This window comes from Boleophthalmus pectinirostris, unplaced genomic scaffold, assembly GCF_026225935.1.
Source record: "Boleophthalmus pectinirostris isolate CB_2022bp ecotype Guang Dong unplaced genomic scaffold, ASM2622593v1 HiC_scaffold_8, whole genome shotgun sequence".
NCBI classification, from domain to species: domain Eukaryota; kingdom Metazoa; phylum Chordata; class Actinopteri; order Gobiiformes; family Gobiidae; genus Boleophthalmus; species Boleophthalmus pectinirostris.
The window spans coordinates 14,087,346-14,530,332 of NW_026571515.1; the positions used below are offsets into that span (position 1 = coordinate 14,087,346).

General features: G+C 40.1%; 12 protein-coding genes and 1 pseudogene across 15 annotated transcripts; 2 read left to right on the plus strand and 11 right to left on the minus strand.

Moving 5' to 3' along the window:
• Window positions 1-9,651: 9,651 nt before the first annotated feature.
• cacna1db (calcium channel, voltage-dependent, L type, alpha 1D subunit, b) lies at window positions 9,652-140,651 on the minus strand. Its single transcript, XM_055165889.1, is given in 54 exon segments — window positions 9,652-9,957; window positions 12,445-12,660; window positions 12,836-12,970; window positions 13,714-13,826; window positions 14,138-14,307; window positions 15,527-15,661; window positions 16,218-16,244; window positions 17,837-18,179; window positions 18,182-18,191; window positions 21,879-21,986; window positions 25,220-25,356; window positions 28,938-29,039; window positions 31,259-31,361; window positions 31,554-31,650; window positions 32,259-32,386; window positions 34,604-34,763; window positions 36,131-36,222; window positions 37,873-37,938; window positions 38,886-39,014; window positions 46,992-47,033; window positions 50,675-50,758; window positions 53,714-53,791; window positions 56,523-56,633; window positions 57,601-57,759; window positions 57,866-58,067; window positions 59,486-59,632; window positions 60,159-60,211; window positions 60,450-60,557; window positions 60,656-60,743; window positions 60,856-60,962; window positions 63,874-63,933; window positions 63,978-64,037; window positions 65,098-65,227; window positions 66,387-66,513; window positions 66,634-66,636; window positions 67,477-67,537; window positions 69,424-69,481; window positions 69,562-69,676; window positions 70,247-70,367; window positions 71,045-71,252; window positions 73,888-74,113; window positions 74,732-74,892; window positions 78,744-78,770; window positions 79,273-79,357; window positions 81,668-81,742; window positions 86,038-86,207; window positions 89,146-89,249; window positions 92,617-92,813; window positions 94,917-95,069; window positions 98,989-99,131; window positions 100,887-101,026; window positions 130,580-130,685; window positions 133,977-134,430; window positions 140,618-140,651. Coding segments are annotated over 54 exon segments (6,774 nt in total).
• Window positions 140,652-141,502: 851 nt separating this feature from the next.
• dcp1a (decapping mRNA 1A) lies at window positions 141,503-164,907 on the plus strand. Its single transcript, XM_020940839.2, has 9 exons — window positions 141,503-141,693; window positions 141,987-142,027; window positions 144,316-144,443; window positions 149,360-149,426; window positions 150,979-151,117; window positions 152,447-152,548; window positions 153,996-154,529; window positions 156,308-156,559; window positions 158,394-164,907. Exons 1-9 carry the CDS (start codon window positions 141,562-141,564, stop codon window positions 158,472-158,474), a joined length of 1,476 nt encoding a protein of 491 aa, XP_020796498.1. The 5' UTR covers window positions 141,503-141,561; the 3' UTR covers window positions 158,475-164,907.
• A 1,694-nt stretch (window positions 164,908-166,601) lies between these two features.
• On the plus strand, window positions 166,602-203,422 carry LOC110174733 (transketolase). Its single transcript, XM_020940835.2, has 15 exons — window positions 166,602-166,719; window positions 169,566-169,702; window positions 175,107-175,224; window positions 176,988-177,101; window positions 177,596-177,693; window positions 184,061-184,252; window positions 184,963-185,081; window positions 188,661-188,857; window positions 190,766-190,930; window positions 192,544-192,700; window positions 195,984-196,114; window positions 196,952-197,035; window positions 197,311-197,404; window positions 199,368-199,490; window positions 202,360-203,422. Exons 2-15 carry the CDS (start codon window positions 169,587-169,589, stop codon window positions 202,545-202,547), a joined length of 1,896 nt encoding a protein of 631 aa, XP_020796494.2. The 5' UTR covers window positions 166,602-166,719; window positions 169,566-169,586; the 3' UTR covers window positions 202,548-203,422.
• A 4,678-nt stretch (window positions 203,423-208,100) lies between these two features.
• Window positions 208,101-215,136, minus strand: nsun5 (NOP2/Sun RNA methyltransferase 5). 2 transcript variants are annotated; one of them, XM_020940816.2, is made up of 5 exons: window positions 214,551-215,136; window positions 212,315-212,838; window positions 210,612-210,807; window positions 209,200-209,361; window positions 208,101-208,435 (listed from the first exon to the last, which is right to left on the minus strand). In XM_020940816.2, exons 1-5 carry the CDS (start codon window positions 214,946-214,948, stop codon window positions 208,189-208,191), a joined length of 1,527 nt encoding a protein of 508 aa, XP_020796475.2. In that variant the 5' UTR covers window positions 214,949-215,136; the 3' UTR covers window positions 208,101-208,188. The 2 variants fall into 2 exon arrangements, with proteins under 2 accessions (XP_020796475.2, XP_020796474.2); XM_020940815.2 differs by having other exon boundaries at window positions 208,101-208,438.
• Window positions 215,137-219,304: 4,168 nt separating this feature from the next.
• Window positions 219,305-245,842, minus strand: mybl2a (v-myb avian myeloblastosis viral oncogene homolog-like 2a). Of its 3 annotated transcripts, none has more exons than XM_055166427.1 (17): window positions 245,748-245,842; window positions 243,082-243,192; window positions 240,955-241,014; window positions 230,652-230,733; window positions 229,561-229,629; window positions 229,368-229,460; window positions 228,723-228,943; window positions 228,210-228,330; window positions 227,451-227,501; window positions 227,209-227,353; window positions 226,855-227,173; window positions 226,072-226,528; window positions 225,752-225,991; window positions 225,022-225,264; window positions 223,885-224,085; window positions 222,355-222,510; window positions 219,305-219,944 (listed from the first exon to the last, which is right to left on the minus strand). In XM_055166427.1, exons 2-17 carry the CDS (start codon window positions 243,132-243,134, stop codon window positions 219,477-219,479), a joined length of 2,979 nt encoding a protein of 992 aa, XP_055022402.1. In that variant the 5' UTR covers window positions 243,135-243,192; window positions 245,748-245,842; the 3' UTR covers window positions 219,305-219,476. The 3 variants fall into 3 exon arrangements, with proteins under 3 accessions (XP_055022402.1, XP_055022401.1, XP_055022403.1); XM_055166426.1 differs by lacking the exon at window positions 245,748-245,842 and adding an exon at window positions 244,952-245,101; XM_055166428.1 differs by lacking the exons at window positions 240,955-241,014; window positions 243,082-243,192; window positions 245,748-245,842 and adding an exon at window positions 234,445-234,591.
• Window positions 245,843-248,764: 2,922 nt separating this feature from the next.
• sgk2a (serum/glucocorticoid regulated kinase 2a) lies at window positions 248,765-299,540 on the minus strand. Its single transcript, XM_020940812.2, has 13 exons — window positions 299,412-299,540; window positions 276,804-276,859; window positions 276,648-276,709; window positions 274,785-274,842; window positions 269,778-269,861; window positions 259,635-259,766; window positions 258,464-258,576; window positions 257,721-257,757; window positions 256,261-256,347; window positions 256,039-256,134; window positions 254,902-255,057; window positions 252,364-252,453; window positions 248,765-250,914 (listed from the first exon to the last, which is right to left on the minus strand). Exons 2-13 carry the CDS (start codon window positions 276,816-276,818, stop codon window positions 250,759-250,761), a joined length of 1,086 nt encoding a protein of 361 aa, XP_020796471.2. The 5' UTR covers window positions 276,819-276,859; window positions 299,412-299,540; the 3' UTR covers window positions 248,765-250,758.
• LOC129412458 (5S ribosomal RNA) lies at window positions 254,445-254,561 on the minus strand (annotated as a pseudogene).
• Window positions 299,541-311,256: 11,716 nt separating the features above from the next.
• l3mbtl1 (L3MBTL histone methyl-lysine binding protein 1) lies at window positions 311,257-341,301 on the minus strand. The gene is made up of 22 exons (XM_055165819.1): window positions 341,281-341,301; window positions 336,281-336,509; window positions 334,486-334,649; window positions 333,963-334,107; window positions 332,466-332,997; window positions 331,633-331,768; window positions 329,863-329,911; window positions 329,692-329,780; window positions 326,005-326,109; window positions 324,671-324,806; window positions 323,362-323,453; window positions 323,123-323,274; window positions 320,244-320,320; window positions 319,078-319,163; window positions 317,670-317,780; window positions 313,809-313,950; window positions 313,629-313,731; window positions 313,358-313,546; window positions 313,237-313,286; window positions 312,952-313,109; window positions 312,725-312,787; window positions 311,257-312,250 (listed from the first exon to the last, which is right to left on the minus strand). The coding sequence occupies exons 1-22, from the start codon at window positions 341,281-341,283 to the stop codon at window positions 312,116-312,118; spliced, it is 2,946 nt and encodes a 981-aa protein (XP_055021794.1). The 5' UTR covers window positions 341,284-341,301; the 3' UTR covers window positions 311,257-312,115.
• A 277-nt stretch (window positions 341,302-341,578) lies between these two features.
• On the minus strand, window positions 341,579-346,185 carry srsf6a (serine and arginine rich splicing factor 6a). Its single transcript, XM_020940818.2, has 6 exons — window positions 345,976-346,185; window positions 344,653-344,813; window positions 343,288-343,454; window positions 343,000-343,202; window positions 342,857-342,928; window positions 341,579-342,681 (listed from the first exon to the last, which is right to left on the minus strand). Exons 1-6 carry the CDS (start codon window positions 346,080-346,082, stop codon window positions 342,225-342,227), a joined length of 1,167 nt encoding a protein of 388 aa, XP_020796477.2. The 5' UTR covers window positions 346,083-346,185; the 3' UTR covers window positions 341,579-342,224.
• Window positions 346,186-349,245: 3,060 nt separating this feature from the next.
• Window positions 349,246-360,279, minus strand: eif2s2 (eukaryotic translation initiation factor 2, subunit 2 beta). Its single transcript, XM_055165797.1, has 8 exons — window positions 360,123-360,279; window positions 358,206-358,392; window positions 355,840-355,940; window positions 355,631-355,757; window positions 355,452-355,552; window positions 353,290-353,438; window positions 351,780-351,836; window positions 349,246-351,698 (listed from the first exon to the last, which is right to left on the minus strand). Exons 1-8 carry the CDS (start codon window positions 360,135-360,137, stop codon window positions 351,614-351,616), a joined length of 822 nt encoding a protein of 273 aa, XP_055021772.1. The 5' UTR covers window positions 360,138-360,279; the 3' UTR covers window positions 349,246-351,613.
• A 1,837-nt stretch (window positions 360,280-362,116) lies between these two features.
• On the minus strand, window positions 362,117-371,837 carry chmp4ba (charged multivesicular body protein 4Ba). Its single transcript, XM_020940810.2, has 5 exons — window positions 371,526-371,837; window positions 368,918-369,092; window positions 368,461-368,575; window positions 367,279-367,405; window positions 362,117-366,205 (listed from the first exon to the last, which is right to left on the minus strand). The coding sequence occupies exons 1-5, from the start codon at window positions 371,704-371,706 to the stop codon at window positions 366,141-366,143; spliced, it is 663 nt and encodes a 220-aa protein (XP_020796469.1). The 5' UTR covers window positions 371,707-371,837; the 3' UTR covers window positions 362,117-366,140.
• A 1,183-nt stretch (window positions 371,838-373,020) lies between these two features.
• On the minus strand, window positions 373,021-385,656 carry LOC110174719 (vesicle-associated membrane protein-associated protein B-like). Its single transcript, XM_020940821.2, has 6 exons — window positions 385,390-385,656; window positions 382,701-382,853; window positions 382,117-382,220; window positions 381,305-381,379; window positions 378,599-378,781; window positions 373,021-375,417 (listed from the first exon to the last, which is right to left on the minus strand). The coding sequence occupies exons 1-6, from the start codon at window positions 385,445-385,447 to the stop codon at window positions 375,262-375,264; spliced, it is 729 nt and encodes a 242-aa protein (XP_020796480.1). The 5' UTR covers window positions 385,448-385,656; the 3' UTR covers window positions 373,021-375,261.
• A 5,629-nt stretch (window positions 385,657-391,285) lies between these two features.
• On the minus strand, window positions 391,286-436,145 carry gnas (GNAS complex locus). The gene is made up of 12 exons (XM_020940805.2): window positions 434,531-436,145; window positions 426,945-427,017; window positions 412,985-413,039; window positions 412,748-412,867; window positions 407,715-407,812; window positions 402,427-402,481; window positions 402,202-402,275; window positions 400,838-400,896; window positions 396,833-396,953; window positions 394,891-395,021; window positions 394,712-394,779; window positions 391,286-392,306 (listed from the first exon to the last, which is right to left on the minus strand). Exons 1-12 carry the CDS (start codon window positions 434,667-434,669, stop codon window positions 392,160-392,162), a joined length of 1,140 nt encoding a protein of 379 aa, XP_020796464.1. The 5' UTR covers window positions 434,670-436,145; the 3' UTR covers window positions 391,286-392,159.
• Between the last annotated feature and the right edge of the window lie 6,842 nt (window positions 436,146-442,987).

The window sequence follows — 442,987 nt, forward strand, 5'->3', positions numbered from 1 at the left end:
TTTTAAGCTCAAAAATCATCTTAAAAAGTTCTTAAAAAGTCATGGTAAATCATATTTATATAAGAATTTTTTTCCTTTTTAAATATTTTGATCTTAGTGTGATTCATTACGGTCAGAACAGAAAGAATTAAGATTTAAAAGAGCTAAATAACAGTTATTTTGTCATGAAGGATCATGTTCTACGTAGTTCCCTCTGTTTTACTCTATTGTACTGTATTGTACTGTACTGTACTGTACTGAGTATTACTGTACTGTATTCTATTGTACTGTATTGTACTGTAGTACATATGAGGATACATCACAGTACTTCAGTTACATCCAAAGTAACAGAGAAGTGTGACATGTTAGTTTGTTCCTAAAATTAAACGCCGCATTTATCAACTGAAAAGAGAAAAGTATTTTCAAAAAACATATTTTTTAGGAAAAGCGTCAAGTCTTCTCAAGTCACAGGCCTCAAGTCCGAGTCAAGTAACACATCACTGACCTTCAAGTCCAAGTCGAGTCCCAAGTCTTAGTACATTTTATCAAGTCACGTCTCAAGTCCTAAAAATAGTGACTCAAGTCCAAATCACAACAATTTACACGTAAATTCTGTGATCGTTGACACACATTGACTCACGTTGACACACGTTAATCCTAAATTACTCATAAGTCCAGATAGGTTGAGATCATGTCTGGTGTACCCATAATTTATGAGTAACGAGCTTTGAACCTATGTGTAACTTATATGGAACGAACCTCCAACGCAGATTGACACATTTGACATGTTTCGACAACCACAGAACTTACTGAACATGCTTCTAACTTATAGCTCCTGTATAATGGCGTTTTGACAGCGTGTAGGGAAACTGGTTTATAAAAATGGGGAAACCGTCAGTACTCCTCCAGACTTCATGGTGAGCGGATGTCCATATCAGTCGAGAGATGGAGGATCCAGAAAGGCTGAACGATTTAAACTCACAAAGACAACATACACAGCTGCAAATATCACAGGACTCCCTACACACGACTTCACAGATCTTAATGACAGGGCCATTGGACATGAACTTCTTGGGTTCTTTTTAAAGACAATACAGTCAAGTGTGTTTACCTTGTTAACGTTTTTTGGCTGCTCGCTGCAAGTCATCTTCAGAACTGTCACCGGTGTTGGTGGTGACGTGTTGTGCATCAGCTGTTGTTAGTGCCTGATGGACCTGCAGGTTGCTCAGACTGACCACGCCTCCCGTCGCTCGGTGTTCTCTGGAGGAGGGTGTCCCAGGTGTGTGAAAGGAGGAATGCTCCTGATTTCAATGGCCTCACTGATCCAGCGTTTGAACTTGTTGCTTCGGGTCATTGGATCAGAAAACAACAAGTTCAAACACTGGATTAACGGAGATGATGGAGCGTTCCTCCTTTCACACACCTGGGAAACCCTCCTCCAGAGAACACCGGGCGACAGGAGGCGTGGTCAGTCTGAGCGACCTGCAGGTCCAAGAGGCTGACCCCACTTACAGGAAGCAACAACAGCTGATATACGACACGTCACCACCAACATCGGTGACAGTTCTGAAGATGCAGCAGCAGCCGAAACATGTCAACAAGGTAAACACACTTTACTGTATTATCTTTAAAAAGAACCCAAGAAGTTAAAGTATATAAGAAGACAAAATTAACATCTTTGGCCATTGGATATGTTGCTCTCTCCATAGAACAAGACCCCACTCCCCACCTCACCCTCACCCCTCTGCCCCCAGGATGGAGGTACAGGGCGCTCAGGTGCAGGGGGGCCCACTTTGACAGAAGCCTGATCCCCTCGGCCACATAATGTTTTTTGGTGGAAGTTTCTATTCGTTTTGGTCTTTCGTCCACACAGAGCCGGTGTTTTGGGGGGTAGTGAAAACAGTGTTTTTTGAGAACAGGTTTCAGAGTGGAGAAATCTGAGAATGCTGGCATTGTATTGTCATGTGGACAAACAAACTGCAGCTTTTGGAAAACGATGATGGACCGCAAGAGCGTTGCTGAAATGTGACAGGTGTGGCCTACGGAGCCGCTCCTGTCGCCCAGCAACCGAGATACGCTGCTAACGCTAATACTAACAACTTGCACCGCAGATTACACACACGGATCAATAACAAAGATTACGCACAAGTAATTAAACTGTTGGAGTTTGAGACCAAGTCATTCTAATAATTCTCATCCAAATCTCATGGCTAAAAACGAAAACTTATATTTAACTTTTGCAAAACAAAACGTCCATATTTGTGGGATAAATCTAAAATAGACAAAATTACCTTAAAGAAAAAACAGTGATGACATATACATTATTAAATATTATTATCATTGTTAACAGCGCCACATACAGGTGTGGCAGATGTATTACAGCGTTTTCACTCAGTGCTCTGTTATTGTCTGGACATGAATATTAATACCAACCCAAACCGTGTCCCAGTTTTTTATTTTGAAAATCTGGTCACCCTTTACTCCTTATTTATGAAAAGTTTGATAGAAATATAGTGTTTATTCAAGTTAATAGGGATGTAACGATATCCAAATTTCACGATACGATATCATCACGATATGCATGTCACGATACGATATTTTGAAGAAGTTGATATAATTTTAGACGAGACACTTTTTTACTTTTAAATTATCTTGAGGAGATTTTGGTGTGAATTATTTTCATCATAATCCCAAGAATTCAAATAAAAAACATATTTCTTCATCATGTCTGTGCTGAAAGGAATCATGGGATATAGTTTCTGATGTTTATAAGCCATTTCTACGGAAGCCGAGAGGGGTCACAACAAATGCAAACGCCGCAACAAATACAAATGCGACAACACAACAAAAAGCCACAACACACCAAAAAAAGCCACAACGGAAATGACCGCGGGACTCTATTTTAATGCAAATGCCGCAACAAATACAAACTCCACAACACAAACGTAAATGCCGCAACACATTAAAAAGCCACAACACATCAAAAAGCCACAACAGAAGTGACCGCGGGACTCTATTTACCGACGGACCGATCAAGCGGTAAGTGAAGAAGAAGAACTACAACGTGAAAAGAATAATAAAACAATAAATTACTTTTACTTATGTTTCCAACTTCTCTGTTCCTTTACTATTCACGTTGTAGTTCTTCTTCTTCACTTGCCGCTTAATCGGTCTGTCGTAAAATAGAGTCCCGAGGCCACTTCTGTTGTGGCTTTTTTTTGGTGTGTTGTGGCTGTTTGTTGGGTTGTCGCATTTGTATTTGTTGCGGTGTTTGTGTTTGTTGTGACACCTCTCGGCTTCCATACATTTCTACTATAAAACCCTGCATTTAAGCAAAGGATTTTGTAATTCGATATATTGTGACAGCCCGCGATATTATTGTGAGACTTTTGATGATACAATATCACGATATTTCGGTTATTGTGACATCCCTACAATTTAATAATCTTTATATTATGAAATGTAATATGTAAGTGCAGAAATGTTTAGGCCTTCTGTGACGAGGAACCAGGACTAAACCAGCAGTAAAATCAGACAAAGTGCAAATATTGAGCGTTTATTGTGGAAAGGCAGCCAGTCTCACTGGGTCCCTGACACTTTGGACAAAGGTTTCACAAAGTAACAAAACAAACATTATTGAACATCAGAATCAGAATTCCTTAGAGAGTAAAAACACAGTGCATTCATTTCTACGGGTTTAAAATAGATCGTAAAGTCTTCAGTATAATCATGACTCCTACAAGTACAGCGGAGTGGGTTCAACGTCGACAAAGCCCTTTCAGTTCAAGTCGCCCTGATTTAGATTTCAAGATCAACAAATGAAATGAAATCAAATATTGGAAAATGTGGATTCGTGTGCGCTTTTCAAACACAATCTGAGAACGTTTACTGGTGGTCAGAATGAAAAGCTCTTTATAGATTTTCTTTTGGAGTTCAATTTGCTTTTTTTTTTTGAGTCATGAGGTACTAATAAAGGCTAGAGTGAGCAACGCAACCAACATCTGTTTAATTTCTATGATCCACTTTCAGCAGTCATGTTGTGATTGTCAAAATCTACTCAAGAAGTTACGCATAAATTCTTATAATTGGGCTTTTTCATGTGTATTTTATCTGCTGTCCATGTTCTACCATAATAATCTGAACAAATAGTGGAAAAGAATTAGCTAAAAAATGTAAAAGATAACCCTATGTCCCTGTCTTTTCACTGTTTTTTCCTTACAAGCTCTTGTTTATAACTTATATACTGTATTTACATTACTAATTTTCTATTTTTTACTTTACTTATACTTACAAATTTATATAATTATGGCTTTTTTGACACCTGTGTCTTTCTATTTCTGATTCTTATTTAGAATTTATTATTACCATTTATATTTTTGTTTTGATTATGAGCTACTGAGTCCAAATAATTTACCTAGTGGATCGATAAAGTTTGTCTAAGTCTAATTAGGTGAAACAGATCACTAGCAGCAGGTGACTAGGTTCCAGGTTCTGTGCAGAGTTTGCATGTTCTCCTTTTGTCTGGGTGAGTTCCTCTGGTTTCTTCCATCGACCCAAAACATACACAATTGGTCAAATCCTCCAGCTAAGATTGTCCTGACCTAACCTGATTCATCAGAGGATTTCACTTCCTGGAAACCGTCTGACCTCACAGCATTAAGATTCGTTCACTCGATGGTAGGTAGGTACGTTTTTATTTAACCAATCGCTGACGTATGTAATGCCCCAAATCCTGTAGGAAGAAGGGCAATAACGTCTTTCCCCTTGATAAAATTCACCAAACATTCTCTTTTTTCCGGCTTTAAATCCTCGGTCTCGGGAACTGTTGCCAAGACAGAATGTCTGTCGTCATCTACATCCATCTCGACGTTTTGTTTACTGTTGTGCTGTTCCACAAAAGGGACCCAGACAGGCGCGACGAGTTTGACGTCATGGCTTCACAGCTCTTCTTTGATTGGCCGGTGCACGGTCTACAACTTACGGGTTCTTGCAAACCGTCTAGTGTATTCCGATTCCTGACCTTGTCGCTGGAGAGAAATTAAACTGAGAGGAGGCACTAGGTAGCGCCAGCCTGGCTAGTCCTGACCAAGACTAGCTCAACATCTGATCTAGAGATGGGTTCCCTCCTCTGGGTTGCTGTTGTGTCATTGAAGGATGGTCAAATGCAGAGAACAAATGTTTAAAGTATAAAGTGTACCTTAGCTTGCCTTACACTCGCAAGATGGCCGCCACAATCACCACAGCGACATTATCCATGACCTCTCTAGACTTTATGAACACCTCATTGTTTTGGACCTCATAAAATCAGCTCCAAATGTGATTTAGTTTAGATATTGACCCTGGTTGCATAAGAAGTGGTTGTTGGTTTTGGAGCAGGACTCAGGGGGAGTGTGGTCAGACCCTGGATCAATAGTAAAATCTGCAGGTGAACCCAAGATGGCGTTGTGTTGTTTTCAGTGGCTCATTGGCGCGTGGACCCAAAAATCATTTTCTCTGCCGCATTTACTTCAATACCGGCGAGCACCTGCCACCCGTGTGTTTGGACCAATCAGAACGAGACCCATCAAGCCCAATTTATGGTCGTGCGTCAAATCGTCTGCTTCACGATGCAGAAAGTTTGTGTTGCCATAAACCCCCTCCGCAGAGTGACTGTGTCGACCAACATGCACCTCAGAAATTTTGTAACTACGCGCTGACGTAGACAGCAGGGGAAGCGACGCAGACAATACGGGCTGTGATTGGTCCTCTCTACGTTTGCAATACAGTTCCAGTACTCTGCTGTCCTGCTTCATTTTATAAACACGAATGCCATTTTTAAATCCTAGCCTCCTAACGCTGTGGAGATGAATTACTTTGTGGCGCAAAGACCTTGACGCATAAACCAAAAACGACGGCAACAAGGCGACGGCGGCAGTGTGTGTTAAGTTGAGGCAGAACTATAATTCGGCCTTAAGTCTTACAAAACTAACTTGCTAGCATTTAAAAATTTGAAAAAGTGAATGTTGTGAAAATAGAAAAGAATCCTACAAAATTCAATATTTGTGAAAGCTGCGGATGCCCTGTGAGCCGAGCACGGGCAGTTTAAATTCCCAAAAAATGCATTGCGCTTCTACAGGGGAAACCGGGCCACAAACTCCCGGGAGCTGCAGTACCTGAAGCCACCACTAGTCGGTCTCAAGCCGGGACAAAGAAGGAGGGGTTTATCCAGTTTTTATTATAGATCCATCGGTCAGAGTCAAGGGGTGTGCTTATGATGCGTTTGATTATCCATCCGACTCAGGGGTCCAAGGACATTACCTAGCGACATGCACTGACACGCCCCTTTTCCTCGGACAGCGGAACTCGGAAGAGCCCGGAGTAGACTGAGCAAGGATTCTGAGATTTAGGTATGAAGTGTTTTCATTGTGTTTGGACGCTTTGGTGGTTTAAATGTTTCAGTCACTCGTGTTACCACAATACCTTAAACGTCGTAGTGAGGTCAATGTTGAACATAGACTTAAACGGGTGTTGTCAAATGTTCCTAGAGTCGCTAACAGAAGATAAATAGCAACAATAACATCTTTCTGGTTGGCGTCCATGTTTTTGTCAGTCAGACACGCAAAACATAATAAAACGCTTGAAGTGCGGGAGATGGGTGGATAATTGAACGCACCATCAGACTCAGAGGGGGTGTGGTCAGACTCAGAGGGGGTGTGGTCAGACTCAGAGGGGGTGTGGTCAGACTCAGAGGGGTGTGGTCAGACTCAGAGAGGGTGTGGTCACACTCAGAGGGGGTGTGGTCAGACTCAGAGGGGGTGTGGTTAGACTCAGAGGGGGTGTGGTCAGGCTCAAAGGGGGTGTGGTCAGACTCAGAGGGGGTGTGGTCAGACTGAGGAGGGATATGCCTGAGGACAGAGATATGTTGAGGCCACGCCCACATTTACTATAAAAACATGAACAAAATAACTTTATTTACAAAAACAGAGGCACGAGCAGCTTCACAACACCAGAGGAGGGCCAACACTATCAACACAATGTGAGCTAGTACTAATAATATGGCATTAACATTTGCCACTTTAGCAATTTAAACCGTCAAAACATGCTTTAATTTCAGAAATAAGTACATATAAAAAGTATGTATTTTAATATATACTATGATTTATTGGACAAAATTAAGACAGTGTTTCAGAAATATCCTAAAACTTGCTTGTAAGTGTCTTGGTTTATCTTTAACGTATTAAGAATAAGAATAGTTCACAGTCATATAATATTTTTTAATTATTGCATGTCTCTAAACCAATAACACTGTGTCATGTTTTTCAGGAGGAGTTTTTGAACTTCTTATTTGATAATTCTGAGCATGTTTGGGTCATGTTCATAATGACTTTTTTTTTTTTAGTAATTAGAATATCAGACACTCAAAGCCAAATTGGAAGTCAGTGTTAGAACTGAAAAACTGCATTGGTCCATCTCTGCTGCAATGGGCATTTAACCTAGAGTGACCAGATTTAAAATTCTAAGCATCCGGGTTGGGATGGTTCGTATAAATAAAATTGTGAAAAGAGTGTGTAAGATTGTGCATTCTCATGTTGCTTAATCTTAATCTGAGGGACTTCCATCACTGCATTTTTTTGCTTTATGGTAGTTGGGTTTTTTCTGTATTTTGACTAATCAAATGACATTTTATGCTCCTGTTTACTGTTGGTGGGGATCAGATTAGTCAAAAATTGTGATAGTCCTGTTTTAGTCTTAATTTAGTCAATTTAGACCAGGACTAAATTAATTTGGTCAAAAATAGGGACAACTATTTTTAGATCAAATTGGTTAAAAATCTTAACCTGATTCATCAGTCGGTTTCACTTCATACAAACCATCTGACCTTGCAGCATTAGGATTTGTTCGCTCGACAATAGGTGGGTACTTTTTTTATTTAACAAATCGCTGCTGTTTGGTCGTGATGTATGTAATGCGCTGCTAACAGGACTAACTGGTATATTAAGCTTTTCCCAAATCCCGTAGGAAGAAGGGCAATAACGTCTTTCCCCTTGCTAAAATTCACCAAACTTTCTCTTTATTCCGGCTTTAAATCCTCGATCTTGGGAATCGTTGCCAACACAGAATGTCTGTCTCATCCCTGATTGGCTAATGCATGAACTCGCACTTCCCGGGTTTTTTTCGAACTGTCTAGTGTATTCTAATTTCTGACCTAGTCCCTGCAGAGAAATGTAATTGAGCAGAAGCACTAGGTCAGGGGTGGGCAAACTTTCTGACTTGAGGGCCACAAATGGTTCTAAAATTTGACGGAAGGGCCGGACCAGGAGCAGATGGATGGAGTGTTTTGGTAATCCATCTCATGAGAGAAAAAAATATCCCATGTTATTGAAATATCCCATAACTGAAAATCATTACAAAGCATTACAACAAAATATCTGTCTTTCAAGTCCCACAGTATTTACAATTTTTTATTAATGACTTTTAAAACACTGAAAATGATTATTATTATTATTCAAGTTCAGCAGGCCAGATTAAAAAGATTAAAGGGCTGCATATGGCCCCTGGGCCTTAGTTTGCCAACCCCTGCATTAGGTGGCGCCAGCCTGGCTTCAAAAATAGGGACACCAGGGACATTTCTTGTATAAAACAGGGACAAATCACTGGTTTTGGATAAATCTGCTGGGACAGGGGACACAAAACTCCAAAAAACTTAAAACTGGGACTGTCCCGAGTAAATAGGAACATCTGGTCACCCTAATATAACTAGTTATAGGACGGGCATTCGGTTTAAATTTGAATGGACTGGCCCCACAGTACGTATTGGACCTCCTCCAAATTTACACCCCCTCACGCTCTGAGGTCCGAGGATCAGCGCTAGCTCGTGGTGCCTAAGACGAGACTTAAAACCAGGAGGGACAGGACCTTCTCTGTGTCCGGCCCCAAACTCTGGAACACCCACGTCCCAACAGCCATCACAGTGGAGTGTTTTCGTCTCGTCTCGTCTTAAGACCCACTTTTGTTCTCTGGCTTTTAACATCGCATGAGTTGTGTGCTCCTCTGTGTCTTTTATTTATGCATTTTATTTATTGGTTTTATTTATTTATTGCTATCTTATGGTTTTGCTTTTATTTTATTTGACTGGTTTTATTGTTTTAAGATTAGTATGATTCAGTCTGAGCATTTATTTTATCATTTTATTATTATTATTATTGTTATTATTACATATTTGTGCAGCACTTTGGAAACTGTTTTTGGGGAAATGTGCTATATAAATAAAGCGGATTGGCTTGGATTAAAAACAAAACAACAAGCATTTCGCTTGCTAGAGGAAGCGCATGATGTTTAGAAACAAAACAGCGGGTATTTCACTTGTTATAGGAAGGGCATCTGGTTTAAAAACAAAACATATCACCCATGTCAGACGCTGTACAGTTGTGGCTCTGGTGTTGTGAAGCTGCAAGCTGCTCTGCGCACTATTACTGTAACTTTAAAGGGAAACAGACTGCGTTTTACCCTACGACCACACGGGGGCAGTGTTGTGGCTGGTTCTCTCCGATTTCACAAGGCACTTTGCTTTGTTAAATGTCCGAAAGTCTTTAGCGGGAAGCGGTGACGTCCTCCCGCTCATTTAAATAAATAAATAAATAAATCCAAATTGAAAAAACCTAAAAAAAAAAAAGTCAAGTTTGGGAACCGTTGCTATAGTGACGTGATACAGATCATCTCGTCCCTCAGATCCTCCTCCGCGCGCGCCGTCACATAGGGCTCTTCGTCGCTGTAGTCACGTATGCTGCGGTCCCGGGCCCCTCCTCCTCCTCCGCCAGGGCCCCCTGAGCTCCCGGAGGCCCCCGTGCTCCCGTTCGCCATGGTGCCGTTGAGCAGGGCACTGGCGGCGCTCTCCATCTCATCTATGGTGAGCTCGCACACGTCGGCGATCTCCTGCTGGGCGGCGGACACGAAGTTGGGGTCCCGAGCGTATTTCCCCAAACCCTCCGAGATCAGCACCTGCACAGAAGAACACATAGAACCAGAGATTTAAAAAAACAACGCTCGAATATAACATAATTATCATATTTTTCGGACTGTAAGTCACACCTTTTTTCTTTTTTCAAATTTACTTTTTATTGAAAAAGCAGATTACACCTTGTAATGTGTAAAATGAAATCACACATTCCTGCTTTTACATTTTTAAAACATATATAAACTCGGAACAGGTTGTGGAGTCAGGGAACCTCTTTCACAATATAACGGAACATTGCAAATATGAAGTAGTTTTATATGAAGTCTGATCTCACCGGCTTTACATACTCTGTCCATTGAGACCACATCATGTAGTGGTTTTTAGTGGCACCAGCGACCTCTGCAAATACAAGGACTGGATGGATTATTTCAAAAAGTGTCTTCACACATCTACTCACTCACTAGGAAATGACGGCCTATGTCCAAAATTCCAAACTGTCCCTTTAAGCCACTTTCTTGTTATTACCTTTTTACTTGCTGCCAATAGAATATAGTCTTAATCTTGTGTTTGTGTTGTTAAGACAGTCTAATATTAAGTTACCAAGATACAAGGCTTCAAATGATAGGGGAAAAAACATTTTGCAGATGTTGATGAATCAATGACCAGTATTCTTGGATGACCCCACATTCCCAAAAAATATGGAAATGATTAGCCCCATCATTAACACATCTGCAACAGGCATCACCTATTCCTTGGTATCTCTTTTGTACTGGTGTAATGAAAAATCTCATTAGGTTTTTCCAACAAAATTCATGCCGTATATTTAACCCTGTTGAGATCCACTATCTTTGACCTATGAGCTTCCAATCATCTTCCATCATTGTAAACTTTCTCTCTCTTTCCCACTTTTCTTTCACATAATTTGCACTCTCCCCCTTACCCAACAGGACGCCATTATACAATTTTGAAACAATTTTTGTGGAAGATGATGATTTTATTAGTGACATAAATATTTGTAAGAAACCCTGGTCAGCTGAGGGAATTATAATTTTCTGAGTGAAATAGTGCCTTCTTTGCAGATACCTGAAGAAATCTCCAGAACCCAACCCATGCTTTTGTTTTAAAGTGTGAAAAGTTTGGAATGCCCCCTTGTGGACAAACGATTTATAATAAGTCACATCTTTTTCATGGTTTGGGTGGTCCTGTGACTTTATACTAAGGTCCAGCTCATATATATTAAAATATATAATGTCACATGTTCGTTATTTTCACAGAGACAGCCTTGAGAGGCTCTAGGCTTGTGTGTCAGTATCTGCTGCTCGTATTACTCCTGTACCATTGTCACTTCATGTTCTACTGAGCATGTCTCCTGCAGAAAAAGCCTCTGTCCTGTCTGTATCATGTCAGTGTCTTGGAGGATTTCAGCAGATTTCAGGTTTTCCCGGGGGCAGGGATAGGTGTATCGATCAGTTATGAGTGGAAATCCAATTACTGAAGTTTGAGACGTTTCATTTACACACTCACCTGCATTTAAAGCATACGGGTCATTAAGATGTATCCCACTCACTAATGTTCATTTAGCATCATAACTAATTTTATCACATGGCACATAAACTGTCATATCATATCATATTCTGCAGATTACAAGCTGCAAGTAGAGAAATCTGCAGCCGAATATGGTAATCGAGCAGCCAAAAGAAAATTTGGAGTGAGCTAGAAACTTGTGAGGGACTGGTGAAAAGCAGAGGATTCCAAAGAAGAAAACAACAAAGGGCTAAAAGATAGACTGAACAAGAGTTGGAGGAGTTACTCAGAAGTGACACCGAGGATGAAGAATTTAATCAATTTAGTGATTTGGAGTGAGATGGAGAGTTTGTTAAACATGTTCTGTTCTGTTGTTTATGTTATAGTTATCTGAAGAACTGTTTATACTATACTATACATTTACTATAACTTGACTTTCAACAAGAAATGTCAGTTCCTGGTGTCTGATTTTATAAAAATACATTTCCCCCTAAAAATATGACTTATATATGTTTTTTCGTCTTCATTATGGATTTTTGACTGGTGTGACTTATACTCTGGAAAATACAGTAACAACATCCTGCCTAGTTTTTCCTACATTTAAATTTTTATTATTTAATTTTATTTCATGGTTGGACGGGAGCAGCAGATGTTTTTCATTCATTTACTTAGAAAAGAAAACTGCGTCAAACATAACAAACAGATGCAGGTGTGTCCAACCAAAAGCTTTCTTTCCAACAGCAGTTCTAGTGCTACTAATTTTTAGAAGTAGACAATCATGAGATTTAAAGGTGCACTGCATAACTTTTCTGGTAGAGAGTCTCCATGGAGATGTTATTAATACAGTATTAGACTTGGACATTTCCATAAAAAACAGCATGAGAAGCCACCACGCTAAGTTACTGACCAGATCTATGGAAAGGTCGTGTGCAGCTCCTGAACAGAACTTGTTTTAAACATACAGTAGTTGTATATTCGATTGATGAAAAGCCCTGTGAGATACTGACCGCCTCCACCAGGCTGTGCGCACTGCCCCTCTTGGACAGGAGGTGTGAGCACATGTCAGGGGGCAGGTGCAAGTGGGGTGGGGGCAGACAGGGTCCTGAGGGGTAGTTCTGGTTCTGCTCTGGTCCTGGGCTCTGGCTCCGTCCCGCTGTGAACCAGGAGCTCCTCTTCACTGCTCCAGGGAGGCTGCCCACGCTGCCCGAGCTGCGCCAGTCCACCTGCAGAGCGAAGTCCAGGGTTACATGAAAGACAGATAAATACATCTTATGAGTGTTTAAATATGAGAGGTGAAATGTGATGGTATTTTACCTTGACGTGATTTAAAGTGCCTCCTAAAGGGCCCAGTTAATAAATTTACCACCATTCAAGTTCAAACTGAAATGAGGTGCAGACCTGAATGAGCGGGGTGTAGCAGGCAGAGGGAGACCCAGGGGGAGACACTGGAGGAGAGGCCCAGGAGCGGTGAGAGCGACTGGACCCAGAGAACGTCTGCAGCCTGCTGGCATCAAGACCAGCTACAGCCAGCACCTGAGGAGGGGCAAGAGGAGGGACAGTGGAGCAGGAGGAGGGGCAGGAGGGTCACTGCATTTATGATATATATGTGTATGTGTGCATTTGTGGATGTATGTAAGTATAATATCAATCAGAGTCTCTGATTTAACAGCCTAATCTGTTGAGCTGTTCAGTAGTTCTGGATCAGGTCTTAAAGCTGCAGTCTTTCAAACCTGTTACAAAGAGAGTGTCTAGTCTTTAAGGTCCCATCTGCTCTGGACAGAGCACACTGTGAAGACATCTGCAGCTGTGGCAGGGGCCATGCAGCCAGAAAACCACAGAGGCTCCAGGGGCCCCTGCCACTCCTGATCCCTTACCCAGAGACAGTTCAAAGATCTACAGCTGTGGCAGAGGAACAAGGTGATCTTCTCTGGAGTTCTTACAGTGTCCGAGACTCTCCCACAGCTACTGAAGGACAGGATCAGGCCAGCAAACTCCACTGTCCCTCTGCAGAACAGATCCACTGTCTCTCTGTAGAACAGACTCATAGTTGGGATAGGGAGCTCCACCTTCCTTAACTTGCAGGGAAAGGGAAGGCGTTGCTGGACCTTCTTTAGCACAGCTGTGATGTTGTCTCTGGTCGTGAGTTTATCAGAGAGAACTTGGTGCTCTGGATCCTCTCCACTTCAGTATGATTTATTTTAAGTGTGTGTGCATGTGTGTACTAGTATGTTTGTACGTCTGTATGTACAGAGCTGTTACTGCTGTGGGGGCCGTACCTGCTGCTGCATCAGGTGTAAGGGCAGTGCTGTGATGGGCGGGGACAGGGGAGGGGCCTCCTCACTGCCTCGACCACGCAGACACTCGAAACTGAAGGTCGACCTGTGAGACACTGAGACGAGACGGAGGAAAACCATTAAATATATATTCAAATATTTAAATTTTTTTGTGACCCCTCTAGTTTAAACTGAACTGGAAACAGGTCAGAATTCTCAGGTGGAATTTGCAGTAACTGTCAGATTGCAGATTTGTTGACTTGGTTTATTGTTCATATCTCTGTAATTACTGGGCCTATCCACATGAAAGAAGACATGATTGTTGTCAGTGAAGCCATCACATTCTGTGCTCGGCCCCATCCTCCATTTATGACAGCATCGCATTTTAAAAACACACCCACAGCCTATAAAAACGAGTGTGGCATACCCTGAGGGGAGGGCAGGAACCACCTCCGCGGCGACGGCTTATCCTCTCGGAAAATCAGCTCCTGGTCATCGTCATAGAAACCTTCATGCTGCTGGTCGCCAAGGTAACCCTCCAGGTCTCCGTCAGAGTCCAGAGGCGAGCCGGGTAATCTGGAAGAGAAGATGGAGCGACTGAGGAGGCAGGGGCAGGGTTTTCAAGTATGGACACCTGTTTGACCAATCACACTGTTCCTGTAAACTAACAAACAAGATAAGTGGACATAAAGAAAGGCTTTTACTTAGTAACTTAGAAACAACCCCAGTTATTTGATTCCAAAATGCATGAATTTCTGGACCTGTGAAGTAATGTTCCCTTTTGACACTTGAGACTGATCCCTTAGCCCAGGCGTCCACGATCCATTGGCAGATCGTAGCGTAATTCGCCCGGCGTTGCCTACCTGTTTTGGTGAATGTGAATGTGGATGGATAATTTGTTTTATTAAATTTCCTACGAGGTCGACTCAAATATACATTGAGTAATAATGTGTTTAATGCAGCTTTGTGCACATTTGTTTACGTTTTACAGAAATAAAACTTAAAATCACATGACTAATTTGCATGAACTGTAAGCGCTGGAAAAAAACAGCTTGCTCCTTGTGCGCTGGTGTGGTCAGATTCTGTTGGTGTAAAGGACACGACTCAGTGGAATATGTGTGTTCTTTCTTTGACAAAGGGGATGGCGGCAGTGTGCTTTGAGTCGATGCAGAAATATACTTCGCCCTTTACTCTGCGAGGCTCCTGACTACAGTAGCGGTAATGCTCCGTCAATCCATCAAGCAGTGCGGCTTCGTAGTTTACCAAAGTTGTACTAAAACATTTTGATAGATTTTTGAGCCTCATGTACCACATAAAATCAGTTCGAGGTCAGTAAGCACAACCAAAATTGACACATAAGGCACACCGGATTATAAGGAGCACTGTCAATCTTTGAAAAAATTAAAAGGATTTTAAATGCGCCTTATAGTCCGAAAAATACGGTAGATCATTTCCACACTGAGACTGTGTTGGAGTGTTGAGGGTATTGAGCATTTTATAAAGTTCTGAGACTGTTCCTTTATTTATAGCCTCTAAATTTCTTATCCGTTTCATTTTCATAATTGTAATACTTTTTAGGTAGTTCGGAGAGGATAGATGCTAATTGGGTATATTGTAGAAAAGTAGATGGTATTAAGTCATATTTGCGGACTATATCTTCAAAAGGTAACAATACACACTGTTCTTTAGCTCTACTTGAAATGTGATTGTGGGGAGAGTTTTAAAGAAATCCACATTCCAAAAACCTGAAGTGAAAACCGGACTGAAGATAAGTAAGTAATAAGGAGGAAAAGCATGTGAAGAGTCTGTCCCACACCTGTCTCCTCTGGGGCTCTCCTCTCCGCTGTAGTCCTGAGACCCCCTGTCCTCCTGCTCCTCTGATCCCAGCTCCGGGTCACTGCGAGCGGCCTCCTTTCTGCGCACGCTGGGGTACACGGCTCCACTCTCAGACCTAAGAAAACACACCACACTCACAAGTAAATATTCAACTTTTATGCTCTAATCTTTAATAACAAAATCTGCTTTTTTAGTCTCACTACTAATAATACGATTCATGACTTAAAGGTGCATTGAGCAACTTTTCTGGTGGAGGTTCTGCTACCTGCTTGTCTCCATGGAGATGTTATTGCTTTGCCTAGAATGTTCCATGATATGACATTAAACATATCCATCTAGCTTTTATTTGTTACGGGTGTTTCTATTCCTCAAAAATACAATAAATCCTCCTGTGAAAAGGAGCGACTCTCCACAGATCTGAACTGTATTGTTGAGTAGTGCTGTCACCTGCTCGTCTCCCTAGTGATAGACACAGTAGGTTTAATCTATACTGTGGAACATTCTAGACAAAGCAATAGCATTTCCATGGAGACCAGCAGGTAGAGGACCCTCCACTAGAAAGCATACTGATAGTAGTAGGTACACACAAGGAAGGTGTCTTGCCCAAAGGCACAACAGGATCTATCAACTAGCTCCTACCACCACGTCCACAGTGAGTGATGTGCAGGTACCTGACGTAGGCCTCATAGTAGCATGTTCTGTTCAGGGAGGATCCATGGGAAAGAAAAGACAAAAAAACAAAACAAAACATGTATGAATATAAATTTTAAAAAATTATTTGGATTATTTCAGCCCTGGAATTGACAAAAGGTAAAAGGAGCTGATAACTTGAAAACTAGCGCTTCATGACATCACAAGATGGAACAGAGCATTTTGAGTTTTGGAGATTTAGACAGACTAATAACGTAATTTCCAGACTATAAGCCACTGTTTTTTTCTCACTCTTTGAACCCTGTGGCCATATCGGTTTGTCAAAGCCTGATCCTATCAGATCTCAGAAGTTCAGCAGGGCCTGGTTATACTTGAATGGGAGACCACTGGGAAAATCAGGTGCCACAGGGGAACAAGGGAGGCAAGACACTTCACCCACACTGCCTAGTAATGACAATGGTGTGTGCGTGACTGATGGTGGTCGTCAGAGGTACTGATGGCGCCGTTTGGCAGCCGCGCTTCTGTCAGTCTGCCCCAGGGCAGCTGTGGCTACAATAATAGCTTACCACCACTGGGTATGGAGTGCCTGAATAATGCTCTGTACAGTGTGTTTGTGACATATGTCTATGGAAAGTGCCATATAAATAAAAACTTCCTTCCGTCTTTCCTTCCTTAAACAATGGTGAATATATGGATAGATTATTTGGTTATCAGCAGATCGGATGCGTGCGCAGCCTGAGTTGTCATCGCACTAAAATAGTTTATCGCCCTGTGATAAAATAAGTTATGATGCTAAACTAACATTAGTGAGTCGGATTCGTCTTAATTGCCTGTATGTGTTAAATGTAGGTGAGTGTGTAAATGACGAGAAGAAATGGCTCCAACTTCAGTAGCCAGACATCCACTCATACATGATGGATACACCTATCCCCAGGGAGAGACAGGGGTGCAAGAGTGAGACAGACAGGTGGAAAAGCTGATGTGCCAAGGAAGATGTTGTGTGAGTTTGTTTGTGTTTTGAACAGTCATTTTGCATTTCATGCACACATGTTCCTTATGAAAAACACACAAAGAAATACAGATGATGCAGCTTTTAAGTTAACAGCGATTGATGTGGATGTGGAAGAAGGAAACAGAGCTGCTGCACATGAGCTCGGCATCAGTGAGTTGATGGTGAAATTTTGGCGAAGACAGCATGATGAACTGACTCAACGCAAAAAGATGACAAAAGGTTTCAGAGGCGGACGGCCTGAACTTGAAAATGTTCTTGAAGACGTGGACACCTGCAGCTTATAGACAAGTGCAGCATATATATGTACATTTTTATTTCTTTTAAAATTTAGCTGATGCATCTTATACTCTTATTACGGCAATAAAAGGTTACTCAAACGTGTGTGAACAGAACAAAACAACTCCACGTCTGTTTTTGAAGAGGAAACAACATTCTAAAATGGTTAAAAAATAAGCATAAATTTTGCATCATATGGGACTTTGAAATAAAATGAATAAAAAATATGGGACTAAAATTGAAACTGAATCACACACAATTCATATATTAGGAAAAAAGTCAAAATCTCATCTCGTTCTTGTGTAAATTATATCTCAAATAAAATTGTACATGTTAAGCTCCGTGTGTTACCTGGTGGAGTGGGACTTCCAGGCGTGGCAGTGCAGTCCGCTGTACGGGGAGGAGCCCTGGTGCTTGGCTGAGGCAGGACGGTCCCGCAGGTGGAGCCTCTGCTGCCCCCCGCTGCTCAGGGACAGTACTGCGGGGACGTTGGCATTGTTCAGGTTGGCGTTGGATGGGATGGGCGACTGTCTGGAGGAGTTGCAGTAGTGGTTGAGCAGAGGAGAGGAGGAGGGAGAGGGCTGCTCAGGGAGGGTGCGGTCCAGGGAGGCGGGCAGGATCTGGAGGGGTCTCTGGGTCACTGTGGTGGGCTGGGTCTGGTCTGATCCCACGTGGTTGACATGGTTACCAAAAGGCCACCATTTCTCTGTCAAAAAAGACCATTTGTGAGTCTGCATGAAGTGAAGGGTTATGAAGAAAGGGTTAGGCCATTATTTCATTGTGTGTAAAATCCCTCAGTCGTCCAGGTAGAATCTAGCCAGGCTGGCGCCACCTAATGCCTCCATTCAATTTAATTTCTCTCCAACAACTAGGTCAGGAATCGGAATACATTTTGCAAGAAGGCCGGAAGTGCGAGTCCGGGCACCAGCCAATCAGTTAAGAGCCGTACATTCTGTGTTGGCAACGATTCCCGGGATCAAGGATTTAAAGCCGGAACAAAGAGAATGTTTGGTGAATTTTATCAAGGGGAAAGACGTTATTGTCCTTCTTCCTATGGGATTTGGGAAAAGTTTAATATACCACTCAGTCCCGTTAGTGGTGCATTACATACGCCACGACCAAATAGCAGCAACTGGTTAAATAAAAAAGTACCTGCCTACAGTCGAGCGAACGAATCCTAATGCTGCAAGGTCAGACGGTTTCCACAAAGTGAAACCGGCTGATGAATCAGACCAGGTAGAATCCATAGCAAAGGAGAAATACAATTTGTCAGCTGGACAAACGTTTATTTAGGTCGAAAACATTTCGCAGCTCACCCAGAACTGAAGAAGCAGCTTGGATGAGCTGCGAAACGTTTTCAGCCTTCAAACTGACTTTCTCCTTTGCCATAATTTCATTAGAATAATCTTGCACATGCAGCAGTTGTGACTTTTGAGCGCTGTGTACCTCATAAAATTAATTCGAGGTCAGTAAGCACAGCCAGAATTAACACATAAGGTGCACTACTGATTTTTGAGAAAATTAAAGGATTTTGATTAAAAATATGGTACACAGATATTTGAATTGCTTTATTTCTATTTATTTTATTTTCATTTACGTGTACATAATTGTGCCTTATTTGACACTAATCTCCTGTTATTTTTGCAACTTATTTAGAATTTATTATTACTGTTTTTATTATTCTCTTATTTGTTATTACAATATTGTGATGTGTAATTTCCCTTGTGGATCAATAAAGTTTGTCTAAGTCTAAGCCTAAGTCGAACAGGAGACAAGTAAGTGTCTCACTGTGCAGATCGGAATGTCTGGAAAAGTTCGATTTCCTAAATCAAACTCTTGTCCGTGGGCACTGTGACTCCTCTCTCGTTTAATCGACCATAAAAAACCCATTAAACCCCTAAAAAGCCCATTTCTGTGACACTGTTGCTCCTTTGATCTGGGCTTCTCAGAGTCTCCGGGAGCGCGGTCAAACTCAGGCTTATTTATTTCATGGAACGAGTAAACTGGAGACGGGGCTGGTTTCATCTCAGGATTTAAGGATAACCCTGGACTTTGATGAAATACACCCATAAAGCCTTGTAAACCAGGGGTCTCAGACTCGCGGCCCGGGGGCCAACTGCGGCCCTCAGAAGGATTTTTTGTGGCCCTCCACTTAATTCCAAAGAATAATGTCAGTGCGGCCCGCGGTAGATGTACTGCACAATCCCACCCCTCTACCGCGGGCCGCACTGACAGATGAAGCTGCAATCGGTGCCCATGCAGATTCACAACAACAGATTATTAACGCAGTTTACATCCCAAAACTTAACTTACAGCAGCTGTGAAGCAACGAGTCTAAGTGGATCTGTTAATACGAGTACACGTGCACATACAGCGTCACCGAAGAACCAAAACAATCCACACATGGTGGTACACGTGTGCGCACTTCACTTTACGCTCCCACAACCACAGTATCAGAGCACAGAGGAGGCGCTGACAGAATTCCCTGTTCATAAGTATGGGACCTTTATTTGAGGGGCTAATAAGAAATAAAAAGACATTGCCAGTCTGTTTACCTGCTCAACACTCGGTGCGTAATTTGCTGGCAACCCGATGACCAAGCTCCACCTGTGCGTTGCCGAAATCCACACGCACTCAGCGGCAAACACAGCTGTCCCATCAATATGCAAGCACCACAAAATTGCAGTAATCTATTCCAGAGGCTTGGCGACATGTTAGCAAAAAGTATGAGGCAAAAACAAGCGTCTTCCATCCATGTTTGACATACGAGAAGCAGATACACTCCAGTGTGGTGCTTTCACACCGGCAAACGAACCAAAACTGGTCCGATTAACGAGCCTCTGTATCCCGATACCTCCAGTTACAAAATACTGATGTTCAGTGTTAATACCGCGGGCCGTCCTCATCTTATCACCATGAACTCATAAAACAGCAACGTAGAACTTTACAAACTCACCTCATCATCCCAGAGTTCGGGTAACAGCAGAAGCCAACAGCGTTCACCATAGCGCGCAGCTCCTCACGACAGCGCTGGAGTCTGGTCCTTGGTCTTCTGTCGTCCTACAAGCGCGTTGGTCAGATGGTCCGGAGGCTCTGTCCTCCATGTGCTGGTTCCAGACGGTGGCGAGCAAGACCAGTGCGCAATGACTGGGTCTGAGCGGGTACGTTCCGCCATCTGCGCGCTGGTTCCGTGCGGGGAAAGCGAGAATGCGCTGTGGACTATACCTACAGGTCTGTGCGGGCTGCTCCGGTCCTCCGCGCTCAAGAACCGTGGCTGGTTGGGAGGTGGTGCAAAGCATCCGGACAGAAGCGTGAATTCAGTTTAGTTGGTGTCCGTCCTCCGCGCATTTGGTTCTTCACGGGGAAAGCGCTTTTCACTCCCCGCTCCACGTCATCTGAGCCTGAACCGGAGCTGCTCCTGCTGGTTCGGGACTCTGGTTTGGATCTAGTCTGACTGTATTTCTCACACTAGGCTAAAAGCAGGACATTTTTTAAAGGTGAATCAGTTGAATGGGTGATTGCCATAAAATTATTTGGTTAATTAAAGCCTAAAATAATAAATGCTGGTTCCTACATGATCACGGGGAACACCGGGACTTCTGTGCAGGTGCTGAACAGAAGTACACACCCCCAATTTTGACTCACTCTGGAGCCACACGTTCGCACACTGGTACTTGCTCTGATCTTCGTGTGTTACATTCTCTGTATTGGCCATTGTTGGTAAAATAATTCGAAACTGAATCGCGGCTGTATCTGGACAACAATCTGTTACTGCGCTGGAGTCATACAGCGCGTCTTTATTTCTTCCATGATGCATTTCGAATAGTTTGTTTGGACCTGCTGTCTATGGTTTGGACGCGGGTTCGCGTTCACACCAGAGGAACCGCACCAAAGTTGGTCATTTGGTGCGGATTCAAGCAAACCGAGTCCGATTGACGCTTTCACACCAACGCAAACGAACCGAACTAACCACTTTTGGTTCAAATGGACCGTTTGGTGCGCACCAAATACTGTCGGTGTGAAAGCACCTATTACAGGTCAAGGCTCACTGATGAACATCTTCAATCTATCCTGAGGATCTGCTTCCTCCTGCAAACCAAATATCTCTCAGCTGTGCAAGATGAAGCGTAGCCAGGTTTCAACCAGCAAGGAGTAGGCAAAAGAAGAGTAGATGTATTAGTTTAAACTTACGTTCTGAATACATTTTCATGTTCTGAACTGTTATTAAAGATTAAGAAAGTGTGTTGCATGTTGTTCTTTCTCTCTCTTTTTTCCCGTGCAACCGCTATTTATCGAATACTCAATGTGGCCCAGCCTCACTCAGACTTTATCTAATGTGGCCCCCAGGTAATTTGAGTTTGAGACCCCTGTTCTAAACAATCCAAAAGCATACCCTGTAGATGTCCTCGTCCTCCTCGTCCACCAGCCCCTCCTCCTGCAGGTCACATGATATGGCTCTGCGGATCTCAGGCCCGATGTCGTGAAGCGTGCGCAGACCAGCCTGGACACCACAACACACTCACAGATTTGAGTTTTTATCCAACAATTCAACACTTTATACAGAAAATAATGATGGAGCACAGCACTAACTCTGTTGGGCAAGGTACTTTGAGACTGTTTTGCATGATTTATGACTTATTACTGTTATTTCAAAGTAATATTAATATTACTTAATATTAATATTAATATTAATATTATATAGTAATATACAATATTACTGTATTTAAAATGTAAGGCATTACATTACTATTGTATTACTTTTAAGTTACTCTCACCAAAATAACTGAGCAAAGATGCTGAACATTTGCATCGTATATGGACTAAACCAGAACTAAACCAGGACTAAACCAGAACTGAGCCAGGACTAAACCATGACTAAACCAGGGCTAAACCAAATCTAAACCAGAACTGAACCATGACTAAACCAGGACTGAACCAGGTCTAGACCAGGACTAAACCACAGCTGAACCAGGACTGAACCACGACAAAACCAGGTCTAAACCAGGACTGAACCAGGACCGATCTCAGGACTGATCTCAGGACTAAACCAGGTATAAACTAGATCTAAACCAGGACCAAACCAGGACTAAACCAGGACTGAACCAGGTCTAGACCAGGACTAAACCAGAGCTGAACCAGGACTGAACCAGGACTAAACTGGGACTGAACTCAGGACTAAACCAGGTATAAACCAGGACTAAACCAGAGCTGAACCAGGACTGAACCAGGACCGATCTCAGGCCTAAACCAGGTATAAACTAGATTTAAACCAGGACTAAACCAGAACTGAACCAGGACTAAACCAGAACTGACCTAGGTCTAAACCAGGTCTAAACAAGGACTAAACCAGAACTAAACCAGGACCAAACCAGGACTAATCTTGGACTAGAACTAGGAAGCGCTTTGCAGACAAGGTGTCTTTCATTGCTGCTGATATCGCAGTGATTTTAGCGAATTTGTATGAAGAAACCACCACTTCAATCCAGGTTAAAAAAGTATTGTAACATGCGATACTGACATTTGTACCGAGTAAAATATTATAATTTTTTTCCCTGTAATACCTTACATTACTGTGTTACAGCAAAAAGCAACGCATTACAGTAATTTGTTACTTTTATAACGCGTTACTCCCAACACTGAGCACTAATAATCCAATAATGTGGTGTTAAACAAATCTGACTTTAATGAGCTTCATAAAAATATATTTCTTATTATTTGCTGAAACTCGAGTTTATTTTATCTTCTGTGTGACAATGTGATGTCCAGAGGAGGTTTTAGACAGTTTTAGTTTTAGCTCATTGTTGCGTTTATTTTAAAGAACACATGCTATAATTGTGACTTTATTTCCCTTTTATTGTCCTTTTAAACTTGAGGTTGCTTTCATTTTCTAGATTAAAATAATAAAATGTGGATTAACAATTAAGTCTGCATCCCCATGAACACAATCTGACCATGATTTGAGTAGGTTGAGCGTAGGAAAAGTCAGGAGTTTTGTCTATGACAAAACTAAACTGGCAAAATTCAAACTGCCCAGAGAAGATTACCTTGGTTTAATGGATTAATGAAACAAATGTGAATGAAAGTAAATACAACTCCAGGTATATTTTTGATGAAGAACAATGGTATAACAGTTAAAAAGGTAAAAAATGTAAATATGTGTTCTTTAAAGGTTTATATATTAAGCATTACCAACATTAAAACATAGATCAGAAAATAAAGTAATATGGGCCCTTTCAAATTCCTGCCTCAGTTTTCTGCCACAGAACTCATCCATAGCTGAAAAAAGCATTCACTTTTAGAATATTATTATTTTTATCATGTCTAATGTGGACCATCATCAGGAGGGATTTCATGAAAAAGACGTTTTTTGTCCAGAGTGAACATACATTTTTGAGTCACGTGTCCTCTGTCACATCAGACTTAATCAAAACCTTTGGGCCTCATTCATGAAACATTCTTACAAGCAAATTAGTACTTAAGGTTTTCTTCTGAAAATTTTTCGCATTCACAAAACTTTTTCTTAACTGGAAAAGAACAAATCCTACAAAATTTGACTGGAGCCAGCAAGAAAAAGAATATCCTGTTTGGGAACATTTTGAGCTGATATCTCCTAATAAAATATATAGTAATAATGACATCATTAAATAAACAATATTACTAAATACACAAATTTTCCCTGATCTAATATATTTCTTGTAAAAATAAAAAAAAATAAAAAAATCAGGTGAAGTGTCTACTTTTTCTTTTAACCCAACAATTATATCATGAACACAGACTCCATGTGAATAGGCGAGTTTCATTGTTGACAAAAGCGCGCGTTGCATACTGGGAATTATTTTGGTCGGCAGCAATAAACACTAATTCAACATGACGGACGGAGCGAGAAAGCACGTAAAGGGTATTGATCCTGGTTATTTATCCACTCTAACGGCAGAGGACCGAAGACGATTTGACCAGAAATTGGTCATAAACATCGATGGACGCCAAATCACCCTTTTCAACCCCTACAAAAGGTGGACCAAAACAAATTTCTGGTCAGAATCGCCAACTACCTGGACAAATATTCACTACGGCGATATCCATAATGACTTGGTGGAAACTCCTGGGTCATTCACAGCAGAAAAGATGAAAACCTCCAAGAGTCTCGATGTGTTGTTGAACTTGTTGGAGTCCACGGTTTGCTAGGATCTTCTACGTTTGCTCTGGGAATGTTTGAAAGCCGTTTAATTCACCGTTAGCGGTTCTTTTCACTCAGAATACGAAAAAGACATTTTCCTTCTTCCGTGCACTGTGTTTGACCGCTAATGTGCTTCTTGCCTCCGACCAAAATATTTCCCAGCATGCAACGCGGGCTTTTAATAACAATGACGTCAGCTGAAACTCACCTATAAATTCACACTTTATGTTGAAACCACAAACATTCAAATATTTAATCATTCATTTGTTCAGTATAAATCTTTCCAACAGAATCACAATGATCATGTTGACTGTTCTATTTTCACTCTGCCTGTTATACATTTTTTGGCCACTTGATGGCGCAGTGGAGCAAATGAAGCACCTTGAAGCATCGGCTCAAGAGTCGAGCCAATGGATGGAACGCGTCAGTTCTTCATGGGGCTTCATCTCGCCATCACTACTGACCGTCCCAACCCGCGTCTGTCCCAGTTTGAATATTGAAAATCTGGTTTATGTACAAAATCAAGTATCCTGACGTTGTGTTCAGAAGTGTGGTACCTGCAGAGCCATGGTGGTGTTGATCCGGTCCCAGGAGCGCCGTCCCACCAGCCCTTGCTCCTTGCGCCTCTTGAACTTTCTGAAGTAGTCCTGTATCAGGAAGGTGGCATAGAACTTCCCCACAGTCACCTCGTCATCTGAGACACACACACCCGGCTCCTGTCAAGACCCGAACTCTACTAGACTACACACGAGCCCAGGTAACATACATGCTAGCACAGGGACTACAAATCAACACAGCATCAAGCTAACACAGGCTCTACAAGGACTACAAATGACCATACATTCTCAGCTATCACAGGCTCTAGAGGACTACAAATTACCAGAGCATCAAGCAACCACAGGCTCTACAAGGACTACAAATGACCAGAGTATCAAGCTAACAGGGGCTCTACAAGGACTACAAATGACCAGAGTATCAAGCTAACAGGGGCTCTATAAGGACTACAAATGACCAGAGTGTCAAGCAACCACAGGCTCTACAAGGACTACAAATGACCAGAGTATCAAGCTAACAGGGGCTCTATAAGGACTACAAATGACCAGAGCATCAAGCAACCACAGGCTCTACAAGGACTACAAATGACCAGAGTATCAAGCTAACAGGGGCTCTACAAGGACTACAAATGACCAGAGCATCAAGCAACCACAGGCTCTACAAGGACTACAAATGACCAGAGTATCAAGCTAACAGGGGCTCTATAAGGACTACAAATGACCAGAGTATCAAGCTAACAGGGGGCTCTACAAGGACTACAAATGACCAGAGTATCAAGCTAACAGGGACTCTACAAGGACTACAAATGAACAGAGCATCAAGCAACCACAGGCTCTACAAGGACTACAAATGCCCTTTAACTTCACTATCAGTGTGGATCTAAAAGTCAAAATGAGCTCATGAGAAACACATCACAGGAGACAGTATCTGCTCGTGTATCTTTGTGCCTTATCACTCTGAGATGTGTAGAGGCGTCATTTCCCATGTGAAAAACAGTCACACTTATTTTCACAGGAAGCAGATAAACCAGATAAAGCATTTAAGATAAACCTTGGGAACCGACCAAAACAACAAACAGCAGAGTAGACTGGACTAACTAAAGCACATGCATAAGCAGCTTTTCCCCATAGCACACACATGCAGAGGAGTGTGTCTCAGACACACAAAACTCAGAGGGGAAATGGAGTAAAGCTCCAGGCCTATAGGAAATGTGGCTTTTTCAATCATGTGGTGACTATTCTCAGTTTTGAGCTCTGTAGATTAGTGTTTAGAACTCTTATTTCAAATATAAATGTTGACTAATGTAAAAACACCGGTGGAGAAAGAATTCTATTTATATTTCAGAACTGACTAAAACATATATCAGATTAGAGTACAGGCCAAAATGAGGATATAGGCTGAGGTCTTAGTCCTGTGTAATATTTTTGAATGTCTTTGTTTACTTTTTTAATCCGTCTCTGGTCTGCTGCTCTCACTCAGGCAGCTGCGAGATAGATTTTTAGATAAATTAACTAGGTCAGGGGTCTCCAACCTGTAGCTCGAGAGTCAGCAGATTTCTGAATTACGTATTATATTGAAAAACTCAAATTTGATTAATTACCATGGCAAATGTTTTATTTTGAACTTTGTACACTAATAAAACGGATAATGGTTTAATGTTTTAAAGGCATCTAACTGTAAAACATCTAAGGCTTGCCCTCTTATATCCACTCAGTTTATTGCGATCACTAAAATGAGTAGCTCTCTGGCTCTTTTTATTTTCTAAATGTAGCTCACTGGATGCAAACGGTTGGAGATCCCTGAACTAGCTTATGAAAATGTAATATATTAAAGAATTTAAAGTAAAGCCACTTTTCTTACAACACCTGAAACAGCTCAAACTGAAAGGCTCTGTTCAGAAAGGAAATACTCTTATACTGTTCAGTTCAGCAATTTATAAAATCCACAGATATCCACAGATACTACATAAAATTTAAAAAAAGATATTACATTTCTTGAAAACGTTATTAGAGATAAAATGAGTGAGTTGTACCCTACAGACACTTTTTCAGCTTGAGTTTGAGATATTATGAACTTCTATTTCAGTAAATATATTCAGTAAATATTGTTGAAATTTGGTAAAGAGCAAGAAAATGAGTAAAGCTACAATAAATCAGGTACAACATGGAATCTTCTGCATGAAAAAGTAATTTAAGAGATTTCTGTATTTAATTTCTGGAGAGAGCCTTGGTTATTTGTACTATGGGCGGAGGTGCCAGTCGTTCATGCCACCGGCTAAAACAGGACTGCCCCAAAGAGCTTAGGGGGCGCTACAGAGAAGAGGACTGACAGGGGCTACGGAGGCTGGAGCTGCAGAAGAAGAGAAGCTCGGCATAGAAGCAAAAGCAGAAACAGAGTTAGCGACAAAGCAACAGCCAAACTACACTACGGTGCACATACAGAAACACATAAAGACATGCAGAGAGGGAGACTATAGCAGAGACGAGGCACAGACAATAATAATCAGGACTTTGGATATTACACAGGTTTATAAAGGTGCACTGTGTAATTTTTCTGGTGGAGGGTCCGTCAAATGCTTTTCTCCACAGAGATGTTATCGTATTGTCTGGAATGTTTCACAGTTAGACAGAGAACAGTCAGTGCTGGTGCTGGTTCCTGAACCTAATCTCCAACCGACTGACGTGCTCATACCGAAAATCAGATCATTCGAGGAACCAAAAAGTAATTTTTTCCAAGTGAGTCAGCAGGTTCATCTGGGTCACACATGGTTAAATAAAGAAACGAAGAAAAGATGTGTGTGGAATCATGGTGGAGAAATCAAGTGACAAGAACAGTCAGTGGAGGAGACCAAATATGTGCTGTATGTGTTTGGTGGTGAGTTTCCATCTTTGGATTTGGTGTCACTGCCGCCTCCATAGAGGATGTTTCTCCACAGCAGATGTTTTAGCAGAGATTGGCGCAGATACAGAGAACAAACGCTCGCTGGTGTCGATGATGCAATTCATGATTGTTACTTTCCTCACCGTGATATCTGTTTTTGTACGGCCTTGTTTTAATTTGGTGGTAAATCCACACCCTGGATTCACTTAAACGGTTTGAACATGGGTCATTCACCGATAAACACTTTGGTTCCCAGTTAAAGTGGTGTGGGAACCAGCACCATTCTGGCCAGCCTGAAAGCTAGTATGGAATCAAACCTTTCTATCTTCATGGAGACCAAACCAGACCAAATTACAGGTCAGATCTGTGGAGAGGCGACCCCGCTCATAATCAGAATGCCTGTATTTCTAGGAATTTATGAGCTATAAAACCACACGCAATTTGATAAATGTAAAGTAGATCTGTTTAATGTCACACTGTAGAACATTCCTGGAAGAGTAAAGGCATTTCCATAGAAACAAAAAGGTGATGGACCCCCAACCAAAAAGTTACATAATGCACCTTTAAGCTGTCTGTGTGTTGAGAAACTAAAACTGATCTTGCTATGTAAATATATGTAAAGTACATACAAATGTACATACAAATGTAATAATAATCTTTTCTAATCTAAACTAATTGTAAAAAGTTAGATAGTGCACCTTTGATAGCTCTAAAAAGTCAATTTTTGCCCAATATGTCACCTTTAATATCAAAAACACTGCACTGGTGACACCGTTTGAGTTTTGGTGCTAAGTTACTGTTGACCTGTTGTTGTGTTTTAGAGTTGTGTGTTGTACAAACCGCCTGCAGGGGGCACCACTTGGTCCAGGAGTTTCATGCTGGTCCTCTTCCAGATCTTCTTGATGACGGCCCTCAGCTCCTCATTGGCTTCGTCCAGGTTTCCTTCGGTCACATGATCACACTTTGACTTCCTGGGTCTTTAGTTTGAACTACTTATACTCAAGTGAAAGCAAAGTTACTTCAAAATAATAAATAAATAAATAAAGTAGTGGTCCAAGAAATTATTCATGTATTTGGGAAAAGTATTACTCAAGAGTAACTTAAAGAGTAACTGTCATCTGATTTTTAATTTGTAGTTGATTAATAGTACAACGTTTTAAATAATGCACAAATCTGGTGTTTTCAAAGGACAGATACAAAATTTAAGATCTAAATAATATCTGAAGGAGCACACAAATGTTGAGATAATTTCATACTTTCAACATAAAAGCTTTTGTTAGCCTTACTTACAGTAGGAAAAAGAACCACAACTTTTATTCAAGTAAGAGAACTGTTACACTATGAAATATAATACTCAAATCGGAGTAAAAGTATGCAAACCAAATACTATTTTCAAGAAAATGTAACTAAAAAGTTTGGACAAAAATTCAAAAGTTTGGACACACTGTCTCTCATTCAGTGTTCTCTGGCTGTTTTTGTGGCTTGGCTCTCACACTGAGCATCAGTTTTTAGCATCATATTTTGGAAATTTAACCAACTAAGAAGTGAAGCATGTGCAGTTCAGAGGACACAAGTACGGGACTGTTGGATTTTGTGAAATGAGTTGTTTGTTTTTCCTGTATCCATGGAGAGCTATGGACTTTAGAGTTGCTACAGACTTTTTACACCATAGAAGACCAGAGGAAATCCCTTAAGGTGATGGACCAGTTCATTACCAACCTGAAAAAACAAGGCCTTTCTTGTTGTGTTCATCTGGATCCGCAGGACACAGGAGGGACTTTTGACTCTTTTTTTCCTCAAACTGTCCTGACACAGATGTGCTGACCCTCCCTGACCAGTCCTCCTGTTAAAATGCACTAAGAACTTTGACTGAAACACAAAGGCGACTGAAGAACAGTGTAAATGTTGCTCCAGCAAAACTTAAATTTCCCTCTGTTCAATGAAGTATCTCTCCCTCTCTTTATGTTCACTAGTGTCATTAGGGTTGAGCAGTATCCAAATTTTGATACTGTTAAACCTTCTTAGGATTTTACTGGGGTATATGGTATTACTGTATTACCAAAATGTTTTAGTACGACTTTGGTAAGCTACAAAGCCGCACTGACCATGCAGTCTGTGTGTATGACCTGCAGATTTATAATCTCTGAAAAGTTTAACATGAACCATCTCCAACATGATACACGCACACAACAGACTCACCATCAGCAGCACATCCTCTGTCACAGAAAAAACACATATTCCACTGAGTCATGTCCTTTAGTCCAACAGAAGCTGAACCACATCAGCGCAAAAGGAAACAGCTGTTTATATCAGCGCTTTATAGTTTATACAAATGAGCTATGTGGTTTTAAGTTTAGTTTTTGTAAAACATAAACAAATGTGGCCTAAAGCCAAAATGCTGCCAAATTGCAGATGTACTAGTATTATTATTATTTTTTTTTTGGGACCAACTTGCTTGCAGCCGGACCTGCGGTCTTGTCTTGGTCTCCATTATGAGCATCAAGTAACAACGGAACAAAACTTATTGAACGTCATCTCCCCACACAGTTAAAACAAACATTATAGACACTATTTTTAAATCATGTTAACATTAAATTGAAATTACAACCACACATTCATTCAATTTAGGTATCAAGAAATTATAATTTAATATCAGGTCCTTATGTGCTGCAGATTTTTTTAATGAGGGTAATGAAACTGATACCATGGCTACTTTTTGATACCGCGGTATACTGTAATACTGTATTATCACCTAACCCTAGTGTCTACATTTTATATTCACACTGAAGAGATTGGCTATGCCGTGCAAAATCTACATATTTAAGTAGAAAAGAAAAAAAGTTAAATATATTTAGATTTTATATTCAGCTCCTCAAAGTATCCACCCAGTGTCATGATGAAGTCCACAGTGCAATGCAGTAATCAAAGCAAAGAGTGGCTATTTTATTTATGTGTTCTTTTTTTTTTGGAGATTAATTTTTGTTTCCTACATTCCGTATGTGTTATTCATAGTTTCGATGCTTCAATGAGAATCCAGAAAGTAAACAATCACGGAAATAAAGAAGAAACAGAAATTAAAAAGCTTGTCCAAACTTTTGACAGGGTGAGTCCATGTAAGTGAGTACAGTAACAGTACGACCTACTGTTCATACGATCCTCACCTTCAGTCTTGATCTTGAGAGCCGTGCGCACCAGAGCAAACAGAGTGGCATTAAACATGACCGTGCCATCACTGTTCAGGGGCATGTTCATGGCAACGAGCCGCTGCAGAGGAACAAGACGAGGTCACACACACAGAGTCAGGCTCACCACTGCTCTGCTCCAATTACAACAGGGTTTATAACTTACATGTACAAAACCAGGACTGGAGAGTGTAGTTGCATTACTGCCGCTCTGATTAAACGATAGTTAGCGTATGTCTGATTAAAGATAACATATGTGTCTTTTGCCACTGACCTTACAGGCCACGCGGTGAGGACAGAGCTTCCCAAAGCCCAGAGGCGGCTGGATCCTGCGCAGCAACGTCACCACGTCCAGGTGTTTGATCCGACCCCTGAAAAACAAACACACACAGACAGACACACGCGCACACACACAAACACACACAGACACACAGACACACACACACACACAAGCACAATGTTTAGATTTAACTACTTTTAATTTAGATTTAACTATAACTCTGTCCTTCTGCCACAATGCAAGACATATAGCTTAAAATTAATTTAGCTCATTCAAACATTAAGCAGAATTACACTATACATTTAAAATAGTTAAGGAACTACACCAGTGTACACAGACAGGGGTGAACTGGGTTAAGGGTCTTGACCAAGGACACAACAACAGCATTCATCTGGGGAAGCTACAATCACACCAAAACGTTGTAGGACAGGGGTTCTGACAGCTTTACCAACACCGGGAGGGGGATTCAAACCACAGACCCTCACATCCGCCGACTCTAACAACTGAGCTATCTGAGTTATAATGCAGAACAGTAAATAACATTACTGCAAAAATGTTCAAATAACTTGAATTTAGAATCATTCTCTTGCAAGAGTCTTTTTTTTTTTTTTACTGTAATTCAGATTTTTAGTCTTGAAAGAGAAATTTAGCCTGATATCCCCGGAAAGCCATCCTCACAGTGCACAGTGCAGTACTCACTTGGCCTCAGGATCGTACTCGGACCAGATCCTCTTGAACTCGTCCAGGTGGTGCGGTCCCAGAATGGACCAATCACGCGTCAGGTAGTCAAAGTTGTCCATGATGACGGCCACAAACAGGTTAATGATCTAAAACATATAAACCTATTGTTCAACAGTGTTAAAATAAATTTATTTTTTATGTTCTAATATTGGGTATAGTTTCTAGGATCAGTTCGGGAAGGGTCCGCTATGTACTTTTTTGTTATTTTTTTGTATGGAATGTTTCACAGTATGACATTAAACCTTTCTATCTTCACTGAGACCAAGTTACAGGTCAGATCTGTGGAGAGGCGACCCCGCTCACAGTCAGAATGCCTGTTTTTCTTGGTATTTTTGAACTGAAAAAAAAAAACACCTGTAATTGAATAAATGTAAAGTAGAGCTGCTTAATGTCACACTGTGGAACAATGACATATCCAGAGCACATCCCAACCAAAAAGTTACATAATGCACATTTAATAAAACAATTTACTGTCTGTTGCTGAACCATTTACAATGCAGATCGGTGGGATTTGTTGTGTTAAAAGTACTGGCTGATATCAGGTTTTGTCACATACTTAAAGGACCTGTATGTGTTTCTATCTGCAGGCAACACAGGTTCAGTCATGATTGTAGTTTTTTAACTTTTTTTTTTCTCTTGTATATAACTGTGATATACTGTATTTATATTACAATATAATATAATATTTTTGTTTTACTTACTGTACATACATTTATATACTTTATGTCTTATTGATTCCAGTCACTTGCTATTTTATTGCTACTTATTTAGAAGTTTATTACATTTATTTATATATATTTTTTTATTCTACTCTTTGATTTTGTAATATATTGTGATGTGTGAGCTACTGTGTCCAAGTAATTTCCCTTGTGGGTCAATAAAGTCTGTTTAAGTCTAAGAGCACAGGTTACATACAGTTCTCTTACAGTCCAAAGTATAAATACTGGAATAAGTAAGTAAGTCTTTATTTATATAGCGCTTTTACAGACAAAGACGCTTTACAGAGCATTATTCAGCATTCATTCACTCTATACCTGGTGATGGTAAGCTACTATTGTAGCCACAGCTGCCCTGGGGCACACTGACAGAAGCGCGGCTGCCATGCCACTCGGCGCCATCAGTCTCTCCGACCACCACCATCAGTCACACACACCACTTTCATACTAGGCAAGTGTCTTGCCTAAGGACACAATGATTGAATTGATTGTATTTAACTGACCATGGCTATCAACTGTTTATGGAGACCTGTAGCATGTTTTGGGTTGATGGGGGAAACCCATCCAGACACGGGGAGAAACATGCAAACTCCACACAGAAAGGCCCGGGCGACCCAGGGATCGAACCCAGAACCTTCTTGCTGTGAGGCATGAGTGCTAGCCACTCAGCCACCGTGCTGCTAAGAACTAGTAATCATCTTTTTTTGCTTCTTCTCTCATATCCTACAGCCCTGCTCCATGCACCGACAGGGAGAGGTGTGATGTGGTTTAGAGTATGGAAAGTCGAAGTCCAACAGGTTTGGACAAATATTTAGAACTTTTCAGGCTCAGGTCAGACTCGGACATATCAGTGCGTCAGCTGTTTCCTGTCAACAGTAAAACAGATCACTTTAAGACTCTTAAGATCAAAAGATCAGAGCTTCTGCACTTCTAGTTTAGATACAAGTTTGTGTTATTATTATTTGTGAAATGTGGTACTATACTTCAGATATGTGATTTGTAAAAGAATAAAAGAGTGGCAATAAAGTACACAGGAAGTGGAGTCACTATCACAAATCTGCAGCTTCACCTCGTGAGGAACTACTCTCACTCTCTCTACTTTTAAAGAACGCTTCAAACTGGAATAACAGCACTGTTTTATGGACTTGATGTCATTATTTGCAGAAGACAATTTCTATGGATAGTGTGGACCTTACGAGATGTGAGTAATACAGTTTTCTCATTATTTTCGCTATAACCCGAGATTGTATTTTGCATCTCTGTGTCCGTTAGAGGCCACACAAATAATATCATTAGTGTCATTAGTAGACCTGTGAAAATAGTGTGATTTTAACTGTGTAGGGTTCGGTTGGGTTCAGACACAAATATCTTAAAGCCTTTTGGGCTCGGGTCAGATTCGATCACTGCTCCGTCGGACGTGGGCTGGGCTCAGACAGAAAAATTCATCCCGATCCGCACTCTCTATTGTTTCTATTCTATTCTACGTTTTAGTGTTGTTGTATCAGAAAAGTACAGGGTTATCCCCCTAATATCACAGAACCCTGCTCCTTGCACAGACAGAGAGACAGAGGTGTGGTGTGGTCGTACCAGAAAAGCACAGAGCATGTAGAAACTGATGAAGTAGATGATGGCGAAGCCGCTCCCACAGGTGCGCTCCTCTCCGGGGTTATAGTCTGACTCCACGTCGCAGAGTTTACCAGGCAGACAGGCCAACATGATCTCCTGCCACGCCTCCCCGGTCGCACACCTACAACAGCAGTGGCACAGTGGTACAGCGCTCGCCCACAAACCAGAAGGTGAGTGGTTCAATCATAGACTAAAGTGAACCGTACTGTGACTTAAAGGTGCATTATGAAACTTTTCTGGTGGAGGGTCCATCAAATTCTTTTCTCCAGGAAGACACAGTTATTTCTTTGTATGGAATGTTTCACAGTATGGCATTAATCCTTTCATGGAGACCAAACCAGGCCAAGTTACAAGTCAGATCTGTGGCGAGGCGACCCTGCTTACAGTTAGAATGTCTTTCTGAATGTTTTTCTAGGCATTTTTGAGCTTTAAAACCTGTAATTCAATACCTGTAAGACAGAGCTGTTTAAAGTCATACTGTGGAATATTTCAGGCAGAGGAATGACGTATCCATAGAAACAAGCAGGTGATGGACCCCCAACCAAAAAGTTACACAGTGCACCTTTAGGTAAAAGTACAGATACTGGAGCAAAGAAAAATATTCAAGTAAAAGTAATAGTATCACCTGAAAAATCTACTTAAGTAAAAGTATTTAAGTACCTGTTTAAAAAAATACTTAAAGAGTAAAAAGTAAAAGTATTTCATGCAGATTTTGAGATCTAATAAAGCTTCAACTGTAGTGATTTTGATTCAGATTTGTGTTGAATTTAGTTAAAAATTAATCAGGTTTAATTTTTGTATATTTTTGTTTGCTCAAATTATGAACTTGATAAAAAAAAAACCTCCTCATTGTCTCAAACAATAATAAAAAATACTTTTACTTTTCAGTCCAGTTCAAAAATGTAGTGTGGTACAAAATACAGATTCCTGCTCTCAAATATAGTGAAGTAAAAGTAAAAACTATCCGCTTTAAAATCCACTTAAGTAAAGTACATATAATTTTTTTTTTTTTTAACAATACTTATTTTGTGTAAGCTAAAAAGTGTAAATATGCTACTTTTAATAGTTTTTTAACTGTCATAATGCAAATAATTAAGATGTAAAAGTATTTAATAACAGTTTAATGTCATTTCATCATGCCGCTTGAACTGAAACAGAGCAAAGGATCATGGTATATGTAGTTCTCTCAGTTTTTAGCTGTTGCTGCACCATAACAATGAATTTAAGCAAAGAAACTTGTAATTTGAAATATTGTGATGGTCCGTGGTATTATTGTGAGACTTTTGACTACAGGATATCACAATATTTTGATTACTGTTACATCCCTATAAATAAATAATGAGATGTAAAGCAACTCCAAGTGTCTAGAAAAGCAATTTATAAGATTAATGCAATATTATTTTGGGTTAAAGACTTTTTCATATAAGAAAGTACATTTTGTGCTTTAGAAATCAGAAGGAACACGGTTAAAATCTCAAAAAGTCTGACCTGAAGAGCATGAGCACGGCCTGTGGGAACGTCTGGAAGTTGTTGTTGCGGTTGATCTGAGTCCCGTCCACCATTGCGATTTTCCCAAACACCTGCACAGACAAAGACACTGTTACAGCCCCAGGCCTCCAGTTCTTTGATTTGTTTTGTGTGTGTTCTAATTTCTTTCTTTCCGATGGATTCCTGCTGTGAGAGCCCTGGTCCCTGTTTGGTGGAGCACTTCTACGCCTGACCAATCCTGCCTCACCTCCAGCCTCCTGCCCCTGTTTAAGGTGATTCTCCATACCTGTTTGGGGCTTTGTGGCCGTCTGCCATTTTGTGTTTGTACTAGTATGTGTCTGATTTAGTTTTTGTTGAGACACTCATTTAGTTTAGTTCTGTTTTGTGCACTTTTTTATTTTGTCACTCGATTTATGTGGTTTTACTTTGGGACACTTGTGATTTAGTTGTGTTGTGTGTCCCTTAGTTTAATGACTCGTTTTTTTGTTTTTGTTTTTCAGACACAAAACTCATATGTTAATCCTGTTATTTTGTTTCTTAGTTTAGGTTATTTTATGTACCTACTTTAGCCTGTTTTGTTAATTTATCCTTTACTTTCCTGTTAATTAAACATTACTTAATTTATTCCATTCTCCATGTTGTTTTTACCTGATCCCTGAAGGGTTGACCAGGTTTTGTATTCACCCTGTGTGTCTGTGTGTCTGTCCACCCACGATAATTCCACCATTTATGGACCAATTGTCTCCAAATTTGGTAGGTGGGTCAAGCCCCCGTGCACGATGCCGCAAAAAAAAGTTTGGTGACGATCCGAGGTCATTTGAGGTCACACGGGTCAATTGAAATGTCACTCCATTAAAAAGGATGGGCAATTTGAGCAATTTCTGAACCATCTGTGGGCTAAAATATTCACCCAATCATCACACAAGTTGGCACACACATAACCGGGGCACACTGGATGTTACAGGTTGAAACTGGTCAAGGTCACTTGAAGGTCAAGGTAACCAAGGTCAAATATGCGTTTTTGGTCATAACTCCGTGAAAGATGGACCTAGAGCAACGGGAGTGGTCTCAAAGTCTCAGAAAAATTATTATCCATTTAAAATTCTATGTATTTGTATTGTAAAATATTAATAGTTTTCGAGACAATCACTAATTAACAGTTCCTTTCTCTTTCAGTGTATTCCAATTTTAACTGGAACGAAAATAATTTCCATTTCTTCTTTTTCTGGTGATACACAACACACTGATCTACAGTCACACAACTAACATATACACAACTCATGAAAAATTACATTTGTTTACACACTAGTAAACACAGAGATTCTCATGTGTGACCAATATCACACAAATGTTCATGGGCCTGTACAGATACACACATTGCACTGTGGATATAATGATCACGTAATATGGGCTGAGCTCCTCATAAACTACTTCTGTGGTGATGAACTGACCCCACCGATGCCTCATGGGGACCAGGCTGGTATCTCTGATTGTTCTTGTTTTGTTTTTTATTTGTTACATCCCCTAGTGAGCTGAGTCGTAACACACACAAACACACAAATGCACAAATACACAGACATACATGCAAAAATACACACGTACATGTACACACACACAAAAACACACAGATACACACACACGCACATACGTCAGCAGAGATGTGATAAATATAAAATAATAACAGGTTCATCCATGTTCCAGGACTGTATATTGAGCCTGAGTGTTCTGACTTTGTGTTTTACCTGCATCCCGATGACGGCGTAGATGAAGAACAGCATGGCGATGAGGAGGGCCACATACGGGAGAGCCTGAGCAAACACAGAGAATACATGACAATTATCTTCAGTCACATGGAAATTTTGTGTCGTGTGATTGGTTTATTGTTGACGGAAAATGTGATGTGCACAGTACAATCCACATCTGTTGTTTTTGCCTGTGAGTTTCTGTGAGTTTTATTATCTGCCTATGACAAGTGCAATCACTAATATTGACTGAAGGGGCCCTGGGTATTTGTATATATGAGACTGTTTATGGGGTGAGATCAGAGCTATGTTGCCTTGAATACAGAGAATAAAGATCACCCAACCATGCACAAGTCACTCCAAATACATCTCCAGAGGGTCACTGAGGAGTAAACAACTATTAAATCATTAAAAGCTCTGAAAAGTCCATAGGTCCCCTGGTGCCACCTAGTTCCTCCGATTAATTTCATTTCTCTCCAGCCACTAGGTCAGGAATCAGAATACACTAGACGGTTTGCAGGAATCCTGGAAGTTGTAGACAGTGCACCGGCCAATCAACGAAGAGCTGTGAAGACATGCTGTCAAATTCAAGCACCTGTCTGGGTCCATTTTGTGGTTCAGCACAACAGTAAACAAAGCGTCGAGATGGATGTAGATGAAGACAGACATTCTGTGTTGGCAACGATTCCCGAGATCGAAGTTTTAAAGCCGGAACAAAGAGAATGTTTGGTGATTTTTATCAAGAGGAAAGACTTTATTGCCCTTCTTCCTACGGGATTCGGTGCATTACATACGTCACGACCAAACAGCAGTGATTGGTTAAATAAAAAAGTACCCGCCTACCGTCGAGCGAACGAATCCTAATGCTGTGAGGTCAGATGGTTTCCACGAAGTGAAACCGGCTGATGAATCAGGCTACCCTTTTCCGACGTTGGTAGGACGTCTTTATCAGGCTTTCAAATTCAAACCCATCTTATTTAGAGATAACTTCAGGTTGTGTGTTAGTCATGTACCTGAAACGACTTGATGAAGGTCCAGAGAAGAGTCCTGATGCCCTCCCCTCGACTCAGCAGCTTGACCAGCCTCATGACTCTGAACAGGCGAAAGAAGGTGATGGAGATACGCGCGCTGTCCTCCGTGTTCTACGACAACAGGATATAAAATTAAAAACAATACAACCCTTACAGTACATTTGATTCAACCAGGACAGAAAAAAAAAAGAAAATGAAGTCTTCCTGGTTGAATTTAGGTTAATTAAACTCCATTAAACAAGCATCTCAAGTGTGACATTCAAAGAGCATGCAGGACAATGAGTTTGAAAACAGAAAAAAAAGATTACATTACATTACATTACATACTAGGGATGGTACAAGACTTCGTGCCACAAGATCTTGCAAGACAAAATTGCCACAAGATCGTGAACACATGAGAAAAATTATCTCATACGATTTTTTTGTTGGTGTTTACATTTGGATTGGACAAAATAACGGTTAAGGCCACCACACACTACAGGAGAATTTGCCCGATTTTGGCTGCGATTTGCTTCTTCACGATTTCAGGAGGCGTTTATATATTCCTGTGAGATTATGAAGCCACTGCGCTCGTTGTGTGTGTGGTGTTAGTGCGTACGGTAAAAGACAGTAAAACAAAGCTTCAGGGGAAGAGGAGTGACGGACACAGCGGCGCAAGACACAAACTCAGTATAGTGAAAATAATTATCACTCACCTAAAGTTGTACCGGTAAGTTGTAAAGTTAAACTGCAGTATTTTCATTCAGAAACTGTCCTCCACAAGTAATGTCTCGCCACAAAACAGCGCTATTAGTCCAGTTTGAAGCATTCTTTAAAACAGGGTATCCCCAGGTTTGACTACCCCAAATTTAAGACTTTTAACTTAAATGAAAATTAAGACCAACAGCGGGCAAAAAACACCAGATCCAATTCTAATAATGACCAACCAACTACTATATCTAGAATCTAAGAGCCACTGTGGATTACACCTACACTTCACTATGATCCATCCAACGTCTTCCTCCACTCTACTGATTGTTTACTCATTGCCGCTGGCGCCAGAAAGTATTGTTTGCACATACTCCAAATTACACGTTCATTCACGTTACCTGATTTCACGTTGTTGTTTTTTCCCCCTCCCTCCATTTAACGCTGCTAATAATAGGCTAATGAAATTTAAGACCTTTGTGAAAAAAATAGGACTTGGACAGCATACTTTAAGACTTTTTAAGGTCTTAATTTAGAAACATGAATTTTAAGACCGTTTTAAGACCCCGTGGCTACCCTGTAAAATTAAAAAGGCAAGAGTAGTTCCTCACGTGTGTTTGTTTACACTTGTTTACTTGAGACTTTACTTCCTGTGAACTTTACCGCCAGCCTTCTGTGCATTAAAAATCATGTATCTGAAGTCTTGCACCACGTTTTACAAATAATAATAACACAATTTTGACCTTGCTCTGATATTTTGAACACTTAAGAGTCTCAAAGCAAGTGGTTTTATTCTAGGCATTAAACAGGTGACACCATCGCACTCAGAGCTTTATATCCAGTGGTCCGCAGACGGATCCCGCTGCAGTCTTTGTGATCGGAGATTTAAAGCCTCATAAGATTCTCCTCGTGTCTGTGGTGTGCGCTTTTTGTTGGACGTTTAAAAATCATTTAAGACCAAAAAATCCTGTAGTGTGTGGCGGTACAGTTCCAAAAAGCAATGCTAGAATGGAAACAAAAACATGAAATCAAATAAATAAAAATTGTGAGGTCAAAATTGGAAAATGAATTGCCAAACGTACACATTAGGAATTAAGTTAAAATCTCGAACTGTCTCGCTCTCATGGACACAATCTTGTAACTTGTCTCGTCTTGTGGACATTGTCTCGTCCCATCCCTAATACATGCCGTACATTACATAGCAAGACCAGTTTTAGTTTCTCTACACAGAAACTCGACAGTTTCAAGACGCATTGTGTAACTTTTTGGTTGGGGATTCGTCACCTGCTCTATAGAAATGTCATTGCTCTTCCAGGAATATTCCACAGTATGACATTAAAGGGACACTAAACACCAAAATCACTTTTTACCTGGTCCCCGAAGGGTTGACCAGATTTTGTATTCACCATGTGGGTCTCTGTGTCTGTCCATTCACAATAATTCGCCCATTTATGGACTGATTGTCGCCAAATTTGGTACGTGGGTCAAGCCCCCATGCCCGATGCTGCAAAAAAAAGTTTGGTGATGATCTGAGGTCATTTGAGATCACACAGGTCAATTGAAAGGTCACACCATTATAAAGGGTCGGCAATTTCTGAACCATCTGCGGGCTAAAATATTCACCCAATCGTCACACAAGTTGGCACACACATAACCGGAGTATGGGCTGAGCTCTTCATAAGCTGCTTCTGTGGTGATGAACTGCCCCCACCGATGCCTCATGGGGGACCAGGTTGCTATCTCTGATTGCGCTTGTTTCTACTGATTATCTGTGTAAATTGGTCTGAAATAGAAATCTATACTGATCTCTGGACTTGTTTTGTCATTTTAGTGAATATTTGTTAAAAACTGGACTTTTGGTTCAAAGTTGTGTCTGTAACGGCCTCTTTAGGATCAACTACGGCTATGACATTTGAGTTTTCGGGTTGGACTAACGGCCGCCAATGAGTCAGATGCAGGTTATTACATGACGAGCGCAGCTTTTATGGGTGGTTTGTGAGGAGTGCCTCTCAGCCCCACCCCTACATGGCAGCGCTGGGTACTGCGATGTTCCCACCCTGTCTGGAGAAAAGGGGAAACGGCGTGATCTGAGAACAAATATCCGCTCTGTTTCAAAGTTTGGAGTGCACCGGTCCGTGCCGTGTTGGATTGTTGTAGGTGTCAGTCGGCTGTCAATCATCGCTCCAGATCCCACCCCTCATTTTTCAGATTTTGCTTAGGGGTGGACTAAATCTTCGTGAGGGTGTTTAATGGCTCTTTAGACAACTCTACTTTACATTTATCCAGTTACAGATGATTTTAAAGCTCAAAAATACCTTGAAAAACAACATTCTGACAGTGAGCGGAGTCGCCTATCCACAGATCTGACCTATAGCTTGGTCTGGTTTTGGTCTCCATGAAAATAGAAAGGTTTAATGTCACACTGTGAAAAATTCCAAACAAAGCAATAACATCTACATGGAGAAAAGCATTTGACGGACCCTCCACTAGAAAAGTTACACACAACCTGCCATCAAAATGAATTGTCGATGACTTTTAAAAATCAGAGGGAGCCAGTTTCACAAAAAGTCCCCAGCGTTGTCATATCGATACCAAGATTCTAATTAATACTAAAACTTATACTGATATTATCCACTAATTTGAAGAATACTGACAACAGGACAAAACTCGATCTTTACTGATTAGTTTTAGAATTTAAAGAGCCCATATTACGCAATTTCCTGATCCATGTTTTAATGTAGTTTCCTCATTACAGACACACCTGAAGTTGTGTTTTGTTTCATTCACACATGAGTATGATTAGTCTGCCTACATCCCCAAAGCTCAAAATGCTCTGTTCCACCTTGTGATGTCATGTGATCGTAGTTTAACAGCTCCTTTACCTTCAATTCAAGTAGAGATTGAGCAATTCCACGTCTAAAATCATCCAAATCATTCTAGTGAAGGTGTGTGGAGTTTAAAAACACAGTGGAGCACTTCCTGTATTACTACATAACATCAGTAAAGTGTTTTCTGTTTGAGAGAAGAGCTCTAAATCTGCAGTGTTTGTGTGTTAAACATGTGTAAATGAAGCAAAACGCAACTCTGGTGATGTTTTTGAGGAGGAAACAACATTTATAACACATCAGAAAATCGCGTAATATGGGTCCTTTAAAATAAACTATTGTTATTAAGAGTGAAAAATTGCATTATATTCTAAAACATAGTTAAAATGTTGAGCACTTGTTATAAAAATAAACCCTAACCCAGACATCGCCTTGAAAAAAGCGTTTGCATTATTGTGATATTGAAGGGTCATCAGTTCAGACAGATCTTTTCGGGAAATTTCTTGTTTCTTCAGAAAGTGCACACAACCAAAAGGTCAAAAAGTCATCAAACCACAACTACATCTTCACAGTTATTTTTACTTTGCACCTTATTTCTGTGATAACTGAAGATTCATCACAGAAACATTGTTAACATCAATACACCATTTTTTATTCACTGTATCTTTTTGTTTTGATGCTAATTTGAGTTATATGTTTAGAATAACTGAAGACTATTTCAGATCAACATAGTAATAATAAAGTTAACAGCGCCATCTACTGTTAAGATCTCAGATAACTATTTAAAAAGAACTATAGATTTTAAAGTCCAGTAATAGTATGGCCAAACTGTGTCCACAAATCCAAGTTAAACATGTTCAAAACAAATAGAGCTTTTACTGATAACTATTATAACGCTGATTTACTCTTAATTACAAAAACATTGGACAAGTTGTTTATGTTATAATTTGGAGTTTTAGTTCAAGACAATTATTAATTTAAAGCAGCATGAGCCTCACATGAGTCTCTCATTTGGGTTGCCAGGTTCAGAGCTGAAATCCAGTTGGTTTAAACCTAAAATGCCTCTCTTTAATCTGAATGGTCACTACCTAAACCCCAGCACCTGTAGCCATCCTGAGCCAGTGCAGCTGCAGCACTAGCACTGTGTTCAAATGTATTACAGTATATTTAGTGAAAGTTGTTATTAACATATAACTTGTATGTATAAAATGCAAACTTCACACAGAAGCTGAACCCAGGACCTTCTGTTACGGGCCTCGGCCCTTTTAGAATTCATTACTAGTGCTCCTGTCCTTCTCTATTTTCTTTTGTGTGTGATGCACTCGGTCCATGAGCCCTGGACCTGGACCCAGATGCCGGATGGAGGCTGGCATTGCATCGTGTCGAGGATTGGCCGGTCACCCTTCTGCCCCCACCAATCCACGGATGCCACCTGTGGGAGCGGGGGTTTAAAAAGGACAGTCTTCCGCCTGCTCGGGGCGGCTGGATCACTGTGGCCAGCTCGCCCTTTTGTTTGATTTTTGGTTGTCTCATTTTGTTTTTTGTTATATGGCCGACTATTGCCTCTGTTAGTTTGTTGAGACACCTTTGGTTCACAGTGCAACTTTAGTTAGATTTTGTTACATTGTACTTAGTGAGGGCTCCTTAGTTTAGTAGATTATTTTGTTTAAATCCTTTTTATTTTCTCCCCAAATGTCTGTTTTTCTTTCCCTTTTCCTATACTGTAAATAATAAATGCACAATTTTTAATTAAACCTTAAACATCCTGGTTTTATTGTTACTTTCCTACGTAACACCTTCTCGCTGTGAGGCAGAAGCACTAACCACAGCACCATGATAGAGCTCCTGCAGCTGTTATCACGCAATCCCAGCATGCACCTCCAAACCACAGAGTGTTCAGGGTGCAGGAGCTCTATTGTCAAACTGGCCCCACACTGATACCAAAATATGTTTATGTTACAGGCAAAGGATTGTATAGAATTATATATTATAGAACAGAATATATCGGCTGATCTTGTCTTTGTTCTCCCATTAATACAATCGATCAAATTCTTGAAAATGCTGCTTATAACTGGGGAATAAGATGGAAGAGAACAGCTGGAGAGACCTGAATGTAACAGAGAAGAGGAGCAGCTCATTTAACAGTGAAATACAGACAGTTTAGTGCTTCTCTGCTTTGTCTAAATGTGTCAGACATTCTATAGAACAGACAAAGTAGAGAATAATGACACTTTTCTACTTTGACTGGACAGTTCAGACATTCAACTCATTTCTTCTCTGATTTCCAACTTTGCCTGTAACATATTAAAAACAATAACATATAACAATAGAACAACCACCATATGTATTTTGACATCTGATGCCATGCCATGCTCTGAAAACTCCATCCACAGAACAGACTGTCTATATAAATGGACATAGCTAAAGCGATATTCGTCATGCTCCAAATAGGAAGTTCTCATGCAGCTCTTCCAGCTCCTTTTGACTCTGGTTCCAATTTACTTACACTAAGATATTGCCGTCGCTCTCGTTGTACCTGCTGCTGTGAGCCTCATCATTTTGGTCTTAAATTTTCATATTATTTGACAGATATTGCGATTTCGATTTCATCCATGATTTTTTTTTTCAGATCAAGTTTCAGTGCACATGAACATTTGCAAACATCACAGAAACTTGCATCATACCAGAGTCTTGCACCGACGATTTGACGCTGAACCGTAAAGCCCAATTTGGTCCTGTCTACCATCGCTCTACAGACATTTCCTGAACTCTGTTTTCCTTTCTTTCAGTGTACATTGAGTAATAATGTGTTTAATGCAGCTTTGCGCACATTTGTTTACATTTTACAGAAACTTAAAACCACATGGCAAATTTGCAGAAACTGTAACAGCTCGCTCCTTGTGCGTTGATGCGGTTCAGCTTCTGTCGGACTAAAGGACACGACTCAGTGGAATATGAGTGTTCTTTCTGTGACAGAGGATGTGCTGATGATGGTGAGTCTGTTCTGTGCTTCTATCGCGTTGGAAATGGTTCATGTTAAGCTTTACACAAATGCCAGGTTTAAATCCTCGCCTCTTAGCGTTGTAGCGCAGCACATAGACTTCGACGCAGAACCATAAATAAAAAATGATGGCGATAAGGTGACGGCGGCACTGTGCCTTGAGTCGACACAGAACTAAACTTAAATTTGACTTTAGAAGCACTGCACAAGCACAAGTTCCCCAAAATCGTGTTGTCTGGGACCACATTTTTAGGTCCAAAATGATAAATTGTTCAACCGTAGTTCATATTAACTCGCTCTACATGACCCTGGTGGGTTTTTTCGCTATTTTGTGAGTTTAAAAAATCATAATCTTAATCTAGAGCAAACCTACTTTGATCCCAAAGGGGCTGGAACAGAAAACTCATGGCATATATACCCCAAATATAGCAATAAGTTAAAATATTTGTGCAGAGAAACACAAATCTATTACAGAAATCTTTTTTAATTGATGAACTCTTTCTTTTACAAAATATTATAATATTATTAACAACCTGAAACTTTAAGAAAAATGCAATTTCAACGCAATGTTTTAATAATGACTTGTATGCAAATAGGAATAAGTCAATTTTTTTGGAAAATCCTGCACTCGGCTCCACTTTTCTCATTTTTGACATTTTGCTGATGAGGGTGTCAAGGTCAACAGTCAAAACGATCGTCCTTTAAGAGCGTTTGGAAAGAGACAAGTCTTCATTTGTGCTGCTCTGGTGGGAGGGGCCACGTACAGAGATGCTGGAGACGCTGCTCTGCTAAGCCCCGCAGAAAATTACCAATATTTTAATTGAAAATATAATTTAAACATTTTAGTAGAAAATCAGCTGAGGGCCTGATTATAGGTCTTGGTGGGCCGGATCCGGACCCCAGGCTGTATGTTTGACACCTCTGATCTAGAGCCTGACTCCAGATTCGCTCCTGTACCCATGAGCATCGCAAGTTTCAAATGAAGCTCCCGATGCCAATGGTTACAGGAGCGAATCTGGAGCAAGGATTTATATTTGGAAATCTGAACTCAAGTATCACAGCAACCACAAGAGCACTAGCTGTCAGTCAAACCTGTTGCTAGTGGGCGCAACTTCGGGGAATGAAGACTTCAGATTGGTTTGATATTTATGTTCATATCTTGATTTAGGGACAAAATAGAGATATGAAAAATTCTGGATCATGTAGAGCAGGTTAATACAAACATTTAAGACCAAAATGACGAGGCTCACTGCAGCAGGTACAACGAGAGGGGCCACAACATCACAATGTAAGTCAATTAAAGCCAGAAGGAGCCAGAAGAGCCTCCTGGAGCACTTCCTGTTTGCAACGTTAGCTCTGTCCATTCATATATACGATCTGTGAGTCTATGGTCCACAGGCAGGAGTAAACCCGCCCACACGCAGGCGTAAACCTACAGAAACGATGACCCAAAGAACACGTTAGACTGTATAACAAACAGCATCCATGTTTGTATGATTGACAGGCGCCGACAACAGAATGATTGGATGAAATGGGGACGTGAGAGGGGCTTATGCAGAGAGGGAGGGGCCTTACCCCCGGCTCCACTATCACCTTGACCACCGGGATCGCTGTCGACTTGAAACCAAAAGTGAATCCTGAGTTAAACTAGCACCACTACAGCAAAAGTGTACACAGCAAACAGGGTAAGTACATGAGCTAGAATTACTTTAGCAGATATAATTCATTTAACTTCCTGTTTAATTCATCATTTTGACAACTTTTGACCATATTAATTGTTAGTTGCTATGGACACAGTGCTAATTTTTCCATCACTCTGAAACTGTATTCAGAAACCTACTCTATTATGTAAAAAGAGAAATTAATACAAAATAATTCATATTTACTATAGACTGTACTGTAAATGTAAATGGGTGAGACGTTTTTTTACTTAACTATTTTGCTGTAAATCAAAACATGAATATTAATAATTATATCAACTTCACTTCTATACATGCATCATGAATTTTGGACTTCCAGTCATTGTGCAATGCATACTGGGAAGGACTTTACAAAAAAGTGAGCATCAAACCGCCATGTTTGATTTCCCAGTGGGATGCGTCTATTGTCAAAGCTGATCTTTTCAAGTCTTTTGAAACATATCTCTTTTGTTTCTGGTTTTGATATTTTGATATTTTAGTTTTGGGATTTGGACATCGTAATTGTGTGGTTGTTGGATCCTAACAGGAAAACGGCTTGAAAAATGGGCTTCAGAAGTTTGCAAACTCCATAAATGCAAAAGGGAATCAGATCTGTATGACTGCAAACCTCCTTTCAAACTGTTTCCCTTCCCAAAGAAATTGAAAAACAGTGAAAGGTGAAGGCGATGCAGGCAGGATTGATCCACAGGAAGGACCAAAAAGGAAACATCTGACTGCCTAAGAAATCATCCAGAGTTTGCAGTGAACATTTTGTATGTGGAGCACTCAACCTCGGTTACGAATTTAAAAAGTCAACGCCAAAGCGAAAGGCACCAGCTGTTCACCAAGAAACACCTTCCACTGCAAAGAGACCAAGACGTGATGTTGCTGTAAAACCACAAGAATAAGAAAGTGTGACCTCAGCCTGTTTGTCTTCTGTACCTCTCGCTTAACAAACAGGATTTTAAGCCAATGATATTCATTTTGTCTTCTTATATACTTTAACTTCTTAGGTTCTTTTTAAAGACAATGCAGTAAAGTGTATTTACCTTGTTGACATGTTTCGGCTGCTAGCTGCAAGCCATTTTCAGAACTGTCAGTCAGTAAAGTTCACTTTACTGCATTGTCTTTAAAAAGAACCTATAACTTAAAACAGGATTTTGCTTTGATGGTGCTCCACATACAAAATGTTCGCGGCAAACTCGGGATGATTTCTTTTCATGATGATTTAAGCCAAAGGTTTAATTTTTTGGTCCTTCCTGTGGATCAATCCTGCCCATCGCCTTTGCCTTTCACTATTTTTCAATTCTGCTGGGAAGGGAAACAGTTTGAACAGAGGTTTGCAGTCATACAGATCTGATTCCCTTTTGCATTTATGGAGTTCGCAAACTTCCGAAGTCCATTTCTCGAGCCGTTTTCCGCTGTTAGGATCCAACAACCACATAATTACGATGTCTGAATCCCAAAACTAAAATATGACAATATCAGAACCAGAAACAAAAGTGATACAGTTCAAAAGACTTGAAAAGAATGACTTTGACAATAGACACATCCCACTATGAAAACAAACATGGCGGTTTGATGCTCACTTTTTCGGAAAATCCTTCCCAGTATGCACTGTGCAATGACCGGAAGTCCGAAATTCGTGATGCATGTATTGTACAGTCTATGATATTTACTCAAAATTTTACTTAAAAATTAATAAATTGATAAAAACCAGCACATTTGAATAATCAAGTTGAATAATCTAGCTGGAATAAATATGCACACAAAAAATCGAATTAATTGTCAGAATGTACTGTAAGTCATTTTAACTCATGTACTTTTTATATAGATTTATATACATAACATGAATGAAGCATCACACACTGACCTCAGAAAAACTAGAAAAATAATAATAATATTTACTTAAAATCTCACCCAAAATACTCAAATACATAAAAAACAAGCACTTGTAATATGGGTATATGAAGAGTTTATGACAAATGTGTAAAGAATGTCCTAGGATTTATATAAATGAATAAATCACATATATCACATGTGCAGACACGCACAGGCATTAAGCAGCATTCAAACATGTGTTAAAGGTTCTATATTCTACTAAAACAACTTTTTGGAGCTTTCAGACCATTCTGTTTCTACATTAAAATATGTAACCTCACACTGTGGTGTCATTAGTTGGTAATCCAGAAGTGCTTCTCCGTGTTTTTAAAGTCCACACACGTCACCAAAGTCATCACTCATAGTGAACAATCTTGACTCATTTTTGGTTTTGTTTTGTCTTGCAGTCTTTGAATCATTGTTATTTAAAACTAAATATTGTCAATTTTGTTCCTCCAAAGTGTACTCTTATGGACTTTAAACTTTGAACTTTAAAAGATGCATCAAATCAATAACATCTGCAGATTTTTACTATATAAAAATACTGCAAAAAGGTCAACAGAGAAGACTTGGAGAGACTTCTGCATACATTTGTCCACTGTAGGTTAGATACGGTAATGGCCTCTCACTGTCAGACATCGGCAATACATCCAGAACGCTGCAGCTCAGGTCCTGACTCGAAGCAGGAAGTCTGAGCACATAAGTCCTGGTCTCAGGTCTCTGCACTGTCCCCAGTGGCTCAGAGAATAGACTTTAAAGCGGCTCTGCTTGTACAAGTCTCTCCATGGCCGAGCACCAAAGTACATCTGTGACATATGAACCTCTCAGAGATCAGAGTCCTGGTTTAGGCCTGGTTTAGTCCCGGTTTAATCCTAGATTAGTCGTGCTGTAGTCCTGTGTTTGTCCCAGTTTAGTCTTGGTTTAGGTCTGGTTTAACCCTGGTTCAGTCCTGGTTTAGTCCTGGTTTAGTTCTGATTTAATCCTGGTTTAGTTTTGGTTTAGTCCTGGTTTAGTTCTGATTTAACCCTGGTTTAGTTTTGGTTTAGTTCTGGTTTAGTCCTGGTTTTACACTGATTTAGTCCTGGTTTAGTCCTGGTTTAGTTCTGATTTAATCCTGGTTTAGTTTTGGTTTAATTTTGGTTTAGTTCTGGTTTAGTCCTGGTTTAACCCTGGTTTAGTTTTGGTTTAGTTCTAATTTAACCCTGGTTTAGTTCTGGTTTAGTCCTGTCCTCCTGCTGATACTCTGTGAGTCAATGTTTCAGTTTTCTAAAACCACCTAAAACCTGGAACAGTCTGGACCTGTGAGATGGGCCTCTGTTCTGACTGTGTTTAAATCCAGTCTCAAAGTGGTTCTGTTTAGCTCCATAAGACTGAAACCGAACTCTGCACTTTTCTCTTTTAATTTAAATTTTACGATGATTATTTCTATTTTTATGAGTTTGTTTTGAGATTTGACTGTCTTTTTATTGTGTTAAGCACTTTGTATCACTTTGTGCATGAACTGTGGTGCACAAATAAACAACATCAGAGACAGAAGTTTGTTTATAGCAGCAGTGTTGAAATATTTAGAAGGTGTATAGACTTTAAAAACACAGAGGAGCATTTATGAGCACCTCAGTAGTGATTCTGAATGCAGCTCAAAGCCAGGAGAGTGTAGTTTTAGGCGTGTGTAGATTTAGAGGATCGTGTGTTACTTACATTGATCTCAGTGATGGCAATGTCAACCACGCTACCCACAACAATCAAGGCATCAAAAGTGTTCCATGCATCAGCAAAATAATTCTGAAGCAGCAGCAGCAGCACATCCAGAAGCAGAGAGAGGAGAAGAGAGGGATGAGAAGAGGAGAAAGGGATGAGAGGAGGAGAGAAAGAAGGAGAGGAGAGGAGAAGGAAGGAGAAGGGTGAGGGAGACGAGAGACAGATAAGAGGGAGAAAAGGAGAGGAGAGGGAGAGAAGAAGAGAGAGGGAGGAGGAGAGTAGAGAGAGAAGAGGAGAGGGAGAGAGAGAAGGGGAGGAGAGGGAGGGAATGAGAGAGGGATGAGAGGCGGAGAGAGGGCGACGGAGGGAAGAGAGAAGGAAAACGGGAGCAAGGGGAGACAGATAGAAAGGGAGGAGAGAGAGAGAAGGAGAGAGGAGAGGAGAGGGAGAGAAGAAGAGAGAGGGAGGAGGAAAGAAGAGAAGAGGAGAGGGAGAGAAGGAGAGAAGAGGAGAAGAGGGACGGAATGAGACAGGAGACGGAGGGAAAAGGAGGAGAGAGAGAGAAGGACAGAGGAGAGGAGAGGAGAGGGAAAGAAGAGAGGACAGGGAGAGAGAGGGGAAACAGAGAGAGAAAAGGAGAGAGAAGAGGGAGGAGGAGATGAAAGTTACAGAAGAGGGAGAGAAGGAGAGAGAAGAGGAGACAGAGAGAGAAAGGGGAAGGAAAGGGAGAGAAAAGAGGAGAGAGAAGGAGAGGGATAGAAGGAGAGAGGAGAAGAGGAGTAGAGAAAGACAGGGGGAGAGGAAGAGTGGAGAAAGAGATAGGAGGGAAAGGAGGATGAGGAGAAAGAGTGAGAAGGGGAGAAGAAGTGGAGATGAGAGACAGGGAAAGGAGAGAGCGATAGGAGGAAGAGGAGAAAGAGAGCGAGAGGGGAAGAGCGGATAGAAAGGAGGAGGAGAGAGGGAAAAAGAAGAGAAGAGGGGAAGAAGATAAGAATATATAAAGAAAAATAGAGAGGGAGAAGAGGGAGGGAGAGCGAAAAAAGAAGAAAAGACGAAGACAGGAGAGTGAAAGAAGGGAGACAGAAGAAGAGAGAGGGGGAGAGGGTCAGAGAGAGAAGAGAAGGAGAAAGTGATTTGAAAAGAAGAGAGAGAGAAGTAGAAAAAGAGAATGGGAGGGAGAGAGAAACAAAGAGACGAAAAGGGCAAGAGAAAGTCATAGAGCGAGTGAGAGTGATAAAGTGACAGAAAGAAAGGAATACAGAGGAAGAGAGAGAAAACAAGAAAGGAAAAGGAAGCGAGAGGAAGACAAATTAAGGGAGAAAGAGAGAAAAAGCAGAATGAAGACAGAGGGAAAAAGCAAGAAAGAAAGGGGGCAGAGAGAGAGAGAGAAAGAGAGAGAAGGAGAAAGCAGGTTATAACCACAGAAAGCACATGGACAAGAGCCAAACTCGATGTATTTTTACACTTGAAATAAACAGCGGAGAACGTCAACACAGCACGGACACTAACTCATTACACTTCGATGATAAAGTTTGGACTACTACACGCATCAAGAATCTCGGACTTCCGGTCATTGCGCAATGCATATTGGGAAGGATTTTCCAAAAAGTGAGCATCAAACCACCATGTTTGTTTTCCCAGTGGGAAAACAAACTAAAAGTTGATCTTTTCTAGTCTTTTGAACCATATCGCTTTTGTTTCTGGTTCTGATATTGTCATATTTTAGTTTTGGGATTTGGACATCGTTAATTGTGTGGTTGTTGGATCCTAACAGTGGAAAACAGCTCGAGAAATTTGTTTGCGAACTCCATAAATGCAAAAGTGAATCAGATGTGTGTGACTGCAAACCTCTGTTCAAACTGTTTCCCTTCCCAACGGAATTGAAAAATAGTGAAAGGCAATGGTCAGAATTGATCAACAGGAAGGACCAAAAAGGAAACCTTTGACTGACTAAATCATCCCAAGTTTGCAGCGAACATTTTGTATGTGGAGCCATCAAAGCGGGATCTCGTTTGTTAGGTGAGAGGTTCAGAAGACGAATAGGCTGAGCTCGCACTTTCTTGTTCTTGTGGTTTTAAATAAACATCATGTCTTGGTCTCTTTGCAGTGGAAGGTGTTTCTTGGTGAACAGCTGGTGCCTTTCGCTTTGGTGTTGACTTCTTAAATTCGTAACAGAGGTTGAGTGAAGTATCAGGGTCTTGCTTTGATGACGCTCCACATACAAAATGTTCCCTGCAAACTCGAGATGATTTAGGCAGCCAAAGGTTTCCTTTTTTGTCCTTCCTGTGCATCAATACTGCCCATCACCTTCACCTTTCACTATTTTTCAATTCCGTTGGGAAGGGAAACAGTTTGAACGGAGGTTTGCAGTCACACACATCTGATTCCCTTTTGCATCTATGGAGTTCGCAAACAAATTTCTCGAGCTGTTTTCCGCTGTTAGGATCCAACAACCACACAATTACAATGTCTGTATCCCAAAACTAAAATATGACAATATCAGAACCAGAAAAAAAAAAACCGATATGGTTCAAAAGACTTGAAAAGATGCATCCCACTGTAAAATCAAACGTGACGGTTTGATGCTCACTTTTTCGGAAAATCCTTCCCAGTATGCATTGCACAATGAGCATAAGTCAGAGATTCTTGATGCGTGTATTGTTCAAATTCATATTGCTTTGAACAGGTTTAGATTTAACGATCCCATATTACACTATGTTCTGATCTATGTTATAATTTTATTTCTCCATCACAAACAGACCTGGAGTTGTGTTTTGTTGTGTTCCAGTGTTTCCCACAAATACACCATTCTGTGACGATTCTGTCATTCTAACTCAAAAAAACAAAAATCATACATCACTTTTTATCTTGATACTGTGTTATCTTTCTCCACAGTCACATTTAGAGACAATTCTCATAGAAGCAAGAGTCTGAAGGAAGGAAAGGAGACGAGGACAGAGGAGCTAGGAGGCGGGCGCAGAGGAAGGACACAGCCACGTATAGGCCATAGGTCACGGAGGTCGGAGGTCGGGGGTGTACCTGGCTGAGGATGATGTCGACCACGCTGCCGATCACCACCAGGGCATCGAACACGTTCCAGGCGTCACCCACGTAGCCCTGGTCCAACGGCACGGGCACAGACACGGCGGGCGGGCGGGGAGGAGGAGGGGGCGGGGCAGAGGAGAGAGCGGAGGGGTCAAGGGGTCACGAGGTCAAAGGGCACAGGAGGGCAAAGGTCAACACAACTATCAGGGCTAAGATACGGAATCTGTGTATCATTCGTTCATTCGTTTTTCAAAATAAAACCAAAAATAAGAAAATGAAATAACAACTATTTTCTTCATTATTTGTCTCCAAAACCAAAATGAAAGAAAAAAACAAACAAAACAAAAAACTGATAACTTGTGTTGTTAAATTGTGATGCAGGACTGAACCAGAACTGAACCAGGAACTGAACCAGGACTGAATCAGGTCTAAACCAGGAGTAAACCAGAACTGATCCCAGTGCTGAACCAGTTTAGTCCTGGTTCAATCCTGGTTTAGTCCTGGTTTACTGAGACCGGGAACAGATTAGGACTGAGACCGGGAACAGACCGGGACCCGGACCAGGACCAGGACTAAGACTAGGACTGAGACCTGGACTGACAATGGGACTGAAACCCAGACCAAACCATGACAAGATCAGGACTGAGGCCAGAACTGAGACCGGGACCAGACCAGGACTGAGACGGGTTTAGTCCTGGTTTAGTCCTAGTGGTTTAGACCTGGTTTAGACCTGGTTTAGTCCTGGTTCAGTCCGGCATCTCAGTTTAAGTCATGGAAACTGGAAATGTCTGTTATCCGTTTTTAACACAAAATCGAAAACTGAAAAACTTAATTGTTATCCGTTTTTTGATTTTGGAGACAAATAATGAAGAAAATTGTTGTTTTTTCATTTTCTTTCTGTTTCTTCTTTCTTTCTTTTTTTGGTTTTATTTTGAAAAATGAATGAAAGAATGATACATGGATTACACGGGCACAAGCTTCAGCGTTTGATATTGATCTCAGGATACAGGGCTCGATATCAAAGATGAGAACATGTTTTGAGATATCCAGGCTTTACAAAACCTTTAAACTAGTACTTCCCACTTATAAAGGTGCACTGCGCAACTTTTTAGGTTATGTATGACATTAAATGTAGTCTTTTCAATCTACCTTTTTTTTCTCTTTAATTAAGGATGTTTTGCTCAAAGATACTTTCCTTAGGATCAATAAAGTTTATCTAAGTCTAAGTCTAAAATGCAAGAAATATGCATTTTTATTGTAAGCAGAGTTGCCTCTCCACAGATCTGACATGTAACTAACGCTTCACTCACACTTGCCAGTGCAGCAACGACTCCAGTGTCAGAGGTTTAGGCTCTATTCACACTTAAGTCACAAACCAGGAAGACGTTTGGAAACATGAGATGACAACTTCCGGTGTAGTTCCCGACTCTGGGCTCACCGACAGACTGTGATCAAACCCACTGAAGTAAATGTGATGAGCGGTAAAATGAAGACTGCATATGTATGTGCGACCTAAATAAACTTTTGTCCAGTTAACAAACTGAATTTGTCCTTTTGCTATGGATTCTACCTGGATGACTGAGGGATTTTACACATATTCCACTTCGGAGAAACCGTCTGACCTCGCAGCATTTGGATTCATTCGCTCGACTGTAGGCGGGTACTTTTTTTATTTAACCAATCGCTGTTATTTGGTTGTGACGTATGTAATGCACCACTAATGGGGCTAACAGGTATATTAAGCTTTTCCCAAATCCCGTAGGAAGAAGGGCAATAACGTCTTTCCCCTTGATAAAATTCACCAAACATTCTCTTTGTTCTTGCTTTAAAAACTTGATCTCAGAAATCGTTGCCAACACAGAATGTCTGTCTTCGTCTACATCCATCTCGACGCTTTGTTTACTGTTGTGCTGTTCCACAAAAGGGACCCAGACAGACACTTGAGTTTGACTTCACAGCTCTTCTCTGATTGGTCGGTGCACAGTCTACAACTTCCGGGGTTCTTGCAAACCGTCTAGTGTATTCTGATTCCTGACCTAGTGGCTGGAGAGAAATGAAACTGAGTGGGGGCACTAGGTGGCACCAGCCTGGCTAGTTTATAGGGCCAATTTTGATTATTTTCCACAAAATATGTCATTTAAATTTACTCCAAACTCACCCACATCCCTCTTTTATCAAAAACCTATAAAAGAGCTGTGTAGTCACATTTAGTGCAGTTATGTCTTCTCATTAAAGTGTTAAAATAAAGCTTTGTGTGTATTTTTTAGGCAGCAAATTGACAAAAAATATTGGCCTGTGCTGGAGATTTAAGGGAAATAAGTCCAAATATCGGCACAACTGATACATATAGTCTATTTCCACTCCGATGTTCAATAAAAAAACACTCCCAATGAAAAGAATATGATGCACCAGAGCAGCACAGTCTGGCTGACAGTGTAACTTGCTTGTTTCCATGGAGATAAAGAAGTTTAACGTCATAGTGTGAAACATTTTTGGCAAAGTATTCACATCACCACGCAAACAAACAGTTGGCGTACTCACTTTCCTCCAAAAAAGTTACGCAGAGCACCTTTAACTGGCAAAAACAGTGAAAGGTAAAACTATCCCACGAGTCAAATGTGCGGTTTGTTAATCCCGAGCCCTGATCTGAAGGTCGTTGGAAACTTAGGGAAAAGTCAAAGATGAATGAATGAAAAAGCACCACTCTATTCTATCTGTGAGAACTGTGATGGCGTTTGAGGGCGGAGCTTAACGTTTGTTTAATAGAAAACGCCATTGCTTTGGCGCGAGGAAGCCGCCGTACCCTGGGTTTGAAGGCCACCAGCTTAAGGACCATCTCCACAGTGAAGACCCCGGTGAAGACCATGTTGAGGATGTCCATGGCGTAGTTAAACAGGTGAGACTGACCGTGGTGCTACAGGAGAAGAAGAAGTTATTACAGTATTCAGATCATACCACTATGTTATCTAATTATCACATTTTAATTTTAAGATTTGCAATTTATCTAATCTTATTAGGATTAGAAGTGTTTATGCAGAATAACAAATCATCTCATTTTATACCGCAGTTCATATAATGTGTCTGCTGGCTGGTTTGGTTTAGATCATCGATAATTCCAAGTTTCAACATTTGTGGATTTTTCTGGTAGATGATTCAAATTCTAAATGTTAGGTCCCTTCTTTACTCAAATCATTTCAACAGAAAAATTTTAAACCAAATCCAACATAAGCCTACAGTAAATCATGTTTGAAAGGTGGTCAGTCAGTCCAAATTTCTCATTCATATTTTTTTGTGTCACTTTGGTTTGATTTATAGTGTCTTGGAGGATGGTTACAGTGGAGCTACTAGTATATATAGTGTAGTACATATGGTCTAGTACTACACAACCTGTATGTTTAAGTATATAGTATAGTATTTTGTTGACTATTTTTGTGACTATATTTGAACTCTGTAATAGTTTTTATTCAAATTTTACTTATTCTGTGTATAACAGATGTGTGAGTGTGTGTGATTGTTTGTGCCACGGACCAGTTTAAGGTCTGACGATATTTTCAGGCCTTTAAGATGTGGTGGATAAATACAAGAAAAGAAAATGATACGACCAACACAAATACTGTGGTATTTTGTAAATATATGAATAAACGTTTTCCAAAGACGTCTGTTTTTTACTCATTTTGCCGCTTGTGGGTTTGATATTATATCGAATAAAATTGAACTAATGTAAGTTATTTATTGTTTCTGTGTGACCCGGTACCAAACAATCAATGGACCAGTACCACTCCCCAGTCCAGGAGTTAGAGACCACTGGTTTAGTATATATAATGTAGCATACACAGTCTAGTAGTACACACTTGGTTTATATAGTGTATAGTAGTACATACCTGTATGGCGAGGCAGAGCGTGTTGAGGATGATGAGTACAAACATGACGTACTCGAAGCCGGTAGAGTTGACCACGTACCAGAACTTGTACTGGTACGGGTTCTTTGGGATATACCTGCGCACGGGCCGGGCCTTCAGAGCGTACTCCACACACTGACGCTGCACGACAGAGAGAGAGAGGGTTTGGGAAGTACAAAAATCAGACAAACTATTTATACTACAGGGAGTACCATGTTTTTACGACTGCCCTGTAGCGGGTGGGTACCTGGTTCTTGTCCAGCTCACAGTTCTTGTACTCCTTCTCACCCTGCTCCTGGAACGTGACGATGACAAAACCCACAAAGATGTTCATCATGAAGAAGGCGATGATGATGATGTAGATGATGAAGAAGATGGAGATCTCCACTCTGTAATTGTAGATGGGACCCATGTTCTCCCGGTTTGAGTCTATGGCCTTATACAGCAGCCTGCAGGGGGAGACAGAGAGGAAACCAAGTCAACCTTGTCACCATTTCATTAAAGAGGGAGTATTACACTTCTGCGAGGTATTAACTGTTAACACACAACATATTTAGATATTTACCTTTAATTGATTTGAAAGTAAATGTTATATTTGTCGAAAGCAACATATTAACATGTATTAACTTGTATGTATTCACTTTTTTGACACTTCCTTTGCTCTATGCTCTAAGTAACTCCCCCTTCAGAGCACTATTACAACACAGTCAGTGTGCATCTCACTTAGGGATGGGCATGATTAGTCGATTAATCGATAATTGATCATTAAGAATTTCAACGATTATGTAAATTTTAATCGACAAACCGAATGTAGGTTGCTGTGCGTAGCGTGACCAAACAGGGGTCCGTACAAGTAGCTCTCTGCACTCAGAAGGAGCGAGCAAACACAAACATTCAGTCCGCCTGCAACGTACCGAAGAGCATATGCGTATTTAACGATGACTTGTACAAGAAATTCCACACTTTCCGTTCTGGTCGGGACAAGTGTGAGTCCATGTGCACAGTGTACAAAGCAGCACATATGTTTCGGTGTCCAGTGTGAAAAAGCTTTGTCAGGTGAGAGAAGTGCAATGTCGATGACAAGTCCCCGCCCCCCGCCTCCCGTATGGTGTCCTGGTTTTGACAAACGCAAATATGGTCACACTAACCTGTATTCCACTGAGTCATGTCTTTTAATCCGACAGAAATGGAACCACATCAGCGCACAAGAGCTGTTGTTTTATCTTCGCTTAATTTATGCAAATTAACGATGCAGTTTTAAGTTTCGTTTCTGTGAGAGTTGCGCAAAACTGAATTAAACACATTATAATGTCAAAAGGATTGATGTGGCTCTAGAGTCGTTACGGTTTATTTGTCGTAAAGTTGAATTTATTTATGCAGATTAGTAGTGCAGATAGTAATAATAATGATGATCATTTTAATATAAAAACGTTAATGATTAATCGATAATCGATCGTTAATTCTTTCGACGATCGATTAAGAAAATTTCATCGAATGCCCATCCCTAATCTTGCTAATTAAACTACTTCACATTGCTCATGTTCGTGAAGTTGGAGTGTATTGTTTTGTATCCTGCTTTTGCATATTTTTGTAAAACTGTCATCCAGGAGCAAGGGTGACGTAGGTTTATTGGCGGAGCCTTGTACAGGATCTAAAACCTCTTCAGACATGTTTTTGATCATGGTAGAAAGCTAAAAATTAGTTGATTTAGCATAAAACCCTTGAATAGGACAGTCCGCTAGATACAGAATATTTTAGTCTTTGTTTTATTTATTAGAACCTTTATGAAAACACATTCCCAAGTCTGAGTCTGATTCTGGTTCCGACTCTTGTAATAAAGTTTACTCTGATTTGTAAACAAACTCACGTGGGCCAGCCCTCGAAGGTGGACACAGTGAAGAGAGCCATCATGGCCATCAGCACATTGTCAAAGTTAAAGTCACTGTTGTACCACAGACGCTCTCGGACCACGGGCAGGGCTGTGTCCCCCGTGGTGTACAGGATATATGTGCCTCTGGAATACAAGAAGTACTGCATAAAGACAAGAGTACAAAATATATGTGCATCTGGAAAACAAGAAGTACTGCATAAAGACAGAGCACATTTCCTCCTATCATCCTTTGCGCGCTATTGTCCTGTTTATTTCCCTGTGAGGACGTATCTGGGTGTCCCCGTCATCCTCCTTCCCTTCACTCTGTATGTCATGTGTCTTCAGTCTGCCTCCAGTCCCCTGTCGTCCCCCTCTCGCTGAGGGGAATAGAACAAAGAGCTTATCTCTGTTTATCTCTACTGATCCAACTGCTTGATATTCTAATAATGTCATGAAGTTCAACATATACTCTACAATGTTCAAGTTGTTATGCACGACTTTAATAAAAACGGTGGGGGAAAAAAAAGATCCCAACATATGTGTGTCTCTGTGTAGTGAGAACTGAATGAGTCCCTGATCATTTTGTGCTTTCTGCACCGCCCTCTGATGGACACCAAGGACCCATAGTTACATTAATAACTTCATAACTCAATGATTTGATATAACGTACTTGCACTCCTCTGGACTGGACTTGGCCTCATCTGTGCAGCGGTAAAACTTTCCCTGTGGAAACAAAGATCACATTTATAAAAGGGTCACTACGCCACATGCACACAGTACACACACAGTGTACAGGTGGGTCTTTGTGATTTTATTATGTTATAGTTAAATGTTTACTTCAGTTAAATATGTTAATATTGGGTGATCTTCTTTGCTATAACATATTAACACTTTATTTACAGAAGTATTTTCATGTTCACAGTCCCTGTCAGATAAATACATCAGTTTAAACAGGTTTTACCTTGAAGAGCTGAACCCCGATACAGGCGAACATGAACTGCAGCAGAGTGGTGACGATCATGATGTTCCCGATGGTGCGGATGGCCACAAACACACACTGCACCACGTGCTGTAGACACACACAGACACAGAGCAGAACGTCAGAACAGAGGCAGCACTTAGAGACGAGCAGGTGACCTTTGACCTCTGACCCTGACATGTTCTGACCTTGAGTCCTTTGGCTCGGTTGATGGCTCTGAGAGGACGGAGCACTCGTAACACACGCAGGATCTTCACCACAGAGATGGCAGACGACCTAAACAATACAACATCATTAAGACAAACTGAACAAAAAATGTATAGTATTAAAATCATAGAAGTAGAGTAGAATTAGTACCAGCAGCAGTAGTAGTAGTACTAGTACTCACTGAATGCCAAAAGAGACCAGTGACACTCCGACCACCAGCAGGTCCAGGAGGTTGAAGTAGTTTCTGCAGAAAGCTCCTTTATGGAGAAAGGCTCCAAATGCCGTCATCTGAAAACCACAGGGTCAATATAGTTCACTATAGTTCACTACATTTAGGCCTGTGTAAGATCAGGACACATTAACCCTAAACATAAATAACACACTGTCGTGCTATAGCAATAATAGGCAGGATTTGTACTCTATAATCTGACAATTTTGACTGGTCAGCTCACTAAAAGTCAAAAGTTTGGACTCACCCTCTCATTTAAAGTTTTTTTTCTATATTTTTACAACTTTCTACATTTGATATATATACAGAAGACAATAAATATGTGAAGTAAAATGTATGGAATTGTAGCTAAATAAAAAAGAAGGTTAAATAACAAAAAAAAATTTTAAATACATTTTACAACCAAAAACACTTTGCTTTGTCCAAAAATATTTAGTAGACTTATTTAACTTTTTTGCTATACTAAAAAAATCCATAATTCTTGCTCCATGTATTTGATGTCTTCCTAAAATGTAGAAAGGATTAAAAAAATAAACAAAACAATGAATGAGAGGTTGAGTCCAAACTTTTGACTAATATACTGTATGTTTCAGGCCTTCATAATTACAATTACAGTTTTGAATCCTGCATATTATTTCTTTTAGATTAAAGAAACAAAACATATCCAAGAGGTTCATGCTGGGGGTTTTTTTGTTAGTTTTTTACAGAGGTTATGCAAAGGGTTCTGCTTTTGACAGCAAAAGCTACGGTTAATGTGATGACAGTTAGAGATGCACTGATGATACTGGTATCGGATATTGGTGCCAATATCGGAAATTTTGATGGATATTGGCTTCCAAGATATCGTTGCGGTCAAGATCAAATTTTGGTCTGTAAATTAGAGTAATAACTGGTCAGTGTCAGCCCAAAACATGTCAATATTAAAGTTGTATTTTTTACAAAGCTGTTCTGCAGTTACAAAATATATTTGGATAATTTTTTTATGTTATATTTTCAGTCTCTGCTCTGGTATTGGTTGAATCAGGTATTGGCAGATAGTTAAAACTCAGTGCATCCTTAAAACTGCACTATGTAACATTTCTGATGGCCATCTGTCACATTATTTCTATGGATATGTCTTTGCTCTACCTGGAATGTTCCACAGTGTGACATTAAACAGCTCTAATTTACTTTTATTTGATTACAGGTGGTTTTATAGCTCAAAAATACCTAGAAAAACTAACATTCTGACTGAGCAGGATCGCCTGCTTGGTCTGGTTTGTTCTCCATGAAGATATAAAGGTTTAATGCCGTACTGTGAAACATTCCAGACAAAGCAAACCTCCACCAGAAAAGTTACACAATGCACCTTTATTGACAAGGACAAGTGTTAGAACAATATCAAAGCAAAACCAGCACTGAGTTAAAGAGAACATATTATGCTCACAGTTTGAACAACAAAATTTGAATGACTGGAGAATGTTTAGGACTTTAAAAGCACTTTCTCTTTTTATGTGTTTATGTACAACCAATTTATGATGAAAACTACCAAATTTAAACGTGTAAATTAAACAAAGAACTATGAAGTACTCCAGGCATATTTTGAGGTAAAAACATTAAACCATGATTAAAAACTAAATTAGAAATGTAAAAATGTAGCACAGTATGTCCCTTTTAAAGTACGAGGACGAGAATATTTCTACTATTAAGTCCATATTAAGCTATTTTCTGTTCTGTATTTTAATGTTTCTTCATCATAAACATACTTGAGTTATTTTTTGTTTCATTTACACATGTTTAACACACAAACCCTGCATATTTAATGGTCCATGTCCCATTCGCTTTTTTGAATTTCAATTAACAACAAAAAACAATAAAATGGGGAAAACAGTTTGTTGTTTAATTTTTCTGTTTTAGTGTCAAACAAAAAAAAAAAACAGATTTTGACCTCTATTTCCAATATTTAATTTAAAGTTTATTTCAAATAAAACCAATCAAAAAATCAGTCATCGTGTCTATTTCAATTTTGATATTTTATTCTCTTTATATGTTTATATGAAGTTCTGCAGCTCAGAGTCGCCTGTGAATTCAGAGTCACTTGAACAAAGGAGAGTTTATCGCTGCTTCCTGTTTCTCGTCATGGAGTTCAACAATTACTTTCTAAGACGTGAAAATAAACACGTAGCTATGAAAGAAAACACGTTTGTCCACAAAACTGCAATGATTTTTCAGGTAAGTCCTTCTAGCAGCAGAACATCCGGGGAAAATAAACCAGAGAGAATAAAATATCAAAATTAAAATAGGCACAATGATTTTTAAAACTTTAAATTAAATACTGGAAATACTGTAGAGGTCGAAATCTTTTTTTGTTTTTGTTTTTTTTGTTTGACACTAAAATGGAATAACGAAATAAAAGCTGTTTTCCCGTTTTATTGTTTATCGTTCTTAATTGAAGCTCAAAAGAGCGAATGGTACATAGACCTTTAACCTATGCTCGTTTCTCAACCAGAAAACACTCTGATCCACCTTGTGATGTCATGAAGCTGTAGTTTAAGTTAACAGCTGCTTTTTTAACCTTTTGTTCAGTAGAGATTAGCGATTCCAGGTCAAGGTGGAGTGTTTTCAGCTTAAATACGTAGAGGTTGTGTGTTAAACATGTGTGAATGAAACAAAACACAACTCTGGGTCTGTTTGTGACGAGGAAACGACATTATAACAGATCAGAAAATGGCGTAATATGGGCTCTTTAAATAAAAACATATGAACAAACAATACTAGGACAGAGGAGGATGGACACGCAGACTAGATCTCCATTTGAATTGGCTGAAAACATACAACATGTGACTATGAAAGTGACAAACAACATATATCTCAACGTGTAATTTTGGACTGCCATAACAGGACAAACAGGCGGCCAGTTTGTAATCTCAGACAAACATTGGAAAGACATGTGCAGCAAGCTCAGTGCAGTCTTTGGACACGTGATTTTACCTTGATTAGGATCTCAAAAGTAAACATACTAGTGAAGACATAGTCTGCATAGCCTATGATCTGAGGAGGAATCAGAAGACAGCACATTTACACAGTCACTTTACCTTCAACACGATCTCTACTGTAAAGATAGCCGTGAACGCATAGTCAAAATAACCAAGTATCTGCAAGAGGCAAGTCAGCACGTTATTCTACAAACATGATCATCAAACATACATATTTGAGGTATTGATATAATTACCAATTCTCTAAACCAGGACTCATACTACTTTTAATCACACAAACTGTTCAAGTAGTACAGTGATAAAACTTATATTCTAGGGGCATTTACAAACTCATAGAAAAAAGCAATATAGATTTAAATAAAATTACACAAAAAGGTACACCCTCAATCTCCCGTTTAGTCCTCCAGCCTTCCTCCAAACCCCGCCTCTTCTCATGCTCCCTTTAGTTCTCCAGACTTTGCTTCGCCTTACTCTCCCCTTTAGTCCTCCAGCCTTCATTTCGCCTCACTCTCCCCTTTAGGCCTCCAGACTAGGCCTCTCCTCACTCTCCCCTTTAGTTCTCCACCCTTCATTATCGCCTCACTCTCCCCTTTAGGCCTCCAGACTAGGCCTCTCCTCACTCTCCCCTTTAGTTCTCCACCCTTCATTTCGCCTCACTCTCCCCTTTAGGCCTCCAGACTAGGCCTCTCCTCACTCTCCCCTTTAGTAATCCAGCCTTCATTTCACCTCACTCTCCCCTTTAGGCCTCCAGACTAGGTCTCTACTTACTCTTCCCTTTAGTCCTCCAGACTCCACCGCTCCATGCTCTCCCCTTTAGTCCTCCAGCTTTCATTTCGCCTCACTCTCCCCTTTAGTCCTCCAGACTAGACCTCCCCTCACTCCCCCCTTTAGTCCTCCAGACTCCAATGCTCCATGCTCTCCCCTTTAGTCCTCCAGACCGTGTCTCTCCTTACTCTCCCCTTTAATCCTCCAGACCCCGCCCTTCTTTTCTGTTCGCTCTTCCCTTCAGTCCTCCAGACCCCGTCCTTCTTTTCCCCTCACTCTTCCCTTTTGTCCTCCAGACTTGCCCTTCTTTTCCCCTCACTCTTCCCTTTTGTCCTCCAGACCCAGCCCTTATTTTCCCATCACCCTCCCCTTTAGTCCTCCACCATTCGCTTTGCCTCAGTCTCCCATTTGTTTCCCTCCGTGTTCTCCCGTATAAACTGTGATGTGTTCGTACGATATTGCGCGCAGAGAAGTTCCGGATGGGGTCTTCAGCGGCCAGAGACACCGAGCTGAGCATGATGAAGACCAGAATGAGGTTGGTGAAGATCTGGTGGTTTATCAGTTTGTGGCAAAACACTCGAAATCTGTGACAAAAAGTGTAGAGGAGAAGGTCAGACGCAGCAGAGGAGAAGGTGAGATGAAGCAGAGGATGCAGAGGAGGATCAGATGACGCAGAAGAAGCAGAGGAGAGGGTCAGATGAAGTAAAGGAGCAGGTGAGATGGAGTAGAACAGAAGGTCAGAGGGAGCAGAAGAGCATGTCATACAGAGTAGAGGAGAAGGTCAGATGGTTGAGATGGAGCAGAGGGTGAGATGGAGCAGAAGGTCAGAATGAGCAGAAGGTCAGAGGAGCAGAGGAGAGGTTCAGATGAAGCAGAGGAAACAGAAGAGAAGGTCAAATGGAGCAGAAGAGCATGGAGAGGATGGTGCGGAAGACAAGGTGAGATGGAGAAGAGAAGGTCAGATGGAGCAGAAGGTTAGAGGAGCAGAGGAGAGGGTCAGATGAAGCAGAGCATGAGATGGAGCAGAATAGAAGGTCAGATGGAGCAGAAGAGCATGTCAGAGTAGAGGAGAAGGTCAGATGGAGAGGATGGAGCAGAGGAGCGGTTGAGATGGAGCAAAAGGTCAAATGGAGCAGAAGGCAGAAGGTCAGAGGAGCAGAGGAGAGGGTCACATGAAGCAGAGGAGAGGGTGAGATAGAGCAGAAGGTCAGATGAAGCAGAAGAGAAGGTCAGATGGAGAAGAAATGAAGGTCAGATGGTGCAGAGGAGAAGGTCAAATGGAGCAGAGGAGAAAGTTAGAGTGAGCAGAGGAAGCGGAGGAGAAGGTCAGATGGAGCAGGAGGTCAGATGGAGCAGAGGAGAGGGTGAGATGGAGCAAAGGGTGAGATGGAGCAGAAGGTCAGAATGAGCAGAAGGTCAGAGGAGCAGAGGAGAGGTTCAGATGAAGCAGAGGAAATAGAAGACAAGGTAAGATGGAGCAGAATAGAGGTTGAGATGGAGCAGAAGGTCAGATGGAGCAGAGGAAGCAGAAGAGAAGGTCAGATGAAGCTGAGGAAGCAGAAGAGAAGGTCAGACGGAGCAGAGCAGAGGGTGAAATGGAGCAGAGGGTGAGATTAAGCAGAGGAGAAGGTCAGATGGAGAAAAAAAGAAGGTCAGATGGAGTAGAGGAGTGGTTGAGATAGAGCAGAAGGTCAGAGGAGCAGAGGAGAAGGTGAGATGGAGCTGAGGAGAGGGAGATCTTACGGGTTGGTGCTGCTGAAGATGAAGAAGGCGCTCCCCTCAGGTATGGGAGGAGTCTTCTCTTTCAGGTTGAGTTCAGAGAGTCTCAGGGGCCTGGGACCTGCTGGGACCTCAGGCAGCTCCTCTTCATCTGTCAGGACAAGACACCAAACATTTTTAAAAGAGACTCGGCTTTTCGGAACGATTTAAAGCGCCTGTAGTCCATGAAAGTGACTCTTGTGAGCTTCTAGCCATGTTAAAATATTGTTACCTCCTTAAAAACATACACATTTTTGACAGCTTAGTATTAAAGGGACTGTACCTGATTTTTTCCCCATGTAACTGAGCAAAATTTGTCTTACCCAAGTACAAATATATTGTTTAAGCAGCTCTTGAGGTCAAAATATGATCACTGAAAGTTGCTTATAAACTAAAGAATTTGGACGCTCTCAATGAATAAGTTAAGTGAGAAATAACTTTGGACCACTGCAAACTGTTTAAAATTAACCTCTTCTGGTTTTCATATTTTTAAGGCAGTGAAAATCAGGTTTAGCACCGTGAATATTTTAATTCTGGTTAAATTTTATGACAGAACATTTAGATTTTTAGGTGTTTGTCGCCCTCTGGTGGCAACAGTGGGGAATGAAGCAATATAGCCTTGTTTCCATAAGGCCAGTACAGGACAGAACTGCGCTGACCTTGAGTGTTTCTACTGCGTAAAGCGATCAGTACCAAAGCAGTTTGCTGGAGGTACTACCTTCCAAAGCGGTCTAGAACGGCTGGGACTTGGGACTGGCTCTTGAAAACGCGAAAAACAAAACTAATTCATCATAGCTTGCATACAAATTATTCACTGTTTTCACAACTCAGTTACGATAATGTTAACAACAACTACCATCTTTTAATGAGCATCTTGATTATCTGACAACAAAATGTTTTATAATTAGATCAGATCAGAGAAATTTGCAGTGTAACTGAAGGCATGGCAGTTAGGGGATTAGCTATGGCCATTTATACTACAGTTTCTGGGCAAGACACATTTTCCTCAAATACACGGGGAATAAATTGGATACAGGAACTTTAAAGTAGACTTGTTTAAAAATGGAGCTTGTACCTGGAGAGTTGAGAGCTGCAAATGGATCTTTCTCATCTTCCAGCAAGTGTTCCTCTGGTGTCTGGAGAAAACAACAGAATATGCACACGCAATAAAAAAGTTAAAATACCATATTTTAAATATAATAATAAAATACAGTTGGAAAATGTCAAAATCTATGTGTATGTTTATGCTTGTATAATGTACTGTATGTGTAAGTGTGTTTTGGGGTTGCCAAACAAAAGACATAAGGGAACAGAAAATATGTAAATGCAAATTTGATTTGACAGCCCTAAAATATAAATACAGCATTGCAAACACTGTAATGAGAAACTCTGTACTACACACACGCCCAGGCCTTCTTTTGATTTGATTCTTTTTGATTGTTCTTTTGTTTAGTTTTTTGTATGTGTGTTAGTCTTAGTCTTAGATTTTGTTATGTTTAATTTGTTATTAAAAAACATGACAGGAACTGGACCACTGAGCGTGAAAAACCTGTGTCCAAACTTGAGATGATCCAACCAAAGCAGCAAATTTGTATTACGTGTCTCAAATGCAGAAAACATCTCCTCTCGAAAATTTTTGTAACACTCAGAATAAAAATATCTAAAATATTCTGGTATATCTTATTTTAAGTAATAGTTCGGTGCTTTGATTTTTGATTCTGTATAAATATGCACTGTTCCGCACTGATTCTCAGTACTTTATGTTGTTTTTTTCCCCACTTTTTTACGTGTAACCAGCCAAGTTTGTTTTTGACGCAAACAGAGCATGCATCTCTCTGATTGGCTAATCCGCCTGTCAATCACGCTCTCTAGACTCAGAGAGACAGAACACAGCTCCAGACCCGCTGCTCTTTGTAAAGTACGTCCATCAGCGCCTCGTTTTAACATATTTATTGTGTTTATTAAAAGGAATTGTAGAATTGTAATTGAATATCTGTTTGGTATAGCTGTATGTATGTATACTCTAATGTAATTAAAATAAATAAAAAATTGTTCGCCAAAAAGGAAAAAAATATAATTCATTAAAGGTTCAATATTATACAAAATGGACTCTTGTGTGCTTTAAGCCAGGAGTCCCCAACCCCCGGGCCGTGGACTGGTACCGGGCCGTGGGTTGTTTGGTACCGGGTTGAGAAAGCGTGTACTCCCCCTCCCATACACCGTGCGGACCGTGCCTCCTCCCGTGTTCCCCACCACGCCTCTAAACCAGAACTAAACGAGAACTAAAACCAGGTCTAAAGAAGGTATAAATCAGGTCTAAAACCAGGACTAAACCATGCCGCGCCATCTCCTCCCGTACGTCCCCACCAAAACCATCACCACCACACTACAAATTGTGTTGAATTGTGTTTTATTTCATTCACACATGTTTGAGTAAACCTTTATTATTAGTCCAAAGCTCAAAATGTTCTGTTCCACCTTGTGATGTCATGAAGTGGTAGTTTTCAAGTTAAGAGATACATTTAACCTTTAGTTTGGTAGCGACTGGCAATTCTAGGACTAGAATGATAATCTACATGATTCTACTGAAGGTGTACGGGGTTTTAAAACACAGTCGAGCACTTCCTGTATTACCACATGACATCAGAAGGTAGAACAGAGTGATTTCCGTTTGAGAGAAGAACTCTTAAAAAATATGCAGGATTTGTGAGTTAAACATGTGTGAATGAAACAAAACACAACTCCAGGTCTGTTTGTGATGAGGAAACATTATAACATAGATCAGAAAATAGTGTAATATGGGCCCTTTAAAGCACGTTTGCAATTATAAACTTGCAATTTTTATTCTCCTAACACAGGATCGTACTGCTAACTGTAAGTAGGATTCAGATAGGGCCCGGGAGAGATCACTAGATTGTTCATACATGCATGGATGACATCTAAAACCTCTTCAGGCGTGTTTTTGAAGACAAACAGTGTAATAACATGGTAGAAATGATAGAATCAAGCAGCTCTGTCTTACCTTTTCACAGTTTGGGAGCTCCAGCTGGTCACTTCTCTTCTGGTCTGTCAATAACTCCCTGCAGATAAACCAAATGATGTTTACTGATTTACATATTTGACATTATTTTGGATTTTTTGGATACATAAATAACCCTACTTGACACTGTCCCTCCTCTTCTTGGCCTCCTCCTCCTCTTTCTGGGCGGAGTTGAGGCTCTCGGCATCGGCCAGATTGTCCACGGCGATGGCCAAGAAGACATTGAGCAGGATGTCTGGTTAAGCCACTTCAGGAAAATAACAATGTCATAATTTAAAAAACACACACTGTGCTTGAGCCTGCTCCATCTCAAAAGATTAGAGTATTTTTGTCACAGATTCCAGGAAGTCAAACTCGTATATTATATAGACTCATGGCACACAGAGTGAAGCTTTCAAGCCTTTATTTTTTGACATTTTGATGATTATGGCTTACAGATAATGTAAACCCAAAATTCAGTGTCTCAGAAAGTTAGAACATTACATAAGATTGCTAAAAAAAGGATATTTTAAAAAGAAATGTCAGGCTTCTGAAAAGTATGTTGCATTCTAGCTGCTCAATAGTTGGTTAGTGACGGCGCCAGTCAAACCACAAATTAAATATGTTTTCTATGCATTTTTGTATTCAAATAAACACAATAAAGTTTAGTTTAATGACATATGGTGGAACTTTCCAGACACAGCAATAACCTCTGTGTGGTGATAAGCAGGAGGCAGAAAAGTGACATAGTGCACCTTTAAGTGTGTCCTGTTTAAATGAGTGTCGGTCAGGTCACATTGGATAAAACCTGTATATGTGAGGATACAGTTTCCACAGATGAAGAGGATGATGAAGTAGATGCAGACGACCATCCCTGAGGAGGCAGGGCCACCGTACGCCATGATGCCATCATACATGACCGTGTTCCAGTCCTCTCCGGTCAGAATCTAACGCACACACACTCATGTTACACAGAGTAAACAGTGTACACCTTGGTGGAAAAGTATAATATAAAATATTTACAATTTACCATGAATAAATAAAATAAAAAAGAATGATTTTTAACCCTCACGCTCTAATAAGGGTCACACAGACCCGAAGAAACATTTTTTTTCCTTCCCACTCTCTTGAGGCGGGTCAATCAGACCCAAAAATGTATTTTCATTTATTTTCTCGCCAAGTGCTAAACCCGGACTAAACAGAGCTAAACCAGAGCTAAACCAGGGCTAAACCAGAGCTAAACTAGGACTAGACCAGGGCTAAACCAGGACTAAACCAGAGCTAAACTAGGACTAGATCAGGGCTAAACCAGAGCTAAACCAGGACTAAACCAGAGCTAAACCAGGATTAAACCAGGACTAAACCAGAGCTAAACCAGGATTAAACCAGGACTAAACCAGAGCTAAGCCAGAGCTAAACCACAGCTAAACCAGGACTAGACCAGAGCTAAGCCAGAGCTAAACCACAGCTAAACCAGGACTAGACCAGGGCTAAACCAGGACTAAACCAGGACTAAACCAGAACTAAACCATCACAACGGTTACACAAAACACCTTTAAATCTCACAAGAGTAAATTTTTTGTAATATTGGACCTTTAGTTTAAAAGTCTGACGTTGCTCTGACCTGGAACACGGTGAGCAGCGCCTGGGGGAAGTTGTCAAACGTGCTCCTCTTGGTGACGGTCTCATCGAAGTTGAACTTGCCTCCGAACAGCTGCATCCCCAACAGTGAGAAGATGATGATGAAGAGGAAGAGCAGCAGCAGCAGAGAGGCAATGGACTTCATGGAGTTGAGCAGAGAGGCCACCAGGTTACTGAGAGACGCCCAGTGTCTGAAAGAACACAACAACAGAAGTGTAAAGGAGCAAATTCTGAATGTTAAAAAGCCCAGATTACACAAATTTCTGATTAAGGGTGGGCGATATTTTGATATTTTAAATATACTGAGATATTTTTTAAACTCGATATGGATTCTGACATATCATATATATTGATATAATTTTTAGATTTAATTCTGATTTCGCTGCTTCACTGATTTTGCTGCTTGAGTCTCAGTCATTACTCACTACCGCCTGTGAATGCCGAAAGTTGGTGTTGTTGTCAATGAAAAGCTTCTAGCACCATGAAACTGTTCCACCATTTACAAACAAGACCATCAGCAGCACATCCTCATATTTCATCGAGTCGAGTCCTTTAGTCCGAAAGAAGCTAAACTGCATTAGCGGCAAATTAGCCATGCGCATTTAAGTTTTGTTTCTGTTAAATGTAAACATGTGCACAAAACTGCATTAAACACATTATAATCTCAAACGGGCTGATGTTGCTCTAGAGTCGTTATGCTTTAAATGTTGTAAAGTTTATTTATGCAGAAGATTTTAATTAATAATCTGCTGCTGTGTAACTTGTACAATAGTGTTTGGAAACGCTGGGTTTGATCTGCAGTGGATTGTGGGAAACCTCTGAGCTCCTTATGCTGGTGATGAACATGGATCTGTTAAAGTAAGGAACCTCCTGAGCTTCTTCTGTTAAAGGAGCTCATGGTTATGGTTATGGTTAACAGAGTCAAGGCAAAGATGAGCTTGAGTTGAGTTGTTTTATTTATGAATGAAAAGAAGGCAATATGCATTATTTATTTTATTTTACAGTTAAATTATTATTTATGTAATCAGGATTTTTTTGTAATCTTAAATGTGGCAGAAGCACTTTGTTCCTACATGAACTGCCTACCTCTTCAATAAAAAAGACATTGTGGAATTTGGCAGATTTGGTTTTGCAGTAGTTTTGGTGGGTTATTTTTCCTGTACAGATATTGTATATCGATATATAGCAAAATATTTCGAGATATATTTTTTGCTCCATAACGCCCAGCCCTATTTCTGATGTTATAATGTTGTTTCCTCATCACAAACAGACCTGGAGTTGTGTTTAAAGGTACATTATGTAACTTTGGACAATTCATGGATCAGTGCCAAATCGGTAAATTGTTTACATGTGCTTTGGACAGGCTTCTCATCTTTTTACAGACGTCAAACATTTTTTTTCTCTGGTCTTTAAGTGGCTTTGAGTTGTGTGGTCAATCCGTGTATCATTCATTCATTCGTTTTTCAATATAAAACCAAAAATAAGAAAACAAAAAAACAACAGTTTTCTTGGAGACTATTTGTCTCCAAAACCAAAATATAAAAACGGATAACAATTCGTTTTTTCAGTTTTCGATTTTGTGTTTAAATGAAGAATGGAAAAAACAGATAACGGCCTTTTCCCGTTTACGTGACTTCCGTGACTGCGATGCCAGGACTTTTGCACCACTTACGGACTGAACCAGGACTGATCCAAGTCCGAGACCAGACCGGGACCAGAGTGGGTCTGAGACCGGGACAGACTGGGACCAGAGCGGGACCAGGGCGGACTCCGAGCTTTGACTCTGAGCTTCCGCGGGATCCGAGCCTCAGCTTCGCGCTCGCCCCTGCCGTGGGCTCTGAGCCTCCGGTCTGGTCCCAGTCTGGTCCTGGTCTTGTCTCGGTCTCAGGCCCGTTCTGGTCCCGGTCTGATCCCGGTCTCAGGCCCGGTCTGGTCCCGGTCTGGTCCCGGTCTGGTCCCGGTCTCAGTCCCGGTCTGGTCCCGGACCTGGTCCATTTGAACCAAAAGCTCTTAGTTCGGTTCGTTTTCATTGGTGTGAAAGCATCAATTGGATGCTTTGCACCACCTCGGAACCAGCCGTGGTTCTTGAGCGAGGAGGACTGGAGCCGCCCGTCCGGACCTGTAGTCCACAGCGCATTCTCGCTTTCCCCGCACGGAACCAGCGCGCAGACGATGACACGGAACCACTCGGACCGCTGGTCTCGGTCTCAGTCCCCCTCTGGTCCCGGTCTGGTCCCGGTCTCAGTCCCCCTCTGGTCCCGGTCTGGTCCCGGTCTCAGTCCCCCTCTGGTCCCGGTCTGTCCCGGTCTTAGTCCCGCTCTGATCCCGGTCTGGTCTCGGACCTGGATCAGTCCTGGTTCAGTCCGTACGCGATGCAAAAGTGCGGCATTGCAGTCACGGAAGTCACGTAAACGGGAAAAGGCCGTTATCTGTTTTTTCCATTCTTCATTTAAACACAAAATCGAAAACTGAAAAAACAAATCGTTATCCGTTTTTATATTTTGGTTTTGGAGACAAATAGAGAAGAAAACTGTTGTTTTTTTGTTTTCTTATTTTTTGTTTTATATTGAAAAACGAATGAACGAATGATACACGGATTGTGGTCCTCTGTGTCTTTTATTTATTTTTTATTTATTTTATTGGTTTTATTTATTTATTGCTATTTTATGGTTTTGCTCTTATTTTTATTGGAATACGTAAATAAAATCACTGCAAATGAGAAAATCTGTATAAAATTGGTACAGGGAATTGCAAATATTAAGAAAGCAGTATCAGATCATGACATCCCAATCTGAAACGGTCTCTCAAAGCCGTGCTCCTCCTCACCTTGTAACCTTGAAGATCCGGAGCAGGCGCACGCAGCGGAAGACGGAGATGCCCAGAGGAGACATGATGGTCATCTCCACCAGGATGGTCTCCACGATGCCGCCACACACCACGAAGCAGTCGAAGCGGTTAAAGAGCGACACCAGGTACGCCTGAAGACCCAGACTGTACATCTTCACCAACATCTCCAGAGTGAACATGGCCAGCAGCACTTTGTTCGCCACGTCTGAAGGAACCGCACGAAAACAAGGAGGTACAGTGTTTAAAACTGTAGACTAGACCAGGATTAAACCAGGACTAAACCAGGACTAAACCAGGGCTAAATCAGAGCTTAACCAGGACTAGACCAGGGCTAGACCAGGACTAGACCAGGGCTAAACCAGGACTAAACCAGGGCTAAATCAAGGCTAAACCAGGATTAACCAGGACTAAACCAGAGCCTAACCAGAGCTAAACCAGGACAAACCCAGATCTAAACCAGGACTAAACCATGACAAAACCAGGGCTAAACCAGGACTAAACCAGGATTGAACCAGTACTAAATGAGGAGTGAATCAGGACTGGACCAGGACTAAACCAAGACTACACTAGGACTAAACCAGGACCAAACCAGGATCTAAATGTAAAGTTTATGGAGGTGTTGGACCAGGAGGGCTGATCATAAGAAGGCCAGGACTGAACCTGGACTGAACCTGGACTGAACCTGGACTGAACCTGGACTACACCAGGACTGAACCAGGGCTAAACCAGGACTGAACCAGAACTAAACCAGGACTAAACCAGGACTGAACCTGGACTAAACCAGAACTAAACCAGGGCTGACCCAGGACTGAACCACGACTACCTTGGACCTGAGTGAGCCAGTGGGGTTGGTTGTAGTGCTCTGAGGCGATGGTCAGTGTGTTGAGAAAGACCAGGATGATGACGAGCCAGTAGAAGAGCACGGACTTGACCGCGGCCCGGCACTTCCTGCGGCAGAAACGGTTCCAGCGCCTCCACTGTCGACTGAGGGAACAGGCAGGTGGGAGAGAAAAAAACATCTAAAAACACACTAAAAGGTCCATCACCTGCTTGTTTTTATGGATATGTCTTTGCTCTGCTTGGAATGTTCCACAGTGTTACATTAAACAGCTCTGCCTTACATTTATTCAATTACAGGTGATTTTATAGCTCATAAATACCTCTCCACAGATCTGACTTATAACTTGATCTAGTTTGGTCTCCATACTGTGAAATATTCCAGACAAAGCAAACGTGTCCATGGAGGAAAGTGTTTGGCAGACCCCTCCACACAAAAAAGTCACAGTGCACCTTTAAAAAGCGCTGTAAGTGATTTTTACTGTTTTTAAAAAATAGACAAAACAGAACTAGTTCATTTTAAACAGTTTGCGGTTGTTCACAGTTACTTCTTACTTACCTTCTGTATTCTGAACATCCTAATGATTCACCCTGATGAGTTTCTAAGCACTTTTCACAACTTTCAGAGACCAGAGCAGAGTTTGCTGTGAAATTATCCACATTTTGCACATTTCCTAATTATCAGAACAATTATATTTAGATGCAGATGGACCACAGTGCACTTATTTTGACCTCAGGAGCTGCTTGTACAATATATCTGTACTGGGGCGAGACAGATCTGTCTGTCTGACTGTCGATCCATCTATCTCTATCTAGCACAAATACTTGGAAATATTGGGCACAGACTCTTCTCTTGTTTATTTATTCATGTAAATGATCCAAATTTTTTTCTGGAAACAGGTTGCCATGGTTGATTTGTGACCTGAACAAAGACAATAGAATACGATAGAATGTAAAACATGGGATTTACGGGACTCTGACGACATCATGCAGGTGAGCAAATCATGTGACCATGTGCCTATCCATCCCTATCTATCTATCTACTAGCCCATTACAAATAATTAGAATATCAAGAAAAAGTTCAATATTTTTGTCACTCGTTTCAGAAAATCAAACCCATATATTATACAGACTCATGACACACAGACTGAAATATTTCTGTCCTGTCAGCAGCCTCCCCATGATTGTGAACCCACTGACCCAGAGTGAGAGACCATTTAAAGCAGGGGTGTCCAAACTTTTTTCATCAAGGGCCACATATCTAAACACAGATGAAGCAGAGGGCCGATTGAGGGCCTTAAACTGATGCTCAGTACAGTGAATAATTGAAATATGTGCACATTTAACATGTTAGAATGAGCCATCAGTCTTTATTCATACTAAGATCCTTAAAACCACACACTAAATATTAAATATTTGCTTTATCAAAGAAGATTTTCAAAAAACTTCCAATAAAAATAAAATTTTTCATTGATGCAAGGTAATTTGGGCCAATTCTTCTGGAAGTCTGAGGGCCAAGAAAAATTTGTCTGAGGGCCGCATTTGGCCCACGGGCCATAGTTTGGACATGCCTGATTTAAAGGCTCAGGACGACTGCAGATTTTTTGAGCTAAATAGCTGATTAGTGTGTGACACCATGACTTCCCAATATTGAACTTTTCTACGATATTCAAATTTTCTGACTCACACACACACACCCACACACACACACACACACACACACCCACACACGCATGCACGTACGCACACACACACACACACACACACATACAAACTTACAATACTTACAATACCTGTAAGCCACAATCATAAACATTCAAGAAATAAACTGAAATATTTCAGTCTATATGTCATGAGTTTACATAATATATGAGTTTGACTTTCTGAAATGAGTGACAAAAATATTGAACTTTTTTCATGATATTCTAATTATTTGTGATGGATTAGTATCTGTCTGTCTATCTCTCTCTCCATCCATCTTTATATCTATCTATCTATTATCTCTATCTATCTGTCTGTCTATCAATCTACCTATACGTCTATCTCAAATACTTGGAAATATTGGGTACAGACTCTTCTGTTTATTCTTGTAAATCAGGGGTGCTCACACTTTTTCATCATGCGAGCTACTTACAAAATGACCAAGTCAAAATGATCTACCTAATACAAAGCCAAGCAAACTGCTCTGAAACACTCTGTGCCCCTTTTTTGGACCCTCACCCACAGTTTGAGAACCCCTTCTTTAAGAGAACTTCCTCTGGCACTTTACACAAAACTGTGAAAAAAGTGAAGGAAGATTTTTAAACCTGTTTTTTAAAGTTCCAAACTGGAGTTGCATTCTTTTCTGGTTTTGCAGTGATATTTACCAGCCTCTGCACGTTTACCAAACCAAACGCACATCGTGACAAACACAGATGCATTTGTGCACTTTTGTTAGGCAAACTTCAGTCAAATGTGGCAGTAGGTCTGTTCTGTAGATCTGCTCTATGCTGTAGACCTGCCTTGTGCCAACACTGTAACACAAATTTAGACTCGTTTTTGCTTCACATCTTGCTCTTCTAATCAGCCGCACTGTGGAAGGGGCTTGTGTTCGCTGTACGGAGGAAGGAGCGAGAGTGTGAAAAGGCGAGGGGCGGCGTGCTGACGTGAGGCAGATGATCAGGTAGGATGTTTAGGAAGTTTAACCTGCCCTGTGATGCACGCTGGTACACGAGGGCACACGCTGTTGCAGACAAGCCATGCATAGGGAGCGTGTGTGTTTGTGATGTGCCGTAGAGTCTCCGCGGGTTTCAAATGAGCGCACAGGCTGCACTGAGATGCCCCACACGCTCCTGCACCCTGGTACAAGTTTACTGCCAACAGCAGCGGCCGTAATGAAATATGATTGCACTTGTTGAGTGTCAGACCTTGAGTGAGAGACAAGACCGAGTCCAAACGCAAGTCCGAGACGATTGCTAAGACACGGCGATCTACCCACACGACCTTGGCAATCGACTGGTAGATCGCAATTGACGTATTGAGCACCCCTGTTGTAAATGGTATAAATCTTTCCTAGAAACAAGAGCCAGAGACACTGATTTGGATGGAGACATGGTTGATTTGTGAGGTCAATGACAAGAGAATGTAGAAAATGAGAGTTACGTATGTAACTACAGTTCTATGACTCCCGGATGGCGGCCAGAGCCAGTGCTTCAAGCACTGAATGAACATCTTTGTGCAATCGCAGGTCGAGAATCTAAAGAAAACAAAGTCACTTGTGATCTCCAAGTGGCCTAAGTGAGTCTATATAGTCACTTAACACTGAGAGCTCAGTCCCAGTTCTTCTCATAAGCTACTAAGGATTCTGAGGGACTGAGTATTCCGGCAGTCATACAGGATTCATAGAACCGCAGTTACATACCTAACTCTTGTTCTATTTCATCTGTACTGATCGCCAGAGGAAGTACTTCAAGCACTACCAACAAAGTCCCGAGGGACCCAAGATGTACAAAAACAAACATGTGGAAGGGTGCTACCTCTGAACCCTCAAGTGGATTCGAGACTGCAACACTGAGCAGAGACCCTGCACTCAGGAGGCAGACAGGCTCCTGGTCGAATGACATCTCCCACCAGATGGTGGTTGGCAGTCTTTAGAAACATAGCACTTTTTAAAGGCCTCCACCACCAACTTGGCAAAGCGCTGCTTCGATAGACCCAGACTTTCAAAATCAAGTCGACCAGTTGTGCACGAGAAGAAGAAAAGGGACTGAGCTCTCGGTGTCACGTGACTATATAGACTCACATGGGACACCCGGAGGAGCAGAAGTGACTTTGGTGTCATTAGATTCTCGATCTGCGCATGTGCAAAAGATGATCTCGCGGTCAGTAGGGATGAAATAGAACACGGGACTTATGGGACTCTGACGACATGCAGGTGAGCGGATCATATGACCATATGACCATGTGACCAGACATGAGGAGGAGTACACAAGAGGCACATGCTACATCCACATACTAACCTGAACTTGGATTTAGTGATTTTTTGACTGAGACCATAAAAGATGAGAGAACGAATTTAAAATACATAGAGACACATACAGATAGAAATAGTCACATCTTTGAACAAACATGAACAAAACAAACAGCTACACAAAGATTTTCACCATATATACATTTAGGAAGCAAACTAATGTTTTACCAGATTTTGGCAATTAAAACTTTAAACATGGATGTAATAACTCACTGGCATTGCTATAGATTAAAGTGTATATGACAAAGTCACAGTCAAAGTCAAAAAGTCAAAGTTAAAAAGTCAAAAACTAGGCAAAGATTTTAGTAAAATCTTAAATGTTAACTATAATTTAACAATAACCTTCAATGAGGTAACTGTATGGAAGTTTGTATATATAAAGGTCAGTAAGGGGAGCTAAGAGATGAGCAGATTAAATCAGGCTAAAAACAGTTGTTGCAGAGAGAGCCTGGTTAATTGATTGTCTGAATGTCAACTGGTGATTTGGATAAAACGCGTGTATGAAGACATGTCCTCACCAGAGCGCTCCACAGCAGGGAGACTTGTCCTCTTCTCCTGGGACATTGTCTGTGTTCATCGACTCTGTCTCACTGGGCATACTCGCTGAAGGCACACAAACCAAACAATCAGCATTTACAATCAGAACAGATACAATGACGCTGGATAGTTCTGCTCTCTAAACTGTGTGTGTGTGTGTCCACTTTAGGATTGTCAAAAGTATAAAAAATAAAATAAAATCAGACATCGATACTAAAACTAGAGGCGAAACTAGAAAGTCATTTGAGCAGGTACTGAGTCTAAAAAGTCCCATTCACAGGAGAGAAATTAACCTTCCTGAACAGATTTAGAGTGATCTTAAGCTGTATTGGAACAAATGTAAGAGCACATAGGCAAGTATACGCCCATGGGCCACTGTGGAACCCACTGAGGGATTACACAGGTGTAAGATCACATGGGAATATAAAAGAAAATATTACCATTTCATGTTGAAAATCACGTTCTATTATCTAAATACAGATTGTTTTTAATATCGTGGTGGTATGTTTTTTAGTATCAAAAGACAACTTTTATTCAAGTGGTTCAGTTTGTAGCATTACATTGTTCTTCAAAAATAAATATGTTTTTATTTCAGTGAGACTCCCATAAACTTTCCTATATTAATATAACTGAACTGTAAAGAGCAGAACTAACCAGCGCTGGTGTCTGAAAACAAAACAACACAATACAAAATCAATATGGTCTGGGGTGAATGAGTGACTGATGAGGATTCCTTTATAAAGGAATGTAACAATATTGTCAATATGAATCATATCGCAATATTATTATGCACATGACAAGAGCAATGTCTGTACCAACCCTGGTCTACCTGACCCAGGACTAAACCTGTACTACCTGATCCAGGACCAAACCAGGAGCAGAGCTAAACTTCACTTAATAGACAATTAACGCAACCTAACAGTAAACCAGCACTCTTCAGGTTTTGTATCTGAGTCCACAAACCAGAGCATGGATCAAAACTAAAACACAATGGACTCCAGGCACTCCAAAGAAGTAAAAAAAGTAAAAAGGCCTTTATTTAAATGGCCAGAGCCAACGTTTTTCGACCTTAACTGGTCTTCATCAGGGCCTTGTGCGATTAAAAACATTTTTTTTTACTTCTTTGAATTGCCTGGAGTCCGTTGTGTTTTAGTTTTGATCCTTTTTCCAAGAGCACCCTCTAACTGCTCCCACTGATTGGAACACCTGCAGCAAACAGCCACATTTTAGTTTTTTCTGTACAGAACATGGATCACTCTGAGACTCTAAGACTCTGAGACGATGCTCCTCATGTCTTTAAACAGGCTCACACTCCAGTCTCACTGTACAGTTCTGTTTCATGTGGGGCAAACAACATTATATTTTCCATTATTCTATTTTAAAAACCACTAGAAACTCATATCACTCACAAGATCACTGTTCTGAAAACACAAGTGTTAGATAAAAACAAAAATATACAGAATTGTTTTTGTTTTACAGCATCAGTGTCAAATAAAACACAACTGTGACAAACAAGATGGACTGATGAAAAAAGGCGAAAAGACAAGAGCAACGTGCAAAGCCGAGCAAATGCAAAAGAGAGAAAGAGAGAGAGAGTGGGAGGAGAGTGAGAGGAAACAGACAGAGAGAGAGAGAGAGAAGAGAGGAAACAAAGTGAGAGAAGAGAGAGAGAAAGAAAGAGAGGAAACAGAGAGAGACAGAGAGAGAAGAGGAGGGACAGAGAAGAGGGAGAAAGAGAGAGAAGAGAAAGGAAAAAGAGAGGGAAAAGGGAGAGACAGAAAAAAAGGAGAGGAGAGAGAGGGACACAGAGAGGAGAGAGACATAGAAACAGAGAGATGAGTGAAGTGAGAGAGTTAGAGGAAGGAGATGAGAAAAGATAGAGAGAAAAGAGATAAAGAGAGAGAAGAGAAAGGAAACAGAGAGAAAAGGGAGAGGAAAGGAGAAAGAGAGAGGAGAGAGACAGAGAGAGAAAGAAAGAGGAGAAAAGCAAGAGAAAGGAATGTGATAGAGAGAGAGAGAAAAGGAGAGACAGAGGAGAAAGAGAGAGAGAAGAGAATGGAAAAAGAGAGCGAAAAGGGAGAGACGAGAGAGAGGAGAGGGGAGAGAGACACACAGAAACAGAGGTGAGCGAAGTGTGAGAGTAAAAGGAGGGAGAAGAGAAAAGAGACAAAACAGAAAGGAAAAGAGAGAAAAGGGAGAGACAGAGGAGAAAGAGAAGAGGAGAGAGTGAGGAGGAGGAGAGAGACACAGCAATAAAGAAAGAAATGAGCAAAGTGGGAGAGTAAGAGGAGAGAGAGAGGAGAGAGAAGAGAGAGAGAAGCGAGAGAAGAGAGAGAGAAGAGAGAGGAGTGGAGCGATGGGCATCTGAAGCTTTACCCTGTGTCTCTGTGGACTGAGAGAACCAGCCAAACCTCCCTCGCTTCTTCTGGGTGAGCTGAGCAAAAATCAGCCCTGAGCGGGTCAAATGCAGCAGCAGGGGAAGAGAGAGGGAAGACAGGGAGAGAGGGAGGCAAAGGAGGAGGACAGAGGAGGAATGGAGAGAGAGAAAGAGGGAGAGAAGGATAGAGGACAGAGAGACAGCAGGAGGAGACAGTCCAACAGTTAAAGTTACATACAGACTGGAGCTGGCCACATTAAAGCATCTGACAGAGAAAAGAAGACACACACTTTTACTGAAACTCAAACACTGTGTGAGAGTCCAGATTTGATTTAAACATATCAGAAAAATTGCATTATACATTAAGTCCTTTAAGGAGGAAGAAGAAAATGTGAGTCTGGTCGATGCTGATTCGCCCCGAGTTCAGATGGGTGTGATTGACAGGTGGATTAGCCAATCAGGGATACGCACTGTCTGCCCACACTAAACATGTTACACCAAATAAAAATGTTGTTAATAAGAACTGGGGTATTCTGCAAAGTGACACAAACAGAGTCGGTTCTTCCTATACACAGATCATAGATATAGAGCAGTAGATCTTGCGTAGGGTCCTGTATTACCTCGGGAGACTCACTGGACCTGTGGGACCAGACGAAAAACAGTGCGGCGCGGGACACATTTTGAAAGCTCATTGCGGACGTGGGCAAGAGCTAAAATAAACTGCAGTCCCGCAAACTAAATATGAGTGTAAAGTACCGTAATATACAAATGATTCATGTGCCTATCATACATCATTTGTGCTGGATATTTTATTTGGCATTAATAAAAACATTTCAAGCAGCCTAAACTTGTGGATGTGGTCTAATTTCGCACACATTTTAGACCAGACATGTCAAACTCAGGCCTGAGGGTCAAATTTGTCCCGTGATATAATTATATTTGGCCCATAAGATCATATCAAATATGTATTAGAGCTGCTCGCCGGTTACAGACAGACTATAGAGACATTATTTATTTAAAATTTTGTCTGTATTTTATATTAGATTTGTCCTGGATTCAATGTTTATTGTTTTATTTTATTATTTTAAACATCTATTTAAATAAGAAAAGGTTTTTTTTACATATCTCGAAAGAAGAGAAAACATGCAGATGTTGTTGAAACTTTTCAGTAAATATTTAGTTTGGCCCACAACTTAGTTCCAGTTTTAAATTTTGGCCCTCTGTGAATTTCATGTTGACACCTCTGTTTAAGACAATTCCTTTCCGCTTCTCCATGTTTGATAGAGCTTCAGAAAGCGAAATTCTTTGCGGGTGCAGGTGGGAGCAGGACTGAAAATTCTGTCCTGCACAGACCTCTAATCTTGCGATCAATATGGAACTCAGGCTCCATACAGTTTGTTTTATTTTGGAATGTTTCCTGTATGAAGTGCGTCACTTCCGGTAAAAGCAGGAACTGCTTAAAAATATGTTGACGGACATGGCGGGAGAAAGGCAGAACTGTATGGACGGTTTTTCCATATACTTCATGTTCCTGGCCTGAAAGGATAAATGGTGTGTTTACTCTGTTACACCATTGGATTTGTTTATTTAAATCATTATTAAATTCACTGTTTGTTTTTAGCTCTTACTGTGTGCAAGTTGGACACTGAAGATGACGGCTGCTGTACACATCCACATGTACGCTTCATTCTTCCAGCTGGGATGCTGCACAGTTCATTTATATAATTTTACTCAAGTAGACAACAGAGGGTAGGTGTTGCAGGAAACTACTCAAGTAAAAGTAACTTAAAGAGGAACTGTTGGGACGTAATTTAAAGTTGATGTAACTGGAAGGACAAAACATTAACATAGTGTACAAAATCTATAGGCACAAAAGTGAGAATATCGTATTTTCCGGGCTATTAGACGCTCTGGATTATAAGACGCACTGTCATTAAATGGTCTATTTTCGAACTTTTTTCACAAATAAACCGCTCCGGACTTTAAACGAAACAACAGTTAGATGGGTCAGTGGTATTGTTTGTTTGTTCACAGTGACTCTGGGCTTTGTTCAGTTGTGGTGTGTAGGGAGGGTGCTGTCTGGGACCACTGGATTGTCGGCGTGTTCGCAGTGACTCAGTTGTTCAGTTGAGTCTAGAAGTGGCACATTGGACTCGCTTTTTTGGTTCGTCCCTCCATTTTGTTCCTCGTCGGAGTGGAGTGATGAGTGTGGCTGTGGGTGTTTTTTGCTGTGCGGTCGCTGTCTGCTCCGTGTGTGTTTGCGTGCGCTGCGGGTGGTGCAGCTTTGTAGTTTACTGAAGTCGTGCTGGGACACCCGAGTGGATTCATGTATACAGCGCTCTGGCTTGTGGGGCGCGTGGCCATTTTTTGATGGGGTTAGAGGATTAAGACCGCATCTAATAGCCCGGAAAATACGGTAAGTAAATTATATCTGATATAATACTACAGCCAACATAAAGCTTTTGTCACTTTAGACACACAGTGGGAAGAGGAACCACATATTTTACTCGAGCAAAAGCACTGTTACATTGTCAGGTTAGAGTAGCATTTTCATCTCAAATCCTGCGTCACAAACATTTGTCCATCAGCAGCAAAAACATGATTTTCAGCAGCAGACACCACCTGCTCACCACCTCCACTTGATTCAGTGTGTCCACAGCGGTGTCGGAGTTTGTGTGAGAACGTGTGAAGTGAAAGAGACGAAGGGCACACGACGGTCCAGGAGCAGAGACACCGCCACAGAACAACATGCAGCAGAGTAAAGGCTGAATTATGTTCTATGTTCTAGGTCCAATCGGATAAGGACAGACTCCTAGCTGTTCTCTGTGTTGTTTTCATGGATCTATAATAAGAACTGATTAAGACACGATGGATTAGTGGCCGCTCCAGGTACTGCAGCTCCCGGGAACTCCAACGCAGAAACAATTATCCCATAAAGCGCAATGTATTTTTTATTAAATTAAACTGCCATGTTCGTCTGACAGGGCATCGACAGCTTTCATAAGGGTCAGATTTTGTAGGAATACTTCTGCATTTTTACAATATGAACTTTTTAGAACTTTTAAATAGTCAAAGCGCTTAAAAATTTGTTTTGTAGCGATCTGATTGGTCAGAACTCTGATGTCACACATTTTTACGGCATAGGCTTTTTGGAACGACAAGCCAATGAGCACAGGTCACTGAAAACAATAATAATAGAAAGAGAAGAGAAAGAAAGACAGTAAGAGTGAGGGGGACAGAGGAGAGAGAAAGAGAGATGAGAGAAAGGAAAAAGAGCGAGAGAACAGAGAGACAGAGGAGAAAGAGAGAGGAGAGGAGAGAGAGACAGAGAAAGTGAGGAGAGACAGACGAGAGAGAAAGAGAGAGAAGAGAGTGGAAAGAGAGGGAAAAAGGAGAGACAGAGAAGACAGAGAGAGGAGAGAGGAGAGAGAAAGAGAATAGAGAGGAAAAACAGAGACAGATGAGAAAGAAAGGAGTGAGAGAGAGGAGAAAGAGAGGAAGAGGAGAAGACAGGAGAGAGACACAGAAATAAAGAAAGAGATGAGCAGAGAGAATAGAGAGAAGAGAGAGAAGTGGAACGATTTTTGGTCGAACTGCACGTCTCTGATATCACACATTTTTACGGCGTAGGCTTTTTTAGAGCTATGAGCCAATGAGCACAGGCCACTGAAAACAAAACGACGTCATCTTGGATTCATCTTCCAGATTTTATGATGCTTCCATGGTTGTTCTGTCCATCATTTTGTCCGTCTCCTCAGAACATGTGGAATCTTAGCGACAGAGCAGTACATGAGTGGACCACTGGGGGCAGTAGTGAACAAAGCTCGAAAACTTTTTAAGTGACTAGACGCAACTGCAAAACAAATAAATGCTTCCCTTGCGTCATTTTCTTGACTTTGTTCCAACAGATGGCACCTAAAAACTCATTTATTTGTTGCTCATCCGTTTGGTCATTTCTCAAAATGATTTTAGTGCCCTCTGGTGGTTGTTTAAGAGAACGCAGTGTTGATATCAGAGAAGTATAAATGCAGTGACTGTTCCTACACTTGGAACACACGGATTTGTTCATGTACGTAAGCAAAAATGAGCCTTAAAAGGAATCAAGGTGCGTTGTTCAAAAATGGACTGGAGAAGCAAATGAAAAAAAAAAAAAAAAAGTATGTTTTTTTATTTTGGCAACAAGATGTCCCTCATTTTCATGCTCCATCACACATTTGGTTGGTTTTCATCTGGTCACTTCATGCTGGATAAATTAATCAAGTAGGAGTAAAGGTACGTTGTCTGAAAACTACTTAAGTACAATTTTATCAGAAGTTACTCAAGTAAAATGTCACCCATTTGAAGTAAAGAATAGAAAACGAGTACTCACTGTTGCGCTTGCCCGGGTCCTCCGCCTCCTCCTCGTTCTCCGGGTCGATGTCTTCGGCCTGGGTGATCCAGTCCAGGTAGCCCTTCAGGTCCTCCTCCAGCTGCTGCTTCTCCCTCAGCTTCTGGAAGTCCCCACGCGCCTTGGCCTTCTCACGTTCTTTGGAGAACTCCCTGGACAGAAAGATGACTAGGTCTGAATATTTGTACTGAAGTAAAAGTATTAATGGATGGCCAATAATCTACTCAATTACAAGAGCCTAGTGCTGCCAATTTGCAAAAAATGTAAAAGTTCAAGTGCCCACATTATGCAATTTTTTGATTGAGTTTATAATGTCCACAAATGGGCCGTGGCTTGTTTGGTACCCGGCTGCAAAAGCGCAAACCCCCCCTCCCATAGGCATCTCTATACCAAAACTAAACCAGAACTAAACCAGGACTAAAACAGGACTAAACCAGAACTAAACCAGGACTAAACCAGAACTAAAACAGGACTAAAACAGGACTAAACGGGACTAAAACCAGGACTAAAACAGGATTTAACTAGGACTAATCCAAAACTAAAACTAAGACTAAACCAGGTCTAAACCAGAACTAAAACTAGGACTATATCAGGACTAAACCAGGTCTAAACCATCATTAAACCAGGACTAAACCAGAACTAAAACCAGGACTAAACTAGTAAGTAAATAAAGTAAGTAAATCTTTATTTATATAGCACCTTTCACAGATAAAAAAAATCACAAAGTTCTTTACAGAGCAAAACAGCATAAAAACAACATAAACAAGAATAGAGGAATTACAGAGACAGTCAACTAAAAGCCTGTCTAAATAGCAGTGTCTTGAGCTGCTTTTTAAAAGAGTCTATAGAGTCTGCCTCACGTAGGGTTGGGCGCAGGGCATTCCATAATTTGGGAGCCACAGCCTGAAAGCAAACGTCACCCCGAGTTTTAAATCGGGTTTTTGGGACCATCAAGAGGCCCTGACCAGAGGACCGGAGGGCACGGCCTGAGGAGTGGGGGCGCAGCAAGTCACTGATGTACTGGGGTGACTGTCCATTTAAAGCTCTGTAAGTTAAAACCAAAATTTTAAAATCAACACAGAACTTAACAGGAAGCCAGTGCAGTGAAGATAAAACAGGTGTAATGTGATTTCGCTTGTTTGCTCCAGTTAAAAACCTTGCAGCCGCATTTTGTACAATTTGCAGCCACTTAAATGTAGAAGCATTAAATCAAGTAAAAAGAGAATTAAAATAATCTAAACGAGATGAACTAAAAGAGTGAACAATCAAACTAGGACTAAACCAGGACTAAAACAGGATTTAACCAGGACTAATCCAAAACTAAAACCAAGACTAAACCAGGTCTAAACCAGAACTAAAACCAGGACTAAACAAGGACTAAACCTTGACATTTTGACAAACACAGACATCCAGTGATAATAGTTTTGTGCAAATCTGCATCTCAGTGTTTGCTGTTGTAATTGCACGTCTTTTCTATCTCATTCTTTTCTTTCCTTGTAATTTTCTCTTTCAATCTGTCAGTGTCAGTAAAATAGAGTAATTTACAGACTTTGCTTATCCCGAGCGAATGCGCTGCAAGTAACACAGAGGTGGAGCGGTAATTTGCAAATTACCAGATGTCTCCAGGTTGTATTTATCCCGTGTGAATAGGGCTTTAGTTCACATTTGGACCTAAAATGGGCCGTAGAGACTTGCTCAATCACTATTAGCTTCAATGCACAGATGAAAAACAGGACAGTTTGCAGACATGAGCGTTCACACGGGACTAGAATCACCTGAGGACCCGAGTCTCCAGAACTACAGGAGGTAAAATTCAGTTTTTGCAGACATTTTTACACATGGACAATTCGCACGGGATTAGAAACACAGATGATGTTTGTAATTATCACAATTTACCGGGGGACACCAGAATCTGTGTGTCATTCGTTCATTCATTTTTCAAAACAAAACCCACAACTATTTTCTTCATTATTTGTCTCCAAAACCAAAATGAAAATCAGATAATGATTCGTTTTTTCAGTTTTCGATTTTGTGCTTAAAGGAATAATGGAAAAAACGGATAACAGCCGTTTCCCCTTTATGTGACTTAAATTACGATGCCGGACTGAACCAGGTCCGGGACCAGACCGGAACCAGACCGAGACCAGACCAGGACTGAGACCAGAACTGAGGGCAGGATCAGATCAGGACCACACCAGGACCGAGACTGGGACCGAGACCAGGACTGAGACTGGGTGCGGACCAGGACTGAGACAGTGACCAGACTGGGACCGAGACCAGGACCAGATCAGTACTGAGACTGGAACCAGACCAGTTCCAGACAGTGACTGAAACCGAGACTGAGACCGGGACCGGGACTGAGACTGGGTGCGGACCAGGACAGAGACCGGGACTAGACCAGAACTGAGACCAGGACTGAGGCCAGAACCAGGCCAGGACCAGACCATGATTGAGACCGGGACTGAGACCGGATCCAGACCGGGACTGAGACCGGGACCAGACCGGGACTGAGACCGGGACCAGACCGGGACTGAGACCGGGACCAGACCGGGACTGAGACCGGGACCAGACCGGGACTGAGACTGGGACCAGACCAGGACTGAGACTGGAACCAGACCAGGTCCAGACTGTGACTGAAACCAAGACTGAGACCGGGACCAGACCAGGACCAGACCAGGACTGAAAATGGTTTAGTCCTGTTTCAGTCCTGTTTCAGGCCTGTTTCAGTCCTGTTTCAGGCCTGTTTCAGGCCTGTTTCAGTCCCAGTTCAGTCCAGCATTACAGTTTAAGTCACAGAAACAGGGATCGGCCGTTATCTGTTTTTTTCCATTATTCATTTAAACGCAAAATCGAAAACTGAAAAAACAAATCGTTAGCAAATAGTTGTTTTTTTATTTTTGGTTTTATTTTGAAAAACGAATGAACAACTGATACACGGATTCCCCAAGTAAAACTAACCGTGTGTGAATAGATCTACTGAAATAAGTGATATTTGAGATGTTTAGACACAGTGGTCAGGCTTTTCAGATTCAGAGGTAACACATTTCAAGTTGTGTAAGTGCATTAACAGAAAAGGGTGGCTTAACGTACCCACTCAACACTCCCAGAACCAGGTTGAGGACAAAGAAGGACCCGAAGATGACCAGGCTTACGAAGTAGATCCAGGGCAGCTCGAAGCCCATCGCGTCGTTCATCTGAGAGACACATGTGAGACAGAGGTCACCACCAGAGGCACATCCACTTCATATATTCATTAAAAATACCTAGAAAAAGAGACATTCTGACTGCGAGCGGGGCTGCCTCTCCACAGATCTGACTAGTAACTTTAATGTAAGGTTTAATGCCATACTGTGAAACATTCCAGACAAAGCAATAACATCTGACGGCCCAGTAAAGTTACACAATGTGCCTTTAAAATGGGGGTATTATGCAAATTCTTCTTTTTTTTTTTTTTTGACTTGACCAACCTGATGTGATGTGCAGCAGTTTCATTCATTGATTGTGTTTTGATAGTGCTCTGAAGGGGGAGTAACTTAACATGAAGAGCAAACTGAGGGGGGATGCTGGAAAAACAAAACTGGAACTTATAAAATGTGTTAAAACGTCATCTTTGGCAAATATAGTATTTGCAAAACAATAAAAGATAACATGGTGATCTAAATATGTTATGTTTTAGGAGTTAATACACTAGAGAAGTAAAATACCCCCTGTTTAAAGATGCATTGTGTAACTTTTGTGGTGGAGGATCCATCAAGTGCATTTGTTGTTTTATGTTATTAGGCTCTTTTTTCAGACCAAGAGTTTCGACTGTTCCCTGCGATCTTCCTCAAAGTCACGTGATGTTGCTGTGACGTGTCCAGTCAGCTGATTTATACGAATTTTGGCGCTGTCTTCCTACCGGGAACATGCCCACGTCACGACACGTCACAGCAACATCACATGACTCTGAGGAAGACCGCACGGAGCAGCTGAAACTTTCAGAGAAGAAAACAAACTCTTGTCTGAAAAAAGAACCTAATAACCTAAATTATCGGAAAACCAAATGAACCTCAATTTGCGCTTGTTATTGCTTTGTCTGGAATGTTTCACAGTATGGTATTAAACTTTTCTATCTTCATGGAGACCAAACCGGACCAAGTTACAGGTCAGATCTGTGGAGAGACAACCCTGCTCACAGTCAGAATGTTGTTTTCAAAAAGTTTGAGCTGTAAATAAAACCACCTGTAACTGAATAAATATAACGTAGAGCTGTTTAATGTCACACTGCGGAACATTCTCGGAGAAACAAGTGAAACAGAAAAAGCACATCAAAGTTCTTGTAAAGGTGCAAAAGCAAGAAAAAGCAAAATTTAAAAAATGAAAAGTGAAAAATTACATAGCACCCTCAGATGTCAGATGTCCCTCAGACGAAGCTTTTTTAATTTTAAGATAACATTTCCATTAAAAAAAAAAAAAAGTCAGATAATTTTTATGTGTGGTCCAAAGCATGAAAAATTATTTGACTGACGTTTTTTAACCAAAACATTATTTAAAATTTTTTAAAAAGCTTTTGGACATTGGTTATCTGAGAGTGCAATGCATTGTTTTCACCTTTATATCTCCATAGAAACAAGCACTCTCTGCCAGAAAAGTTACATAATGCACTTAAAAGTTAGCAAACTGTAAAAGCAAGAAAAGGTCACTTGAAAAAGCCTGAATATGCAAAATAATAATCAGTATATCCCCGTCATTATAATTTTAACAACAGCGGCACCAGGACACCTTTGTTCTGGAGAGCCGTTACCATGGCGACACATACACAACACACGACCGAGAAGGAGAGAGGAGCGTTGGGCGCGACAAAGACGAGGGTCGGGGTCACTTAAAGGGGCGTGGGTGGCCTCTGGTGCTTTGTGGCGTGTGTGGCTGATTTGGTGATAATGAGATGAGGAGGTTTAGAAGAGAATTGGAGCAATGAAGACTGTGACAGGTTTGGTAACAAACCTTGTATATTTAAGATTATTTACTGGACAAAAATAAAATGGTTGACTGAATTGATGTACATTTAAAAGGTACAGTATGTTACTTTGTGGAGCTGGAGGAATAGCACCTGCATGACTCTATAGATCCACACTCCAATTGACTTTACATTGAAAATTTGTCACCCCTCTCTCCCTTACTCCACTTTTTTTATACAGTTTAGGTGTCATAGAAATTAAAAAGTTAAAACCATACTTCTGAACACTCCCCAGGGAGGTGAGTTGTTGTGGGGTTTTTTGCTGCAAAAAGTTCTATTCAGTGTATTGTCTTGAGATATTAATTGATAATACTATATTTTGCAATTGATATTACAGTGAATGAATTAAAATGAAAACATGTGCTCTCTGTGTGTTTGATTCTGTTTAAGACAATACAGAAATGTAGAAACACAGACAGTACATATTAAAGTAACAGACAGAATTAAATAATATATAAAAAATAAAACCATAAAAAAGGCACATATTCATGATAAGGTAACATATGATAAATCTGCATATTCATCAACATGAAAAAGTTACGTTCGGGTTCTGGGAAAAATATGTGTAGAGAGGATCTAATAAGTTTTGAAGCCTAAACATAATTTTATCGCATGCAGCCAATCTGATATTTTTTTAAGCAAATCCAGTGACCTTTTTTCAGTGTAGAAAATCAATAAGTTATACATCCTCTGTTTGATTTGTGCAAATGGCAGTAAAAAAAAACAACTGAAAATGGTACTTGAATTAAAGAAGAATAAACAATAGAATATTATGCTCCCTTGTGGCTTTAATGCCCTTTTTAAACATGATCTTGGAACTACTTATCCCTGGGATAAGTATTTAACATCTGTCTACACTGCCCAAGACACAAAACTCAGAGCTGCTCACGTCACGTACACGTTTACATCACATACATACAGTACACAGAAACAAACATGTCGGATGGCATGCATACCCCATCGAATTCCACACACTTTTGCGTCACCATATGTACTCAGATTTCCTCCTGAAAACGTTAGTCTAAACGCGGAATAAAAAGTGAATACGTGATGCCACTTTTCCGTCTTCTTTTCAGACCATCATCATAAAAAAGTAGTGTACGATGCAATTTCTGTATCTAGTTTGCACAAAAATTGTTAAAAAAGACAAAGAACAGTAGACAAATACTTAAAACACAGCTTGGCAGCGAAGAAAGGTTTGCCACTTTTTTGCCACTGTGTATATGCTGTGTTAACAACGTCTACTGTTCCTTGTCTTTTCTTGCTAAGTTTAGTGCACTAACTAACTAGATGCAGAATTTGCAGCTTTCCAGCAACAACAACAAAAAGCAAACAAATGTGTGCTGCCTCCAGTGACCACGGCCATTATAAGTGCTATGTGACATTACACAGAACTGCCCTGATGACACTCAGATGTTTCTCATTACAAACATATGGATCCCTGTTAGACCAATGACACTGTCTCTTATACCCCGCCCGTCCTTCCCCCTCTCTCTCTCCCCTTTAGTCCTCCAGGTCCTGCCCAGTTTAGCGGCTCTCTTTAACGTGTTCTGGCGATACCGTACCCAGTAGAGCACGTCAGTCCAGCCCTCCATGGTGATGCACTGGAACACGGTGAGCATGGCGAACAGGAAGTTGTCGAAGTTGGTGATTCCGTTGTTGGGGCCCTGCCAGCCCTCTCTGCACACGGTCCCGTTGAGCAAACAGCGGCGCCCGTGTCCTGAGGCCGCACAGGGGGTGGGCTCCTCCTCGGCGAGGGCTCCTGGGGGCCAGAACACAGACGTCAAACAGAGAGGCGAGTTACAGGTGTTAGTGAAAAGTGGACTGCAAGATTTTCTGATCCACTATTTGCAACACTGGCATAAAAAGTAGGATTTTGTTCAAAGTGCACATTGTAAACAAATCCCAGAAGCATTACGATTAGAAAGACAACTGAAATATGATGTGATAAACTCATACCAAAAGTTTTCAGTAAAATCACAGGATATTTTGTTATAGTATCTTTTAAAAAACTGCTGCTTTGTGATTTGATGTTGTGTAAATTCAGATTGTGATTTCAATTCAAATGCAATATGTGGTGCAGCCCGAGACTTTAAAAAAATGTAATAATAGCTTTTGCTGTTATAAAAGATAGAGGATAGCGATATCTGTATTTACTAAAGAAAATATTAGTAACATTTGTGGATGTGGAAAGAGATTACGAGAGCTTTAATTTGTTCCACAGCAGGGCTAGGGTTAGCACACCAACTCGTTCCCTTAAAAAAGTTTGATAATTCAAAGCACACAGCACAAACTAATCTTTCTGACCCTAAAAGCTGCTTTTACAATATATCTGTACTGGGACAAAAGTCAACTGCATGGAAAAAAAGGTTTATAGTGTTGTATTAAATGAGACTGGTTGTTAATGATGCAGGTTCAAGGCTCTATGAAGCAAAGCAGGTGTGGGTGGTTCAGGTCCCATCACAGCCTCGTCTAAAGCATGTTCTGTAGCTCTGATTAACAAACGAGGGCACGGGACTTTTGTATTTGTGTGTGTTACCTGCACAATGAGGACAATTTAAGTCGCAGTTAAGATGCAGTTAAAGCCAAATGAAAACAGACAGACAAGAAAAAGCCGCGTGATATTCAGGCAGGTTCTTAGTTCTGTGTAGGGCTGCTGAGGTTCTGCAGAGAGCTGATGTCCTCACACAGACCTGAACCACAAAAGAAGCTCATCAGGGCCCAGGTGAGTCATCTGAATCTAAACTATTAATTTGAATGTTTTTTTATTTACTGTGACAATAAAGAACAATATCAGGGTCATATGCAGACATTTCTGTGCCAAATGTTTGCAGTTCGAAGTGTAGTATTACAGGGTGACCCATGAAACTCCAGTCAAATGAAGCTCAGGATCCTAGAGGTTACAGGAGTGAATTTGGAGCCAGGCTCTGTATTAGGGGATTACCGGGATTATGTAGAGCGAGTAATACGAACATTTTAAGACCAAAATGACGAGGCTCACAGCAGCAGTTACAGAGAAAGGGAGGACAAGATTCCAGTGTAAGTCAATGGGAGCCAGGGTCAGAAGGAGCCAGAAGAGCCTGTATGTGAACTTCTTATTTGGAGCACAGCGGCTAGCACATTAGTTATGTCCATTTATACCAGGAGCCTCCAACCTCCCCTTGGAGAGCTACCGGCTCTCCACCCCCTTCCAAGTAGCTCTCCAAGGGATTTCTGAATTATACTTATTACGCTGAATAACTCAAATTTGATTGATTCCATTTACAATGGAAATGGGCCTATAGTTTGTGCACTGATAAATGGATAATGGTTTACGTTTTACAGGCATCTAACTGTGCCCCATCCACGGCTCGCTGTGGCTTTACTCCATTTTCTCTATTTCTGGCGACTGCTAAAATTAGTAGCTCTCTGACATTTTCATTTTACAAAAAGAAGCTCACAGGAGGAAAGAGGTTGGAGACTCCTAATTTATACAGTATATGATTGTTTACTGTGCACTTTGAACAAAATCCTACATTTTAAACATGTTGCAAATCGTGTATTAGAAAATCCAGGACCTAACAGGCTTTTCCTGTGTGCTCATTTGAAACTTTACTGAGTGACAGTGAGCGTGTGGTCTCAGACAGACAGGACTTGGTCTCGATTAGAGCTTGAATACTCTGGTCAACCCTATTGATACAGTCCCTTTAAAGGTTCCTGCACAGCTTTATTGGTGAAGGGATGGAGATGTTATTGCTGCGTTTCAGATTGCATCATTAAGTTCTAGGCAGCTGAAATCAATATTGTTCAGCTGCACATTTTTGGAGTAATATAGCACAGTCTTGGTTCTTGTTAATAATACTAGACACTTCCCTGCATGCTGTACCTGTCTGTATGACATAGCAGGTGGCGTGCATTTTCCCAATGAAGAGCTCCAGCCCGATGATGGCGTAGATGATGATGACGAAGAGGACGAGCAGAGCGATGTGCAGCAGGGGGACCATGGCTTTGATGATGGAGTTCAACACCACCTGTAAACCTGGAATATACACAAACAAAGACAACACACCTGTAAACCTGGAATATACACAAACAAAGACAACACACCTGTAAACCTGGAATATACACAAACAAAGACAACACACCTGTAAACCTGAAATATACACAAACAAAGACAACACACCTGTAAACCTGGAATATACACAAACAAAGACAACGCACCTGTAAACCTGGAATATACACAAACAAAGACAACACACCTGTAAACCTGGAATATAGTACAGAACATATTAATTGACATTTATACATTTTCACAAATGTATTTGACATTTTTAATACTTCACATCTACATAAAATTAATTACTGTTTTATCTCTTTTTAAATGTAACTTATGTTAAGTGGTATAAATATTTATGTTAGGTAGGTAAATGAAATGCACTACGTTCAATAAATGATTAATAAATTATCAATAAAAGATCAATTGAACAAGTGTCCATGAGATGGCGCTGTTCTCTCTAAGCTTAACATGGCTGCTATTTACATTTACTAAAGCATTTCTGGTATTTGGTAATAAACTCAAAATGTGCACCTTTAAGGTGGCATAAAACCCCCAAAAAATTCAATATTGTATGAAAAACATTTCACAAATGTTTGCCTTGATTACAATCTCAGCAAGTTAGCAGGTTAGCAACACAACAGCAACAGTTTACTTAAAAATCCCTTATAAACTTCATTGGACTTTTTCAAAAAGTACTCGCTTTAACTTTTGACATCTTATAACTCTGATCATTTACATAAAAATCATGATTTTGTTAATAAAAGAATAGACAGTACAGTTTGCACTGTTTAACTTCACAACACTGATTGATTCTTCCTCTGCAGAAGTCAGTCCACCAAGACTGTGTGGCATACACCATCTACTGGTCAGTCAGGGAAATGCACTTATACTCAAAGGAGATGACATGGGCCTGTCACAATAAATACTATATCAATTTATCAGAATGGAACAAAATACTAGCACATTTATAACTATGCTTAAAAAAAAGTTTAGTGCTGAAATACGAACTTATCTTTTAACAACACAGAAGTGCCAACATTAACAACTAAAAACAATTATAACTAATAACAACTACATTTGTTAGTTAGTAGGGAGTAGGGTGGGAATGGGATAATGGGATGGGATGTTTGTACATAGATTTCATTGTTTATGTTATGTTTGTATTTTGTGTTTTGCATGTCTCATGGACTGCAGACACAAATTAATCTGGTACAAAGCATCTCTTCAATGTTTCTTTGATTAAAGCTCCTGTACATGTCAAGTAAACTTATTAAACTAAAGCTGGAACAATGCATATTTTTGTAGCCAACATTTATTGTAAGTACTTTTTTTGTGCTCAACTGGGACTTTTTTTTGTTGTTATTTTTAATAATAAGATTTGAGCCGTAAAATGTTGAATTAATAACTTCTCACTCATTACAGATGCAAACTAAATACTACATGAGTGTTTCATTCTGTTACTCATTTATTGCAGCTAAGGGTGTAAGGATATCCAAGTCTCACGATACGAAATTTATTGCGATATCATGAGAAAGCTCACAATATGGTTGGGAGGCTCATGATTATGGATGTAACAATATCCAAATCTGTCGGTACGATATTTTCACGATATACATCTCACGGTACGATATTTATTGAGATATTTTGTGAACAAAACTGTTAATATGCTACTTTTTCCTCTTAAAATGCCTTGACAAGACTTAATCCAAAGAACTAAGACTTAAAAGTGTTAGAACTGTTATTTCTTCTTGTAGTCTGCACTGAAATGGAGCAATGGATCATGGTCTATGTAGTTCCCTGTGTCTTTTTTAGCTATTGCTGCATCATAACTCTTAATTTAAGCAAAGAGACCTGTAATTTGATATATTGTGATGGTCCATGATATTATTGTGAGAACTTTGACGATACGATATCACGATATTTCGGTTATTGTTACAGCCCTAATTGCAGCTCATGATTTTTAAACAATATTGTCCATTTAGAATAGATTTTGTAGTTTAAAGATGTATTGAGTAGCGTTTCTGATGGAGGGTCTGTCAAACTCTCTTCTCCATGGAGATGTTATTGCTTTGTCTGGAATGTTTCACAGTATGGCATTAAACCTTTCTGCCTTCATGGAGACCAAACCAGACTAAGTTACAGGTCAGATCTGTGGAGAGGCGACCCCGCTCACAGTCAGAATGCCAGTTTTTCTAAGTATTTTCAAGCAATAACACCACTTGTAATTGAATAAATGTAAAGTAGAGCTGTTTAATGTCATACTGTGGAACATTCCAGACAAAGCAATTAACATTTTTATATCAGCGGCATAATTCGTTTCAATAATATCATTTATCTTCAGGCCAAACCACATGAATTCTTCGTAAGTAAATAAAAATAAAATACTCAGATGAGATAATAAACTTTGAGGGTGTCTGTTTTTCCCGCCTCGACGCTGACCTTTGTTGACCTAGCTATGTTATGCATGTGTTCTGGATATAAACAGGAGCGCATTAAATGTCATTGCTTGACGGTTCCCTGAGGTCCTCCGCTGCATCCTGTTCTTCTTCTACCTCCTGAAAACGAACATGTTGTGTTGTCATGGAGACGCAGGAGAATGCAGACGAGGCCGACTTCATGTAAGGTCAAAATGTATGCCCGAAATGGAAAGAGAGGAGGAGGAGGAGGAGAGCAAGAGAAAACGTGCAACTGGAGGAAACTGGAGGATGGAGCTGGAGAAACTGAGACAGAAGACAGATTTCATAACTGATGACATTTTAAAGGGACCAGATTACATGACTTTCAGATTTATGTTATCATGTTCGTCAAAAATGTAACTGGAGTTGTGTTTTGTTTCATTCACACACGTTTAACGCACCAACCCTGCATATTTAGGCTGTTCTTCTCTCAAATGGAAAACACTCCATTCTAGGGATGGGCATTCGATTAAATTTTCTTAATCGATCGTAGGGAGAATTAACGATCGATTATCGATTAATCATTAACATTTTTATGTTAAAATTATCAGCATTATTATTACTATCTGCACTATTAATATGCATAAATAAATTCAACTTTGATCACTCTAGAGCTACATCAGCCCGTTTGACATTATAATGTGTTTAATGCAGATTTGCACAAGTCTCACAGAAACGAAACTTGTGACATGTGAAAATTGTGAGTTTATTGTGTTCCATCAAAAATGATTAAAACATAAAATGAATGAATTATATCATATCTTGATCTTTGCACTCATCAGGTCCAAATCAGCCCAAATAACAAAGAGAAATCAGTAAAGCCATGCAAGAATTTGGGTCTTAGGAGGTTAAAAGATGATACTATCTCCTCAGGCAGGTCCTTCCAAAGCCCAGGCTGAAAAACTCGATCATCCTTCATCCGGAGTCTGGACTTTGGAACAGCCACAAAGACCTGCCTGAAGATCTAAGCCTCGTACGGGGTTAAAAGTTCTGAAATGTAACTTAGTGCAAGACCTAAACGAGCTTTAAAAGTGATCAGTAAAACCTTAAAATCAATTCTAAAAATGAGAGATGTGTTGATGTCTGTTAAACCAGTGAGGACTGTGTTTACGCATTCGCTAGAATAATTTGGATGATTTGAGCCCCGTAATTCCCAATATCTACTGAAAAAGCGTGAAAGGAGCTGTTCACTTGAAACCACATCATGACATCACAAGGCGGAACAGAGCATTTTGAGCTCTGGAAATGTTAACAGACTAATAATAAAGGACAAAACACAACTCCAGGTCTGTTTTTGAGGCGGTAACAACACTAAAACATGGCTTAAAACTCATAATGGTTAGTTTTGTGTCATATTGGACCTTTAAGTAACACAATAATTACATCTCATCCCCAGCACACACATGTTTAGCTCTGTATCTCTCTCTCTCTCGTCTTGTACTTACTGGGGACCCCGGACACCAGCCTCAGGGGACGCAGGACTCTGAACGCTCTGAGGGCCTTCACGTCGAATCCTCCTGGTTTTCCTCCAGACTGACCACTGGACTCTGCGTCTTTGGTGACCATCTCCAGCACCACACTGAACAGGCTGCACACAAGAGAAGGTACAGGGGAAGATTTAGTGTTTTATATTTACTGAATCAGCGTTAGGCCTATCCACAGATCATTAGTCAAAACCACATCAAAAATTTTGTAAATTGTAGTGAATTAGTAAATGTTATTAACACTGCATTAGTGCAATTCTTGGAAACAAATATTATGGGTTGCTGGGTTGATATATTCACATATTCAGTGTTAGCCTGGATATCCATCTCGATGACTATGTTTATCACCTATTTATTGTTTTCTGATTTCTAGAGTCAGCAGATTTTGTTCCGATTGTTCACACCTGTGCATGTGTTAGTGAGGAAAACAGAGCATAAAGGCAAAGATATTAAAGGTGCACTATGTAACTTTCCTGGTGAATGGTCCATCACCTGCTTGTCTCAAAGAAGATTTTATTGCAACTTGGAGACAAGAAGGTGAAGTCATACCGGCCTGTCAAAGACTGAGCCCATCAGATCTCAGAAGCTCAGCAGGTCTGGGCCTGGTTAGTACTTGGATGGGAGACACTGGGAATTCCAGGTGCCAGTGGCAAAAACTGTCATTGTGTCCTTAGGCAAGACACTTCACTCACATTGCCTAGTATGAAAGTGGTGTGTGCGTGAGTGATGGTGGTGGTCGGTGGGGCCGATAGTGTAGATTGGCAGCCTCGCTTCCATCAGTCTGCCCCTGACAGTGGCTACAGTTGTAATTTACCACCACCACACTGTTGTGTGAATGAACAATGATCTGTAAAGCGCTTTGGGTGTCTTGAAAGGCGCTATATAAATGTAATGATTTTTTTTTTTTTTTAAGTCAGCAGTGGAAAGTTAGGATCTGTGAAAGGTCAGATCTGTGTGTCTGTCTCCCAAATACACAGTGCTATGGTGCTGTGTAGTGCACTGTACAATCATGCTCTTTCTCCCTCCTGGGCAAACCTGCATCCCATCTTCACATCAGATGCAGTATTTAAGTCTGGGCTTTTCTCCACTTCTCAGTCACATCATCAGTCTATCAAAGACTCTGTGCTTGTTAATCTGTGCTAATGCCAGCTCCAAACTCACAGCCTCTGACACCACCTTGCCTGTAAAATTAATCTTTTTTGTCTGTTTTTCTCCCATGAAGAAAGAAACCATGAGTGACCTTACACATGTATGTGTGTTTTAGCTAACCAGATTTCTGTTGTGCATGAAAACACACGAAAGCACAACTCAAAGTAAAGAGTTTTAAAGCTCCTATATTACACAAAATGTACTCTTGTGAGCTTTAAGTCATGTTAGAACATTGTTATCCCTTTAAAGCAGACCTGGAGTTGTGTTTTGTTTCATTCACACATGTTTGAGTCACACTTTATTATTAGTCTGTGTACATCTCAAAAAGCTCAAATGCTCTGTTCCACCTTGTGATGTCATGAAGTGGCAGTTTTCAAGTGAACAGCTCCTTTTAACTTTAGTTCAGTGGAGACTAGCAATTCCAGAGCTGAAATTACACAAATGATTCTAGTGAAAGGAAATGGAGTTTAAAAAACACAGGTTTGTGAGTTAAACATGTGTGAATAAAACAAAACACAACTCCAGGTCTGTTTGTGATGAAGAAACAACATTATAGCATGGATTAAAAAATAAAATAATATAGGTCTTTTAAAGAGTCAAGTGAGGGAACATCCGACTACGATTTTTGTGTTGAGAAATTTATGTTTTAATGTGTTTTTTTTTTTTTTCCAGTATAATATTGTGGTTTGACATGTGCGGTGGAGACTTACCCCACTATTACAATAATAAAGTCGAGGAGATTCCATCCATTGCGCACGTACGAGTTCTGGTGCATGACCAGACCGTAGGCCATGATCTTCAGGAACGTCTCAATGGTGAAGATGATGAGGAAGGCATACTCCACTGTCTCCTGCACAGACGAAAACACAAGAGGCAGATACATCAGAGGGGGTTCACAATGTCAGATTATAGCAAAAAACAAATTCAATCCAGTTAAATAGTCAAAGGTTTTTCTGTGTGAAGACGTTTTGTAGTTTCTGATCAGATTGCCGGTGGACAGAGGAGCTAAATACACAGAAATTATCACATCTTCTTGTTTACAGTTCCTGTTTGTTAGATTTATCTTGTTGTTCCTGGTAGTAGTAAAACACATTACTATCAGGAAGAATGCAAGATGTATTTTGTTGTTCCTGGTAATTGTGCCTCATAATATTGAGGGGAACTACGTTTGGGCATAATACACGGTCATGTGATAAGTCAGCCTGTCACAGTAATTACTGTATAAATTTACCATTCAATGTATGAGAGCTGAAACAATATAGGCAAGGCAAGTTTATTTGTATAGCACAATTCGTACACAAAGTAATTCAAAGTGCTTTACAGAATAAGAAATACATTAAAATCATAATAAAAACAAATCAAAACATAAATAATCGTGAAGATTAAAATAAAAAAAGAGAGACATAAATTGGAGAGAAGAGTGCGGAATGAAAACCTTTCAGTTATATGCACAGTTAAACAGAAATGTTTTGAGTCTGGATTTAAACAGCGTCACAGAAGAGGCCTGTCTCACATGTTCAGGAAGACTGTTCCAGGTTTTAGCTGCATGAACCTGAAACGCTGACTCCCCTTGTTTAGTCCTGACTCTGGGCACCAGCAGGAGGCCGGTCCCTGAGGTCCTCAGAGTGCGAGATGGTTCATATGACACTAACATGTCACAGATGGACTTTGGTGCTCGGCCATGGAGAGACTTGTACACAAGCAGAACTGCTTTAAAGTCTATTCTCTGAGGCACAGGAAGCCAGTGCAGAGACCTGAGCACAGGACTTATGTGCTCGTACTTCCTAGTTCGAGTAAGGACCCGAGCTGCAGTGTTCTGGATGTTCTGCAGCGTCTCACAGCTCGTTTGGAGAGACCAGTGAGCAGACCATTACAGTAGTCTAATCCTACTGGAGACAAATGCATGGATAAGTTTCTCCAAGTCTGCTTTAGACAGTAAACCTTTGATTTTTGCTATGTTTTTTAGATGGTAAAAGGCTGCGGATGTTATTGATTTGATGTGGCTGTTAAAGTTCAAGTCTGAGTCCATTATTACCCCTAGATTTCTTGCCTGATTTGAAGGTTTTAGAGAGAGAGACTGGAGGTGACTGCTGACACTGTCCCTTTGTTTTTGTGGACCAAACACTATGACTATATGTATTTTTAGGCTCAATATTTATCGTCAATATATTTTCTTTATAGTGGGAAGTAGGGGTGGCCGATATCTCGATATTTTAAATATATTGAGATATTTTTTAAACACAAAATGGATTCTTACATATCATATATATCGATATAATTAATTAATTAATTAATTAATCATTGCATTTATATAGCGCCTTTCTAGATACCCAAAGTGCTTCACATTTCATTATTCAGTCACTCTACAGTCAGTGGTGGTAAGCTACTACTGTAGCCACAGCTGCCCTGTGGCACACTGACCCCTCCGACCACCACCAACACTCACATACACCACTTTCATACTAGGCAATGTGGGTGAAGTGTCTTGCCTAAGGACACAAGGACAGGACAGTGGTGCCCCCCTGTGGCTCCTGATTTTCCCAGTGGTCTCCTACCCAAGTACTAACCAGGTCCAGCCCTGCTGAGCGTCTGAGCTCTGACGAGATCAGGCTTTGACAAGTCGGTATGGCCACATATATAATGCTTATACATAATATAGTATGATATAATATAATAATATAAATATATATAAATAAATAAATAAATATATATATATATATATATATATATATATATTTCCTGAGTTTGTATCTTGTGCCTCTGTATCCGTCACTCCTCTGCCCCTGACACTCTGTTTTATTGGATGTTACCATAGTGTTGCTGATGTTTGGTGGTTCTGATCTGACAGAGCAGCTCAGAGTCACACTGACTCCACACACAGGAGGAGCAGCGGCTTCAAAATCACACACGAGGACACAAAGTTGGGTCACGCCTCCCTAAACTCTGGGAGAAGCAAATTGCAACCAAAATCAGGCAAATTCTCCTGTAGTATGTGTTCGCCTTAACCCAAACCATGGTAAAATATAAACCATCACTGTTTATATTATGTGACACTACTGTACTATTTTTGTACTGATTCCACTGAGCAGTAATTACAAAACCTCCATAACGTAATTTTGTTTACTTGCTTGTCTCCTAATCACAATTTTATCTGTGTAAATACACGTGGTCTTAACTTAATATGGTTAATTGACAAATACATCAAATCTCAGTCTGGTCTTTTGTTAGAGAGTGGCCTAATCTTTGGTAAATATTGATACTGGGACAAAAGCCACTGTTGTCTGCTGCGAGTGGTGTGTAATTACAGGAGCCGGTGAATGTCAAAACACAGGAAACTCTAAGCTGTTTTACACTGATAAGATTTCAATGGATCACACCTGCCGCGGCGACATTCCTGCTCCTCTGTGCTGAACTTTAAAGGACAATATTTTGGTATTTTCTGATTTATAATGTTGTTTCCTCATCACAAATAGACCTGGAGTTGTGTTTTGTTTTATTTACACATTTTTAAAACTAAAATTCTGCATATTTAGGCTGAGCTGAGTTCTTCTCTCATTCTCTCACCACCTTGTGATGTCATGTGGTAATACAGGAGGTGCTCCACTGTGTTTTTAAACTCCACACACCTTCACTAGAATCATTTGGATGATTTCAGACATGGAATTGACAATCTCCTCTGAATTAAATATAAAGGAAGCTGTTAACTTGAAAACTATGCTTTGTGAAAGTCAATAATTGCCACATTTACATGAGAGCCATTCCATTTTCTTCCGCTTATCCGGGAAGACATGAGAGCTTTAATTCCAAATAAAAATAAAATGAATATAAATAAAAATGTATTCTGCTTTAAAAAGACCATGTAAACACTTAATTCCTAATGAAAATTATTACTTGAATTAAACTTAATTCCGAAGTAAGTGGGTGGTTTATTACGATTTTAAAACCAAATTAATTAATTCTTGATCATGTAAACGTTTCTTCTTCTTCAAAATAATTCCAGTCGTTCAGCGCATGCTCGTTGTGTCACCCTTCTGACGCGATCCGGACGATCCAGCTGCACCAGTCCTGGCTTTGGACTTTCATCCACGTCTCTTTGGATTTCTGAGCGGGATGCAGAAGTGGGCTGAGGTAGAGCAGCTGTTGACTCAGTTTGTCTTCTTCCTCCTTCTCCAACACTCTTCCCTTCTCCTCCTCAGCTGACAGACGTGAAGTGTGATGAGAGAATTCTCCAGCCGCTGTGCAATTATCATCAGAACGATTAAGAAAAAAGTTTGTATCGTGTTTGTGTCCGTGGCGTAACGACAAACCGAGTTGACAGAAAAGCCTGTAGCCGCTAAAGTGTGTGTTTTCTTTCGGGCGATGTAAATATGTTCATGTCTCTGTCCAATCAGAACCCTTCCTGACCCCCAGACTTTAAGCGGAATTAAATAAAGATGATTTAACTTGTTTTTCATGTAAACTAGAAGGAAGAATATTTTAATCCTGAACTATTTAATTCAGAACCGTTAATTCTGAAGTAAATAAAACATGTAAATGTGGCCAGTGTCTGCCTGATATATAAACTCTTAGACGGCCTGATCCCTCCTCATGTAAGGTCCAACACGAGGCCTGGTCTCAGTCTGATCCCAGTCTGGTCCCAGCCTGGTCCTGGTCTGGTCTCGGTCTCAGTCCTGGTCTGGTTCCGGTCTGGTACCGGGCCTGGATCAGTCCTGGTTCAGTCCGTATGCAGTGCAAAAGTCCGGCATTGCAGTCACGGAAGTCACATAAATGGGAAACGGGAACGAATGACACACGGATTAAGGGACCAAGTAAACTTCAGTGTATAATTAGCTGTGAAAGAGAACTGTGTATTCTAACTAATTATAGTGTTTGTGTGTGTTTCATGGAGTGAAAATATATGCAGAGTTTCCGGTTTTCACGAGTGAGTGAATCCACACTGGTTACATAATGACTCTCTCTCTCACTCTCCATCTATCTCCCCCTATTTCTCGTCCTCTCGCTCTCTTTCTCTCCTTCTCTTCTCTATATTCAGATACAGAACATAAATAAAAACATGAAAATAAAACAGACTCTTGCCATGATTCTTTAAATGTTTCCATTGGCTGATTTGTTGACATTTATTCGGTTGTTTAACTTGGCCTCTGGAAACAAAATGAAATCATAATCCTGACCGTTATATGGGGCTGGTTGTGGGGTATATGTTCAATAACCACCACTAACACGCCACTTTCATACTAATGTGGGTGACGTGTCTTGCCTAAGGACACAACAACAGTTTTTGCCCCTGCTGCCCCACTGTGGCACCAGAATTTAAAATTATATCATTAGAGAGGGGAAGAAAACAAAACACTGAATACCTGCAGTAAAATGTATTTTGTAATGTATTTGTAATCGAGTTTCATTTAAAATTGTTTAAAACATGATAGATATTTTTAGATTTTTGTTTTTGTTTTGCATTAACTTAGGTCAAATTAGAGAAGCAAAAATCACACACACATTGCAAGAGCAGTTTGCTTTTTTCTCACAAATAGTGTGCAGTTTGAAGCCTAAACTGTGTGATCAAGTACCTTCATGTTTTCTTTTGATTTTAGAAAAGTAAAACTGTATTCTGTGAAATGAATATGGAATGAAAGAGAAACTGTACCAAAATACAGATTTCTATTTCATTGTACATGTAATTAGTTACTTCCCCATTTTGCATGACTTCATCTAGATACTCCCAATCAAAATCCAACCAATATGGAATCTGTGGGCGTGTTGGGTGTGATTTACCCATGAGCAGTTGTGTATTATTTCTAACACAAAACTGATATGTAAATGATAGTCTTCAGTGAGTGCTGTGGTCTGCATGTCTCTGCTCCTTTGGGCTGATGAACTGCTGCAAATTAACATCTGGTTCTAATTCTGAACACTTTCAGAGTTTGGATCAAGGAGGGTCTCCCAGGTCTCATTAAAACTGTAGGTTTGACCATCTACCAGGTTCGCTTCGGACTGAAATGCAGGAATACAAGCACGAAAAACACGCGTCTGTGGCATCAGAGCGGCACAGGGACAGGGACGCACATCGCTCCAGGACCCCACAATCTCCACTTCAGGATACGGAACAAGTGTTTTATGATACGGTTGTCAGATATGTCATTGGATTGGTGGGGTTTGATGTTTTATAGGTACAGTTGTCAGATATGTCATAATATTGGTAAAATTTGGTGGTTTCATGATGACAGTTGTGTGATATGTCATTGGATTGTTAGGGTTTAGTGTTTTATGGGTATGGTTGTCAGATATGTCCCATTGTATTGGTAGGGTCTGATGTTTTATCGGTACAGTTGTGTGATATATCGCTTAGTATTGGTATGGTTTGGTATGTTTTCTTGGGGTGTTTTCTGGTACGATTGTGTGATATCGATTGTGTGGTATGGTTTGGTGTTTTCTGGGTACGATTGTGTGATATATCGCTTAGTGATTGGTATGGTGGTGTTTTCTGGGTACAGTTGTGTGATATATCGCATAGTATTGGTATGGTTTGGTGTTTTTCTGGGTATGATTGTGTGATACATCGCTTAGTATTGATATGGTTTGGTGTTTTCTGGGTACGATTGTGTGATGATAGTATTGGTGGTCTGGGTACAGTTGTGTGATATATCGCATAGTATTGGTATGGTTTGGTGTTTTCTGGGTACAGTTGTGTGATATATCGCATAGTATTAGTATGGTTTGGTGTTTTCTGGGTATGATTGTGTGATACATCGCTTAGTATTGATATGGTTTGGTGTTTTCTGGGTACGATTGTGTGATATATCGCATAGTATTGGTATGGTTTGGTGTTTTCTGGGTACGATTGTGTGATACATCGCTTAGTATTGATATGGTTTGGTGTTTTCTGGGTACAGTTGTGTGATATATCGCATAGTATTGGTATGGTTTGGTGTTTTTCTGGGTATGATTGTGTGATATATCGCATAGTATTGGTATGGTTTGGTGTTTTCTGGGTACGATGGTATGTATGTGTGTTTTCTGGGTATTGTTGATATATCGCATAGTATTGGTTTTGGTGTTTTTGGTGTTGTGTCGCATAGTATTGGTATGGTGGTGTTTTCTGGGTATGATTGTTTGTGATACATCGCATATTGATATGTTTTGGTGTTTCTGGGTATTATATGTTGTTGTTTTCTGGTATTGTGTGATATATCGCATAGTATTGGTATGGTTTGGTGTTTTCTGGGTACAGTTGTGTGATATATCGCTTAGTATTGGTATGGTTTGGTGTTTTCTGGGTACAGTTGTGTGATATGTCACATGTATTGGTAGGGTTCGGTGGTTTTATGGTACTATTGAGTGATATCTCGTAGAATTGGAAGAGTTTGGTGGTTTTATGGGTACGGTTCTCAAATATGAAGTGGTATTGGTAGGGTTTGGTGGTTTTATGGGCGTGGTTGTCAGATATGTCATTGTATAGGTAGGGTTTGGTGTTTTATGGGTACGGTTGTGTGGTATGTCATTGTATTGGTAGGGTTTGGTGTTTTATGGGTAAGGTTGTGTGGTATTTCTCTTGATGGTAGGATTTGTCGGTGGACACTGCGTTGCCGTGGAGACCGCTGTGTGGGCTGAAGACAGTGAAGATACTGCTCCCAACAGTTAACACAGCGCTCGGCTTTACACTTCCACATGCACGGACGATAATATCCCACACTACTATCAAAGTTACTTCAAGACATACAAGGATATACAACAAGAGAAGCAGGACTCTTTTAAAGTGCCAATATTATGCACATTTCTGATCTATATAAATAATTTCCCTTCTGGATCAATAAAGTTTGTATAAGTGTAATGTCTAAGTCTGTGTTATAATGTTGTTTTCTCATCACAAACATATTTTTGAGGAGGTGACAATATTCTAACATGTCTTAAAGCTCACAAGAGTCAATTTTTTTGCGTAGTATTCTGGTCCTGGTCCTGGTCCTTGTCTTGGTCTGGTCCTGGTGCTAGACTTGTCAGTGTGTCACAGTCTGTTGTGTGAATCTGTTTGCTTTGTGTCTGTTCTTCTCCGCCCAAATATCACAGCCATTTGATTTGAAAACTCTATAACTCTACACAGTGCAGTAGATTGTAGTAAATCACCTCACACCGGGAAGCTCCTCAGTTTGATTCCTGAACTGTTATGCCAAACTTCTATACGGAGTTTGCATGTTTTATGTAGGTTTAAAGTCTACCTTATATTTATTCATTTACAGGTTTTATAGCTCAAAAATACCTAGAAAAACAGACATTCTGAAGCCTCTCCACAGATCTGACCTGTAACTTGGTCTGGTTTGGTCTCCATGAAGCTGAGTCCTGCATGGGTCAGTTTTGGGAGACCTGCACTCGCCCGCACCCGCCCTTTAACCCGTGATTTTATCAAAGTTACACCTGCCCAAACCCGTTAATATTCCACCTTTCTCCATAGGCTCGGGTTCTCTCTCTTAAGTCCAAGATTAGTCCTGGCGTAGTCTTGGTTTAGTCCTGATTTAGTCCTGACCCGACCGCATAGCCGCCCGTAAAATTCCAGAACGTTAAAACCCGCCCATTTCAACAACTGTTTGCCCGTACCCGTGGGGACCTGACCCGGTGCAGGACTCTGCCATGAAGATAGAAACATTTAATACCATACTCTGAAACTTTCCAGACAAAGTAAGTACAATAACAAAAAGAAAAGGTTATTTTACACCAGAAAAGTGACACAATGCTCCTTTAACCTAGGTTAGACTAATCCTCCAGTTCAGAAAAAATGTATTTTTTTATAATATAGGCCATTAATCTACACAAATACAGACACCAAGAAAAGAACCGTTCAGGAGTCGTTACTGAAAAGCAGGTATCGTATGAATCAGTGGCGGAGCGTGCATTTCACACCCAGGCCTTCAGTAGTGCTCCGTCTGAAACAATCCACTGTTAAATCCACACTCCACACATTAAATAAAGAGCTGTACTAAACCTGTACACGTCTGATCTCTGAAAACATGAACCATCTCCAACACGACACACACACACAGAACACACTCACCATCCTCATCAACATCCCTCAACACTCACATTCCACTGAGTCGTGTGGTTTAGTCCGACAGAAGCTGAACCGCATCAGCACACAGGAAAGAGCTGTTTTTATCAGCACTTACAGTTTATCCGAATGAGCCATGTGGTTTTAAGTTTGTTTCTGTAAAATGTAAACAAATGTGGCAAAGCTGAATAAAACACATTACGATCTCAAACCTGCTGATGTGGCTCTATAGTGGTTATGCTTTATATGGTATAAAGTTGTAGTAATAGTAATAATAATAATGATAATAATTTGAATATAAACATGCTAATGATTAATCGAAAATCAATCATTCATTCTCCCGACGATCGATTAAGAAAATTTAATCGAATTGCCATCCCTACTAGCCTGATTCATCAACTGGTTTCACTTAGTTTCACTTCGTAGAAACCGTCTGACCTCGTACTGTTAGTATTTGTTCGCTTGACGGTAGGCGGGTACTTTTTATCATTTAACCAATCGCTGCTATTTGGTCATGACGTATGTAATGCACCGCTAACAGGGCTAACTGGTATGTTAAGCTTTTCCCAAATTCAGTAGGAAGAAGGACAATAACGTCTTTCCCCTTGATAAAATTCACCAAACATTCTCTTTGTTCCGGCTTTAAATCCTTGATCTGGGGAATCATTGACAACACAGAATATATGTCTCTTCACTGATTGGCTGGTGCCCAAACTCGCACTTTCGGGGTTTTTGCGAACCAGCTAGTGTATTTTGATTCCTGACCTAGTCGCTGGAGAGAAATGAAATTGAGCGGAGGCACTAACTGGCGCCATCCTGACTACTTCTCTACCACTCACTAATGTTAATTTAGCATCATAACTTATTTTATCACACGGAGATGAACTATTTTAATGCGCTGACAATGCAAGCTGCACACATATCTGCTGTGTTGATATGGTACAGATGAGCAACACAAAAACTCTAAGATAGATCTTAAACCCAAGTTGTCTGCCGTTAGCACAGATGCATACCTGACTTGAGGTTTGTAAATGAACAGGGACACAATGTTTACATGAGACAAGAGCAGACACGGGCTAATGAGCGCTAACATTAGCCTTCAGTGGGCGATAATCATGTTAATAACAAAACATGTGAACCAGACCAGACCACAAAGAACAAAGAGACCTCTGCCAGTGCACCCTCACAACACGGACGCTCACATTTAAACGTCCTGTATTACACAAACAGACTCTTGAGAGCTTTTAGCCATGTTAGAACATTGTTGTTACCTCCTCAAAAACAAACCTAGAGTTGTGTTTTCTTTCGAGTAAATGTTTATTATTAGTCTGTTTACATCTCTGAAGAAGATGCATCGTTATTTTACACTTGTAAACTGCCATACTGATCCAAATGTTCTGATCACCAAGCCTCAAATGCAGGACAAAATAGGATTAATATAAAACCAAATATGCATGAATCAATCGAAATACTAGTATATCTCTGAGAAAACAAAAAAGGAAACACAGATACAACATGGTTAAACGTCATGATGGTTGGTTTTACTGAATATTAAGCTACGTTTACACATATTTTCCTCCCTCTGTTTTCCAAAATAACATCGTGCACACAGCATCGTTTTCAAAAAAGTTTTCGTTTACATTGACCTACATAAATACTCCATCGATCCTCCGATACTCCACCATCATAACTATGACAAGCCTGTGGGCAGCATCTGGATTCAAACCTGTAGCAATTATTTCATTACAATTGTAAGTATTACTCAGAAATACTTTAAAAAAGGGGCTTTACTGAGCAGGCTCGCCTCTCCACAAATATATTAAAGAAGTGGCAAAAGTGCTGACCTCTGAGCTCATTTGTCTCTGATTCATCAGCTGTGTCTGCAAATGCAAACACATGAAAAATGTTTCACCAGAAGAAATGTGACTGCTGCTCTGATCATCATCAGAGCAAAAGGGAAACATTGGTCACACTTTTGCAGCTCCTAAAACTCTGTTTATCTCACTTTACACGCAAACGCCAAACTGTAGTTTTCCAGAATCTCCATTCTAGCCGGAGTTTTTTAGAAAGATTTGTTTTCAGATGTGAATGCCCCATTTGCATGTAAAAGATGGGTACAAATGAAGGGAAATGTCTCCATTTTAAAAATACCTGTGTACGTGTAAATGGGGCTTTAAAGCTGGGAATGACAGTGCCCCTCATGATTCAATATAATTCACGATACATGGCTCATGATATGATATTATGATATGGTGATACATAGGACTGTCGCAATAACTGCAAATATAAATCATCACCGTACTAAGAGGCCCACCGCGGTGCATGTTGGGCCACCATGATCACTGCACGTGACCAACGTGCCCCGACCCAGAGTCTTGCACAGGTCCATTTTAGAGACCTGCACCCACCCAGACCTGTTAACATTCCACCCGTTACTGCCCGTGCACATGATAACCCAGGACTAACCCAGGACTAACCCAGGACTAAGGTGCACGCGCGTAGACCGTCGGGTCACAGCAGGTGATAGGACCAGCACCACACGGAGATAAGTGCAGCCATCACCCAATCTCGCTTTGCAGACACCATGCTCCATGTGCTCGTGGTTCTCTCTCTCTTAAGTCTGCGAGTACCCGACCTGGTGCAGGACTCTGACCCGACCTGGTGCAGGACTCTGACCCGACCTGGTGCAGGACTCTGACCCGACCTGGTGCAGGACTCTGACCTGAGCTGCCACGGTGAGAGCTGGAGAGATGCAGCAGCACTTGTTCCAAAGACAAATGTTACTTCTTCCGCTACACACGCTATATCCACATGACAACCCAGGTACATGTGCATCATCGGAGAGACCCGCTGGAAATATTATAACTCCAGGGGATGTGGGATGGGGGAGGGGGTGCGATATCATCGCATATCGCACTGTTGAGCCGCTATACTGCACCGCAGGAGAAATTCCCTAACCACGACAACCCTAGTGATACATGTGATTATCGATAAACTTGTTTCCTTCCACTAAATAAGAAACAAAACTGAAGTGCGGTCACATAAAAAAAAAAAAAAAATCTCAAAATACTATAAAATACTCTTGCTGATATATCGATACAGCAGTCAATACAGCAGATAACAGTGCGGTATGACCAAATTTAGAATCATGATATAGCGATACAGCAGCTATTTATACATATCCATCCAGCATTTATCCACTACAGGTGTTTCTATTGCTCAAAAATACAATAATTATCTCTGTGAACAGAGGCACCTGTCCACAGATCTGAACTGTAACGTAGCATTGTGCTTGTTTCCATCATGACAGACTCTCCATCTCCTCCTCTTCACCATAAAATCGACCAATTCAGAAAAGCTGCATATGTTTTTTGTATTTGTATTATATTGTGTTGAACTCCTGTGTGGGTTTCCTATCTCACCTCTCCATCTCAGCGCTCCTGAAATAGCACCTGCCCTGCCTGCACCTGTCCTGTCTGTCATATCAGGTGGCACAGAGATTCAGTCGGATAATGATTCAGACCAATGGACTGTCTGTGGTTTGTACTGTTCATAAAAGTGTGTCTTTGAATTAACATTTTGCATTTCAGTTCAGTGTTGTTGAAAATACGAATGTGGTCTCTTTGCAAAAAACATTGCCCACGTTTACATGATGTTTTTTAATACCAAATTAATTGTTCTGAATTAAATAGTTTGGAATTAAAATATTCTCCTTCGAGTTTACATGGAAATAATAATTATGAATTGAGGTTTACTTGGAAAACTCATTAAATCGTCTTTATTTAATTCTGCTCAACGTCTGGGGGTCAAAAGAAAACACGCTTCAGCTGCTACTGGTTTTTTGTCATCTCGGTTTGTCGTTATGCCACAGACACAAACACGATCCAAACTTTTTTCCGCAGTCTTTCTGTTGATAATTGCGCAGCAGATGGAGAATTCTCTCATCACGCTTTACGTCTGTCAGCTGAGAAGGAGAAGGGAAGAATGTCGGAGAAGGGAGGAAGAAGACAAACTGAGTGTGAGGCTGCTCTACCTCAGCCCACTCCTGCATCCTGCTCGCAAATCCAAAGAGACGTGGATGAAAGTCCGAAGTGAGGACTGGTGGAGCCGGATCATCTGGATCATGTCAGAAGGGTGACACAACTATCTTTAAGAAGAATAAATGTTTACATGATCAAGGGAGAAATTAATTCAGCTTTAAAATCAGAATAAACCACACACTTACTTAGAAATTAAGTTTAAGTTTCATGTAAACGTGGCAACTGTCAGCTTTCTCCTGGAGGCAACCTGAACAGAGAGTCTTAAGGCAGAGTCTTGAAGAGTTAAAACAGTTCTCAGACATGTCTCTTTATTGGTTCACGCAGGTACAGGTCTCTGATTCAAGTTGATTTACATCATTAGGCCACACGGCATCTCTTCACGTCGCCCCTCGATGACGTCCCCCAGTACCACACACAGAAAAACAGGTTGCTTTATACTAGCCATCTGACAAATATTAACTTGCTGCATAACTTGTTGATTTAGCATTTTCAGCAGAAACAAAAACAGCAATTTTGACCCGACACATGTTTATCATAGATTGGCATATGCTAAAGGTTTCAGACCTACCCCTTTTCTGTCTCATATACACTCAAAGTCCATAGCAACATCATATCCCAAACCCATTGACACTTCAAAGTCCAGACACAACTCAACATGTCAAGGAACACAGTGACTTCTATATTGTATGGTGAGTTAACATGAATGAAACATAAAAAACACAGAGAATAATCTCACACAACTGTGAAACATTCCAGACAAAGCAACAACATCTCCACGGAGAAAAGGATTTGAAGGACCTGTAAAATGTTGTGATGTCAACTGAAACCAAATCCAAAGAGACGTGGATAAAAGTCCCAAGTGAGGACTGGTGAAGCCGGATCTCAACGAGCATGATCTGAACGATGTTTATTCTCAGGGTTCCCACTCTTTTTCTGACAAAATTTCAAAACTTTTCCACAGCTTTTCATGACCTAAAGTGAATTATCCATGACTTTACGGCACCTACATGTGTAAGAATTTAGAATTTTAATTTATATGGGAGTGGGCTGAGGTAGAGAAGCCGTTGACTCAGTTTGTCTTCTTCCCCCCTTCCCCGACACTCTTCCCTTCTCCTCCTCAGCTGACAGACGTAAAGCGTGATGAGAGAATTCTCCAGCTGCTGCGCAATTATCATTGGAAAAACTGCAGAAAAAGTTTAGATCATGTTTGTGTCCGTGGAATAATGACAAACCGAGATGACAGAAAAGCCGGCAGCAGCTGAAGTGTGTGTTTTCTTCCGGTCAACGTAAATACGTTCGTGTCTCTGTCCAATCAAAACCCTTTCCCGCTCCCAGATGTTACGTGGAATTAAATAAAAATGATTTAATGTGTTTTCCATGTAAACCTCAATACAGAATTATTATTTCCATGTAAACTCTGAGAAGAATATTTTAATGCCGAACAATTAATTTGGAATTAAAAAATGTGACTACTGACTGACAGCGGCCTACAATGACGCTCTAGACTTGTGTTAAAAAGGCTCAGATGTCCTCAAAACTTAATACACTGCTGCTGGTTTAAGAAATGTCATGTATGTGTTGGAATAATTCAGGAAACATGGTGATTTTATTGTTGGATACAGTGCCATCCATGACTGGGAACATCCACTATCGTCATCATGTCATCATTATATTCCAGATAGTTGTGCAGGGCAGGGAAAGATGGCACCTTCCCAACTCGAATTTAATCCCTGGAGCAGAGGGCAGAGGGCAGGAGGCCGAGGGCAGGGGGCAGAGGGGGCACAGGGGGCAGGGAGCAGAGCGAAGAGAGCTGTGGGAGTTTCATTTGCCCATAATCTGGTCCAAAATAACAGTTTTGCTCCTGTGAGTGAATGAATCTCTCTCTCACTCTCTCCCACCCTCGGAAATCTACAACATAAAGGACCGAAAAACTGATGATTTTTACAGAATCACCAAACTATTACTTATCTCAGGTAAAAGAAGTTGTATATTTTATTCTGAATGTGACAAGAACTTTGAAGAAAATACCTCAACAAAATGTAGACTGGTCAGGCAATATATATGTATGCATGTGTGTTTGGATGAGTTAGTTAGTTAAGATTTGGTCCATCTCCCTCTCTCTCTTTTTTGTCTCTCTCTCCCTCTCGCTCTCTCTCTCTGTGTATGTCTCTTTCTCTGTACTATCTGTCTACGTGTGTGTGTTTGGAGTTGTAGTTTGGTCCAACTCTCTCTCTCTCTCTCTCTGCATCTCTTTCTCTCTATCTTTGTCTCTCTCTGTCTGTATCTCTCTTCCCATCTCTCTGTGTCTCTCTGTTTCTCTCTCTCTGTCTTCCTCTCTCTTTTTCTTTCTCTCCCTCTCTCTGTTTCTTTCTCTCTCTCTGTCTCTTCCTCTCTCTTTTTTCCTTTCTTTCTTTCTTTCTCTCTCTGCAACTCTTCCTCTCTCTCTGTTTGTGTCTCTCTGTGTCTCTTTCTGTGTCTCTCTCTCTCTCTCTCTATGTGTGTCTTTCTCTGCATCCATCTCTCTCTGTCTCTTTCTCTCTCTCTGTCTTTCTCTCTCACTCTCTCTCTCTGCATTTCTCTCTCCCTGTCTCTCTCTCTTTCTCCCTGTCTCTTTCTCTCTCTGTCTCTCCCTCTCTCTTAATCTCTTTCTCACTCTGTGTCTCTGCATTTCTCTCTCTCTGTCTCTCTCTCTCTTTCTGTCTCTTTCTCTGCACCTGTCTCTCTCACTTTGTCTCTTTCTCATTTTGTCTTTCTCTCTCTGTCTCGTTCTCTCTTCTGTCTGTCTGCATGAGCTTGGATGAGTTGTAGTTCCAAACACAGTTCCTCCTCTCTCTCTCCATCCCTATACCTTCTGTACGTGTGCATATGTGTGTGTGTGTGTGTGTGTGTGTGTGTGCATGTGTGTGTGTGTGCATGTGTGCATGCATGTCTGTATGCATGCATGTGTGTGTGTGTGTTTGGATGAACAGAGGGTCGCCATGGTCACAGTTGTCGTGGCAGCCATCAGAGGAGCTCAGGTGAAGGAGCCACAGACACAAGACTTGGAAAACTGAACATAACAACAAAGGTCTGAGTAAAACGACCATGCTCACTCAAAAATCCACCAACAGCAGAGAAGTTTTACCTCAGCTCAGTGAATCTGCTGACTGTGAGGAACAAGAGGAACAAGTTTGGACTACGGCAAACGTCACAGTAAATAACTTTTGACAGAAGACTGAAACATGAACTTCAATGAAAACAAGAATCCCCTTCACTTCAAAGCATGTTTGTAGAGGTGCAGTTATCGTGTTGTTTACAGTGGACACTCTATTATCTATTTAGCGATAAGCAATTGGACTCTTCCAGCCCCTTTAAGCTTGTCCCTTCATGATTGTGCAGTAAAAGGTGAACTGCTTTAAGCCCTAAGCGCACATAATCTGCTCATTTCCTGTTGTCTCATTATGATGTGATACTGTGTCACATGGGTCATGCTGGAGCAGGATTACAGCCCAAGCACGAAATCACTCAAATATTAACCCTCTTAAACGTCTACTGAAATCATTACAATAGAATTTAATAAGAATATGATTGTTTATTACCTCCGCCAAGGAGGTTATGTTTTTGCCGGCGTTTGTCTGTTTGTTTGTTTGTTTGTTTGTCTGTTAGCAACATAACTCAAAACGTTACGGACCGATTTTGATGAAATTTTCAGGATTTGTTGGAAATGTGAAAAGGATTCTGGATCACTTTGAAATTTTAGTTAACATTGTGGTAAATGGGGCCAAAAATTTTGTTTCTCAATATCTCGGTTAATTATTGACCAAACCCCATGAAATTTGACTCAGGGATGGACAATGGGATCCTCTTTCATATTCCAAAGGCTGAAGGTCTGCGCTCTCTGAGTGCTTTTCTAGTTGTTGTTGTTAGGTACAGTGTATGCTCTGCACACAAGTATTGTCTTATTGTTAAATTTGTCCACTAGAGATCAGTGTTTCTCCAAGGCCTCAGAGACGTCGAACCATTTGAGACAATACTGCATCTGAGTGTCAATGCTTCACAAGGCTCCATTCACCCATCACTAACTTTTACCACTGTGACCCATATGGACCTGCTGTACCTCTTTTAAAAGCTCTGAACCCGCCCTAATCAACTAATTCTGTTTGTTTATTACAATAAGGCCCTGTCAACACTAGTACGTATTTGAGTCGTTTTCGTTGCGGATGCAGTGTTCGTCCACATTAAAACGGCTCCAGAGACGTAACGATCTGGTGCCACCAACTCCCACGAATTCATCTGAGTACAGATCCGATCTGGCACTGTGTGGACGCCTGAAAACGCTGATACGCTGATGTAGGTTTGTAGTTGCAAAAGTAGTTAATTCACCGCCAAACACTAAGAGGCTAGAATATATTCATATAGACGGTCTGTGCATATGACCTGCAGACATATAATTTCTGAAAAGTTTAACATGAACCATTTCGGCACGATAGAAGCACAGAACAGACTCACCATCAGCAGAACACCCCTCTGTCACAGAAAGAATACATATAATCCACTGAGTTGCGTCCTTTATTCCACATCAGCGCACAATAGCAAGCTGTTTTTTGCGTGCTCAGTTTATGCAAATTAGCCATGCGGTTTTTAATTTCATTTCTGTAAAACATAAACAAATATGCTCAAAGCTGTGTGGATAGGGAAGGCCTGTGGACACAAAAACGACGTGTGTGGATGCAGATCGTTTCCGATACGGTGATACGCGGATTAGTTTCAGTGTAAACGGGGTCTAAGCCACAGTGCACGCATAATCAAAGAACCACCAGCGCCACTTAGATACATTAGCATTCTACTAACGGTCACTGCGAGTCCTAAATATTTGTATAGTTCATGTGACCGTCACATGTGATTAAAGTTGAGCTTCTTTATGGTCGCCTCTTTGCTGAAGAGTCTCTGAGGAGAGCTGTGAGCATCAAATAACACAGCAAAGTTATAGTGGTATCTCGGTATCCGCAGCACATTGACGAGTATGAGTACGAGTACTGGCACCTGGTTTCGGACCAATACTAGTGCTGATATTGGTATATCCCGAGTTTTGTGTCATTCACTTTTATCAGGAGTTATGCCTCTATGGGCTTTCAGACATTCATAGCAGAAGGAAACAATAGAAAAAGGCAGGTTAAGTGTTTTGCCCAATGACACGGCAACAGTGTTTATTTAACACAGCACAAATCTGATCAAATTCTACCGGATGAGCCAACCTGTCCTCAAGTTTTAAACATTACACATAGACTGTATAAATGGACAGAGCTAACCCACTAACACATTTCAGACAGGAAGTGAGCAGGGCCATAAAGCAAATCCTTCAAGTTCTGGGTTCTATTCACTTTCTATTGAAAAATAGTGGCCCCCGCTGCTGTCAGGCTCGACTTTCTAACTTTAAATGTGCACTATGCATCTTTTCACGTAGAGGCTCTGCCACCTATATCTCCACAGAGATGTTACTGCTTTGGCTGGAATGTTCCACAGTATGCCATAAAATGTGTTTATCTTACTTTAAGCGAATTACAGGTATTTTTATTGCTCAAAAATACTTTAAAACATGCAAGCTCATTGTCAGTGTATTCGCCTCTTCAGAGATCTGACCTGTAACTTGGCCTTGTAGCGTTGCTTGCTTCTTTGGAAATGGATACATTTAATGCCATGCTGTAGAAAATTCCAGGCAAAACAAAGACCTCTCCATGGAAACAAGCTGTTGTCAGACCTCCCTCATCAAGAAAGTTACACACTGCACCTTTAAACTGTTCGTAAAATATCATTAAACAGCTCTACTTTACATTTATTCAATTACAGATGGTTCTATTGTTCAAAAATATTTAGAAAAACGTATATTTTGACTGTGAGTGGGGTCGCCTCTCCACAGATCTGACCTGTAACTTGGTCTGGTTTGGGCTCCATGAAGATAGAAAGGTTTAATGCCACACTGTGAAACATTCCAGACAAAACAATAACATCTCCATGGAGAAATTGGAGAAATTTGACAAAATCTTCACCAGAAAAGTGACACAATGCACCTTTAAGTAGATTTTTGTATCTGATACTTTTACTTGAGTAACAAAACTGAGTATTTCTTCCACTACTATTAATAATAAGTAGTACTTGTAGGTTATAGTAAGAGGGAGCAGGCGAAGTACCACTACAGCAGTAGCGTGATGATGATCATGATGATGAAGATTACTTCCACTTGACAGCTCCGTGCTCAGTCTTACATCACAGAGTCTCACGTGCCGCGCTCATTTCCTCTCAGTCTGAAGCCATAATCCAGCCGCACAGATCCACACAGACGCACACAGATGCACATAAACGCACACAAACACACACAGACACACACAGATCCACACAAATGCACACAAACACAACACAAACGCACACAGACGCACACAGAAGCACCCCGCTGTCTGAAGTCAAAGCTAAACAAATGAACAATCACCAAAAACGAGTGCAGCAGCCTTAGAGTGGACAAGCGTACGACACCACTAATATCAATCAGTCAAGCTTTATTTCAGACTCCAGTGCGACCATATAAAATAATAATAAATATTAGGGGTGTAAGAGTACACAAAAATCACAGTTTTGAGGTCACGGTTCGGTTCATTTTTGGTACAGTTGGGAACAAAATGAAAAACCATTGGTGTGTTTATTAAACCAACAATGTGTTTTAACATTATACAAATGGGAAAATAAAACAAATGCAATGCTGCTTGGTAATATTAATAAGTTAAATAAAATATTCTCAAATAAGCAACAAATGTATGAAATATTATAAAAAATGTATTCCATGTAAACAGTAAACAGAACTTTTCAAAAAGTAAAGTGCAGCACTAAAGTTCCAGCATGAAGTTTTACTCAGTCTTCATATTTTTGGCCAGAAAAACAAACTTGTCCACATCGTCTGCAGTAAGTGCAGATCTGCTACAGCTACAAGGTTGAAAATATCCTTTTGCCAGGGACAGAGGTAGCGGGTAATAGACAAGGGGAGACGGTGGAGATTCCGGGCAGGTAAAAGGTGATAGTGAGGACCGGGGTGCGACGACTGTAGTTTTGGGAGGATTTACAAGGCAGAGGGTAACTGTTGTCAAGGCGCCACCCTAACTATAAAGCACTGCGGGCAACACTGTCCCAATCACAGACAAGTTCCCTCATGAATATTAAAGAGTCGAGCCTCCATGTAGCTGCACATGTAGTGGTGGAATGTAAACACACACAATTTGTGCAAACTCAGTCATGCACAGTCCTGCACTGAAACAAGCGTCTCGTACCGAAACAGTTCAGCATGAACACATGTACCTTTACACTCCTATAAAATATATAGAACAAAAAACAAACAGAAGAGAAACAAGACAGTAATAATGATCTATGGTCCATACATCCTCCAGAGTTCAGAAGTGAAACTGACACTGCTCTGCTCAGGCTTTATTAGTAAAACTTTTATAATTTCATTCTGTGAGTCCTCGAGGCACTTCATAAACTTGTATACAAAGTTTCTGATCACAGAATTTAAAGTAGGAACATTATTCTGCACAAACGGCAAACTGGCACTTGTCCATCGAGGGACTTTCAGCATGATACGAAGTACATTAGCATATGCAACATGCAACTTCTACAAGGTTTGTTAGAGGAGAAGACAGACTGGGATGACCTGCCGAATAATAAAGTAGTGAAATCCATGATTCTCATTCACACAAAAATGCAACAAGATTGAAATGCCATGTTGAAAAATAGGTAGGATCATATATGCATCAAAAACAAGAAGCAACCACTGCACCACATTAAGGAATCACCAAGAGGATTATAACAGTTTCAGAGGAACATGGAATAATCCAGATCATCATGAAGGCCTAGCTGTTGAGTAGCCATTAATATCACATTTTTATCGCCCCCACTGTTGTTTGGAGGGATTACATCCTGTGCTGTGGTCCAAGACAAGAAAAATATCTGATGAAGGCTTTTTTGCCGAAACGTTATTTTGTTAATAAAAAAGTATTTGGACATCAGCCAACCGAGTGTACTATGCATTTTTTCACCCTGGAGGGATTACATCCACCATGACTTTGCACTGAGTGGAGGATTGGAAATGTAAGTCCATTGGATAATTGTGATTTTTAGTTCTAATGGCGTTTTTGTGTTCACAGAAGCGAATCTCGAGTCTCTTTTTGGTGCATCCTGTACAGAAGCATCCAAAGAAACTACTACTTGAGGGTATTTTAATGCAGTACTTGACCATAAATAGCTAAACTCATTACAGTACAGGCAGTCCCTTGAGCAAAGCCTGACCAGGGCAGATGTGCTCCTCACTTTAGACTCTGAGCCAGTGAATCCCAGGCCTGTCATGATCACTACTATATCGACTTATTGTTCAAAACGTGAAAGCTGGATCAAAATATTTCAGGGTTCAAAATTGATCATGTGTAAGGGGAGAGTTTGATCTTTTTATTTTTTTGTAATATGCTAAGATTTGAGCTGTAGAGGGTTGAATAAGTAACCTCTCTGGCTAATTATTTCTTCATTCTTTTATTTATTTGTAGCAGCTCAGGTCTTTTAATTGTACAGTCTATTTGAAAATGGTTTACTGGGATTGTCTGGCATTATTGTGTTTGCATCAATGACATAAAGTAGTTTAAATATTATTGTTTGTGGCAGTATATCGCTGTAGCTTCAAAATTTCTTGTCCAAAATTGTCCATATTCATGAGTAAAACTAGTCTGTGTCCTCTGTCTGCAGGTTAAGGCTCTGGAAACACAAGTTCAGTTGTAACTGTAACACCAGTAAGAGAGAAAAAGTATAGAAAATCATATACTAATATCTACTAAAACTGGTATTGAAAATGAATAGTTTCAGCTGCCATCATTGTTATTAAAAGCCCGCATTGCATGATGGGAAGTATTGTGGCCGGCAACAGATACACGATAGACATATACACATAAACATAGTGCATAACCTTGTGTATTTATCTCCAATGATGGTCAATTCCTGCTGCATTATCAGATGCACAAACAGAAGCATTGAAGAAGGAAAAGGTCTTTTTCGTATTCTGAGTGAAAGGAACCGCCAACGTCGAATTAAATGGCTTTCAAATATCCGCAGAGCAAATGCAGATGATCCGAGCAAACCATGGACTCCTGTTGGGCCCCTTTCCCTATAGGTTTGTGTATTTCTTTAAAATTAATTATTTTAATCTGTATTTCAATCAATTTTAAGGCTAAATTTGTTGTCTTTTTGACAAGGGAGCCACATTGTGAACGGAATCATCCAGACTACACACCACAACTGAATTTCGAATACAAATTCCAGCAAAACAAGGACACGCTCAAACCACCGCTGAATCGCTTTGAGAGACAAAGCAAACGATTCGGTAGCGACGAGTCAAGAGTTTCTAATAAACCCCAGGATGAAATTACCACATGTGCTTCTTCACATCCTAACTTAGAATCTACGATTCTTCACAAAGACTCTGTTACAGATCCACAGACCACGGGAACCACTGCCATATTGAATTAGTGTTTCTTGTTGCTGACCAAAATATTTCCCAGCATGCAACACAAGCTTTGTCAGCAATGAAACTCACCTATACTCAGCTGTACAGGAATAAGTATAAGAGCACATAGACTATTATACACGCATGAACCACTATGGAACCTACTTGATCCAATGAGGGATTACCATAGAACTATAATAAAATCTGGAGGAGAACCCAAGATGGCGTCATATTCTTTTCAGTGGCCTGTGCTGATTGCCGCATGGGCCCAAAAATTATTTTCTTCTTCTGTGTTACTTCCTCAGTAGGCTCTATTCATGCTTACACCACAAACCAGGAAGACGTTCAGGAACATTGGAGCATTTGGACCGATCAGAGAGAGAGCAGAGCTAGAGGGGAGCTAGAGCGGGCTCAGAGCGGGGCCAGGCTAAATATTACAAAGATCACTTTTAGGCACTTTGAGCATTTAACATTTTTTAAAAGTTTATGAATCCCTACAAAAGCTGACCTTTGTGAAAGTTGTGGATCCCCTGTCAGTCGAACACAGGCAGTTTGAATTCCCCAAAAATGCTTTGCGCTCTGTGGGAGAATTCTTTCTAGTACCTGGAGCTAGGGTTGGACGATATCCAAATTTTGATACAATTAAACCTCAGGATTTTACAGGGGTATACAGTATTACTGTATTACCAGAAAGTTTTAGTATGACTTGAGTATGGTAAGCTACGAAGCTGCACCGCTGTACGGTCTAAGTGTATGACCTGCAGACTTATAATCTCTGAAAAGTTTCACATGAACCATCTCCAACACACAGAACAGACTCACCATCAGCAGAACATCCCTCTGTCACAGAAAGAACACTCATATTCCACTGAGTCATGTCCTTTAGTCTGACAGAAGCCACAGAACCACATCAGCACACAAGAAGAGAGCTGTTTTTATGCAAATGATTATTTATGCAAATAATTTATGCAAATGAGCCATGTGGTTTTAAGTTTTGTTTCTGTAAAACTTAAACAAATGTGGCCTGAAACCAAAATGCTGCCAAATTATTATTTTTTGACCACCTCGCTTGTGGACGGACTTGCCATCTTGTCTTGTCATCCTTATGAGCGTCATGTAACAAAGGAACAAAACTAATGGAACGTCATCTCCACACAGTTAAAAGAAACATTAAAGATACTATTAGTTTTAAATCATGATAGCATTAAATTGAAAATACAATCACACATTCATTTGTGCTGAGCAAACACATTTAGGAATCAATAAATTGTAATATTATATTATATTATTATATTAAAAATATGCACTGCAGATTTTTTTTATGACAGTAATGAAACTGATACCGTTGGTACTACTTTAATACGGTGGGATACCGTGATACCGTATTACCGCCAAACCCTACCTGGAGCAGCCTCTAGTCAGTCTCGAGCTGGGACAGAAGGGGAATGTCTTATTCAGTTTTCTTTATAGATCCATGGAGATTACACAGATAGAAGACCACATGGGAAAATAAAAGAAACCTCTATTAACTAAATTAACTACATGTTTATGCATTTTCTTCATTGTCATGGTATCAGAATCAGTACTGAGTGTCAACAGCCTTTTGAGAGCACAGCAACATACAGAACTTTAACCATAATGTCTTTAGGATCCACACATTATAATCTGAATGTACGGATGATTTCCACTGCAGACACATGGACATAACGTGTCTCTGTGTGACTGCATATTAGTGTAAATCTCCCTTTTGTCACACACGCTGCGTTAGTCGTGTGTACTGGCTGTGTGTGAGGTCAGGGCCGTGGGCTGCAGGGATCCCGCTGATCACTGTGCAGTCACAACAGTGTATGTCACAGGGCATCGCAGTTCAGCACTAAACTAAAATACTAGAATATACACAATAGAACATGTAGCTTCAATATAGAAATGTGGAAAATATGCATCATTTGGAATATATAATGGACAAAATTGCAGAAATTCAAGTACACATTTAAAGGTACACTTCCAGACAAAGTTATATTATTTCCATTGAGAGACACTCCACCAGAAAAGTTACACATTGCACCTTTAAGCAGTATATCGCAAATCAAAGTTTGTTATAGTGACAGGCCGAAGAAGGACATTTGTCTTGGAAGAGACCTTGGAGGAATTTAGACTTTGTGAAACTGTCCATCTCTTCCCACACACAGACCCTCTGGTCCAGCCACATTTCCTCTGGATCACACTCACTAATCCAGCGAGCTAATCCTCATCTCCACACACAGACATACACAAACACACACAGACACAAACACACGTACACATGCACACAAACACAGACACCAAATGCCAAACTCTGCTGCCGTCCCTCTGGTGAGAACACGAACTTGGGTCCAAACCAGAGACAGTAGGTCCAAATGAACGATTCGAAATGCATCATGGGAGGGGATACAAATTATTAAATTTCCTTTTTGTGACATGGGGAGAACCTCGAGCCACAGCCAAACGTGAGCCATTAATGAGCCATTCCTGCACTGGCCGTGTGGACTTGGACTTGCATGGCTTAATATTTGAGACAAGGATATGCTCCTGGCAGGATCGACCAGGTCGCCCTGTGTGCAAACTAGCCCCCGTCACACCCCTTAACCGGGGCCTGGGGATGGGTCTGGATGCCTGGGAGGGTTTGAGAAACCGTGTCTACCAGGACCAGCCCACACCATCAATGGGAAGGGGATCCATGGAAAGGCCACTGGGCCTAGCTTCTGAGAGGTCTGGCGGACGGGAGAGCCTCAGCATCCCCAAGCCACGTGTAGTCAAATCTGCTATGCACACGAGCCTTGGATATATGTCAGTCTGACCAATTTTGGTTGGTTTGCAGATGTAAAAGTGGACCACACTGGCATCTATATGATACAGAAGAACAATTTTATTGCCTGGTGCAGACCAAATAATGAAATTAGTGGTGTAAAAGTGCTCTTAGTCCTCTTTTAGTACAGGTTTAGTCCCAGTTTAGTCCTGGTTTAGTCCTCTCTTTGTCCTCTTCTAGTACAGGTTTAGGCCCAGTTTAGTCCTGATGTAGTCCTCTCTTTGTCCTCTTCTAGTACAGGTTTAGTCTCAGTTTAGTCCTGATTTAGTCCTCTCTTGGTCCTCTTCTAGTACAGGTTTAGTCCCAGTTTAGTCCTGGTTTAGTCCTCTCTTTGTCCTCTTTTATTACAGGTTTAGTCTCAGTTTAGTTCTGATGTAGTCCTCTCTTTGTCCTCTTCTAGTACAGGTTTAGTCCCAGTTTAGTCCTGATGTAGTCCTCTCTTTGTCCTCTTTTATTACAGGTTTAGTCCCAGTTTAGTCCTGATGTAGTCCTCTCTTTGTCCTCTTTTATTACAGGTTTAGTCTCAGTTTAGTTCTGATGTAGTCCTCTCTTTGTCCTCTTCTAGTACAGGTTTAGTCCCAGTTTAGGCCTGATGTAGTCCTCTCTCAGTCCTCATAGTTATTTGTGGAACAAGGCAATGTGTGATTTTTTTTTTTTAGGTGCCAAATATGCTCTCTCTTACACACTGAATAAACAACATTAAAAGATGCAAAAATGAAAGTCTGTTTTGGTCGGGTTTGGAAGAACAAAGCATTAGTATGAGAGAGGTGAGCCTCATATTCATGCACTAGCCAAGGACATTCAATGCTTATGGATTTATTAATTTATTTTCTTATCAACAAAGACCCAAAAGGCGTGTATATCTTTGTCTAGTAGAGTAATTCAAAGTACCATTTTGAGCTTTGGACTCATAATAAAGGATTACTCAGACATGGTTGAATGAAACAAAACAACTCTAAGTATGTTTTTGACGAAGTAACAACATTTTAACACGGCTTAAAGCTTACAAGAGTGAATTTTGCATAATATAGAAACTTTAAAGTAAATTAAAGGCTCCATGTCCCAGTATCTGTAAGTTTGAGCACACAGTTTGGTCATCAATATCAAAAATCCTTCCTTGTATATTACGTTGAAGCAGAAATACACAGGAATCATCGTGACAAAACCTTTCTATTTGTAGATAGGATGTCTGTATGTTACACTTGGTTTTCCACACTGATGCACAAAGCTCTCACAGAACACTATAATGTGCAGTGAGACCCTGACGGCGTGAATAATCCCCATCTGTCCAGAGCACGTCTCAGTCAATGAGTACGAGCCACTGAACGCCACATAAAACACATAAACTCTAAAATACTGAACATTACATGAAACAGATAAACTCAAAAATACTGAACGCAGAGCCACTGAATGCCACATAAAACAGATAAACCAAAAAATACTGAACACACAGCCACTGAACGCCACATAAAACACATGAACTCAAAAATACTGAACGCAGAGCCACTGAACGCCACTTTAAACACATAAACTCAAAAATACTGAACGCAGAGCCACTGAACGCCACATAAAACAAATAAACCAAAAAATACTGAACGCAGTGCCACTGAACACCACATAAAACACATGAACTCAAAAATACTGAACGCAGAGCCACTGAACGTCACATAAAACAGATATGAAAAAAAACTACTACTACAAAAAATACAAAAAACTACTGAGCGCCACATAAAACAGATAAAATCAAAAATACTCAACGCAGAACCACTGAACGCAACATAAAATAGATATAACAAAAAACGACTGAACGCAGAGCCACTGAATGCCACATAAAACACATAATCTCAAAAATACTCAACGCAGAGCCACTGAACACCACATAAAACAGATAAGCTAAAAAATACTGAACACGGAGCCATTGAACACCACATAAAACAGATATCACAAAAAATTACTATTAAAAAACTACAAAAACTTCTGAACATCACATAAAACAGATAAACTCAGAAACACTGAATGCAGAGACACTGAACTCCACATAAAACAGATAAACCTAAAAATACTGAATGCGGAGTCACTGAAAGTCACAAAAAACAGATTAAAAAAAACAGCTGAACCACTGAACGCCACACTGCTGTTAGGCTGCGTTTACACATTTAGTATGTTGAGAAACAAATATTCCTCTCCCTCCATTTTCCAAAATAACATCGTGCACACAGCACCGTTTTCAAAAAAGTTTTCATTTACATCAACACACATAAATCCTCCATTGAGCGCTGTTATAACTACGACAAACCTCTGGAAGGCACCTCGATTAGATTCAAACCTGCAGCATTTATTTCATTACAGTTGTAAGTATTGCTCAAAAATACCTTGAAAAAACGTGCATTACTGAGTGGGCTCGCCTCTCCACAGATCTGTTAAAGCGGTAAAATCACTGACCTCTGAGCTCGACGAATGTCTTTGGTCATAGATATGATTCATCAGCTGTGTGTGCAAATGCAAATACATGAAAAGTGTTCGCTCCTATAACTGCAGGCCTCGATGAGCTTCATTTGACTGGATCTGAACGCTATGGCTGACGTCACACTCCCTCAGTCCACTTCTACTTCTACTACTCTTTTCTACGAATTGAACCACGTTGTATTGCATTCTGCTTAGGCTCTGTCAGAACTAATAACCTGCATGCAGATGTGACCTTTGCCCTTTGTCCTTTAACCATTCGGATGGAGCGTACAGACAGCGTGACTAATATGAAGCCTAAGCTCCTAAAGACGGCTAGCCCTGGTCCCTGACGTGGAGACTGCGGCTGTGGTAGTATTCTCAATGTAATTCTCTGTGAGTCATTCATTGTATAACCAGGAGCTGACAGTGATCTGCACAAACAGAGTCAAATACCCACGCTCCCTCGTCTTTTAAGTACATGTGAATTAAATAAGCACGTAATAACTGACTGACTGTCCTTGAGTGAAATGTGAATTATCTTTCCAAGAACAAATTAATGGACACGATACATTTATTACACAAAATGGACTCTCGTGAGGTTTAAGCCACGTTAAAATGTTGTTTCTTCATCAAAAACAAACCTGGAGTTGAGTTTTGTTTCATTCATACATGTTTGAGTAGCACTTTATTATTAGTCTATTAGTATAACTCCACAGCGCAGAACGATTAGTTCTACCTTGTGATGTCATTAAGTGGTAGTTTTCATGTTAACAGCTCCTTTTTTCACCTTTAGGGCCTGATTACACAAAACGCTCGAGGGTAAAAACTGCAAAATATTTTATCGGAAGTGCCTTTCATTTAGACAGTGAAGGCGTTTCTGGGGCTTAAAAACGCAAAAATCTGAAACCACCCTCCAGAGTGGAAAAGCTGAATACGCTCCACCGTAGCGTTTCCGTTTACACTGTCCAAGATGCAAAACTCTGGTCAGATCTGCTCACGTTACATACGCATTTACGTCACATACGTACATTACACAGAAACAAACATGTTGGATAATTTCCATGCGTCAGACCTTCAAGCTTTAATAAACTTACAGGAGGCATCCCAACAAATGTACAGAATATGCGAGTTTCAGCTGACATTGTTATTAAAAGCCTGCGTTGCATGATGGGAAATATTGTGGCCGGCAGCAGAAACACGATAGTGGATAAACATAGTGTGTAACCTTGTGTATTTATCTCCAATAATGGTAAATTCCTGCTGCATTATCGGATGCACAAATAGAAAAACTGAAGAAGGAGAAGGTCTTTTTCATATTCTGAGTGAAAAGAACAGGCAACATTGAATTAAACGGATTTCAAACATTCGCAGAGCAAACGCTGATGATCCGAGCAAACCGTGGACTCTAACAAGTTCAGACTGCGTATGTTGGGCCCATTTCTTGACAAGTTTGTGCATTTCTTTAAAATTCATTATTTTAATCTGTATTTCAATAAATTTTAAGGCTAAATTTGCCGTCTTTTTGACAGGGGAGCCGCATTGTGATCCGAATCATCCGGACTACACACCACAACTGAATTTGGGACACAAATACTAACAAAACAAGGAGGCACTGAATCACTTTGAGAGACAAAACAAATGATTCTGTAGTGATGAGCCAAGAGTTTCTAATAAACCCCAGGATGAAATTACCACATGTGCTTCTTCACATCCTAACTTAGAATCCACGATTCCTCACAAAGACTCAGTTACAGAACCACAGACCACGGAAACCAGTGCCATACTGAATTAGTGTTTCTTGTTGCTGACCAAAATATTTCACAGCATGCAACGCATGCTTTTGTCAACAATGAAACAACTATATGCAGAGGTATTATTAGTGAACAGAGAAGGATCTGCAATCACCTCTGTCAAATTCTGAATGCACCAGTTCATCGCAGGCGAGTCAGACGGATACGGACGAGACCTGGAGAACCAGACGATGGTGGGACAACTTTGTGGAAGGAGTAGCTGATGAAAATGCGTGGCATGAAAACTTCTGTATGTCCAAAGATGCCCTTGTTGCTTTAAGTGCAAACATACACAATTGAATTCCACACACTTTTGCGTTACCGTATGCACCACAGATTTCCTCCCACCACTTGGTCATCATATAAACGTAGCCTTAGTTCAGTAGACATCGGCAATTCCAGGGTTGAAATTATCCAAATGATTCTAGTAAACGTGTGTGGAGTTTAAATAACACAGTGAAGCGCTTTCTGTATTACCACATTACATCACAAGGTGGAGCAGAGTTTTTTGCACTTGAGAGAAAAACTCAGGCCAAATATGCAGGATTTGTGTGATAAACATGTGTGAATGAAACAAAACACAACTCCAGTCTGTTTGTGATGAGAAAACAACATTATAACTTACAGTAAATCAGAAAATAGAGTTATAGAGAGCGTCCACCAAAACCAGCATTGTTTTATAAAAAAAATTAAAAGTCATATATGTTTCCAAAGAGTGTGTTTTGGCCATTGGTCACTCACCAGCTCTTGGTTGGTGGAGTTGGAGTCGTCTCCAGGGAATGGGATGTAGATGGCTAAGGCTACGCAGTTCGCAAAAATGGACAGAAGAATGAAGATATCAAATGGTCTGGAAAAAGAAATTAAGGATAATATTTGTATCAAACATGGTCATACTGGTGAGACTGGACTTGACTGGGGTGACGTTTTTGTGACGTTTTTGTTGTCATTTTATATTTTGTCCAGATATAATGTTAATGTTTTAGGGTCACCTGTTTGTTTCTATAGATATGTCATTGCTCTGCCTGGAATGTTCCGCAGTGTGACATTAAACAGCTCTACCTCACATTTATTCAATTACAGGTGGTTTTATAGCTCAAAAATACCTTGAAAAACAGGCATTCTGACTGTGAGCAGTGTCGCCTCTCCACAGATCTGACCTGTAACTTAGTCTGGCTTGGTCTCTATGACAATAGAAAGGTTTAATGCCCTACTGTGAAACATTTCAAATGAATCAATAGCATCTCTATGGAGAAAAGTGTTTGATGGACATGGACATGCTTTGTGTTTATGGTTAGAGATGCACCGATCCACCTTTTACAGTACCGATACCGATTCGACTATTTCTACAGCTTTAAAGATGCACTGTGCAACTTCTCTGATGGAAGGTCTGTCTCCATGGAGATGCTATTGCTTTGCCTGGGATTTTCCACAGTATGGCATTAAACAAACATATCTTGTATTTATTCAATTACAGCTGTTTTTATTTCTCAAAACTACGGTAAAAACATGCATTATAGCTAAGAACGGGCCCACTTTTTCACAGATCTGACTTTTACTTGATCTTGTGGTGTGGTCTTCTTGTTTCCATGGAAATAGCTATATTAAATGTCATCTTGTTGAACATTATGGGGAAAAACATGAGCTTACATGGAATAAACCAGGTGGCGGACACTCTACTGGAAAAGTTACACAGCACACATTTATGTATCTGTCAATATCCGATATCAGCTGATAGCAGTGCAGAGACTAAGAATAGCATTTATTTCCTTTAAAACACAAAGACAAAACTGATCCAAATGCGTTATGTAGCTGTTATTTATCTCTTAAAGGTTGTATAGAGGATTTTCCAAGGAACGAGAAATCCAGCGACTGTCCTTTTTCAAATGTTGCGCATGCGTGAAACCACCCCCCCTCCCCTACAGCTCCCTACGTAGAAACGCCTCCTCCCTCCTCCATCTTACTCCAGAATCAGGTTTGTTTACAGCCGGTGCGCTGCACATGACTTGTAAACAACTAACTACAGTGTTGGTTAGGCAAGGTGGAGAAGTGAGGAGCAGGGGGAGCGGGTGTGCGGACATTTCGTGCGCGGACAAGAAGTGAGGAGCAGGGAGAAGAGCGGAGCGGGGAGAGAGGAGAGGAGAGAGGAGAGGGGAGCGGTGCACGGAGATTCCGTGCCGGGAGAAGTGAGGAGCAGGGGGAAGAGCGGAACGGGCAGCGGGGAGAGGAGCAGGAAAGGGGTGCAGAGAAGGGTGCGCAGAGATTCAGTGCGAATGAACTAGCTACAACACGCAGCAGCAAGCGGACTCTTTCTTTGCCTTGAAAATTACGTTTTCAGACATAGGATATCGCTTTCGTGTCCTGAAAAACATTTGTCTAGCTCTTGGAAATAAAGTACGTTTTCATAATAAGCAGAAGTTTCCTGTCCAGGAGTAATTTGGCGACCAGTGCGTCAGTCTTTAGACCCTGCGTCTGCTTCAGTCGCGCCATCGCTGGAATGAATCTTCAAGAATCACCTTAGTTTGGCTTCGCTGCTTTTCCCCTTGTCTTCTTCTTTCAGCGACCTCAAAAACTGACTTTCTTTTGCGGCTAACTGCTCCTGGATTCTTGTCTGCCATTGCAACAAACTTTGTGCTAACTGCGAGGAAGATATAGGTCAAAAAAAGCCGCTAAGAACTGTTGCGTTGGTGGAATAAACAGCGTCTGTGCGTCTTGCATCTGTGGACTGCGTGACAGGCGTACGTAAACCACGTAATAGCAGCGCGCAGGCAAGTCAGTTACGCTAGAAACGTAGAGCCTATCAGCTAACAGATAACGAGGCAGTGTCGTTATCTATTGGCAAATGTTTAGCCCCACCACGTCCAGAGTTGATGAATTTTTATTCTCTTTTTTTTTGGTCATCATAATTACAAGGCTACTGCACCTCTATAATGCTATCATTGACAATTTGAAACAAAAAAATCCTCCATACAACCTTTAAGTAACTAGTGAACAACAATGTGTAAATAAAAGTTCAAACATTGTGACCTTTTCTGAACTCACAATGACAAGTAAATAGTCTTATTATTTATATTTACTTATCACTTATTTATTTATTACTTATTTATTATTATTATACAGCATATGTCCAGACATGATATCGAATTAACCGATATTTAGAAGCAGATATCCAGTCCATAATCGTATCGGTGCATGTCTGCTTATGGTGCGTGGAGATCCTACGTGACAGTCTGAATCAGCAGATGAAGTGACTCAGGCAGGATTACAGCCAGACTGTGGAGAGGTGTCACATGTGGGAGAAAGCCAAGACGAAGAAGCCAGGCAAACAGAAAAGAAGAAGAAAAAGATGACAGATCCAATTCAGTTTTATAGTAAATTTATGTTTTAACCATAGATTGTGTAAAATTGTCACCCCTCTCTGTGTAACAGCTACAGTGACCCTCATCATTTTGGTCTTACTAACTCTACGCTCTACATGATCCTGGTGTTTTTATTTCACTGTTTTGCCTGTAAATTTAACTCATTACACCATCAGATTAACATGAACAAAATGACTGTTATTCAAAGCTTTCAGAGGTTCAGAAAAGTAGGTCACGACACATGATGATGTTCAAGACTGATTTAAAACATTCTCTATTTCATTTTATTTTATTTGGTTTAAGGAGATTGTCAGTTAATATTTATATTATACTTTGCTTGTTTGTTATTGTGAAGAAATGTGAATGTGATTTATGTTTTTTTTAATCCTATAAGCCATTGTACAGGACAGTATCGGTAGCAGACTGCAAAAAAACTACAATAATAAAGCACATAATTTATCAGAAAATGACTTAAAAGTAGTGAAATTATCTTGCTGCATGGACAAATAATTTTACTTGACAAGTTATCTTAAAATAAATTACCTCTAGGCTAGAATTAAACCGTTTCAGAGCTAGTAAGTAAATAATAAATCTAAAAACCAGATGAATAACCTGATATAAGTTTTGAAATCTTGGCCAAATCAGAGAAATTTGCAGTGTATAGGCAGGTAAAGGTAGCGCGGGTTAGAGTGGGGAAAGACATTCACCAAACAGCAAATACACACATAAATACACACACATACACACATACACACACAGATACAGAGCGTGCTAAAGGATACTTCCACTCCACCAGGCTGATGCAGGCTCTGCGCAGGGGGTTGTTCAGGGTGAGGCAGAAGAGCGCACGGGGAGGCCTGCTGTTGGTGGAGCCGCCCTGCTTCTTGCTCTTGGCGTACTGCTGCCTCTTCCTCTGGGCCAGAGTTCCAGCAGGGGGCGCTGTGGTGGGGCTGCACACGGAGGGCCTGGCGCTCATGTCGGGCAGGGCGGAGGGCCTGTCGCTGGCCGCATCCTGGGCCTGGCGGGCGGCGCTGATGGCGGCGTGCCAGGCCAGGACCGGACTGACCCCTGTGGCGCTGTGGGGGGGGTGGGGCAGGAGGCCCAGAGATGAGCCCACGGGGCGTCCGGAGCTGGCCGGGGCCTGCAGGGACTCCTGGGAGGGCATCTGGGGCAGGCGGCTCTGAGGCCAGGCTTCAGCAGGAGGGCTGGGTCGTCTGATGCCGGCATACTGGGCCCCTACAACAACAGAGTATGACAGAACAGAAACAGGTTTGATTTACAAAGAAATATGGTTTGGTCAAATGAGAGTTATTTTTATATCTGCTACTTATAAGCACAGGCTCCTCCATCTCAGCCCAGAACAGCAGGACATTGTTTTATCCCTCTGACAAATGTAGGAAGCTTCTGTAGTGGCTTCTGTAGCCACAGTAGCTTTTGGACTCACAATAACTGCAGCTCTGGCCAATCATTCAGGCACACACTTTCAAAAATAGGCAATGTACATGTCTTGCCCAAGGACACAATGAAGAATTTGAAATGTAACAAATGTAATGAACAATTGATAACAGATAAACAAATATATATATAAGAGATCAATAAATACTACAAAAGAAGAAGATATCAAATGTTATAGACTATCAAATTAAGGATAATATTTGTATTCACCAACTACAGTAAACTAGCATGAGCAGGAATCTCTGGGGACTAAAGAAGGTTCAATCTCAGCCCAGCTTCAAGAAGGTACAAAATATTGTTTTGACAGAATTTGTTAAAGCTGCCACACACTACAGGATTTTTCAGTCTTAAAGGATTGGTAAATGTGCGACAAAAAGCTCACACCACAGACACGAGGAGAATCTGATGAGACTTAAACTCTCCGATCGCAAAAACTGCGCCAGAATATGGCCACAGCTGTTTCCTGTCTACAGTAAAACAACTCGTTTTGAGACTCTTAAGTGTTCAAAAGAAGAGCTCAGCACTTCTACTTTAGATACAAGTCAAAAACTGAGCTATTATTATTTGTAAAATGTGGTGCAATACTTCAGATACATGATTTTTAAAGCATACATAATTGGAGATAAAGTCCACAGGATGATGTTTGGTGGTTCTGATCTGATAGAGGAGCTCAGAGTCACACTGATACCACACATGAGGAATGCAGCGGCTTCAAAATCACACACAAAGACCCCGTTTACACTGAAATGAATCAGTGTATCACCGTATCGGAAACGATCTGCATCCACACACTTCATTTCTGTGTCCGCAAGCCTTCTCTATCCACACAGCTTTGAGCATATTTCTTTACGTTTTAAAGAAACTTAAAACCACATGGGTCATTTGCATAAACTGAGCACTCAAAAAACAGCTCACTATTGTGCGCTGATGCGGTTCAGCTTCTGTCAGAATAAACGAGACGACTCAGTGGAATATGAGTGTTCTTTCTGTGACAGAGGGATGTTCTGCTGATGGTGAGTCTGTTCTGTGCTTCTATCGCGTTGGAGATGGCTCATGTGAAACTTTTCAGAGATTATACGTCTGCAGGTCACAAGCGAAGACCGTATATATGAATATGTTCTAGCCTCTTAGTGTTTTAGCGGTGAATTACATCAGCGTATCAGTGTTTTCAGGCGTTCACACAGTGTTGGATCAGATCTGTACTCAGATTAATTTGTGGAAACTGGAGGCACCAGATCATTCCGTCTCTGGGGCCATTTTTAATTGGATTAGTTTGGACGAACACTGCATCCACAAGGAAAATGACTCGAATACGTACAAGTGTGGATGGGGCCAAAGACACAAAGTTGGATCACGCCTCCTCGAACTCAGAGAGAAGAAAATCTCAGCCAAATTCTCCTGTAGTGTGCGGTGGCCTTTACACAGCCTGATTAAACCTCTCTTCCTCATCTCTACAAGAGCCTGAGCACCGAAGTTTATCTGTTTAATAAGATGATCAACTCACAAATGTCTGTTTTCATTCTGTTTTTATCTCTCCATGCTGCAGGGACATGTTTTGAATCAGAGAATGAATGCTGTGAATGCATTTTTCATTTTAAAGATGTCACATGGCCTTGAGCTGCTTGTAATGCTCCCACATCCAACAACAGCTCAAGTCGAGTACAGTCAGAGAAAGTGTTGTGATAAAAGCAGCTAGAAGAGAACAGACAAGTGTGGGGGAGAGAGATGGAGAGACAGAGAATGATGCAGAGAGAGAGATGAAGAGAGAGACAGAGAGAGAGAGAGTCGTTAAAATCAATGTGAATCGCCAGTGAAAGCTCAGTGCCCTTGACAGAGTTTAGAGTCACAGCCCACAAAGACTAACCAACTGACACATTGTACAAGTGCGTTTACACAGAGGTATGTGGAACTGGGTCTCAAAAGCTTTTCTATCCAGAGGCGGATCACACAATTTTTGGTCGGAGGAGCAAACATTCAGCAATTCAGTGCCCCCCTACCATGTTTGCTTCGCTGTTTTAGAAGTTAAGTTTAAATTTCTAACACATAACATTCAATTCTTTCTTTATTGCAGTCAAATTTTAGACACTCTGTAGTTGCCATTTGAATATTTATACTCGAGATTAGGGATGGGCATGATTAGTCGATTAATCGATAATTGATCATTAACAATTTTATCGATTACATTCATTTTTAATCGACAAACCGAATGTTGGTTGCTGTGCGTAGTGTAGGGTAACCAAACGTCTGTTTTTTCCCCGGACATGTCCGTTTTCCACGTCCTGTCCTGGTCGTCCAGGTTTTTTTTTTTTATAAAGTGATGCAAATGTTCAGGTTTTCATTTCCTTTCATTGGGCCGTTAAATTGTGCGTCTCTCGTAGCTCTTTGTAACTCAGAAGGAGCGAGCAGACACAAACAAATATGGTCACATTAACCTGTATTCCACTGAGTCGTGTCCTTTAGTCCGACAGAAGTTGAACCACATCAGCGCACAAGAGCTGTTTTTTCTTCGCTTAGTTTATGCAAATTAGCCATGTATGTTTTAAGTTTCATTGCTGTGAGATTTGTGAAAAGCTGCATTACACACATTATAATGTCAAATGGGCTGATGTGGCTCCAGAGTGTTTACGGTTTAAATGTTGTAAAGTTGAATTTATTTATGCAGTTTAGTAGTGCAATAATAATGATAATTTTAATAAGCAATGATTAATCAATAATCGATCGTTAATTCTCCCGACAATCGATTAAGAAAATTTTATAGAATGCCCGTCCCTAGTCGAGACTGAATGAAAACTGGGCTAAAATCGTTGGGGTCATTCTACGGGACTCTAGTGATTTCATACTTAAAGTTTTATTTTTGTTCTGTTTTCAGGTTGAGCCGTTCACTCCCAAAGAGAAGTCATTTTGTGTCTCGGAATCTGCTCATACACTCACCCAAAACTGTGCAACCATCAATGCAAAGTTTGGAAAAACTTCACCAACTGGCAAACAAATTTGGACTTGGTACCAAAAATGTAAAGAGTTCAGCTGTTTATACAGAGGTAAAGGATCTGGTAAACCAACATCAACATCAGAAAAGATCGAGCAAGTTTGTGAAAAACTGTATATGAGATAATGTCAAATTTTTCAGTCCCAAAATAAACTTGATTCATCAGCTGGTTTCACTTCGTAGAAACCGTCTGACCTGGCAGCATTAGAATTCGTTCACTCGACAGTAGGCGGGTACTTTTTTTTTAAACCAATCACTGCTATTTGGTTGTGACGTATGTAATGAGCTGCTAACGGGGCTAACTGGTATATTAAGCTTTTCCCAAATTATGTAGGAGGAAGGACAATAACGTCTTTCCCCTTGATTGGCTGGTGCCTGAACTCGCACTTCTGGGGTTCTTGGAAACCGTCTATTGTATTCTGATTCCTGACTTAGTCAAATTAAATTGATCGGAGGCACTTGGTGGTGCCAGCCTGGCTAAAACTAATTTGGACTTGGTACCAAAAATGTAAAGAGGAAGGTTGTTTATGCAGGGCTAAAGGATCTGGTAGACCAACATCAACATCAGAAGAGAAGATGAACAAGTTTGTGTAAAATTTTTCAGTCCCATAATAAACCTTCAGCACCTAAACAGTTCGATTTCATTGAGCTAGACTTGATAGTTTTCAAGATAACGGCTTTTAAAATTATGTCAAATTTTTTGGGACACCCTGTGTTTCTATTGACTAACTTGAGTTTTCAAGATTTTTTGACATCTGAAATAGATTTTAAAGGTCCTATATTATGAGAAATTGACTCTTGTGAACTTTAAGTCATGTTATCTACATCTCCAAAGCTCAAAACGCTTTCCACCTTGTGATCAATGTCATGAAGCAGGAGTTTTCAAGTTAACAGCTCCTTTTACCTAGTCTGATTCATCAGCTGGTTTCACTTCATAGAAACCGTCTGACCTCGGAGCATTAGGATTCGTTCGCTCGACGGTAGGCGGGTACTTTTTTTTTTTAATTAACCAATCACTGCTATTTGTCAAAATTTTCAGTCCCATAATAAACCACTTTCAACACCTAAACTGTTCAATTTTATCAAGATAGACTTAGTAGTTTTCAAGATAATTGCTTTTAAAATCATGTCAAATTTTTTGGGACACCCTCTTATTTCTGTAAGTTATTTTCGACATCTGAAATATTTGAGGTTCTGCACATTTTAAAAGGTCCTGTATTATAAGAAATTAACTCTTGTGAGCGTTACATCGTCGTTATAATGTTGCTACCTCATCAAAAGCATAACTGGAGTTGTGTTTGGCTTGGTTCATTCACATGTTTGATTAATTCTTTATTATCAGTCTGTCTATATCTCCAATGCTCAAAACACTCTGTTTCAACTTATGGTGTCATGAAGCTGTAGTTTTCAAATTAACAGCTCATTTTTACCTTTTGTTCAGTAGAAATAGGCAATTCCAGGCCTGAAATTATTCTAATTATTCTAGTGAAGTCAAGATGAGTGCAGCGTTTGTGTGTTAAACGTGTGCGAATGGAACAAAACACAACTCCAGGTCTGTTTGTTTTGAGGAGACAACATTATAACAAATGGTGGATGGTGTGTTTAAGGTGCACGATGTAAATTGTCTGAACTTCTATGGAAGTTCCAAAATGATTATCTTGTCTGGAATGTTCCACAGTATGGCATCAAGAGACAAGTGATGTAAGTGATGCCACCAGGTCAAGACAAGAAATCAAGCAATAAAACTGCTTCAAAACTGATTTAATTTCATACTGTGGAGCATTCCAGGCAAAGCAACAACATCTCCTTCAGAAAAAGTTTAAAACGTGTTGAAGTTTTCTGAACTCCTGATGTTGTCACGACCCAAATCCAAAGCATCCTCTCTGAGCTGTCACAAGTCTGAAGCGGCGCTCAACTCGCCCACAAACGGACCAACCATTTTAATCTCCTCAGTGGATGCGAGGATCACTGTCCCTGCACACGGACAGTCTCAACAAGCATTTCACCACGACACAATTGCCCAAATAAGTTTAAATCCACGCGTAAAAAATGCACAAAAAGCGATGCCAGGATGAACCGACGCTGGGGCAGCCCACTCTCCCACACTCTCTGCGCTCCAACTCCGCGCGTTACCTTCAGACTGTTCATCTGCCTCGTGCATCCTCGTATCCACATGGAAACCACCCGCTTCACATCCAACGCATCGTCGGAGAACCACATCCAAAAGGTGTCGACGCGGCAGCCGAGTCGTTCGCGTTAAAAATTAGAACCTAGATACGCGATTTTTTCCCCCCGAGCGCAGAGCCAGGCACAAGCGCCAAACATTTTCGCCACATCCGGGTGCCTCGCTGCCTGCTCCTGCCCGCTCCTGCCTGCTCCTGCCTGCGCGGAGTCAGCAGCAGCAGCATCACTCCAGTGCCGCCAGTGCGTGTGGACCAGGATGCACCAGGGGGATGGAGGAACTTTACGCACGATAAACACCTGTTGGCGCCATTACGTATAGCCCATAAGGAAAGTCAGGGTATTTGAATAGGAAACAAAAGATTTTATAGATTTAACTTTTCACTTCCTCCAGGTTAAATGTAATCCTGGAGTTTAAATGTCCTCGTTTTCTGATTTAGAGATATAGTAACAGACTTTTAAGTGAATCGCAACACGTGCATGCTTTAACAAACCAAAATGGACGCTTAAAATGAAACGTAAATAGTTGGATATTGGGTCTCAGAAATAGGGTCGGTTATTGAAATTGCTCTGAACAATATAGCCAACGATTTAACTTTAAACTACACACTTTAGTGAACTTGATTTGGGCATTTTTATTTTTATTTTGTCCCATTCCGACGCAGCAAAGTCCAGCAGCAACGTGGAGTGAAAGTGCCGTGTGCTCACAGTTCAGATTAGTCTCAGACACTTTAGTCCAGGCCAAATCATAGATCCATGGTCCAAATCCCAAAACTCCACGGTGAAGACAGTAGTACTCACCTCTCCGGGGCCTCGCCCGAATAATGAGCGGCATGGAGTCACCTCGGTCTGTGTTGGGGGCCCATGGCGCGGTTTGTGCTTCACTCCGCCAAGGTTCGAGACAAAATGAGTGTGAGCTGCGCTGGAAAGCCTCCAGTGATTGGATTACCTGTGCTCCAGTGGGAGCGCTCGTAATCCTGGATTATAATCCCAGCCCCAATGTTTCCTTTCAGAATGAGGCAAATGCTCTCAAACATAAACTATACATACTTCTTTATACAGTTTATGCAAACAACTGATTATAATATAGGTCTAAAGGCATACTTCTCTTTATTTATTTATTTAACAAGACATTTATTTACATAAACCTTAACAGGAGAGATGCATTGTTCCAGGTTATAGCACAGTGCAAATTTCCACCTGTAGTCCCTGGACAGATTCATTGACTGATTGTATTTTAACTGACCTTAGCTATCAATTGGAGACCTGTGATTAAATAGTAATCATTACGTTTATTTTTGGCGTTTGTTTCATCATGGTCACTTTATATTGTTTTGTTTTTTGTTTTGTTTTTATCTTTATGGTTGGTAATTTGACTGCTAAATGTTCTGGTTGGTTTAAAATAATTTAAATTAAATTTTAAATAAATACTTTATTAAAATCCCAATGGCGCGTCAACACCACGTGATAAACTCGTATTCTTTCTTTCACCATAATGATTTTCTCCACAGCAGCAGCAGCAGCGCCATGGATCTACAGTCCTGTGAGCAACATCAGCCGAATTGGAAATGACCTAAATCTGGGGTCAGATCAGATTCAGATTAATCATGTGGAACAAAAAAAAAAAAAAAAAGCCTCTGGCAAAGTTTCCACACTGCTCCATTTCCGGTGCGAGCGGAAGTGATCAGAGTCACACAGAAAACCTTCCGTGCGGGAGCAGCAAACACGGCGCAGACTCGGGCACGATGGAGAGCGCAAACGCGGGACATCTGATGAGTTTAGCGGCTCTGCAGAGACAAGACCCGTACATCAACAAGCTGCTCGACGTCACCGGACAAGTGGCACTTTATAATTTTAACGCGAAAGCAAATGAATGGGTAAGTTTGTCTCTAAAAGCACGGGCGGATTTCAAACACACACCGGGCGCTTTAGCTCTTAGCACGAAAAGGCTAACAATAACATCTCCATAAAACTCTACCAAACGCCACAATGTTGTTTTTTGTAGCTAGACAGTTTTCAGTATTATCTGCAGTCATAAAAAGTATAGATTTATGGTAATGTTATGATACAGAATGGACATTTCTGTAGCGTTGTTGTCTTTCTCGCACCAGCTTGTGCGCTAACAGCAAACTAGCCCCGGAGCCTCTGACATATGTTGTGTTTTTTACAGGAGAAGACTGAAATTGAAGGCACCTTATTTGTTTATTCAAGGTGAGAATGTTTCTGCGTGTTGGATGGTTTAAATACATTAGTTTCTGTGTTTTATTTGACTGTGTTTGTTTTTTCTTGTTTGTTGTTGTTGTTGAATCGTCGTCATTTGACGTATTTCGCACGTGGCATTGGAATTGTAAACAACACCTGCACTAAAGCTGCGTATCATTAAGAAGTTGCCGATACGATACATAGGCCACGATACGATACATATCTCGATACGGAGCACTTTCGATTCGATACGATATATTTAAAATTGATTCGATACGGTTCAATAAAAATAGAGGCTAAATCATGACTGTAATACTAAAAGTCTTAGTTAAATCACTTCTTGTGCAAAGGTCATATGAAACACAAACATTTTAATCATCAAAACAGTGAAAATGTCAAATGTGTCGCATAAACAAGTTTCCTTCCTCTAAAAAAACAACAAAACTGTAGCACTGTAACAAAATAATTGAGTAAAATAAACCAGAAAATACTCTTGGTGATATATTGATACAGCAGCCCACGATATCGATACTGTATCATCACATTAATTATTAAATTGGCATGATATATCAATATTTCGATATTTTTGCACACCCCTAATGTGCACAGTGCTATATAACACATAAAACTAGAAAAAAGTTGAAAAAATTCTAAGACCTCAGTAGTTTAGGAGTCACTTGTGTTTGCATGACACTGCTACAGGTTAGTTTGCACACTATTGGAGGTGGTCAAAAAATATAAATATAGATATATCGTATTGTTTAATGTGATGATACAGTATTGATATCGTGGGCTGCTGTATCGATATATCGCCAAGAGAATTATTTTGGTGTATTTTACTCAGTTATTTTGTTAAGGTGCTACAGTTTTGTTGCTTGTTTAGAGGAAGGAAACTGACACATTTGACATTTTCACTGTTTTAATGATTAAAATGTTTGTGTTTCATATGAACTTTGCACAAGAAGTGGTTTAACACTTTTAAGACTTTTAGTGTCACAGCCACGATTTAGCCTTTTATTTTTTACTGAACCCTATCAATCAATTTTAAATATAACGTATCGAACCGAAAGTGCACTGTATCGAGATATGTATCGTATCTTGGCCTATGTATTGTAATGCAACAGCAGGAAATGTGTATTGTAATCTTGCTGTACTATCAGTAGAATAATAAACATCCTGGATCAGTGATTTTGACTTGTATTTAGATTAAAATACACAAATGTTTAAATAGGTCAGCAGGAGAATGTGTCAGCCACACACCCAAGTACTTAATAGTTTTTTTTAGCCAGTCAACTGGCATTTTCGACTTTAATATTAATGAGGGTTTGTAATTAAAGCTCATAATTTGTGTTTTATTCATGTTCAATTTATGTCCTGAGTACTAACCAAATGTATTGAGTAGGGATGGGCATTCGATGAAATTTTCTTAATCGATCGTCGGAAGAATTAACGATCGATTATCGATTAATCATTAACGTTTTTATATTAAAATGATCATCATTATGATTACTATCTGCACTACTAATCTGCATAACTAAATTCAACTTTACGACATATAAACCGTAACGACTCTAGAGCCACATCAATCTGTTTGACATTATAATGTGTTTAATTCAGTTTTGCGCAACTCTCACAGAAACGAAACTTAAAACCACATCGCTAATTTGCATAAACTAAGCGAAGAAAAAAAATCAGCTCTTGTGCGCTTCTGTTGGATTAAAAGACATGACTCAGTGGAATACAGGTTAGTGTGACCATATTTGCATTTGTCAAAACCAGGACACCGTACGGGGGGTGGGAGGTGGGGACTCGTCATTGACATTGTGCGACTCTCACCTGGCAAAACTTTTTCCCACTGGACACCGAAACATATGTGCTGCTTTGTACACTGTGCACATGGACTCCCACTTGTCCCGAACGCAACGGAAAGCGTGGAATTTCTTGTACAAGTCATCGTTAAATACGCATTTGCGTTTCGTTACTTTGCAGGCTGACCGACTGTTTCTGTTTGCTCGCTCCTTCTGAGTGCAGAGATACATGTACGGACCCCCTGTTTGGTCACGCTACACACAGCAACCTACATTCGGTTTGTCGATTAAAATTAACGTAATCAATGAAATTCTTAATGATCAATTATCGATTAATCGACTAATCATGCCCATCCCTAGTATTGAGTAACACCAGAAGAGCCTGGATGGACTCATCTGGATTAAAAATACTCACATGTTTAATAAGATCTATAATGTCAAAATCTTCTGTTATACTGGAAATGTCTAAATGACTTGTATGTCTTGTAGGTCTGCCTCTCCTCACCATGGCTTCACCATCATGAACAGACTCAGCACCGAGAACCTGGTGGAGCCAATCAACAAAGACTTGGAATTCCAGCTTCAAGATCCTTTTCTGCTCTACAGAAATGGCAACTGTGAGTATCCCCCAAGTCAGAGCACACCACTGCAAAGTAACTGTCAGGGTTTTTGTTGGTTACTATGTTTGGCCTAAAGTTGTCTCCTAGAAACACTAGTCCCATAAGCAACAACACACAACACAGCAGAATGTGAACATACAAACGTTACTCTAAATGTACCTGTGATGAATGAACACTGAAAGATGTAACAAAGTGCATTCTCTTCTTGTCTCACTGATGGCACCATAAAGCCAGGCAACAGTGGGTTGAGCATTCGCCTAACAACAGGTGGATTGTTGGTTCTGACACTTTGCCTGTATATTGCTGTTTCAGTGTCTCTGATTGAGTCTCTTTGACTGTCTAGAAATGCAAGTTACGCTAATGCCTTCAACTGCCTGTAATATAAATTATTTGAAGTTGCGTATTGTTGTTTTAAAGAGGCCAGACATGACTGAAGTAATTTCCTTTGTTGCTCAGTAAAGTTTGTCTAAGAGACTTAGACAAACTTTACTGAGCAACAATAGACTAATAGACTACTGAGCAACAAATTAAATTACTTCAGTCTAGCATACTTCAGTGATGCATTGTCAGTGACCTATTGTACAGGCAAATCTTAGACTTTGTTTTCTCCTTGATACTAATTTAATCTCTTCACAAAAGAAAAATGACTAATGAGTCTGTCTTGCGCATTTACAGCTTGATGTTGTTGCAGCATCATAAAACGACCCTGTTGCTCCAGCCATCCTTTTCTTTATTTTAAGAACAACATTTCTTCATGTGTAATTACATGGGAATAAAAGAGATAGGCACTAGTGTGCTAGCCTGATTCATCAGTTTCACTTTGTGGAAACTGTCTGACCTTGCAGCATTAGGATTTGTTCAGTCGATGGTAGACGGGTACTTTTTTAATTTAACCAATCGCTGCTTTTTGGTCATGACGTATGTAATGCACCAAATCCCGTAGGAAAAAGGGCAAAAACGTCTTTCCCCTTGATAAAATTCACCAAACATTCTCTTTGTTCCGGCTTTAAATCCTCAATCTCAGGAATTATTGCCAACACAGAATGTCTGTCTTCGTCTACATCCATCTCGACCGCTTTGTTTACTGTTGTGCTGTTCCACAAAAAGGACCCAGACAGACTCTTGAGTTTGACGTCATGGCTTCACAGCTCTTCGCTGATTGGCGGGTGCGCGGTCTACAACTTTCAGGGTTCTTGCAAACTGTCTAGTATATTCTGATTCCCGATCTTGTTGCTTGAGAGAAATTAAATTGAGTGAAGGCACTAGGTGGCGCCAGCTTGGCTAATAGTGCGCCCCCAAATGTGGAAATCATGTATCAAATTTCTTTCTATTAAATCCAACATATAAAATCATCTACTGAAACATTCTACATTGCTTTTTAATAAAAAATACAAATGAATTATTATGTATTGCTCAATCAATTATGTATTGTTAATTATTTAAACCTTATGAAATGATGCTTACACTTATATTATTATTATGTTATAAAACATAAGGCTGCATAATAAAAATAAAACAGTATCAGTATTGGCTAAATTACATTTAAAAAACATAAAAGCCTTTTTGGTCTTATTTTGTTTTCTATTTATCCTTTTGGGGTGTGTGTGAGTAGCAAATTAAGGCTTTTTAAAAAAAAATCTATGGAACTTATTGTGTGAAACAGTATTTTAAAATATCACAATTACATCGCTATAGCAAAAGTAAATATTGTTATTGAATATTCTCTCTAAATTCTTCTGTAAAACAGCTTTTTAACATGCGTACATTGTGTAGTTTACCTCTAAAAAGCCCGTACAGGCACCGTCCGAGTGTGAGGTGGTACAAGGCTTTACCCTTCTGCTTGAAACAGTTCTGACTTCTTCTGGTTTTGAGCAGGAGGATCTGATCGATGGGCACCTCTCTGGCCATGACCCCAGACTGGCCAATGTAACGTGAACAGTTTGTGTGGATTCTCTTAGGTCATTCTCTCTGTGTTTGAAATCGGGGGACTTTTGAAAATCATCATCCAAAAAGGGCGTATCAAATCTTGAGAAAGTAGCTGACTGCGCTCCCTCCAAGGTAGTCTACCACAAGCCTGAAGAGCAGCTTAAGCACAGCCACGAACAGGGAATTTGAGTGTTTCCCCATTTGTTTACTGATGAGGAAAAATAGCATGGCCAGAGTTAGGGTTAGCGTGGATTGTTCTCCTTTTGGGCTGGGTTTGCAGATCAATCTCGCCGGTATAGATGACATTCTAGCGAGCTGGTTGTTTGACTTTTAACAAAATGGCCTCAAAAATTGTCCATGTTTTTTTTTCCGCCGCAGACAAATTCACAACGATGTCACTCCATTCGCGCTGTCCAGATTGTAACAGTTGAGAGTTGGAGGTGTTGAAAATGTCTTCTCACTGATGCAAAGTTAGAGGAGAAAGGGCCAAATGTGAGCCAGAAAACGATTACGAAAATATTCCCCCCAAAAAGCCAAAATTATAGTGGTAAAAAAAAATAGAAAAACAGGACTAAATCTGTACTAGCTGGGAGCCTGGATAATGATAATGATGGCAGTGTGGTGCAGTGTGGTAGGTGTTTACTGGCTCTTTAGTCCCTTGTGACTCTGGAGGGAGCAGAGACAAACAAAGGGGCTGCTGGGTAACAGGCTGGTCTCATGGGGCTTAAGACCTCACCCACACTAATGATGCACAATATGAAACACAAACATTATACTAAGTTACCATAGAAAAGATGAGTAGGTTTGCTTAAAGGTCATATATTACTCAAAACAGACTTGTTATAATGCTGCTACCTCATCAAAAACATACCCAGAATTAGGGCTGGGTATTATTAAGAAGTTGCCGATACGATACATATTTCAATACGATATATTTCAGATCATGGCTGTGTTACTAAAAGTTTTTGTTAAATCACTTCTTGTGCAAGGTTCATATGAAAAACACACATTTTAATCATCAAAACAGTGAAAATGTGAAATGTGTCACATAAACGAGTTTCATTCCTCTAAACAAGCATCAAAACTGTAGTGCTGTAACAAAAATAATTAAGTGAAATATTACAAAAAATACTCTTGGTGATATATCAATATAGCAGCCCCCGATATCGATACTGTATCATCACATTAAACGATACGATATGTCATAGGGCTGCTCGATTATGGAAAAAATCTTTTTGGTCAATATTGAAATTATTATTATTCAAACAATTATTTTTTAGTTACATGATGCATTTATTCAGCATTTCTCTCTCTCTCTCAAAAAAAAAGTTTGTTATTGATAATTTACGTAAAACTTTCAAATTGAAAATATACACTACAAATATGAACCTTAGAGCAGTTTTCAGTTCATAAAATTAATAAAATATACTTTGAACATGAAACAAGGCATAGAAAAACATAAATGTATTTAAAATAAACTATATATCCAGCTGTTCTACAAACGCTAAAATAAAAAAATAAAAAATAAAAATCCCCAAATAAACTTTGTTAATCTTAAATCATTTCAACTTGATTATGAGTTTGGAGATCGTTTGACACACAAATCGAAATTGTGATCAAAATTGAATTAATTGCACAGCCTTAATATATCAGTATTTAAATATTTTTGCATTTAAATTAATCTGTTCGACCTTGTAATGTGGTAGTTTTCAAGTTAACACTTTCCTTTTACCTTTTAGTTCAGTAGAGATTGGTAATTCCAGGGCTGAAATTATCCAAATGATTTTAGTGAATGTGTGTGCAGTTTAAAAACACAGTGGAGCACTTTTTTTATTGTATTAGGTTAGTGCCTTTATTATCAAATAAATTTCACGCCATTCAGAAATACATTTCTTGGTCCAGAAGCAAGCGTCATTCACAAAAATAATTCATGACTAACAATTAAATGTAAGAACATTCGCAAAAGCATTTCTCGACTCAAAAGAAAATGTTACGTGCAGTTACATTTATATTCAAAACGTTGAATCTGCTTTTACAAACCACAAGTTAAAAACAAGTTATACTTACAGTTGACGAACCTCCTTACCCTGCCATTTTTGCCAGTTATCTGGAACCTATGGACCTATTGACTATTACTCTGCAGTGTGCACAATAGTAGTGCAATGTTGTCAACCATAAACCACACACTCGAACCTCACTTAATGTGATTGGCTGTTTACAAAAAACAACATACACATATTTGTGGATCAAACACTGTCAGGAAGGTCTCAAAAATCCACAAATAAATGTAGTCTCAAATCTGTACGGTGGTTTGTAAATGCAGGTTTATCGGTTTGCAAATAAATATAACTGCACTGACTTTTGTGAATCGTGTAACATTTTCGTTGAGTCGAGAAATGCTTTTGTGAATGTGGTTATATTTATTTGTAAGTCCTGAATTATATTTGTGGATGTTGTTATATTCGTTTCTGGACCAAGAAATGTATTTGTGAATGTCATGATATTTATTTGATAATAAACACGCTAACCTATCTCCATACTTTTTGTGTCACCACAACATCAAAAGTGGAACAGAGGGTTTTCTGTTTAACACACATCCTGTCTAAATATGCAGGGTTTGTGTGTTAAACGTGAGAATAAAACAAAACAACTCCAGGTCTGTTTGTGATGAGGAAACAACATTACAACAGATTAGAAAATAGTGTAATATTGGCCTTTTAAATTTGTTCTCTCATCATTACACATTACGCATTGAGGTTTAAGTATAGAAGCTGTTCACTCTAGACTCTGTTCTACAAACATGGAGGCAATAAGCTTTATCTCTGTTCCTTGTCTCTATTTTAACACATACCAGCGTAGAAATGTGAACGGTAGTGGAATTAAAAGTCCTGCATCAGACTGGTCCACGTCTGAATGAATGAAATGTGCCTCTTTGCTGTAGATGCAATGGACCAGTGCTAATATTCTGCTGTCTGTTTACTTTACAGTGGGAATCTACAGTATCTGGTTTTATGACAAAAGGGACTGTCAGCGCATCGCCCAGCTCATGGTGAAGTAAGTGTCCACATTGTAGTTGCTGCATGTTGCCAGTTGTTTGCTCTGTTTGCATGTTTGACTCGCTCTATTCTTTATCCATTACATATCAAGAAAGACTTTGAAAACACATCTGATCTCACTGTGAAAAAATAAATCTGTTGGATATCTATACAATTATGGACAGGGCACAAAAGGAACAAAAGGATGGACCTCGTTTTAATGGAAATGAACAACAGCTGCACTAGAGCAGCAACAATGAAACAAACCATAAAACAGGACTGCTCTTACATGTGGAGGTCAGAGTTTCTCCCTCTTGGTCTTTTTTGGCTTTTTTTTCCACAAGTGCTGCTTTGGCTAGAGTAATTATCACTACTGGGAGTATGTAGCCATTCTTAAACCCTACAGAAAAACAGCACAGATTGTCCAACTTCTCCAGGATGGCAGATTCAGATGTGTCGTTGGGAGGAGATTTAATGTGTCTCCAGCACAATCTCTAAAATTTGGAGATTTCAGGAGGCAGGCAGTTACTCTAGGAGAGCAGGGCAGAGCTATAGAAGGTCCTCAGTCCATCAGCAGGACCTCATATCTGCTCCTTTGTGCGAGGAGGAGCAGGTTGAGCACTGCCTGTGTCCTACAGAATGACCTCCAGCAGGACACTGGTGTGAATGTCTGGACAAATCAGAAACAGATTTCAAGAGGGTGGCTTGAGGGTGCCACAGGAAGTGCTATGCTGCCTGCAATAGCGCGAGTGGTTTGGTGGTGGGATCGTCTGGGGAAGCATATCCATGGAGGGACACAGACTTCTACTGGCTAGAAAACAGCAGTCTGACTGTCATTAGATTCTGATGCAGTAGGTCCTGTGTTCCTCCTGATGTGGTAAGAGTCTGCAGGCAGCACCTGGACAATGAAGGAACTGAATGGCCCTCATGATTACCTGACTTAAACCTGGTAGAACACCTCTGGGACATTATGTTTGGGTCCATCAGATGTCGCCACGTTGCTTCTCAGACTTTACAGGAGCTCAGTGATGCCCTTACACTGATCTGGGATTCCACAAGGGTTCTATAAAAGTCCTCTGTCGCTGATAATGTTATTTCCATAAAATGAGGTGGCATCCTTTGGTTCCTAAGACATTTCCCTGTCCATATTTACTTAATTTTTTTGAGGAGTGTGTATTGTATTGTTTTGTTGGTATACTGACTGTGAACAAGGAAGCAGCTTTTCTTTAATTTTTTCTGACACTGGAGTGGGTTCAAAGAAGTCTCATTTCTTCCCCCTCCATTTTGAGCATTAATCTTTCATTTGTATGACTCAATCTTGGACTCAAATAGTACAGATTGCATTAATATCTGTACCACTCCATTTGTTCTGCTGTGACAAAGCATTATTAAATTATTATTAAATGGCCAATATTAGGCTATTTTCTGGTCTATATTATAATGTAGTTTCTTCATCACAACCTTTGAGTGGGTAACAACGTTCTAACATGCCTTAAAGCTCACAAGAGTCAGTTTTGTGTAATATTTGACCTTTTAAATATGATTATTAACGTGTGCTCGTGTTCTTTCAGGATTGTGAAGCAGGAGGCGGAGCTTGCCCAGAGACCGTCCCCTGAGAGAGTGGACCCAGCCAGGACCAATGGGGTCCCGGAACCGCGCTCCATCGACATCCTGGAGCTGCTCAGCAAAGCCAAGGAGGAGTACCAGAGGGTGAGGGGGTTTTATCGACTTCAGTGTGTGAAAGCTCCTTTGAAGTGGTCTTCCTCTTGTATATAGCTGAGATTTAACTTTTTTTGAAACTTATTTTTCTATTTTATTTTGACTTTTATATAATTGTGCCTTATTTGACACCTGTCTTTTGCTCTATTTTGCCACTTATTTAGAATTTATTACTACCATTTATATATTTTACTCATTGTTTTTATATTATATTGTGATGTTTGAGCTCCTGTGTCCAAATAATTTCCCTTGTGGATTAAGTCTGGCTAAGTCTAAACTTTCCAACTTTATTTTTATAGCACATATAATAAATAAGAAAGTCCAAAGTGCTTCACATAGCAATGTAAAATATTTTACTTAAAAATAATAAATAAAAAAATCAGCAGAATTATGTTCCAATCATGAGGAAACTAATAGAATCAATAAATAAAATAATAATATTCAAATCAATACATAAAAGCAGTACTAAATAATAATAATAATAAAAATAAAAACAATAAATACAAATAAACAAATGAAACAAATAAATAAATGAAATAAATAAAAAAACACAGAGGATCACATAGTTCATGCGATATTAAAAGCCAGAGAATAAAAGTGGACTTTGACATAGTGTTTTTTAATCTGTCTGTTTTGGGGGTTTTTTTTTTGTTTTTTTGATTGGTTGTACTATGTCAAGAATGTCCAAACTTTTTTCAACAAGAGCTGTTTATCAAAACACAGATAAAACAGAGGACTCATGCAGATATGTGCATTTATAAAGGGTTACACTGACACACCTGACCTTTATTCATACTTACATCCTCAATATGACACTAAATGTTTGATATTATATTGTGTACCGCTTGCTTTCCCGGTCCTTCAACTACTTTTCTTCATGGAGATTTTATTGCTTTGTCTGGAATGTTTCACAGTATGGCATTAAAACTTTTGACGATACGGTATCACGATATTTCAATAATTGTTACTGACAAATAATTGATATTCGCTTTATCAAGGTAGATTCTTGAAAAACTTGCAATAAAAAGTATTTCTTACTGTAACATTCCTGATCTAAGTGTAATACAGCTTCAGTTGTGGCCTTTATTCAGGAGTAATGTGATGTTTTTGGACATTATGTACTGACATTTTCTGCACTACAAAGCTTACGAACGCTGCATCACTTCGGAGATTACATCGTCACTAAATGTGGGATTATTTTTGTTGTGCATTTAGTTTAAGCCCTCTCGCTCTCACCGATCTCTGCTCTCAGGCTCAGCGGTCACGACCTCCGGCTCCTGTCTGTGCTCATGTGGTCATGTGCTGTTTGTTTTTTCGTAGGCTCAGGCCGGAGATACAGATGTGCCCACCTCTGCAGAGCCCACAGTGAGAGCCTTGGTGCCCCCCACAGAGCGCGCCCACTCCACCCCGCAGCCGGACAAGGTGAGGAGTGTGAGCAGCTCAAGTCCTAAACGATGTTACGATAGTTCATAAACACTGTTGGGCAAGTTACATAACAAAATTTCTGTATATAAAATTTAAGATATTACATGACTATTACAGTACTTTTAAGTTACTCTCAACAAAATAAATGTGTGAAGATGCTGAACTTTTGCACCGTATATGGACTAAACCAGGACTGAACCAAGAACTGAACCAGGACTAAACCAGGTCTAAACCAGGACTGAACTAGGGCTGAACCAGGACTAAACTAGGACTGAACCAGGTCTGAACTGAGGACAGAACCAGGAGGACTAAACCAGGACTGAACCAGGACTAAACTAGGTCTAAACCATGTCTGAACCACGGAATAATTCAGGTCTAAACTGGGTCTAAACCAGGACTAAACCAGGTCTGAACTGAGGACTGAACCAGGACTACACCAGAGCTGAACCAGAGCTGAACCAGAACTGAACGAGGAATAAACTAGGTCTGAACAGAGGACTGAACCAGGTCTAAACCAGGTCTAATCTTGGACCAGAACTTGGAATCTAGGACCACCCCTGAGAGAACAGGGTGTCTGCAAAGCGTGATCGGGTGTCAGCTGCGGTTAGCCCCATGGAGCGTGGAGTTCTGGGCCGGTCCTTTCACCGGCAGTCACCCGACGGTTTACGTGGGCGCATCTCCAGCGTTTCACCGCTGCTGATCTCGCGATGATTTTAGCGAATTTGTCTGAAGAAAAACAAAAAACCCACCACTGTTCATAAACATCCATTGCAAAAAAACAAAATGTAGCCAAGTTAAGATGCCGTGAATTAAGAAAATTTTATCTTCGAGTAAATTTCACTTGACAAGAGAAATTATCTGCCAGTGGAACAAGACTTTTTATACTTACAATATGAAAATACAACTTGCTACACTTAAAAAAAAAAGAAAAGAAAAACAAAAACTTTTTGCACTTAAATTAAGAAATAAAATCAAATGTTGCTTGAACAAAAACAAAAACACACTGGTTCCACTGGTAGATCATTTTACTTGTCAAGTTGAATCTACTCAAAGTAAAATGTTCTTAATTTAAGTCATTTAAACTTTCCTAAATATTGTTTTTTCCAGTGTGCCTGGAGTTTTGAGTTATGTTTTGTTTAATTTATGCGTGCGTGATCTTACATAATCAGACAGTCTCTCTTCATCAAGAACCCCATGTGGAATTGCAAATCTCTACTGAACTAAAGGTAAAATGTAGCTTGAAAACTGCTGCATCATGACATCACAAGTTGGAACAAAGCATTCTGAGATGTAAACAGATAAGGGTTATTCAAACATGTGAATAAAACAAAACACAGCTCCAGATTTGTTTTTGAGGAGGTAACAAAATTATAACTTGGCTTAAAGATCACAAGAGTCAATCTATTGGACTTTAACATTTTAATTTTATTTCTCTTTTCCCCAGCCATCTCATATCGTGAAGCAGATTACCGTAGAGGAGCTGTTTGGTTCCTCGCTCCCCAAAGACCCCTCCCTGCCCACGATGCCCACCTCCAACCCTCCTCTGCCCCCCGCCGCCTCCGCCCCTGACCCCTCCAGCGCGTACCTCCAGCCCCAGGCCTACCCCGCTCCAGCCAACCCCCACCTCCAACCTCCGAGACCCCAGCAGCCCACCGCCGTCCTCCCCTCCTCCTTCACCCTCCACCCCAGTCCTGTGTTCCAGCCCCTGAGCCCTCGACCGGACCCCCACCTCCCGGCCTCTCCGCTGGGTCCTCGTCAGCCTCCGCCTGCCCCTCCGCAGCCCCAGCCTCCGGGGGCGTTTCTGGGGCAGGAAATTCTCAACTCGCTCAAACCGGCAGTGAACACAGAAGTACACAAACCCATCCTCGCTCCCAACTTCCTGCCCAGCACTTTAGTCCCGCCCCACAGCTTCCAGGAGCCAGTGGGGAAGCCTCTGCTGCCACACAACGAGACGCCCGCTCTGGTCAAACCTCTGTCGGTTAGTATAAAGGTTTTTATTGTAATTTTTAAATAGATAAAAGGCGATGGTACAGTCAGTAAATTTTTAACCCTAGACCAGTGTGTTGCCTGTTTGAATTCTCGTAAGTCCATATGCATACCGGCACTTCATGTGACTGAGTTTAGCTAAGTATACATATATTTTTTAATGTATTTATTCAATATTTTACCAGGTAAGTCAATTGAGATCACCTTCCCATTCATGACGACCTGGTCAAGAGGCAGAAGAAAACAAAAGCACAAACAAAAAAACACTCACACTTCAACTATAATATAAAACAGTGAATAGAAACATGAGACAGTGAAACATTTGTAGATTAAAGATTTTAAAGTGTTAAAAGCATGAGCAGTGATCCTGTAAATTCTCTGGATGGAGTTTTTAAAAATCGACAGAGGTAAAAACTAACTCGTGGTTCCAGTTACTTGCTGCAGAAAACTGAAATGAAGAGCGGCCCAAAGCTGTGTGAGCTTTAGGAATGCCCAGGGGCATGTAGCAATTTATTTTTTAGAAGTGATGCAAAGTTTATAGCAATTTTATTTAAAAAATCCTCTTGATAGGTTGTAATTAGCAATTTGCTATAGCTGTAATTATTTAAGTAGGAATGCACATTATGTTCAACTTAGACTGGGACCTAGAAAGACTTTATTGAATTACTTGGACACAGTAGCTTAACAAAGAGTAAAAAATATTTTTTTTAAATGGTAATAAACTTCTAAATAGGTAGCAATAAAAAATAGTAAGAGACTGGTTTCATGTTGTTTGGAAATTATTTTCGTTATACTGTGGAAAAACTGCTGATCTAGAAGTTTATGTCTCTACAAAACCTACAAAATACATTGAATTCTTGTGTTAGTGTAATTAGGGGTGTGCACTGCCTTGTGTCTGACTATATGATACATATCATGATATGCACGTCACGATTTGATTTATCACAATATATCTCAATACTAAAACAATGGATGATATATTGCAATTTATCAATAATTACTTCTAATAATACAGTCAACTACACCTTCAGGAGAACACAACTGTGTGAAATATAATTTGTTAATAGTTTAAAATCATGAGAAAAGTGAATGCAAGTAGTGATTTTTTTATTTTTTTTTTTTGTGTAAAATATTATTTAAAAAATTTGATTCCAGAATTGAACAATGAAGTATCACGATAAATCACTGAGTCCCCTAAGTGTATTAGTCTTCCCTGAATATGTTTGAAATGTGAATCTGGATCAGATTTAAAACAAAGCCCAAATCTTAACTTGGGATGCACAAAATACCTATGCTCGTATCGAATATCGGTGTTGATGCTGAAATATTAGCTGGATCGGGTATCTGTTCAGACCTGGTTGGGCTTTTAATCGCATGTTATAAGACGATTAACAGGCTGATTTTGGCCTTGAACGTAAAATATTTTAACTTTTATTCATACAACACAGTTCCGTCATGATATATGAGGCATGAATTACACAATTGGATCTTTGTGTGATAAGTTAAATGTTGGAAATAAGTGATGAGACAATATAAACAATCAGCAGAGTGTTGTTTATTTGACAGAATGAAATTTGTTCCTCAAGGCCCAGGGATTAAAAGAGATGAGACCAATAATAAATGAGCAAAAAAAAGGCAATATTTCTTGTTGTTTGAGTTGTTTCATGTTGATGTTTTGTTTTTTCTAATGGGCAGTGGTCCATACATTGTAACGGCCTCAGCTGGATTGTAAAAGTCTCTGTGCTCTGACCCGTGTGTGTGTGTCCCCAGGCTGTGTCCATGAGTCCCAGTCTGAGTGCAGCCGAAGCGTCTCTGCTCCTGTCCCCCAGCGTCTTTCAACAATCCATCGGCAAGCCCCCCCCTGCCGCCGTGGTCCCCCCCGTCCACGTCCACCCCAATGTCCTCCCCAGTGTCCCTGCTGTCCTCCCTCCTGTCCACGGCGAGCCTTCGTCCACCGGAGACGCTCAGCCCAGCCTCTGCACCAAAGCACAGCTACAGGACACTCTGGTGCATCTGATAAAGGTCAGTTTGTGTGGTTTATTTTGTACTGCTCGGTTTCTGTCGACGTCACAACATTTTACAGGACCTTCAAATACATTTTTCCATGGAGATGTTGTTGCTTTGTCTGGAATGTTTCACAGTTGCCACGTTTACATGAAACTTAAATTTAATTCCGAAGTAAGTGGGTGGTTTATTCCGATTTTAAAGACAAATTAGTTTATTCCTCGATCATGTAAACGTTTATTCTTCTTAAAAATAGTTCCGTTCGTTCAGCGCATGCTCGTTGGGTCGCCCACCCAACTGCTTAATTCATTCGACATCGTCCGACACCAACCAAGAACTGAAAAGCTACACGGGGTTAGAGGATTATAAATATTTTGTAGCGGTATGTGTGAGATCTTTGTTGATCACCAAACATCACATCTGTTCCTGATAATAGCCAGGGGAAGTAAAATGGAGGTCAAAAATCAGAGCCAGAGCGACCCGGGACGGTGGAAATAGAGGCCGAAGTGGGGGGGAGAAAAATAGTTTTGGTATATTTCATTTCATTTATTGTAAATCTCTTCGTTTGTGTCCCTCACCAGAAGTGAAATGTTGACTGACAGATGATTGTACTCAGTGTGCTCCATTCCTCTCTTTTTATGGCCACTATCCACCTCTGTCTGTGATCTTTATCAGCCGGGATCCAGTAGAAAGATACTTTGGCCTCCTTCTTTAGCAGATTGACTCCGGCCAGAACATCCAATAGCCACACAGGTCAAAACCATTGTTATTCAATACAAATTTTATCACACACAAATACTACACGTTGGTCCAGATGGATAGTTTGACCTCCAATATGGCGGCATAAACACCTGGTCACGTGGTTTTGTGACATAGACGCAAAACCTTAAACGTAGCCTGAGAAGCACAAAACAAATGGCAGAACTGTGACGAGGTTCCACATTTGTGCATTTACCTTTTAGACATTTCATGGCAAAGTACAGCGTAATGTACCATATTTTCCGCACTATAGGGCACTCTGGATTATAAGGCGTCATTGAATGGTCTATTTTCAAACTTTTTTCACAAATAAACCGCATCAGACTATAAGACGCATTAAACGAAACACAACAGTTAGATAAGTCAGTCAAACTTTATTTAACACGTTCACAAAAACTCTCAACTTTGTTCAATTGTAACACTTAAAAAAAATACTGTCTGAGACACTAGATTGTTCGTGTATTCCCAATAACTTCATAATAGTTCAAACAGTTGGGCGATTCCGGCATCCAGCTCGCCCACATCCCTCTCATCATTATCCGAGTCAGTGTGGTTACTGTTCCCTGGCAGTTCAGTGATGATTCCGGTCTTGGTGAAAGCTCGGACCACAGTTGATACTGATTCTTAGCCCAGGCGTCCATAATCCATTGGCAGATCGTGGCGTAAGTCGCTCGGCGCCGTCTCCCTGTCTTGGTGAATGTGTGTTCTCCTCCTCTCATCCACTGCTCCCACGCAGCTCGCACTTTCACTTTATAACAGCCTTGAGTTTAAAGTGGGCGTTGTAAGCGTGTCTCTTGACAGGTGCATTTTGATATTAAAAGGAATTACAGTATGCATTACTCCTGATGCTCCTGACTACAGGAGCCGTAATGCTGCAAGTGGACCGACTTTATAGTTTACTGAAGTTGTACTAAGACACTCCAATAAATTCATATATAAGGTGCTCTGGATTATAAGGCGCGCAGTCGTTTTTTGATTAAATTAAAGGATTTTAAGTGTGCCCTTTAGTGCGGAAAATACGGTAAACGAATTTGATGGACCCTCCACTGTAAAAGTTACACAATGCCCCTTTAACGTATCTTTCCTTTGCCAGAATGATCCAGACTTCCTCGGTGCGATCCACAACGCCTATCTGCAGACCCTCTCCAAAGATCTGAACAACATGAAGCTGTAGCAGACCCCACGCCAGGATCTGAGAGGCTCTGTCTGTCATCACCATCATGTCCCACTCGCTCTGGGCTCTCCCGCTCCCTCTGTCCGAACGAAAAACTTCTACACACGTTTAGTTGTATCATTTTAAAACCTTGAACTTGAACTTTTTGCACTTGAGGATTTTGTGTATGATTTGGGAAAGACTACTAGCTCTTCAAAGAGGAGCTCCTTTTGGCCGAGGCTGCTGTCTTGTGTTTTTAAATAAAGAAGAGGTGATATAAACGTGACTTTTGTTTCTCAGAGACGACAAACGCAAAGGTGCACTGCGTAACGTTTTGGTTAGGGGTCCGTCACCTGCTTGTTTCTATGGATATGTCACTGCTCGGCTTAGAATGTGCCACAGTATGACATTAAACAACTCTATTTTACATTTATTAAATTACTTACAGGTGGTTTTATAGCTCAAAAATACATAGAAAAACAAACAGAAATTCTGACCTGTAACTTGGTCTGGTTTGATCTCCATGATGATAGAAAGGTTTAATATCATATAAGAGCATTTAATGAACCCTCCACCAGAAAAGTTACACAGTGCACCTTTAAAGTCTTGCAGCTATTGCCCTGAACTGCAGCAGCACATTTTGGACAAGGATTATGCACAGATTCTTTCTTAAAATATTGACTTTTTTGCTTTTCCACTCTCAAAATCCCATCGTTTGCGGTCTGTACCTGACTCTGCTGGAGGAGATCGTACAAGTGTGACATTAAACAGCTCTACCTTACATCTATTCAATACATGCATCACGAATTTTGGACTTCCGGCAATGCATACTTGAAAGGATTCTCAGAAAAAGTGAGCATCAAACCGCCATGTTTGTTTTCCCAGTCGGATGTGTTTATTGACAAAGTCGACCTTTTCTAGTCTTTTGAACCATATCGCCTTTGTTTCTGGTTCTGATATTGTCATATTTTAGTTTGGGGATTCAGACATCGAAATTGTGTGGTTCTTGGATCCTAACAGCAGGAAAACGGCTCGAGAAATGGACTTAGCAACCAACGGAATTGAAAAATAGTGAAAGGTGAAGGCGATGGGCAGGATTGTTCTACCAAAAAGGAAACCTTTGATTGCAGCTAACATTTTGTATGTGGAGCGCCATCAAAGCAAAGTCCTGATCCCTTGCTCAACCTTAGTTACAAATTTAAAAAGTCAACGCCAAAGCAGAAGGCACCAGCTGTTCACCAAGAAACACCTTCCACTGCAAAGAGACCAAGACGTTGCTGTAAAGTTAAACAAGAACAAGAAAGTGCAGCTCAGTCTGTTTGTCTTCTGTACCTCTCGCTTAACAAACAGGATCCCAATTTGTTGGCACCCCACATACAAAATGTTCGCTGCAAACTTGGGATGATTTAGTCAGTCAAAGGTTTCCTTTTTTGTCCTTCCTGTGAATCAATCCTGCCCATCGCCTTCGCCTTTCACTATTTTTCAATTCCATTGGGAAGGGAAACAGTTTGAACGGAGGTTTGCAGTCACACACATCTGAATCCTTTTGCATTTATGGAGTTCGCAAACTTCCAAAGCTGTTTTCCGCTGTTAGGACATCCAACAACCACACATTAAAATATGACTATCAGAACCAGAAACAAAAACGATATGCTTCAAAAGACTAGAAAAGATCAAATTTGTCAATAGACGCATCCCACTGGGAAAACAATCATGGCGGTTTGATGCTCACTTTTTCAGAGAATCCTTCCCCGTATGCACTGCGCAATGACCAGAAGTCCGAAATTTGTGATGCATGTATTACAGGTGGTTTTATAACTCAAAAATATCAAGAAAAAATGCATTCTGACTGTGCCTCTCCTCAGATCTGACCTGTAACTTGGTCTGGTTTGGTCTCCATGAAGATAGAAAGGTTTAATACCGTACTATCAAACAATCCAAACAAAGCAATAACATCTCCAAGGAGAAAACCATTTGAAAGACCCTCCACCGGAAAAGTTACACAATGCAGCTTTAAGTCTCTCTACGCGCTTCAGTTCTGTTCAGAGGGTGAAGATTTGAGTTTAAACTTTCAAAACAAAGCCTGTGTAGAAATCATCTAATTAATGAATGTTGCAAAATGCTCTACTCCAAAAATGATAAAGCACAATTCGTTGTAGTGAAAAAGAATGTTTTAAACTTTTAAACTTTACAAACTGAAGACTTAAGAAATGAACACAGTCTGGTTAAGGTTAAATTTGACCCGGACCGAGAATACTCTCATAGTAAGTGTCAATACCAAATTTTGAACAACATATCTATTTAGAATGTCTAAATCAACTATCCCACACTAATAAATACATGTAATATTTAAACATTATGTTTAAAAGAGCAGGAAGAGCATATTTTTCATATTTTCTTGTTCTTCTTTTGCTTGTATAAGACAATTGTGGTGTCCTAAGTGAAAACAAACTTAGAAGGAAAGACCTTTCCCCCCTGGCAGAGGAGAAAAATCTGTTCTGGTCAGAATCCTGGTGGACACTTCCTTATATCTGTCTGCAGGGAGGAGCTAACTATAGTGAAACTACTCTGAAACTAACACATCTACTTGTTTACAGTTTTTGTTCATTAGATAGGCCTATTGACCTGTAATGAGTGTGGGGTCTAATTAGTATAACCTTTCAGGGCCTTCTGTAAACAGAAATGGAGGCCTCCGACACCATCTCTCCTATTTACATTTATTTTAATTACAGAAATACACAAATTTTACCGACAGAGCTAAAATCACTGACCCACCGTGCCCATCTCTCATGAACTGGCAACGTGCTCTCGGCACCAGAGGAACTTATCACTACCGGTCATCACAACAGAGCGCTACTCAACCAAAATACATTAGTCCAATAAATGTAATGACAAGTGGAATCAAATACCATGTAATCACTGTTACACTCAAACCTAAATCAAAACAAACAAGAAAACAATAGGTGTTGCAAGGTCTGGTCAAGAGGTGTGGGAGCTCCATTATGGCCCTGAAAGGTTATACTAATTAGACCACCCACTCATTACAAGTAAATAGGCCGAGCTAACTAACAGAAACCGTAAACAAGTGTGTGTGTTAGTTTCAGAGTAGTTATTTAGCTCCTCCCTGCAGACAGATATAACGAAGTGTCCACCAGTGTCTGACCAGAACTGAAGAAGCAGCTGCAAAACTTATTCAACCAAACAAACTTTTCTTCAGTCGACAAACAGATTTTTCTCCTCTGCCATGGATTCTATTTGGACGACTGAGGGATTTTTCACACTCTCTGCCCCTTGATTGACTTCTGTCCCTTATCTGCTCCATATACAGGATGATCGCTTCTTTCACTGTTTTGAGATTCCCCCATGACCCTTCAAAAACCAACAGGGGTCTAATTCTGGGAACAAAACAGAGAACTCTTGACCTCAAACATGGTCTGTACAGTTTCACAGTTTTAAGATTCCCTAAAACTTCAATTTTCCTTCATTTGATCCGCACTGATAGAGCTAAAATCCATCTTGGACCCAAACCAACCTCAGTGTCCAAAAATTTGTAGCACCTGTACAAAACTATAACATCTCTGTGCATTTTGGCAAAATTTAGGAAAAGTCACCAAATTTCAGGATTAAAGAATGATGCTTAGATTACTTTTACTACTCTTAAATGTCAAAACGGGTCAAATTTGTCACGCCTATTATGTAAGGGTTAATACAGATATGAGCTACGTAAAGACAAATAAATAAAAAATAATGTCTCTGTTTAAAGCTGCATTATGTAACTTCTAAAGTGGAGGGTCCACTACTTGCTTGTTTCCATGGAGATGTTATTTCTTTTCTTTTTTCTTTTTTTTTTTCATTGAGAAGTCAGTTTATTTCAGTTTGTGGATTTTGAACCTAGACAGAATTTTTTATTTTTTTTTAAATTAAAGACAATATAACATTTAACTAAATACAATAATTAACATAAAAACAAAACACAATAATATAAAACAATATCCACAACAAATAAAAAACAACAAAACTGCCCAAACACAGACACAAATTCAATTAAATAAAATAAAAAATGATGTGTTAGTGCAGCACACTTTTAACACTGCTAGGCCCACTTATATTTATATTTTGGCCAATTTTTAATTTAATTTCTCTCTTTTTTTTCCACATTTCTTAATAAACATTTGTGCAACTAGTATTATTTTCACCATCAATATTTCCTTTCATCATGGTTTACTTTTTACTACAATCTTAAAACATAAATTTAAAGGCATTTTCTTTTTTTCTGTTCGATATTATTTCTTTGTAATGTTCCCCATTAAGGCATTAAAGATATCTTAATTGCTTTTGTTCAATTACAGGTGTTTTATGGCTCAAAAATACCTTAAAAAACATGAATTCTTACATGTGCAGACTCGCTTCTCCATAAATCTGATCTGATCTGACTATTAACCTGTCTCCAGTGTGATTACCAAGTTTATTTATATACTATGAAATAATTAAGGCAAAATTGTCAGGGTGAGAAACAGGAGTTGGACACACCCACCAGAAAAGTTACACTCTACCTGTTTTCCAAGTTTATTGCAGTAAAAACTACTGCAGGGATCATGACTGTTGCTTCTTAAATGTTTGTTAAACTATTTTCGACTAAAGGTTTGTTTACAACAGGTACAAAACCACACAGGAGTTTAATATTCATATTCACACTACAGCTGTGTTCCTCCCGTAGACTGTTTATATAAATGGACAATAGGAAGTGAGCGTGGGCGCGCTTCAGACTCCATCGACTCTGGCTCCAATTCAATTTACATTGAAAAATCGTCATCCCTCTCTCTGTAACTGCTGCTGTTACAGATTCAGATTCAATCAAGACACAGAGATCTTCAACTGATGCTAATATTTTACTGATTTAAGCCACATTAACTACACGGGAAAGAAAAACAAAGACACAAATAAACTAAAATATTGTAACATAAATGGTGGCTAAACTAAAATTGTCCACATTTACTTATATGTATAAACAGCTACAGACAACTACTTCGCTCCGCTCTCTGAAAGCTGCAAGTGTTAAAAGGAACAATTTGGAATTTTGGACATAGGGTCTCATTTCCTTGTGAGCCAGAGTGTTGGAGACGTGTGGAGACACTTACACCAGACTGTCAAAGTGAATTAGCCCGGCTGGCGCCACCTAGTGGCTCCGCTCAATTTCATTTCTCTCCAGCGACTAGGTCAGGAATCAGAATACACTAGACGGTTCGCAAAAACCCCGGAAGTGTGAGTTCGGCAACATACATTCTGTGTTGGCAACGCTTCCCAAGATCGAGGATTTAAAGCCATAACAAAAAAAGAGAATGTTTGGTGTATTTTATCAAGGGGAAAGACGTTATTGCCCTTCTTCCTACGGGATTTGGGAAAAGCTTAATATAGAGGTTTTATTTTGTTTCACTTCATAGAAACCGTCTGACGTCGCAGCCTTAGATTTCGTTTGCTTGACGGTAGGCAGGTGCTTTATATCATTTAACCAATCGCTGCTGGTCTTCGCTGATTGACTGGTGCCTGAACTCTCACTTCCAGGGTTTTTGTGAATCATCGAGTCTAGTGTATTCTGATTCCTGACCTACTCACTGGAGAGAAATTAAATGGAGAGGAGGCACTAGGTGGTCCCAGCCTGGCTAGCAGTTATCCCCATTAGCGGCACATTGCATACATCACGACCAAATAGCAGCGATTGGTTCAGTTTAAAAAAGTACCGGCCTACCGTCGAGCGAATGAAATCTAACACTGCAAGGTCAGGCAGGTTTCACTTTGTGGAAACTGAATCAGGCTAGATGTAAATGTCTGTGTCAATAGAATAATTTTAGAAGTAAAACCAACCTTGCATTTGAAGGATTTATGTCTGAGCATCAGCAGCGAGTTGTACTTCCTGATAGAGCACTGATATATGAGAAAATAGTCCCTCAACATGCGACGATTCATGCGATACAAGGTTAATTTTATTTCAAACATTATTCTATCAACACAGATATTCACATCGACAGTCTGGTGTAATAATTAGATTTTCTTCGGGTGTTTTGTGGAGTGGGTCAGACTGTTTTTAGTGGCAGAATAACTATGGCCTTTGACATTGTAATTCCTAATATGGAACTGGCTCCAAATTCTTTCCTATAACTGCTGTCCTTGTGAGCTTCATTTGACTCGCTTAGTCCACTTCTTTATACAGTCTGTGGTTTGCTAAATAAACCTTATTCAAAGTCTTGTGGTGATGATTCATAGTTTGATTTAAGCATAAAACATTTTAAGTCAAAGTAAAGTCAAATTGTACATGAGATTATCTGACCGGATGCTCTTCTGAATGTCTGTGGATGTACCTGTTTTTGTGTGTTTACATCTGTTTTGTGTTTAGATTTGTACCTTTTGGGCTCTTAATTCTCCAACATGACTCAAGTGTGTTGGAGAATGCTTTAACTCACGATTGTATTTACCATTTTAAGGTTGTTTTACGCCTTAGTTCTTATTTCTCACAGAGAGAGTATATATTGTTTTCAAAGATTATGTTAATTTTCTTCGATCTCTTTCTCTGTGTGTAATTTAGTTTATTATGACTATTTTGTGATATTAAAGAGGTATAAATAAATGTCACAGCTAATTGTAATTCTTTGTTGAAATGTGATAGAATTTCTTTTGATACTTTGCAGTGACATCGTGCTGGGGGTGTTCTGTATGGATCTCTATTGGCGGGATGTTTATCAGTTACCATGGTGACACAATGCACATATTAGTTGGGTGTCCAGACATCCCAGTTTATCCAGGACAGTCTCAGTTTTGAGTCCTGTGTCCCCGTCGCAGCAGATTTAAACAAAACCAGTGATTTGTCCCAGTTTATAGAAGAAATGTCCCAGGTGTCTCTATTTTTGACCAATCTGATCCCTGCCAACAGTAGCTGAGCAGGGTCGAGCCTGGTTAGTACGTGGTGTCAGGAATTGTTGTTGCAAATGCAGGATCACTGTTATGGCCCCAGGCCTTCAGTAGTAATTTGTTTTGTGTTTAAATTGTTTTGCTGGCTGTCCTGAAGTCCTGCTGTGGGAACCCTGATCTGTGATTGGTGGAGTGGTTCAGGCCACACACACCAGGCCCGTGCGTGTGTGTCTGTCTGTATGTGTGTGTCTAGTTTTGTATAGTTTAGTTCTGTTTTGTGTCTTTTTTAAAATTTGGTCACTTGATTCTGTTTGTGGGTTTATGTGGTTTTACTTTGGGACACTTGTGTTTTAGTTTTGTGTGTGTCCCTTAGTTAATCACTCGTTTTTGTGGAAGCCTGCGTGACACAAAACTGTAATTCCATTAACCCCGTTAATTAAACATTATTTAATTTATTCCATTTAACATCTTGGTTTTTTTTTGTTTTTTTAATATACATATATGTTACTTCCCTCACCCCAAGCGAGCTGGGTCATAACAGTCACATTTTCTTTGAGTTTTGATCATTTTTGAGCAGATTATCTATATTTTACCTAAACAAATGACAATGTATGGCTCTCTTTACTGTTGGCGGGGATCAGACTGGTCACAAATAGGGACACCTGGGACATTTCTTTTATAAAACTGTGATAAATCACTGGTTTTGGATAAATTTGCTGGGACAGGGGACACAGGCTCAAAACTGGGACTGTCCCGGGTAAATAGGAACATCTGGACGCCCTGAGCTTCTAACAAAGCGGTGTTTTCTATTAGCTTCACACCCCCAGGGAATGTTGATGATGATGAAAATATTATTCTTATTTATTTATTCTATAATATAATAATATATATATATATATATATATATATATATATATATATATATATATATATATATATATTATAGATATAGATATAGATATAATATATATATATATTTATTTATTTATGTCTATTCCTATTTTTACCCGTACGATTGAACACGAGGATTGTTGTGGTGTTACTCTCTTTGTCCACCAGAGGGCGCCAGCAGCCAAACCTTTCAGTGTCCAGACAGAACATCAGACGTGACTTTAGGAGGAAAATGTTATACAAAGTGTTTATAATCATGTTACAAACAGATAAAATTGTATAAATCACTATATTTATTTGTATTTTTAGATCCTATTTGGCTCTGAAGCTGCAGCGGACGTTCTACAATCACTATGAAATCACCAGCGTATTTGCAAAGGGAAAGTGTTTTGCCCAGATGCACAACGACAGAGCGCAGAAACTGGAATTGAACCATCAACCTCCGCCTCTTGATGTGTAGTAAAGCGCTGAGGTAAGGCACTAGCTGAGATCGCGCTCTCGTAATGTGCTTAAAGGTGAGATTACGCAGATCTCTTTACACCGGCTCCATAGGCATACTACTGACCCACAAACCCACTAAATCAGGACTAATGTGGTCATGGTACTGAAACTTAAGACTCTGTTTCAGCACCAAGGGACAAGACTGGGTGTCATTCAGAAGCTGTCGATACGATACAAACCTCGATACATAGGCCATGATACGATACATAGTAGTACTAGTAGTTTATTTGGTAATTTTGCAGCACTACAAAATAAAACAAAACGTAGACTACAAAATCCGTGTATCATTTGTTCATTCATTTTTTAAAAAGAAACCAAAAATAAGAAAAAAAAAAACCCCAAACAATTTTCTTCATTATTTGTCTCCAAAACCAAAATGAAAAAATGGATAACAATTGTTTTTAAAGTTTTTGGTTTTGTGTTTAAATGAAAAATGGAAAAAAAAAAGGGATAACGACCGTTTCCCATTTCTGTCACTTAAACTGTGATGCTGGACTGAACCAGAACTGAGACCAGGACCAGACCGGGACCAGACCGAGACTGAGACCGGGACTGAGACCAGGACTGATCACAGGACTACAGGAAAACTGAAGTAAAAAGTACTTATAACACCAAACCCTATTAAACAATGACAGAATTCCAAGAAAGAAAAGGAGCGTATGGACAGCAAGTTTGCATTTACAATTTCACTTATGACTTACTGGATACATGAGCCAAAAATATAAATTAAAACAAACAAAATGTAATGCATAATTCATTAATGTCACAGCTCTGTATCTTTCAAAACATAACACTTTGTACTCTTTTTTTAAAGGCTTTTAAAGTGTTAGACTTTTTTTTTTTTATTCAGATTGTTCCATAAACTAACCTCTCTAAAAGAAATATAATCACTTTTATTTATTTTTTGTTTTTTTGGTTCTTATCTTCATTTTTTAAAGATGTCAATTTTGTTTTCATTTATGATCTTACAAACTAATAATAATGATAAAGAAGGCACAGCATTTTTCGTTTATGATCGTATCATACCTCGATACAGTGAGCTTTCGATTCAGTACGATTCAGTACAATATATTTCAAATAGATTTGATACTGTTCAGTAAAAAATAAAGGTTAAATCATGGCTGTGTTACTAAAAGTCTTTGTTAAACCTCTTCTTGTGCAAAGTTCATATGAAACACAAACATTTTAATCCTCAAAACAGTGAAAAGTGTCAAATGTGTCACATAAACAAGTTTTCTTCTACTGAACAAGCAACAAAACTGTAGCGCTGTAACAAAATAATTTAGTAAAATATACCTAAAAATACTCTTGGAGATATATCAATAAGCAGCCCACAATACGATACTTAAATCATCACATTAAACAATACGATATATCGATATTTCAATATTTTTGCACATCCCTACTAAAGAATAGACTCAGTACTCAATACTGTTTCTGACACCACAATGATTATTAAAAAAATAAATCAAACATACAAAGAGAATGTCTTTATAATGACTGGAGTATCATAACAATTCATCAATCACTTCTCTCAGCACCTTAAAATCATCATCCTTTATCAAAATCATCATTCAGTTCATTCACTCCTGAATATCAGACTCTCTCCAGACTCTTATCAGTCCACAGATTTGGTTTGAAAGGACCCAATGTTTCGCCAGGCTTGAGAACGTGCCATAATTTGCCCATGTAATCAGCTCTGTTGGTAACAAGGGATAATAAAATAGGCTAATAATAACCAAGCTTATACAAGGACAGATATACAAGAAACAAGATAAACATTAACTTTCCCCAATAATAAAAACCGTGGTGCCACTTCTTAGTTACGCAACACTGGACAAAAAAACAATAACTAGATAAGTTAAAATTACTTTAATTAAGAACATTTAACTTTATTTGAGTCGAACTTGACAAATAAAATGGAAGAAATGTGTGTTTCTTAATTCAAGCAACATTCGATTTTGTTTCTTATTTTACATGCAAATAGTTGTTGTTTTTCTTATTTTAAGTGCAGCAAGATGTATTAAGCACAAAAAGTCTAGTTCCTCTGGCAGATAATTTTACTGTCAAGTGAATTTTACTCAGATCCTGTTAAAACTTTCTTAATTATAGTCATTTTAACTTGGCAAGATTTAGTTTTTTGCAGTGTTGCCTATATTAATTTTCAATTTTAAAGTTTTGCGTAAATTATCAATAACAAAGTGTTTTTGTTTGGGTTTTTTTTTTTTTTTTTGAGAGAGAAGATGAATAAATGCAGCGTGTAACAAAAATATAATGGTTTGAATAATCGGGATTTCAATATTGACCAAAATAATCGTGATAATGATTTTTTTCAAGTGAAATTTACTCAAATCATGTTAAAACTTTCTGAATTATAGTCACCTTAACTTGGCTGGATGTTGTCTTTTGCAGCAAGATAAATTTATTAGACAAGTTTTGTTAAACTAAACCTTCCTCTACACTAGAATTAAACATCTCAGAACTAAAACAAGATGAATAACGTGATATAAGTTAAAATCTTGGCCAGATCAGAGAAATTTGCAGCGTGGTGCGTGCGTAATTATGCATGCGTATCTGTGCGTGTCCGTGCATGTCCCGTCGGTCTAAACTCGGCCTCTCATTGGCTACCTGCAGCGCGTGACGACTTTGGAGTACAGTGCGATCCATTTAGCGCAAGATTAGCCATATTCAGCGGCTTTAGCTCGGCTCCACGCCCCCCTCGTACCTCCGCAGCTCCGCTCTCTATCTGCGCCCTCTTCGACCCTCCCGCTGCACGGCCACGCTTCTGCATTCATCCTCGGTCCTTTTTTTCCCCAGGCATTTCTTCGCTTCTCTAAAATGATGCAAATGGAGGACTACCACAAACCGGACCAGCAGACCGTGCAGGCGCTGCGGAACATCGCTGCCCGGCTCCGGATCAACTCCATCCGGGCGACCACGGCGGCGGGCAGCGGGTGAGAACTAGAACACGAACACATGCACCTGCGCGTTTCTTGGCTTTTCACGTGGTCAGGTTTTGATAAATGAGTCGTCTAATGTCTTGGTTTTAAACGCTAGAATTGGAAATATGATCTTTTGGATAACCAGATACGTAAATATTTTAAAACGGGACACCGTTTTAAAACTTCGTGCATGATTTAACCTCAATGCAATCGGCAATTTACAACTTAAGTTAGTTTTGAATTTGTACGAACATCCACGTTTTTTAGTGTGAACATAATTTCAAAACAAAAAACTGGGACATCCCCGGTTTTTTTGGTGTCTGGTAGAAATAAAATTGTGAAATGAGTACTTAATTAAGGAAAATTGTCATGCAGAGACCATTTCTGACGAACATGTGAGCCAGTATAGTTACATTTTCTTTGTGTTTTGGTAATTTTTAAGCAGCTTTTCTGTTTTTTAGCTAAATAGATGACAAAGTATACCTCTGTTAACCTTTGGCAGATGTCAAATTGGTCAAAAATTGGAAGACCTGGGACATTTCTTGCATAAAACTAGGGCAAATCAATGTTTTTTGGATAAATCTGCTCAAAACTGGGGCTGTCCTGGGTAAATAGGGACGCCTGGACACGCTACACTGGTAATAACTAGTCTTCAAATTCTTCAAAATTGTAAAAATGCTTTTATTCTGCTAAATAATCCTGAGAATATACCCCAACGTATCCAGTTTTGTGCCTATTACGTGCTTATAAAATGTTAAAATATTATAACGTTCCACAAATGTCCACGTGGTAAAAAATCGACGCGCCCGTGCGGTGTCTCGAGATCAGAGTTGGTGGAGCGTGCGTGCAGTTGACGGTCGTGCACACGGACATAAGACAAAGGGGGAGTAGTTACGTGCATGTGCAAATGAACATACGAGATCTTTCCAAGAATACTCAACTTTACACGTTATGTTTTTGCATCCAAGCGCGCGTAAACTGTGCCATAGCTCCTAAAAAGCATCACCAATATTATAAAATTCCAAGTATTGTGTCCAATTCACGTGAACTCAGCAGAAACAAAAGCCCTTTACATCCCGTGGTTACTATGCATTTGGCACGCGCTCTTGGATTTACGTAATGCGTAAACGAGGCTTTAGAGTGGCACAGATGTCCACTTGAAGGCACTTAAACTCATGAAAGAAGAGTCTGCGGTGTAATCCGGAGCGGAAAGGTGTGATAATCCAGGAATATGCATTAGAATAATGACCAAAGATTATCCAGGAAAATAAATTTGATCTGGTCTATCGCGTGCGTAAAAGTGCCAAATTACGCGTTGCTTTAATTGTCCTACAGATTACTTATATGTCTATTTGCATTTTACGCTTTTAGATTTGAGGTATGCTACGATAAATGACTCAGTTATTATGGTTTAATCCGAATAAGAATGTGTACAATAATCTGTTTCTGTGCGTAATTGCGCAGTACGTAGTATTACGCAGGACGCAGTTTGTTGAGGGGGTACTAAAGAAATTCACCATGTTGGGTTTGTATAACATGTTCAGGTTTTACACATTTATAATCAAGAAGTCAAAGTCATTTTAAAGTATATAAAATCTTTCATTTTATCTATTCAGACATGCCCAAATTTGATCAAATAAATTAAAATTAAACTCAATTTGAATCGGGCACTGCTTTAAAGGTGGACTGTGTAACTTTTCCGATGGAGGGTCAGTCAAATGCTTGATGTTATTACTTTGTCTGGAATGTTTCACAGTTTGACCAAGTTACAGGTCAAATCTGTGGAGAGGTGACCCCGCTCACAGTCAGAATTCCTGTTTTTCTAGGTGTTTCTGAGCTATAAAACCACCTGTAATTGAATAAATGTAAAGTAGATCTGTTTAATGTCACACTGTGGAACATTCCAGGCAGAGCAGTGATGTATCCATAGAAGTAAGCAGGTGATGGACCCCAAACAAAAAGTTACACAATGCACCTTTAAGATTTTTTGCTTTCTGTTCATCAAGTTTTCACAACATCTTTCTGTTTGAGACACAGTGTGTAACTTTCACCTGTGTGATTCCATGGAAAGAGTTAAAGTCATACTTCGGCACATTTTCAATACTGTGTAAGATTATAGTTAAAGAAACAACATTTCCATGGATACACGCAAGCAGGACAAATAAGAGTAAGATTTGTGAAGATTTTCCGTGCTATAAAAACAACAAATATGAAAAAAATCTAAAACTAATTATAAGAAATGTAAGCATAACCTACTCACTAATAACAATAAAGAAAACATGATTAAGCTTTTCATTTAACTGTTGTAGAATTCAAGAGAGTTTTTAGTTTTTAGTATGCATGCACCTGCTTTGAACCGGCAACTTTTTGGTTGGAGGGCAAACATAGTGGCATAGTTAAGACATAAGTATCATAAAGTACTTCAGTAAGAGTTCAAAAATTAAGAGCTTCATGTTTGTGGTGATAATACAATTCAAGGGATTCAAGGGTTAGGGAATTTTATAGTGTTGGGTTAGTCCTGGGTTAGTCTTGGGTTAGTCCTGGGTTAGTCTTGGGTTAGTCCTGGGTTAGTCTTGGGTTAGTCCTGGGTTAGTCCTGGGTTAGTCTTGGGTTAGTCCTGGGTTAGTCCTGGGTTAGTCTTGGGTTAGTCCTGGGTTAGTCCTGGTTTAGTCTTGTGTTAGTCCTGGGTTAGTCTTGTTTTAGTCCTGGGTTAGTCCTGGGTTAGTTCTGGGTTAGTCCTGAGTTCATCCTGGGTTAGTCCTGGATTCGTCCTGGGTTAGTCTTGGGTTAGTCCTGGGTTAGTCCTGGGTTAGTTCTGGGTTAGTCCTGAGTTCATCCGGGGTTAGTCCTGGGTTATCACAGGCTGCGCGGTAACAGGTGGAACGTTAACGGGTCCGGGCGGGTGTGGGTCTTTAAAAATGGACCCGTGTAGGACTCTGGGTCGGGTCATGTTGGTCACCTGCAGTGATCTCAGCAGCCCAACATGCAGTGATTCATTTTTGTGGTTATTGCGACAGCCCTAAACGAGATGATTACTACATAGGGGTGTAACGATATCCAAGTGTCATGATACGATATTGTCACGGTATGGACCTCACGGTACGATATTTATTGTGATATCGTGGGAAAGCTCATGATATGTTGGGGAGGCTCATGATTAGAGATGTAATAATATCCAAATCTCTCGGTGCGATATTTTAACAATATAAATCTCACGGTATGATATTTATTGCGATATTTTGTGGAGGCTGCGAACAAAACTGTTAATATGCGACTTTTTCCTCTTAAAATGTCTTGACAAGACTTAATCCAAAGATTTAAAAGTGTGAACTGTTATTTCTTCTTGTAGTCTGCACTGAAATGCAGCAAAGGATCATGGTCTATGTAGTTCCCTCTGTCTTTTTTTTTAGCTATTGTTGCACCATAACTCTTAATTTAAGCAAAGAGACTTATAATTCGATATATTGTGATAGTCCACGATATTATTGTGAGAACTTTGACGATACGATATCATGATATTTCAGTTATTGTTACAGCTCTAGTAACTACAATGTTCCACAGTCCTGCAGGTCTGTATCTGAGCTGAACATTTGTGTGTGTGATGTGTGGAGCAATTGTGTGTGTGTGTGTGTGCATGTGTGTGTGATATGTGGAGCAGACTGTCACTGACCCGTCTCTGCGCTTATGTAACACTGACTCCTCCTGTGGCTCCGGAGAACCTTTGGAACCATCTGTACAGCAAAACTCACTTTTCTGCTCACGTATTACGGCTGCACTTTGTATCACCGCCACCACCTCCAGTATTGATACTTTACAGTGTCCATCACATGACGCTGGGGGTGTTCTGCGTGTATTTCTATGGTGGAATGTTTCTGTAGTGATTGAAGTGAGGCGATGCACATGTTAGAAAACTATCTGAAAGATTGTCTGAAAACTCAAGAAAAAACAAAAAACTAATTTAAAGAGCACATTTTCAGGAGCCTGTGATCAATCCGAGCATTCATGGTTCTGTTTAAGAGTTTGATTTTGAACAAAAAGGTGAGAGCGACAAACTGTTGCCTCTGATTTTTAACTACTGCTGCACCATGGCGAGGCAAGACAAAGTCATTCAAAGTGCTTTAAAGAATGAGAAAGACGTAAAACTCACCATAACTATTCATTTAAGCAAAGAGACTTGGAATTCGATATATTGAGATGGCCCACGATATTATTGTGAGACTTTTGACCATACTATATCATGGTATTTCAGTTATTGTTACATCCCTAGTAGTAAGTAAATAATAAATCTGAAAACAAAATGAATAACCTGATTAAGTTTTTAAATCTTGGCCAGATCAGAGACATTTGCTGTGTATTTTTTAGGTTTTAGAATGTGAAGATGCCTCTCAGATGAGCGACAAGAGATTTCCTATCCTGTATTTTCTGATTAAATGTCCAAAAGCTAAATTCACAAATGATGATTTCTGCCAATAACTAGACCAATTAACTACTTGTGTTACAACAAAAAGCTGCATCCCATCTCTATTAAATTATACTCATCTAGACTAAACCAGCAGTCAAGTGCGTAGGTTTGCATAGGGACCAATATTTGTGGAAGACAAAATAGTCCCTACCAATATTTGACATTTTATTTTAGTAAACAAAACTACAACTTTGTTCCCATATTTTTCCAAACTCAATAGTATTAATTTAACACATTTTAGTTCACATTTTGTTTATTAGACCTTCTGAGATGTATTCAGTGATGTGACGACAGGGTTACAACAGAGTGATGTCATTAGTGGAGCCAAGAGCCTAAACTGGGGAAGCGGCAGGACAGGGCCGCACCTGAAGATGTCGGCTTGAGCAGCATGAGTGAAGACGCTCCACCAAACTCTGAAAAACTTTTCAAAAGGAACTTACTTGGCTTTATCTTCAATTAAACTTGTCTTATAATGAGTCGCCGCGGAAAAAGAGCGACTATCAGCACAAGTGCACCTCCCAAACAGAGCTCTACTCGTGCGCTGTGAGACCCCGACTCTACTGACAATATTCCATGGAAAAATGTACGGACATGACCACACAAATATCTCATCACCAACAAGCAAAGGGAAATCTGATACAAACTTCTACATCGCTGTTATCCGCAACTTCTTATCCCATTTTACCCATTTTACCCTTTCTTATAAAGATGTGGTGTTTGGTTTTTGCAGTGTGCATCATACGAAAAGTAAATAATATTATATAATTATTCTGTTAACCAAGTAACCTATCTGTTGGTTTCATGGGGGGGTTAGTTGATAATGTCCCCAAGAAAAATTAGACCAAACCTACGCCCTTGCCAGTAGCTGTTCCATCCGTATGAGCTTCTGTTCTAGTCTCTCTCGTGCAGCTCTACAGTTTGAGTTCATGTGTCGTTGCTGTGTTTTCTCCACAGTCACCCCACGTCCTGCTGCAGTGTGGCTGAGATCATGTCCGTGCTCTTCTTCCACTCCATGAAGTATCACCCCGAAGAACCCAGGAACCCCAACAATGACCGCTTCATCCTCTCCAAGGTTCAGCTCCTGTGCTCACTTTATTTTGATTCGATTCGCTGCTCAAACCACAGACTGTATATAGAAATGGATGTAGATAACCTGAGAGACACTGCGTTCTTTTATAGAAATGGGCTGCCCCGTCGAAATGAGCTACCCGCAGCCTAAATCGGCAGCGGCGTCTATCGATTCACGCTACCTCGTCAAAATAAGCAACCTTACGTTTTTCTGTTTACAGTTGTATAGATCCAATGAAGCTGATCTCCCCAGTTTTACAACATATTTCTTTGGATTAGAGACACTGGATGATCAAATTTTATACCTTAGTTATGTCAAATTTCAACTCATTTATATGAATATGCGTAGGTAGATCGTTTCGACAGTCATATTCTACTGAAATAGAGGTCTGACTAAAGGCAGTACATATCGACAGGACAATTTAGCCATCGAATAATGCTTCCACTGTAGAATCTCCATTATTCACTCATTTATATGAATTTGGGTAAAGGTAGCTCATTTTGACAGACTTATATCTTCTATCAAATAAGACTCCCACTATATAAGAGAAAGAAATGACTAGAAACATTGAAATCTTTCTATTAATTACTAATATCATAGGCTACATAATGAATTTCCTTAGCCAGGCTGGCATCACCTAGTGCCTCCGCTCAATTTAATTTCTCTCTAGCGACTAGGTCAGGATTCAGAATACAGTAGACGGTTCGCAAAAATCCCGGAAGTTGTAGACCACACACCGGCCAATCAGTGAAGAGCTGTGAAGCCATGACGTCAAACTCAAGCATCTGTTTGGGTCCCTTTTGTGTTACAGCACAACAGTAAACAAAGCAGTTGAGATGGATGTAGATGAAGACAGACATTGTGTGTTGGCGACAATTCCCGAGATCGAGGATTTAAAGCCGAAACAAAGAGAATGTTTAGAATTTTATTATTGGGAAAGACGTTATTGCCCTTCTTCCTACAAGATTTGGTGCATTACATACATCACGACCAAACAGCAGCAATTGGTTAAATAAAAAATGTACCTGTCTACCGTCGAGCGAATGAATTCTTATGCTGCGAGGTCAGACGCTTTCCACAAAGTGAAACCTTCTTATAATACAGTGATATTTTATTTATACAGCGCCTTTCTAAATAAAGTTACAGTGTTTTCTACACATGGAAACAAAATAAAATACGATGTAATAAAAATGATAACGATAAAATCAAATATTAAATCCAAACTATTCAATCATCTAACGTAGGTATTCTGCCGCAAATCTAACACTCACATGTCGCTGCTTAACTGGTCAAAACATACAATAAAACTAATACACTTTTAAAATGTTACTTGTTACTCCACTTCTGTCTTGGGAGCTCAAATCAACGGGCATTTAAACTATAACAGCACTTGGGGGTCGGCCACTAGGTAGCTCAGATTGATAGGACACCCTCTCGTCATTTTGGTCTTAAAATGTCCATATTAACCTGCTCTACATGATGGGTTTTTTATTTCACTATTTGTCCATAAATCGAGGTATGAACAAAAAAGGCAGATAAATCAGGTGTAGGGGCATTACCTTTAACAGTCTTGGAATTCCTAATATAGCTGGCGGCCTCGATGAGCTTCGTTTGACTGGAGCCGAACACTTTGGGCGACGTCCCAGCCCCTCAGTCCACTTCTTTATACAGTCTATGGGTAAAACATAAGTTTGTTGACAGTTGTGTTTCTGAAAACATCTCAGTGTTAATAGTCGTGTGTTTTTAACTCCGTCTTGTGTTGTCAGGGTCACGCGGCCCCGGTGCTTTACGCCGTGTGGGCTGAGGTGGGCTTCCTCAAAGAGTCCGAGCTCCTGAACCTGAGAAAAGTGGACTCCATCCTGGAAGGTCACCCAGTCCCGGTGAGGACCCAGCATGTCTTTAAAATAGTGTAAATATAAGAAGTGTATACTGTCAGAGAGATGGCAGAACATGCTCGCTTTATACCCTTTTTTATTCAATTTCCGTTTGATTTTTTCCACAATTTTAAAGTATTATCTCACAGTAGGCACACACTTATACGTATATGTAAATATGTACATGCATTTGACATTTATTTTCTGTGCCAATATGTAAAAACTGTGAAAAAAAAAACATGGACACCCAAAGAAGCTGAGCAAACTTTTATCATCACCACTGTGTGATTAATTTAATGACTTCACAGATCACTAGACAGATTCAGCAGTGCAGTCTTTCAAATTAAGGCAGACAGATGCATTTTTACATAGATCTGGCATAGATTGTAGGACTCCCCTGTTTTAAGACTTTCGCTATATTTTTCTGTTTTCATCACAGACATTCATTGAAACATGTTGTCATTTATTTAAGTCTCTGTTTGTGCTGTTTTTTTTTACAGAAGCAGCAGTTTGTGGATGTAGCCACCGGGTCTCTGGGACAGGGTCTGGGCGCAGCCTGTGGAATGGCCTACACCGCCAAGTACTTCGACCAGGCCAGGTACTGAAGGAACACCAGTACTTTCACTACACTGCGAAAAAACTTGGCCAGAATTTAAGATATAAACACTTAAATCGTTCTGAAAATGACTTAAAAGTAGTGAAATTATCTGTCCATGTAGCAAGATCATTTTGTTTGTTTGTTGTTGAAAATTCATGTTTTTCTCTTCAAATTGTCTGTTGAGCCCAAATCTCCATGAACAGACTTTTGTTTACTGTAGAGAAACAGAGACTAAGTTATCTTAATATAAGAAGTTTTGTCTGCTCAAAGACAATAAAAAGTCCAGTATTTCCTTAAACATATTAAAAATATTATTGATATAGAATTTATTTCTATATGAGATCACTGCTACTTTAAATTATGTCCACCCTACTGTTAGGTGTCATATTGTTTAGACCTGGTTTTACTCCTAGTTTAATTCTGTTTGGTCCTGCCTTTAGACCTGGTTTAGTCCTGGTTTAGTCCCAGTTTAGACCTGGTTTACTTCTGGTTTAGTCCTGGTTTTAGTCCTGGTTTTAGTCCTAGTTTAGCCCAAAATGTGAAACCAGGAACATACCGCCATGTAATCCATTTATTTTGACAAAGTAACTATAAACCAATTACCACTCATTAAAACAGTAAATGTAACTGAATACAGTTACTCATAATTTGTACTCTGAGTACGTAACTCCGGCACATGTAATCTGTTACTCCCCAACACTGTACATAGGCCACGATACTATTCATATCTCGATACAGTGAGCTTTCGATTTGATACGATATATTTGAAATTGATGCAATACAGTTCAATTAAAAAAAATCCTAACTCATGTCATTTTAATCATCAAAACAGTGAAAATATCAAATGTGTTGCTTTAATAAGTTTCCTTCCTCTGAGCAAACAACAAAACTGTAGCGCTATGATAAAATAAGTGAGTAAAATATACCAAAAAAAATCTCTTGGCGATATATCGATACAGCAGTCCACGATATCAATACTGTATCATCACATTAAACAATACGACATAGCGATATTTCAATATTTTTGCACACTCCTAATAATTACTAATAATAATCTACAGTATATTATATTTATTACTTATTCTCATCGTATTGTTGAGCTCGTTGATGCCACATTTCGTCGTGCCACGCCTGGGCCTCTCCTCGTGGCTCCTTTGTCCTCTCCGTGCGCTCGGTGCAGTTCAGCCACGTGGTCCAATGCGACAAACGTCTCACTGCGTTACATAAACCAGCCTCTGAAATATTCATAGGTACAGCAGTATTTGTGATTTAGAACAGTGTAATGATATAACTGTTCAATAGTTTTTCGTGATATTTACATTAGGGTTGAGTATTGGGGTTGGCGCTGTGTTTCTGGCTCTGCCCTGTGGAATCACCCAATTATTTCTGCTCCAATAAACGCACAACATGTCAGAGGGCATTTTTACCCCCACACGCTGCCTGAGCTGGGCACGGCTTCCCCCGAAAATATCATGTAAAGCTCCGTAATGGGGCTTTTGTCTCGTCAAAATCAGATGTGCAGGTTTACTGTTTAAATGTCCCGTGGTATGCTATTTTTTTAAATCTATGTTATAATGTTGTTTAATAATCCGTGTATCATTCATTTATTTGTTTTTCAATATAAAACCAAAATTAAGAAAACAAAAAAAACAACTATTCATTATTTGTCTCCAAAACCAAAATGAAAAAACGGATAACGATCCTTAGACCAGTTCAGTCCTGGTTTAATCCTGGTTCAGGCCTGTTTTAGACCTGTTTTAGTCCTGGTTGAGTCCTGGATTAGTCCTGGTTTAGTTCTATTTTAGTCCTGTTTTAGTCCTGGTGGAGTCCTGTTTCAGGCCTGTCTTAGTTCCAGTTGAGTCCTGGTTTAGTCCTGGTTTAGTCCTGTTTTGGTTGTGTTTTAGTTCTGTTTTAGTCCTGGTTGAGTCCTGTTTTAGTCCTGTTTTAGTTCTGTCTTAGTCCTGTTTTAGTCCTGATTGAGTCCTGGTTTAGTCCAGGTTCAGTCCTGTTTCAGTTTTGTTTCAGTCCTGGTTTAGTCCTGTTTTAGTACTGGTTCAGTCCTGTTTTAGTCCTGGTGAAACTGTGTGAAAGTGAAAGTGTGAAACTGAGAAAAATGACCTCAAAGTTTCTATTTTGTCCAGACAAAAGTATAATAAGTCGGGCTCCAAAAATTTCACATCTAGCTGCTACAATGAAGAAATATTTGTATGCAAAAAATATTGACCTTTTACCCTTATTTGTCAGTTTCTGTGCTCTGCCCTTGTATCATGAGCCAAAAATAAGGAGCCGTGCAAAGGCCAAAGGCAGAAACAGAAAGGAGAGCGCAGCAGCAGATCCGGCGCAGCATTCAGTCTGTTTCTGAGCTTTGTCTTCATTTTTGTGAGCACAGAAAATCCCAATTCACACAAACTGTATATATAGTAGTGAAAGGAATAAGCAGAGAAACACTGGCCCTACTGATGACAGGATATTCTGACCAAATGCTGATCCAGAATGACGATAAGGTCATAGATCAGAAACAGAAACAGAAAACAATGAGTGTATAACCAGTAAACAGTAAATAAGATTCAGATTTCATTGTAAGAATTGTGCAGTGATGTGAAGTAAGAGTCCAGCTCAAAGATGGCGGGTGTGTCTTGTGTGTGTGCTCTGTGAGTGTGTCAGGGTGTGTGTGTGTCTGTGTCTGTGTCTGTGTGTGTATGTGTGCAGTGGAGACGAGCACAGACACACGGGGAGAGGCGGTGGGGGGCTCGGAAGCGTCACTTTAAATCAATTTGTGAATGTGAGAAAAGCACAGCTTCCCCTGAGGAGCTTGTGTTTTTTGACGTTTTTTCAATACTATGGATCATTTTAGCACTCTATAATATTTTTTAATCATGTGCAAGGCTGGGTGTCATTAATAGGTACATATATACATCTAAAACAGGACTAAACCAAGATTAAAACAGGACTAAACCAAGATTAAAACAGGACTAAAGCAGGTCTAAACCAGGACTACGCATCAGGATGGGCTTGCCTGCATAGACCGTCGGGTGATCGCAGGAGAAAGGACCTGCGTAGAACTCCACACCTCATGGAGCTAAGCGCAGCCATCATCCAATCGTGCTTTGCGGACACCCTGCTCCGCGGACTCGGGTTCTCTCTCTCAAGTCCAAGATCAGTCCTGGTTTAGTCCTGATTTAGTCCTGGTTTAGTCCTCCTAGTTTAGTCACAAATCGTGTACCTAGGGCTGTCACAATAACCGCAAAAATGAATCACCGCGGTACTAAGAGGCCCACCACAGTGCATGTTAGGCCACCATGATCACCGCACGTGACCAACGTGACCCGACCCAGAGTCCTGCACGGGTCCATTTTTAAAGACCCGCACCTGGACCGTTAACCTGTTACCCGCCTGTGCCCGTGATAACCCAGGACTGACCCAGGACTAACCCAGGACTAACCCAGGACTAAGGTGCGCCCGTGCAGACCATCGGGTAACCGCAGACGAAAGGACCCGCGTCGAGCTTCACGCCACATGGAGTAAAGTGCAGCCGTCGCCCGATCGCACTTTGCGGACACCCTGCTCAGGGTTGTCTCTCTCTTAAGTCCATGGGTACCCGACCTGGTGCAGGACTCTGACCCAACCTGGTGCAGGACTCTGACCCGACTTGGTGCAGGACTCTGACCCGACCTGGTGCAGGACTCTGACCCGACCTGGTGCAGGACTCTGACCCGACCTGGTGCAGGACTCTGACCCGACCTAGTGCAGGACTCTGACCTGAGCTGCCACAGTGAGAGCTGGAGAGATGCTGCGACATTTGTTCCAAAGCCAAATGTTACTTCTCCCACGCTACACACACTATATCCACACGACAACCAAGGCACATGTGCATTTGCAACAAGCGCATCATCGGAGAGAGTTTTCAGAGCCGCTGGAAATATTGTAACTCTGGGGGATGTGGGGTGGGGGAGGGGGTGCGATATCACCACATACCGCACTGTTGAGCCGCTATAGAAATTCCCTAACCGCGACAGCCCTACATGTACCCCCACTTAAAAAATCCCCACTACACCACTGGACAGCAGGAAGGTTTCTTGTACAAAACTGGGACATATCACTGGATTTTGGATAAATCTGCTGGGACAGGGGACACAGGAATCAAAACTGGGCATGTCCTGGGGAAATAGGGACGTCTGGACACCCTGATTTAATCTAAATGGAAACATACCATCCTCTCTTCTCTCCTCTTTCTCCCAATTTCTGTCCCAGAGACCCAGTGCTCACATCCACAACCTGCCCTCCTCTTCTGCTCTCCTCCCTCCTCCTCCTCTTCTCTCCTCCTCTTCTCTTTCCTCCTCTTTCTCTCCTCTCGTCGTGTGTTGTCTGTGTGTGGGTCTGGCATGCGTGTGGTAATGGGCCGCCCCTCTGCACGTCCCTTCGCTAAAGTGCTCCTGCGTGAATCCGAGTGGAAAGCTGTCAGGAGCAGTTACATCCCGGGGTGAGAGAGGGAGGAGGGGAGGAGGAGGAGGAGGGGGAGGGGGCAGGGGCAGAGGAAGAGGAGGGGGTGAGGGTCAGCTGCCACATCGAGAAAGAAGGGATGGAAAATTACCTAAAGGTCTGGAGGAATAACGCTGCAGAGACAAAAGAACAAGGTGCAACTTTCACGTGATTTGGGGAAGTACAGTTGATCTTTTAGTTTTCAGATTTGCAGTTTAAGCCTCATTTAATGTTTAAGGAGATACAATATGAAATAATAAAAATGTATTTCATCATTGTCTTACTCTAAGTTGTATTTTAATTGATTAAGTTGCTCTCGTTGGGAGTTTTACCCCAAGATAACAAGACTGAGCTACACTGTAAAATCTAACAGTAGGGTTAACTTGCATTCAGCTTGTTTATTTTACTCACAGCTACAAATTTGTGGATCTTAATGATTGTGGTAAAGTAACAGTAACTTTCAAGGTGAAAAAAGCACATTATTTGTCAATTAGACCAAGGTCGACTAGAATGAGACGAGTAACTTCAACAGTGACGTGTTATTGTCAAGAGTCCAGCTCCATTTCCCAGTCTGTTCCGGTCCACCTTTTGCTGCCTCCCTGTTTTTCCTACAGCCGCCACTCATTCCCTGAATCATCCCAGAGCCGTGTCTATATCCTCCCTCTGTTCATTCAGTCTTTGCTTGATTACACCTGCACTTCTGTTTTGTTTCTTACAGTATTTTTTTGAGACCTACTGTATGTGCGGGGACCTTGGTTGAGTTGACATGGAATGACCGAGCTTTAATATTTTATTGTTACACATGTTATGATGCGTTTTGAACTTAAAATGAACATAAGTTTTGCTATGTTTTTTCCCAAGACTAATAAATATTCAAATCCTTGTGTACCTGATGCAAATCTATATCAGTCTGATTCATCAGCCGGTTTCAGTTCGTAGAAACCTTTTGACCTCACAGCATTAGGATTCATTTGCTCAACAGTAGGCAGATACTTTTTTTATTTAACCAATCGCTGCTTTTTGGTTGTGACGTATGTAATGCACCAAATTATAGGAAGAACGGCAATAACGTCTTTCCCCTTGAAAAAATGCACCAAACATTCTCTTTGTTCTGGCTTTAAATCCTCGATCTCTGCAGTCATTGCCAACACAGAACGTATGTCTTTGTCTACATCCATCTCGACGCATTGTTTACTGTTGTGCTGTTCCACAAAAGGGACCCAGACAGGTGCTTGAGTTTGACAAGAGCTGTGAAGCCATGATGGTTCTTGCAAACCCTCTAGTGTATTCTGATTCCTGATCTAGTCGCTGGAGAGAAATGACATTGAGCGGAGGCACTAGGTCTGGCCTGGCACCAACCTGGCTAGATCTAGATGGCATTATTGCAGAATGGAACCCATTTTACTCTAACTTGTGTATTAAAGTAAGATTTAATAAATCATCGTTTTCCATGGTTTTACCAAGTAAGATGAAATTACTCTCAAAGTAAAGGTTAGTACATATTTCAGATTTGAGGAACTGACTGATTAGTTGGCACAGATTCACAGTATGGGTTCAGTGAATGAAAACTAAAGTTCACTTCACTTGCTGTCCCTAGTTATATGAAAGAAGAATTTACTGTACACTACACTGAGGAATTACTTGTAATATAATGCAATCTGCTTTTAGATTTTTTCAGTTTCTTCTATTCTATTATTTATCTGTTTTAGAACAATACAGAGGTAAACAGTGATGTAATGTAAATGTAAATAATTTTCTATGTATGTTTAATACTAGTACGACTAACTCCCAAAAAGAATAATATGTCTGCTCTAATGTAAAATCAGAGACACTAATATTGAGTGTGTGATTGAATGTGTGATAAGACTAACTCCTGTCTCGTCCACAGTTACAGGGTGTTCTGTCTGCTGGGTGATGGCGAGGTGTCCGAGGGCTCCGTGTGGGAGGCCATGGCCTTCGCCTCCTTCTACCAGCTCCATAACCTGGTGGCCATCCTGGACATAAACCGCCTGGGCCAGAGTGACCCGGCCCCCCTGCAGCACCACGTGGAGAAATACCAGAGACGCTGTGAGGCCTTCGGGTCAGTCACTACTTTTACTATCAATACTTTACAGGTTTTAGATGTAAAAATGACAGTTAACATTGTTGTGATGTCGTTTGAAACCAAGAAATAACAAAATATGACTAGGTAATTTTTTAGGTATGACTAGGTACAATAGGCTCTGTGTAGGGCAGCATGCTCAGGGTGACCAGATTTGCAAAATAAAAAACTGGGACATCCTCATTTTTTGGTGGTTGGTAATAATAAAATTGTAAAACGAGCTTGAAATTAAGAAAAATTGTTATGCAGAGACCATTCATGATGAACATGGGAGTTAAAATAGTCACATTTTCTTTGTGTTTTGGTCATTTTTAAGCAGCTATTCTGTATTTTATCAAAACAAATTACAATTCATGAATCTCTTTACGGTTGGCAGGTATCAAATTGGTCAAAAATAGGGACACCTGGGACATTTCTTGTATAAAACTGGGACAAATCAATGATTTTGGATAAATTCGCTGGGACAGGGGACACAGGACTCAAAACTGGGACTGTCCCGGGTAAATAGGGACCTACAATGACCTACATGAGCTCAGTCTTTTACCGTAACCCAAGTTCTGCCTCTTGAGTTCTCGTCAACATGGCAGCTTTGGTTTAGGCCTGACTAACTAGATCCAAACTAGATTTGTCCTTGATATTTTGAGCTCCTCTTGAATGTGTGCTCTTGTATTGTGTGTTGTGTGTGTCAGCTGGCAGGCCGTGGTGGTGGACGGGCACAGTGTGGAGGAGCTGTGTAAAGTGCTGAGTCAGCCTCGTCACCAGCCGCTCGCCGTCATCGCCAAAACCATCAAAGGCAAAGGAATCCCAGGTACAGCCCCTGTTCTACACACACTATAAATAAATTGGGGGTGAGGTGCTCATATTTTCGTATTTTTTCACACTTGCAAATGGTTGTAAATGTAAACAAACCAGACCGTAATAACATATTAAATTTATGGTGATAAAACTACTCAAATCAAGATAAGGGCTCCCACTAAAATATAAATAAATTAAAGTACATTTTAATCCAATTTTACTCATTCGGTGACCGTGATGGCAAAACTATGCTCTGGAAAGTGCTTATGAACTCATCGTGGTGTTTCTCTCTGTCTTATGCTCCTCTTTTCTCAGCTTCTCTTCCTCTCTCTCCTCTCCTCTCTCTCCTGTGCTCCTCTCTTTTCTGCTTCGCTCTACTGTCTCTCCTCTTCTCCTCTCTCTGTTCCTCTCTCCTCTGGTCCTCTTTCCTCTGTCTCCTCTATCTCTACTCTCTCCTCTCTATGTCCTCTCTCCTCTACCTCTCCTCTCTCTCCTCTCTCTCTCTTCCATCTCCTCTCTCTTTTGTCTCCTCTTTCTCTCTTCTTTCTTCTCTCTCTCCTCTGTCTCCTCTCTCTCTTTTGTCTCCTCTCTCTCTTCTCTCTGTAAACAAACCAGACTGTTGTAACATAATAAGTTCATGGTGATAAAATTACTCAAGTCAAGATAAGGGCTCCAACTAAAATATAAATAAGTTCCTTTTAAATACATTTTAATCCAATTTTACTCATGCGATGACCTTGATGGCAAACCTATGTGGATATTAGTGCTTATAAACTCATCGTGGTGAATAATTATGATGCTTGGAATGCATTAAAAAAAAATTTTAAGTATTTGAACAGTGTGTCTTATATTGTACAACCTGCTCAGTCACTACGAGCCGTCTGTTTCAGTCATGGCGCTTGTAAACAAACTTAAACTAGATCTTTTTGCCACATTTTTAAGATAGTAAATTCCGGTACAGCTCCTTTAAACAGCCTGTTGCAAAGTAGTGTGTAGTTCATGGACCTCCGTACATTCTAATCCTGTAATCCTGACAGTGGGTTAGTGCTTTAGCCCAGTTCAGATCCATAATCCCAGTTTGTGTAAGACCCTGGACCAGACCCTCCCTCAGCCCTCCCCTCAGGTATTTGTATTTGTCTCACGGTGAAGAGTTTGTATCGTCGCTGCACAAGTACATGGACAGCAGCAAAGGAGGTGTGACGTGTAAAATAATCCAGAATTTGACTTTAAAACACATTTATTTTAAAACAAACCTGCTGCTCTGAAAAATCATTAAAAAATAGTTTGAAAAATCTGAGTTGTTTGGTTGTGTGGGGGTCGGGTTGGTGGGTGGAAGGAAACGTGGAATTGTTTTTCGTCACTGTAAAGCTCTTTGGGTTACATTTTTTGTATAAAAAGCGCTTTATAAATAAAGTTTGATTTTGGTCAGAACCAGGGCCTGAGGAAAGTCTGTCCCATTCACTCTCAGCTCGTGTCACCTCCCCCCCTCCTCCTATCTCTTCTCTGCTCCTTTCTCTTCTCCTCTTTCCTCTGCTTCTCTCTTTTCTCTCTCTTCTCTGCCCCTCTCCTCCTCTCCTCTGTTCCTATCTCTTCTGATCCTGTCTCACCTGTCTCCTCTCTCCTCTTCTCCTCTGCTTGTCTCTCCTCTTCTCCTCTTTCCTCTACTCCTCTCTTCTCTACTACTCTCTCCTCTGCTTCTCTCTCTTCTCCTCATTCCTCTGTCTCCTCTGTCCTCTCTTCTCCTGCTCCTCACTTTTCTGCTCCTCTCTCCTCTATTCCTCTCTCTTCTCTCTCTCCTCCTCTCTTCTCTGCATCTCTTTCTCCTCTCTCCTGCATTCCTCTCTCCTCTCCCTCTCTCTCCTCTACTCTTCTCTCTTCTCCTCTGTCTCCTCTGCTCCTCTCTCTTCTCTCTCTCTTCTCCTCTCTTCCTCTCTCTCCTCTTTTCTCTGCTCTTCTCTTTTCTGCTTCCCTCTTCTCTTCTCCTCCCTCCCCTCCTGCTCTCCCCTCTGCTTCTCTCTCTCTTCTCTTCTTCTCTCTCCTCTGCTCCTCTTCCCTCTGCTCCTCTCTTCTCTTCTCCTCTCTCTTTTCATCTCTTCTCTGCTCCTGGCTCTCCTCTGGTCTTCTTTCCTCTCTCTCCTCTATCTCTCCTCTGTCTCCTCTTGCTCTCTTCTGCTCCTCTCTTCTCTCCTTGCTCTTTTCTCTGTCTCCTCCCTCTCCTCTGCTCCTCTCTCCTCCCTGTGTCTCTTCTCTGGGTAGAACATTCTCGCCCATTTCCTACAGAATCGAGGAGAGGAATCAAGGAAAAGGAAGCGATAAAGAGAAATGACATGGCCCATAGTCCTCTCCTCTCATCCCTCTGTTCTCTTCCCTCTCTCTGTCCTCCCTCCTCTCCTCCGTCCATCCCTGGGGCTGTTGTCATAAGAGGAGCACGTGCTTTGGTTTGGACGGGGGACAGTGAGGGGCTGTGTTATGACGGGAGCGTGATTTTGTGGTGACATAACAGCGTGTGGGGTTGTGTTTAGGGTTTAACCTTTGACCTCTGGAGGGGCCTGGTGTGACCCTGTGGAGCAGAAGTGATGCGTCGTGTCTGCGCGAGTTCACTCAGTCGTGGTGGTTCAGCGTTAAAGGGTCGATACACAAAACACGTCGAGGCTCCACGTGAACTTTCCCGTCATCAAAGACATACCTGGAGTTTTCTTTCCTTCTCCAAAGTTCAAAACGCCGCCCCATGACCCCGTGACCCTGTGACTTGCCTTCGTCAGTTTGTCCAAATCGATGAAGCTCTTGTGTTTTTAAAGGTCCTCAATCTGTGTATCGTTTGTTCATTCGTTTTTCAAAATAATAAGCAATAATAAGAAAACGAAAAAACAACTATTTACTTCATAATTTCTCTCCAAAACCACAATGAAAAAACAGATAAAGATTTATTTTTTTATTTTATTTTGTGTTTAAATGAAAAATGGAAAAAACTGATAATGTCCGTTTCTCGTTTACGTGACTGAACCAGGACTAAACCAGGATTTAACCAGGTCTAAACCAGGTATAAACCAGGACTAAACCAGGACTAAAACTGGGTCTAAACCAGGACTAAAACTGGGTCTAAACCAGGTATAAACCAGGACTAAACAAGGATTCAAATCAGGACTAAAACCAGGTCTAAACCAGGATTTAACCAAGTCTAAACGAGGACTAAACCAGGACTAAAATCAGGTCTAAACCAGGTATAAACCAGAACTAAACTAGGACTAAAATCAGGACTAAAACCAAGTCTAAGCTAGGTCTAAACCAGGACTAAATAAGGACTAAAACCAGGTCTAAAACAGGATTTAACCAGGACTAAACCAGGACTTAAATCAGGACTAAAACCAAATCTAAACTAAGTCTAAACCAGGATTTAACCAGGTCTAAACCAGGACTAAAATCAGGATTAAAAGCAAGTCTAAACCAGGACTAAACCTGGACTAAGAGGAGGCTCACATGTGTGAATGAAACAAAACACAACCCAAGGTGTTTTTGACGAGGAAACATCCTTATTACATAAATCAGAATCCATGGTCTTTAATCTCCAGCCTCGTGTGATTCTGTTGTCCAGGTGTGGAGGATAAGATGGGCTGGCACGGGAAGCCTTTGCCCAAAGAGATGGCAGAGAGCGTGATCCGGGACCTCCAGGCTCGAATGGTGAGCTGCAGTAAACGCATGTACCCGGCCCAGCCCTCTGACGACGCTCTGCCTGTGAGTCTGAGGAACGTCCACATGCCCAACGCGCCCAACTACAACCCTGGAGATAAGGTACAACCCCCCTCCCGGCATATCCTCTGTTGTTTTGTCCATTTTACAGGGACAGTGTATAATAAAGGTGCAGTGTGTAATTTTTTGGTTGGGGGTCGGGCATGGATTTGTCATGTTCCAAAGTATGACAGGAAACAGCTCGGTTTGATCTCCATGAAGTTAGAAAGGTTTAATGCCACACTGTGAAACATTCTAGACAAAGCAATAACATTTGATGGACCCTCCACCAGGAAAGTTACACAATGCACCTTTAATAAACATTCTGGGCCTTTTACAGTAAATTTTGAAGTACAAAACCGAATGTAGGTTGCTGTGCGTAGCGTAGGGTGACCAAACGTCCGTGTCTGGGGACAAACAGGGGTCTGTACATGTAGCTCTCTGCACTCAGAAGGAGCGAGCAGACCCAGACAGTCGGTCAGTCTGCAACATGCCGAAGTTCAAATGCGTATTTATCGATGACTTGTACAAAAAAATGTCACGCTTTCCTTTCCGGTCGTGTGAGGCCATGTGCACAGTGTACAAAGCAGCACATATGTTTCGGTGTCCAGTGGGAAAAAGTTCATCAGGACACCGAAAACATGAAAAATCTTTGCCAGGTGAGAGTCGCTCAATGTCGACGACGAGGCTCCACCTCCCACATCCCGTACGGTGTCCTGGTTTTGACAAACGCAAATATGGTCACACTAACCTGTATTCCACTGAGTCGTGCTGCATCAGTGCACAAGAGCTGTTTTTTTTTTCTTCGCTTAGTTTATGCAAAGTAGTCATGCGGTTTTAAGTTTCTGTGAGACTTGCACAAAGCTGCATTAAACACATTATAATCTCAAACGGATTGATGTGGCTCTAGAGTGGTTACGGTTTATTTGTCGTAAAGTTGAATTTATTTATGCAGATTAGGAGTGCAGATAGTAATAATAATGATGATAATTTTAATATAAAAACATTCATGATGAATCGATAATCGATCGTTAGTTCTCTCGACGATCGATTAAGAAAATTTTATCAAATGCCCATCCCTAAACTCAATAGTCTGATTCATCAGATTTGACTTCGTGAAACTGGCTGATGACATACATCATGACCAAATAGCAGCGACTGGTTAAATAAAAAAGTACCCACCTACTGTCGAGTGAATGAATCCTAATGTTGCGAGGTCAGACGGTTTCCACGAAGTGAAACCGGCTGATGAATCAGGCTACCCCTGGTTCGGTGGTTGGTGAAAAAAAAATGGTGAAACAAGTGCGAAATAAATTATTGTTGCCCATTCATGACTAGTTTATGACTAACATGTGAATCAGTGTAGTCACATTTTCTTTGTGTTTTGATCATTTTTAAGCACCTTTTTTGTATTTTACCTAAAAAAATGACAATGTATGCCTCACTTTACTGTTGGCAGGGATCAAATTTGTCCAAAATAGGGACACCTGTAACATTTCTTGTATAAAACTGGGACAAATCGCTGGTTTTGGATAAATCTGCTGGGACAGGGGACACAGGGCTTAAAACTGGGACTGTCTCGGGTAAATAGGGACGTCTGGTCAGTCTATAGTAGAGCGATCAGATCCAGGTTGGCAATGTAATTCCTGATGATGAATGCTGTCATTGGGCAAGACACTTAAAGACGCTTTAAATCTTGAAAGTGGAAAAGCGCTGTATAAATATCTGACCGTTTACCATTACCCTTTAATTTAATGTTTTCTGCAAATTACAAAAAATACTGTTCTTTTATAGAAAATTATTGTACCTGCCTTTCAACCTCTATGTTCTCTTGTATCAGTTCATATTTCAGTCTTCTGTGGGACATTAATGCACCTGGAGTTGTTTACAATCTGCTCTGTGAAAAAAAACACAATCTCTATCACAAATTTAACTCTAATCCCAATACTTCCCCTCCCCTCTCTGTGTCAGATTGCCACAAGGAAAGCGTACGGCATGGCTCTGGCCAAACTGGGCCGGTACAACGAGCGCGTGGTGGTCCTGGACGGAGACACCAAGAACTCCACCTTCTCCGAGCTCTTCAGGAACGAGCACCCCAACCGCTACGTGGAGTGCTACATCGCCGAACAGAATATGGTCAGGAAGGTTCCATGTATTTATGTGTTTATTTTGTTTGGTTTTTTTAAGATGATTTGCCCCAACTTATTATCTATACTTTACAGTGACATCGTGCTGCAAGTGTTTTACATGTGTCTCTGTGGTGAAATGTTCAACAGTTACCATGGTGACGCAATGCACACATGAACAAACACTGTTGAAAAAGCTTTAAAACTGTCTGAAAGGTCAAAAACAAATACAAAATGGATTCACACAACACATTAGGAGTTTGATTGTTAACAAAAAGGTGAGAGTGACTGTAAAGTTATTTGAGAGTTCACAAATCAACTTGAAATTCCCTGAAAACAGTTCTTTTTGGTCAGATCATGTTGTAACAAAGCCCAGATCTGGCTGTCTAACTTGATCTTCAGACAGAGCAGTGCTTCCAGTTAGTGCCGCAGAACAGAACATGTTGATGACTTCAGCTGCAAAGTCTGGGACACTGTTGGGTCATGCTTATGGACTTTGAAATTAAAATTGTATGTGCATTTCCTTTAAAGTACATAGACCTTAACTGGGCTTCGATCAGTTCAGTGGTCAGGTTTGCTACACTTCAGCTTCAATAATAAAATAATTTAATTCAGAATAAAATTTAATTCTGCTTTAAAAAGACCATGTAAACACTTAATTACTAATGAAAATGATTATAAATAAGTGAGTGGTTTATTCCGATTTTAAAGTCAAATTAATTTATTCCTTAATCATGTAAACGTTTATTCTTCTTAAAAATAATTCCGGTCGTTCAGCGCATGCTCGTTGTGTCCCACTTATGACGCGATCTGAACAATCCGGCTCCACCAGTTCTCTCTTCGGACTTTCATCCACGTCTCTTTGGATTTGTGAGCGGGATGCGGGAGTGGGCTGAGGTAGAGCAGCCATTGACTTTGTTTGTCTTCTTCCTCCCCTCTCCTCCTCAGACAAATGTAAAATGTGATGAGACAATTCTCCAGCTGCTGCGCAATTGTCATCAGAACAACTGCGAAAAAAGTTTGGATCATGTTTGTGTCCGTGGCGTAACGACAAACCGAGATGATAAAAAAGCCGGTAGCAGCTGAAGTGTGTGTTTTCTCCCGGTCAACGTAAATACGTTTGTGTCCCTGTCCAATTAGAACACTTCCCCACCTCCAGATGTTGAGTGGAATTAAATAAAGACAATTTAACGTGTTTTCCATGTAAACCTCAATTCAGAATTATTATTTCCATGTAAACTCGAAGGATAATATTTTAATTCAGAACTATTTAATTCAGAACAATGAATTTGGAATTGAAAGGTATTGACTGTGAGGCCTATCAACTTTAATAGTAGGGTTTTTTTTTTTTTGTTTCAGTTGGTTTTGGCTCGCTTTTTCTCTCTTAACATCATGTTGAGAATAGCCGTGCTGCTAATTTATCATTTCAAAATCTTTCACTACCCACTATGACCAGCAGAGGGCACACAATCTGGGAGAATGAAAGTTGAGTTGCTGCTGTTGTTCGATGCCCGTTCTGATTGAAATTGTGATTGTGACATACCAATTCAAAATGCTACAATCCCAACTAAATGATGGTGTCTCCCCCCCCCCCCGTGCCGTGCCCTGTACCCTGTGCCGTAGGTGAGCGTAGCGATGGGCTGTGCGGCGCGAGACCGGAACGTGGTGTTTGCCAGCACCTTCGCCACCTTCTTCAGCCGAGCGTACGACCAGCTGCGTATGGCCGCCATCTCCGAGAGCAACATCAACCTGTGCGGCTCCCACTGTGGAGTCTCCATCGGTCGGTCCCCACCACACCAAACCACACTGCACCTGTCTTTACCACACTGCACCTGTCCCTACCACACTGCACCTGTCTCCACCACACCGCACCTGTCCCTACTACACTGCACCTGTCTCCACCACACCGCACCTGTGTCTGATCTAAGTTATAATGTGTCGTCATCACAAACAGACCTGGAGTTGTGTTCTGGATCCGGCCCTCCAAGATGTTTAATCTGCCCCTCGGCTGATTTTCAGTTTAAACTATAGTGATTCTAGAATATTCAGAGCTGAATTTCATCCACTTTCCACACTTATATATTATTTATTTACCTAAAAATGTGGAGAAATAATGTTCAAAAGCCTTTAAATGACATTTTACCATCATGATCTAACTAAAGTAAATGTAGGATAATATCTTGTGTTGATCATTCTTGTTCTGCTCCTGCCCTCTGGTCCCTGCCTCCTCCTCCTCCCCACCTCTCCTCACCCGTCTCTGGGGTCGGGGCTCAGTCCTGTCCCCTGGTTTCCTCTCTGTCTGTGGAGATGCCCCTCCCTGCTCTCTGCTCCTGCACTCCCCCTTCAGGTACACGCATGCTCACGGCTCCTCTCTGAATGCTCTGAAACGATCTGAGGGTCATATGCTTTTGTTCTAGATTCTGACTGTTTGTGTCACAATTAAACGATACTGTCACATTTTCCAGAGACACGACATCAGGACATGAATCAGGGGGGATTTGAACCAACTATCCCCTGGTTTCTATGACACTCACCACACGATTTCTAAATACTGTATTTTTCAGACTATAAGTCACTCTGGGGTATAAGTCACACAAGTCAAAAATGCGTAATGAAGAAGACAAAAACATATATAAATTAGAGCCCGACCGATATATCGGCCGGCCGATATTATCGGCCAATATGGGCACCTGGAGACATATCGGCTATCGGCCGATATGCTTGCTGATATTGGCCGATATTTCACGTGGGCATGTTATATCTCGTTATAAAGCTTAAACTCTCTACATTATGTTCATTTAATCCAATTTACAGACAGATAAATGTCCGAATATGTGGCTCCGCATCAGTATTTATCTACGGTGTAATTTGTCTGTGTCTGTGTCCGTACTGTCCCTGAACACACCACCAGAGTGACGTCACTTCACTCGCGTGTGTTTGTTTACACCGGCAGTGGTGCGCAACACTGAGATTATTTCTTTTTCGGACAATCGGTTTGAGTCTGGATTAAAAGGACATTTATTAGTGCAGACTTGTGATGTGAGGAGGAGCCTGTGTGAGCGGTGAGTGTTGGAAATACATCGACTTTGAAGCTAGTTTTCGCAATTTGTTATTAGCGATTAGCTGCTGTAGCTCCCACACATAAACAGGCTGTTTTCTATTGGTCTATTGTAAAGTGACTATATTGGCCGTATATTTGTTACTGGACCAGTATTGATATGTAAATGAGCTGTGAATAGACGTGTGAATGATCCACATTTATGCATATAATTAACTACCGCGGTGCGCACGTTTTTACGGCTAAAGGCTAATAGCGATAGTTTACTAGCTAGGAGTTGTGGGTCGGTCGCGATCGAAGCGGCTCTTTGAAGCGAACAACGGGAGCATGTTTCTTATTGGGAGCTGTGTTTTCTCTTTTTCTCACTTTTTCTCTTCATGCCGCATGTAGACCCGTAGTTTGACAGCAGCAGCGGCTGAAAACGAAACTTTCAGAAATCTGCGTGTGCATAGGATAAAAAAGTGCATATTTGGCTGCAGTTCAGCATAAAATGAATAAACCAGGACTAATCTTGGGCTCGAGTGCAGGAGAGAGATAGAAACCGAGTCCCGACACTCAGTCCTGGTTCAGTTCTGGTTTAGTCCTGCTTGCAACAAAACCAAGAGTCGCTTGGGAGCAAAGAGCCAGCTGCTTTAATGAGCCGAGCCGGTTCTCCAAAAAAAAAACAAAAAAAACTGGAATACCCATCACTAGCAGTGACAGGAACAGTAGCTAGAATGTGATGCAAAAATGCCATTAGGCCAATCTACTGTATGTAAATATGATGTAAAGAGTCAAAATAACAATAAATGTTGCCTAAATAAACCCAATTTAGAATCCACTAGAGCCAAACCTAAGTTTTTTAATCAATTCAAGATTTACAGTGAATTTTTACATCACTAAATATATCGGCGATTATATCGGCTATCGGCAGCTCCAACTCCCATTATATCGGTTTCATATCGGCCACAACAAAATCCATATCGGTCGGGCTCTAATATAAATCGCACCGGATTATAAATCGCACTTTTGGGGGGAAATTCATTTCATAAAACCAGAGACCAGGAATTGACATTTTATCTTGAAATGCTACTAGAAATAACAATAGAACAGAGAACAACAGACTGTTAATGTCACATATGAACAGTTCTTCAGATAACTATAGCATAAACAACAGAACAGAACAAGTTTACCAAACTCTCCATCTCACTCCAAATCACTAAATCCATTCAATTCTTCATCCCCGGTGTCACTTCTGAGCAACTCCATAACCTCTGGAGGTAAACAGAGCGCTGCTTCCTCTTCTGTGTCTCTGTCATCGGACTCAACATCAGTTCCAGTTAGAATTATTCCGGCCTTTCTGAATCCTGACAGGTTGGTTTCAGTTTTCATTGAAGTCCAGGCTTTGTCCATCCATCCAGTGACTTCAGGAAAGTCGCATGGTGCAGTGAAGCTGTGTTCTCCATCCCCGCTTTCCACCAGTCCCTCACAAGTTTCTGGCTCACTCCAAACTTTCTGTCTGCTGCTCGATTACTGTTTCTGGCTGAATATTTCACTATTTGCAGCAGGACAACAGCTTTTCCTACAGGAGACATGCGCAGTTAAGGGCGAAGTGACAATGGTACAGAAGCAGCAGATACTGACACACAAGACTAGAGCCTCTCACGGCTGTGTGAAAATTTTCATATATAATTCGCACCGGAGGACCACCCAAACCATGAAAAAAAGTGCGACTTATAGTCAGAAAAATACAGTATATTGTTTATCTGTTATTTATTTGTTATTTAATTTCACATTACACGATACTTAAACCTTAAGTAATGTAGACTCGTAATTGTCGCTGAGAACCACTGATTGCCGTATTGCTCTAAACGTCCCAGTGTAAATCTTTAAAAATACCAAACCGTGATAAAACTAAAGCATATGAGCCCCTCTGAATGCATGCAGACCAGTCCAGTCCAGACCTCGTTGTTTAGTCTGAGTTTTGTGCCCTCTGTGTGATCTGGTCTTGTTCCGGTTCTTCCAGGAGAGGATGGTCCGTCTCAGATGGGCCTCGAGGACTTGGCCATGTTCAGAGCCATCCCCACGGCAACGGTGTTTTACCCCAGCGACGGCGTTTCCACGGAGAAGGCTGTGGAGCTCGCCGCTAACACCAAGGTACATAACCCCACGCCTGGACTAGACCTGGACTAGAAATGAAATAAACCTGGACTAAACCTGAACTAGACCCGGACTAGACCTGCACTTGACCTGAACTAATTCTGGACTCAACCTGGATTTGACCTTGACTGAACCTGGACTCAACCTCCTGGACTCAGCCTGGACTAAACCAAGACTAGACCTGGACTCAACCTGACCTCGACCTGGATTAGAACTTGGACTAAACCTGGGCTCAGCCTGGACTCAACCTAACCTTGACCTGGACTAGAACCTGGACTAAACCTGGACTCAACGTGAACTCGACCTGGACTCGACCTGGACTGAACCTGGACTAATCCAGGAGTAGAACTGGACTAGACCTGGATTAGAAATGGACTAAACCTAGACTCGACCTGGACTAGACCTGTACTTGACCTGGACTAATTCTGGAGTCGACCTGGACTTCACCTAGACTCAACCTGGACTAAACCTGGATTAAACCAAGACTAGACCTGGACTAGACCTGGACTAAACTTGGACTCAGCCAGGACTTGATCTGGACTCGACCTGGACTTGATCTGGACTCGACCTGAATTTATCCTGAATAAGGCCCAGACTAGACCTGGACTAAACCTGGACTCAACCTGGACTCGACCTGGACTAGACCTGGACACAATCTGGACTCGACCTGGACTCAACGACCCTGGACTCAACCTGGACTCAAGCAGCTAGGCCCTAACCAGCCAGGATTAAACCTAGACTAAACCAGGACTACACTAGAACTAAACCTGGACTAAACCGGAAGAAAGTCTGTTTAATTCTGCTCCTACAGCTCACGTCTTTTGTCTTTTTCAGGGTTTGTGCTTCATCCGAACGAGCCGCCCTGAAAACAACATCATCTACAACTGTAACGAGGACTTCCACATTGGACAGGCCAAGGTCTGGAGCGAGAATGATCTTTAAAGAGCCCGTGTTACTCTTTTTTAATCTGTTATAATGTTGTTTCCTCATCACAAATACCTGGAGCTGTCAAATGAACGATTACTCAAACGTGTGAATTAAACAAAACACAGCTCCAGGTCTGTTTTTTGATGAGGAAACAGCATTATAACTTGTGTTAAAGTTCACAGGAGTCAGTGTTGTGTTACAGTTATATATTTAATACAGTAAACTCATGCATATTCTAAGGGTGCATTATCTCCTGTGTCCTTCAGGTGGTGTGTAAATCCAGTGAGGACCATGTGACTGTGATCGGAGCAGGAGTCACCCTCCACGAAGCTCTGGCCGCTGCAGAAAACCTCAAGAAAGGTACGACCCAAAGCCCTCACTACAAACATTTGCTTTATTGGCTTTTTGTCTGAGATGTGGAAATTATCGATCTTTTAACAGCTCCTACACCATATCAGTTTATTTAAGAGTGTTTTCTTCATAATCGGGATCAACAGAGACATAAACCAGCGCTTTTATCTGCTTCATTCAGTCGCGTTGTGTCCAATTAAACTCCTGTCTCTGTCTGCGGTTGTTTTTTTGACTCTTCCTATGCATTCTGGTCTATTTTGAATGCTTTAGTGCCCACCGATGCCCAATACCTTTCAAGACTTAGACTCAGACATTATTGATCCACAAGGGAAATTACTTAAAGGTGTATTGTTTGAAATTTTCTGGTTAATGCTTTTCTGTGGCAAAATATCTGTAGAAATGTCTCGCGTTTTTTCCACCAGCTTCATAAATCTGCCTCATCACCAAATCTTCAACCAACAAGGTCGACAAAGTATAAACATTGTTTATCCACAATTATCAAAGTTAAGTACGTAAAGGCAAACAATGTCAACGCATTAGTGAACTACTGAGCAAAACTAACATTATGGTCATGAATAAGTCAAAAGTAACTTGTGAGCTCAGACTGATTCTACAATTAACATAAAAAAAAAGTTTTTATTATGTCGATATTTGCATAAACAGAGATTTGTGCAGTTGAAATGCACAAATCTATCAATGTTAATGCTCGTCGTTTGCCTTTAAGCTTTCGTCTTTTTTCCCTTGATAGTTGTGGATAAATTATTCATGGACAGAACATTTCCTTTATGGACCTTGTTGGTTGAAAATTTGTTGACGGGGCAGATTTATGAAGCTCGTTGAAAATACCCAAGACATTTAAACAGACAATTTGCCACAGAAAAATATTAACTGGAAGTTCTGCAACCTGACCGAGTGGGACTTCCGGCTGTTGTGAAAAAGGTCTATTAGGAATAGAATTTTTTAAACGGACAAAATAGCAAAATAAAACCCCAGGATTGGGTAAATTTTAAGACCAAACATTTTAAGACCAAACTGACAAGGTTTACAGCAGCAGTCACAGAAAGAGTGACGACATTATTCCGATGTAAGTCAATGGGAGTCCGGGAGTCTAAGGCTACATTCAGACTGCAGGGCTTAATGCTCAATTTGGATTTTTTTTTTTTGTGTGAAATCCAATGTTTTGCGAGGTCGTTCACATTTCCAATTAAATGCGACTTGTATGTGATCTCCAGTGTGAACGTTTAAACGGCCCAAAAGTGTCCCGCATGAGCATTGGAGGACACAGCGACGTCAACTGCAGCGAGCGTGCTCTGTGTTTACGGAAGTTGTCCAAACATGGACACGAGCATTGAGCACCTGGAGATTTTAAAGTTCCTCTCGTACCGGAGCCAGAACATGAACAACTTACTTGTTTTAAGGAGGAGATTGAGAAAGAGAAGGACGAGGTTTTTGGCCGTGGCGTTTTGTGGGGCAGTCCGTTGAAAGGAACGTGTGGATGTGCAGACGTAGCCAAGAGTGGTGGGATAGCGATCTGCTTAGCTTCAGTGACACGGAGTTCATTAACAATTTTCATATGACAAGAAGAACATTTGTGTACATTTGTCGCTTTTTGATAATGTGTAGGTCGGATGAATGCGCTTTGGCCGTTCAGACTGAAGTCGCATGTCAAAAGATCAGATACATATTGGTTTCAGCCACATCGAAGTGTCCTGGGTCGCATTTGAAAAAATCAGATCTGTGTCGTTCAGACTGTCATTAAAAGATCAGATACAGGTCACATAGGGGCCAAAAAAATCAGATTTGGGTCACTTCAGGCTGCAGTGTGAACATAGCCTAAAGATTCGGACACAGCCCATGTTTTAGTAAAATAAACAGTCTAACTTGTGATATACATTTTAATCAGATAATTCTTAGTTAGGGCCTACAGATTCTTCTAACTTGTTTTTGAGTCTTTTTTTTTGTTCTTTTTTAGAGCGCATTAACGTCCGCGTGATCGACCCGTTCACCATCAAACCCCTGGACTCCAAAACCATCATCGACAACGCACGAGCCACCAGGGGGCGCATCATCACTGTGGAGGATCACTACTATGAAGGTAAGACGTCTTTAGAAAGGACTTAAACTTACTACCATCGTGTTCTTGGGCAAGACACTACTTCAGACTGAATGTGTGAGATGTAAACTTATGGCTGCCCCACGCTACAGGAGCTTTGCTTCTCCTCAATTTTGGGGAGGCGTGACCCAACTTTTTGTCTTTGTGTGTGATCTTTCCTCATGTGTGGTGTCAGTGTGACTCTGAGCTGCCCTGTCAGATCAGAACCAAACATCAGAAATGCTATGATAACAGCCGATAAAACAGAACGTCAGGGGCAGAGGAGCAACGGACACAGAGAGACGCAAGATACAAACTCAGGAAATAGGGAAAATAATAAGAAGATTTCATTCCTCATCTCTCGTAAAGCTGTAAAATTAAAGTGCAGCATCTCATCCACATTATTCATAGAAATTGTCCATAGACAGGGAACAGCTTGAATGACCAAAAGGACAAGATCATGAATACAAGCGGTCGAAATGAGTTTCCTCCGCAGGGTGGCTGGGCGCTCCCTTAGAGATAGGGAGAGGAGCTCAGTCACACGGAAGGAGCTCGGAGTAGAGCCGCTGCTCCTCCACATCGAGAGGAGCAGCTTAGGCTTGGGCATCTGTTCTGGATGCCTCTTGGATGCCTTCCTTGGAGATGTTCCGGGCTTGTCCCACTGGAAGGAGGCCCCGGAGAAGACTCAGGACACGTTGGAGGGACCGTGTCTCTGGACTGGCCTGGGAACGCTTTGGGGTTCCCCCGGAGGAGCTGGAGGAAGTGTCCGGGGTGAAGGAAGTCTGGTATTCCCTGCTTAGACCACTGCCCCCGCGACCTGGGCCCTGGATAAGCGTAAGAAAATGAATGGATGGAAGAAACCGCCGACGAGATCACGCTCCCTGTGTATCCTGTGTATTCGCAGACAGATCCCGCTGCAGTTTTTGCGATCAGAGATTTTAAGTTTCATAAAGTTCTCCTCTTGTCTGTGGTGTTTGCTTTTTGTTGCACGTTTAAAACTCGTTTAAGACCGAAAAATCCTGTAGTGTGTGGCGGCCTTAAGAAAAACACTGTGTAACTTTTCTGGTGGAGGGTTTGTCACGTGCTTGTCTCCATGGACGCTCTCAATAAAAGGTCTTCAGTACTTTTATTCCTCAGTACATTAAAGTGATCTCTCTTGTGTCTTGCCTAAGAACACAACAACAGTTTTTGCCACTGTGACCCCACTGCGGCACCAGGAGGAGGTTTGTCCTGTAAACATGTCTGCAGGTTTTTAGCTGCTCGGAAATGAGGTCATCTATAAACAGAGCTGAACTGCTTATGCTTATGTAAAGAAGAGAGTCGCATGTGTATGGAGGCTTTACCGCGGGGTCAGAGGTCACGCAGGGGTCGTACAGGGGTCGTGGGGGGTTTAAGTGGAGGTTGTGGTGTCAGCATTTCACAGTCAAGGTCGCAAGGACACAGAGAAGTGCTTAGGAGACATGAGGTTAAGGGACTGTGACATGCTTCCTACTTGCTCAGAGTGTGTAGAGAGGAGTTTTTGTCATGTTTTTTTATCATTAAAAGTTTAATGTAAACGCTTTGCCTGGAATATTCCACCATGTGGCATTAAACCAGGTCAGGTCTGTGGAGAGGTGACACCCTTCACAGTACGAACACAGTTTTAAATGTACTGGGTGATAAGAGCTTCTGTAAGTAAATAAATGCTTGGTATATATGTTTAATGCCGTACTATGGAACATTCCAGGTTACATACTACACCTGTAATTCACTTTTTTATATCGCAAACAGTTATATTATATCATAGTCAACATAATTCTCAAATATTATGTAAAGTTAAAAAGAATTTGGTGGTTTTCATAAAAATAAAAAAAAAAGACATATAATGCTTTTATTTCAGAAGGATTGCAGAGTTTGTAAAATGCAGTGTTTGCGTTATTGAGTGTTAAGTGCAGAGGGTGTTAGAAAAACAGGGAGGAGGAGAGAGGGAAGAAGAGCGGAGGTAGAGTGAGAGAGAGAAGGAGGAGGGGGAGATAGAGAGGGAGGAGGAGGAGGGAAGCAGGGGTGGGGAGAGAGTGAGTGAGAGAGAGAAGGGAGACAGAAGAAGATGCAGGAGAGGGAGGAGGAGGAGTAAAGTGTGAGCCGCTGTCAGAGCTGTCAGTCTGTATCTCGTCTCTTTTAACCCTTTGTGAACTTGTGGTGTGATCATAAACTGTAGAAGAGATGGATCAGAAAGAAAGAAAAGCCTGTGTGTTCTGATCTGTAACGATAAAACCTGTTCATGGAGTGACAGAACACACACATACACGTTTATGAACTTACTTTATATATATTCATATTCATATACATATACATATATATATATATATATACACACATACATACACGCACACACACATACTTACATACATACAAAGATCTCAGACAGATTATAACTATAGAAGCATCTGACACTCGACCAACCCATCTCTAATAACTTATCCCTCTCTCCTCCCTCTCTTTCTGTTTATTCCCTCTATTCTTCTTCTCCTCCATACTCCTCCCCATTCTCCCTCTTTCTTCCCTCTCTCTCACCCCCTCTCTCACCTCTCTCCTCCACACTTCTCTCCTTCTCCCTCTCTCCTCCCTCTCTCTTCCTCCATGCTTCTCTCCTCCTCCCTCTCTCCTCGTTCCTCCCTCCCTCTCTCACCTCCCTCTTCACATCTCTCTCCACACCTCCCTTCCCTCTCCTTCCCTCTCCTCTCTCCTCCCTCTCCACACCTCTCTCCTCCTTCTCCCTCCTCTCTTCTCTCTCTCCTCCTTTCCTCTCTCCTCTCCTCTCTTCTCTCCCTCTCTCCTTCCTCTCTCCCTCCCCCTCTCCACACCTCTCTCCTCCCTCTCTCTCTCGGTTCAGGTGGTCTTGGCGAGGCCGTGTGCTCGGCTGTGGTGAATGAACCCGGTTTCTCGGTGCACCGTTTGGCGGTGAGTCATGTGCCGCGCAGTGGGCGACCTCAGGAGCTGCTGCGTCTCTACGCCATCGACCGCGACGCCATCGCTCAGGCCGTACGCAGGATGCTCACCAACGCCGCCAATGCCATGTAACCTCTGACCTCACTGCTGCCACAGCGAACACCCACAACCAGGAAGTACACCTCAGGCCTCGGTGCGCCGCTGGGACTCGCTGAAAGCTCGCCGTTTTGTTTGAGCAAATTTCTCTGATCTGGCCAAGATTTTAAAACTTATATCAGGTTATTCATCTTGTTTCCAGATTTATTTTCCACTTACTAGTTCAGAGATGCTTACTGATTATAATTATAATTTTAGGTCCAGTTTAACAGCTCAAATAAATAAGAAAACAGGAAAGTATTAAAGTGGTTTGCTGTGATTGTAATAGAACAAAATGCCGAGCTTTTAGGGAGTCCCCAGAAATCTGTGTGTCATTTGTTCATTTGTTTTTTAATATAAAACCAAAAATAAGAAAATGAAAAAACAACTATTTTCTTCATTATTTGTCTCCAAAACCAAAATGAAAAAACAGATAACGATTTGTTTTTTTTGTTTGTTTGTTTTTTCTTCAGTTTTTCAATTTTTGTGTTTAAATGAAAAATGGAAAAAAAGGGCCGGTTCCCGTTTTCGTGACGCCGAACTGAACCAGGACTGAACCAGGACTAAACCAAGTCCAGGACCAGACTAAGACTGAGACAAGGACTTAGACCCGGACCAGATCAAGACTGGTACTGAGCCCACACCTGAGACTGGGAACAGATCAGAATTGAGACCAGAACTGAGACTAGGACTGAGGCCAGGAACAGGACCAAGACTGAGATCAGGACTGAGCCCAGGCCTGAGACTGGGACCAGACCAGAACTGAGCCTGGGACCAGGACCAGGACTGAAAATGGTTTAGCCCTGGTTTAGTCCTGCTTCAGTCCGTAAAAAAAACGAAAACTGTTTTTTCATTTTGGATTTGGAGACAAATAATGAAGGAATCCGTTATTTTTTTCATTTTCTTACTTTTGGTTTTATATTGAAAAATGAATGAACAAATGACACATGGATTCTCAGACCTCTGTGCACTGCAGAGATCAAAACCGAAGAAGGTTTTTTTTAAGCGTTGAGTCTCTTAGTGATGTGATTTAAATAGTTTTTTTTTTCTTAGCTATTCTATCCCATGTAGAACCTTTACAATTTTTTATGTTTACTCGTATTTTGCTAAAATCACTCGTTTTTAACCCAGGTCTAATGTTGATGGTCGGGAACATGTTAGTCTGAGTTTGTTTCAAATGTAAGACACTATATGTACGGTTTTGTGTGTCTAGAATAGCTCTTTTTTTTTTAGCTCTTTTATTCATAGATTAGCAAAATATAAGACAAACATTTGACTGAAGAACTCTCAAACATGTTGCAAAGTTGATTCTTTCTATAACCATGTCATTTTGTCATTTTAAACATGAATTCTTTTGTAGTCTTAAAGCGTAATGGTGTAATTTTTCTGGTGGAAGGTCTGTCAAACGCTTTTCTCCATGTAAATGTTATTGCTTTATCAGGAATGTTTCACAGTGCAGCATTAAACCTGTCTATCGTCATGGCAACCAAACTAGACCAAGTTACAGGTCATGTTTCTTGGTGTTTTTGAGCTATAAGGCTACGTTTACAGGACGACGGTCTGAACGGAAGATGCAAAAGTGGCGTTGCATCTTCACTTTTTATTCCGCGTTTAAACAAGCGTTTTCAGGAACAAATCTGCGTGCATACCGTGACGCAAAAGTGTGTGGAATTCGATTGTGTATGCATGCCAGGCGGTTAGGTGGCGACGCTCGGTGTTGATGTATGTGATGTAAACGTGAGCAGATCTGACCAGAGTTTTGCGTCTTGGGCAGTGTAGACGGAAACGCGACAAAGAAGCGTATTCAACTTTTCCACTCTGAGGGTGATTTCAGATTTTTGCATTTTTAAGCCCCAAAAACACCGCCAATGTCTAAATGAAAGGCACTTCCGATAAAATATTTTGTAGTTTTTATCTGCAAGCGTTCTCGTGTAAACAGGCCCTAAAACTAGCCTGATTCATCAGCTGATTTCAGAAACCGTCTGACCTCGCAGCATTACGAGTCGTTCGCTCGACGGTAGGAAGGTACTTCTTTTTAATTTAACCAGTCGCTGCTATTTGGTCGTGACGTATGTAATGCGTCAAATCCCGTAGGAAGAAGGGCAATAACGTCTTTCCCCTTGATAAAATTCACCAAACATTCTCTTTGTTCTGGCTTTAAATCCTTGATCTCGGGAATCGTTCCCAGCACAGAATGTCGGTCTTTGTCTACATCCATCTGGACCGTTTTGTTTACTGTTGTGCTGTTCCACAAAAGGGACACAGACAGGAGCTCAAGTTTGACGTCACGGCTTCACAGCTCTTCGCTGATTGGCCGGTGCGCGGTCTACAACTTCTGGGGTTTTTGCAAATCATCTAGTGTATTTCAATTCCTGACCTAGTCACTGGAGAGAAATAAAATTGAGGCACTAGGTGGCGCCAGCCTGGCTACTATAAAACCACCTGTGATTGAATAAATGTAAGGTAGAACTGTTTCTCACAGTGATGGACCCTCCACCAGAAAAGTTACACAATGCATCTTTAAATTGACCAAATCCTGTCTTGTTAACTGTTAGCTTGAGTCATGTGTGTAAATGGAGTTTCTCGTGGGCACCTGCAGCACTGGCCCTGATCCTACCTCTGCTGTCGTGTCAAACTGTGAATGTGGCTTTAAAACGTGACTCTGTTTTCGTGTTTTCTCAGAGGAGACGCTGTGCAGCCCTGACTGTACCAGCAGCATTCACAATAAAAGGGAGGTTTTCTTCACCGCGCTTGTACGTCGTCTTTATTTAATCGATCTTTTGCAGCTGATGCCGTCAATATTCCCTGGGGGTGGCATGACCAGACGTTCCTGTTTACCCGGGACAATCCCAGTTTGGAGCTTTCTCTTTCTGAACAAATGTTAAGATGCACAGTTTGTTTAATTGGATAATTTCACAACTTATGATTGAACCTATTGAGTAGTGCTTTTTTGAAGACAAACCTGGCAGTAAACAATATCAAAATGTGTATTGGTGAGGTGTTAGTATTGTTGAAATATTATAAAAAATGTCAACCCCGGACCCTTTCCTCACAACTTTCTGAACAGATGGGCATCCCCTCCCCTTCTGAACCATACAGTATGAACCCCACATGAGCACAGCTGTCACCTCCTCTGTACGAGACACAAACACACTCCATACATCCATCTGTCCATCTGTCCATCTGTCTGTAGGGTTTGACAAGCTCAAAAACAATTATTTATGTTTGCATTATCCCTTAGAAATGGAAAGTTAAAACCACACTTTGGAACATTCTCTATGGACATTAGGGGTGTGCAAAAATATTGAAATATCAATATATCATATTGTTTAATGTGATGATACAGTATTGATATCGTGGACTGCTATATCAATATATCGCCAAGAGGATTTTTTGGTATATTTTACCAAATTATTTTGTTACAGCTGCAGTTTTGTTGCATAAACAAGTTTCCTTTCTCAACGCATTTCACATTTGTTAAAATCCCTCAGTCGTACAGGTAGAATCTATGACAAAAGGAGAAATTCAACTTGTCAACTGGACAAAAGTTTATTTGGTTGAATACATTTTGCAGCTCATCGAAGCTGCTGCTTAAGTTTAGCTTGGATACAGCTTGGAAATGTATTCGACAAAATAAACTTTCGTCCAGTTGACAAGTTGAATTTCTCCTTTTGCTGTGTTATGAACTTTGCACAAGACGTGGTTTAACAAAGACTTTCAGTATCACAGCCATGATTTAGACTTTATTTATTAATTAATTGAAATACTGTATGTCATATTGAATCTTCAAAATCAAATCGAAAGCTCACAGTATCGAGATATGCATCGTATCGTGTCCTACGTATTAAAGTCTGTATCATATGTATTGAGCTCTGTATTGTATCGTAGCACAGCTGTCCTTAATTGAGTAACGAATTAGGTCACTGTAAAACTACAATGAATAATAAACACACACAGGAGACGCCAATTATCTCTGTACTGTCTTTGGGTTGGGACTCATGGCTGCAGGGCTTTATCATTATGTCCACTTCACTGACCTCCCCCCGCCCTGGAAATCACAGCGTCTCCCCCACGGCCACTTTCTCAGACACAAAGGAATCAGAAGATACACCTCCCTGTACGGTCACTAGTGAAACCACAACTTCTACTTTTACTAAAGATTTCCACAGGCAGGTGAAAGTATTAACGTAATATTTCATTGTGGTCATCTTTTCGGGTTTAAAGGAAATGAAGGTAAAGAAAGGAAATAAAGGTAAGGAAAAGTAAGGAAAGGAAAGAAAAGGTAAGGTAAGGAAATAAAGGAAAGGTAAGGAAAGGAAATTAAGGTAAGGAAAGTAAAGTTAAAAGATAGGAAAGGAAAGTAAACAAAAGGTAATGTAAGGAAATAAAAGGTAAGGAAAGGAAATAAAGGAAAGGTCAGGAAATAAAGAAAATGAAAGGTAAGGAAAGGAAATAGAGGTAAGGAAAGTAAAGGTAAGGAAGGAAAGGAAATAAAGGTAAGAAAATGTAAGGAAAGGAAAGAAAAGGTAAGGAAAGAAAAGGTAAGGTAAGGAAAAGAAAGTTAAAAAGACAGGAAAGTAAAGTAAACAAAAAGTAAGTAAGGAGATAAAGGTAAAGAAAGGAAAAAGAAAAAAGGAAACTAAAGATAAGGAAAGAAAAAGAAAAGGAAATAAAGTTAAGGAAAGGTAAGAAAAGGAAACTATAGGTAAGGTAAGGAAAGGTCGCCTGCGCTCTTGTAGACTTGGACTTAAGACTTTATTTAATCTTTGAACTTTATTGATCCACAAGAGAAATTATTTGGCTAAATTATTACAATCACTTTGAACTGAACTGTGTTGCCAGAGCCTAAACCTGCAGAAAGAGACACATCCAAGTTTGTCTCATTCTCAGTTTATGTGCAGGCCTCATGTGAAGCTCAGAACCTCCAGAATTCCCTCCCTGAGCTGCAGAGGCTGCATTAGCACAGACTCATGACTGGTGCAAGTGCTGGGGTTTAGGTAGAGACCGTTCAGATCAGAGCGATGTATTTTAAGATTAAACCAACTGGATTTTAGCTCTGAACCTGGCAACACAAATGAGTCATGTGAGGTTCATTCTGTTTTCTGATTGGATAAATGTTTTAATAAATTATATCAAACAGCTTGGCCATCACATGTTTTTGTAATTAAGAATAAATCAAAGTTAGAATTGTTATCAAGCCAATGATGTTCATTTTGTCTTCTTGTATACTTTAACTACTTAGGTTCTTTTTAAAGACAATGCAGTAAAGTGTATTTACCTTGTTGACATGTTTCGGCTGCTAGCTGCAAGATGAGATGGCTGGAGCTAGCAGCCGAAACATGTCAACAAGGTAAATACACTTTACTGCATTGTCTTTAAAAAGAACCTATGAAGTTATAGAATTGTTATCAGTAAAAGCTTAGTTTAAAGTTAAATCTTACGCAGTTCCTTTTACTTCATTTAAACTTAGGACAGACAGCGCCCTCTGGTGGACAAACCTCACATCACAGCTGAATAAGTGCAGGTCGGTTAAAGAAAGTCACATTTCAATTTCATTTACCAAAATAACTTTATTAGTGACCCCTGTAGTAATAAATACAAACACTCACTAATGTTTTTAAATCTTTTAGTCCATAAATCACTGTGTAATTACACCTGATGCCCCGGACGTCTTGTTTTTCTTCTTCTTCTTCCTTTTCTTCTTCTTCTTCACAGCAGGTACTTGTCCAGTCTGGTCAGCGGAGGGGTCAGTAGTGGGGTCAGCGGAGGTATTGGTGGGGTCAGAGGAGGGGTCAGGTTGGTCCTCTGTGTCCGAAGCTTCAGACTCAGACTCCGCCGCTCGTTTCTGACCTAAAGTCGGACTGACAGACTTGCCAACAGCAGCACTGCTAAAAACACAAAATACATAAAATGATAAAATTGTGGGAGCTAGTGATAGTGAGATGAAACCTCATGAGGCATTGAACCACTTGAGCCAATTAGTTCAAGAAAGGGTTCAATTTCTCGAAGCTTCATGTTCGCACGACACCACCTACTGGCCAAGTGTGTAATCGCAGGCAGCTGTATCTGAACCACATCATGTGTGATGCATTGAATTTTTGTGTCTGTTATGTCTATTGGGAATGATTACGAATTACAAAAAATGTATGACCAAATAATTTCTGTACATGTAACATCACATTTGTGTATAATACATTTTATATGTATTCTCTGTGTGTGAATTTTCCCAAAATGGTAATATCATAATATGACAGGTTAAGCTGTTTTTCTGAAAATGACAGGGACGTAATCAGGCAGAGGACAGTGAAAGTGCTTGTGGAACTAGGCAAAGGGCACAGATTATGCTTGTGTAACTTGGACAATGTACAGGACAGGGGGAATTTTATTCAATTTTATTCAGAAACAAGAGTTTCTCAGCAGTTTTTGTCCATATCGCCCAGCCCTACAATAAAGCACTTCCTGTATTACCACATGACATCAGAAGGTGGGACAGCGTGTTTTCAGTTTGAGAGAAGAACTAAATATGCAGTTTGTGAGTTAAACATGTGAATGAAACAAAACACAAGTCCAGGTCTGTTTTTGATGAGGAAATAACATTATAAGAGATCGGAAATGAGGGTAATATGTGTGTACACAGAGGAGCATGTACCTGATAGGAGCAGGTGGTTCTTGTTCTGGTTCTGTTCCAGTGCGTCTCTGTAGAAGAGCCACAAAGAAGCCGTGTGTGCGTGTGGTCGAGGGGCTGGCTCTGAGGCACTGTGTGAGGGGCTGCAGTCCCCGCTCCGGCCAATGGGGGAGCACTGGCACCAGCCTGGAGAAGGACACATGGAGGTGAGGCAGAGCAAAGCAACAGCTGATTTTTGTGATATTAATTCTTAAGAATTAATAATTCATAATTACTGATACTTTGCAACTGATCATCAACATTCTCTGGGGGTGTGATGCTGACTGTAAGCACTGCTCTGTCTGAGGCTGAGGCTGGACTTTAACACAATCTGACCATAAAGAGCTGATTTACAGTATTTTTCAGACAATAAGTCTCACTTTTTTTCATAGTTTGGGTGGTCCTGCGACTTATATATTAAAATTTTCACACTGACAGCCATGAGAGGGCACTCTAGTCTTGTGTGTCAGTATCTGCTGCTCCTGTTCCTCCTGTACCACTGTCACTTGGCTCTACTGCACATGTCTCCTGCAGAAAGAGCCTCTGTCCTGCTGTATCATATCAGCCGATCGCACCATTACTTCTGCACCACTGAAAATTTTAATTTTAAGTGACTTCAGTTACACTGAAACTATGCTGTCGCAAATCAGAAAAGCCGGAATAATTCTAACTGGAACTGATGCTGAGTCTGACAACAGCTAAACAGAAGAGGAAGTGACACCAAGGATGAAGAATTGAATGGATTTAGTGATTTGGAGTGACATGGAGAGTTTGTTAAACTTGTTCTGTTCTGTTGTTTATGTTATAGTTATCTGAAGAACTGTTCATATGTGACGTTAACAGTCTGTTGTTCTCTCTTCTATTGTTTTTACTAGAACTTGCCTTTCAAGATGAAATGTCGGTTCCTGGTCTTTGATTTTATAAAATACATTTCCCCCACAATAGTACAACTTACATATGATTTTTTCTTCTGTTACACATTTTTTGGCTGGTGTGACTTATAATCTGCAAAATACAGTAGTTGGAACTTCAACTAATAAGATAAGATCATTTTTGACATTAAATAAAGTTAGAGTCACACACTAGCAAGCATAATCCAACAGTTTTTCAGTTACTCACTCTCACATTTTTGTTAAATATCAAACACCTAAACAGAACCATGAACGCTCGTACTGATCTCTAAAGCTGACTGTAACTGTAACTGTAATGTTATTGAGAGACTTGTTGTACAGCATAAAATCAGATCACCTGTTGTAGTTCCAATTAAATCCATTCTTTCTGCTCATATTGTGTTAAAACAAAGCTCAAATTAAGTCTAACAAAGTGTCAGTTCCAGAGTTTAGACTGTTTTGTTCACACACAGTTAAGGCTCTAGCTCTACTAATCAGCCGTTTTACCTGAAGTCTTTGTTTTCCTGCAGAACAGCGGAGACCACGTCCTCGTTCTCCTGCCGGTGGACGGAGCAGGTGGAGTAGACCAGTCTGCCCACACGGGGGAAGCTCAGTGCGTGTTTCAGACATTTGAGCTGAAATGCGGCCAGAGATGAGAGCCGAGTCGGATCTACGTCAGAGTCGTCCCTCAGACACACCATACCTGACAACACACAAAAGGACATGCAGGTTTGTCAGGATAAACACATTTTGAAAAGCGATATTTTAGAATAAATTTAGTAAATATTATGATAAAAGATAATACTGAAATCAATTTTTTTTTTTCTTTTTGGTAAAACCCATGTTATAGAGTTTCCTCTTCAAAAACAAACCTGGAGTTTTGTTTTGTTTCATTTACACATGTTTTAACACTTTATTATTAGTCTGTCTACATCTTCAAAGCTCAAAATGCTCTGTTCCACCTTGTGATGTCATGAAGCAGCAGTTTTCAACAACTACCTTTGACCTTTTGTTTTGTTATCAAATCAATCACAAAATCTGCCTTTTAAAACCACCGCAACATCGCCCGCCTTCATCGAAAAGCGCCGTATAAATGGAAGTTATTATTATTATTATTTTTTGTGTGTGTACAGCCTAAATATGCAGCGTTTCTGTCTTAAACATGTGTGAATGAAACATAACTCCAAGTAAATATCGTGACATTGTATCATCAAAAATCTCACAATAATATCATGGGTTGTGATAATATGTCGAATCACAAGTTTCTTTGCTTAAATGCAGGTTTTATAGAAGCAACAGCTTATAAACATCGGGAACTACAGATCCCATGATTAATTTCAGCGCAGACCACATGAGGAAATACAGTCCGTGTATCATTCGTTTTTCAATATAAAACCAAAAATAAGAAAACAAAAAAAACAACTATTTTCTTCATTATTTGTCTCCAAAACCAAAATGAAAAAACAGATAATGATTCGTTTTTTCATATTTTGGATTTTGTGTTTAAATGAAAAATGGAAAAAAAACGGATAACAGACGTTTCCCGTTGCTGGACTGAACCAGGCCTGAGTGTCGTGACAGGCTCGGACGTGCACCTGCGTAGACTGTCGGGTAATCAGGGCTGAGACCAGGACCAGACTGGGACCAGACTAGGACCAGACCGGAACTGAGACTGAGACTGGAACCGGAACAGAGACTGAGACTGGGACCAGGCCAGTACCAGACCAGAACTGAGACTAGGACTGAGACCAGAACCAGTCCTGGTCTAGTCCCAGAATCATTATCTGTTTTGTCATTTTGGTTTTGCAGAAAAATAATGAAGAAAATAGTTGTTTTTTCATTTTCTTATTTTTGGTTTTATTTTCAGAAACGAATGAACGAATGATACACGGATTAAATATGTTTTTTACTTGAATTCTTGGGATTATGATGGAAATAATTCACACCAAAATCTTGTCAAGGTATTTTAAAAGCAAAAAAAGTGTCCCATTTTTAATTATATCAGCCTCTCCAAAATATCGCAATTAATATTGTACTTGTACCGTGAGATGTATATTGTGATAATATTGTAACGTGAGATTTGGATATCGTTACATCCCCTACTCCAAGTATGTTTTTGAAGAGAAAACAATATAAAATAGAACATAAATCAGAAAGCAGTGTAATTTGAGCTCTGATAAAACCTGCTCTGAACAGCTCTGTGCTGGTACCTGATCCGCTGCAGGAGGGGTCCAGCAGGATGTACTCCACCTCGCTATACTCTGGGCTCTGGGGGTCCACCTTCAGGAAGTCCTGGTGCTGCAGGGTCTGACAGGTGGCACCCGCCCGCAGCAGCAGGGTGGACATGGTGGACAGTCTCTTGGGGTCCAGGTCCAGTGCCAGGAGCCTGCCCCGGTTCTCCATCAGCGCGGCGAGATGGCTGGTCTTGTTGCCAGGGGCGGCACAGGCATCCAGGACCACGCTGCCGGGGGGCGGGTGCAGCAGGTGGGCGGGGAGGCAGCTGGCTTTGTCCTGGAGGATCACGTGCCCCGCCTTGTACAGGAAGTGGTCGTGAAAGTGGGTTTTGGGGGAGAAAATGAGGATCTCGGGTATGTCCATGTCCTGTACGAAGTGTTTTCCTTTGAGTGTGAGGTCGTCCGTGTTCCTGGCCTGGCCGTGGTACGTGAAGCCTTCTCTCTTCAGGTAGTCAACTGTGTCTGCCACACTGGTCTTCAGAGTGTTTACGCGCACGTACCTGCAGAGAGAACCATGATTACTGTGTAACTCTACTGTATTTTCTGCACTATAGGGCACACTTAAAAGCCTTTAAATTAATCAAAAACGAGTGTGCACCTTATAATCCAGAGCGCCTTATATATGAATTTATTCCGGTGTCTTAGTACGATTTACCATATTTTCCAGGCTATTAGGCACTCTGGATTATAAGGCGTACTGTCATTAAATGGTCTATTTTCGAACTTCTTTCACAAATAAACCGCACCGGACTTTAAAGGAAACACAACAGTTTGATGGGTTAGTGGGACTTTGTGACGTTCACGGTGACTCTGGGCTTTGTTCAGTTGTGGCGTGTAGGGAGGGTGCTGTCTGGGACCACTGGATTGTCAGCGTGTTTGCAGTGACTCAGTTGTTCAGTTGTGTCTAGAAGTGGCACATTGCACTCGCTTTTTCGGTTCGTTCCTTCGTTCCGTTCCTCGTCGGCGTGGAGTGATGAGTGTGACTGTGGGTGTTTTTTGCTGCGCGGTCGCTGTCTGCTCCATGTGTGTTTGGTGGTGCAGCTTTGTAGTTTACTGAAGTTGTGCTGGGACACCCAAGTGGATTCGTGTATGGGGTGCTCTGGATTGTGGCGGTCGATTTTTGATGGGGTTAGAGGCTTAAGAGCGTGCCTAATAGCCCGGAAAATACATTACTCCATGCGCTCCCATCTCACTGATGCTGTCAAAAAACAAGTGAAGCAAACTAATTCAGTGCTTGCCATCATTCCAGGTGGATTAACTAAAGAACTTCAGCCACTAGTTGGTGTCAACAAGTTGTTCAAAGTGAAAGTGCGAGCTGGGTGGGAGCAGTGGATGAGAGAAGGAGAACACACATTCACCAAGACAGGGAGACAGCGCCGAGCGACTTACACCACGATCTGCCAACGAATCGTCGACGCCCGGACTAAGAATCAGGATCAAGACCAGAATCATCACTGAACTGAACTCCAGGGAACAGTAACCACACTCACTCGGATAATGACGAGAGGGATGCGGGCCTGCTGGACGCCGTAATCGCCCAACTGTTTAACTCGGACAATGAAGATGAAAAATTTGAGGGATTAGTGGACGAGGAATGAACTGAAAAAGTGAGTGTAATGTGTTAATTTTAGTTATAACTGAGCAATTATGAGTTATTGTGAATAGGATAACAATTTCTCAGGCAGTATTTTTTTTACGCTTTTTACAATTTAACAAAGTTGAGTTATTGTGAAAGTGTTGAATAACTATTTGACTGACTTATCTAACTGTTGTGTTTCATTTAATGCATCTTATAGTCTGGTACGGTTTATATGTGAAAAAAGTTTGAAAATAGACCATTCAATGACAGTGCGCCTTATAATTCAGAGCACCCTATAGTGCGGAAAATAAAGTACTTAAAGGCCCTGTATTACACAAATCTGACTCCTGTGAACTTTTGGTCATGTTATAATGCTGTTATCTCCTAAAAACAGACATGGAGTTGTGCTTATTATTATGTTATTGTTGAATTTGAGGGCTTGAAAATAATTAAAAGGTGATTCTGAATTTGAAACATATTGAAAAAGTCAAATTTATAAACTCAAATTCAGAATAAAAATAATTCAAACATCTTTTTTCAGAGTTAAAAAATTCAAAGTGCGAAATTCAGCAGCATTTAAACAGTCAAAATCTGATGAAACAAATTATCTCCTATAGCTGGGCACCTCCTCACCTGGGCAGCGTGAGCTCCTCTGGCTGGGCACTGACGGGTATCAGGTCCTGGTTGTTGCTGACTCCCTGACGCACTTTGATCCGGGCCAGAGCCGCTTGGAGACGGACCCGGTTCTTGAGCAGAGCCGCCTTCCACGCCCCTCCGCACTTGAGCCCGTGTCCCAGGAGCAGGTCGTACACCAGCACTTTGGCCAGGGGCAGCTTCAGCCTGGTCAGCTTCAGGAGTTTGGTGGCGCTGATGACCTCCTCCAGCACCGCGGAGAACTTGTGCGTCTCGAAAACCAACGCGAAAAGCTGTTTGACGTTGTTAAACTTACTGTCGTACACCAGCGTCTTCAGCGCGCCTTGTTTTTTTTCCGCTTTCTCCAAGATCTCTGCGGCTTTCACGTACAGCGCCATGTTGATGCCTTTACGCAGTTTTTACGCAAGCTTTACACAGTCTTGACGCAGCGCAATTTTCTGTTTATGGTCAATCAGCGGTCACTGTGATGTCTCCAAAGTGCTGTTTTCGACTGCCATGGTGTGTTTCACGCACGGACACTTCACGCGCGGACTCACGTGGCTCTGGTGTGGATCAGGGAAGCAGGAAGTGCACTTTTCTTCGTTTGACCCAGTTTTTAGAAAGTGTTACTGCCGCCTACAGGCAACAGCAGATATAATAATATGAGAAGAGCAGAAGCAGAGGAGCACAGAGGATAGAGGACAGGTTTATGAAACACGTGCACAGGTCTAATCATTTTTGAGGTTTATAAAATGTAGTCAAGTAATAGTAACGTTACCCAAGTAGAAGTACAAATAAGTGCTTCAGGTGTTCAAAGAATAAACAAAAATGAGAACAAACGCAATCAGAGTTATCAACCTGGTCCCCATGAGGCATCGGTGGGGTCAGTTCATCACCACAGAATCAGTTTATGAGGAGCCCAGCCCATATTACATGATCATTATATCCACAATACAATGTGTGTATCTGTACAGGCCCATGAACATTTGTGTGATATTGGTCACACAGGAGAATGTCTGTGTTTACTAGTGTGTAAACAAAATGTAATTTTTCATGAGTTGTGTATATGTTAGTTCTGTGACTGTAGATCAGTGTGTTGTGTATCACCAGAAAAAGAAGAAATGGAAATTATTTTCATTCCAATTACAATTTTAACGACATACACTGAAAGACAAAGGAACTTATAATTAGTGATTATCTTGAAAACTATTCATATTTTACTATACAAATGCATAGAATTATAAATAGATAATACATTTTCTGAGATTTAGAGACCACTCCCATTGCTCGAGTTCGATCCTTCGCAGAGTTATGACCAAAACTCATATTTGACCTTGGTTACCTTGACCTTCAAGTGACCTTGACCGGTTTCAACCTGTAATATCCAGTGTGCCCCGGTCATGTGTGTGCCAACTTGTGTGAGGATTGGGTGAATATTTTAGCCCACAGATGATTCAGAAATTGCAGAAATGGCTTATCCTTTATAATGGATACAGGTCTTGTATTATGACTTTATGTAAAATGTGTTGAATTTATGAGGGACAAAAAGTCAAAAGACAATATCAAATCCAATATCCAAGCATCCATTCAATATATATGGAAAATTACACAGGAATTTATAGTTTATATAGAGTTAAGTGGACACAGTTTGGCAAGGACAGGAGCAACTCTACAAAGACTAAAGCACTTACTGTAGTGAATGGGGTCAGTGAGCAATGGAGTCACGATTTGAACGTTTCCCTGTACATTCACTCGTGTGGAAGAGATAGTTATTACAATATTTGTTCCCTGATCACGGAGCGAATGGGGAGCGACGTGCGCATGGCCAAATGCGACCGGACGACATGCAACTATGTCAACGGTCGCCCCCGGCACGAACAGCAGTATCCCAGTAACCCACGCCCAAGGCCTGAGCCATATTTACTACTGCTAAAATGAATGGAAGTCAATGGGAGGTCAGGGGGCGACCCCGACGAGATGGTGAGTGACGAGCGCGTCAGTGCCCGTCACTCACCAATGACCCCACAGTGACGTGGGGAAGGTCGAGAGCTTTAAAAAAAATTTATAATATGTTCTAATGTTTTCGGATATATTGTTTTTGCAAAAAATATATATTTTTTTTATTATGCTCTTTGAGCTCTAATTTGACCCCTAAACACGTTCAAAAACTCACCAAACTTTGCCCAAAATTCAGAAGTGGCGAAAAATTCGATAAAATATAGGTTTCGTACACTGGCATAAAAAAATGGCGACACAGCGCCACCTGGAAAAGTCAAAATACATTGCGCCTATGGGAGACGTCTCGACAACTTTGTCGTAGAGCCACAAAATTCGGTACACACATTCATCATGTGAAGACAAACAAAAACTAGAAAAGCACTCAGAGAGCACAGACCTCCGCCAAGGACGACCCCCATTTTTTATATAAATTGCGATAAAATCAGTCTTGTGGATCAGATCCGGATCCGCCTTTGGAATATGAAAGAGGATCCCATTGTCCATCCCTGAGTCAAATTTCATGGGGTTTGGTCAATAATTAACCGAGATATTGAGAAACAAAATTTTTGGCCCCATTTACCACAATGTTAACTAAAATTCAAAGTGATCCAGAATCCAGGATTTCTTCCGGATCACCCCCAAAATTAAATCAGTTCTACCTTTTCACATTTCCAACAAATCCTGAAAATTTCATCAAAATCGGTCCATAACTTTTTGAGTTATGTTGCTAACAGACAAACAAACAAACGCTGGCAAAAACATAACCTCCTTGGCGGAGGTAAATATTATTATGGCCACGCCCCCTGACAAACCAGAAGGCGGCCATCTTGGATTGAAATTTGAGTCCGTGTTTGAACGCACTTCTCTGAAGGCGCTTCACCCACAGGCCTGAAAATCACCGTACATCTAGAGAAGTGGAACATTTAACGTTATCCAATTCATTTTGTTACCCATCACGGTTTACGTGCGGCGAAGCTGCAAATTTCGATCAAAATTTTGATGAATTTCACGATGACATTATTTGCTCCTGTTCGCACAGACTTAGTCCGATCGTGCTGAAATTTGAATCACTAATGCGTGATCTCAGTCTGAATATAATACACTATAAAACATATGAAAAGTGAACTCTATAGGGTCCCCTACCATAGACATGAAATGTCAACATTATCGGATCTGCACCAAATTTGGGAATTAAATTCTATGCATGATTACGAGCAAAAAATTATATTATGGACATGGGGAATTTTTCACTGTTGGCCAGCAGGGGCGCAAAGACTCCCCCCAAACATATGAAATATTATATTACACGCACATGTTTAGTCCAGTTGAACTGAAATTTGAATCACTAATGCGTGCTCTCAGTCTGAATATAATACACTATAAAACAAATGAAAAATGAACACTATAGTGCTCCCTACCATGGACATAAAACGTCAACATAAGATTTGTACCAAATTTGGGAATTCAATTCTATTAATGACTAGAAGCAAAAACATATATTACTGACAGGGGCATTTTTCAAGTTTGGCCAGAAGAGGGCGTAAAAGAACATTTAAAAATGCACCATGTAATTTCTCCATTTGTAGGCATGGAGTCTGCGGGCACGGCGTTTAGGGTATGGTATTGGCGGGGCACACCATTTGCGGGCACGACGTTCGCGGGTGCGGCGGGCAAGGTCCGTTCGACGCCGCTTGCGGCTTTAATTCTATTTTATTTTGACTTGTACATTTACATTTATATAATTATGCCTTATTTGACACCTGTCTCTTGCTGTTTTTTGCTACTTATTTAGAATTTATTACCATTTAGTTTTTTTCTCTTTGTTATTATATTGTGATTTGAGAGTTACTGTGTACAAATTTCCCTTGTGGGTCGAAAAACTTTGTCCAAAAAAATCCAACAGTGATCTCATTCCTATTTGATCGACTCAAAGATACAGCGCCTTTGAGTTACAGTAAAAAGCGCATTATGAAACCGATCTATTCTTATTCAGTGTTGGGCATTTTACTTAAAAAAAGTAATTACCGTTACAAATTCCTTCCCCACAAAGTAACTGAGTTGTTGCTGTAAAAGTAATTACTCAGCAAAGTAATTATCCAGTTATTTTTCATGTTATGTACTATTGCATGGAAGTTTATAGTAACTGAATGAAGAATAAAAACGGTATATTTCAACATGTATTATTTCAAATTTAACTGATTGCAACTGGCCATACCGTGGAAATAAAAATAAAAATGTAAATATTGAAACTGTATTTCCAACACCACCTTTGATTGTCCCTGGCTCCTCGTTGCCATTGTCGCATTCTCGTCGAGTTTGTCTCATTTAGCTGAAGTGTGCAGGAAAGAAACAGACTCCGCCCACCAATGTCTTATCCAATCATGTTGTCCCTGCTCTGTCCCTCGCTCTCCTCGCTCCTGCTGATGTTGTTTGTCTGAAGCCTGACACCGCGATTCAACCCAACTATAATGCACCACTTTGCTTTCCCAATAACGATAACGACATTGTAACGATGGGGAGTGTAATTAATTAGATTACTTACCAAAAAAGGTGCCACGGTTAGTAGCGCCATTACACTTAAACACTGTTATTCCCAACACTGTTATTTTAAAAAAGTTAAATTCACAGGACAGAAATGAACCTTCCCTGAATGAATTTAGAACGATCTTGAGCTGTATCAGAACAAGTATAAGAGCACACAGACTATTATATGACTATGGACGGGCTTACACAGATATAAGACACATGGTAATATAAAAAGAAGAGCTGTGATTTAATGTTGAAAAATCACATTCTGTTGTCATATAAACAGTTTTTTCATCATCATCGTGTTATCAGAATCCGTACTGAGCATCAAGTATATTCCTTATTCTCAAACTCGAGTTACAGTAGTGATAGTCTGGCTCAAAATCAGACACATATCTCAGTTCATATCTTCGCTGGCTTCCTCACTGCGCTCGTTTTCATTGCGTCCTTGTACAGCAGCAGCCTCTCTGTGGTGTTTGGGGGGAGACGGTTCCTTCTAGCCCGTATGAGGCACAGGGACATGGGGTAGAGCCTGTCCAAACCCCCCGAGGTCACCGGCACAGCCAGCAACCTCCTCGCCAACCTCTGCAGTCCGGGGAAACGGTGCGCGGATTTCCAGAACGCCACACAGGAGCTTCCAGTAGGGGGCGCTTCGGACAGGTATGCCTCTAGTTCTGACACTTTGACACACTTCTGGGGAGGCTGGGGCACGCTGCATGGAGACTTGCGTTTGAGTTTGTTCTCGGGGTTGGCGTTGTCTGAAATGGCGCTGGGTGGTGGGTGTGTGGGCGTGTCTTGGCTCTCTTGTTTCACCTCCGGAGCAGAGCTGGTGACGACTCCATTCATGTCCAAAGAAGAAGTGGCTGAAGACTGCAAAAAGAGAGTAGTACAATGTTTATACTTAATCTGCACGTGTATTTATAGGTCTTATTTTACCGTGTTAGAATGTTATTACCTCCACAAAAACACTTGTAGTTTTGTTTCATTCACACATGTTTGAGTAATCCTTTTTTGTTAGTCTGTCTACATTTCCAAAGCTCAAAATGCTCTGTTCCACCCATGGTTCTATAAGAAAAATGGAATAAGCCCCTCCCCCTCTGTCCTGGCTCCAGACCAACTAGTGGCTTTCCAGGTATTGCAGCTCCCAGGAGCTTGGGCCCAGAAAGAATTTTCCTGTAGAGCGCAATGCGTTTTTGGAGACTTCAAACTGCAGTGTTCGGCTGACAGGGCATCGACAACTTTCACAAAGGTCGGATTTAAATAAACTGTTATGCTGTAAAGATGTTAGCATTAAAAGAGTGATAATTTCCACCTCTCAGACAAAAAGCAAATAATCCAGTCTGTTTATGGTATTTTTTGAACTATAAATCAGACTTTTTTTTATGGTTTGGGTGGTCCGGTGACTTATAGTCCGGTGTGACTTATATATTTTTCTTCTTCATTGTGCTTTTTTTTTGGCTGGTGCACCTTCTATTACAGAGCAATTTATAGTCCGGAAAATACAATACATGAAATCCAGCTTGGCAAAAACTTGTAAGATTATTATTAGTCCATAAACACTTGTGTGTTAGATAAAACTTGATTTCTGTCAAAAATATGATCAGATCAGACTGAGTTTAGTGGACTTTTTTTTCACCTAGACGCCAGCGTCACGTGACCTGAAAGTAGTAAGCTGCGTGTTCAAATCGCTCTGTGAATGGGTGCCCTGTAGAGGGCGCTAATGAGAGTGGGAAACGGGAAACGTTTTTTCCATTATTCATTTAAAGGTTGTATGGAGGATTTTTTTTTTATTCAAATTGTCAGTGATAGCATTATAGAGATGCAGTAGCCTTGTAATTATGATGACCAAAAAAAAAAAAATTTCATCAACTCTGGACGTGGAGGGGCCACCTAAACATTTGCCAGTAGATAACGACACTGCCTCGTTATCTGTTAGCTGATAGGCTGTCAATCAAACTCCCTACGTTTCTAGCGTAACTGACTTGCCTGCGCGCTGCCATTACGTGGTTTACGTACGCCTGTCACGCAGTCCACAGACGCTGTTTACTTCACCAACGCAACGGTTCTTAGCGGCTTTTTTGACCTATATCTTCCTCGCAGTTAGCACAAAGTTTGTCGCAATGGCAGACAAGAATCCAGGAGCAGTTAGCCCCAAAAGAAAGTCTGTATTTGAAAGAAGACAAGGGGAAAAGCAGCGAAGCCAAACTAAGGTGATTCTTGAAGATTCATTCCAGCAATGGCTTGCATTGAAGCAGACGAAGGGTCTAAAGACTGACGCACTGGTCGCCAAATTACTTCTGGACAGGTCACTTCTGCTTATTATGAAAACGTACTTTATTTCCAAGAGCTAGACAAACGTTTTTCAAGACACGAATGGAATATCCTATGTCTGAAAACGTAATTTTCAATGCAAAGAAAGAGTCCGCTTACTGCTGCGTGTTGTAATAGTAGCTTCATTTGCACGGAATCTCCGCGCACCCTTCTCTGCACCGCTTCCTGCTCCTCTCCCCGCTCCCCGTTTCGCTCTTCTCCCTGCTCCTCACTTCTTCTCCACTCACGGAATCTCCGCGCACTGCTCCCCTCTCCTCTCTCCTCTCCCCGTTTCGCTCTTCCCCCTGCTCCTCACTTCTTTTCCGCGCACGAAATGTCCGCGCACCCCCCCCGCCCTTGCCTTTTCGCCTTGCCTAACCAACACTGTAGTTAGTTGTTTACAAGTCATGTGCAGCGATGAGTACTTTCTGGTGTAAGGAGGAGGCGGGAGGAGGTGTTTCTACGTAGGGAGCTGTAGGGGAGGGGGGGTGGTTTCACGCATGCGCAACATTTGAAAAAGGACAAACAGTCGCTGGATTTCTCGTTCCTTGGAAAATCCTCTATACAACCTTTAAACACAAAATCAAAAACTGAAAAAATGAATTGTCAATTTTTTCATTTTGGTTTTGGAGATAAATAAGAAAATTCATTTTCTTATTTTTGGTTTTATTTTGAAAACAAATGAACAAGCTATGAAAAGGTTGTGGTTGTCATTAAAAAAAACACCTAAAATAAAAGCGATGCAGCTTTAGTTCATGCATGAGGTAAAATTATAAAATATATTTCTTTTGTAATTCCAAATGAAAAACGGGCTGGACATAGTCAACAAAAGGGTCGTATGTGGCCAAAGAGCTGGACAATGCTCAGGTCTGGGTTACGGACTAGGGCGGATATTCGGACACAGCGTACATAATATTTTGATGCCCTCATTTTTTGTTGAACGCAGCTCTGAGCTCAAATAAAGACTGACCTCTGGGGCAGGGCTGGTGCGGTCTCCGTTCTCCTCCACAGAAGAATGGTCTGAAGACGGGACAGTACATAAAGCTGCTTCGATGATGGTAGTGACCTCAGACTTGGATGGTGGAGTTAGGAAGTCAGTCTCCTCCTCGGTCTTCTCACAAAACGGCTGAAAATGACAATATACAAGATTAGGTGAAGAAGGTTCAGTGTTGGCATACACTAGTACATTTCAGCAGAGTATTTTTTGACTGAAATTAATGCCGCTACTCTTTTCCTCACACTTTGAACACTGCGGCTTAAACTGCGATGCGACGAATATATGGATGGATTATTTGTTCAACACAGTGCAAATGAGCGCAGCCTGATTCATCAGCCGGTTTCACTTCGTAGAAACCGTCTGACCTCGCAGCGTTAGAATTCGTTCACTCGACGGTAGGCGGGTACTTTTTATCATTTAACCAATCGCTGTTATTTGGTCGTGGCATATGTAATGCGCCGCCAACGGGGCTAACTGGTATATTAAGCTTTTCCCAAATCCCAGAAAAATAGGAAGGAGGACAATAACGTCTTTTCCCCTTGATAAAATTCAAACATTCTCTTTGTTTCAGCTTTAAATCCTCGATCTCAGGAATCCTCGCCAACACAGAATGTATGGCTCTTCGCTGATTGGCTAGTGCCCGAACTTGCACTTTCAGGGTTCTTGCAAACCGTCTAGTGTATTCGGATTCCTGACATAGTCGCTGGAGAGAAATGAAATTGAGCGGAGGCACTAGGTGGTGCCAGCCTGGCTACATGAGCACAGCCTGAGTGCAGAAAGCGTCGCTGCCTGGGCGGTTCACATGAAGCTGCAACAAGCTGGTGCAGCACTAAAACAGTTTATCGCCGTCTGATAAAATAAGTTATGATGCTAAACTAACATTAGTGAGTGGGATATGTCGTAATGACCCGTATGCGTTAAATACAGGTGAGTGCATAAATGATGAGAAGAAATGTCTCAAACTTCAGTAGCTGGACATCCACTCATACCTGATCCATACAACTACCCCCGCCCCCGAGAGAGTTTGAAATCTGCTGAAATCCTACAAGACACTGACATGATACAGACAGGACAGAGACTCTTTCTGTAGGAGACATGCGCAATAGAACGCGCCCATTATTTTGCACACACCCTCCTCATGGAAAACACAAAGAAATACAGATGATGCAGCTTTTAAGTTTAAGGCGATTGATGTGACTGTGGAAGAAGGAAACAGAGTTGCTGCATGTGAGCTCGACATCAGTGAGTCGATGGTGAGTCTTTGGCGATGGCAGTGCGACAAACTGACTCAAAGCAAAAAGACAACAAAAGCTTTCAGAGGCGATAAAAGCAGACGGCCCGAACTTGAAAACGTTCTTGAAGACGTGGACACCTGTGGCTTAGAGACAAGTGCGGAATATATATGTACACTTTTTTTTTCTCTTTTAAAATTGAGTTGATGCTGTTTATGCTCAATAGTCCGGAAATTACGGTAGTTTCCTCCTGGTTTCTCTGTGCCGGTACCTGCAGTTTGAGCCTGGGGTCGAGCACCGTGGCGAAGAGCACGTCTCTGTGATGGAGCAGGGTTTGACAGTGAGAGTGTAGACCTGTCCTCAGAGCTCGGCAGAAGTCTGTGTATTTGCTCTTACTGAGGCTCAAAGCTCTGTCCAGCCGCAGCAGAGAAGGGACGAGACTGCAGAGGGACGCGCTGTGACCCTGGAGAGTCTGGGGACAAATGAGAGACCATTTAGAACAAAAGCCAAAACAGTGTGAGTGTGACATTTGTGTAATGTTGGTAAACAAAAGCAGTGAGTCCCTTATGCACAAAACAGATTGAAATTACAGAGTTTAATTCTGAACTCAGAGTTATTATACACAGACAGGGCCAAGGTTGAGTTTCCAGTTTCATAAAATAGATTTGGAGCAGAGTTAAACCACTTCAGAATTTTTTGTGTAAGTTCAGCTTAGGAGAAAAGCCACAGCTAGAACAGAAAACCAGCATTACTTCCTGGTTTGCAGACAATATAATGCTTTATTATTGGATGCTGACAGCACACACCGTTCTTATTTACAGATAATACTTTCTTATAACAGATAATAACTAACCTATGTCTTGTCAATAATAATAATTATTGCTCTTGTATGAAACAGATTTTATATTTTATTACAAATTTTTCTATTTTATTTTGACTTGTACATTCACATTTATACAATTATGCCTTATTTGACACCTGTATCTTGCCATTTTCTCTGCTCCTTATTTAGAATTTAATATTAACATTTATATTTTTACTCTTTATTATAATATATTGTGATGTGTGAGCTACTGTGTCCAAATAATTTCTCTTGTGAATCAATATATTTTGTCAATACACTTACAGCTGCTATTACAATATGTTTGGACCTAGTCCCTGAAAATAAATAATGAAATAAACACCTCACACTAGTATTTACAAATAAAACTGAACTGTTACATGCACAGACTGTATAAAGAAGTGGACTGAGGGAGAGTTCGGCTCAAGTTATAGAGGAGCCAAGTTTCATATTAGGAATAGGAATTTATTTTATTTTTAGTTTGGTTTGAGATTGGTGACAGTTTTTCAGTATAAAGTGAATATGTCCATTTATATAGTCTATGATTATATGTAATATAGTTTGTACTTGTAGGGCCGTCTCAAAGGGCCTCAACAGTCCCAGGACGTCCTCCACCTGCTCCCGTGTGACTGACAGGAGGGGCGGGGCTTTAGCCGGATCTCGCGCCTCTGTCCGGGCCTGGGTCAGGACGCTTGTCACACTGCTCCACGTGGACTCCTGCGCCAGCCGCCGCACACACAACAGCATGGAGTTCCACCTGCAGCTGCCGGGCGGAGGCCACAAGGGGGCCCCACACTCCCTCATCAGCACCTACACGGCACAAGACATGAACTTTACATCATCATGTGTGGGCATAATGTTTATTTTACGGTCATCATATCCATTTGCAATATTTTTATTAAAGCTTTTCTGGAGGAGGGTTCGCCACCTGGTCGTCTCCATGGAGATGTTATTGCTTTACCTGGAATGTTCCACAGTATGGCATTATACTTACTTATCCAGTATTTATTCAAGTGTCAAGTTGCTTAAAAAGAAGCACTCTTACTGTGATCATGGTCACCACTCCACAAATCAGCCTTGTAACTTGGTTACTACTCATGCTACTTGCTTGTCTTCATGGAGATAGAGAAGTTTAATGGCTTACTGTGGAACTTCTCAACAATGCAATAAAAAAGGTACACAGTGCACCTTTAAAACCATAGAACGAAAGACCATATGAAGGCGTAGCAGAAACACATTTTGATGGCCAATAGTGCAGTTGGTTAGTTTAATTAAAGTGTGCAGGCTCTCCCCTCACCTCGCTCCAGCAGGTCTTGGTCCTGAAGAAGGTCACTACGTGCTGGATCTGAGAGAGCAGGTCCTCCACCTCTCTGGAGCTCTTCAGAGCCTCCTGTATGACCCGCTGCAGTGTGTGGCCCACACAGCTCAGCCCAGAGCCCATCTGAAGCCTGCAGAACGGAGAGTCCTCCTCAGAGAGCTGGTCTGTGAGAAAAGACACCACCTCCTCTCCCTCCACCTCTGCCCTGTTCAGGAGCAGCTACATCACAGACACAGGGGGGGACGTTCATGTGGGTTACATGTGAGAGCGTTAAAAGATAAAATGACTCTGAGACTCACCTTGTAGTCGCAGAAGAGGCTGTTAGCGGCCAGCGCCTGCTTGGCGTTGTTCATCAGGATGTAGCCGATGCGCTGGGGGAAGATGCCGTAGCTTAACAGCACTGCCTCCAGTTCTCGAGGCAGTGATGTGCTCAGGTCCTGATGCTTCAGGTGTCTGAAGGCCACGACCGGCCGTCGGAGCTGCCAGGACTCACTGATGAAGTGCAGCTGGACCAAGACCATGGGCTCGTCCAGAGGAGAGGAGCCAGAGCCCGTCCACAGATCCACAGACACATGAATCAAACCCTCTCCCTCCTGACTCTGAGCCAGGCAGGCCTTTAGGTCCCGGATGAGCTGAGGTTTATAAGTCCTCTCCACGTCTCCGTACAGACGCAGCCCCAGTGCCCTCTGGGACAGTCTGCTGTACTGAGGGCACATCATGCCCATGAAGGAGCGGAACCCCGCGCCCTCCACAAAACTGTGACAAAAACAATGTCAGTCAATATAAGGCTATGGTCTGTGTTTATGTTCTTACGCATTTATGGAACTGCTCCTCAAACTTGCCCTAATGAATTTTGATTTAGATTGATCATCTGGATTTGCTCTTTGGCAAAGAGCAGAAAGAACCTGGTCAAATTAATTAATTAATGTGAGATACAAAGTGAGGTGTGAGTTAAGGATGGCTTAGATTTGGATTAATTGCCGTTAACAGAAATGTACTCTTCATCCACCAGGGGCAATTGACCTGATGCTAGAAAACAAACTATCAGAGATGTAAATAAAACAAATGTGCAGCGCCATCACCTGAGAGGCAGCATGTCCTCAGAGATCATCCTCAGAGCAGCCTCCTCCAAATTCTTGTGGTCCACTGCTGGGGGAGCCGTGCCTGGAGACGAGCTGGGACTGGGTCTGGGACTGGGAGCTGGTTTGGAGTCTGGTTCAGGTTTGGAGCCTGGTTCAAGTTTGGAGGCGGGGCCAGGTTTGGAGGCGGGGCCAGGTTTGGAGGCGGGGCCAGGTTTGGAGGCGGGGCCAGGTTTGGAGGCCGGACCAGGTTTGGAGGCCGGACCAGGTTTGGAGGCCGGACCAGGTTTGGAGGCCGGACCAGGTTTGGAGGCGGGACCAGGTTTGGAGGCGGGACCAGGTTTGGAGGCGGACCAGGTTTGGAGGCGGGACCAGGTTTAGAGCCTGGTTCAGGTTTAGAGCTGGGTGGACCTTGGGCTGAGAGGTTGTTAGCAGGAGGCACTAGAAGCTTTGGCTTGGCTTTCTGAGGCTCCCCTGATTCGGACTGAGTCTCCTCATTGGTCTGAAACAAAACACACACAGGCAGAACATGATTAAGTGTACAGATGCCATTGGTGAAGAGGACAGAGTGAAATGTGACCAAAAAGGAGAGGACTCACTTTGGATGTGATGGGCTCCGTGTCTAAAACAACATCACACTTAAATTCTTCCTGTTAAACAAACACACAATTATAAAAGGTTCTTAGTGAAGTTCATTTCATACGCTATTTTCCTACAATTTCAGTATTAGTAGGGTTGTGCCAAAACTCGAAAGACCAATAGATCATGATCTCTGCATAGCTCAATCTCAACGATAAGGCAAGCGCATTTTAATGGACAGTTCAAGAGGCAATCGTGTGGCAGTAAAAACACACGGTGCTGATGAGGATTGACTCTTGTAGCCTGAGTAAAAAAAAAATCACCTGAGCCACAGCGTGTCAACTTTGTCTCCTCACATTCACAAGTTTTCACTTAAATCTGCACAATTTACTAGTAGTCCAGTCTCTCCTGTGTGTGCGAATCTGTGTGTGAGAGTCAACGTGTGTGTGCGCGCGTCTGTCGTTTGTGCGGTGTCGTCTCCCTGCGCTCCACCTCAGTCTCTGATCCAGCTCCTCACCTTTTCTTCTTTCTCTCCTCTGGTTCTTCTCTTTATAATACAAGTTATGGAAACTAAACAACGACTGTCTGACTGAGTGAAACTCAAGACCTCTAATGGCGCACGGACATCGCATGTGTTTCTGTTCATGTCTGTCTGTGTATGAGATAAGATGGAAGAAGAGCGAATTGAAAATCGAGATTGATCAATATGGGGGGGGAATCGTGGTTCTTTTTTCCCCCATATCGCCCAGCCCCAAGTATTAGTATTATAAAGGCGGTACCTTTCCCTTCCGTAGCTTCCTTAAGTCCAGCTTCAAGTCCAGGTCCTCCTTCTTGAACTCGCCCTGCTCTGCCAGGCGTTTGATGGTAGAGTACCAGTGGTTCTTCACAGAGTTGTCTGTTCTATACAAAGAAAGACCAGAAAGTTTTGATTGGGATGATACTGGAAATATAAACTAGACTTTTAGAAGAATCTTATTGCCCAAATGAACTAAAACAACCAATACAACAATTTGTGTTGCTGTACTAGAGCCTATTTAACAAAAATACAGATTATGATGTGTTTGAAAAACAGAAGGAAGTGCTTTGTGTAGAACTCAAGTCACACATACACTACACATAAACAACAGGGTCATTTATTGAAATTTCATTAATGAAAAAAATTCAGCTTTACACAAAAAATGTGTTGTTCTTTGTGGTGCCTTTAAGAATTATAGTTTAACTAAATCTTTCTATATTTCTGCACGTAAACAAAAAATTTTTATGTCATGACCATGAGTCGTGATGGTCCTGACCTTCCTGGGAGCAGCCGGGCGATGTCTGCCCAGCGGTTTCCAATCTGGGCCTGGGCTTTGTAGATGATCAGGTCCTCCTCTTTGGTCCAGCAGCTCTTGTTGACCAGAGGGTCCAGGTGATTGACCCAGCGCTCGCGGCACTGCTTCCCCAGGCGCCCTTGCAGGTGTCTGGCGATGAGAGGCCAGCTCTTCGTCCCAAACTTGGCCACGAGGTCTATGATCTGTCAACAGTATTAGTTCAGATTAAGTATAATTTTTTATGTCTTTTAAGTACAAAATAAGTCTTTAATAGATTACATTCATTTGAGTGCCTTCACAACATTCTATAATCTCAATTAAAATGAGGCAGCTCAGAATTCTAGTCTGGAGTTGACTGTGTATCTGTCAGGTTGAAGATTTCATTTATGGTTAATATCTGTAATTACTGGACATAAAATTCAAGCCTCTATCCGCATAAATAAACCACAGTGTTTTTTTAAAATATAATTCCTACAGAAGTGACGCCATTATTCAACCCCATCACCAACACCAAGGACTTAAATCCATAAACATATTGCACACATGATGGATTATGAATTAAAAATCTATGATCCATCTGAAATTATGCCATTATCGATTATTTAACATAAACAATAGCGCTCCCACCTGCTGGTCCTCCTCCTCGGTCCAGTAGCCTTTCACTAGAACTGGATCCAGACATGTGGTCCATCGGTTCATGCACTGTGCCTCTGAGTGCCCCTGAAACAAACATGTGCAGTAAAAACATTAATAACAACATATAATAATATATAACGATATATAACGATGATGTTATTCACCCTCTTCTCACTGAACTCACAGGTAAAAAAGTGGAAATGGTTTTCCAGTCTTTTCCTAACTTATTGACGAGGATTTTGAGGTTTTCATCCTAAACAGAACAGAAACAGTTTGAATGAACATGTGAACACCACAACACAGTGAATGAGTCTATTCTAAGCAAAAATAAAGTCATCACAATTTGCACAGTTTAAATAATCACATCAAAAGGCACGAAAGCAGGTGTACTCTAACTTTTATGGAGGATAGTATAAGTTTATTTTATTCCCACTTTATGACATCACAAGGTGGAACAGAGCCGAGATACAGACTAATAATAAAGGATTACTCAAACATGGGTGAATTAAGCAAAACACAACTCCAGGTACGTTTTTTGATGATGCAGCTGCTTTAAAATGTGGCTAAAAGCTCAGAAGAGGCAATAGAGGACCTTAAAGCTGCAGTTGTTTTATTTAGATTTTTAATTTCATTTTACATCACCACTTGCAGCATTACAGCTCCCGTAGTCAGGAGCATTGTGGAGTAATACATACTGTGATTCCTTTTAATATCAAAATGCACCCGTCAAGAGACACGCTCACAACGCCCACTTTAAATTCAAGGCTATTATAAAGTGAAAGTGCGAGCTGCATGGGAGCAGTGGATGAGAGAAGGAGAACACACATTCACCAAGACAGGGAGACAGCGCCGAGCGACTTACGCCACGACCTGCCAACGGATCGTGAACGCCCGGGCTAAGGATCAGTATCAACTGTGGTTCAAGCTTTCACCAAGACCCGAATCATCACTGAACTGCCAGGGAACAGTAACCACACTGACTCGGATAATGACGAGAGGGATGTGGGCGAGCTGGACGCCGGAATCGCCCAACTGTTTTTACACATTACAAGTGAACAAAGTTGAGAGTTATTGTGAACGCATTAAATAAAGTTTGACTGACTTATCTAACTGTTGTGTTACGTCTTATAGTCTGGTGTGGTTTATATGTGAAAAAACTTTGAAAATACACCATTCAATGACAGTGCGCCTTATAATCCAGAGCCCCTATAATGGGCAAAATACAGTATGCCATTTGAAGGTTTTCATGAGTGGAAAAATGCTGCTTAAACAAACCTCGTCTGGGGTCCATTTCACTTTCTTGTCCGAGTCGGAGTCATTTTCATAGAAAACGTCGAAATCTCCGTCTTGGTCCATGCTGTGAGCACAAACACAGTCTACGTCAATTCAAACTACAAGAGACAGGAGCATTTCAATAATAATAATAACCTATTCACACTTACAACAGGAATAAAGAATTATCTCCATACTTTACAATACGCAGCAAATAACGCATGTACATGTTTTATATTCTGTCCTTTTCCCCCCTTTGTACCCATGTATGTTAAAATGTATGATTACTCTCCCATTTTATTTTGACCCAATGCATTTTGTCCTTTTTCAGTTACTATAGTTTGTTTTTGGCTCAAATGCTTAATTATGGTGCATGCACGGCACACCCTTTTTTATTTAACATTTGAGCATTTATTATTTATGCTTGTCTAAGTTTTATTTGTTTCAGAAAAATGTCTTCCATGAGTAAATTGTCTCTGCATTTTAATGGAAAAGGTATTTTTGTTTCAGAACCCTTTTTACTTTCTTTTTTAAAAAACTTTTTTTCCACCCTCTGAAATAACTCATGTAACATTTTGATAAATATTTAGCACAGGTTCTACCCATAGATTGTAGACAGATTAAGGTTCTATCCTATAATTTAATCAAACGTCAAAATGACAAAAACATGAAAACCTGTCAGCGTTATGGTTGGAAATGGGCAGCGGATGTGACTACGCTACAGGTTTGTTTTATTATTTTCGATCTTGGGAAAAAAATTTTTAAAAAAATTTACATTTTATATGGAAAATGTTATTCATTGTTGTAAGTGTAATAATATCAATTAGAGCCCGACCGATATGGATTTTGTTGTGGCCGATATGAAACCGATATAATGGGAGTTGGGGCTGCCGATAGCCGATATAATCGCCGATATATTTAGTGATGTAAAAATTCACTGTAAATCTTGAATTGATTAAAAAACTTAGGTTTGGCTCTAGTGGATTCTAAATTGGGTTTATTTAGGCAACATTTATTGTTATTTTGACTCTTTACATCATATTTACATACAGTAGATTGGCCTGATGGCATTTTTGCATCACATTCTAGCTACTGTTACTGTCACTGCTAGTGATGGGTATTCCAGTTTTTTTTTTGTTTTTTTTTTTGGAGAACCGGCTCGGCTCATTAAAGCAGCTGGCTCTTTCGGCTCCCAAGCGACTCTTGAGATTGTTTTGTTGCAAGCAGGACTAAACCAGAACTGAACCAGGACTGAGTGTCGGGACTCGGTTTCTATCTCTCTCCTGCACTCGAGCCCAAGATTAGTCCTGGTTTATTCATTTTATGCTGAACTGCAGCCAAATATGCACTTTTTTATCCTATGCACATGCAGATTTCTGAAAGTTTCGTTTTCAGCCGCTGCTGCGGTCAAACTACGGGTCTACATGCGGCATGAAGAGAAAAAGTGAGAAAAAGAGAAAAAACAGCTCCCAATAAGAAACATGCTCCCGTTGTTCGCTTCAAAGAGCCGGCTCTAAGAGCCGCTTCGATCGCGACCGACCCACAACTCCTAGCTAGTAAACTATTGCTATTAGCCTTTAGCCGTAAAAACGTGCGCACCGCGGTAGTTAATTATATGCATAAATGTGGATCATTCACACGTCTATTCACAGCTCATTTACATATCAATACTGGTCCAGTAACAAATATACGGCCAATATAGTCACTTTACAATAGACCAATAGAAAACAGCCTGTTTATGTGTGGGAGCTACAGCAGCTAATCGCTAATAACAAATAGCGAAAACTAGCTTCAAAGTCGATGTATTTCCAACACTCACCGCTCACACAGGCTCCTCCTCACATCACAAGTCTGCACTAATAAATGTCCTTTTAATCCAGACTCAAACCGATTGTCCGAAAAAGAAATCTCAGTGTTGCGCACCACTGCGGGTGTAAACAAACACATGCGAGTGAAGTGACGTCACTCTGGTGGTGTGTTCAGGGACAGTACGGACACAGACACAGACAAATTACACCGTAGATAAATACTGATGCGGAGCCACATATTCGGACATTTGTAAATTGGATTAAATGAACATAATGTAGAGAGTTTAAGCTTTATAACGAGATATAACATGGCCACGTGAAATATCGGCCAATATCAGCAAGCATATCGGCCGATAGCCGATATGTCTCCAGGTGCCCATATTGGCCGATAATATCGGCCAGCCGATATATCGGTCGGGGTCTAATACCAATCCCAATACCTTTCAATTAAAATGCCATCTAAAACATTATTCCAAATAAACAAGCTCATTACATGTTATCAATGTATAAAGAACTTAATTTATCAATCTGCATCATTTAACTAGCCCTATTTTCATGTCATCTTTGTTTTACTGCATGTTTGTAAATCTAATGAAAAAAGTGACTAGGCTAGAGGTATATAATGTAAACAAAGGCTTAAGTCTAATTTAAACAATAGTTATATGAGAAATAAAAATATGACATACATGACAGCACTTTTATTTTGCTAAAAATGTGTTCTTTGTGCTAAATTATGCCGAGATTTTGGATGGAACTTTGGTTTTTACAGCTATTCGTTTTTATAACCGCGAGGTTCAACGTTTCTTTTAACTTTTCCTTTCCACAAACTGAACCTTGGCTGATGTAAAACTACAAATATTGACATAAATAATAAATCTTGACCACTGGTGCTATCCAATCAAACCAAGTCAAAATTAATCAAAATTGAATGGATTTATTATTTTTTTTATTAAATATTCTCGACGTAGATAATGCCGTAACTGTTACCTAGAAACCAGAGTGTAAACAAAGGCTAAAGTCTAATTTAAACAATAGTTATTATATGAGAAATAAAAATGTGACATACATGACAGCACCTTTATTTTGCCAAAAATGTGTTCTTTGTGCTCAATTATGCCGAGATTTTGGATGGAACTTTGGTTTTTACAACTGTTCGTTTTTATAACTGCGAGGTTCAACGTTTCTTTTAACTTTTCCTCCACACAAACTAAACCTTGGCTGATTTAAAACAACAAATATTGGCATATAAATAATAAATACTGACCACTGGTACTACCCCATTAAACAAAGTCAAAAATAAAAAAAAATAAAATAATAAAATATTCTCGGCGTAAATAATGTCGTAAGTGTTACCTAGAAATCAGAGTGTAAACAAAGGCTAAAGCTTGTCTCATTAACTTACACATTTATTATTTGACGATTAAAAATATACACTTTCAACACCTTTATTTTGTTAAATGATTGCTATATATTATATTATTTATTATTATGCAAGAGAAATATTGTCAATTTTGCACGCAAATTATGACGAGATTTTGGACAGAATTTCGGTTTTTAGAACTACTGTTTTTTTTACTGCACGTTTCTGCGTTTTCTTCCAATCTTTTTCCTACAAACTGCCACTTCACCGATGTAAAACTCTGACAAACACTGACCACAGGTTGTATCCCATCAAACCAAGTGAGAATTATTAGAAAAACATCGAACTTCGAACTTGTTTCTGTGTAGTTAACATGGATGTACAGTCAATAAATGAGCTCTAACAACAAGAAAAAACAGCGTGAAATTAAAATAAAGCACGTAACAATTCCCGATCCTGTGTTTACAAAGGAAAATACTGCTTGCATGTTAAAGTATTCAAGTTATTTCCATAAAAACAGCTTTTGTGAACTCCCCACAAAGAGCTGCAGCAGTTAGCAAACCGGCTACTCTGAGTTACAAACATGAACTTAGCTCTGTCCGGACGAGCTGTGCCAACGCGCGCTCACCTTCGCGCCACGGAGAGGACGAAACGCCGCTCAAAACTCCCAAATAAGCGCCGGGTTTTGGATCTGTCTGGGTGTAAAACTTTGCAGACAACAGGCTAAGCTAACGTGGCTAGTCTCACTCCTCTCCTCCAAGGAAACAACGGTCGCGCGTCTCATCCATGTGTGCGCCAAGAACAGCGCCCCTACCGCGCCTCACCGGTACTGCACCCGTCACTAAATCAGATCTAAACCAGGACTAAACCAGGACTAAACCAGGTCTAAACCTGGACTAAACCTGGACTAAACCTGGACTAAACCACGACTAAAACCACGACTAAAACCACGACTAAAACCACGACTAAAACCACGACTAAAACCAGGTCTAAACTAGGTCTAAACCAGGACTAAAACCAGGTCTAAACCAGGACTAAAACCAGGTCTAAACCAAGACTAAAACAGGATTTAACTAAACCATGCTGCGTGGACCGTGTCTCGTCCTCTTCTATCAATAATATTTTTAATAAAGTCTGGGCTTTTTTATTTTCTTTTATTAGACAAAACTTCTTATGTGAAGATTTCCTCATCTTTGCTTCTCTACAGTAAATCAAGTAATCCAAAGTATTCAGATTACATTACTCACCAAGTAATTTAATGGATTATGTTACAAACTACATTTTGGGGTACGTAATCTAATCTGTAGGGGAATACATTTTAAAAGTAACATTCCCAACACTGTCCACAACTTGGGAAATTATTTGGGCACAGTAGCCCACACATCACAAAATAATATAATAAGTAAAAATGTACAATACCAGCCAAAAGTTTAAGAACATCCTGATTTTTCCAATTATTTATTGCAAGATAAAGGAAGAGCTTGAAATGGTACAAATGTAAAAACTGAACAGACAAAAGATACAAAACGAGTCCAAGCTCTGTCAAAACTATCTCAGGAAAAAAGAACAAGATGGTAAAGCTTGAAAACATGGAGTATCCAGCATAGTGTCCAGACTTAAACTCCATCAAGCTGGTTTGGGATGAACTGGACAGAAGAGTGAAGCAACCAACAAGTGCCACACATTTATGGGAACTTCTGCAACAGACTTGGGAAGAACTTTCTCAAAAATATTTGATTTCTATTGTGAAAAGAACGAGCCACGAGTGTGTTCAGTTTATCTCAGCATGGACTCCTCTGAGGACATGTATGCAGCTGCATATACACCAAGTGAGTTGAGTGGTCCTCTGTGTGTTTTATTTTATTTTATTTTTTGTTATTGTTTTATTTATTACCTCCGCCAAGGAGGTTATGTTTTTGCCGGCGTTTGTCTGTTTGTTTGTTTGTCTGTTAGCAACATAACTCAAAAAGTTATGGACCGATTTTGATGAAATTTTCAGGATTTGTTAGAAATGTGAAAAGGAAGAACTGATTTCATTTTGGGGGTGATCCGGAAGAAATCCTGGATTCTGGATCACTTTGAAATTTTAGTTAACATTGTGGTAAATGGGGCCAAAAATTGTGTTTCTCAATATCTCGGATAATTATTGACCAAACCCCATGAAATTTGACTCAGGGATGGACAATGGGATCTTCTTTCATATTCCAAAGGCTGATCCGGATCTGATCCAGAAGACAGATTTTATCGCAATTTATATAAAAAATGGCCCTCCTTGAACCGTCACCTTATCGTGGTGGAGGGGTTTGAGTGCCCGAATGATCCCCGGGAGCTATGTTGTCGGGGGCTTCATGCCCCTGGTAGGGTCACCCAAGGCAAACAGGTCCGGGGGGACGGGTCAGACGAAGAACGGTTCAGAAGCCCCTATGATGAGTGTACCAGCAAGGCCAGTTACGTCGCCCGGATTGGCGTCACCGGGGCCTCACCCTGGAGCCAGGCCTGGGGTGGGTGCTCGCCAGCGAGCGCCTGGTGGCCGAGCCTCCCCCCACGGGGCTCGGCCGGGCTCAGCCCGAAGGAGCGACGTGGGGCCGTCCTCACGTGGGCCCACCACCCGCGGGAGGATCCATATGGGGCCGGTGCAGAGAGATCTGGGCAGCAGTCGACGGCGGGGGCCTCGGCGACCAGATCTCCGGACATGGAGACTAGCTCTGGGGACATGGAATGTCACCTCTCTGGGGGGGAAGGAGCTTGAGCTTGTGCGGGAGGTTGAGCGTTACCGACTAGATATAGTCGGCCTCACCTCCACACACAGTTCGGGCTCTGGAACCCAACTCCTTGAGAGGGGCTGGACTCTCCATTTCTCTGGCGTTGGCCGCGGGGAGCGGCGGCGGGCTGGTGTGGGCCTGCTCATTAACCCACAGCTCAGTCGCTGTGTGTTGGAGTTCACCCCGGTGAACGAGAGGGTCGCGTCCCTGCGCCTTCGGGTCGGGGACAGGTCTCTCACTGTGGTGTCGGCCTACGGGCCGAACAGCAGTGCTGAGTACCCGGCCTTCTTGGAGTCCTTGGGAGGGGTACTAGACAGTGCACCGACCGGGGACTCCGTTGTTCTCCTGGGGGACTTCAACGCCCACGTGGGCAACGACAGTGACACTTGGAGAGGGGTGATTGGGAGGAACGGCCTCCCTGATCTGAACCCGAGCGGTGTTTTGTTATTGGACTTCTGTGCTAGTCACAGTTTGTCCATAACGAACACCATGTTCGAGCACAAGGGTGCCCATAAGTGCACGTGGCACCAGGACACCCTAGGCCGGAGGTCGATGATCGACTTTGTAGTCGTGTCATCTGATCTCCGGCGGCGTGTCTTGGACACTCGGGTGAAGAGAGGGGCTGAGCTGTCAACTGATCACCACCTGGTTGTGAGTTGGGTTCGCTGGCGGAGGGGAAGCCGGAAAGACCTGGCAGGCCCAAGCATGTAGTGAGGGTTTGTTGGGAACGTCTGGCGGAGCCCTCTGTCAGAGGGACTTTCAACTCGCACCTCCGGGAGGACTTCTCCTGGATTCCGGGGGAGGCCGGAGATATGGAGTCCGAGTGGGCTTCATTCTCGGCCTCTATTGTCAATGCAGCTGCTCGGAGCTGTGGGCGTAAGGTCTGTGGTGCCTGTCGCGGCGGCAATCCCCGAACCCGGTGGTGGACACCGGAAGTAAGGGATGCTGTCAAGCTGAAGAAGGAGTCCCATCGGGCCTTGCTGGCTCGGGGGACTCCTGAGGCAGCTGACGGGTACCGGTGGGCCAAGCGTGCTGCAGCCCGTGTGGTTGCGGAGGCAAAAACTCGGAGCTGGGAGGAGTTCGGGGAGGCCATGGAGAAGGACTATCGGACGGCCTCAAAAAGATTCTGGCAAACCGTCCGGCGCCTCAGGAGGGGAAAGTAGTTCTTCACCAACACTGTTTACAGTGCGGGGGGAGAGCTGCTGACCTCGACTGGGGACGTTGTCCGGCGGTGGAAGGAATACTTTGAGGATCTCCTCAATCCCACCATCACGTCCTCCTCCGAGGAGGCCGAGGCTGGGGACTCGGAGGCGGACTCATCCATCACCCTGGCCGAAGTCACTGAGGTGGTTGGCAAGCTCCTTGGTGGCAGGGCTCCGGGGTTGGATGAGATCCGCATTGAGTACCTGAAGTCTCTGGATGTTGTGCATATTGGACTCCGCCAGGGCTGCCCTTTGTCACCGGTTCTGTTCATTGTGTTTATGGACAGAATTTCTAGGTGCAGTCAGGGGCCGGAGGGGGTCCGGTTTGGGGACCACAGGATTTCATCTCTGCTGTTTGCGGACGATGTTGTTCTGTTGGCTTCATCGAGCCAGGACCTGCAGTGTGCACTGGGGCGGTTTGCAGCCGAGTGTGAAGCGGCTGGGATGAAGATCAGCTCTTCCAAGTCCGAGGCCATGGTTCTCGACCGGAAAAAGGTGGCTTGCCCTCTCCGGGTGGGTGGAGAGTCTTTGCCTCAAGTGGAGGAGTTCAAGTATCTCGGGGTCTTGTTCACGAGTGAGGGAAGGACGGAACGTGAGATTGACAGGCGGATCGGTGCAGTTTCGGCAGTGATGCGGTCGCTGTATCGGACCGTTGTGGTGAAGAGGGAGCTGAGTCGAAAGGCGAAGCTCTCGATTTACCGGTCAGTCTTCGTTCCTACTCTCACCTATGGTCATGAGCTCTGGGTAGTGACCGAAAGGACGAGATCGCGGATACAAGCGCTCGAAATGAGTTTCCTCCGCAGCGCTCCCTTAGAGATAGGGTGAGGAGCTCAGTCACACGGGAGGAGCTCGGAGTAGAGCCGCTGCTCCTCCACGTCGAGAGGAGCCAGTTGAGGTGGCTCGGGCATCTGTTCCGGATGCCTCCTGGGCGCCTCCCTCGGGAGGTGTTCTGGGCATGTCCCACCGGGAGGAGGCCACGGGGAAGACCCAGGACACGCTGGAGGGACTATGTCTCTCGGCTGGCCTGGGAACGCCTCGCGGTCCCCCCGGAGGAGCTGGAGGACGTGTCTGGGGTGAAGGAAGTCTGGGAGTCCCTGCTTAGGCTGCTGCCCCCGCGACCCGGCCCCGGATAAGCGGACGAAAATGGATGGATGGATGTAAAAAATGGGGATAGTCCTTGGCGGAGGTCTGTGCTCTGTGAGTGCTTTTCTAGTTATTATTACTTTTTTATTATTATTTATATATATTTTTATTAATTATTATTTTTTAATTATTTAAATTTTTATTATATTTTGCATTTTAACAAGTTTTTTTTTTTGGGGGGGTATTAATTTGTCTGTGCAGCACTTTTTAAACTCATGTTTATAAAATGTGCTAAATAAAGTGAATTGGATTGGATTGAATAGGATATAGCTTTACTTAGACTTTATTGATCCACAAGGGAAACAATGAGAGATGCAACAATGAGATGATGATTGATAGGACATAAAGTTATTCGTTACATAAGGGTGAGTTTTAACAGTTTATCCCCGCATGGACTCCTCTGAAGACATGTATGCAGCTGTATATTCACCACATGAGTTATGTGGTCTTGTGTTTTATTTAATTTTATTTATGTATGTATTTATGTATATATGTATTTATTACTATTATTACTACAACCATTACTATATATATATATTTATTTATATTATATATTATTATTATTATTATTATTATTATTATTATTTATTATTATTTTTTTAGTTTATTCATTTTTGCATTTTAACACTTTTTGTTTTTATTTATGATTTACTCTTTTATTGTATTAATTTGTCTGTGCAGCGCTTTGGAAAATCATGTTTATAAAATGTGCTATTTAAATAAAGTGGATTGGATTGGACATAGCTTTACAGTTTTAGACAAACTGTATTGATCCACAAGGGAAATTATCTTGATACAGCAGCTCACGCATCACAATATAATATAATAACAAAGAGTAAAAATATAAATGGTACTAATAAATTCTAAATAAGTAGAAAAAAAAAGAGCAAGAGACACGTGTGAAATAAAACAATGTAAATGTACACATCAAAATAAAATAGAAAGATAAGTAATAAAATATAAAAATCACAGCTATATACAAGAGGTCATAGGAAGACAGTGTAACAATGAGATGATGATTGACAGGACATAAGGTTATTCATTAAATAATGGTGAGTTTTAATAGTTTCTCTCAGTGTGGACTCCTCTGAGGACATGTGTGCAGCTGTATTTAATCTTAAAAGTCCTATATTACACGAATTGTGAGCTTTAAGACTTTTTTTTCTTTTAGCTTTATTCATTTTAACACTTTTTATTTATTGTTTTTATTTATGATTTACTGTCTTTTATTGTATTAATTTGTCTGTGCAGCACTTCGGAAACTCTCATGCTTATAAAATGTGCTATATAAATAAGGTGGATTGGATATAGTTTTACCTTGAGTAACCAGATGTCCCCATTTCTCCAGGTCAGTCCCAGTTTTGAGTCCTGTGTCCCCTGTCCCAGCAGATTTATCCAAAACCAGCTATTTGTCCCAGTTTTATACAAGAAATGTCCCTATTTTTCACCAATTTGATCTAAGCAAGGTCTAAACCAGGACTAAACTAAGACTAAACCAGGAGGTCTAGACTGGGAATAAAACGGGACTATCACAGTTTTTGACTAATATGATCCTCCAACAGTAAAGAGGAGCATAAACTGTCATTTGTTTAGCCAAAATACAGAAAATCATGTTTGTGAATGACCATAAAGCAAAAAGAAGTCCCTCTGATTACGACTCACACAAGAATGCACAATGTTTTATTTTTACTTGTACTTACACATTTATACAATTATGCCTTATTTGACACTAGTCTCTTGCTTTGAATGTATTATTAGCATTCATATTATTGCGCTTTGTTATTATACTGGACTTGTGTTTTGTTTCATTCACACGTGTTTGAGTAACTCTTTATTTTTATAGGTCTGTCTACATGTCCAAAGCTCAACCCTAACCCTCTGTTCCCTGTTTGAGAGAAGAACTTGGCCTAAATATGCAGGGTTTGTGAGTTAAACGTGTGTGAATGAAACACAAAGAGGAAACAACATTATAACATACGAGTAGATCAGAAAGTAGAGTTTAAAAAAAAAAAAAAAAAAGCATGCATATACCTTGAATAAATTCTGTGGATCTGGTTCTGGAAGACTTCGGGGTCCAGCCTGTGAAGATCCCTGCAGCCAGATCAAAAACACAGACACATTAGTCCAGGGATGGGCAATTTTTAATTTTTATTTTTTCAATGGGGCCACATAAGAAACAGAAAATATTGTGGCGGGTCTGGCCAAAATGCTTAACTCAATTCTACATAATAGTAATTGCATTTCTTTATAAAAAGCAGTAAATATCATTGTTCTGATGTGGTCAGATTGGGAAGAGTTTTTGTTATGAGTAAGCCATGAAAACGTGAGGTTGTGCTCATTTCACACTAAATACTTGTTACATTTAAAGTGGAAAATGTTTTGCTCAGTGGCCTTGAGTGACTGAACCTGCAGGTGCTCCGTGATTTTCCCAGAATTATGTATGAGCTAAAAAAAAAATATAACATTTATAACTGGACTGTACAAAGGTTTTGTAGACTGAGACCCCTTAGACTTCTCTGAAACCTCGGCGAGATGATTATAGACTCTCTGACTCCTGTTTGTCACCCCGATGCTGTGAATTCTGCTGTAACACCTTTAATGATACTGTAAGAACGATCCCGTCCCTATGCGCTTGTTTTTTCATTTTTGCAAGATATAACAGAAATCAACATTGCCTTACAAAAAATGTAATTAAAAATAAAATAAATGTAAAAAATAATAAAATAAAACTATAAAATTATAAAACTAGAAAACACTCAGAAAGCGCAGACCTCCGCCAAGGACTACCCCCATTTTTTATATAAATTGCGATAAAATCAGTCTTCTGGATCAGATCTGGATCAGCCTTTGGAATATGAAAGAGGATCCCATTGTCCATCCCTGAGTCAAATTTCATGGGGTTTGGTCAATAATTAACCGAGATATTGAGAAACAAAATTTTTGGCCCCATTTACCACAATGTTGACTAAAAATTCAAAGTGATCCAGAATCCAGGATTTCTTCCGGATCACCCCCAAAATGAAATCAGTTCTTCCTTTTCACATTTCCAACAAAATAAATTAAACAAAATATAAAAGAAAAAAAAAAAAATATAAAAGAAAATAAAAATAACTTAAAAATAAAAAATATAAATAAAAACTATATATATATATATATATATATATATATATAAAATAAAAAATATATATAATCAAATATAATTATAAAAATAAAATAAAAGCAAAGCAGCCTTAGTCCATGCATGAGGTAATATTACAAAATATGTTTATTTTATAATTCCAAATGATCTTAAATGGGCCGGTTAGACTCAACCGTATGAGCTGTATGCTCGAGTGTGCCCATCATGACCCATTATGCACTAGGGCAGGGGTGTCAAACTCATTTTGGTCCGGGGGCCGTATCCAACCTACTTTGATCCCAAAGGGGCCGGATCAGAAAACTCATGGCATATAAACCCCAAAAATAACAATAAGTTCAAATATTTGTGCAGAGAAACACAAATCTATTACAGAAATCTTTTTTTAATTGATGAACTCTTTCTTTTACAAAATATTATCATCTTATGAACAACTTGAAACTTTAAGAAAAATGCAATTTCAACACAATGTTTTAACATGAACTTGTATGCAAACAGGAATAAGTAAATTTTTCTTCCTGCACTCGGCTCCACTTTTCTCATTTTTGACATTTTGTTGATGAGAGTATCACGGTCAGCAGTCAAAACGATCGTCCTTTAAGAGCGTTTGGAAAGAGACAAGTCTTCATTTGTGCTGCTCTGGTGGGAGGGGCCACGTACATAGACACTGGAGACGCTGCTGTGATAAACACCACAGAAAATTAACAAGATTTTAATAGAAAATATAATTAAAATATTTTTGTAGAAAATCACCCAAGGGCCACATTAAAGGTCTTGGAGGGCCGGATCTGGCCCCCGGGCCTTATGTTTGACACCTGTGCACTAGGGACTGGGACACGCGCACGGACAGGGACACTGATCCGTGCACACTTCAGTCACGTTATGTGCATTTTTTTCAATCACTACTTTCATAATAGTGATTTTAAAGTGGGTTTTGGTTGGAGATTACACACATCCTCACACTCATTTCTCTCATTTCCTGTCAGGTTATGTGTGTTTTAAACTCGCTCGTGCTCACGTACCCGCGCGCTGTTTTCCTGCGTCCTCGTGCCCCCCGCAGCTCCATCGCGTGCATGGTCGTCGTCAGTGGATTTTCAGGTGAAGCGCCGTTTGCAAGTTTAGGGGAAAAGAAACTAAAAACAACACCACAAAAACACAAAAACAGGCTAAATGTAGCCGCGATATTAAAATACAGTGAGTGTGGAAAGGAACTGTTCGTTTGTGAGTCTCCGGAAGCTCAACGGTTGCTAACGACCGTTGCCATGGCAATCAGATTCAGCGCTGTTGTCGTTTAACCGTAAAAAAAAAAAAAAAAAAAAAGACGTGTACGGTCTGTGTGTTTTACCCTACAAAGACAAAAGATCTCAACTCCAGAGTGAAACTGAGAAAAATTACTTCAAAGTTTCGGCTCCCAAAACTCTATAGCTAGTTGATATAATGAAGAAATATTTGTTTGTGAAAAATATTGAGTTCAAAAGCTTATTTTGTCAGTTCTTGTACTCTGCCTTTGTATCTTGAGCCAAAACATTATTATAAACACCCATCCATTATAAGAGACATCAAACTAAGGCCCGCAGGCCAACTCCTGCCCGCCACGCAGCTTTGACCGGCCCCCCGCCCCTCTACCCCCCACCACTTGAACTGGCCCTATGACGCAATCCTCAAAAGTGGTCATGGCCTGTTTTTTTTTATTTTTTATTATTATTACTTTCTGGCAAATAATCTGCATCTCGTTTTTTTTCCACTTAAGAAATTAAGTATTTATATTTAAATAATAATATAAATATTTACAATTGCTGCCCAATTTACCGCCCAGTTTTCATCACCCGACAAGCTCGAGTTAAGCATTTATGACTAACACGAGACAGTATAGTCACATTTTCTTTGTGTTTTGGTAATTTTGAAGCAGCTTTTATGTATTTTACCAAAACAAATGACAATTTATGCCTCTCTTTACTGTTGGCAGGCGTCAAACTGGTCAAAAAGAGGGACACCAGGGACATTTCTTGTATAAAACCATGACAAATCACTGGTTTTGGATAAATCTGCTGCGACAGGGGACACAGGGCTCAAAACTGGGTCTGTCTGAGTAAATGTTGATGTCTGGACACTGAAGCAAAAAGGGAACAACCATTTGAGAGTGCACAGACATGCAGCTGTCCCAACAGATTTATCCAAAACCAGTGATTTGTCCCGGGTCTATACGAGAAATGTCCCAGGTCTCCCTATTTTTGACCAGTTTGAAACCTGACAACAGTAAAGAGTGGCATAAATTATTATTTGTTTGGGTAAAATAGAGAAAAGCTGCTTAAAAATGACCAAAACACAAAGAAAATGTGATTATACTGACTCGTGTTCGTTATGAGTAAGTTTTTGAAACTGAAAATCTGGTCAGCCTATTTTAAGGAGACATTGTCACTGCTGAAATGTCATTGTTAGAGTTGTCTAATGTAAATAGTTTATTTAATGTATTTTGGATTGCAGATAAAAAGGATCTTGAGGCTAAATCTGGCACAAATTTGGCACATCTTAATATTTCTGTGCACTGTCCTTGTTTTAAATAAAATGAATAAAATAAAACAATAAATAAAGACGAGTAGCCTAGGTGACAGTCTGTCCCCTATAAAAGTTACAGTTAAAATTTCCTTTGAAACCACATTAAAAAAAAAGCACCAATTAAGTTTCAATAGCTGTACTTTTCAGATTGGCCAGAAGGTGGAGCTGTTAACACACAGCAGCTTGTATTTGCACATTTGGATTGAGCCTAATTTATTATGCTCATTATAATCAACAAAACTCTAACTCCTGTAAATGATCACAATGTTTTCTTAACCATAAATATCAGAGAGGCAGATTATTAATAAAAGTGTTCAGAAGTGTTTCCAAACTCACAGTCTTGAGCGGAGCAGGAAAATCCACGTGTTTCAGAGCAGGATGTGCCCAGGATCAAGAGTCTCTCCACGACCCAGTGCCCAAGTACATCTCAGACATGTCAGTGCCAAACGAACCATCGCACTGTCCTGCTTTAGTCCTGCTTTAGTCCTGCTTTAGTCCTGCTTTAGTCCTGCTTTAGTCCTGCTTTAGTCCTGCTTGGTTTAGCCTTTGTTTAGTCCTCGTTTAGTCCTCGTTTAATCTTGTACTAGTTCTGGTTTAATTCTGGTTTAGTCCTGGTTTAGTCCTGCCTGGTTTAGTCCTGGTTTAATTCTGGTTTAATCTTGTTTTAGTCCTGGTTTAATCCTGTTTTAGTCCTGCCTGTTTTAGTCCTGCCTGTTTTAGTCCTGCCTGGTTTAGTCCTGCCTGGTTTAGTCCTGCCTGGTTTAGTCCTGGTTTAGTCCTGCCTGGTTTAGTCCTAGTTTAGTCCTGCCTAGTTTAGTCCTGCCTGGTTTAGTCCTGCCTGGTTTAGTCCTGCCTGGTTTAGTCCTGCCTGGTTTAGTCCTGGTTTAATTCTGGTTTAGTCCTGGTTTAATCTTGTTTTAGTCCTGGTTTATTCCTGGTTTATTCCTGGTTTAGTCCTGGTTTAGTCCTGGTTTAGTCCTGGTTTAGTCCTGGTTTAGTCCTCTGGTGCCCAAAGTCAGTACTAAACATAGGGAGTCCAGGTCCAGGTCCAGGTCCCGTCCCACTTCTCTGCTTCTAAACACCGTTCCAGACAAACCAAAGTCGTTTCTGTGGAGAAAAGGATTTGACGAACCTGTGAGGATTTGGTGTTTCTGTTTGTTCCTCTTGTGTTTGCGTTTCTGTGCAGGTGTGACGGGGCGTGGCTCGAGTCACACACCTGGACCTCGACCAGACTCAGGGAAGAGTTTCGACCAGAGTTTACCAAACCTTTTTTTTCTGACTGAGTGATCGTCTCTCTGAACAATTAGTTTCACTCAAGTTTTAAACAATAAATCAATAAAATCATTACAAAAAGATTAGAAATTATTAGGGATGTAACAAAACCGAAATATCGTGATATCGTATCTTCAAAGTTCTCACAATAATATCGTGGAACATCACAATATATCGAATTACAAGTCTCTTAGCTTAAATGAAGAGTTATGGTGCAGAAATAGCTAAAAAAAAAAGACAGAGGGAACTACATAGACCATGATCCTTTGCTTCATTTCAGCGCAGACTACAAGAAGAAATAACAGTTCTAAGCACTTTTAAGTCTTAATTGTTTGGATTAAGTCTTGTCAAGGCATTTTAAGAGGAAAAAGAAGCATATTAACAGTTTTTTTCACTAAATATCGCAATAAATATCGTACCGTGAGATGTATATCGTGAAAATATTGTACAGAGTTGGATATTGTTACATCCCTAATCGTGAGCCTCCCCAACATACTGTGAACTTTAACACAATATCGCAATAAATATCGTCCCGTGAGGTTCATACCGTGATGATATTGTATCGTGAGACTTGGATATTGTTACACCCATAGAAATTACACAAAACATGTCTTAACATTTCAATTTTTCTAGTGAGATAGGTGTACCTGTTTGTGTTTTTGTATTGTGTTTAGTCCTAGTGCAGGAGGAGACGCAGCAGCAGAGCAGGTGCAACGTTCAGTCTGTTTCTGTGCTTTGTCTTTTTTGTCTTTCTTTTGTCATTTTTGTGAGCACAGGAAATCTCAATTCACACAACTGTATATGTAGTAGGGAAAGAAGTATTCATAGAGACACTGGCCCCACTGAGGACAGGAGATTCTGACGAAATACTTATTCAGAATGACGATAATGTCACAAATCCATAGCGTCTTTGCAGAGATCTCACTCGCTCTCATGTGTCAGAACTGTATATGTCAGACCTATATATCAGGCTGGCACCACCTAGTGCCTCTGCTCAATTTCAATTCTCTCCAGCGACTAGGTCAGGAATCAGAATACACTAGACCAGGGGTGGGCAAACTACGGCCCGTGGGCCGTATGCGGCCCTTTAAACCTTTTAATCCGGCCCGCCGAACTGGAATAAATTACAATAATAAACCTTGTTGTTTTATTTGTCATGCATTTCCAGCGTTTCCCAGTCGATGGCGCACTATATATACATTGAGTTGCGGCGTATTATGTTGGCCGCAATGCTTTATGGGAAAGTGTTCTTACAGGAGTTATTCGGACCATGAGTGAAGTAGTTGGTGCTTAAGATATAAGACTGCACTGCTTCTATTTTGACTTGGTAAAAATCAATCAAAGAAACCTATGATTTCTGAGTTGTAATTGTTAATGTGTACAATGTTATGAAACAGGTCTCTAACAGTTTTATGTGTTGTATTTTTCACAGCAGTGATGAAACGTGTAGCGCGTCTGAAGTCCTAGATAAATGTGAATAAGAACTTAATGAATCTGAGCTCTTAACACGTTATGTCCTATCTTCTGTCCGGCCCTTCAGTCAAACTTTAGGACCCTATGTGGCCCGCGAGCCAGAAAGTTTGCCCTCCCCTGCACTAGATGGTTTGCAAGAACCCGGAAGTGCGAGTTCGGGCACCAGCCAAACAGTGAAGAGTCAGACATTCTGTGTTGGCAATGATTCCCGAGATCGAGGATTTAAAGCTGGAACAAAGAGAATGTGTGGTGAATTTGATCAAGGGGAAAGACGTTATTGCCCTTCTTCCTACAGGATTTGGATTACATATGTCACAGCCAAATAGCAGCGATTGGTTAAATTAAAAAAGTACCCGCCTACCGTCGAGCGAACGAATTCTAACACACAGGTAAGATGGCTTCTACGAAGTGAAACCAGCTGATGAATCAGGCTAACTGAGGACAGGATATTCCGACGGAATACTTATTCAGAATGATGATAATGTCACACATCCATAGCGTCTTTGCAGAGGACTCACTCGCTCTCATGTGTCAGAACTGTATGTGTCAGACCTACATGCAGATCGTGACAAGGCAACCCAAAAAAACGTCTTGTGACCCACCTGAGGGTCGCAATCCAGTCTTTGGAAACACTGGTTTAATCTTTAATTTTATGATGTTTATTTATGTTTTGATTTGTTTTTGTCATGATTTTAATGTATTTCTTATTCTATAAAGCACTTTGAATCACTTTGTTTATGAATTGTGCTGTACAACTAAACTTGTCTTGTCAAAACCTGTAAGATAATGTAACTGTAAATGTTATGAATGTGAAAAAATACACTTGACTCACTCTGAAGTTGTTTTCTGTAAAGTGCCAGTGAAAGTTATCCTAAACTTTTTCTCAAACTGTGGGTCAAGGTCCAAAAAAGATTGATATACTGTATATGTGCCAAAATAACTGTACAATACAAATAAAGGTAAGAAATGACAAAGATGGTCTCAGTTTGGTCTCCATGGGCCGTGGTCTCGGTCTTGACCTTTAAAAGTCTTCATCTTGTCTCGGCCTCGGCTCTCAGAGGTCTTGGTCTTGTCCTGGTCTCGGGACCCTGTGGTCTCGGACTGGTCTTGGTCTCGATTAGTGCGGTCTTGACTACAACACTACTCACTAATTCTGAGATGCTTAATTCTAGTCTAGAGGTCGTTTATTTTAAGATAACTTGTCAATTAAAATGATCTTGCTGCATGAACAGATAATTTCACTACTTTTAAGTCATTTTCTGATAGATTTAAGTGTTTCTATCTTAAATTCTGGCCAAGCCTTTTCCCAGTGTAACATTTGTGTCCGTGCGCGTACATGCATGTTCATGATATGTTTGGGTTTCAGAACACTCTGGTCTCTTCACAGGTGGATCCAAATGAATGAACACTGTACACAAACACACCGCCCGCCCGGTCTTGGCCTCAAAACGGCAGCTTTACATAATCACTCGGATGCTTCATAAAAATCATCTGTTCTAAACATAACCCGGGTACTTTTCTGAGACCTAAAATCAACAATTTGCTTTGATAGAAGTGATATTGTGCAGTCAGAAGCCTCAGAATAATATCATGGATCATCACAATATAGAAAAAAATGAAAAAAGAACTACATAAACCATGATCCTTTGCTTCATTTCAGAGCAGAATATATGAAGAAGTGATGATGCCCACAGACGTGTGTTGTGGACACAGATGTAATGGTTCATATAAAGAACATGGCTGTTTTGACACTTGCTGTGACAGGCATGAGTCCTGTCTCCTCTCCTCTGTCTTTCCACTCATTTTCCTCTGTTTCCTCTCTTTCTGTCTCTCTCTTTCCTCTCTCCTGTCTCTGCTGTCTTTCCTCTCTCTCCTCTGTCTTCTCTCTCTTTCCTTTGTCTCCTCTCTCTCCTCTCTATCTCCTGTCTTTACTCTCTTTCCTTTGTCTTCTCTCTTTCCTCTCTCTCTCTCTTTCTCCTGTCTTTTCTCTCTCTCCTCTGTCTTCTCTCTTTCCTCTGTCTTCTCTTTCCTGTCTCCACTCTCTCTCTCTACTGTCTTCCCTTTCTCTCTCCTCTCTCCCCTCTGTCTTCTCTCTCTCTCTCCTGTCTTTCCTCTCTCTCTCTGCTGTCTCTCTCTCTCCTGTCTTTCCTCTCTCTCTTCTCTGTCTTCTGTCTCTCTCTCACCTGTTTTTCCTCTCTCTTCTCTCCCTCCTCTGTCTCCCCCCTCTCTTCTCCCTCCTCTGTCTCCTCTCTCTCTTTCTCTCTCTCAGATTCCTGTCTTTCCTTTCTCTCTCATCTGTCCTCTCTTTTCTCTCTCTTCTCTCCTCTGTCTCCTCTCTCTCATTCTTTTTCCTGTCTCTCCTCTTTCTTTCTCCTCTATTCTCTCTCTTCTCTGTCTTCTTTCTCTTCTCTCTCTCTTCTTTCTTCTCTCTCTCTTCTCTCTCCAAAAGTCTCTGTCAAAAGTCTCACAATAAAACCTTGGCCTGTCACAATATATCGAACCACAAGTTCTTTTGCTTAAATGCATTTTTCCTCGTAGCTAATAAACATCGGGAACTACATATCCCATGATTCATTTCAGCGCAGACAACATGAAGTTATATGTTTTTTTACCTGTCCCATTTCATCCATTTTTAATATTTGTATACAAACAACAGTACATGTGTGACGGGAGGTCATCAGATGTCATCGTCTCAGCACCATCACGGGCTTCAGCTTCAGTTCAGGGCACACTCGCACTTGTTTTATCACAAAGACACAGAACGCTGCCGCCGTACAAAGCTCAGAATGTCCAAAAGATTCTCCATAAAAACATGTCGGAGGAGCAGCTCCAAACGGCCGCCGTGTTGGATGTTAATGTTAAATGTTAAATCATAAAAACAAATCGGTAAAAATACGGCTCCTTTAAGTTTTATTCTGTTCTCGCTGCATTCCTTTAAAGTCTAAACGTCTAACTTCCGTCTTTTAGGACAACATTAGGATGACATGAGCCTCTATGATTGACACGTGTCACTGCTACATGAAAAAACTGAACTCGACGTAAATGTGAAGCCATAAGTTTTACCACAAAATCTCAAACTACCCTTTTAACATTCAAAAATATATACAATTGTGCTGTATTTATTTGTATTTTTAGCCATGTTAAATTAAAAATACTTCATTCCCAAACCCTTAATCCATATACAAGGTGTAATTTACAAATCAGTGTGAATAAATGTGTTATAAAAGTCTTAAAAAATGAAATCCTAATATGCTTCATAACAGTGAAAAGTGAAATGTCCATTCAGCTTTAGAAAATGGAGTCCGCTAAACCTACGGCTCAGTTGGTCTTCGTCAAAACACAAAATAATTCTCCCCCTTGTGTTTGTGAAGATGAAGAGGAGGAGGAGATGGAGGGGCTCAGAGGAAGCTGTCCTCTGTAGCGACGAAGGAGAAGCCGTTGAAGGCGTTGTTGGCGCTGGTTCCGGCGCTCAGTTCCGGGGTCCGACTCACGGAGTTTGGGACCATTTCTCTGGTGAACTCTGGGTCGATGTGCTGCGTGTCTGCAGGGCCCCGCTGGAACATAACAGCACAAATCAGACCTGGACTGATTCAACGTGTTACAGATGGCATGTTTATAATCTATTTAACAAGGGTGGAACGGTACAAAAATCATGTTTCAATACGTACATCAGTTTTGAGGTCACGCTTCGGTTTATTTTCGGTTCAGTTTGGGAACAAAATTCAAAACCGTTTGCTTGATGTTTATTTGTGTTTTTATTAAACCAACAATTATAACATAACAATAACATTATACAAATGGGAAAATAAAATAAGTGCAAACTGCTGCTTGGTAATACTAATAAGTTAAATAAAATATTCTCAAATAAGCAACAAATGTTTGAAAAAAATTATGAAAAATAAATTCCTTGTAAACAGTAAACAAAACTTTTCAAAAAGTAAAGTGCAACACTAACAGTTCCAGGATGAAGTTTTACTCAATATTCATATTTTTGGACATAAAACACAACTTGGGGGGGATTCTGTGTCGGCAAAAGGCAAAAGTGAGGACCGGGGTGCAATGATTGTGGTTTGAAGGGATGTAGTCGGGGGTTGGGCAATTGTTGTCAAGGCAGTTGCACTAACTATAAAGCACTGCAGGAAACACTGCCCCAATCCAAATCCAAAGTTTCCTTGTGAATATTAAACAGTCGAGCCTCTGTGTAACTGCACATGTCGTGGTGGAATGTAAACACACACAAATTCCGTGAACTCACTCGTGCACAGCCCTGCACTGAACTGAACGTCCTGTACTGAAACAGTTTGGCACGAATGTACCGTTACACCCCTAGTATTTGATGTAATTTAATGTAAATGTAAGTAATTAAGTAAGTAAGAAAGACTTTATTTATAGAGCACCTTTCACAGATTAAAAAAATCTGAAAGTTCTTTACAAAGTGCAATAAACAACTTGTACAAGAACAAAGGAAATACAGACACAGTCAACATAAACCTTGTCTAAATCGTCGTGTCTTGAGTTGCTTTTCAAAACAGTCAATAGAGTCTGGCTCATCGAGGGCGAGGGGAAGGGCTTTCCATAATTTGGGGGCCACAGCATGAAAGGACAGGCTGGTTTAGTCCCGGTCTAGTACCTGTATAGTCCCATTTTCTTTGTGTTTTGGTAATTTTTAAGCAGCTTTTATGTATTTTACCTCAACAAATTACAGTTTATGCCTCTCTTTAGTGTTGGCAGAGATCAATATGGTCAAAAATAGGGACACCTGGGACTTTTCTTGTATAAAACTAGGTCAAATCACTGGTTTTGTATAAATCTGCAGGGGACAGGAGACACTGGGCTCAAAACTGTGACTGTCCCCGGGAAATACAGAGAAACAGAGCTTTTTTTCACTAGTATTATCATTAGGGATGCACCGATACGATACTAGTACTCAGTGTCGAGGGTGATACTAAAATTTTTGTAGCATTTACGGACCAAACCCCCCAAATGACAGGTTCTAAACTCACCACGTTGGGGTTGTAGGGAGGAGTGATTCTCTTGTGGTAAAGGTCGTCCCAGTTGATTGGAGAGAAGAATGTGTGGTTCTTGATTTCCAACTGTAACAAAATGCAAAATTTTCGTGATATTAGTAGGAGTTACTTCTGTCGCTTCAGTGGGCAATAGAGCTAAGCAAGATTCCTTCAAGGACAGAGGGAAAGGAGAAAGAAGAAAAACATGTGCAGAAAGTCCTCTATGTTTGTGGATATCCAAAATGGGCTTTCAATAAAACAAAGAGAGCTAAAAAACTGGACAACAGAGAATCAGAACCCAGGAGAAAGCAGGTAACTATTCCTTACAGGACCGGTGTTTCTGAAAAACAACTGAGGATTTTCAGACAACATGTATATTTCAAACCTACAAACACTTTAAGACAGAAACTGGTCCACCCCAAAAAAAAGACAAAACACCGAGCCACAAACAAAGCAATGTGGTCTAGTCCATTCTGTGCAGTGAAGACTGCAGTGAACGCTACACTGAAGAAACGAAACAGCCGCTTCATAAGAGGATGTACCAACACAGACGAGAGAGCAACACAGGACCTCAGTCTTCTGTCATCTCTACCTAAAAAGCCATGGGCCACTCATTTGAGGACAGTGAGGTACAGATCTTAGCCAGAGAACAGAGTTGTTTGAGAGTTAAAGAAGCTATTGTTAGGAAAGACAATCCATCTTTGAAGAGAAATGGGGGACTCCATCTATCTCCTATTTACAACTCCATCCTCAAACCTAAATCCAAACAAACAAAGATAACAAAAGGGATGGCCATGTCATGTTCAGAGGTGTGAAAGCTCCATTATGGCCCTGAATAGTTAAGCTAGTATGACCCCACACTCAGTGCAAGATGAATAGGCTTAACTAACTCAGAGAAACTGTAAACAAGTGGGTGTGTTACAAGTAGTTTCATTATAGTTAGCTCCTCCTTGCAGGCAGATATAAGGAAGTGTCCACCAGCGTTCCGACCAGAACTGAACAATCCAAGCTGTAAATATCCCATGTACATATCTGTAGTGAAGAGTGAGTTGCTTTCAGTCTCAGTGTACATGGGTATTGTTGTAAGTTCATCAGTGCAGGCTGTGGCTGTATGTGTGCCTACAATGATACTTCAGTTTCTGCACTGCTGATGCTAAAATTATTGTCTTCTGTTTTTTATTTTTTGTATATAAATTGTAAATAGTATAAATATTTCTAGCTGTGGTAAATCAATACACCACTTGAAAACAGAGTGAACATCTGCTCTGTTCAAAAGATTTCATTCAACAATTTTAATCAAAAAACTTTTTCTTTTCTTTTATTGGGTCACATGGTGGGTCAGGTGAGTGGAGTGGATAGTTCAGATGGAAGGATGGACAGATGAATGGACAGAAATCAGATGAAAGGATAGATAGATAAACAGACAAATACAAAGGCACAAGAAAGGGCATTAAAGCTGCTTAGATTCATGCTGGTGTCCGTCTTCACTCTCTGATCGGAGTGTTGTTTGGGATTAAGTGTCCCAGTACATTGCATCACATTCTCAGTCCTAAATCTCTCCAACAGGTGTAGTGTAAATTGTACATGTGTATAGTGATAATAAAAGGCATTCTGTTCTTTTCTATTTTTGTTATGAAACATCACTATTCCAACCATAACAACTACTACAACAACAACTACTACTGCTACTATTACTACAACTATTACTACAACTAAATGTATTCTTCTTTTGTGGCTGCCTGATTCACACACGGAGCAGGTTTTAGACTATGTTTACACTGAAAGAAATCACCGTATCACTGATAGATTGATTGCATTTATATAGTGCCTTTCAAGATACCCAAAGCACTTTACAGTTCATTATTCAGTCACTACACACTCAGTGGTGGTAAGATACAAGTGTAGCCACAGCTGCCCTGGGGCAGACTGACGGAAGCGAGGCTGCCAATCTGCGCCATCGGCCCCTCCGACCACCACCATCACTCATGCTCACACCATTCATACTTCATACTAGGCAATGTGGGTGAAGTGTCTTGCCTAAGGACACAACGACAGTTTTTTTTGTTGCCACTGGCACCCCACTGTGGCACCTGGAATTCCTAGCGGTTTCCCATCCAAGTACTACCCAGGCCCAGCCTGTTTAGCTTCTGAGATCTGATGGGATCAGGCTTTGACAAGCTAGTATGGCCACTGTATCACCATATCATCATATCGGAAACAATCTGCATCCAGACACGTCGTTTCTATGTCCGCAAGTCTTCCCTATCCACACAGCTTCGAGCACATTTGTTTACATTTTACAGAAACGAAACTTGAAACCACATGGCTCATTTGCATAAACTCAAAAAGTGCTCAAAAAACAGCTCACTATTGTGCACTGATGTGGTTCAGCTTCTGTCAGATTAAAAAGTATGAGTATTCTTTCTGTGACAGAGGGGTGTTCTGCTGATGGTGAGTCTGTTCTGTGTTTCTATCATGTTGGAGATGGTTCATGTTAAACTTTTCAGAGATTATACATTTTTGAGTGTGACTCACAAAGTCTGCGATGGCGCCGAGTCTGCGGTGCTGGTCCTTTTGCAGGAGCCCGGTGAGCAGGGAGCACACGGCGTCAGACTTTCCCGCGGGCAGAGGCAGAGGCTTGTGGAGGATGCCGTCGTACATCTCTGCCACGTCCCGATTGTAGAAGGGCGGCTGGGGGCAAACGACACACACAGGGGTAAACTGAGGTTCTCTGAGTCACAGTCACTCGTTTCAAGAACAGATTTTGATTTTGATTCCAAAATAAACTTTACACCCAGCTGTTCTACAATCTATGGATTTAAAAAATAAAATAAATATATTATTTATTTATATAAAAAATATCCCAAAATAAACTTTGTTTGTTTGTATAAATTGTTTCAACTCGATTATATGAGTTTGGAAATCGTTTGACACACAAATCGAAATCGTGATCAAAATTCGATTAATTGCACAGCCTTAACATGACATATTATGTTATATATTATATAAATATTTAGTATTAAACCACACGTAGATCATCATTACATAATTACATTTAGTTCATTGTAACAGTGATTGACAGTGGCCGGGCTCTCCCTGTATAAATACAGATAAATGAATAATAGAAACAGGTCCACTGACTTCCAGTTCAAACATGTTTAATACAACTTCAGAGTAAGATAATGATCGGAGAAAACCATTCCAAACCAGACCACCGTCTCTCTCTCTCTCTGTCTCTTTGTCTCTCTCTGTCTCTTTGTCTCTCTCTCTCTCTGTCTCTTTCCCACTATGTCTCTTTTTCTCCATTTCTCTCTCTGTGTCTCTTTTTCTTCCTTTCTCTCTCTCTCTCACTCTCTCTCTTCTCTCTCACTCTCTCTCTTCTCTTTCTTTTTCTCTCTGTCTCTCTCTCTCTTTCTCTTTCTCTGTCTCTCTCTCACTGGCTTTCTCTCTCTCTCTGTCTCTTTTTCTCCCTTTCTCTCTCTCTTTAAATGTCTAAATCTAAGTCTAAATCAGCGAAACCTGACTCAAACCTACTTTTTGAAGCACAGACCTAATTTGACCTCACATGGACTTTCTTTTGTTCCAGACTCGAGTAGTTACAGTAGTAGGTTTAGTCCTGTTTTAAAAGAATTTCACAGCAGAGTGGACATCGGCAAACTGAAAATCACTAACCAGGCTGTAGATCATCTCATAGAGCACAGCCCCGAGGCACCACCAGTCCACCGTGCGGTCATACGGCTCTTTCCTCAACACCTCAGGAGCCAAATACTGCAACAATAAATGAAGAATAGCTTAATAATACATATAAATTATACACTGTTCAAAAAGGGACGACAAAAGTTAAAGTGAAAGATAGTGAGGTGTGTGGAGAGACGGTGGTGGTGGTGGACTCACTTCGGGGGTGCCGCAGAAGGTGGAGGTGGTTCCTTCAGGTTCCACTCCCTCTTTGCACAAACCGAAGTCTGTGAGCACCACATGACCCTGAGCAAACAAAGAGCCTTTTACATCTGAAGTTACACCCAGCGCCGTCTCTGCCTCTCTATTCATCTCTCTCTCTCTCTCTTTCTCTGTCTGTTTCTCTCTCTATATCTCTCTCTCTTTCTGTCTCTTTCTCTCTGTCTCTCTATCTCTTTTTCTCTCTCTCTGCCTCACTATTCATATCTCTCTCTCTCTCTTTCTCTGTCTGTTTCTCTCTTTGTTTCTCTCTCTCTTTCTGTCTCTTTGTCCCTGTCTCTCTATCTCCTTTTCTCTCTCTCTGCCTCTCTATTCATCTCTCTCTCTCTCCTCTGTCTGTTTCTCTCTCTTTGTTTCTCTCTATATATCTCTCTCTTTCTGTCTCTTTCTTTCTGTCTCTCTATCTCTTTTTCTCTCTCTCTGCCTCTCTATTCATATCTCTCTCTCTCTCTGTCTGTTTCTCTCTCTTTGTTTCTCTCTCTCTTTCTGTCTCCTTCTCTCTGTCTCTCTATCTCTTTTTCTCTCTCTCTGCCTCTCTATTCATATATCTCTCTCTCTCTTTTTCCATCTGTTCCTCTCTCTTTGTTTCTCTCTCTTTATGTCTCTGTCTCTTTCTCCATCTGTTTCTCTCTCTCTGTCTCTCTCTCTATTTCTCTCTCCCCCCGTCTCTCTCTCGCTTTCTCTCACTCTTCCTGTCTCTCTGTCTGTCTCTGTTTCTTTCTCTCTGCCTGTTTCTCTCTCTTTCTGTGTCTTTCTCTGTATGTCTCTTTCACCATCTCTCTCTTTGTCTTTTTCTCTCTTTCTCATCTGTTTTTCTTTCACTCTCTCTCTCTTTCTCCATCTGTTTCTCAATCTTTCTCTCCCCCTCTCCCTATCTCTCTCTCACCCCCTCTCTCTCTTTTTCCATCTATTTCTCCCTCTCTCTCTACCCCTCTCCCTGTGTCTCTCTCTCTGCCTCTTTCTCTCTCTTTCTGTCTCTCTCTTTGGCTGTCTATTTCTCTCTCTGTCTCTTTCACCTTCTCTCTCTCTCTGTCTTTTTCTCTCTCTCTGCCTCTTTTTTTCATCAGTTTCTCTCTCTCTCTGTCTATTTCTCTCTTTCTGTCTTTTTCTCCATCTGTTTCTCCCTTTGTCTCTCCCTCTCTCCCTGTCTCTCTCTCTTCCTCTCTCTTTCTCTCTGTGTGTCTTTCTCTCTCTGCACACTCATCGACAGTGGCGTTTATAAAAGTCCCACTTAGTTGCCTCAGTTTGTTTCAGCCCTAGTTTTGGAAAAAAAAAAAAAAAACACTGAATAAAACAAAACTGCCAAACTGAGTGAAGTAAAGGACCTTGTTACAAATAAATATGATCAGAATTGTCATATTTGTTGTATTATTTTACGCAGATAGTGTCACGTCTCTCACCTGTGAGTCCAGAAGGATGTTTTCTGGCTTCAGGTCTCTACAGTAAAAACCACAGCTCAGTTATTTCAGATTTACAGACGTGGTAACGCTTAAGTCACAGGTGTCAAGCATGCGGCCCGGGGGCCAGATCCAGTCCTCCAAGACCTTTAATCTGGCCTTCGGCTGATTTTCTACTAAAATATTTTAATTCTATTTTTTATTAAAATCTTGTTACTTTTCTGTGGTGTTTATCACAGCAGCGTCTCTGTACGTGGCCCCTCCCACCAGAGCAGCACAAATGAAGAATTGTCTCTTTCCAAACGCTCTTAAAGGACGATCGTTTTAACTGTTGACTGTGACACCCTCATCAGAAAAATGTCCAAAATGAGAAAAGTGGAGCCGAGTGCAGAATTTTACAACAAAAATTTACTTATTCCTATTTCTACAAGTTAATTTTAAACAAGTTCATGTTAAAACATTGTGTTGAAACAGCATTTTTCTTAAAGTTTCAGGTTGTTCATAATATTATAATATTTTGTAAAAGAAAGAGTTCATCAATTAAAAAAGATTTCTGTAATAGATTTGTATTTCTCTGCACAAATATTTGAACTTATTGTTATTTTTGGGGTTTATATGACATGAGTTTTCTGATCCGGCCCCTTGGGGATCAAAGTCGGTTGGATACGGCCCCCAAACGACCAAACGACCAAAATGAGTTTGACACCCCTGGCTTAAGTGAATGTTCAGAGAGTTTTTATACGGACCTGTAAACAATGTTGAGAGAGTGCAGGTAGCCTATCGCACTGGCCACCTCCGCCGCGTAGAATCTGGCCCTAGACTCAGAGAAGCACCTCTCCCTCTGCAGGTGGAAGAACAACTAAAAAACAAAGACAGAAATCAAATCAAACTTTTGGAAAAGTCACAACAGTAGGAACGTAATGAACAAGGCTGGGTATTATTAAGAAGATGCCGATACGATACATAAGCCATGAGACGATACATACCTCGATACAGTGAGCTTTCTATTTGATACGATACGATATTAAGTGCACAAAGTTTTATGCAGAGTCTTTATGTAACAGGTTGGCCAAAACAAAATATTGATCTTTGCCGAAACGCTAAAAAGTGTAAATATCGGCCTATTGATGTATCGGTTTAGCTCTATTCCTTTGTTCAACTCAGCAATAATTCCTTTTATTTTCAACTTTTTTCCTATAACCTATTTTATTCATATATATCTCTCTGTCTCTTCCTCTCTCTCTCTCTGTCTGTCTCTCTCTCTCTCTCTCTCTTATTCTCTCTCTGTCCCTGTCTCTCTCTTTCTCTCTCTCACTGTCTCTCTCTCTCTCTTTCTCTCTCACTCTCCCTGTCTCTCTTCCTGTCTTTCTTTCTCTGTCTCTTCCTCTCTCTCTCTGTCTCTTTCTCTCCCTGTCTCTCTCTCTCTTACACTCTCTGTCTCTCTCTTATTCGCTCTCTGTCCCTGTCTCTCTCTTTCTCTCTCAGTGTCTTTCTCTCTGTCTCTTTCTCTCCCTGTCTCTCTCTCTCTTTGTCTGTCTCTTTCTATCGCTCTCTCTTCCTCTCTCTCTGTCTCTTTCTCTCCCTGTCTCTGTCTTTCACTCTCTGTGTCTCTCGCTCTTTCTCTCTGTCCCTCGCTGTCTCTCTCTCTCCTATTCTCTGTCCCTGTCTCTCTTACTGTCTTTCTCTCTCTCCTTGTCTCTTCCTCTCTCTTCTGTCTTTTCAGAACAGTTTTCCTGGTCTAAACTACACAGAGACCAGGTTTATTTTTACATAACAATACTAGAAATGTTATTTTGTTTTGAAAGCAAATAATCTCACTGCCAACACTTTTACATTAATACTGTGGTGTGTATAACTTTTCACACATCTGATTTTTGTGTGTGTGTGTGTGTGTGTGATAAAAGACTTTTGTGTTACCTCTCCTCCGTTCACATAATCCAGGACAAAGTAGAGTTTTTCTGGAGTTTGAAACGAGTAATGAAGCCGAACGAGGAACGGGTGTTTGAGGCTCTTCAGCAGGACATTCCTCTCCGCCATGATGTTCTTTTGCTGAAACATACGAAGACAAAACACGATGACATTTTACTAATGACGTGTATTACTTTTAATAGATAACGGAAATTAATGTTCAACAAGAAGACAATTATTTCTGATAATGGACTAATCATGAGTACAGATATTGCATAACGTGTAAAGCAATAAATGTGAAAATCATGATGACCCTTGACGTTGTATTAAAGAGTAACTAAAGTCGCATTGTTTGAGCAGGTGACTCCGAGTATTATTCCCGTGATTCTGATTTAGTAAGAGAAGAGTTAACTCAGGACAAACAGATGAGGAGGTTTGGTTTTCAGCTCAGTATTGATATTAATTAAATTCTCTCCCTAACTCAGATTGAATTTAACTGTAATTCACTGACGATATCTGTCTTCTAATGTTATTGATTTGTCTGGAATGTTTCACAGTATGGCGTTAAACCTTTCTATCTCCATAGAGACCAAACCACACCAAGTTACAAGTCAGATCTGTGGAGAGGCGACCCCGCTCATAGTCAGATTGCATTTTTCTACGTATTTTTGAGCAATAAAACCACTTGTAACTGAATAAATGTAAAGTAGAGTGGTTTAATGTCAGACTGTGGAACATTTCAGGCAGAACAATGACATGTCCATAGAAACAAGCAGGTGACGGACCCTATATCAGAAAAGTTACACAGTGCACCTTTAAGTATTGGCCAATAACTGATATGAACCGATACCTCTAGGGCTGGGTATCATTCAGAAGTTGCGGATACGATACACACCTCGATACACAAGGTACAATACAATACACACCTCGATATAGCGCACTTTCAATTCAATACGATATATATTTCAAATCGATTCAATACGGTTCAATAAAAATAAAGGCTAAATCATGGCTGTGATACTAAAAGTCTTTGTTAAACCACTTCTTGTGCAAAGTTCATATGAAACACAAACATTTTAATCATCAAAACAGTGAAAATATCGAAAGTGTCACATAAACAAGTTTCCTTCCACTAAACAAAGAACAAAACTGTAACTGTAACAAAATAATTTTGTAAAATATATTATGATATTATTATTATAATATATATTACAATATATACAATGCTCAATTCAGATTTTTTTTTACGTGTTCACATTTCCAGTTAAATGTGACTTGTGTGTGATTTCCAGTGTGAACTTTAAACACCTCAAAAGTGTCTGGCATGAGATCACGGAAGTTGCCTAAACATGGATGCAAGCACTGAGCACCCGGAGATTTTAAAGTTTCTGTCGTATCGGAGCCAGAATGTGTACAGTTTATTTGTTTTAAGGAGGAGATTTCTTCCAGTTTCCGCCTACTTCAGTGTTAGAATACTTGAGCACAGAATACTGACGCTTGTGGCTTGTTGATAACGTGTAGGTGGGATAAATGCGCTTTGGCTGTTCAGAGTGAAGTTGCATGTCAAAAGATTGGATATGTATCGGTTTTAGGAGCACGTATCCAAGTGGCCTGGGTCGCATTTGAAAAAAATCTTATCTGTGTTGTTCAGACTGTTATTAAAAGATCAGAGACAGGAGCATAGGGGCCAAAAAATCTGATTTGGGTCACTTCAAGCTGCAGTGTAAACGAAGCCTTAGATTATTTTGAGAAAATAGTGGACTCTAACACACAGGGACACACAGGGAGGGCATCTGACACACTGGGACATTTCAGATCAGGTTTATAGCGATCTAAACCAGAGATCAGCACCAGGTCGGGTACCTGCGGGTAGGTCTAAACCAGGTCTAAACCAGGACTGATCTTGGACTTGTGAGAGAGAGAGAGAGAGGGAGAACCCCGAGTCTGTGGAGCAGGGTGTCCACAAAGCACGATCGGGCGACGGCTACGTTTGGCTCCGTGGTCACCCAATGGTCGACGTTGTCCCAACACTCAGTCCTGGTTCAGCTCTGATTTTGTCCGGGTTTAGTCCTGGTTCAATCCTGGTTTAGTCCTCCTGATTCAGTTCTGGGCTCAGTCCTAGGTTAGTCCTGGTTTAGTCCATAAGTCCTGTGAAGTGATGACGTATTTCTGACAGTAAAGTCATGTCTGTGAATTTGTATTTGTACTGAAGAAAACTTAACCTTTTCATTGCATTTTGTGACTATAATTCTTGATGTTGTACCTTTTCAATTCGTATTCTGATGGATAAAATACACACAACACATTTTATGTATAACTGGACTCATTCAAGAGTTTACGAATATTTATTTTATGCTCAACTACAGAAAATATGTACGGATTTCTATCCTACGTACACAAATATATTTCTGAAAGTTTTCTTACTCCGTACAAATTGCCTATTCAAACCACCTGTTCAATCCTGATTTAGTGTCACGTTGTTCATTGAGAGGCACATCGAAAAAAATTAAGTGCTCTGGTCTAAACTACAGGGTTATCAGGATTTACTCAGAATAAAACCCCACGGAGACACAGTGAGGGCATCTGACACACTGGGACACTTCAGAACATGTTTGTACAGATCTAAACTACAGGATTATCAGATGTCAGCACATCAAGATTACTCTAATTATCTGCGAAGAAGAAAAGCTTCAAATTGCGATTTCAAAACTGACACCTGACGTAAATCCAAAATGTGAAAAGTGGGCGAGGTGTTTATTTTTCCAGCCCAAACGGCGGTGTCGGATAATGTGGTGTGATTACAGAGAGGTGGAGTTATAAAACTTGTCCTTTGAACAGAACAGGCTGCAGATTAGATAAGAGCCACACTCCTTGTTTACTAAAAACACACTCAAAAGAATCCGCCGTCATTTCATGGACAATTAAGCCTCCTCATGTCATTTCAAGTTAAACCTATACATCATCACCATATATGGGCTCAACTTCCTGTTATATGCAGCCTTTTTAGAACTTTTAATATTTAGTAGGGCTGCAAGATTAATCGGAATCAAATTGTGATTTTTATTTATGCAATTAACAAATCTCAAAGGCTGCAATTTTTGAAGTGTCTTTTGTCAAGTCCGATTATTAAAACATAAATTGTAAATCTAAATTGCGATTCTTGCCAGAAAATTTTGAAGTAAATATTTTCCCCCTTATCGTTCAGTTTAAATATTTTGTTTTTAATTGTTTATGTAACAGATAATACTCCCTACAACTGTAAAACAACTCACCCTTATGCAACAGATAATACTCCCTACAACTGTGCAACAACTCACCCTTATGTAACAGATAATACTCCCTACAACTGTACAACTCATCCTTATGTAACAAATAATACGCCCTACAACTGTACAACTCATCCTTATGTAACAAATAATACTCCCTACAACTGTACAACTCATCCTTATGTAACAAATAATACTCCCTACAACTGTGCAACAACCTGCCCTTATGTAACAGATAATACTCCCTACAACTGTGCAACAATCTGCCCTTATGTAACAGATAATACTCCCTACAACTGTGCAACAACCCGCCCTTATGTAACAGATAATACTCCCTACAACTGTAACAGATAACTCTATGTCCTATGACCGCTTGTAAATATTTTATATTTTATTACTTATTTTTCAATTTTATTTTGACTTGTACATTTACTGGCACAGTAAGTCTTTTTTGCTACTTATTTAGAATTTATTATTACTATTTATAAAAACTCTTTGTTATTATATTATTTTGTGATGTGTGAACTGCTGCATCCAAATAATTTCCCTTGTGGATCAATAAAGTTTGTCTAAATCTAAGTCTAAGTTAATCACTATGGAAACAGAGGGCCACAAATATAAACATATTAAAAATAAAATAAGTCAGAAATTTTTAAATGTTCGGTCATAAGGATTTAAAGTAGCAACTTAAAATACAATTAATAAGGGAAATATAGGTATTCATAAATCCACTATTTATAGTGTATGTATATATATATATATATATATATATATATATATATATATATATATATATATATATATATATATATATATATATATATATAATAGGAATAGTGCCTTTAAAATTATGCTTTGAGATTGTAATAAATACTAAAAAATGATGATGGTGAAAATAATATTAGTTTAAGTATAGGGAATTTTTTTATTTTATTTATGTGTGCTTAAGTTGCTCTACCACATTACTTTTGTTTAATTTAACTAAATTCGTGTCTGTGTTTTGTTTTGTTTTTTTGTATTTGTTGTGGGTGTTGCTTTATGTTTCTGTGATTTGTTTCATGTTGATTATTGTAATTTTTATTGTATTTTGTTAAATGTTATATTCTGTTGTCTGTAATAAAAAAATAAAAGAAAGAACTGCTTACTATTGCGAGCTGATTGTGCCCAGCAGTGTTATTTTATTTACATTAAATAAAGAACTAAAGTGAAACAGTGACGACGCAACAAGAGCAAGGTTATAAACATGAAGATTTATGAAGTTTGCAGTAGAAAGTTGTCAGCTGCTCAAAAAAATGTTGTCAGAAAATGGCTTGGTAAAAGATTTGGTTACATTTACTCACACAACTAAGCCAGAACTAAACTAAAGAGATTTACCTCTTTGTGGTATTAACTTTTAACTCATAAGAACTTTAGATTGGGTTCAGTTTCATCCCCTCTCCCTTTGCTATTCATGCTGAGTCACTCCCCCTTCGGAGCGATATCACAACACAATCAGCACACGTCCTGCTAATGAAACTACCGGTCAGGTTTGCCAAGTTTGAGAGATCAGTAGATTACTCAAACGTGCGTGGATGGACATCTAAAACCTCTTGGAGCATGTTTTTGATGACGGAGCAACATAATGACATGGGAGAAAGCTCCAAAAAGCAAATTTGACGTAATACCTCCTCTTTAAAGACACACTAAAGAAAATAAACTGGACCAAAAAAAGTAAAATAATGAATCAGTGACAAAATTCGCAACTGAAAGATAAAAACACGTCAAAATGCAGACCTGTTTTAACTTGCTCTGTGGACATTTTAGTTAGTACATAATACATTTGTCAAGTAGATATTGGTTACTCATTGTTAAAAAACATTGTGTAACTTTTCTGGGGAGGGTCTGCAGCTTTTTTGTCTCCATGGAGATGTTCACGTTTTGGTTTAAAGGTCCACAGTCTGTCTTGCGTTTATTCAACTATTGGTATTATTTATTGCTCAAAATATCTTTAAAAACATTCTTACAGTGAGTGGCGTCGCCTCTCCACAAATCTAACCTGTAATTTGTCTTGCGTGCCTCCGTGGAGATATGGGGCATTGTGGAACTTTTCTGGTGGAGGGTCTGTCAAATGCTTTCTGTCATGGAGATGTTATTGCTTTGTCTGGATTGTTTAACATCCATCCATTTTCTTCTGCTTATTCGGGGCTGGGTCACGGTGGCAGCAGTCTAAGCATTTTAAAATTCTTTTGTTGGTTTATAAAGCTCTTAATGGTCTTAGTCTATTTATTTATCTGATCTGCTTTTATCATATGAGCCTCTCGGACTCTCAGGTCCTCAGGTGGTCGTCTTCTAACTGTCCCAAGAGTCCAAACTAAAACTCACGGTGAGGCGTCATTCAGCTTTTACGGCCCCCGTCTGTGGAATAGTCGACCTGAGGATCTGAGGTTCACTGCGAGTGTTCATATTTTTAAAAGTAAACTCAAAACTTATCTTTTTAATTTAGCTTTTAACTGAAACTTTTACCTATTTTAACTTAAATTATTATTATTATGTTATTATTATATTTATTTTTAAATTTGAATTACCATTACTATTTTACTTAGTGTGTATCTCATTTTAGCTCTCCATTTTTATTTTTATTATAACCTTTAGGAGCTTTATGTTTATGTTTTATGTTTCTGTTTAAATTGTTGTATATAAGGATGAAACAGTAGGGTGGGGGGGTTGCTGTTGTTTTTAATTATTGTATTGTAATTTTTCTTGCATGTGAAACACTTTGTGCCACATTTCAAATGTATGAAAAGTGCTATACAAATACAGTTTGATTGACTGAAGCAGGGACTCCCAAACTTCCCTCACCCCGGACACTTCTTCCAGCTCATCCAGGCCAGCCCAGAGATATAGGCTACATTTTTTGTGAAATCCGATGTTTTGCGAGGTTGTTCACATTTCCAATTAAATGCGACTTGTATGTGATCTCCAGTGTGAACAGTAAACGGCACAAAGGTGTCCCGCATGTGCACTGGAGACACGACGACGTCAACTGCAGTGAGCGTGCTCAGTGTTTACGGAAGTTGTCCAAACATGGATGCGAGCATTGAGCACCTGGAGATTTTAAAGTTCCTCTCGTACAGGAGCCAGAACATGAACAATTTACTTGTTTTAAGGAGGAGATTGAGAAGGAGAAGGACGAGGTTTTTGGCTGTGGCGTTTTGTGGGACAGTCCATTGAAAGGAACGTGTGGATGCGCAGACGTAGCCAAGAGTGGTGAGTGGTGATGTGCTTCGCTTCAGTGACACGGAGTTAATTTACAATTTTTGGCTACTTCAGCGCAGAATAGTGACGTTTGTGGCTTGTTGATAACGTGTAGGTCGGATGAATGTGCTTTGGCCGTTCAGACTGAAGTCGCATGTCAAAAGATCGGATATGTATCGGTTTCAGGACTACATATCCAAGTGGCCTGGGTCACATTTGAAAAAATCAGATCTGTGTCGTTCAGACTGTCATTAAAAGATCAGATACAGGTCACATAGAAGCCAAAAAATCAGATTTGAGTCACTTCAGGCTGCAGTGTGAACATAGCCTAAGGGAGCACCCAGCCACCCTGCGGAGGAAACTCATCTCGACCGCTTGTATCCACTGTCTTGTTCTTTTGGTGATTACCCAAAGCTCATGACCGGTCAGAATGTTTCACAGTATGACATTAAACCTTTCTATCATCATGGAGACCAAGCCAAACCAAGCTAAAGTTTCGACCCCGCTCACAGTCAGAATGCCTCTTTTTCTAAATATTTTGGAGTTATAAAACCATCTGTAACTGAATAAATAATTGTGTATATAAATGTGAGAATAAATGTGTGAATAAAACATTGTGGAACATTTTAAGCAGAGCAATGACATCTCCACAGTAACAAGCAGGTGATGGACAAAAGTTTCAAAGTCCATGCGTTCTTCGAAATAACTGATCTAACTGCGACCAGGAACATAAAACTCATTTGATCCAGGAGCTACGTGCCGGTCGTGAGCTGGCTCCTACACAAACAAACCATAAACCTGGAGACTTATTACCATTAATATAATTAGATCAAGGTTATATAACAGCAAGTCCACAGCATAATATGGGCCCTTTAAAATCAGTCAACATTTATTCTTCTTATTAAAAATTCCCCTGTACAGATTTGTGCTTTTAAAGTGAGTCCACTGTGTAAAATATAAACCAATTATGCATTTTATGGGGACCACATTCAGTACTGTGTGTAATTCTTACCAGAGGTGGGACCAATTCATTGTTTTGCAAGTCCCAAGTAAGTCTCAAGTTTTTGACCTCAAGTCCGAGTCAAGTCCCAGGCAGTGTTGGGGAGTAACAGATTACATGTACTGGAGTTATGTAATCAGAGTACAATTTATGAGTAACTGTATTCAGTTACAGTTACTGTTTCAGTGAGTGGTAACTGGATTACAGTTACTTTGTTAAAATAAATGGATTACATGGTGGTATTTTCCTGTTTTCACATTTTGGGCTATATCTAATTTTTTTTGTTTTATTTCGATAATTCCGCTCATTGTCAGAAACAGAATGTGGCAGTAAGAGCCACATAAACATCTTGTTAACGTTGGTGGCGTCAGTCACACAATGGACGAGGTCGTTAGTAATTGTTATTGTTAAGAATCTGATTCTGCATCATTTTGAATAAAAAACATCAAATATTACAGATTTTTACTGGGCTGGCGCCTTTCTGTTTGTACTGAAAGTGATTTTATTATTTTTTTTAATAAACATTATGACACCTAACATTAGGGTGGACATAATTGAAGGCAGCAGTGATTTCATATAAAAAGCACTTCTCTATCAATATTTTTAATATGGTTAAGGAAAGACTGGACATTTTATTTTCTTTTAGCAGATAAAACAACTTATGTTCAGATATCCTAGTCTTTGCTTCTCTACAGCAAAAAATTACCTGTTCATTGAGACTTGGGCTCAACAGACAATTTGAAAAGAACAAACAAGAATTTTCAGGATATGGTTGGTACATTCATGTAGTTTTAAAAACCATGACAATATCAAGTAATCCAAAGTATTCAGATTACATTACTCACTTTAAGTAATTTAATGGATTACGTTACAAACTACATTTTGGGGTATGTAATCTGTAATTTGTAGGGGAATACATTTTAAAAGTAACCTTCCCAACACTGGTCCCAAGTCAAAGACAGGCAAGTTCAAGTTGAGTCCCGAGTCACTGGCCCATAAATCCGGCAGAGTCCTGCACCAGGTATCGGATATCGGGTATCCGCGGGCCCAAATAGTTGCTGAAACAAGCTGATTTTAACGTTCTGGAATTTTACGGGCGGGTAGTGATTACACATGGGCGGGTCAGGACTAACCAGGACTAAACCATGTCTAAACCACAACTAAAACAGGACTAAACCAGTTCTAAACCAGGTCTAAACCAAGGCTAAACCACGACTAAACCAGGCCAAAAACAGGTCTAAACCAGGTCTAACTCAGGAATAAACTAGATCTAAACCAGGTCTAAATCAGATATAAACCAGGTATAAACCAGGGCTAAACCAGAACTAAACCACGTCTAAACCAGGTCTAAACCAGGACTAAACCAGATATAAACCAGGTCTAAACCAGGTATAAACCAGGACTAAACCAGGACTAAACCAGGACTAAACCAGGTCTAAACCAGGTCTAAACCAGATATAAACCAGGTCTAAACCAGGACTAAACCAGTTCTAACCCAGGACTAAACCATTTCTAACCCAGGACTAAACCAGTTCTAACCCAGGACTAAACCAGGACTAAACCAGTTCTAACCCAGGACTAAACCAGGAGTAAACCAGGACTAAACCAGGTCTAAACCAGGTCTAAAAGAGGACTAATCTCAGACTCTGCGCCGGTCCTTTTGCGCATGGTCACCCAGCGGTCTACACCGGCGCACCTCTGGGCTCATTCCAACAGTCAGGTCTAGTTTAATCCTGTTTTAGTCCTAGTTTAGTTCTGGTTTAGTCCTGGGTTAGTCCTGCTTCAGTCCGTGGCGTGTGCGGCACAAAAGTCTGGCATCTTGATCAATGATGTATTTTTACAGTCGAGTCGTGTCTGTGAATTCGTATTTGCACTGAAGAAAGCGTAACCACTTCATTTCGTGAATATAATTCTTGAAATCTTAACTTTTCAATTCGTATTCTGATAGATGCTTTTAGTTTGTGTGTGATTTATCAGGAGCACAGACGGGTAACAGGTGGAATGTTAACGGGTCCGGGCGAGTGCAGGTATAACTTTGATAAAATCACAGGTTAATAGGCAGGTGTGGTGCTGAACAGCACAGGTGGAGGTTTGGGTTTCCAAAAATGGACCCGTGCAGGACCCCGCAATACATATGTTGATACAGTGAGCTTTCTATTTGATACGATTCAGTACGATATATTTCAAATTGATTTGATACGGTTCAATAAAAAATAAAGTCTAAATAATAGCTGTGATTAGGGCTGGGTATCATTAAGAAGTTGCCGATATGACACATACCTATATACAGTGCACTTTCAATTCGATACGATATATTTTAAATCGATTCGATACAGTTAATTAAAAATGCAGTCTAAATCATGGCTGTGATACTAAAAGTCTTTGTTAAACCACTTCTTGTGCAAAGTTCATATGAAATGCAAGCATTTTAATCATCAAAACACTAAACAAGCAACAAAACTGTAGCTCTGTAACAAAATAATTTAGTAAAATATACCAAAAAATACTCTTGGCAAGCAGCCCACAATATCGATACTGTATCATCACATTAAACAATACGATATATCGATATTTCAGTACAAGTTACACAGTGTGCCTTTAACTGTTTATATCACTGCTTTTGAACAGATAATACACGCTGGTCTTTCTCACCTCTTTCTTCTTGAGGATGACTTTCTTCTGCAGAACTTTGACGGCGTAAAACTTGCTGTCATCCTTGTGTTTGGCGAGCAGCACCTGCATGAGAGCCCTGTGTGTTTACTCAGGTCATATTGTGTAAACAGAGAGACAGTGGCACCACGTCAACACAGCGCTGATACAGACTTTAACATCTACAGCGATAAGAGATTTCAAGACACAAGCATTTGACATACACAAAGAGCAGAAATACACAGATGGTTTTAGATGATAGAACAATAAAAATTATCTTTATGTAGATTTTTCCTGTATTAGTTTTTTTTCCTATTATGTTTAAATTTGCCTGTATATTGAACATCATGAGCTACCGTATTTGTCAGACTATAAGACACACTTAAAATCCTTTAATTTTCTCAAAAATTGACAGTGTGCTTTATAATCCAGTGCGCCTTATGTAATAAATCTGGTTGTGCTTACTGATGTTGAACCGATTTTCTGTGGTACACGGCGCTCAAAATTCTGTCAAAATATTTTAGTATGACTTTGGTAAACTATAAAACCGCACCGAATGATGGATTGTCGGAGCATTACGGCTACTGTAGTCAGGTAGTCAGGCTGGTGCCACCTAGTGCCTCTACTCAATTTCATTTCTCTCCAGCAACTAGGTCAGGAATCAAAATACAACAGACAGTTTGTAAAAACCCTGGAAGTTGGCACCAGCCAATCAGTGAAGAGCCATATATTCTGTGTTGTCAACGATTCCTGAGATCGAGGATTTAAAGCCGGAACAAAGAAAAAGTTTGGTAAATTTCATCAAGGGAAAGATGTTACTGCCCTTCTTCCTACGGGATTTGGGAAAAGTTGAATATACCAGTTATCCCCGATAGGGGCGCATTACATACGTCACGACCAAATAGCAGCGTTTGGTTAAATGATAAAAAGTACCCGCCTACCGTCAAGCGAACGAATTCTAACACGGCGAGGTCAGACGGTTTCTATGAAGTGAAACCGGCTGATGAATCAGGCTAATAGTCAGGAGCCTCACGGAGTAAAGGGCGAAGTATAGTTCTACATCGACTCAGTGTACACTGTTGCCATCGCCTTGTCGCTTTTGTCACAGAAAGAACACACATATTCCACTGAGTTGTGTCCTTTAATCCGTTAGAAGCTGAACCGCATCAGCACACAAGGAGCGAGCTGTTTTTTTCAGAACTTACAATTTATGCAAATGAGTTATGTGGTTTTAAGTTTAATTTCTGTAAAACATAATCAAATGTGCACAAAGCTGCATTAAACACATTATTACTCAATGTATGTGTGATGGAAATTTATATTGTGGAAAGACTTCTCTCAAACTGTCTTTGTGTAAATGAATGTGATCACATGTCATTAACATGTGTAAAGGCTCAGCAGACAAACTGTCTCCTCTTTCAGGAAGTCCTTTGTTGACTTGCCTGTCCTCAACTGTATGTTAATTTAGCACCAGCCTCTGAAACAAAAGCCACTCTGCTTTGGTATGTATGTAACTTGTATTTCTGTATAAATACTGAGAGCTCAGATGCTCTTGGGGAGATACTTGGGGAAATGGGGCAAGATGTGCTAGGGACATACTGCTGGTTAAGAGAGTAAACCTTTGTCTATATTCCAAAAATTCACCAGGCTTCGCAAATGGATTCATTATTTAGCTTTAAGGGATCTATATTTTTTTCTACAACGTATATCTGAGTCCAGATCGTAGGAAATTAAAAAAGTTAACTTAAATTATCCACCCACATTTATAATCCACATTCACCAAAACAGGGAGGCAACGTTGGGCGAATTACACCACAATCTGCTGATGGACTGTGGACGCCTGGACTAAGGATCAGTCTCAAGTGTGGGTGTAACGATATCCAAGTCTCACAATACGATATCATCACGGTATGAACCTCACGGTACGATATTTATTGTGATATTTTGTGTACAAAACTGTTAATATGATACTTTTTCCATTTAAAAATGCCTTGACAAGACTTAATCCAAACAACTAAGACTTAAAAGTGTTAGAACTGTTATTTCTTCTTGTAGTCTGCACTGAAATGGAGCAAAGGATCATGGTCTATGTAGTTCTCTCTGTCTTTTTTTTAGATGTTGCTGCATCATAACTCTTAATTTAAGCAAAGAGACTTGTAATTCGATATATTGTGATGGTCCACGATATTATTGTGAGAACTTTGACGATACAATATCACGATATTTTGGATATTGTCACATCCCTAGTCTCAAGTGTCGTTCAATTGTTTCATTTAATGCTCCTTATAATCCGGTGGACCTTATGTATGAAAATAGACGAGAGAATTCAACATTATTGATATTGTGCTTTATAGTCCAAAAAATACGATACCTTTTTTCCATTGTGAGTTAAAATTGTTTGTCTAAATCAAGAGCATTGACTTTAAACCGCCAGCCGCCGTGTTTCAGGAAAAGAGCATGGGGGGTGCTTCTGGCTCCATCAACTCTGGTTCCAATTGGCTCTATTCAGGCTTACGTCACAAACTAGGAAGACGTTTGGAAACATGCGATGACAACTGACTGTGATAAAAACCGCTGAAGTAAATGTGATCAGCGGTAAAATGAAAAATGAAGACGTACGTGCTGTTTGGAATCATCTTGAATTTGGCGCCTCGTCTCTTCTAATTGATGATTGATGAGACAAACAGAATCGGGAGGCACGGAAGCTCATGTAGGTCTGTATGTGCGTGGTGTTTTCTGGTTAAATAGTGACTGTGATGCCAAAATAAGTGAAATAGCCTGAGCGGTGGTGGAGTTAATGATTCATGACCTGTAGACAGACTGGACTGTATAGAAGTCTTTGTGTCTGTAAAGCTCTTCTCATGCAAATGGAACCTTTACCTTTCAACGCCCCACTGGATTTAAAGGTCCTATATTATGCAAAATTGACTCTTGTGAGCTTTATTCCATGTTATAATACTGTTACTTCCTTAAAAACAGACCTGGAGTTGTGTTTTGTTTCATTCACACATGTTTGAGAGTTGTTTTATTTGTCTGTCTACATCTCCAAAGCTCAAAATTCTCTGTTGCTTTATGGTCGTACCTTCAAAGCCTGATTCTGTAAAATCTCAGAAGTTAAACAGGGCCGGGCCTGGTCTGGACTTGGATGGACTGGACTTCGATTTAGATTTTGTGTGTCAAACGATCTCCAAACTCATGTGATCGAGTTGAGTTTAAAGCTTAACAAAGTGTATTTTTTATATAAATAAGTATGTTTATTTTAGAAATGGTAGAACAGCTGGATATAGAGTTTATTTTGGATGCATTTATGTTTTTCTATGCTTTATTTCATTTTCAGAGTATATATTTTTTATTCATTTTATGTTTTATACTTCGCAAAACTGCTCTAAGGTTCATGAAAGTTGAAAGTTTTGCATAAATTATCGATAATAAAGTGTTTTTGTTTTTTTTTGAGAGAGAGAAATGCTGAATAAATGCATCATGTAACTAAAAAAATATTGTTTGAATAATCGTGATTTCAATATTCACCAAAATAATCGTGATAATGATTTTTTCCATAATCGAGCAGCTCTACTTCATCCACATTGCCAAGTATGAAAATGGTGTGTGTTTGAGTGATGCTTGTGGTCTTTGTGACATACTATATGCTTGTGAAAAGCGCCATAGAAATAAAAATTTACTTCCTCTGTTCCACCTTGTGATGTCATGAAATGGTAGTTTTAAGTGAACAGATGCCTTTCACTTTTTGTTCAGTACAGATTTGGAATTACAGAGCTGAAATTATCCAAATGAGCTACACGATGGAGAAGGTTTCATTTTTATTGAAAGTGCAGCTGGACTTATTTTACAAGATGTGGTCTAAATGGACAGAGTATGTAAAGCCGGTGAGATCAGACTTGATATAAAACTACTTCATATTTGCAATGTTCTGTTAATTTGTGAAAGAGGTTCCCTGGCTCCCCAACCTCTTCTGAGTTTATATATGCTTAAAAAAATGTAAATGTACCCACTGCAAGGTATAATCTGCTTTTTCAAGTAAATCAATAAAAAAAAAAAAAAAATCCAAATGATTCTAGTGCAGTGTTTCCTAAAGACTGGATTGTGACCTTCAGGTAGGTCGTAAGAGATTTTTTTGGGGATTGACTTGTCACGATCTGTGAGCAAACATCTCTGCTCACCCACCCCCACACTCCTCACTTCTTCTCCGTACACGGAAGCTCTGCGCCCCCCCCCACACTCGTCACTTCTTCTCTGCGCACCTTGCCCGCTCCTCACTTTTTTCTGCATACCTTGCCCGTTCCTCACCTCTTCTCTGCCTGCTCCTCACTTTTTTTCCACGCACCCTGCCCGCTCCTCGCTTCTTCTCCGTACACAGAATCTCTGCGCTCCCCCCCTGCTCCTCACTTTTTCGGCAGCACAGTCTTGCCTAACCAAACTGATTTCTGTTTTTCATTGTTTACAACTTGAGTAATACTAATTGTTCAGAGAGACACAATCACTCATCAATAAACAACAATAAAATAACCTCATTAATGTTCAATAAGGCTCACAAACTTATTTCGTGATTCACAAATAATGTCTATTGACTCCTGGGTCGTGAAGCTTTGTCACTTTTAAAAATACAGGTCCCCAGAATAAAAGTTTAGGAAACACTGCTCTAGTGAAGGTGCGTGGAGTTTAAAAACAGTGGAGCACTTTGCGTATTACCACATCACAAGGTGGAACAAAGTGTTTTCTGTTTGAGAGAAGAAGAACTCAGAGTGCAGGGTTTGTGTATTAAACATGTGAATGAAACAAAACACAACTCCATGTCTGTTTGTGACGAGGAAATGGATCAGAAAACAGCGTAATATGAGCCAATTAAAGTTACTGAATGATTTTAAGACTTTGACCAGACACAGTATGTTCTTGATACAGTATGTACCGGGACTTGACCTATTTATAGTTCATTGGTAACTGAGGAGAGGGAAATATTAGATAACCAATAATGATGAGATAAGTGTGAGTTACCTTTCCAAAGGTCCCTTTTCCGATGACGGTCAGGAAGTCAAAGTCAGTGGGTCGTGCACTGAAACAGTAAGAGACACTTTTAACAAATATGTTTATCCAAAATGAAAGTTAAGACAAGTTAAGAGATCTGTGCACTAAATGTTCACTATATCTACCTATAACTTCTTGGGTTCTTTTTAAAGACAATACAGTAAAAAAAGAACCCAAGAAGTTAAACTACATAAGAAGACAAAATGAACGTCTTTGGCTTAAGAAACTGTCTAACTTTATTTTTAGAGCAACAAGTTCAGCCAAAGTTCTCAACACAGAAATGAGGACCAAGACCATGTAAATATTCTTCATGTACAAGTCATCAGTCAGCGTATTTCACTTCTATCTCGTCAAAAATGTACTTTGAAAATATAAAATCAATAGAAAGAGTTTTAGTTTTATCCTGCCAAACTGATCTGTGTCACTCTGGATTGTGTTTTACACTTTATCAGTCTGGAACAACTCACTGAAAGATCTGAATCTGAATGAAAGTTATAATTGTTTTGTTTAAATTTCAGGACTATAAGCCGCTACTTTTTTCTCACACTTTGAACCCTGCATCTTATACAACGATGCAGCAAATATATGGATGGATTATTTGTTTGTTACATTGTCCGTCTATGATTTGGCGACACAGCGGATACGTGCAGCCTGAGTGCAGAAAACGCCAGTGTCTGTGTGGTTACACATGGATCTAGGATTCACATGAAGTTGCAGCGTTTGCTAGTGATGTTATCAGCGCACTAAAATAGTTTATCGCCATGTAATAAACAAAGTTATGATGCTAAATAAACATTAGTTAGTGGGATATGTCTTAATGACCTGTATGTGTTAAATACAGGTGAGTGCATAAATGACGAAAAGAAACGTCTCAAACTTCAGTAGCCGTACTTCCACTCATACTTGATTGATAGAACTAACCCCTGCTCCCGAGAAAGTCTGAAATCCTCCAAGACACTGACATGATACAAACAGGACAGAGACTCTTTCTGCAAGAGACATGCTCAGTAGAGCGCAGGGAGATACAGTAGTGATGCGCAGAGGAAGATGTTTGATATTGTTTATTGTTTAAGATGATGTTTAAGTTATTTTGCTCTTCATACACACACCGTCCTTGTTTTAGTTAAATATGACATTGATAATAGATTTAACATACAAAATGACTAAAAATAAGAAGAATATATCAGAATTGAATTCCTTGTATCAAACAAAGTACAAAAATTACATTATACAACAATTTTAGACTAAAGGAAGGGAAGACGTAATTTTAGACTAAAGGAAGGGAAGACGCTTTTCTCTTTTCGCCGGGGACATACCGGCCACTAGGGGGCGCACCCCAACTTGTATCCATGGATTTTTAAAAACCTAAGGTCCATACCTAACACCCTGCCAAAAATCTAAAATTTTTCCAGAAGTGCACAATTTTCATGAATTCCCCCCTGGGTATTATGGAAAATACACAAAGAAATGCAGATGATGCAGCTTTTAAGTTCAAGGCAAATGGAAGAAGCTTTCAGAGGCAATAAAAGCAGACGGCCTGAACTTGAAAACGTTCTTCAAGATGTGGACACCTGCGGCTTATATTCAGGTGTGTCCTATATATGTACAATTTTAAAAATTTGTTGATGTGGCTTATATTTAGGTGCGCTCAATAGTCCGGAAATTACAGTAATTAACTAATAATTCCTGACTTATCAAGTACTTCTATGTATATTTGACCTATTTACAGTGAGTGACTCAAGCAGTGATAAGACGGGGGCTTGTACAGTGAACACATCAGGCAGCTGGTCAAATATTACAGTGAAAACACGCAGAGCGGAGCTGGGTACTGACTGTGGGTTGGCTGAAGGGCCCAGGTTGACCTCATCGTGTTCGGAGGAAGGGGAGGACCGCATCTGAACAACAACAACAGCATAAATAAAAAAACTCTATGATTTTTATTGTAAATAATCAATAACTTAGCCAATGAAAAAAAAAGGCTTGACTTACATTAGAGTGAGCCATAGCTACGTCAAGTGGAGTTCAGACATCAGCATTTCACAGACCTAAGAGAGGACAGAGCGGAAAAGGACAACAAAAGTTAATCAATGATTTCAAATAAGTAGAGCGAATTACCTCATTGTGTCTCTTGGCAGCCAATCAAGTCAAGTTATTCAAATTCAGACTTTGCTGGGGGTGTCCTACATATATCTCTATGATGTTACCACAGTGACACAATGCACACATAAAAAATACAAAATGGATTTAAACAGCACATTGTCAGGATGTGTTAAAATAAAGCTCAGATTAAATTCCAAGGGTCCTCTGCTCTGCTCCACTGCACTGTCCACGGCTCTGGTGAACTCTCATCAGGTCACAGCCCGAACCAGCACCCGAACCGCTCCTCTTCATTCACGTCAGACCCCTCAGTCTTTCCATTCAAGAGTCCATATTACACTGATTTATGTTATTTCCACTTAAAATCGTGTTTAACCCTTCCAGACGTAAAAGCAATTTTAGTACATTTGTCCTTTTTCTTCTTTTACCCCTAATGAAGTGTTATACATTCTTTTTTTGAGTACAACCTGTTGTTTCACAATCTGCAGCTATAGTTGTGTCATACCACTGAAATAAAAGCTACAGGACCAGAAATACAAAAGGAAAAAAATGAAAAAAACGGAAATTAAAATTCACACTCTTTCATACAAAACATACAGCAAACATGTATTAACAACTTTTTCAGACATAAAAAAATGCTTAATTTAGGGCCTTAGCTACAAAAGTGCAAAATATCAAGTCTCTAAATAAACTAAAAATATCCTTATTGCCTCAAAACAAAACAAAAAAGTGCAGTGGCCCCATGACTTTCCTGGTACCAGTCGTGGAAACAGCTCGTCACATCACTTCTTGCATTTCCATGGGGTTTATTACATTTGGATTTGGACATTTGGACTGAAATAAACCTTTCAAATTAAAACAGCAAGGGATGCACAATTATACAGACCAAGATCCGTAAATTGCCATTTATTTGAGAAATAACTGCACTTAGAGCGGCTTTTTCAATTGTTACAAATACAGACGCTCAGAGCAATGGTACATCTTGACTCACTACACTCTTTGGCAAAGTTTGATCGGATCAAAATGGATGGTGCGCATGAGTTTGGCGGAAAACAAAATTCCTATTGGACACTCATTTTCCCAAGGAAAGAAATTAAGGATTTGTGTCTGACATGGGAGTCGCGTGATTGAATGTTTTGGTGGTCATACTGGAGGTCAAGACTGGGATTATTCACTTTATTTCAATATAATCACCAGCTCGTTAGATCAGCTGTCATTAGAATGATATAAAGCTAAAGTCGTCCTCCTGGGTTGTGGAATAGACGCCGATCTAATTCCGATGGAGCTTTGTCAGTCTAATCAACGCTCGCTCTGTGCACAACCTTTAGTATCCAGATATTTATAACTACTTCGTTCATTTGACATCATCCTCACCAATCAAGAACTGAAAAGCTACACGGGGTTAGAGGATTATAAATATTTTGTAGCAGGATGTGTGAAATCTTTGTTGATCACCAAACATCACATCTGTTCCTGATAATAGCCAGGGGAAGTAGAATGGGGGTCAAAATCAGAGCCGGAGCGACCCGCGACAGTGGAAATAGAGGCCGAGGTGGGGGGGGATTCCGTGCTGGTACAACGGAGAGAAAAAATTTGTTTTGGTCAATATCATTTAATTTGCTGTAAATCCCTTCTTAATTTGTGTGGAGCTTGTCCCTCACCAGAAATGAATGTTGATTGCACAGATGACTCAGTCCTTTGTTTTTATGTCGCTCTCCACCTCTGTCTGTGATCTTTATCAGCCAGGATCTGACAGAAAGATACTTTGGCCTCCTTCTTTAGCAGATTGACTCCGGCCAAAACATCCAATAGCAACGCAGGTCAAAACCACTGTTATTCAATTCAAATTTTATCGCACACAAATACTACACTTGGTCCAGATGGATAGTTTGACCTCCAATATGGCGGCATCAACACCAGGTCACGTGGTTTTGTGACGTAGGCGCAAAACCTTAAAAACTGTCAGCAATTCAAGTGAAAAAAGTAAGTTTCTATCTTTTATAGTTGGAAAGTTATGCATGGTTATGTCAAACAATCCGTCAGTCTGGAAGGGTTAACACACAAACCCTGCATATTTGTTCAAACAGAAAACACTGTGCTCTTGTGAAGTTATGTGGTAATACAGGAAGTGCTCCACTGTGTTTTTAAACTCCATACACCTTCACTAGAATCACTGGGATAATTTCTGTCCTGGAACTGACCGTCTCTACTGAACTGAAGGTAAAAGGAGCTGTTCATTTTTGACCAATAACAAACGGTTGCTTCAATGTGCAAATGAAACAAAAACAAAACTCAGAGTCTGTTTTTGAGGAGGTAAAAGCGTCTACCATGGCTTAATGCTCACAGGAGTCAGTATTGTGTAATGTAGGACCTTTAAGCTCATCACTCATCAGCAGGAGTGTACCGGTGCATGTGTTGGTGCCAAACGTTTCGGTACAGGACGTTTGGTTCGGTGCGGGGCTGTGCACGAGTGAGTTTGAGCAAGTTGTGTGTGTTTGTGTGCAAAACTTCATGCTGAAACTGTCAGTGCTGCGCTTTACTTTTTGAAAAGGTTTGTTTACTGTTTACAAGGAATTTATTTTTTAAATTTCATACATTTGTTGCTTATTGGAGAATATTTTATGTAACTTATCAAAATTACCAAGCAGCACTTTGCATTTGGTTTTGCATCTTGTTCCCAAACTGTACCGAAAATAAACCGAACCATGACTTTAAAACCGAGGTACGTACTGGACCATGATTTTTGTGTACTAGCGGTGTGCAAAAATATTGAAATATCTGTATATCGTATCGTTTAATGTGATGATACAGTATCGATATTGTGGGCTGCTGTATCAATACATTGCCAAGAGTATTTTGGTATATTTTACTTAATTTGTTACAGAGCTACAGTTTTGTTGCTTGTTTAGTGGAAAGAAACTTGTTTATGTGACACATTTGATATTTTCACAGTTTTGATGATTAAAATGTTTGTGTTTCATATTAAAGTTATACAAAAGTGATGATTTAGCTGTTATTTTTCATTGAACCGTATCGGATCAATCTGAAATATATCGAATCGTAAACTCACTGTATCGAGGTATGTATCGTATTGGCAACTTCTTAATGATACCCAGCCCTACGTACGACTAAGCAGTAAAGTTTATCTACTAGATCATTATTAGTTGGCTCACACATTGTTCTGGATTGGACATTTTTAAACAATTTGTGACAGATGAAAGCCTGATTTCCAAGTAAAACACATAAAACAGAAAGTGTACTGTATTTTCCGCACTATAAAAAGTCTTAAAAGTCTTTAATTTCATCAAAAAGCGACTGTGTGCCTTATAATCCAGAGCGCCTTATATATGAATTTAATGGAGTGTCTTAGTACAACTTTAGTAAACTACAAAGCCGCTCTACTTGCAGCATTACGGCTCCTGTAGTCAGGAGCATCACGAGTAATACATAGTGTGATTCCTTTTAATTTCAAAATGCACCTGTCAAGAGACACGCTTACAATGCCCACTTTAAATTCAAGGCTATTATAAAAATAAAGTGCAAGCTGCGTGGGAGCAGTGGATGAGAGAAGGACACATTCACCAAGACAGAGAGACAGCGCCGAGCGACTTAACCACACTGACTCAGATAATGACGAGAGGGATGTGGGCGTGCTGGACGCCGTAATCACCCAATTGTTTGAACTTGTTTGAGTTATTGTGAATACGAGAACAATTTAGCGTCTCAGACAGTATTTTTTTTTACGCGTTACAATTGAACAAAGTTGAGAGTTATTGTGAACGTGTTAAATAATGTTTGACTGACTTATTTAACTCTTGTGTTTCGTTTAAAGCGCCTTATAGTCTGGTGCAGTTTATATGTGAAAAAAGTTCAAAAATAGACCATTCAATGACAGTGCGCCTTATAATCCAGAGCCCCTATAGTGCGGAAAATACGGTAACATTAATACAAAAAAATACTGCATTGTATAGGGCTGGGTATCTGTTAGTTGTTAAGAATATACGCAAAGGGATGTGCAAAGGGGCGCTAGTACATAACAATATCATTCAAATACATTTCTGATACAATACATACTTCGATACATAGGCCATGATATGATACACATCTCAATACAGTGCACTTTCAATTCAATACGATATATTTCAAATTGATTTGATACGGTTCAATAAAAATAAAGGCTAAATCATGCCAGCGATGCTAAAAGTGTTTGTTAAAACAGTTCTTGTACAAAGTTCATATGAAACACAAACATTTTAATCCCCAAAACAATGAAAATGTCAAATGTGTTGCATAAACGAGTTTCTTTCTACTAAACAAGCAACAAAACTGTAGCGCTGCAACAAAATAATTTAGTAAAGTACACCAAAAAATACTCTTGGTAATATATCGGTACAGCAGCCCACAATATCAATACTGTATCATCACTTTAAACGATACGATATATTGATATTTCAATATTTTTGCACACCCCTAGTATTGTAAATGCTGTAAAAATTTAATAAAATCATCAATAAATTAATAAGATGGCAAAAGCTGCAATTATTACAATTATTACATGATTAGAGACACAACAACACAAGATTCTATAGGTCAATAATATTTAATACAGATCGTAGGAGGAAAAAACTATTGTTAAAGTCCAGATTCCTGTTGCAGTATAGTGAGTTCTTGGGTCTATTCATTAATACAAATGATCAGTTTCAACATTTGTGAATTTTTCATAGGAAAGTACAAAGTTTTCAAAAGGAAAAACTCTTGCCTCTTGAGAGTCTGACACAAGATTTTGAAACTTATATCAGGTTATTCATCTTGTTATCTGGTCCTTGAAGGGTTGATCAGGTTTTTATTCACCCTGTGTGTTTGTGTTTGTCTGTGGTCTGTTCACCCGCGATAATTCCACCATTTATGGACCGATTGTCACCAAATTTGGTACATAGGTCAAGCCCCCGTGGCCAATGCCGCAAAAAAGTTTGGTGATGATCCGAGGTCATCTGAGGTCACACAGGTCAATTGAAAGTTCACGCCATTATAAAGGATCGGCAATTTTGGGCATTTCTGAACCATCTGCGGGCTAAAATATTCACCCAATCATCACACAAGTTGGCACACACATAACCGGGGTACACTGGATGTTACAGGTTGAAACCAGTCAAGGTCACTTGAAGGTCAAAGTAACTAAGGTCAAACATGTGTTTTTGGTCATAACTTCGCAAAGGATTGAGCTCGAGCAACGGGAGTGGTCTCAAAATCTCAGAAAAATTATTATCTATTTATAATTCTATGCATCTGTATAGTAAAATATTAATAGTTTTCCAGATAATCACTAATTATAACAGTTCCTTTCTCTTTCAGTGTATGCCATAAAAATGATAATTGGAATGAAAATAATTTCCATTTCTTCTTTTTCTGGTGATACACACCACACTGATCTACAGTCACACAACTAACATATACACAACTCATGAAAAAATACATTTTGGTTACACACTAGTAAACACAGAGATTCTCCTGTGTGACCAGTATCACACAAATGTTCATGGGCCTGTACAGATACACACATTGTATTGTGGATATAACGATCATGTAATGTGGGCTGGGCTCCTCATAAGCTGCTTGTGTGCTGATGAACTGACCCCATCGATGCCTCATGGGGACCAGGTTGCTCTCTCTGATTGCGCTTGTTTTCAGATTTATTATTTACTTACTCGTTCTGAGATGCTTAATTCAACTCTAGAGGTAGTTAATTTTAAGATAACTTGTCAAGTAAAATGATCTTGCTGCATGGACAGATAATTTCACTACTTTTAAGTCATTTTCTGATAGATTTAAGTGTTTATAGCTTAAATTTTTGCCAAGTTTTTAAAGTGTAAATGGGTTCTGATTCTCTGTGAACGTGTGTCCAGTTTTGTGCCGTTCCATGTTAGTGTTTTACATATTCTCTGGGCGGACTCTTTTTTAGTTCCAAACATGTGGAAGTACAAAGGCTCTGACCTCAGCCTGACGCCATAACGATGGGGGCCGGCCGGACGAGCTGGACTGTCAGTGAAGGTGACTGTATCAGAGCAGAGCGTTTACATTGCAAATATTGTCGTGTCTCTGTCACCTGCGCGGAAATATGAGGGTGAGAAGTGCAAAGATAAGAGCCCTATGTAAATGTATCTGTATCTGTGGCAGCTGGTGTTCAGTGGTGAGGACTAAGGGAGTGTCACCGGTAGAGTTAAGCTCCAGTCAAATAAAGCTCACCGAGGCCGGCAGTTCAATTCAGACAAGACAGATGGCATAGTCTCTGGCCCACAGGGATTGTTTTTAATCTGTGTAAAGCACTTTGTGTTACATTTTTGTATGAAAAGTGCTTTATAAATAAAGTTTGATTGATTGATTGAATATGTTCAAAATCCGAAAGAGCCAATATGAGCTCAGAGGTACGGCCATGTTTATCAAAAATTAAATCAGGACAAACATTATGAAATTTTGTAAATCTGTTGAAGCTCTGGAACAACTGTAAAGAAAACCTAAAACTGTGCACCGCTCTCTTCCAGTTTATAAAGAAGTTTAAATGTTTAACTCTGGGCAGATACATGAATTATCATTATAATCATCATTATTATTATTGCTTAGTTTGTGCTGTAGTACTTTGCTGTACTGTTTATTATTATGTTTGTTTCCTCTCACTGTATTTAAAAAGATGAATTGGTTTCAAAATGATGTTCTGATAAAGAAACAAACGGTAAAGACAGAATAAGATCAAGTTTAAGTCTACACTTTTTCGGTCTATGTATGTTAAATATGACTGTCTGTGAAATAATGTCAGAATATACCTGTGACAGAAATAAAACAATCATGTACAAATTATGAAATGTTTGCACACCTGAACAAACAATGGCTTTTAACCAAACAAACTTGTGCACATTAATCTGAACTGTATCAGTGCAGCAACATGAAGTGTAAATATGTAAATAGTGAATGAATGTAACGACTGAGACTGAATGGGATTATAGTTTTATTTACTGATTGACTGGATGAATGATTGCATTAAAAAACATAATATTTTATTTTCTAACCTGACCCAAACATATGAGTTCTTTGTGTACACTACCAGTCAAAAGTTTTAAAACACCATAATTTTTCCAGTTATTTATTGCAATTTAAGTCGTGCAAGTCCAATGAAGAGCTTGAAATGGTACAAAGGTAAAAACTGAACAGACAGAGTTAAAAAAAAAAAGATAAAAGATACAAAACACAAGTCCAAGCTCTGCCAAAACTACCTCAGGAAAAAAGAACAAGCCCCATCGAGCTGGTTTGGGATGAACTGGACAGAAGAGTGAAGCAACCTACAAGTGCCACACATTTATGGAAACTTCTGCAACAGACTTGGGAAGAACTTTCTGAAGAATATTTGATTTCTATTGTAAAAAGAATGAGCCATGAGTGTGTTCAGCTGTTATATCTGCAAAACACTTTCATGAATCAAAAGGTTAGAATACGTTTTGGTCAACAGTAAACAGTAAATAAAACAGTAAATTGAAAAAGTGTGTGGTTCTAAAACCTTTGACCGATAGTGTAGTTCTAGGTTTCCTCCAACATGCTGCTGATGAGGACCAGGAAGAAAGAGCACGTCACCCCAATACTGAAGTCTCTGCACTGGCTTCCTGTGAGCTTCATGATAGATTTTAAAATTCTTTTATTAGTTTATAAAGCTCTTAATGGTCTTAGTCCTTTTTATTTATCTGATCTACTTTTATCATATGAGCCTCTCAGACTCTCAGGTCCTCAGATCTCATCTTCTAACTGTCCCAAGAGTCCAAACTAAAACTCACGGTGAGGCGTCATTCAGCTTTTACGGCCCCCGTTTGTGGAACAGTCGACCTGAGGATCTGAGGTCCGCTGCGAGTGTTCATATTTTTAGAAGTAAACTCAAAACTTATCTTTTTAATTTAGCTTTAAATTGAAACTTTCACTTGTTTTAACTCAAATTATTATTATTATTATTATTGTTTTGAAATTTAATTATCATTACTATTTTACTTAGTCGCCATCTGACACTTTTTCCATTTTTTTTTTACTGTTTACTGTTGACCAAAACGTATTGTAAACTTTTGATTGATGTGTGTGTCCACCTTTGGCAGATATAACAGCTGAACACACTCGTGGCTCATTCTATTTACAACAGAAATCAAATATTGCTCAGAAAGTTCTTCCCAAGTCTGTTGCAGAAGTTTCCATAAATGTGTGGCACTTGTAGGTTGCTTCACTCTTCTGTCCAGTTCATTGGGGCTTGTTCTTTTTCCCTGAGGTAGTTTTGGCAGAGCTTGGACTTGTGTTTTGTCTCTTTTATGTTTTTTGTTTTGTTTTTTGTTTTTAAATCTCTGTCTGTTCAGTTCTTACCTATGTACCATTTCAAGCTCTTCATTGGACTTGAACTGCAATAAATAACAAGAAAAAGTGTGGTTGTTCTAAAACTTTTGACTGGTAATGTACATTTTTATTCAATTACAGGTGGTTTATAGCTCAAAAAAAATGGAAAAACTGTGAAACATTCCAGAAAAAGCAAGGAGAGAAACATTTGACAGATCCTCCAGCAGAAAAGTTACACAATGCACCTTTAACATTTATATTATACATTTGTTATAACTACAAACTGTGTGAAGTTGCTGGTACAGCCTCCATATGATCCGTGTAAGATGTATTTGAAATTCGATATAGGGGCTTGACCATGTGACCGTGTTATTCACCATAACAAACTGATAACGAGATAATGAAAGAAGACATGAAACCCCTGCTAATAATAGACCCTCCACATGATCGCAGATACAGAAGGCTTTTGTTCATCAAGTATCAGCTCAGTACAATACGCAATAAGTTTTCCATTGGATATTACATTAATCCAACTTTTAAATGCATTTTTTAATTCGATTTGTGCTATGTAACAATAAAATCCTGTACATATTTGACATCTCACAACTGCAGGTCACTCTAATACGAAGAAAATTAAGCTTTATAGGGATGTACACTGTTGGGACGGTCACTTTTAAAATTTATTCCCTTACAGATTACAGATTACATACCCCAAAATGTAGTTTGTAACGTAATCCATTAAATTACTTAAAGTGAGTAACGTAATATGAATACTTTGGATTACTTGCTTTGCTGTAGAGTAGCAAAGACTAGGCTATCTTCACATAAATCTGCTAAAAGACAATAAAAAAGCCCAGTCTTACTTAACTGTATTAAAAATATTATTGACGGAAGAGGAGGAGACACGGTCCACGCAGGATGGTTTAGTCCTGGTTTAGTCTTGGTTTAGTCCTGGTTTAGATCTGGTTTGGAGCTGGTTTAGACCTGGTTTTAGTCCTGGTTTAGTCCTGGTTTAGTCCTGGTTTAGACCTGGGTTTAGATCTGGTTTATATCTGGTTTAGACCTGGTTTTAGACCTGGTTAGTATCTGGCAATGAGTGGAATTACCAAAAATTGGGGGGGGTTTAAGCCCAAAATGTGAAAACAGGAAAATACCGCCGTGTAATCAATTTATTTCAACAAAGTAACTGTAATCCAATTACCACTCACTGAAACAGTAACTGTAACTGAATACAGTTACTCATAATTTCTACTCTGATTACATAACTCCAGTACATGTAATCTGTTACTCCCCAACAGTGGTCGTGGACCATCACAATAAATCAAATTACAAGTCTCTTTGCTTAAATTAAGAGTTATGGTGCAGCAATAGATAAAAAAGACAGAAGGAACTACATAGACCATGATCCTTTGCTCCATTTCAGTGCAGGCTACATGAAGAAATAACGGTTCTAAGCATTTTTAAAAGGCCCATCTCATTCAAAATAACTCTTTTCACATTGTGTCTTCTGCACATAAACAAGCACAATTTGGGATTTGGAACATCCATTACACAATAGTCATGAAATCTTACTGATTTCTTGGAGGCAGTCACAGACCAGGAACTATGAAAAACCGACTATTGCTCACCATTACGGGTCCTAGTTTTAGACCTGTTTTGCAGACCTGGTTTAGTGGCACAGCCCGCACGGCGAGACTGTAGGAGAGACTGTCCACGCAGCGTACGGGATGGAGACGGTGAGTGCGGTGTAGAGGAGGGGGGACGGTCTATTGCTTAAAATGCTTTTATTAATGCCAAATAAAAAATCCAGCTCAAATGATGCATGACATGCTTACATTCATCATTTGTATATTTTACTTTACTCTCATATTTAGTTTGCGGGACTGCAGTTTATCATCCCACCCATGAGTTTTCAAAATGTGTCCTGCGCCGCACTGTTTTGCGTAGGATCCCGTGGGTTTGCAGGGCTTTACTAACAATTATAAAGTGTTTTTTAAGGCAACAGAAGGATTGTGAGCTTTAAGTTTATGATTTAAAAATAAGTAAAAATCGCCACAAAATCCGACATTTTTGAAAGTTGAAAGTTGTCAGCATTACATTGCGCTCTATAAGAAAAATCTTGTCTCAGCCCAGGGGATTTTTTTCCACTGAAGTACCAGTGAGTGTCACTACGTCAACTGGAGGCATCTACAAGCAGCAGTACCCTCCAGTTATTTTAATAGATCCATGAGTTGATCCTTAAGAGGCCGTTACAAACATGGCTTTGACCCAAAAGTCAGATTTTTAACAAATACGCACTAAAACGCCAAAATAAGGCCAGGGATATGTAGACCCATTTACACAGATAATCAGTAGAATAAAAGTGATTCTGGTGTTTAGTGACCCTTTAATGTCATACTGTGGAACATCTCCATGGAAACAAGAACCTTAAAAGAAAGACTAATTGATAAAAATATTAAATGAAAGAAGTAATTTAAAAGCTGGCACTGATGATTGCGAGATGTAACTTGTGTAAGTACTTCAGATTGCAGTACGATACAGACAGAAAAAGTACTCTGTAAAAAAAAAACGCAGCTAATTTCCAAGTGAATAATGAGATTTACACGGCTGAATATTGAACAGGTAAGTGCAGTGTATCAGATTGCTAAGTCACAGAGTCCATATTCCAGTGTTCTGTGTATTAAAGGTGTGTTAGCCAACTTTCTCTTGTAAATATCTCAGTAGCTCAGAAGTTGCATAACATATTACAATCAAACCAGAATAAGAATTTGAGTTAGCATTGTTATCAATTTGCAAATAATCACTTCATATCAATTTGTAAATAAGGATTGAGAATTGCAAAGCCATACATCACTATTTTTAAGAATCAAATACATTTTAACAACCGTATTTATTTATTAAAGTTCCACTGTGTAACTTGTTTTGCCCGGGATGTTCCACAATATGACTTTAAACAAATAAATCTTGGATTTATTCAACGGCAAAGGTGTTTTTATTTCTCAAAACTACCATAACAACATGCATTAGTTCTGTGTGATTTTTTTTTTTTTAATGTATTGAATCTTAAACAACTTATCAACTGCCATTCAGAATAAAAAAATATTCAAACAGGCTTTTTCAGAGTTAAAAAATTCAGAGGGAAAAATTCTATGGGATTTAAAATTCAAAATCTAATGTAACAAATTATCTTCCATAGCAGCGTCCACCAGCGTCTGACCAGAACTGAAGAAGCAACTTGGATGAGCTGAGAAATATATTAAACAAACTCCCCTCACACGCAGAAACAGGCTGTGCAACAGCTTCTACCCACGAGCAGTGGACATGCTCCAGGCCTGAAGGGACTCTATTTATTTTATGTATTAAATGTTTTTTTTTATTGGTATAGATGTGAGGATGTGTCTATATTTGTTCATTTTTACTGCTACAGATTTGCTCTGTCTTAGTTTCATTGCATTTCATACAATGACAATAAATAAATCTAAAAAAAACATTTGTCCAGTTGACGAACTGAATTCCTCCTTTGCCATGGATTCTACTGGAATGACTGATTTTACACAGATAAACACACAATATCAAAACTGTATCACCAAATCATGATATATCAGTATTTCAACATTTTAGCGTACCCCTAATCTAAATCACTGTTTCCCAAAGACTGGTTCGAGACATTTTTTTGGGGTCGCCTTGTCACAATCTGCAAAATAAGTTTAATTTTGTTCCAATATTGCTGGTTGAGTTGAATGTTGAAAAGAAAAAGAAACTGGCTACATTTAATGTCCAAATAGGCAACTTATGGATCCTTTTATTTCTGCTTCACTTTTTCATTGTTTAAACCTGAGTAATGCTGATTGTTCAGAGACACGATCACTCAGTCAACAATAAAATATCCTCATTAATGTTCAATAATGGTCAAATCCACATTTATTTTGTGATTTACAAATAATGTCTATTGACATAGGTTGCGAAGGTTTGTGACATTTAAAATATGGGTCCCCAGAAAAAAAGTTTGGGAAACACTGCTCTAAATCTGACCTGTAACTTGGTCTGGTGGTGGAGTCGTGTTTAATACATACTCTGAAACATCTCGATAAAAGTTACGCAGTGCACCTTTAATGCTTCTGGAGTTTTTTACACTGTGCACTCTGATCAGACAAATCACAATCGCAGGAAATTCACAAAAGTAGTTCCTCCTTTGATGGTTTGAAAATCAGGGACCCCAGCTTTAAATGAGCATTGTGTAACTTTTCTGGTGGAGGGTCCATCAAATGATTTTCTCCATGGACATGTTATTGTTTTGTCTGGAATGTTTCACAGTATGGCATTAAAACTAGCTGTCTATCTATATAGAGACCAGACCAAACCAAGTTACTGGTCAGATCTGTGGAGAGACGACTCCGTGTTTTTGAGCTATAAATCCACCTGTAATGGAATAAATGTAAGGTAGAGCTGTTTAATGCCATACTGTGGGACATTCCAAGCAGAGCAATGACATATCCACAGAAACAACTGAGAAGTTACACAGAAAATTACACAGTGCACTTTTAAGCTTAAATTAAGAGCCAGATTTCAAATATATTGCTTTATCTAATTACTAAATCAGGAAAACAAGGGTATAATAATAACTAGACCAGGGGTCGTCAAACTAAGGCCCGTGGGCTGACTCCCGCCCTCCACGCCCCTTTGACTGGCCCCCCAGCCCCAAACACTTGAACTGGCCCAATGAGGCAATCCTTAAAAGTTGCTATGGCCTACTTTTTTTAAAATTATTTTTTGGCAAATAATAACACATCTGCATCTTGTATTTTGTAATTTTTTTCAATTAAAAAATTATGTTTATATGAAGTATTTATATTTAAATAATTATAAGACGTATTTACATTTGCCGTCAAATTTGCGGCTGAATTTTTGTCAGCTGACAAACTCGAAATCAAACAGTGACAGTCGACGCATGAGCAGAGTTCTGTTGTGCAGTTAAGGACAGTTATAGGAAACACTTGGGCACAGTGTGCTTGCGCGTGTGTGTCTGTTCCCTGAGAGGAGATGGGGTCACGTGAGCGTGGGGTGCGTGTGTGTGGGTGTGGAAAAGTATAAATGGCGCACACTCATCTGGGCCAGGGAGGAGGAGAGAGGTTGGTTGGGTAGCCGTAATTTTTGTTGACCGCTATTGCTTTTGTTTCTGGTTTTACGTTTTCAAACAGTATTCATTTTTACAATATTCCTGCTCTCGGTCCATATACGTACGCTTGTCGCTGTGAACCCAGCTCTGTATTAAACCACCGTAAACGCACACTGGATCCAGTCTCATCTGTTTTACATCGCATTCAGCGGGTCATAACTTTTACCGAACCCAATTTTACCTCTCCGCGGCTACTAGGAAACAGGTATTGTATAGCTGCTACAACAGTAATGTCTTGTGTTAAAATACAAAAAGTTGACAGAGTGCCCAGTTTTCAAAGAACAGTGGACGACCGATTATTTTTTTGTTTTTTGTTCAGACCGTGCAGTTTGTCTGATATGTAAATAAAGTGTGGTGGTTTTCAGAAAAGATAATCTGCATCGTCAGGGTCATACAGTTCTGTTATACGATAATGTGGCCCCCAGAAAAAAAAAGTTTGGTGACCCCTGAAGTAGACTGAATGATAAATGGTAAATGGTCACATTTTTATACAGCACTTTTCCACCTTCAAGGCACTCAAAGCGCTTTACAAGGAAAAACTCAACAACAGCATTCATCTCTGGTGGATCTGACCGCACCACCAATGATGTTTATGTCGAGATCCAGATTCAAACCAGCAGCTTTCAGATCAGCGAACAAACGCTCTACAGACTGAGCTACTGCTGCCCGAATAAGGAAACTCCTCCCCCCTCCCAGTGCACCACAAACTCACATTTGAATATTTAACTCAATGACAAACTACAAAGCTCTACTTCCTGGAGGAGGTCAACACAGAGGATTTAAACTCTCACTTATTAATACACAGAAGCATTAAAGGTCCTATATTACGCAAAATGGATTCTTCTGGGCTTTAACCCATGTTGTAATGTTGTTACTTCCTCAAAAACAGACATGGATACCTTGATATCCTTTAACCCTTTATTCTGTCTAGGGCTGAACGATTTTTCTGGCAGATATTGCGATTCGATTTTATCCACGATTTTTTTCAAATCAAGTTTTAGTGCACAAGAACATTTGCAAACATCACAGAAACTTGCATCATACCAGAGTCCTGCACTGATGATTTGACACTGGACTGTTTGTGCACGTTTGTTTATATTTTACAAAAACGAAACGTAAAACCACAAGACTAACTTGCATAAACTATAAGCTCTGAAAAAACAGCTCACTCCTTCTACTGCTGATGTGGTTCAGCTTCTGTCGAACTAAAGGACATGATTCAGTGGAATATGAGTGCTCTTGCTGTAACAGGGGATGTGCTAATGACGGTGAGTCTGTTCTGTGCTTTTATCGCCCTGGAGATGGTTTATGTTAAACTTTACATGAATGCCAGGTTTAAATCCTCGCCTCCAAGCGCTGTGGTGGTGAATTACTTCGACGCAGATCCATGAATCAAAAATGACAACGACAAGGAGACAGCAGCAGTGTGAGTTAAGTCGACGCAGAACTATAGTTCGCTCTTAAAACTGGGCTTTAGGAGCACTGCAAAAAAACTAGGCTTTGACCGAGATCGCAATTTTCGGTCCAAAACGATAGATCATTCAGCCCTAATTCTGTTTGTCTACATCTCCAAAGCTGAAAACGTTCTGTTCCACCTTGTGATGTCAAGACGCTGTAGTTTTAAGTTAACTACCTTTAGCTACCTTTTTATCTGGTCCCCCAAGGGTTGACCAGGTTTTGTATTCACCCTGTGTCAGTGTGTGTGTCCACCTGCAATAATTCCACCATTTATGGACTGATTGTCACCAAATTTGGTACGTAGGTCAAGCCCCCGTGCACGATGCCACAAAAAAAAAAAGTTTGGTGATGATCCGAGGTCATTTGAGGTCACACGGGTCAATTGAAAGGTCACGCCATTATAAAGGATAAAGGCAATTTCAGCAATTTCTGAACCATTTGTGGTCGAAAATATCCACCCAATCATCACACAAGTTGGCACATGTTACAGGTTGAAACTGGTCAAGGTCACTTGAAGGTCAAGGTAACCAAGGTCAACTATGCGTTGCTGGTCATAACTCTGCGAAGAATGGAGAGAAAATTATTATCTATTTATAATTCTATGCATTTGTGTAGTAAAATATTAATAGTTTTCGACATAATCACTAATTATAACAGTTCCTCTCTCTTTCAGTGTATGCTGTTAAAATTCTAATTGGAACGAAAATAATTTCCATTTCTTCTTTTTCTAGTGATACACAACACACTGATCTACAGTGACAGAACTAAGAACTAACTGGGAAATTCCAGGGCTGAAATTAACCAAATGCGTCTAGTGAAGGTGTATGGAGTTTAAAAACATGGTGGAGCACGCAATGAAAACATGTCTGAGTGAAACAAAACACAACTCCAGGTGGATTTATGATGAGAGATAATATGGGCCCTTTAACCACAACACAAGGGTTAGGTTTTTTTTGTTTTTGTTTTTTTTTTAAATAAATATAGGCAGGAAGGTCAGAGTTCTTATCAGTGCCATCAAAAGCAATAAAAGCTTCAAAGAACATCATAAAAATCCACACAAAGGCAAATGAACAATCAAATTACCTATAAACAAATTCTACGAAACAATTTACCAAGAAATTGTTTGTAGTTAGTCCGGTCTAGATAATCCTAGAAGAGGGAAAACAAAACAACGGGCCGCTTATTTTGTAACATAGACTTTCAAATGGACATCTAATCTGGCCAATGATAACTGCGCGGTGTCAACAAAGATAAGGTGTGATGACTGTAGAGCAAACGTACACTGGCAGGAGATGAGAAAACTAATACGAAAATAGAAACAGCGTGGGCTTCTCGCATGCATTTCTATTGGTGGAATGTTCGGCGGTTACCATCGTGACACAAAACACACACTGGCAGTTTTTAGAAGTTTTAAAATTGTCTGAAACCTCAAGAAAAAATGCAAAATGGATTTAAACAGCACATTTTCAGGAGCCTAAGATGAATAGAAGCACTTATGTTCCTGGTTAGGTAACAATAAGTTAAGAGTGACTAGGCCTGTAATGATAATCAATAAATCAATTAATAGTACGATAACTTTTAACGAGCTTTATAACTTTTCTGGCCACGATGAATTCTTTTTGTATGCTTGTTTGTTTTCCTCGTCTCTCTCGCTTTCTACCAAAGAGACTGAATGTCAAAAAGGCTTCTATCGCTCTCTGACACCTCTCGTTTAATTAGCGTAATGAGGCTTGACTAGACTAGACGAATTATTTGTTTATCAACACAGCAGATGCGCGCACAGCCTGAGTGAAGAAAGCGTCACTGTCTGTGTGGTGAACATGAAGCCACCGTCAGAACCAAAACAGTTCATCGCCAAGTGACAAAACACGTCACGATGCCAAATCAACAAGAGTGAGTGAGAAACATCCCAATGGCCACATGCGTCAAATGCAGCGAGCGAAACACAAACGACGAGAAGAAATGTCTCAAACCCCAACAGCTGATAAACTAGGGTGACCATATTTCCGGACACCTTACCAGGGGTGGAGGGGGCGGAGCCTCAACATTGAGCTACTCTCACTTCGCAACCTACACACATGGCCTCCCACTTGTCCCAACCGGGCTGAAAACCGGGGAATTTCTTGTCCAACTGACTGTTTGTGTCTGCTTTCTGCAGAGAGAGCTACGAGAGACGCTCAGTTTAATGGACCCAATGAATGGTAATGAAATTTCCATCACTTTAAAACAAAAACCCTGGACGCTCAGGACAGGACACAAAAAATGGACATGCCCAGGGAAAAACAGCCGTTTGGTCACCCTACGATAAACCCAAACCCGAGCGACACAACTAAACTAGCCCCCGAGAAAGACTGAAATCCACTGCAATCCCACAAGAAACCGACATGACACCAGACAGGATAGTGGCTCCCTCATAGCAAAATAGAATCCTGTATAGCTGGTTACAAACACTTCAAGACCAAAATGCCGAGGCTCACAGCAGCAGCCACAGAGAGAGGAGACATAATGTTCCAATGTAAGTCAACGACTAAAATAACTTTTAAGGGCAATTTGGTAACAGAGATTTAATAATCCATTTAGTTATTGCTTTGATTGTATTTGGTTCAACAATCGTTTATTCATGTGCATTTTTGTTAGTCCTTGCTGTAAACCAGACTACATTAGGCTGTTCTTATGTTAGCAAGTCTGTTTTATTTAGGCCTGTTGTTTTTGGTTGTCTTGCAGTTCCTGTGTTAAGAACAAAGACTAAATCATGGCTGATACTAAAAGTTTACTAAGTCTACTAAGTTTGTGCAGAGTTAATATGAAAATCACCCATTTTACTCAACAAAACAGTGAAAATGTCAACACAATTGTAGCTCTTACACAAAATAATTTAGAAAAATCAATATATTGAGACAGCAGCCCATGATATCAATACTATATCATCAAATTAAACAATATGATATATCGATATTTCAATATTTTTGCACACCCCTATACTCCCTATAACAATGCAACTCACCCTTATGTAAAGGGTAATACTCCCTACAACCGTACAACAACTCACCCTTATGTAACAGATAATACTCCTTACAACTGTACAACAATTTGCTCTTATGTAACAGATAATACTCCCTACAACTGTGCAATAACTCAGCCTTATGTAACAGATAAAACCTGAGTCTTATAGTAGGTCTGCAAGATTAATCACTATTGAATCGAAATCACAATTTGAATGGGCAAAAATTTGCAAACCTCATCTTATTCACCGCAAAAACTACCAACCCTGTAGTTTCGACGTCTACAAACACATTCTGAAGTGTCCCCGTGGGTCAGATGCCCTCCCAGTGTCTCCATGGGGTCTTATCTGTGTAAAAGCTGCTCACTCTGTAGTTCAGATTTGCGGCAACATGTTCTGAAATGTGATTCTTGTATTGGCTTGTCCAGTCATATTTCAGTATTTTCATCTTTTTTTCCTGTCAGTTCTTCTGGACGTGCTTAAAACGTGAACTTGGAACAGAATCTTGTTACTAAAACATAAATCACAAATCTAATCACTTCTGAAATCTCCTGTTTTAGTCCTGGTTCATTCCTGTTTTAGTCCTGGTTCAGTCCTGGTTTAGTCCTGTTTTAGTCCTGTTTTAGTTCTGGTTCAGTCCTGTTTTAATCCTGGTTCAGTCCTGTTTTAATCCTGTTTCAGTCCTGGTTCAGTCCTGTTTTAGTTCTGGTTCAGTCCTGTTTTAATCCTGGTTCAGTCCTGTTTTAATCCTGTTTCAGTCCTGGTTCAGTCCTGTTTTATTCCTGTTTTAGTCCTGGTTCAGTCCTGGTTTAGTCCTGTTTTAGTCCTGGTTTAGTCCTGTTTTAGTCCTGTTTTAGTCCTGGTTTAGTCCTGTTTTAGTCCTGTTTTAGTCCTGGTTCAGTCCTATTTTAATCCTGTTTCAGTCCTGGTTCAGTCCTGTTTTAGTCCTGTTTTAGTCCTGGTTCAGTCCTGGTTTAGTCCTGTTTTAGTCCTGTTTTAGTCCTGTTTTAGTCCTGTGTTAGTCCTGGTTCAGTCCTGTTTTAGTCCTGGTTCAGTCCTGTTTTAGTCCTGTTTTAGTCCTGGTTCAGTCCTGGTTTAGTCCTGTTTTAGTCCTGTTTTAGTCCTGTTTTAGTCCTGGTTTAGTCCTGTTTTAATCCTGTTAGTCCTGTTTAATCCTGTTTCAGTCCTGGTTCAGTCCTGTTTAGTCCTGTTTTAGTCCTGGTTTCAGTCCTGGTTTAGTCCTGTTTAGTTTAGTCCTGGTTCAGTCCTGGTTTAGTCCTGTTTTAGTCCTGTTTAGTCCTGTTTTAGTCCTGTTTTAGTCCTGGTTTAGTCCTGTTTTAGTCCTGTTTTAGTCCTGGTTCAGTCTTTTTAATCTGTTTCAGTCCTGGTTCAGTCCTGTTTTAGTCCTGTTTAGTCCTGTTTTAGTCAGTCCTGGTTTAGTCCTGTTTTAGTCCTGTTTAGTCCTGTTTTAGTCCTGTTTAGTCCTGTTTTAATCCTGGTTCAGTCCTGTTTTAATCCTGTTTCAGTCCTGGTTCAGTCCTGTTTTAGTCCTGGTTCAGTCCTGGTTTAGTCCTGTTTTAGTCCTGTTTTAGTCCTGTTTTAGTCCTGTTTTAGTCCTGTTTTGTTTTTAATCCTGGTTCAGTCCTGGTTTAGTCCTGTTTTAGTCCTGTTTTAGTCTTGGTTCAGTCCTGGTTTAGTCCTGTTTTAGTCCTGTTTTAGTCTTGGTTCAGTCATGTCTTAGTCCTGTTTTAATCCTGTTTCAGTCCTGGTTCAGTCCTGTTTCAGTCCTGTTTTAGTCCTGTTTTAGTCCTGGTTTAGTCCTGTTTCAGTCCTGGTTAAGTCCTGGTTTAGTTCAGTCCGGCATCACAGTTTAAGTCACGAAACCAGGAAACGGCTGTTATCCGCTTTCTCCATTATTCATTTAAACACAAAATCGAAAAAAAAAAAAAAAAATCATTATCCGTTTTCTCATTTTGCTTTTGGAGAAAGTTGTTTTTTCGTTTTCTTATTTTTGATTTTATATTGAAAAACAAATGAACGAATAATACACAGATTTTAACAGACTGTTGGCTTTACTGAAAAATGTAAAAGTGAGCTCTACCTCTTTTCTTCACCAAACATGGATTAAAGCTGAGATTTTTTGTAAAACGACCTCATTTTCTCATTGCTTAGTCATAACACGTAATCTTACCAGTTTTACCAGCTTGTCAAAACAATGTCAACGCTGAAAAGTCACATTCACAGGACAGAATTTAACCTTTCCTAATCCGTGTATCAGTCGTTCATTCATTTTTCAATATAAAACCAAAAATAAGAAAACGAAAACAGTTTTCTTCATTATTTGTCTCCAAAACCAAAATGAAAAAACAGATAATGATTAGTTTTTTCATTTTTTCAAAGACTAGGATATCTTCTGTTTTGTCTGCTAAAAGACAATGAAAAGTCCAGTCTGGATAGAAAAGGAGGAAACACGGTCTGTTTAGACATGGTTTTAGACATGGTTTAGACCTTGGTTTAGTCTTGGTTTAGACCTAGTTTAGACCTGGTTTTAGACCTGGTTTAAACCTGGTTTTAGACCTGGTTTTAGTCCTGATTTAGTCCTGGTTTAGACCTGTTCAGTCCTGGTTTAGTCCTGGTTTAGTCTTGGTTTAGACATAGTTTAGACCTGGATTAGACCTGGTTTTGGTCCTGGTTTAGTCCTGGTTTAATCCTGGTTTAGACCTGGTTCAGTCCTGTTTTAGTCCTGTTTTAGACCTGTTCAGTCCTGGTTTAGCCCTGGTTTAGTCCTGGTTTAGAACTGGTTTAGACCTGGTTTAGACCTGGTTTTAGACCTGGATTTAGACCTGGTTTTAGACCTGGTTTAGACCTGGTTTAGACCTGGTTTAGACCTGGTTTAGACCTGGTTTGCACCTGGGTTTAGACCTGGTTTAGACCTGGTTTGCACCTGGGTTTAGACCTGGTTTAGACCTGGGTTTAGACGTGGTTTAGACCTGGTTAAGACCAGGGTTTAGACCTGGTTTAGACCTGGTTTTAGACCTGGTTTAGACCTGGTTTTAGACCTGGTTTAGACCTGGTTAAGTGTCCCACAATGAGTGGAATTACCAAAAAAAAAAAAAAGGGGGATATAGCCCAAAATGTGAAAACAGGAAAATACTGCTGTGTAATCCATTTATTTCAACAAAATAATCTAATTACCACTCACTGAAACAGTAACTGTAACTGAATACAGTTAATAATTTAATAATAATTTGTACTCTGATTACGTAACTCTGGTAAATGTAATCTGTTACTCCCCAACACTGCCCACATGGGAATAGAAAAGAAAATACTATGATTTAACGCTGAAAATCACATTCTATTATCTAAATAAAGTGTTTTATGATCATCCGGATTACTATTGAGTATCAAGTCTATTCCTTAGTATCAAAATCAAGTTACTTCATTTTGTTGTATCTTTTACAATTACAATAAAGATATTTTATATAAGTTAGTATCAATGTTAGTATCATGACAGCGCTACAAGTTATAGTCGTAAGTAATCTCTGAAATATGACAAATGTTCTAAATGAAAAGTGTACTGAAAGTGGCATTAGAAAACTTTTAAAAATCATTCAAGTTTAAAGTCAACAAAATATTAAAACATGTTTGAAGCAATGTGAAATATGTATGGAGTAATATGGATAAAGCTGTGCAAGAAGAAGTAGTAGTAGTAGTATTGTAGTATTTTTGTGTTTTCAGCCTGGTTTTAGTCCTGATTTAGTCCTGGTTTAGACCTGGTTTAGTCCTGGTTTAGTTCTGGTTTAGACATGGTTTAGTCTTGGTTTAGACCTGGTTTACACCTGGTTTGGACCTGGTTTAGACCTGGTTTTAGTCCTGATTTAGTCCTGGTTTAGACCTGGTTTAGTCCTGGTTTAGTCCTGGTTTAGTCTTGGTTTAGACCTGGTTTACACCTGGTTTGGACCTGGTTTAGACCTGGTTTTAGTCCTGATTTAGTCCTGGTTTAGTCCTGGTTTAGTCCTAGTTTAGACCTGGTTTTAGTCCTGATTTAGTCCTGATTTTAATCCTGATTTAGTCCTGGTTTAGACCTGGTTTGGACCTGGTTTAGACCTGGTTTTAATCCTGATTTAGTCCTGGTTTAGTTCTGGTTTTAGTTCTGATTTAGTCCTGGTTTAGACCTGGTTTTAGTCCTGATTTAGTCCTGGCTTAGACCTGGTTTTAATCCTGATTTAGTCCTGGTTTAGTCCTGGTTTTAGTCCTGATTTAGTCCTGGTTTAGACCTGTTTTAGTCCTGGTTTAGTCCTGGTTTAGACCTTAAAACTTAAAAAAATCATCAACTTTGATGTCAACAAAATATATATAATACATAATATATATATATAAAAACATGTATGAAGCAATGTGAAATATGTATGGAGTAACACGGATAAAGCTAAGCAGATAGTAGTAGTAGTAGTAGTAGTAGTAGTAGTAGTAGTAGTAGTAGTAGTATTTTTGTGTTTTCCAGACTCACCTGTGTTTGTGTGGGCAGAGCGGCTCTGTCAGACCCAGCAGACTGCAGCCTTCTCCGGGATCAGCGTGTCTTTAAAGTCCCCAGAGCCAAACGAAGGTCGTCCACAACAAAGTGAATCATTGATGAGGAGCGGTGAAGCTCGGAGAGGGGAGGGGCCACGCGAGAGGGGGCGGAGCCAGCTCCTACAAAATAAAAGAGAGAAAAGAGCCAACACAAACACAAGTGCAGCTCAGATATACTGTAGAAAATTAAACTGAGAAAAAATAATAATAATAATAATACAGTAAAAGGAATATTTATGAAGCTGGGATTTTATATTTTATTATTTATTTTTCTATTTTATTTGTTAGAATATATTGTGATGTGTGAGCTACTGTGTACACTAAACCAGAACTAAACCAGGACTAAACCAGGTCTAAACCAAGTCTACATCAGGACTAAATCAGGACAAAACCAGGACTAAACCAGGTCTAAATCAGGACTAAACCAGGACTAAACCGGGACTGAACCAGGACTAAACCAGGACTGAACCAGGACTAAACCAGGTCTAAATCAGGACTAAACCAGAACTGAAACAGATCTAAACCAGAACTAAATCAGAACTAAACCAGGACTAAACCAGGACAAAACCAGAACAAAACCAGAACTGAACCAGGTCTAAACCAGAACTAAACCTGAACGAACCAGGTCTAAACCAGGTCTAAACCAGGTCTAAATCAGGTCTAAACCAGAACTAAACCAGAACTAAACCAGGTCTAAACCAGAACTGAACCAGGTCTAAATCAGAACTAAACGAGAACTAAAACAGGACTAAACCAGAACTAAATCAGGACTAAACCAGAAATGAACCAGGTCTAAACTGGATCTAAACCGGAAGTCACAACCAATATGCGGGGAAGACAAAATAGTCTCTATCAATATTTGACATTTTATTTTAATAAACAAACAGATAAATTTATTCCGATATTTTTCGAAACTCAGTACTATTAATTTAACACATTTCAGTTCAGATTTTGTTTATTAGACATTCTGAGATGTGTTCAGTGATATGATGACATGGTTACAACAGAGTGATGTCATTAGTGGAGCCAGGAGCATAAATTGGGGAAGCGGCAGGACAGGGCCGCACCTGAAGATGGTGTCTTGAGCTCCAAATGAATGGAACAACTTACCCTGCTCAATCCGATGAATCCTGATTGCTCCACCTCAGTTACAAATTTAAAAAGTCAATGCCAAAGCGAAAGGCACCAGCTGTTCATCAAGAAACACCTTCCATTGCAAAGAGACCAAGACGTGATGTTGCTGTAAAACCACAAGAACAAGAAAGTGCAGCTCAGTCTGTTTGTCTTCTGTACCTCTCACTTAACAAACGGGATCCCGCTTTGATGGCGCTCCACATACAAAACGTTCAGTTTTCTTTTTGGTCCTTCCAGGGATCAATCCTGCCCATCGCCTTCACCTTTCACTATTTTTCAATTCCGTTGGGAAGGAACAGAGGATTGCAGTCACACACATCTGATTCCCTTTTGCATTTATGGAGTTCGCAAACTTCCGAAGCCCGTTTCTCGAGACGTTTTCCACTGTTAGGACATCCAGCAACCACACAATTACGATGTCCAAATCCCACAAGTAAAATATGACAATATCAGAACCAGAAACAAAAGTAATATGGTTCAAAAGAAATCGGCTTTGACAATAGACGCATCCCACTGTGAAAACAAACATGACGGTTTGATGCTCACTTTTTCAGAAAATCCTTCCCAGTATGCATTGCGCGATGACCGGAAGTCCGAGATTCGTGATGCATCTATTTAGGACCCTCTCACAAACGAGATTCTACATCTCAAGGGGCTTCCCTTATAAATAAATTTTTTGAACTGAAAAATGAAACCACCTCTCACTTATTTTGGACCTGCCCAGACTCTGTGTGTTTTTGGAAAGAATTCATAAAACATAAACGCAACTTCTGATCCCATTTTACCCTTTCTTATTAAGATGTGCTGTTTGGTTTTTGCAGTGTGCATCATACAAAAAGTAAACAATATTATATAATTAATCTGTTAATCAAGTAAACTACCAGCTGAGACCAAAGCTACGCCCTTGCTATCACACAGGTCTAAAAGTTTAAACACACCCTCTTTCAACTCAACTTTACAACAACTCACTCTTATGTAACAGATAACCTTATGTCCTGTCAATCATCATATCTTCTTCGCTTTATCTTTGTTTTCCTTACGACTTCTTGTATATACAGAGAGATATATTTCTGGATTACTTCATTTCTATATTTAAATTTTTACTTGTATTTATACATTAATATAATTATATCTTATTTGACATCAGACACTTGGTATTTTTGCTACTTATTTAGAATTTATCATAACAATTCTAACAAGTCTCATTCAGTTTTACCAGTTTTTACATTTTATAGTGCTAATTTGAGAATTTGGTTATAAAATATTCAAAAATATCATGTGTAGCTATATAATTCCATCCATCTTACTACATATATTTAATGTCTTCATGTATAAAATAAAATGTCAAAAGTAGTAAACCTATAGAAACATTATTCAGTGCAATAAAGGCAACCAAAATGAAACAACTTGCTTTATATTTTAGTCATTTTTTGGCTAAAAGGTTACATATTGTGGCTTTAAATAAACAATATTTTGAAAGGTCATTTTATGTTTATGTTATAATGTAGTTTCCTCATCACAAACAGACCTGAAGTCGTGTTTTGTTGTTTGTTTAACACACAAATCGTGCATATTTAGGCTGAGCAGCGTCCACAAAATGCACTTTGCCGACTAAAAACTCTGTGACATGTTAATTTTAGAATTTATTTTAAGATTTTATTTTTTGTTTTTAAAGCTTTGAATGGACTGTGAGAGTTGTGTGCTCCTCTGTGTCTTTTATTTATTTATTTATTACTCAAATTCACAGAAGGCCAAAATTAAGTCGTGGGCCAAAATAAATATTTACTTCTTTCAACAACATTTTGGAGGCTTTTGTCCAAAGTTAAACCTTTTTTTATCTTTTAAACTTCTTGAACAAGTCGTGCACGCTTTTATTTCACGACTGTAACGCACTTTATTTTGGTGTCTAACAAAACGCACTTTACAGAATGCAGTTTGTCTTTGTGGCACGTTAATTTTAGAATTAATTTGAAGATTTTATTGTTTGTTTCTGAAGCTTTGAATGGACTGGCCCCACAGTACATCTCAGGTTCCTTCAAATTTACACCCCCGCCTAAAATGAGGACTTAAAATCACTGGGACTGGGCTTTCTCTGTCTTTTTAAATTTATTTTATTTATTTATTTTTTATTTTTTTATTTATTTTATTTTTTAATTTATTATTTATGTATTTATTTATTTTTATTTATTTATTTATTATTTTTATTTGTATTTTTTTATGTATTATTTATTTATTTTTTATGTATTTTATTGGTTTTATTTATTTATGTATTGCTATTCTGTAGTTTTGCTTATATTTTATTTTACTGCTTTTATTGTTTTAGAACTAGCATGATTAAATCTGAGCGTTTATTTTATCATTTTCTTATTGTTGTTATTATTATGTATTTGTGCATCACTTTAGAAACTGTTTATTTGGATTGGAGAGCCAGCGGTGTCGGCAGGAGATTAGGTTGAAGCGGCGCTCTTATTGTGAAGGGCCCAGAGCAGCAGTGAAAGTGGAGTCGGCTCAGGTTGGCTCAGGTCTGGTGCAGGTATCACACACCGGTGGATCCAAGGACAGAGGGAGGTGAGACTTGCACAGGAAGAGAGGGGAGGGAGCTACGGCAGGTCACCACGGAAAACAGGTTCACAAGAAAAACAGGAATAATCACTTTGGAGAAATGGTTATTGATTAAGAATGGATAATTACTGATTTTTTTTTAATATACATTTCTTTTTAGGTGCATTGCATAACTTTTCTGGTGGAGGGTCTGTCAATTCCTTTGTCTGGAATGTTTCACAGTATGACATTAAACGTTTCTATCCTCATGGAGACCAAACCAGACTAAGTTACAGGTCAGATCTGTGGAGAGGCGACCCCATTCACAGTCAAAATGCCTATTTTTCTATGTCAGGGGTCTCCAATCTGTAGCTCAGGAGATACCAGCAGCTCTCCACCCACTTCCAAGTAGCTCGCCAAGGGATTTCTGAATTTTATGTATTGTGCTGAATAAGTAAAATGTGATTAACAGATGCATCATGAATTTTGGACTTCCGGTCATTGCGCAATGCATACTGGGAAGGATTTTCCGAAAAAGTGAGCATCAAACCGCCATGTTTGTTTTCCCAGTGGGATGTGTCTGTTGTCAAAGTCATTCTTTTCAAGTCTTTTGAACCATATCACTTTGGGTTTTTTTGATTCTGATATTGTCATATTTTAGTTTTGGGATTCGGACATCGTAATTATGTGGTTGTTGGATGTCCTAACACCGGAAAACGGCTGCAAACTCCATAAATGCAAAAGGGAATCAGATCTGTGTGACTGCAAACCTCTGTTCAAACCGTTTCCCTTCCCAACGGAATTGAAAAATAGTGAAAGGCGAAGGCGATGGGCAGGATTGATCCAGAGGAAGGACAAAAAAGAAACCTTTGGCTGCCTAAGAAATCATCCCGAGTTTGCAGCAAACATTTTGTATATGGAGCACCATCAAAGCAAAATCCCGTTTGTTAAGCGAGAGGTGCAGAAGACAAACAGGCTGAGCTCGCACTTTCTTGTTCTTGTGGTTTTACAGCAACATTAAGTCTTGGTCTCTTTGCAGTGGAAGGTGTTTCTTAGTGAAAAGTTGGTGCCTTTCACTTTGACGTTGACTTTTTAAATTCGTAACCGAGGTTGAGTGAGGGATCGGGATTTTGCTTTGATGGCTCCACATACAAAATGTTCGCTGCAAACTGTGTTGTACTAAAACTGTGGGTGAGGGTCCAAAAAAACGTGAAAGAAAAAAGTGAAGAAAGCGTATAGGATTTTTAAAGCAGTTTTTTTTTTTCAGATTCCAAACTGGAGTTACATTCTCTTACTGGTTTTGCAGTGGGATTTAGCCTGTGCACATTTACCAAATACACATCGTGACAAATACAGATGCATTTTTGCACTTTTATTAGGCAAACTTCAGCTTCACGTTGTTGTTTTTTTTCATCCATCTGTTTAACATCGCACTGCAGCCCGGTTGAGTTTACAAAAAAATAAGTGAATGAAATTTAAGACCTTTGTGAAAAAAAATAAGACTTGCACAACATAATTTAAGACTTTTTAAGGCCTTAATTTTGGAACATGAAATTTAAGACTTTTAAGACCCCGCGGCTGCCCTGAATAAATAATGTGTCTATAGCCTGCAGCTCTAATACTTGACCCTGGGCCTGAGTTTGACATGTCTGTTCTACATCATTGTTTCCCAAAGACCCTCAGATGGGTCGCAAGAGATTTTTTTGGGTCACCTTGTCATGAACTGAATATACTGGCCCCCGCTCCTTATTTTTTCCTCAGCATTGCCTTGAAGCCATGAAAACCCTGATTACTGTTTTTCATTTTCATTGTTTAAACTTGAGTTATACTAATTGTTCAGAGAGACAATCACTCAGTCAATAATAAAATATCCTCATTAATGTTCAATAATTGTCACAAATTTATTTTGTGACTCACAAATAATGTCGATTGACTTGGGTTGCGAAGATTTGTGACTTTTAAAATATGATTCCCCAGATAAAAAAGTTTGGGAAACACTGGATCTATATCATTTCAAACAAACACCATGATGACTCGAACTTGGTGAGGTGTTCTTAGGAAAATCAAACAAATAATGATCATTTTCTTCAGTTTCTGCCTTTTGTCTTTGCACGACTCCTTATTTTTTCATGATACAAAAGCAGAGAACAACAACTGACAAATAAACGTCAAAGCTCAATTTTGTGCTCAATATTTTTCACATACAAATATTTCTTCATTATAGAAACTAGTTGTCAAATTTTGGGACCTTACTTTTGTCTGGACAAAACAGAAACTTTCATTTTTCTCAGTTTCACACTCTGGCAAGTTAAGTTCTTTTGCTTTTGTAGGGCAGAGTTTTTTTCCCCTAATATTATCAATTGTAAAAAAAAAGTGTAAAGTTCATCTATATTAATATAAATAAATTAACAGTATAAATTTTTTCCTGCCCCACAGCTGTATTAATTAATATTGCCCAACAGAATGCCGTGATGTGGTCTGAAACCCAACATTAAGTAATTGTCGGTATCATTACAGCATTAAGTAAAACGCCGGAGGGAGGATCTTGTGTGTCGTCGAGTTCCTGCGGTGACGGGGGCTCAAAGGGAAGTCTGTCACCAGCATCACTGAGCTGTTGTAACAATACTGTGACTGTGGCAATGTGATACAAGCACACAGAGTTTATAGTCAATACGCCATCACACAACCCATTTAGACAGAGCTAAGGACAGGACGGGTTAATGCGGATACTACTGGTAATGCTAATGCGAGAGGGACCAGAATGTTTAAATAAAAACTGGGACATCCCTGGTTTTTGGTGGTTGGTAATAATAAAATTGTGAAACAAGCTTGTAATGAAGGAAAATTGTTATGCAGAGACCATTCACGACGAACATGTGAGCCAGTATAGTCACATTGTCTTTGTGTTTTGGTCATTTTTAAGCAGATTTTTTGTAATTTACCTAAACAAATTACAATTTATGCCTCTTCTTTACTAGCCAGGCTTGTGCCACCTAGTGCAGAGGTGTCCAAACTTTTTTCATCAAGGGCCACATATCTAAACACAGAAGAAGCAGAGGGCCGATCGAGGGACATGGACTGGTGCTCAGTACAGTGAATATTTAAATATGTGCATGTTTAAACATGTTAGAATGAGCCATCAGTCTTTATTCACGCTAAGAGTCTTAAAACCACATACTAAATATTAAATATGAGCTTTATCAAGGTAGATTTTCAAAAAAACTTGCAGTAAAAAGTTCATTTTTAAGTGATGCAAGGTAATTTGGGCCAATTCACCTGGAAGCCAAGAAAAATTTGTCTGAGGGCCGCATTTGGCCCACTAAAACTGGCCATAGTTTGGACATGCCTGACCTAGTGCCTCCGCTCAATTTAATTTCTCTCCAGCCATTAGGTCAGAAATCAGAATACACTAGATTGTTCACAAAAACCCTGGAAGTTAAAGTTTGGGCACCAGCCAATCAGTGAAGAGACATATATTCTGTGTTGTCAACAATTCCCGAGATCAAAGATTTAAAGCCGGAACAAAGAGAATGTTTGTTGAATTTTAGCAAGGTGAAAGACATTATTGCCCTTCTTCCTACGGGATTTGGGAAAAGCTTAATATACCAGTTAGTCCCATTAGCGGTGCATTACATACATCACGACCAAATAGCAGGGATTGGTTAAATAAAAAAAGTACCTACCTACCAACACTGCGAGGTCAGACGGTTTCTACGAAGTGAAACTGACTGAATCAGGTTATCTCTTTACTGCTGGCAGGTGTCAATTTGGTCAAAAATAGGGACACCTGGGATATTTCTTGTATTAAACTGGGACAAATCACTGGTTTTGTATAAATCTGCTAGGACAGGGGACGCAAGACTCAAAACTGTGATTGTTACGGGTAAATAGGAGACGTCTGGTCACCCTCGCTAACCCTGCTGTTTCACCATGGGCACGGCTGGAAGAGGAAACAGCAGGAAAGTTGGCAGCTCCAGCTCCAGCCAGTAGTGTAACCAACATTTATAACCAGTGTTGGGAAGGTTACTTTTAAAATGTATTCCCCTACAGATTACAGATTACATACCCCAAAATGTAGTTTGTAATGAGTCCGCCTGGAATGGTTTAGTCCTGTTAAATCCTGTTTTAGTCCAGTTTTAGTCCTGGTTTAGACCTGGTTTAGTCCTGGTTTAGACCTGGTTTTAGTCCTGGTTTAGTCCTGGTTTAGTCCTGGTTTAGGCCTAGTTTAGCTCTAGTTTACATCTAGTTTAGACCTGGTTTTAGTCCGGGTTTTGTCTTGGTTTAGATCTAATTAAGATCTAGTTCAGACCTGGTTTAGTTTCCAGCAATGAGTTGAATTACCGAAAAAAATAAAATAACAAAAGGGGGATATAGATTTATATAGATATAAATGTGAAAACAGGAAAATACCGCTGTGTAATCCATTCATTTCAACAAAGTAACTGTAATCCAATTAACATTCATTGAAACAGTAACTGTAACTGAATACAGTTACTCATAATTTGTACTCTGATTACGTAACTCTGGTACATGTAATCTGTTACTCCCCAACACTGTTTATAACACAATATGAAGACAATAGCAATCTATTATAAGGTAGTCGCTGGAGAGAAATGAAATCGAGCCGAGACACTAGGCTGGCTAGATTCTGCCTGGACGACTGAGGGATTTTACACACAAGTTAAGGTATAGGCGAGTTTCATTGTTGACAAAAGCGCGTGTTGCATACTGGAAATTATTTTGGTCGGCGGCAATAAACACTAATTCAACATGACGGATGGAGTGAGAAAAGGGTAAAAAAGGGTATTGATCCCGGTTATTTATCCACTCTAACGGTAGAGGACCGAAGACGATTTGACCAGAAATTGGTCATAAGCATCGATGGACGCCAAATCACCCTTTTCAACCCCTACAAAGCCTGGACCAAACCAAATTTCTGTTCGAAATCGCCAACTACCTGGCCAAATATTCACTTCGGCGACATCCACAGTGACTTGGTGGAAACTCCTGAGCAATTCCCACAGAAAAGATGAAAGCCTCCAAGAGTCTCGATGCGAAATATTTTCCAGCATGCAACGCAGGCTTTAAATAACAATGACGTCAGCTGAAACTCGCCTATACTTTATTGAACACTTGTGTGGAAAATTTACTCTCTACATTTGATTCAACCAGTGCACCAACGGCAACCTGTCAGGAGCTGTGAGCTAATCTATAACGAACACGAGACAAATGGTTCCTAACTGTGGCATTTACCATATTCGTGTTAACTTACAAGCTTTTAAAATAATTGGTATAAGTAAAAAAAATCTTCTTCCACCCCAAAGCAGTTGCTGTGCTATCTGTGAGCATGCAAATTATATCATCACACTGGATTATTTTATAGATATTTGTTACCAGAAACCCATAAGAGAGCAGCGTAGTCACATTTCATAAGTGTTCAAGAAAAGCTCTATTGGTATTTTTAGGCAGCAGGTCGGTCAAAACTAAATGTCTGCAAAATTCTCACTTTGCTTTTTATTGTAAAGAAACAAGAGTCCGTCTTTGGACACGACAGTTTGTGTTTTATTACTTGAGATGGAATTGATGATTTTAGACACACATCACATAACGCTCACGCACACACGAGTCCCACCAGAGAGACACCATAAAAGCCCTTTAACAATCTGGAATAAATAACATCTCTTTTCTTTACATGTAAACTGCTAAGAGCTCTTTTTAAACTGTTCATATAGAAAAGCAGTCAGTTATCTGTGTCTGGCTCACACTTGTGCTAAGATACCAGTGCAACATTTCTGTAAGTATTCAACAAACGTAAAAAAAACAAACAAAAAAAACACGTCCCATGCGTTTTTCTCGTTACACTTCCTTTTCAGACACACAGCAGGTTTGGGTTAAAAGTCAAAGTAGCTTATTTGACACGGGCTCATTCAGAACTTGCTTTATCTGTACAGTACTTCAGTTTCAACTTTTTATTGCACATTTCCAGAAGCGACTCAAAGCTTACCCAACCAGCCAGGATCGGTCTATTCTAAATGCAGTAATGCCCAGTAGTTTGTATAATATATAATACATCTTTTTGTAGAAAGCTGAACAATTTGGAGAAGCAGACAGGAGCACGCTACCGCAACCATATGTAAAGTCGCCTTGACGCGTGAAAAAAGTTCTGCGGCACGAATGACGCAAATTGGGCGGCACGATTTGATTGTTTTGAGCAGCACAAATTTGCAAAACTGGCGTTGATGCTCGAATTCATTAAAGGGAGGGGCTCGCGAAATTCGCAAAAGTTGAACATTTTGAACTTTCTGCAAATATTTGCGTCACATCAACCAATGAGGGGCCGTGTTCTGATAGTGACGTATAAAACTGATACAGACATGAACTTTCATTCAACACGGAGGAGGCACTCACCGTTGCCGTGGGAAATGAGACGATATTATACGATACCAGCACGAGCCAGAGACCGGAATAAACTCCACAGAGCAGGACCTACACCCGTCTCTGTCCCCCTCTCCTTTATTCTGGTCCCAGTATCAGTCCTGGTCTGGTCCCGGTCTCAGTTCTGGTATGTGCAACCACATTCCCAAACTCGACCATCCTGGACGAGCGAATGAAGCAAATTACTCAAAAATGTCAATTGACAAACTAGGGGCGTTTGAAAGGTCACATAAAACACTATGGGTCATCGCTCCTGTGAGCTGCTCCAAACAAAAACTCAATATTTCAAATTTTCAGTTTTTCTTTTACAAAACCGTACCACTCATTTGACAGCACAGATTCTACCGTAGATTACATTTAAAGGAGACATATTATGCAGTCTAATGGAATAACAGTGAACTCTCATCATAATCTTACACAGTTTTGTATTTGAGTGATTCATACATATTTGAGTCAACCTGTATTACCCTGTACACAGCAAAAACTGGAGGGTTAAAATATCAGGGTAAAATATTTCTGAGTTGTTTTAACACAAAAAGTGTTATTTTAACTATCTGAAAGTTAAATGGGGGTTTGAGTTGGGGTTATTTGCCACAGTTGATATGGTTGAAGTTAATTCAACTTCCCTTAATGTTATTTTGGCTCCTCCCACCACCACTTCAAACTCCCCTGAGAGAAGACCTGTTTTAACCAGTTTTGTAGATAATTTCACCTTTTACAATGTTTTAGTTACTACTCACCAAAATGTAAAATTACCGTATATTCCGGGCTATTAAGCGCTCTGGATTATAAGACGCACTGTCATTGAATGGTCTATTTTTGAACTTTTTTCACAAATAAACCGCACCGGACTTTAAATGAAACACAACAGTTGGATGGGTAAGTGGGACTTTGTTTGGTGCGTTCATGGTGACTCTGGGCTTTGTTCAGTTGTGGCGTGTAGGGAGGGTGCTGTCTGGGACCGCTGGATTGTCGGCGTGTTCGCGGTGAAGTGGCACATTGCACTAGTTTTTTCGGTTCGTTCCTCCGTTCCGTTCCTCGTCGGCATAGAGTGATGAGTGTGGCTATGAGTGTGTTTCGCTGCGCGGTCGCTGTCTGCTCCGTGTGTGTTTGTGTGTTCTGCGGGTGGTGCAGCTTTGTAGTTTACTGAAGTCGTGCTGGGACACCCGAGTGGATTCGTGTATAGGGCGCTCTGGATTGTGGGGCGCGCGGTCGTTTTTTGATGGGGTTAGAGGCTTAAGAGCGCATCTAATAGCCTGGAAAATGCGGTAACTAAAATAAAGTGTAAAAATAAAACACCTCTGTGTGTTGTTCAGCTAAATCAGGATAACCCTAAAAAGTGTTATCCGTTTACTCTCAAAACATTAATATAACTCTTGATTTCGGGGATAAACAGGAATTTTGGTCCAGCGTTACTTAATTAACATTTCCAAAAATGTTAAATTAACTCTAGAACAGACTGGACTCATATAACCCCTGAGAAAATGTTAAAATTAATTCTGTGAGAGTCAATTTTAACACTCCACATTTTGCTGTGTATTTGAGGCTTGTGCTCAGAAAATTACCCCTATCTCGAGTCTCAAAAATCTTGCTTCATACATTTGATGGCTTTTGTATTTATATAAAATGTAGAAAGTAGTAGGAAAAAAAGAAACAAAACATTGAATCAGAGAGTGAGTCCAAACCTTTGACTGGTATGTGTATTATAGTTCATTACATGATTCAATTCCTCTGTGAAAGTTTATGAAAATGCATAATATCTCCTCTTTAAATTCATTTGCGTTGACTTTGCGTTGACTTCATCTACATCTGTAACACCGATGACTTCTAAAACACTAACCTGTTCTGATCCTACCAAACGCCTGGACCGGTTCAGCTGTCACTTACTCCAAACTCTGATCCTAAGAGAAGTATCTATGTTCTGCAAAGGAAAATATTGTCAGTTTTACTTGACACTAAAGCAGTTTCTCAATATTTTTAACAACTTTTATTTGTCTGTACCATAGACTGTATAAAGAAGTGGACTAAAGGAGTGTGACAAAGCGTTCGGCTCCAGTCAAATGAAGCTCACCGAAGCTAGTACGTATTGGAGCCAGTTGGAGTGGATGGAGCTGTGTCCTTTTATACAGTCTATGGTCTGTACACATTTAAAAGCACCTTAGATTCATGGTAGGCTAGCTTGTTGCACCATTTTAACAGGTAGATCATTTTTTAACCTGATATTTATTTGAAAAATCATTGTCAAATCAACTTCTTGTGGAGCCCTTTAGGGTGCTAGCAGAGTTTTGGCACTAGATTGAACAGAATTGTCTCTAGGGTTGAAGGTAAAAGCATCTTTTTCCCAGCCCACGCTTCTGTCCTCTACCTGAACTCGTCTATCATCTGCTCCTCCTCCGTGCTCTGCTCCTCTGATCCTCTCTCTCTCTGTCTCTCTCTCCTCTCTGATGGGCACAGGACACCAAACACATGAAGCACAGCGGGCATCCCTGCCACAGAATGACTTGGCACACGATGAGGGTGATGGAGAGGCCTTCACTTGAGGCCGTCGTCTGTGCTCTTTAACATGAGGATGGCGTTGGAGATCTTCAGAGCGGGGCCCAGTTTGATGCTCATGATCTTCACGATGTCCGTCTGAGTCAGCAGCAGGAAGGCCTCGCCGTCAATCATCTGAGGACAAGGGTCAGAGGTCAGGCATGAGACTCAGGAAGCCCACACTGTTTATACGTGACGTTTAACGGCTCAGCTAAACATAGCTACAGTATGTTTACATTAAAGTAGTCAAAATAAACAGGTACTTTTTTGAGAATAAACAAAGATATTCTAAGACAGGTCCTACAACTTTTACAAAACAAAAACTCCAGAGAGCTCCTGCCTCAGATGAGGTAGAGTTACACTTAGCCTACAGAGGCCTATGAAACATCCAATTATTAGTCCATTTTGTTATGCATGAAAATTGTATATTTACAAAGGTAAAAGGCATTTAATTAATCTATTTTTATTTATTCAGCACAGGTATAATTCAGAACTCCCTTGGCAAACTGCTTCGAAAGGGCGAAGAGCTACTGGTTGTTCTGTTGTCCTGTTCTAAGGGACACAGCACTGCTCAGTGTTACACTCTGTTCTACTCACTGATGTGCTCACCTCTTCTTTGAAGAGACGGGCCTGCTCCTCACAGCCAATGAGGTTCTGGACAAACATGAAAACCTGCAGCACAGCAGAGTGATCAGTGCTAATGACACACAGTGGTAAGTACAGTATAAACACAGTATAAGTATAGTATAAGAGCAGTATAAGTATAGGGTAAATACAGTATAAGTGTAGTATAAATACACTAGTCAAAGTACAGTATGAGTACGGTATGAGCTGACCTCGTCCACGCTCCACGATGCCACCTGGCTGGCATCGATGCCCTGCACCCCAGGCAGCAGTTTACAGTGCTGCTCCCAGCACAGAGACAGTGAGCGGTCAGACTGGCCACTCAGTGCCGACATGAAGAGAGAGGGGTACACGTCTTCAGCTGAGAGGCCTGGACAGAACAGAAGGAAAAGACTTAAGATCTGTCACATTTCACCACATTTAAGAGAACACAGTAAGAGCTGTGCTTCTGTTTTAGGACACTTTGGGAGTCTGTCACCTCAAAGACTATTTATTACCTTGATAGTCTCTTTGCTGGTTTTTCCTGTATTTTGGAGGACGTCCAATCCTGCAAAAGACAAAGTCTTTCTTCACACATCTTTCCTCTTGTAACACAGCTGAAATCTGTCATTGGTTTACCTTCCGCGGTAGTGTGTTTTCTTGGTCCTTTGGCCAAAGAAGAGGTTTCTTTTGCCTTCTGAGTCTGACAGGTCTGCCTTCAGTCGCCCCTGGTTACGCTCAGCCAATGGGCAGCCAGAAATACAGTGATGTGCTGTGAATCGACCAGTCACGTGCCCTGAGCCATCGCAGCCAGGAGTGGGACATTTCCTGTTGCCATATATGGAATAGCAGGTATTGTTACAAGCGGATTTGTCATATGTGTGAGTTGATCAGTGCTGATGAGTCTGACCTGTTGTGGAAGCTGTATTTGCTGGTTCTCGTGTGGCCCATGGGTTTACAGGGGACAGAGGAGGGATACGTGGACTGGCCCGTCACTGGAGGCTCTCTCACTCCTCAGAACAGCACACACACACACACTGCAGATAAACTTCACCGGGCGAGTAAAGTCTAGTGTGGTTGCTATAGTTACCATGTGCTTGTGGAGCTTTGGCGTCTCGAGGGGGCACTTTGAGCGGGTGCCCAGTGGCCTCGCACCAGCCGGCCGGGTGGATGTCCGGGTTATCTGAGTCCATCCACTCATCGTACACGTGACTCCAGCCGTCGTAATGGATCTGCCAACACACACACACTCTCTAAGAACACTGCACAGAAAATTACTCAAGGCATTCTATTATCAATTTCTCATAAGCTCTAGGCCTAAATTACATGATGGTGTGATATTTAAGCCATGCTAGAATGTTGTTGCTGCAAAAACAGACTTGGAGTTGTGTTTTGTTTCTTTCACACATGTTTGAGTAACCCTACATTATCAGTCTGTCTACATCTCCAAAGCTCAAAATGCTCTGTGCCACCTTGTGATGTCATGAAGCGGGAGTTTTCATGTTAGCAGCTCCATTTTACATTAAAGGTTGTATAGAGGATTTTCCAAGGAACGAGAAATCCAGCGACTGTTTGTCCTTTTTCAAATGTTGCGCATGCGTGAAACCACCCCCCTCCCCTACAGCTCCCTACGTAGAAACGCCTTCTCCCGCCTCCTCACTACGCCAGAAACAGGTTTGTTTACAGCCGGTGAGCTGCACATGACTTGTAAACAACTAACTACAGTGTTGGTTAGGCAAGGCGGAGAAGTGAGGAGCGGGGGGAGCGGGTGTGCGGACATTTCGTTCGCGGACGAGAAGTGAGGAGCAGGGAGAAGAGCGGAGCAGGGAGAGAGGAGAGAGGAGAGGGGAGCGGTGCGCGGAGATTCCGTGCCCGTAGAAGTGAGGAGAAGGGGGAAGAGCGGAACGGGCAGCGGGGACAGGAGTAGGAAAGGGGAGCAGAGAAGGTTGCGCGGAGATTCAGTGCGAATGAACTAGCTACAACACGCAGCAGCAAGCGGACTCTTTCTTTGCCTTGAAAATTACGTTTTCAGACATAGGATATCGCTTTCGTGTCCTGAAAAACGTTTGACTAGCTCTTGGAAATAAAGTACGTTTTCATAATAAGCAGAAGTTACCTGTCCAGGAGTAATTTGGCGACCAATGCGTCAGTCTTTAGACCCTGCGTCTGCTTCAGTCGCGCCATCGCTGGAATGAATCTACAAGAATCACCTTAGTTTGGCTTCGCTGCTTTTCCCCTTGTCTTCTTCTTTCAGCGACCTCAAAAACGGACTTTCTTTTGCGGCTAACTGCTCCTGGATTCTTGTCTGCCATTGCAACAAACTTTGTGCTAACTGCGAGGAAGATATAGGTCAAAAAAAGCCGCTAAGAACTGTTGCATTGGTGGAGTAAACAGCGTCTGTGCGTCTTGCGTCTGTGGACTGCGTGACAGGCGTACGTAAACCACGTACCGGCGGCGCGCAGGCAGGTCAGTTACGCTAGAAACGTAGGGAGTTTGATTGACAGCCTGTCAGCTAACAGATAACGAGGCCGTGTCGTTATCTATTGGCAAATGTTTAGCTGGCCCCACCACGTCCAGAGTTGATGAATTTTTATTCTCTTTTTTTTGGTCATCATAATTACAAGGCTACTGCACCTCTATAATGCTATCATTGACAACTTGAAACAAAAAAAACAAAAAAAAAATCCTCCATACAACCTTTAATTATGTTTAGTAGCGACTGGGAAATTCCACGTCTGAATTATCCAAATAATTCAAGTGAAGGTGTATGGAGTTTAAAAACACAGTGGAGCATTACCATACGAAATCACGTGTGTCTGAGAGAAGAGCTCAGCTTAAATATGCAGGGTTTGTGAGTTAAACACATGTGAACCCAACTCAGGCATGTTTTTGATGAGGAAACAACATTATAACCAGTGTTGGGAGTAACCTCGTTTAAGTATAATGGTGATATTAACGGCTCTACATTTTCAGTAACGAAGTAATCTAATTAATTACACTCCCCATCGTTACAATGCTGTTATCGTGACCGGGAAAGCAAAGTCACAGGTTAAAATTGGGTTGAATGAGGCACCGCGGTGTCAGGCTTCATGCGGCGGACAGGAGTGAGGAGAGCGGGGGGACAGAGCAGGGTCAAGATGATTGGATAAGAAGTTGGGTGGGCGGAGTCTCTGCTCACGCTGCCGTGTTGTTGCTTTCCCGCACACTTCTAGTCAGGCTGGTGCCACCTAGTGCCTCCGCTCAAATTAATTTTTTTCCAGCGACTAGGTCAGGAATCAGAATACACTAGACGGTTCGCAAAAACCCCAGAAGTGCGAGTTCAGGCACCAGCCAAACAGTGAAGAGCCAGACATTCTGTGTTGGCAACGATTCCAGAGATCGAGGATTTAAAGCCGGAACAAAGAAAGCGAATGTTTGGTGAATTTTATCAAGGGGAAAGACATTATTGCCCTTCTTCCTACGGGATTTGGGAAAAGCTTAATATACCAGGTAGCCCTGTTAGCGGTGCATTACATACACAACCAAATAGCAGCGATTGGTTAAATAAAAAAAGTACCCGCCTACAGTCAAGTGAACAAACCCTAATGCTACGAGGTCAGACGGTTTAAACGAAGTGAAACCGGCAGATGAATCAGGCTAACACAATTCAGCTAAATGAGACAAACTCAATGAGAATGTGACAATGGCAACGACGAGAGACATTCAAAGGCAGCGCTTTCAAACTGGAAATACAGACAGTATTTCTCTCTCATTAAAATAAAGAGCAAGAATGTGTATGTTAAGTGGGAAAAAAATTCTGTCTGTGTCTACCTCAAGTAACACGAATCTAATGAAGGGTCTCACATCGTCACTAACACACCTCTCGCTGCTGTTAACGATATACCGTTAAATACACGCTGAAATATACTGTTCTTATTCTTCATTCAGTTACGATAAACTTCTTTGACACAATAGTACATAACATAAAAAATAACTGGATAATTACTTTGCTGAGTAATTACTTTTACAGCAACAGCTCAGTTACTTTATGGGGGAAGTAATTTGTAACTGTAACTTAATTACTTCTTTAAAAGTAAAATGCCCAACACTGATTATAACTAGAAATAATTACCGATTATTTAGAATCCAGGAGCCGATTAGTTCTGTCTATAATTTTGAGTCAATATGTAGGTCTTATTTTGCTTATTCTCCTCAAATGCAATGATGCAATGTAAATTCACTACAAACTCACCCACAGCCAATTTTTACCACAAACCCATAAGGCAGACATATCAAACTCAGGCCCAGGGTCCAAATTTGGCCCATGATTAGATTATATTTAGCCCGCAAGATCATATCAAATATGTATTAGAGCTGTCCACCGGCTACAGATAGACTATAGAGATATTATTTATTTAAAATGTTGTTTATTATTTTATACTACGCTTTTTCTGCATTCAGTGTTTAAGCAGACATGTCAAACTCAGGCCCGGGGACCAAATTTGGCCCGTGATATAATTATATTTGGCCCGCGAGATCATGTCAAATATGATGGGCTATAGAGACATTATTTTTTTATTATTTTATATTTTGCTCGTTCTGGATTCAATGTTTAAGCAAAACTATTATTAAACATTTACTATATAAGAAAAGGTTTAACATTACATCTCGAAAGAAGAGAAAACATGCAGATGATGTTAAAATTTTTCAATAAATATTTAGTTTGGCCGACAACCTAGTTCCAGTTTTTAATTTTGGCCTTTGAATTTGAGTTTGAAGCCCCTGCCATAAGGGAACTACTACTTTGTGCAGTCTTCTCTTTGTACTTAAGTGTTAAAGTAAAGCTTTGTGTGTGTTTTTAGGCAGCAGATTGACCAAAACAAATTATCGCTAAAAATTACGCTATAAAGTCCAAATATCGGGCTATATATATCGATCTATCGTAATATGGGCCCTTTAAACTAAAACATACCTTGATGCGGTGCGTGTCGACTTCTTCCACTGTGGCCACTCGTATCAGACCCGGACTCCTCCTGTCCACAGCCTCCAGCTTCATATGAGTCTGAAAACTGTGAGGAGGACGCTACAGAAAAGAAGGCGTTACTGTTTACTAGGGATGTAACGATATCCAAATTTCTCTGTACGATATTTTCACGATCTGCGTCTCACGGTACGATATTTATTTCAATATTTTGTAGAGGCTAACAAAATGTGAATATAATACGTTTTTCTTTACAAAAGCCTTTAAAAGTGCTTAATAAGTTGTGTCTTTGTGTAAACTGACTGAACCAGGACTTAAACATGACTGAACCAGGACTGAATCAGGACTAAACCAAGACTTAAACAGGACTGAACCAGGACTAAACCAGGACTGAATCAGGACTGAACCAGGACTGAACCAGGACTTAAACACGACTGAACCAGGACTGAACTAGGACTAAACCAGGACTAAACCAGGACTTAAACAGGACTGAACCAGGACTGAATCAGGACTAAACCAGATCTAAACCAGGTCTGAACCAGGACTGAACCAGGACTAAACCTGGACTGAACCAGGACTCAGCCAAGACTGAACCAAGACTTAAACAGGACTGAATCAGGAATAAACCAGGACTGAATCAGGACTAAACCAGGTCTAAACCAGGATTGAACCAGGACTGAACCAGGACTTAAACAGGACTGAACCAGGACTGAACCAAGACTAAACCAGGACTTAAACACGACTGAACCAGGACTGAACTAGGACTAAACCAGGACTAAACCAGGACTTAAACAGGACTGAACCAGGACTGAATCAGGACTAAACCAGATCTAAACCAGGTCTGAACCAGGACTGAACCAGGACTGAACCAGGACTGAACCAAGACTAAACCAGGACTAAACAAGGACTGAATCAGGACTTAAACAGGACTGAACCAGGACTGAACCAGGACTAAACCAGGACTAAACCAGGAATGAATCAGGACTTAAACAGGACTGAACCAGGACTGAACCAAGACTAAACCAGGACTTAAACACAACTGAAGGAGGACTAAACCAGGACTATACCAGGACTGAATCAGGACTGAACCAGGACTGAACCAGGACTTAAACAGGACTGAACCAGGACTAAACCAGAACTAAACCAGAACTAAACCAGAACTGAACTGGACTGAAAAAGAGCAAAGGATCGTGGTCTATGTAGTTCACTCTGTATCTTTTAGATATTACTGCGCCATAACATGGAATTTAAACAAAGAGACTTGAGATTCGAGATATTGTGATGGCCCACGATACTTCTGACGACACTATATCATATTTCAGTTATTGTTACATCCCTTTTGTTTATACTGAAAATACAGGAAGAGAAATGCACTTTACATTTTGCAGAAGTTACAAACCATTTTAAAAGCTTCAGGGGCCACAGCTCTCGCTCCGGTTTCCTCCAGATACCGTGACCAGGAGAAGAGGCTCTGGTCTGGGTAATCTAAAAACGTAAAGCACAAATAAATAAAAAATGAAGACATCCATTCAACTTTTTGTCATAACATCAATAAAATCTGTTATTAGTTTATGTAATAGTGTCTATAATCAGTGATGGGAAGAATACTTGAAATTATACTTATTTACTGAGTAGTAGTCCAATCAGAGTACTGTATACTACTGAATACTTCGAATACTTTTACATCGAACTGCATTAAATTATAGAGTAAAAACCACAGGCGGAGTTTGCAAGGGTCAGAGGCGTCACAATGTAGTAAAATTTTAAATATGTCAATAAAACCAAAAGGATTGTATGAAATAAATATGAATCCTAGTCTGAACCAGGAGTAAACCAGGACTGAACCAGGACTGAACCAGGACTGAACCAGTACTGAATCAGGACTGAATCAGGACTAAACTAGGACTTAAACAGGACTGAATCATGACTGAACCAGGACTAAACCAAAACTAAACCAGGACTAAACCAGTACTTAAACAGGACTGAACCAGGTCTGAACCAGGACTGAATCAGGACTGAATCAGGACTGAACCAGGACTAAACCAGTACTTAACCAGGACTGAATCAAAACTGAACCAGGACTGAACCAGGACTAAACCAGTACTTAACCAGGACTGAACTAGGACTAAACCAGAAGTGATCATTTCATTGTACAGGGCGTTTCCTTTACGCACTTTAAATCTTGAATTTAGTTAAAATGTTTGTCCCCCAGTGCAAAAGTCAAACTCCGCTTATGGTAAAAAACATGACGTACAACTATAAACAACTTTATTTTATGAATATTTATGTAGTTATGTATAAATTTATGCCTAATTAGAGACAAAACATACACTACATCTGCTCTCACTGCAAGAGTTCCCTTTTCTTGGCAGTTCAAAGCCAAAATTACATAATAAAGTATCACCATGTTACTGTACTTTTACTCTACTAACATAACATTTAGTAAAGTTAAGTAATAAACTGTACCAAAACACAGTTACTCAAAATTAGTATTCAGAACATGTATTTTCAGTTATATTCAGTTACTTCCTCACACTGTCTATGGTAAAAGTTAAACTGAATGACCTTGAGGTGGGGTCAGGGGGAGGTTCCTTTCCTGACACCAGCCAATGGGATGGATGTACGGGCTGCTGGAGTCACACCTGAGGAAACAAAGAAACACACATATTTAGAAATCTGGATGACATAAGACAGGCATTTAAATTAAAGTTTTTTTCAGATTTCACTTTTTTTAACTCATGAAAATTGTGTGTCTGTAGTAAAAACACAACATGAACTCATTTGTCTTTTGATTTGAAAGGCTGGGTTAGATTAGAAGCTTCCAGGAGCTCTCCACCCCCTTCCAAGTAGCTCGCCAAAGGATTTCTGAATTATACATACTGTGCTGAGTGGCTCAAATTTGATGAACTACCATTGTAAATTTATCATTTTGATGCCTAACTTTGTGCACTAATAAATGGATAAAGGTTTATATTTTATAGGTATCTAACTGTTCCCCATCTAAGTCTTTCCAGTGCTCAATTTCTTGTGACTGCCAAAATAAGCAGTACTTTGGCATTTTCTTTTTGTAAAGGAGCTCCCTGGAAGAAAAAGGTTGGACACCCCTGAGTTACATGTTTCTGGTAACAATATACAGTGAGAGCTTTGTCCACAATACCTCTGAATAGAAACATTATCACCCCTAGAAACAAAAAATATAATTCATCTAAAATAGAGCTCAAAATAAACAGCACTGTGACCACTGTTTGTACTTGCTCTTGCTGCCCCCTGCTGGTCTTTTACCCTCTACCTGTTTGTGTTTATCTTGACTGAGAATTGTCCATCATCTGTCCCGGGATTAAAAATGTAAAGCTCTAACTATTACAGTTGGCTCATTAATATACACTCTCTCTAAAATAAACAAACAAATAAACGATCTGTCTGATTTAAGCTTTAAGCCATGTAATCCTGCTATTACCTCATCAAAAACAGACCTGGAGTTGTATTTTGTTTCATTATGTTTGACTAACACTTTATCTTCTTTCTATATCACCAAAACTCAGAATGCTCTGTTCCAGCTTATGATGTCATAAAGTGGTAGTTTTCAAGTTAACAGCTCATTTTGCTTTTTGTTTAGTGGAGATTTTGCAGTTCCAAGGCTGAAATAAAACACAGTGAAGCAGAGGCGGGGACTTGAGTTACTATTTTTAAGACTTGAGAGAGCTTTGATAAAATAGACTGAGACTTGGGACTCGACTTGGACTTTAAAGGTCATTGACTTGGAACTTGAGGCCTGTGACCTGAGAAGACTTGATGCTTCTAAAAAAAGATAGAAGATTTTTGAAAATACTTTTCTCTTTACAGTTGAAAAATGTGGCGATTAATTTTACAGGAACAAACTGGAACATGTCGCTTCCACTTCTGATTTTTTACTTTGGATGTAACTAAAGTTCTGTGAGATGGTGTCATCAAAAGTACTACAGTAATATAAAGTACAAAACAGTAAAACAAAGGAAACCACAGAGATTACTGCATGATCATTCCTTTTCAGTGCAGACTACCTGATAAAATGACTGTTACTAAGCACTGTTAAATCTGAATTTTTTCTATTTTGACGGTAATGATTCACACTAAGGTTTTGTCAAGACACTTAAAATAACTCTTATATAAATACTCACATAAATATAACATGAATTTTTAAGTAAAATTTAGTTTAAAATTCATATAAACTGCAAAAACCAAATATAATCCAAATATATATTTGATACTTTGGTTTAAAGACTTGAAATGACTTGAAGCTCAAAGCAGATGACTTGGACTTGACTTGGACTTATGGGCCAGTGACTCGAGACTCGACTTGGACTTTCCTGTCTTTGACTTGAGACTTGACTGGGACTTGAGGTCAAAGACTTGAGACTTACTTGAGACTTACAAAACAACGATTTGGTCCCACCTCTGGAGTGAAGCACTTACTTTATTCTGACATCACAAGGTGGAACAGAATTCAGTCTAAATCTGCAGGGTTTGTGTATTAAACATGTGCGAATGAAACAAAACACAACTCCAGGTCTGTTTGTGATGAGAAAATAACATTATAACACAAATCAGAAAATAGTGAACCCTTTAAAGGGCCCATCTCATGCAAAATCAACTTTCAGAGCTTTCTACCTTCTAAGAGTGATATGTGGGCCTTGTGTTTGTCGCCAAAGTGGTTTTTAGATTGACACTGCGTTTTTTTTAACAAATTGCAGTGTATTTCTCCCACCCTCCCACATGACAACGAACTAAAGCTGCTATAACGATGACGCGGCAGCTACACCTATGACGTGTTTGACGTAACAGAAAGTGCTTCACACCCGCCCCCCTCCCCCGCTCCACCGCATTAGCTGACAATTCCCACATGAACACCTAAACAAAAGCGACAGCATAAGCTCATTGTTCCACACTGTAGTGTACACGATATAATAAGTTTATCTACTAGTGTTTATTAATACTTTATCAATCATGTTCAGCTGATGCTGATGTGGTTCTTTAGTTTCGTGCACCTCAAAGTCCTCGTCCGATTCCGGGTCCAACACATTCGGCTGAACGCGCTGTATCTCCATGATGAATAAAAGTTTATTCCTACCGCACGCCTGTCTCCCCGTCCCTCCCTGAGATGGGCGGAGGAAGGGCGGCTCACTCAGAGCCTACGTCACGTTTGGAGGGTGGAGCCTGTGCTTTCTCAGGACGGGCGGGGGGATGAGCAATAGTCGGCCTTTCATAGTTCCTGGTCTGTGACTGTCTCCAAGAAATCAGTAAGATTTCATAACTATTGTGTAATGGATGTTCCAAAACCCAAATTGTGCTTGTATTGTGCAGAAGATACAATGTGAAAAGAGTTATTTTGCATGAGATGGGCCCTTTAAGCACAGTCTGGTGAAAGTAATGGATCAAATAAAAATAAAACTTTGCTAAAACCAGACCAATAGTCGTATGTATCGTCCCAGTTGTCAAAGTGCACGAGGAAACGCTGGTCGACCACATCAGTCACCGTGGCAACACAGATCAGAGACGGATTCATGCGGTCCACAGCCTCCAGCTTCATGCCCATCTCAAAGCCACAGTTCACATCGGTCTGAACAGAAACAGGAAACAAAAACAGGTGAGCCTCTGTGAAGATGTGGTGTACTTTGAAATGTGATCTACAGTTATGAATAAATACCTTGCCAGGACTTGCAAACAGTTCTTTTGGAGCGACTTGTGCTTTTGTCATCTTCAAGTAGTTCGCCCAGGTAAACTCTTCTTCTTTACAGCCTGCAAAAGGACTCATTTCATTGTGATCTGGAGTGTAAATGTTCAGATCATAGACTGATCCTCACACAACTTTCCATACAAAGGGCGTGAAGAGAGGCGAGAAGCGAGTGTCAGTGCCCTCCAGACCTTTGTACATGCCAGCAGATAGAATCTTTGATGAATTTTCACTATCATATTGTTACTTAAAGTTCCTTGATGGAGTAAACTCTATTGTGCAATTATTTGTGCTTATGTACATTATTTACCAAAGAAATTTGCACATTATTACAAGGGTTTATACTTGTTCTTTGTTTACAATGTTCAGTTAAGTTTTCAGTCTGCAGTCATTGCACAAATCTTTGTTTGTAATAATGGATTGTAATAATTTATTTATTAAACTTTTAAAAATAATGTATTAATTTAACTTTCATGTTTGGTGTATTTGTTTTGGAAATAAAGTGAATCGCACTGATAAATTTTGAATTATTGTTAATTCAGGGCAGGGCGGGTGGTGTGGTGAAGCACCACAAAACATTTGTGCATAGGGCACCCAAATGGCTCGCAACGGCCCAGTGAGCATGGTGGTGCTTCTGGCTCTATAGCCTCTGGATCCAGTTGTCTTTATATTGAAAAACTGTCGCCTCGTCTTAAAATGTTCATATTAACTTTTTATTAATTAATTAATCATTGCATTTATACAGCGCCTTTCAAGATACCCAAAGCGGTTTACAGTTCATTGTTCATTCACTCAACACTCAGTGGCGGTAAACTACTATTGTAGCCACAGCTGCCCTGGGGCAGATCAATGGAAGCAAGATTGAAGTGTTTTGCCTAAGGACACAATGGCAGTTTTTGTGTGGCACCTGATTTTCCCAGTGGTCTCCCATCCAACTACTAACCAGGCCCGGCCTTGCTTAGCTTCTGAGATCTGACGAGATCAGGCAAGCCGGTATGACCTCAAACGTCTTAACCCACTCTACATGATCCTGGTGTTTTTATTTAGCAATTTCTCCTATACCTGCTGCCTCAGTGAGCTTCATTTGACTGGAGCCGAACACTATAGGCAACGTCAGACTCCCTCAGTCCACTTCTTTCTACAGTCTGTGGTTTAACTGCTCTGTATGGTGCTGGCTGGGGCATAACTTCACATACTTGTGGTTTATTTCACCATTGCTTGCATTCTCTCAGTGTAATATCTAAACATGTATTCTGTGTCATTGCATAGTGTTGTGTCTGACCTTTCGGAGTGTGCAACTTGTGTCCTGTCGCTTCACACCAGCCCGTGGGGTGGATATCTGAGGAGTTTGCGTTCACCCAGAAGTCGTGGCAGTCTGAGTATCCATCGAAGTGGAGCCGGAGCCGATACCCACACACCTGAAATAAACAGTTAAGCTGCCTCAAGAAATGATGCTGATACACAATCATCTCGTTCTTAAAAAAATCAATGTTAAACAAACTGTGATGAAGTGATGTACTGTATTTTCGGACTATAAGTCACACTTTTTTTCATGGTTTGGGTGTTTCCTGAGACTTATACTCCGGTGCAACTTACATATTGAAATTTTTCTGACAGCTGCGAGAGGCTCTAGTCTTGTGTGTCAGTATCTGCTGCTTCTGTTCCACCTGTACCACAGTCACTTGGCTCTACTGCGCATGTCTCCTGCAGAAAGAGCCTCTGTCCTGTCTGTATCATGTCAGTCGATCACACCATTACTTCTGTACCACTGAAAATTTAATATTTAAACAAACTTATAAAGACAACAGAGAAGACTGAACACAAATGCCCTCAAAAAGAAAATCATAGACAGAAATCTGCAGCTGAAAACAATAATCGAGCAGCAGAAAGAAAGTTTGGAGTGAGAGAGAAACTTGTGACACCGGGAAGGTGCACCATGAAACTTTCCTGAAGTCACTAGATGAATCGACAAAGCCTGGACTTCAGTGAAACCAAAACCATCCTGTCGGGATTCAGAAAGGCTGGAATAATTCTAACTGGAACTGATGCTGAGTCTGACGACAGCTACACAGAAGAGAAAGCGGTGCTCTGTTTACCTCCGGAGGTCGAGGCCGAGTTGCTCAGAAGTGACACCGAGGATGAAGAATTGAATGGATTTAATGATTTGGAGTGAGATGGAGAGTCTGGTAAACTTGTTCTGTTCTGTTGTTTATGTTATAGTTATCTGAAGAACTGTTCATATGTGACGTTAACAGTCTGTTGTTCTCTCTTCTATTGTTATTACTAGAACTTGACTTTGAAGATGAAATGTCGGTTCCTGGTCTCTGATTTTATAAAATTAATTTCCCCCAAAAAGTGCAACTTATAGTCCGGTGCGACTTATAGTCCGAAAAATACAGTATGTGTTTTCTGCCTATTCCCCTCATGATAGAAGTTGCTGTTGTGATGTGATTTTCTGTTAATGTGTTTTCGCATGATTTTATTATGAGAGTAGACCCCAGAAAGAGTCTGCAATTACAGAGACTAATGGGGATCCTTAAATAAACAATAAACAATAAACAGTGACAGTAACACAACAGTGTACTGAGAACTGCACCTACAGAGGGCGCCACTCACCTCGGCCACAGTCAGGACAAAGTACATGGAGGGATGCTGTGGATCGATGCCTTCCAGCTTCATGCCCTGTTTGAAGCCATTTTTCACAGTGGGGACCCTCTGAGACTGAAGAGAGAAAATGATTTTAAAAAGTGTTTTTAAAGGCTGGGCTCAATATAGCACCAATCACGCCTCGTTAACAACTCTCTGTCCTTCTAAAAGCACATCGAACAGGTTTTCATGTTTTTCTAATTATTGATTATCTTATTTTGGTGGAATAGTACCTGTAGTAAATATTTATTATCGTTATATTTGTCGTGTCGTGCTGTCAACGTTAATGCGGTAAAACACAAGATTAATCACAAAAAATGGAAGAAACAACACAAATTAACAAAGATCAATAACAGTTTTGACCAATCATGCAAATAAGATGCCAAATAAATGGGCCAAATATTTCACAAAACTGTTACAGAATACTAAAAAATGCCAGACCAACTTTAAAAGCTTTTATCTGTCACCAATAGAGCCAGTTACGCCCGCAAGCGGCAATGAAGGGCCTTTAACCCATTGACGCCGGATGCTGCGCAGCGCAGCGCTGAGTCTCCTGTTGTGCTAACAGTGACAATGACAGTTAAGACACAGACAACATTTTTGTGTTTGACCATGTTTATTTGTTACACGACACAGCGATATGGCACCTGTTATAGGAGCGTCTGGAACAGCGACTAGATCAAGTGGTTGAGCGCGTTCGTGCGCTGGCAGTAAAGTGCAACATTTGTTACTTCAAACGCCAGGTCTTGATGGGAAAATGTGCGGGATACATTTGGATTATTTTTCAATGGGGAAATAATATGCCATGATAAAGAAGGTTTAACGCGACAATACAGCTCCGGCAGTTTTGCGTCTCTCTATGGGAGTGAATGGAAGCGAGAGGAGGGCACGCCCCCCATAATTCCAGAAGTGGCTCCGCCTTTACCAGTTACGCCAGACAATCCGGAACACCGACAGGAGACTCAGTGCTGCGCTGCGCAGCATCCGGCGTCAATGGGTTAATCCCATTAAGCCCGTTGTTTGATCATGTACACTAACCTGGAACACAAATTCATTCATTATGAAATTCTAAATTTATAGTCTTAAATTATTGCCAATTGGTCTTTAAAATAATAAAATTAGATTTGAAGAAAAATTAAATGAGACACTAAATAATTCAATAAAATAAGATAAAATAAGACACTAAATAATTCAATAAAATAAGATTAAATAAGACACTAAATAATTCAATAAGACAAATGCTTAAAACAATAAAGTAGAACCTTTAAAATGCCTTTTTATGGTGATTAATCATATTTCAAGTGTGATTCATCTGTTTACATTCTTTTAATCGTTTGGCAGCACTAATTATTTGTGATTGGAGAAGTCACATTATAGTGCATACAGATACCAGTTATTATCTGTAGAAGCACTATAATTCATTTTCCCATTTTCTTGTTTGAATTCATTTTGGTACAAAAATTTTAATTTAAAGGTGAGAGTGAATGCTAATTTTGAATTTCACTTCGTTTTATGTTTTTTGTCTATAACTGCAATAATTGTGCATAAAATGTGTACAGTCGTCCCTTGCTGTAACGCGGTTCACCTTTCGCGGTCTCGCTGTTTTGCGGATTTTTTTGTGCAATTTTGCATGATTTTTTTTTTTTTTACAGCGTATGAACGTGCATTGAGTTCCTCCTCCTGCATCCTGATTGGCTAAGGGAGTGTAGACCTTTGTCAATAGGAGGGTTTCAGTCACGTGATCACGATGATGCGCGAATTTCAGGTGGAGGGTAGGAAGTGAAGACAAACTCGACGAACACGGCTCTGGAGAACATAGATATGGAGAAGAGTTCTTATTGTAAGGATTTAGAGCCAGTAGCAAAGCAAAAGTACGAGCAGTTAGTCGACAAATATATTGGGCGTGACCCCATCTTATTGAAAATGAGAGAATTTTCAACCGAAGTAAAAGATTTGCCGACAATCGAGGCAAAGGATATCACAAACTATTTAGCTCTTCAGACATCGTTCTACACCAGACAACAGATGAAGGCGTACAAAAGTTTGGAGGCATATAACTTTTTTTGTCAGTGGATGGGTCCTCAACCTTGGTGCAAAACGTCTAAATGATGATTATCGTTTGGTCTTCGCCGGGGTGAGTGTTTCTCTTATTTTATGTGTATAGACTGTTATGGGAAAAACTGCAGTGTATCGGCACTAACCTCTATCTGAAGTATTTAATGTCAACAAACGGTGTTAGCCGTTAGTCGTTAATGATTCGTTTAATTTTAGGTAAACCACAAAAAACAATTTAGCTTTGTAACAAACCTTTGACGAAGTGGTCACTGCAGATACGAGCATTAGCGAATTCTGCTCCTCCCGACCGCAAACAGGTTTGTAATCCACTTTTTACGGCGTTGTTCTGTCAGCTTTTCCCATTTCTGACCTTTGTGGACGACTATATTCGGTACTCTAAAAAAATCGCTTTTCCTTCTCTCGGTTAGAACAATTGGCACAGCCGTAAACTACACAACACATCGGCATTTTCCTCCAATCAGTTCACTTCCTGCCCTCCATCTGATTTTGCATGCTGACAAACGTAGCCCTGTGACATCACATGAAACCCAGCTAATCAGTTTCCTCCGTGCCGTGTCTCCTGTACAATACAGAATGTGTTCAGCTTGACAAATTAACTTAAATGTTTGATCTCTAGCAGTGTGATTCTGAAGTGCTGTATGTTTGCAAGTTTTCCCCCTGACAAAACCCACAATGTCGACGAAAGGTTTTGCAGCGACAAAGGCTCCTACGGTTGCACCCAAGGAAGACACTAACCATCACACAAAAAGTTGGATTTCTGGACACGCTGAAGGAAGGTAGAAGTTACACACTGTAGCAGAGTCCTGCACCGGGTCGGGGTTCCTGGTTCAGTCCTGGAATCAGTCCTAGGTTAGTCCTGGGTTAGTCCTGGTTTAGTGCCAGTTTAGTCTGTGGCGTGTGCGATGCAGAAGTGTGGCATCTCGATCAATATTTCTTCTGCTCAGTAAATAAAGCCTGTGAAGTGATGACAGTCGAGTCATGCCTGTGAATTTGTGTTCGTACTGAAGAAAGCGTAATAGTTTCATTTCGTGACTGTAATTCTTGAAGCCATAACTTTTCAATTCATATTCTGATGGATGCTTCAGTTAGAATGTTTTTAATTTGTGTGTGATTTATCACAGAAACGGGCAACGGGTTTAACCTTGATATAATCACAGGTTAATAAGCAGGTGTAGGTCTCCAAAAATGGACCCGTGCAGGACTCTGTGTGGCGCTGTAGGGAATTACGGAATAAATTCATCTTTGGTTCGTTACATAAAGAAGGAGGAAAATAACAAAAGGACGACAGCAGCAAAAAGTTTTAAGAAGGATGTAAAAAATCTTGTAACTGTCCTGTGTGAGAAAAGTGTATAAAGTCTGTGCTGAGGGGTTTTACAGCCTTAAAACAGATATAATAATGACTACTTTGCTGATTTCGCCTATTGCTGGTTATTTTTAGAGTGTAACCCCCGCGATAAACGAGGGACCACTGTAATCTATAAAACTAACAGTACGAACATTTTTAAAAATGTAACATGCAAAATTTTATTGATTTGTCCTTTCTAGTAGCTCATTTGTGAAGTATTTCTACAGAGAGATTACCTCACGAAAAAGCTTGGTGGGTGCAGCGATAGATTTGGTTTCCTCCAGATACTGAGCCCAGGTCCACAGCTCTGTTTTATTGTCTCCACCTTCACCAAAACATCAGATTCATTAGTTTTTGCTTTTAAACAGAAAAAAAACCCCACAATTATTATTATTATTTAGTCTTACCTCCTCGGATAAGTCTGCAGTCAGATTTATTGTCATCCATTTTCTCATCCTGGAATAAATGAAAGAAATAAAAAAAAGATCACTTGATACTTCGCAACTGATGGCATCAACATTCCCATGTTGGGTGAAGCTAACTAGAGGCACCGCTCTGTCTGAAGGTCTGTTACTCATGTTAGCTGATCTAAACTATCTGCACTTTGTTTAACATCTAAACCAGGGACAACAGGTCGAAATTAGCTCTAGTGCTACAACCTGGTAGAAAGCATCTCTCCTGTTAAGGTTAATGTATATTGTGCACTGTCCCTGTCTCATGAATAAACTAAATAATAAATAAGTAATTCTCAAATAACATAACTAATAGCCAACAGTTTTTCAGTTATTCACTCTCACCTTTTTGGTTGAAAATCAAACTCCTAAACAGGGTCCTAAGCACTTGTAATGATCTCGGCTCCAAAAAAATGTGTTGTTTAAATCAATTTAGTAATTTTCTCGAGTTTACAGACCACACAAGGCGTGTTTACAAATCTTTACATTGTGTCACCATGAAAGCTGCTGAATAATAATGTTAATGCAAAATATCAATTCCAACCATAGACTGTATAAAGAAGTGGACTGAGGGAGTGAAACGTATCAGCTGGGTATCATTAAGAAGTTGCCCATATGATACACACCTCGATACATATGCCATGATACTATATGTATCTCGATACAGTGAGCTTTTGATTTGATACAGTTTGATACGATATATTTCAAATCAATTAAATACAGTTCAATTATAAATAAAGACTAAATCAGAGGTGTTAAACTCAAATTCACAGAGGCCAAAATTAAAAACTGTGATTTAGTCGTGGGCTAAACTAAATATTTATTGAAAAATTTCAACAACATCTGCATGTTTTCTCTTCTTTCGAGCTATGTAATGTTGAACCTTTTCTCATTAAAATAAAAGTCTAATAATAGTTTTGTTTAAACATTGAATCCAGAACACGAAAAATATAAAGTAATACCAAAATTTTAAATAAATAATGTCTCTATAGTCTATCTGTAGCCAGCGGGCAGCTCTAAAACATATTTGATATGATCTCACGGGCCAAAGAATATTATATCGTGGGCCAAATTTGACATGTCTGCACTAAATCATGGCCGTGACACTAAAAGTCTTTGTTAAACCACGTCTTGTGCAAAAAGAATATGAAACACAAACATTTTAATACTCAAAACTATGAAAATGTCAAATGTGTTGCATAAACAAGCTTCCTTCCTCTGAACAAGCAACAAAACTGTAGCGCTGTAACAAAATAATAAAAAAAAATATATCGAAAAATACTCTTGTCAATATGTCGATACAGCAGCCCACGATATTAATATTATGTCATCACATTAAATGACGCGATATATCAATATTACGATACTTTTGCACACCCTTACCCATAACATTGAGCTCCAGTCAAATGAAGTTCACAAGTTATGGGAGTTATAGGAGGAAATGTAGAAAAATAAAAACACCAGGATCATGTAGAGCGGGTTAATACAAACATTTTAAGACCAAAATGATGAAGCTCACTGCAGCAGATAGAGAGAAAGACAACAATTTTTCAATGTAAAGTCAATTGGAGCCTGAGTCGATGGAACCAGAAGTGTCTCCATGCTCAGTTCTTATTTGGATCGCGGCGGATAGCGGGTTCCTATGTCCATTTATAAATACAGTCTATGATTCCAACATATGAAATGATGTTTGTATGTGAGTATGTCATTAAAATCCTGTCCCACCGTTCCCTCTAAGTCCGAGTCCTCATCAGACGGACTCAGATATTCTTTCCTTTTCCTTTTCCTCATTGGTTTAAGGTGATCTGCGTTCAGTGAGACCCTCCCTCCTGCAGGCACCTTCTCCACAACGATGGTCCTCCTGACACAAACGAGTAACAAGTATAAAAATATAAAAAAAAATATATGGCAATCAAATATAATACAACACCAAGAGCTAAGAATCTAAAGGGCGCTAGAGAGAGCATTTGGTAATTTTTTAACAAAGCCAAACACTTTATATATACTGTATACATAAATATTTTTGTATTTTTACTTTACACTTATATTTACTATTTTATATTTCCACATTCCACTTGCTTATCTTTTTAATTTCATTTCTCTATCGTAGAACATTCTAGACAAAACAATAACATCTCCATGGAGACAAGCAGGTGACAGATCCCCCTGCAGAAAAGTTGTGCAATGCACCTTTTATCGACTGATTTGTATTAAAAAATGTAAATACTCATGTAAATAAAAATGTTACAAAGAAGGAAAATAAGAAAGTAAATAATAATGTAAATAAGATTGTAAATGAAAATGTAAATAAGATTGTAAGTAATAATAATAATGTAAATAAGACTGTAAGTAATAATAAATAATACTTACATGAAAATGTAAATAATAGTATATAATAATGTAAATAAGTCTGTAAATAAGACTAAATAATAATAAATAAGACTGTAAATAAGACTGTAAATAATAAAAAATAAGATTGTAAATAATAATAAATAATAATATAAATAAGACTGTTCAGACTCTGCCCTTAGCGTGTGGGGGCGTGGCCTGTACTGTACTTGTCTGTGATTGGATCCCTGCGCAGCTCGTCCCCGAAGCTCCTCTGTGTGGACTTGGGGATGTGGTTGTGAAGTGCAGCTCCAGTTGGGACCTCGGCTTTGATCTGGACGGAGGGGTTAGCCTGGACCTCAGTTTTAGTTGGTACCTCAGCTTTGGTCTGGACCTGGACTTTGGTCTGGACCTGGACCTCAGTTTTGATTGGGGCCTCAGTTTTGGCCTGGACGTCAGTTTTGCTCTGGACCTCAGCTTTGATCGGGACTTCTGTTTTGGGCTGGACCTCGGCTTTTGTCAGGACCTCGGATTTGGTCGGGACATCAGTTTTGGTCGGAAGCTCGGGTTTGGCCAGGACGTCAGTTTTGCTCTGAACCTCAGTTTTGCTCATTACCTCAGTTTTGGTCTGGACCTCGACTTTGGTCTGGACCTCGACTTTGGTCTGGACCTCAGTTTTGGTCTGGACCATTGGCCTCTTCTGGACCGGTCCCTCTGGCTCCACGACTGGGGACCTCACAGTGACAATAGGAGGAGACACATCTGTTAAAGACACAACAACTTTATTTATGGTGACTGAGTTTTGAGAGAAAAGGCAAAGTCAAAAACAGACTCCATTTTGAAAAATTTACAAAAAGAGTTGACAATAATGTACAGTGGATTGTATTAAGAAGGGATGGAATTAGACTAAGACTTAGACAAACTTTATTGATCTACAAGGGAAATTATTTGAACATTTGGACAATTATTTGGAATAATATTTTGGAAGCAGTAAAACAGACTTTGCTTTTAAAAAACATTGCTGTTATACTAAAGGCCGCCACACACAGAATTTGCCCGATTTATGCTGCAATTTGCTTCTCCCCGAGTTCAATTTTGAAGCCACTGCGCTCCTCATGTGTGGTGTCAGTGTGACTTTGAGCTGCTCTGTCAGATCGTAACCATCAAACATCATCAACGCTACGATAACAGCCGATAAAACAGAGTATCAGGGGCAGAGGAGTGATGGAGACAGAACTACAAGATACAAACTTGGGGTATAGCGAAAGTAATGAGTCGACTTTATTACTCACCTCTCGTAAAGTGGTAAATTTAAACTGCAGCATCTCATCTACATTATCTATAGAATTTATTCTCTGCAAATAATGACACCCAGTCCACAGAACACTGCTGTTAATCCAATTTGAAGTGTTCTTTAAAAGTAAAAAGGTGGGAGTAGTTCCTCACATGTGTCTGTTTAAATCCACACAGCGCATGGATCGAGGTGAAGCTGCAGATTAGTGATAGTGACTCTACTTCCTGTGGGCTTTATCTCCAACTTTCTGTCCATTAAAAATCATGTAGCTGAAGTTTTGCATAAAGGTGAAAAAATCTGATTTGGGTCACTTCAGGCTGCAGTCTGAATGGAGCCTTAGTTACTGTAGGAATGCTCCCAGCCTATAACATTTTGCTTATCGATAAAAATCTGTGCTATAAATGGAGGACAGGTCCAGCTCTGTGTGATGTACCTTTCTTTTCCACTGGAGCCTTGTCTGAGTCAGTGGATTTCCCAGAAGGCCGTGCTGCTGCTGCTGCTGCTGCTGGCTCAGGCGTGCTCCCCGTGCTCCCTGGAGTGATTAGTGTGCTTAGAGCCCCCACGTCACTCACACAAAACTGAACAAAAAAGAAGAACAAAACACGGGATTTCAGACTCTCTATGGAGAATACTCTTTATTTAATGTAATTTTACAACTAGAGCTGCGACTAACAATTATTTAAGATGACCAGTGATTATTTTGTGAATAAGTCAATGAAAAAAGGTTGAAATGTGATGACGAAATGTTTCTAAATAGACAATATTTACGAATAAATTGCATTATTCCTGAAAATCAGAAATAGTTTATTCTATTCAGACATTTATTGAATAAAGAGTTCAACAAAATATATAACACAGTATTTTCATGCAGAGCAAAGGTTATTTCGATGTCTTATATTTACTTCTACTGAAACAGAACCCCGTAACCCTGGTAATGCGGAGGTGGGTGGGCTCACCTTGAGGTTGGTGCTGGGCAGGATGGCCATGCCCTCTTTCCACTCCAGCACATGGACGATGCTACAGGCTCCCCCCACATGGGCCGTGAGGGGCGTGGCCTTTGTCCCGTCTCCCAGGGTTACGGCCTGAGTCACCTCCACTTTCTGATGAGTGGGGACGGGAGCTGAGGAGCGTTATGAAAAGATGTATCATGTAATAAGTTCAATAACAGTCACCTCCTGTGGCGCTGCGTTAATGTGACTCCCCAGTGATGTCAATGATTCTTAGAGTAAAACATGATCATTTTACAAAATATTTCAGAAACAGGGCTATTTTTGTCCAACCCTCAGCAGCAGCTCCAGCCTGTGGTGCCATCTGCTGAGCAGTCGGTGCTTTTAAGCTCATATACTAAATCTCATGACAACATACGGACGTGTTGACTGATCTGCAGTATTTAAACACATATTCTTATGATAATTATTGTGTAATAAAAATACAATGTGGGCTTCTCAAAAGTCAAATAAAGGTTAAGTAATGTGTATGTAGGAAAAAGGAAACTAAATTGTTGTGCATAACAGTGAAGATTTTTGTTTGCAACTGATTAATAATTGTGCCTGAACTGAAATGTACTGATTTGAAATGTTTAGTAACTATCAGTGTTAATGTTCTGTCTGGAAAAGGGAAAAAGAGGGCAGATAACATAAGATGACTCTTCTTTCTGCTCCTTTTCATTAATTTCTTGTATGTTTGATGTTGTGACACTGTTGATGTCTTTTTATACTATATGAATGATATAAATAAACAAATAACAAAAATAAGCACTGACAGATACAATGCAGCACTGTAGTTCCTGCAGAGGGATTCTAGTGGACCTCAAACACAGAGCAGGAGGCCCCAGAGCTTTTCTACACATCATAAATTAAATTCAACTGTCATAAATTGACCACGTTTCAAATAGGAAGTGAGAATGGAGGTGCTTCCAGCTCCATTGTCTCTAATAGACCTTTTTCACAACGGCCGGAAGTGTCCCACTTTAGGTTTGCGGAACTTTCGGTTAATGGTTTTCTGTGGAAAAATATGTGTGGAAATGTCTTGCGTATTCTCCACCAGCTTCATAAATCTGCCCCATCACCAAATCTTCAACCAACAAGGTCCACAAAGGATAAACATTCTTCCATGGAGAATTTATCCAGAACTATCAAGGTAAGAAAGATGAATAACGACAAGCATTAGTGAACTACTCAGCAAAACTAACATGATGGTTTCTGAGAGATGTCTCGCGTTCAAACTGCACAAATCTCTCTGTCTATGCTAATATCTGCATCATGAAATAAATTTTTAATTTTAATTGTAGAATCAGTCTGAATGAACAAGTTACTTAAGTTTTATTCATGATCATAATGTTAGTTTTGTTCAGTAGTTCACTTATGCATCGTCGTTGTTCGCCTTTAAGTTTACATCTTTTTTCCCTTGATAGTTTTGTTTGTGGACCTTGTTGGTTGAAGATTTGGAGATGGGGCAGGTTTTTGAAGCTGGTGGAGAACACAAAAGACATTTCCACAGACATTTTGCCTTAGAAAACCATAAACCGGAAGTTCCGCAAACTTAAAGCGGGACACTTCCGGTCATTGTGAAAAAGATCTATTGATTTGACACTGAAAAACTGTGGCCCCTCTCTGTTAGTTTTGCAGTGAGCCTCGTCATTTTGGTTTTATAATGTTCATATTAACTTCACTTTACATGATCCTGGTGTTTTTACTTCATCATAACGGCTTAATTTGACTGGATCTTCGTCCTATGGTCTGTGCGTGGTACCTGGGAGGAGCAGGGCGGTGGTGGTGGTGTGGGGCTGGGCTCTGGGTTTGCTCTTGGGCACAGCGTCAGTGCCACAGAAGAGGATGGTCTCGGCGGAGGAGGACGGGCCGACGGGAGGAGGAGGAGGGCCTGGGGGCGGGGCCATGGGGTTGTGGTCCTGCTCTGTGGGCGGAGCGTCGGAGTTCACTTTGGCGCTCATGACCACTTCGCTGTCCCTCACTCCGGAGCGCTGGAAACAAAGGGAATCATTAACAGTGGACTTTGACAAACCAGATATTTAGGCTCTTTCTCAGATATCTAGTTTCTTTCTTTCTCACAGATGTATGTTGTGGTACGAAGCTTATTCGCATAATTAAACTGATTTTCCAGTGACGTATATTCCCCATATTCCCCACATCAACAAAAATATCAAAATATCGATATATCGTATTAATCCGTGTATCATTCGTTCATTTGTTTTTCAATATAAAACCAAAAATAAGAAAGCGAAAAAACAACAGTTTTCTTCATTATTTGTCTCCAAAACCAAAATGAAAAAACAGATAATGATTTGTTTTTTCAGTTTTCGAATTTGTGTATAAATGAATACCGGAAAAAAACGATAACGGCCATTTCCTGTCTCCGTGACTTTAACTGCGATGCCGGACTTTTGTGCCTCATACGGACTGAACCAGGACTAAACCAGGTCCGACCAAACCGGAACGAGACCGGGACCAGACCAGGACCAGACCAAAACTGAGACCGGGACTGAGACTAGGACCAGACCGGGACCAGACCAGGACTGAGGCCGAAACTGAGATCGGGACCAGACCGGGACCAGACCAAAACTGAGACCGGGAGTGAGACTGGGACCAGACCGGGACCAGACCACAACTGAGACCAGGACTGAGACCAGGAATGAGACCAGGACTGAGACTGGGACCAGATCGGGACCAAACCGGGACTGAGGCCGGGACCAGATTGGGACCAGACTGGGACTGAGAGAAGAGTAATTTTTTGGTATATTTCACTAAATGATTTTGTTACAGAGCGACAGTTATGGTGTTTGCTCAGAGGAAGGAAACTGGTTTATGCAACACATTTGACATTTTCACTGTTTTGATGATGAGTAAATACAGTGTGTCAAATTACTCGTCTGGAATAATCCACAGGTGAGACAAACTGCCTCAGAAACTCCAGTGTTCTCAATAAATATGCCACAACTATTTCAGGATTTTGTTTGACATGTTTCAATGAAATACATAGTTAAGACCTTCCTAAAAGTGTTGTTTCTGAATGATTTTTGAAAAAATTTTTGAGCTATTTAAGTTTTTTGTGTTGCGCTGCTTACAAATTATGTTCATGGCAGCAGGTAAGGAAATAATCAACAGTTACAGATGGTATAGGACATGGGGAACAAGGAAAAAATTATTTAAAATATGATTTCATAGAAAACTTCTGTGAGCAAAAGAGGATTATATTGATATTACAGACTGAAAAAATGTGTGCCACTTTGGGAAGATCTGTAAAATGACACAAACAAGGCCCGACATTTGGTCTCGCTACATTCCCATTTAATTTTATTATGTTATAGATGCTGATTTTCTAACTCAATACATCACACACTAAAGGTCGGCGAGAATGTTGAGGGGGACGTTCCTGCAGAGAGAATGGGACGCTCAAGCTGGTTCCCGACACCACAACGTGACGTTTGGGGTCAAGCCCTTCTTCAAAGATTCTGTTTTAGTTTTTGGACGCAGCACGCAGTTGCAATTTTTGTTGGATGTGCATGTCTCTATCTATCAATATTATGACCATGTTTATGGTAATCACAATGGAGACAGGTTAATGGCCAGATCTATGGAGAAGCGAGCCTGAACATGACAAGGATTCATGTTTTTTTTATGGTATTTTTTGAGCAATAAAACTCTAATAGCTATAATTGAACAAATTAAAGGGAGGTATGTTTAAAGCAGTTACCGTATTTTCTGCACTATAGGGCGCACTTGAAAGCCTTTAATTTCATCAAAAAACGACTGCGCGCCTTAGAATCCAGAGCGCCTTATATATGAATTTATTGGGGTGTCTTCGTATGACTTCAGTAAACTACAAAGCCACTCCACTTGCAGCATTACGGCTCCCGTAGTCATGAGCATCAGGAGTAATACATATTGTGATTCCTTTTAATATCAAAATGCACCTGTCAAGAGACACGCTCACAACGCCCACTTTAAACTCAAGGCTGTTATAAAGTGAAAGTGCGAGCTGTGTGGGAGCAGTGGATGAGAGAAGGAGAACACACATTCACCAAGACAGAGAGACAGCGCCGAGCGACTTGCGCCACGATCAGCCAATGAATCGTGGATGCCCGGGCTAAGGATCAGTATCAACTGTGGTCCAAGCTTTCACCAAGACCGGAATCATCACTGAACTCCAGGTAACAGTAACCACACTGACTCGGATAATGATGAGAGGGATGTGGGCGTGCTGGACGCCGTAATCGCCCAACTGTTTGAACTATTATGAGTTATTGTGAATAAACTAACAATTTAGCGTCTCAGACAGTATTTTTTTTTTTTTACGCGTTACAATTGAACAAAGTTGACAGTTATTGTGAACGTGTTAAATAAAGTTTGACTGACTTATTTAACTGTTGTGTTTCATTTAATGCCCCTTATATTCCGGTGTGGTTTATTTGTGAAAAAAGTTTGAAAATAGACCATTCAATGACAGTGCGCCTTATAATTCAGAGCGCCCTATAGTGCAGAAAATACCGTACATAGAGCACCTTTGTGTTAAATTGAAGTTCTAGTAGTAATTCTTAGACATAGTCCTTTCCTGTTTGAGTAATATTTGACTTGTGAAAAAGTTCTGGTTCCTCTTCCCACTGTAAGTAAGTCAACAAGAAGTAACTGAATATACGTAAGAATAAACTCACTTCAGGATACTTATTTTGAGTAACTGTAGTCTGGTACAGTTCCTCTTTCATTTGGCGGTGCTCAGAAAAAATACAGTTCATCTCAAATCAAAGGAAAAACATGGCAGGACTTCACACCATTTAGGCTTCAAACTGCACATAATTAGAGAGAAAAATATAAAACGCTGCTCGTGTGGTGAGTTCATGTGTGATTTTTCCATCCCCAATTAGTGATAGGAAATGCATAACAAACAGTGAAACAAACATAAAGCTGTTTTTAGTCTTATGTTGCGTTTTTTACACTATAATTTAAATGCAAATCTATGTAAAAGTATTCTAAGTGTTCAGAGTACAGTACTCTGATTGGATCATATATCAGAATGTGTAACAAACACATTTTAATGCAGGTATTTAGTATTCTGTAATTAAATACATGTTCAAAGTATTCTTTCAATCAAAGTCATTCACTCGTTTCATTGACTTAAAATGATAAATCAGTTGTTACTCTTATTTGAGTAGCAGTAATACTTTTTGTACTTCTATTTTTGTTTTTAAGTAACAGTGCTCTCATTTATTTTTGTTCATTTTTACTCTTGCCACTTCTGCAGTACAGCATAGTTATAATTCAGACTTTTATAACTCACATAAATGTAGTTAAATATAGACTGTAACTAAATACATGTTCAAAGTATTCTTTCAGTCACTGTCTGCAAGTGACACTCCTTCAAAAATAATATAGTTTACCAGATTATGTGCATTATTTCATGTTTTGAACTTCCAATTTCATTGATTTAAAATGATAAATCAATTGTTACGCTTTGAATTACTCTAATTTGAGTAACTTTTCCCACAAAGATTTTTTGTGCTTCTATACGGTGACCACGAGTGCGAAATTAAATTAAATTAAATGTTATGCACTTGGATCATTCATGACATATTCACGTATCGTTTTCAGTAGCTAATGGGGATCTAAATAAAAACAAACAAACAAACAAAAAAAACAAAAAAACGTGAGTCAGTATAGTCACATTTTCTTTGTGTTTTGGTCATTTTTAAGCAGCTTTTCGGTATTTTACCTAAACAAATGTCAATTTATGCCTCTCTTTACTGTTGGCAGGGATCAAATTTGTCAAAAATAGACACACCTGGGACATTTCTTGTATAAAACTGGGACAAATAAATGGTTTTGTGTAAAAAATGTGTAAAGGGCTCAAAACTCGGTCTGTCCTGGGTAAATAGGATCGTCTGTTCATCCTATTTCTATTATTGTTTCGAATTTAAAGTACTTACATTTATTTTTGTTCATTTTTACTCTTCCCACTTCTGCAGTACAGCATAGTAATAATTCAGAGACTTTTCTAACTCACGTAAATACAGGCAAATATAGATAAACAGATCGTAAATTGACTGCAAATACTGTAATCTGGTGAAATGCACTTTTAGAAAAGCTTGCAGCAGATCACTAACAAGGTTACTCAAAGTTAGTGGCCATTTGTGATTTGTAATAGGGACTAATATGAAGTCAATGTAAAAAAAATCTAATTAAATATTGAAGTTTCTCTCATTTATTTCAAGCAAAAGGGATTGTAATTGAATAACCATGACCCTGAATGACTTAACAGCGCCTTCTATTAATAAAAAACACGATGAAGCAACATTTATTCTACAGAAAAGCAATTGGGTTAAAATGGCGGAGGATGTAACACAACGTTGAGCCAACAAAATGTGTAAAAGGCAATGAAATTCTCGTTTTTTTCCCCTGATAAATTTACCCTGTCACCCGCCCGGCTTACGTCTACAAAACCGGTCCCATTTTGGATGAATTATTTAGTTATACACAGATTTTATATCCCGTAAACCCGACCTGAGCTAATAATAGTTTAGTCAATTAAGCGCCTGCCATTACCAGTTCTGTATTTAAACGTGAAAATCCCACAATTTGATTTTCACAACGTCGATAAAAGGTTTTAACGACGGGAAATGAACTGTCGGCTTTGAGGGCGTTTTGGCGTAAAGGCCCGTGAATTGGAAAACCTTCTCCGAGATGAATAATGTAAAAATAAATCGCATTTCGAGAAGGTTTTGGACTGAAATTTGGGCTTACCATCTCTGATCTCCTGCGGCTCCGGAGGTCCCACTGCGCATGCGCGGGACGTACACTAAAGCCGTATTCTCACAAAACAAAACATATCAAAACATGAGCAAATACAGGTTTATGACTTATGACAGCTTCTACTTTACCAAATAAAATAGACATATTAAATCAGCTCTGCATGCACTGAAATAAGTCCCAATAATCGGTACAAATTCATTAAGAAAACTTAACGCAGCAGGAGTTTTATATAATTAGCTGGATATAGGTCACGTTCATACCGCAGTCAATAAGAGAGCAAGACACACAATTTTCTTTAAGACCTTTTATTCATACACATAATAAAAAACATCCAGTCTGGACCTGTTAGCATGAAAAAACTATATTCCACAGATGAAGTGAAGGGGTTTTTCGGGTAATCCCATGGGAATGCGGTCTTTTTAAACCCAATGAAGCTACACTAAATGTAAAGCCCTGGTATGGCAAATTAAAAATATGCAACGTTGTCAAGCATTTAATTCAAAAGCTGCTGTTACATTTGAGCAATATGTGGAAAAACCAGAGGGCTCACTGAAATGAAAAAGCAAACAAAAGCATTTAGATACTAAACACAAACTACATCAATAAAAAAGGGATCATGGGGCATTTGTACATTGTTCAAATGTGAAGTACAAAACACTCAGTTTAGCGAAGGATGCCTTGACTTTCTGTGGTTAACAAGGGGGGCACTCAATGCCATTACATCTGCCTGAGCCCAGATCGAAAATCTGCAAATCTGTGCAAAGCTCCATGAAAGCAAAATAATTTCATCAATTAAATTGATTTGAGCCATGACAAACCACTTGAACATCACGCCGAGTGCACCCTCAAGACAAAGTTTGTTGAATTGGGAAGTGACACCTAGTTCAACAGCGCATCTTATATACATCTTAAGAAAACAAAAAGGGAAATCAACACTACTCCTGAGAAGCTGATCTGGACCTAGACCTAGACCTGGAGCGGGACTTGGATCTGGACTTTGAGCGTGAGGCCGAGTGCTTCTCTCTGGACTTGGACCTGCGCTCGTCCTCCTGCGGCGATGGCGAGCGGGACATGGACTTGGCGTGGTCCCCTTTCCCGTTCTCCATGGGAGACGCAGAGCGGCTGCGGGACTTCTTGTCTCCTGACGGCTCCTTGGACCTGCTGCGTGAGTCTCGCTCAGACTTCACCTTGGAGCGGCTCTTGGAGCGAGACTTGGACTTGCGCTCGGCTGAACCAGACCTGGACTTACGAGACCTGGACCGGGACTTGGACTTGTTAGAAAGAGACCTGGACCTACGGGAGCGAGATTTACTCCCTGCAGACTTTGAGCGGGACTTCCTTCCAGATTTAGAGCGAGAGTGATGACGTCTCTTGTTGCTACGGGAACGAGATCTGAAAATTAAAATATGTATTTTTTAAATGGCCTCCAATTTTACTTCATTTTTAAAATGAGTTTAGTAATATTCAGACATGTTGGTCCAATCCATCACAAAGCCTGTCCACAGGTTAAAATATAAAGTGTGTGTTTTATTTAATTATTTTTATTACTAAATCATCATCATCTCACCTGGAGTGAGACCTGGAGCGGCTCCTGGACCTCGACCTGGACCTGCTGCGAGAGCGGCGCCGACTACGAGACCTGAGACAAAAAACAAAACAGTCAAACACAAACAGACCACAGACACAGGGCTGTGAGGGGTCAGGACTCACCTGGAGCGACTGCCTGAGTATGACCTCCTCCTCTTGGGCCGGTCCTCCACCAGGCGGATCTTCCTGCCGTTGATGTCCGTTCCATCCAGTTTGTCCAGGGCCCTCTTCATGTCTGAGTAACTCCTGAACTCAATCACTCCCTCATTGGTGCGTTCCTTGTGGGCATCTGCATAGGTCACCTCTCCTGCCTGACGCATGAAGTCCTAGACAAAAATGATGGATTTTAATAAAACAACAATAACTCAAGTTGAAGACTGGGCCCATTACACAACAACTGAAGTAACTTGCCTTCAGGTCTTGCCAGCTGCAGCGGCTGGACAAGTTCTCCACAATGAGGCGGTACTCAGTACGGACCGGGGGCCCGTACTTGTCTCTGCCAGAGCGACTCCGGCTGCTGCTGTATCCTCCACCACCACCACCACCGCCGCCGCCTCCACCACCACCACCACCACTACCTTTAACAAAAGACCAGACGCAAGTGAGAACAAGAGAGGGACTGTTGTGCACAGCAGTGGATCATATCAACACCTGCCCACTAATACCAGCGTGGAACCACACCGAAATAACTACGTCCCATTTTCAAAAAAAAAACCAACTTTTGGGTAAAATATAACATTGCCGCGGGCTTTACATTTTGAATTATATTATTTGGTGTAGGTTTCTGCTATAAAGAACACCACTGCATCTGTTTCTGGCCATTCAAAGCTTGCCTTTACAAACCCACATAAACAAATGGTCAGTGATGTTCTTTCAAGATAGTTGAACCCTGGAACACAAACAGAAAGGGGGCATCCACAACTCTTTAGATCAGGAACATTTTGGAAAGTTAAAAAAAAAAAAAAAGAAAAAAAATCGCTGCCCAATCAAGAATTCTAGACTGCACATATTACAGTTTTGACTTACAACTATTATTTGGATTGCAAGTTGTTTTTACAAGAGCCGCTCCACTTATGTTTGATGTCAATATAGAAACCAATGGCAATCCTCACCATCGCCCCTGGACTATTGGCAAAAGGCTGCTGTCATCATGGCTTCCGGTTAGGTCAGCCAAGGATCAAGGGGGCAAAGGTCACACACACATTGTAAGGTGAAAGCCAAGGCCAAACGGGACAGGCAGTCATCTTAGCCAGTCATCTTTAGCCTCAATGGACTCAGCCTCAGCCCGCAACTGGACTCTTTCAAATTGAAACATCAAGGACTTTGTTAATGTTGAAATTATAGACCAGTGAAAGTAACACACACCACAACAACAGGTAGTCTAACTCTAAAGCTGCTCTAGCTACATTTTTGGAAGATGGGTGGACATTTTCATAAAGGAGTGGAGTAAATGAATGAAGTAAACAATGCAAAAAATAACAAGAAATGAAAATTGCTACAGATTACACTCAAACTGGTTGGCTGGGATGAAAGAGTACACAATCTAGCCATGTAATTTCTAAAAGGTATTCTTACAGTAGTCAAATTTAGGTGCTGCTCGATGTGAACTACCACCAAATCTACAGACTAAAATGCTCATCTAGTCAAATCATTGCCAAAAAAAGTTGGTTTGCGTGTGCAGTCCACATCGACACCTCACCCCAGGGGGAAGGGGGGGTTAAAAAAAAAAAAAAAAAAAAAAAGAAAAGAGGGTGACTTGTAAAAGACTGCACTTACTGCGCCCACCACCCCAGTAACCCCCACCGTAGCCGTCTCGGTCTCTGCGGGGTCCGCGGGCATGCTCCACTATCACCCGCTCCCCGCATAGCTCCTTCCCATTCAGCTCGTAAACGGCATCGTCGGCGTCACGGTTGTCTTCAAACTCCACGAAGCCATACCTGCGAACAAATGCAAGCTCCGGTTAAATGTCAAAATAAAAAAAAACTGAGACACCCTCGTTTTTTTGGTGGTTCATAATAATAAAGTTGTTGTGCAAAATTATCTAAATATCGATATATCGTATTGTTTAATGTGATGATACAGTATCAATATCAAGAGCTGCTGTATCAATATATTGTCAAAAGCATTTTTTTGTGTGTATTTTACTACATGATTACAGTGCTACAGTTTTGTTGCTTGTCTTGAGAAAGGAAACTTGTTTACGCAACACATTTGACATTTTCACTGTTTTGATGATTAAAATGGGTGCGTTTCATTTTTACTTCACACAAGAAGTGGTTTAATAAAGACTTTTAACTGTGGTTATTGAACCGAATAGAAATCAAATAGATTTGATTTACACTGAATTGAAAGTGCACTGTATCGAGATATGTATTGTATCATGGCCTATGTATTGAGATATGGATCGTATCGTGGTCTATATATCGAGATATGCGTCGTATCGTGGTCTATGTATCGTATCCCCAACTTGTTAACGATACCCAGCCGTAGAAACGAGTGCGTAATTAAGTAAAATAGTTTTGCAGAGACCATTCATGAGTAGTCAGATTTTCTTTTCGTTTGGATCGTTTTAAAGCAGATTTTTTTTGTGTTTTACCAAAACATATTACAATGCATGCCTCTTTGCTGTTGGCTGGGATAAAATTGGGCAAAAATCGGAACATTTCTTGTATAAAACTGTGTCAAATCAGTGGTTTGGGATAAATCTGCTGGGACAGGGGACACAGGGCTCAAACCTGGGACTGTCCCGGGTAAATTGGGACGTCTGGTCACCCCAGGACTGCAGAAAAACTGGCGTGAGCTAAGCCATGCTAACCAGGCCCGTTAGCCTTTTGCTACTGAAGCAGATACGGAGCCGCCATGTTGGCCATGCGACACGATCCAAACAACAGATCACTAAAGTCGTGCTAATTAATAATCTAACACGTCTAACGCACGATGCAAGCTATATCCCGATTTTGCTACATTTACAGCATCTACAGGAGAGATTATAAAACACAAAGACAAAAGGATAACATGAAATAATAAAAAAACGTCGTTGAAGCGCGCCAGTGAGTTTGGGTTAACGCGTGTTCCCTCTTTTCAAATATCAGTACTTACCCGTTTTTTAGATCGATCTCCATGAGCTTGCCATATCCGCTGAAAAACCTCTGGATGTCTTTCTCGCGGACATGGTAGCTAAGTCTGCCGATGTAAACTCGAGGCATGGTTCGGGTCCAAAGTTGCGGCGTGTGGCGTGTTTCGGGCCTGGACTCTCGGGGACTCACGCTGAACGAAGCGGCGGCGGCGGCAGACTCCGATTCCGAGGGACGATGCACGCTACGCACGTCTAACGAGCGCTGACGTAATTGCAATCTACCAATCAGAGGCGAGTGTGTGGCGCTGTTTCAGGGTTGTTCTTTTTTTTTTTTTTTTTTTTTATTTATAAAATTTTTTTTCATTCTTTTAATTTTTTTCTATTTTTTCTTTTCTTTTTATTATTATTATTATTATTTTGAATTTAATTTTATTATTATTATTATTTTCTATTTTTTTCTATTTCTTTTTAAATATTTTTTGTTTATTTATTTTTCTTTCTTTTCCTTTTTTCCATTTTTTCTTTTCTTTTTTTCTTTATTTTTATTATTATTATTTATTTTATTTTATTTTTTCAATATTTTTTAATTCTTTATTTTTTTGTTTTTTATTAATTAATTTTTTCTTTCTTTTCTTTTTTCTTTTTTTTCCAATTTTTTCTTTTCTTTTTCTTTTTTCTTTTCTTTTCTTTTTTATTTATTTTTATTATTATTTATTTATTTTATTTTATTATTTTTTTTCTATATTTTTTCTTTCTTCTTCTTTTTCTTTTTTTTTTATTATTATTTTTTATTTTTATTTATTTATTTTTTTCCGGGTTGTTCTAAGTAAAACAACAGACCGTTTCTTCTCATAGAACTATAAAAAATAAAATGGGCTGCCGCTCACTTCTTGGATGATGAAGGACTTATTTTACAACATTCTGATTTCTGTCAGAAATTTCTAATTCAGTGTACCAAAAGAAAATATAATCAAGTTATAAAAGCTATCCCATTACAGATTAGAACTATGGCTGGGCAGGAGATATTGTTCTCTAGTAATTCTCCTGGACTGAGACAACTTTGTATTGAAGGTGTTGAATTTTGTGATTCAAAGTGCAATAACAAATTTTTGAGATGTTCCTTACTAAACGATTCCTTTCCCAAGCCAGTTAAAAGAGATTATATTCTTAAAAATAACTTTGAAAAGAAATATATTAAAATAATTAGAAATAAATATCTTTCCTTTTCAGTTCCCCCTAAAGTAAAGGAGATACAATTTAAATTTTTTAATAAAATATATCCAACCAATGAATTCCTAAACAAAAATTCTAACACAGGTAAATGTGTGTTTTGTGACAAACGGGGAAAAGACTTGGAACATCTTTTCTTTTCATGTAGTTTGGAACAACAATTTTGGTCTGATTTTCATTCGTTGCTTCAATAATTTATTCATCTTAGGTACATTTTTTATTCACAAATGTCAATTTTTTTTAAGATAAAACCAAATATAACTCACTTTAGAAATGATCTAAGAATTTTTGTTGACTCATTGAACCTGATTGAAAAAAGGGAAGTCGAGTTTCTTTTTGAACAATGTCAATTTGTTCCATTGATTACATGCTTTAGAATTTGCCCCCATAGTTCGTTCATTAATGTATTTTTTTTTGTTTGTTTGGTTGGTTTTTTGGTTTTTTTTTTTACATATGTGATTTGATTTTTTTGCTAGGTTTGGATGTGTGGTGCCTTTTTGTTTGCATCTGAGGTTTGAAGTACTAATAAAAAATAATAATAATAATAAAATTTAAAAAACTATATTAAAAAAAACATAAAAAATTAAACAAACTACAATACAATACAATAAAATAGAATAAAAAGTAAAAAAACAACAACAATAAAACAACAATAAAAAAGTAAAATAAAAAGTAATGTTTTTATTATAGATTTGTGGTTCTTCTAAATAAAATAATAATCTATTTAGTTGTAAAATTTGAAGTAAGAAAATGTGCAGTTATGATTTGTGGGGTGTAGAAATGTTACAAAAATAAAGAGGATTGTGCAGGATGACCAGATTCTCAAAATTAAAAACGAATAAATAATAACGAATTAATAATTTAAAAATTGTGAGCGCGTAATTAAGAACATTTTTAGGCACTCATTCTCCTCTCACTTATGAATCAGTGTATGACACGCGACTTCTTGCGATTTTCAAGTACAGTTTTCTCTATTTTGACAAAACAAAAACATTTGGCAACATATTCCCCTCTTTACTGTTGGCAAATTGGTCAAAAACAGGGACACCTGGAACATTTCACTGGTTTTGTCTAAATCTGCTGGGATAAGGCTCAAAACTAGGACTGTCCCAGGTAAATAGACAAAATGTTTCCCTATTAAAATCTATAGTAATGTAGGTACTGTCTGAACTCAACACTCAACTGTTTGCAGTCCTATAGTCGAGAGGTATTTATTTTGTATTTTTTATTGTTCATATAGGCCTGCAATAATGATTCTTTATTTGTCTATTTCAGGGTTGTCAAACTCATTTTGGTCCGGGGGCCGTATCCAACCTACTTCGATCCCAAAGGGGCCGGAAAAAAAATAATGTCATATATACCCCCAAAATTTTTCTTGGAAAATCCTGCACTCGGCGTCTACTTTTCTCATTTTGGACATTTTGTTGATGAGGGTGTCATGGTCAACAGTCAAAACAATTGTCCTTTAAGAGCATTTGGAAAGAGCCAAGTCTTCATTTGTGCTGCTCTGGTGGGAGGGGCCACGTACAGAGACACTGGAGACGCTGATATGATAAACACCGCAGAAAATTACCAATATTTTAATAGAAAATATAAGTAAATATTTTAGTAGAAAATCAGCCGAGGGCCAGATTAAAGGTCTTGGAGGGCCGTATGTTTGACACCCCTGCTCTACTTATTTTGAATGTATTATTACCGTTTATATTTATGTTCTTTTCTATAATATTGTGATGAGTGAGCTACTGTGTCCAAATAATTTATTTTGTGGATCAATAAAGTTTGTTTCAGCTGAAATCTTGAATCTAAAATGATTCATGGAGCCAACTCATGCATGCCATTTATAGAATTTTCTGCATACTTGCAATAATGATGGAGGTCACTGGTTAGGCAGTGTCTGTTCCATTGTTTAGTGGCAAAAAATATAAATATTTTAGATGACATTATAAAAGATAAAATCACATTATAAAAGATAAAGATAAAAAGTTCGCTCAGACTCACAAAAGTGTATCCTGATCCGTTTTCAAATGCTAAATATAAACTTTAATCCAAACAAGAGACAAAAGTGGAGAGAGTTGAATATTTTATTTTTGTAAAAATCTGATTTGAAAAGAACATCAGCCAGTTCTACACACTCCCATCACAAGAACCAGGTTTTCAGTCTTATGATCGGCTTCATTAGGAGGTGTCCTCAGAGAGTGACTTGCCTGCTCAGAAGTCAGTTATATGAATAAAGATGTTCAAATATGGAGATAAATGCTTTTTTTTAGATAATTGTATTGTAAAATGAAATAAAGAAAAACTGATGTCCGACGTTACACCAGCGTTTCTGTTGCATAAACCTGTGGAACAACACGGATCTAGGTCCATTGTGTATTTTAATTATCAGAGAGCCCTGTAAAAGGATTCCTATGATGTTTATTTAAAATGCTTTAATCCAATTTGATATTTAAAACATCCTAGTACTGAGTAAAGGCAAGTGGTCAGAAAGTATTATAGTCTGTTTGCATGTACAACTCTGTTAACGAAATATTACAACATTTTGAGGAAAGATCGAGAAAAGATTCAAGCCATGTTCATGTAAATTTTTTGCAGGTATCAAGAATCACAGCAAAATGGAAAAAAAAAAACAACTAAGTGGTGCAGGGTTCACCAAATCAAATGCATCCAACGTATCATCTGCATTTGAGCCTGAACCATCTCTCTTCAGATCCTCTCTCGCTCCGCTCAGGCCCCACAGACACCAGCCAACCCCCACAATCCCAAACAGAGTCCTTGCAGCCAGCTCGCCAGGCCGGGGGGCGCGGGGCTTTAGGTGGCTTTGGCCCGGAGCTGCGCCCTTTTGCCAGTGACGGCCTGGAAACCGGTCTTGATGCTGGCGACGGAGCAGCGGGAGTGGCACGTCTCGCACTGGAGGAAGTACAGGCGCGTGTCCTTCTGTAGGATGGTCTCAGGTGAACGGCAGGTATGACATGTCACATACTCCTCTGTTTGGGGAAAGACAGAGAGAGATTAGTTTTATTTGCTTTAAAGGGAGAAATCTGTCTTGGGCATCAGGGGCAAAATGAAAATAGACATCCCAACAAACCATCCATTCCTAACCTTCCTCCCAATCAGTCATCACACTCCTATCCTTTTTTTTTTTTTTTTTTAAGTACTTTGTAATGTATAATTTTGTAAATTTATCCCTTTGTGGATACATAATATCCAAGACTAAATCTAAGTCCAAAACTAGACAAAATACAGTCAAAACCTTCAACTGACTGAGCTACACACTCCACAGAAAAGAAAGGTGCTGTTTCACATTTTCACATCTGCATTCACACAAACCATTACACAATCTCCTCAAATTGTTAATGGAAGTTCAGACTAGCATTACAGAGATTCAGCTTTGTAATTATGATGACCAAAAAAAATAAAAAATAAAAATCCATTAATCCATTAACTGTAGTCGTAGTGGGGCCAGATAAACATTAGGTTGTAAGTCAAACCACTGGCAGCTCCCAAGCTACAAGTTGGAGACCCCTAATGCATTGTTCACTATATTGCTTCTAGACCGGTAACTTCAACAGCAATTTGTTTGGCAATTCTGAACTCACAGCGGCTGTTAACAAACATGATTTCTAGCGCAAGGAGACAGCAGGAGGTGGTGTTTCTACTTAGGGAGCTGTGGAGAAGGGGTGTCACGAATGAGCAACATTTGAAAATGGACAAACAGTCGCTGTATTTCTCTTTCCTTGGAAAATCCTCTATCCCAGGAGTGTCAAAGTCAAATTCACAGAGGCCAAAATTAAAAACTGGAACTAAGTCGTGGGCCAAATTAAATATATATTGGAAAATTTCAACGACATCTGCATGTTTTCTCTTCTTTCGAGATATGTAATGTTAAACCTTTTCTTACTAAAATAAATGTTCAATAATAGTTTTGCTTAAATACTGAATCCAGCAACAACAAGCAAAATATAAAATAACAAAATTTTAAATAAATAATGTCTGTTCGTTGAGATTGGTCTCAAAATATCAATACTATCGTTTATCGCAATAAATTCTTCGTCAATTAATCGTCCAGCAAAATTTGTTATTGTTACAAGCCTAAGATGGAGTCCAAGTATTACTATGCTATTAGTAAAAGTATTGTGTGTTAAAAGTAACCACATCTGAAACGTTACTCCAAATCCCAAATATATGTTCAGTGTCTTCTCCATGCATCTTTGAAATACATTTTATATTTCGCTGTTAAACGTAATAATAGTACAAATAAAATGGTGAAAAATTAAAGCTACGTCAGCATTTCTTACTGCTTTTTAAACATGTGACTACTTTCACCTTGAGAGGAAACTGTTGGTGGTACAGTATTTGCAGATATTATGTAAATGTTGACCTCGGGTTGAGTACATTTCGTTCAGATGGGTTCAAACCGCCCTCAGATACTTACTAATATCTTCTCAACACATTTTCTATCTGTTTCTGCTGGAATCTGCCTTTGATAACGAGCTGGTTGTTTCCGTCTATGGAACCACTGTGAAAGAACAGAAAGAAAGCACAGAATGTTAGACCATTACCAACATATTCTTGTAAGAAGTATTTGTGAAATCCTTACCTCGTACCCAACTCAGCCAGAAGGAAAGCGAGGAGATGTTTGGGCTGACGATGCAACCTGAAGAAGAAACAAAAGATTTTCTCAATAAAGACTATCAAATTTGAGATGTTTTTGATAACTGTACTGTAAAATGAAATAAACAGGCATGAAAACCGTGAGAAGAGAGTCGAAACCAAGACAAGACCGAAACCACGGCCCCTCAAGACCAAATCAAGACCATCTTTCTCATTTATTTTTTCTATTTTACAGTTATTTTGTCACATATATAATCAATGTTTTTATAAATTTACCTCTATTTGATCTGATTTATGTTAATTTAGCCCTAAAATAAGCCCTGCAAACTGTGCTGCACTGATGTGTGAAGAATCCCTCAGTTGTCCATGTAGAATCCATGGCGAGGAGAAAATTCAGTTTGTGACTGGACAAAAGTTAGCCAACTAACTTTTGTCCAGTCACAAACACTGTGCCCCTTTTTGGACCCTCACCCACAGTCTGAGAACCTCTTCTTTAATCCCACTTCCACTGGCACTTTTATTTGGCAAACTTCAGCCCACATATCGCAGAACGCCTGCTGTGTCAACACTGAAGCATATAGATTAGTTCTTGCTTCACGTTTCATTTTGAATCGGCGCAACCGAGCCTGTGTGTGCTTTACATGGGAGAGGAGAGAGTGTGAAAAGGTGAGGAGCAGCGCGCTGACGTGAGGCAGGTGGGAAAGGTAGGATGTTTTAAAAAGTTTAACCTGCCCTGTGATACACGCTGGTACATGAGTGGACACAATGTTGCGGAAAAGCAGTGCTCCTGGGGAGTGTGTGGTGATGTGTCGAGGAGCGGCAGACGAGCGCACAGGCTGCAAATAGAGTCCAAATGTGCTCAAGTCTGAGGTCTGAGGTCCGAGACCCGAGACCTCAGCCCACTCCCACATCCCCCTCGCAAATCCAAAGAGCAGTGGATGAAAGTCCAAAGCCAGGACTGGTGGAGCTGGATTGTCCGGATTGCGTCAGAAGGGCGACCCAACGAGCATGCACTGAATTATTTTTAAGAAAAAAAAAAACGTTTACATGATCGAGGAATAAATTCAGTTTTAAAATCGGAATTAAGTTTAATTCTGAATAATAATTTTTATTAGGAATTAAGTGTTTACGTGGTCTTTTCAAAGCGGAATTATTTTTTATTCAGAATTCAATTATTTTTTATTCGGAATTAAAGCTCTCATGTAAACATGGCAAGTGTGACATTAAACAGCTCTGCCTTACATTTATTTAATTACATGTAGTTTTATTACTCAAAAATACCTAGAAAAACAGACTATTTGACTGTGTTTGGGATCGCCTCTCTACAGATCTGACCTGTAACTTTGTGTGGTTTGGTCTCCATGAAGATAGAAAAGTAAAATGCCATACTGTGAAACACTCCAGACGAAACAGTAACATCTCCATGGAGAAAAGCATTTGACACCAGAAAAGTGACACAGTGCAGTTTTAATGGAGCAGTGACAGAGAGTACGTACAGTTTGCAGATGTCTGTGAAGTTGACGAAGGAGGTTTTCTTTGTTCCCACTCGGACGACCTGAGGAGGCTTCATCACAAACTTCCGCTTCTCTCCGGCCACCATGTCTGGATTCTTCTCTCTCATGATGTTGAACACTCGATTCAACAGCTGAAAAACCGTAATGTCAACAGTTAGAAACAAAAGAAAAAACAAGATTTGTGTACAAGATAAAATAGTTAAAAGGTCCTATATTACGCAAAAAACGTCTCTTGTTAGTGTGAAGCCACGTTAGAATGCTGTTATCTCCTCAAAAATACTAATATGGACTCTTTAAAGTCGAAATTAGTATACAGTCCATTGTCAAAAGTAAAAATTGAAAAAAATTGAAACTTGCAGTGTAATCTTTCAATGTAATATTTGTGTATTTTTGGGCAAAATTTCAACTAAGATATTTCAGTTCTCGGGTACTGGAAGTCAAATTCCCATTAATTTTCCCCATAAATGTTTGAAATAAATACACTGCTCAAAACAATTAAAGGAACACACAACAGAAATGTGAAAAAATTTGCTGGATACCTGTACAAGATTTTCAGCCACAGAGGGCTTAATTTTATAGAACACTGAAAATCAAAGCGAAATAATGATGTGGCAGGGCTTGTCCATTTTGCCAAAATGTAATTTCTGCAACTCAAAATGCTTCTCAGTCTCTTATGTGACTGAGTGACTGCGTGCGCCCCCAAGGCACGCGCTTCTTGAATGAGCTCACGGAGCATACAGGTGTCTCTGTTTTACTGTATGTGAAATGAATGGTCAGAAGGCGACCAAAGCGAGTCAGGAAGCAATTGCCCTGTTATTTAATGCATCACGGCAAATAAAGCCAAGATTCTTGAGCAACGAACTGGTGCGTTTATTGAGCCCACGCACTCATGGTGAGGTTCTGAACAGGGAGTTAAACCCTGAGCAATGAGCGGCGTTTTGTGACGGACAATTAAGAATGCGAACATGCACGTTGAGTGAATTTTGGAATGAATGAGCTATAGAGTTTGCATTTTTATTGAGGCTCTTTAGTTTGTTTGCTATATGATTGTTCTAAAATCTAAAATCAATGGGCAGATGGCGGGCGAGTGCGCTTTTGAAAATTGGTCAAAACCTTGGGTGTAAATGGACAGCGGGCGGATGATGAGTTTTGTGTTGCGGATGAAAAAATAGCCCATCCACGCATCTCTAGCTTGTCTGCATGTTTAACAACGACAAACGGCGTCTTGTGAGACGTCCTCCCAGATCTGTGTGAGGGCATCACTGAGCTCCTGTAGAGTCTGAGGAGGCACCTGACGGACCTAAACCTAATGTTCCAGAGGTGTGCCATCAGATTTAAGTCAGGTCATCATGAAGGCCATTCATCGTCCAGGTGCTGCCTGCAGACTCTTGCCACATGAGGAGAAACAAGGACCTATTGCACCAGTGTAGGGTCTGACAAAGGATTTTATCCCGACACCTAACGGCAGTCACACTGATGTTTTCAAGCCCTCAAGCCATCCTCATGAAGTCCGTTTGTGATTATCTGCGCAGAGACATTCACACCAGTGGCCTGCTGGAGGTCATTCTGTAGGATGCAGGCAGTGCTCAACTTGTCCCTCTTTGCACAAAGGAGCAGATATGAGGTCCTGTTGATGGGCTGAGGACCTTATACAGCTCTGTCCTGCTCTCCTGGAGTAACCGGCTGTCTCCTGAAATCTCCATGTTCTGGAGATTGTGTTGGAGAAACATTAAATCTCTCTGCAACAGCACGCCTGTATTTGCCATTCTGGAGAAGTTGGACAATTTGTGCAGTTTTTCTGTACGGTTTAGGAAAGGCCTCATACTCCCAGTAGTGATAATCACTGTAGCCAAAGCAGCACTAGTGGAAAAGCAGTCAAAAAAGACCAAGAGGGAGAAACTTGAAATGACCTCCACAAGTAAAATCAGTCCTGATTTATGGTTTCTCTCATTGTGGCTGCTCTAGTGCAGCTATTGTTCTTTCCCATTAAAAGACGCGGCATCCTTTTGTCCCCAAGACATTGCCCTGGTCATATTTGTATTAGATATTGAGCATTTTTTTCACATTGAGATCTGATGTGTTTTCAAAGTGTTCCTTTAATTTTTTGGAGCTGTGTATGAAGAGCTTGTGTGTGTCTGTGGTACCTCATCGTAGGTATAGTCTCGCTCAGAGCCCGCCCAGGCCGGTCCTATGGAGGAGCTGAAGGAGATGCCGTCATTGTTCTTACCGTCATCGTCTTCCAGGGCTGAAATATGGCACAAACCGTTTATATTTCACATCATGCCAACTACATTACTAACATTTTAACATAAGCTCATCTTACTGTCATCTTTCTCCAATTCATCCTCATTAAACTCCACTTTCCTCTGCTTCTTTTTCTTTTGTGGAAGTACGAGGTCTAAATTGTCCTCTTCCAGCGGCTCTGTCTGCTCCCCTTCTATTTTCAGCTCCTGGTTTGGAAAGAAAGATTATGATCAAATGCAGAAACAGTTTAATCCAATGAAAGTTTGTACAAAAACGTGCCATCTTTACCTTCATTCCTTCTTCCAGTTCATTATCAAACACTTTTTTTGGTTTCTTCTTCTTTTTCTTTTGATTCAAGAAATTTAAGTCATTCAAATCATCTGAGGTTTCTGAAGAAGAACAAAATAACATTAAATAAATTTCATTAAGAATCAATATCAATTTGTTATGTTGTAATTATTATTTGGTTAATAATGGTTAAACACATTTGCTGTCTTTGCCCTTTCACTCCCAAGTCCCTATTGTCAAGCTCCAATTTGTTTTACATTGAAAACCTGTCACCGCTCTCTGTAACTGCAGCAGTTCCCAAAATGAAATCCACTGAGGCTTTGAGGCAAACAGTCACTGTATAAACTCACAACACACAGGCCTGTCACAAATCACAATAACACATTTTGAAGCCAGATATTACAGAAGAACGATAATACCGAAACACATTTTTGTCACTAACACAATAAACCAGAACGATTTTCTAAAAAAGTAAGAAAAAAATTTGAATTATTTTGTGTCTCTTATCAATCGTAGCAGTTATGTTCGACCCTAAATTGTTCCAATCTACAGTATTGTCTATGTCAGGGGTGTCAAACTCAGACTACACTGAAACGAATCACTGTATCACCGTATCGGAAACGATCTGCGTCCAGACACGTCGTTTCTGTGTCTGCAAGCTTTCCCTATCCACACAGCTTTGAGCATATTTGTTTACGTTTTACAGAAACCAATCTTAAAACCACATGACTAATTTGCATAAACTAAGCGCTCAAAAAACTGCTCGATTGTGCGCTGATGCGGTTCAGCTTCTGTTGGATTGAAAAGGACATGACTCAGTGGAATATGAGTGTTCTTTCTTTGACAGAGGGGTGTTCTGCTGATGGTGAGTCTGTTCTGTGTTTCTGTCGTGTTAGAGATGATTCATGTTAAACTTTTCAGAGATTATACGTCTGCAGGTCGTACACACAGACCATATATATGAATGGACATACTGTATATTCTTGCCTCTTAAGTGTTTTGGCAGTGAATTACTTCTCGGCGCACAGACCTACATCAGAGTATCAGTGTTTTCAGGTGTCCACACGGTGCTGGATCAGATCTGTACTCAGATGAATTTGTGGGAGCTGATCCGGCAACAGATCGTTTAGTCTCTGGAGCCGTTTTCCATCAGATTAGTGTGGACGAACACTGCATCCACAAGGAAAACAACTCGAAAATGTACTAGAGTGGACGGGACCTCAAATTCAGATGCCAAAATTAAAAACTGGGACTAACTCGTGGGCCAAACTAAATATTTATTGAAAAATTTCAACAACATCTGCATGTTTTCTCTTCTTTCGAGATATGTAATGTTAAACTTTTCTTATTAAAATTAATGTTTAATAATAGTTTTGCTTAAATATTGAATCCAGAACAAGCATAATATAAAATAATAACAACATTTTAAATAAATAATGTCTCTGTAGCCTATCTGTAGCCGATGGGCCAGATTTGATATGATCTTGCGGGTCAAATATAGTTATTTGGGAGGCTAAATTGAGTCTGATATGTCTGGTCTATTGCAAATCGCAAAGGCTGTAAGTATGAGAATTTCCTCCATAAAGAACAAAACCTGCAAAGTCTTATTCTGCATGAAAACTGCTAACCTTGTAGTTTAGGTCATGTTCTGTAATATGATTCTTGTATTCGTTTTTCAGTTCATATTTCAGACTTTTTGTCATTTCTTCTGACTATTTAAAATGTGAAACTGAAAGTCATATTACAAAGGACTAAAATGTGAAAAGTGTTTCATAACAGACATTTCCTCATGTTGGCTGGTATGAATCAGAACAAAGGATCATGGTCTATGTAGTTCGCTCTGCTTTTTTAATGCACTGGCCGTGGTGCAGTTAGGCCTGTCACGATAATTACTGAATCAAGTTATCTTCCAATATATTTTGGAGCGTGTATACAGTTTGAGTATTTTTGTTGCAATGTTATAAAATTTGAGCTGTAGAGAGTTGAATAAATAACTTCTATGACTAAATTTCAAGTTAACAGCTACCTTTTAACATTATTTAACGTTATTCGGTTCGTGTGTTAAACCTGTGAATGAAACAAAACACAACTCTAAGTATGTTTTTGATGAGGAAAGATCAGAAAATAGTGCAATGTGGGCCCTTTAATGACACTGTATTTAAAAAAAAAAAGGTTTACTGAGATTATCCTGCTTTATTTTAATAGTGTCAGTGGCGCAAAGTAGTTTCAGTATTACCGTTAAATGCAATATCTCTCTGTAGTGATACATTGTGATTTAAAATTTGTTATCGTGAAAAGCCTCTGTGCATTTGCATTTGAAGCGAGGGTTCCTAAACACTAAAACACAGAATTATGTCAGTATGAACCTTTCTTCCTGCTGTCATCTTCGTCAAAGTCCACCTCTCTGTCCTCGCCGGCCTCGGGCTCCGCCTCCTTGGTCTCCACCTCTTTGGCCTCCTCTGCTGCGCCTGGACCCTCTCCTCCATCCTCTTCCAACATGAACGGCTTCTTCTTCTTCTTTTTCTTCTTGGTCATGTTGGGATCGAATATCATCTGAAGAAGAAAAGCATTTGTTAATTAAAATGTTGTTGTACATAGGAAAACAGGACACCAAAGAGCAGACACAAGCCACCCTGATAATTCATGAATACTGACTGACCTCTGTATTTTATATAAACCTTTAAATCTATTCCCTAAATTAGTGTAGTCACCACTCATTTTTCTATTCCCATGTGGTTTATATCCGTGTTATGCCAGGAATACACTGTGCAATATTTTCGAACGTTTCACTCAGCCCCAGCTCACACTGTACAACCAAATCACAGGGTTTAAAAGTTCACAGCTCACGAATTCATGTTCTCACACTATACGAATGACTTCAACAGAGAAAAACCTCACGAGAGGTGACTGGATTTCCAACAAGTTTGATTTTCTTGCGAACTACGATTGTGGGGAGCTGGTTGTGAGGTTTTAATCGGTTCTTGTTACCTCGTGTTTACTACATGAAGCACTATGCACGATTAAGCCAAAACTCGACCCCAAAAACAGTCGCACGAGTGAAACATCTGCTCAAAAAAGGCCAAAAATCACACAGTGTACGCCCGGCTTAATCCCTCTGTGGTCCAAGTAGCTTCCATAGTGGTCCATGGATATATACTAGGGATGTAACAATAACTGAAATATTGTGATATCATATCGCCAAACACTTAATCCAAAGAACTAAGACTTAAAAGTGTTAGAACTGTTATTTCTTCTTGTAGTCTACACTGAAATGGAGCAAAGGATCATGGTCTATGTAGTTCCCTCTGTCTTTTTTTTTTATTTTTAGCTATTACTGCACCATAACTCTTTATTTAAGCAAAGTAACTTGTAATTCGATATACTGTGATACTCCACAATATCAAATCGATTTGAAATATATCGTATTTAATCGAAACCGCACTGTATCGAGGTATGTATCGTATCAGCAACTTCTTAATGATACCCAGCCCTAGTGGAGAGGCGACCTTCCTGCTTCCTGCATGTTTTTCAAAGTAACCTAAATGCCTGTTTGTAAATGAATAATTTCAAGATATATTTAATGCTCAACTGTGGAGTATTTCAGGCAAAACAGGAGACAAGCAGATGAACGGCCCGCAGCAGAATGTTACATAATCCACCTTTAACAATTAATGAATGGGTCAATATAATAAATTATACTTACACAGAACTTATTAATTAACAATACACCAAGAAATGTTAAAAGTATTTCAGTCAGACATTAGTTTCATATTGACATCAGCATATGCTCAAAGATAATTGCGTAATTCACATTGACAGCTCTATTTTCTAATGTCGAAACAGTTTAATGTAAGATTGCTCGAATGATGTAGAGTTCGGATAGAGGAAGCATTATTTTAAACAAAGAACAGCTCTGTTCGTGTGAGTGAAAATGAAAATCTGCAGTCGCGGCTAACGCTAGTAAAGATAATGTTAGCAATAATTAGCTCAGCGCGGTCAATGTGTTTTCAGTTTTTTTACTTCTGTCAGTGCTCGTAAATAAAAGATGCGTTTTGGTTTAGCGTAATATTAATCTGACACGATCTAAATCAGTGGTATAGAGTGTATTTAAGTAGATGGGAGGTCTGGGTGGGCCGCTGTTAGCTTAAACTGCTGCAACCATGTGAGAGGAGCCGCGGTCCGGGAGAGAGGCCCCAGGACACTGCTCCACTTCAGCACGGATCAGGGATATTTACGCGCGGAATCTGAGTCAAATCAACCGCGGGCGCTCCCTGAGATCTCACCTCGTCTCCGGACATGTTTGCTGCGGGTAAAGTCTGCGATGTGCCGCCTTATTTCTCCGGGTTCAGCTCCACTCCGCTGCGCCGCTGGACGAGTCTTGCATCAGCGTACGGACACAGTGCGCATGCGTGCCTGGATGGTCAAGCAAGTGACGCACGCACGCACGCAACAGTCACAGTCAGTTATTTTAATAGATAATTATATTAACAGTTATTATTATTATTATTAACTGTTATTATTATTATTGTTGTTATTATTATTTTATTAACTGTTATTTTAAAAACAGTCAGTTATTTTAATAGTTCCATGAACAGTCAGCGGAGAGGCGTGTGGTGCGTTCAAGTCTCTCAGGAAAAGTTCATATCTATAAATCCAAATACTCGAATTCCAGACCGCTTTACAAAATCATTATCCTAGACATTAAGACTTATCTTCAAACTCTAAGCAATATTTGTAGTATTAAATCAAAACACTCAATATTACAAAAGAATTAGGTTTTTATTTTTAAACATGAGCATGATCTGCCTCAATTTAAGTTTACATGTTTACAATAATGATAATAATAATAATAATAATAATAATAATAATAATAATAATAATAATAATAATAATAACTTTCTCCATGACCAAAAAAATGTAAAATAAAAAGTGTGGTGCGTTCAAGGATAAGCGGTTAGAACGGGTTTACAACGGATTTACAAAGTTTGCATCATAGTTTATGGTAATATTTCTAAGGTTTGCATCAGGTTGCGTTCAGGTTGCATTCGTTCATAAAGGATTCACAAAGGATGATACTTGGCTTAGTAAGAGCACTGTTTGTTTTTTATGTAACTAAAAACAAACAAATGATTAAGGTATTTTTTTAGATCATGCCTTTTTTGACATGGGAAATATGACAACACTTTGCATTGCATGAATATTAGTGTATCTAGTGTATCTACTGATAGTGTAGTGAATCTACTGATGTCAAATGTCAACTTTAAAGAAAAATGAATGAGACTTGACAACAAAAGTTATGAACAATAAAAGTTTACTCAACAATATTGGTATAGACAATAGGTAGAAACACTAACAAACCAAACAATCTTTTTCTATTTTTTTGTTTTTGTTTTGTTTTTTACACATCTACTACTACACATCTATGGAGTATTTATAGGCTGTGCTTTATCATTGAGAAATAAATTTCATATCATAGTAAAAATCCCATTATTTAACTTAACACTTTGGGATGAGCCCTGAATCAGTGAAATAAATTGACTGAATGAATCTTTCATCTAGACACTGTATGAAAATTGCCTAAGTCACACTTTATTTTGACTTGGGCAGAATAAATCAGCCTACATCACACTCTCGACATAGGTAATTATCATAAAGGTGCATTATCACATGATCTACTCAAATGAGGGTGTTGGCAATTTTACCACAGGTGGCCAGCAGGGGGAGGACAGCATTAAGGCGAAAAAGTCAATTTTGGCAAAAAAATTACTTAGGCGATTATTTTATTTTAGCTTTTTGTTCAAAATAAGTGATTTAACTGAATATTTATATGTATAATATACATATAAATGTTTATAAAATCTGTTATATAAATAAAGTAGATGTGGATTTGAAGTGACAAAAGCTTCATGGTGAAAATATGAAATGATACATGAACATGAACAACATGAACACTTAGTTTGTCCTTTGAAAACACCAGATTTTGTTCATTATTTAATGTTTTTTTCCTTCTAATTACATTCACTTCAAATTAACAATGAGAGGTTCCCGACAGTTACTCTTTCTTGAGTAGTACTTTTCCCAAATACTCTCAGTTACTCTTAAGTAATTTCTTAGACCTTTACTTTGTACTTCTTATTTTTGAAGTCACATTACTTTTACAATTTCTGTCTACTCTACTACACCCACCTCTGTAATTTAGATCAGAAGTATAATAAACAGAAACTTTCATATTAATTTAGTTTTGTGGCTTTGACAAAAAAAAGAAATAACACCCAGAAACAATTAAATTATTTTAATGATTTTGAAAATACTCTCTCAAACAGAAATGAAAACATGCTTACTCGTCACTCAGTCCATTAAGCTTCATGTACATTGTTATGGCTTTAACAAACTAAAACAAATGGCTCCATTGTATTAGTCTGACAAGAGGAGTTCAGTGTGACTTCATGACAAATTAAAAATGGCTTCGTATTTAACTGTGCATTTGACCCGAGGCCGGGTTACATGCTGCCGACAGTTCATCTAAATAAAATCATTAGTGAAAACAGGAGCGCGTGGTTTCTATTTACACAAAATCAACAGGAATATTTGAAATGAAAACACAATAAAACACAAACAGGTCAAATCGAGGTTAGCTTATTCCACCAGTGCATGCTTCATTTGTTCAGAATTCACACAAAGACAAAATCGGACAGTGGTTCTCAAACTGTGGTCTGGGAAAAAGTTGGAATTTTTGTATGTCAAATGCCCTTCCATTATAACCAGTAAGGCTGTGCAGAAATATTGAAATATCGACATATCGCATTTTTTAATTGGATGATACAGTATTGATATTGTGGGCGGCTGCATCGATATATTGCCAAGAGTATTTTTTGGTAGTAAGGTTTTGCATCTATGTCACAAAACCACGTGTGACCTGGTGTTTATGTCGCCATATTGGAGGTCAAACTATCCATCTGGACCAACGTGTAGTATTTGTGTGTGATAAAATTTAAATTGAATAACAATGGTTTTGACCTGTGTTGCTGTTGGATGTTCTGCCCGGAGTCAATTTGCTAAAGAAGGAGCGAAAAAAAACCTTTCTATCGGATCCTGGCTGATAAAAATCGCAGACAAAGGTGGAGAGTGACATGAAAAAAGAGATGGAGCCCACTGAGTACAATCATTTGTGCAATCAACATTTCATTTCTGGTGAGGGAACATCTCCACACAAATGAAGAAGGGATTTACACTAAATGAAATGATAAATACCAAAAGTATTTTTTTTCTCGTAGGTATGAAGAATAATAACCCACTTTCACCAGATTACATCCCCTCATTATTCACGTACACCTCATCGCCAGCGAAAGATAAAGCAAAACGTTTGCTTATTTCCTGTGAAAGAAGCTCTAACATGAAAAAAACAGATACTGGAAGTTGGGCACAGAGTGACCGTTGATTAGACTGACAAAGCGGTCTGTCAGAATTAGATGGGGATTTATTCTACAACCCAGGAGGATGACTTTAGCTTTATACATTTCTAATGAAGCTGATCTAAAGAGCTGGTGATTTCAGCCAGTTTTATGTCGTTTGAGTTGTTTAAAGTCGCCAGGATTATACTGTAACTGAAAAACACCATCCAGATCAACCCGAACCCTGACCTCCAGTTTGACCGCCAAAACATTAAATTACACGACGGCCACATCACACGCAAATCCTCAATATTTTCCCAAATTTTTTGTTACAGCGCTACAGTTTTGTTGCTTGTTCAGAGGAAGGAAACTCACTTATGCGACACTTTTGACATTTTCACTGTTTTGATGAGTAAAATGTTTGTGTTTCATATGAACTTCGCACAAGAAGTGGTTTAACAAAAACTTTTAGTATCACAGACATGATTTAGACTTTATTTTTTATTGAACCGTATTGAATCGATTTGAAATATATCATGTAAAACCGTATTGAATCGTCTTTCTTACGTTGATAGTTTTGGATACATTTTTCATGGACAGAATATTTATCCTTTGTGGACCTTGTTGGATGAAGATTTGGTGATGGGGCAGATTAATGAAGCTGGTGGAAAATAAGACAATTCCACAGATATTTTGCCATAGAAAAGCTTTAACATAAGTGACGTTTACCTTACATCGCAGCACTTTCAGCCGTTGTGAAAAAGGTCAATTTTTACAAACAGAAACAGTGAGGGGGGAGTGATGCGTTCAAGAACCACTGGCGACCGTCCGCACGAGGGATAAAACAGGATCAAACGGCGTGTTACACAAGAAGTGAATATTAATAATACTAATAATTCATATTTCCTTTGACGCACTAAACGTCAGTTAAAGCTGCCATCTTCAGACCACAGCAGGTGCTTAAAGTGCATATGACAGGTTTTCACGTTTTTATAATTCTGACTTGGTTTGGAGGGAAACGTCACTTGCTGTCAACACACCAGATTCATGTGTGTAGAGGTCTGGATGGAGTCTACACATTATCTATTTGAATCTGATTGGTCGAAGCGTCACAACTGAGGAACGAAGCGAAAAATCCAACGTTTGTTAAATCCATAGCCTGTAGGGATGTAACAATAACCGAAATATCGTGATATTGTATCGTCAAAAGTCTCACAATAATATCGTGGGCTGTCACAATATATCGAATCACAAGATGCTTTTCTTAAATGCAGGTTTTATAGTAGCAACAACTTATAAACATCGGGAATTACATATCCCATGATTCGTTTCAGTGCAAACAACATGAAAAGATACGTTTTTTACAGTCATCCCTTGCTATATCGCAGTTCACTTTTCGCGGTCTTGCTGTTTCGTGGATTTTTTTTTTGCAATTTTGCATGCCTTTTTTTTTTACAGTGTATGAACGTGTACTGTGTTCCTCCCGCTGCGTCCTGATTGGCTAAGAGACTCCTGTCTCCTGTACACTACAGAATGTGTTCAGCCAAATTTACATAAATGTTGGATCTCTATCAGAGTGATTCTGAAGTGCTGTATGTTTGCAAGTTTTATCCCCACAAAACCCACAATGTCAACGAAACGTTTTGCACTGACAAAGGCTCCTGCGCTCGCACCCAAAAGGCAGAGGAAGATGTAACCATCGCACAAAAAATTTGACTTCTGGATACGCTGAAGGAAGGGAGAGATTACGCGCTGTAGCAGAGTCCTGCACCGGGTCGTGTACCCGAAAATAGTTGCTGAAACCAGGACTTAAGAGAGAGAGCCTGCTCAGCAGGGTGTCCATAAAGCGCGATCAGGCGACGGCCGTGTTTACCTCCGTGAGGTGTGAAGCTGAGCTGGTCCTTTCTCTTGTGGTCACATTCGAGCCCGTCTCAACAGTGAGTCCTGTATCAGTTCTGGTTTAGTCCTGGTTAAGTCCTCCTCTTCAGTCCTGGAATCAGTCCTAGGTTAGTCCTGGGCTAGTCCTGGTTTAGACTTGGTTCAGTCCGTGGCATATGCAGCGCAAAAGTTTGATATAATCTCAGGTTAATGGGCAGGTGTGGTCCTGTACTGCACGGGTGTGGCTCTCCAAAAATGGACCCATGCAGGATTCTGTGTGGAGCTGTAGGGCTCCATTACAGAATAAATGAATCTTCGGTTCGTTACATAAAGAAGGAGGAAAATAACAAAAGGACGACAGCAGCAATAAGTTTTAAGAAGGATGTAAAAATTGTTGTAACTGTCCTGTGTGAGAAAAGTGTACAAAGTTTGTGCTGAGGGGTTTTACAGACTTTACAGACAGAGGTTTTACAGAACTCCACGGATTTCACCTGTCACGGGTTAGTTTTAGAACATAACCCTCACGATAAATGAGGGACTGCTGTATCATGGGCTCTCACAATATATCGAATCACAAGTTCCTTTGCTTAAATCCATAGTTTTATAGTCCTGATTCAGCTCAAAATCACTCGAAAGCTTTTCAGTAAAGGCTCATTTCTGTGTGAATGTGACGTTTTAGTATCGATACCTGCTCCAGTGAGTGTCTAGTTTTGATATGGTTTTAATATCGATTGGTATCTGGTTTGTGATACTTCTGACGGCGTGAGTCTAACCTGTCATATGCGCTTTAAGAAGGAGCCCGGGTAAATGGGCCTTCAAGTGCTAGTTTGGGTTAGACACAAGAGGGTTAAAATATCATAAAATAATAATAATGAAGAGAGAGAACCTGCTCCTTCAGAGTTGTACCACAGAAATAAAAAGGTACAGCGCCTCAGTCTCTGTCCTCTCCTCCTCTTCTCTCCATCCCTCCTCTCCACTCTTCTTCTTCTTCTTCTTCTGTGAAAAGTAAAGTGTGGTGCTGTTCTGGTTCTGTTACATGGCCTCCAGAGCCCAGCGCTGCAGACCCTCCATGTCATCTTCATCTTCGTCTTTCTTGGCTGTTTGGAGAAAAAATACGTCACATTTACTCATAATTGATACTTGGTTTGACGCTAACTGAAGGTACTACTCTGTCTGAAGCTCTGTTACTGAAGTTAGACTTATTTTTGAGCTTTGTTTTAACACAATCTGTCCATAAAGCAACAGTTTAAAAAAATAGCTTTTTTAGTCACTGATGGCATCTTCTTCTTGTCCCTCTGGAGGCTCAAAAACCGGAGTGTGGAACATCCCAGGGAAGGCTTTAAAATCACCATAGAGACAAACAGGTGCTGGCCTGTCTATCTTAAAAGTGGCACAGTGAACCTTTAATTCTTTAACTTAGCTAAAACTTAACATAAACTTGTGCCCCTTGTTATGGATTATAAAATATTAATACTGGATTTCATAAATAACAGATGTTGTATTGACCACTGCATTTTTTTTAGTTATAGTGGGCTGATCTCACTTGGTGACCTCACTGGGTGACCTCTCGTTCGTTGGTGGGGATATGAGCACCTGGGCTGGCGACCATTTTGTCTACTGTGGTCCAACACAAGACAAATGTTTTGACAAAGGCTTTTTACGAAAACATAATTTAAAAAAAAAAAAAAAGCTTTTGGACATTGGCCATCTTTTTTTAAATGGCTGTTCCTTGCATTCAGGGGAGGAGTGGCGGACGAACTCATGGACAGTCTACTGTTTGCTGTGCTAAGAGCAGAGGGCGCTAATACAATAATGTGCCCATTTGTCAAGCATAAATTTCGTAGGCCTAAAAGCCGACAAAGAAGAGTAGGTTACTCGTTGGTTTCCACATGTCAAAGACGTAGAACAGAAAACAAGAAAGTTGGATGGGAAAAGGTTAAAGACCAAAATGCAAAGTCGTATGTGTTCAATCAGAAATAGTTCATGTTGGTTTGTTTTCTTATTTAAATGATCACCCCCCCCAGTCTGTCCCTGCTTGCATTTACATCTGTTTTTGTGTGTGGCCTGGTCTGTTTGTGTGTGACCTAGTCTGTGTGTGTGTGTTTGTGTGTTTGTGTGTGTGACCTGGTCTGTTTGTGTGTGACCTGGTCTGTGTGTGTTTGTGTGTGACCTGGTCTGTTGGGGAGGGAGGTGGAAGGCACGTTGGGCAGAGGAGTCGTCTCTGGTCCCCCGATCTCCAGAAGGTTTTTGTCCAAATCCTCCTGCTGCAGCTCGTCCAACTCAGCTAACAACTCATCCTGAGAGAAAGAGAGAAAGGAAGGAGAGAAGGAGAGAAGAGAGGAGAGGAGAGAGAGGAGAATGGGGCAGAGGAGAGGAGGGAGAGGAGAAAAGAAGAATGGGGAGAGGAGGTAGAATGAGGGGAGAGAAAGAAGACACAGAATAGAGAGAGGAAATGAGAGGACAGGAGAAAAAGAGACAGTGATAGAACAAAAAGAGACAGAGAGAGATCCATCAGTCTCACTCCCAGCACCATTATCTGTAGTGAAGAAAAACCAAAAGCTCCTCTGGGACAAATCAATACAAACTGCTTCAGACTAAAAGGATGAGACAAAGCGCAGAGGTCATGTAAACAAGAGAGAGACCGTCACGGGAAACAGTAACACGTCACAAACCAGGAACACATCAGCGGTAAAATAATTTGAAAATGTATATAATATACTGTAAGTCGCATTTTTTTTCATGATTTGGGTGTGTCCTGCGACTTATACTCCGGTGCAACTTATATATTAAAATGTTGACAGTGAAGCGTTGAAAGGCTCTAGTCTTGTTTGTCAGTATCTGCTGCTCCTGTTCCTCTTGTACCACTGTCACTTTATTGCTGCTTCACTGACTGTTTTTCATTGTTTAAAACTTGAGTAATACTAATTATTCAGAGACATGATCACTCAGTCAACAATGAAATAGCCTCATTAATGTTCAAAACCACCTTTATTTTTGTGATTTACATTTATTGGCTTGGGTTGCCAAAGGTTTGTGACTTTTAAAATATGGGTCCCCAGAAAAAAAGGTTGGGAAACACTGGTTTATGCTATAGTTATCTGAAGAACTGTTCATATGTGACGTTAACAGTCTGTTTTTCTCTGTTCTATTGTTATTACTAGAACTTGTCTTTCAAGATGAAACGTTGGTTCCTGTTCCTGTTTTATATTAAAAAAAAGTGCGACTTCTAGTCTGGTGCGATATATATTTTTTCCTTCTTCATTACGCATTTTTTAGCTGGTGAGACTTTAACTCCGGAGCAACGTCCAAAAAATACAGTAATTATCTTTTTTTTAGAGTATTGGTGACTGACCTCGTCGAAGTCCTCTCCATACGACACCGGTTTGGAAATGGCCTCAGAAATCTCCTGGGCCAGTTCTCTCTGCTCTGAGATGTCCGCCATCAGGTCGTCCACTTTATCGATGTCCCTGAAAGCACAAACACAAACACAAACACAGGAGTGGGTCGTGACTCCTCTACCTGCTCCATCAGAATTAACTGCAACAGGGACAGAAGCTACAAAGCCTCTGACACTGGAACAAAAATCTAGAAACATTTGGGGAGCTTTATATTGTAGTTTTGGGAACATTTTGACCTCAGGACCCTAAACTGTGCTGTTCTGAAGCAGTGATACATCCAAAGGAAGGATTTTACTTGTAGAAGTGGACAGATAATGGAAATATTGTGACTGTTTATTGTTTATCCGCCCTTTGCCCATCCTGATACTCGTCCTGATACTCGCCCTGATGCCCTGATGCCTGCTGACTCACATGTCATGTGCCGCCTTCATGGCCTTGGCAGCATAGCCCATGTTCTTCAGGACCTCTGTGTTGGTGTTGGCGTTTTCCAGAGAGTCGCGCTGGAACTCGATGGTGGACAGAGTGCCGTCGATCTGCTCCAGCTGCTTCTCGTATCTCTTCTTCCTCTTCAGTGCCTGGATCGCCGCTAAACACACACATACACAGACACACACAGACACACACAGACACGCTGGGTTTACAATCTTCTTGGGGAAATTACATTAGAAACATGCAGCCTGACCATAGACTGTGTAAAGAATCAGTAAGAAGATAAACTAAATAAAAAGATCAGAGCAGGTTAAAATGAACATTTTACGACCAAAATGACGAGGCTCACAGCAGCAGTTACAGAAAGACGGGCGACAATTTATCAATGTAAATTCAACTGGGGCCAGAGTCGATGCAGCCAGAAGCGCGTCCATGCTCATTTCTTATTTCGAACGTGGCATCTGGTGGATTATCTATGTCCATTTATATTCAGTCTATGAGCCTGACCCAGGAGTGTAACGTGGCATCTTGGCCCAACAGCGTTACGTGTGAACAGAACCAGAACTGATTTCTCTGCATTTCCAATTTCCTGGTTGAATTACAGGAACATGCAGGAGCTCTGGTATTTTGTACTTGGCAGTTTACTGAGAATGAATGACTTACATTCATTTCCTGGAGACTTACACTTTAACCATAGTCACTATTTCCCTAACCTTGGCCTAAACCTGAACCTTCACCTATTTTAACCCACATCTGAACTAAAAAGGTTTGTAAATATTACATTACGCTACATTTTTTACACTACATTCTTCATGCTCACTATCTTTTCTCTGTACCAAAGTATTGGAAATGATACATACAGTACTGAGTAACTGTATTCCGGTACAGTTGCTCTTTCATTTGGTGGTATCAGAATATTACTTTTCTAAAATTAAAGGTTCACAGTATCTGAACAGCACGGCATTGGTGAGAAAAACAGAAAACACAGCGATGTTGACAGTGATGACTGCATTTACACTTTTTACTTTAATTACTGATAAATAAATACATGACAAATGTTGCAAATAAAATTGGATCCATCTTTTTCTGTTCTAATACCAATCTCGATACTTTGGCTTTCAGTAGCTGCAGATACTTGATACCGAGCAATACCAGGACAGAATGAAAATATAATTTATTTCCATACAAACAGTGTATGGTCAAAATAGTTTTGTAACTGTTATTTATTATTTCAAGTAACTACAGAACTAATTTTCCAGTTTTGGGTCAGCATGGTTCAATAATTGATCTTATTACACAAATGTGTAAACCAAAATAGGATATTATCTTCTTTACGCAGTCTATGATCTAAACCAGGGGTGGGCAGTTATTTTTTCCATGGGGCCACATGAGAAACAAAAAATATTGTGGAAATGCTTAACTCAATTCTGCATATATTAATTGTATTTCTTTATAAAAAAGCAGTAAATATGATTATTTGATGAGCTGTAAGACTGGTAAGAGTTTATATTTTGACTAAGCAATGAAAAAGTGAGGTTGCCTTATAAAAAATTTCATTAAAAATACCTTTAAAATAAAAGCAATGCCTGCATGAGTCTTTAAACAGAAAGTTACTCTTACTGGAAAATGTGAAAATGGGCAACGTACAAACCCGAGGCACTCTGACTGAATATATTAAAAGTCCTTTATTGCATGAAGTCAACACATTTTGACCAGCAAGATGGTCTTTGTCAGGGCAAAGTGGCCCACTTTCATTTTCACATTTTCCAGTAAGGGTAACTTTCTGTTTAAAGACCACTGTTTTAATCCTCATAGAGCACCTGTACTGCTATTTTTTACTCTTTCAAGAACCTGTGAAGCGCTCTACCTCTTTGTTCTTCATCCCTTGCATACATGAGTTTGCACGCATGAGATAAAATTATAAAATATGTTCATTTTGTAATTCCAACGTAGCTCAAAGGGAACAGTCTGAGTCAGCCAAAGGGCTGTATGTGGCCCTGGAGCTGTACAATGCCCAGGTCTGGTGTAAACTGAAACCGATATCGATACTAATTCAATTCTAATCTTCTGCCACGTTTATTACACGATAATATAATGCAACTCAACGTGACAGCATTCAGATTAAAATGTTCAGAACAGATGAGAACATATATTGGAATAGGTTACAACAGTTTAACAGGTATTCAATGTTCTTTAACTAAATTCTTCTACCATTCTGTATTCTTATGTATTCTTCTAACATGAATCTCAAAATAGACTTCCCCACCTATGAGAGAAACACACCTGGATTATGCAGGATTAACCCTTGACCACTAAACCTTATCTTTATTGCGAATAATTAAAGCTGTATAAAAAAGCAGATGTAGGACTTGGTTGAACCGGGCTCAAACCAGATCTAAACCAGGACTAGACCCTGATAAAGCTGTTAGGAGAGAATCACAAAGTTGACAGAAATAGCAGGTGGTGTCTCCAGTCCCACATCTGTATCCCTCTGCCATGGTAACAGCTAACAGCGATGCTAACCTCAGGACAATGAAACACAAATAAAGCACACAGCTGTCTCAAATGTTGACATCTTATTAAGTCTCACCGCGTTTATTTTTGGTCCCGTGCTTTTTCGCCAGAGCCAGTTCCTGCTCGATCTTCTTCTCCAGAAATTCCTGCTTCTTGGTGAGCATCTCCTCGGTGTCTCGGAGTTTCTGGATCGCCTCCTGAGTGCTCGGTCCTTTGCCTCCTTTGCCTCCTCCGAACATTTTCGCGATCAGCGCCATCTCTGCGACGCCTTATCTCTCAATAATGTTATTTTCGGGGGGTAATGTGTCCTCTTTTGGCCGTTATGTCACAACACCGATGAGGATGAGGATGATGACAGCTCGCGGAGATGATCGGGGCGGGAGGAGGTTTGGCTTGTTGACGTTTTTTTTTTTTTTTTTTTTTTTTTTTGATCGGGACTTTTTTTTCTTGTTTTTTCTTTTATTCTTTTTTCTTTATTTTATCAATATTATTGTTATTTATTTTATTATTATTTTTTTTATTTTATTATATTTTTTGATCGGAACTTCCGTAAAGGCCGAGTACGTGCTACGCATAGATAGTCAGGTATTTGGCTTGCTGGACGTTTATTTATTTTATTTTATCATATTTTTAAATCGGGATTTTTAAAATATATATTGTTATTATTGCTATTATTTGTTTTATTTTAATTTATTTTTTGATCGGGACTTCCGTAAAGGCCGAGTACGTGCTACGTCACGGGTATTTAAATAAGGGCACGGCTGTTTTAAGGATTTTTATTTTACTTTTAATTCATTTAATTTGTAATCGCGTGTAGTTACTGTGGTTACTCTTTATATTGCTTTGTTATTATTATTGCTAAAAAAAAAAAAAAAAAAAAAAAAAAAAAACCTTTAACAAACAAAAGAACAGCGGTATACAGACCGTAAAGTTTGTCTCCCTCTGCTGGACACAAAAGGTAGTACAGAAACACACAGCGCAATATAATAGAAATACAGCAACTATTATAACATTACATATATATTTACTAGGCTATATGTTTATGACATGCACAATAACTAACAAATTGAGTAACAAACTGAATTAAACTGAAAAACAAAAACATTATTATGCCTTTCTTGTGTTCAAAATTTGGATTGCTCATTTTTTTAATCCGTATTTTATTCATACTGAATTATTTTAGCCACTGCATTCAGGCATATTAGGTTATCCATTAACTAATAAGATCATCCCTGTCGTATAAACTCATTTTTAAAGCCGCAGTATATAACTTCTTAATAAACACAATATTTTCATTCTGGTTGCTTTTATTACACTGAGAAAATTGAGGGCTTGCAGCTCTACAAACCGGACTCACCAATATTTGGAAGCCTTTTGCTTATTTCAATAGAAGTGCTGTTCCTTTGGCTATAATATTCCACAGTATAGCATTAAACATATCTATTTCCATGGAGAATGTTGTGAAGTCTGGTTTGAATCATGCAGGTGACTTTAACAACTAGGTTACACAGTATAGACAAGTCAAACTTTTTTCTTCAAATTTAAATTTTAATAAGGCAATCTTCTCACAGTAAGGTTTAAATGTTTTTAATTAAAGGATAAGATAATTGGTTTATCACAAATGACAGTCAAGAAAAAATATTGACCGAGAAACAAGTCAAATGTGTGAATCTGGTTTCATTCTAGTTTAACGCTCAAACTGAAGACTTGAGGTCAGCTGAACCAGACAGCATTTTCCATATAGTGCAAGTGAGTATTTAATTTAACCAATGCACAGTGTAGTACAGTCATGAAGAAGCTTGAACCTGCTGCCACCTGCAAAAAACATTGAAACAATTGACACAACAAACCAAAAGTTTGCCATTTACTGAGGGTACCGCGGCAAAAGGTGCATCTAAGGTTTAACTTTTCCGGTGGAGTGTTTATCACGTTTAGATGTTACTGCTTCGTCTCGAATGTTTCACAGTATGGCATTAAACCGTTCTAGCATCGTAGAAACCAAACCGGACCATGTTACAGGTCAGATCTGTGGAGAGACACCCCGCTCGCAGTCAGAATGCCTGTTTTTCCTAGGTATTTTTGAGCTATAAAACTATCTGTAATTGAATAAATGTAAGGTAAAGCTGTTTAATGTCATACTGTGGAACATTTCGGGCACTTCTGCAGAGCACTGTTAACAAACCAGACTTTTAAATGCGGATATTATTTTGGATTGTGATAATAAAGGAGTTGTAGACATTGATAATCGTAATTTTCATGGGTTCTTTCATTCTAAAACCTTAATACATTCGCACCAGTCACCATCATAAAGCGGAATCAAGAGGCTCCTTCCAGCAAGTTTGTGCTTTAAAGCTGCACTATGTAACTTTTCTCATCTCCGTAGAGTACAATACATATATACATACAAAAAAACAAGATACAAGACCACCCAAAGTAAGAATTTTTTGTAATTAAACACCTGTAAGTGAATAAATCCAATCCAATAATGCCATACTGAGGAACATTCCAGGCAAAGCAATAGAGTCAAGCGGTGACGTCACTTCAGAGTCCAACAGGCAACAACACAGCTGAGATTTGTAGCTCTGTTTTTGCTCCTCGTACAACAAAAAATCTTTCAAACGTGTGTGTTTAACCGTACATTTTCAATATAACGTAGTAATAATCTGGTAGTGTGTGTGTATTTCATTACCTGCCGGTCACTGCTAACCAGAATCTCAAAAATAAAAAACTAGGATATCTCCATTTTTTGATGGTTGACAATAAAATTGTGAAACGAGTGCGAAATTAAGGAAAATTATTATACAGAGACCATTCAAGACGAATATGTGAGCCAGTACAGTCACATTTTCTTTGTGTTTTGGTCGTTTTAAGCAGATTTTGTGTATTTTACCTAAACAAATGACAGTTTTTGCCTCTCTTTACTGTTATTTATTGTTCAAATTGGTCAAAAATGGGGATACTTTGGACATTTCTTCTATAAAATCGGGATAAATCAGTGGTTTTGGATGAATCTGGGACACAAGGCTCAAAACTGGAACTGTCTTGGGTAAAGAGAAAGAAGAAAAACGTCGTGACGTCAGCCCACAGCGTTCGGCTCCAGTCAAATGAAGCTCAATGAGGCTGCGGTTACAGGAGTGAATTTGGAGCAGAGTTCAATGTGAGGAAAAGGAATTTACAGAAAAAGTCGCAAAATAAATACCCGGGGATGATGAAGAGTGAGTTAATCATTTTACGACCAAAATGACGAGTCCGACTGAGCAGTTACGGAGAAAGGGGCCATGTTTTTTCATTACAAAGTCAACACGGCGGCTATGTCTATTTATGCATACTTACTTTTAAAGTGTCTTTTACAGATCCATGCTTACATCTTTTTACATCTTCCATTAAAAAGATGTTCTAGTAGTTAAAAATGGAGGAAACTGTAAATGTGTTAATCTTTTTCAATCCATCGAACCCTGAAGTGGCGTCACCTCACCGAAACGGTTACACAGTGCAGCTTTTTAAAAAAACAAACCAAAAAAACGGCAGACTGATGTTAAATAAAAGTATCTGGACATTCCACCTGCGTACATCTGCATACTTCACACTTTTTGGTAGAAATTAAGACGAGGAAAATCAAGATTTAATTCACAAATAAGCACAAGTTTGATAGATGAGCCTTCCATCTGTTTGTTATTGCCTTTAACTGGGAAAAAAAAAAAAAACAGAACAGAATGAAACAGGACACAGCAGCTCCTCACAGTCCCTCCTCCTCCTTCCTCCTACTCCTCCTCCTCTTCCTCATCTTCCTCGGGCAGTGCCGGTGGGGGGCGCTACAGGAACACTCTGCCCACGATGATGCCCACAATGAAGAAGACCACGCAGAGGATCCAGCCCATCATGGAGTCCTCGTGAAGGGCGCCACCCGCTGATGAAGAGCTGGAGACGGAGGACTGGCCAATGTTTCTCCTCCTCACGCCGTCACGCTCCTGAAATAAAAAAAATAAAAAAAAACACAAAGAGTGCTGAGACAAGAGGTGAGCGGGCGGAGGAGTACAAGTATGGGCTTTTGGGGAGTAGAAGTACGTTCGGAGAAGTACAAGCATCGGGCATTACGAGGAGTACAAGTATGGGGCGTTCGGAAGAGTAAAAGTAGGGGGGGTTAAGAGGAGTACAAGTATGGAGCGTTGAGAGGCGTTCAAGTACGGGGCATTTGGACAAGTACAAGTACGGGGTGGTGGAGGGGGAGGAGGAAGAAGGATCAGCAGTAGGTGGAGGTGTAGTAGTAGTAGTCACTATAGTAGTAGTTGTTGTAGTTGTAGTAGTAGCATCTGTAGTAACAGCAGTAGATGAAGTAGTAGCTGTAATACTAGTAGTAGTAGAACTAGTAGAAACTGTAGTAGTAGCTGTAGTAGTAATAGCTGTCGTAGTAATAGTAGTAGCATCTGTAGTAACAATAGTCGTAGTCATAGTAGCTGTAATAGTAGTAGTAGTAGTAACAGTAGTAGATGAAGTAGTGGTGCTGTTTTAATAATGAGATTTAATTGACCCTTTACTCTAAATCTTTCATGAGTTGATAAAATAAAATAACAGATATTGTAAAGGACAGAACTGTGATTTCTTAGTGACAATTACACTTTTGTGTTTCCTTGTCTTGTAAATCCTCTGAAGTGGTTGAGCTGGTGCAGTGCTCAGAAACCACTTCCTCTCTTCAAACTCTGTCTCTTCAGATTGACAAAACCTACAGAGCGGTTCATGTCTCCTCGTCTGTCCCTCCCTGTGGTCTCCTGTGGACTCTGTGGTCTCCTGCACTGCCTGTGGACTTTGATGCTGACTCCTCGCTCCTCACTGGTCACTTCTTGGTTTAAGCTTCCTGTTGTTCTCTGTGTAACACTCCTCTTCCTGGTCTCATGCTCCCTCATATTTCAAAGCCTTTCTCTTGTACCTTCCTGCTCTTATTCCTGTTCTCGGTTAAGTCCAATCCATAGACTCTACAAATGATCGTACATATCTTCGCCCTTCTCTCTGTAACTGCTGCTGTGAGGCTTGTCATTTTGGTCTTAAAATGTTCGTATTGACCCGCTCTACGTGATTCTGTTGTTTTTGTTTCGCTGTTTTGTCCGTAAATCGAACCCAGTCCCTCCTAAACCAACGATGCGGGCAGGAGAGGGCGTGTATCTTCAACATTCTCGCTCCTGACTGGCTCTTTGGGATTTCCAAATATTTCCGCAGTGATGACTTGCACATTAATATTGTCAAAAAATCTGAGCGACAAAACGTAAATTATCAATGTGTGTAAAATCCCACAGGGTCTGTTTACACGAGAACGCTTGTGGGTAAAAAGGACAAAATATTTTATTGGAAGTGCCTTTCGTTTAGACCGTGATGGCGTTTTTGGGGCTTAAAAATGCAAAAATCTGAAACCACCCTCCAGAGTGGAAAAGTTGAATACGCTACGCCACAGCATTTCCATCTACACTGCCCAAGATGCAAAACTCTGGTCAGATCTGCTCACGTCGTGTACAAGTTTACGTCACATACATCACCACCAAGCCGCCTGGCATGCAGACCCAATCGAATTCCACACATTTTTGCGTCACCGAATGCACACAGATTTCCTCCTGAAAACGCTAATCTAAACGTGGAATAAAAGTGAAGACACAACACAACTTTTGCATCTTCTATTCAGACGTCATCATATAAATCAAATTCACAGAAGCCAAAATTAAAAACTGGGACTAAAATGTGGGCCAAACTAAATATTTATTGAAAAATTTCAACAACATCTGCATATTTTCTCTTCTTTCGAGATATGTAATCAAAATAAATGTTTAATAATAGTTTTGCTTGTACATTGAATCCAGAACAAGGGAAAATATTAAATTATACAAAAATTTAAAATAAATAATGTCTCTATAGCCTATCTGTAGCAAGCGGGCAGCTCTAATACATAGTCCAATGAGGTTCATTTGGTCTTCCGATAATTTATGTTATTAGGTTCTTTTTTCACACCAAAAGTTTGTTTTCATACCTGACAGTTTCGACTGCTCCCTGTGCTCTTCCTCAGAGTCTCGTGATGTTGCTGTGACGTGTCCAGTCAGTTGATTTAAACAAGTTTTGGCGCGGTTTTCCTACCGGTGGAGGCAGGACGACAGCGCCATTTCCAGTCTGACTTCCTCATCGACAGTATTCCAGGTGTGCGAGTGTAAAAAAGCCCTTCGACCCGGTTTATCGTCCCGTGGGCACGTTTCTGTATTTTGATTGTCTCTTTAATCCAGTGACGTTTTCCTCTGTCCCAATGATGTTTGCTCTGTCCCGGTCCATAATGTGGTTCTCTCTTTTACAGTGGTCAGAGAGGAAGTCGGACTGCAGATGGTGCTGTCGTCCTATCTCCAGTGGTAGGAAGACAGTGCCAAAACCTGTTTAAATCAGCTGACCAGACATGTCACAGCAACATCACGTGACTCTGAGGAAGACCACAGGGAGCAGTCGAAACTGTCAGGTATGAAAACAAACTCTTGGTCTGTAAAAAGAACCTAATAACAAATTATCGGAAGACCAAATGAACCTCATTGGACTATGTCTTAGAGCTGCCCGCTGCCTACAGATACAACATAGACACATTATTTATTTAAAATTTTGGTATTATTTTATATTTTCCTTGTTCTGGATTCAACATTTAAGCAAAATTATTATTCAAGTTTTGGTCTGCAAAAAAGAACCTAATAACATTGCTCTAACACATATTTGACATGATCTCGCGGGCCAAATATAATTATATCGCGGGCCAAATGCGGCTGATATAAACGTAGTCTCAGTCGTCCAGGTCGAATTTAAGTCAAATACATTTTCGACCTAAATAAACGTTGTCCATTTGACAAATTGAATTTCTCCTTGCCAAAAATGACCAAGACTTTAATTTATGCCAACATACAGGGCACGTAGAGCTCTGCCTGACCCAGCTTCATACATAATACTTCTAACCCTCGCCAAACCTCACTGATTCAGCTTCAGAGTCCAGAGCCTGACTTTGGTCTTTGTGATACTTGGAGTGACTGGTTTGAAGCACTGGACTACCCTCTCCTCTGTTTTTCCCTCTCTGTCTCTTGTCTCCTTCTGTGCTTGTTTCAAACTCTAAACCCGTCTCCCCTCTCTCCTTCAGTGTCTCACCCAGATCTGTTTGTTCTCGTCCCGTAGCCGCTGCACTTCGCTCTGGAGCCTCTTGCACTCCTCTAGGATCTTCTTGGCCTCTCCGTCGTCCAGGGAGGAGGAGGACTTGGGCAGCGCTGACGCTTCGCTCTTTACAGAGGGGGAGGCAGAGGAAGAGGACAGGGGTTTGGTGTCTCCCTCGGACTGCAGGCAGGGGGTGAGGAGGAGGAGGAGGAGGAGGGATGAGAAGCATGCGGAGACGGGAGGGAGATGGGAGTGTGACAAAAGAGGAGATGAGTAAATCAAATGTGGGATGGGAAATGGACGTCAGGTGGACATCCTTTCAAAACAAATCTATGACATAATTGGACTGCATTTTTCAAATCCCCAGAGCAGGAGCTAATCAAAAGCCAAAACACCAGCACTGGGAATGAGGCTGGAATTCCATTGAACCCGGAAGTGGGCAAAGTACGGTTATGGCGTCACTCAGCAGTCCCATTATGTGACTGAGATGGATCGATGTTAGAGTTGAACAATCTACCAAGCTGCGCCATTACTGTTCAATATAATGATGTGTAGAATATCACATTAGATAGACTTTTTTTTTTTTTTTACATTTGTAGACACTGGCCACATTTACATGATGTTTTTTTAATTCTGAATTAACTGTTCTGAATTTAATAGTTTATAATTAAAATATTAATATATTTTAATATATAAGTTTACATGGAAATAATTCCGAAATGAGGTTTACATGGAAAACAAGTTAAATTGCCTTTATTTAAAGGGCCAATCTCATGCAAAATAACTCTTTTCACATTGTATCTTCTGCACATATTCAAGCACAATTTGGGTTTTGGAACATCCATTACACAATAGTTCTGAAATCTTACTGATTTCTTGGAGGCAGTCACAGACCAGGAACTATGAAAGGCCGACTATTGCTCTTCCCCCCGCCCGTCCTGAGAAAGCACAGGCTCCACCGTCCCATCTCAGGGAGGGAGGGGGAGACAGGCGTGCGCCCTGTTAGCATTAGGAATAAACTTTTATTCATCATGGAGATACAACACGTTCAGCCGCATGTGTTGGACCCGGAATCGGACGAGGACTTTGAGGTGCACGAAGGGCAAGCACCGCGTCGACATCAGCTGAACATTACTGATTGGTAAAGTATTAATAAACACTAGTAGATAAACTTATTATATCGTGTACACTACAGTGTAGAACAATGAGCTTATTCTGTCGCTTTTGTTTAGGTGTTTATGTGGAAATTGTCAGTTGATGCGGGACGGAGGCGGTGGAGGGGGGCGGGTGTGAAACATTTTCTGCTACGTCAAACGCGTCATAGGTGTAGCTGCTGCGTCATCGTTGTAGCAGCTTTAGTTCGCTGTCACGTGGGAGGGTGGGAGAAATATGCTGCAATTTGTTAAAAAACGCAGAATCAATCTAAAAAACACTTCGGTGACAAGGCCCACACATCACTCTTAGAAGGTAGAAAGCTCTGAAAAGTTGATTTTGCATGAGATGGGCCCTTTAATTCTGCTCAACGTCTGGGGGTGGGGAAGGATTCTGATTGGACAGGGACATGAACGTATTTACATCGACCAGAAGAAAATACACACTTCAGCTGCTACCGGCTTTTCTGTCATCTCGGTTTGTCGTTACGCCACGGACACAAACACGATCCAAACTTTTTTTTTCCAGTGGTTCCAATAATAATTGAGCAGCAGCTGGAGAATTCCCTCATCGAGCTTTATGTCTGTCGGCTGAGGAGGAGAAGGGAAAAGTGTTGGAGAAGGGAGGAAGAAGACAAACTGAGTCAACGGCTGCTCTACCTCAGCCCACTCCCACATCCCGCTCACAAATCCAAAGAGACGTGGATCAAAGTCCAAGGCCAAGACTGGTGGAGCTGGATCATCTGGATCGCGTCAGAAAAGTGACCCAATGAGCATGCACCGGAATTATTTTTAAGAAGAATAAAAGTTTACATGATCGAGGAATAAATTAATTTGGCTTTAAAATCGGAATAAACCACCCACTTACTTCAGAATTAAACTTAATTTTCATTAGGAATTAAGTGTTTACATGGTATTTTTAAAGTGGAATAATTTTTAATTTTTTCAGAATTAAATTGTTTTTATTTGGAATTAAAGCTCTCATGTAAGCGTGGCAAGTGTTAAGTGCAAGAATATTACATTAGAGAGAAAACAGCAGTGCCTTTTTTGTAGACATTCAAAAATATTCACCCCCAATTCTTTCTAGTTACACACGATATAAAAATAAAATAATTCTCATTGGCTTCATTGGCAGCCGCAGCTAATCCCTCATACAGCAAATTGTATGTTTATTCCAGATGCCCTCCCAGAATTAATCTTTAGAATTTACACTAACCAAGATCAAATGGTCCAAAAGATGAAAATAAGGAACAGTTTGTGAATGTGGTTGTACAATACTAAAACCACACAGATACAGGACAGACAGCAGTGGCTTGGTGTTCAACCTCCATACATTCTGGCATTGTGTCCTTGAGCATGACACTTTGCACACCTTGGCGAGCATGAATGTGATGTGAGTGACTGGAGGTGGTTGCAATGGCTGACGACGCTTTCTCTGGTGACTCAAATAAAAGTTATGACCGGGGAACAGTTTTTTGTATTTGTCAAAACTGAAAACGGACCTCGACGGAACAAAAATTTAAGATACACAAACCGATTTGGAAATACTTACACTGTTATCTGGCGGCATCTCAAATGTGCACCTGAGCCTGGAGTCCATCAGCTCCTCAGGTCTGGCCTCCCTCCACTGTGGATGGAACAATATGAGCTGTTATATAGTTCATGTATGAATATGTGAACATGACCAGTCAAAAGTTTCGACACACCCTCAAACTCATTTTTGATTTTTTTTTTAACGAGATGTGTTTAACATTTCTTTTTTTTCTTTGCTACATAATTCCATATCCATTCCCTTCCATATCTTACTTTACATCTTCTGTATGTATATAAAATGTAGAAAATAGTAAAAATAAAAAGTGTGTGTGTGTGTGTGTGTGTGTGTGTGGGTGTGTGTGTGTGTGTATAAACACCAGTTAAACGTTTGGACACATTTACTCATTCTGAAGGTCATTTACTACTTTGATTCTTTACATTTACTACTTCGTACATTGCAGACATCAAACACATGAAACATGAAGCATGAGGTTATGGAATTATGTAATAAATAACCCAATTGTTAGTGAATATAACAGGTTTTTATGATTCTCTTTTTTCAGGGCCCATGCCGATACCGATTCTTTAGTTATATTCCATTTCATATTTTTTGTCTGATATGCATCCACAACTTTCTTTTACTACAAACTGTGTAGAGAGCAGGGTCTATCTTTAGACTAAAGTGTTCGCAAAAGCTATATGCGTATATTTTTCAGGCTGGTGATTTATGGCCGATAGCTGATACTTTAAAAAGGGCAGATATCGGCACACCGATATATCGGTCTGTCTCTAATCTACTTGTATATTTATCAGAGGAGAGGCTCGACTTACCACTTGCTCCATGTCCGTCATGTTTTCTGGAGCCAGCATGGACATGACCATGAACTTGTGTCTACTCCTGTCGTTGGGGTCATATTCAAACGGCTGCAGCATCACTGAACCAGAGACAGACGAGACAAATGACCATCGTCAAACGGGCAGCAGGACACACACTGTCGTTAAATTTAAGATTTATATAACATTTATCTACGATACATGACCGGGTGATTTGGCATGCTGTGGCGAGTTGTGACGTGCTGTGGCGGGTTGTGACGTGCTGTGGCGGGTTGTGACGTGCTGTGGCGGGTTGTGACGTGCTGTGGCGGGTTGTGACGTGCTGTGGCGGGTTGTGACGTGCTGTGGAGGTTGTGACGTGCTGTGGCGGGTTGTGACGTGCTGTGGAGGGTTGTGACGTGCTGTGGAGGGTTGTGACGTGCTGTGGAGGGTTGTGACGTGCTGTGGAGGGTTGTGACGTGCTGTGGAGGGTTGTGACGTGCTGTGGAGGGTTGTGCCGAGTTGTGACGTGCTGTGACGTGCTGTGGTGCGTTGTGGCGAGTTGTGACGCGCTGTGGCGTGCTGCGTGTGCTGGTACAGACCGGACACGTTGACGGAGGTACCCGTGTCGATGACTCCGCTGTTGGGCCTCACACAGTACCGACGCGGCGCCGTGGTTTTCACTTTGAAACACACATTTCTGTGGGACGGGTTGGTGAGCCTCAGGGTGGCAGTGACCACGTCTGTGAAGGGACCTGGAGACACACGGAGACACACAGACATGTAAGTTTGTTGTTGCATTATTACATCTTTAGCCAAAGCAGTTCTATAAATAAGTTCATTTTTGTCGCTCCCTCAAATGCAACTGAATTACCGAGGTGGGCGATATTGATAAAGATTCTGTAGAAATCAGTGGGCTTTATATATATTTTTGCAGTTAGAAGGTGCGGACAAATATCATATCTCCACTGAGAGAAGCAGGTGACGGGCCCCCTTCCAGAAAAGTTACATAATGCACCTTTAAACCATAAATATACAGGCTCAGTCTCTCCGCGTTAGAGCCTGGGGGCTGGCCTGTCCCTTTCTTTATTATTACACTCTGAATGCCCCAAATAAATCGGCCTAGCTTAAATTTAGAAAAGCTGGGGAGGAATTTTGGCTGTTTCACACGAGTAGTTAAGCTTCAGATTTACAAAGAGGTTGTTTGGTGATGTTACCTCAGAGGGGGAGCGGAGGCCTGTAAAACTCCACGGAGGATTCACTGTTCTCAAACACAATCCAAAATGGAAATCCAATTCACTGAACAAGGCTGAGCAGTTAATCAAAGTAATCTTTTTAATTTCTGTTTTCTATAATAGAGATTTAGATTATTATGAAATGTGGATTATTATGAAACCATGAAAAAATGGGATAAAACCAAGTGACTTTGGTTCTCGCAAAGCAGGATAAAACAAAAGGCACTGAAAGGACATATCTACACAAATATAATTTAAGGCAGTTTACAATATCCTATCCTAAATAACAGGATATGATCAGAATAAAAACACAAAGAGCTCCCACTCTTTGGAAGACGGGCAGTGTCTATTCTGAGTTGGATTTAAATTGATTAAAATCGTAATAGTGTGTGAAAAAAGCTCTACACTGAACCTAATCATTATTGTTAAGGATTGGGCAAACAAACCTGCAATACTAATGTAATGTCTTTAAGTCCTTTCAACTGACAGAAATCAATGAACAAATAAATAGATGTTTATTTATACTGACAGGGACTAGGGGTGTGCAAAAATATTGAAATATCGATATATCATATCATTTAATGTGATGATATCTGCATCGATATATCACAAAGGGTATTTTTGGTATGTTTTTCTAAATTATTTTGTTACAGAGCTAGTTTTGTTGCTTGTTCAGAGGAAGGAAATGTGTTTGTGCAACACATTTGACATTTTCACTGTTTTGATGATTAAAATGGATGTGTTTCATATTAACTTTGTACAAGAAGTGGTTTAACAAAGACTTTTAGTATCACAGCATCAAATCGATTTGAAATATATTGTACTGAACCGAAAGCAAGATTATGTATCTTATTGTGGCCTGTCTATCGAGGTATTTATCGTGTTGGCAACATCTTAATGGTAACCAACCCTAGAGAAGACGTTGAACTTTGAGCTAGTTTGGGTTTTTTTTTCTTAAAAGGAGCTGTTAAATTGAAAACTACTGCTTCATGACATCACAAAGTGGAATAGGATTCTGATCTTTGGAGATGTAGACAGATATTTAGATGTAAAATGGTGAAAAGACATTGTGCATTCTCATGTCAGTCATAATCTGAGGGACTTCTGTTGTTGCATTTTTTTTGCCTTATGGTCATTTACAAACATTATTTTCTATTTATTTTGGCTAAACAAATGACAATTTATGCTCCTCTTTACTGTTGGCGGGGATCAGATCAGTCAAAAATTGTGATAGTCCTGTTTTACACTGCAAATTTCTCTGATCTGGCCAAGATTTTAAAACTTATGTCAGGTTATTCATCTTGTTTTCAGATTTATTGTCTACTTACTAGTTCTGAGATGCTTAATTCTAGTCTAGAGGTAGTTTATTTTAAGAACTTGTTCAGTAAAATTATCTTGCTGCATGGACAGATAATTTCACAACTTTTAAGTCATTTTCTGATTTATACAGCTATAGCTATAGTTGTATCTTAAATTTTGGCCAAGCTTTTTTGCAGTGTAGTCCTGGTTTTGATCAGAGTGGTCAAAAAATAGACACTTGGGACATTTCTTGTATAAAACTGGGACAAATCAGTGGTTTTGCATAAATCTGCTGGGACAGGGGACACTGGGCTCAAAAGTGGGACTGCCCCGGGTAAACAGGGACGTCTGGTCACCCTAATTAAAGATAAACATGTGTGAATTAAACTAAAACACAACTCTGGGTTTGTTTTTGATGAGGTAATAACATTATAACGTGCCTAAAAGCTCACTTGAATCCATTTTGAGTAATATCAGACCTTAAATAAACCATTATGCATAGTTTAACACAATGCCACGTACCCAGGTATCAAGTACTTATTAATAATTCATTAAAAATATTGTACAGGTTGTTGATAGTGGGCCTGCTCTGACGTTGCACACACTGTTAGCAGTTAGCCTAGCGCTTACACCTGTCAACGCGAACTAGAAAAGCGACAATAAAACTTTGATCAAATGTTTGCCCAAAGAATGCGATGCTTCCTGCGGGTTTTGTCCAACTTCAGAGAAGATCGCGGGGTGTGTGCGGCGGCCGTACCTCGGAATCGGAGCTCCTCTGGCGGGTCTAGCACCAGGACTTGCTCCGGTCTGGCCATGTCCCAGGCTGATGCTGCTTCTTCCTCCTCCGAAAAGAAAGGCTGCTGCTGCGGCGGCTACGACAGGTGTCCCCCGGGGGTCAGGAGAGGGGAGTGCGCGGGTCCGGAGGGTAGTTCCCGGGTGGAGAGAGGGGGCTGAGAGGCGGCGGAGGCGGGCGGACTGAGCGCCACTGACAGCTGCGGCTCCGAGCTAACAGGCTAACGGCGGCTAACACGGAGCGGAAGTGGAGAAGCACGGGGCGGGAACAGGAAATCTTTAAAATTTATATTAATTATTTTATATATATATATTAGACAAAATAAGTTACAGGTATCTTCTGTTTTTCATGATTTTCTCCCCTCTTTTTAAATTATTTATTATTTATATCTGACAACTGTCTCTTAGGGTGATCAGATTTTCAAAATAAAAAACTGGGACGTCCCCGTTTTTTTGGTGGTTAGTAATAAAACTGTTTTAATTAACATGTGAGTCAGTATAGTCACATTTTCTTTGTGTTTTTGGTCATTTTAAAGCAGTTTTTCTGTATTTTACCTAAACGAATGTCAATGTATGCCTCTTTTTATTATTGGAAGGTATCAAATTGGTCAAAAATAGGGACATTTTTTGTATAGAAATGGGACAAATCTGTGGTTTTGGATAAATCTGCAGTTACAGGGGACACCGGGCTCAAAACTGGGACTGTTCCGCTAAATAGGGACGTCTGGTCACCCTACTCTTGCCATCTTTTGCTACTTAGAATTTAGAATTGATATTTTTTACTCTTTATTATATATGCTTGTGGATCAATAAAGTTTGTCTAAGTCAAAGTCTATTTTTTTTTAAACTAGATTTTGTTTGGGGCATACAGTACTCTTCATAATTAACCTGAATTATAATATTTTTCCCCAATTAGTTAACCTTTATATTGGGAAAAATGTTTACAGGTAACTGCTATTTTCCATTTTCTTTTTGTATATGTTTATTTTATCAAGTACATGATCATATTTTGTAAAGTGCTGAAGAGAAGGGAATAGAAAACCTTCAAAATGAATCTGAATTGGAAAATGCTTTTTAACCAATTAATAATCAATGTTTTTGTCAAGTGTGAACTGAAACTGAAGCAACCACAGGGAACCCATCCAAACAGTGCCACATGCAAACAGACAGAACGACTTCATGTGGGACTCAAACCCAGAACCTTTTTGCTGAGAGGCCAAATCTCAAACTACTAAATATCACTCTTAATGTAGGCAAAGTTCCTTCAGTTTGGTCGACAACAACAGGCTAAAAAGCAGAACTAGTACTTCCATCTGGTAATGTTGATTTTGATTCTTTGCTGGGCGTGATCTACATGCATCTCTATAGATGCATCAAGAATCTCGGACTTCCGGTCATTGCGCAATGCATACTGGGAAGAATTTTCAAAAAAAGTGAGCATCAAACCGCCATGTTTGTTTTCTCAGTGGGATGTGTCTATTGACAAAGTCGATCTTTTCAAGTCTTTTGAACCATATCACTTTTGGTTCTGGTTCTGATATTGTCATATTTTAGTTTTGGGATTCGGACATTGTAATTGTGTGGTTGTTGGATCCTAATAGCGGAAAATGGCTCGAGAAATTTGTTTGCAAACTCCGTAACTGCAAAAGGGAATCAGATGTGTGTGACTGCAAACCTCTGTTCAAACTGTTTCCCTTCCCAACGGAATTGAAAAATAGTGAAGAGTGAAGGCGTATTGATATTGATACAGTATTGATACACAGGAAGGACCAAAAAGGAAACTTTTGTCTGCATAAGAAATCATCCCAAGTTTGCAGTGAACATTTTGTATGATCACAGACCAAATGTGACCTTTTTGGCCTGTTCTCTGGATCCTCGGTTCCCCATGTGGGCACAGCTTCAGCTTCCTACCTCTATTTTTGATGAAGTTACGGTCTCTCAAACATGCTTATATATTAAAGCTTCCAAAAAAGTGAGCATGGCCCTAAAATTTCAACAAGCCCTAACTCAGGAACAACTGAAGGGATTGAGCAAAATTTTAAGATTCTTTCATTTGGGCATTTTAGAAATTTATTGACATTTTTTCCAAGTCAAATCTGAGATGGCTCATTCTTTGAAAACAGAGGATTTCATATGGACTGACCCTAACTTGAGTAACAAGACCATGATAAAACAGAGTAGTGCTTCCAGTTAGTGTCACACCTCCCAAGGGAAAGTTGATGACATCTGCTGCAAAGCGTTAACAGCTTTTTCCAGTGCTTCCCAGTCTTGATGGCGAGTTACCAAGTCGTTGAGAGGAAGCCAATAACTATTCTAAGCTCTTCATTCAGAAATTTATATCCCTGAACTGTACTCAGGTCCACAAAGAAGAGGAGCAGGGAAAGTTATTTTACACAAATTACCATGGTCAGTTCAAATCCAGATAATATTAATTCTATAAAACTGTGAAGTCCAAGAAACAGAGCATTTAACTACAGACAGACTGGACTAAGAGAGAAAAGAAAACACAGATATTCTTTGAAAGTAGCTTCTGTGCGCCAGAGGTGGGACCAAGTCATTGTTTTGCAAGTCTCAAGTCTTTCACCTCAAGTCCGAGTCAAGTCCCAAGTCAAATACAGGCAAGTCCAAGTCGAGTCTCGAGTCACTGACCCATAAGTCCAAGTCAAGTCCAAATCGCTTCAAGTAATTTCAAATCTTTAAACCAAAATATAGCTTAGGTTTTTGCAATATATATGAATTTTAAAATAAACTGTTCTTTAAAAAATCATACTATATTTATGAGTTTTTATAAGAGTTGTAGAAATGCAGATTTTTCCTTTTTAAATGTCCTGTCCTGACAAGATCTTAGTGTGAATCATTATGGTCAGGATGGAAAGAATTCAGATTTAAAAGTGCTTCTCAAGTCTTCTCAATTCTTCAAGTCCGAGTCAAGTCCCAAGTCACCGACCTTCAAATCCAAGTCGATTCCCAAGTCTTAGTCCATTTTATCAAGTCTAGCCTAAAGTCCTAAAAATAGTGACTCAAGTCTGACTCGAGTCCAAGTTACGCCCATGCTCCTCTTTTTAAACACTTTCCTGAAACATAATTTTGAGGGCCTTGCTATGGATATCAAAATATTAAAATCTGTTATTGGTCACAGCAGCAAAATATGTTTCGGTTTCTGCTTTAAAGATACTTAAGTGAAAATGAGCCATGACTTTAGAATGTTGTTACCTTGTCAAAGAGACCTGGAGTTGTGTTTTGTTTCATTTACACATGTTTAACACACAAACCCTGCATATTTAAGACGAGTTCCTCAAACTAAAAGAACTTGGTTCCACGTTGTATTGCCATGTGGTAATACAGAAAGACTTTTTAAAACCCCATACCTTCACTACAACCGTGTGGATAATTTCAGCCCAGGAATTGCCAGTGTTTACAAGAGAAGAGGTTTAAAAGAAGAGGTGGAACACAAGATGGAACAGAGCATTTTGAGTTTTGGAGATGTAGACAGTAGTTGCGATTTTTCAAACAGGTATTGAGGTTCTGGTTAGATATGCGTTTTATATTATGTTTTATTTTATTTGACCTTTATTTAACCAAGATATTCCCGCTGAGATTAAGACGAAATCGGAGCACCCGGAGGAAACTGAAACAGGCGCGAGGAGAACATGCAAATTCCACACAGAAAGGCTCCACACTGCCCCAGAATCCAAACCAGGACCTTTTTCTGTGAGGCAAAAGCGCTAAGTACTTTGAATTGACTGAGCCGCTCAATAATAGGAAACTGTTTAAAGTTCACATTCAAAACGTGTTCAGAAGAATCACATTTCAGAACATTTGTACATTTAAAAAACCTAAACTACAAAAATAGCTGTTTTTATGCAGAATATGACAGGGTATTTTGTCATTTGTGGAGGAAATTAAGGTTCTAATAAAAAACAAAAATGGCATCCTTTGCGTCCATTCAAAACGCGATTCAGATTGAAATTAATCTCGCAGAGTGTAGTTTGTACACCTCCACAAAATATCACAATAAACATCATACCATGAGATTTATATGGTGAAAATATTGAGAGCTGATGGAGAATATAGGGGGCTGAGCCGAAACCGCTCAATCTCCATTCCTCCCCTCACCTCTGGTCAGGAGCTCTGGGTAATGACCGAAAGGACGAGATCGCGGATACAAGTGGCCGAAATGAGTTTCCTCCGCAGGGTGTCTGGGTGCTCCCTTAGAAATAGGGTGAGAAGCTCAATCACACGGGAGGAGCTCGGAGTAGAGCCGCTGCTCCTTCACGTCGAGAGGAGCAGCTGAGGTGGCTTGGGCATCTGTTCTGGATGCTTCCTGGGAGCCTCCCTCGGGAGGTGTTCTGGGCATCTCCCACCGAAAGGAGGCCCCGAGGAAGACCCAGGACACGCTGGAGGGACTATGTCTCTCGGCTGGCCTGGGAATGTCTCGGGGGGGGGGACGTGACTGGGGTGAAGGAAGTCTGGGAGTCCCTGCTTAGACTGCTGCCCCCGTGACCCGGCCCCGGATAAGCGGAACAAAATAGAAAATGGATGGATGGATATTGTTACATCTCTAATCGTGAGCCTGACCACCATATCGTGAGCTTTCTCCATGATATCGCAAGAAATATCGTACCGTGAGGTTCATACCATGACGATATCGTATCGTGAGACTTGGATATCATTACATCCCTAGTAGACAGACTTATACAGGGTATCCCCAGGTTTGACGACCCCAAATTTAAGACCTTTTTAAGACCACTTGAATGAAAATTAAGACCAACATCGCACCCATCATGTGGGCAAAACCCACCAGATCCAATTCTAATAATGACCAACCAACTACCAGTTCTATATCTAGAATGTCAAAGCCACTGTGGATTAAACTCACACTTCCCCATGATCCATCCAACTTCTTCCTCCACTGTACTGATTGTTTACTCAAATTCAAATTCGACATTCATGATTTCACATTGTTTTTTTTCATTGCACTGCAGCCTGGTTGAGTTTACAAAAAATAGGCTAATGAAACTTAAGACCTTTGTGAAAAAAAAATAAGGCCTTAATTTAGGAACATGAGGCTACCCTGGTATAATAAAGGATTACTCAAATGTGAACGAAGCAAACAACTTCTCCAGGTGTGTTTTTGAGGAAGTAACAGCCTTCTAACATGACAAAGTGCAGGAGAGTCAACTTTTATATCCTTATGTAGTAACACCCAAGTGCTGCATCAGTACAGTTCACCATCTTTACTTAATTACTATAAACTGTGAATGAAATAGTCATTGTTACGTGAAAATGTCCTGTCAAGTGTCTCTACAGACGAAAGAGAAAAGAGAGAACTGAACACAGCTTCAGTTGAAAGGGTTTAAGTTATAGCAATAGCACACCGTCAAGTGTACAATTTGTCAAGGTTCATTTGATTCTAATAAAATACCTTTAAAACCCATTTACAATTCATATATTTATCTTTTTTGGGGTAAACGGATCAAAACAGACAAATCATAGAGAAAGGATGGAAGGATCGAGGAGAGAAAAATACAAAAATAAAAGAAAATGGACAGAGTGAGAGACGTGGGAGGTGGGCAGGCTGGGGGGTTTGGCCAAGCGTTACAGCGCAGAATGACACCCAAGTTAGCTCATTACACACGTACTGTCATGATGAAGGCACAGGGATCTTTCTAAAAGTTTGTCTTTTCAATAAAGTTGTACAAAATAATACATTTTACAGTCTGTACAAGAATAATAGATCAGCTGTGAAGTGAGGACAGACACAGGAGAGGAGGAGGAGGAGGAGGGAGAGAGCGAGCGATGTGTGAATTTGTGAAGCCCATTTCCACCAAAACACTAGTGTCCCCGTTAAACGCATCCTCTTCCTTTATTATTTATGCTTTATTTTCTCTTCAAACAAAATGGGACATAAGAACAAATGAATATGTGGTGCAGGAGGGAGGGGGAGGGGAGTGGGGGAGCGGGCCGAGACAGTAACGTCAAAGAAAAAAGCGCACTTGAGAACAATGGCACAAAGTCCACACAGAGATGAACAGCTGTGGAGACGCGAAAACAGAACTAAAAAAAAAAAACAAAAAAACAAAAAAACAAAAAAAAACAAGTCAATCGTGACGAAAATGTAACTTTTACTGTAGGAGGAGGACACTTCAGACCTCTGTTTAAGTCCATAAAAGTCAATAATAATCTGTATTTTGATAAATCCTCCTTTTCGAGTTACAAGTCAAATAGTTGTGGTCACGTTTTCTCATCCTCCATTCAAGTCCAGGCTAATACTGCGATTTCAAGGCTCCGAACGTAATCTCGATGACGCACTGTGCTGTGTAAAACCACCTCCTCTCCAGCAGATGGCGATATGTTCCATTGGCATTCTTCGGAACGACTTCGGAATGGAACGTTTTCCGTGTAGTCCCAAAAACACAGTGCTCGTCAAATACAGTGAACTCTCTTTTTTTTTTTTTTTTTTAAACCCTTTTTGCAGAAATGTAATATTAATAATCTCTTTTCAAAGTAAATCTCGACAATTTCAACTGCAACTTTGTCTAGAAAATATGGCGCAAACGAGGCCGAGCGGAGTCACGGTTTACAAGGCCATGATACATGACCCATTCAACACTTTTCTCTTTCAGTAACATTGCATTAGTCTGATAATATCTTGTAAGGAGTCTTTTTATTTCCCCGTGGTTTCTGTGGTTGTGGCGTAAGGGGCAGGGCCACAGTACGAGTGGGCGGTGACCATCACAAGAGCTCGTATTGGCGCAGGTGCATTCTCTGGATGATGTCTCTGCAGTCGTTAAAGACACGGCGGATGTTCTCTGTGTCCACGGCGCAGGTGAAGTGGGGGTAACAGTAGTGTCTGCCGTCACCGCTCGCCGTACTGATCCTCTGAAAACACAAAAAGAGCACAGACAGGATTAGGGAGGAGGAAGTAACTGATAGTTTTATGACGACGGCACAACATTTTACAATTTCGACAGGCTCTATTCACGCTTACACAAACCAGGAAGACGATTGGAAAGATGCGATTACAACTTCTAATGTAGTTCCTGACACTGGGTTCGCCTGATTCATCAGCTGGTTTCACTTCGTAGAAACCGTGTGATCTCGCAGCATTTCGAATCGTTCGCTAGACAGTCGGCGGGTACTTTTTTTCATTTAACCAATCGCTGCTATTTGGGACTAACGGGCCTAACTGTTATATTAAGCTTTTCCCAAATCCCGTAGCGAAGAAGGGCAATAACGTCTTTCCTCTTGATAAAATTCACCAAACATTCTCTTTGTTCCGCCTTTAAATCCTCAATCTCCGGACTCATTGACAACAAAGAATGTCTAGCTCTAACTCTAAACTGTCTAGTGCAGACATGTCAAACTCAGGCCCAGGGGCGAAATTTGGCCCGCGATATATCAAATATGTATTAGAGCTGCCCACTGGCTACAGATAGACTATAGAGACATTACTTATTTAAAATGTTGTTATTATTTTATATTGCTTGTTGCTTGTTCTGGATTTAATGTTTCAGCAAAACTATTGTTTAAACATTTATTTTAATAAGAAAATATTTAACATTATGTAACATGAAAGAAGAAAAACCATGCAGATGTTGGAATTTTTCAATAAATATTTAGTTTGGCCCATGACTTACTCCCAGTTTTTAATTTTGGCCTCTGTGAATTTGAGTTTGACACCTCTGGTCTAGTGTATTCTGATTCCTGACCTAATCGCTGGAGAGAACTGAAATTGAGCAGAGGCACTAGGTGGCGCCAGCCTGGCTAGGGCTCGCAGACGTGATCAAACCCACTGAAGTAAATGTGGTCAGCGGTAAAATGAAGACTGCATACGTATGTGCTGTTTGGAATCATCTCGAATTTGGCGCCTCATCTCTTCTAATCTCGGAGAATGATGAAAACTGAGGTGTGGTTGGAATTGTTGATTAGCTGAACATAACGGAACAGAAGTTGTAATGGCATCTTTCCAAACATCTTCCTGGTTTGTGATGTAAGCGTGAATGGTGCTGATTGGTAGTTTTCAAAAATGCTGATTTTATAATGGAATCTACAGAAACAGTAACACAGTTGATGTGTTACCCAGTGAACACGTTACCCAGTGGACATTTTGAGAGATTTTAGGGAGTTGTTCTTATTATATAGGTAAATGGTCACATTTTTCTACAGTGCTTTTTCACCTTCAAGGCACTCAAAGCGCTTTACAACAAGGAACCACTCACATTCATACACCAGTGTATGCAGACACAGGGGGTCAAGGTTGGTTAAGTGTCTTGCCCAAGGACACAATAATAGCATTCATTAGCAGCCAACCTGTGGACCTGTAGATCTGATCGCTCAACCCATGATGTTTATGTCGAGAGCGGGATTCGAACAGCCTAGGTGAGGTATCGCACATTATCATGACCTATTGCTGTCATTAAGCTCATTCCATTCCTGTTACTAAATCTAATTTTTTTTTAAAATTCTACACAAATATGCACATTATCCAGTTAACATCTGAAAGGTTTTGAAGCCAAGTACACAGTAAAACACAGCTTCACTGGGATGTGGAGTTTGTGACTACAGATCCGGGGTCTTCAACCTGTAGCTTGGGAGTTACCAGTAGAGCTCTCCACTCTTGTCCAAATGGCTCACCAAGGGATTTCTGAATTACACGTTTTGTCTTGAATAACTCAAATCTGATTAATTACCACTGTAAATGTTTTATTTTGAACTTTATGTTCTAATAAATAGATAATGGTTTTATAGACATCCAACTATACAACACTAAGGCTTGCACTCTTATATCCTCTTATTTTCTTGCGACCGCTAAAATGAGGAGCTCTCCTGTATTTACATTTCGTAAAGGTAGCTCACTTCACGCAAAAGGTTGAAGATCCTTGCCATAGAGTGAACCACTGCAGTTTTATGAGGGCTTATCCAAAGCATTTTTTGGACAAGCATATATGAAAGTATTCAGTAGACAAGTGAGCAGAACATTTAGGTTGTTAAACTACTTGGATATTTTTTTTGTGTGTTTATAAAAGTAAAACTGAAATATCAAAAGCGGACAAGCAAAAAGTGCTTTCTACAGCCCATAAATTAACTGATTCTGCCAAAATCAGCCATCAGGTCACAAAATTTTGTCCACAAAAACATGACTGCCTCCAGGAAATAACTGTACAATTGATAAATACAGTGAGTGGACATAAAATTTACCCCTATTTATTGAATGGGTGACATCACACTCCACTTCTTTATTTACTCCATGATTCATAATGTTTTCAGTGCCAAAATTAACTCACCAGGAATTCATCTCGAATAAAATACTTTGCTCTTGTGACCTTGTGATCTTCGCCGGGCTCTGGTGTTGCTAAAGAGAAAAAAAAAGAAGCATTTCGAATATTAGAAATTAAGAAATTAAGAAAGAACAAGGCAACTCTAATCATTTGTGCATTTAAGAAACAAGCTCATAATCTCTCACCATCGTCCGGTGTTGTATATCGAGCAAATTCAGGAAAATATTCTTCAATTTTTGACTTTCCTGCCAACACTTTTTCAGCTAGAAGATCCTGTTTATTTAGGAACAAGATGACAGAAATGGTCCGCAGCCATCTGAGGAGCACATGACATACACATATATAGGTTTATATTATTCTGTGAGGATGTTATAAAAGAGCGCTTAGTCTTTAAAGTGCCCACATAACGCTATTTTCTGATATGTTATAATGATGTTACCTCATCAAAAACAGACCTGGAGTTGTGTTTTGTTTCATTCGCACATGTTTGACACAGAAATCCTGTATATTTAGGCTGAGATATTCCCTCATGTCGTGTCGTAATACAGAAAGTGCTTCACTGAGATGTAGACAGACTAATGATGCAGGATTACTCAAACATGTGTGAATGAAACGAAAACACAACTCCAGGTCTGTTTTTGATGACGTAACAGCATCATACAAGAGTCAATTTTGTGTACCTTATTTTCCACACTATAGGGCGCACTTAAAAGCCTTTAATTTCATCAAAAAAACAACTGTACACCTTATAATCCAGAGCGCCTTATATATGAATTTATTGGGGTGTTTTAGTACGACTTTAGTAAACTACAAAGCCGCACCACTTGCAGCATTACGGCTCCCGCAGTTAGGAGCATCACGGAGTAATACATACTGTGATTCCTTTTAATATAAAAATGCCATATAAAAAAACAACAACAAAAAAACAAAACAAAAAAATAAGTCAATTGTGATGAAAATTTTAACTTTTACTGTAGGAGGAAGATGCTTCTGACCTCCTTTTAATTCCATAAAAGTCAATAATAATCTGTATTTCAATAAATCCTCCTTTTTCGAGTTACAAGTCAAATAGTTGTGGTCACGTTTTCTCATCCTCCATTCAAGTCCAGGCTAATACTGCGATTTCAAGGCTCTGAACGTAATCTCAATGACGCACTGTGCTGCGTAAAACCACCGCCTCTCCAGCAGATGGCGATATGTTCCATTGGCATTCTTCAAAACGACTTCGGAATGGAACGTTTTCTGCGTAGTCCCAAAAACACAGTGCTCGTCAAATACAGTGAACTCTGTCTTTTTTTTTTTTTTAAACCCTTTTTGCCAAAATGTAATAATAATCTCTTTTCAAAGTAAATCTCGACAATTTCAACTGCAACTTTGTCTAGAAAATACGGAGCAAACGAGGCTGAGTGGAGTCACGGTTTACAAGGCCATGATACATGACCCATTCAACACTTTTCTCTTTGCATTAGTCCGATAATATCTTGAGTAATATCTCTTGAGTAACACATACTGTGATTCCTTTTAATATCAAAATGCACCTATCAAGAGACACGCTCACAACGGCCACTTTAAACTCAAGACTATTATAAAGTGAAAGTGCGAGGTGCGTGGGAGCAGTGGATGAGAGAAGGAGAACACACATTCACCAAGACAGGGAGATAGCGCCGAGCGACTTACGCCACAATCTGCCAAGAGATCATGAACGCCCGGGTTAAGGATCAGTATCAGCTGTGGTCCAAGCTTTCACCAAGACCGGAATCATCACTGAACTGCCAGGGAACAGTAATCACACTGACTCGGATAATGACGAGAGGGATGTGGGCGTGCTGGATGCCGTAATCGCTCAACTGTTTGAACTATTATGAGTTATTGTGAATTAACTAACAATTTAGAGTCTCAGACAGTATTTTTGTTATTCGTTACAATTGAACAAAGTTGAGAGTTATTGTGAACACGTTAAATAAAGTTTGACTGACTTATCTAATTATTGTGTTTGTTTAATGCGCCTTGTGGTTTATATGTGAAAAAAGTTCAAAAGTAAACCATTCGATGACAGTGCGCCTTATAATCCAAAGCCCCTTAGTGCGGAAAATATAGAACTAGCGTGCTGTGTCAGTGGGGACATACCTATTATTCCAGATGTTTTTGAAAAGGTTGAGTGCTTCTTGTAACCGGTTGGTCTGATTGTCCTCTCGGATCACCATGTTGTAGCTGCTACTGGCCACAACGAAGATAATGGCCGTTACATCTAAATAAAAAGACAAAGAGGTTAGAGCTGTGGTGGAAGAAGTAGTCAAATGTGTTTTGACGCCAGGTCCAGAATGTAACTTTTCTGGTAGAGGGCTCGCTGGAGATGTTATGGCTTTCCTGCAATGTTTTAAAGTCTGGCATTAAACTTTCTAATTCTCCACAGAGAGAAGCAGGAGATGACACCGGGCTAATTTAAGGGCAAGATCTTTAAAAATGTGAACCCACTCGGTCAGAATACATGTTTTTAAAAGTATTTTTGAGCAATAAAAACACCCACAATTGAATAAATGCATCATATATACATTCAAAACCATACTGCGGAATATTACAGGCAAAGTCATAGTATCTCCACCGTGACAGACCCCCAAATTAAAAAGTTACACAGTGCACCTTTAAGTAAAAGCACAGATACTAGGGATGGGACGAGAAATTGCCTCGGGACCATAGAATGATCTTCAAGAGCACACAGAATAGATCAGTATACGCCCATAGACACTATGGAACCTACCTGGACCACTGAGGGATTACACAGATATAAGACATGGAAATCAATCTATTAATGCAAAAAACCTCTGCCTGTGTCTCTGAACCACGTGGTGTCATGTGACCTGAGGTGTCATGTGACCCAGTTATTGCTGGCTAGAATCCATAAGTCTTCTGCGGCCTGTGCACTTATACAGTGATTTTACAATATATTCACTTTTGTGCAGGCTTAATCTCAATTATTAATTAAGGCTGAGCGAACAAATCCTAATGCTGCGAGGTCAGACGGTTTCCACAAAGTGAAACCGGTGATGAATCAGGGTAGTGAAGTGCCACTGCTTCGGCTGAACTATGAACTTTCTTACAGACTGAATTTTTTACGTTATAACTTTTTCCTAAAAATATGATAACAGCTGTATATAGAGGGGTTTACATGAAACTGTAAATTTAAAAAAATGTAAATTTTCAAGTTTGTTAAGCTTGTGAGGTGGCAAATGAGGTCAATGCCGTTTTGTCTAAGGACAAGACAGAGGACAACTTGCAGCCTCTGGAGGAGGAACCCAAATCCAGGCATCTAAGGATCATGAAGGCACTCGGCTGATTTTGCCCATGTGTTTGCGTTCACACAGGGGATGACTCTCCAAACGATTCTGATGGTATGGAATCCTCTCATAGTCCCTCTGAGGAGATCCAGAGCCTGGTCCAGCTACTGTCTACCATGCAGCTGTACATGCAGCAGGCCTCTCCCCCCAGCCTGAGGGAAGCTACTCAGGTGGTCAAGGACATCCTGGAGAGGGAAGCTGTGGAGGCAAGTGAAGCAGACCTAAAAGAAGCTTAGCCAGAGCAGTGAGGCCTCTGCATCCAGTGTTATCAGCATCGTTGTGTGTGAACAGAGCAGCCCAGCCCCTCATCAGGCAGGCCCGTTAACTGCCTCCCTCTGTTATGGCACAGAAAATGTCCTGTTTCCATAGAGCACAGCAGAAGGTAAAGTCCTTCTTTGCACTGTGCTATGCCGAGGTAGCATTCAAAAAGCTGGTCAGGAAACTCTGCTGTCAGCCTGAAGACTGAACAGGCTGAACACCTCACTGCCTCTATGGAGCATATCCTGGAGGAGGCCTCTCCCATCCTGCAGGAACTGGTGCAGGCAGACACCGTCCAGTCGGAGTACGCCCAGCCAGAGACCGAGGAGGAGTGCCTCTACCGCAGACTGTCACACAGCATTGAAAATGGCAAGTCTGAGGAGGTGAGTGAGTCCCTCACTGAGATCCTCTTTGAAAACATGGTCAAGAATGAAGGCAAGCCTCAGAAGAAAGACGTGCACGCGCATGTGGACACTTTCATGGGAAACAAACGTGACTGGCTGAACCGACAGCAGAGCCAGAAGCCCGGGGCAGACCCAGTGAGGAGAGCTTTGTTAAAGATCCGCAGTGTGGCTGAGTTAAAAATCTCACAGCCACAAGCTCCACGGCTGCCCCCGACCCCCCCAGAAGAGTGCCCTCCGAGTCTGGAGTAGACACCACAGCCGGGACTCCTGCACAGAAAGACCAGATCTTACATCTTATCAGATCTGTGGACAAGTGGGATAACTTCCACTGCAGTGGCCTAGTGTTCGAGGTGAGCTCTCGAATCATGCAGACTGATAAGGTTGCTGATGTGAAGGCTCTTTGTACGGACCTGCTGCAGAAACTGCAGCCAGAGATCAGCCACTGGGACATCAAAGTCAAACCTGATGTTCACCACATCAAGGAAGTGGCCAAGGCAGTTTACAGCGATCTGTGCAGAGGCCGAGACAAGAACTGGGTCACTCTCGACACCGTCGTGAGTCTTGGGTACATTGACGTCATCATGGACTGTATCCACAAGCATCTGGTCACTCCCCCAAAGGCGAAGCGCTGCACCTGCGCTGCCCTGTGTGGGTGGTGCTGGACTGCTCCAACCACCCCTAACCCCATCAGTGCTCAGGGAGCACTGACGTATGACCTGTGACCCCCTCTTCCGCATTTGGTGAATGGGCTCTGGTTTGTAGGCCTCATCACAGCCTGTGTGGAGGCCTCCTGGACACCCCACACTAAGCACCTGGTGAGGAGGAGGATGAGGTCACATGAGAGGAATCAGCAGCAGAGAGCACCACACAAGAAGCTAATGTCACCCAGCTGCACCACAGCACAAACTGTGCAGCCAGCAAAAAAATAAAAATATATATAAAATATGAAAACAAATCAAATCCAATGGCATTTCGCTTGTCTGTCTGTCTGTAGGAGATACTATAGTATGTTTCCTTAACATGTTCTTCACAAAAGTTCATGTGGATATTATTTATTTTCACCAAAGATGGGTAGTACTGAGTACTCAGTTATTTTACTTGTGTAACTTTTTAAAGAAACTGTACTCAGAGTCCTTTACATGACAGCTTTACGTGTCTCGCTCTGGAAAGTTGCATATATTTGAGCAGCTGTAGCTAAAAGATTCCTCCACATAGAAACATGCAGCTCACACAGAGACTGAGAACACTTTCAGCTCTGTCTCAGTTTTGATTTAGTAACGACAGGACCAATACTGATGTAGATAAACCCTGGTAAATTTCATACCAAAAGATCGCTAAAAACTATATTGAAATATATGCGCACGTCAGATTCACCGGTGAACAGCACGGAACATGAGGCTTTTTCCTCATTTAAACATTGTTAGAAAAAATATCCACAAAGATATTTAGGCCTTCTTCATCCATAACTTAGTTTCAAGTGAGAAAGACAGAGGAGGAGCGCTTCTCTCTCTTCTGACGACAGCAGCAGCAGTGGGGGAGAGGAGCTGGAGCAACACAGAACAGAGGGGCAATCCCAGGTTCTTTCTAATCATTTGAATAATAAAGATGTGTAACAGTATTTTATTGAGTATCTTGTAAAAAATAAGCAGTGATACAAGTGGTGATATACACAGGGGTTTAAATAGGCCTTATATAGGAGGAAAATAGCTTAATTTTCCCATTTTATAACTAGATCAGATTATTGTAAATTATTTAAAAATCTCGTCTCATTCTCGTGGACCCTATTTCGTGTCTCGTCTCGTGAAAATTCTGTCTCATCCCACCCCCAACAGAAAAGTATCACATGAAAAGATCTACTCAAGTAATAGTACTAAAGTGCCTGTTTAAAAATATAGGTAAAGAGTAAAAAAAGATTTTGACTTCTTACAGACCTTAAAATGTAGTGATTTTGATAGAGATTTGCGCTGAATTTTGTTCAAACATTTGAATTATTTCTCTCACTCTTTTTTTTTTATTTTTTAGCTGTTTTCAAGTTTTTTTTGTTTGATCAAATTATCAACATGTTAAAACCAGGTTAGAAACTATGTAAACAGGCAGAAAGGGAAAAATCGCATCTATCAGGAGAAGTATTTTACCGTTAAAGCACTGGATCCATTTCCGGCGTTCGTCTCTCTGACCGCCGACGTCAAACATGCTGTGGGGAAAGACAGAAGATAAGTTTATTGTATCATACTGCCATCGTGTGGAGGACTGAGGTACCATCAATTACAGGCAATGAATTTAGTTTGAATCACTTTCTTCATTACCAGACAATACGGGTGTAACGATATCCAAGTCTCTCAATACGATATTGTCACAGTATAAACCTCACAGTACGATATTTATTGTGATATCATTGGAAAGCTTGCGATATTACGATATTATACCAGGGTAGCCACGGGGTCTTAAATTTCATGTTCCTAAATTAAGGCCTAAAAAAGTCTTAAATTATGTTGTTCAAGTTTTATTTTTTTCACAAAGGTCTTACATTTCATTAGACTATTTTTTTATATACTCAATCGGGCTGCAGTGTGATGTTAAATGGAGGGAGGAAAAAAAAACAACAACGTGAATGTAACCTGAATGATTGTCTAATTTCGAGTCTGCACAAACAATACTTTGGTTTCTGGCACCGGCAGCAATGAGTAAACAATCAGAGTGGAGGAAGACATTGGATGGATCATGGGGAAGTGTCCGTTTAATTGGCTCGTAGCTTAGGCTACGTTCAAAATGCAAAAATTTTGAAGAGGGTGATATAATTGTAAATGGGACAATTTTTTGCTTTTAAAATACCTTGACAAGATTTTGGTGTGAATTATTACCATCATAATACCAGACAAACAAAAAAAACATAATTAAAGCTTTTTCTGCATCTTTTGAAGACGCACTCTCTGCCCTCCTCTGTCCCTCAAGTCCAGCCTCTGTCCTTCATATCCTTCACTGTGTCCATGAATCTCTATATAGTCTACTTTTCCCCTATGTACAATGATGCTTTATGTATGTGGTATTGAAGTATTTATGTTTGCAGTATTGAACATATATTACATAAAATGATTCAAAATAGATTGCTTGTGCCACAATAGATTCAGTATAAACCATATATTCTACTCTCCCATGTTCCTCTGTACCATGAATGGGATTGTGTGCCTGTATTGTGTATGTGTGTATAACAAAAAAAATTAAGACGGTAAAAATAGTTCTGCTGTCTTAATTCCTATTCTATATGTTAATAGGTTTTGGCAAAATAAGTGTTAAACTTCAACCTAAATCTCTTTGGTTTGTAGAATAACTTTAGAGCTAAGCATAATTTATGTGTTAAATCATTGTAATATGATTAATGATTATGTTAATTGACCGAAGAAATATAAATTAACTAACTTAATATATATTAACGCTCCATCCTCTGTAAGTTAAAGTGGGTCTTGTGTAATAATAAAATGACCAAACTTTGTGCACTTACTGAAAATTTACTTTGTCGACCTGGAACCTCGTCTCAAAGATTCCCGAAGTCAACACTCTGCATCGCAACAAATCCTGCATCAAAACACAAAGAACACATTTTTAAAAACACACACACTAACAATACTTTAGTTTATTCTATTTTACATAATAGAAAACAATTGTACATAACAGAGAAGATATAAATTATTAACAAAATGAGTGTGGACAGGGTGAATGTACTCACCTGATCTGTTGGAGTGTAGTCATTCTGCTTCACTATGTCAATCTTATCGAGGAAACTAGAAACAGAAGAGAAGGATATTAATTATTCAAGGAAAACTACTCAAAAGTGCATTAACTTCAGCTACCTAAAGGTGCATTGTGTAACTTTTCTGGTGGAGGGTCAGTCACCTGTTTGTTTCTACGGACATGTCACAGCTCTGCCCGGAATGTTCCACAGTGTGACAATCAACAGAACTAACTTAGATTAATTACAGGTGGTTTTATAGCTCAGAGAAAAACAGGCTTTCTGACTGAGTGGGGTCACTTCTCCACAGATCTGACCTGTAACTTTGTCTGGTTTGGGCTCCATGAAGATAGAAATGTTTAATACCATGTTCCACGGTTACGACATTAAAAATCTATTCAGCTTTTGCTTTGTTAGAGGCGATTTTATTGTTCAGAAACACCAGTAAGTACATGTATTCTTGTGAGAGTGGGCCCGCCTCTCCACTAGGCCTGTAATCAATCAATAAATCAATTAATCGCACGATAATTTTTAACGAGCTCGATAACTTTTCTGGCCGCGATCATTTCTATTTGCATGTGTGATAGAAATTTAGATTGTGGAAAGATTTCTCTCAATCTGTCTTGTGTAAATTAATGTGATTTCTACCTGAAACCCAAACCAGTCATTAACATGTGTAAAGGTTCATCAGGCACAACTGTCTCCGCCTTCAGGAAGCCTTTTGTTATCAACAACTGTATGTTAATTTAGCACCAGCCTCTCAAACAAAAGTCACTCTGCATTGATATGTATGTATGTGACTTGTATTTCTGTATAAATACTGAGAGCTCAAATGCTCTGGGAGGAGGGAGATGGGAAGAGACGGGAGGAGACAGGGGTGAGAGGCTGTTGGGTTTTGGCCGAAACAGGCCTAGGCCCTGTCCATATCTGCTGTAACAAGAATAAACCTTGGTCTATATTCCAAAAACTCATCGGGCTTCGCAAATGGATTCATTATTTATCTTCAAGAGATATATAATTTTTTCCATAACACATGCTTGTTTGTTTTTTCCTCATCTTTCTCTCTCCACCAAAGAGACTGAATGTCAAAAGGCTTCTGTCGCTCGCTACAGCATCCTCTTGTTTCCTTAGCGTAGTAACAATGGAACAAACGTGACAGTCTATGGCAGTGATTCTTAACCATAGGAACTGGACCCAAAGTAGGGCCGGGAACACCTATTTGGGGGCCCCACAACCAGTATAATATAATGCATTTAATATGAGATAGGGCCCCAGGTTAGTTTATTCAGAAAAAGTCGGGGCCCAAGATTGAAAAGGTTAAGAGCCCCTGGTCTATGGGATGGTTTATCAACACAGCGGATGCGCACGCAGCCCGAGTGCAGAAAGCGCCACTGTCTGTGCAGTTAACATGAAGCCGCAAGACAAACTAGTGCCGCCGTCAGAACCAAAACAGTTCATCCCCATGTGACAAAACAAGTCACGATGCCAAATCAACACGAGTGAGTGGGACACGTCTCAATGACCACCTGCGTCAAGTGCAGCCGAGCGAAATGCAAATGACGAGAAGAAATAGGAGGAAGAAGACGAACTGAATCAATGGCTCCACTCCGACATCCCGCTCCAAAGAGACGAAGGGACAACTAGTGGAGCCGAATCATCCGGATTCCGTCAGAAGGGCGACACAACGAGCATGCGCTGAACGACCAGGTTTATTTTTAAGAAGAATAAATGTTTACTAGTCTGATTCATCAGTCGGTTTCACTTCGTGGAAACTGTCTGACCTCGCAGCATTAGGATTCGTTCGCTTGACGGTAGGCGGGTACTTTTTTTATTTAACTAATCTCTGCTATTTGGTCGTGACGTATGTAATGCATCAAATCCCTTAGGAAGAAGGGCAATAAGGTCTTTCCCCTTGATAAAATTCACCAAACATTCTCTTTATTCCAGCTTTAAATCCTCGATCTCTGGAATCATTGACAACACAGAATGTCTCTTCACTGATTGGCTGGTGCCCGAACTCGCACAAAATAACACTGGACTGTTTTTGGAACAGGCCAGTGTTATTTTGATTCCTAACCTAGTCACCGGAGAGAAATGAAATTGAGCAGAGGCACTAGGTGGCGCCAGCCTGGCTAAACGTTTACATGATCGAGGAATAAAATCACTCACTTACTTCGGAATTAAGTTTAAATCCGAATAATCATTTCCATTAGGACTTAAGTGTTTACATGTTCTTTTTAAAGTGGAATTCATTTTTATTCAGAATTAAAGCTCTCATATCAAATGTAAATAATGTAAATATGTAACTACTGTCATATGCCCTAAAGCAATCGCTCACTCACTAAAATCAATCAATATCTTCTTCCTTGTTATTATAATAAACTGCGACGTGTGAGCTACTGTGTCCAAACAATACCCTGTGTGGATCAATAAAGCCGCACGAGGAGCTGGTCTGATTTTGAACGGGGGCACCGCACGGGCTCAGACGGAAGTTATGGGAGCGGAGCTGGTGCTATAGAGGCCCATGTCTGACATTAGGAAGCACTTTTCAAAAATAGATCCTCACAGCGTTTCCATGGAGACTCCACCACAGGCGCTAAAAATAGTCCAGCGTCTCCGAATGTGCCACAGTGGAGACGCAGAGAGAGGAACACGGGGAGATGAGCCGAGGGCATTTGGACCCAAACGAGAGGGGACGTACCACCCTGACCCTCCTGTCCCAGAGACCGACATGCGGGCAGAGGAAACGGCGGGATAATCGCAAGAGTTCAAGTGTTAAATCCCCCCCGCGCTCGGCCTGAAGTGGTCCAGTCCAAAGATGACTCAGCTGCAGCCATGTTTGCTCCAAAACACAACAAACTCTAGTCTGTTTTTGGCAAGGAGAAAGTTTTTATAGGTCTGCTTTGTCATATACTACCTGTTTAAAAAAAAAAAAGACGTTTACTGCAAGATATTTCAATCTTTGTCAGTGAATTTTACTGACTTCTTCCTTCAAATTCAAGCACAACATAATAACATTCTTTCATTAAAATGCATAATATTTTGGCACAGAATTAAAATCAGTACTGGAGCTCGCACTGCAAATATAGGACTCTAGGAATGTCATAATGTCGAGCTTAGTCTTAAAGGTGCTTCATTGAGATGTTATTGCTTTGTCTGGAATGTTTCACAGTATGGCATTAAACATTTCTTTCTTCATAAAGACCAAACCAGACCAAGTTACAGGTCAGATCTGTGTGTTCATTCTTTTTTTTTTTTTGTTGTTGTCATTTTTAAGCTACAAAAATGCCTGAAACTGAATAAATGTAAAGGTAAAGCTGTTTAATGGCCACGTTTACATGATGTTTTCCAAATTCCAAATTCCTTATTTACATGGAAGAAATAATTCTGAATTGAGGTTTACATGGAAAACACCGTTAAATCGTCTTTATTTAATTCTGCTCAACGTCAGGAGGTGTCTGATTGGACAGGGACGTGAACGTATTTACGTCGACCACAAGAAAACACAAACTTCAGCTGCTACCGGCTTTTTTATCATCTCGGTTTGTCGTTACGCCACGGACACCAACACGGTCCAAACTTTTTTCGCAGTCGTTCTGATGATAATTGCGCAGCAGCTGGAGAATTCTCTCATCACGCTTTACGTCTGTCAGCTGAGGAGGAGAAGGGAAGAGTGTCGGAGAAGAGAGAAAGAAGACAAACTGAGTGTGAGGCTGCTCTACCTCAGCCCACTCCTGCATCCTGTTCGCAAATCCAAAGAGACATGGATGAAAGTCCGAAGCCAGGACTGGTGGAGTTGGATCATCTGGATCATGTTAGAAGGGCGACCCAACGAGCATGTACTGAATGACCAGAATTATTTTTAAGAAGAATAAACTGTTACATGATTGAGGAATAAATTAATTTGGCTTTAAAATCTGAATAAACCACCCACTTGCTTAATAATAGTTTTCATTAAGAATTAAGTGTTTACATGGTCTTTTTAAAGCAGAATTAAAACTCTCGTATCAACTTGGCAATTGTCAAGATGGCAAAGATCTTAATTTTTAATCATTGTGAAACCCACAGATACATACTTCTATAAATGCTAATTCCAGCCTGGTCATTTTCTACAGAGCTTTTACTCCTCTACTAGAACAATCCTGGTTGGAGGACCCCAGGCTGAACACAATTTCTCCTGTTCCCAAACGGTGACTGCTGGAGGAACATGCATTCAAGCAGTTAGTTGCGTCCCCAACTTGTTTCTATACTGGGGGAAAAGGACTTTTAAACTACTGACTTACTTTTTCAACTACAAAGAAATAAATACATCTATGAAGTAATACAAAGTGCAGCTGCATTGATTCAATTGTTTGCTTATGTTTGACCCATACGCACAAGAGCATAGGTTTGCAGAGGGACGGGGGGACATGTCACAACAAATATTTGGGGAAGACAAAATAGTCCCTACCAATATTTGACATTTTATTTTAATTAACAAACATATACATTTATTCCGATATTTTTCCAAACTCAATAGTATTAATTTAACGTGTTTTAGTTCACTTTTTTTTTATTAGATGTTCTGAGATGTATTCAGTGATATGACGACAGGGTTACACCTGCCGCTGTTTCATTGGCTCTAACAGAGTGATGTCATTAGTGGAGCCAGGAGCCTAAACTGGGGAAGTGGCAGGACAGGGCCGCACCTGAAGATGGAGGCTTGAGCAGCGTGAGTGAAGACGCTGCACCAAACTCTTCGAAAGGAATTTACTTGGCTTCATCTTCAATTAAACTTGTCTTATAATGAGTCATCATGGAAAAAGAGCAACTGTCACCACAAGTGCGCTTCCCAAACAGAGCCCTACTCGTGCGCTGTGAGACCCCGAATCTACTGACAATATTCCATGGAAACATGTTCGGACATGATCTCACAAATATCTCATCACCAACAAGCAAAGAGAAATCTACTACTCCACTTCTACTTTGTTGTTATCCACTAAAGAATCATCTTAGTAGGACAATGAACACAAACTGTACATTTTGAACTGAAAAATAATAACCACCTCTCACTTATTTTGGACCTGCCCAGACTCTGTGTTTTTGAAAAGAATTCATAAAACATATATACGCAATTTCTTATCCCATTTTACCCTTTCTTATGAAGATGTGCTGTTTGTTTTTTGCAGTGTGCATCATATGAAAAGTAAACAATATTATATAATTAATCTGTTAATCAAGTAAATGTATCTGTTTTTATCTGGTTTTGTAGGTGTGTTGTTGGTGCAGTCGATGAAGCCACTCACTATTGTGCACAGTCGATGAGCTGGTATTCGTTGGACCTCTCGAAACACGCCCGGACCCCCTCGTCCTGCCACAGCATCTTGGCATGGTCGTAGAACTCCTGGGCAAACAGAGGGCACCACAAATCAAGCAACCGGATTTAAACTGGACTTTGAACGAGCTAACGAGGTATAACAGGGAGAGGTCTAGAGCCAGTCCTCTGTCAGTGAAAGCACGTGGTTTGGAGCAGAGTTCAGACTTCTATTTTAGTGATAAATGAACTGATTAAAAAGTCTGTATTGTTTAGGTTCAGGACAGTAATAATCAAATCACATCAGTTTGAATTAATACAAGAAAATAATAATGCGTTAGTGTTATAAAGCTCTTTTTCAGACGCTCAAAGTCACAAATCCACAAATTTTTATTACAAAAGGAGTGCGTGGAAGTTAACTAATGTTCAGATTATAAAAATTTACATGGGACAACAACAAAAAAGATGAGGTATGGAGTGATTTGGGTGAAGATTTGGACGTGAATCTTGTGTTTAATCTTTCCTCTTATGTATAAATACATTTTCCTTAGAAATTTTTCCTGTTTCGCACGAACTTCCATGCAGTAGCTTTTAGTGTCTGAGGGCAGTTTGGTTCAAATATTTAGAAATACACAATCATTTTGAGAGATTTTGCCATTTTGAAGCACGATACAGAGAAATAAATGATCATATTTAAACTTCTTTATCCCAGTAAACCACTTTGAAATATTCAATATCATCAAAAAGCCTGAGCTGCAACAAATAAACGATAAAATTAACCAATTAGCCATTGCAGTTACTTTTTCTACTCTCTCCTTCTAAAGTCTTACTTTATTACATCAAAATGGCAGAAATTTCCCACTATTACAAAGAAAACGTAGCCATGAGGAATACTGAGGCCCAAAATAAATCGAACGATAAGTCGATATAGTAATTATTATGACATGTATTAAAAGTCTGTCTGTGTTTGTGTGTGATTGTGTTGATACCACAAGGTGCGCATGAGCCAAACGAATGCTGTGTACAGATCTGTGAATGTAAATAATGGCAGAGAACAAGAGAAAGGCCTGTCACAATAATTACTATATCTACTTATCATTCAATGCTTGAAGATGGAACAATAATTTGTTTTGTTTTTTTATGTACTAGTGTGAAACTTTTTGCTATTTTTTTTATATTTTTTATAAGATCTGAGCTGTAGAAGGTTGAATAAACAACTTTTAGGACTCATTATAGATACATACCGACTACTAAAGTGTTTCATCCTGCTGTTTATTTAAAGTACATTGTGTAACTTTTCAGGTGGAGGGTCTGCCAAATCCTTTTGTCTGGAATATTTCACAGTATGGAAGTAACCTTTCTACAGAAACCAAACCAGACCAAGTTACAGGTCAGATCTGTGGAGCGTAGGGGTGGAACAATATCAAAGTCTCACGATACGATATCATCATGGTATGAACCTACGATATTTATTGCGATACCGTAGGAAAACTCATGATATGATGGGGAGGCTCACAATTAGAGATGTAACAATATCGAAATATCTCGGTACGACATTTTCACGATATGCATCTCACGGTACGATATTTATTGCGATATTTTGTGGAGGCTAATATGCTTCTTTTTCCTCTTAAAATTCCTTGACAAGACTTAATCCAAAGACTTAAAAGTGCTTAGAACTGTTATTTCTTCTTGTAGTCTGCACTGAAATGGAGCAAAGGATCATGGTCTATGTAGTTCCCTGTGTCTTTTTTTTAGCAATTGCTGCACCATAACTCTTAATTTAAGCAAAGAGACTTGTAATTCGATACATTGTGATGGTCCACGATATTATTGTGAGAACTTTGACGATACGATATCATGATATTTCGGTTATTGTTACATCCCTAGTGGAGAAACGACCAGTAGCGGAGTTAGAAGTTTGGGGGCCCTATGTGATCTCAAGTTTGAGGCCCTCACTATAATTTTGTTTTGTTTTTTTTTATATGTTATTGTCTGTTTTTCCCCATTGCTCTTGACACACACATCTCTATTTGAATTATGGTGGACTGGAAACTTATCTTATTATTTTTATTCAGTATCCTACTAGAAAACCAGAGCTGAAAGTAGTTTTATGTTTTTGCTAGTATAATCACATTTTTGTTTACATCAATTGTATATGATCATGTTCAAATCAGGGTCAAGTTAACTCGTCCATTCTAATGTGAAAAGGGAAACGCTTTGACAGTTAAAATAGATTTGACAACCAAGATAAGATACTATTTTGGTGTCTTCTTGTTTTAAAATAAACTAAAAACTCATTTAATGTCATTATTGAGAGAAAATCAAATTGCTCTAGGCCTCGACCATTAGTGACACTGAGGGCAATTGGTTGTATTTTTTAACAATATTGTGCATTTAGAATAGTTTTTGGGGATAATTCTGTTCCAAGTTCATCAGTAATATATAAGGATGTAAACAATAACCAAAATATCGTGATATCGTATCATCAAAAGTCCCGTGGGCCACACGGTCACAATATATTGAATCACAAGTTCCTTTTTGCTTAAATACATGGTTTTATAACAGCAACAGCTTATAAACATAGGGAACTACATATCCCATGATTCCTTTCAGTGCAAACAACATGCAGAAATATGTTTTTTACTTGAATTCTTAAGTAAAAAAAAGTGTCCTATCTGCAATTATATCAGCCTCTTCAAAATATCGCAATAAATATCGTACTGTGAGATTTGGATATTCTTACATCTCTAGTAATATAATCACACTTCAATATTTGTTATCCGTGACAGGCCTAATAAGAGATGGTTTTTACTTTCACACTAACACTGGCAGCTTCATTGGTTGCTAGGTTCATTTGGCTCCACTCTTGTACTCCACACCAGTCAAAAAGGAGGGGTAATTCCCACTTTGTCTGGGTTATTCAATTAGCTGTTTGCTTCATTAATTAATTACCTTTGGGGATGTTAGCTTTGAGCTCATTAGAAGTGTTACCCTGGCCTCTGCTGGGACCAGTCCACTCTAGGGCAGGTTTGTGTCTACAGTATCAGTCGATTACAATGAAAGGACCAATACTACATAATTTTTCTAAGTCAGGGGTGTCCAAACTTTTTTCATCTTAACACAGACGAAGCAGAGAGCTGATCGAGGGCCGTAGACTGCTGCTCAGTACAGTGAATAATTGAAATATGTGCAGTTTAACATGTTAGAATGCCAAGGTCCTTAAAGGGATAGTTCAGGTTTTTTGACATGAATCTGTATGGCATCCCCGTGAGCAATGTCGTGCATCCACACTGACTTTACCCCCAACAGCGTCCGGTGAACCGAGATAGTGGGCGTTTTCGGTGCTGACAAAAGTAGTCCGGCAAGTTGGCTGGGGACAGTAAAATAAAGTGTTTTTCTTCTCAAAACAATCTGTTCAAAAGAGTGATATATTTGCATCACAAAACCTTCGTCCTCAAAAAAGTCAGACCTCATAATCGCTTGGCACTATTTTCTTTCCATTCGTATTACTGCGGGCTGCCGCCAGGTGACAGCCGCGCATGGTTCACTTTGTTTACTACTTGGAATGTTAGCGACAACATGTCTGATTATGACACCGACGATGAAGACATTGCCTTTACCACAAAGCCAAGGGAATATTCTTATGTATCTTATACAAGCTTATATACTTATTGCCCTCACGTTAGCTCTCTCGCGTCGCGGCGGTCTGCGCATGTAAACACTGCCGAACAACTGAAGAAAGTGATGGATCCGTGTGCAGCTGTCACCTGGCGGCAGCGCGCAGTGATACGAACGGAGAGAAAACAGTGCCAAGTGATTATAAGGTCTGACGTTTTGGAGGACGATGGTTTTGTGATGCAAATATATCACTCTTTTGAACACATATTGTTTTGAGAAGAAAAACGCTTTATTTTACTGTCCCCAGCCAACTTGCCGGACTACTTTCAGCAGCACCGAAAACGGCCAGTATCTTAGCTCACCGGACACTGTCGGGGGTAAAGTCAGTGTGGATGCACGACATTGTTCACGGGGATGCCATACAGATTCATGTCAAAAAACCCGAACTATCCCTTTAAAACCACACACTAAATATTCACTTTATCAAGGTAGATTTTCAAAAAAAACTTGCAGTACATGAAAAAGTACATTTTTAATTGATGCAAGGTAATCGACAGATTAATGTTGATGTTGACGTAAATGTCTGTGTTGATAAAATAATTTTAGAAGTAAAACCAACCTTGCATTTGAAGGATTTATGGCTGAGCAGCAGCAGAGAGTTGCACTTTCTGATAAAAAGCTCAGCAGCGGCGGACTGACATATGAGAAAATAGTCCAACATGCAACGATTCATGCGATGCAAGGTTAGTTTTATTTCAAACATTATTCTATGAACACAGACGTTCACATCGATAGTCTGGTGTAATAACTGTTTTACTTCGGGTGTTTTGTGGAGTGGGTAAGACTGTTTTTAGTGGCAGGATAACTATGGCCATTAACATGCACTAGTCTAGCACCAGCAACCTCTGCAAATACAAGGATTGGATGGAACATTTAAAAAAGTTTCTCCATACGTCGCCAACACTCTGGATCACTAGAAAATGAGGTCCTATGTCCAAAATTCTGGACTGCCCCTTTAAAAACACAGTAGAGCACAAGGTGGAGCAGGGTGTTTTCCATTTAAGAGAAAAGCTCAGCCTAAATACGCAGGATTTGTGTGTTAAACATGTGTGAATGAATTAAAACACAATACCAGGTCAGTTTTGTGATGAGGAAACTACAAACTACTATAAATAAACAGGGGGAACTACAGAGACCATAATGCTTTGCTCTTTTTAAGTGGAGACTACATGAAGAAATAACTTAATTCTTTGGATAATGATGGAACCAAAGTCTTGAGAAGGCATATTCACCGTTCTGTTAGACTTCACAAAATAAATATCGCCATAATTATCGTACTCTGTGACGCATGCATCGCGAAAATTTCGTACGGAGAGATTTGGATGCTGTTCCGTCGCTACTCACCTGTGGAAACTCAAAGTCTTTCTGGTTGACGAGGTTTAGGACGTATTCGATTCGGTGCTGGTTTTCGGGACACGCCAACTGCACGGGCGGCGTGAGGGTGCTCATCGCCGTGACGATCGTCTGGAAAAACACAATCGTACATTTACCAGGGGGAAAATATACCTTAGACTTATAAAAAGGTATGGTTAGTAAACTAATGATTTTTCTGAGAGCAGCAGAAATAACCGAGTGACTCACCTCAATAGCCTCTTTAATGTTATTCTTGATGTCCTGGATTTTCTGTTTTTTCTCCCTGAAACAGAAATGCATCTATTAAAAAAACAGTGGAGTGGAAATGGAGGGTTCACAAAAGGGGTATTAAAGCAATTTATGTTTTAATCATAATTGGATTCTGTTCAAAATTCACATTCTAATACAATAATAACATTTCAGAACATATTTATACAAACAAATTTAAACAGCTGCTGGGTTTCAGATCACATCACGACAATATATTTTTTCAGTAATTTTTTCCATGGGGACACATGAGAAACAGAAAATATCGTGGTGGGCCAGGCCAAAGTGCTCAATTCTGCATAATATTAATTGTATTTCTTTATAAAATGCAGTATATTTCATTGTTTTGACGAGCTGGTAAAACTGAGAAGAGTTTATGTTATAACCGTTATGAAAAAGTGAAGTTGCCTGACAAAAAATGTCAAACACCTCCAAAATAAAAGCAATGCAGCTTTAGTCCATGTATGAGGTAAAATTATAAAACATGATTATTTTGTAATTCCATCCATCCATTTTCGTCCGCTTATCCGGGGCCAGGTCGCGGGGGCAGCAGCCTAAGCAGGGACTCCCAGACTTCCTTCACCCCAGACTTGTCCTCCAGTTCCTCCGGGGGGACCCCGAGGCGTTCCCAGGCCAGCCGAGAGACATAGTCCCTCCAGCGTGTCCTGGGTCTTCCCCGGGGCCTCCTCCTGGTGGACATGCCCAGAACACCTCCCGAGGGAGGCGCCCAGAAGGCATCCGGAACAGATGCCCGAGCCACCTCAACTGGCTCCTCTCGACGTGGAGGAGCAGCGGCTCTACTCCGAGCTCCTCCCGTGTGACTGAGCTCCTCACCCCCATCTCTAAGGGAGCGCCCAGCCACCCGATCTCGTCCTTTCGGTCACTACCCAGAGCTCATGACCATAGGTGAGAGTAGGAACGAAGACTGACGAGTAAATCGATAGCTTCGCCTTTCGGCTCAGCTCCCTCTTCACCACAACGGTCCGATACAGCGACCGCATCACTGCAGACGCTGCACCGATCCGCCTGTCAATCTCACGTTCCATCCTCCCCTCACTCGTGAACAAGACCCTGAGATACTTGAACTCCTCCACTTGACTCCCCACCCACCCGGAGAGGGCAAGCCACCTTTTTCCGGTCGAGAACCATGGCCTCAGACTTAGAAGAGCTGATCTTCATCCCAGCCGCTTCACACTCGGCTGCAAACCGCCCCAGTGCACACTGCAGGTTCTGGCTCGATGAAGCCAACAGGACAACATCGTCTGCAAACAGCAGGGATGAAATCCTGTGGTCCCCAAACCAGACCCCCTCCAGCCCCTGACTGCGCCTAGAAATTCTGTCCATAAACACAATGAACAGAACCGGTGACAAAGGGCAGCCCTGGCGGAGTCCAACATGCACCGAGAACAGGTCTGACTTACTGCCGGCAATGCGAACACAGCTCCTGCTCCGGTCATACAGGGACCGGACAGCCCTTAGGCAAAGGGCCCTGGACCCCATACTCCCAGAGCACCCCCCACAGGACACCACGAGGGACACGGTCGAATGCCTTCTCCAGATCCACAAAACACATGTGGACTGGTTGGGCAAACTCCCATGAACCCTCGAGCACCCGACGGAGAGTGTAGAGCTGGTCCAGCGTTCCACGGCCAGGACGAAAACCACACTGCTCCTCCTGGATCCGAGGTTCGACTATCGGCCGGATTCTCCTCTCCAGTACCCTGGCATAGACCTTACCGGGAAGGCTGAGGAGTGTGATCCCCCTATAGTTGGAACACACCCTCCGGTTCCCCTTCTTATACAGAGGGACCACCACCCCGGTTTGCCAGTCCAAGGGTACTGTCCCCGACCGCCACATAATGTTGAAGAGGCGTGTCAGCCAAGACAGCCCTGCAGCATCCAGAGACTTAAGGTACTCAGGATGGATCTCATCCAACCCCGGAGCCTTGCCACCAAGAAGCTTTCCAACCACCTCAGTGACTTCAGCCAGGGTGATGGACAAGTCCGCCTCCGAGTCCCCAGCCTCGGTTTCCTCCTCGGAAGACGTGACGGTGGGATTGAGGAGATCCTCAAAGTACTCCTTCCACCGCCGGACAACGTCCCCAGTCGAGGTCAACAGCTCTCCCCCCGCACTGTAAACAGTGTTGGTGAAGAACTGCTTCCCCCTCCTGAGGAGCCGGAAGGTTTGCCAGAATCTCTTTGAGGCCGTCCGATAGTCCTTCTCCATGGCCTCCCCGAACTCCTCCCAGCTCCGAGTTTTTGCCTCCGCGACCACACGGGCTGCAGCACGCTTGGCCCGCCGGTACCCGTCAGCTGCTTCAGGAGTCCCCCGAGCCAGCAAGGCCCGATAGGACTCCTTCTTCGGCTTGACGCCATCCCTTACTTCCGGTGTCCACCACCGGGTTCGGGGCGCCGCGACAGGCACCACAGACCTTACGCCCATAGCTCCGAGCAGCCGCATTGACAATAGAGGCCGAGAATGAAGCCCACTCGGACTCCATATCTCCAGCCTCCCCTGGAATCCGGGAGAAGTCCTCCCGGAGGTGCGAGTTGAAAGTCCCTCTGACAGAGGGCTCCGCCAGACGTTCCCGACAGACCCTCACTACACGCTTGGGCCTGCCAGGTCTTTCCGGCTTCCTCCTCCGCCAGCGAACCCAACTCACAACCAGGTGGTGATCAGTTGACAACTCAGCCCCTCTCTTCACCCGAGTGTCCAAGACACGCGGCCGGAGGTCAGATGACACAACCACAAAGTCGATAATTGACCTCCAGCCTAGGGTGTCCTGGTGCCACGTGCACTTATGGACACCCTTGTGCTCGAACATGGTGTTCCTTACGGACAAACTGACTAGCACAGAAGTCCAATAACAAAACACCGCTCGGGTTCAGATCAGGGAGGCCGTTCCTCCCAATCACCCCTCTCCAAGTGTCACTGTCGTTGCCCACGTGGGCGTTGAAGTCCCCTAGGAGAACAACGGAGTCCCCGGTTGGTGCACTGTCTAGTACCCCTCCCAGGTACTCCAAGAAGGTCGGGTACTCAGCACTGCTGTTCGGCCCGTAGGCCGACACCACAGTGAGAGACCTGTCCCCGACCCGAAGGCGCAGGGACGCGACCCTCTTGTTCACCGGGGTGAACTCAAACACACAGCGGCTGAGCTGTTGGGCAATGAGCAGGCCCACACCAGCCTGCCGCCGCTCCACGCGGCCAACGCCAGAGAAATGGAGAGTCCAGCCCCTCTCAAGGTTCTCAGGGTTCCAGAGCCCAAACTGTGCGTGGAGGTGAGGCCAACTATATCTAGTCATTAACGCTCAACCCTGAGCCTGAGCACAAGCTCAGGCTCCTTTCCCCCCAGCGAGGTCCCCAGAGCTAGTCTCCATGTCCGGAGATCGGGTCGCCGAGGCCCCCGCCGTCAACAGCTGCCCAGCTCTCTCTGCAACGGCGCCATATGGATCCTCCCGTGGGTGGTGGGCCCACGTGAGGACGGCCCCACATCGCTCCTTCGGGCTAAGCCCGGCCAGGCCCCGTGGTGACGTCGCTGGCCTCTGAGTGGACATCATCATATAGGGCTTCTGAACCGTTCTTCGTCTGACCCATACCCCCGGACCTGTTTGCCTTGGGTGACCCTACCAGGGGCATGAAACCCCCGACAACATAGCTCCCGGGATCATTCGGGCACTCAAACCCCTCCACCATGATAAGGTGACGGTTCAAGGAGGGGTGACGGTTCAAGGAGGGGGGGTTTATAATTCCAAACTAGCTTAAAGGGCCATATGTGACCCAGGAGCTGTACAACAAGGCTGTGCAAAAATATCGAAATATGGATATATCGTATCGTTTAATATGATAATGCAGTATCGATATTGTGGGCTGCTGTATCGATATATCGCCAGTATTTTTTGGTATATTTTTTGGTATATTTTTAGACTGAATGAGTTTTGGACAGACAGAACCGGTTCAAAGGTAAGAAACGCGTATCTCCTTTTTGATTATTATATATTGTTAAGAAGACCACAAGCTCACGGAGGTTCACCCAAAAATAGCTACGCAGACAAAGAACAAAAAAGTATTACAGAACAGTGTGGGCAGTGTTGACGGAAACGTTACAGCGGAGAGTATTCAACTTTTCCGCTCTGGACGGTGGTTTCAAATTTTTGCATTTTTAAGCCCCAAACCGCTGTCACCGTCTAAACGAAAGGCACTTCTGATAGAATATTGTCATTTTTTACCCACAAGGCGCACCTTGTCCTGAAACTCAGTCCGGGGCTCAGTCCGGGGCCCAGTCCGGGGCCAGTCATGGTTTAGTCCTGGTTTAGTCCTGGTTCATTCCTGGTTCAGTCCTCCTGGTTTAGTCCTGGGATCATTTTTGTTTTAGTCCTGGTTTAGTCCTAGCTCCGTCGTGGGCTCCGTCGTGGGCTCCGTCGTGGGCTCCGTCGTGGGCTCCGTCGTGGGCTCCGTCGTGGGCTCCGTCGTGGGCTCCGTCGTGGGCTCCGTCGTGGGCTCCGTCCTCCTGGTTCAGTCCTCCTGGTTCAGTCCTCCTGGTTCAGTCCTCCTGGTTCAGTCCTCCTGGTTCAGTCCTCCTGGTTCAGTCCTCCTGGTTCAGTCCTCTTTTAGTCCTAGTTCAGTCCTGGTTTAGTACTGTTTTAGTCTTCCTGGTTCAGTCCTGGTTCAGTGCTGGGATCAATCCTCTTTTAGTCCTGGTTCATCTCGGTTATCGTGACAGACCTCGTGCTAATGCCTGAGAGAGATCGCTACATTACTCAAACATGCTTGGATGACATATTAAACCACATCAGGCATGTTTTTGTTGAGAAAACAACATTTATAATGAAGTCTAAAGCTCGCCCCTCGTTAAATAGATCCATCAACCTTTGCAATGAAATGAAAATGACGAAATGTGGTCAGACAGTAAAATTGCTTCATAGACGATCACGAACATGGAGTAAAAGCTCACGGCCACTGAAACTCCACCCCGTCCATTAAAGCCTGTATGCCATAAAACCGCACTCTTTCATGTTAAACTTTGTCGTGTTTCTCCTCCAAACTCGTTGAGCCCTGTGGCGTGTTACAGTGACACAGATCAGCCTTGTTTTTCATCTGAAACGGTAAACAGACCTTCAGTGGCACGCGTGGATCTCAAATTATGTCTGTCCATTGTAAACACGCACACACACGTACACAAACTGACACAGACACACAAACACACGCACACACACATACACAAACTGACACGTACACACAAACTGACAGACACACATACACAAAACTGACACAGACACACACACATACACAAACTGACACAGACACACACACATACACAAACTGACACGGACACACAAACACACAAATTGACATGGACACACACACACACACACACACACAAATTGACATGGACACACAAACACACACACACACGTACACAAACTGACACGGACACACAAACTGACACAGACACACACACGTACACAAACTGACTTGGACACACAAACACACACACACAAACTGACACGTACACACAAACTGACAGACACACATACATACACAAACTGACAGACACACACACACATACACAAACTGACACAGACACACACACATACACAAACTGACACAGACACACACACATACACAAACTGACACGGACACACAAACACACAAATACACAAACTGACATGGACACACAAACACACAAATACACAAACTGACATGGACACACACACACACACACACACACATACACAAATTGACATGGACACACAAAGACACGCATGCACACACATATACACAAACTGACACAGACACACAAACACACACACATATACACAAACTGACATGGACACACACACGTACACAAACTGACTTGGACACACACAACACACACACACACACATATACACAAACTGAAACGGACACACAAACACACACACACATACACAAACTGACACAGACACACACACGTACACAAACCGACATGGACACACAAACGCGCACACACACACGCACATAGACAAACTGACACGGACACACGTGCACACAAACTGACATAGACACACAAACACACACATATGCACGCACATACACACAGACGTACAAACACGCATGCATGCACACACACACGCACGCACACACAAACTGACACAAATAAGTACACGCAAACACACGCATGACCATATGTACACAAACACACACAAAACATACGTACACACACACATATGGCCACACATATGTACAGACAAACACACACACATATACGGACACACAAACACGCGCAAACATATGTACACAAACACACAAAACATACGTACACACACACACACACACACAAAACACAAATGGACACACAAATGCACACACGTAGGCCTGTTATGATAAGAAATTCCAAAGTGCGATATTTTGCTGAAGCAAATAGACAAACGATAATATGACACAAAAACCAAACCAAAAGAAGATTTAAATCACAAAAACTAAATCTAACTGTATCTGCTATATTGTTATCATATTGCTGAAAAATAACCAAAAATTTCCCAGTAATATAAAGAAAACATACACATATCGACCTATAAAAACACCATTCCATCACTACTTTGGACTATGCTGGGAATTTCAAAATTTTCAGAATATTCTAGAATCCCCATACCTTAAAATATATGGAACCGGTTTTCGTGCTTTTCCCTTTAAAATCCTGTCATTGGCATGTCTAAAACTCTGGAATGGAGGCAAGTGAAAGCCAAAGTGAATGGGACACGATGCAGTTTCAATGATTAATTAATTTAAATGCTAATGATTTTACAACATAACAAAAAACATTTTTATTTATTTCCAAGGAACACATTTAAGTTAATTTGTTGTATTTGAGCTTCACAAAATGTACAATTTATGATGAAATTGTGTAATATATCTGTAGATGAAGTGAAGAGCTCTGACATCGCTCACATGTATCCATTGAAATCACACGATGTCCCACTTCACTTTTGCCTCCATTCTGGAATTTTGAATGTTTTTGTTTACAGTTTTTAAAAGGGTCTGTGTTAGTAAGTTTGGGAAAGTCGTACCTACGTCATCAATACAGGAAATTCCACCTAGGCGTTGTCCTTTTTTTTTTTTTTAATGAGTCTAATTATAACTGTTGAGCAATTGAACGTACGTCGCTTTGGCACTTGTTAGCATTACCGGTTGCCAGGTAACCGTTTTGGAATTCCAACCAGGAAGTTAAATTATAATTGTCACCAAAATCAGAAATGAGAGAAAACTAGGACAAAGTTCACTGTCTTCTTGAGAAGCACAGATAGAGTTAAATTATTATTGCAATGCATAATAAAAAATGTTTGCTTTTCAGTTCAGTTTAAAATAAAATATACTACAACTACTACAACTACTACAACTATTACTACCATTACTACTAATACTACTAATACTAAATGGTGAGTCTTCCGTAAAGCTGTGAATTGTGTGAAATTAGGACATCACCAGAGATTAGACAGCGAACACACTCAATAGGTAGAAATTACAACGTGATATTGGTCAACATGCAAAAAAAGAGACTAAAATGAGAATAAATAAAAGTTGGAAAAAGGAGAAATTCAATTTGTTGACTGGACAAAACTTAGTTTGATCGAAGACATTTTGCAGCTCATCCAAGTTGCTTCTTTAGTTCTGGTCAAACACTGGTGGACACTTCCTTCTACTACACTGAAACTACTCTGAAACTAACACACCTATTTACACCAGAAACTGAAAACAAATAGGGGTGTTAGTTTCAGAGTAGTTTCAGTGTAGTTAGCACCCCCTTCAGGCAGATATAAGGCAAAGTCCTCCAGCGTCTGACCAGAACTGAAGAAGCACCTTGGATGAACTGAAACTGAAATGTCTTCGACCAAAATAACCTTTGTCCAGTTGACAAACTGAATTTCTCCTTTTGCCAAGGATTCTACCTGGACAACTGAGGGATTTTACACAATAAATAAAAGTTCTATATGATAATTTGACCATTTTGAGATTTTAGCCTTGTTATAATGTGGTTACCTCATAAAAACACATACCTGGAGTTGAGTTTTGTTTATTCACACATCATGGATTAGTTTACATCTCCAAAGCTCAAAATGCTCCGTTCCACCTTGTGACATCATGAAGTGGCAGTTTTCAAGTTGCATTTTAGCAGGCATTTGCATTTAGTTCAGTAGAGATTGGCAAGTTCAAGGCTGAAATTATCCAAATGTTTCTAGTGAAGTTGTATGGAGTTTAAAAACACTGTGGAGCACTTCCTGTATTACTGCACGACATCACAAGGTGGAACTGAGTTTTTTCTGTTTGAGAGACGAACTCAGCCTAAACATGCAGGGTTTGTGTGTTAAACATGTGTAAATGAAGCAAAAACACAACTCCAGGTCTGTTTTTGATGAGGAAACTACATAACAACAGATCAGAAAACAGCCTAATATGGGCCTTTTAACGATCTATAATCTATAATCTATATAAACTATTGTTCAGTTACACAGAGGTATTCATGAACCTTTGACCTGTAACTCTCGATGTACCGAAGATGTGAGTTTGAGATGTACAGAGTGAAACTGGGTCAAAATAAGAAGCGGGGGAAGATGGGCCTTTTCTGTAAATGCAAAATGACACAGCCTTGTAATATACAGCGTTCTATGTAAACAACACTAGTCAGAACTTTTTGGAAGATACACGTGTGACCATTGCGGCAGTACTGATGCTTTTCAATGACATCATGCTGGGGGTGTTCTACATATATGTCTATGATGGAATGTTACCATTAGGGCAGGGTATTGTTAAGAAGTTGCTGAAACGATACATATCTCGAACCATAGGCCACGATACGATATGTTTTTTGATACAGTGCACTTTCGATTCGATACGATATATTTCAAATAGATTCGATATGGGTGAGTGTAAAAAAGGCTAAATCATGGCTGTGATACAAAAGGTCTGCCAAGTCTACTACCGTAAGTTTGTGCAAAGTTAATATGAAAAACCCATTTTACTCAAAACTGTGAAAATGTCAACAACTGTAGCTCTTACACGAAATAATTTAGTAAAATACACCAAAAATGACTGTGTCATATCAATACTGTATCGTCACATTAAACGAAAGATATATTTTTATATATATTTTGGCTGTATATCATTAAGAAATTGCATACTTCGCCACACGCCACGATACAATACATATCTCGATACAGTACGCTTTCAATTCGATATATTTCAAATCAATATGATTCGGTTCAATAAAAAATAAAGGCTAAATCAAGTCTGTGATACTAAAAGTCTCTGTTAAACCACTTCTTGTGCAAAGTGAATATGAAACAAACATTTTAATCGTCAAAACGGTGAGAATGTGAAATATGTCGCATAAGTGAGTCCTTCCTCTGAACAAGCAAAAAAACTGTAGCTCTGTAACAAAATAATTTAATAAAATATGCCAAAAAACACTCATGGCTATATATCGATACAGTAATGATATTGTGGGCTGCCGTATTATCCAATTAAACGTTAAGAAATGTCGATATTTCAATATTTTTACACACCCCTAGTAACCACGGAGACAATGCACACATTAGCCAAAAAAAAAAGAGTTTTAACTTTCAGGACACTTATTAATATGAGCATTTATGGTCCTGTTTAGGTGTTTGGTTTTCAACAAAAAGGTGAGAGTAGCTAACTGAAAAACTATTGGCCAATGCTAGTTAGCTTTGTGACTGTAAATGTATGTGTGCGTACAAATCAGATCACCTGTTCTAGTTCTTTTTGGTCATATTGTGTTGAAACAAAGCTTAGAAGTCTCGTTTTATGTCTGTCCTTTAAAATACCATTACCTGTGTGCTCTTATACTTGTTCTGATGCAGCTCAAGATCCTTCTAAAGCGATTCAGGGAAGGTTCATTTCTGTCCTGTGAATGGGATTTTTTTAGTATCGACACCTGCTCAAATGAGGATCTAGTTTCAATACTAGTTTTTTTTCTACTTTTTATTTGTGCTTTTTCAAAGTTTTAACAAATTTACATAAAAGAACAAATAATCAGAGTCGTTCTATAATAATAGAAAATACCATATACACTGGATTGAGCTTTGTAAATTGTCGATTCTGACCATCGCTTCTCAAATTTACCAGCTTCCAGTCTCAAATTATAGGTAATTTTTTCCATGACATAAATTTCCTCTATTATATCTATACATTGTTGCAATTTCAACGGGTCATCCTTCAGCCAATTCCTTGTTACTTTCTTACAAGCCAAGAGCATTTCAATACAAGGTTTAATATTGATTATTACTTGATTTACTGAACCCTATTCCGATCAAACGCTCTCTCATTCACATCGTACATGACAAAAGTTGCTGCCCATATCCACCTCCTGCAGATTCCTGGAGTATTTCACGCACACAGCTGTCCGAGTGGCTGGTGTGTGTGTGTTCAGTGAAGACAAAAAGCGATGCATGTAGCGATGGTACACACAGGGCTCAGTGTGCGCTGTCACGCGCTTTGTCATACGCCCCCATCTGCCTTAGGTGACCATTTTATACTCGCAACGCACTTCATCTAAGCCTGTCACGATAATTACTATATCGACTTATCGTTCAATATATGAAAGGTAGAATAATATATTTCGAGGCTCAGTATTTATCACATTACAATTACTTTGCAATACTGGGAAGTTTTTTGTCATTTTTATGTAACGGAACAAGATTTGAGCTGTAGAGGGTAGAACATACAGTACATTACTTATATGGCTAATTATTGCTTTATTTTGTTATTTATTTGTTGCTGCTTGCCTTTTAAAACATGCAGAATGTTCCACAGTACAGTCTAAACTAGGGCCCGACCGATATGGACTTTGTTGTGGCCGATATGATACCGATAAAATGGGAGTTGGAGCTGCCGATATAATCTCTGATATATTTAGTGATGTAAAAATTCACTGTAAATCTTGAATTGTTTAAAAAAAAACTTAGGTTTGGCACTAGTGAATTTTAAATTGGGTTTATTTAGGCAACATTTATTGTTAGTCTGCTTCTTTACATCATATTTACAGACAGTAGGTTGACCTAATGGCATTTTTGCATCACATTCTAGCTACTAGTAAAGAAAGAAAGTAAACTACTGCTATTAGCCTTTAGCCGTAAACGCAGTAAATGCCAATCATTCACACTTCTATTTACAGCTCATTTACATAACAATACAGGTTCAGTAACTGATATACGCCCAATACAGTCAGTTTAAACTAGGCTAATTGAAGAGAAAACAGCAGAGAAAACCACAGTTTTTATTTGGGAGCTACTGCAGCTAACTCTGAAAAATGAAGGGTAAATCATGGCTGTGATACTAAAAGTCTTTAAAGTTCACTAAGTTTGCAACGTTAATATGAAAAACACTCATTTTACAAATCAGAACAGTAAAAATGAGAAAGAACCAAAATTAGCCTCAAAACATGTGAAATATCAGCCCATATCGGCAAGATTTAGGCCGATAGCCGATATGTTTCCAAGTACCCATATCGGCTGATGATATCGGCCAACTGATATATCGGTCGGACCCTAGTCTAAACCTATCGATCACGAGGAAGACTAGCAGGTTACAGCACCACGCTACTTTACAGTTCAGATCTGTGGAGAGTTGCCCCTGTTCACAGAAGGAATAATTAGGGCTGGGTATCATTAAGAAGTCGCCGATACAATAAATACCTCGATACACAGGCCAAGATACAATACGTTTTTCGATACAGTGCACTTTCAGTTCAATATGATATACTGTATTTCAAATCGTTTCGATATGGTTCAGTGAAATACGAAGGGTAAATCATGGCTGTCATACTAAAAGTCTTTAAAGTTCACCAAGTTTGTGCAACGTTAATATGAAAAACACCCATTTTACAAATCAGAATAGTGAATGTCATCATCACGTTAAACGATACGATATTTTTGCACAGCTCTAGGAACTATTGTATTTTAGAGCCATAGACACACCCGTGATGAATAAACGCTAGATGTTTATCCAAGGAAACCAACAACATCTCTGATCATCCACAGTGCACCTTTAATGATCCCATATGTTTAAAAATAAATTGTGATAGGGGCATTGTAGTTTCAATATTATAGTTTCTCTATAGCGATATATCGTGCCTCAAAATTTGCTATCATGACAGGTCGAGCTTCATCGTCATCAAACACCAGAAGATGAATCTGAGACACCCAAACAGTGGCACACACTGGACTATTCCAATACACAGAAATTAATTTGGAAACTCAAAACTTTTAGGTTTTCGCAGGGACTCACTTAGTCCACTTCTTTATACAGTCTATAGCTCTATTTGTACGAGTTAAGTATAACATGGGGATGTCTGGTAATTTCCAAATTACCGTCCCACCTCTGTGTTACTTGCAGCGCATTTGCATGGGATAAGCGAAGTCCGTAAATTACTCAGAGATTGAAAAAGAAGAGAACGCAGAAAGAAAAGAAAGATATAATTGCCAGCCTTTTCTAACAACAAATGCTGAGATGCATATTCGCACAGGTCTAGTATTATCACCGGATGTCTGTGTGGCGAAATATAGTAGGTACTTTGTAGCAAAATTTACAGACATGGTGCATTCACATGGGATTAAGATTTTAGGCATTCTCCGCACATTCTGTTACAAACCACAATAGCCATGTCACAATAACCAAAATCGTGATATTGTATTGTCAAAAGTCTCACAATTATATCGTGGGCTGTCACAATATATCGAATCACAAGTTCCTTTGCTTAAATGCATCGTTTTATAGTAGCAACAGCTTATAAACATAGGGAACCACATGTCCCATGATGCATTTCAGTACAGACAACATGAAGTTATGTTTTTTACTTGAGTTCTTGGGATTATGACGTAAATAATTCACACCAAAATCGTGTCAAGGTATTTTAAAAGCAAAAAAGTTTCCCATCTACAGTTATATTAGCCTCTTCAAAATATCGCAATAAATATAGTACCATGAGATGTATATCGTGATAATATCGTACCGAGAGATTTGGATATCATTACATCCCCATAATCAACCTATCCATTGACTGTCCTTGGTATTCAACAAAGTTAAAATTTTCCATCTTTACATGGGAATTTTACAGCGTGTCCCACTATAAATTCTTGCCGGAATTATACAATCAGAAAATTATTTAGGAAATGGTGAGTTCTGACCAGATTATTACCGTATTTTTCGTATTATAAGGCACACCAGATTATAAGGCACAACATCAGTAATGTTGAATTCTCTCTTTTATTTTCATACATAAAGTGCACTGGATTACAAGGTGCATTAAGCAAAACAAACGGACGACACTTGAGATTGGGCCACGATCCATTGGCAGATCGTGGTGTAATTCGCCCGGCGTTGCCTCCCTGTCTTGGTGAATGTCGATTATGAATCTGAATGTGGGTGGATCATTTAAGTTCGGATTTTTATTTCCTACGAGGACGACTCAAATATACATTGAGTAATAATGTGTTCAATGCAGCTTTGCCACATTTGTTTATGTTTTACAGAAACGAAATTTAAAACCACATGGCTAATTTGCTATATATGTGCTGATGCGGTTAAGCTTCTGTCGGACTAAAGGACACGACTCAGCAAGGCTCCTGACTACAGTCGCCGTAATGCTCCGACAGTCCATCAAGTGGTGCAAAGTTGTACTAAAACATTTTAACAGATTTTTGAGCACCATGTACCACATCAAATCAGTTCGATTTCAGATTTTTGAGAAAATTAAAAGGATTTTAAGTGCACCTTATAGTCCAAAAAATATGGTAACTTGTTCTTGGGGGCAGTTGTATTTGAAGGCTACAGGAGTTAGCAAGATTCATTCATTTTACTTTATGTGCGCTTGAGTGTACCCAATAAAACAATAAAGGTCAGTTTTTGAATATCAGTACTACTCACTCTGCATTGAATCCATTTACGTGAAGAATCCGCATTTGCTTTACAATGGTGCTCTTTCCCGACTCCCCAGCTCCTGAAACACAAACATACAAAATCAGAATAACAGTACGATTTCTAACATAGGAAACATCAGTGCCTAATAACATGATCTATACATTCAAACAGACATATTAAATAGTCCAATATGATGCAAAATCGACTCTTGTGAGCTTTAAGTCATGTTATAATGTCATTTCCTTATCAAAAACAGACCTGGAGTTGTGTTTTGTTTCATTCACACATATTTGAGTAACACTTTATTATTAGTCTGTCTACATCTCCAAAGCTCAAAATGTTCTGTTCCACCTTGTGATGTCAAGAAGTGGTAGTGTTCACGTTAACAACCTCTTCTACCATTTGTTTCAGCAAAGACTGGCAATTCCGAGTCTGAAATTATTATTCTAATGACACTGTATAGAGTTTAAATGAAAAAGGTTCACGGTTGCTCAATCACGGAAAAAAAAAATTATAACAATTATTTTGGCCAATATTGAAGTCACGATTATTCATTCATCAACAATTATTTTTTTTGTTACATGATGCATTTAGTCAACATTTCTCTCTCTCAAAAAAAACCAAAACACTTTGTTATAGATAATTTAAGCAAAACTTTCAAATTGAAAATATAGGTTACAAATATGAACCTTAGAGCACTTTTGCGACTTATAAATCATAACATGAATACTTTGAACATGAAATAAGGCATAGAAAGACATAAATGCATCCAAAATAAGCTCTATATTAAGCTGTTCTGTGATCTCTATATTTAAAAAACTAAATAAATGATTATTTATATAAAAAATACCCCAAACTTTGTTAAGATTTAAATTATTTCAACTCGATTATACGAGTTTGGAGATTGTTTGACACACAAATCGAAATCATGATCAAAACTCGATTAATTGCACTTAGTTCACTGTGTAGCTTTTCTCTATGGAGATGTTATTGCTTTGTCTGGAATGTTCCGCAGTATGGCATTAAATCTTTCCATCTTCATGGTGACCAAACCTGAACAAATTACAGGTCAGATCTGTGGAGAGGCGACTCCACACCCACTCAGAATAGATGTTTTTATCAATATTTTTGAGCTATAGAACCATCTGTAATTGAATACATTTAAGGTGGAGGTGTTTAATGCCATACTGTGGAATATTCCAGAAATAGAAATGATATATCGATGTGTTAAACATGTGTGAACAAAACAAAACACAACTCCAGGTACGTTTATGATGAGGAAACAACATTACAACAGAGCAGAAAATACTGTAATATGGGCCCTTTAAATAACCTTTGCGAAACTAGATAAAAAAAAAGAAAAAGAAAAAAAAAACGATGACAGACTTTTTTTGTTTTGGAAAGCCAGACACACACAAGGACAGAGCTGGTCACGGCTGAAATAATAAACTGGATTATTCGACGTGACACAGTGTGGCCACAATCACAAGATTACATTTTTAGACTCCATGGCATCCTCAAAATATGCACAGCTCATGATCGCCAGTTTTATAACCGTTATTTCTGGAGAGCAAAGCATGATCGCACAAATGTCTGTAGCAACTTTGTCAAAATGTACACAAAAGTACACAGAGAAAAGTTATCTAATGGGTTTTTACAATTGGTGTTTATATCAGTGTTCTAATAAAAATTAAATTTAAACATGTACTCCAATTTTGAGGCCTCGAAAATAATAAAAAAAACAACTTTAAAACAATTTACTACTTATTACTTTGAAGCTAATGTCGTCAATGTTCCCTGGGGGTGTGATGCTAACTGTAGGCTCTGCTCTGTCTGCGTTTATTTTAACAATTTGGCCATAAACAACAATTTAACCGTAAAGAACTTGCTGGAAAAGCTGGAATTACAACAAGTGAGCCAATTTGGGCCGTTAAAACAAGTCCCTCTCAGATAACATTACAGTTACAAGCTAGTTAACATTAGCATTAGCGTTAGCATTAGCCAACAGTTTTTCAGTTAGTCACTCTCAGCTTTTTGTGTAAAGTTAAAACTGAACAGAGTATGAACAGAATGTAATTTTAAAATAAAGCTAAAATTTCTTTATAATTTGCATGTGGTTCGATACTAGTTCTGATCATGACCTTTTAAAAACTACCCTGGAAAGCCCAAATCTGCACCATATACAGTATTTATCCAAATTTTTTGTATCGATAGCTTTTTAAATTAGTATCTAGGTTCAATACTAAATTACTATCTGGATTTTTTTTTTTTTTTTTTAAATACAACAAGTTACAAGTTTTGTATAGAGTGCCAAACTGTACACCTACTAAAATCTAAAACTCTTTATCAATACTGAGGGATTAGCTGATACATGATACCAGTTCCAACACCAAATGTTACCAAGTAGTTCTGATAAAGCTCAACATTAGAGCTGTAACTAACAGGGATGTAACGATATCCAAATCTCTCCGTACGATATTATCAAGATATGCCTCTCATGGTACGATATTTATTGCGATATTTTGAAGAGGCTGATATAATTGCAGATAGGACAATTCTTCGCTTTTAAAATCTTCTGACAAGAATTTTATGTGAATTATTTCCGTCATTATCCCAAGAATTCAACTCAAAAACATATTTCTTCACGTTGTCTGTGCTGAAATGAATCATGGGATATGTAGTTCCTGATGTTTATAAGCTATTGGTAATATAAAACAGCAAGGCATTATTGTGAGACTTTTAACGATACAATATCCCGATATTTCAGTTATTGTTGCATCCCTAATAACTAACCATTATTTTGTTAATTAAACAAAAGGTTTGTAAATATAAGATTTGCGTAAATGCAGTGTTCCCACTTATATTCAATGACAAAACTTCAAAACTTTTCCATGACCTAAAGTGAAATGTCCATGACTTTACGGCACCTACGTGTGTAGAATTGATCAGACTTTTAGGACTAAATATGAAATGTTAACTCTTTCCACTCACTTTATGGTTTGGGATTACAGTTTTTTAACATTCAAAATACTGTCAGTGCATTTATTGTCGTCTCTTTTAAACAAAAGGTGCAGACGTTTGGAAATAATCACCATAGCCTAATGATAACTTAACAGAATGCTGTGGTTGCGTGAAAGAGATACTAAAATTCCATGACTTTTCCAGGATTTCCATGACCGTAGGAATCTTGTAAGTAAAGCCCAGGTGAAGATAAAGTGATACCGATTGGGGCCATTCTGATGGAGTAAGCATAGAGTGTAAAAATGGGCATAGCTAACTCTGCGTTCCAAATAGAAAGTGAGCATGGGGGCGCTTCCGGCTCCACTCAGTATTTCAAATTTACTTTACATTGTCGCCCCTCTCTTTGTAGCTGCTGCAATGAGCCTTGTCATTTCAATCTTAAAATGTTTGTATTAACCCGCGCTACATGATCATGACTTAATTCCTGTTCCTCCAAATTCACTCCTATAACTGCTAGACCTCTTTATACCAAATTCATTGACTTACACTTTGCCTGCACTCTTTCATGTATTTCCTGTTCCTTCTATGCCATAAAACCTCATCATAAAACTCTTCTGTTCTGTTCTGTGTATAGAGCACTTAACAATTACTGAAATAATGATCATGTAATTTAGTAATTAGTCACAATTACTCAATTAACTACTCGCAGCTCTACTCAATTCTCATTCCGAAACAACTCAGGGAAGGTCTCATTTAGTTCAGTTTTTTTTATTTTTATTGATACTTGTTCAGATTATTGGTTTAAAAGTACTACTACCACTACTTCTTCTGAGTCCGGGCCCAGTTGTTCTTCTAGTTTACAGTAAAGAAAATGCGTCTTAAAATGTGTCAAAATCAATGAAACAGAGCATTTTGAGCTTTAGAGATACAGACAGACTAATAATAAAGGATTACCCAAACAAGTGTGAATGAAACAAAACACAACTCTAGGTTTGTTTTTGAGAATCTAACAATGCTATAATATGTCTAAAAGCTCACAAGAGTCAATTTTAGCGTAATATAGGGCCTTTAAAAACTAAAACGTGCATAAAATGCGATGCAAAACAGAGCTGTTATTAGAACTGTTTTTTCTTCTTGTAGTCTACACTGAAATGGAGCAAAGGATCACGGTCTATGTAGTTCACTCTGTATTTTTTTTTGTGCTATTGCTGCACCATAACTCTTAATTTAAGCATGTAGAATTCAATATATTGTGATGATCCACGATAATTATTCTAAGAACTTTAAGGATATTATATAAAGATATTTCGGTTATTGTTACATCCCTATATGATACATGATTCGCATGTCATGGTTCAGTATATCCTGATACTAAAACAATGGATGATATATTGCGATTTATCAAAAATTACTTCTAATTATACAGTCAACAACACCTTCAGGAGAACACAACTGTATGAAATATAATTCGTTAATAGTTTAAAATCATGAGAAAAGTGAATGCAACTAATAGCGATGTAACAATAACCGAAATATCATGATATCGTATCGTCAAAGTCTCACAATAATATCGTGGACCGTCACAATACATTGAATTACAAGTCTCTTTGCTTAAATGAAGACTTATGGTGCAGCAACAGCTAAAAAAAAAAAAGAGAGGGAACTACATAGACCATGATCCTTTGCTCCTTTCAGTGCAGACTACAAGAAGAAATAACAGTTCTAACACTTTTAAATCTTAGTTCTTTGGATTAAATCTTGTCAAGGCATTTTAACAGTTTTGTTTGTAAGCCTCCACAAAATATTGCAATAAATATCGTACCGTGAGATGTATATCGTGAAAATATTGCACTGAAAGATTTGGATACTGTTACATCGTGAGCTTCCCCACGATATCACAATAAATATCGTACCGTGATGTTCATGCCGTGAGACTTCGATATCGTTACACCCCTAATAACTAATGAATTTTTGTGTTAAAAAAATTGATTTGGATCCATTTTTAACCTATTCGAGAATTGCGCAATGAAGTATCACGATAAATCACTGAATCGATTTTTTACTTACACCCCTACAAAACAATTACATAGAAGTTTAACGAGGTAGGCATACACAAACAAAAACGCATCGGACTGGTTTCAAAAGTAAAAGTTAACACAAGTTACCGGTAATTTCATCTTTTTAAAAAGATCCTACATTACGTCCAAGTTATAAGGCTGACCTGGAGTTGTGTTTTGTTTCATTCACACGTGTCTTGCGTAAACTTTTATTATTATTCTGGTTACATCTTCAAAAATAAAATCACTCTGGTCCACCTTGTAATGTTATGAAGCGATAGTTTTACCTTTAATTCAGTAGAGATTGGCAATTCCAGGTCTAAAATCATCCAAATGATTCTAGTGAAGGTGTGGGGAGTTTAAAACACAGTGGAGCACTTCCTGTATCACTATATTTTCTGTTTGAGAGAAGAATTACCAACCTAAATAAGCAGGATTTGTGAGTTAAACATGAGTGAATGAAACAAAAAGCAACTCCAGGTCTGTTTTTTGACAAGGAAACCACATTATAACATCAGAAAATAGCGTAATTTTAAAGTCTTTTAAAGTCTTTTAAAGTCTAGGTGTGTGTTATAATACCTGTCCCGAGAGAATATGATATCATGGAAAAATAGGGCAGACATATGTTTTGGTTTAATGTTGGTCCTGTCCTTCTGCTTTTCACAACTTCCTCCGCAGCTCAAATACCAGCTTGTCATACAGTGCACACCCAGGCCGCTCTGCTCTTATCAAATGTTTTACTTTTCTAAGCAGTACAGTGTGACTCTGGAGAGGTGATAAGTTGCTGAATGGCACAATGTCGAGGGCACGGACAGCAAACTTAAATCAACCCCCATAAAGCCAGCCTCAGATTGGCCACATTCGAGCCAAAATGGTTCGGGTTGGTTAGTTTGGGTGACCTCTGTTCACTCTCGTGTCGGTCAATGATGCATCCAAACTGCATCTTGTAAGAGTCATTCAAAAACAGATTTGAAAACACAGTGTGGGCAGTGGAGGAGTAAAAGTAGAAGTACAGATACCAGAGCAAAAAAACATACTCAAGTAAAAGTATCAAATGAAAAATCTACTTAGGTAAAAGTACTAAAGTATCTGTTTAAACATTTTCGCAGATTTTTAGGTCCAATAACGCTTCAAATGTTGTGATTTTACTTCTCTGTCTTGTTCAAAAAAGGTGGTGTAGTAGAAAGTACAGATACCTGTTCTCAAATGTAGTGCAAGTAAAGTAAAATTTAAACGTTTCCACTTTAAAATCTACTAAAGTTAAAGTACACATACTAGAGCAAAAAAATATACTCAAGTAAAAGTATCAAATGAAAAATCTTCTGAAGTAAAAGTATTAAAGTACCTGTTTTAGGTCTAATAACGATTCAAATGTCGTTATTTTGATAAAAGATTTGTGCTGAATTTTGTTTAAGAGAAACAAGTAAATCAATCTTTTTTATTCTAGCTGTTTTTATTTGTATATTTTTATTTGCTCAAACTACAAATGTGTTAAATATAAACCCTTAGCCTTTCCAGCAGGTCTCAAACTATCATAAAAATAGTTTTACTTCTCAGTCTTGTTCAAAAAGGTGGTAGAAAGTACAGATATCTGCTCTCAAATGTAGCAGATTTTAAAGTGGACACGTTTTTACTTTTACTTCACTAAAGTAAAAGTATTAAAGTATCTGTTTAAAGATTTTGCAGATTTTTCGGTCTAATATCGCTTCAAATGTTGTGATTTTGATAAAAGATTTGGCTGAATCAAATTAAATCAAGACTTATATTTACTCAAACTACAAATGTGTCATCTCAAACTATAATAAAAATACTTTTACTTCTCAGTCTGGTTCAAAAACATGATAGAAAGTACAGATACCTGCTCTCAAATGTAGTGAAGTAAAAGTAAAGAACACATCCACTTTAAAATCTACTAAAGTAAAAGTATTAAAGTACCTGTTTAAAGATTTTTTAGGTCTAATAACGGTTCAAATGTTGTGATTTTGATAAAAAGATTTGCACTGAATCAAATTAAATCAAGATTTTTATTTGTATATTTTAATTTACTCAAACTACTTTTACTTCACTACATTTGAGAGCAGGTATCTGTACTTTCTACCACACCACATTTTTGAACAAGACTGAGAAGTAAAAGTAAAAATGTGTCCACTTTAAAAATCCACTAAAGTAAAAGTACAGATGCTTAAAAGTACAATACTTAAAAGCTTTTACTTTGTTAAGCTCCACCACTGTGTAGGAGTGACATTGTATTTTCATCATTCTCTTTTACCTTCAATATTTTAAGTTAATAACAGTATCTACTAGATTCAGATTGAGCCACGAGGGAAATTATTTGGAGAAACTGAGCTGAGAAAACTGTATAAATGTCCGGCCTGTGCATTTTCTTACTAGGCCATGTGTGATCATTTGCCTACTTGTATAAAACGAGCAGCATTTCTGAGGTAACCTGGGTTTGTGCAGAGTCACAATGTTGACAATGTTGACACAACAACATCCCAGAAGGTTATGCAGTGAGCGAGGAAGCCCTGTGCAAACTGGGGCCTTGTCTGCGCGCCGGGAGGAAACCGAACTCACCTAAAAGTAGTAGTCTGTGCGTGGCTCTGTATATCTGCTTGTCCTTTTGGAGCTGCTTCTCAATCTTCTTGTTAGCTTCACGTTGGGCCTTCTCCTCATTTCTCTGGTCTTCGGTCTTACTGTTGCCCAAACAACCCATCTTCCCGCAAGAAAAAGTAAAAAAAGGGGCGTACGGGGGAGGAGGAAGGAGACCGTGGAGAGTGCGTAACGGAGGCTCAATAAATAAATAATTAGGCTTTATCCCTAGTTTGACCCACGGCTTTGGGAGCGATGCCGCCTACATTCACGCCGCTGATCGTCCCTGGCCTGCTCCTACACAGTCCGTGGTGCCGCTCGGGGGAAAAGCCGTGTCCATAACGCGTTTTGTGCTGTCAGAAGGGAAGGACACCGCAGCAGGCCGCCTCGATTCACGCGTTTCCCTTCACATGCACTGGGCTAGACTCGCGCGTATATCTCCCCCAATCCCCGAGTGTCCTTTACGATGGCAAAAACCGGTTTTTCACCCCGAATGGAGGCAGGGTGAGCTGGCTAATTTGCATCTCCAAAAGCCCGGGTGTTGCGTCTCACTGCTGCCCGTGACAAGGAGCCAAACTCGGCGTGTCCAAAATGCTCGCCCCGTTGTCGGCACGACGCGATTCGGCACCAGTTTGAGCTTTTAACATTGTCGCACGTAAATACTTCGGGTTGTGGTCGGTTTAGCAACACAATCTGACTTCTACCTTCACCGGGGAACGTACAGACAAGCGAAAGGGAAAGAATATTTACACCCAAACGAGCTACATGTGTAATCGTCTCGTAGCTTCCGTTGTCATCTTGCTCCTCCGCTATGGCCGCACCAAATTAGCCCAAAATTACCCTAACTCATGGGAGGCGTCTTTGAAATGGATCCGGGCCGCCTTCCACGGTAAAACAAGCCACTATCCCCTGGTTATTTCCTCTGGTTTGAGAAGGCAGGCTGTGTTTTCTTCAAAGGCCTGCTCTCTGTCGCTGCTCCTCGCTTTTGTTGCTCATATGTGTTATCAGCCCCTCACATCACCAGCGAGCCTTCCAAACTGCGCAAAGACGCACTTTTCAGCAACAAAAACACCCCGGACAGCGAATATATCCCAAAAAGGCGATAACGAACAAACAGACGAAACGTGACCAAGACGTGAAAATCCCTTGAAAAGAATCCACGTTAGTTCCTTGCAGGTGAAAAAGCAACCCCCGCTGTCACGGCTCACTTTTAAAGCCTACATTGAGGGTTATGGTGCAGTAAAGGCACAGAATAGTCTCACACATGTCCATATTCCTCCTGATCCAAGGCTGGGACACAGGCTACAGGCTTGGAGACTACATGTGCATTTACATTCACAAAAAATAGGACACGGGGCGGCTGTAGCAGCACATTCACACCGCGGAGGCCGCTCCCCTACCGGCCACTGGTCGAGGAAGGTGGACGACAGGAACAACCGAAAGCCGAAAGGTGGTGTTTTCTCTCGCTTCTCCTTTGCACTTTCCCCGAGAATAGTAGCCTACATTAAGGAGATAGACAGCGCTAAAGAGAGACGGGGTGGGGCCACACAGCGCTCATTGAACCCTGGGAAGGAAGGGACCGAGCAGAGGAGAGGCCGCTCGCCGCGTCACGTGGCCCGGGCGCGGAGGAGCGTCAGCGGCGCGGCGGCTCTGCGGAGGAAACGGCGCCCTCAGTGAGGTGAACGCGAGATATTTACAACTAAAATAACACAAAAACTTACTCAATGAGGTGAACATAAGATATTTACAATAAAAAATATCACAATAATTTATACTTGTTACATTTCTTGGTTTGTTTACCACATTATTTTAAGATATTTACAACAAAAATAACAAAAAATTCATGAGGTGAACACAAAATATTTAGAACAAAAATATCACAATAACTTAAATTTCTTACAGTGTTTGGTTTGTTTATCACACAAATTACTACAAAAATAACTGAATAACTTATATTTAACAGTTTTTGGTTTGTTTTTTATTTCACACAATGAGATGAACACACCATTTACAGGCTATACACAACAAAAATAGCACAGTAACATATACTTGTTACATGTTTCGGTTTGTTTACCACACTATTTAGTAAGTAAGTAAGTGTTTATTTATATAGCATTTTTCACAGACACATGTTACAAAGACACTTTACAGAGCATTATTCATTCACTCCACACCGGGTGGTGGTAAGCTGCTATTGTAGCCAGAGCTGCCCTGGGGCATACTGACAGAAGCGCAGCTGCCATGCCAATCAGCACCATCGGTCCCTCAGACCACCACCGTCACTCTCACACACACACCACTTTCATACTAGGCAATGTGGGTGAAGTGTCTTGCCTGAGGACATAAACAAAACAACAAAAAATAACTTATTTTTTACAGTGTTTGGTTTGTTTTTTTGTTTCACACAATGAGGTGAACACACCATTTACAAAATATTTACAACAAAAACCACCAGCAGGACTGAACCTGGTCTAACCCAGGACTAACCTAGGACTGATTCCAGGACTGAATCAGGAACCCCACGGGTACTCGACCCGGTGCAGGACTCTGCTACAGTCGTGTAACTTCCCCCTTCCTTCAGCGTGTCCAGAAGTCCAACTTTTTGTGCGATGGTGTTAAGACCCCAGGCCTTTAGTTCTGACTTGTTTTGTGTGTTTGAAATGATTTTGCTGAGCTGTCCTGATTCCTGCTGTGGGAGTCCTGGTCTGTGATTGGTGGGGTCTGTCTATGCCCATCGCACCTGCAGCCACTTCTCTCGTTGTTTAAGGAGATTGGCAGCACCTGTTTGAGGCTGTTGGGCTTTGTGGCCACTCTGCCAATTTGAGGTCAGGTGTGTCTAGTTCTGTAGATTAGTTCTGTCTGGTGCCTTTTTTAATTTGGTCACTTGATTCTGTTTGTGGGTCCGTGTGTACTTTGAGGAACTTGTGTTTTAGTTTTGTGTGTGTCCCTCAGTTTAACCACTCGTTTTTGTGTAAGCCTGAGTGACCCGTTTTGTTGCACAAAACTGTAATTCTGTTGTTTTGTTTCTTAGTTTAGGCTACATTCTTTATATATTTTAGTCTGTTTGTAAATTTATCTTTTACAGTATCTCAGTTGGTAGAGCGTTCATCCACTGATCTGAAGTTTGGCGGTTTGAATCTCACTCTTGACATAAAAAATTCAATTCAAGTTTATTTATATAGCACATTTAAAACAACTTCAGCTGACCAAAGTGCTTCACATTCAACAAAATAGAAGAAACTGTTATAAATACACATATATACATGTATAAATAAAACATAGGTTGATTGGTCAGATTCACTAACCCACAGGTTGGCTCCCACTGTTGTTGTGTCCTTGGGCAAGACACTTAACCCACCTCGACCCCTGTGTGTGTGAATGGGTGAGCTATAGAAAAATGTGACCATTTACACGGTCCTTACACTTAACAAAAAAATCATGAGTCGTCCACTGTTAATTTGATGACCCCGATATAATCGGATCAGAAAGAGATGGAACGACCACAGGTGAGCTGATGTGTGCCGTAAATATATAAAGAAATCTCAGATAAAATTACAGTCACGGTCTATCTCGCATTACCCAACAGTTTAGTTACTCTCACCTTTTTTCTGAAAATCAAACTAAACAGGACCATGAACTCTCGTATTGATCACAGGCTCCTGAAAATGTGCTGTTTAAATCAGTTTTGTTATTTTTTCTTATCTTAAAACTTTCTGGCCGTGTTTCCCAACGTGTGCATTGTGTCACCGTGATAATTGTGGAACATTCCATCACAGAAATACATGTAGAACACCCCCAGCGTGACGTCACCGCACTATCAAAGTATCAAACAAAAAAAAGCGTTATCCTCGAGTACGTGTGTCATTCGTTCATTCGTTTTTCAACATAAAACCAAAAAAAAGAAAACGAAAAAACAACTATTTTCTTCATTATTTGTCTCCAAAACCAAAATGAAAAAACAGATAATGATTTGTTTTTCAGTTTTTCAATTTTGTGTTTAAATGAAAAATGGAAAACACTGATAACAACCGTTTCCTGTTTACGTGACTTAAACTGTGGTGCCGGACTGAACCAGGACTGAACCAGGTCCGGGACCAGACAGGACTGAGACCAGGACTGAGGCTGGGACCAGACTGGGACTGAGACCGGGACCAGGACCAGGACTGAGACCAGGACTGAGACCGGGACCAGGCTAAGAGCAGACCAGGACTGAGACCGGGACCACACCAGGACTGAAAACAGTTCAGTCCTGGTTCAGTCCGGCATCGCAGTTTAAGTCACGTAAATGGGAAAAGGTTGTTATCCCTTTTTGTTTTCATTATTCATTTAAACACAAAATTGAAAATTTTGTTTTGGAGACAAATAATTAAGAAAACAGTTATTTTTTGTTTTCTTTTTTTGGGTTTTAGTTTGAAAAACTAATGAACGAATGACACACAGATTTCCTTGGTCTTTGAGTTTTTATAACGGGGACCCCAGAGCAGAGACGGAGGCTGTAAATTTAAATGTGTTGCAGTTTTTTTTGCTCTGTTTTGCTACTTAAAGTAAATTAAACAGAACCTGGGGGAAAAATAAATAAGTAAATTTAAAAAAAGTAAAGAGGGGGGCACAGAAGGAGGAGCAGAGATACAGAAATACAATCATGATCCCTTTATCAGTATTGATCTTGTACTGCAGATCTTGGTAGACGCACAAAAGTATCAAAAGTGTCAGTGTGTGTTTATTTTTTATGTTTTTTTTTTAATTTTTTATTTTAACACAGAGGTGAACATTATTTTCTCCACGGGGCCACACGAGAAACAGAAAATACTGTGGAGAGACAAAATGCTGAACTCAGTTCTACAGAATATTAAATGTATTTTGTTATAAAAAGCAGTAAAGCACTAAACCCATTTAGTCTGAGTTTATACCTGGTTTAGTTCTAACTTAGACCTGGTTTAGTTCTGGTTTAGACCTGGTTTTGTTCTAGTTTAATCGTGCTTTTAGATCCGGTTTAGACTTGGTTCAGTTCTAGTTTAGACCTGGTTTAGTCCTGATTTAGACTTGCCTTAGTTCTGATTTAGACCAGGTTTAGTTCTTGTTTAGTCCTGGTCTAGTTCTGGTTTAGTTCTGGTTCAGTTCTGGTTTAGGCCTGGTTTAGACCTGGTTTAGATACGGTTTAGACCTGATTCAGTTCTAGTTTAGTCCTGATTTAGTTTGGGTTCAGTTCTGGTTTAGTTCTGGTTTAGTTCTGGATTAGTTCTGGTTCAGTTTTGGTTTAGTGAGGTTGTCTTACAAAAAAAAAAAAACACCTCTAAAATAAAATCAGTGCAGCTTTAGTCGAGCATGAGGTAAAATAATAATATATAAAATAAAATATATTTATTTTGTAATTCCAAATGATCTTAAAGGGGCCGGTCAGAGTCGACCAAAGAACTGTATGTGGCCCCGTATGTGGCCCCGGAGCTGGACCAAGCCCAGGTCTGGTCTAACCCTTATGTAATATCATGAACCAATCCAACCATTTTGTCACGTTTCAAGTTTAATTTTATTTGTGGAGTGCAGATAGAGAGTGTGTAATCACTTCCTCTTGTATAAAGCTGAAATTTTATATTTTATCACTTATTTTTGTATTTTATTTCGACTTGTACACTTACATTTACAATTATATCTTATTATAACACTTGTCTCTTGCTCTTTTTTGCTACTTATTTAGAATTTATTATTACCATTTACATTTTTCACTCTTTGTTATGATATTATATTGTGATGTGAGCTACTGTGTCCAAATAATTTCCCTTCTGGATCAATAAAGTTTGTCTAAGTCAAAGTTATGTCATAAGTCATTAGATTAGTCTGAGGTCAATGTCCTGTTACCAGAGGGGTTTAGAGTAGCCAAAAACTGCTTCACTTCTCACTTCTCACTTCAAAATAATATTACTTAAGCAAAAGGACAAAGTAGTTGTTCAAAAAATTACTCAACCTTGTTTGTGAACTTAATCATCACTAATTTCTTCTCTCTCTGTTTGACACTAGATGGCAGCATTTCTTCAGCAACAGAACACTGACTGCATTTCACTGTAGTTTGTTATAAATTTAGTTTTTACCCATAAATGTAGACTATGTTTTTTTTATTTAGTAACAATTCCTACTAATACTGTCAATAGGCCTGCACTTAAAGAGCCTGTATTATGCTATTTTCTGATCTATGTTATAATGTTTCCTCATCACAAACAAACCTGGAGTTGTGTTTTGTTTCATTCATGCATGTTTAACACTTAACTCCTGCAGATTTACCAGAGTTCTTCTTTCAAACAGACCACCTTGCGCTGTCCTACTAGAATCATTTGAATAATTTACCTCTGAAATTTTCAGTGTCAACAAAAGAAAAGGTAAAATGTAGCTGCTGTGTCTATGGTTTCTACCCAGGCTGGTGTCACCTAGTGCATCCGCTCAATTTCATTTCTCTCCAGCGACCAGGTCAGGAATCAGAATACACTAGACGGTTTGCAAGAACCTTGGAAGTTGTAGACCGTGCACTGACCAATCAGCTGTGAGCTGTGAAGCCATGACATCAAACTCGTCGCGTCTGTCTGGGTCCCTTTTGTGGAACAACACAACAGTAAACAAAGCGTTGAGATGGATTTAGACGAAGACAGACATTCTGTGTTGGCAACGATTCCCAAAAACAAACTTCACATTTTTATTGCACCTTTAATTCACAAGTTCTTCTTGCAGAAATGACAATGATCTTTGACAGACATGTCAGCTCTCTGCTTTGTTTGCTGTTGTGCTGGAAATTACTTGGACACCACGGAGTGTTTCGGTGCATTATTGGTTAAATTAAAAAAAAGTACCCGACTACTGTCGAGTGAACAAATCCAAATGCTGTGAGGTCAGACGATTTTCACGAAGTGAAACCAGCTGATGAATCAGGCTAATGGTTTCAACTCTGGGATTGATCTCTGAAAGTAAAACTACCGCTTCATGACATCACAAGGTGGAACAGAGCATTTTGAGCTTTGGAGATGTAGACAGACAAATAATAAAGGATTACTCAGCATGTGAATGAAACAAAACACAACTTCAGGTCTGTTTTTCAGGACATGACAACATTGTAACAGGACTTAAACCTCACAAGAGTCAATTTTGCGTAATTGTGTAAGACTGTTTTTAGTGGCAGGATAACTATGGCCATTGACATGCACTAGTCTAGCACCAGTGACCTCTGCAGATACAAGGACTGGATGGAATATTTAAAAAAGTGTCTCCACACGTCTCCAACACTCTGGCTCACTAGGAATTGAGGCCTAGATTGTCCCTTTAAACTCCACACACCTTCACTAAAATCATTTGAACAATTTAGCTCTGAAATTTTCAATCTCTACTGAACTTAAAGTAAAAGGAGCAGAGCATTTTGAGCTTTGGAGACGTAGACAGACTAATAATAAAATGTTACTCAACACATGAATGAAACAAAACACAACTCCAGGTCTGTTTTTGAGGAGATAATAGTATTGTAACATGTCTTAAAGCTCACATGTCATCAGTTTTGTGTAATATCAGGCCTTTAAATAATGCATTTGATCACGTTTCATAGGGACCTACATTTACAGGACTCAGTGTAAGAACTGCGTTGAGGTAAAAGACCATTACAGCGTTATAAATAAGTAAAAGCTGTTGTCTAACCTGAATTACGGAGACTATCATGTTATGCACAGAGCTGATTAACTGCAGTCATAAAAAGTACGATGCAGTCATCCTCAAAGAGATGCTGAAACAGGCCATCTGAAGTCATCCGTCAATAGCCACTCCTCCACAAAAATCATTAGAGGGGTAGAAAGTCATATACAGTATTTCAGTATTCTGTCCTGTAACTATCCTCATCAAAATAAGGTAAATCAAGTATTACATTTCTTGAAACTCAGACTTAAAGAGGTGTTCAGCAGTTATGTTCAGACCAAAGCCATTATACGTGAAAACCAGAACCTAGAAGTGTTGATGCGTCGAGTTTGTCTTGCGATCCGGTAGCGAGTAATCTTACAGAAGTCCAATGTCTTTCTGGATGGGCTGGAACTCGCCCAAGAGTTTAAATACCTGGGACTGACACTGGACCTGACATTGACATTTAAGAAACACATTAAGTGCCTCACAAAAACTCTTAATTTTAATTTAGACAGGTGCGATCCGTGTTCCATTCGTTCAATAGTTTTTCAATATAAAACCAAAAATAAGAAAACGAAAAAACAACAATTTTCTTCATTATTTGTCTCCAAAACCAAAATGAAAAAAGTTTTTTCAGTTTTCAATTTTGTGTAAAACAAGACTAAACCAGGACTAAACGGTTTTCAGTCCTGGTCTGGTCCTGATCTCAGTCCTGGTGTCAGTTCTGCTCTGGTCCCAGTATCAGTCCCGGTCTCAGTCCCTGTCTGGTCCCGGACCTGGTTCAGTCCTGGTTCAGTC

Excerpts from the sequence above, each read along its gene's own strand:
- sgk2a (XM_020940812.2), bottom strand. Across the intron at positions 255,058-256,038 it reads ATGAGATGATCTACAGCCTG|CCGCCCTTCTACAATCGGGA; the intron begins GTTAGTGATTTT and ends GTTTGCCCCCAG. Across the intron at positions 250,915-252,363 it reads CTCCCTACAACCCCAACGTG|CGGGGCCCTGCAGACACGCA; the intron begins GTGAGTTTAGAA and ends GTTATGTTCCAG.
- chmp4ba (XM_020940810.2), bottom strand. The coding sequence starts at position 371,706 with ATGGCGCTGATCGCGAAAATGTTCGGAGGAGGCAAAGGAGGCAAAGGA. Across the intron at positions 368,576-368,917 it reads ATGAAGGCGGCACATGACAT|GGACATCGATAAAGTGGACG; the intron begins GTGAGTCAGCAG and ends TTGTGCTTTCAG. Across the intron at positions 366,206-367,278 it reads CTCCCTCCCCAACAGACCAG|CCAAGAAAGACGAAGATGAA; the intron begins GTCACACACAAA and ends TTCTCCAAACAG.
- dcp1a (XM_020940839.2), top strand. The coding sequence starts at position 141,562 with ATGGAGAGCGCAAACGCGGGACATCTGATGAGTTTAGCGGCTCTGCAG. Across the intron at positions 149,427-150,978 it reads ATCGCCCAGCTCATGGTGAA|GATTGTGAAGCAGGAGGCGG; the intron begins GTAAGTGTCCAC and ends GTGTTCTTTCAG. Across the intron at positions 152,549-153,995 it reads CCACCCCGCAGCCGGACAAG|CCATCTCATATCGTGAAGCA; the intron begins GTGAGGAGTGTG and ends TCTTTTCCCCAG.
- eif2s2 (XM_055165797.1), bottom strand. Across the intron at positions 355,941-358,205 it reads AGATGACAGCAGGAAGAAAG|AAACCTCAGATGATTTGAAT; the intron begins GTTCATACTGAC and ends GTTCTTCTTCAG. Across the intron at positions 355,758-355,839 it reads AACTGGAAGAAGGAATGAAG|GAGCTGAAAATAGAAGGGGA; the intron begins GTAAAGATGGCA and ends TTTCCAAACCAG.
- mybl2a (XM_055166427.1), bottom strand. The coding sequence starts at position 243,134 with ATGCACGCGATGGAGCTGCGGGGGGCACGAGGACGCAGGAAAACAGCG. Across the intron at positions 228,331-228,722 it reads GCCCGGCTGCTCCCAGGAAG|AACAGACAACTCTGTGAAGA; the intron begins GTCAGGACCATC and ends TTCTTTGTATAG. Across the intron at positions 222,511-223,884 it reads ACCCCAGGCTCAAACTGCAG|CCGTTTTGTGAGAAGACCGA; the intron begins GTACCGGCACAG and ends TGTCATTTTCAG.
- l3mbtl1 (XM_055165819.1), bottom strand. Across the intron at positions 313,951-317,669 it reads TCGACACGCACCGCATCAAG|ATCCATTACGACGGCTGGAG; the intron begins GTATGTTTTAGT and ends GTGTGTTGGCAG. Across the intron at positions 312,251-312,724 it reads CCCGTCTCTTCAAAGAAGAG|ATGATTGACGGCGAGGCCTT; the intron begins GTGAGCACATCA and ends CCTTGTCCTCAG.
- gnas (XM_020940805.2), bottom strand. The coding sequence starts at position 434,669 with ATGGGTTGTTTGGGCAACAGTAAGACCGAAGACCAGAGAAATGAGGAG. Across the intron at positions 413,040-426,944 it reads GTAAATGGATTCAATGCAGA|GGAGAAAAAACAGAAAATCC; the intron begins GTGAGTAGTACT and ends TTTCTGTTTCAG. Across the intron at positions 396,954-400,837 it reads ATGGATCCAGTGCTTTAACG|ATGTAACGGCCATTATCTTC; the intron begins GTAAAATACTTC and ends CTTTTTATTTAG.
- LOC110174719 (XM_020940821.2), bottom strand. The coding sequence starts at position 385,447 with ATGGCCAGACCGGAGCAAGTCCTGGTGCTAGACCCGCCAGAGGAGCTC. Across the intron at positions 381,380-382,116 it reads TGACGGACATGGAGCAAGTG|TGGAGGGAGGCCAGACCTGA; the intron begins GTAAGTCGAGCC and ends TTCCATCCACAG. Across the intron at positions 378,782-381,304 it reads AGATGCCGCCAGATAACAGT|TCCGAGGGAGACACCAAACC; the intron begins GTAAGTATTTCC and ends CCCTGCCTGCAG.
- nsun5 (XM_020940815.2), bottom strand. The coding sequence starts at position 214,948 with ATGGCGCTGTACGTGAAAGCCGCAGAGATCTTGGAGAAAGCGGAAAAA. Across the intron at positions 212,839-214,550 it reads GAGGAGCTCACGCTGCCCAG|GTACGTGCGCGTAAACACTC; the intron begins GTGAGGAGGTGC and ends TTCTCTCTGCAG. Across the intron at positions 209,362-210,611 it reads CAGGAAAACAAAGACTTCAG|GCTGGTGCCAGTGCTCCCCC; the intron begins GTAAAACGGCTG and ends GTCCTTCTCCAG.
- srsf6a (XM_020940818.2), bottom strand. The coding sequence starts at position 346,082 with ATGCCTCGAGTTTACATCGGCAGACTTAGCTACCATGTCCGCGAGAAA. Across the intron at positions 344,814-345,975 it reads GAGATCGATCTAAAAAACGG|GTATGGCTTCGTGGAGTTTG; the intron begins GTAAGTACTGAT and ends ATTTGTTCGCAG. Across the intron at positions 342,682-342,856 it reads CGCTCCAGGTCTCACTCCAG|ATCTCGTTCCCGTAGCAACA; the intron begins GTGAGATGATGA and ends TTTAATTTTCAG.
- LOC110174733 (XM_020940835.2), top strand. The coding sequence starts at position 169,587 with ATGATGCAAATGGAGGACTACCACAAACCGGACCAGCAGACCGTGCAG. Across the intron at positions 185,082-188,660 it reads CAAAGGCAAAGGAATCCCAG|GTGTGGAGGATAAGATGGGC; the intron begins GTACAGCCCCTG and ends TCTGTTGTCCAG. Across the intron at positions 196,115-196,951 it reads AGCTCGCCGCTAACACCAAG|GGTTTGTGCTTCATCCGAAC; the intron begins GTACATAACCCC and ends TGTCTTTTTCAG.